Source organism: Mobula hypostoma, chromosome 16, assembly GCF_963921235.1.
Source record: "Mobula hypostoma chromosome 16, sMobHyp1.1, whole genome shotgun sequence".
NCBI classification, from domain to species: Eukaryota; Metazoa; Chordata; class Chondrichthyes; order Myliobatiformes; family Myliobatidae; genus Mobula; species Mobula hypostoma.
Window position 1 is genome coordinate 51,285,841 of NC_086112.1, and position 537,373 is coordinate 51,823,213.

The following is a 537,373-nucleotide window of genomic DNA, read 5'->3' on the forward strand; positions in this document are numbered from 1 at the left end:
CCGCGCTTGGAGGTTCATGGCGGGGAGAGCTCCTCCCTTCTGCCGCCTGCGAGGGATGATGAGTCTATCGGGACTTTGAGACTTTTTCTTTACCGTGCCCATGGTCTGCTCTTTATCAAATTTTGGTATTGCTTTGCACTGTTATAATTATGTGATTTTGTCAGTTTTAGTCTTGGTTTGTCCTGTGTTTTCTTGTGATATCATTCTGCAGGAACGTTGTATCATTTTTAATGCATGCATTTCTAAATGACAATAAACAAGGACTGAGTGTCCTCATAATCTAATCTAATCTAATCTATCCAAGTTTAAAATGGGTACTGGCTTGAGAATGTAGGTCCAGTATGGGATTGTGCTATAAAATCAGAATTGCACATCTTCCTCTCTGACATGCTGACAGCAGTCACAAAATATTTAGAAACATAGAAACATAGAAAATAGGTGCAGGAGTAGGCCATTCGGCCCTTCGAGCCTGCACCGCCATTTATTATGATCATGGCTGGTCATCCAACTCAGAACCCTGCACCAGCCTTCCCTCCATACCCTCTGATCCCCCTAGCCACAAGGGCATATCTAACTCCCTCTTAAATATAGCCAATGAACTGGCCTCAACTGTTTCCTGTGGCAGAGAATTCCACAGATTCACCACTCTCTGTGTGAAGAAGTTTTTCCTAATCTCAGTCCTAAAAGGTTTCGCCTTTATCCTCAAACCGTGACCCCTCGTTCTGGACTTCCCCAACATCAGGAACAATCTTCCTGCATCTAGCCTGTCCAATCCCTTTAGGATTTTATACGTTTCAATCAGATCCCCACTCAATCTTCTAAATTCCAACGAGTACAAGCCTAGTTCATCCAGTTTTTCTTCATATGAAAGTCCTGCCATCCCAGGAATCAATCTGGTGAACCTTCTTTGTACTCCCTCTATGGCAAGGATGTCTTTCCTCAGATTAGGGGACCAAAACTGCACACAATACTCCAGGTGTGGTTTCACCAAGGCCTTGTACAACTGCAGTAGTACCTCCCTGCTCCTGTACTCGAATCCTCTTGCTATAAATGCCAGCATACCATTCGCCTTTTTCACTGCCTGCTGTACCTGCATGCCCACTTTCAATGACTGGTGTATAATGACACCCAGGTCTCGTTGCACCTCCCCTTTTCCTAATCGGCCACCATTCAGATAATAATCTGTTTTCCTATTTTTGCCACCAAAGTGGATAACTTCACATTTATCCACATTAAATTGCATCTGCCATGAATTTGCCCACTCATCCAACCTATCCAAGTCACCCTGCATCCTCTTAGCATCCTCCTCACAGCTAACACTGCCACCCAGCTTTGTGTCATCCGCAAACTTGGAGATGCTGCATTTAATTCCCTCATCCAAGTCATTAATATATATTGTAAACAACTGGGGTCCCAGCACTGAGCCTTGCGGTACCCCACTAGTCACAGCCTGCCATTCTGAAAAGGTCCCCTTTATTCCCATTCTTTGCTTCCTGTCTGCTAACCAATTCTCTATCCACATCAATACCTTACCCCCAATACCGTGTGCTTTAAGTTTGCACACTAATCTCCTGTGTGGGACCTTGTCAAAAGCCTTATGAAAATCCAAACATCCACTGGTTCTCCCCTATCCACTCTACTAGTTACATCCTCAAAAAATTCTATGAGATTTGTCAGACGTGATTTTCCTTTCACAAATCCATGCTGACTGTCTAATGATTTCACCACTTTCCAAATGTGCTGTTATCACATCTTTGATAACTGACTCCAGCAGTTTCCCCACCACCAACGTTAGGCTAACCAGTCTATAGTTCTCCGGTTTCTCTCTCCCTCAATTTTTTAAAAAGTGGGGTTACATTAGCCACCCTCCAATCCTCAGGAACTAGTCCAGAATCTAACGAGTTTTGAAAAATTATCACTAATGCATCCACTATTTCTTGGGCTACTTCCTTAAGCACTCTGGGATGCAGACCATCTGGCCCTGGGGATTTATATGCCTTTAATCCCTTCAATTTACCTAACACCACTTCCCTACTAACATGTATTTCGCTCAGTTCCTCCATCTCACTGGACCCTCTGTCCCCTACTATTTCTGGAAGATTATTTATGTCCTCCTTAGTGAAGACAGAACCAAAGTAATTATTCAATTGTTCTGCCATGTCCTTGCTCCCCATAATCAATTCACCTGTTTCTGTCTGTAGGGGACCTACATTTGTCTTTACCTGTCTTTTCCTTTTTACATATCTATAAAAGCTTTTACAGTCAGTTTTTATGTTCCCTGCCAGTTTTCTCTCATAATCTTTTTTCCCCTTCCTAATTAAGCCCTTTGTCCTCCTCTGCTGAACTCTGAATTTCTCCCAGTCCTCAGGTGAGCCACTTTTTCTGGCTAATTTGTATGCTACTTCTTTGGAATTGATACTATCCCTAATTTCTCTTGTCAGCCACGGGTGCACTACCTTCCTTGATTTATTCTTTTGCCAAACTGGGTTGAACAATTGTTGTAGTTCATCCATGCAATCTTTAAATGCTTGCCATTGCATATCCACCGTCAATCCTTTAAGTGTCATTTGCCAGTCTATCTTAGCTAATTCACGTCTCATACCTTCAAAGTTACCCCTCTTTAAGTTCAGAACCTTTGTTTCTGAGTTAACTATGTCACTCTCCATCTTAATGAAGAATTCCACCATATTATGGTCACTCTTACTCAAGGGGCCTCTCACGACAAGATTGCTAATTAACCCTTCCTCATTGCTCAAAACCCAGTCTAGAATAGCCTGCTCTCTAGTTGGTTCCTCGACATGTTGGTTCAAAAAACCATCCCGCATACATTCCAAGAAATCCTCTTCCTCAGCACCTTTACCAATTTGGTTTACCCAATCTACATGTAGATTGAAGTCACCCATTATAACTGCTGTTCCTTTATTGCACACATTTCTAATTTCCTGTTTAATACCATCCCTGACCTCACTACTACTGTTAGGTGGCCTGTACACAACTCCCACCAGCGTTTTCTGCCCCTTAGTGTTATGCAGCTCTACCCATATCGATTCCACATCTTCCCGGCTTACGTCCTTCCTTTCTATTGCGTTAATCTCCTCTTTAACCAGCATCGCCAACCCACCTCCTTTTCTTTCATGTCTATCCCTCCTGAATATTGAATATCCCTGAACGTTGAGCTCCCATCCTTGGTCACCCTGGAGCCATGTCTCTGTGATCCCAACTATATCATATTCATTAATAACAATCTGCACTTTCAATTCATCCACCTTGTTACGAATGCTCCTGGCATTGACACACAAAGCCTTCAGGCGCTCTTTTACAACTCTCTTAGCCCTTATACAATTATGTTGAAAAGTGGCCCTTTTTGATGCTTGCCCTGGATTTGTCAGCCTGCCACTTTTACTTTTCTCCTTACTACTTTTTGCTTCTACCCTCACTTTACACCCCTCTGTCTCTCTGCACTGGTTCCCATCCCCCTGTTGTGAACTAGCCTCCTCTCGTCTAGCCTCTTTAATTTGATTCCCACCCCCCAACCATTCTAGTTTAAAGTCACCTCAGTAGCCCTCGCTAATCTCCCTGCCAGGATATTGGTCCCCCTAGGATTCAAGTGTAACCCGTCGTTTTTGTACAGGTCACGCCTGTGCCAAAAGAGGTCCCAATGATCCAAAAACTTGAACCCCTGCCTCCTGCTCCAATCCCTCAGCCACGCATTTATCCTCCACCTCATCGCATTCCTTCTCTCACTGTCGCGTGGCACAGGCAGTAATCCCGAGATTACTACCTTTGCGGTCCTTTTTCTCAACTCCCTTCCTAGCTCCCTGTATTCTTCTTTCAGGACCTCTTCCCTTTTCCCACCTATGTCATTGGTACCTATATGTACCACGACCTCTGGCTCCTCACCCTCCCACTTCAGGATATCTTGGACACGATCAGAGATATCCTGGACCCTGGCATCAGGGAGGCAAACTACCATCCGGGTCTCTGGACTGCGTCCACAGAATTGCCTATCTGACCCCCTTACTATTGAGTCCCCTATCACAACTGCCTTCCTCTTCCTTTCCCTACCCTTCTGAGCTACAGGGCTGGACTCTGTGCCGGAGGCACGGCCACTGTCGCTTCCCCCGGGTAAGCTGTTCCCCCCAGCAGCACTCAAACAGGAGTACCTATTGTTAAGGGGCACAGCCACCGGGGTACTCTCTAGTACGTGACTCTTCCCCTTCCCCCTCCTAACCGTGACCCACTTGTCTGCCTCCCGTGGCCCCGGTGTGACCACCTGCCTATAACTCCTCTCTATCAACTCCTCACTCTCCCTGACCAGACGAAGGTCATCGAGCTGCAGCTCCAGATCCGTAACACGGTCTCTTAGGAGCTGCATCTCGATGCACCTGGCGCAGATGTAGACGTCCAGGAGGCTTGGAGACTCCAGGGCCTCCCACATCTGACACCGAGAACAACAAACTGCCCTCACACTCATACTGCCCCTCTCCTCAAATAACAACAGAAAATGAATACCAAACCTTCCTCGCCTCACCCGTTTCCGCCTAAGCCCGTTGAGCCGAAGCCTTTAAGCCTTCACTCTGCTCCCGGCTCACTCCGCTGCCCGCTGTATGAGGCTCTGTTCCTTTTAAATCTGCCGCGCTGCACTGCCCGACATCACACGCCTGCGCAGTCCCGCCTTTCTGAACGCCGATGGAGAAAAAAACCCGAAAATTTCAAAAATGTCTTCCTCCGCACTCCTGCTCCGACTCTCAGACTTCCTTCTTCTTTTTTATGTGCCCATACAAAAGAATTTGGTGTACTTCCCATTACAAGAATGTGCACCTCAAGTCATTGCTTTCTCAGCGCTTATGTAACCACTGTATGAAATGAAACAGTTAGTCTACAAAATTACAAAAAGTCTAGATAAAAAAATGTCTTTGAGGTCAATAGGTCAATTTTGAGGTCAAAATACAGGCCCTACCACCTCCCTGACACAACCAACAGTTTATCTTTCAGTATTTATAATTCATTTGAATTGCCATGTACCAAATTTCTCCATGCAATTTGAAACATTCCCATGCATGCTACTGATGGAAAACTTTCTTCCGTACATTTCTGAAAGAACAAGGCAAGCAGATGTATCTTGCTAAACTGGATTTATTGGTTCTAACTGAGATTATCAGATTCATCTGATGAAGCTTCAGTCAGACTTGGACATACCCACATGCACTGTTGAACGCGAACCTCATAGAAATTACAAAGAGACAGATGGTCTCTGTCATTGCACTCCACATAGATTTCATCAGCAGGACATGGTCTTGTTGGGATTGCTCAGAATTATTTTAGGAATTGCCTTTTCTACCCCACAGTGGATCATCTCCGGCACAGAATGGAAAATCCCATTTTCTTCATTGCGGATTCCAGGACCATAGAACGTGCAGAAAAGGAGGAGGCAAAACGTTTGTTGAAAATATAAAACATCTGTTTATTTTTTAATTATGTCTAAGTTTTGCATGCATTTTATTTGTTATTTATTTAATACTTTAGAAAACCTATTTTTTTTAATTATTTATTTCAATTTTAATCATTTGCATACCTCTGAACAGCTTTATCACAAGGCAAATCAAAAAGAGGGCATTTGTGTGTCTCTAATTGCCTTTAAGATACCTACGTTGTGGGAGCAGAGCACCACTAAAATTCATCTGCTGCCCCAAACAGTATATGTTTGGCTGAGAAGAAAGTGCAGACAATGTGTTTGGGTAACATGCTGGATCTAGCGCTATCCAATTCTTTTCTGGGTGCTCTTCTTGCAAAAGTAAACATAATTAGTGGGAATTTCCTTGGTGGTTCTCCAGCTAAATTTTTTTGTTGTACTTCCAATAAATTTATAAAACTGTAGAAGGAAAACTCCTTCACTTTTTCCATAATGAGTCTAATAATCTGTGAAACACTGGCAAACAGCTGCCAGGAGGTTTGGGAAACTTCTTGTTTGTGTTGTTTTCATGGGATTCCCAGTTTTGCTGGCATTTAAGTGGGGAAATGTAGCCTGTTAGCTTTCTCTGGTTCATGTTTGAAAACAGCTGTGGGATCACTTGGGTTCAATTAGAGGAAGTGTATGTACCGGGGTCTAAGTTTAAAGTATCCTTCAAAAGAGTCTTTCGGCAGTGTTAGATGTCTTCAAAAAAGACAATGAATTCAGGCTCCCTGCTATGATGTGGGTGAAATTTCATCCATTGCAGCTTTCTCTCCATGTGTCCTCTCTCACAAAATTAGTGCGGAATGTCTTTACGTAGCTTAACTGTTGTCATATTTTTTCTGTTGGATTTACTAAGTGGCATTTTTTCAGGAAGTACCTGGACACCAACTCTTAATCGGCTAAGTGACCAGTCAGAATCTTCCAACAGAATCCATTCACGCCAAAGACAAAACAAAAGCTCTTGCCAAGTATTCTGAGATGAATCGTAGTTCAAAAGACAAGATACTGCTCAGGCCACAGGAGGATGTATTAACAGTAATTAGCAATTATGATTTACACACCACAAATGCAAATCTGAACTCCATCATTCCATAATGCAAGGTAAAGCTTCAAGAGCGTTTGCCCTCCATGAGCACACAGGAAATAAACGTATCAGAAAATGAAGCTAAAACTATTTATGGTATTGACTGTTGGTAACCTCCCACTTCGAATAAATTGGGGTTGGAGTATGTGTGGCAGTGCAATTATTGTGAGTATTTAAGTCCCCCGCCATCTCCAATAAAGTATGAAAATCAAAGTCGATACTGGTATGTAAAGTTAATGTGGCTAATTTCCTGTTGATGGATAGATTAGTCATGCTGTGTGTAATTATGGTTACAATGAATGAATAGTGCATGAATACACAGATCTTACACAGCATAAGAGGCAGAAAACTAATTAAAATTAGTGACAGCCAAATTAGTTTGAAATTCCCTACTTCAGCTCTCCAAAAATCAGCCAAAGCTATTAGGATAAAAATAGCTTTTTAATTTTGAATGCATCTGTAAAAATCACCTCCCCTCAAATATTAAAATGACAGGCTACTTCTATGAAAGGCCAATCAATATTATTAACACACACCGTCTCATCACTACTATATTATTAACTGCATTTATCAAAGTAATTTAGATTGACAATTGCAAATAAATTGAAAAGAAGCACAACAAATGAGCAAAATAATTTAAGAAGGATATGTAAGCCATTAACAACTTTGAAAGCAAAAATATACCATCTGAAAAGTTATGATCTTCACATGAACTTAAATAAAACTGCACAGAGGTTCTGCTCTGGTTATATACTACATCGATCAGATATAATTCCCAAATAAGTAATTATTTTAAATGACTTGTTATTAAAAAGTAGGTGAATTAGACCAGGAATTGCCATGATTATCAAAATAAAAGGTCAAGTACAGTAGGTCAAAGGTGTAAGAATTTTCTTGCTGTACTAGTGATACAGACTACCTTCATTGGGTTTATACCAGGATATCAAAGTGCAACAGTTTCCCTACAATTGTATTGATGCTGTGATAAAAGTTCCCTAGAATGGTATATTTCAACTTCTTTATGGTGTCCCTTTTGTTTACAAACCCCACAAACAGAAGTTTTAGTGAAATATTAACATTCCTTGTTGCATGAAGATGTTTGAATTAACACTTAAGGGAGATACAGCTAAGAGGTAATTGGCAAGTATTGTCGAGGCTGTTGACCGATGGGAGTGATTTTCTTACAGCTTCTCCCTGCCTCTTAGTGCTTTCCAGCCATCTTCATCATCTGATTTGAAGTTCCTAGGGCAGATTTAAAATGCCTCCTTTGAGCACTGTGTTGCAAGTTAGGATCTCAAGTTGAAATATGGTTTTTGATGGCTTGATACTGGAGTTGAATTTTATACTGGGAAAGGCCATTTGTGGCATGACTACCAGCAGTACTCAATAATGAGGCTGTGTCACATTTTGATGAACAATGGTTATTTTCTCCTCAGTATGGTAACCACATGGGATTAAGCTGAATCAAAGAAAGCATTGCTGTATTGAACAGATCAGTAGCTGTCAAAACACAATGAGGGGAAAAGGCCTGCTGGCTGAGATTTTGAAAAGGCTGTTGCATAGAACTGGGAGTCAGCTTTTCTTAATCCAGGGATGGGTCCAGAAGGAATTGGGTTGGAATGGTAAAGACTGAAGAAAAAGATCAGAGGTGACCCAGTTTGAGTAAATGTTCTTTGGGAGAAACAGACAGAGTAACAACCTCTACCTTAATGAACAATAATGTAATAAATATGCATACAGTGCTTAGGAAGTTTTTTTCCCGCAAACAACAGGAATTCTGCAGATGCTGGAAATTCAAGCAACACACATAAAAGTTGCTGGTGAACGCAGCAGGACGAAGGGTCTCGGCCTGAAACGTCAACTGCACCTCTTCCTAGAGATGCTGCCTGGCCTGCTGCGTTCACCAGCAACTTTTATGTGTGTTCTTTGGAAGTTTTCATGTTTTATTGATTTACAACATTGAATCACAATAGATTTAATTTGGCTTTTTGACACTGATCAACAGTAAGAGACTCTTTCATATCAAAGTGAAACCAGATCTTTACAAAAGGATCTAAATTAATTAAAAATATAAAATACAAAATAATTTATTGCATAGGTATTCACCCCCTTTTAATAAGACACACCTATTCATCACTGATGTAGCTAATTGGTTTTAAAAGTCACATAATTAGTTAAATGGAGATCTGTTTTTGGAGACCTGTGAGCAATCAAGGTGTTTCAATTAATTGTAGTAAAAATAAACTTGTATCTGGAAGGTCCAACTGCTGTTGATCCAGTATCCTTGCAAAAACATCACCACGAAGACAAAAGAACACTCCCAGTAACTCTGCAAAAAGGTTATTGAAAAGCACGAGTCAGGAGATGGAAACAAAAAAATTTCCAAGTTACTGAATATCCCTTGGAGTACAGTTAAGTCAATCATCAAGAAATGGAAAGAATATTCCACAGCTGTAAATCTGCCTAGGGCAAGCCACCCTCAAAAACTGAGTGACCATGCAAGAAGGGGATTAGTGATGGAGGCCACCAAGAGACCTCGTCGTGGATATCCCTCGAGGTCGAGGATGATGGTCTTCATTCTGAAGAAGTGGCCCACAGAGTGAAGACGCCTGTGCGTGTATTTGTTTAACGTGTACTTGATGTTGCTCTCCAAGAAGCACACGATACTTCACAAATCAACCAACTGATTCCAATGGCATGGAAACCACAACGATTGGAGTTGATGGATTTGTTGCGGCCTTCATCCGGTTTCACAGCCGTTGAGTTTGAAGTAACTTCGTCTGCTTGTTCCACCGTTGAGGTCTTGGTTGGATTGCTTTTTGTCAGGGACCTCACCCTCGACCTTACCGCCATGGGTGACCCTACCAAGACGACATTGTTCTTGGGTTCACAGGACCACACAAGCTTCTCCACCACGACAAGGTGACAATCCACGGAGAAGACCAAGAGACCTATGACATCTTTGGAGGAGTTACAAGCTTCAGTGGCTGAGATGGGAGAGACTGTGCATACAGCAACTGTTGCCCAGGTGCTTCACCAGTCACAGCTTTAAGGGAGAGTAGAAAAACTCTCACGAAAACTTAGCTAGAGTTTACCATGTGGGGGGCTCTGAAGTCAGCTGGAAGAAGGTTCTATGGTCTGATGAAACCAAAATTGGGCTTTTTGGCCATACACCACAGATCATCAAAAACATACTATCCCTACCATGAAGCATGGTGATGGCTGCATCATGCTGTGGGGATGCTTCACTGCAGCAGGCCCTGGAAGGCTTGTGAAGATAGAGGGTAAAAAGAATGCAGCAAAATTCAGGGAAATCCTGGAGGAAAACCTGATGAAGTCTGCAAGATAACTGTGACTTGGGAGAAGACTTGTTTTCCGGCAAGACAATGACCCCAAAGATAATGCCAAAGCTGAACAGGAATGGCTTAAAAACAACAAAGTTAATGTCCTGGAGTGGCCAAGTCAGAGTCCAGACCTCAATCCAATTGAGAAGTTGTAGCTGGACTTGAAAAGGGCTGTTCACTCACTATCTCCATGCAATCTGCAAGAGCGTGAACACTTTTGTAAAGAAGATTGGGGGGGGAAGATTGCAACGGCCAGATGTGCAAAGCTGATGGAGACCGATCCACACAGACTCGAAGATGTAATTGCTGCCAAAGGTGCAATTACTAAATACTGACTTGAAGGGGGTGAATACTTAAGCAATCAATTATTTTATGTTTTATATTTGTAATTAATATAGATCACTTTGTAGAGATCTGCTTTCGCTTTGACATGAAAGAGTATTTTTCTGTTGGTCAGTATTTTTCTGTTGAAAAGCCAAATTAAATCCACTGTGATTCAATATTTTAAAACAATAAAACATGAAAACTTCCAAGGGGAGGGTGAATACTTTTTATGGGCATTGTACCTGAAGTTATGGATGTTCATCCCTCACTAAAGATGTCCATTAAAGAGTGGACAAGTTTCAATAATGTGATCAGGATGATCATGAGAATTGATATGGTGATGTTAATGGAATAGCTATGAACCTGGGTAGATGAGTTTACAAAGTTGATAAAGACAGCAACTTCTGATGCTGTGGACAGAGGTCACTGTAGTCGAGTGAACGCTCTCTCTCATTCTCTCTATGGCGGGGAGAATTTGCTGCCGATTCTCGAGCTAGAGAATCTTGGAATAAAAGGCGGCGTGGCACACTGTAACATGATAATAGCGACTGCCAGTCTCCCCTTTTGCTGTGAAATGGGTGACATCTCTCTGTCCTTTGTAGTGAACGCCTGTGGCATCTCAAAATGACGGATAAACCATGGTCTTTGTTGACTGTAGATCATGGCTTCTCTTTGGGGGCTTTGATGTTGCTTGGTGGGTGGTGGACACTGATGCTTTTTGCTGAAATGGGGAGGGGGAGGGGGAGATTGATGCTCGCTGGTGCTTGCACGGGGGAGGGGAGAGGGGGCTTTGGGGTTCTAACATTTTTCTGTCGTTCAGTCTTTTGGGGCTCTTCTGTATTTTTTGTGGATCTCTGTGAAGACAGTATTTCAGGTTGTATACTCTATACTTCCTCTGATAATAAAGAGAACTATTGAGATTACTAAAAGGCAGAAAAATGGTGGACTCAGAAGGGTGAAGATGGAGGTTTATATCACTGAAGATAAGAAGTCCCTAGGCTAAAGAAGTAAGGAGGGATGATAAATAAGTGGGTAGTTGTGACCAGCGCAATGAGTCATAGACTATTACAGCACAGAAACAAGCCCTTTGGCCCATCTAGTCCATGCCAAGTTGATATTCTGTCTAGTTCCATCTAACTGCACCCAGACCGTATCCTTCCAACCTCTCCTATTCATGAACCTATTCAAACTTCTCTTAAGTGTTACAATTGAACCCACATCCATTGTTTCCACTAGCAACTCATTCCACACTTGCGCCGTCATCTGAGTGAAGTTTTGCCCTCAGATTCCCCGTAAATATTTCAACTTTCACCCTCAACCCATGACCTCTCATTACCATCTCAGCCAGCAAGAGGGGAAAAGTCTGGATGTATTCACCCTATCTATACCCCATGAAATGATGTAGGTCTCCATAAGTTAGAGTCATACAGTCCAGAAATAGCGCCTTCTTATTCTCCTTGTATTTTCCTGAATAAAGTCCTACCATAATCATAACTCAAGTCCTCAAGTCCTGGTAAAATCCTTGTAAGTTTTCTCTGTACCCTTTCAAGCTTATTGCTATCTTTCCTTCAGATAGGTGATCAGAACTGAATGCAATACTCTAAGTTCTGGTTCACCAACATCTTGTACAACTTCAGCATAAAAGCCTATCGCCTCTCCTCAGTGCCTTGATTTATGAAAGCTCGTAAGTGGTAAAAGCTCTTAAATGGATTTGTTTGCATTTATGTTTACTCGGGAGTTGGACACAGAGTCTATGGAAGTGAGGCAAAGCAGCAAGGAGGTCATGAACTGTGCACAATCTGCAAAGAAGAAGGTGTTTTCTGTCTTGAGGCAAATTAGGGTTCATAAATTCCCAGGACCTGACCATTTGTTCCCTTGACCCCGTGGGAGACTAGTGCAGAAATTGCAGGGGCCCTAACAAAGATAATTAAAATATCCTTAGCCACTTATAAATTGCCTGAGGATTTGAGGATAGCTAATGTTGTTCCATTTTTTAAGAAGGGCTCTAAGAATAAGGCAGGAAACTATAGATCTGTTTCTTTGAAGAAGGAAGACATCTTCTTAGTTCTGGGAAGACATCTCCTTCGTTCAAAGAAAGGGGTTTTCCTTCCTCCACCGTCAATGTTACTCTCAACCACATCTCCTTAATTTTGCACACGTCTGCCCTCACCCCATCCTCCTGCATCCCCACCAGGGATAGGGTTCCTCATGTCCTCTCCTACCACTCCACCAGCTTCTACGTCCAGCGCATAATTCTCCGCATCTTCTGCCATCTCCAAAGGGATCTCAAGCATATCTTTCTCTCCCTCCTACTTTCTGCTTTGCGCAGGGATCGCTCCCTATGTGACTCACTTGTCCATTAGTCCCTCCCCACTGATCTCCCTCCTGGCACTTATCCTTGCAATCAGAACAAGTGCTACACCCACCCCTACACCTTCTCCCTCAGGACTCGAAACAGTACTTACAGGTGAGGCGACACTTCACCTGCAAGTCTGTTGGGGTCACCTACTGTATCTGGTGCTCCCACTGTGGCCTCCTGTATACCAGTGAGGCCTGACATAGATTGGGAGACCGCTTCGCTGAGCACTACACTCTGTCCACTAGAAAAAGCGGGTTCTCCAAGTAGCCACCCATTTTAATTCCACTTCCCATACCCATTCTGACATGTCAGTCCATGGCCTCCTCTACTGCCACGATGAGTCCACACTCAGGTTGGAAGAGCAAGATCTTATAATCCGTCTGGGTAGCCTCCAATCTGATGGCATTTACATCAATTTCTCGAACTTCTGGTAATCCCTCACCTTCCTATTCTCCATTCCCACTTCCCTCCCACCCTTCTCTTATCGCCCTCTGGTGGTCCTTCCTGTTCCCTTTCTTCCATGGCCTTCCGTGCTCTCCTATCAGTCCCCCTTCTCCAGCCTTTCTCCTTCACCAATCAGCTTCCCAGCTCCTTTTTTCACCCCTCCCTCTCTCCCAGTTTCACCTATCACCCACTACATTGCATTTCTTCCTCCCCTTCCCCCACCTTCTTACCCTGATTTCTTACCTTCTTTCTCCAGCCCTGATGAAGAGTCTTGGCCCAAAACATTGACTTGTTTATTCATTTTCATAGATGCTGCCTGGTCTGCTAATTCATCCAGCATTTTTGAGGTGTTGCCCACAACCTATAGACTCACTTCAGAAATTCTTTATCTCATGTTCTCGATATTCATTGCTTATTTATTTATTATTATTATTATTTCTTTCTTTTTCTCTTGTGGTTTCACAATTTGCTGTCTTTTGGACACTAGTTGTCTGCCCTATTGGGTGTGTACTTTCATTGCTTCTATTACAGTTAATGGATTTATTGAATATGCCCGCAAGAAAATTAATCTGAGTTGTATATGGTGACAAGTACAGTGTGTACTTTGATAATAAATTTACTTTGAACTTTGAATCGGGGAGATTTGATAGAGGTATGCAAAATTATGAGGGGCAGATAGACATGGTAAATGCAAGCAGGCTTCATTCCACTGAGGTTAGAATCAGAACCAGAGGTCAAGGGTTAAGAGAGAAAGGTAAAATGTTTAAGAGAAACATGAGGGGATACTTCTTCAGAATTGGAATCAGAATCAGGTTTATTATCACCAGCAAGTGACGTGAAATTTGTTAACTTTGCAGCAGCAGTTCAATACAATACATAATCGAGCAGAGAGAGAAAAAAAAACATAATAATAAATAAACAAGTAAATCAATTATGTATATTGAACAGATTTTTTAAAAATGTGCAAAAACAGAAATACTGTATGTTAAAAAAGTGAGGTAGTGTCCAAAGCTTCAATATCCGTTTAGGAATTGGATGGCAGAGCTGTTCCTGAATCGCTGAGTGTGTGCCTTTAGGCTTCTGTGCCTCCTACTTGATGGTAACAGTGAGAAAAGGGCAGGCCCTGGGTGCTGGAGGTCTTTAATAATGGACGCTGCCTTTCTGAGACACCGCTCCCTAAAGATGTCCTGGGTACTTCGTAGGCTAGTGCCCAAGATGGAGCTGACTAGATTTACAACCACTGCAGCTTCTTTCGGTCCTGTGCAGTAGCCCCTCCAGACAGTGATGCAGCCTGTCAGAATGCTCTCCACGGTACAACTATAGACGTTTTTGAGTGTATTTGTTGACATGCCAAATCTCTTCAAGCTCCTAATAAAGTATAGCTACTGTCTTCCCTTCTTTATGACTACATCAGTATGTTGGGACCAGGTTAGATCCTCAGAGATCTTGACACCCCAGGAACTTGAAGCTGCTCACTCTCTCCACTTCTGATCCCTCTATGAGGATTGGTATGTGTCTCTTCGTCTTACCCTTCCTGAAGTCCACAATCAGCTCTTTCATCTTACTGACACTGAGTGCCAGGTTGTTGCTGTGGCACCACTCCACTAGTTGGCATATCTCACTCCTGTACGTCCTCTCATCACCACCTGAGATTCTACCAACAATGGTTGTGTTGTCAGAAAATTTGTAGGTGGTATTTGAGCTATGACTAGCCACACACACACCTCTGAGTTGTGCCAGTGTTGATCGTCAGCGAGGAGGATATGTTATCACCAATCCACACAGACTGTGGTCTTCCGGTTAGGAAGTCGAGGATCCAATTGCAGAGGGAGGTACAGAGGCCCAGGTTCTGCAGCTTCTTCGTGTATACGAGGTTCCAGCAGAAGTTGTGGATGTGGTTTCAATTTCAACATTTAAGAGAAATTTAGATAGGTACATGGATGGGGATTATGGAGGACTATGATCTGAGTACAGGTCAATGTTACTGGGCAGCTTAATAGTTCAGCACAGACTAGATGGGCTAAAGAGCCTGTTTCTGTGCTGTAGTGTTCTATGACTCTGCTTTAATCATTAAATGTGGTTCTTCAGTCTCCTAAGAGCTGAAGAAATTCTGTGAAAAGGAACTAGGAGAGTGTGTTCCTTTCGCAAACACGAGGAAATCTGCAGATGTTGGAATTTCAAGCAACACACCTACCACCTACCACTCCACCAGCCTCCAGGTCCAACATATAATTCTCCATAACTTCCGCCACCTCCAACGGGATCCCACCACTAAGCACATCTTTCCCTCCCCACCTCTCTCTGCATTCCACAGGGATCACTCCCTACGCAACGCCCTTGTCCATTCGTCCCCCCCATCTCTCCCCATCAATCTCCCTCCTGGCACTTACCCTTGTAAGCGGAACAAGTGCTGCACATGCCCTTACACTTCCTCCCTTACCACCAGTCAGGGCCCCAAACAGTCCTTCCAGGTGAGGCGACACTTCACCTGTGAGTCTGCTGGTGTGATATACTGCATCCGGTGCTCCCGATGTGGCCTTCTATATATTGGCGAGACCCGAAGCAGACTGGGAGATCGTTTTGATGAACACCTACGCTCTGTCCGCCAGAGAAAGCAGGATCTCCCAGTGGCCACACATTTTAATTCCACATCCCATTCTATCCATGGCCTCCTCTACTGTAAAGATGAAGCCACACTCAGGTTGGAGGAACAACACCTTATATTCCATCTGAGTAGCCTCCAACCTGATGGCATGAACATTGACTTCTCAAACTTCCGCTAATGCCCCACCTCCCCCTTGTACCCCATCCGTTATTTATTTATATACACACATTCTTTTTCTCTCTCCTTTTTCTCCCTCTGTCTCCCTCACTATACCCCTTGCCCATCCGTTTGGCTCCCCCCCCCCACTCCTCTTCTTTCTCCCTAGGCCTCCCGTCCCATGATCCTCTCATATCCCTTTTGCCTATCAACTGTCCAGCTCTTGGCTCCATCCCTCCCCCTCCTGTCTTCTCCTATCATTTTGGATCTCCCCCTCCCCCTCCCACTTTCCAATCTCTTACTAACTCTTCCTTCAGTTAGTCCTGACGAAGGGTCTCGGCCCGAAACGTCAACTGCACCTCTTCCTAGAGATGCTGCCTGGCCTGCTGTGTTCACCAGCAACTTTTATGTGTGTTGAGTGTATTTCTTTGCCTTGAAGGGGAACCCCTGCTAGAAATTGCAGAGATTAGCATGGACTGATTGAGGGAAAGCGGGAGAGAAACTGATGGCTGCTGGTAGAGGATATATTGCAAATGAACAGCAGTGTAGCATTTATGCAGAGGAGAATGTGAGATACACTAAGGTTATATAAGTGGTGAGATTTCATACATGTCACAAAGATGCAATAACAAATTATACAATATACTTTAATATGTCCATAGACACAATAAACCTGGTTTGCTGTATAAATACAGTTGTAGTCAATATCTGACAGCAGAACCAAATGAAGCAAGACTCTTTGTGAAGAGAAGTTTAGTCCTATCTCACTTTGCATTCATTTCAGATGTTCATAAAATTTCTAGTCATGGTTTAAAGTTGGTATGTAGTAATTTTGGTCTGACGATTAATCCATAGAATGCATCTGCATTATCGACGTGATATGCTAGGATCATAGATCTCTATTCACAGTAGAATGGCTGATTACCTTTGGGAAGAACCAACTCTGAGAAATTATCTTACATAAAGATATTCCTCTGTTTAATTGCTAAAATGATAACTTTGTTTATTATTGTCATATGTAGAGATGTCCAGTAAAATATTTGTCTTGCATACTGTCAAAAACACAAAAACATCGACTATTCATTTCCCTCCATATATACTGACCGACCTACTGAGAACCTCCAGCATTTTTGGTGTACTGCTTCATTCCAGTTTCTCTTGTTTGTACACCACCTATACAGATCAATTCATCACAACAGTGCATTGAAGTTGTATGAGGTTAAGAACAATAATAGAATACACAATAAAGTGTAAGAGTTGCAGGTAAAATGCAGTGCAGGTAGACAATAAGGTACAAGAACATAATGAGGTAGATTGTGAGAACATAGAACATAGAAAATCTACAGCACATTACAGGCCCTTCAGCCCACAATGTTGTTCTGACCACATAACCTACTCTAGAAGATGGAATTTCCCTACTGCATAACCCTCTATTTTTCTAAACTCCATGTACCTATCTAAGAGTCTCTTAAAATACCCTGTTGTATCTGCCTCCACCACTGCCGCTGGCAGTGCATTCCACACACCCACCACACTCTGTGTGAAAAACTTACCTCTGACATCCCCCTTGTACCTACTTCTAAGCACCTTAAAACTATGCCCCCTCGTGTTAGCCATTTCAGTCCTGGGAATTCAAAGGACTGGAAATTCAGATTCAGATTTATTTATCATGTGTATATCAAAACATGCAGTGAAATAATTTGCTTGTATTAACAGCCAAAACACCCAAGGGTGTGCTGAATGGTGGGGTGGGGGTAGGAAAGCGCGGCCTGCATTCTAGTGCCGACATAGCATGCTAGCCATACTTTGAAGAACAACACAGAGCACAACAAGTAACAAAACAACTGCAGTAAAACAAGCACTGTTCCACCTTCCCAAACACATATATCACAGTCCTGTAACCCCAGAACAGGTTGTCTTCGGCCTCCAGCCTCCAAAAGACTCATAGATGTTGGGTGTTTGACTGCCCTTGTGAACTTGCATAGATTTGCAGGCTCAGGGCTCAAGCCATTTGGCCTCAGTTACTAGACATCCAATCGGCCTTTGGACTTTGATCTGGACTTCAATGGACCTCCAGGCTTTGATCTTCGATATCCACCCAACACTTACCAATGATGATGAATGAGGACCTGAACTCCAGGCCTCAAACACCAGACTCACTGATAACAGGAAGTGAACACTAGGCCTTGAACTCCAGTCTTGTCAATTCACATACATAGGAGGCACTGTCTCCTGCCTGCATGGAACTCTGATCCCAGCACACACCGATGACTTGCTATCCTTGGGGAACCAACAGCCCTCATCCTCGCTGGTCTACCAGCCTGATATCCAACCACATTTACGCCGTTGACCTTTGAATATGGAGCGGAGGCTTAAGCTCTCTAATTCCCCGCATCCCTGTCCCAAAATCCTAACCTGATGCCCAATTCAACCCTCTATACCCAAAGCCATCCTATGAACCTAAAAAAATCCTAAAGCATAGCTAATTCTGAGCCATAACTTAAATGGAATGGAAGCAGGACATCCCTGATCTTGAAGGACTGCCTAAGAGGAAGAAGAACCATTATTATAATAATTCCAATTAGTATCTCTGGGTGGTATTAGTTCTTTCAGCAGAGCTTTGTAGTCAATCATATTTGCCTTAATAAAGCTGTCATCTTAGATTAGCCTGGTACTAGCAACTTTATACATCAATACAAAGAGCCAGGACATTGAAGGATTAATGTCCTTTCCAAGGTGAGTCCTTTATTTCAATCAACTTTGAGGACAGAGTTAGACAGAGAGGAAGGATAACTCAGTATATGAATGAGTAGAATACTTTTCTAATAAAGAACTCAGAATAAATCACTCACTGAAGGATCAAGATAAATGATTAATAATAGTTTAAAGTGATCTCAAAATGGCAGGCACGTGTCTAGTACTATCTCTAAGGTGAATCTCTTTGTGTATTGAGAGAGAGGACACCTCAGTATAATAAGTAAATCAACTCTCACACTGCAGTTAAATTTGGATAAAATCAAAACAAAATCTGTCTCAAAATGCTGCTTGATGTACTGAGTATTTAAATAAATCTCTATTTCAATTTGGGCCAATTTCATAGAGTTCAGAAAATCCAGCAGTGAAGGACATTGGAAGCTCCTTGCCCAGTTAGCTCTGAGTTTCCATAGCACTGGTCAGTGGCCAGGATTGGCAAGAGCATTTCCCAGAAAAAAATCCACACATGCTTACCAAGAATCAGTAAAGCCACATGAGAGTTTGTCTGTGATATCGCTATCATAAATCTATATCATTGTAATTAAAACCTTTCAAATTGAAATTAAGTTTTGTCAAAATTTTAAATTTTTGCTGTTGATACCAGAAGCTTCTCATGAATAATTCTTTTCTCAGAACTTTTCCTATGGCGGCTTCCTTAAATCTTAAAAGGAAGATGATTGCAGTGGTTGGAGGTCTATTATCTCGTCCTCAGGATATCACTGCAGGAGTTCCTCAGGGAAGTGTATTAGGACCAAAGATCTTCAGCTGCTTCATCAATGCCCTTCCTTCTGCCATAAGGTCAGAAGTGGGGATGTGCGCAGATGACTGTTCTGCTTCATTCATGACTCCTCAGATAGTGAAGCAGTTCATACCCAAATGTAGCAGGACCTGGACAATATCCAGGCTTGGGCTGACAAGCGGCAAGTAACATTTGAGCCATGCATGCCAGGCAATGACCATCTCCAACAAAAGAGTCTCTAATCATTGTCCCTTAACATTTAGCAGCATCACCATCACTGAATCCCCTACTATCAACATCCTGGGGGTTACCATTGACAGGAAACTGAACCGGTCTAGCCATAAGGTTCGTCCATCGTCATCGATGAAGACCTCGACACCATTTGTACTTTTTACGAGGTCAAGTTGCTAGCTCGACACTCAACTCAGCACGGATGGAAAGCGTGCAAGGGAGCCGACTGGATTCAAACTCAGAACCTCTCACTCCAAAGTCCAGCGCTGATGCCATTACGCCATCAGCCAGCTTGATGATGGTATCGAGACTAGCGTTTAATTTGGATTTAAGTGAGGGAGGGTTGCACAGCGTCAGTCTCACTCTCTCTTCCCAATTCCCATCTGGATCCAGTGGCAAGACAGAGTCTAGACGGCTGGAGATGGGACTAGGCGCAGTGGATGACCAGGACGTCTTCTGTGTCTTGTCCTGCTCTACATGTTCCACGACGCTTGCAGAGACCGCCTTCTTGACCCTTGGACCTTCCATTGGTCTCGTCCGCTCAATCCGTCGGAGTCTGTCTTCACATGCTGGGATAGACAACTCACTATCTCACCGAGGGTTTGAGACCCATTGGCTACCCTCACCTAGTTTAGCTGGTTTAGCCGGCTTGTCGAAGCCATTGCACGGGGTGTGGCCGCTGTCGCACGCAAACAGCTATGAGGAGCCACAGGTGAGAGCTGAGTGCCAGGCTGGGACCAAAGGTGGACAAACCGTCTTGAAAAGGACACGACATGTTCCCCCACCAGAGGTGCTACCCCTCCCTGACACCCCATACACCATATGAAAACCATGACTACCAGACAAGGTCAAAGGCTAGGAATCCTGCAGCATGTAACTCACCTCCTGACTCCCCAAAGCCTGTCCACCATCTACTAGGCTTAGGTCAGGAGTGTAATGGAATAGTCATCACTCGCCTGGATGAGTGCAGCTCCATCAACACTCAAGAAGCATAACAGCATCCAGTACAAGGCAGCCCACTTGATTGGTACCTCTTCCATAAGCATCCAGTCCCTCCACTATTGAAGAACAGTTGCTGTAGTGTGTACTGTCTACAAGATGCACTACAACAATACACCAAATTTCCTAAAGCAGCATGTTCCAGACCCACAACCACTACCATCTAGATGAAGGACAAGAACAGCAGATACCTGGGAACACCACCACTTAGAAATCTCCCTCCAAGTCACTCACCATCCTGACTTGGAAACTTATTGTGGTTCCTTCATTTCACTGGGTCAAACTCAGGGAATTCCCTCCCCAACAGCACTGCGGGTGTACCTACACCCCAGAGACTGCAGCGGATCAAGAAGGTAGCTCATCACCACCTACTCAAGCGCAACTAGGAATGGGCAATAAATGCTGCTTAGCTGGCAACACCCAATCCTGTAAATGAATAAATTAAAAAAAAATCAATTCTCCTCGTCTCCTGTTCAGCCAATCCAGAAAAGTTGGGTTCATAAGATAGTGTAACAGGAGTTTTAATTTTTCTGCAGATTCCAATAACAGTTCCAAGAGATCATTTTTCAATGTATTCATACAATAAAGAAGTGGAAAAGAGCTCTTTGTCCACTGAGCCTCTTGGATTTCTGTTTAGATCATTGCAGTAGGCACTGAATCAATTCTTTGCTCTCTGACGTCTATGTAGTTGCTGCTGGGCAGCAGCTAACCCACATTAAAAGAAGGCAACTTTTACTCATCAGTGTGAAAATCTGGCACATGAGACATGAACATCCTCACAACATGCTGGGCAGGGATAAGTGTAAATCCCATCTGACAGTCATAGTCTGGGAACTCAAACACTTTACTTTAATGTTGATGTCTGAGTGAAACGTGATGGGCAGAATGAGGTGGTGAGTTCAAGTCCTTCTGGAGCAGCAAACCAGAAGAAGAATTTCATCTTATTAGAGTGACATTTGTTGTCAAAAGTAAAAAGAAATACATTATTGGTCCCTCATAAATAGCCTTCATGTACCATAGCCAAGAAAACCCATAAAAGTCATGTTGTGCAACACACGCAAAATGGTTGAGAAACTCAGCAAGTCAGGCAGCATCTATGGAAGAGAATGAACAGTCGTTCTTTTAGACTGAGATCCTTCATCAGGTCTGGAAAGCAAGAGGTAAGAAGCCACAATAAGAAGGTAAGGGGAGGGCAAGGAAGACAAGCTAGCAAGTGATAAGTGGGACCAGCTGAAGGAGAAGGTCAGTAGCTGGAGGAAGGGGGTGGTGGGAAGTCAGAAGCTGGAAGAGCATATATGAAAAATGGAAAGGGCTGAAAAAGAAGGAATCTGATAGGAAATGAGAGTCAACAATGGGAAAACGGGAAGGAGTAGGAGCACCAGAGGGGGTTGTTGGGCAAGTGAGGAGAGGAGAAGGTGTGTTACTCTGCTTAGATTATGCCAAAAGGTGCTAATGAGTTGCTGTTGCATTTAAGATATAAATCTCCAAAATTCCTACTGTTCACACTAGTGTGGCAGTTTGTTTGATCCCAAGCTAGGTATCAAAATATTCCTCAGGCATTTTTGTGGAATGCCAATGATAAAAGAAAAATAGAGCAGAAAATTTAAAAGAACTGTGCTAGCTGGAAATCAAACAAGATGTTGGCAGAACTTTAGAGGTTTTTTAACAGCTTCTGTTTTTAATTAAGGGACAAGCAAAGCATCAAAATGGTAATAAGCTCCAAATCCAAAAGAGTTGTCACATTGGATGGAAGCTTCCGAATATGTTGCTGAGAAGTAAGTAAGAAAACATGAGTTCAATGTGAAGATATTGTTGGGTCTCCATTTATTTTCTGATGCTTAGGGTTGTTCCTGAAGTCAACAATAGAGAGTAGTCTTAATTCCAAGATTTCAGTTTATTTTAGAGTGCAACCAAACATGCAAGTACTAAACAAACTAAACAAAGAGCTGAGAAACAATGTTACGATGTGTATAGACAAAAGCATAAAGATTGAATCTCTGAAAAATCTATCATATTTATGGAACAGAAGAAGAAGAAAGCCCTTAACTCAGAGTGGAGTCATCGGGCCGCCATCATGAGGGCGTTTTTTTTTAGAAGGCTTTTTTTTTTGTGAGGCTGAGTTGGAAGCTCGACGCTCAACCCAGCACGGATGGAAAGCTGGATCTGAACTCTGGAGCCTTCGCTCCGAAGTCCGGCGCTGATGCCACTGTGCCACCAGCCGGCTAACATTTATGGATAAGATAAGTGAAATTCCTTAGATAGGATTGACCAAATTAATAGGCTACATGCAGTAATTTAAAAAATTACATCACGTGGGTAATGTGTTAATACTTAGCCATTGAGAAATGAGAAAAGTGATAAACTGTTAGTTTAGCATCTATACTGCTTTCTGCCAGTGAATGTGAATATTACATGAATCTGTTAAAAAGTACAAATCTTATAAAATTATTATTAGTAAAAGGCAGTGGCTTCTAACAAAGCGCACTTAGGGAGAATTAACATAAAAAGCTAGTGCAATATAAGAAAATGACATTGTTTTAAAGATATACAGGGATGCCAGGCAGAGTAGTTGAATGATACTCTTGCGTGATGTGGGAAGCCCAGTTGAATGCAATCTGCGTTGAACCATTCCTGAGCCTTCTTCGGCGAAGGCTGACGGGTTTGGTTCTGTGTGAACCAGACCTGGAGGTCACCCTCTTGGCTTACACTGGTGACATACTCCTCATGGTGACAGATCCCAGTGACCTGCAGAGGATGCGCAAGTGCCAAGGTTTCTCGGCAGTGTCCTCCACTAGGATCAACTGCGTGAAATGTTCTGGACTCTTAGTGGGTCAGTGGCAGGTGGACTTCCTGCTGGAGGAGGTGAAAGCTCTTGAGTGGAGTACCAGGCATCTCCTCTGTCTGGGAGCCTACCTGAGTCCTTCTGGGGAGACCTGGCTAGCAAACTAGTGGTACCTGGAGACGAAAGTCATGGCCCGACTGGGGCACTGGTCAGGCCTTCTCAGGGTGCTTTCCTGTCGAGGCAGGGTGGTGGTCATAAACCAGCTGGTGGCCTCCATGTTGTGGAACCGGATGGTCACCTTGGCCCCTCCTGCTCCCTTTGTCGCAAGAATGCAGAGGAAGTTAGTGGACTTCTTCTGGGGTAACCACGGTCGCCACGACGGTCTTGAGTCTCCCAGTGGGAGAGGGAAGACAGTCACTGGTGTGTGTATGTGTGCAACTGGCAGCTCTCCGCCTCAGGACTCTGCAGAGATTCCTGTATGCCGAGCACCCTCTGAGGTGGCACGTGTTGGCAACATTCTTTCTCTGGAGGGACTGTTGTCTTTACGAAGTGATGTGGCTACCACTGGCGGGTGTCAGCCCTGCTGCTTTGCGGAGTGTGGCCAGCTTCTGTCAGGAGTAATGACGGGTTCTGTTGCCTGAGCTTTTGTACACCGTCCAAATGCAATCTACTTACCAAATGACGCTTCAAAAAGTCAAGTTTCCAAATATCATCTCATTTCTTTCCACTAGCAAATTCTCCAGCAACTTCCTTCACACATAAACATTTAGCTAAAAGATTACTTTCAATAAGTGCAATTATTAATTACTACATTATTTTAGGTAACTAACCTTTTGTGCGCTGGTTAAAAAATGTCTGTGCACGCGCACAGCTTAGAGGGAACATAGCTCAGGACCTACTGAGAACATGGTGGAGTCCTGGCCAACCTTTGCCCTACCTCAACTGATGTCAGTGCGGCTCAGGTGTGTGGAACAACTCAGGCTGAGCTGCTTGTCGGGCCCAGTCCCCGCAATCTTATTCGAGAGCTGAGTCCACACGACTTACGAAGCCTCTCCTCAACACCCACAATCCCATTCAGGTATGCAAGTGGAAGGTACCTGTATAGACCGCTGCTCCACACCCTCCACTTCCTAGCCCTTGTCCACCATCCCGACATGCCATGGCAGTCTGCCTTTCCACCTGGAGGTGAGGGGGGTCCACATTGGAAGTCCCTTTACGAGGGAGTTCTTCCCATGCACCTGGGGGATCTGGGGTGGAGGCTGCTGCATAAACTGGTACCCTGCAATAAATTCTTTAGCTTGTACACTGATCTCCCAGCCGCATGTCACTTCTGCGGGCTGGAGGAGACCATATACCACGTGTACATGGAGTGTGTGAGGCTGCAGCCCCTTTTTGTGTATCTGCGTGGGCTGCTTCTCACCTTCTGGTTGCACCACCCTATTTATATACGGTCTTCCAGGAAGGAGGAGTCATGGAAGGATGAGGATGTCCTTCTCAACTTGCTCCTGGGGCTGGCGAAATCAGCCATCCATGGGTCTTGGAAATGAGTGGCAGGAGGATCTGCCCGGGCAGACTACCTGGCAATGTTTAGGTGGTATGTTCATAGAAACATAGAAAATAGGTGCAGGAGTAGGCCATTCGGCCCTTCGAGCCTGCACCGCCATTTATTATGATCATGGCTGATCATCCAACTCAGAACCCCGCCCCAGCCTTCCCTCCATACCCCCTGACCCCCATAGCCACAAGGGCCATATCTAACTCCCTCTTAAACATAGCCAGTGAACTGGCCTCAACAGTTTGCTGTGGCAGAGAATTCCACAGATTCACCACTCTCTGTGTGAAGAAGTTTTTCCTAATCTCGGTCCTAAAAGGCTTCCCCTCTATCCTCAAACTGTGACCCCTCGTTCTGGACTTCCCCAACGTCGGGAACAATCTTCCTGCATCTAGCCTGTCCAATCCCTTTAGGATTTTATATGTTTCAATCAGATCCCCCCTCAATCTTCTAAATTCCAACGAGTACAAGCCCAGTTCATCCAGCCTTTCTTCATATGAAAGTCCTGCCATCCCAGGAATCAATCTGGTGAACCTTCTTTGTACTCCCTCTATGGCAAAGATGTCTTTCCTCAGATTAGGGGACCAAAACTGCACACAATACTCCAGGTGTGGTCTTACCAAGGCCTTGTACAACTGCAGTAGTACCTCCCTGCTCCTGTACTCGAATCCTTTCGCTATAAATGCCAGCATACCATTCGCCTTTTTCACCGCCTGCTGTACCTGCATGTCCACTTTCAATGACTGGTGTATAATGACACCCAGGTCTCGTTGCACCTCCCCTTTTCCTAATCGGCCACCATTCAGATAATAATCTGTTTTCCTATTTTTGCCACCAAAGTGGATAACTTCACATTTATCCACATTAAATTGCATCTGCCATGAGTTTGCCCACTCACCCAACCTATCCAAGTCACCCTGCATCCTCTTAGCATCCTCCTCACTGCTAACACTGCCACCCAGCTTCGTGTCATCCGCAAACTTGGAGATGCTGCATTTAATTCCCTCGTCCAAGTCATTAATATATATTGTAAACAACTGGGGTCCCAGCACTGAGCCTTGCGGTACCCCACTAGTCACCGCCTGCCATTCTGAAAAGGTCCCATTTATTCCCACTCTTTGCTTCCTGTCTGCTAACCAATTCTCCACCCACACCAATACCTTACCCCCAATACCGTGTGCTTTAAGTTTGCACACTAATCTCCTGTGTGGGACCTTGTCAAAAGCCTTTTGAAAATCCAAATATACCACATCCACTGGTTCTCCCCTATCCACTCTACTAGTTACATCCTCAAAAAATTCTATGAGATTCGTCAGACATGATTTTCCTTTCACAAATCCATGCTGACTTTGTCCGATCATTTCTCCGCTTTCCAAATGTGCTGTTATCACATCCTTGATAACTGACTCCAGCAGTTTCCCCACCACCGACATTAGGCTAACCGGTCTATAATTCCCCGGTTTCTCTCTCCCTCAATTTTTTAAAAAGTGGGGTTACATTAGCCACCCTCCAATCCTCAGGAACTAGTCCAGAATCTAACGAGTTTTGAAAAATTATCACTAATGCATCCACTATTTCTTGGGCTACTTCCTTAAGCACTCTAGGATGCAGACCATCTGGCCCTGGGGATTTATCTGCCTTCAATCCCTTCAATTTACCTAACACCACTTCCCTACTAACATGTATTTCACTCAGTTCCTCCATCTCACTGGACCCTCTGTCCCTTACTATTTCTGGAAGATTATTTATGTCCTCCTTAGTGAAGACAGAACCAAAGTAATTATTCAATTGGTCTGCCATGTCCTTGCTCCCCATAATCAATTCACCTGTTTCTGTCTGCAGGGGACCTACATTTGTCTTTACCAGTCTTTTCCTTTTTGCATATCTATAAAAGCTTTTACAGTCCGTTTTTATGTTCTCTGCCAGTTTTCTCTCAGTCTTTTTCCCCTTCCTAATTAAGCCCTTTGTCCTCCTCTGCTGAACTCTGAATTTCTCCCAGTCCTCAGGTGAGCCACTTTCTCTGGCTAATTTGTATGCTACTTCTTTGGAATTGATACTATCCCTAATTTCTCTTGTCAGCCACGGGTGCACTACCTTCCTTGATTTATTCTTTTGCCAAACTGGGATGAACAATTGTTGTAGTTCATCCATGCAACCTTTAAATGCTTGCCATTGCATATCCACCATCAATCCTTTAAGTGTCATTTGCCAGTCTATCTTAGCTAATTCACGTCTCATACCTTCAAAGTTACCCCTCTTTAAGTTCAGAACCTTTGTTTCTGAATTAACTATGTCACTCTCCATATTAATGAAGAATTCCACCATATTATGGTCACTCTTACCCAAGGGGCCTCTCACGACAAGATCGCTAATTCACCCTTCCTCATTGCTCAAAACCCAGTCCAGAATAGCCTGCTCTCTAGTCGGTTCCTCGACATGTTGGTTCAAAAAACCATCCCGCATACATTCCAAGAAATCCTCTTCCTCAGCACCTTTACCAATTTGGTTCATGCCCAGGTAAATATTGAGAAGGAACATGCGCTGTCCACAGTGACCACAGAGGCATTCCAGGACCTTTGGACTCGGCAGAGGGTTATTGCCATCATTGACAGAGATGGAAATATTTTAGTTTTATGTGTATTGTCTATTTGTAGTAAATTAATTGTGTTAGTCACTGGTTTGTATATATAGCACTTAATTTGTAATTAAGATATTTTGTATTAAAAAAAAAGTGTAGCCAACTACAGCTTCCAACAGACTGTGTTACAGAGCTGGAGGCTGAGGGGGTGACAGACAGGACATACAGAGAAGCAGTTGCACCCAAGATGCAAGGTGACAATCAGGAAGGGGAAAGCAGCAAGTGCAGCCTATCCCTGTGGCCATTCTCCTCAACAACAGATGTACAACTTTGGATTCTGTTGAGAGGGATGACCTGGCAGAGGAAAGTCACAGCAGTCAGGTCTCCGGCATTGAGTCTGACTCTGTGACTCAGCACGGAAGGAGGGGGGGAAGAGAAAAGGCGAGCTGTGATGATAGAGTTTTTGTTAGTTAGGAGACAGAAAGGAGGTTCTGTGGATGAGAACAAGAATCCCACATGGTATATTGCCCGGGACATCTCCAATCAAGTCCTCAGCATAATTAAGTGGAAGGATGAGCAGCTAAAGGTCATGGTTCATGTAGGTAGAGTGATGAGGTTCAGGGAGGTAGCTGCTAAGTTAAAGGGCAGGACCTCCAGGGTTGGGATCTCAGGATTGCTACCCTTGCCATGTGCTAGTGAGGCCAGAAATAGGAAATTAATACAGTTCAACACGTAGCTAAGAAGTTGATGGAGAACGGAAGGCATCAGATTTTTTGGATTAATGGGCTGTTTTCCAGAGAAGGTAGACACTGTTTGTACTTGAACTGGAACGGGACTGATATCCCAACGGGAGGGTTTGCTAGCGCTGCTTGGGGTGGGGTGGGTATAAGCTAGAGTTGCAGGGGGATGGGAACCCAAGTGACACATCAGTTAGAGGAGAGGTTGTGGAGAAAGATGTTGTTAAGACCTCAGACAAAGACAAGAATCAAAAGGTTGAGCATGGTGTGACTAATGTACTGAGCTGTGAATATTCGTATCTTTAATTGTCGGAAAGAGGTGAGCTTAGGGCATGGATCAACACATGGAATAACAATTTGTAGTTATTAGTGAGACTTGGTTGCAGGAGGGGTTGGACTGGCAGCTCAGTGTTCTGGGGTTCCATTGTTTTAGACACAACAGGGCAGGAAGGATTAACGGTTGTAGGGGAGGCGTTACTAGTCAGGAAAAATGGCACGGCAGTGCTCAGTTAGGACAGACTGGCGAGCTCATCTAGTGAGGCTTTATGGGTGGAAATGAGGAATAAGAAAAGTATGACCACTTTAATGGGGCTATATTATAGACCATCCAACGATCTGCGGGGATTAGAGGAACACATTTATAGAGAGATTGCAGATTGTTGCAAGAAATATAAGGCTATTATAGTAGATGATTTAAATTTTCCCATACTGTAAAAGAACTAGCTGGGATAGAATTTATCAAATGTGTTCAGGAAAGTTTCTTCCTTAATCAGTACATAGAAGTCCAAAGGAGTGAGTGTGAGATACCTCATTTGATATTAGGGAATGAGACAGGTCAGGTGACAGAAGTTTGTGTAGGGGAAACACTTTGCATCTATTGATCATAATGCCATTAGTTTCAAAGTAAATATGGAAATGCATAGGTCTGGTCCACAGTTGAGATTCTAAATTGGGGGAAGGCCAATTTTAATGGTATCAGAAAGGATCTGGTAAGTGTGGATTTGGCAAAGGTGCACTTGTCCTGTCAGAATAAAAGGTAAAGATAACTGGTTTAGGGAACCTCAGTTTTCAAGAGATATTGGGGCTCTGGTTAAAAAAAGGAGATGCATAATAGATATAGGCAGGTAGGAACAAATGAAGTATCTACAGAGTATTAGAAATGTAAGAGAACACTTAAGAAATAAATCAGGAGGGCTAAAAGAAGGCATGAGGTTGCCCTCACAGACAAGGTGAAGGAGAATCCTAAGGGATTCTACTGATATGTTAAGAGAAAAGCATTGCAAGGGACAAAATTAGCCCTCTGGAAGATCAGGATTGTAATCAATACATGGAGCCAAAAGAGATGGGGGAGATTTTAAGTGGATTTGTTGCATCCGTATTTACTCAGGAGATGGACACATGGTCAATAGAAGTGAGGCAAAGCAGCTGTGAGATCATGGACCCTATACAGAATGCAGAGGAGGAGGTGTTTGCTGTCTTGAGGCAAATTATGGTACATAAATCCCCATGGCCTGACAAGGTGCTCCCTCAGACACCATGAGGGAGGCAAGTGTAGAAATTACAGGGGCCCTAGCAGACATACTTAAATCATCCTTAGCAACAGTTGAGGTACTGGAGGACTGGAGGATAGCCAATATCGCTCCACTGTTTAAGAAAGGCTCTAAAAATAAACCAGGAAATCATCGGCTAGTGAGCTTGGCATCAGTAATGGGAAAGTTTGGAAGGTATTCCAAGGGATTGGATATATGAGTATTTGGATGGAAAAGGGACTGATTAAGAATGGTCAGCATGGCTTTGTGCGTGGTAGGTGGTGTCTGAGGAGTACAGTAGAACAAAGAGATCTGGAACTTCAGGTCCAGAATTGATTGAAAGTGGCAGCACAGGTAGATAGGTCATTAAGAAAGCTTTTGGCACATTGGCCTTCATAAATTAAAGTACAGGAGATGGGACGTTATGTTGAAGTTGCATAATACATTGGTGAGGCCTAATTTGGAGTACTGTGTGGAGTTTAGGTCACTTACCTATAGAAAAGATGTATATAAGTTTGAAAGAGAACAGAGAAAAATTACAAGGATTTTGGCAGGACTAGAAGGCCTGAGTTATATGGAAAGAGTTTATTCCTTGGGATGTAGAAGATTGAGGGGAGATTTGAAAGAGATATACAAAATTATGAGGGGTATAGATAGGGCAAATGCAAGCAGGTTTTTTTCCACTGAGGTTGGGTAGGACTAGAGGTCATGGAATAAAGGTGAAAGGTGAAAAGTTTGAGGGAAACGAGGGGAAACCACTTCACCTAGAGAACCGTGAGAGTGTGGAATGAGCTGCCAGTGCAATTGGTGCGTGCGAGCTCGATTTCAATGTTTAAGAGAAGTTTATATAGGCACATGGATAGTAGGGGTCTGGATGGTAGGTGGAAATTGATGGGATAAGGCCGTTTAAATGGTTTGGCATGGACTTGATGGGCCGAAGAACCCTTTTCTGTGCTGTACTTTTCTATGGCTCTATGACTGTAAGTGCAGATAAGCAAAAAATGTTAGTGTACAATATACATAATCCTCAAAGGCGGCAGTACTCCACTTCTGAAAATCAGGTTCACTGAAGTCAATGAAACTAACTACAGAGTACAGCGTACAGCCACTACCAAATGGCATGCAGCCTTAACTAAGTCTATGTCCTATCAAGTTAGAACCTAATAAATGAGTGATTAGGTCTCAGCTAGAACATCAGAACAAACTAATGTTTCACACTTCATAGAGTTTGTAAAGGTATTATAAAAAGAACATGGAGAAGATTTGCCATCCCTGTTTTGGCTATTTATTATGCCCTTGACACGTGTTTTGAACCAAATATTGAGATTCTCTGTGAAGGCAGGAGCTGATAGAGCTAAATATCATCAATATGTAGTGTGGACATATAATTACTATATGTATATAAGCTATATTATTAATTTATATTCATTGTGTTTTTTTTATTATTGTGTTCATCTGATTGTGTTTTTTTCTGTGCTGCACCAGATCCGGAGTAACAATTATTTCGATTTCCTTTACACTTGTGTAGTGGAAATGACATAAACAATCTTTAATCTTAAACTGATGGTAGTCAATAATGATTTATCTGATATTTTCTGGCAGATATCAAGTATCAGTGCCTGGGGAAACTTTAAAAATATATGCTTAATTGTTCTCGGTAATATGAATGATTGTTGAGACCATTGGATTTGTTGTTCCTTGTTAGTTATCCCTGGTAAATAATAATGGTGTGGCGGGTCACCCACACGGCAAGCGAATCGGCTCCAGCAGTCGCAGGCGAGTCCGCAGCCAACAGCAATCGAGAGGGCTCTGAGTGCAGGGCAGACCTCGGCCCAGAAGCCGACGTCACTTCCGCCCCGCAAAGAGCGAGGGATACTGGGAGTGGGGACATAAGCGTGCGCGATTGAAACAGTGAACAGTTCAACCAGACCCTGCCTGACTCAGTGTGTTGTTTTCACTCGTTGCGTATCAGCGCGACTACATTGGTGACCCCAACGGTCCAACGGCATTTGGACGCAGCATGAACAACTAGGCTCTGCAGAATGCAGTTTCCCTTAAGCTGCCAACTCTACTTCTGGACCACTCTACCCCTGGTCTGGTTTGAGCAAGCAGAGGCCCAGTTCCAGATCAGGCAAATTGTCTCAGACGCCACCAGGTATTGTTACATGGTGGGTGCCCTCGACCAGGAGACAGCGGGCCGCGTTATCAACTTTCTGCATCAGCCCCCGGCAACAGACAAGGTACAAGGCACCCAAGACCCTGTTAACCCGCACATTTGGCCTCTCCTGTCGTGAACGGGCCACGTGGTTACTGCATATGGATGGCCTGGGCGACCGCGCGCCATCAGCCCTGATAAGCGACATGCTAGCATTGGCAGATGGCCATAAGATTGCCTGGTTTTTGAAAATATCTTCTTGGAGCAAATGCCAGAAGACATCCGTCTCCTGCTAGCGGATGAAGACTTCAGAGACCCGTGCAGGGTGACTGCCCGCGCAGATGTGCTTTGGCGCGCCAAACAAAATGTCGGAACCACCATCGAAATTAGTGCTGCGGCACAGCCGAAAGTCCAGCTCTCCCGCACCCCAGCAGCGGAGCACTGAACACCCACACCAAGGGACGGCACCACTTCTGAGTCTTGGTGTTTTTATCATCAAAGGTGGGGTTCTGGGGCCCGTCGCTGCTGACCACCATGCTCGTTCCAGGGAAACACCAGGACCAGCCGTCGCTAATGGCTACGGCGGCTGGTCACCTTGATGGCCTCCTCTACGTTTGGGACAAGCACTTCGGGCGTAGATTCCTGGTGGACAAAGGGCGGAAATCAGTGTCCTACCCCCACCTCGAACCATGATACCCGAACTAGAAGAACAGGACCAGAACTTACGACAGCCAACAGCAGCACCATCCGCACCTACGGCACAAGAACCATCCCCTTGCAGATCGGTTCCAGCCGCTTTACATGGACATTTACGCTGGCCGCAGTATCACAGCCATTGCTGGGTGCGGACTTCCTCCGATCGCACTGCCTGCTCGTGGATTTGAAGGGACGACGATTGGTCGATGCGAAGACGTTCCAGACTTTCTCCCTTGGCGAGGCCAGGCTACCGGCCCCGCACCTGGACTCCGTCACTTATTCCGACAACGACCTCGCCAGAGTGTTATCGGAGTTCCCATCTATCATCACGCCACAGTTCTCCTCAACAGACCCCAAGCACGGTGTGAAGCACCACATCCCACACAGGGACCTCCCCTTCATGCCTGGGCCCACAGGCTTCCACCCGACAAGCTCCACCTCGCCAAAGGAGGAATTCAAGAAGATGGAGGAGATGGGGATTGTGCAGCGTTCCGACAGCCCATGGGCCTCCCCACTCCATATGGTGCTCAAGTCTGCGGGAGGGTGGAGACCGTGCGGTGACTATAGGAGGCTGAACAACGCACCAGGACCGATTGCTATCCAGTACCACACATCCAACCTGCACGGGGCGCGCATCTTTTTGAAGATTGACCTGGTCCAAGGGTATCATCAGATCCCAGTCCACCCGGACAATGTAGCCAAGATGACCCTCATTACCCCCTTTGGCCTGTTCGAGTCCCTCAGGATGCCGTTCGGGCTCAGAAGCGCGGCACAGACGTTCCAGTGCTTGATGGACGCAGTAGGGTGAGATCTGGACTTTCTGTTCATCTACCTGGATGACATACTTATTGCCAGCTTCTCTCGCCAGGAACATCTAGCACATTTACGCCTGCTCTGCCACCGCCTAAGTGACTACGGCCTGGCTATCAACCCCGCCAAGTGCCAGTTTGGCCCAACCGCCATCGACTTCTTGGGACACCATGGAGCTGTGCCCCTGCCGACAAAAGTTGAAGCCATCCACCAATTCGCCAGACGCAGCACTACTAAAGGCCTGCAGGAATTTGTTGGGATGGTTAACTTTTATCACCATTTCCTGCCCTCAGCAGCCCGGATCATGTGGCCCCTTTTCGGCTTGATGTCCGGCAAGGTCAAAGAGGTCACCTGGACAGAGGAGGTGAAAGCGGCTTTTGAACAAGCCAAGAACATACTAGCAAACGCTACACCCCTGGTCTACCCCAGGGTCGACGTCCCCACTGCCCTCACTGTGGATGCCTCCGACGCGGCAGCTGGCGGTGTGCTCGAGCAGCTCATCGAAGGCCAGTGGAAGCCGCTTACTTTTTTCAGCCAGCACCTACGACCCCTGGAACTTAAGCACAGCGCTTTCAACAGGGAGCTGCTGGCCCTGTACCTTGCCATCTGGCATTTCAGGTATTTCCTGGAAGGGAGGGAGTTCACGGTATTCACAGACCACAAGCCCCTCACTTTTGTGTTTGCCAAAGTGTCGGACCTGTGGTCGGGCCGCCAGCAACGCCACCTGTTGTACATCTCGGAGTTTACCACCACGATCAAGCACATCTCCGGGAAGAACAACGTGGTGGCAGACGCGCTGTCACACACCTCCGTCCAATCAGTGCACTCTCTGTCTCCGGGGCTGGATTATGCGGCATTAGCTGAGACGCAACGGCTGGGCGGTGAGATGCCGGCGTACCGAACCGCAGTCTCAGGACTCCGCCTCGAAGAAATACCCATTGGGCTCGAAGGTAATGAGCTCCTTTGCAATGTGTCCACCGGGCAACCTCGGCCCATTGTCCTGACCGCTTGGAGGCGCCGCGTTTTTGACACCTTGCATGGTTTAGCCCACCCTTCCATCCGGGCGACCATCTGACTGATCGCAGACAGGTCTGTGTGGCACGGCCTACACAAGCAGATCGGGCACTGGGCCAGGACATGTATTCACTGTCAAACTTCCAAAATCCAGAGGCACGTGAGGGCCCCACTGCACCCTTCCAGCCAACACATAGGAGGTTTGAACATGTCCACGTGGACATCATCCACCCACTGCCGGTTTTGAGAGGAGCGAGGTACCTTTTCACCATGGTGGACAGGTTCACGAGGTGGCCGGAAGCTATCCCACTCGCTGACACGGCCACGGAGACATGCGCCAGAGCCCTGATTACTACCTGGATGGCATGATTCGGACTCCCAGCCCACGTCACTTCAGACAGGGGTGCACAGTTCACATCGGCTTTGTAGTCTGCGCTGGTACAACTCCTGAGAACCCAGCTCCACCGAACGACTGCTTACCACCCGCAGTCCAAGGGCCTGGTGGAACGTTTCCACAGGCACTTGAAGTCAGCCCTGCTGGCACGCCTCCGAGGGCCAGACTGGGTGGATGAACTCCCCTGGGTGCTGCTTGGCATCCGCACGGCACCCAAGGAGGACCTGGCCGCATCATCGGCCGAACTGGTTTACGGTGCCCTGCTCACAGTTCCCGGTGAGTTTGTGCCAGCACCCTGTGGCCAGGAGGACACACCTACGGCGGTCCTGACTAAACTCTGGGAGCGGCTTGGAACACTTGCCCCAGTCCCAACGTCCCATCACAGCACAACACCCTCTTTCGTGCCCAGAGACCTTCAACAGAGCAAGTATGTTTTCGTTCGCCGAGGCGTGCACAGACCACCCCTGCAGCGACCATACGAAGGACCCTACAAGGTGGTGCGCCATAATGGGACGACTTGCGTTCTCGACATAGGCGGTCGTGAAGAGACTTTTACCATTGACCGTCTCAAACCGGCGCATCTAGACGTTGAACGCCCGGTTGCGGTGCCACCCCCACGACGACGAGGCCGGCCACCTAAAAAACTGACAGTGTGCAGGCTGCGGACTCTGCACTTCCTAGCGCCGGTTCTGGGGGGGTGTCACGTGGTGGCTCACCCATGTGGCAAGCGAACCGGCTCCAGCAGTCGCAGGCGGGTCCGCAGTCAGCGGCAACCGAGAGGGCTCTGAGTGCGGGGCAGACCTCGGCCCGGAAGCTGACGTCACTGCTGCCCCACAAACAGCAGGGGATGCTGGGAGCAGGGACTTAAGCGCGCGGGTATTTAAACAGTAAACCAGGGGTCCCCAACCTTTTATGCACTGCGGACCGGTTGATTATTGACAATATTCTTGCGGACCAGCCAACCGAGGGGTGGGGGGTGTAGGGTTACCAACGGACAAGAATAGCAAAAATAGCACGAGAAACACTACAATGACCATGAACCCTTGCGCGGGCATGTACGTGCTGATTTCTTTCTACAAATCGTTTTTGGCGATTCTGTCTGGGGCAGGGTGTTAATCACGACCGGAATATAGGTGATAAGTGGCTAATACACTAAATTTTGTTTCTAAGAAGGTTTATCTAATGAATTTAATATTAAAAACACAGCACATATTTTCCTCGCATGAATATAGTGATAAGTCAATTATCAGGGGAGCTTGAAGTAAGTGTTGAACAAACTTCCAGTAGAAGTGGTAGAGGCAGGTTCAATATTGTCAGTTAAAGAAATATTGGATAGGTATATGGACAGGAAAGGAATGGAGGGTTATGGGCTGAGTGCAGGTCGGTGGGACTAGGTGAGAGTAGCGTTCGGCACGGACTAGAAGGGCAGAGATGGCCTGTTTCCGTGCTGTAATTGTTATTGGTTATATAAGGCACTTATAAGTCAATAGCATCATAACATTTTAAGTAACGTTTGGCTATTAAACACACAGCACATATTTTCCCCGTATGAACATATAAAATCATTGCAACACACCAATATCGCTGAATCAGTGGGAGCCCTGGGCTTGTTTTCCTGCAACAAGACGGTCCTATCGAGGGGTGATGGGAGACAGTGATACTCGAAGGGGGGTCCTCATGTCCAGTCTATTCCGCAATTTAGTTTTTGTTGCATTCATTGTAGAGATATGTTGGAAATGGAAGCAACATTTTCAGTGCTTTCGTGGCTAACTCAGGATATTTAGCCTTGACTTTGATCCAGAATGCCGGCAGAGATGTTATGTCAAACATACTTCTCAGCCCGCTGTCAGTTGCAAGCTCGAGGAGTTGATCTCCTTCCTGCGCTGACATGGATGACGCGTGTGTAATAACCTCGCGTGCGTTCGAGCTCAACAGAGGGCGTGACAGGAAATGGGGAGAGGTGCAGCTGACTCATATCGCCAAATCATATTGTTTCCTCGCGGCCCGGTAGCACATGCTTTGTGGCCCGGTACCGGTCCGCGGCCAGGTGATTGGGGACCGCTGCAGTAAACAGTTCAACCAGACCCTGCCGGACTCAGTGTATTGCTTTCACTCATTGCGTATCAGCACGACCACAATGGACATTTTCCTTCAACAGCCTTTTCACTTGTAGACCTGTCATAATCATGTTACAATAGGAAATGACAGCATATTGACCACAGGTTATGTGATTTAGGGAGAACTTGGAGTGTTTTACATTGTAGAAGAGGAACACTGTTCAAAATTGTGCTCCACAGCCATTTACACCCATACCACACGTGATTGCAGTAACAATATCGGCAACCACCTATGTCAAACATAGCTCATGAATATCCTGTCTGCAAAGAGACAAATCCAATGCAACTAATCACTGCATCATCAGCTTATTTTTAATCATCATCAAGCTGATGGAAGAGGCGATCAACAGTGCTGTCGATAAGCTGCTCGGTGGTGCTAGGTTTGGACTATGCCAGGATTACTCTGCTCTGTGCCTTACTACAAACTTGGACAGAAGAGCTGAAGTCCTGGGGAGAGGTGAGAGTGATTGCTTTTGACTTTGAAACAGCATGTAATCAAGTATGATATCAATGAATTCTCATAAAATCAAAGACAACGGGATTCAATGAAAAAAAAATTTGTTTCCAGCCATCAAAACATCTTTACCTGTTGATTAAACAGGTCATGAAAATAAAGAGATGAAGACATGCTTCAAGTTTTCACTATCATAGTTTGTCTTAACAAATATGCCAATTTTGTAAAGTATGTCTTCCAGCTCATATTTTTCCTAGACTTACATAAATATTTATTTATATATATAATTTCTATGTTTATATGTTACATCTGATGTACTTCATAATATTTAGAGCCAGAAGTAAAAACAACAATAACAGTGCTGCAATATTACATGAAAAATAGTTCAACATTTCTGATATATGCAGTGTCAGGAAGAGGAAGAACTTAAAGGATATATGTGTGTGTGTGTGTGTGTGTGTGTGTATATATGTGTGTGTGTTTGTGTGTGTGTGTGTGTGTGTGTGTATGTGTGTCTGTGTGTGTGTGTGAATGTATGTGTGTATATATATATGTGTGTGTGTGTGTGTATATATGTGTGTGTGTATGCGTATGTGTGAGTATGTGTATGTGTGTGTGTGTATGTGTGTGAGTATGTGTATGTGTGTGTGTGTATGTGTATGTGTGTGTGTATATATATATGTGTGTGTGTGTGTCTATGTGAGTGTGTGTGTATTTGTATGTGTGTGTATGTGTGTGTGAGTGTGCATGTGTGTGTATATGTGTGTGTGTGTGTGAGTATGTGTGTGCGTATAAATGTGTGTGTGCATGTGTGTGTATACATATATATAAATATGTGTGTGTGTGTGTGTGTGTGTGTGTATGTGTGTGTCTATGTGAGTGTGTGTGCATTTGTATGTGTGTGTATGTGTTTATGTGTCTGTGTGTGTGAGCGTGTGTGTATATGTGTGTGTTTGTGTGCGTGTGTGTGTGTATGTGTGTATGTGAGTGTGTATGTGTCTGCGTGTGTGTGTGTGTATGCGTGTGTCTATATGTGTGTGTGCATGTGTGTGTGTGTGTGTGTGTGTGTGGTGTGTGTGTGTGTATATATGTGTGTGTGTGTCTGTGTATGAGTATGTGTGTGTGTGAGTATGTGTGTGTGTGTGTGTGTGTGTGTGTGTGTGCATGTCTATGTATATAGATTTCAAAAGGTATAGTACATTTCTCTTAGGTGTTCTCTAACTACTAGAAATCCCCAATTTGGATCATAAAACTGAATTTCTTTGCTTGGAGTTTACTGGTGGTGGGGCCAGGGGAGGTGGTTTATGAGGAGGAGGTATTACTATTATCAAAAATACATGCTAAAAGACAATAATGGAAGAGATAGAATTAAGGGTTTGAAAACCTGTGAACACCACCGGTAAGGGGACGTGAAAGAAGTGATTGGTTCAGACATCTGATAGCAGTAAGGATAAAGCTGTTCTTGTGTCTGGTTGTTCAGGCCTTTAAGCTCCTGTATCCTCTCCTCGAAGACAGAAGAGGCATGACTATGGTGGAAGGTATCTTTAATGATATTGTTAGCTTTTCTGATGCAATGTACTGTAAAGGTGGACTGCGTGGGAAGAATTTATGAGCCTGTAATAGACTGGGCAGTGTTTGCCACTCTCTATAGGTTCTGCCAGTCCAAGGCAGTGTAGTTACCATACCAGACTGAGGTGTAACCTTCAGGATATTTTCTATAGTGCCTCTGTAGAAGATCAAGAGAAGGATATTGGAGGAGAGAACCAGCACATCCTCAATACAGGAGAAATCTGACAGCAGTGCAGGTGAGTAGGTTGTGATATAGAATAGGAGACACAGGATGTCAGTGGTCAGGAGAATTCTGGTAGAGAGAGCAGACAGCAGTACGGTGTTGCAGAATGATGGTGTCTGAGAAGAAGATTGTGGTCAGGAAGTCCATCAGGTTTTGATAGGGAGCAGACAATGCTTGTAGAGAAAGTAGGCCGTTTGTGAATGACCATTTTCAAGTAGTGGGTTACTGCAAAGCTGTTTATTATAGGGGTGTCAGAGAGGGGTAGCACCTCTGGTGGGGGAACATGTCACATTCTTTTCAAGGCGGTTTGTCCACCTTTGGTCCCCACCTGGCACTCAGCTCTCACCTGTGGCTCCCTGTAGCGGTTTGCATGTGACAGCGGCCACACCCCGGGCAACGACTTCGACAAGCCGGCTAAACCAGGTGAGGGTAGCCGACGGGTCTCAAACCCTCAGTGAGATAGGGAGTTGTCTATCCCAGCATGTGAAGACAGACTCCGGCGGATAGAGCGGACAAGACCAATGGAAGGTCCAACGGTCAAGAAGGCAGTCTCTGCAAGCGTCGTGGAACATGCAGAGAAGGACAAGGCGCAGAAGATGTCCTGGTCATCCACTGCGCCTGGTCCATCTCCAGCCGTCTAGACTCTGTCTTGCCACTGGATCCAGATGGGAATTGGGAAGAGTGAGTGAGGCTGACGCTGCGCAACTCTCCCTCACTTAAATCCAAATCACGCACTCGTCTCGACACCATCATTATGGTGTTGAGGTCCTCATCGACGTCAACGATGGACAAACAACATTTTCCCAGAAAAGGAACTCCTCTGTTTCGTAACCTATAAACTATGCCTAATGGATCCCTGGGACTTACCTCATGGATCCAGTTTTACTCACTTCCATTCAACTGCTCCATTCCCCAAACCTTGGGAAAACCTATAATTAGAAATAAACTCAAGGACATTTATCAGCATATCACCATTTTCAACATTTTTTTCCCCTGAGTATTTCTGGCAAGAATGGCATTTATTGCCCATCCCTAATTGTCTTGGTAGGGATAATGGTAAGCCACCTCCTTGAGCTGCCATAATTCATCTTGTTCTTCCAATAATACTCCTGGGTAGGGAGTTTCAGAATTTAGGCCCAGCAATGATGAAGAACTGACATTGATAGGATGCAGAACTGGGCTGAGAGGTGGCGGGTGGAGTTCAATTCAACAGAGTGTGAAGTGATTCACCTTGGAAGGTCGAACTTGAAGGCAGAGTTCAAGGTTCATGGCATGTGGAGGAATAGAGGGATCTTGAGATCCATGTCTACAGATCCCTCAAAGTTGTTCTGTAAGTTGATAGGGTAGTTAAGAAAGCCTATGCTATTTGGTTTTCGTTACCTAGGTGATTGAGTTCAAAAGTCATGAGGTAACCATATAGTTCTATAAAACACACTTGGAGTGTTCAGTTCTGGTCTCATTATAAGAAGGATGTGGAAACTTTAGAGAAGGTGCAGAGGAGATTTACCAGGTTGCTGCCTGGATTAGAGAACATGTCTTATGAGGAAGAATTGAGCGAGCCAGGGCTTTTGGCTTTGGAGCAAAAGAGGACGATTTAAGTGTTTAAGATAATAAGAGGCATAGATAGGATGGACAGCCAGTGCCTTTTTACCCAGGGCAGAAATGGCTAACGTGGGCATAACTTTAAGGTGATTGGAGGAAAGTACAGAGGAGATGTCAGAGGCAGGCTTTTTTACACAGAGAGTGGTGGATGCATGAAATGCATTGCATTAAGGACATTTGAGAGACTCTTAGATAGATGCATGGATGAAAGAAAAATGGAGGGCTATGTGGGAAGGAAGAGTTAGCTTGATCTTGAAGCAGGTTAACATTGTGGGCAATAGAGCCTGTACAGTGTTGTACTGTTCAATATTCTATGTTCTAACTGCCAATATAATTCCAAGTCCATTGTTGATGTTCCCGTATTCCAGCTGCCATTGTCCTTCTGGATGGTGATCATGTGTTTCGGAATGGTTTCAGAGTCATCTGAGTAAGTAACTGCCATGCGTTTTGCATACAGTATCCAGTGTATGCCACAGATTGAGGAATGAAAGTTTATGGAGTGCCTGTTAATCAGGCTGTCTTTTGAGCTATTGAGTCTGCATTCATCCAGGTAAGTTGTAAATTTCATGCTGCTAACTTGTGTCTTGGTATGTCTAGAGTGAGTCACTCATCACAACTTAGCCAGCGTCCAATTTACTCTTGTGATCGATCCAGATATGTTTCTGATCAATGGGATGTCTAGGATATCAATGGTGGAGACCTGTAAATAGTAATCCATTGAATATCAAGGTATGCGATAAGGTTGGACTTGATCTTTGCCTGCCACTTGAATGGTATGAATGTTGCTTGCCACTTAACATTCCATACACCATTTTTCTTCCAATGTGAAATATATTAACTACTATTTATGAGATTTCTCACATCACCATGGAAATTCAACCAGTCAGTACTAAATCTATTACCCTTGTATCTGTGGCGCGATTTCCAGTGTTACTTAGGAGAATGCCAATGTCTGCTCTATGCTCATTTTGGAGTATTACAAGGGAACTTGAATGAGGTTGCCCTGGGAACAATCAGTATTGAATAGCCCTGGGCCAATATGATCTTCACAGCTGTACTGGACTATGACATTTACAAGGTAAACCTACCTTCATCTCTCTCCACTTCTAGTCTCACTCCCAACCCCCAAACCTCACATTTATCCGAATCAAGGCTCCAATGTTTCCCCCTTCTGCTTCAAAGGTCCTTTACCTGATCACTAAATCTGTCCCTTCACCATTCAACTGGTTTGGCTCTTGCTAGATCATAACCAGTACATGCCCCCATGTACTGTGCTGCAGGTCCAATGAGGCCTTTAGATACCCAACTATCCTCACTTTCCATGAACCCAGCTTCCAAGAGGCACATTTTAGTGCCCAAATTAGGCATTAACCAAAATATTATAGCAGAGCCCATCTCTGTGGGTGCAGATAAAGATTTCACTAATAGCCTGATATTCTAGGTAAGTATTATAATAGTTAAATAATCAACCAGCCTCCCAAGAGATGATTGGTTATTCTCTTTTCTCCTTCACCTCTAATCCCTTACATTCTCTTTTAAAAAAAAAGTTTGAGGCGGTCTGTCTCCTTTTCTAAATTTTTCGTTGACATTATCACAATCCACCCATTTTCGGGATTTAAGATTCAGCCTTTGATCTGTCGAATCTAGTAGGATAATGGATAAAATATCAGGTCAGTTTATGTCACAAAAGGGTCATGCTAACACACTCAAAAACTTCCATAGTTGTACTGTGGAGAGCGTTCTGACAGGCTGCATCTCTGTCTGGTACGGAGGGGCTACTGCACAGGACCGAAAGAAGCTTCAGAGGGTTGTAAATCTAGTCAGCTCCATCTTGGGCACTAGCCTACGAAGTATCCAGGACATCTTTAGGGAGCGGTGTCTCAGAAAGGCAGCATCCATTGTTAAGGACATCCAGCACCCAGGGCATGCCCTTTTCTCACTGTTACCATCAGGTAGGAGGTACAGAAGCCTGAAGACACACACTCAGCGATTCACTAACAGCTTCTTCCCCTCTGCCATCCGATTCCTGAATGGACGTTGAAGCTTTGGACACTACAGCACTTTTTTTTAATATAGAGTATTTCTGTTTTTCCACATTCTTTTAAATCTATTCAACATATGTAATTGATTTACTTGTTCATTTATTATTATGTTACATTTTATTTATTTTTTTCTCTCTGCTAGATTACGTATTGCATTGAACTGCTGCTGCTAAGTTAACAAATTTCACGTCACATGCCGGTGATAATAAACCTGATTCTGATTCTGTTGAAGAACTCATGATCTCATCTCCTCTTGTAGTAAGGAGTCAGCATAATTGTCAATGGAAAATCTTGACGTAAAGCCTTGTTGAGTTTTAATCACATTTATTTACAGAGGCTTTTCTCATAACACCTGTCACCGGATTTAATCTCCATCTGGAGCTATAAATGTAGATGAAGTTAGAGTGTCTGTTACATTGCATATTTTCAACTGAAATAATTAAATAAAGTACTGTATTCAATCTTGCAGCAGTGCCAAAAAGGTTCCTAACTTCTAATCTATCCTCACATTATATCATCCCAAGCTGCTGATGTTAGTCAATTTATTGTTTCTAGCCTCTGACTATTTTCATAGAAACATAGAAACATAGAAAATAGGTGCAGGAGTAGGCCATTCGGCCCTTCAAGCCTGCACCGCCACTTATTATGATCATGGCTGATCATCCAACTCAGAACCCCGCCCCAGCCTTCCCTCCATACCCCCTGATCCCCGTAGCCACAAGGGCCATATCTAACTCCCTCTTAAATATAGCCAATGAACTGGCCTCAACTATTTCCTGTGGCAGAGAATTCCACAGATTCACCACTCTCTGTGTGAAGAAGTTTTTCCTAATCTCGGTCCTAAAAGGCATCCCTTTTATCCTCAAACTGTGACCCCTCACTCTGGACTTCCCCAACATCGGGAACAATCTTCCTGCATCTAGCCTGTCCACTCCCTTTAGGATTTTACATGTTTCAATCAGATCCCCCCTCAATCTTCTAAATTCCAATGAGTATAAGCCCAGTTCATCCAGTCTTTCTTCATATGAAAGTCCTGCCATCCCAGGAATCAATCTGGTGAACCTTCTTTGTACTCCCTCTATGGCAAGGATGTCTTTCCTCAGATTAGGGGACCAAAACTGCACACAATACTCCAGGTGTGGTCTCACCAAGGCCTTGTACAACTGCAGTAGTATGTCCCTGCTCCCGTACTCGAATCCTCTCGCTATAAATGCCAGCATACCATTCGCCTTTTTCACCGTCTGCTGTACCTGCATGCCCACTTTCAATGACTGGTGTATAATGACACCCAGGTCTCGTTGCACCTCCCCTTTTCCTAATCGGCCACCATTCAGATAATAATCTGTTTTCCTATTTTTGCCACCAAAGTGGATAACTTCACATTTATCCACATTAAATTGCATCTGCCATGAATTTGCCCACTCACCCAACCTATCCAAGTCACTCTGCATCCTCTTAGCATCCTCCTCATAGCTAACACTGCCACCCAGCTTCGTGTCATCCGCAAACTTGGAGATGCTGCATTTAGTTCCCTCATCCAAGTCATTAATATATATTGTAAACAACTGGGGTCCCAGCACTGAGACTTGCGGTACCCCACTAGTCACTGCCTGCCATTCTGAAAAGGTCCCGTTTATTCCCACTCTTTGCTTCCTGTCTGCTAACCAATTCTCCATCTACATCAATATCTTACCCCCAATACCGTGTGCTTTAAGTTTGCACACTAATCTTCTGTGTGGGACCTTGTCAAAAGCCTTATGAAAATCCAAATATACCACATCCACTGGTTCTCCCCTATCCACTCTACTAGTTACATCCTCAAAAAATTCTATGAGATTCGTCAGACATGATTTTCCTTTCACAAATTCATGCTGACTTTGTCCGATGATTTCACCGCTTTCCAAATGTGCTGTTATCACATCTTTGATAACTGACTCCAGCAGGTTCCCCACCACCGACGTTAGGCTAACCGGTCTATAATTCCCCGGTTTCTCTCTCCCTCCTTTTTTAAAAAGTGGGGTTACATTAGCCACCCTCCAATCCTCAGGAACTAGTCCAGAATCTAACGAGTTTTGAAAAATTATCACTAATGCATCCACTATTTCTTGGGCTACTTCCTTAAGCACTCTAGGATGCAGACCATCTGGCCCTAGGGATTTATCTGCCTTCAATCCCTTCAATTTACCTAACACCACTTCCCTACTAACATGTATTTCGCTCAGTTCCTCCATCTCACTGGACCCTCTGTCCCCTACTATTTCTGGAAGATTATTTATGTCCTCCTTAGTGAAGACAGAACCGAAGTAATTATTCAATTGGTCTGCCATGTCCTTGCTCCCCATAATCAATTCACCTGTTTCTGTCTGTAGGGGACCTACATTTGTCTTTACCAGTCTTTTCCTTTTTACATATCTATAAAAGCTTTTACAGTCAGTTTTTATGTTCCCTGCCAGTTTTCTCTCATAATCTTTTTTCCCCTTCCTAATTAAGCCCTTTGTCCTCCTCTGCTGAACTCTGAATTTCTCCCAGTCCTCAGGTGAGCCACTTTTTCTGGCTAATTTGTATGCTTCTTCTTTGGAATTGATACTATCCCTAATTTCTCTTGTCAGCCACGGGTGCACTACCTTCCTTGATTTATTCTTTTGCCAAACTGGGATGAACAATTGTTGTAGTTCATCCATGCAACCTTTAAATGCTTGCCATTGCATATCCACCGTCAATCCTTTAAGTGTCATTTGCCAGTCTATCTTAGCTAATTCATGTCTCATACCTTCAAAGTTACCCCTCTTTAAGTTCAGAACCTTTGTTTCTGAATTAACTATGTCACTCTCCATCTTAATGAAGAATTCCACCATATTATGGTCACTCTTACCCAAGGGGCCTCTCACGACAAGATTGCTAATTAACCCTTCCTCATTGCTCAAAACCCAGTCCAGAATAGCCTGCTCTCTAGTTGGTTCCTCGACATGTTGGTTCAAAAAACCATCCCGCATACATTCCAAGAAATCCTCTTCCTCAGCACCTTTACCAATGATTTAAAACTAAGTTTTAATGCCATAAGTAACTACATCTAATTTTAACCCCAACTGCCCACTGGGAGCAAGATGACACTTGGCTAAAATGGTGGGCGTACACTTCCCATTGAAATTTGAACTTTTTCATTCACACTGGTGGGTTTTTGGCAGCACCGGTGGGAGACGAGAGAAGGGGAGTAAGAGGAAGAGTGTGGTACCTTGCTCATGTCAGCACACGTGCCTAATTCCTCAAAATGTAAGACTGGTAGATTAATCTTCAGCTAACAATGGTTGAACACAAGTGACAACATAAGGGGGGTGGTTGTAGGGGATATATGTTATAGAGCCAAAACCTTAGCAATAGAAACATTCCCATTCAGAATTCCAAAATCAGGGATATTTTATTCATCCATCAGGAGCAGATTCAGAATGAAACCCCACTTATCAATTAATGCTTCCATCAAACAAGAGCTGAAGTCTAGACTCGAGTGCGAAGGAGTTCATTTATCTCCATAATACATACAATTCCTATAAAGTATAGTAAGTTCATTAGTCTAGTTTTTGTTCTGTTCCATTCTTGGATCACAGGCTTATGTTTTGTTTATTTCATATTTTATACATTGGGATCAAGCCTTACATACAATACAGTGACAGAAAAATGTCACAGTGTGATTTATGATTCAGTTGTTAAGTCGAATCTGACTCTTTGTGACCTCATGGACCATAGGGTCCAGAGAGTTTTCATAGCAAGATATGGAAGTAGATTGCCAGGCCTTTCTTCCATGCAGATACTGTTGCTGCCCAGGTTGGGACCTGGCTGGGTCTGAACTCAGGACCATCTGCCTTGAAGTCCAGCGCTGATGCCACTACACCACCAGCCAGCCCGTGTTTTATGATAGCTGTTGAATTTAAACACATCCCTTATGTTGATTTTCATGAACACATGAGTGCTGTGATATAATTTTTGCAAATTTTGTATCAGCATAATGGAATAGTTATGTGACCCTGCAACTTTACTGCAACTCAGTTTTGTTATATATACCAATAAACAATTATTGCATATTCTGGAGAATTATTATTTATTTTTCATATATAAAATACACCACTCTGAACTTATTCAAAGGTTTCAAACTTTAGGCTCTAGGCCATGGCATCTATTGTCACGCGATAGTTATTGCTAATCACTCTTGGAATATTCTTTCTAATTTGTGGTATGAAGGTCATTCAAGCAGGCTTGTGATTACTCTAAATTAATTTTTCAGGTTTTCAACACAGTGATTTCATCTGCAGGAAGAACATGCATCAAGCGGGCATTGAAGAGGTGATATGTGCCAGTTTCATGCGGGGGTAAAGGGTGTTGTGAGCCGTAGAGTGCAATTTCATGACTACCTATGTGCATTTCTGGTGGAACTGGTTTAAAGCAAATACTCTCACTAAGAAACATTGGTGTTAAGGTTGTAGAACACCAGCTGAGCAGATTTTTTTTCGTTGGGGTTCCCCACCAAGAAATGGAAAACAATACCTTTAAGTAACACTGAAGCAGATTCTCAATGACCATTAAAGAATCATTCTTATATTGAAGCATGGGCTCTAAATGATTCTCATTTATGTTGCTTCTACATGTATAGGGGTACCTCAATGCATACCTAAGGGGCCCTGCGTTAATGATTCCCAGGCAACAATATGTATACCAAGATTTGACAATCACAGTTAACAACTTTTTTATCAGAGAAGGACTATCACATCAAATGAAAAGACATTGCACTATGCAACAACATTTTTTGTCCAATTTTTTTTTTCACAGCAAGCGATATTTTTCATCCCTTCTTGTTTTTCATCTGATTAGGGTCTTTGTTGAATAAATTCCAAACAGGCAGTACCCTGGTCACCCCTTTATTATCTCAGTTGCCTTTCTGCCTATGACACAAAGAAGGCAAGAACAAAATTGATTCTCAAAAGTTGTTAAGACTTGTTGAAGACTCATGTTGAAATTCATACTGTTTTCCAGTATGAAGATTTCTGGTACATTGGGGTAATGGAGGAGACTAGAAAGCACTATTAAGAGTTTTATTGCCAAAATACACAGTGAGTTCCCAACCAGGCTATTTTAAGGATCAAGATGATTCAGCAATATATGTAAGATTCCAGGAAGATACTAACACAACAACCCATGATTTCTGTTTATAAGCCAGCTCAAGTGTGAATTAACTTCTAATTTGTGATAGCAATGTGATAATGTCACTGCTATTGCAAATTAACTGTTTTCTAAATATGGTAACAGAATTTTTGCTGCCTCACACTTGCTTTCATTGTTTTTCTTAATCCAGTAGATTTTGTTTCATTTCTGCTTTTACCATTCTGGAAAGTTCCCCACTTCTAGTAACACCCTTAAATTCCTTTCCAAGATTGCTTAGTGGCATTTCCTGTACACAAGTATAAAGTTTGTTACTGCCCGTTATGGTGCTGACAATTAAGAGCAGCAATGAAGGTCCTCCACTTCTGATGGTGTCCAGGGCTTCCTTCATCATGTCAGTAGCTTCTGCTTGGTTTTCACTACTGTCAGTCATGCAAGTCCCATGTGGAGACTCAGGAATACCATCACACTCAGATGTAGAAGGATTCTTCATTTCTGTTTCCGTAACAGTTTTCTTTGATCCGTCAGGGTTGTTAGCCCTGAGCTGAACCCCTGAAACTGGAGGATCAGTGGATCGCTCTTAGTCTGGCCTTTAGCCTTTGATCCGTTTGGCTTGGGTGACCCTACCAAGAGCCAAAAAATGAAGCCCTGACTCCAGCCAACATAGCTCTCCTGGTCACTGAGACTCCAGACCATGACATGTTTGAGGTCCTCTTGGGGGACAAGTGTAAAGGAGAACAAATTTTTGTTACTCTGGATCCAATCCAGCACAAAAAAAAACATGAAAGATAAAGAAAACAATAAATATGAATGCATAAGATAGCTTATCTAAGTAGATTGTTGGTATGTCCATAGAGTGATGCTAGGCTGCACATTAGGTGACTGACAGGAAATAATAGAGTAGTGGTGGATTTAGTGGGTGGAGGTGTTGATCAGCTTTACTGCTTGGGGAAAGTGACTGTTTTTGAGTCTGGTGTTCCTGGTGTGGATGCTACGTAGCCTCCTCTCCGATGGAAGTGGAGCAAACAGTCCATGAACAGGTTGGGTGGAAACATTCATGAGGTTACTGGCCCTTTTCCAGTACCTTTCTGTATATAGGTCCTTGGTGGCAAGTGGGCTGGTGTTGGTGAAGTGTTGGGCAGTTTTAATTACCCATTGTTCTGCCTTCCTGTCCACTGCGGTGCATTCTCTGTACCAAGCAGTGATGCAACTTGTCAGGGTGCTCTCTACTGCGCATCTGTAGAATGACATGAGAATCTCTTCAGAACGCAGAGGCACTGATGTTTTTGCTTGACTGTGTAGGGTATGTTCCAGGACCATGAAAGATTGTGCACTCCCATGAGTCTGAAACTGTTTTCAGTGCCGCTGATGTCAGTGGCATGAGTTCTCCTGAAGTCAGAAACCATCCCCTTTGTGTTGTTGACATTAAAGAAGTTGTTATTTGCCTTGCACCAGGCCTCGAGCTCTTTCACCTCCTCTCTGTAAAATGCTTCAACGTAGTTGGGAGATGAGGGCCACCACTGTCGTGCCATCGGTGGATTTGACAATATGATTACTCTGGTGTTTGGCTGGACAGTAGGGGGTTCAGCACACAGCCCCGGGGGGCACCTGTGTTGAGGATAATGGGGTGGGTGGAGCAGTTATGCATCCTGTCTATATGAGGTCCAGCACCCTGTTGCACAGTGGTATATTTAAACGAAGGAATAGCAGTTTGTTCACCAAGCTCTGTAGGACAGTAGTATTAAATTGCTAAACAAAGTACAGAAACAGTGTTCTGACAGCATTCCCCTGCCTTGAGGAACCCCTCTACCTTTTACGAGGGGTGATTGATAAGTTCGTGGCCTAGGGTAAAAGGAGTCCATTTTAGACAAACTAACACATTTATTTTTCCTACATCTACACACTTAGTCCAGCGGTCGTGGAGCATACGGATTCCTTCTTTGTAGAAGTCAGCGTCTTGGACCTCCAGAAGTGGTCCACAGCAGGGGTGATTGATAAGTTCGTGGTCTAAGGTAGAAGGAGATGAGGAGAACCTTTCTGCATTTTCACTCAAAGAGTTGAACTACACGTGAATGTAATGAGAGCTGTATAACTCGTCTCCTTCTAGCTATGGCCACGACCTTATCAATCACCCCTGCTGTGGACCACCTGGAGGTCCAAGACGCTCTCGTTACATGCACGTGCAGTTCAACTCTTTGAGTGGTAATGCAGGAAGTTTGAAGTTAATAACTCATCTCCTTCTACCTTAGGCCACAAACTTATCAATCACCCCTGCTGTGGATCACTTCTACACAGAAGGGATCCGTATGCTCCACGACCACTGGACTAAGTGTGGACATGTAGGAGGGGACAATGTTGAAAAATCAATGTGCTAGGTTTTCTAAAATTAATTCCTTCTACCTTAGTCCACAAACTTATCAATCAGGCCTCATAGGTTACTTGTTGGAATTTACAGATGAAATTCCACAGAGTAGACCTGGTGGAGGTGGGCTCAGCAAACTGCTTCTACCATAAGACAGTAGTGGAAGACAATGCACTGGGTTTCTAATGTATCCAAGCAGCATTGCCATAAAATACTGTTCCCACACTATTGAGAAATCCTCTCATAAGTATAACATCAGCAGCAAATAGAAATTGAAGCTTCAGCCAAAACTGGGGCAATGCTATTTGTGCAGATATTCCTAGCTCTCTAGAGAAAGCTTGTCACCATCTGTTTCCCATTCATTCCTTCCCCATCCCAGCCCTCCAGTCATCATTCCCCTTGTCCAAAGCCCAGAACCCCTGTTGAACTGTAGACCTGTTGCTCACTCGCTCTCAGGTGTCCATTCCCTAATCTCTTCTTCACAAGCTCCTATCTCCTGATCTAATTTTCATTCTTCTTCTTGAGCCCTGAGCTACCTGAGCCAAGTTTATTCTTAACACATTCTGATTTTGTCGAATGCTGCAACAGAGTCAAAACTCCAACTGGGGATTTTATCTATGCACTAGAAACAAAAATAAAAAGCCACAACTGACTGAAAGATAGACTGAAATTATTTGGTTGTTCAATGTGCAATTGGAAATCCTTCACCCCCTGAAAATGTTGGCAGTGTTGAGAAAGCCTACAGTGGTATGCAAAAGTTTGGGCACTCCTGGTCAAAATTTCTGTTACTCTGAATAGCTAAGCAAGTAAAAGATGAATTGATTTCCAAAAGACAAAGTTAAAGGTGACATATTTCTTTAATATTTTAAGGAAGATTACTCTTTTATTTCCATCTTTTGCAGTTTCAAAGTAACAAAAAAGGAGGAAGGCCCACAGCAAGAGTTTGGACACCCCGCATGGCAGTACTTAGTAACACCCCCTTTGGCAAGTATCACAGCATGTAAACGCTTTTTGTAGCCAGCTAAGAGTCTTTCAATTCTTGTTTGGGGGATTTTCCCCATTCTTCCTTGCAGAAGGCTTCTAGTTCTGTGAGATTCTTGGGCCATCTTGCATACACTGCTCTTTTGGAGGTCTATCCACAGATTCTCGATGATGTTTAGGGTCAGGGGACTGTGAAAGCTGTGGCAAAACCTTCAGCTTGTGCGTCTTGAGGTAGTCCATTGTGGATTTTGAGGTGTGTTTAGGTTCATTATCCTGTTGTAGAAGCCACCCTCTTTTCATCTTTGGCTTTTTTACAGACAGTGTGATGTTTGTTTCCAGAATTTGCTGGTATTTAATTGAATTCATTCTTCCCTCTACCAGTAAATGTTCCTCATGCCATTGGCTGCAACACAAGCCCAAAGCATGATCGATCCACCCCCGTGCTTAACAGTTGGAGAGGGTTTTTTTTTCATGAAATTCTGCACCCTTTTTCCCCTCCAAACATACCTTTGCTTATTGCAGCCAAAAAGTTCTATTCAAAAGGTTCAAAGGAACATCTGTTGCAAGGACGTGGCTGGGGATGAACCCAGATGCAGGACAAAGGCACTGAGGCAGAGTCGTGAGGCATTAACACCACTGCGAACAGGGAACCGGTATCCAGGAGAGTCATTACGCAGAGACAAGGGTCACGTAGAGTATCCAGGAAACGATGCGGGTCTTAGAACTGACAGTTCTCAGTAATCAGGTTTACTCACACGAGAGTTGACCAACAAACTGGCAGCTCCTTGTTGTGATCACAGGGTCTTTATCCTGCATTTCCTGATGGGAAGCAGGTGTGTGTAGTTAGTGGAACCTGGGAATGATTGGAAATTCAACAAGGGGATTGAGGCCCAATTCCTGAGGTATCCAGCAAGGTGGGGGATTGCCAGAAGGGACCATGACAGTATCCCTCCCTCAATGGGTGTCTCCAGGTGATTGTCCAGGCCTGCCTGGATGGTTCCAATGAAATTCCTGGATGAGGGAAGGGTCTAGGATGAAGGAGCGGGGGACCCAGGAACGCTCTTCTGGACCGTACCCTTCCCAGTCTACCAGGTATTGGAGACCCCTGCCCCGACGGCGCACATCCAGTAGTTGTCAGACGGTGTATGCCGGATGGTTGTCGATGATATCAGCATGTGGGGGAATCTCAGCCGGGGGACACAGGGGGCTGACGGAAACTGGCTTTAACTGGAAAACATGAAAAGTCGGGTGGATGAGCATAGATCTTTGCAGTTTTAGGCGGACCACTTTCGATGTCAAATGGGCCCAGGAAGCAAGGGGCGAGTTTCCTATGCTCGTTCTTGAGCGGGATGTCCTTGGATGAAAGCCATGCCATCTGCCCAGGTTGATACTCAGGCGCCGGAGTCAGGTGTCGGTCAGCCGTCTTCTTATTGCGATTTGCTGATCTGAGTAGGGCCGTGCGTGTTTCCTCCCAAACCTTAAGGCACCGATCGATATGGTCCTGAACCGACGGTACCGCAATCTCCTCTTCTTGCATGGGGAAGAGCGGGGGCTGGTATCCCAGGGAGCGTTTGAATGGAGACCTTCCAATGGCAGAGCTCACCAGAGAGTTGTGGGTGTACTCAACTCACGGGAGGTGGTTGCTCCTGGTCGACAGGTTGTTTGCCGTTACGCAACGTAGAGTCGCCTCCAGGTCTTGGTTGACCCGTTCCATCTGCCCGTTCGTCTGGGGGTGGAAGCCGGATGACAGGCTGACTGATGCTCCCAAGGCTTGACAGAAGGCCTTCCATACCTGTGAGATGAACTGGGGACCTTGATCAGAGACAATGTCTGCGGGGATTCCGTGGAGGCGGAAGGAGCGCTAGGGTCCGATCACTCCCGGGGTGGCAGGCAAACCGAGATGTGTGCCCCCATTGGAAAACCTGAGACCTGACAGAAACGGGCACATACAGGTGATCACCGGGTCCATTGCCGGGGTCGGGGTAGTCCCGTTGGGCTTCCTTTACTTTGGACTCGATCTCCCAAGTGAGGATGGCAACCACGCAGGATGGTGGCAGGATAGTCCCTGGGCTAGAAGTGTCCTCCTTGGAGTAGTATTGGCGGGAGAGCGCGTCCAGCTTCCTGTTCTTGGACCCTGGATGATATGTGAAGGAAAACTTGAACCGTCCAAAAAAATAATGCCCAACAGTCCTGGCGGGAGTTCAAATGTTTGGTGATCTGAATATACCCCAGGTTTTTATAATCAGTCCACACCACAAACGGTTGTTCTTCCCCCTCCAGCCAGTGCCTACATTCTTCCAATGCTAGTTTGACCACCAGGAGTTCCCAATTCCTCACGTCGTAATTCCGCTTGACGGGGGACTGTCGGCAAGTATAGAAGGCGCAGGGGTGAAGCCTTTCATCCGAACTTGATCGTTGTGACAGGTCTGCTCCTATCCCGGAGTCAGAGGCGTCCACCTCAAAAACGAATTGATGGGATGGGTCCGGATGGACCAGGATGGGAGCCGTGGTGAAATGCCTCTTCAGGTCGGTGAATGCCGAGTCAGCTTCGGAGTTCCAACAGAAGGGGGTAGTAGGCAAGGTTAGCCGGGTAAGGGGGGCCGCCACTCGACTATAGTGTCTGATAAATCGGCGGTAGAAGTTTGCAAACCCCAGGAATCGCTGAAGTTGTTTGCGGGTCATGGGCCAAGGCCATTCTTCCACTGCCCGGATCTTCTCGGGGTCTGCTCTCACCTGCCCGCTCTCAATGATATAACCCAGGAAGCTGACCGAAGAAACATGGAACTCGCATTTCTCCACCTTCAGAAATTATTGGTTTTCCCACAGTCTCTGGAGGACTTGACGGACATGGTGAACGTGTTCTTGGGGGCGGGGGGGTGCTAGAAAATATCAGGACATACATCGAAGTAAATGAATACGAACCGATTAATAAAGTCCCTCAGTATGTCATTGATTAGGGCTTGAAAAATGGCGGGAGCATTGGTGAGGCCAAGTGGCATGACCAAATATTCAACGTGGCCCAGAGGTGTATTAAAGGCCGTCTTCCACTTGTCCCCTCCCTCACCCTGACTAGATGGTAGCCTTTGTAATCAATACAAGGACAAGGCAACCCGTCCTTCTTTTCTACAAAGAAGAAACCGACGCCTACCAGGGAGGATGAAGGTCTGACAATGCCTGCCGCGAGGGACTCGCTAATGTACTTCTCCATGGCCTCTCTCTCCCTCTCCGGTCGGGATAGGTTAAAAAGGCGACTGGTGTGTAGTGAGGCCCTGGGGAGAAGGTCGATGGCACAATCATATGGGCGGCGCGGAGGCAAGGAAGGGGCCTGTTGTTTACTAAATACCTGTCCCAGGTCATGGTATTCTGTGGGGACGTGGGACAAATCGAGTGGGTCCGGGACAGGTGAGGTCATGGTAGCTTCCCTGGGAGATGGGGCTGACCACAGACAGTTGACGTGGCAAGACTGGCTCCATTTGGCTATCCTCCCGCTAGACCAGTCGATGTGGGGAATTGTGTTGGGTCAGCCATGGATACCCTAGAACTACTGGGGCTTGAGGTGAATGGTTGCCGGATAGGATCAAGGTCAGGGGCAGCGTACAGTGGGTCACCCGAGCCAGCAGTTTTCCATGCAGGGCCCGGACCTCCAGGGGAGTGGTTAGCGGCTTGTGAGGTAGTCCAGCCTGGGAGACTATGTCTTCGTCCAGCAGATTGCCCTCGGCACCAGAATCCACCAAAGCGGATAGGGACAGGGACTGTTGTTGGTGATTCACGGTAGCTGGGATCTGCATCCAGGTTTGGGGAACCGAAGCGGGGGTCATCTGACTCACCAGAAGAGTAGGAGCGGGAGCTCTGCGAGGAACAGAGGTGGGAGAGAGGTTAGTGCTGGTAGGAGATGGTAAGGCGGGATATGGGCTGACCCGAGGAGCGGGGCGACTGGTCTTTTCTCTCAGACGCTCTCTAAGTCAATTATCTAGTCTGGTGACTAGAGAGATCAGAGAGTCCAGGCTGTCCATGTCATCCCTTGCTGCCAGTTCATCTTTTATCTTATCTGAGAGTCCCTGTCAGACTACCTCCCGTAGGGCCTCGTCATTCCAGCCTGAGTCGGCCGTAAAGGTTTGAAACTCGATGGAGTTTCCATGTCCACTGGGTTCATGCTTAGCCAGTTCATTCTGTTGCAAGGACGTGGCTGGGGACGAACCCAAGTGCAGGACACAGGCACTGAGGCAACGTCATGAGGCGTTAGCACCACCGCGAATGGGGAACCGGTATCCAGGAGAGCCTTTACACAGAGACAAGGGTCACATAGAGTATCCAGGAAACAATGCAGAACTTAGAACTGCAAACAACAGGAATTCTGCAGATGCCGGAAATTCAAGCAACACACATCAAAGTTGCTGGTGAACGCAGCAGGCCAGGCAGCATCTCTAGGAAGAGGTACAGTCGATGTTTCAGGCCAAGACCCTTCGTCAGGACTAACTGAAGGAAGAGTTAGTAAGAGATTTGAAAGTGGGAGGGGGAGGGGGAGATCCAAAATGATAGGAGAAGACAGGAGGGGGAGGGATGGAGCCAAGAGCTGGACAGCAAAGGGGATATGAGAGGACCATGGGACAGGAGGTCCGGGGAGAAAGGCAAGGGTGGGGGGGGGGAACCCAGAGGATGGGCAAGGAGTATAGTCAGAGGGACAGAGGGAGAAGAAGGAGTGTGAGAGAAAGAATGTGTGTATAAAAATAAATAACGGATGGGGTATGAGGGGGAGGTGGGGCATTAGCGGAAGTTAGAGAAGTCGATGTTCATGCCATCAGGTTGGAGGCTACCCAGACGGAATATAAGGTGTGCCAGAACTTAGAACTGACAGTTCTCAGGAATCAGGTTTACTCACACCAGAGTCAACCAACGTATCGGCAGCTCCTTGTTGTGATCACAGGATCTTTATCCTGCATTTCCTGATGGAAAGCAGGTGTGTGTAGTTAGTGGAACCTGGGAATGATTGGAAATTCAGCAAGGGGATTGAGGCCCAATTCCTGAGGTAAGTAGCAAGGTGGGGGATTGCCAGAAGGGACCATGACAACATCTAAACAAGCCTGATGCATTTTGGAAACAAGTCCTGTGGACTTACGAAGTTAAAATAGAACATTTTGGCCACAATGAGCAAAGGTATGTTTGGACAAAAAAGGGTGCAGAATTTTATGAAAAGAACCCCTCTCCAATTGTTAAGCACGGGGGCGGATCGATCATGCTTTGGGGTTGTGTTGCAGCCAGTGGCACTGGGAAAGTTTTACTGGTAGAGGAAAGAATTAATTCAATTAAATACCAGCAAATTCTGGAAACAAACATCACACCGTCTGTAAAAAAGTCAAAGATGAAAAGAGGATGGCTTCTACAAAAGGATAACGAACCTAAACACACCTCAAAATCCACATTGGTCTACCTCAAGAGGTGCAAGCTGAAGGTTTTGCCATGGCCCTCACAGTCCCCCGACCTAAATATTATCGAGAATCTGTGGATAGACCTCAAAAGAACAGTGCATGCAGAATGGCCCAAGAATCTCACAGAACTAGAAGCCTTTTGCAAGGCAGAATGGATGAAAATCCCCCAAACAAGAACTGAAAGACTCTTAGCTGGCTACAAAAAGTGTTTAAAAACTGTGATACTTGCCAAAGGGGGAGTTACTAAATGCAGGGTGCCCAAAATTTTGCTTTGGGCCTTTTTCCTTTTTTGTTATTTTGAAACTGTAAAAGATGGAAATAGAAAAGTTTTCTTGCTTAAAATATTAAAGAAATGTGTCATCTTTAACTTTATGCCTTTTGGAAATCAGTTCATCTTTTACTTGCTTAACTAGTCACAGTAACAGAAATTTTGACCAGGGGTGCCCAAACTTTTGCGTGCCACTGTACATGTTTTTCTTATGCATACCATGAATATATTTTAGTTTTCATTCAAAATCCATGAGGATGATAACATGTAAATGCCAGTTGTAAAATCTGTAGTTATGACAAATCTCTTAATTGATATTTCATGGAAAGATGCTCATTCATTTAAAAGATGGGGCCTTAAAAATTATTACTATACTTTATACTTTATTGTCGCCAAACAATTGGTACTAGAATGTACAATCATCACAGCGATATTTGATTCTGCGCTTCACATTCCCTGGATTACAAATATTAAATATTAAAGATATTAAAAATAGTTAAAATTAGTAAATATTAAAAATTTAAATTATAAATCATAAACAGAAAATAGAAAAATGGAAAGTAAGGTAGCGCAAAAAAACCGAGAGGCAGGTCCGGATATTTGGAGGGTATGGCCCAGATCTGGGTCAGGATCCGTTCAGCAGTCTTATCACAGTTGGAAAGAAGCTCTTCCCAAATCTAGCCGTATGAGTCTCCAAGCTCCTGAACCTTCTCCCAGAGGGAAGAAAGACGAAAAGTGTGTTGGCTGGGTGGGTTGTGTCCTTGATTATCCTGGCAGCACTGCTCCAACAACGTGCGGTGTAAAGTGAGTCCAAGGACGGAAGATTGGTTTGTGTGATGTGCTGCGCCGTGTTCACGATCTTCTGCAGCTTCTTTCGTCTTGGACAGGACAACTTCCATACCAGGTTGTGATCCACCCTAGAAGAATGCTTTCTACGGTGCATCTATAAAAATTAGTGAGGGTTTTAGTGAACAGGCCAAATTTCTTTAGTTTTCTCAGGAAGTGAAGGCGCTGGTGGGCCTTCTTGGCAGTGAACTCTGCTTGGTTGGACCAAGTCAGGTCATTTGTGATATTGACCCCGAGGAACTTAAAGCTTTTGACCTCTTCCACTTGCGCACCACCGATTTAAGTTGGGTTGTGCGGTCCGCTGCTCCTTCTGAAGTCAACAACCAATTCCTTCATCTTGCTGACGTTGAGGGATAGGTTATTGTCTTCGCACCATGCCACCAGGTTCTTAATTTCCTCTCTGTACTCAAACTCATCATTACCCAAATTACGGCCTACAATTGTTGCGTCATCAGCAAACTTATATATTGAGTTTGATGGAAACTTGGCTACACAATCATGGGTGTACAGTGAGTACAGCAGGGGGCTGAGTACACAGCCTTGTGGGGCACCGGTGCTCAGAGTGATTGTAGAGGAGAGCTTGTCCCCTATTTTAACAGCCTGGGTCCTGTCTGTGAGGAAGTTGAAGATCCAGCTGCAGATCTGAGTGCTAAGGCCCAGGTTCCGGAGCTTAGGAATCAGTTTATTTGGAACGATGGTATTAAAGGCAGAGCTGTAGTCAATGAAAAAGGAGCCTTACGTATGTGTCTTTATTCTCCAGGTGTTCTAAGGAGGAATGTAGGGCCAGAGAGATGGCATCTGCCATTGACCTGTTGCTCCGGTAGGCGAATTGCAAAGCGTCGAGGTTGACCGATAGGCTGTGGTTGATGTGTGCCATAACCAATCTCTCGAAGGACTTCATAGCAATTGATGTCAGAGCCACAGGTCGATAGTCATTCAGACATGTACCTTGCTCTTCTTCAGCACTGGGATTATCGTTGCCTTCTTAAAACACGAGGGGATCTGAGACTGAAGCAAGGAGCAGTTGAAGATGTCAGCAAACACTTCAGCTAGCTCGCTTGCACAGGCCCGGAGAACCCGTCCTGGAATGCCATCTGGGCCCGTCGCCTTCCTTGGATTTATCTTCAGGACGGCCCTTCTAACGTCCTCCTCGGTGATGATGAATCTCGATGCCACCAGGTCCAGTTCATCCGGAGGGAGTGGGATACTCCTCTTCTGTTCGAATCTTGCGTAGAATACGTTAAGTTCGTCAGGAAGAGAAGTGCCACAGTTATTGATATTCCCAGCCTTTTCTTTGCACCCAGTGATCTCATTTAGACCCTGCCATAGTCTACTGGCATCCCTCTGGTTAGCCTGGGCTTCCAACTTGGCTCGATATTGCCTCTTGGTGCCCTTAATGGCTTTCCGGAGTTCACGCCTGGATTCCGTTTAGCGACTGGTATCCCCGGACCTAAAAGCCGCAGCTCTAGCCTTTAGAAGGGACTTGACTTCATAATTCATCCAAGGTTTCCAGTTAGGGAATACCTGGATCGTCTTGCGAGACACACAGTCCTCCGTGCATTTCCAAATAAAGTCCGTGACAGCTGAGGCATACTCATCGAGGTTAGCTGCCGAGTCCTTGAATACTAACCAGTCCACCGATTCAAAGCAGTCACGGAGGACCTCATCCGTTTCCTCCGTCCAACGCGACACTACTTTTGACACCATGACCTCCCGCTTCAGTTTCTGTTTGTAAGCCGGGAGGAGGAGTACGGCCTGATGGTCCGATTTTCCAAAGTGAGATCGTGGGACAGAACGGTAGGCATTCTGGTCTGCTGTGTAGCAGTGGTCAAGTATATTCAGGCCTCTAGTGGGGCAGGAGACATGTTGGTATAACTTTGGCAACACCTTTCTGAGGTTGGCCTGGTTAAAGTCCCCAGCTGTAATGAGCAAAGCCTCCGGATACCTGGTCTCAAGTTCACTGATGTTGGCATACAGTATGTTCAGAGCACACTCCACGTCCGCCTTGGGGGGAATGTAGACCGCTGTCAGTATGACCGAGATGAATTCTCGTGGCAGATAGTAGGGACAACACTTCACCGACAGGTGTTCCAGGTCTGGGCTGCAGGACCTTGTCAGTGCCATTGTGTCCGAGCACCACCCAGTGTTGATCAGTAGGCAGACACCAGCTCCCCTTGTCTTGCCCGAAGACACTGTGCAGTCCATCCGATGGATCGAAAGTCCCTCCGGTCGAATGGCACAGTCAGGGGTGGCAGGGGAGAGCTAGGTCTCGGTGAAACAGAATACACAGCAGTTCTGCATCTCCCTGCAGTAGGTGAGTCTCCCTTTAAGATCATCCACCTTGTTCTCTATGGTTTGCACATTAGCTAGTAGGATGGTGGGCATAGGGACCCCGAAGCCCCTCAGCTTCAATCTGACCAGCAGCCCAGCTCTTTTCCCACGCTTCCTCGGTAAATAGTGCATCTTTCCAGGTCTCCATCGATGCAGTGTGTTGTTGTCAGCTCTTTGATGTTGGCGGGTTGCGTCGTCGTGTGCTCCGGGTCGGGCCGAGTCGGGTCGGTGGAGGCTCCCCTGCCACTTCTAGCTGCCGGGAGCCTAGGCTGTCGATTGGGTCGGGCCCCGAAGCTGACACTTAATCCCGGAGGGCCGGGCTCCTTGCTGAAACAAGCCCTTAAGCCGAGTCATGGTTGCGGAGGCCTCCGCTCCAGTCGAGCCTCAGGCTCGATTTCTGAGGTCGGTGGCGGAGGCCTCACTTCCGGCAACTGTGGATGGCCACCAATGGAGCTTTATGGTGGTTGCTCTGGGGAAGCGTCTGGAGCACCTTGAGGTCTCCGTCGTCACTTCTGTGGGGTCGTCTGCTCCGGAGAGGTCCAGGTCGGAATGGGCCGTGTCTCCAAGCGCTCCAGCTCGGTAGCAGACAGCGGACCTCCGGGAACATGGTGCGCCTCGTTGGTCCAGATGCGGTCCGGAGTTTAAGAAGCAGTTCTGGCGTGGTGGTCTCCAGCTCAGTCAGTAGCTTCGCCCATAGCTACACCTTTAGTTTAAAGCTACACCTTTAGCTACACCACTCTGCTCCGTCTAGCGGAATTAGTCCTTACTCTTAATAATTTCTCCTTTGGCTCCTCCCATTTCCTCCAAACTAAAGGTGTAGCTGTGGGCACCCATATGGGTCCTAGCTATGCCTGTCTTTTTGTTGGCTTTGTGCAACAATCTATGTTCCGTGCCTGTTCTGATATCTGTCCCCTACTTTTCCTTCGCTACATCGATGACTGCATTGGCGCTGCTTCCTGCACGCATGCAGAGCTCGTTCACTTTAATAACTTTGCCTCCAACTTTCACCCTGCCCTCAAGTTTACCTGGTCCATTTCCGACACCTCCCTCCCCTTTCTAGATCTTTCTGTCTCTGTCTCTGGAGACAGCTTATCCACTGATGTCTACTATGAGCCTACTGACTCTCACAGCTATCTGGACTATTCCTCTTCTCACCCTGTCTCTTACAAAAACGCCATCCCCTTCTCGCAATTCCTCCGTCTCCGCCGCATCTGCTCTCAGGATGAGGCTTTTCATTCTAGGACGAGGGAGATGTCTTCCTTTTTTAAAGAAAGGGGCTTCCCTTCCTCCACTATCAACTCTGCTCTTAAACGCATCGCCCCCATTTCACATACATCTGCTCTCACTCCATCCTCCCGCCACCCCACTAGGAATAGGGTTCCCCTGGTCCTCACCTACCACCCCACCAGCCTCCGGGTCCAACATATTATTCTCTGTAACTTCCGCCACCTCCAACGGGATCCCACCACTAAGCACATCTTTCCCTCCCCCCTCTCTCTGCATTCCGCAGGGATCGCTCCCTACGCGACTCCCTTGTCCATTCGTCCCCCCATCCCTCCCCACTGATCTCCCTCCTGGCACTTATCCGTGTAAGCGGAACAAGTGCTACACATGCCTTTACACTTCCTCCCTTACCACCATTCAGGGCCCCAAACAGTCCTTCCAGGTGAGGCAACACTTCACCTGTGAGTCGGCTGGGGTGATGTACTGCGTCCGGTGCTCCCGATGTGGCCTTCTATATATTGGCGAGACCCGACGCAGACTGGGAGACCGCTTTGCTGAACATCTCACACTCTGTCCGCCAGAGAAAGCAGGATCTCCCAGTGGCCACACATTTTAATTCCACATCCCATTCCCATTCTGACATGTCTATCCATGGCCTCCTCTACTGTAAAGATGAAGCCACACTCAGGTTGGAGGAACAACACCTTATATTCCGTCTGGGTAGCCTCCAACCTGATGGCATGAACATCGACTTCTCTAACTTCTGCTAATGCCCCACCCCCACCTCGTACCCCATCTGTTACTTATTTTCATACACACATTCTTTCTCTCACTCTCCTTTTTCTCCCTCTGTCCCTCTGAATATACCCCTTGCCCATCCTCTGGGTTCCCCCCCCCCCGCCGTCTTTCTTCCCGGACCTCCTGTCCCATGATCCTCTCGTATCCCTTTTGCCTATCACCTGTCCAGCTCTTGGCTCCATCCCTCCCCCTCCTGTCTTCTCCTATCATTTTGGATCTCCCCCTCCCCCTCCAACTTTCAAATCCCTTACTCACTCTTCCTTCAGTTAGTCCTGACGAAGGGTCTCGGCCTGAAACGTCGACTGCACCTCTTCCTAGAGATGCAGCCTGGCCTGCTGCGTTCACCAGCAACTTTTATGTGTGTTTCTTAAGAGGCTAATTATTTAGCTTGGAATGATGAAAAAAGCTGAAAAGAGTTAAACTTGAGAAAACAGTTATTGAAGTTCAATATAAATTAACTCGTTGCCTGAGGAAGGTACTGGACTAATAAATCTAGAGCTGAATATGTTCCTTGCTTGTAGAAACTAGCATTAAGCGATTCAGTTTTTTTTTGCACTAAGGTTCAATGGACTGACTGAATAGATCAGGTTTGCTGCCTGCTGATCATTTGAGCAAACAGGCTGTTTCAAATTTGATAGACTCTCTTAAGCCAGTTCAACTACAGGTTTCTTATGACTCCTTGTGTGATTGATGGAGTCTTCAACATTATTACAAATAGTTTCCAAAAATTTCTAAGTCTGGTTTCCTGTGCAAGTGACGTTCTTCTGAATGTATTGGGAGGGGTCGGGATAACTTTTCCACAGATTCTCTCAGTAATTCAATTGTACATTGACAGGTGAGCAATGGAAAATGAAAAGGAATGAATCAACTCTGTTCTCCTCATCTCTCTGTGTTTTCTGTCCTCCTTTCATCAAGCATGTTTGGATAATAAGATGTAATATGTGTAGGTTATCCAGCAATGCTGACAGAAAACTGGACACAGCATCCAGACTCTTATATAATATTAAAATAGAAAAATGTGGATACACTCAGCAGATCAGACAACTTGTCTGGAAGGAGAATATAATATTTCAGGATCTACACCCTTTGTCAGAACTGTTCTGGTGAACGGTCTAGGAAATGAATCATGAACTGTTGCTTTTTCCACAGATGTTGCCTGACCTGCTGAGTGATTCCAGCAGTTTTTGTTCTTATTTCTTACTTCTAGTATCTGCGATTATTTTGTTATTGCCATCCAGATTCTTGATTGAAACAGTAAAAGATGTCAAGCAGTACAACAGGGGCAACTTTGCAGACAGAGAATCATGGCAACATGCCTGGCCAAAACCAGAAGTCAAGTATACTTTCTGTGTCTTATTCCACCAGCTTCACACTACTATTTTTCCCAGGCCTCTGCCTCCTGCCAGCTGTCAACCTGCAGGAAGATTAAAAGGCTGCAGGGCATTATGTACTCTGGATGTGAATCTCGTGACCCCAAAAAACAAACGATCTTGAAAGGAGCATGGTGGAGCAGCGGTTAAGTTAGGAGAAAATTAATCGAACACTTTGACTAGCAATTCAAAGCCCACCATGGTAGCAGTGGAATTTGAATTTGGTAGCTGAAAACAAAGCATTCTAGTCACAATGGGCGAAAAAACTATGTGATTATCATGCAGCAACCCCTTCTGGTTCCATAACACTCAATACGGGATTAAACTTACTATCTTTTCCTGGTGTGCCCTAAATGATACTTCAGATCCACCAACACAGTTCATTCTTACAAGACTAACCAAGCCTTTCAATTGAATAATAACTGCTAACGTGAAACCAGACCACCTTCATTGACCAAGGTACAGTCATTTAGGGCAAAGTCGCAACCAACCCAGTTTACTGCAGAGAAACATTCTAACCAACATCTGGCCATACTAAATGGGAAGTGCTGGCTCAAAGAATTACAGAATCATATCTGACAGCTCGCAGACTCTTCCATCACAGTCAAAATACAGACTGGAGATGTTACAAATCTAAAATAAAAATAGAAAATGCCGGAGACATCCGACAGCTAAGGCAGCAGCTATGAAGAATAAGGGATTTGATATTTATGTTGTCTTGACTGTCTCTGGGTACATCCTAATCCACAATGGTTTAGAAGTAGGGAAGGATTAGTCTCAGAAATCCTCTATATTGACTCCAGAATTCTCATCATTCTTTAATTATGTTTGTGACAAGGGGTCTTTAACATGAGACATTAATTGTTTTTCTTTCTACTTAACTTGCTTAACCTATGAACTTATTCCGGTATTTTCTGTTTTTATCTCAGATTTCTAACATTTCTGCAGTTTTATTTTGATTTCCAAAAGTTGCCATTGATTCTGCCAAAGCTTTTTGGAGTTTCTATGCAAGAACTGTCCACAGCCAAATGTTGTAGATTGGCACATTCCAAATTGCAGCAGTATGTACTGAAGGTCAACCAACTGAAGCCTGATACAGATATTGCAAAGTCTCTGTGAGGACACCTCACCTGGTCACCTCACTACAGGAAGGATGTGGAAACCATAGAAAGGGTGCAGAGGAGACTTACAAGGATGTTGCCTGGATTGGGGAGCATGCCTTATGAAAACAGATTGAGTGAACGTGGCCTTTTCTCCTTGGAGCGATGGAGGATGAGAGGTGACCTGACAGAGGTGTATAAGATGATGGGAGGCATTGATCGTGTGGATAGTCAGAGACTTTTTCCCAGGGCTGAAATAGTTGCCACGAGAGGGCGCAGGTTTAAGGTGCTGGGGAGCAGGTACAGAAGAGATGTCAGGGGTAAGTTTTTTTACGCAGAGAGTGATGAGTGCATGGAATGAGCTGCCAGCAACAGAGGTCTTTTAAGAGACTTTTGGATAGGTACATGGAGCTTAGAAAAATAGAGGGCTGTGGGTAAGCCCAGTAATTTCTAAGTGTTACATACCTCATGAGTATCTTGTGAGCATGATGTAATGGCCTTGTGATGGTGGGGTGATGTAATTTTCCCACCAGTGTGAGGTCACATGATGACATGTTCCCTACAGGTATATAAAGGAAAAACCCCTGTTGTCATGCAGGTTTAATTCGTCAGTTAATTCGTTAGTTACTTCATTATGCCGTATATTCGTCTCATGACGCAGTTTTGTTTTAAAGCGGAGTTTTACTTTCTATTGGAAGGTAAAATCATTGTGTCTGCAGTTTCGCCAATCACTGCCAGTTTTTGTGTGTTGCAGCTTTGATTTCCCTTTCCAGTCTAGTATTGGAGAGTGAAGACCTTACTAAAGTATGGTAACCCAGAGGATTGAGTAAAGTTGGTGTCGTTCGGTGGTTTCATAAAGGATCGACCTTGTTGAATCTTCATTCAGGAATAGTGGCCTGCATCTGAGATAACCCCTGCAAGAGCAGGAAGGTTTGTGCAGTGTTCACCCGCCAGGAAAAGGTCAGTTCATTTAAGCCATTTTATTTCCTTCGTCGTGAATTCTTTGGACAGCATCTCTCGACTGGGATCAGCAGTAACGTCACGTCTTCGAAGAAATCAGTTTCAGGAAAGTCTCTCCTTACTGACTGTATAAATCACTTGGACTTTCGAATTTACCACTTTAAGACTGTGTTCGAATTTACCACTTTAAGAACTGTTCCAGAGTTGCCGTCTAGCAGTTAACTTCTGGTTAAGTTAGTCGTTTGAATACTTTTCACTATTGTTGAGCAGAGTTTAAGAAATGTTTATGTTTGTTTATAAAACCTGACTCAATTATATATTCATTGTTGCTGGACATGTGACACTAAGGTAGGGACGTGTTCGACACAACTTTGTGGGCTGAAGGGCTTGTATTGTGCTGCAGGTTTTCTATGTTTGTATGTTTCTGGGACAGACCATAGTTGAAGGCTCTCCTGCCAATGGACATTGAGGGGCTAGAACCTCTTGGCCTTTGTGCTCATGGTATCCACATAATGTGAATCTTATATGTAAATGGAATGCTTTACCTTGTAGTATCAATACGACTTGTGAATGTACTGAAGTATTTAGCTGTAAATTTTATTAATGAAGTATAATTTTTGAGAAAAGAGTGCCAGAGAAATCTAGAAGCTGTGAACGTAGGGTGATGGAAATTTTGTGGTAATCAGCAACCAACCTGCAAGGTTTTAATGATCCCTTTGAATGGTGGAATGGAAGGTAACTTTCTGCTTCTGAGTATATAAACTTCCATGACTTGCATTGATATCAATGCTGCCATCTCAATAGTCTAGATACTGTAATCTACCTGCTCAGAATAGTTGTACTGTTTGATCATATTGCCTACCCATCCTAAGATGGTATGCTGGCCAGCAGTGTAGTGGCACCCACACCAAACTCCAAGGCGAGTGGGCTGGGGCTCAGATCTGGGTGGCTCCTTGCATGCTTACCATCCGTGCTGGTTCGAGCATTGAGCTAGCAACTTGGCTTCGTAAAAAAACACAAACAAATGCTAAAGAAACTGCAAGGTTGCTGCCCGATGCTCCACAAAGCACGGAGAGAAACAAACAATCTTAAGTGCTGAACAGATGCCAACTTGAGAATGTATCAGCGCCCTGGAAGTCTAAACAATGAGTAACATAGCACTGAGTTTTTCAATCTGAAACAACCAAAGACAAATCTGAACAAAAATAGGACCACCAAATGGTACACACAATAATCTCACAAACAAGATAATTTTGCCTCAGTATTAACCATTACAACTTAACATGTAGATGTGACATTAGAAGAATTTGTGTAACCTGTCAAGATGTTTGAGATAGAATGGTACTAGATAATTGATAAACTAATTAAATTCAGAAGATAAAATGTTGTTCTCCATGGATTACATCTGTATATATTAAAACTGTTAAGAGCAAAACAGCAAAGACATCAATACCTTATAAATAAAAATTCATTAGAGCAGCGAGTGATGTCAATGAACTAGCAGACAGCTCATGTAATTCCATATTTATAAAGGAAGAAAGATTTATTGCAAGGTACCAAAACCAGTTAGCTTAATGTTAGTGGTAAAGAAGATAATAGAATCTTTACTTGAAGGTGTATTAAAACATGTCTAAAAATTGAAAATTTAATCAAGAATAATCAACAGGGATTTCAAAATAGAACTCAAGAAAGCTGTTTGATCAACCTTAGTAAATTCTATGGAAAAGTTAATAGAAACTGTAAATAAAGGTAATTACAGTTTACAGAAACATCTGCATGATGCTAAGCTAGGGCACACCATCAGTGATGTTATTTGGGGTTGTCAGGTGTTTCGGGTCTTTCAACATCATACACCCTCACCCAGGCAACCCAAATAGGTTTGATCAGACCCCGGCCTGTGCTCTAGCAGTAACCCACGGATCTGCCCTCTTTATCCAGAGCTATCTTGACGCTTTCTCTGCTGCAACTGTGGTGGTAGAAATGACTCTCCTTCTTCTCTCTCCCGTGATTCCAAGTGTAGTGTATACCAGATGTAACATATTTGGTTTTCCAAATAATTTTCAGTGAGTTTGACAATCAGGCTTTTTTTAGATATGTTAATCAAGTGACAATAAGTAATAAGGTTAACAAGCTGAACAAAGCATAGCATAGGTTCAAAAATTATTTCTCAGACTGACAAAGATGGGAAGCAATATTCTGCAGGGATTCCATGTGGGCCAAATCTTCATTTATTTGTGTGAATTAAATTCAGAAATTAAAGTGCAATTTCAAATATAGTGGCACTAAATTTAGCCGCCCTTAAAAAAGCAAAAGGTTTTGTAAAAAATACCAAAATGCATTAATAAATTTACAGAATGAATATATAATTGATAAATAGTTTTAACAGAGATATGTATTGGAGGAATATGCAGATAGGGATAATAAGAAGACACACCTCTTGGATGAATTAAATGAGTCTGTGCAGTGCAGGGATCTGCAAGAAAGACTCAAGAATCTTGGAAGTCAAAGAATTGCTCTGTTCTGCATGATGCAAGATATTTTCACCTACAGAAATATGTGCTCTGATTTTTAATTATTCATTATTAGGAACTAAGGAGAAATGTCTTTATCTGAAAGGGTGCTTGAACAGGGAACTTGCCTCCACAAGGGCAGATCAGTGACACAGGTAGTCGAGCTGCTGCTTCTGAGCCTTAGTGACCCTAGATCAGTCCTCACCTCGTCCATGAGGAGCTTAAGTGTGAAAGGGTGGTTGATGGTGAGAGCAGACTTGGTGGGCCTTTGGGTCTGTTTCTGCTGTATGGCTCTATGATTGTAAGATGTAGTTCAGGCAACATGGATACATTAAATGGGAAGCTAGATTAACATACCATTTGCAAAAGCAACTGATGGTTTCGGGTGAAGGTGGCTTGCAGTAGCCTAAACACTGACAGGGAAGGGCTGTATGATCTCTCCATGCCAGGTGTGGTTGACCTTAGCAAACAATGGCCACTGAAAAGCAAATGCAAAGGATTTCCTCACGTCACAGTCATACAGAACAGAAACAGGACCTTCGGCTCAGTGTTTCAGGATACCAATCCTTTAACCGTGACACAGGAACAGGGAAGAGTGGAGGGGATGTTGCCTTAATGATAAGTGAGGACATAACAGCAAATCTTAGAGAGGATGTTCTTGAGGAATTGTCTTAGGAGGCCATTTGGGTAGAACTTAGAAATAAGAAAAGGATGGTCACCTTTGTAAGGCTATATTATAAGGAGGATTCGTTGACTGTGAGCGCGCCACACAGACTTTCGTTCCGCGCCTTGTAAGGCATGAAAATGCCCGACGCTGGCCTCTTAGGCCTGAGTCAACGATCCCGCCCCTATATTATAAACACCCCCCTCAACAATCACAAGGAACATGAGGAGCAGCATGTTGAGAAATTCCACGTAGTTGTGAGAATAGTTAGATAGTGTTGGGATGTGTGGAGTGTCAGGGAAAGGTAGTGTTACGTTTTGTATCTCCAAAACAGTAAACTAATTGAAAGAAAATCATGGGAGCCCAGGAGAATGTATCTTAGTTTTGTTTTTCTTTTTAATGAGGTGTGCACTTATGACGTGGTGCCATGATGACGTATGCCATTCATGTACTTTTACATGTAACTTGTAATTAATTATTTAAACAAACAAAGAATGGCTTAACCTGTCATGCTGTATTGGAAGCCGCTCATCCACCATTGGTCCCCACTTGGCACTCAGCTCTGACCTGTGGCTCCAATCAGCTGTTTGCTAGTGATAGCGGCCACGCCTTGATAAACCACTTCGATGAGCAAGCTAAACCAGGTGACGGTGACCAATGGAGCTTAAACCCTCGATGAGTTTGTGCTTGTCTACCCAAGCTAGTGAAGACTGGACCTGGCAGACAGCACAGAGGTAACCACTTGTTTGACTCATCTGGCAGGAAGGTGGAGCTAGAAAGGTGCTCTGGTGTGCTTAGAACATGACAAAGATGTCATGGTCATTCACTGCATCTGACTCCATCTCCAGCCATCTTGACTCCGTCTTGTCTCTGGATACAGATGGTATCAGACCAATGAGTGAGGTCGACAGTGCGCAACTTCTCCTCACTTTAAACAAAGTCTTTGTGCAAGTTTCTCTTGTCATCCATCTTTCCCATCCCAAACAAACCTAAGTTCTGTGGCAGCAAGCTAGTGACAAAGCAGCTGGTGTGGATACACTGGCAACATAGCCGCTAACTGTCTACTTTGTACACCGGCGTCTCTGGCCATAGGATTGTTACTCACTACACGGAGCAACAGCGGCTTTCGCAGCTACCTGAGTGACCGAGCAGCCCTTTTCAGTAATGCACTGCTCACCTCCATGGGTGGAGGAAGAGGTTAGAAAAATTGCCCTAAACACTGCCTTCACTCCATTCTTTCCCTAGCCAGTTTACCATGGCTTGGAGGGTCCTTATCACAGCAGTCAAAGTATATCTAAGAGAAAATTAAGGACTATTCCTCTCATCCTTGGTGCATGGGATGTGCACAAAATGTTGGACAGAACCAATGCTGACAGACCTCAAAAGAGAACTGCTCAAATAAGGAGAGAATTGGCCAGATGTAACATTGATATTGCAGACCTGAGTAAGACCCATCTTGCAAGAGAGGGCAAACTTTGTGAAAGAGGCGGGGATACAAATTCTTTTGGAGTGGAAAATGAAATCAATGTAAATGTGAGGCTGGAATTGGATCTACAGTGAATACAGAGATCGCTGGCAAGCTTGCTAGATTTCCAAAGGGCATGAATGGCTGGCTCATGACCATGAAACCCCTGCTGTCGCAAGGTAGGATGCATGCACCATCATCGGTGCATATGCCCTGACCATGACCAACTCAGAGGATGTCCAGGACAAGTTCTATAAAGAACTGTACTCAGTTATTGGCACTGTTCCCAAAGAGGACAAGCTTATCATCCTTGGTGACTTCAATGCAAGAGTAGGCTCTGTCAACATCTCCTGGGATGGGGTCTTTGGGAAATTTGTTGTTGGCTGCTGCAACAGCAACGATCTTCTACTACTCCAGATATTACCGAACATGAATTGTTGATCACCAACACTGTCTTCCACCATCACACCCCATAACAAAATATATTGTGCTTGTATCTCTGCTCGAGGCACTGGCATTTAATTGATTACGTCATGATCAGGAAGAGATGCAGGATGTATTCAAGGGTATCTACTGTACGTGCAGTGCTGAATGCTGGCGAACCATCTTCTCATCATTTCTAGACTGAGCGTCCATATCCAGCCCAATAGATGCCCACAAGGAAAGCAAGCCCCAGGATGGCAGAATGTCTCCAAGCTGAAAAGCAGCAAAATAAAGCTGTCTTCTGCTGACACTCTGGAAGACTGCTTAAACTCCACCCCTCTGGGCAATCAAAATTGAAAACTGCTTGGTCAACCTTTGGCAAGCTGATCCACTACATTGTTGCAGAGGTTTTTGGGGCTTGCTACCAGAAAGCACAATGAAAACTGTGTCAACATCAAACAACTGCTGGATGAGAAACGTCATCCCCCCCAAAGCTTTCCTCAGTGACCCTAAATCTGTCTTAAAAGAGGATGCCTTCAATAACATACAAAGGACCATACAACACAAACTGCGCCAGATGCAGGATTCCTGGCTGAGCAATAAAACTGATGAAATGCAGACATGTGCAGATAGGCGTGATTTAAAGAACTACAACATTGCACTAAAAGAAGTCTATGGCCCCACGTTTTAAGAGACTCTTAGATAATTACATAGAGCTTAGAAAAATAGAGACTATGCGGTAGGGAAATTCTAGGCAGTTTCTAGAGTAGATTAAATGGTCAGCACAATATTGTGGGCTGAATGGCCTGCAATGTGCTATGTTCTATCTATGTTCACATCATTAGGATCATCCCCTCTCCTCAGTGCTGATGGGAACCCGGTGATCATGGGCAAAGAGAAAATTCTTCATAGGTGGCCTGAGCACCTTAGCTGTGTTCAGAATCATCCTTCAACTATAAATGACAAAACCATCAATCGTCTGCCCCAAGTACCTATCAATGAAGCACTGGATGTTCCACCAACCTAAGGCGAGATCTAGAAAGCAATACATCAGCTCTCGAGAGGCAAAGTTCCTGGATCAGACACAATACCAGCTGAAGCCTACAAGGAAGGTGGTACAGTGCTAACAGTAAAGCCCCATCAGCTCTTCCAACTCATGGTGAAGAGACAATTCCACAGGAATTTAAAGACATATACATCATCTACCTGAATAAGCAAAAGTGAAACTGACAGTCCCGTGACAACTAGCAGGCAATATCCTTGCTGCCTATTGCAGCCAAGATTTTCTCCAGGCTTCCTCTCAACTGTCAAATTTGACTTTGAATTTGACTCACATCACATCTTGACCGAGGATTCCTACCAGAGAGCCAGTGTGGAATCCGGAGAGAGCATAGGGCGTTGCACATGGTTAAGTGTGGATACCCAGGGAACTTCATCACCATGATGCAGTAAGTCCAAGTTAGCATGCAGGTTAGAGACCAGGACAACGGTGAGACGTCCAAGCCCATTCCCTGTCTCAAAAGGGGTCAATCAGGGTTGAGTCTTGGTGCTAACACTAATCAGCTGGTGTTTTCCATCATGTTGACTGATGCCTTCCTTTTTGCTGATGACTGCACTCTCAATGCTGGTTCAAAAGATAATATGCAGTGCTGTGTTGACAAGTTTCTGGTGTGTACCAACTTTGGGCTTACCATGAACACCAAGAAGTTTGAAGTGATGCATCAGCCAGTTCCAGGGAGATCATACATTGAGCCAAGCATCATGATCAAAGGTCAAGGATTCAACCCAATGAACAGGTTCACGTATCTTGGTATCACATTGCAGACTATCATCATTGATCATGAAGTAAACACCAGGATCACCAAAACAAGTGTAGCCTTCGGCAGACTTTATACCAACATCTGGAACAGAGGAGGTATAAGACCCCAGACGAAGCTGAAGATGTATAAGGCCACACTACTTCCCACTCTATGTTATGCTTGTGAAACATGGGCAGTGTAACAAGAAACTGAACCATTTCCACGCGGTCTACCTTAGAAAGCTCCTCAGCATTAAGTGGCAAGACAGAATCCCTGACACTGAGGTACTAACCAAGGCAGACCTGCTCAGTATCTACACCATCCTGATACAGTTACACTGGGAAGGCCATGTAGCTCATATGCCAGACCATCGGTTGCCTAGAGACTGCTTTATGGTGAACTACAGAAAGGAAAGCGTTGTCATGGAGGCTAAAGGAAATGCTATAAAGACATCCTGAAAGCTTTTTGCATCAATCCAAACACAATGGAAAATATCGCCCAGGATCAGATTGAGTGGTGCTCCTCCCTTCATGAGGGGGTAGTGATACATGAGGCAGAAAGGACAATTGCAACAGAGAGATGTAGGCTGGCCTGGAAAGCACGAGCCAGCGACCAACAACCCAACATGGCTGCTATCTTTTGCCCACACTGCTAAAGAACTTTTTAAGAGTGGATTGGCCTCTCCAGCCATAGGCGTACTCACAAACCAGTCCAGCCACTAAAGATCGCAGATGACATAAGTGATTCTTATCATTGTATGATGGATGAGCGAACGAACAAGGGTAGTGCTAGTGAGAGATTTCAACTTCCCAGTATTAACTGGGCCACCAAGAGTGCCAAGGCCTGAATGATATGGAATTTGTGTGCTACATCCAAAACAGTTTCCTGGTGCAATATACAGGAACCTTCTTGGGAAGGAGCAATATTGAACCTCCTCTTTAGGGAACGAGGCAGGCCAATTAACTGAAGTAGCATCCCTGGGTATGAATGAATACCTTGACAAATTTAAGACCCCAAATTTTAGAAGGAAATCAGGAAGTCAAAAGGAGGGTATGAGATGGATTTAGCAGGCAGGTTAACTATAATCCCAAGAGGATTTTCTATATTAACAGTAAAAGGATGACTAGGGAAAGACTAGATCCTGTTAAAGGTCATCGTGGCCGCCTATGAGTGGAGCCACAGGAGATGGCTAAGGTTCTTAATGTCCATTTCTCCTCAGTGTTTATTAAGGAGAATATCATGGGTGCCAATGAAATTAGGGTAGTAAGTAATGAGGTCTTCAATAATACGCTTAGTATGAGGAAGGAAGTACTTGCAGCATTGAAGTGCAATAAGGTGGGCAAATCCCCAAGGCCGGATCAAGTGCGCCCCTGGACTTTAAGGGAAGCTGAGGAAGAAATTGCTGAGGGCCTTGTATATAGATTTAGACCATAAGGTCACAAGACATAGGAGCAGAAATAGCCATTCATTCCATTAAGTCTGCTGTGCCATTTGATCATGGCTTATTTATTTTCCCTCTCAACTCCATTCTCCTGCCTTCTTCTTATAACCTTTGACGCCCTTACTAATCAAGAACCTATCAATCCCCTACTACTGGAAACATTCTTTTCACATCCAATCTGTCTAAGTCTATCAATTTTTGGTAGGTTTCAATGACATTCCCCATTCCGCGCCCCCCCCATAGTCTTCCAAACTCCAGTGAGTACAGGCCCAGAGCCATCAAATTCACCTTACATGTCCCTCTGGAATCTCTCCAATGCCAGTACATCCTTTTTTTAGATATGGGGCACAAAACTTTCGCAATATTTCATATGTGGGCTAACCAATGCCTTAAAAGCCTTAAAAAGCCTTAAAAAGCCTCAGCAGTACTCCTTTACTTTTATTTTCCAGTCCCCTCGAATTGAATGCAACCATTGCAGATTCCCAAGTCCCTTTGAACCTCCGAATTCAGAATTTGATCCCCATTTAGAAAATAGTCTACACCTTTATTTCTTCTTCCAAAAGTGCATGACCATACACTTCGCTACATTGTATTCCATCTGCCACTTTGCCCAGTCTCTTAACCTGCTTAAGTTCTTCTGCAGACTCCTTGCTTCCTCAATATATATCCAAGATTAGCCTCGTCATTAGCCAGTGGTGAAGTTCTAGAGCTCTGGTGCATAATTAATGTTGTTTCATTGTTCAAGAAGTGTTGCAATGACAAGCTAGGGAGTTATAGACCAGAAAGCCTAATTACAATTGTAGTGAAGTTACTATAAGGAATTCCGAGGGGAAAGATCTACCATCATATGTATAGTCAGGTATATTCAGCCCAGTTTTATGCATGGAAGGTCCCGACTAATGAAGCTATTGGAGTTTTTCGAAGAGTTAATTCAGGATAGATGAAGACAGGGCGGTGGATTTTGTCTGCATGGACTTGCAGAATGAATGTGTAATGGCTTCTCTGTAATGTTAACTGCTGAGGTAATGGTTTTCTGTAGCAGCAATGTTTGGGTTATAACTACAGCTATAACAGCACTGGTTTGGCTAACCAGTGGGAGAAATGTTACTCTTTCTTGTATGTCTGGGAGCAGGGTTTTCGCGGGCTTTTGGTCGAGGAGAAGGAAGAGGAAGGACATGTGTGGACGGCGGAGACTGGAATCCGAGGGTCTGGGGGTTGGTGACGTTTCGGCAGATGTCGTTTTTGGAGGAATACCTGAGGCGTGAGCTCCAACAATTTTGTGCTCGAACTATTTAATAAAAGTGGCGCGTTTTTCTTTTATATTTTTTCTCTACTAACCACATAGCTAAAGTAAGAGTTATAAAGTTTAATCATTTAATTGCATATTGTGTACTGTCTGATATTTTGCGGTGTGGGGTTGTACGGGGGTACATTACACAGCATCCACCCAAACTTGAATACCTTATTTGGCAGGGCTGAAGGCTGATTCCCCTAGACGAGCATGAGTAGCAAGCCAGGTGAACTACAAATGGCAGGGCACTGACAAGTGTTGCGAAACAATGGGACCTAGGAATACATGTCCCTGACCTGCGGGTCCACGGACCACTTGATTAATTGTATTGGTCCATGGCATTAAAAATGTTGGGAACCCCTGGACTAGAGGGTTTGAGTTACCGGGAGAGATCGGCCACTCTGTATCTTTATTACTTGGAGCATAAGAGAATGAGAGATGACTTCATTGTTGTTCATCCATCATTGACGTCGATGAAGACCTCAACATCATGGTGATGGTGTCAAGACTAGCGCGTGATTTGGATTTAAGTGAGGGAGAGTTGCGCAGCGTCAGCCTCACTCTCTCTTCCCAATTCCCATCTGGATCCAGTGGCAAGACAAGAGTCGAGACGACTAGAGATGGGACTAGGCACAGTGGATGACCAAGACAACTTCTGTGTCTTGTCGTGCTCTACGCGTTCCACGACGCTTGCAGAGATCGCCTTCTTGACTGTTGGACCTTCCATTGGTCTCGTCCGCTCAATCCACCGGAGTCTGTCTTCACATGCTGGGATAGACAACTCCCTATCTCACCGAGGTTTGAGACCCGTCGGCTACCCTCACCTGGTTTAGCCGGCTTGTCGAAGCCGTTGCCCGGGGTGTGGCCGCTGTCGCATGCAAACAGCTACGGGGATCCACAGGTGAGAGCTGAGTGCCAGGTGGGGACCAAAGGTGGACTAACCGCCTGGAAAGGGACACAACATGACTTCATAAAAGTTAATTAGATCAGCAAGGGTATGGATAAGGTAGATAGTCATAGTCTTTTCCCCAGGGTTGGGGAGGGCCAGATACATATTAATAAGGGAGAGATTCAAAAGAGACTTGAGGGGTTTCTTTACATTGAGGGTCATGAGTACCTGTAACAAGCTGCCAGAGGAAGTGGTCGAGGTGGGTACAAGAGTCATTTGGATAGGTATGTGGAGGAGAAGGTCTGGGGGAGGGGCTGGTTTATGGGTCAACACGAGCAACTAGCACTAGCAGGAAGGACGGAGCAGGTTGGCTAAAAGGTCTCCTTCTATGCTGCATTACTCAGTGACATTATTCAGCCCATCATGCCCACACTGATCACTGCACTCATCCTGTTAATTAACTAACTCATTAATCTTGCTCTAGATTAAAGAATCCTATTTTAGAAATGTCTTGGGGAACTGTTTCACATCTTTGCAGTTTTCTGAAAGAAGGTATTGAAGGTTTGTCCATGTCCACCCCCACATGACAAGTATATTCAAGTGGTACATTTAATGACCAGAAAATATCAGGTAGCACATTTCCATTCGTTAACATTTTAGCAACACTCGACGTCTGGAATGTCAATGTCTTTCTGTTTTATGTTTCTTGGGTAGCAGAGCAGGGAAGGTTTCAAAATTAAAAACCTGCTTTTTTTTTTATTATGGAGTCAATTGCTAACAGATCCAGTATACTGGGTGAAGAATAATGATACTGAAATTATTTGAAAAAAAAATTTTAAATAAGATCACTAACTCTACCTGGCCACACCTTCCAAGATGGATGCAGAACCTAAAGACAATAAGAATACTACTGGGAATGTGCCTAATTGTAAATCATCTTATATAATCTAGGAGGTCAATCAGGGTCAAAAATGAAGTGATAAATAAATAAATTCCCTAACTAATGCAGCCAGTTATTCATTGAGTCATAAGGAAGACGCTGGTAGTGGACCCAAATGCAAGACACAGACACTGAAGTACTAGAAACAGGACTCAGAGTGACAAGAAAGCAAGGGAAGAGGGGAAGAAAGGATGCTGGACATTGACTAGGAGCTGGGATAGAAACACAGACTTGGGCCAGGACTTTGGCTGAGAAAGCAAGACTAGGACAAGGAACTGGGAATGAGGAGCCTGGGTTTGGACTCTGAGCCAGAGACTGGACAAGGACCCAGAACCTGGGTCTTGACTTGGGCTCGGACCCCGGAACTAGGCAAGGACATGATGGGGCTACAGGACTGGACATAGCTTGGGTTCTTTGAGGCTTGGCTACAGGACAGGACAAGGGAAATCCAGCACCGGACGAGGGATCTCCAGCACAGGGCTGGGCGAGGCACATGGACAGGGCGAGGCACATGGACATGATGAGACACATGGACAGGATGAGAACACAAAGCCATCACTTGGTCCTGGGAGACAGGAACCTTGGAGCCTTGGACTTGGAACTCAGGAACCTCAGAGCCTTGGACTGGAGCATGGGAAACACGGAGTCTTGGTCTTGAGCACAGGAACATGGAACACAGAGCCAGGACCCCTCCTTGGGAGCAGGACCAAGGGCCGGGGCTTTTTCTATGCACAGTACACTGAACACAAATAGACAGTTCTCCACTCAGGGTAGTGTCAAACAGCTGGACCTACCCAGCGGAGGCAAGAACACAAAGAAACAGTTCTCAACACAAGGTAGCAGCAAATGGCTGGACCTACCTAGCAAAGGTGAGGGCACAAAGAGACAATTCCAAGCAACAACAGACTATTCCTTATCTTGACACAGCAAGGCCCCAGTCTTGCTCCGGCGGTTGAACTTGACAGCGTTACAGGTGAGATTGAAGGCAAGGCTCCAGAAGGAAGGGGAAAAGAAGGGAACAGTCCAGCAAATGAAGCTGAACCCAGGAGCTATTCATGTAGCCAGCACAAAATGAGAATCAGGTGCCTCAATTGAGGCACTCAACAGAACAAGGGAGAAAACAGGAAAACTCGGAACAAGGATTGATGGGCCAGACCGTGAACTGGAATGCGGAATTCATGGACCGGATCATGACAGTACCCCCCCTACCCACCCCTCTATAGGAGCCTCCTGGCAACCCAAAAGACTTCCCCAGACTATAGACTACACGGGTGGTTGGGGGGGGGGGCATTCAACAGGAGGGAACCCAGGATGGCGAGACTAAAACAACAGTGTCTGTGTCACTGAGTCCATGTTTGACTGGACTGTTCTGTCATAAGGAGGCCACTGGCAGTGGACCCAAATGCAAGACACAGACACTGAAGTACTAGGAACAGGACTCAGAGTGTCAGGAAAGCCAGGGAAGTGGGGAAGAAAGGATGCTGGACATTAACTAGGAGCTGGGACAGGAACACAGACTTGGGCCAGGACATAGCTGGGAAAGTGGGACCAGGACAAGGAACTGGGAACTAGGAGCCTGGGTTTGGACTGCAAGCCAGAGATTGGACAAGGACCCAGAACCTAGGTCTTGACTTGGGCTCAGACCCCAGAACTAGGCAAGGACATGACTGGGCTACAGGATTGGACATGGCTTGGGTTCTCCGAGGCTTGGCTACAGGACTAGATGTGAGACTCCTGGACAGGACGAGGGATCTCCAGCACAGGGCTGGGTGAGGTACTCCTGGGCTGGACGAGACACATGGACAGGACAAGAACATGAAGCCATGAGTTGGACCTGGGAGACAGGAACCTCAGAGCCTTGGACCTGAGAGATGGGAACTCAGAGCCTTGGACCTGGGAGACGGGAACCTCGGAGCCTTGGACCTGGTACTCGGGAACCTTGGAGCCTTGGAATTGAGCATGGGAAACACAGAGTCTTGGTCTTGAGTACAGGAACATGGAACACAGAGCTGGGACACCTCCTTGGGAGCACAACGTAGGGCCGGGACTCATACACGGCATGCAGAGCCAGGACCTCCTTCTTGGGAACAGGACCAAGGGTCAGGGCTCTTTCTATACACAGTACACTGAACAGAAAGAGACAGTTCTCCACTCAGGATAGCAGCAAACAGCCGGAGCTACCCAGCGGAGGCGAGGACACAAAGAGACGGTTCCCAACACAAAGTAGCGGCAAACAACCAGACCTACCTAGTGAAGGCAAGGACACAAAGAGACAATTCCAAACAACAACAGACTGTTCCTTATCTTGACACAGCAAGGCCCCAATCTTGCTCCGTGGTTGAACTTGACAGCATTACAGGTGAGGTTGCAGGCGAAGGTTGCAGGCAAAGCTTCAGGCAAAGACTTCAGAAGGAAGGGGAAAAGAAGGGAACAGTCCAGTAAATGACGCTGAACCCAGGAGCTATTTATGTAGCCAGCCCAAAATGAGAATCAGGTGCCTTAATTGAGGCACTCAACAGAACAAGGGAGAAAACAGGAAAACCCGGAACAAGGAGCGATGGACCGGACCGTGAACCAGAATGCGGACCGCATGGTCCAGACCATGACACATTGACCTGGACCTAAAGAATCTTGATTTTTCACAAAAACAAAAGCACAAAGCAACACAAAGAATGAGCATAAAGTAATATTTCTGAGTTGAAATGTTCTCATTTGTTTCGTTTCCTAAAGATGTGCTCTTTGTCTCTCTCCACAGATTTGCAAGTTACTCTCTCTGGGCTTTGATAAGATCCATTGGTTCAAGTGTTAGACATGGAGTGGTACTATGATTAGATCCATAACAGAATCTGAATGTTGGCCTCAAAATAAACTCAGAAGGAACTTCAGCAGGCTTGAGAGCAGTGCCTAGTAACATCATAAAGGTTTGTTTGGGGGGAGGGAGGGGGCCATGGGTGTGTGGTCATGGGTGCACACAGTCTGGTGAGTAACCTTCTTAGGCTAATTTTTTCCAGTAATATAAACATACCTCAACTCCATAATTATATAATGTTTGCTGTCATTCTGTGCTCTGATTTTTTTTTCTGACTCTGAATGCAGTTAAAGGCAATTTCGAAAAAGCAGGCCCGGGTCTAGTCGTTTTTGGAGTGAGTGATATTGGAGATAGAAGCTCAACTTAATACCCAAGATCATGCATTCAGATGAACCATTCTTCTTGTTGGTGTGGGTGATGAATGCAGGTTTGTGCAGATCCAAAATAGCTTTGGTGAGTAAGGATCAGAAAATCCAATGGATTGATGAAAGCCTTACTCATTAATAGGTATGATTTTGAAAATGTTTTTCACAGAAGTCCATATAAATGGAATGGGAATTCTAACTGACTACAAGGAATGAAAAGAAAAATATGATTAGGAAAAAATCAGGGTGGCATTTTAGATCAGTGAGACATGAAGACTTCTCCACACAGAGGATGGACTGAACTGCTGATTCGGAGGAGACAAAAGGTGGGGGTGTCTGTTTCATGATTATCTCTCTGTGGTGCTCAGATGTGGCCGTGTTGCCATACTCTTGTTCCCCTAATCCGGAACATCTAACGATTGAGTGCCAACCATTCCACTTACCAAGAGGGTCCTCCACCGTGATCTTGACCACAGTCTACAAACCACCGAAAGCTGATGGCAATCACGGTATTGAATGCTGCCATCACCAACCAAGGAATGGCCCATCCCAGTGCGTTTCAAATCATAGTCAGGGACATCAATCAGGCTTGTTTGAGGAAATCTCTACCCAGTTAGTATCAGCACATAACCTTCAGCCTCAGCGGTACCAACATGCTAGACCACTGCTAAACTAGGGTAAGGAATGCCTACCCTTCCAAGCCCATACAGCATTTCGGGAAACCTGATCACTTGGCTGTCCTCCTACCTGCATACAGGCAGAGGCTAAGGAGCAAGACTCCAGAAATAAGGACAACAAAGAGGTGGCCATAGGAGGCAGAGGAGTGGCTATGCGATTGCTTTGACTCGGTGGACTTGGTCATGTATAAGGACTCATCAGAACATCAGAATTAATACACCACGGTTGTAACAGAAATTTATGTAAATAGTAGTGTCCCTGAAAAATCATTCAGAATCTTCTTCAACCAGAAGTGCTGGATGGAACATGAGATCCACAATCTGCTGAGGACAAGATCAGTAGTATTCAGGTCTGAGAATCAGGTAAGATACAAGAGATCAAACTACTATCTCTGGAAAGTCATCTCACATGCAAAGTGGCAATTTTGGACTAAACTGGAACTACTGAAGGATGCTCAGGGCTTTATTTTCTATTATCTCTTACAAAGTGAATGACAACAGGGCTTCACTTTCAGATGAGCTCAATGCCTTCTATGCTTCCTTTGACTGTCAAAAGATGGAGGAATCTTCACAAACTCCCAGAGCCCTTGATGACCCTGTAATTTCAGTCTCTGAGGCCAATGTGTCAGCATCCTTCAGGAGGGTGAACCCACAGGAAGAATCCGGCCCAGATGAGATAACTGGGCAAGTACAACTGGCTAGCAGGTTCACCTGTATCTTTAACAGCTCACTTCAGTTGTCTGAGGGACCCACCTGCTTCAAATAGGGTTTAATTTTTATTTTATAGGCATCCATTAGTCTCGTGAGACCATGGATTTGTGCCTTGGAAGGTTTCCAGGGCGCAGGCCTGGGCAAGGTTGTATGGAAGACCGGCAGTTTCCTATGCTGTAAGTCTCCCCTCTCCATGCCACTGATGTTGTCCAAGGGAAGGGCATTAGGACCCATACAGCTTGGCACCGGTGTTGTCGCAGAGCAATGTGTGGTTAAGTTCCTTGCTCAAGGACACAACATGCTGCCTCAGCTGAGGCTCGAACTAGCGACCTTCAGATCACTAGACCGACGCCTTAACCACTTGGCTCTGCGCCAACACAGGGTTTAATTATACCCGTGCTTAAGAAGAAGTGGTGAGCTGCCTCAAAGACTATCATCCAGTAGCACTTACGTCCACAGTGGTGAAGTGTTTTGAGAGGATGGTGATGAAACATATCAACTCCTGCCTGATAAATTGTCTTGGATCCATTCCAAGTTGCCTACTGGCACAACAGGGCAGCAACAGATGTTTCTGAATCAGGCGGTGTGGATCCTGTGGATCCTAAGGCTCCTGCACCTTCTTCCTGATGGCTCTTGAACCAGTGGGGATAACTTCACTTATCTTCACTCGCCCCGGCACTGAACTGTTCCCACAACCTATGGACTCACTTTCAAGGACGCTTCATCTCATGTTCTTGATATTTATTGCTTTATTTATTATTATTATTTCTTTTCTTTGTATTTGCACAGCTTGTTGTCTTTTGCATATTGGTTGTTTGCCCATCTTGTTGGTTGTGGTCTTTCATTAATTCTGTTTGTTTCTGGGATTTACTGAGTATACTCACAAGAAAATGAATCTCAGGGTTGTATATGGTGATTACTATGTACTTGGATAACAAATTTAGTTTGAACTGAACTTTGAATGAGACACAAGAGGCTGCAGATGCTGGGAGCTGAAGCATAAAATAAGCTACTTACTGGAAGAACTGCATGATTCAAGCAGAATCTGTGGAGGTAAAGGGATGGTCAACATTTCAGGCCAAGACCAGTCCTGATGCAAGGTTGCATCCCAAAACATCGACCACCCTTTTGCATCTTGAGAAAATAATTGATTTAAGGAGGATGCAGAATGAAAAGAGAAGAAATATCAATATAGTTCCAGATGAGATGTAATGCAGACATTACTGGTCACTCTCATTCCAAGGGAACGTTCACTCTCATTCCAAGGGCTTGTGATATGCACCAGCTGCTCATAAGTCCATCCGCCAGCTGCTCACATATCTTCACCAAAGGTATGTAAGTATTTTATTAACATTAAAATTGATTTCAGCAGATCTTTGAAATGATACAATATTGCTACAGTTATATCTACTGCATCACAGTTCCAGGATCCCTTGTTCAATCTTGACAAAATATTCTATCAGGTTTGCATCAGATCTGCTACATTCGGGACGATCCACAAGGCATTGAACTTGAACTAGACAATTGTAAAGGATCTGGTGCCTGTTTCAGCAACAAGCTCAAAGCCATCCTTTACAATGTGACAAATAGCATATTTACAACAGGCTACAAATCACTTAAGTGTTGTTTGTAATTCAAAAGAGCCACAGCTGATTTCCAGACCAAATCTTGCAGCAGGCTGTCATTCCAATTTCATTCATGTCTTTGCTCCAGATGGCGCTTCAAGGATTCCTTCCCTTCTTCCATTATTCTGATCTTTTCTTTGCAGCTACCCTTCCCCAAAAGCATCTGATATTCTAACCCCTTACTTTGGGCTGAAACACTTGTGGGACAGATATAAACTATGCATTCATTCATCAGGACTAATTGTTGGACAGTCACATTTCACTCTCTATAGAAAGCAGCACAAGCCAGTGACAGAAACATATAATACCTCTTGAGATACAGATGAACAACAATATATCACCATTATTATGTGATATGTCATATTGCCATGGGTGATCATGTCATAAGGAGGTGGGTGGGGACGGACCCAAGTGCAAGACACAGACACTGAAGTACTAGGGACAGGACTAGGATACAGGGCGATGGCAAGGACATTGACAGGAAATCCAGGAACCTGGAACAGGACTGGACAAGAGAGCTAGGAGCCCGGGCTTGGACTCCGAGCCAGAGACTGGACAAGGACCCAATACCTGGGTCTTGCCTCTGGCTCGGACCCCAGAACTCGGCAAGGACGAGGCTTGGCAGGCAAGCAGGACGAGGCTGGGATCTTCAGGCTTGAGGCTAGAGGCGAGGCTTGGCTTGGCAAGAGGCTAGAGGCTGGAGACTTGGCTTGACAAGAGGCTAGAGGCTGGAGACTTGGCTTGGCAAGAGGCTAGAGGCTGGAGTCTTCAGGCTTGAGGCTATCAGGAGGCTAGAGTCTTGAGGCGAGGCGAGGCTGGAGGCAGGAGACTTGAGGCGAGGTGAGGCTGGAGGCTTGAGGTGAGGCGAGGCTGGAGACTGGAGGCAGGAGACTTGAGGTGAGACGAGGCTGGAGGCTGGAGGCAGGAGACTAGAGGCGAGGCGAGGCTGGAGGCTGGAGGCTGGAGGCAGGAGACTAGAGATGAGGCTGGAGGCTGGAGGCAGGAGACCAGAGGCGAGACAAGGCTGAAGGCTGGAGGCTGGAGACTTGAGGCAAGGCTTGGCAGGCTCCTCCTGGGCAGGGCACGGTACTCCTGGGCAGGGCGCGGATCACCACCCGACAGAGGCAAGGGACAGGAAGGGACCTAGGTACAAGGTGACTCCAGGACAAGACTGAAGGCGAGACGAGGCGAGAGTTACCAGCAAGACCAGGCAAGGCTTCTGACAAAGCAAGGCAAGACAAGAACTTCAGGCGAGGCGAGAGTTACCGGCAAGACAAGGCAGGGCTTCAGGCGAGGAAACAGAGGCAGAGCAAGGGATACAAGGAGTAAGGACAAGAACAATCCAGCAGCCACGCCCTGATCTCTGAAGGTATTTATGCAGCCAGCCCCAACGAGCATCAGCTGCCTCAATTAGCTCAACAAGAACAGAAACAGGGTAGATAGGAAAACCTGGAGCAAGGGTCGATGGACCGGACCATGAACCGGAATATGGACCTCATGGACCGGATCATGACAGATCATGGTCTTACCCATGACCAAAATTATTCTTGGCAAATTTTTCTACAGAAATGGTTTGCCATTGCCATCTTCTGTGCAGTGTCTTTACAAGATGGGTGACCTCAGCCATTATCGATAATCTTCAAAGATTGGCTGCCTGGTGTCAATGGTTGCATAACCAGGGCTTGTGATTTGTACCAGCTGCTCATATGACCATCCACTACCTGCTCCCTTGGCTTCACCAAAATATACGTAAGTATTTTATTAACATTAAATTGGTTTAAACAGTTATATCTACAGCCTCACAGTTCCAGGACTTCCTGTTCATTCTTGACAAAAAGTTCTATTTGTGCAGAGCTTACATGTTCTCCTTGTAAATGTATTGGCTTCCTCTGAGTGTTTGGTCTCCTTCGCTTACACAAAAAATATGCTGGTTAATTATACTATAAATTAACCCTGCATGGGTGAATAACAAGAGGAATCAAAGAAAGGTTGATGAGCATGTGGGGTAAGAAGAGAATGTAGGGTTACAGATGAAAGAGATTACTTCTATGGGATCTAGCATAAACCCGGTGGGTCAATTATCCTCCCCATGTGTCACTATAAGTCCAGGAATATAGGAAGTCAGTTGACTAGATAGGGTTGTGAAGTACCAGAGGGAGGGCACATCTTGAGGAAGTTTAGGGTTTAGATGTTAAGACTCTAAGATATGAGAGAAGAATTGGGCTCTAATGTGCTGTCAGTGGAATTTTCAATCATTAAATTTATGGATATGCTTATGATCTATTTAGTAAGTTTTCAAAGTTAGATTAGTTTTAGCTCCGGATTTACATTGAGAGGCAGATGGTATAATGTCATGAACATCCATCTCATTTCATAAGATCAAGCTGCTTTGCTTTAGACGGTCAAAGGAAATTTTACATGCAGTATTAAATAATAGAATAAGAAATAAGTTCAACGTGGGCTTCTGGCCAGATACAAGTATTAATTTTAACTGATGCTTCAATGACAAACTCTACTCTCTTCATTAGGGATGATGCCTAGATACATCCAGCCAGTGGTATATTTATACCCCTGTCGTCCATCCATCAAGAATGGTTAGTCCTCATACAATCATGTTTCCCCTGTCCCACCTAGTTTACAATCCAATTCCAGTTCTTACTTGGACCGAGACCTTCATCTTTGTTAAAATTCTTTTTCTCTAGTTTTATTTCAATGGCTTCCTTCACCAGGCGATCCCAAAAACAATTGGCATGGCACAGTAGTTTTGTACCCTTGAAGTCTATTCTATGGCCATTACAAATGCAATGTTCTGCTACTGCCGAATTCTCCAGATAAACCAAACGGATACATCTCCTAAGCTCCTTGATGTGGGTTTCCACCATGCATCCCATCTGGCCGATATACACTACTCCACATACACAGGGAATCTCGTAAACACCAGCTGACCTGAGTCCCAGATCATCTTTCACCCACATGAGCTGGGATTATATATATACACCACAGGACTAGACGTACCTGATGAAGATTACAGAGTTTGTCATCAAAACGCCAGTTAAAATCGATACTTGCACCCAGCTGGAAGCCCGAGAAGAGTTTATTCATTATCTACGCTGGGAAAGCACTAGATCCTTTTTCAGAATAGAAAACAGTTGAAATTAATACTTCTGTTAGTATACTGGATAAGAGAATTTTTCAATTTGTTTAATGCTTACTTCCCTTACACAATTTTAATCCTGAGCAATGAGGATACAGAAAACGTATTGTGCAAATGTGCACATCTGGATAGTGAGAATATATGGGACAAGGAGAGAAAGAGAGGTTGATTTCAGAATGAGAGGTACATTATTCTGTCACAAAGTCAATCTGGGCATATTTGAGTGAGGCTCATAGTTTAAAGTGACCACCTATTATCCAATCAGAAAAGATTTAGTGCTTATCATGTTGCCCTACAGTTTTAGCTCTTGCTTTGAGTTCAAATCAAAACTCTTATTAGACTGACTTAATCAGATTTTGTTTAATTTCACTATGCAAACCAATGCAAAATCTAATCAATGGCTGGGGGCAAAATGGTGCTTCAAATCAAAAGAATGTTAACCCTAGTGTAGAGAATCATTGAACATGTTCCTATAGTAGAACAAGATGTCTATAAACAGTAGACAGAGCCAGAGGAGAACTGATGGAAGTAATTATAATTAAAATTGCCAATACGGTCAGATCATCTGGAAATTCCCTTTCATAATCAGTAGCTTGTGGATTGTGAACTATTTTGAAGAAAAAAAATAATTCCTTTATTTCAGACTTCCAGTAAATGCTCAGTTCTGAATCTTACAGTTTTAGCAGCTGTCTCTCTCCTCTGTCCTCTCTAATTTACATTTCCTCCAGACAGATTAACCATCATAAACAAGGCTTCACCACCTTCTCCCAGTCAATACTAATCAGTGTCATCCACATTCTCTTAGCGTCCTCTCTGTCCATCCCTCGCTTTCCACTGTTAACTTAAACATGTTTGCTCTCTTAATTTTTCTAATTCTGAAGAAAGGCCTGAAATGTCAATCTGTTTCTCCACTGCTGCCTGACCTACTGAATCTTCCCTGCATTTCTTATTTTTATTTCAGATTTCCAGCCTCTGCAGTATTATTTCACTATTTGATTAAACCGCAGCCCTTTTAAGCTATGGTCCTAGTAAAGTACAAACATTATTCTTGTATTTACTGAAGTATTCTGAAGCACAGTCTGTTAATTCACAATTTATATTGCCTTTGGCACAAAGGGCGAGTTAATAATTTGAACTCTTGATTGTCAGTCAGTATCTGTGTGGATGTGGACTCACACTCAGTTAGTACTGGATAGACCTTCAAACTGTGCTATGAAGCTTCTGCACTGGCTAAACCCCTCACTGTTTGAGCATACATTTGCATGAAAAATTCATAACCCTTATAGCAATTCTGATTTGCTTGTCTTTCAGGATAAATATCCCTTTGAGAATCTCATACACTCTAGGAATGAAAGCTGAAGTTAATGGCTCTACATTTTGCCACAGGCCATCAAGCAACCCAAATGCAGCCAATTAATCACATCTTGGCATTTAAAAAGTAGCTGGTGAAAGTGATCAGATAATAAGAACTCCTTGTCACACACATTGATCATTCTGGTAAATCATTTCTGATTCACAATATAATCCAATAATAAGTTAGACAATTTAAGACAAGTTAAACTACAGCGACTGTGTTAAGAGCTGTATATATTTTTGGCAGTTATCAAATAAATCTTTGAGTAACATATAAAACCACCGAGGAATCCAGCCATTTGAAAATGTGCCTAAAATGGATCAATCAGGAATGCAAATGCTTCTTAATTAGATTATCTCAATGTTTTTGCAAAGCACTACACAGCAAAGTTGTTACCCAGAATGTGATGGGTGACAGAAACGGACTCATTATACAGGATTAGAAAGAATGCCTGTCACAGATGCTGTATGAACACCTTCATTACAGGGACTCAAACATTCAGGAACCTGGCTTACCACCAATGACAATAATTTGGAAAGGGCAAAAAAGCAGTCCTTGTCAGAAAAATCCACATCCCATGAATGAAAAACTACACACTGTAGGATCTAACACCACTCACGTATCAATTAACGCTATTGATAGGGCTGTAAATTTGTTCCTACTCCAAACTGGCATAGACATGACTCCAGAGCCACAGTAAAGTGGTTAACTTTGCTGTCCAATGAAATGACTCAATGTGAAGTACTTAAAGCTAATTTACTGGATGATTCTGGCTGCCGCTGCAAGTGTGCCACATTTGAGGAACCTTCCGAGACTTGAATAAACTTTTCATTGGTTGATGATGAAGTTGTTTTTTCTTTAAGGTATTACCTTTCCATCTGAATAAGTTCCTGTGCCATTAGTTCTAGATTCCTTAGGTTTAATAACTTGAACATGAACATCAAGGTTAAACATCTCATGGAGTTCTCAAGAAGTCCTGCATTGTTGAGGAACTGTGTTTCAAAACAGTGGTCCCCAACCTCCAGGCTGTGTACCGGAGGTTGGGGACCACTGTTTTTAAACATATAATTTAGACTTTAAAACTTATACATCCTCCAATGGACACAGCAGATCCCAATACACCACTTTGAAGAAGACCAGGAATGTTCTCTGTACCAGCCTGGAAAATACTTGTTCAATGCTGTGCATGTGGCCTGCTTACACAACTATGTTATTAATAAAAATACTGGAGACGGGAACTAAATTTCATGGTTTTTTACTGGTAGAGTCCAAACTTGACACACACATACAGATCAATATGCGCTTAATAGTGCATGCAACGACATGTTACTAAAACATAAAGTAGTCCCTTATTATAATGTAGGCTATACGGTACACTCCTCCCCTTTTATTCATTTTTACTGGGGCACTACGCTAAACAAATATGTTTACCCTTAACATAAAAATGCCTACCATTTGTTTACAAATTATAACAAAGTAACTTAATAATATCAAATTATAGCAAGTCTTTTTTTTCACTTTTGGTCTAAGACCCATTTAGAACTCAAGTCTCTGGGGAGGTCTTCTCTGCCTCTCCGGGTAATGTCTGTCCTGAAACATTTGCTTGGGGGAATGAGTCTCCACAGGTACATCAGGTGGGTCTTCAGCACTGATGACAGGCTTATCTGTGGATGAGGCTGATGTGGTCACATCAGGAGTGTTTGCTTCTATGTCAGGGGAGTCAGGGCAAGGTGCTGTTGTGTTTTTCACCTGAGCATCCAGGATTTGGTCCACATGATGTCTCCATATATTCTCTCCCACCTCCACTGTATATATCAGTGGCCCGTCTATGGTGGAAATTGTACCCGGCTGCCACTTTTCAGTCCGGCAATCCCGTGCAAGAACTGACTGTCCCACACTGAAGCTCCGTGTTGACTTAGCATTCAAGTGTTTAAACTGTCTGTTCTCCACATCACACCGTACATCTGGCTTGAGAAGATCCATGCGGGATCTCAGGTTCCTGTTCAGAAACAACATCGCTGGAGTCTGATTAGTGGTTGCATGTATTGCATTATGTTAGGCAAAGAGGAAGCTGTCTATCTTGTGTTACAGTAGTCGATTTTCGCAGTCCATTGCATTGATGGCTTTCTTGAATGTCTGCACAAATCTTTCTACCAAGCCATTTATGGATGGATGGTAAAGGGCAGATGTAAAGTGCGTAATTCCATTGTTCTTCACAAAACTTTGGAATTCTTCAGAGACAAATTGTCATCCATTGTCTGTGCACATTTGTTCTGGTATGCCATTCCTAGCGAACATGGCCCTCAGAACTGTAATGGTATTTTCCAATGTGGTTGTCTTCATTTTGATGACCTCTGGCCATTTGGAATGTGCATCAAAGGCAATTAAAAGATAGAGTCCATGAATGGTCCAGAAAAGTTGATGAGCGCTCATTGCCGTGGTGATGAGGGCCACTCCCATGGATGGAGAGGGGCTTGTGGTGGTGTGTTCTGGATCTTTTGATATCCAGAGCAGTTCTTGGTCAAGTACTCAATCTGTTTATCGATTCCTGGCCACCACACATAGGCACGGGCAAGACTTTTCACTTTCACGGTACCCAGGTGCCCCTCGTGCAGTTCCTCCAGCACTCTGGTGTGTAGCTTGGGAGGAATCACAACTCGTGAACCACACATTAGAGCTCCCCGACACACTGACAACTGCTCCTTCCTCACTGAGAAGGCTGGAAACTGTGTGTTACCCTGCGCTGGCCATCCCTTTACTGTGATGTCATACACTTTTAACCACATAGGGTCATTGCCTGTTTCTCTTTCAATGAGGATGTTTGTTACTGGTAATTGTTCAATGATTGTTGTGTGAAAAACCTCTGCTGAATCCATTTGTGTAGTTATCTCTGAAGTTGGCAGTGGTAAACGTGACAAACCATCTGCATGGCCCTGTTGCTTGGTCCCCTTGTGTTCAATGTCATACCTGTGACCTCCTAAGAAAAGAGACCATCGTTTCAGCCTTTGTGCTGTCATCACTGGAACGTCCTTTTTTGGGTTGAAGATTGACACGAGAGGCTGATGGTCAGTCAACAGGGTAAACTTTTGACCATATAGGTAGTGACTGAATTTCTTGACTCCCCACACGAGGCTTAGTCAATCTGTGCACAGTTGTGTTCAGCTGAAGTTAGCGTGCTTGAGGCAAGGGCTATTGGTCTTTTTGAGCCATCTGGGAACTTGTGCGATAACACAGCTCTTATCCCATGGGATGAGGCATCACAAGCTAGTCGGATTGGTAAGGAGGGGTTAAAGTGCACGAGCACCCCTTCCGAAGTTATGAGTCATTTAGTTTCTTGAAACGCTTTTTCACAGCTCTCCACTTCCATTGCATCCCTGTCTGTAATAGTGCATTTAGTGGGTGTAGGACTGTGGATACGTTGTGGTAATATAGAAACATAGAAACATAGAAAATAGGTGCAGGAGTAGGCTATTCGGCCCTTCGAGCCTGCAACGTCATTTATTATGATCATGGCTGATTATCCAACTCAGAACCCTGCACCAGCCTTCCCTCTATACCCCCTGATCCTCGTAGCCACAAGGGCCATATCTAACTCCCTCAGTTCACTAGTCCAAGATATGCTCTCAGCTGAGACACATTTTCAGGTGGTGGTGCCTTAAGCACCGCTTCTATCTAGTCTTGAGACGTGTGTAAGCCATCCTTGTTGATCACATGCCCACAGTATGAGATTTCCTTTCTGAAAAACTCACATTTCTGTCGATTAGCTCTGAGCCCATATTCTCGTAACCTGGTGAGCACTTGTTCAAGGTTAGAAAGGTACTCGTCGTCATCTTTGCCGGTGACAATGATGTCATCTAGGTAACACTGAGTCCCTGGAATGCCCTGCAGGACCTGGTCCATTGCCCTTTGCCAGATTGCAGGCACTGATGCTATCCCAAACACCAACCTGTTATACTGGTAAAGTCCTTTGTGTTCATTTAATGTCAGACATTTCTTGGATGTTTCATCGATTTCCATTTGGAGATAGGCCTAGGTCAAATCATTTTTTGTGAAATGTTCCCCTCCTGACAGGGAAGCAAAGATGTCCTCAATACGGGATAGGGAATACTGTACTGTGCGGAGAACTGGGTTAACAGTTACTTTAAAGCCACCACATATGCGCACATTGCTTGGTTTTCCTTGTTTTGTGCTGGAGGTTTTCTTCATCACTGGAACAATAAACGTGGCCCATTCACTCCAATCCACCTTTGACAGGACCCCAGTCTGCTCCAGATTTTTCAGCTCTGCCTCTCCTGTAGGACGGATTGCATATGGCACTGGTCTGGCTTTGTGAAATTTTGGACATGCATTTTCCTCAATCTCAGTCTTTGCCTTCATGCCCTGAAGTGTTCCTATTCCTTTCATGAATACTTCCAGAGTCAGCAAGTATTTGTGACAGTCTCTCAGATGTAGCCTTGCTGCCCTCCTTTGCTGACACAACTAGTGCCTTAATGGTGTGCCAATCCAACTGGTTTTTCCTGAGCCATTCACGTCCCAGCAACAGTGGTCCTCCATTTTTCAGAACATAGAGGTTCAGCTGCTGCGTTTTCTCTCCGTAGGTCACTATCACTTTAATTTTACCTTTGGGACGCACTTTCTGTCCTGTCTAAGTCTTTAGCAGTAGTTTAGTTCGTTTCAGAGGTATGTGAGAAAACAGTCGTTTGTAGTTGTGTACAGAGATCACTGTTAAAGCTGAGCCTGTGTCCAACTCCATTTTCAGTCTCACTCCTGCCACTTGTGGAGTGATCCATATTACCCTTCGATCATCTGACTCTTTCACGCTGTGAAGTTGCAGACAAAACAATTCACTTTTGTCTGAGTCATTTTCGTCAGAACTGCTTTATTTCATTTTGTGTACATTGTTGTATTTTCCTTTCTGGGGTTTCTTGTTTCTCTGTATTTTGTCCTTTTTCTGCTGTTTACTAGCCTTGCATACTCTGCTAGTGTGGCCCTGTTTGCCACAGTTTCTGCATTCTTTATCTTTGAACCAACAATCGTCAGGATCATGTGCAATGTTCCCACAATGGTAACATTTCTTTCCTTCATTTCTGTTCGGTGACATCTTATTTGTAGCATATTCCAGAGATTTTTGTTGTATTTCCGACGCATTCCATGCTGCTGTTTCCAATGATATTGCAATGTTCAGCATCTTCTCTAATATAAGGTCTTTTTCACACAGGAGCTTCTTCTGTGTGGTTTCACAGTGCATGCCACACACTAAAGGCCAATTTATACTTCTGCATCAAATTGACACCATAGGTACGGCGTAGCCGCATACCCTACACCATACCCTACACCGTACCCTACGCCGTAGCCTGACGCGCACCTCCCCAAAAATGAAACTACGCGTCGCGGCAACGCAGACTGCAACAACTGTGATTCGTCCGCTTGGTAGCATCATATTTCCTCCTACGCTGCAATAGCTTCCCATTGGGCGACTGAAGGGCAGGGAAGGAACTCTGGCTGCAATACTTTCCATAAAGCGTTACAGACCTCTGAAATTATGGAGGACCCTGTGTTTGACGCCAGTTTGTAGCTAGCTGCTACAGCCCGTTGACTTCTACCTGAAGCTAAAACTCGAATGGTGATTGCCAGTCTCTGAATAGACTGTGCGTACACTGATGCGAAATAAATGGTTGGACACAATGAACCAAATCGTCAAATATTTGAAATGCATTTCTTCATCCATGTCTCACAGTGGCCGGACAAGCACAGAAAATTCACCCTCCTTCAGTTTCAGTCGCCAGTGTTTGAAGTTTGAGTTTCTTCGTGTTGAGTTTCAACACGAAGAAACTCAACACAGAGGCATAGAAATCCCACCACCAACTAGCATTTTGGCGATGAATTGCAGAGCGATGCAGACACACCAATGCATAAGTATAAATGCTCACAACGGCATAGGCCACTTGCGTAGGCTACTACACAGAAGTATAAATCAGCCTTAACCTGTCCCTCAATGCATCCGATAGACCAGCTGCAATTTGACAATGTTCTGATAATTTGCGCAATTCAGCACAATATTCAGAAATGCTTTCATTTTTGCTCTGATTCCATTTGTGAAATTTAAATCTTTCAGTAATGACCAGTGGTTTGGGGTTTAAGTACTGTTGGAGAATACTATTTGCTTGAACGTTTTGTCAACTGGCTTTTCAGGGGTTAACAAGCTCCATATGTTTTTGCTCCCATAACACTGAGTAAGACGCTGGCTTTCTTTTCATCATTAATACCATTAGCATCAGAATATAACTCCACTCTTTCAATGTAAATTACCCAGTTCTCAACACCACTATCAAATGCTGTAATGGTTCCAATCATCGCCATCTTTGTTATGTTAACTTAGTCCCGTATTTCCTTGTTTTCTTTTCAGCTAGCTCCTTGCAATCACTGCACATTCCACTTGACTCACGTGTCCTTTTTGCTAGCACAATGAACGCACTCAGTCTAGATGTGTGTGCTGCTCCTTTTCATCTCCCTTTTCTCTCTTCTCCTCCGAGTGTCGTTACCAACTAAAACACAGCATTCCGATAAGATGTAGGTTCATAATTCTGATCGCCAATTTGATTTGTATGTGGCCTGTTTACACAACTATGCTATTTATAAAAACGCTGGAGACGGGAACTAAGTTTCATGGTTCTTTACTGGCAGAGTCCGAACTTGGCACACACATACAGATCAATACGCGCCTAATAGCGCATGCGACATCGTGTTACTAAAACATAAAGTAGTCCCTCATTATAATGTAGGCGATACAGTACAATCAATTTTACAATGATAGGCTATATGGCTGTGAACAATGTGATGTTAACAGAGGGTTGTTGTGTTTGATTTGAATGTCATGCTTCCTTCACTATCTCCACTTCAGAAATATTTCTCTGTGTGTTTTATAAGCCTTTCTTCTTTCTTTTCTTCCTACTCTTTGACAATGTGCCCAAGCACAATGGTCATCCACTTTCTTCTGCAGTCCAGCATATTCTGGATAATAGAACTGCTGCCACCCATCTTGTACTAGGCCTTAGTGTATTGGGTGGGGAAGTACTGAAAGTAGAGATGCAGGAACGGGAAGTAATTAGGAGCTCAAATGGTACAACAATTTCTATCAAAAGTACAAAAGTAAGGAACATCTACTGAGGTTGTACAAGAGCTTTGTGAGAACTTGTATAGCCTTACCTCAAGAAGAGTAAACTTGCATGTAAACCAGTGCTGTGCAGTTTCAATAGACTGAATCCTGGGAAGGTGACACAAGTCCTCAGTGAGATGAGCCTATACTCACTGGAGTTCAGAAGAATAAGAGATAATCTAATTGACAAGCAAAATGAGAAAACAACTTAAAGTGTTGAACATCTGAAATTGAAAGTAAAAAGTACTGCTGTTATTCAGCAATCAAGGGAATCAGAGTTCACATTTCGTGTTGATGAACTTGTATCCTTGCATTACAATTCTGAGAGGGCCTGGCTAAATAGAGATTAGTAGGTATTCCCTTTCTGGGAGACTTGGAACTTGGAGATATATTGTTAGTTTAAGCATTTGGTCATTTACTCTGATGAAGGAAATTACAAGTTGGGATACAAACCTTAGGAATTACTTCCTAATCATTGCATCTTTTCAAGGCTTTTTTTACTGGGGGATATTTGGTGAGAGTGTATGACAGTTGGGTGGCAAGGGATCCATGTTTAATAATGGAGGGATGAATAGCCACTGGCTGTTTCTATTCTATTTTAAAGGCTTTTGACAAGGTCCCACACAGGAGATTAGTGTGCAAACTTAAAGCACACAGTATTGGGGATATGGTATTGATGTGGATAGAGAATTGGTTGGCAGACAGGAAGCAAAGAGTGGGAATAAACGGGACCTTTTCAGAATAGCAGGCAGTGACTAGTGGGGTACCTCAAGGCTCAGTCCTGGGACCCCAGTTGTTTACAATATATATTAATGACTTAGACGAGGGAATTAAATGCAGCATCTCCAAGTTTGCGGATGACACGAAGCTGGGCGGCAGTGTTAGCTGTGAGGAGGATGCAGGGTGACTTGGATAGGTTAGATGAGTGGGCAAATTCATGGCAGATGGAATTTAATGTGGATAAATGTGAGGTTATCCATTTTGGTGACAAGAACAGGAAAACAGATTATTATCTGAATGGTGGCCGATTAGGAAAAGGGGAGGTGCAACGAGACCTGGGTGTCATTGTACACCAGTCATTGAAAGTGGGCATGCAGGTACAGCAGGCGGTGAAAAAGGTGAATGGTATGCTGGCATTCATAGCAAGAGGATTCGAGTACAGGAGCAGGGAGGTACTACTGCAGTTGTACAAGGCCTTGGTGAGACCATACCTAGAGTATTGTGTGCAGTTTTGGTCCCTTAATCTGAGGAAAGACATTCCTGCCATAGAGGGGGTACAAAGAAGGTTCACCAGATTGATTCCTGGGATGGCAGGACTTTCATATAATGAAAGACTGGATCGACTAGGCTTATACTCTCTGGAATTTAGAAGATTGAGGGGGGATCTGATTGAAACGTATAAAATTCTAAAGGGATTGGACAGGCTAGATGCAGGAAGATTGTTCCTGATGTTGGGGAAGTCCAGAACGAGGGGTCACAGTTTGAGGATAAAGGAGGAGCCTTTTAGGACAGAGATGAGGAAAAACTTCTTCACACAGAGAGTGGTGAATCTGTGGAATTCTCTGCCACAGGAAACAGTTGAGGCCAGTTCATTGGCTAGATTTAAGAGGGAGTTAGATAAGGCCCTTGTGGTTAAAGGGATCGGGGGTATGGAGAGAAGGCAGGTGTAGGGTTCAGAGTTAGATGATCAGCCATGATCGTACTGAATGGTGGTGCAGGCTTGAAGGGCCGAATGGCCTACTCCTGCACCTATTTTCTTTGTTTTTATGTTTACAATGGTTTTCTGTTCTTAAGCTGTCTCCTGCTATGGCTACCTGCTATTCTGCCTAATGACTGTCCAAATCAGATTCCACCTTAAGCCAAACTCAAAATGACATTGACATTTCTGAGCTAGGGGCTGGAAATGTTAAATTGAGATACTGTGCCTTAGTTGTTTTCCTCTTTAACCATGGCCTGCAAGGTTGCAATTCCCACTATCCAAATGGAAAAAGACTGCAAGATCTGCAAGAGAAAATCTGCAGATGTTGGAAATCTGACCAACACACTCAAAATGCTGGAGGTGCCAGAGGAACTCAGCAGGCCGGGCAGCATCTATGGAAAAAAGTACAGTTGAAGTTTTGGGCTGAAACCCTTCGGAAGGACTGAAGTGTCCATGTTTTCGGCCTGAAGCATAGGCTCTACTTTTTTCCTGGATGCTGCCTGGCCTGCTGAGTTCCTCCAGCATTTTGTGTGTGTTGCTAGAAAAAGACGTAAACATGGGATTGCGATGATGGGACGGAGGAAAAGGTGCATGTTTTCTCCATCTTCAGCTTGTGAATCTGAAAGGATGTGAGAAGAACCTCATGACGGGAATACCGTCTTTTCGTGTGGTTGTAGTCCATTGTTATCGGTAGACTCTGGTTATGGTTAGAACCCGTTTTTCTCACTAGTTTAATGTGATGCATTCACACCATTACCTCGCCAGTTAGTCATCGATGCCTCCTGTTCTACACATCTGTAAGTGAGGGAAAAGCATGTGGCAGAGGGTGGTAAAATCCACTTGGATAATAGCTGGTGTACGTGCAGGCTATGAGATGCTGTGTAGATTAATGTGTTCTGGTGCAATGGACAATATCAATGTCAGGTACGTGATTTTAATTGATAGAAGTTGTTGGTCACAAAGTGAGAGGGATCTGGTGCATTGCACAATATTTGAATCTAATGCATCTATTTCCTAAAAGCATGACTCTCAACATTGTCTATTATAAGAACTTGCTTAGCATTTGAAGGATTTCTTAGCCCTCTGCAGAACCCAGAACATCTTTCCTCCTCCAAGCAACCGGTGGAGTGGTGGAAGACCATGGACTTTGCTCCAGCTAGTGCTGTGCTAGTGCTGGATTTTTCCAGATCAGCTTCAGTGCCTGATCTGGAAAAAATGTCCTAATGAAGGACCTCAGCCTGAAACATTGAGTTTACTTCCCTCCATAGATGCTGCCTGGCCTGCTGAGTTGCTCCAGCTTTTTGTGTGTGTGTTAAGCTTCAGAGTCAGAATCAGGTTTAATATCACTGGCATATGCCGTGCCATTTGCTGTTTTTTGGTAGCAGTACATTGCAATACATAATAATTTAAAATAATTATGATCTATAAATAGTGAGGTAGTGTTCATTGTCCATTCAAAAATCTGATGGCGGAGAGGAAGAAGCTGTTCCTGAAATGTTGACTGTGTGTTTTCAGGCTCCTGTACCTCCTCCGTGTTGGTAGCAATGAGAAAAAGGCATGCCTTGAATGATGGAGGACCTTCATAATGGATGCTGCCTTTTTGAGGCATCACCTTTAGAAGATGTCCTCGATGCCGGAGAGGGTGTTACCCACAATGGAGTTGGCTGAGTTTACTTCCTGCAGGTTTTTTCCGATCCTGCGCAGTGGTCCCTCCATGCCAGGCGGTAAAGCAAACAGAATGCCCTCCATGGTACATCTGTAGATATTCGGGAGTCTTTGATGCCATGCCAAGTCTCCCCAAATTCCTAATGAAATATAGCCACTGCTGAAGTGATAAGCCAGTGAACAGTGTTGGCCAGAAACTGAAATGATTAAACTGAGCAGGGAGGTCAAGTTTCATCCTCTGCTGCACTATGTCCAAGGGGCATCTCAGGATTGATCCAATTTACTCCAACTGTCTTCAGCGCTTAATGAGAATTTCGATGTACCTAGATATGTTGCTGTATCTAATAGGTTTGATATTCCGCCCATAAACTAATCCAGATAAATTATTAACTATGCAGTTGACAAAATAATGTCTAAGCAAATGTTATCATTGGTTGAAAAACCACTTCAACTTGTTTTTTTGGAGATAGTAATGAATAGTTGCTGACATAGATATTCCTCGATGATAATTTAGTGTAATGAAGTGACCTGGCACATCTCTGCAATGCAAGTATACAATTTCAGCCGGATTAGACTTCAATGGATAAGAGCAATATTTTGGATGCCCACTCCCTGTAGAAGCCTCAGCCATACATTGAGAAACCTTAGGTCCAGTGCCTGCACTTTCAAATTATATAGATTAGAACAAAGTCCATGTACTATAAATTGGAAGTGAGCACAGCCAGTGGGTTAACTTTCTTGTGAGTAATTTGTTTTTAGATACTCAGGACTAATTACTCTGTTTTTCATACTGTTTATAAACCACATTCAGATTCAGGTCTAAACCATGTTGTGATAGGATTTCTGATTTCCATCATCTGCTATGTTTTTCCTTTGGATTATTGAAAGTAGAATTTTTAGTTTGCATCACAACACAATAGACCCTATAATGTAAATTTTCTAATTAAATCTGTGGTACTAATGGAAGACTTTCTGACATGTGATAGATGTAAACTTAATCCTCCACTTCAGTAAACCGTTTCCATCTTTCTCCATGATACAATGATTACCTGTCTCTGTATATTGGCAGTAGATACAATATCAAGTAATTCTCTTCTGTGCATCCTTTATTTTGTTATTGTTGAAGTTTTTTTTGTTATTCAGGCAAATTTACTTTACTGCCAAGTCTCCCTGTGAATCAATGACTTTGATTTCTCAATGGAAAGAACAATAATATTTTCTTCCACTCTCCCACACAAAGTAAAAGCCAATTTGCCTTTCTTATATCTCGTATAAAAAAAAGATCACGTTGACCTAGGAATCATTCAGTTCTTAAATTGTAACATAATAAATTACAGATGCTGGCAAGCTAAAATAAAAATGAATGCTTGAAATAATCAGCAGGTCAGGCAGAAGCTGGGATAATTGAGTGACATTTTCCCTTGTGCCAAGCTCAAGATGATTGAGGGGGGGTGGTATTAGATTACGCTGGTTGCTTTCCCAAGGCAGCAGGAAGTGTAGAGAAAGTCAGTGGAGTACAGGCTGGTCTTTGTGATGGCCTGAGCTGTGATGGGAGTCCTTGATGAGGATGGTTTGGACCCAAATGCTGAGTATCCAAGGCTGGGATCGAGATACAGTATCAAACTGGATTGATAACTGAGCACAAAACAGAGGCCAGATGATATCACTTGTAGGGCATGTGATTGAGTGCTGAACCTCTTTAAAGACTCAATGCTTGATGCCCAAAACATGACTGACAGTTAGTGGGATGGTCCTGAATCTCCAAAGGGGCCACACCGGCTATCCATATATTAGAGAGTTAGAGCATCTAAACCTCAGAAGCCGGTGCAGTTGGGTGCATGTCATAATAGGATCCCCTCTCCTATGGCCGACTCCTGACGCCCCTGGCTGCTCAGAGAGACACGATTGTAGTCATAGATGAGAGCCAGATTCAAGATGTCCCTTTCAGGAACTCAGCACCATTCCTCGGGTCTGAATCCTTCCCAGTCCACGAGGAACTGCTGAACATCGTGAACAGTTTGTGACTCCAACACTCTTCTCACGGTGAAGACCTGCTATCCATCAACAAACCTGGGTGGTGTTTACAGGTTTTAATTTGGAAATATGGAAAGTGGGATTGATCTTGAGGATCTGCAAGGTGTAGGCTATTGTGTTTATTTTCCGGAGAATCTTGAAGGGTCCAGTGAACTTGGGCACCAATTTCCTGAACTCCAGCTGGAGAGGAAAATCCTGAGTTGACAGCCAGACCTGTTGCCCAGGCTGCAAAACTGGTCCCTGTTTTCCCTTGCAGTTAGTCTTTAGTTCAGCCTTCAAGGTAGAAGCCATTTCTCCTTGCAGCGTCAATCTAGATCTTCAGCTGCAGGAACCCCAACCTTGGCCTCCTGCTCAGGGAAGAGTGGCAGAGAATCCCAAATTTGGCATTCATAGAACATAGAACATAGAATAGTACAGCACAGTACAGGCCCTTCGGCCCACAATGTTGTGCCAACCCTCAAACCCTGCCTCCCATATAAGCCCCCACCTTAAATTCCTCCATGTACCTGTCTAGTAATCTCTTAAACTTCACTAGTGTGTCTGCCTCCACCACTGACTCAGGCAGTGCATTCCATGCACCAACCACTCTGAGTAAAAAACCTTCCTCTAATATCCCCCTTGAACTTCCCACCCCTTACATTAAAGCCATGTCCTCTTGTATGGAGCAGTGGTGCCCTGGGGAAGAGGCACTGACTATCCACTCTATCTATTCCTCTTATTATCTTGTACATCTCTATCATGTCTCCTCTCATCCTCCTTCTCTCCAAAGAGTAAAGCCCTAGCTCCCTTAATCTCCGATCATAATGCATACTTTCTAAACCAGGCAGCATCCTGGTAAATCTCCTCTGTACTCTTTCCAATGCTTCCACATCCTTCCTATAGTGAGGTGACCAGAACTGGACACAGTACTCCAAGTGTGGCCTAATCAGAGTTTCATAGAGCTGCATCATTACATCGTGACTCTTAAACTCTATCCCTCGACTTATGAAAGCTAACACCCCATAAGCTTTCTTAACTACCCTATCCACCTGTGAGGCAACTTTCAGGGATCTGTGGACATGACCCCCAGATCCCTCTGCTCCTCCACACTACCAAGTATCCTGCCATTTACTTTGTACTCTACCTTGGAGTTTGTCCTTCCAAAGTGTACCACCTCACACTTCTCCAGATTGAACTCCATCTGCTACTTCTCAGCCTACTTCTGCATCCTATCAATGTCTCTCTGCAATCTTTGACAATCCTCTACACTATCTACAACACCACCAACCTTTGTGTTGCCTGAAAACTTGCCAACCCACCCTTCTACCCCCACATCCAGGTCATTAATAAAAATCACGAAAAGTAGAGGTCCCAGAACAGATCCTTGTGGGACACTACTAGTCACAATCCTCCAATCTGAATGTACTCCCTCCACCACCACCCTTTGCCTTCTGCAGGCAAGCCAATTCTGAATCCACCTGGCAAAACTTCCCTGGATCCCATGCCTTCTAACTTTCTGAATGAGCCTACCATGTGGAACTTTGTCAAATGCCTTACTAAAATCCATATAGATCACATCCACTGCACTACTCTCATCTATATGCCTGGTCACCTCCTCAAAGAACTCTATCAGGCTTGTTAGACACGATCTGCCCTTCACAAAGCCATGCTGACTGTCCCTGATCAGACCATGATTCTCTAAATGCCCATAGATCCTATCTTTAAGAATCTTTTCCAACAGCTTTCCCACCACAGACGTAAGGCTCACTGGTCTATAATTACCCGGACTATCCCTACTACCTTTATTGAACAAGGGGACAACATTCGCCTCCCTTCCATCCTCCGGTACCATTCCCGTGGACAACGAGGACATAAAGATCCTAGCCAGAGGCTCAGCAATCTCTTCTCTCGCCTCGTGGAGCAGCCTGGGGAATATTCCGTCAGGCCCTGGGGACTTATCTGTCGTAAGGTATATTAACAACTCCAACACCTCCTCTCCCTTAATATCAACATGCTCCAGAACATCAACCTCACTCATATTGTCCTCACCATCACCAAGTTCCCACTCATTGGTGAATACCGAAGAGAAGTATTCACTGAGGACCTCGCTCACTTCCACAGCCTCCAGGTACATCTTCCCATCTTTATCTCTAATCAGTCCTACCTTCACTCCTGTCATCCTTTTTTTCTCACATAATTGAAGAATGCCTTGGGGTTTTCCTTTACCCTACTTGCCAAGGCCTTCTCATGCCCCCTTCTTGCTCTTCTCAGCCCCTTCTTAAACTCCTTTCTTGCTTCCCTATATTCCTCAATAGACCCATCTGATCCTTGCTTCCTAAACCCCATGTATGCTGCCTTCTTCCACCTGACTAGATTTTCCACCTCACTTGTCACCCATGGTTCCTTCACCCTACCATTCTTTATCTTCCTCACCGGGACAAATTTATCCCTAACGTCCTGCAAAAGATCTCTAAACATCGACCACATGTCCATAGTACATTTCCCTGCAAAAACATCATCCCAATTCACACCTGCAAGTTCTAGCCTTATAGCCTCATAATTTGTCCTTCCCCAATTAAAAATTCTCCTGTCCTCTCTGATTCTATCCTTTTCCCTGATAATGCTAAAGGCCAGGGAGCAGTGGTCACTGTCCCCCAGATGCTCACCCACTGAGAGATCTGTGACCTGACCCGGTTCATTACCTAGTACTAGATCTAGTATGGCATTCCCCCTGGTCGGCCTGTCCACATACTGTGACAGGAATCCATCCTGGACACACTTAACAAACTCTGCCGCATCTAAACCCTTGGAACTAATCAGGTGTCAATCAATATTAGGGAAGTTAAAGTCACCCATGATAACAACCCTGTTATTTTTGCACCTTTCCAAAATCTGCCTCCCAATCTGCTCCTCTGTATCTCTGCTGCTACCAGGGGTCCTATAGAATACCCCCAGTAGAGTAACTGCTCCCTTTCTGTTCCTGACTTCCACCCATATTGACTCAAAAGAGGATCCTGCTACATTACCCACCCTTTCTGTAGCTGTAATAGTATCCCTGACCAGTAATGCCACCCCTCCTCCCCTTTTTCCACCCTCTCTATCCCTTTTAAAGCACTGAAATCCAGGAATATTGAGAATCCATTCCTGCCCTGGTGGCAGCGAAGTCTCTGTAATTGCCATTACATCATAATTCCGTGTATGTATCCAAGCTCTCAGTTCATCACCTTTGTTCCTGATGCTTCTTGCATTGAGGTACACACACTCCAGCCCTTCTACCTTAGTGTCTTTACACCGTTTATTCCGCTTCTCTTTTCTCAAAGCCTCTCTGTATGTTAGATCTGGCTTTACTCCATGCACTTCCTTCACTGCTCTATCGCTCTGGGTCCCATCCCCCTCACAAATTAGTTTAAACCCTCCCGAACCATGCTACAAATCTACCTGCAAGGATCTTGCTCCCCCTCGAGTTCAGGTGCAACCCATCCAATCTGTACAGGTCCCACCTTCCCCAGAAGAGATCCCAATGATCTAAAAATCTAAAACCCTGCTCCCTGCACCAACTCCTCAGCCATACATTCAACTGTCATCTCCTCCAATTCTTACCATCTCTGTCATGTAGCACTGGCAGCAATCCGGAGAACGCCTCCCTTGAGGTCCTGTTCTTCAGCCTTCTGCCTAGTTCCCGAAACTCACACTTCAGGACCTCATCCCTCTTCCTGCCTATGTCATTGGTCCCAACATGTATCATGACTTCTGGTTGCTTTCCCTCTCGTACCAGGATGTCGTGCACCCGGTCAGAGACATCCCGGACCCTGGCACCCGGGAGGCAACAAACCATGCGGGTGTCATAGAAACATAGAAACATAGAAAATAGGTGCAGGAGTAGGCCATTCGGCCCTTTGAGCCTGCACCAACATTTATTATGATCATGGCTGATCATCCAACTCAGAACCCTGCACCAGCCTTCCCTCCATACCCCCTGATCCCCGTAGCCACAAGGGCCATATCTAACTCCCTCTTAAATATAGCCAATGAACTGGCCTCAACTGTTTCCTGTGGCAGAGAATTCCACAGATTCACCACTCTCTGTGTGCAGAAGTTTTTCCTAATCTCAGCCCTAAAAGGCTTCACCCTTATCCTCAAACTGTGACCCCTCGTTCTGGACTTCCCCAACATCGGGAACAATCTTCCTGCATCTAGCCTGTCCAATCCCTTTAGGATTTTATACGTTTCAATCAGATCCCCCCTCAATCTTCTAAATTCCAACGAGTACAAGCCTAGTTCATCCAGTCTTTCTTCATATGAAAGTCCTGCCATCCCAGGAATCAATCTGGTGAACCTTCTTTGTACTCCCTCTATGGCAAGGATGTCTTTCCTCAGATTAGGGGACCAAAACTGCACACAATACTCCAGGTGTGGTCTCACTAAGGTCTTGTACAACTGCAGTAGTACCTCCCTGCTCCTGTACTCAAATCCTCTCGCTATAAATGCCAGCATACCATTCGCCTTTTTCACTGCCTGCTGTACCTGCATGCCCACTTTCAATGACTGGTGTATAATGACACCCAGGTCTCGTTGCACCTCCCCTTTTCCTAATCGGCCACCATTCAGGTAATAATCTGTTTTCCTATTTTTGCCACCAAAGTGGATAACTTCACATTTATCCACATTAATGTGTCCTTCTCACATCCACAAAATCTCCTGTCTGCTCCCCTGACTATAGAGTCTCCAATGACGACAGCTCTCCTCTTCTCCGTCCCACCCCTTCTGCACCACAGGGTCAGACTCAGTGCCGGAGGCCCTGCCACCGTGGCTCACACCTGGTTGGTCATCCCCGACAACAATATCCAGGACCATAAACTTATTATTCAGTGGAATGGCTACAGGAGTGCTCTGCACTACCTGTCTGCTCACCTTCGCTTTCCCCCCTCTGACTGTCACCCAACGACCTGCTTCCGACAGCCTAGGTGTGACTACCTCCCTGTAGCTCTCATCTATGACTGCCTCATTCTCCCTTATGAGTCGAAGGTCATCCAGCTGCTACTCCAGATTCCTTACACGGTCTTCCAGATCACCCAGCCGCATGCACTTCTGGCAGATGTGACTCTGCGGAAGAGGGGAGTTCCCCCAAGACTGCCACTTCTCACATGGGAGGCACATCACCATCTCAGGAGACATTGTAAAAACTAACTGTGAGCAAGCTTGTCCTCCACCTCTTCTCGTCGAAGCCTCTCGAGTCAAAGCCTCAAAGCTCCACTCCTTCACTGGCCCACTCACTCACTGGCCGCTTTCCACAGGCAGCTTCGCTTGAGCTACCCCTCCATTTATCTGTTTGAGCTTTTCAAAATGTTTGGTCACTTGACCTCGACTGCCCAATCAGCTGCTTTCTGCTGAGTCTGAGCTATTCAAGTCTTGATTTCTAATCAACGGCTTTCTGCTGATCTATTCAAATCTTGATTGACTTGATTGCACAGACCAGCTGCCAAAACTACCAGAATCTCTCGAGTCAAAGCCTCAAAGCTCCACTCCTTCACTGGCCCACTCACTCACTCGAAAGAGGACATCCCATGTGCCGAATTCTGTAAAGTATAGTGGGTGACCACTGTCCACATCAAATGGGTTGCACCACTTGTCCAGTCTTTCAGAGGCCAGGCACCTTCATTTCAAATCTTGGTTCACCTGCTCCATCTGGCTGTTGGACTGTGGGTGAAACCCAGAGGAAAGACTCGTTGTTGCCCCAATCAGCTTACAGAATGCCCTCCAAAAATGTGATGTGAATTGTGGGACCATAATCTGACACAATGTCCATTGGAAAACCGTGGATCCTGAAGACCTGGTGCAGGACAAGTTTGGCTGTCTCTGCTGCAGATGGTAGTCTGTCCAAGGTAATGAACTTGCAGGCCTTAGAAAAAAAATCAACAATCACCATTATAATGGTGTTCCCGTCGAAAGGAGGAAGATCTGTGACAAAGTCCGTGGAGATGTGCGTCCATGATTTTCCCAGAACAGGTGGAGGGTGAAGGAGCCCTGGAGGTTGGGTGTGGGACTCCTAGTTCTGGGTGCACACCTTACATGCCTGCATGTATTAACGGACCTCCCTCGCCACTCCAGGCCACCAGTACCTTCTCTTAATGAACTCGACGGTCCCGGCAATCCCTGGGTGAGCGGTCATTCTCAATGCATGTCCCCACTGAAGAACCTGAGACCAGACAGGACTAGGAATGAACAGCCAACCCAAAGGGCTGACCTGTAGACCCTCCTCGTGCCTGGCCCTAGCGAACAAGTGTGTCGATCCCCCAACAGATTAGCACAATCACCTTGGCTTGGGGCAAGATGATAGTAGGCTGCTGTTCCCAGTCGGGTTTCTGAAACTGATGGGGCAAGGCATCAGGCTCCTTGTTTTTTGACCCTGTTTGATAGGTCAGGACGAAATTAAAATGGTTAAAGAAAAGAGACCACTAGGCCCCCCTGGAATTCTGTCTCTTGGCCTGCTGAATACAAGCCAGGTTCTTGTGGTCTGTTCATACAATAAAAGGGTTGGCCCCCCTCAAGCCAGTGATACCGTTCCTCCACAGACAACTTGACCGCGAGCAGCTTTTTATTTCTGATGTCGTAGTTCACCTCAGCTAGGGATAGCCACCTGGAAATGAATGTGCACGGGTGCAGTTTATTGTCCAAAGGTGTCCATTGAGACAACACTGCACCCAGCCTGATGTCCCAGGCGTCCACTTGCATGATGAAGGGAAGGTCCAGGTTAGGTGCATCCAAAATGGGAGCTGTCGTGAACTGCTGTTTCAGCTCTGTGAAAGCAGCCTCCGTCTCAGCAGTCCAAACAAAAGGGCCTGTGGATTTCTTGGTTAGCGCAGTCAGCGGAGCTGCCCTTGAGCTGAAGTTTCTGATGGACTTTCAATAAAGGTTGGCAAATCCCAGGAATCATTGGACCTGTTCCACATTGGATGGTTGTGGTTAATCTCCAACTGCCTGCGTCTTACTAGGGACCATCTTGAGATTCCCATGAGGGATGATGAAATGCAAAAATGCAATGATAGTTATGTGAAATTCAGACTCCTCCAGCTTGGCACGAAGTCCATGATCAAGAAACCTCTTTAGAATATCTCTGACACGTCTTCCGCTCATCACCCTCCTTTATGTGAAACAGATTGTACGCACTCTACAAGTCTAGATTTGAGAACACTCTTGTCCCTTGGAGAATCTCAAGGACCGTGTTCATGAGTGGAAGAGGGTAATGACTCTTGACTGTTATGCGATTCAGCCTCTATAATCAATGCATAGCCACGGGCTCCCATCCTTCTTCCGTACGAAGAAGAAGCCAGCACCAGCAGGAGAGGTGGAGGGCCGAATGAATCCAAGGGCAAGAGCCTCCTTCATATACTCCTCCAAAGCTTTTCGCTCCAAGCCTAAGAGCACATAGAATCAACTCCGAGGAGGACAAGTACCAGGCACAGTTGTAGGTGGGAGAGTCGAGGCCTTTCCCTTGCTGAAGACCTCTTCCAAATCCTTGTAGATGGAAGGGATTTCTACTGGCTTGGATGCTGCAATTACTCCGAACCTTCCTCCAGGCTCCTTAGTTAACAGGGGCGATTCGGTCCATCCCAGAGTCTCCTCCATAGGTTCTTTAGTGAAAACAGAGGCCAAATCACAGTCCAAATCCTCGTCCGTATCCTCAGACATCGGCAGCAAGGTGTGACAAATGGTCCTTGTGCTCCAGGGTCTAGGCTCCAAGGGTCTCCGTTTTGGAGCCTTCCCCTTAGACAGGATCTGGCAAATGGAGCCCTTTGGCTTAGCTGCTAGAGTTCCAGACTGGGCACGCACTTGGCTTGCTCCTGAACTAGAGATCTAGTTCCAAGCGCAACCCTGACTGGACTGGGTCGGGACTTACACGGGCCTACTGGCTGCCCTTGAAGGCTGGACTGGGTTCTCTGAAAGCTCTAGGTTACTCCAAAACAGAAGTCCACCTGTCTTCGGCCACAGGTTTCGGAAGAGTCTCGCAATGTCGGAACACCAAGCCAAAAACATACCTTCTTGCAGTGACTGGACCTTGGAACGACCCTTATGCAGGGATAGCCAAAGGTGCCCGAGGATCAGGGGTTTGTGAGGAGACTCAGTGATATAGAAACTAATATCTGCTGCGTGATCTTCCATCCTCTTCCACAGGACCCGTGTCTGTTGACGGATCTGCCCAGAGCCAAGCGGACGGCTGTCCAAGACATGGGCACGGGCTGACTCAACACCTGCAGCGGTATGCGGATCTGACTGGCGTTCCCTAAGACCAGGAAATTTCCAGCTGTCCCGGTGTCCAAAAAAGTATTCACCGCTTGTTGGTTCATATGCCAGGAGATCTCTGCCCTCAGCATGACACCAGAATCAGTGAGGTCATGGTGGTAGTGGCTGCTACCATCACAGTTCTCCCTACAGCTACATCTTTGGATATTCAGCCCACAGGTGACCTGCTTCCCTGCAGTAATAGCAGCAACCTTGACTCCGACGCTGGAAACTCTCATCAGCGGAGATTCTTATGAGCCAGATCTGCATGGGCTCGACAGGATCTTGAGCAGGAGATAGGTTGGTCATGGTCCACGATCAGGGAGTGGAACTACAATATGTTGAGGCTGGGCTCAGGCTAGCCCTCTTCAGCCTCTTGATGTAGTCCCACTTACACTCTGCCAGACGATTATTGAGACAACAGACACAAAATGCTGGTGAACGGCAGCAGGCCAGGCAGCATCTATAGGAAGAAGTACAGGCGACGTTTCGGGCCGAGACCCTTTGTCAGGACAAACTGAAAGAAGAGATAGTAAGAGATTTGAAAGTGGGAGAAGGGGGGGGGAGATCCAGAATGCTAGGAGAAGACAGGAGGGGGAGGGAAGGAGCTAAGAGCTGGAAAGTTGATTGGCAAAAAGGATACAAGGCTGGAGAAGGAAGAGGATCATGGGACGGGAGGCCCAGGGAGAGAGAAAGGGGGAGGGGAACCCAAAGGAAGATGGAGAGCAGGCAAGGAGTTATAATGAGAGGAACAGAGAAAAAAGAGAGAGAGAAAAAAGGGGGGGGGGGGGAGAAATAATAAATAAATAAATAAATAAATAAATAAGGGATGGGATGAGAAGGGGAGGAGGGACATTAATGGAAGTTAGAGAAGTCATTGTTAATGCCATCGGATTGGAGGTTACCCAGACAGAATATAAGGTGTTGTTCCTCCAACCTGAGTGTGGCTTCATCTTGACAATAGAGGAGGCCGTGAATAGACATATCAGAATGAGAATAGTTATTGAGGCAAATGGATTGGTCAATCAGGACCTCTAAGTCCTCTACTGGTTGTCCCAAGATGAGAGCATCCTTCAGATTGTCTCAGAGTTCAGGGCAATATAGAGTGGCCAAGAGCTCCCCCTTCTAGCCACTCTCTTGGCTTCCTCCTGCAAAAGTTGACCAACGACTACCTGGAGGTCATGCTTCTGCAGGCTCTGCCTGGAAATGTTTTCACTGTGGCTGGTTACAGCAGGTAAAAGACCCCTCCATGCTGGGTCAATCGTACTGTGATGGGAGTCCTTGACAGGTATGGTTTGGACCCAAATGCTGGAATATTCGAGGCTAGGATCGAGACACAGTGTCAAGCTGGATCGAGAAATGAGCACAAAACAAATACTAGACAATATCACTAACAGGACTTACAATTGAGCACTGAACCTCAGTTCAGGTGCTCTTTAAAGACTCAATTCTTAGCACCCAGAACATGATTGCCAATTAGCAGGACAGTCCTGAATCCTTAAAGGGGCTATGCCAGCTGGCCATATTCTGGAGAGATAAAGCATCTAAACCCCAGATCTCGTGCGGTTGGGTCTGTGTCATAACAAAACGATTGGTGATATTTGCTCCTACTTGAAGCTGTCAGCTATCACCACCATTGAGTCATATTTTAAAATATCCAGCATTCCCACTTATTCTGAAGAATACAAAAATTTCTCGACTTGCTAATTTTAGCACTCAATGATCAATGCACTGATGTAAAGAGAGACGACAGGAGATATATTGATAGAGTGTTCTTGTGCAGTGTGTTGAAACTCTGACTAAACACCAAGTTAAACCGGAGCCAATGAAGACAGAGTCATAGTAAGGTTAACCATTTACTGTTCACTCTTCCACATTAACATCGTATGGTGAAAACTGTTGATAAAAAAATACAAACATATACAGCGTCTGTTTCATTCTGGAGACCACACATGCTCTCTTCTTTAAGCGAGTGTCTCCAGCCATCCCGAGTAGCGGGCAAGGGGGGTCGCGTCAAACCACCACCGGGCTCGAGCCAACCCCGCGTTTGAAATTGAAAAGCCGGCACGCATGCCTCCCCAGCCGTCGCTTCCTTAACAGAAACCGCGTTAATATTTTAACTTCAAATACATTATTATGAACTTATGGCGTTGCTTCTATAATGTTTCTTTGTGGGTAGACACGGAGCTCTTCATGATCATACTGAACGCATGGCACCTGTCTTTACATCTTCCCAAACTGGAGGTTACACATAAGACGTGGCAAAACCGTAGGTGATATCATCACATGCCGCAATATACCATAGACAATGAATTTACCTTTGTTATACTGTAACTTAATTATCAACTTTTAACTTTAACTAGAAAATAATTACCAACAAATTATTTAAAGCGTAGACCCAACAAAGTCAAATAAATGCCTTAAGGACAACACAAGGGCTAAAAATAATATCAAGAGGAATGGCAGAAAATGTATGTGTGTTAGATCAGCTAAATATGCAGTTAAAAACAAAGAATAGGCAATCTACCACACTTAGCAAACGTCCTCTTAATGATGTTATCGATACACAATTTTGCACACAGAGAAACGTTGCTGTCTTTTATCATGTAAATGAGTTTGGATTTTATGTCGCAACTACTTCTGCATGAATGCTCTTGTTTCCTTCACATCTGATAAATACAGAACAGAATGTTGACTGAAATTTTCCAGTCCAATCCATTGACTGGAACAAGCTATTAGTTATCACGTCTAGCAGATTAACCTTTGCAGATTTAAAATACAGTTCTAATCTATGTCTTTGTGACAACTTGGCATTTTGCATCAGGAATCCAGACGCGTCTATTGATTTAGCATGTCTATAACTGCAGAGAGCAACACAGAATACTTCGACATGTGTTCAAATTGATCACAGCACTGCAAAAGCAAAGTAATGTGGAATTTGGAAGACTGAAACAAGAACGGAAACAACAGGAAACACTCAAAAGGTCAGGGCAGCACCTGTAGAGAGAGAAAAGCAGAGTTAATCTTTCTTGTCAGTGACCTTCCATCAGAACTAGAAGTTGTTGATTTAGCTCTTGCAGATATCTGGAAGTCTGCTGGTGCATGAAGTTGGCTTCACCCTCAGTAGCAACCAGCTGCACAGCACTGGGGCTTTCCAGCCTTTGTTGTGGAGCCAGAATGAGCCACACTTATGGAAGTGATTTTTTTTTTGAAAGCTGACTAAGCCTCACTCCGAGGCTCAGTTAGTTAGTAACTAACAAGTGCAATTTCAAAAAGTAGTGCTTGGTTCACTGCTTTTTCTCTCTCTGTACTCACAACTGGTTCCTGAAACTTGTTATAGCTGGGGGTGGTAATGGGGACAAGCAGTGGCGGCGCCAGAGATTTTTTCTTGCTGGTGCTACAGTGGGGCTGAATTATTCAGTGATGGTGCTGAGGGATGCACTGTATGGTAATATGTATTCGCAAGGCTAGACACGTGGCGTTAAAAAGTTAGTTTCAAGCATTATGTGCCTACTATAAATGCCTCTGTTGATTCACAAGCAACAGCAATTGATAGATCTAATATAGAAGTGAACTGTGACAGTGTCAACAGCATCGGAGACAACCCGGGCTACACGGAGCATAAACAAACAAACCAACAGAGCATCCGAGCAACAGCGGACAACGTAAATCACACACCAATCCCGCAATCAGCATCAAATGCGTGCCTTTAAACTGAAAAACACAAAATGAACCCACTGCTATTCGCCTTACATAGACAGCAATGCCAAAAGATACACCGTTATTAAAGTCAAATAAAGCAAACAACAGATGCAAGGCTTTACCAGGAGTTGGACAAATCGTACTCTGACCATGCAATACCTCAATTAATTCGGCTATTGAATTTAAAAAAAAATCAACAGAATCACCGCTTGGAAGTCTAAGCAAAACCAGTAGGCTTAATAGCAGTAAATGTAATAATTTAGGATTTGCAGGAAACATAAGGGCTATGGGGTATCCACCACAAAATAATAATAATACGAGGCGGGAGGAGAGAGAGCAGCGCACCACGTGTGCACAGCCCTCTGGTGAAAAATGATATCGTATCCGTTAAATGGGGCCGTGGACAATTCTGATTTGATGGAGATGGATGTGAAAGCACAGAGGAACAACTAGAGAAATTTCTGAAACGCTCATTCGCTGCTGTCATTACTGCTTGGTCGGGAATCTTCCGGAGGGTAGGCCTCAAAATCCCCGGCTTTTCCTGCTGTTGGCCACTGAGATTGAGGTCGAATTGTTCGGACAGAGATGGCGCTCAGTACTCGGTGTTGGAGAGCTGATTCGGAGACTCGAAGTTTTCCGATGACTCAGAGACGGATTGTGGTCGGGCATGGCAGGGAGAGTTTTCCTTCCTTCTCCGGTCTGCGTGGGATGTGGGACATTTGAGAGACTTTGAACTTTTACTGTGCTCATGGACTTCTTCATCAAGTTATGGTATTGTTGCACTGTTGTAACTATATGTTATAATTACGTGGTTTTGTCAGTTTTTTCAGTCTTGGTCTGCCCTGTTTTTTGTGATATCACACCGGAGGAAATATTGTATCATTTCTTAATGCATGCATTACTAAATGACAATAAAAGAGGACTGCAAACCTTCATAACCTAAAAAAAAAATCTAATAATCAGCATTAGTCTTGGCCCAAATTTTTAAAAAATCAACTGCACTCACCATTGATGTTTTCAGAGAAGCACAATCCGTCTGTTGTTGTGATTGGTGGTGAAAGCATCAGTGATTTTCTGGGTGTCAAGTGCTTTGGTCCTCCGGCTGTTTATGGCCAACAGGACCAAGTTGCTGTTCCGAGCATCGCCGCTGCTATTCCTTAAGTAGTTTTTGATGCGTCTGAGGCAAGAGAAACTCCGTTCGCCTGAGGCAGATGTAACAGGCAGAGTCAGTGATATGCAGATTAGTTTGTATAAATCTATAAATGCATCGTGGTAGGGTCTCATTAGAGCTAGAAATTCCACTGTGTCATTCACTGTCTGTCCTTACTTTTGTTTTGTTTCCAGCAGACGCCGAACCTGATGTAGCTCTACAGTCAGGTTCACTTCAGTCACTCCATAGTATTGGGCCATTGGCTAAAGACAATTCTTGTCTAGGAAGAATTTGTGTTTGGAACTCAATGCTGAGACTCCAGTTAGAACACTCCCAGTCTCAACTGAGAACCGTCTTTTCATTTCAGTCAGAAGTCTGTCTATAACTGGATAGAAACAGTGGTTGCGAAGGTCATCAGAGGATGTGACAGGTGTGCGTTCAGTTTGGGCCTCAACAACAAAATCATGTCGGCGGCGGGGTGGCTGGGCCTGTCTCCTTTCATGTGTTCTGCTCTGTATACCGGCCTTGACGCACGGGTCCCTAGCTCTTGTCTGAATTTCACTCCATGATTCCTCTCCCTGTTTTGCTGAGAGTGCATGGGTAACAGACTGAGCCAAGTCCACAGCGGATGAAAGCTCCAAACTGGGAGATTGTAGCTGGTCTGACATGAACTTGGTGACTCGGAATAAATCCTCAAACAGAGTGAGAAGTAAAGCAAACTGCTCGTCAATCAGTTCATTTACAGCTCTGGCCTCCGTTTTCCTCCGTGCATTCGGTTGACCCATAATGTCCTGTAGTGTAGCTAGAATGGCAGGGAGTGATTTCCTTATAGCCCACAAAACTGTATACTGCTATGCCCAGCGTGTATCTGACAATTTCTTCAACTCCACAGGCTGTGCAGTTGATTCCAGTTCTCTCTATTTCTTCATGAAAAGATCATGGGCAACAGAGTTTGAAAAGAAGTTGTAAAGCAGCTGCACAGTTTCAAAAAACTCACCCGCTTCTGGTACATTGCTCACAACATCCACTAAAACAAGGTTAAGTCTGTGAGCATGGCAGTGTATATATAATGCCTGCGGGACCTCTTTCCTGAACCTCTCTTGTATCCCATTATTGCACCCGGACATCACTGCCGCCCCGTCATAACACTGACCTATACACGCGTTCTTATCAATAACACACTGGGCGAGTGTCTGTTCAATGCTTTTAAGAAGCGACTCTGCGTCCTTCCCTTCTGCTGGAGTGGAGAGCAAGAATTCTTCAAGCTCTGTTTCGTTATTCAAATACCGCACCACCACTGATAGTTGCTCTTTTTTACTCAAGTCTTTACTTTCATCCACCACGATGGCAAAATATCCAGCCTGCTTGATTTCTGCACTTATTTGATGTCTGACCATATCTGCCATAATACCCATAATTTCATTTTGGATATCGTGATGGCTGTTTTTTGCATTTCCAGGATTTTCCTCTATTTTTTTTAGCTACAGTCTTATCAAACTTCCCAATTACATTGAGCAACTCAACAAAGTTTCCCTTATTGTCAGGTCCATCATTATTCCGGTGACCTCGCTGGGCAATGCCTTGGCACGCAGTATAGTGTAGAAACTCAACCATTGTTCTCATATACTCATGATTTTCTTGGACAATCTTTGCATGTCCTTTATCAAACATATTTCCCAATCTTGAACTGTCTTGTTTTCTCAAACTGAACTCGGCCAGTGCCTCCATAGCTAACTTTTGAGCTGCACTTACATGGTGGATTTTGAAAGCTGTTGTAGCTTTCCCCCAGTTGCGGTAACCGGTGACAGTGAAGGTAGATTCAGAATGGAACCCATGTCCTCCACACAAGAAATGCCTGCATGCGAAGCAGAATGTAGCATCTTTTGTGATTGAATATTCCAGCCAGGAGTACAGGTCAAACCAGCCACGAATACTCCTTTGCTGATTGCCAAACTGTTACGAAGGGTACTTTTTCAATGCTGGCTGACGGGGTCCTTCCTCAGGCTGCCGGCTAACATTGCTAACAGTATTCCCACTTGCACTAAGAGCAGCTTCATCCACGTTCTCTTCCGAATCCCTCTCCATTTCTTGTTCCTCTACTTCACCCTCACACTCCTTCGATGAACTGCTGTCGTCCTCATCCCCACTTACTTCTTTCTGCATGTCACTTTCAATTAAGACATGCTCAGGCTGAGACACCACCGATTCCTCTGGATGTAGTCGTTTTCTGACTAAAAATCGGTGCATTTTTCACGCTGGCCAAAATAATACACGTGCCAGGCCCACACTCATTTGTAAAAGCACAATGTGCACGTGTGGCATCCATTAGTCTCGCGAGACCATGGATCTGCGCCTGGATGTATACTATCAATCTCTCGTGTGAGTGAGAGTGAGTGACATCACCACCTTAAGTGATCTTAGATCAGCTGAACTGATCTGAAGACAGCAACGGCAAGACATTGACAACGAATGAATAAGCAGAAGTGTAGAGTGGATCTGACAGAGTTTATAACTTCATTGCTGCGAGGGTGCTATGGTAATTGGGGGTGCTGTTTCACAGATCAACTGGAGAAACAAGTTGTATTCAAAACTATACAGAGAAAGCAAAGCAGCTGCAGTCAATTTCTTGCTGGTGCTATGGTGGTGCTATTGCAATTTCTGCTGGGGCTATAGCCCCAGCTAGCACCACCTTAGCGCCGCCCCTGGGGACAAGATGTAGTACCTAAAGTTCAAAGTTCAAAGTACATTTATTATCAAAGCATGTATACACAACATAACCTTGAGATTTGTCTCCTTACAGGCAGTCAAAAAACAAAAAAAAATTCAAATGAACCCACCTAAAAAAGACCATCAAGCACAGGGAGAGAAAAAAAACAACAAATGGTGCAAACAACAAAAGCAAGCAGCCCTCCGGTGAAAAATGATATCGTATCTGTTAAATGGGGGCCGTGGACAATTCTGATTTGATGGAGATTGGACGTGAAAGCACAGGGGAATATCTGGAGAAATTTCTGAAACGCTCGTTTGTTGCTGTCGTTACTGTGTTGTCGGGAATCTTTCAGAGGGTAGGCCTCAAAATCCCCGGCTTTGCTTGCTGTTGGTGACCGAGGTTGAGGTCGAATCGTTCGGACAGAGATGGCGCTCAGTACTCGGTGTCGGAGAGCTGATCAGAGCTCGAAGTTTTCAGATGACTCAGGGTCGGACTGTGGTCGGCATGGTAGGGAGAGTTCTTCCTTCTCCCGTCTGCATGAGATGTAGGACATTTGAGAGACTTTGAACTTTTACTGTGCTCATGGACTTCTTCATCAAGTTATGGTATTGTTGCACTGTTGTAACTATATGTTATAATTATGTGGTTTTGTCAGTTTTTTCAGTCTTGGTCTGTCCTGTGTTTTGTGATATCACACCGGAGGAAATATTGTATCATTTCTTAATGCATGCATTACTAAATGACAATAAAAGAGGACTACATGTCTTCATAATCTAAAAAAAATAGCTTCAGAACTGGAGTTTTACAAAAGACACAAAGCCAGGCATCACCCCAGCTGGTGCAGGCAACAGCCACAGTTCATTCCAAAGCTGAGTAAATGTTGCAAGACCACAGACGTGAAACCAGGCACCACTACAGTCCAGCACACAGCCAATTAAATGCTCCCAATGGTGTGCACATCAAATAGCTTCCGACAACCAAGTCCAGCTCCTGGCCTTCATATGGGGCTTAGCTACTAAGCCTGGAAGACTGGTTCTACTGACAGGAGAAGGGGCAAAGGTGGATTACTAGCACGATTAAAGCCAGTCACTTTGTGCAGATGGGGCTCACCAGCCGTGGTTGGCAGCTCATCTCGGAGAAGGAAAACTCTGATCTCAAAGCCCCACTACCTTGTGGCTATACCCACTCACGTGGAAGGCTTCAGGAGTAAACCCTGAGGGAAAAATCAGTAGCTAGAGTCCCAAAGGCAATCCTACATTGAGATCAAATCTCACTGGCAACTCCTGTGATGCTGCTGGTGCCAAACCGTATTGGTCTCTGCCGTTCCTTTGGGTTTATCGGATATGTGGAGAGGAGGAACATGCTACATTGGCAGCAGCTTGCTCTCTGTATTGAACTGCACTGGCTTGTGTATCTGGACAGCTAGGATGTAGCTTCCATGGTCGACCCTGACCAGCAGAGACCCATACCATTCTCATGACTGTGTCCAAGCACAGATTAATTAGTAGATAGCACATGATTACTCATAGTATCTCAGAAGGCACTGAAAAGGCATACGGGAGTAAGATATTATAGTTTGGCTGGGTGAATAATGTCGCAACAACAACCTGACACTCAATGTCAGCAAGACTAAGAAATTGATTGTGGACTTCAGAAAAAGGAAGTCCGGAGAACATCTACCCGTTCTCATTGAGTGGTCAGCAGTGGAAAAGATGAGCAGGTTCAAGGTTCTGGGGGTCAGTATCTCTGTGGACCAACACATTGGCACAATGGTGATAAAGACACACTAGATGCTCTACTTGGTTGGAAGTTTGAGGAGATTTGGAATGTCATTAAAGACTCGTGCATATTTCTATCCCCCTCTCTCTCTGGCTATCCATTCCACAGGATGATGATGGTTCCTTTCAGTTAGTTAGTGGGGTAGTACCCTGCACTTCAGAAAGGAACAATGTGTGCATGAGTGGATTTTAGGTGAGTAGGGGGTTTCACAGGTCCAGACCCACTCTCTCGACATCCCCTCCCGGATACAGCAGCATGGTGGGGTCCAAGACGGCTGGGGGAAGTTCTGTTGCAATGAATGGCCAGAACAAGTTTCAATGCAAGGGATGCCCTTTCCGCACTTCATAGATGGCTGTTGACCCTACAAGAGGGTTCATCTGCCCTTTGACAGGTCTTGTTTTTCGTCCTGCAGGGTGTCTGGCCACCCTCCTCACCAGGCAAGCCGGGTGGGGGAGCTGGTTTAGTCGCCGACCACCCGACCATATTTCTATAGATGTACGGTGAAGAGTGCTCTGATTAACTAAGTCATAGCCTGGTACACAGGATAGCAAGAGACTGCAGAAGTCTGTAGACTCAACCAGCTCTACCTACCCCACCATCAAGGACATCTTCCAGATGCAGTGCCTCAAGAAGGGACATCAATCATGAAGGACCCTCACTGCCCAGGACCTGCCCCCTTCTGGTTACTGTAGTCAGTGAGGAGGGACAGGAGCCTGAAGACCCACACTCAATGACTCAGAAGCAGCTTCTTCCTTTCCACCATCACAAACCCATAAACACCACCTCATTAGTCCTTTTCTTGCACTCTTTATTTTGTAATTTATCATAATTTTTCACTGCACTGTTGCTGCAAAACAACAAATTTCGCATCACATAACTCAGTGATAATAAAGCTGATACAGATTGATTATTAAGCTGATTATTGACTTCAGGAGAAGGAAACCGGAAGTCCATGAGCCAGTCCTGATTGGAAGGTCAGAGGAGGAAAGGGCGAGCAACTTTAAATTATTCATTGTTATCATTTTGAAGGACCTGGCCTGGGCTAGGCACGTAAGTGCAATTACAAAGAAAACCAGATGGCGCCTCTACTTCCTTAGGAGTTTGCAAAAAATTTGCATAATATCTAAAACTTCGACAAACGTCTATACAGGTGCAGTAGACTGCATCACAGCCTGGTATGGAAACACCAAAGCCCTTGGGTGGAAAATCCTACAAATAATAGTGGATATGACGCAGTCCATTGTCGGTAAAGCCCTCTGAGCACATCTACACAGAACATTGTCACAGGAAAGCAGCATCCATCATCAGGGCCCCATCACCATGTCATGCTCTCTTCTCACTGCTGCCACCAGGAGGAAGGAACAGGAGCCTCAGGACACACACCAGCAAGTCCAGAAACACTTAATACCCCTCAGCCATCAGGCTCTTTAACCAAAAGGGATAACTTCACTCAATTTCATTGAGATGTTCCTATAACCTATGGACTCACTCTCAAGGACTCCATCTCATGTTCATGATATTCATTGCTTATTTATTTATTATTTTTATTATATCTTTCTTTTTATCTTTTGCATACAAGTTGAATGCCCAAGTCGGTGCATCCTTTCATTGATTCTATTATGGTTACTACTGTATTATGGGTTTATTGAGTATGCCCACCAGAAAATGAATCTCAGGGTTCTTAATGGGACATAATGTACTTTAATGATAAATTTATTTTGAACTCTGCACTAACTCTCCTGGGTGTTTTTTATAGACCACCCAATAGTACCAGGGATATCGAGGAGCAGATGGGGAGACAGATTCTGGAAAGGTGTAATAATAACAGGGTTGTTGTGGTGGGAGATTTTAATTTCCCAAATATCGATTGGCATCTCCCTAGAGTGAGGGGTTTAGATGGGGTAGAGTTTGTTAGGCGTGTTCAGGGAAAGTTTCTTGACACAATATGTAGATAAACCTATAAGAGGAGAGGCTGTACTTGATCTAGTAATGCGAAATGAACCTGGTCAGGTGTCAGATCTCTCAGTGGGAGAACATTTTGGAGGTAGTGATCACAATTCTATCTCCTTTATCAAAGCATTGGAGAGGGATAGAAACAGACTAGTTACAAAAGCATTTAATTGGAGTAAGGGAAAATATGAGGCTATCAGGCAGGAACTTGGAAATAGGTGTTCTCAGGGAAACGTATGGAAGAAATGCGGCAAATGTTCAGGGGATATTTGCATGGGTTTTCCAATGAAACAGGGAAGGGATGGTAGGGTACAGGAACCGTGGTGTAGAAAGGCTGTTGTAAATCTAGTCAAGAAAAAAAAGAAGAGCTTATGAAAGGTTCAAAAAACTAGGTAATGATAGAGATCTAGAAGATTATAAGGCGAGCAGGAAGGAGTTTAAGAATGAAATCAGGAGAGCCAGAAGGGACCATGAGAAGGCTTTGGCAGATAGGGTTAAGGAAAACCCCAAGGCATTCTACAAGTATGTGAAGAGCAAGAGGATAAGTCGTGAGAGTATAGGACCAATCAAGTGTGACAGTGGAAAAGTGTATATGGAACCAGAGGAGATAGCAGAGGTACTTAATGAATACCTTGCTTCAATATTCACTATGGAAAGGGAACTTGGTGATTGTAGGGATGACTTACAGTGGACTGAAAAGCTTGAGCATGTAGATATTAAGGAGGAGGATGTGCTGCAGCTTTTGGAAAGCATCAAGTTGAATAAGTCACCAGGACCGGACAAGATAGACCCCAGGCTACTGTGGGAGGCAAGGGAGGAGATTGTTGAGTCTCTGGCAATGATCTTTGCATCATCAATGGGGACGGGAGAGGTTCCGGAGGATTGGAGGGTTGCGGATGTGGTTCCTTTATTCAAGAAAGGGAGTAGAGATAGCCCAGGAAATTATAGACCAGTATGTCTTACCTCAGTTGTTGATAGGTTGATGGAAAAGATCCTAAGAGGCAGGATTCATGAACATTTGGAGAGGTATAATATGATTAGGAATAGTCAGCATGGCTTTGTGAAAGGCAGGTCGTGCCTTAAGAGCCTGACTGAATTTCTTGAGGATGTGACTAAACACATTGATGAAGGTAGAGCAGTAGATGTAGTGTATATGGATTTCAGCAAGGCATTTGGAAGGGTACCCCATGCAAGGCTTATTGAGAAAGTAAGGCGGCATGGGATCCAAGGGAACATTGCTTTGTGGATCCAAAACTGGCTTGCCCACAGTGATTGTAGACGGGTCATATTCTGCATGGAGCTCAGTGACCAGTGGCGTGCCTCAGGAATCTGTTCTGAGACCCCTACTCTTTGTGATTTTTGTAAATGACCTGGATGAGGAAGTGGAAGGATAGGTTAGGAAATTTGCTGATGACACAAACGTTGGGGGTGTTGTGGATAGTATGGAGGGCTGTCAGAGGTTACAGCAGGACATTGATAAGATGCAAAACTGGACTGAAAAGTGGCAGATGGAGTTCAACCCAAATAAGTGTGAGGTGGTTCATTTTGATAGGTCAAATATGATGGCAGTATATATTAATGGTAAGACTCTTAGCAGTGTAGTGGATCAGAGGGATTTTAGGGACCAAGTCCGTAGGACCATCAAAGCTGCTGCGCAGGTTAACTCTGTGGTTGAGAAGGCATGCGGTGCATTGGCCTTGATCAATCGTGGCATTGAGCTTAAGAGCCGAGAGGTAATGTCTATAGGACCCTGGTCAGACCCCACTTGGAGTACTGTGCTCAGTTCTGGTCCCCTCATTACAGGAAGGATGTGGAAACCATATAAAGGGTGCAGAGGAGATTTACAAGGAAGTTGCCTGGATTGGGGAACATGCCCTGTGAGAATAGGTTGAGTGAACTTGGCCTTTTCTCCTTGGAGTGACAGAAGATGAGAGGGGACCTGATAGAGGTGTACAAGATGGTGAGAGGCATTGATCGTGTGGATAGTCAGAGACTTTTTCCCAGGGCTGATATGGCTATCACGAGAGGGCACAGTTTTAAGGTGCTTGGAAATAGGTACAGAGGAGATGTCAGGGGTAAGTTTTTTTTTTACGCAGAGAGTGGTGAGTGTGTGGAATGGGCTGCCAGCAACAGTGGTGGAGGTGGATACGATAGGGTCTTTTAAGAGACTCCTGGATAGGTACATGGAGCTTAGAGAAATGGAGGGCTATGGGTAACCCTAAATAATTCCCAAGGTAAGGACATGTTCAGCACAGCTTTGTGGGCCGAAGGGCCTGTATTGTGCTGTAGGTTTTCTATTTTTCTATGTTTTATATTCTGCATTCTTTTGTACTACCTATGTATGGAATGCACTGACTCAATCACATGCAAACAAGAGCTTTTCACTGAATCCTGGTACACAAGGCAATAATGAAGCAATTACTAATCAAGAAAACAATAAAAACCCAGGCCTATGATGAGTGCTCTGATTTCTTTCTACATCTGAAAGATGAGCTTGTAGGAATAATTGTCTACTACAAGCTATATCATGGTCTGGTTTAAGAGCTGTTGATGGGCATGTGAGAGTGAATAAGTTGCAGGAGTACAGGGAAATAAGGAAAGGGGAATGAGGAGATAGCTCTGCTGTGAGCTGGCAAGGATGTCTTGGGCTTCCTGTGTCATAATAAACAAGTATAAACATTTAACTGAACATGAATAACTGAAAGCTACCTTGATACCATACAGCAAGCCATTCGCTTACATTCAAATGAGTAGAGCTGCGTTTCCTGCAATCCAGTACTGGCCCTTAAGCAGATTCCTGAAATGCCGATGTTTTCCTGCAAAAACAGCTAGTGAGCTTTAAATCAGTGGGAGAATTAAAAAAAGACTGGACAGGAAAAAAATGGAAGATTGTAATAGAGTGAAAGTCTGCAAGAAAAACAAATATTAATGGAAATGATGGCACGGAAGTGCAGGTGAAAGAGTTCATCTCTAGGTTGAGTCTGGAAGGCTGTATTGTATCCCATCGAAACTGCGGTCTGATGACTGGACTTGACTGAAACAGTGTGGGAGGGTGAGGTCAGAGGGTTCAGATTGAGCACGACATGGAAGATGAAAGCAACAGGCAGCATGAAACTGGAAGTCCCACCAGTTTAGTGATTGGAACTATTCTATAAGATGAGTTAGGTTTCCTCAATGTATTGGACTCTGCACTGTGAGTGGAGGATACTGTGCACTAAATTAAATGTAATTTTTCATGAGGAAGTCATGTTTAACACCCTGAAGGGGAAGAGATAAAAGGCCAGAAGTTGCACCAGTTCAGCTACAGCAAAGTGTTTCACTTGAATTATATATTGCCGTGGTGAGAGGCGGACATGAAAGCTCCCAACAAGGCGAAGGACCAGGACATACTGGGTGAAGAATAGTGCATCTGCACTTTTTTGTCCAGGTGGGCAATAGATACTCTCCTGGGTTATAACCAGCCAGAAGATACAAAAGCCTGAAAGCACATACCACCAGGCTCAAACTCAGCTTCTAAGGCGAAGGAGGATTCCCTAGTGCAATAAGATAGACTCTTAACCTCACAACCTACTTCATTATGATCTTGTGCATTATAGTTTCACTACACTGCACTTTTTCTTGTTCTACCTCAATGCACTATTGAAGTGAATTGACCTGTATGAACAATATGCTTTCATTTCATCTTGCTCAATGTGACAATAATAAACTAGTTCCAATTCCAATTCCTGCCAGAAGTTTGCCAGGAAGATCTGTGTAGGAAATGAGTGTCTGTAGTTTGATGAAGCCTTTGTGAGAGGAAAATCATGTCTGACGAATCTCATAGAATTTTTTGAGGATGTAACTAGTAGAGTGGATAGGGGAGAACCAGTGGATGTGGTATATTTGGATTTTCAAAAGGCTTTTGACAAGGTCCCACACAGGAGATTAGTGTGCAAACTTAAAGCACACGGTATTGGGGTAAGGTATTGGTGTGGGTGGAGAATTGGTTAGCAGACAGGAAGCAAAGAGTGGGAATAAACGGGACCTTTTCAGAATGGCAGGCGGTGACTAGTGGGGTACCGCAAGGCTCAGTGCTGGGACCCCAGTTGTTTACAATATATATTAATGACTTGGATGAGGGAATTAAATGCAGCATCTCCAAGTTTGCGGATGACACGAAGCTGGGTGGCAGTGTTAGCAGTGAGGAGGATGCTAAGAGGATGCAGGGTGACTTGGATAGGTTGGGTGAGTGGGCAAACTCATGGCAGATGCAATTTAATGTGGATAAATGTGAAGTTATCCACTTTGGTGGCAAAAATAGGAAAACAGATTATTATCTGAATGGTGGCCGATTAGGAAAAGGGGAGGTGCAACGAGACCTGGGTGTCATTATACACCAGTCATTGAAAGTGGGCATGCAGGTACAGCAGGCGGTGAAAAAGGCAAATGGTATGCTGGCATTTATAGCGAGAGGATTCGAGTACAGGAGCAGGGAGGTACTACTGCAGTTGTACAAGGCCTTGGTGAGACCACACCTGGAGTATTGTGTGCAGTTTTGGTCCCCTAATCTGAGGAAAGACATCTTTGCCATAGAGGGAGTACAAAGAAGGTTCACCAGATTGATTCCTGGGATGGCAGGACTTTCATATGAAGAAAGACTGGATGAACTGGGCTTGTACTCATTGGAATTTAGAAGATTGAGGGGGGATCTGATTGAAACGTATAAGATCCTAAAAGGATTGGACAGGCTGGATGCAGGAAGATTGTTCCCGATGTTGGGGAAGTCCAGAACGAGGGGTCACAGTTTGAGGATAGAGGGGAAGCCTTTTAGGACCGAGATTAGGAAAAACTTCTTCACACAGAGAGTGGTGAATCTGTGGAATTCTCTGCCACAGGAAACTGTTGAGGCCAGTTCATTGGCTATGTTTAAGAGGGAGTTAGATATGGCCCTTGTGGCTACAGCGGTCAGGGGGTATGGAGGGAAGGCTGGGGCGGGATTCTGAGTTGGATGATCAGCCATGATCATAATAAATGGCGGTGCAGGCTCGAAGGGCCAAATGGCCTACTCCTGCACCTATTTTCTATGTTTCTATGTTTCTATAATACATATAAATGGCCCCATGCCTGCTCTGCCTATCGTTTGTGAGACGAACCATCCTCTTGGAGTATAGGTGATGTCCACAATGCAATAGTGATGACTGAAGTATAGGTTTGCCAGAGATTGCCTTATCTCGGGGCAGGGATCTGAAATTACTGTGACCTTGACCTCCACAGGCAAAACAATAAAACAAGATGTCGGAGCCTTTACTTAAGTTGCAGGAAGACAGAGATCTCAATGTAGACAAAGAAGACAGTTTGAACGATTTCCTTGTGGAAAGTGATATTATGGAAGAAGTTTGTCTAAAAACTTGAACATAATTCTTACTTCTAACTTGGAAAATACAGTATTTTTAGAAATATACAAATAGATACAGAAAACTGCAGGAACTTGCTAATCTTGATTTTTATGCAGCTTTCTGCACATGCATCACTGAATCTTCATGTACATCATTCATATCATTTCTTTTTATGTACACTATAATTTCCTGTAATTGTTTTCCAAGAAAAGAGTTTTATAAACTCATAATATTTACAGATGTAACAAATTTACAAGTTTTATAAGTCACTTTTATCATTTCAAAGGATGTTATTTCTACTTTTTGAATTGAAGAAAGTCTCACTTCTCAACTCAGTTTGGTAAAATTGTATGCTGTTTCTTTCATATTCTCTATTGGATCAATGTTCCTATTCTCTTATCTCTCAGATATCTCTTGTGGGAATTGATCCTTTATCTGTTGCTATTCAGTTTCATCTACTTTTACTAGGTATCTCTCTGGGCTACATAAAACAACTATCTTTTTGAAGTCCCATTACAAAATGTTGTATATGCTAAATAATTTTAATACACAAACACAATAATATTGCTTTGAATGTTTCTCTTCATGACTTGACTCATACTTTTGTTCTTCCTTAACTGCTTCATCTCCATCGTCCTTTCAAGATTTCGTTGAATTAAACTCAATAAGGTCTTGAGTCTGCTCTGCAACTGTAACCTTGCAGTATAATCCACGGTGGAATGTGCTGGTTGCTATTGAATGAGTCACCTTTTAACCTTAACGGCCCTGCAAACTTGTTCTTCAGTACTGCTTGGACAATTCTCACTGAATGTTAAGCTTGATAGCATTTTGTTTCATAAGTCGCTAAACTAAAAATGATCATAATTGAAGGGTGTAATCAATGACTGGTTCTTGTGTGTATGCTCCATACACAAACTGCTGGAAGAACTCAGCAGGTCAGACAGCATCGATGGAAAGGAGTAAACAGTCGACATTTCAGACCAAGACCCTTCATCAGGACTCAGAAGGAAGGGGAAAGATGCCAGAATAACAAGATGTGGGGAGGGGAAAGATGCTAGCTGGAAGGTGATAGGTGAAGCCAGGTAGGTGGGAAAGATCAGGGGCTTGAGAGGAAGGAATCTGATTGGAGAGGAGAGTGGACCATAAGAGAAAGGGAAGGAGGAGGGGACCCAGGGGGAGGTGATAGGCAGGTGATAAGTAGTAAGAGGCCAGAGTGGGAAATAGAAGAAGAGAAGATGTGTATAAGATGATGAGAGGCATAGATCGTGTGGATAGTCAGAGGCTTTTTCCTAGGGCTGAAATGGCTATCACCAGAGGGCACAGTTTTAAGGTACTTGGAAGTAGATACGGAGGAGTAGACAGGGGTAAGTTTTATTTTAAAAATGCAGGGAGTGGTGAGTGCATAGAATGGGCTGCCGGCGACGGTGGTGGAGGCAGATACGATGGGGTCTTTTAAGAGACTCCTGGATAGGTACATGGAGCTTAGAAAAATAGAGGGCTATGGGTAACCCTAGGTAATTTCTAAGGTAAGTACATGTTTGGCACAGCTTTGTGGGCCAAAAGGCCTGTATTGTGCTTTAGTTTTTCTGTGTTCTACGTTCTATGTTCTAGGAAAGGGGGAGGGAATTTTATTTTATCGGAAGGAGAAATTGATATTCTAGCTATCAGTTTGGAGGCTACCCAAACAGAATATAAGGTGTTGCTCCTCTATCCTGAGGGTGGCCTCATCTTGGTGCAATTCAGAATGGGATTGGACATTGGAATTAAAATGTTTGGCTACTGGGAAGGTCCGTTTGGCAGATGGAGCGAAGGTGCTCAACGAAGTGCTCCCCCTAATTTACGACCTGTCTCACCAATGGAGAGGAGGCTGCATCAGACACAACAGACACCCCCAGCAAATTTGCAGGTGAAGTGTTGCCTCACGTGGAGGTGAGGGAGGAAGTGAACGGGCAGGTGCAACATCTAGGCTGTTTGCAGGGGTAAGTGCCAGGAGGGAGATTAGTGAGGAGGGACATATCGACAAGGGAATCACAGAAAGAGTGATCCCTATGGAAGGCAGAGGAGGGGTTGGTAAAGATAAGTTCAGTGGTTGGATCCCTTTGGAAATGGTGGGGGATGATGTGCTGGATGTGTAGGCTCATGGACTGGTAGTTAAAGACAAGAGAAACTCCATCACTGTTAAAGTGGTGGGAAGATGGGGTCCGTGCAGATGTTCAGAAAATGAAGGAGATGTGGGTGAGGGCAACATCAATGGTAGAGGAAGGGAAACCCTGTTCTTTGAAGAAGCAGGACATCTCTGATGTCCTGGAGCGGAGAGCTGCATCCCGGGAACAAATGTGGTGGAAACAAAGAAACTGAGAAAAGGAAATAGCATTTTTACAGGGGACAGGGAAAGCCAAGATATGAGAATGGATCTCAAGTTTTGATAATATACTCTTGTGTTAAGGACACAACATATTTCATCTCATTTCACTTTTGAATGATTGTGAGCACGAATCAGCTAACTCCCTTCATTCAATTGTTGATGTATGTACTTTTGAACAACTTTAGTAGCTATTTTGAGCTCCATAAGTTGTTCTTGCTGGCTCGACACTGGAGTCCTTGCAGTACATTATCTATTGAATTTTCCTGATCTTTATCCAATGCATACCAATATGCCAAACTCTGGCAATTACCTTTTCGCTCACGATACAGAATATTTGACTCTTCAGTTCATCCTTGTAACGTTTCCTTAAATATTCATTTTAAAATAATACCTTTTCCTGTCAACCAAATAACCTTTGTTGCTTGGCGGGATATAATTTTGCACAGTTTTTGACATGAAGATCATTCTTTCATACACTATCAAAATTCTCATAACACCATAGAAATGTGCGGCACGGAAACAGGCCCTCATTCCCACTTTGTCCGTTTGACCACGATGCCTCATTGTACCTATATCTCTGAATTCCTTTCCTACCCAATTACCTCTATGCAACACACATAAAAGTTGCTGGTGAATGCAGTAGGCCAGGCAGCATCTCTAGGAAGAGGTACAGTCGACGTTTCAGGTCGAGACCCTCCGTCAGGACTAACTGAAAGAAGAGCTAGTAAGAGATTTGAAAGTGGGAGGGGGAGGGGGAGATGCAAAATGATAGGAGAAGACAGGAGGGGGAGGGATGGAGCCAAGAGCTGGACAGGTGATTGGCAAAAGGGATATGAGAGGATCATGGGACGGGAGGCCTAGGGAGAAAGAAACGTGGTGGGGGGGGAGCCCAAAGGATGGGCAAGGGGTATAGTGAGAGGAACAGAGGGAGAAAAAGGAGAGAGAGAAAAAGAGTGTGTGGATATAAATAAATAATGGATAGGGTACAAGGGGGACGTGGGGCATTAGCAGAAGTTTGAGAAGTCAATGTTCATGCCATCAGGTTGGAGGCTACCCAGACAGAATATAAGGTGTTGTTCCTCCAACCTGAGTGTGGCTTCATCTTTACAGTAGAGGAGGCCGTGGATAGACATATCAGAATGGGAATGGGACGTGGAATTAAAATGTGTGGCCACTGGGAGATCCTGCTTTCTCTGGCGGACAGAGCGTAGGTGTTCAGCAAAACGATCTCCCAGCCTGCGTCGGGTCTCGCCAATATATAGACCGCATCGGGAGCACCAGATGCAGTGTATCACCCCAGCCGACTCACAGGTGAAGTGCTGCCTCACCTGGAAGGACTGTCTGGGCCCTGAATGGTAGTGAGGGAGGAAGCGTAAGGGCTTGTGTAGCACTTGTACTGCTTACAAGGATAAGTGCCAGGAGGGAGATCGGTGGGGAGGGATGGGGGGGACGAATGGACAAGGGAGTTGCGTAGGGAGCGATCCCTGCAGAAAGCAGGGGGGCGCAGAGGGAAAGATGTGCTTAGTGGTGGGATCCCGTTGAGGTGGCGGAAGTTATGGAGAATTATATGTTGGACCCGGAGGCTGGTGGGGTGGTAGGTGAGGACAAGGGAACCCTATTCCTAGTGGGGTGGCGGGAGGATGGAGTGAGAGCAGATGTGTGTGAAATGGGGGAGATGCGTTTGAGAGCAGAGTTGATGGTGGAGGAAGGGAAGCCCCTTTCTTTAAAAAAGGAGGACACCTCCTTCGTCCTGGAATGAAAAGCTTCATCCTGAGAGCAGATGCGGCAGAGACGGAGGAATTGCGAGAAGGGGATGGCATTTTTGCAAGAGACAGTGTGAGAAGAGGAATAGTCCAGATAGCTGTGAGAGTCAGTAGGCTTATAGTAGACATCGGTGGATAAGCTGTCTCCAGAGACAGAGACAGAAAGATCTAGAAAGGGGAGAGAGGTGTCGGAAATGGACCGGGTAAACTTGTGGGTAGGGTGAAAGTTGGAGGCAAAGTTAATGAAGTCAACGAGCTCAGCATGCGTGCAGGAAGCAGCGCCAATGCAGTCGTCGATGTAGCAAAGGAAAAGTGGGGGACGGATACCAGAATTCGTTTGGAACATAGATTGTTGCACAAAGCCAACAAAAAGACAGGCATAGCTGGGACCCATACGGGTGCCCATGGCTACACCTTTAGTTTGGAGGAAGTGGGAGGGCCAAAGGAGAAATTATTAAGAGTAAGGACTAATTCCGCTAGATGGAGGAGAGTGGTGGTAGAGGGGAACTGGTTAGGTCTGGAATCCAAAAAGAAGCGGAGAGCTTTGAGAACTTCCTGACAAGCGTCTTTTAAACAAAGCAAACATATCTGTTTCTCCTCCGTCAACTCATTCCAGACAGTCACAAATCTGTGTGGAATATCTTGCCCACAGGGCTCTTTTATGTTACTTCCCACTCATCTTTGTGCGTCACAGTAGCACAGTGGTTAGCAGACCACTATTATAGCTTGGGGCATTGCAGTTCAGAGTTCTATTCCATCGTCCTCTGAAAGAAAGATTGTACATTCGTCCCATGAGCATGTGGATTCCCTCTGGATGCTCCAGCTTTGTCCCTCTGTTCAAAGACATACCAGTTAGTAGGTTAATTGGTCATTGTAAATTGTCCTGTCGTTAAGCCAGGGTTAAATAGATAGATTGGTGGCGGTGTTACTCACTGGGTCAGAAGGTCCTGTTCTCTTAAAATCTCTTCTGTTTTAATCTTAAACCAATTCTTTTTGGCTCTAGACTCTCCTGTCCCCATGAAAAAGATTCTGACTATCTCATCTATGCCCTTCGTAATTTTGTAAGCCTCTGTAAGGCCTCCTATGTTGCATTGAGAATAAATACAAGCTCACAACTGTAGCACTCCATTCCAGGCAACATCCTCAAATCAGAATCAAGTTCAATGTCGCAAACACGAGGAAATCTGAGAATGCTGGAAATTCAAGCAACACACACAAAATGCTGGTGGAACGCAGCAGGTCAGGCAGCATCAATAGGAAGAGGTACAGTCGACGTTTCGGGCCAAGACCCTTCGTCAGGACTAACTGAAAGAAAAGATAGTAAGAGATTTGAAAGTGGGAGGGGGAGGGGGAGGGGGAGGGGGAGGGGGAGGGGGAGATCCGAAATGATAGGAGAAGACAGGAGGGGGACGGATGGAGCCAAGAGCTGGAAAGTTGATTGGCAAAAGAGATACAAGGCTGGAGAAGGGAGAGGATCATGGGACGGGAGGCCTAGGGAAAGTGAAAGGGGGAAGGGAGAACCAGAGGAGGATGGAGAGCAGGCAAGGAGTGATTGTGAGAGGGACAGGGAAAGAAAAATGAGAGAGAAAAAAAGGAATGCATAAATAAATAAGGGATGGGGTAAGAAGGGGAGGATAGGCATTAACGGAAGTTAGAGAAGTCAATATTCATGCCATCAGGTTGGAGGCTACCCAGACGAAAAACAAGGTGTTGTTCCTCTAACCTGAGTGTGGCTTCATCTTGACAGTAGAGGAGAACATTGGTAGGCATACTTTCCAGCTTTCCAACTCTTAGCTTCATCCCTCCCTCTCCTGTCTTCTCCTATCATTTCAGATCTCCCCCTCCCCCTCCCACTTTCAAATCTCTTACTATCCCTTCCTTCAGTTAGTCCTGATGAAGGGTCTCAGCCCGAAAAGTCGACTGTACCTCTTCCTATAAATGCTGCTTGGCCTGCTGCGTTCCACCAGCATTTTGTGTGTGTTTAATCTCACTGACATGTGTTGCGAAACTAGTTGTTTTGCAGCAGTAGTAAAGTGCAATACATAAAAACAATAAAATAAGAAATATACTGTACTGTATTTAAATTAAATTAAAATAGATCCTTTTGAATTTCTTTTGTACTCTCTCTATACTGCTACCATATACTTCCTGTTGTGTGGTGAACAGAACTGTACACTACTGCAATCAAATCAATGTTTTGTACAACTCAGCATAACTCTGATACTTCATGCTATTTTCACTACCTATGACACTACTTTCAGGAAGCTACAGACTTACAACCCAAGGTGAGTTTGTACATTGATATTCCTAAGATCACTGCATTTTACACTACACTGACCTAACTGCTCTATCTTCGAACAATCTCTGCTATCTATGATACTTGGTTTTTGAATCATCTGCAAGCTTGCTTATCCTACTACCTGCAAATCGCATCCAGGTCATTTACGGGTGACAAACAGAAGGTCCTGTGGGACATCACTTGTTATACATTTCCAGTCCATCCACTACTATCCTTGGTCTCCTATCATTCCAGCCAGCTTTAGATCCAGGTTGCCAACATGCCTCGGATCTCAAGTTCCTTGACATTCCAGACCGGTCTACTATGTGGGTCCTTGACAAAAGCCTTGTTATATGGAAACTTTGCCTTCACAGTGCCTTTCACATCTTCTTTAACTAATGACAACCTGCTGGTACAAAGATAAACCAGAGATTAGCGAACAATACAAACAGATTCTTCAGACCTTTTTGTTGTATTCAGTCCACAATATAATCATTGCTTTGACAATTCAATAATTGTTTTTCCTAAAGGCATTAGATAGACAATGATTTACAAATTGGAATATTTTGCCCAAAGTAGTTGAACAATATTCAGTATGATTTCCATAAGACCATAAGACTTAGGAACAGAATTAGTCCATTTGGCCCATTGAGACGGCTCCACCATTTCATCATGGTTGATCCATTTTTCTCTCAACGCCATTCCCTTGCCCTCTATCTGTAACATTTCACGTCCTGACTATCAAGAACCTATCAACCTCCACCTTAAATACAACCAATGACCTAGCCTCCACAGCTGCCAGTGGCAATAGATCCCACAGATTCACCTTCCTCTAGCTAAAGACATTCCTTTTCATCTCCGTTCTAAATCTCAGGCTGTGTCCTCTGGTTCTAGATTTCTCCACCACAGAAGACATCCTCACCACATCCACTTTATCTTGGCCTTTCAACATTCCATAGGTGTCAATGAGATCCCCTCTCATTCTTCTAAATTCCAATGAGTAAAGGCCCAGAGCCATCAATTGCTCCTCATACGATAAGTCTTTCATTTCTGGAGTCATTCTCATGAACCTCCTCTGAACTTTCTCCAATGTCAGCACATCCTTTCTTAAATAAAGGACCCAAAGCTCCAAGTGAGGCCTCACCAGGGCATTATAAAGCCTCAGTATTACATTCTTGTTTTTATATTCTTGAAATGAATGCTAACATGGCATTTGCCTCCCTCACTACTGACTCAATCTGAAAATTAGTCTTTAGAGAATCCTGCACCAGGACTCCCAAGTCGCTTTGCATCTTGGAGTTTTGAATTTTCTCCCCATTTAGAATTTATTCTTTCTAGCAAAGTGCATGACCATACATTTCACCACACTGTATTCCATCTGCCATGTCTTTCCCATTCTCCTAATCTGCTAATTTCTTCTGCAGCCTCCCGGTTTCCTCAACACTACCTGCCCTTCCACCTATCTTCATATTGACTCAAAACTTGTCCACAAAGCTATCAATTCCGTCATTCAAATCATGACATGCAATGGAAAAAGAAGTGGTCCCAACACCGACCCCTGGGAAACATGACTAGTCACTGGCAACCAATTAGAAAAGTCTACCTTTATTCCCAATCTTTGCTTCCTGCCAATCAGCCAAAGCTTTATTCATGCTAGTACCTTTCTTGGAATACCATGGGCTCTTATCTTGTTAAGCAGCCTCACGTTCAGCACCTTGTCAAAGGCCTTCTGAACATCCAAGTGCACAACATCTCCGATTCTCCTCTGGCTATCCTGCCTGTTATTCCCTCAAATAATTCCAGCAGATTTGTCAGGCAAAATCTTTTCTTAAAGAAACCTATTTTATCATGTACCTTCAAGTGCCCCAAAACCACATCCATTAAAATCGACACCTACATCTTTACAATCACTGAGGTCAGGTTAATTGGTTTACAATTTCTTTTCTTCTGCCTCCCTCCCTTCTTGATGAGTGGAGTAACATTTTCAATTTTCTAGTCTTCCGCAACCATGCCAGAATCCAGTGATTCTTGAAAGATCATGACTAATGCCTCCACAATCTCTTCAGCCACCTCTTTCAGGCATGTAGTCCATCTAGTCCAGGTGACTTATCAACCTTCAGGTATTTCAGTTTCCTAAGCACCTTCTGCCTTGTAACAGCAACTGCATTCACTTCTACCCCCGACACTCTGGGACTTCCAGCATACTGCTAGTGTGAAGCACTAAAGCAAAATACATATTCAATTCATCTGCCATTTGCATCTCCCCCATCACTACCTCTCCACCATCATTTTCCAGTGGTCCAAAATCTGCTCTCACCTCTCTTTATATATCTAATAAAATCTTTGGTATCCTCTTTGAAATCATTGTCTAGCTTACCTTCATGTTTCATCTTCCACCCAACCCCCATCGCTTTTTTAGTTGCCTTATGTTGGTTTTTTAAAGTTTCCCAATTCCCTAACTTACCGATACTTTTTGCTCTACTATACGCCCTCTCTTTTGCTTTTTTTATCAGCCATGGTTGTGTCATCCTCACTTTAGAATACTCCTTTGAGATGTATCTATCCTGTGCTTTTTGAATTGCTCTCAGAAACTCTAGCCATTGGAGTTCTACCATCATCCCTGCTAGCTAGCATCTCCTTCCAATTAATTTTGGCCAGGTCCTCTCTCTTGCCTCTGTAATTCCTTTTACTCCACTGTAATATTGATACATCTGATTTTAGCTTCTCCTCTCAAATTACAGGGTGAATCCTATCAAGTTATGATCACTGACTCCTAAGGGTTCAGTTTCCTTAAGCTCCCTAATCAAATCCAGTTCATTACATAACCCCCAGTCCAGAATAACTGATCCCCTAGTGGGGTCAACCACTAAAATGCCATCTTGCAGGCATTCTACAAATTATCTTTCTTGGGATCCACCACCAACCTAATCCTCCCAATCTACCTGATAAGCCTTTTCTATCTCCCATTGTGATTTGTAGCCCACATCCTGGCAACTGTTCGGAGGCATGTATATAACTCCCACCAGGGTCTTTTCACCCTTGCAGTTTCTCAATTCCAACTACATGGATCGTACATTTTCCGATCCTATGTCACCTCTTTCTAGATATTTGACGTCATTTTTTACCAACAAATCCACCCCAACCGCTCTGCCTACCTGCCTGCCTTTTCAATACAGTATGTATCCTTGGATGTTAAGCTCCCAATTGTAATCTTCTTTGAGCCTCAACTCAGTGATGATGACAATGTCACAGATGTCAATCTCTAACTGCTCTGCAAGATCATCTACCTTATTCCATATACTGAGTGCATTCAAATATAACACTTCCAGTTCTATATTTGTCACCCACTTTGATTTTGTCCCTCTTTTACACTGTAATTCATTCCACCGACTGCAAATTTGCCCTATTGTGTGCCTGTCTTTCCTGGCAGTTTCACTACTCACTGCTTCTGCTTGTAAGCCAACAGCCTCATCCTCAGCCCTATCTCTCCAGTTCCTGTCCCCCTGCCAAATTACTTTAAACCTTCCATAATAGCTCTAGCAAACATACCTGTAACGATATTGGTCCCCTTCAGGTTCAGGTGTAACCCATCCCTCTTGTACTGATCATGCCTTCCCCAGAAGAGATCCTAATGATCCAGAAATCTGAAATCTTGCCTGCTGCACCAATTTCTCAGCAACCCATTCATCTGCCAAATTATCATAGTCTTACCCTCACTGGTGTGTGGCACAGGCAGCAATCCAGAGATTGTTACCCTGGAGGTCCTGCTTTCTACCTAGTCCCCTAAATTCTCTCTTCCAGACCCCCTCACTTTCTCTGCCTATGTCAGTGGTGCCAATATGTACCAAGACTTTTGACTGTTCATCTTCTCCCTTTAGAATGTCATAGGCCCGATTTGAGACATCCCTGACCCTGGCACCTGGGAGGCAACATATCATTCAGGAGTTTCTATCACAGGGTTTCCCAACCCTTTTTTTTTTGCCAGACACCTACTATTAACCTTGAGGTCTGTGGACCCTAGACTGGGAACCCCTTGCTCTATCACAGCCACAGAATTTCGTATCTCGTCCTCTAACTATGGAATCCCCTGTCATTACTGCAGTCTACTTCTCCCCGCACCATCCCCACCCCCCCACTTCCCTTCTGAGCCACAGAATCAGGCACAGTGCCAGAGACCCAGTTGCTGTGGCTCCCCCCTCCAGCTGGTCATCCCCTTCAACAGTACCAAACTGGTATACTTATCGAGGAGAACGTACGCAGGGATACTCTGTACTGGCTGACCATTTCTTTTCCCTCTTCTTACAGTCATCCATTTTCCTGCCTCCTGCAACTTAGGGGTGATTACCTCACTGTAGCTTCTACCTATCACCTCCTCAGTTTCCTGTATGAGCCGATGGTCACCGAGCTGCATGTCATAAGGATATAAGAAAATAAATAATGTAAGCCTTTGGCCCTGGTGTTGGCTGCATCAATCAATGAGATCATGGTCAATCTAATCTTTACCTCAGCTTTACTTTCCTGTCTGTTTCTCTTTTCCAGTCTTGAATATTTATAATAATTTAACTTTCATAAGTCTCATAGATGGAGAATTCCAAAGAATTATGAGCCCCTGAGAGGGAAAAAATTCTCATCTTCAGCTTAAATGAACCACCCCTTACTTTGAAAGATGATTTTGTACATTATTTGTGAAATATTATGACCTGCCCTATCCACTTCCAGCTGAGCATGTGACAGATCTGGTTTCAAAGGAACTGGGTTAGAATCCTTTGTTCTCTGAAAAAATTAAAACAGCTGATTTCCATGCACTGGGCTGATGTTTGCATGTACCACAACTATTAATTCATTTTTTTCAGAGTTTTATGCAAGAAGGAATGTGCATAGGTAGATAAAAACCCCTTCAAAAAGGTAGGAGTCAAATTTTGCAAGGCTGAAGAGATGCACAGAAATGGGTGCAATGTGATTCTACTTCTGGATAAGCCAATTTTAAACAGAGCAAAGTTAAATGATTGAACTCCCGGTCACTTCACAAATAGTTTTGTGAAACTCAGCCATATTTCTATATCTCGTCCTGAAGCAGGATTTTGACCCAAAGCATCAACATTCCTTGCTCACACAGATGATGGTCGACCCACTGAGTTCCTCCAGCAAGTTACTTTTTACAGCAGATTTCTATCGACGTGAATATTTTGAAAGAAGTAATTATCCCAAAGTCACATGTTGGTATAAAAATACAATCTTTAATAAAAATATGAACGCAACAAATTTCTATATAGTATACACATCTCCAAATTCAAAGCTCACAACGAGTTGCAGAATATACAATTATATTATTGAAGGATGAAGGAATTTGCATTTGTAGTACATGGTGCTTTCTTCCCCATTTCCCTTGAGTGAGTATTTCTTGCTTGTACTCTGGTTTTCTAGTTTCTGAAGTGGTTGATGAGGCCAATTGGAGAAGCTGCAGACTCTGAAGGAAGTGCTTGATGGAGTAGGGGTGGATGAATAGTCTGTGACCTTGTGATTCCTTCCACTGTTTATTCAGAGTCAGAGTGCTCTTGATACATAGTCACTTGTGTATCAATGTCATACTGAATGCTACTTCTCCACTTTGTGTGGTCAAAGGTGAGGGATTTCCGGGTGTCAGGATGCACACCGTAGTTCTTCGTGTAGGCTTTGAGTATGTCTTTGAATCCTTGCCTCTGGCAATCTATTAACAGAGCTGGGAACGTGGTCCATTCTATGCATCCTGGGTTGTGATCTGTCCATTGAAACTGAGTGTAACAGCGCTTTCGTGCTGAGAATATTAGCTTTAGTATAAACACTGTTGCAAAGCAGGAAACGTGGCAACCAATTTATAAACAAAGTATTTCCAAAGCCCTGTGATAAAGAACAGATAATCTGTTTCAGTGATGTCAATTGAGAAATAAATATTGTCCAGGACAAGTGGGATAACTCTCCAAAACAGATTCAAAATAGTACTGTGCAATCCTTTGCAGCCACTCAAGAAGCAGATAGGGCTGCAGTATAATGGGACAGTTGAAACTGTGTGGTTTCTCTCCTTATTCTCTGAAATGACAGTCTCTACGCTCATATTCATGATTAGGAGGTAGAGCATGAACCTATAGCATGCTGACTTAGTGGCAGGTGTGATGTCATCTGAGCTGTGGCCAATGTCAGCGACAGTAAAATTATATCATGTAACAAACATGTTCTGGACATAACATTCATCTCAGTCTAGGTGTAACAGCAACGTTGTATCCATGGGACTTACACACAGTTACGTCGCAAGTCTTGCTGGATGCTGGACTGGTCTTGCCGTAATCCCTGCACACTCAGTGCCTGTGCTTGAAATTAACTGCTAAATGTACGTGGAGCTTTCAAAGGGGCCTTCTACTTTCATATGCTCATTAAAAGAGATCGTTGACAGCTTGCAGTTTAGCGGTGGACTGACTTCTTCTGGTTGTTGCTATGACTTCATAAGTGCCAAATGCTTTCTCCAGATGCTTCGACATGCAGTGTTCTGCAGGGAGTGTGTGGAGATGCAGAAGGACTTTATCAACTTCAAGTCTTCTGCAAAGGCCAGCTGCTTCCAGACATCAGGGATTAGCAGCAACTCTCTGAGTCCAGTATTACTATAGGAATACGTGGAGAACAGATAGGATATTATATAGTCGTCAGGGATCCAGATTCTCTGATGACCACACCTGCAAGTAATGCAATCAGCTGCAGCTTCAGACAGACCGTTTTAAGGAGTTGGAGCTGGAACTGGATGAACTCCAGATCCATCGGGAGGCTGAGGTGTTGATAGACAGAACATACAGGGAGGTAGTTACACCCAAGGCGCAGAGCACAGGTAATCAGGTGACCGTCAGGAGGGGAAAGGGGGTAAGCAGTCAGTGGAAAGTACCCTTGGGCCATCCCTCTCAACAACTGGTAGACCACTTTGGATACTTCTGGGGTGGGGGTGAAGAGTGTGCGATACAGCCAAGTAGACGAAAGCCAGAGCAGTCAAATTTCTGGCACTAAGGCTGGCTCTGTGGCACGGAAAGGAAGTGGGAGGAAGAGGCGATCTATAGTAATAGGGGATTCCTTGGTTAAGGGATCAGAAAAGAGGTTTTGTGGATGAGCAACACACATCAAAGTTGCTGGTGAACGCAGCAGGCCAAGCAGCATCTCTAGGAAGAGGTACAGTCGACGTTTCGGGCCAAGACCCTTCATCAGGACTAACTGAAAGAAGAGCTAGTAAGAGATTTGAAAGTGGGAGGGGGAGGGGGAGATCCAAAATGATAGGAGACTTCCCCTCCCCCTCCCCCTCCCACTTTCAAATCTCTTACTAGCTCTCCTTTCAGTTAGTCCTGACAAAGGGTCTCGGCCTGAAACACTGACTGTACCTCTTCCTAGAGATGCTGCCTGGCCTGCTGCGTTCACCAGCAACTTTGATGTGTGTTGCTTGAAATTCCAGCATCTGCAGATTTCCTCGTGTTTGTGGATGAGAATAAGATTCTCAGATCGTTCTGTGGATCAGAACAAGATTCTCAGATGGTTTGTTGCCTCCTGGGTGCCAGGGTCAGGGACATCTCAGATCAAGCCCACAGCATTTTAAATGGGAGCATGAGCAGCCAGAGGTCATGGTTCTCTTCAGTACCAATGACGTGGGTAGGATGGATGACGAGGTCCTGCAAAGTGAGTTCAGAGAGTTAGGTGCTAAGTTTAAAGACAGGACCCCCGAGTTGTACTCTTGGGATTGCTACCCATGCCACATACAAGCAAGGCTAGAAATAGGAAACTTGTACACAGGGAGGTGGGTGGTGGGTGGGGGAGCGGTTTAATTAGAGCTGCAGAGGGATGGGAACCAGATATTGGAGTGGTCATGGAGAAAGATGTTTTTAACCCTACATATAAGGTCAGGCATCAAAAGGTTGAGCATGGTGGGTCCAATGTTCTGAGCTGTATATATTTCAATGCGAGGAGTACTGTAGGTAAGGCGGTTGAGTTTAGGACAGGGAACTGCACAAGGAATTATGACATTGTAGCCATTAGTGAGACTTGGTTGCAGAAGGGGCAGGACCGACAGCCCAGTGTTCCAGGATTCCATTGTTTTAGACGTGATAGACAGGAGGGATTAAAGGAGGAGGGGCTGCATTACTAGTCTGGTAAAATGTCACAGCATTCCTCAGACAGGACAGACTGGAGAGCTCATCTAGTGAGGCGTTATGGGTAGAACTGAGAAATAAGAAATGTACAACCTTGCCAAGTGACCATCTAGAGATTAACCATGTGACATGCATTCAGGTCTGATCAGCCTGTGGTGGGCCTGAGGGTGTCTTGTGATTAAAGGCCAAAACACTCAGTGATGTTGAGGTACACAACTGAAGATGTGTCGTAATGGTAGTAACATCATCTAATGGTCATTTGATTAATAGGACTGGATGTTACAATCCCTAAAGTTTCTGCACTGCACTTGACTTGAGTGGACTACTTCCACTCAAATCAAGTGCAGTGCAGAAACTTTAGGGATTGTAACATCCAGTCCTATTAATCAAATAGACACCCAACAGCCCACGGATATAGAGGAGCAAATTTGTAAAAAGATTGCAGGCTGCTGCAAGAAACATAAAGTTATTGTAGTAGATGATTTTAAATTTTCACATATTGACTGGGACTCCCATACTTTAAAAGAGCTAGATGGGTTAGAGTTTGTCATATCTGTTCAGGAAAGTATTCTTAATCAATACATAGAAATCCCAACTAGAGAGTGTGTGATACTAGATCTCCTATTAGGGAATGAGACAGGACAGGTGACAGTCATTTGTGTAGGGAAACACTTTGCATCTAGTGATCATAATGCCACTAGTTTGAGGTAATTATGAAAAAGATAGGTCTGGCACTCGAGTTGAGATTCTAAATTGGAGCAAGGACAAATTTGATGGTACCAGAAAGGATCTGGCAAGTGTGGATTGGGATAGGTTGTTTTGTGGCAAAGGTGTACTTGGGAGACCTTCTAAAGTGACATTTTCAGAGTGCAAAGTTTGTGCGCTCCTGTCAGAATAAAAGGCAAGGAAACAGCTTTATGGAACCTTCTTTCATGAGAGATATTGAGGCCTTGGTTAAAGGAAAAAAAGGAGATACATTGCAGGTATTGGCAGGAAGGAACAAATGAGGTACTTGAGGAGCAGAGGAAATGCAAGAGGACACTTAAATAGGAAATCAGAAAGCATGAGGTTGCTCTAGCAGACAAAATGAAGGAGTATCCCAAGGGCTTCTACAGATATATTAAAAGCAAATGATAGCAAAGGCCAAAATTGGGCCTCTAGAAGATCAGAGTGGTAATCTATGTGTGGAGCCAAACAAGATGAGGGAGATCTTAAGTGGATTTTTGGCATCAGTATTTACTTGGGAGATGGACACACAGTCTATAGATGTGAGGCAGTACAGCAGCGAGGTCATGGACCCTATACAGATACCAGAGAAAGAGGTATTTGCTGTTTTGAGCCAAGTTATGGTGGATAAATGCCCAGGACCTGACATTGTGTTCCCTTGGACCCTGTGGGAGGCTAGTGCAGAAACTGAATGGGCCCTTGAAGAGATACTTAAATCATGCTTTGCAACAGGAGAGGTAATAGAAGATTGCTACTACTACTACTATGTCGACTCAGGCCTAGGGGCCCGGCGTCGGGCACGATGACGGTTTCTCCACTTCTCCCTCTCCCCCATCAGTGTGTTCAGTTCATCTACATTAGCCACGCCGCTGTCTTCTAGGAGCGTGTTGACCATAGTCTTGGGAGGGCGCCCAGGGTTCATCCTCCCGTGCTTGGGCTCCCATATGATGACTAGGCTGGCAGGTAACTCGGGGTGGCGTAGACAGTGCCCTGCTAGTTGCAGTCTTCTCGCCTCAAGTTTAGTGGTGAGCATCGATAGGTCGTCATAGAGCTCGACATTCGTCACGTGCTGTTGCCAACACACGTCAAGAGCCATCTGGAGCATTCGTGTATAGCAACCATCTAGAGACTTTTGCATAGTCTTGGTGAGTGTCCACGTCTCACATCCGTAGAAGATTGGATGATAGCCAATGTTACTCCATTTTTTTAAGAAAGGCTCTAAGATTAAGCCAGGGAATTATAGGCCAGTGAGCCTGACATCAGTAGTGGGAAAGTTATTGGAAGGTACTCTAAGGGACCAGATATATAAGTAATTGGATAGACAGGGATTGATTATGGATAATCAACATAGCTATGAGCATGGTAAGTCATGTTTAACCAATCTTATAGAGTTCTTCGAGGAAGTTACCAGGAAAGTTGATGAAGGTAAGGCAGTGGATGTTGTCTACATGGACTTTAGCAAGGTCTCGTAAGGGAGGTTGGTCAAGAAGGTTCGGTGGCTTGGCATTCAAGATGACGTAGTAAATTGGATGAGGCATTAGGTTTGTGGAAGAAGCAAAAAAGTGGTAGTAGATGGTTGCCTCTCTGACTGGAGACCTGTGACTAGCAGAATGCCGCAGGGATCGGGGCTCAGCCTGTTGTTGTCTGTTATCTATATCAATTATGTGGATAGTAATGTAGTTAACCAAAACGGTAAATGTGCAGGTGGACACCAGGATTAGTGGTGTAGTGGACAGTGGCGAAGACTATTATTGCTTGCGGTGGGATCTGGACCAGCTGGAAATTTGTCTACACTGTCAAGTGGAATTTAAAGCAGACAAGTGTAAGGTGTTGCACTTTGGGAGGAGCAACCAGGGTAGGATTTACATGGTGAGTGGTAGGGCACTGAGGAGCGTGGTAGGGCAGAGGGATCTGGAAATACAGATCAATAATTCCTTCAAAGTGGCAACTCAGGTAGATAGGGTCATAAAGAAAGCCTTTGGCACATTGGCCTTCATAAATAAATATACTGAATACAGGAGTTGAGATATGATGTTGATATCATGTAAGATATTGGTGAGGCCTAATTTGGAGTATTGTGTGCAATTTTGATCATATACCTCTATGAAAGATGTAAATAGGTTTGAAAGAGTGTAGAGAAAATTTACAAGGCTGTTGCTGGGACTTGAGGACCTGATTTATAGGGAAATAGGCTGGGACTTTATTCCCTAGAACATATAAGATTGAGAGGAGGTTTGACAGAGGTATACAAAATTATAAGGGCTATAGATAAGTTAAATGTAGGTAGACTTTTTCCACTGAGGTTGGGCGAGACTACAACGAGGTTATGGGTTAAGGGTGAAAGGTGTACTGTGTAAGGGCAACAGGAGGGGAAACTTCTTTGCTCAGAAGGTGGTGCGAATGTGAAATGAAAGGCCAGTGCAAGTCTCGTTGTAGGGTTAATTTGATAAGTAATGGACAAGAGAGGTTTGGAGGGCTATGATCCAGGTCAATGGGACTAGGCAAATTAATGGCTTGGCACAGACTAGATGGGCCAAAGGGTCTGTTTATGTGCTGTAGAGCTCTATAAATCCATGACTCCTTTAATGCATGGTTTTCAGGAAGTAATGCTTTTCCCTTGACTTCAGAGAGAAATCAAAATGTTTCAGCAAAAATGTTGTCCATATCTAGAAAAGGAACACTTATAAACTCAAGACAAGCAGTGGTATTGATTCTCAAGAAGTCCATGGAAAAGTCCTTCTAAATGGCACTGAAGATTAAGATTTTTTGTTGTATGTTGAAGCTCAAGGAGTTACGTTTCTCTCACCCCTTCAGTCTGACCTATAGAGCAAAATGATTACAGATGTCCTGGAATGGAAAACCTCATCCTCAGAGCAGATGTGGCGGACTTGGAGGAACTGGGAATAGGGAATGGCATTTTTGCATGTGGCGGGGTGGGAATTTTACACAGTGCTGTAATAATTATATGTATTGCACTGTACTGCTGATGCAAAAAAAGACACCAATTTCATGACATAAGGCTGCATCACTGTCTGGTATGCCGGTGGGGGGGGGGGCGGGGGTGAGTGGAGGCTACTGCACAAGATTGAAGAAAGTTGCAGAAACATATAAGAATAGTCAGCTTCATCAAGGGTACCAGCTTCTGTAGTATCAAAGACATCTTCAAGGAGTGGTGCCTCAGAACCGGGCATCCATCATTGAGGACTCCTACCAACCAGGGTGTCCCTCTTCTCATTGTTCCTACCAGGAAGGAGGTACGGAAGCCTAAAGGGACACTCTCAGTGATTTAGGAACAGTTTTTTTCCCTTTTCCATCCAATTTCTAAATAGATATTGAACCATGAACACTGTCTCACTACTTTTTATTTATTTCTGTTTTTGCAATACATATTTAATATACATCTATATATTTACTGTAATTCAGTTTTTTAATGTATTTATCATGTATCGCATTGTACTGCTGCCACAAAGTTAACACATTTCACAATGTATGCTGGTGATATTAAACCTGATTCTAATTCTGATTCTGATATGTGAGTGATGATAAACCCGATTCTGATATGGGTCTATATTGTCGGCTGGGAGTGGGGAGGGAGGTAAGGGAAGGGGAATCATGGTTGGTAAAAGGGGGAAGGGAGAGGGGATGGAGCGGGTAGCACTAGAGAGGCTTTCTGTAATGATTAAAAAACCAGTTGTTTTGAATCAAGTGACCTTAACGGGTGTCTCATGACTGGCCGTGTCTGCACCTGTGCCACCCCTGCCCTGGGGCTCCTTTTCTGCCACCTGTCTCACACCCCTCCCGCAGTGCTCCACCCCAGCCATTCCCAACATCCTTTGCTCCTTGTCTACATTGACAAATAGAGTACTGTGCAAAAGTCTTAGGCATGAATATAGGTAGGGTGCTTAAGACTTTTGCACAGTACTGTAGTAATTTTATGTATTGCTCTGCACTGCCCACAAAAAAAAATCATGATCTATGTGAGCAATGATAGACCTGATTCTGATATGGGTCACTATAGTGGACTGAGAGCAGGAAACATAGAAAATAGGAAAATAGGTGCAGGAGTAGGCCATTCGGCCCTTCGAGCCTGCAGGGAGATGGGAATCATGGTTGGGAAAAGGGGAAGGGAGAGAGGAGAGAGCGGGAAGCATCAGGAAGGCATTTTGTGATGATCAATAAACCTATTGTTTGGAATCAAATTACCTTGACTGGTGTCACAGGGCTGGGCATGTCTGTACCTGTGCCAACCCCTGCCCCGGCACTTCTCCTCTGCCACCTGTACCACACCCCTCCCACAGCGCTCCATCCTCACTATTCCCGACATCCGTTGCTCCGCCAGATTTACAAACTTGCTCTCCATTCCACGTTGACAAATACAGTGTCTTAGGCACCCTAGTTGTGTATGTGTACCGAAGACTTTTGCACAGCACTGTACGGAGATGGATTAAGCATGAATAGGATGCTGTCGTGTGCAGTAAGGCAGATCAATCTCAATTTGTCACTTACCCTCCAAAATAATCACACAGCTACATTTACATTGTACAATCCTATGACTATAATTAATCTTGAGGTACCTCTGTTGTAAAGAAGAGTAGTCCATAAGTTAGGAATTGGCCCCAGGAGGTGAGTTCTGAGTGCTGTCTCACCCTGACAGCTCTGCAACAACTCATTCAAAGACATTTAAACTGCTTTCAAGAGACCCAGATGATAAGTAAAATCTAAACATTATTTAAAAATCCGATCAAATCACTTTTAAACAGCTTTTATGTTCTATAAAAAAACAGAGATTACTGACAGCTAAAACAGCGATATGGGAACTGAACAATAGCTCCCAAGTCTGCTAGCGTACACCGTTCGAAAACCAGAGAGTCTGCCATCACTTGTGACGTACCATTTGTCACGGTTTCCCCGAAAGCTCCAAGCAGAAATCCAGCCGGCTCACACACCTCGGAGAGTTGTCAGCTTCATTTACGCCTTGCCAGGTTGATGAGCTGCATGACATATGCTGGAATTGTGTACGATAATCATGTGCTACAATCCCTGCACCACTTCTAGAAGATCAATTTTAGCCCTTACTTAGTTTGTATAAACAGTACTGATCCTTTTACCTCCCTGGTATCAATGTTGTGCAGAATCTAAAGGTATTATTACTCATAATGATGAGTAATGATCAGCATCTGTAATGTCCAGGACATAGAACGGTACAGCACAATACCGGCTCTTCTGCTCATGATGTTGTGCAGACCTACATAAAACTACTCCGCCATCCACAATTCCTGCCGAAGGGTTTCGGCTGGAAACATTGATTGTGCTCTTTTCCATAGATGCTGCCTGGCCTGCTGATTTCCTCCAGCATTTAGTGTCTGTTGCTCAGATCTCCAGCATCTGCAGATTTTCTCTTGTTTGTGATTCCACAATCAATCTAATTGTTCCCTCCTACACACCAATAACCCCAGATTTTTCTTACATTCATGCACCTATCTAAAAGTTTCTTACATCCTTTACCACCATCTCTGGCAGTGTGTGCCAGACACCCTCCATTTTGTCTGTGCAAAATAACCTACTTCTGGCATCTCCCTTAACATTTCCTTCATTAACTCACCTTAAACAGATGTCTTCTGGCATTGACCATTACTGCTCCGGGAAAAATGTGCTTGACACACTTCTATCATTTCACCTCTCAACCTCCATTTCTCCAAAGAGAAAAGTCCCAGGTCTCTCAGCCTCTCCTCAGAAGACGTGGCCTCTAATCCAGGCAGCATCCTGGTAAATCTCCTCTGAACCCTCTCTAAACTTTCACATCCTTCCTGTAAAGAGGAGACAGAACTGAAGACAGTACTCCAAACCCAACGAGAGCTTTACAACGCTGTAAAATTACCTCTCAGCCCTTGAACTCAGTCCCCTGGCTAATGAACGCCAGCACACCATATGCCTTCTTAACTACCCTGTCAACTTGCAGAGCAGCTGTGAGGGATCTGTGGACATGGATCCTAAGACCCCTTTGCTCTCCAAACCATTAAGAATCCTGCCATTGAATTTGTACTCTGCTTGACTATGATTCTGACAATGAAATGAATAAATATTTTCATACTAGGTTATTTATCCCATCGTGTTTTCTGTCTCCTTTATCCCACCCAATCTAAGTTCATCACTCATTCCTCTCAACCCTGCTATTTTGTTACATCTGTCTTTTACTTTCTAATCTGCTTTTTCAAATTGTCTTAGAATCTGCTTTCTGATTCTTTTCCAGCTCATGACAACTTGCCATATAATCTGTTTACTCAATTCATCTGTTTCTTTGAAAGCTAAATCTTAACTGAAATCATTTTCTTCTTAATCTAACCTAACCCAAATGATTCACAATTATTAAATAATTTCTTAGTTTTCCCTTTTCAAGGACAAATGCTGCCACTTCACCTTGCCCATAATGAATCTCTCATCAATGGCATTATTTTGGTTACCTTTCTGCATCTTAAAGCCTTGACTTTCTTTTTCAAATCTGACTTCCAGAAATGTACCAGCTAGACATTAATAAATATATTTCTTGCTTTTGTGCTCGTTAGTGTTCATTCCCTTTTCTTTCACCGAACTCCTTTTTATCAGCAACTCAAGGTTGCATGTTTGCGTAATTTTTTTTATGTTCAGTTTTTTTAGCTCCTTGACCTAGTTTCCTTCATTCCCTTTCTTTTTAGTTCTAATTCATTCCTCTTTAATTTTACACCAATAGTATGATATGCATAAGATATGACAAGAAACACCTACCTGGCAGGTGTTACAGGTAGCAAATATGAGATCCCAGTCTAGACATAATCCTGTAAGTCATGTTGCCATATTCGAAGCAGGTGAGTTATGAATGGGGGGATTTTGTATTCATCTGTGACTGCACTTGAGCGACTACTGCAGACTGTAAAAAAATGAAAATCAGGTCCACTTTTGGCAACCTTCCAAATGAGAATTTGCAATAAATATTAGGAAGGTTTGTCATGGCAGGTCCATACACATCACAAGGTAAAGAGAATAAACAAAATGTGGTCAAAGCCAAATCTACTCACAATAATAAAGTTGATATGCAGCTGAGTCATTTCCTCTGACAGCTGGAAATGTTACAGCACTAAATCTTCTAAAAGCTCTCTAAATATTTCTCAATGCCTCTAAGACATTCAGAAAAGTTGAATTTTAAAGAACAAACTGTTAAACATAAAAGGAACAAAGAACTTAAAGAGTTAAAAAATAAAGTCAGTATTTTAAATACCTAAAAAATTGAACATTTTAAAATACTTCTAAATATTTTTAAATATTTTTATACTTGCAGATACTATGCCCAATTGTCCAGTTCTGAGAGAAACTCGTAATTTGATTGATTATTTATCTGGCAGTAAAAATTCTAAAAGCTTGTTATTTTCTTATTGTTAGATTTTGCATTTCGATCCCAAGGGAAGCTACTTTGGCCCAACCTGGCCTATTCAGCTAATCTCAAATTATTGTGTGCCAAGTGCTTCCTTTGAACCATATTTATTTCAGAATGATTACATTCTTTTGTCATTTCATCTTAGGCTGGCCATGTTATTGCTGCATGCTTTCTAAAATACAGCTGTTGTCACAATTTAGAGATTCACATTCACTTCTTTTTCCCACTGGTGTTCTGGTTACCACATATATACTTCAGATAGATGGCGAAAAACTTCATATAAAAATTGGTCATAGTTGATCTCAAGGCTGAGAAAAAACATTCATCAGCTGATTCCATAAATCCAAAACCTTACAACTGGTGCTTTCTCCTTTTATGAAAGAACTGATTATTCAAAGGTTTAATTGTTCCAGTTTAAGAGAGCAGAACAAGGAGAAGTAATATTTTCAAGATTAAGTGCTTCCTGATCAGTTTGCAATGCTTCCTTGACCTTGAGATTGGCATGATTTACATTGTATGCTGACAATGTACAATGCACAACATTATAGTTGGAGTAAGATGCACAATGTTGTTTTTTTATATAATGTAATAACCAAATTATTATCACAGAGTCATGTTGGGTTTAATCACAGAATGTCTACCTGAGTTAAGTTAAAATGGGCATTGAGCTTCCTCATAACAAATTTGGGAATATCTTCCTGGGTTAATCACAAAATATCTACCTGGGCTAAGTTAAAATGGGTATTCAACTGCCTCATAATAAAAGTGCAGTTCTGACAACTTCAGGAAAATGAATGGTTAAATCAGTTAACAGTACAACACAGATAAGAAGAGAAAATAAGGATGGATTGAATGCTTCCTAAACAATGTATACTCTTCACTGGCCCTTGAAAATCCCCTTATATTAGCTTTTCAGCTGATTCTTAACTTTCAGCTATCATTTTCAAGCCTCGGCTGATTGCTATACCTTTAAACAATTTGAAGAGTTTATTAGCTGGAAAATTGCCCACCATGGATCAGAACTGAAGAAGCCTCTCGGATGAGTGGTGAAACATCTTCTAGACAATACAGCAAGTCCAATTTCCTTGATTCACTACTGTTTGATATACAATGACCTGGATGATTGAGAAACTTAATAGACATTTTCAAGCTGGTTTGAAATTGATGAAGAGTTTACAAAGGATTCTCCATCCTCAGAACCCTTCACTTAGAATCTAAATTTTAGATAGATAGGCACATCATTTGCTGAATTTTTTGTGGTACTTATCACATGGAAAGCTTTGACTGTTTGTATTGTGATGTTTGAGGAATGAATTTGTCTACTCTGAGCACAGGGAGAACATGCAGTGTGAAAACTGCTGAAATCCAATCAATTCTGTGGCAGCAAAGGAGATAAAGGATCAAAATTGAAAAAAGGGTGCATATTACTGCTTTCAAAGAGATTCTATTATTTTGCATGCAGTCATAGAGTTGTTGAGTCATACAGTATGGAAACAGGCTATTGAGCCCATCACGTCCATGGTGTTGGCCAGTCAAAAATACAATCCATTTAAAGTTCAAAGTAAATTTTATTATCAAAATACATATATGTTGCCATATACAACCCTGATTTCATTTTTCTGCAGGCATACTCAGCAAATCTATAGAATATTAACTATATAGGAGAAGATGGCAGTGCGACACAGCTCGCAGCGGCCACTCCGGTGAATGATATCTGTTATCTGTCAAGTAGGGTGCCATGCACAATCCTGATTTGATGGAGACGGACGTGAGAGCACGGAGGAACATCTGGTGAAACTTCTGAAATGCCTGTTTCGCTGCCGCTGCTACTGTGTGATCCAGAATCTCCGGAGGGGAAGGCCCCAAGTCCTCGGCTTTGCTTACTGTTCGGCGGCCGGGGCAGGGTCGAAGCGCTCAGCAGAGATGGTGCTCGGTGCTCGGTGTCGGAGGGCTGGTAGGAGGCTCGAAGTTTTCGGACGGACTCAGAGTCGGCTGTGGTCGGGTGCCTCCAATGCACCGGCAAGACTGAGTGTCCTCATAATCTAATCTAATAAGAGGATCATTGAAAGATCAACTAAAGTTCAAACGACAACAAACTGTGCAAATGGAAATACAAATAAATTAGCAAAAAGTAATGAAGTAACAAGATAAAGAGACCTTAAAGGGAGATCATTGATTGTGGGAACATCGCAATGGATGGGCAAGTGAGTGTAGTTATCCCTTTTGTTCTGGAGCCGGATGGTTGTGGGGTAGTAACTGTTCTTGAACCTGCCAGTGTGAATCCTCAGGCTCTCGGACCTTTTGCCTGATGGCAGCAGCGAGAAAGTAGCATGGCCTGTGTGGTGGGGAACTCTGATGATGGACGCTGCTTTCCTACAACAGTGTTTCATGTAGATGTGCTCAATGGTTGGAAGCACTTTACCCATGATATACTGGGCTGAACGCACTATCTTTTTGTAGGATTTCCATTCAAAGGCATTGGTGTTTGAGATGTCATGTAGAATCTGGTCTGTTTTTGTGCTTGTTGCAATAAAATTGGTAGTTCAGTTAAACAAGCTTTTCTTGTCTGTCATCATGGACTGAATGCTCACCACAATATTAAGACCATAGCACTATAAGTCATAGGAGCAAAATTAAGCCATTCAGCCCATTGAATCTGCTCCGCCATTCCATCATGGCTGATCCCCAATCCCACTCAACCCCATACAACCTACCTTCTCGCCATATCCTTTGATGCCCTGACTGATCAGGAAACGATCAACTTCCACCTTAAGTATGCTCACGGCCTTGACCTCCACTGCAGTCTGTGGCAGAGCATTCCACAGATTCACTACTTTCTGACTAAAAAAATTCCTCCTTCCTCTGTTCTGAAAGGTCACCCCTCAATTTTGAGACTGTGCCTTCTAGTCCTGGATACCCCCACCATAGGAAACTTCTTTGCCACATCCACCCTATCTAATCCTTTCAACATTCAGTAGGTTTCAATGAGATCCCCTCACATTCTTCTAAATCTCAGTGACTACAGGCTCAAGCTGCTAAACGGTCCTCATATGTTAACCCTTTCATTCCCAGAATCGTCCTCATGAACCTCCTCTCTAATGACAATACATCCTTTCTGAGATATGAGGCCCAAACCTGTTGATAATACTCCCAAGTACAGCCTGCCTAGTGTCTTATAAAGGCTCAGCATTTTCTCCTTGCTATTATATTCTATTCCCCTTGAAATAAATGCCAACATTGAATTTGCCTTCTTTACCACAGACTCAACCTGTGAATTAACCTTCTGAGAGTCTTGCACGAGGACTCCTAAGTCCCTCTACACCTCTGACGTTTAAACCTTCTCCTCATTTAAATAATAGTCCGCACTATTGTTTCTTTTAACAAAATGCATTGCAAATAACAAATTTCCCAGCACTGTATTCCACCTACCACTTTTTTTCCCATTCTTCCAATTTGTCTAACACTGCTGCAATTGTATTGCTTCCTCAGCACTACCTATCCCTCCACCTATCTTTGTATCATCTGCAAACTTTGCCACAAAGCCCTCAATTCCAATATCCAAATCATTGATAAACAATGTGAAAAGTAGCGGTCTCAATACTGAACCCTGAGGAACACCACTAGGCACTGGCAGCCAACCAGAAAAGGCCCCTTTTATTCCCACTCACTGCCTCCTGCTTTTCAATCATTCCTCTATCCATGCCAATACCTTTCCTGTAAAGCCATAGGATTTTATCATGTTATGGAGCCCCATGTGTGGCACCTTATCAAACGCCTTCTGAAAATCCAAGTAAATGACATCCACTGCTTCCCCTTTGTCCATTCTGCTTCCTACTTCCTTGAAGAATTCTAACAGATTTGTCAGGCAAGATTTCCCTTCACAGAAACCATGTTGACTTTGACTTATTTTATCATTAGTCTCCAAGTACCCCGAAACCTCATCCTTACTAATAGACTCCAACACTTTCTCAACCACTGAGATTAGACTAACTAGCCTATAATTCCCTTTCTTTAGCCTTCCTCCCTTCTTAAAGAGTGCAATGACATTTGCAATCTTCCAATCCTCTGGGATCACGCCAGAATCAAGTGATTCTTGGAAGATCATGACCAATTCAACCAATATCTCTTCCTTTCAGGACTCTGGGATGTAGTCCATTTGGCCCAGGTGACTTATCTACCTTAAGACCTATCAGTTTGCCTAGCATTTTTTCCTTTGTAACAGCAATGGTACTCACTCCTGCTTCCTGATACTCATGGACTTCTAGCACACTGCTAATGTTTTCCCTGGTAACAACAGATGCAAAGTACCCAGTAGGTTCATCTGCCATTTCTTCATCCACCATTACCACCTCACCAGCATCATTTTCCAGTGGTCCAATATCAACCCTCGCCTCTCTTTTACTCTTTATATAACTGAAAAAACTTTTGGTAATATTGGTTGGTTTGCCTTATATTTAATCTTTTCCCTTCTAGTTTTTTAAGCTGCCTTTTGTTGGATTTTATAAGGTTCCCAATCATCCAACTTCCCACTCACTTTTGCTACTTTATACGCCCTCTCCTTGGCTTTTATTCAGCCCTTAACTTCCTTTGTCAGACATGGTTGCCTAATCTTACCATTTAAGAACGTCTTCCTCTGTGGGACCTATCTATCCTGTGCCTTGTGAACTATTCCCAGAAACTTCAGCCATCTCTGCTCTGCTGACATCCCTGCCAGTATTCTCCTCCAATCCACCTGGGCAAGCTCCTCTCTCATGCCAGTGTAATTCCCTTTATTCCATTGTGATAGTGATGCATGTGCTTCTCCCTCTCAGATTGCAGTATGAATTCAATCATATTATGATCACTGCCTCCTAGGGGTTCCTTTACATTAAGCTCCCTAATAAGATCTGGTTATTACACAAGACCCAATCTAAGATAGCCTTTCCCTGAGTAGGCTCAAGCGCAAGCTACTCTAAATATTGAGGAACATCTAAGAGAAAATCAGGTAAATCTTGATTGGATTGGTAAACAAGCTTTCTAATGGGAAATCAGTGCAGTTACCTTTTATGATCTAGCCTCAGAACTTTATAAGGAACACAAACACAAGGAAATCTGCAAATGCTGGAAATTCAAACAACACACACAAAATGTTGGTGGAACGCAGCAGACCAGGCAGCATCTATAGGAAGAGGTACAGTTGACGTTTCGGGCCGAGACCCTTCGTCAGGACTAACTGAAAGAAGAGATAGTAAGAGATTTGAAAGTGGGAGGGGGAAGGTGGAGATCTGAAATGATAGGAGAAGACAGGAGTGGGAGGATGGAGTTAAGAGCTGGAAAGTTGATTGGCAAAAGGGATACAAGGCTGGAGAGATCATGGGACGGGAGGCCTAGGGAGAAAAAAAGGGGTAGGGTTTCTTGCCATTACATATAATCGCTACTGGGAAAAGGTATTGCTTGCCTTTAAAGGGATAGGTGAGTGTGAGGATTCAATAAAATCCAGATTCAGAAATGGCTGGTATTAGGTGTGAATCTGACCTTTGGGGATACGGGAAATTTGTCCAAGCAGTGGAATAGAAAGTGTAAGCACAGAATGGTTATTACACAGAAAGAGGCCACTTGGCCCATCATGTCTGCACCCTGAGAACAACTCTCTAGTTCTACCTCTTGTCCCATAGTCCTGCAAATCTTCCTCATCATATATTTATCCCACTCCCTTTTGGAGGTCACAATGGAACATTTGCAGGCAGTGCATTCAAATTTCCAATCACTGCTCTGTGAAAGTGTTTCTCCTTATGTCTCTCTTACTGCTCTTCCTTTTTGTTTTACGCCTATGACATCTAGTCCTCAATCCTTCCAGCAAAGGGAATGCTCTCTCCAGATCCTTCATCATTTATACACCTCTATCAAATCTTTCCTGATGCACCTCTTCTCTGAAGAAAACAGCTGCCGTCTCCTAATCTATCTTTATAACTGTTGCTCCTCATCCCATGATCCTTATTCATAAAGCTTTCTTAACACTCTTAATGCCTTTACATCCATTCTATAGTGTTATGACCAGAATTGAACATGATGGTGTAGTCAAAAAGATTCAAAAAACTTTATTGTCAATCTAACCATACATCAGCTTTACAGGGCAGAATGAGACAGCGTTCCTCAGGAGCAGTTCAATCATAACATAACAAACGCAACACTAAATAATAAACATAACAATAAATAGTAAAACACAACAGCCACATGAAGTGTCCAGTGCAAGTTAAAAGTGTCCAAGGCAGAGTCAGGTAGAGCAGCTATTTGGCAGTCTGACTGCCTGTGGGAGGAAGCTGTTTAGTAGCCTTGTGGTTTTAGTTTTGATGCTCCTGTAACGTTTGCCTGATGGCAGAAAAACAAACAGTTCATGGAGAGGGTGTGAGGGGTCTTTAATGATGTACCGTGTCTTCTGGAGGCATCGACTCTGAAAGAGATCTTGGACAGAAGGTAGGGAGACCCCAATAACCTTCTCTGCTCCCCTAACCACCCTCTGCAAGGTTTTTTTGTCGACAGCACTGCAGCTGGAGTACCAGGTTGTGATGCAAAAGGTCAGCACACTCTCAACCACGCCTCTGTAGAATGTAGTTAAGATGTTAGTGGGGAGTGATGCTTGTTTAAGCTTCCTCAGAAAGTGCAATCTCTGCTGGGCCCGTTTCACAATCCCAGTGGTGTTCCTGGACCAGATGAGATTGTCCGAGATCTGCACCCCAAGGAACTTGATGTTTTCCACTCTCTCCACTGTGGAGCCGCTGATGCTGAGGGGTGTGTTCTCAGGCTGAGACCGTCAATATTCAATATTCAGAATTGCAAGTGAATCCTGATATTCCTTCTAACAGCATCCATGGTGCACAAGCAGTGAACCTGTTCTGAAGCAAACCTAACATGATTTTAAAAATGTAAACAAAGTCTGTTTACTAATATGGAGGGAAATATATACCATCTGAATGTTGTTCCAGATAGAAGGGTTCACGGATGGTTTAAAATGCCACATCTCCAGAATATGCAGGCATTAGCATAACGTAAATCTGAGCTAACAAAGTAAAAGTTTGAAGTTAAAGGAAGATGTTCAAACTTTTCAAGTTTCCAACTGTTCTCTCCACATAAAAGATGACAGCAAAATCTCTGGATGTGCTCATGGTGTTTCATGAAGAAGGGCAAGACTTGGTAGATGTAGAACAACTAATTTTTGTCATAAAAGTGAATGACAGAGACATGACATTAGAGTGTGGCTGAGGTGCAGTGCTTCATTGATGAAGCAGTCTGAATATGCAATGGAATGGCAAAGCCCGAACTTGAGAAGGCATAGCTAAACCTGAAAACCTGTATGAGCCAAAGTATTAAAGTTGCAGTTACCACAATGACACTGAAACACTAAAGGCAGGTTTAAACTTCATCACTAGTTGTTGTTGCAAGCTCTGGACCAATTAATTGGGAAGAGACTAGATGAAAATTTTGTCTTGGATTGGAGGAACATCAGTCATGTTAAGATAAGTGTCACTGGAACATTGCAGGAACTACTCGACATGAAGAGATTTCCAAAGAAGAGCTGGGCTGTGGAAGAGTTTCCCAAGACAAAATTCACATTGATTTGAAAGGTCCTTCCTGTCAAGGTTAGTCAGGTAATTCAAGGTTAGCACCTTACAAAACAAAATAAAAATTGGAGGCATGAATTGATAGGCTTCTCAAGGAGAAAATAATAAAACCTGTTCTATGCTCTAAATGGTGGCACTCTGTGTGGTAATTAAAGCATAATGCATCCATCAGACCTTGTGGAAGTGAGAAGCTGACTGGGAAAAAAGTGCTGTCCCTGAAACAATATTCAGTATCTATAATTGAAGACTTACCTGCAGTTTTGTCTGTTTAACATGCGCATATCAATAAAATATGCTAAAAATCAGTCTGAGAAATATTTGACCGCCACAGAACAGCATGTTCATGTATAACCAACAGCTCTTTGGAGTTTCATGTGAGCCTGTTATCCTTCCTTGACTCTTTACTAGTATGGTCATTGTAAACTAGCCTTCATTATCTTTCCCAGATTTTTGCAACTTTTGAGAAGATTTCTTCTTCATACTCCAAATCAATGGGACTTGCTCGGCCTCTGCGCATTCCTATCTTCCCAACCCTGACCAGAGATCCCCGTTGGTGACTTTTCTGCCCACACCAACATTATTAAGCCTGCCTTCCTCCTCCACATGCTCCTCCAAAATTGCACATATTCACAAGTAGGGGACAACATTCATCTCTCCCGTATCAGCACCCCAGTCAGAACCAACACACTAAACTGTCACCCACCCATTCATTACCGGGTGGCTAGAAATAAATTCCACCAAAAGATATAAACCTCATGGACCAGAGTCATGCGTCCCATCTTGAGAAAATCTTATCACTGTTTCTGAATGTCCCTGGAAGCCACTAGCATTTAGAAACAGCTAGAAAAAAGAGAGATAAAATTAATGATTCAAAAAAAAATGAGTAGCAGTCCTGTGGGCAAAAGTGCCTTGTTACTGAGAGAGGTCAGAGGAGATGCCAGACTGGTTCAAGCCAACGGGAAGGCGATAGTAACTCAAATGTTGTTGTTTCGTTTGGCATGGCCCGGGAGGGGGCAGACACGAGTCTGTCTGTTAAGGAGCCGGGGTTGGATTGGTCTTCCTCTGGCATCTCGTCCATAGCCATTCCAACTTTAGGTGGCCCTGAGTTGGCATCGACTGATGGAGTCAGTGAAGCAAGCAAGCCTCCACACAGAGTCAACGTGTTGATCCAGGTCGTGGAGGAGGGACTCAAATAACCACACTTTACAACAGCGGTGTGCAGAAGAACATCTCTAGATGCATAACATGTCAAACCTTGAAGTGGATGGACTTACAGCAGCAAAAGACCATGAACGTACACTCAGTGGCCACTTTATTAGGTACAGGAGGTAGCCACTGAGTATATGCCTGGCTGTTCAGTTTAGTGGCTAGCCCAATGGTGGAGACATAGGTCAAATGTCTTATCCCAGCATATTCTGTAGTTCTATATTACATGAGCATTTCTGTGTGCAGGTAAGAAACTCTAGGATACTTTGATAAAGGCACTACCACAAGTTGGCTATTTTCAGTGGAATAGGTAACTATCCGCAAAAGCTAACCGACTTCTGTTGATATCCACTACAAATTCCATTCCCTAGCCATGAAATCCATCCTTTATCTTGGCAGTCACCTGAGTCTCAACAACTGGTGACAGTTTTACTGGAAAGATTAACTTCCAATCATCACCTGGGTCGCCTTGTTCTACCTCTGTATCACCTGGCTCACCCAAAATGCTGCTGAAATCCTCATCCCTGCCTTTGTTGCATTTTTAAACTGTATTCCAATATGGTCATCCTAGCTACCATAGCAACATTAGTAGAGTAACAACCTTTAACCCCTCAATTGTGTTATGCTGCTCAATGTAGTTTGTCCTTGACCTTCCCTCATTTCAACCTTAGCCCAAAATCCCTTAATACTTTTGAAAATGATACATTTTAGGAACTACCACATTAAAATGACCCAATGTTAATTTGTTTTTGCAGAAGAGAGCTTCAAATTTCTACTAAATTTGGGTGTCCAAGTATTTCCTAACCGCATTCCTGCAAAGTTTGGCTCAAGTCTTTATACAATGTCAGCATGCCCTGGGCACTTCAAAGGTTTCTGTCCATTCCTCGTAATGTCTCAAAATTTTCGTTAAATCACTTCTGACCTTGCTAACTGCATTGGATGTAAGCCTAGTCTATGGAAATCTCTCAAAGTTATTTAATACTTGAAGTCCAAGTATTCTCCTGATAAATATATCCTGAACTCCCTCTGATAAATCCTATCTGATCACAGTTTTCCAGAGAGGTCCAACCAGGTTACTCTACCTGTGTACCTACAGCATAACTTTCATTCCACTCCATTGCGTCACTCAAGAAGTAAAGACCAAGATTTCATTAGCGCTTTTGATGATTTCCCATGTCTTTTCAACACATTTTAATAATCTATTTACACAAACCCCTACTTTTCTGTAAACTTAGAGTTTTCCTTTTAGAAAGTATTTTTTTCAGTTATTTTTGTATTAATTCCAAAGCAAATACCCTCCATAGTCTATTGGCAAAGTTTCAAACATTCACTTCATCCAATAATACCTCTTGGTGATTAAATACTGCCATTTATACCTCTTACAAAGACATTTACAATATCTTAATATTCTCAGGATACAATGCAGCTTTTTCCCCTTCATCTATGTTGCATATGAACATGCTGAATAGCTGTTACGCCAGTGCAGATCCTTGTGGGACACCACTACTGTATTGCCACAGCAGAGCAACTGCCTCACAGCTCTGGTGACCCAGGTTCTTCACTTCCGATGTTGTTTCTAGTGGTTGCTGTCTGGAGAAGAGAAGGTGGAATCAGATGCTTTTCTGAAGTGACATTTAGACAGATACTTAAATTGGCAAGGCACAGAAGGATTCAACCTTAATGCAGGAAAATGAGATTACTGGGAAGAGGCAAAAAGGTTGACACGGATGCAATAGGCTACAGGGCCCTTTTCTGTGCCATGTGACTTTCCATGCTTCTCTCACATTCCAAAGAAGTGCAGCATGGTAGGCTAATTGGCTGATGTAAATTGCACTTAGTGCATAGGTGATTGGCAGAAGCTGACATGAATTAGAGATGCAGACCATCAGGAGCAACAAGGAGTGGGTTCCAGAGTCATCAGCTTTGGTGGCCATCAAGTGCAGAGGATATGCATGAAGACTGATCTGGAGAAAGTTTAGGGTTGCACAATGTGGCAGGGTGAAGGCATTATAAATAAGCGTGCGAATTTTGAAACCAAGGCGTTATGTCAGGACGTTGAAGCAGGGACCCAATCACAGACCACGTACTGTACACACTGTGATATTTACTGAGTAGCAAATCTGGGGGGGCAACAAATTCGGCATCAAAGTTCAGGCGGAGATTAAAAATTCCAGAGAAATTCAAAAACCAGAATCGGGAAACAGGCAGAGTTGATATTCAGACGGACAGAGTTCAGATACAAATGCTGGAAAGGCTCAGGAAAACTCACTGGCACAATCTGGCAACGAACAAGTGAAAACACAGGACTGGAATACACTGAGCAATAAACAGAGAGGCAGATGACAGGTGGAGAACAATGAGACACAAGTGGCAGCAATACAGGTAATAATAAGAAACAGGTGAGAGACGGAGTACTCAGTAATACAGGGGTCAGTATAGAGCAGGAGCAGGGACAGGAGCACATGGCAATACAAAACCACAGACTGACGGCTAGGGGGAAACACACAAAAAAGCAGAGTTCATCTGGAGGTACTGACACATTGGTTCACTTGCAAGACAGTGTTGATCAGTAAACACAGTACTATGTACTAATAAACCTCATTCCTAATGAGTATACAGTTTCAGTATTTTGGATGAGGTAAAATGTTGAATTTTTTTTAATGTTTGATCAGCGGCCAATTGGAGAGATAGGAAGGCTGAGATGTAGTTCACTCAGGTTTGCTGATTGAGTAGAAAAGGCAGTGACTCAGAGCAGTTTGGTAACTTTGACCAGGGGCCAATTAGTATTCAGGATTCATTAGCAAGGAAGAAATTAAAGTAAGGCAGGGGTAAGCGGAGCGGCCATTGTCGGTGTGGCAGGATTTTGAGTCCTTTTAGCTCTTTGAGGCTTCAGTCAGAGAAGGCAAAAAAAGCTGTAGATAGAGTTTATTTTTCCCTCCAGTTTTTACATTTGCTCAGTTAGAAGAGGAGAAATGTCCGGCAGCATGGTGGAATGCTCCACTTGCCGAATATGGGAAGGCAGGGATAACTCCAGTGTCCCTGTGAGAACTGCATTCAACCGCAGCTTACAACAGACTGTGTTAAGGAGTTGAAGCTGGAAATAGATGAACTCCGGATTATTTGGGAGGCTGAGGCAGTGACAGATAGGACATATAGAGAGGTAGTTACATCCAAGATGCAGGACACAGGAAACTGGGTGACAGTCAGGAAGGGGACAGAGATTAAACAGATAGTGCAGACTGCCCCTGTGCATCCCCCTCAGCAACACGTGTATCACTTTGGGTACTATTGGAGGATAGACCTAGCAGAGGAAAGTCATAGTGATCAGGTCTCTGACACTGAGTCTAACAGTTCAGAAGGGAAGGAGGGAGAAGGGGATGCATTAATTAGGAGAACTATCATGATAGAGGATGTGTTAATTAGGGGAACAGAAAGGAGATCCTGTGCATAAGAACGAGATTCCTGGATGGAATTTTGCCTCATGAGTGACAGTGTCCAGGACATCTCAGATCAAGTCTTCAGTGGGAGGGTGAACAGCCAGAGAAGTAGGCAAAGGACAGGTTAGTTTAACATCTGTAGTTGGGAAAATGCTTGAAGCTATCATTAAAGAAATATAGCGAGGCACCTGGAAAGAAATGGATCCATCAGGCAGATGCAGCATGGATTCAGCAAAGGCAGGTCCTGTTTGACAAACTTCCTGGAGCTCGTTGAGAATATAATGAGCGCAATGGATAGAGGAAAACAGAGGGGCGTTATTTACTTGGATTTCCTGAAGGCGATCGATAAGGTGCTGCATAAAAGACTTATCCATAAGATAAGAATGCATAGAGTTGGGGATGATGTATTAGCATGGATCATGGATTGGTTAACTAATAGAAAGCAGAGAGTTGGGATACATGGGTGTTACTCTGGTTGGCAATCAGTGGTGAGTGGTGTACCACAGGGGTCGGTGCTGGGCCCGCAACTGTTCACGATATACATTAACTGGAAGAGGGGGCCGAGTGTAGTGTATCTAAGTTTGCTGATGATACTAAATTGAGTGGAAAAGCAAATTGTGCAGAAGATACGGAGAGTCTGCAGAGAGATATAGATAGGTTAAGTGAGTGGGCAAGTGTCTGGCAGATGGAGTACAATGTTGGCAAATGTGAGGTCATCCACTTTGGAAGCAAAAACGAAAGAGCAGATTATAATTTAAATGGTAAAAAATTGCAGCATGCTGCTGTGCAGAGGGACTTGGGAGTGCTTGTGCATGAATCACAAAAGGTTGGTTTGCAGGTGCAACAGGCTCTTAAGAAAGCAAATGGAATGTTGGCCTTCATTGCTAGAGGGATTGAATTTAAGAACAGGGAGGTTATGCTGCAACTGTACAGGGTAGTGGTGAGGCCACAGCTGGAGTACTACGTACAGTTCTAATCTCCTCTGGTTTTGGAGGTGTTGTAGAGGAAGTTCACCAGGTTGATTCCAGCGATGAGGGAGTTAGACAATGAGGAGAGATTGAGTCACCTAGGACAGTACTCACTGAAATTCAGAAGAATGAGAGGAGATCTTATAGAAACATATAAAATTATGAAAGGGATAATAAGATAGAAGCAGGAAAGTTGTTTCCACTGATAGGTGAGACTAGAACTAGGGGACATAGTCTCAAGATTCAGCAGAGTAGAATTAGGACAGAGATGAGGAGGAACTGCTTTTCCCTGAGGGTCGGACTCTGTGGAATTCTCTGCCCAACGAAGCAGTGGAGGTTACCTCAGTAACTGTATTTAAGACAAGGTTGGATATATTTTTGCATTGTAGGGGAATTAAGGGCTATAGGGAAAAGGCAGGTAGGTGGATATAAGTCCATGGCCAGATCAGCCAAGGTCTTATTGAATGGCGGGCTAAATGGCCTACTCCTGCTCTATTCCTTGTGTTTCTTATATTTCTTAGATTATGGTTCATGAAGGCACCAAGAACATAGGTAAGAAGAATAATGATGTTCTACAAAGAGAGTTCAGGGAGTTAGGTACTAAGTTAAAGGGCAGGACCTCCAGGGTTGTGATCTCAGGATTGCTACCTGTGTCACATGCTAGTGAGGTCAGAACTAGGAAGATTATCACATGGCTAAGGAGTTGGTGTAGGAGGGAAGGCATAAGATTTTTGGATCATTGGGTTCTCTTCAAGGGAAAGTGCAACCTGTACAGAAAAGACGGTTTGCACCTGAACTGGAAGGGGATCGATATCCTAGCAGGAAGGTTTGCTAGTGCTGCAGAATGGGGTTCAGACTAGAATTGCAGGGGGATGGGAACCAGAGTGCCAGAACAGTTAGTGGGGAGGTTGTGGAGACGGATGTAGTTAAGACCTCAGACAAAGTCAGGAATCAAAAGGTTGAGCATGGTACAACTCTGCTCTGAGTTGTATATTTTAATGCTTTATACTTTATACTTTATTGTCGCCAAACAATTGATACTAGAACATACAATCATCACAGTGATATTTGATTCTGCACTTCCCGCTCCCTAGATTACAAATTGATAGTAAATATTAAAAATTTAAATTATAAATCATAAATAGAAAATTAAAAAATGGAAAGTAAGGTAGTGCAAAAAAAAACGAGAGGCAGGTCCGGATATTTGGAGGGTACAGCCCAGATCCGGGTCAGGATCCGTTCAGCAGTCTTATCACAGTTGGAAAGAAGCTGTTCCCAAATCTGGCCATACGAGTCTTCAAGCTCCTGAGCCTTCTCCTGGAGGGAAGAGGGATGAAAAGTGTGTTGGCTGGGTGGGTCGTGTCTTTGATTATCCTGGCAGCACTGCTCTGACAGAGTGCGGTGTAAAGTGAGTCCAAGGATGGAAGATTGGTTTGTATGATGTGCTGGACTGTGTTCACGATCTTCTGCAGCTTCTTTCGGTCTTAGACAGGAAACTTCCATACCAGGTTGTGATGCACCCTAGAAGAATGCTTTCTATGGTGCATCTATAAAAATTAGTGAAGGTTTTAGGGGACAGGCCAAATTTCTTTAGTTGTCTCAGGAAGTAAAGGCGCTGGTGGGCCTTGGCAGTGGACTCTGCTTGGTTGGACCAAGTCAGGTCATTTGTGATATTGACCCCGAGGAACTTAAAGCTTTTGACCTGTTCCACTTGCGCACCACCAATGTAAACTGGGTCGTGCGGTCCACTATTCCTTCTGAAGTCAACAACCAATTCTTTCGTCTTGCTGATGTTGAGGGATAGGTAATTGTCTCGCACCATGCCACCAGGTTCTTAATTTCCTCTCTGTACTCAAACTCATCATTACCCGAGATATGGCCTACAATTGTTGTGTCATCAGCAAACGTATATATTGAGTTTGATGGAAACTTAGCTACACAATCATGGGTGTACAGTGAGTACAGCAGGAGGCTGAGTACACAGCCTTGTGGGGCACCTTGCTAGAAGAATTGTCGGAAAGGCAGATGAGCTCAGAGCACAGATCAACACCTGGATTTAGGATACAGAACATAGAACATAGAATAACACAGCACAGTACAGGCCCTTCGGCCCACAATGTTGTGCTAAACCTCAAACCCTGCCTCCCATATAAGCCCCCACCTTAGATTCCTCCATATACCTGTCTAGTAGTCTCTTAAACTTCACTAGTGTATCTGCCTCCACCACTGACTCAGGCAGTGCATTCCACACACCAACCACTCTCTGAGTAAAAAACTTTCCTCTAATATCCCCCTTGAACTTCCCACCCCTGACCTTAAAGCCATGCCCTCTTGTATTGAGCAGTGGTGCCCTGGGGAAGAGGCGCTGGCTATCCACTCTATCTATTCCTCTTAATATCTTGTACACCTCTATCATGTCTCCTCTCATCCTCCTTCTCTCCAAAGAGTAAAGCCCTAACTCCCTTAATCTCTGATCATAATGCATACTCTCTAAACCAGGCAGCATCCTGGTAAATCTCCTCTGTACCCTTTCCAATGCTTCCACATCCTTCCTATAGTGAGGTGACCAGAACTGGACACAGTACTCCAATTGTGACCTAACCAGTTATGTAGAGCTGCATCATTACATCGCGACTCTTAAACTCTATCCCTCGACTTATGAAAGCTAACACCCCATAAGCTTTCTTAACTACCCTATCTACCTGTGAGGCAACTTTCAGGGATCTGTGGACATGTACCCCCAGATCCCTCTGCTCCTCCACACTACCAAGTATCCTGCCATTTACTTTGTACTCTGCCTTGGAGTTTGTCCTTCCAAAATGTACGTCCTCACCCTTCTCCGGGTTGTACTCCATCTGCCACTTCTCAGCCCACTTCTGCATTCTATCAATGTCTCTCTGCAATCTTTGACAATCCTCTACACTATCTACAACACCACCAACCTTTGTGTTGTCTGCAAACTTGCCAACCCACCCTTCTACCCTTACATCCAGGTCCTTAAAAAAAATCACGAAAAGTAGAGGTCCCAGAACAGATCCTTGTGGGACACCACTAATCACAAACCTCCAATCTGAATGTACTCCCTCCACCATGACCCTCTGCCTTCTGCAGGCAAGCCAATTCTGAATCCACCTAGCCAAACTTCCCTGGATCCCATGCCTTCTGACTTTCTGAATAAGCCTACTGTGTGGAACCTTGTCGAATGCCTTACTAAAATCCATATAGATCACATCCACTGCACTACTCTCATCTATATGCCTGGTCACCTCCTCAAAGAACTCTATCAGGCTTGTTAGACACGATCTGCCCTTCACAAAGCCATGCTGACTGTCCCTGATCAGACCATAATTCTCTAAATGCCCATAGATCCTATATCTAAGAATCTTTTTCAACAGCTTTCCCACCACAGACGTAAGGCTCACTGGTCTATAATTACCCAGACTATCCCTACTACCTTTTTTGAACAAGGGGACAACATTTGCCTCCCTCCATTCCTCTGGTACCATTTCCATGGACAACGAAGACAAAAGTTCCTAGCCAGAAGCTCAGGAATCTCTTCCTTCGCCTTGTGGAGCAGCCTGGGGAATATTCCGTCAGGCCCTGGGGCCTTATCTGTCCTAATGTATATTAACAACTCCAACACCTCCTCTCCCTTAATATCAACATGCTCTAGAACATCAACCTCACTCATATTGTCCTCACCATCATCAAGTTCCCTCTCATTGGTGAATACCGAAGAGAAGTATTCATTGAGGACCTCGCGCACTTCCACAGCCTCCAGGCACATCTTGTCACCTTTATCTCTAATCAGTCCTACCTTCACTCCTGTCATCCTTTTTTTCTTCACATAATTGAAGAATGCCTTGGGGTTTTCCTTTACTCTACTCACCAAGGCCTTCTCATGCCCCCTTCTTGCTCTTCTCAGCCCCTTCTTAAGCTCCTTTCTTGCTTTCCTATATTCCTCAATAGACCCATCTGATCCTTGCTTCCTAAACCTCATGTATGCTCCCTTCTTCCACCTGACTAGATTTTCCACCTCACTTGTCACCCATGGTTCCTTCACCCTACCATTCTTTATCTTCCTCACCGGGACAAATTTATCCCTAACGTCCCTCAAAAGATCTCTAAACATCGACCACACGTCCATAGTACATTTCCCAGCAAAAACATCATCCCAATTCAAACCTGCAAGTTCTAGCCTTATAGCCTCATAATTTGCCCTTCCCCAATTAAAAATTTTCCTGTACTCTCTGATTCTATCCTTTTCCATGATAATGCTAAAGGCCAGGGAGCGGTGGTCACTGTCCCCCAGATGCTCACCCACTGAGTGATCTGTGACCTGACCCGGTTCATTACCTAGTACTAGATCTAGTATGGCATTCCCCCGGTCGGCCTGTCCACATATTGTAGCCTTTAGTGAGACTTGGTTGCAGGAGGGGCAGGGGTGGGCCCCTCAGGATTCCAGGGTTCTGTTTTTTAGACAGGACAGAGCGGGAGAGATTAAAGGAGGAGGGGTGGCTTAATAGTCAGGAAAATGTCACAGTAGTGCTCAGTCCAGACAGACTAGAGAACTCGTCTAACGAGGCTGTATTATAGACCATTCAACATTCCAAGGGATTTAGAGGAATAAATTTGTAGAGAGATTGCAAACTGTTGCAAGAAACATAGGATTGTTATGGTAGGTGTTTGAACTTTCCACATATTGATTGGGCCACCCATACTGTACAAGGACTAAATGGGATAGAGTTCATGAAATGTGTTCAGGAAAGTTTCCTTAACCAGTACATAGAAGTCCAAATGAGAGAGTATGCAATACTTGGCCTTATAGTAGAGAATAAGACAGGGCAGTTGACAGAAATGTGAGTAGGGAAACACTTCACATCTAGTGATCACAATGGCATTAGTTACAAAGCAAATATGCAAAAACATAGGTCTGGTCCACCAGTTGAGTTTCTAAACTGGAGAAAGACCAATTTCAATGGTATCAGAAATGATCTGGCAAGTGTGGATTGGGAGAGGCTGTTTTCTGGCAAAGGTGTACTTGGTAAGTGGGAGGCCTTCAAAACTGAAATTTTGAGAGTATAAAGCTTGTCTGTGCCTGTCAGAATGAAAGATAAAGATATCAAGTGTGGGGAACCTTAGTTTTCAATAGATATTGAGGCCCTGGTTAGGAAATGAAAAGGAGGTACATACTAGGTATAGGCAGGTAGGAACAAATGGGGAGCTTATGGAGTATATAAGAAATACAATAGAACACTTAAGAAAGAAATCAGGAGGACTAGAAGAATGCATGAGATTGCTGTAGAAGATAAGGTGAAGGGGCAAAAAGATTGCAATGGACAAAATTGTCTTCTGTAAGATCAGAATGGTAATACATGTGTGAAGACAAAATAGATGGGGAGGGGGACCTTAAGTAATTTTTATTTGTATCTGTATTTACCCAAGAGACAGACACAGAGGCTCTAGAAGTGAGGCAAAGTGACATCAACTTCATGGACCCTATACAGATTACAGAGGAGGACAGGATATATAAGTATTTAGATAGACATGGATATAGCCAGCATGGCTTTGTGCATGGTAGGTCATGTCTAACCAGTCTTACAGAGTTCTTCGAAGAAGTTACCAGGAAAATGGATGAATGCAAGGTAGCAGATGTTGTCTGCATGGACTTTATCAAGGTGCTTGACAAGGTTTCGCATGGGAGGATGGTCAATGGCTTTGGCCTTGTGGGAGAAGCCACAGAGTGATAATGGACGGTTGCCTTTCTGACTGGAGGCCTGTGACTAGTGCAATGCTGCAGCAGTTGATGCTAGGTCTATTATTGTTTGTCATCTCTGTCAGTGATCTGGATAATAATGTGGTTAACTGGATCAGCAAATTTGCAGACGACACCAAGACTGGGGGTGTAGTGGACAGTGAGGAGGTCTATCATAGCTTGCAGAAGGATCTGGATCAACTGGAACAATGGGCTGAAAAATGGCAGCTAGAATTTAATGCAGACAAGTGTGAGGTATAGCATTTCAGTAGTGTCAACCAGGGTAGGTCTTACATAGTGAATGGTAGGGCACTGAGGACTCTGGTAGAACAAAGGCATCTGGGAATACAGGTTCATAATTCATTGAGAATGGCATCACAGTTAGATTCATAAAGAAAGCTTTTGGCACATTGGCCTTTATAAATTAAAGCATTGAGTACAGGAGATGGGCATGTTATGTTGAAGTTGTATAAGGGATTGGTGAGGCCTAATTTGCAGTTTTGGTCACCTACCTACAGGAAAGATGTAAATAAGATTGAAAGACTACAGAGGAAATTTACAAGAATGTTGCTGGGTCTGGAGGACCAGAATTTAAGGAAAGATTGAACAGGTTAGGACTTTATTCCTTAGAACGTAGAACATTGAGAAGAGATTTGACAGAGGTATACAAAATTATGGGGGGTACAGAACAGATAAATACAAGCAGGTTTTTTCCACTGAGTTTGGGTGGGACTAAAAACAGAGGTCATTGTTTAAGGATGATAGGTGAAAAGTTTAAGGTCAACATGAGAGGAAACTTTTCCAGTTAGAGGGTGATAAGAGTGTGGAACAAGCTTCCAGCTCAATTTCAATGTTTAAGCGAAGGTACATGACTGGCAGGGGAATGGTGGGCTATGCTCCTGGTGCAAGTCGATGGAAGTAGGCAGTTTAAATAATTTCAGAAGGGCCTGTTTTTGTGCTGTAATTTTCTATGACTCTTTAAACCAATCAAGTACATCATACAGTTATGATTATAATATCTACAATGTTCCTATTTTCAGAAACAATTCCTTCACTTCAGAAAATTGAACGCTACCCCATCATTTAGGTGAGAGAAAGACACCAGGGAATTACAGACATGCTGCTTTCAGGAAATCACTAGAGTTTATAACTAGGGACTGAGTGATATACAATATATCTTCACAAAAGTTTTAGCTCACCAGAAAGAGTAAGCATAGATTAGTAAGAGGTAAATCATACCTGACAAACCTGATTCAATTTGTTGAAAACATGATTAAAGTAATAGATGGGGAATGTCGATGGATTTTATTTACAAAGACCCAGAAGGCACTTGCTAAATGCCTTTATATGAATATGATTAGCTAAGCACAAGAAAAGCTGCAGATACTGGAAATTCAAAGCAACACATACAAAATGCTGCAGGAACTCAGCAGGTCAGGCAATATCAATGGAAATGAATAAACAGCAGACGCTTCAGGCTGAGACCCTTCTTCGGAGCTGAAAAGGATGGGGGATGGTGCAGCTCATGGCATGAAATCGGTTGGGATACTGGCTGCACAGTAATAGACGGAGAGTAGGAGCGATGGGTCAGATGTTACTAGTCATAGTGTCAGGCAACATGGAGTTAGAGCCTTTCATCCACCAAGTCTGTGTTGAAGAGAAATCCCTATTTACACTAATACTACACTCATACCATTTTATTCCCCAAACAATCCCATCAGCTCCCACCAGCATCTACCACTTCTTCCTCTTCTTCCTCTTCTTCTTCTTCTTCTTCTTCTTCTACTTCCGGCTGCTTAGACACATCTAGGCGTATTACAGCCCTCTGCAGGGTGTATAATTAATTATAGAACTTCAAGGAACTCAAATTCTCGAATACAACCTAGTCCCACGTATAAACTGAATGATAGACTCTTCAATCAGATGTTGATTCTCCTGATGGTCAAAGAAAAATTGAATAGAAAAACAAAATAAATTTAAGCCAGATAGCCTCTTGAACAGCATGCTTCTTTCAATTTTGTATCGATTACAGCTCAGCAAAACATGCTGGACTGTCTCTGGACTACCACAGTCACACAATCCAGTAAGATGTTTTTCTATTATCTTTAAATAATAGTTTAGCCCACAATGCCCCAACCTAAGTCTTGTAAATTTCACCATATCTCTACGACTTAAAAGGTAACAGTCTGAGACCTTTTTAACTAGTGGGTGACGAGAAAAATAATGCCTGCCCCTTAATTCATTTTTCCAATCCTCCTGCCACTTCTTCTCTATACCTTTTTTAACCCTACTTTTCAATTCTGCTCTGCCTAGGGGAACTCTAATTTCTACTTGCCTGCTCTGTAAGGAAGACTTTGCAATGCCATCCACAATTTCATTTCCCTCCACCCCAGCATGCCCAGGTATCCATGAAAATCCAACTGCACAACCCATCTTCCCTACTCTAAACAGCACTAAGAGAATCTCAATAAATATGTCAGGATGAGCTTTTGATTTACTCCCTTTTATAGACTCTAAGGCAGCAGCAGAATCCGAACAGATGATAACTCTACCTGGTCGAGAGTCTTCTATCCATCATAAGGTCCAGAGGATTGCTAATAATTCTGTTGCAAAGACAGAAACACCATCTGAAACCCGGTGACTAATCTTAACTCCAAGTTGAGACACATACATCCCAAATCCTGTCCTACTGCTCTCTGGGTCCACTGAGCCATCAGTAAAAATCTTCAGATAAGATCCCTATTTATTATTTAAATATTCATTTGTGATCAACGCTGATGAAATTGCACTGCTTCCTTTAAGCTGAAAAAGGAGGAATAGGTCTACTTCTGGTTCTGGAAAGAGCCAAAAAGGGACGGTTGGCAGGCAAATTTAGCTAACTATGTCTTCCTCAGTCAGTTTCAATTTCACAGCCCAGTTATTAATCAAATCTAAAAATGTGTATCTTTTAACTTTGCTTTGGCGCTCCGACTTCCCCTGCAAAAGACACTTTGATGGACAGCTGTGATTGAATCCATTTAGTTTTACCCAATACTGCAGGCCCAACTGATTTCGTCTTAAATGCAGAGGCACTTCTCCCATCTCCACACATAATGCCAGGACTGATGTTGTTCTAAAAGCTCCACAACAGAGTCTAAGTGCACAGTGTCTAGTTTTCCAAGCACTGCCGTAGCAGCGGAACCATAAGAAATACAACCATAATCTATAACTGATCTAATCATAGCTAAATATATTAAGTACATAGTTTCCTGCCCTGCTCCCCAGTCGCATCCAGCAATACTTCTCATAACATTTAAAACTTTCTCACACTTTCCAATTGGTTTATCTATATGAACCCTCCAAGTAAGTCTTTCATCAAACCAGACACCTAAAAACTTGAATACCTTGACTCTTTCTAGTGGAGAATCATATAGACACAATTCACAATCAGGAATCTTTCTTCTAAAGCCAAAAATCATATATTTGGACTTAGAAGCAGAAATCCTGAAGCCCCATTTATTAGCCCAGTTTTCAACTGATCTTAAAGCCTTTTGTACCTGCCTTATTATATACTTGATGTTTCTTCCTCTTTTCCAGATTGCACCATCGTCTGCAAACAATGATTTGCCAAATCCTGTCCCTACCTGATCAAAGATTATTATTTAGCATGACATTAAAAAGAACTGGACTAATGACACTTCCTTGAGGGGTACCATTACCTATTTTAACTGGCTTGGAGCTTGTTCCACCTATTCTTACTTGAATTGTCCTTTCCTTAAGGAAATCTTTGATCTAATTAAACATTCTACCTCTAATTCCCGCATCATAGAGTTTAATTAATAAGCCATCCTTCCATAGTGAGTCATATGCTCTTTCAATATCTAGAAATACACTTACCATTACTTCTCTATTTTGAAATGCTTTTTAAATATCATGATCTAAAAGGGCAACAGATTCCACTGTTGATCTTGCAGTTCTAAAACCATTTTGATAGGCAGCAAAATGTCCCTTATTTTCCAAAAAATAAACAGGTCTGTTGGTGACCATTCGTTCCATAGTTTTACAAAGCACTGACTTTAAAGCTATAGGCCGATACGAACTAGGACTAGACGCGTCCTTACCTGGCTTTAAAACTGGAACTACCACCACATGCTTCCATTCTACTGGTAATTTTCCTCCTTTCCACACTGAATTAAACAATGCTAGAATTTCTATTAATACAGAGTCATCTAAATGCTTAAGCAATTCATAACACAGTCCATCCCTACCATGAGAAGTGTTTGAACCTGACTGGACAGCTTCCTGCAATTCCTGAAGGGAGAAAAACAAATTTATGGAGCTATTATCATCCAAACTCCTGTCCAATTTCCAACTTTCTTATAACATAATTTCCTTTCTCAAATCACCTAACTCTCCAGAACTGTGTAACGCTTGGAACACCTCTACAAACATATCAGCCTTTTCCTTATTGGTTACATCTTCAATATCTCCATCCAGCAAAGCTGGGATCGATGGTTCCCTACACACTGTGCAATTTACAAAGACCAGTAACCTCCCAACCTGCACTTCTTTCGGGGTAGGAGAGGGGAAACATGAAGGGTCACAGGGTACTGAAGCAGACCTGTTGGCCACCACATCCAATGCTAACCTTTCTTCCCCATCCACAGTCATCTCAGTTGACTGCTGTTGGATGTTGTATATTAAGTTCCAGACTTCTCAGATCGGTATAATCATTGGAGTCATATATTTATCGAGATTTTAATCTCTGCTCTACAATCGGAATTGTCTTCAATCTTGAAGACGGTCACGATTAATGGTATCCCTGAGCTTTCTTGGCATATCCTCTTCTTCCTAGATGTGGGCAAATCGATTGTGGGTCCAAGTACTCAAATGTGAACCCTGGTGAAATCATCCTGATTCTGAATTTGCATCAGTTGAATTTAAGCTTTTTAAAGACATCATTATTCAAAATTTAGTGAAGGCTACAAGTAAAAATATTATAAATCCAACGAAAACATCTCTCATTTAATATTTCTTTAAATTGTCTTAGAAGTAAGGAGCCTTAACAAAGAAAGTACAATATCATCATATGTAGCAATAATCTTGTAAATTTTTGAGCCCAGGAAGTTCTTTAAAGCACCAGAAATTCAAGTCAATTAATGTCTAATCCTTTGTATTTACCGAGTCCTATTGTGGTGAATTATAAGTTTTCAACTTTATTACAACTCTTCAGAAAATGTTTACATTGCATGGTAATGAGTTGAGAGTTAAAGAGCAAAAGTTTAGGGGTAACATGAGGGGGAACTTCTTTACTCAGGGAGTGGTAGCTGTGTGGAACGAGCTTCCAGCAGAAGTGGTTGAGGCAGGTTCAATGTCATTTAACATTAAATTGGATAGCTACATGGACAGGAAAGGAATGGAGGGTTATGGGCTGAGTGCAGCTCATCATTACCCGAGATACAGCCTACAATTACACAGGCACTGTGAAACAAAATGATACCCCTGTAATCTAATTGCTTAATATACTTCTGAAATTATGACTGACATAATCAGAATAGTTTATACCTTCAGATGGATTTGCATCTTCATTTTCATAACTTAGATTCTTTACCTCACATAGTGCCAAATGTACAATAATGTCTACAAAGTAATAATGAAACATGTTAAACATCTTAAACTAAATTTAAGCCCAGTTGTGGTATTAGAGGAAAAAAGTCTCAAGTTCAGTGCTGTTATGGCTTCAGAAAGGAGAAGTAAGAGGGGCTGACATCCAGACTGTAGTCTAGATAGCCAAAGGCCCAGGTTCTGGACTGCTCCTTTCAATCTGGCCCTTTGAAAGGTAGAAATTCCACTTATCCCTGTAATGATCATGCTGACAGGGGATTGGACCAGACAGATTCTGTCAAGCCAATTCAGTAATGAGATTTTACACAGCAGCAACAGAGCAGCACAATATTTTGGCTTGCACACCTAATAGAAAATGACATTTTAAAGAAAGGAAAGCTGCCTGTAAATAGGAACAAACTGAGAGGGTAACCAATTTTCCTTTAAAGTAGTATAGGCAGCTCATCAGACTAGACTTTAATGTGTGGGCACTGCAGCTGTATTCTGATTGGCCTGAAGATTAACTGTCAGTAGACAGATTACAGGAACTTTCCTTTGGCCTTAGAATTTTTTTCAGGCTTGCTGCAAACTTTCCGATTAGCTTCATCTTCGAAGTAATAATATCATGTGACCCTCAGCAGAATTTATTTGAGTCCATTAACTTTATGTTTCTAACCTTGAATTTTGAAGAATAAGAAAAGACAATGGTCTGGCACACATTGCAAAGCACAATATGTACACATAAAATGTATATTCATTCATCGGAAGTACTTTGCTCACTATTTCAATAAACCCATTATCTCTTTTAAACAGTGACCTTTGGAATTTTATACAAAAGAATTTCTTCACTTCATTTCAAGCAGCACTTCTAATGAAAGAAGTATTTGTTTAAAAAACACTTTAGAACTTTTTGTTTTGATTGTCCCAATTCTTGTACACTTTATTCATGAATGTGTATTCTAAATTTAAATTAAAAATGTAATGAAAAATATCCATCCTATTGAATGGCTCCCAGTGGAGTGATCTTTTATGGGCTTCTATAATTGCATGTTCACAGTAATGAATTTCACCTTCCCTTTAATCAGTGAAGGACATCTTAATTTAACTTAATGATAATGTTATTCTTTTTCAAAGAGTGCAAGTGTAGATTCATCCTTAATGTTTTCTGACACTTGCTAAGGAACTGCCATGTTTTCTCCATGAATAAATTACAGTTTTCTGCACTACAGGGACTTGGTTGATTAGATAGGAGAGCTTTAATGTTAGAAGTACTCATTATTCAAAAAATAGTTCAGAAATTTGACCAGATTTTGTTAGTGTCATAAAGTCATAGAGCACAACAGAAACAGGCCCTTTGGTCAATCTAGTCCATGCTAAACTATTATTCTGCCTTGACTCATCGACCTGCACCTGGCCCTAAGGCCTCCATACCTCTTGTGTCTCTGTACATACCCAATGCTAAATGTAAGTATTAATATTACTAATACAGGGTTAATATATTAATTATTAGTGCTTTCTAATCTATATTTTTCACAATGTTGAATTGACAGAAGTTATCCTCATGTAAGTTTTAAAAAGTTTATTCCCTTCTCTAGTTCCAGAAAATATTATGCAATGTAGTAAACATTTTCTTTTGAGGATTAAAGTAAGGAAGTATTACTTACTTTTCTTAGTTATAATCAATAAAGACCCCAGATTTTATTCCATCAACAGCGCCTATAGAGCCATCAAGTTTACTGTGCAGCACAAGCCTTCTGTTACCTATCTATACTAATCCCGTATCCTATGCATAACCCTTTATGCCATGTTATTTCAAGTGCTCACCTAAGTAGTTGTTACACATACGTTGTGAGAGTATTTGCCTGCGCAATTCCAGAAGTCCATTCCAAGTTTCAACCAAATCCAAAAGTGAAAAAACCTCTAAGTTTCTCATTTCTTACCTTAAGTCGATGCCTTCTGCTCATAACTACCTTCGCTGAAGGGAGATGTTTCTCACTATCTAAGCCCCTCAAAAATTTGTATACCACAGGCAGGTATGCCTTCAGCCTTTGCCTCTAATTGGCTGTAAAACTTTTTATATAGTTTATTATAACATTCTGTTCTTAAATTCTGTGCCCTAACTAATGAAGTCAAATATACTGTTTGCTTTCTTAGCTACTTTAACTAGGTGTGCTGCTGCCTCCAAGTATCTCCATACATGTACAATAAGGACCCTCTGTCCCTCAATATATCTCCAAGTTCTACCAATTATTGTGTATATCCTAGCCCAAAAGTCCTTTCAGCATGTAACCGATCATTTAATTTCTCCGGATTAAATTAACGAAGCCATTGAATTAAAATCCAACAATCCATTTTCAGGATTAAATTCTAAAATTCCAGTTTTACCAATTCATAAAAATTGTTCTGTAGCCGAACGCTACCCTGCTCACCATCATCAATATCAACCTTCATATCGTCTCTGAACTTCCTAATAATTCCACCTGTCCTCATTATAGATTGTTAATACACAATTAACAGCAATGCTTCCAGTGCCAGTCTGTGTGGTACACCACTGGCACAGGCTTCCTTTCACAAAACAACCTTCTATCATCACCCTCTACCTCCCATCTCTTCTCCGTGGATTGTCACCTTCTTGTGGTGGAGAAGCTTGTGTGGTCTTGAGATCCCGAGAGCGATGCTGTCTGGAGCTATGCTCTTGGTAGGGTCACCCATGGCGGTAAGGTCGAGGGTGAGGTCCCTGACAAAGAACAATCCAACCAAGACCTCAACGGTGGAACAGGCGGACGAAGTTACTTCAATCTCAACGGCTGTGAAGGCGGATGAAGGCTGCAACAAATCCATCAGCTCCAATCGTTGTGGTTTCCATGCCATTGGAATCAGTTGGTTGATATGTGAAGTATCGTGTGCTTCTTGGAGTGCAACATCAAGTACACATTAAACAAATACACGCACAGGCGTCTTCACTCTGTGGACCACTTCTTCAGAATGAAGACCATCATCCTCGATCTCGAGGGATAGCCATGACGACGACAGCCTCCCATCACCAACCCAATTTTGAATCCAAATTGCTATATTGATCTGGAACCTGTTGGCTCTTACTGAGCCTGGTCGAGAAAATATCCCAAGGATTACAGGATTTTTCATGGAACTTTGTTCCATTCAAAGGTCAGTGGGATATGGAAGATTTAAGTTTCCCTCATTCTTCTTTATTCGTTATTGATTATTCAAATAATACATTTAATTTCATGATCTCTATTTAGGAATTTTCTTCAGAATTGATAGATGGTGCTGCCATGCCAAAATATGCTGCCAATTTTGCTAATTGCCTTTTTTTGTTTACTGCTCAAAATTAATTTCAGGCTCCACCAACAAATTACACTGCTTTATATGACAGAGTATGAATGAAAGTTAAACAACAGTAAATCAAGAAGCTTGCATGTTATGTTTACATTTGCCACAATGTAATATGCCTTAATTGCCAAACAAACATTTCCTTCAGATTGAAAGTCAAAATAATTGCAGATGCTGAAGGAAATGACAAAAAGTTAAACAGATACCTTGCATCTGTGATTTCCATATTTCATTATAGGAGCAGAATTAAATTCCATTACCATCACCAGAGAATTAGTCTTCATCAAACTATTGATACTAAAGGCTCAAAAGTTCTCAGGACTGATAGTTTGCACCCTAGGATTCCAAAGGATATGTATGGGGTCTTTCTTTTGTTACATTTAAAATGGCGACTTTGTTATGTTAATCTGGGGAATGCGGCTTTGTTGTGCTTTAACGCTGAAGAGAGTTTGCGCTAGCAGTTTGTTTTACTTTAAATTGAGATAGCAGGATTCTATTAGCCAATGGATGGTTATGTATCGTTTTGTTTTCGGATACCATGCTGTATGATATGACTGTGGACTGAGTTTTGGCGGGGAGTCGGAGGAGAGACGAGGAGAACCACGGACGTGCGGAGAGGCTCCGGTCGATCACTAAGGGTGGTCCTGAGCTGTGAGTCGGCGGAATTCGGGTGGTCGTCTGAAGTCGAATTGAGCTCCAACATAGCGCACAAAGAACTTGGACTTTGGACTTTGATAAGTGTTGGCGCCTTTTTTTTTCATTACTTTCCTCTCTGTATCAAATGTATATTAATGTCATAGAATTAGTAATATCTATAAAGTGTATTTGTTAAAATTTATTGGGTGTGCTGGCTGATGATTGATGTTGTGATTGATTCGGGCGGCCACCAACCCTGTGGGGAGTGTTGAAGCAGGTGCTGGGCTGGATTTCCCCTAGACATACACGAGCCAGTATAACGGAACATTACAGATATAACTACATATGGAGAGCATCCAGTGGTTGTAATCTTCCAAAAATGTATTGCTTTCTGGAGAAGTACCCAAGGTTTGAAAACTTCCAGCACAATGCCCATATTCAAAATGAATGAGAGGCAAAAGTAGTTAACTATAGGCTGGTTAATGTTTCCCATTAGAAAACTGTTAGGGACAAATATGAAGAAGACAATAACAGAAACTTGTAAAGTAATCTTCTAATCGAGCCTCCTCAACTTGGCTTCATAGAAGAGAAATCATGTCAGAAAAATATATGTTCTTTGAAGAAGGATAAAAGTCAATAGAGGGATATCACAAGGTGTGATAACTTTGCATTCTTTGAAAGCTATTTACCAGATTCCGCACTAAGGGCAACGTCACCAGGTGAGAGTTCATGGCTGGAGAGGGGTATGTTGCCTGATAAATCTGTTGGAATTATTTGAGGAAATAACAGACAGGATAAGCAAAGGAGAGTCAGTGGCTGTTGTTTTACTGTGATTTTCAGAAGGCCTTTGACACAATATCGCACACGAGACTCCTAAACAAGATAAGAGCCCATGGCATTACAGAAAAGATACTAGCATGGATAGAAGATTGGCTGACTGGCAGGAGAAAAGGAATGGGAATAAAAGGGGCCTTTTCTGATTGGCTGCCATTAACTAGTTGTGTTCGAAAGGGGACAGTGTTTGAAACCACATTATTCACATTAAATGTCAATAATTTGGATGGCAAAGTTAATGGCTTTATGGTGAAGTTTGTGGACAAAGATAGGTGGGGGGAAGGTAATGTGGAAGAAGCAGGTGGGTCTGCAGAGGGACAGATTATGAGAATGGGCAAAGAAGTGGCTGATGGAACATTGTGAAGGGAAGGGTATAGTCAGGCATTTTGGTACAAGGAATAAAGGCGTAGACTATTTTCTAAATGGGGAGAAAACTCAAAAATCAAAGGTGCAAGGGGACTTGGAGGTCCTGGTGCAGGATTCCATAAAGGTTAACTTGCAGGTTAAGTCGGTGGTAAGGAAGGTACAGTAAATGTAATGTTAGCATTCATTTCAAGAGGACTAGAATATTAAAGCAAAGGTGTAATGCTGAGGCTTTATAAGGCATTAACTAGACTGCACTTGAAGTATTGTGAACAGTTTTGGACCCCTCATCTAAGAAATGGTGTGCTAGCATTGGAGAAGGTCCTGAGGAAGTTCACGAGAATGATTTTGGGAATGAAGGGGTTAACACACAAGGAGCATTTGATGGCTCTGGGCCTGTACTTGCTAGAGTATTGAAGAATTATTGGGGGGATCTCATTGAAACCTATTGAATATTGAAAGGCCTTGACAGAGTGAATGTTTCCTTTAATGGGGAGTCTAGGACCAGAGGGTACTGAATGAGAACAGAAGGACACCCCCTCTGAACGGAGATGGGGAGCAATTTCTTTAGCCAGAGGGTGGTAAATCTGTGGAATTGATTGCCACCTACGGCTGTGGAGGCCACATCTTTGTTTATATTTAAGACAGGAGTCTGATAGGTTTTTGCCCCAGTATGGGTGTTACAGGGAGAAGGTAGGAGAATGGGATTGAGGAATAAATCGACCATAATGGAATGGAAGAGCAGACTCAGTGGTCTGAATGGTCTAACTCTGCTCGTGTATCTTATGGATTCATATTAGAATGGAGCGGGACAGCCAACTAGCAGGAAGAGCAAATAAGGATACGAGGTTATTTTCAAGATGGTAAATTGTAACCAGATGGGTACTACCAGCATCAGTGTTGAGGAAGGAAGAAAATGCGCTGTAGTCATATTTGCAAATGATATAAAAGTACATATGCTGACAGGCTACAAGCAATTTTAAGAATGATATTTATCAGGTAATTGAGTGGGCACAATAATGCTGGCAAATGTGGCGTAACGTGACAAAATCTGAAGTTGTCATTTTGGAAGGGAGAAGAATAAGGTACTACTTAAGTGAAAGAAAACAGCCATAAGCTTCAGGACAAAGTGAGTTGGGGGCGGTGGTGCCTGTACATGAAACACAGAAAGTCAGCACGGAGGCACAACAATAATAGGAGAGGCTAATGAAATCCTGGTCCTTATTTCAAGGAGCTTGGAGTATAAAAATGTACTATAAACAGTTTTACTACCCTGTTTAGCACTGGAAGCAGTCCACACAAGTTTAACTGAGATGAACCCAATTGTCCTCTGCTTACTAGAGTTCTTAAGAATGAGAAATGATCTTATTGAAACCTCAAAGATACCAGGGAGGCTTGATAGGGTAAAATCTTCCCTCATATTGGATTCTCCTTAATCAGAAAAGGAATGAAGAATCACAAGGAGAGCACAAGAAAGTACACAAACATGTTTTGATTAGCGATAAGCGTTGAATGGCAGAGTAGTCTCATGGATCCACATAAGACATGCTCTCTAGTACAGACAGCATCCTGGTAAATCTCCTCTGCACCCTCCCTAAAGTTTTCACATCCTTTCTATATTATGGCCTTACAGTTGTTTTACATTATCTCAGTTGCCTATGTCCACAGACTCTACCTTATATTCTAAGTATTTCCAGCATTCTCGTCTTGGCTGCAGTTTTAGCAACAGCTTTATATGTCCTCTTGTTTTTCTCCCTTTCTAATCGCCCTCAATGACAGCTTGGATAGCCAGTAAATACTGGAATCACCTAGTCAACATTGACATTACTTGGTTCAAGACATTCCGCTGCAACACAAGACTAACTTGTTTTCTCCATTTTTTTTTACTTCTGACAAAGAATCTTTGATTGAATCATTAGCTCTGCTTCTCTTTCCATGGACATGACTTAAAGCTACTGCTTCTAGTATTTTCTGTTTCTCATCTCCATCAGAGAAACTTATTTATTCCCTCATGAATTCCACATTGCTGTATTTATTGGTGGGATCCATTAAGATCCCATCAGCAATGCAGGAGCCCAAATTCATGAAAGTGGAGAAGGGCTAGAACAAACCTAACATTCTTATTTTTTTTTAGTATTTATTTAGTCTTTTGTTTAGAAATAATGCTTGGAACAGACTCTTTCAACGCGATGAGCTGTGCCACCCAACAACCCATTTATTTCACCCTAGCATAATCATAGGACAATTTTCAATGTCCAATTAACCTTCTAACCAGTACGTGTTTGGACTGTAGGAGGAAACTGGAGTACCTGGAGGAAACCCAAGCAATCATGGGAAGAATAGATAAACTCCTTACAGATGGCATTGAAATTGAACTCTGAATACAAGGAGAAATCTTGCCCCACTCAATATTTACATTCAAAGTAAATTCATTATCAAAGAATGTATATGCTATGATATATTACGTTGAGATTCATTTTCTTACAGGCATTTTACCAAAAACTATACGTACACTGACGAAATCTGACAAAGAACCAATATGCAAAAGAAGACAAACTGAGCAAATAAAAGTAATACTGAGAGCATGAGCTGTAAGGAGTCTTTGAAAATGAATCTGTCAGTCATAGAATCAGTAGTAGTGATTAAGGGGTAGTGGAGGTATAATTTGTCCATCAGTGCTGATCACCTCATCCTTGACTAAGCTGTTCCACCGTGAACACCATCTGTTATGAGTCAACATGATGCTTTCAGATCAGGTCATGCATAGCATATATCTTTGCCACACCGCTCAGGTGTGTTTCTGGGGTACAGGGGCTAGCGACCCTTGTGCCTATTATTGCTGAGCAGCAGTAAACCCTCTGATTGGCCTATCAGAGTTCTCTTTGGGAACTAGTTGACCTGATCAGCATTTCTGATCTGGCTATTGTTCACGATTGCACTTAATAAAAAAAAGAATGAAGTTATCCACGCTGGTTCAGGAGCCTGATGGCTGTTGTGTAATAACTGTTTCTGAAACGAGTGGTGTTGGACCAAGCCTTCGGCCCCTCGTGCCCAGTGGTGGCATTGAGAAGAGAGTGTAGCCTGGATGGTGGGGGATTTTGATGAGTGGCGCTGCTTTCTTGTGGCAGCAGTCCATAAATATGTGCTCAGTGATGGGGAGGGTTTTACCTGAGATGGATTGGGCTGTATCCATCATTGTCTGTAGCCTTTTCTATTCCTGATCACTGGTGTTTCTATACCAGGCTGTGATACAACCAGTTAGAATACACACCACCTGTCTCAATATGTTTGGTAACATGTAAAATCTAAGCAAACTTATAGGAAAATAGAAACGTCTTTGTTACTGACCTGTTCCAGGACACAAGTGATATGTTGACATCAAGAAATTTAAAGCTACTAACCGTCTCAACCTCCGTTTCCCTAATGAGAACTGGCTTATGGACCGCTAGCTTCTTCCTTCTGTCGTCGATAATCAGCTCTTTGGCTTTGCTGATGTTGATGGAGAGTTTGTTGCTGAGGCCCTACTCAACCAGGTTTTCAATCCCCCTCCTATATGCCAACTTGTCACCAGTCTTGATTAGTCCAACAACAGTGATGTCATCAGCAAACTTAAATATGGCATTGGAGCTGTACTTAGCCGTACAATCATAACTACGAGGGGTGATTGATAAGTTCATAGCCTAAGGTAGAACGAGTCAATTTTAGAAAACCTAGCACATTTATTTTGCAACATAGTCCCCTCCTACATTTACACACTTAGTCCAGTGGTCATGGAGCATACGGATCTTGGACCTCCAGAAAGTGTCCACAGCATGGTGATTGATAATTTCGTGGCCTAAGGTAGAAGGAGGTGAGTTATACAGCTCTCGTTACATGCTCAACTCTTTGCGTGATTATGCAGAAAGTTTGAAGTTAATAACTCATCTCTTTCTACCTTAGGCCACAAACTTACCCTGATGATTTATTAACTGATGAATTATTAACCTCAAACTTTCTGCATAATCACTCAAAGAGTTGAACTGCACGTGTATGTAACAAGAGCTGTATAACTCATCGCCGTCTATCTTAGGCCACGAACTTATCAATCACCCCTTGTATAAAATGAGTAGAGCAGGGAGCTAAGCACACTGCCCCATGGTGCACCTGTGTTGATGGTGAGTGTGGAGGAGATGCCATTGGCAATTTTTACTGAATAGGGTCTGTCAGTGAGGAAAACAAGGATACCGTTGCACAGGTGGGTACAGGGGCTGAGGTCTTGGAGCTTAGAGAAAAGTTTTGAGGAGAATATAATACTGAGTGCCGAGCTGTAGTCAATGAATACCACCCTCATGAATTCATCTTCATTGTCCAGATTTTATTTTTATTTATTCATTTACGGGGTGTGGGCTTCGCCAGCTAAGCCGGCATTTATTGCCCATTCCTAGTTGCCCTTGAGAAGGTGGTGATGAGCTGCCTTCTTGAACCACTGCCGCCCCTGGGGTGTAGGTACACCCACAGTGCTGTTAGGGAGGCAATTCCATGATTCTGACCCAACAACAGTGAAAGAACGATGATATGTTTCCAAGTCAGGATGGTGAGTGACTTGGAGGGGGATTTCCAAGTGGTGGTGTTCCCAGGTATCTGTTCTGGAGCTGAGTGAAGAGCTAATAAAATGCCTTCTGCTGTGGACCTGTTGCAATGGAGTGAATCCACATCACTACTCAGGCAGGTTTTCATATCATCACAGTGGATGTAAGTGCTGCTTACGGTGGATAGTCATTAAGGCAGGTTACTATGATCTTCTTGGGTGCTGGTATGATCAATACCTGCTGAGGCAGGTAGGTACCTCAGACTGCTGAACTGTGAAATTGATGATGTCTGTAAACACTCCAGCCAGTTCATTAGTGCAGGTCTTCATTGCTCGGCCAGGTATACCGCCTGGGCCAAGTGCTTTCCATGGATTCATCCCCTTGAAGAATGCTCTCACATTGGCCTCAGAGACTGAGATCACAGGGTCATCAAGAGCTATGGAGATTTGTGAAGGTTCCTCCATATTCTGTCAGTCAAAGCATGAAAGGCATTGAGCTCATCTGGGAGTGAGTCTTTGTTGTTATTTATGTTGCTTGGTTTTGCTTTGCAATAGATGATGGCATTCAAGCTTTGCCGCAGCTGTCAAGAAGCCCTCTGTGATTCAAGTTTAATTGAGAATTTCCACATTGCACAGAGATGACTTTCTGTGGGATCATAACTGGATCTTGTGCGCTTTCCCAGAGCGCCCAAAATTCCACCGATCAGTAGATTCGGCATTACATCTAAAACTTCGACCAACTTCTATAGATGTGTGACGAGGAGTATATAGACTGACTGCTTCACAGCCTGGTAAGGAAAATCCAATGCCCTCAAATAGAAAATCCCACAAAAAGTAGTAGATATGGCCCAGTGCTTTACGGGTAATGCTGTCCTCACCACTGAGCACATCTACGCAAACTGTTGTCACAAGAAAGCTAGCACCCATCATTAGGGACCGCCACCACCCAGGTCATGCCCTCTTCTCATTGCTGCCATCAGGATGAAGGTGCAAGAGCCTCAGAACTCACACCACCAAATTTCACAGAAGTTATTACCCCTCAACCATCAGGCTTGTGATCCAAAGGGGATAACTCATTTTGCCCAATCACTGAAATGTTCCCACAACTCACTTTCTTGGACTCAGCATCTTATGTTCTTGATATTTATTGCTTATTTATTTGCAGTTTGTTGCCTTTTGCAAACTGGTTGAACGCACAGTTGGCGTGGTCTTTCATTGATTCCATTATGTTTATTATTTCAATATCAACTTATTGAGTATGCCTGCAAGAAAATGTATCTCAGGGTTGTATATAGTGACATATTGTCACAATCACGGACCCTGCTGCGGGGTCTATGTGCCCTCACAGGCAGGCTGTGCTGCAGGTTCCGGAATTGCATTTGTGAATATGCAGATTCCAGCTAATTATTGTTTCATTATGGTGGTATTTAACGCCCTTCCTTTCATTGTAGTCTTGTTGAGACACCAAACAAATCTGTCATCTTAAACTCAGTTTAGTTATGTGTTACAGAGAGATATTTTGGGCAAAATTGAAGATGGAATTAGAAGTGTACTGGTAACCACTGACAGTTCAGCACAAGAGACTATCAAAGAGTTATGTGACCATGAATTACGTGTCCTGAAGCTGATCTGATGAAGACTGTGAAAGAAATGGCACAAGATTCTATTGAATGGATCCAAGGAGTGACACCTTCCTTTAGTGTCATGTCAATCACACGGATTCCTTTCAGAAGGACAAAGTGACACTAAAAATAAACAAACAGCTCATAATGCAGCAGATCTACAACGTCACTTTGTATTTCCAGATACACCCTGCAGTACCCACGGTTTGAGTAAGGAACTTGTAACCATGTGCATACATATACAATAAGTATTACAGGAGCTTCATACAATATAATGGTGCTCTTGTGTGCAATTATTATTAAAAGCTTTGAAATTATTGATTAAAAGCAAATTCATTCACAGGATACTTGCATACAGTTTTGTTTGATTTTTGTAATGTTTACAATATGGGAAATTGGGCCTCTTTATCTATTTTAACTATTTGAAAGAGTAGGAAAGCTTCATCCCGATAGTTTATCTGCAATCCTCTACGTGTCTCATTCCAGTTCTTAAGGTTGTTTATCAAATTAATTTCTACTACCCTTTTAAGTGCATTACTAGATGCTGCCAATCTGCTGAATAAAAATGTTCTCTTCATCTTGGTTCTAGATACAGTATTTTGCTATTAATTCTATATCTGTGCTATCTTTCTATTCACCCAGCCACCAGAGAGAATAATGTTTCTGATTATTCAGAATATCTCATCATTTTGAAAATTGGTACTGTCCCAAGAAACACATACCTAACTTTTGCAACCTCATCCTCTAAATGAAGTCCTTCATTCCCAGTGATATACTCCTCTACACTTTCTAAAGAATTATATGTATTCTGAAATGTGTTATCCAGAACTGCCTTTAGTATTTCACCTATATTCTTATCATTTGTTTATTAAGTTCATGAAATTTGGTTCCAGTTCAAAGTTCATAGTAAATTATCAAAATACATATGCATCACTATGTACAACACTAAGCTTCATTTTCCTGTGGGCATACTCAAGCAAATTTACAGGATGGTAACTATAACAGGATCAGTGAAAGTTCAATCAGAGTGCAGAAGACATCAAACTGGGCAGATGCAAATATAAATAAATAGAAATAAATAACGAGAACAAGAGATAATGAGATAACGAATCCTTTAAGTGAGATCGTCGGTTGAAGGATCATTTCAATGATGGGGCAAGTGAGTGTAGTTACCCCCTTCAATTCAAGAGCATGATGGTTGAGGGGTAGTAACTGTTCTTGAACCTAGTGCTGTGAGTCCTGGGGCTCTTGTACCTTCCAGCTGATAGCAGCAGCGAGAAGAGAGCATGGCCTGGCTGGTGAGATCTCTCTGATGATGGATGCTGCTTTCCTATGACAGTGTTTCAAGTACATGTGCTCAGTGGTTGGGAGTGATCTGCATATTAGCAAATCAAGCACTTTCCAACCGGACTACAGGAAATATTGTTGCACACCACGAAATAATTAAATGCAGATTTAACTCAGCTACATTACTCAAAGCAATGAATTTTATAAAGTCCTTTATAAGCTCTTCAAGTTATTATATTTATTATTATATATCAATGACTCTTTTTCAAGACCATCCTTGTCTGGTTTTGCTTGAAGCGAAATTTCTGTACATGAAAACTAGCAGTTTCAATTCACAACTCAATAGATGCACGGGAACAGGATAGCGAGAGGCATTGTATTAGATCAAGTACAGTTCACTTTATTGAGCCAAATCTTTAATTGAAAATTGTAAAGTGTTATAGTACCTCACTATCTTTGAGCAGGATTCATTTCATAGGTTCACTAATGAGCAACTTTATATAAAATAACTGACCAAATCCTTACCGGAGCTCATCAAAATATATAATTAATTGAACTTTAAGAACTGTCGAGATACTGCAAATTTTCCCACTTGTTAAGCTGGATGCCTGTGTAGATTTAAGTGACATATGATATTTTAATTTGCAGTCCATCTTCAGTCCACAGGCAGACATTGTGTAGACCATGATATTGTTCAATACACTCTAATACAAAACAGCTTATTGTGAATCTTAGGTCTGTTTAACCAATCCCCACCCTTCATTATTTAGAGAGGTGTTGATTGGCCGTCATCCATTGAGGTCAAATTCATCCTTGTTTTTATCAGACTCTGCTCTCTTAATGAGAACAGGACAATTGCAGTCAGGGTTTCGACACAGTAAAAGGAAAAACAAACTGTGGGGGGAGCTCATCGGGACAAGAAGGGTTGAAGCATTTCAGGTTATGACCCTACGTCAGGATCAGGATAATAGCCCAACACAAACATCATCCATCCCTTTTGCCTCCACAGTCGCTGCTCTCTCTCTCTGTTCTTCCAAAAGCTTGCCTTTGCTCCAGATTGCAGTGTCTGCATTTTCCATTTTACTGCTGCACTATTTAAAAAAGTGATGAAAATGTCTGCTTCCAATATAGCTAAATAAACCACTAATAAAATAGTGTACGGTTTTTTTGGAAGCATTTATTTCCTTAGGACATCAATAGAAAAATATGTTATTATTTTGGCTTGGCAGTGAAAGGAATCCTTCACACTACTTAAAAGCTTGCCATGATATCTTTTATATCTGTCAAAGAGCACAAAATGAACCTCAGCTGTGTATCAAAAACAACACTTCATACAATACAGAAACCCTCAGTACTCCAGTTATAATAGATTTCTATAGCACGGTTTCAGTACACAACCTTACGACTTATATGTAAGCATGCAATCATTTAACCAAGACTGGTATTGTGTCTGTACATAATCCCATTTTGTGAATAGACTTTAAAGTGCTAAGTTACTTCAAACCATTGAGAATTCTGTGAGCAGTAGAATTTATTTGGAGGGAAATTATACAGAATATTACATTTTTATTTATCTGCTTGAAACTGATGCAGCATCAGCAATTTAAATTGACCACCTTGTTCACACGAAGTTAACGTATGGGGAAAATGTGTTCATGTGAAAACTCAGTGCTTGCATTCAATGCCCAGTCATGTTCCACACTGACACTTACCTGCCATGGCACCGATGAGATGGACCTGTTGAAGGCTCTGCTCTGCAAATGTGAGACTGGGTATCTGGGCTTCAGACACTCCTGCTCCCAGATTGCTACCACTGAGGCTGTCTTTTACTGTTAAACTGTCTCTAATACTCAGAGGAAAATAAAAACACGAGGAACAGAGAGCATTGCGGCAAGCATTCGGTCTATGATGACAGACGAGAGAAGCTCATTTAGCTCAACTGCTGGTTTTATTGCAATAAGCACAAAAACAGTCTAGGTGGGCACTATGACCCCGGGAGAGAACCACTCAGTCTTATACAGACGGGGGTGGTGATGATTACACACCCCAGTTACAGTCAGAGTGACCCACAAACACACAAGTAAACAACTGTGTAACCCAACCTAAAATGTAACAATAAATGAACGAACATTCCTCCGTAATCCCACAAACACATTTTAAAACAAAAACAGTAAATAGCTCTGACCACTAGGAATGCTGTAGCCCACACCCCCAGAGCACCACAATATTTTAAAATAAAATGCAAAATTTAATTAAAGATAGAAAATGGAATGTAGATCATTGCAGCCTAGGAACAGGCCCATAATGTTGTGCCAAACTAGTTACGTTAGTATCAAATGGCCAACTAAGCTAATCCCTTCTGCCTACATAATGTCCTTATCTTTGCATTTCCCACTTCTGCACAGCACTGTAGTCATTTTATGTATTGCATTGTACTGCTGCTGCTGCAAAAAAAGGTAAATTTCATGACGTTTGAGTGATAACAAACCAGATTCTGATATGGGTCTCTATTGTGGACTGAGTGTGGGAAGGGAACAGGGACGAGGGAATCACAGTTGGGAAAGGGGGAGGGAAAAGGGAGCGAGAGGGGGTGGGTTGGGGGGCATTACCGGAAGTTTGAGAAATCAATGTTCACACCATCAGACGGGAGGCTACCCAAATAGTATACAGTATAAGGTGTTTTTCTTCCAACCTAAGTGTGGCTTCATCATGTCAGTGGAGAAAGCCATCGATGGACACATCGGAATGGGAATGGAAAGTGGAATTAAAATGGGTGGGTACTGGGAGATCACGCTTTTTCTGGCGGACAGAGCGTAGATGCTCGATGAAGGGGTCTCCCAATTTACATCGGGTCTCACTGATGAACAAGAGGCCACACTGGGAGCACTGAACACAGGATATCACCCCAACAGACTCACAGGTGAAGTGTCGCCTCACCTGGAAGGACTGTTTAGGGCTCTGGATGGTAGGGACTTGCAACGATAAGTGCCAGGAGGGAGATCAGTGGGAAGGGACGAATGGATAACGAGTCACATAGGGAACGATCCCTGGGGAAAGCAGAAAGTGGGGAGGAGGGAAAGATGTGCTTGGTGGTGGAATCCCATTGGAGGTGGCGGAAAGTTTCAGAGAATTACGTGCTGGATGCAGAGACTGGTGGGGTGGTTGGTGAGGACAAGAGGAACCCTATCCCTGGTAGGGTGGCGGGAGGATGGAGTAAGAGCAGAAGTGTGAAATGGAAGAGATGCAGTTGAGGACAGCATTAATGGTGGAGAAAGGGAAGCCCCTTTCTTTGAAGAAGGATGACAACTCCTGCTTTAATATGGATATTGCTTCGGAAACTCTTACAAGAGGTTCTGGATAGGTTTATCCCATTGAGGCAAGGAAAGGATGGTGGCATGAAGGAGCTATGGTTGACAAGAGATGTGGAACATCTTGTCAAGAGGAAGAAAGAAGCTTATTTAAGGTTTAGGAAGCAGATATCAGACAGGGTTCTAGAGGGTTATAAGGTAGCCAAGGAGAGCTAGAAGAGGCCATGAGAAGACCATGGCAAATAGGAACAAGTACATCCCAAGGCATTCTACACGTATGTGAAGAACAGGAAGGTGACTAGAATGAGGGAAGAACTGATCAGAGATAGTAGATGAAACATGTGCTTGGAGTTAGATGAGATAGGGGAGGTCCTTAATAAATTCAGTTCAGAAGCAGGTGAAAACCTGGCCAGCAGGAGCCAACTCTGCTCTTCAAGACTGCTTTGAGCACACTGACTGGCACTTGTTCAGGGGGGCTGCAACCGATGGCAACTCTACCAACTTAGAGGAGTACACGGCATTAGTGACTAGCTACATCAGCAAGTGCATCGATGACATCACTGTGGCCAAGACCATCACGACACGCTCTAACCAGAAGCCATGGATGACCGCGGAGGTGCGTGCGCTGCTGAGGACCCGTGACTCCGCCTTCAGAGCAGGTGACAAGGCAGCCCTAACAACAGCGAGGGCCAAACTGTCCCGGGCCATCAGAGAGGCAAAGTGTGCACACGTCCAGCGAATCCACAGCCACTTCCAGGACAGCGGCGATACGCGGCGCATGTGGAAGGACATTCAGGACATCACCAACCACAGGACGACATCACCTGACTGTGCGGGTGATGCCTCCCACCCAGATGCACTGAACAACTCCTATGCTTGTTTTGAGGCGGAAAATGACATGGCGGTGAGGAAGACCACCCATCCTCCAAATGACCAGGTGCAGTGTTCTACCGTGGCCGATGTGAGGAGAACCCTGTGCAGGGTCAACCCACAGAAAGCTGCTGGACCAGACAATATTCCTGGCAGAGTGCTCAGAGGATGTGCAGACCAGCTAGCAGATATTCTCACTGATATCTTCAACATCTCCCTGAGCAGCGCCATCCCGTGCCGAAGAAGTATTCAGTGTCCTGCCTCAACGACTACCGTCCCGTTGCACTCACATCCATCATCATGAAGTGTTTTGAGAGGCTCGTCATAAGGCACATCAAAACCCTGCTGCCCCGCTCACTGGACCCCCTGCAGTTTGCGTACCGTCCCAACCGTTCAACAGACGACGCCATTGCCATCACCCTCCACCTGGCCCTAACCCACCTGAACAAAAAAGACACATATGTTCGAATGCTGTTCATAGACCTCAGTTCAGCATTCAACACAATCAGTCCTCAGAAACTGATTGGAAAGCTGAGCCTACTGGGCCTGAACACCTCCCTCTGTAACCAGATCCTAGACTTCCTGACTGGGAGACCCCAGTCAGTCCGGATTGGAAGCAGCATCTCCAAAACCATCACACTGAGCAAGGGGGCCCCCCAGGGCTGTGTGCTCAGTCCACTGCTGTTCACTCTGCTGACCCACGACTATGCTGCAACACACAGCTCGAGCCACATCATCAGGTCCGTCGATGACACAACCGTGGTGGGTCTCATCAGCAAGAACGATGAGTCAGCATACAGAGAGGAGGTGCAACAGCTAACGGACTGGTGCAGAGCCAACAACCTGTCTCTGAATGTGAACAAAACAAAAGAGATGGTTTTTGACTTCAGGAGGACACGGAGCGACCGCTCTCCACTGAACATCAACGACTCCTCCACAGAGATCGTTAAGAGCACCAAATTTCTTGGTGTTCACCTGGTGGAGAATCTCACCTGGTCCCTCAACACCAGCTCCATAGCAAAGAAAGCCCAGCAGTGTCTTTACTTTCTGTGAATGCTGAGAAAAGTCCATCTCCCACCCCACATCCTCACCACATTCTACAGAGGTTGTATTGAGAGCATCCTGAGCAGCTGCATCACTGCCTGGTTCAGAAATTGCACCATCTCAGATCGCAAGACCCTGCAGCGGATAGTGAGGTCAGCTGAGAAGATCATCGGGGTCTCTCTTCCCGCCATTACAGACATTTATACCACACGCTGCATCTGCAAAGCAAACAGCATTATGAAGGACCCCACACACCCCTCATACAAACTCTTCTCTCTCCTGCCATCTGGCAAAAGGTACCAAAGCATTCGGGCTCTCATGACCAGACTATGTAACAATTTCTTCCCCCAAACCATCAGACTCCTCAATACCCAGAGCCTGGACTGACACCAACCTACTGCCCTCTACTGTGCATATTGTCTTGTTTATTATTTATTGTAATGCCTGCACTGTTTTGTGCACTTTATGCAGTCCTGGGTAGGTCTGTAGTCTAGTGTCGTTTTTGTGTTGTTTTGCGTAGTTCAGTGTAGTTTTTGTATTGTTTCATGTAGCACCATGGTCCTGAAAAACGTTGCCTCATTTTTACTGTGTACTGTACCAGCAGTTATGGTCGAAATGATGATAAAAAGTGACTTGACTTGACTTGAAATACTTTGCTTCAATATTTCACCAATAAGAGGATCCTTGATGCTTGTGAGAACAGTATAAAACAGGCTGATATGCTAGAAAATGTCAAAGTTAAGAAAGAGAAAGTGATGGAAATTTGAAAAGCATTTGGAAAGATAAATCCCTGGTGTCACTCTGGATATATTCCAGGTTACTAGAGGAAGAGAGGAAAGAGATTGCTGTGTCTTTGGTGATGATCCCTGCATTCTCACTGGCTGCAGGATTAGTACCAGATGATTGGAAAATGTTATTCCTTGGTTGAAGAAATGGAGTTATGATGACCTTGGAAAGTATAGGCCAGTGACTCTTCCTTCAGTAGTGGGCAAATTATGATAGAAGATTCTTAGAGACAGGAATTAGAAGCATTTGTAGGGTTAAAGTCAGATTAAGGATAGACAACATGGCTTTGCAAGTCATGCCTCACGAGCCTGATTGCGTTCTTTAAGGCACATGAATGAAGGTACAGCAGTGGATGAGATGTACTTGGATTTTAGTAACATATTTGATAAGGTTCTCCATCATAGGCTCATTCAGTAAGTCAGGAAGCTTGCGATCCAGGCAAACTTGGCTGTGTGGATTCAGAATTGGCCTCCCCATAGAAAGACAAACGTACAAGAAACGCGATATTAATGTTAAGGATACTATCAGAACGAGCTATTCAAGTGCAAAAAGATTTGTTTGTTTGTTTTATTGACTACACAAAAGCATTTGATAAAGTGGAACACAATAAGTTATTCGAGATATTACAGGAAACTCTAGATCTAGATTTGAAAGACCTCCGCCTAATCAGAAATCTGTACTGGGAACAAACTGCCACTGTAAGAATAGATGGAGAAGTGAGTCCCTTTACGAAAATCAAGAGAGGTGTTAGACAAGGGTGTGTTTTCTTCCCTGATTTGTTTAATGTGTACGGTGAAACAATATTACAAAAAATAAGAGACATCTTGGGAATGAAAGTTGGCGGTGAAAACATCAGTAATTTTAGATATGCAGATGATACTGTGTTAATTGCAAGTATGGAGGAAGACCTACAAAACTTTATTGATATAGTTGTTGAAGAAAGTACAAAAATAGGTCTTTCTATCAATTGCAAAAAGACAGAATGTATGGTGATATCCAAAAAGAAGGAGAATCCTATCTTGCAAACATGAGGAAATCTGCAGATGCTGGAATTTCAAGCAACACACATAAAAGTTGCTGGTGAATGCAGTAGGCCAGGCAGCGTCTCTAGGAAGAGGTACAATCGCCGTTTCGGGCTGAGACCCTTCATCAGAACCTGATGAAGGGTCTCAGCCCGAAACATTGACTGTACCTCTTCCTAGAGAATTCTATCTGCAGGCTGAGAATAAACGGGGAAGACATTAAACAAGTACAGGACTTTTGCTACTTAGGAAGCTGGGTGACATCAGATGGCAGGTGCAACATGGACATCAAAAGAAGAATAGGGAAGGCAAAAGACACCTTTATGAGAATGAAGAGTGTACTGACCAACACTAAACTAGGCATGACAACCCACCTCAGAGCACTGAAATGTTAAGTTTATCCAGTTATGTTATATGGCTCAGAATGTTGTACAATATCTAGTAACATGAGGAAATGAATTGAAGCAGCAGATGTGTGGTTTTTCAGGAGGATGCAAAGAATATCATGGACGAAACAAATATCTAACGAGGATGTCATGAATAGAGCAAGCACAAAAAGAGAAATAATGTATGAGATCATGGAAAGGCAAAGTGACTTCATTGGACATGTGATTAGGAAAGAGGAGTTAGAATGCATGGTAACTATGGGAAAGATTGAAGGGAAGAAAGCAAGAGGAAGGCAAAGACAAATGATGATGGAGACAGCAGCCAGAGAACTGGAAATGAATAACAATGAATTGATCCACTTGACCCGAAACAGGAGTGTGTGGGCCATGGCAGTCAAAGCTCAGACTGGGCACGGCACCTGATGATGATGATGATGATGATGATGATGATGATAGAAGGTGAAGGTCAGTCATAGATGAAGTGTATTCTGCCTGGAGATCAGTGACCTGTTGTGATCCACAGGGATCTGTTCTTTGTGATTTTTATAAATGACTTGGATGAAGAAATGGAAAGGCAGGTTAGTAAGTTTGCAGATTGTCAGTGCCATCTACAAATTTACACCACCACAATGGTTGGTGGTGTTGTGAACAGCGTAGAACATTGTCACTGGTTATTAGCATAATTTTTAGGAGTGAGGAAGAACGGAGGGACCTTAGGTCCATGAAGTTTACCAGGATGCTACCTGGCTTCTGGAGTATATTTTATGAAGATAGGTTGAGTGAGTCAGGGCTATTTTTTTTGGAATGAAGGAGGATGAGGGGTTACTTGATAGAGGTAAGCTAGATGATGAGGCATAGATCAAGCAGATAGCTAGATGACTCCTCCTCCTTCATCAAGGAGCACAAGCAGTGTATCCATTTGGGTTACCCGGAGAAATCGGTGGTAGAAGAACACCGTATTTGCATTGGTTTCGACAGCACAAAACTACTGTGCCATGCCAATGGCTTTTGGGACCACCTGGTAAAGGAAACCATTGAAATAAAAATAGTGGAAAAGAATTTTAACAAAGATGAAGGTTTCACTCTAAGTAAGAACTGGAATTCAATTGTAAACAAGGTGGGAGAGTTTATTTTCTATCAGCTCCCCATTCCTTTTGTATTAAATATCTCACAATATTTAGCACTTTTCACAACATTTAGCACTTTCTTACTTTTGGTTATTATTTCTTTAATGTGTGTTGACCATCTGACTCTTTTATCAAACCAAATTCCTAAACATGTAAAGGTATCCACATTTTCTAATTCTATTCCATAATTTTTTAGTTTTAAGTGTTGTTTTATTTGCTTCCTAGTGGAAAACATTATTTTAGATTTCTCTTTGGAAAATCTGAACCTCTATTTTCATGTCCAATTTTCCACCTTAACTATTGCCTCTTGAAGTTTCTGTATTATAGATTCCACATTCCCACCCCTTTTCCACATGGCACCATCATCCACAAATAATGATCCTCTGATACTATTTGCATTAGAAAATATCATTATAGCAAATATTAATGGACTAACAATACTTCCCTGAGGGGTTCCATTTTCCACAATTTGTTTACTTGATATAGATTTCCCTACTCACACCATGATAGGTCTACCAATTAAAAAATCTTTCATCCAGTTTAGTATTCGACCTCTAATTCTTAATTTATATAATTTGATGCTCAAACTTTCCTTCTGCATCATATCACATACTTCCTCTACATCAAAAGAAGACTGCTACTACACATTCTCTGTTCAACTGAGCTCTCGTCACCTCATGTTCTAGTCATCAAACTGGATCCATGGTTCCTTTCCCTCTCCTAAACCTACTCTGACATTTAAAAATACCTCTTCTTGTTTCACTATAATATGTCAATCTCCTATTACATATTTTCCCATGCTTTTACATAAACGTGAGGTTAATGCTATTGGTCTACAACTTGCTGGACTGCTAGAATTCTGGCCCGGTTTACATATTGCAGCTATGATTGCTTTTTTTCCATGCTGCAGGAAGTATTTCGATTTCCCATACATGATAAAATAACTTTAAAATAACTTCCTTCCCTTTCTCACTCAAACTAGGTTTTGAAAAAAGCATAACTTATCTGATCCTTCCCAGGGGATGCTCCTTGTTTTTCTAAGAATACTATTCAGTCCTGTCATGGGGAACGTCATATTTAATGTACCCTCAAAATTTCCATCCTACTTAATGCTTCCATGTTCTCTAATACTGTTTCCTCTCTTCTCCTTTTTCCTTCATTATTCATTGTCAGAACTGTGTATTTTAACAGAAGTATGCACTAGCATTTCTGTTTCCTCTACACTCAATACTGCAGCTCCCTCCCCATCACATAACACTGGGTATCCAGCTTCCCTGGTGAGACCAATCATTCTTTTTATAATTTTCCAAACTCTTTCGATATGTGTTTGTATCGCCCCCGGGTCAAAACTTACTCAAGTATCTTGTTTCACCTTTCAAATTGTTTTTTTAACTATTGCTTGCATCTTTTTATACTCAACTAATTTTTGAAAATTGTGTGTCCTCTTTAATATTCTAAATGCTCTATTATGATGTCTTATGGCTTCCCCGTATCTTTTTGTCCTTGGTATACTTATTGTTGCGACTATCATTACCCCTTCTCCGATCTCGTCATATAAAAGATCCACATCCTGATTGGTTTCAATATTCTATAATTCCTGATTACTTTTTTAAAAATTTTCCACTATAAGCCTTTTCAAATAACCAGCATTCCAGCGTACTTTCCTGATCTATTACTATTTCTGTTCCTATTCTACGTAACACAGGGAAATGATCACTGCCTATTGTTGTTTCTTTCCAAACCTCCCATCAACAATCTCCTGCTAAAGATGCTATAACTAATGCTAAATCAATTGCTGATTCAGAACCTGCATTAAAATTTACTCCTGTCCCACTTCCATCATTTGTACATACCAGATTTTCCATTTCCATCAGCTGTTCTCTCATGTCATCATGCTCCTCCACAATGTGCTGTGAGCATTAAAATCCCCACACCATACTGCATCTCCCTGTGTAGCAATTTGCTCCAGTAAATTTATTACCCACTTCTAATTTCTGCCAGGAATTATAGTTATTCGTGGTTTTAATTGACCTTCCTTTCTCCATACTTCGGTTACTAAATACTCTGGTTCTTTTCCTTTCTTTAGTTCTTTGTAATGTAAACTCCTTTTCAAAACAAGTTGCACACCTACCCACTCTGCCATTAACTTACACTCTCATAACCATTAATTACTAAATCTAGTGCTGGGTTAAGCTATGTTTCTTGCACACATATCACTTCCAGTTTCTCAGCAAAACCCCTCACATAACTCTTAAATTCCTGTCCATTAAGCTATTAAACCTTCCTTTACGCACCACTGCTACAAGCCCATATTTCTGACATTTATAAGACCTAAGTGGTGGTGGAACTTCGGCCCTGACACTAAAGCACATGAATCCAATTGTTACTTTTTCTGTTAAGATTGAACCCAAACATATTAAAATAACAGATGTGCTATCAACCTTAACTCTATTCCTCACTGTTTTCAATCTTTTTATCTCAGTTACCAATCCTCCTTTAATGTTTTGTTTTAGTTCTCTAAGTTTTCTCTAGTTGATATTTCTGTTATCAACCCTTTAACACCATTTCCCCCGACACTCTCTTTTCTATAACCTCTCTTTTGCCAATATTTAGTACTTTCATTGCTTTCTCTGCTCCAAATTTTTACAAACAACCAACAGTGCTCCACCATGCAGAATGTTTGTCATACTTACATCTCCTGTGACCTTCTTTACTGATAGTCAGTGCTATTGGACTCACTGCATTTACTTCACCCCTTGCTTAAACTTCAACATTACTTTAGACTGCTCTTCTATCACCTTCCTTCAAGCTCATCATTGTTATCCATTTTCACAATTTTCTCATTTATTTCCACTTTTCCTACCTGCCTGCACTTTCTTCCACTCCTCTTAGTCCCTTATATCCTCCTCTTTCATTCCACTACTATTACAACCTTCCATCCCAACCCAATCACACTTCAGATTATGCCAAACCGCCACATTCATCAGAACAGCCTCTTCGCCCGCCAAGTAACACCAGCTCATCCTACAGAAACCAGGTCCGCTCAGCCGATCCTCCTGACTATGCCTTCATGTTTTTATGCATTGAGTTACTGGCACATTGATTGATTAGATAATGAGTAGGTGTACCTTAAAAAGTGTACCTTAACAGATAGTCATTACATTAGATACCAAACTTATAAGTGAAAAAAGTTTCTCCCATATCAATTTAAATTGCAACATCCTTCTCACAAACACCTGGGGGTGGGTTTCTAAACTGGGATGGTTGCCACAGCTGACATAATTTTCTTCATGTTACTGGTGGTCTTGTTACTGCCTGTAGCTGACACTATCTTGTATGATGACCCCAGTACAGCAATACTTTAGCAGAACTTTAGTGTGATTATGTCCCCCTGTGGTCCAAGGGTACCTGAGAGAGAGAAGTACAGTACATATTCTGCACCATTTCAATTGGCCTGATTGTCATTCTTGTCAACACTCAATAAAGACAGGATACTTCCATTTGTATCACACCATGTAGCTCCTGCATTTCATCAAAGGCTTTTTTCATTCTCACAATTTATTGCATGCATAAAATGTTCAAATGCTTGCTGTGAAGTTTTTTATGTGTCTGGCTATGTTTTTTGCTGCAACTCCTGTTCTGTGAAATAGCTTTCTAGCATTCCTTTTGTTTCTTACTTGCACTTTCATATTTCACCAGATTCATACCCTTGTAACCAGCACATCCTGCAGTCAAATGGTGTTGTTCAGGGCTGATACTAAAAACCTGAATATTATGAAAGCAAAGTGTAAATTCTGCAATGGTTACTATTTCTTGCCATCGTGGAGTTTTATCATTGAAAAAAAAACACAACTTTTCCATATAAGAAAGATTTCAAAATGACATTTTATGAAAAATCTTCCATTAGTTCAAGTTGAAATACACAAGCTGTATTCTTTGTCAGGTATTTCCTTCTCTAACTCAACTATATATAGTGCCTATGAAAAGAATCCCCCCCACCTTGGAAGTTTCAATGTTATATTCTTTTACTACATTAAATCACAATGGATTTAAGTTGGCTTTTTGAGACACTGATCAACAGAAAAACACTCTTTCATATCAAAGTGAAAACAGATCTCTACAAAGTGATCTACAAAAATTCCAAGTTGCTTTGTGGTCATCATTACTTTTACTTAAATTTCAGAATACAGTATTTAATAAATTGAGTTTAAATTCTATAGTGGTTGTGTCAGGTGTTGAACTCATACTGTATCTCTAAATTACCATTTACTAATTTAACCATTGTGCTATCATACCTAACTTGCGAAGAATATAGCTGCCAGTGACTGAGACGAGGATGCTGTCCTTTCTTTTCCAAGTGCAGCTGGGGATAATTAGAGTACTCCTGCTACCAATTGACTCAGACGAACTAACAAAGCATAACACAGAACCCAGTGGCTGACTTTCCTGATCAGTTTGCTTCGTTTATTTACGCCAATAAACTCCATTTCGTGTCCACAGGAATTTAATTAAACTTTTAACTTCTGCTATTTATAATCATATGATCAATTGTCACATGTCACATGGCTTTGAAAGCTGTGACCAAATGAGGGATCTTCTGGAATATACTGAACTACAATTCCTGTTCAAAGTTCAAAACTTATTATCTGTTATAAACTTATTATCAAAGTACATATACATCACCATATACAACCCTGAGAATGCAGACATACTCAAAAAATCCATATTAGAATAACAACCATCATACAATCAATGAGAGACTGCACCAAGACTGTACTCTTTTCTATAGATGCCCCCGGCCTGCTGAGTTCCTGCAGCATTTTGTGTGTGTTACTCAGCTTTCTAAAAATCTGCAGATTTTCTCTTCTCTGTGAAAGACTGCACCAACTTGGGCACTCAGCCAGTGTGCAAAAGACACAAACTGTGCAAATACAGGAAGAAAGGAATAATAATAATAGTAAATAAATAAACAATAAATAGGGAGAACATGGGATGAAGAGTACTTAAAGTGAGTTGATAGGTTGTGGGAACATTTCAATGTTGGGGCAAACGAAGCTGAGTGAAGTTATCACCTTTGGTTCAAGAGCCCGATGATGGCGAACCTGGTGGTGTGAGTCTTGAGGCTCCTGTACCTTCTTCCTGATGGCAGCAGTGAGAAGACAGCATGTCCCGAGTGGCGCAGTGTGGAGGTCAGTCAGTCTTTTTAGGAGTCTTTATTTGTGTGCGTTAGATGAAGCTGTGGTGCTGTTTGCTTTCACGTATTGAATGGGTGAAAGGATGGACTCCTGAACACATTTATGGGAGAATGGCCATAGCCTAAGGAGATGTCTATCAATTTGTAGTCAACTTGCTTCACGAGGTGAAAAATAGGAGAAAAATAACAATCATCTTATTTTAAGAGAATGTCTGTATGTTAAATGAATAATGATGTTTACCTGCAATTTATCATGTTCCATGATATTTCTAACATCTTATCAAAGAGACCACTTAATGTATTGCATTAATATAGCAGCGAGAAATGCATTAAAGAATTTGAGTGAAGGACATATGGTTGATGTATTGATGAAGGGGGTGGGGGGGGGAATATTTTGAATCCTTCCGACACTGTGGCTGCAAAATAACGCCTTCTTCGTAAGCCTGACTATTATTGATGTCTAATTGTCTCTCCCGTCCTCCCGTCTGCATGATTAGTTTCAGGATCTGACCTCATCAATGAATATATTGGCCTGGGTAGTTGCAATAAACACAACACTTCATCATTTCTTCTAACCCTGTCTCATTGTGGATATTTGTAGATAACAGAGCTGAAATTGCTTTTTGTAAATCTTTTGATTATAACCTGTTTTTCAGATTGTGCTAGAATTTGCCTTTTAGTGATCTAATTGTCCTTGAAATTTAGCGCAGAACTAATACTGATGTGGAAAGTGTAGATGTTAAAAGTTGAGTCCCTTCCAGCTTGCTAGGAGGAATAAATATATCTATTTAACTTAATTCAGAAATGCAATGTGATCAGAAATGTAGTAAAGAAAGTGAAGAGCCTTGCTCTACATGTGTTTAGGCCAATCGGAAAGTGATTTACTAAAGCATAAGAAGGCCTAGGATACTCGAATATGCTCTGTCATTTGTTAAGATCTTGGCTGATCTGACTGCCCCCATGGTAAACTTTACTCAGTTGCTTATCAAAATCAATCTGCCTCAGCTTTAAAATTATTAAACAATCCTGGTCACATCACAATTTGAGGGAAAGAAAATTCAAGGATAGCTGCCACCCTGCCACTGATGACAGGGAAAATATCACATTCATCTCCCTCTTTCGTAAATATGCAACCCATTCCTTTTAAACAGTGTCCCATTCTTAAAGTGGGCACATTCTTTTCACACCCAATACTTAAAGACGTTGTGCATGCGGCAGAATTCAGCAATGAACAAAGATTATTTTTGACCTTCGTAGGCACTGGTATAATTGAGCCTGATGGAAGCAAGTGGGACATCATACTGCTGAGATGAGATTTTAAAGAACTCAGTGAACACTCCACCCTGTTGATCAGCACAGATCTTTAGTACTCAGCCAGGTACCCCCATCTGGGCTGGATGATTTCCATGGATTCACCCTACTGAAGGATGCTCTTATGTCGGCCTTAGGGATTGAAATCACAGGGTTATCAGGGGCTGTGGGAATTTGAGATGGTTTTGATGGTTAAACCAAGGCAATAAACACTCCTCTGCCTGTATGTAAGTAGGAGAAGGATAGAATTCCTGAAATATAGTCTAGACATGGAAACGTTATTGTTCAATCTTTTAATTGAGTCTGACCCTTTGTGACCTCATGGATCCTAGCGTCCATCGGATTTTCATGGCAAGATATGGAAGTAGATTGCCAGGCCTTTCTTCTGCACAGATACTGCTGCCCAGTTTGGGACCCGGCTGGGTTTGAACTCAGGACTATCTGCCATGAAGACCAGTGCTGATGCCACTACACCACCAGCCAGCCCCATGGAAAGGTAGGCATTCCTAATTGTAGCAGAGCAGTGGTCTAGTGTGTTGGAACCCCTAGTGCTGCAGGTTATATGCTGATGATAATTGGACAGAGATTTCTTCAAAGAAGCCTGATTGAAGTCCCCGACTATCACTTGAAATGCATCAGGGCCGTTTCTTGTTTGGTGACGGCAGCATTCAATATCTCGAGTGCCTGATTGATGTTGGCTTTTGGCGGTATGTAAACTGTGGTCGGGATCACGGAAGAGAACTCTCTTAGTAAATAGAACAGTCAGCACTTAGATTTTAGATGTTCCAGGTTGGGGGAACTAGAGTGCATCAGCAACCAAGACCTCTGCATCAGTGCACCATAGGGAGTTATGAAACACCGACGCCCCACCTTTTGCCGACTCTGAATCAGCAGTTGGTCCGGCCTGTGTATTGAGCACCCCATGGGTCTGATCACCAAATCGTCCTGTTCTGAGTGATCCATGTCTCTACGGAACACAGCCCAGCAATTCCTCATTTCCTTCTGATACAGCATTCTTGATCTTAGGTGCTCAGTCTTGTTCTCCAGCACCTGTACATTTGTTAACAAGATACCGGGCGCAGGTGCTTTCACTACTTGGCATTTCAATCTGGCTTGGAGTCCAGCCCTCTTCCATCTCTTCTGGCTATGGTGATGTACCATCATCGGCTTAAAGGTGCCATACCTGCATGCTTCTGAGTCCTTCAGAAGATCGTGAAACCACTAGTTCGTTAAGACATTTCAAAAAGTACGTTGCATGAAGGGAAATTACAGGCTGCAGACTGCAGTGTGAGCATAATTTAGAAGAGGTATATTTAGAAGTTTTGTCAGCAGCTCGCAGCATGTCTCCGTGCTTCACAGCATCATCTTGGCTTTGGCAAATTTCCAGCTTCTGCACATTTACCTCTGATCTCCCAAAATTCAAAATTGTTTCATGTCATTTCTCGTACGCAAATATAAGGAAAACACAATAATTGTTACAATCAGATCCTGTACAGCACAAAAAAACCCACAAAAGATAAAGAACACAATAATAATAAAATAAAACACACAATAAATATAGATAAGGCACATAAGATGGTTTATTTACATAGACTGACTTTATGTCAATAAAGTAACACTCACCTGTACATAAGGTGACTATCAGGAAATAATAAAGTAGTGGTGGAGCTCGTGTGTGGAAGCGACTATCAGTGTTACTGCTTGGGGTAATTCATTGTTTTTGAGACTGGTGGTTCTGATGTGGATGCTCTGTAGCCTCCTTCCTGATGGGACTAAAAGTCCATGAGCACGGTGGGTGGGATCCTTTATGATGCTGCTGGCCCTTTGCCAGCATCTTTCTGTGTCTATGTCCTTTATGGCAAGTGGGCTGCTGCCTCTGATGTGATCTGCAGTTTTGACTACCCATTGTGGAGTACTCCCGTCCACTGAAATGTGGTTTCCAGAACGAGCAGTGATGCAGTTTGTTAGGATGCTCTGTACTGTGCTTCTGTAGAATGATGTAAGCCTGGAGCTGCAAAGTCCAGCCCTCTTCAGCCTCCTCAGAAAGCAGAGCCATCGGTGAGCTTTCTTGACCGTGTAGGATGTGTTCTGGGACCATGGCATGCGTACTCCCAAGGGTTTGAAACTGCGTACAGTTTCCACTGCTCTGCCACTGATGTAAAGTGGAGTGTAACTGGTGTGAGTCCTCCTGAGGTTGACAACCACCTCTTTAATCTTGTGGAAGAGGTAGTTTCCCTGGCACCAGGCCTCAAGCTCTTCCGCCTCCTCTCTTTAGGTTGTCTCGTTGTTGGTGATGAGCCCCACCAGTGCTGTATCATTAGCAAAATTGACAATGTGATTGCTCGGGTGTTTAGCCATGACGTCCAGTACAGCAATGGTACAGGACTTCACGGCAAGTGTACAGCAATGGACACAGCACACAGCCCTGAGGAGCTGAGGATAATGGGGAAGGAAGAGCAGTTGTGCATCCTAATCATCTGATATCTGTTGGTTAGGAAGTCCAACAGCCAGTTGCACCGTGGTGTATTTGGACCGAGGAGGAGGAGTTTGTTCACCATGGTCTGTGGGACAACAGAGCTGAATGCAGAACTGACACCCAGGAGGCACATTCTGACACAAGTGTCCGTGTTTTCTAGATGTGTCAGGGCCCGGTGAGTGCACCAGCTGTAGAGCAGTTCTGTTGCTAAGCATATTAGTGAGTGTCCAAAATGGCAGGAATGGAGTTTTTGATATGTGCCATTTTCAGCTGTTCAAAGCATTTAATGATGATTGACATCAATAGTCATTTACTGTAGTTCTGAGGGCATGGAGTTCTTTGGTACAGGGATGATGGTAGCTGGTTTGAACCGTGTGGAACGGCAAGACAGATGAGTGAAGTATTGAAGACGTCAGTGAGCTGGTGTGCACACTCCGAGTACCCGGCCTGGGATGTTGTCTGGCGCCGCTGCCTTACAGGTGTTGACCCTCTGCAGGGAGATTGGTTCCTACAATGTCTCATCAATTATCAACGCTTTGTTCAGAAAATAAGCATCAATTCTGAGTGTCTGATAATACCATCCATTTCCAACCCCCCTAATCCCTCTGCTGTCTGAGACTTGTCATACTGATCGCCCATCTGGTGCTGGATGTTGAACAGCTTTCTTTTATGCAAGGCCTTAACAAGAGTGTTTTGAAACAAAATTTGACAGCAAACCCAGAGGATATATTGATGTAGGTTATCAATAACTTTGCCAAAAAAGTAAATTTAAAAACAAACATTTCAATGAATCTTAATTTAACAAAGGGAATTTCAAATAACCTCAATTTCTCTTTTACCGTCTGTCTGAGGTTGAACCAGACTATTCACAAACATAATCTTAAGGTGTGATTCTACTTACAGTGCCACATACGTTCCCCTCCCTTATATTGTTGGTCTTTTCCTCTTCATTTGCTCTTTTGTTGCAGAAACCATCTGTCTTTTTGCTATCTCTAGACTTGGCGTGTTCTTTTTTTCCCTCCGTAAACATCTGATGTAATACCCCATTCCTATCTTGCACCAAGTGCCATTCACCCTCTACAAATGAGTTCACTGACCTTCACAAACAAGAGAAAATCTCCAGATGCTGGAAATCCAAGCAGCACACACAAAATTCTGGAGGAACTCAGCAGGCCAGGCAGCATCTGTAGAAAAAGGCACAGTCGACTTTTCAGGCCAAAACTGGCAGGACTCGCCCGAAATGTCGACTGTGCTTTTGTCTATGGATGCTGCCTGGGCTGCTGAGTTCCTCCAGAATTTTGTGTATCTCATTGACCTTCACTAGCTTCGGATCCAGCAAGGCCTGGCTTTTAAAATTCCCACTGTGCCTTCAAATCTAATTACCTCATCACTCTGAGCTCAGTTAAGTTCCCGCATTGTTTAGTTGGGATTCTTCCACATTTAGCTTGTAAACTCTGATTTGAACCATTGGCAGCTGTGTCTTTAGCTGCCTCACAATAAAACCTTTAAATTCTTATCCTGAACGTCTCCCTCTATATTGTTTTAAAATGCTCCCTAAACCTATCTCTTTGACGACCTTTGGGAATTTTCCACTGTCAGAGTGGATCAGACAGAGTCTAGCTTTCTGCACAAGCTTGATGATTGTTGCCCCAACCCATCTGGCCTAATGAAAGTTGGGTGAATTCTGGCCCAGAGGAAGCTCACACGAGAAGCAGGTTACAAGCTATGGCTGAGCTCCACTCACCCTGTTCTTAGAATATATTGATGGTCTTTTGATAATTTGCTGCTGCTTAAAACCTTTCAACTGTCATTAGATTAATTATTCAAACAGATTGCAATAATTATTAAAAATTTAATAAGTTAATTTCAGACAAATTACTAGATCTTAAATAGCAATTTTAAGGAAGAAGCATAGCTTTTATCCATTCAAGGTCAGCCACTCCATTCAAAAGGATGTTTTGAGCTATCTGCTGTGTATGGCAGGCATAAACTGAGGGCTGGATGTGTAGTTATCGAACTCCTTGACAGAGGATATGTGGACTTTGTCCCAGACCTACTGTCTGATCACCTGATCTTCAATTTGCTGCTGATTTCTGCATTTCAATATTGGAGAAGAGCTAAATGACCATCTGTGAGTAACCAAATGATCTCACGGGAACTTGCCTTTTGCATAATTTAATCCAATGTTTGGCAGATAAATTGGCATAATGGTTTTGAGAAATCACCTGGACATTTTATATTAAAGTACACTGTTAAAGGCCATTCCTGGGTTCAGAGCACACAACTTATGGCTACCTCTATGTCTGACCAACCTCTATGAGGACCACAACTTTATCATCGTTTGGAGGTTTGCATGCCTCAGTACCCCAGACAGCTACGCTAGCTGGAGTCAGGACTTTATACTTTGACTCTTGGTAGGGTCACCCATGCCAAACAGGTCAAAGGGTAGAGGGCAGACTAAGCATAGTCCACTGGTCGGGGGCTTAGATCAGAGTTAAAAACCCTGACTGGTCAATGAAAGCTGTTATGGAAACAGCAACGAAGAATCCCTGTACGTCTGTGTGCAATGGTATATGAGCAAGGACAAACAGAGATCGAGTACCTTGTAAACATTCAAAGGTTCATTTTATTATCAAAATATGTATACAGAATACAAATCTTTTCTATAGATGGGGTGTGGTCTGCTGGGTTCCTCCAGCATTTTGTGTGTGTTGCTTGGATTTCCAGCATCTGCAGATCTTCTCTTGTCTGAGATGTGTCTTCTCCAGGTAGCCATGAAATACAGGTGAACCATAGAAATAGTTGAAAGAAAAGCTATCAACCCTCCCCACCGCATGAAAGGAAAAGGAAACAAAAACTCACAAACCCCAACTCCTCCCTTGTACAAAAACTAACCCATCGCCGACCCAGAAAACAGCAGCTGGAATATCAATCCCCAACCCCAACCCCCCTCCCTCACATAAAAATTTAATATATCCCCCCCAACATGGAGAAACAGCAACAAGAACTTCAAACCCCAAAGCCCTCCCTTACACAAAAAAACTAATATTTCACCCACATGGAGAAACAGCGACAAGAACATTTCACCCCAAGCCCCCTGCATGCCTACCAGCTACGAGAAAGAATGGGTGAAACAGGACAAAAAAAACATAGAACTGAAAGAGGCCAGTATGAACTACCATTCAATCCATAAATCCCAGAATTTTGATAACATCTCCAAGAGCATCGAGGGGCGCAATCGCTCAAACCCAGTGGCCTCTTTATTGCTGTCCTAAGTGGCAGTAGGCATAACAGTCAGTAAGTAAGTAACTATGTATGGCCATCCTCCCATTATTGAATTCATAAGACTGACAAAGGGCAAAACTAGTTTCCGCTTTTAGTAAGGGTTCTTTTTTTAATAAATATTGTGTGCTTTTGGTTCCATTCATTTACAATGCTGTGGAGGTGCAGTTACAAGGCAGAGAGATGATTCCTGTGTGCATTTTCTGACCTATTGACAAAACTTCTGAGTTTTTCTTTCCAAACACTCACATTACCTTCCACACTTTAAGGTATCTATTCGGGCTGGGTAGGAACTTGTCGCAAAGCCCTGCTTTCCACTATTGCTGCACAGGGAACCTGAACCTCAGGCACTCTGTCACTTGTAGCTCAGTAACGAGGGGAACAAGTAGTTTGGACGCTCAGCATTGAAGTATGAAACTCAGGACTGCCCCTTACAAACTCAACCATCAGCTACAGCCATTGAGTTTTCTACCATAAAGAAATCTTTGCTTGCCCTGAACCTGTCGGTCTTCCGATGCAAGGAGTTGTCCACTACCGAGTGCTGTAGACAGGCATAGTCCGACGCACAGGAGTAATGCAGTGGTCTGGTGCTGCTGCCGCAAAGGCTGTATGCGGAAAGACTGCAGCGTAAGGCACTCCTACCATTGGATACTGAAGGACTGAGCCTTATGTATTCACTTCTCATATGTTTTACTGCTGGAATGTTTGAGAATGATCTGTTGATGCGGTGTAAATATTATTACTGGTGGAAGGAAGTGCTTGGTAGCTGAAATGAAAATAATATCTTGCCCTGTTTGAATAACTATATATTTTATGAATAAAGTACATTGTACAGAATATTTTGGGAAAGTAAGAGAAATCGCTGTGCTGGCGAAACAAAGAGAGGGGAAAACAACAAAGTCTATCGCATCCAGAAGGAGACGATGAGAGAGACTAAAAGATCCATGTGATCTGTCAGTCTGCAAAGCAGGGGCTACCAGGTCCCAGCAACGACCCCCATGCATCATTCTGGTCAAAAGCTTAACATCTCAATGTTGAGTGGACACACTACTTGTTTCAGCTCACCCAACACTGACCTCACAGGTAGTGTCATTGCACTCAAGTCACTGGAGACTCTTTGCAGAATTTAAGACTCCAAGACCATAAAATACAGGAACAGAATTAGGCCATTTGGCCCATAGAGCTTGCTCTGCCATTTTATCATGGCTGATCCATTTTCTTCTCAGCCCCAGTCTCCTGCCATCTCCCCGTATCCCTTCATGCTCTGACCAATCAAGAACCTATTATCTCTGTTCTAAATGGATGTCCCCCTCTTCCGAGGTTGTGCCCTCTGGTCCTAGACTCCCCCACCATAGGAAACATCTTCTCCACATCCACTCTTTCGAGGCCTTTCACCATTCAATGGGTTACAATGAGATTCCCCCTTCATTCTTCTGAATTCCAGTGAATGCAGTTTCAGAGCCATCAATTGGTCCTCATATGGTAATACTTTCATTCCTGGAATCATTCTCAAGAACCTCTTCTGGATCTTCTCCAATGTCAGCACATCCTCTCTTAGATAAGGAGCCCAACTCTGCTCACAATACTCCAAGTGAGGCCTTCCCAGTGCTTTATAAAGCCTCAACATTACAAGCTTGCTTTTCTATTCTACTGCTCTCAAAATGAATACTAACATTGTATTTACCTTCCCTATCACTGACTCAATCTACAAATTAACCTTCAGGGAATCCTGCATGAAGAATCACAAATCCCTTTGCACCTTGGATTTTTGAATTTTCTCTCCATTTAGAAAATAGATTATGCTTTTATTGCTTCTACCAGAGTGCATGACCATACACTTCCCAACACTGTATTCCATCTGCCACTTCTTTGTCCATTCTCCTAATCTAAGTCCTTCCGCTTATCTCTGCTTCTTCAGTCCTACCTGGCCCTCCATGATCTTTGTATTGTCCACAAATTTGGCCCCAAAGCCATCAATTTCTTCATCCAAATCATTGACATACACTGTAAAAAGAAGCAGTCCCAATGCGGACTCGTGCGGAACACCACTAGACACTGGAAGCCAACCAGAAAGGGCTCCTTTTAGTCCCACTCTTTGTCTCCTGCTCTATCCATGGTATCTTTTCTGTAACACCATGGGCTCTTAACTTGTTAAGCAGCCTCATGTGTGGCACCTTGTCAATGGCCTTCTGAAAATCTAAGTACGCAACTTCCACCAATTCTCCTTTTTCTATCCTGCTTGATACTTCTTCAAAGAATTCGAACAGATTTGTCAGGCAAGATTTTCCCTTAAAAGAACCACGATGTTTTGGTCTATTTTGTCATGTGCCTCCAAGTTACACAAAACTACATCCTTAACAATTGACTCCTGTATCATCCCAACTTCTGAGGTCAGACTAAACAGCCTATAAATTCCTTTCTTCTTCCTTTCTTCCTTCTAGAAGACTGGAGTGACATTTGCAGTTTTCCAGTCCTCCGGAACTATGCCAGAATCTATTGATTTTTGAAAGATCATTACTAATGCCTCCACAAACTCTTCAGCCACCCTTTTCAGAAACCTGGGGTGTAGACCATTTAGTCCTGGTGATTTATCTATCTTCAGACTTTCAGTTTCCCAAACACCTTCTCCCTAATAATGTCAATGTCACTCCCTTCTGCCACTCCTGAACTTCCGGCATACTGCTAGTGCTTTCCACGGTGAAGTTTGATGTAAAATACTTATTTAGTCACCTGCCATTTCCTTTTCTTTCGTTACTACCTCCCCAGCATCTTTTTCCAGTGGTCTGACATCTGCTTTCACCTCTCTTTTATTCTTTATATATCTGAAGATACTTTTGGTATCCTCTTGAATAGTATTGGCTAACTTGCCTCTGTATTCCATAATTTCCCTCCTCATGGCTTTTTTAGTTGCCTTCTGTTGGTTTTTAAAAGTTTCCCAATCCTATAACTTCCCTCTCATTTTTGCTCTATTATATGCACTCTCTTTTGCTTCTATGTTGGCTTTGAATTCCCTTGTCAGCCACGGCTGTGTCACCCTGCCTTTAGAATACTTCTTCTTCATTGGGATGCATCTATCCTGCACCCTCTGAATGGCTCCCAGAAACTCCAGCCATTGCTGCTCCAGTCATCACTGCTAGTGACCTGTCCAATCACCTTTGGCCAGCTCCTCTCAGATGCCTCTGAAATTCCCTTTACTCCACTGTTCTACTCATACATCTCACTTTAGCCTCTCCTTCTCAAATTACAGGGTGAATTCTATCACATTATGATCACCGCCTCTTAAGGGTTCCTTTACTTTAAACTCTCTAATCAATTCCAGTCATTGAACACCACCCAATCCAGATAGCTGATCCCCTAGTGGGCTCAACTTTGAGCTATTCTAAAAAGCCATCTTGTATGCTTTCTATAAATTCTCCTTTTGGGATCCAGCACCAACCTTATTTTACCCAATCTACCTACAAAATAAAATCACCCATGACTGTTGTGACATTGCCCCTTTGACATGCCTTTTCTATCTCCTGTTGTAATTTGTATCCCACATCCTGGCTACTGTTCGGAGGCCTGTAAATAAGTCCCACCAGTGTCTTTTTACCCTTGCAGTTTCTTAATGCTACCCACAAGGATTCTACACCTTCCAATCCTATGTCACCACTTTCTAAGCCTTTGATTTGCCAACAGAGCAACCCCACCCCCTCAGCCTACCTGTCTGATCTTTTGATAATGTGTACCTTGGATGTTAGCTCACAGCTATAAGTTTCCCTGAACCACAACTCAGTGATGCCCATGACGTCATGCCTGCCTATCTCTTAACCAGGCTACAAGTTCATCGACTTTATTCTGTATACTGCGTGTATTCAACTATAACACCTTCAGTCCTGTATTCGTCACCCTTTTTGATTTTGTCCCCCTTTTACATTGCAACTCGTCCTGCTGACTGCAATTGTGCCCTATCATCAACCTGTCCTTGCTAGCAGTCTCATTACACTACCTCTGTTTGTAAAACAGCTGCTCCATCCTCAGCCCTAACACTACACACTGCATCGACTTGTATACCAGCTGCCCCATCCTCAGCCCTGTCATCCAGTGCCCATCACCCTGCCAAATTAGTTTAAACGGTCCCAAATAGCTCCAGCAGATCTGCCTGCAAGGATATTGGCCCCCTCAGGTTTAGATGTAACCTATCCCTTTTTTACATATTGTACCTTCCCCAGAAATGATCCCAATAATTCACAAGTCTGAACCCCTGCCCGCTGCACCCTGCACCAGTTCCTCAGTCATACATTTATCTGCCATATCCTCCTATTCTGACCCTCACTGGCAGGCGGCACAGGCAGCAATCCGGAGATTACTACCCTGATGGTCCTGCTCTTCAGCTTTCTAGCTCCCTAAAATCTCCCTTCAGGACCTTTTCACCTTTCCTACCTATGTCATTGGTGCCAATATGCACCAAGACTTCTGGCTGCTAATGGCTCCCCTTTGGAATGCTGTGGACCTGATCTGAGACATCCCTGAACCTGGCCCCTAGGAGGCAACATACCATCCAGGGTGTCTCTATTGCGTCCACAGAATCTCGTTCCTGTTCCTCTAACTATGGAAACTCCGATCAGCACTGTAGACCTTTTCATCTCTCTTCACTTCTGAGCCACAGTACCAGACTCAGTGCCAGAGACCGGTCGCTGTGCCACTGCTCCCTCCGTAGGTCGTCTCCCTCAACAGTGTCCTAAGTGGTATATTTATTACTGAGGGGTACTCTGTACTGGTGGCCTATTTCCCTTCCTTCTGCTGACAGTCACCTGCCTCCTGCAATCTATCACTTCCTCAGTCTATCGTATGAAACAAAGGTCATCGAGCTCCAGCTCCAGTTCCTGGAGAGCAGCAAAGAGGGAAAGTGGGTGTTGCGGCCAAGTTCACCACACAGCAACGTGATTGATAGTACAGCTTTGACAGGTTGGTCATGACTAGACTGGACTCCTGCCTCAGCAAGGACCTGGACCCACTGCAATTTGCCTATCGCCACAATAGACACAATCTCAATGATTCTTCACATGGCTTTAGACCACCTGGACAATACAAACACCTATGTCAGGATGCTGTTCATCGACTATTTAACATTATCGTTCCCACAATCCTGATTGATAAGTTACAGAACCTGGGCCTCTGTACCTCCCTCTGCAACTGGACCCTTGACTCCCTAACTGGAAGACCACAGTCTGTGTGGATTGGTGATAATATCTCCTCCTCACTGACGATCAACACTGATGCACTTCAGGGGTGTGTGCTTAGCCCACTGCTCTACTCTGTCTATACCCACGACTGTGTGGCTAGGCATAGCTCAAATACCATCTATAAATTTGCTGATGATACAACCATTGTTGGTCGGACCTCAGATGGAGACGAGAGGGCGTACCGGAGTGAGATATACCAACTAGTGGAGTGGAGTCGCAGCAACAACCTGGCACTCAACGTCAGTAAGAAGAAAGAGCTGATTGTGCACTTCAGGAAGGGTAAGATGAAGGAACACACACCAATCCTCATAGAGGGATCAGAAGTGGAGAGAATGAGCAGCTTCAAGTACCTGGGTGTCAAGATCTCTGAGGACCTAATCTGGTCCCAACATATCAACATATAAAGAAGGCAAGACAGCGACTATATTTCATTAGGAGTTTGAAGAGATGTCAACGAATACAATCAAAAACTTCAATAGATGTACCGTGGAGAGCATTCTGTCAGGCTGTATTACTGTGTGGTATGTTTGGGGGAGGGCTACAGCACAGGACCAAAAGAAGTTGCAGAGGGTCGTAAATTTAGTCGGCTCCATCTTGGGTACTAGCCTACAAAATACCCAGTACATCTTCAAGGAGCGGTGTCTCAGAAAGGCAGTGTCCATTAGTAAGGACCTCCAGTACCCTGGGCATGCCTTTTTCTCACTGTTACCATCAGGTAGGAGGTACAGAAGCCTGAAGGCACACACTCAGTGATTCAGGAACAACTTCTTCCCCTCTGCAGTCCGATTCCTAAATGGACGTGAACCCATGAACACTACCTCACGTTTTAAGTATATATTATTTCTGTTTTTGCATGATTTTTAATCTATTCAATATACATATACTGTAATTTATTTATTTATTTTTCTTCTCTATTATGTATTGCATTGAACTGATTGCATTGCATTGCTGCTAAGTTAACAAATTTCATAGCACATGCCGGTGATAATAAACCTGATTCTGATTCTGATTCTGTATGGATAGTAATCCCTTTTAGCCCTGATTCTATTGGTGCATTTGTTCTTAGCCTAGAGTATAAATCTGTTACCGTTATCAATGTCTTTTACAGAATCATTGACATGAAATTTAATTTTACCATGTGGCTAACTTCCCCTTCCAGGTGGACGTGGATAACACAAAGCTAAATTGGAGAATATGATAAGGAAGTGGAATAAACCCCGTTCTTTGATTGTGATATTCGGAGTAATGACAGGCTGTAAACTGAAATTTTGTATCTGGACACAAAAACACAGGCAGCAACTAAAAAGCTTTGTAATCTAGGCAGAAAAGTCACTCGTTAAGGCTGAAACATTCTAAGAACTTTAGAAACTCATTTGCAGCCATAAAAGAGAATAAATTACATTCATTATTAGAAGGAAATGAGGATCAAATCGATCATTCAGTTTTGCTACTCCTCTTCAGATTGCAACCATTTTGTGAACCTGCCTTATTTTTCACAGTCACAGCTACTACCCGTACATAGTGAATGATTTGCATTACAGCAATATGAAGTGCAAATCTTTTAAAGGATATGTAAATTGACTTGACTCATATTCATTAATACTTCAAAGAAATGTCTTTGAACTGTAAGATAATAGAACTATGGAGGTTTACAGATCAGAGCAGATTGTTTGGCCCAATTGTGTGCGTATCTTTGCACTCAGGGTTTCCATAACCTTGGATATCAACTTGCTTCAATTATTTATCCAATTTCTCTTTAAAAGATTAAATAGTCTCTGCCTCAACCATTGGTAAAGTATTTCATGATTCAACAGCTTTCTGCATAAGCAAGGGAAATTCTGCTAATCTCCTTCTTACTGCTTAACGTAGATTGAAGACCCTTTGTCCCTGATCTCCTATCAGAGGAAATGGACGTGGATTTTTCAAATCATTTCCATGGTTCTAATTCAATATAGTCTCCTCTCTTCTGTGCAATCAGACACAAGTAAAACTTCATCCTTAATGGATTCTAGTTTATGACTGCCATTTTTGCACATTAATTTGTTAATGTACTTACACCAAGGTATAAAGTACATAACGAATAACATAACAAGCACCTTCATATTTATTGATTGAGTTCATTGGTTATTCTGGTATAATTCTAGGCATGTGCAAAACCACAATTTATAGACATCCATATTTATCTGTTTAGAGATACAGCATGGTAATAGGCCCTTCCAGCCCAAAGAGCCTGTGCCAATTAACCAACTAACCCATACATCTTTGGAATATGGGAGGAAACCCACACGGTCAAGGTAAGAATGTACAAACTCCTTACAGTCAGCAGTGAAGTTAAACCTGGGTCGTTCTGTGGTGCTGTACTATGCCGCTCCACTGTAAACATTGAAAATAATCGAAAGTAGTTCTGGTTTATTTGTTATTAGAAAAATGAGGACTTTCTGATTGCAAGACTTTAGTTTAAAGCTGATTGGGTGCAGAAGCTTCCAAAAGCACTAATGCTTACTGCAAAGTTGTCACATTGGAATGCAACAGAAGGACAACATGGTTCCTGTTTCTCCCCCATTCAGGTCAACTGGGAGTAATTCAAGACCAGTTGGAGCTCCCTCAAAGAAGTGAAATGCTTTCATTCTGTGTTCAGCTGGAATATGATGCCAGTGGCCATAACTCACACATCAATACCACATATGATGGGAATTGCCAGAGATTTGTGCAATTTCTTTACTTTAATTACTGTTGGGTGTGAGCATGGCCACTATCTATCATTCTTTATATTTTGCTATTACAAAAGCAGGTAATGGGGAAGACTGGCTTGCTAAATACTTTAAACTGTGGTTGTTTTTATGGTGTTTGTGAATCTGATTACAAGTGGATATAGAATGTTATATAGAAATGGTGGTGGAGGTCAAATCAGATGGCAATCAGTAGTGGATAATAGTAGTGGTAAATTTAATCATATTTAGGGATAAATGATGGGAACTAAGGTGAGATTATATTTGGGAGTTCAAATCACTTAGGTTGGGGTGTGAGCAGACAGCAGTCAATGGGGTAGTGATTTTAGGAAGAATGGTGGTCATTGGAAGCAGTCTGAGGTCAGTGGTGGGATCCAGCAGTAAATTTGGGTGGGGCGGGGTGGAAGATTACCTGGTCCCTCAACACCACCTCTTTAGTCAAGAAAGCACAACAGCGTGTCGACTTCCTGAGGAGATTGAGACTAGCGAGGCTCCCCCCTCCCCCCATTCTAACCCAATATTCCAGGAGCATCACTGAGTGTCCTGATCAGCTGCATCACCATCTGGTATGGGAATTGCAAGGCATCTGATAAAAAGACCCTCAAAAGACTGATGAGATGATCATCGGGTCTCTTTTTCATCCATCCAAGATATTTATCAAGAGTGTTATGTATGCAGGGCTCTTAGCATTGTCAATGATCCCTCCCATCCATCCAACAATCTCTTTAACCCCTACCATCAGGCAGGAGGTACCATAGCATAAGGACAAGGACTGTAAAGATGGGAAACAACTTCTTCCCCCAGGCTGTGAGACTACTGAACTCCATGACACCACCCAGGTCTCACCACGTATGAAATGGCAGTAACCTTATACTATTTACTTTTTAAATTGTTTCATAAAGGCACCTTATTATTTGTTAATTTATTTGTGGTAATATTACTTTTATGTGTTCTGAGTGTGAATTATATGTACTGTGTTGTGCACCTTGCTCCAGAGGAACATTATTTTGTTTGGAAGTATACATATATACGTTGAATGACAATAAAATTGAACTTGAACTTGAGATTAGTCGAGAAACATGAGCAAGAGGGTTGGGCGGGTACATGAGTGGTGGTGTCAGTGATTTGTTTATTATAGTCATGTATTGAGATTCAGTGAAAAGCTCTTGTAGACAGATCATTCCACGCATGTACATTGAGGTTGTGCAAAAGGCAAAGGAACAGTACAGAATATTGGTCTGTGGTGCAGAGAAAGTGCAGTGGAGGTAGACAAATGAAGTGCAAGGGTTGTGACAAGATAGACTGAGAAATCACGAGTTCCTCTGTACTATATTAACAAGTCTATTCAAGAGTCTTAGAATAGTGGGATAGAAGTTGTCGTTGAGCCTGATATTATGCGTTCTCAAGTTTCTGTACCTTTTGCACAATGGGAGGAGAAAAGAGAGACTGACTGGGGCAAAGAGGTCTCTGATCATGTTGGCTGTTTTCCTGAGGCAGCGGGCAATGTAAACAAAGTCAATGAAGGAGATGCTGCTTTTTGTGACAGACTGGGCTACTTTCACAACTCGCTACAATTTCTGGTGGTCCTGGGAAGATTGAGCAAGTGCGTTGAGAGGAACATGAGTGTTGGTGCAAGTATCTGAGGTCATGGAGTTCTGACTACTGTCAGATGTATCAGTATTACAGTGGAGTAAAGGGAATTATAGAGACATGAGAGAGGAGTTGGACAGAATTGATTGGAGAAGAACACGGGCAGGGATGACGGCAGAGCAGTGACTGCTGGAATTTCAGGAAGCAATTCGGAAGGCACAGGATATATACATCTCAAAGAGGAAGAAGTATTCTGAAGGAAAGATGACACAACCGTGGTTAACAAGAGAAATCAAAGCCAACATAAAAGCCAAAGAGAGGGCATACAATAGAGCAAAAATTAGTGGGAAGTTAGAGGATTGGGAAGTTTTTAAAAACCACAGAAGGCAACTAAAATAGTCAATAAGAAGGTGAAGATGGAATACAAAAGTAAGCTAGCCAATAATATTAAAGAGGATACCAAAAGTTTCTTCAGATACATAAATTGTAAAAGAAAGGCAAGAGTGGATATTGGACCACTGGAAAATGCTGCTGGAGAGGTAGTAATGGGGGACAACAAAATGGCACACAAACTGAATAAGTAATTTACATTAGTCTTCCATGGGGAAGGCACTAGTGGTATGGTGGCATTTACAGCTGTCAAGGGGCATGAAGTGTGTGAAGTTACCATAACTAGAAAGAAGGTTCTTGGGAAACTGAAAGGGCTGAAGGTGGATAAGTCACCTGGACCAGATGGTGTACACCCCAGAATTCTGAAAGTGGTGGCTGAAGAGATTGTGGAGGCATTAGTAATAATCTTTCAAGAATCACTAGATTCTGGAATAGTTTCAGAGATGGAAAATTGCAAGTGTCACTCCACTCCTTAAGAAGGGAGAGAGGCAGAAGAAAGAAATTATAGGCCAGTTAGTGTGACCTCAGTAGTTGGGAAGATGTTGGAGTTGATTACTAAGGATGAGGTCTCAGGGTACTTGGAGCCACATGATAAAATAGGCAGTAGTCAGCATGGTTTCCTCACTGGAAAATCTTTCCTGACAAATCTGTTGAAATTCTTTGAAGATACAACATGCAAGATAAACAAAGGAGAATCAGTTGGTGTTGTCTACTTAGATTTTCAGAAGGCCTTTGACAAGGTGCCATACATGAGGCTGCTTAACAAGCTAAAAGCCAATGGTATTACAGGAAAGATTCTAGCATGGATAAAGCAGTGACTGATTGGCAGGAGGCAAAGAGTGGGGAATAAAGGGAGCTTTTTCTGGCTGGCTGCTGGCGACTAGCGGTGGTCCACAGGCACCTGTGTTGGGACTGATTCTTTTTACGTTGTATGTCAATGATTTGAATGATGGAATTGATGGCTTTGTTGCAAAGTTTACAAATGATATGAAGATGGTTGAAGGGGAAGACAGTTCAGAGGAAGTAGAGAGGCTACAGAAGGACTTAAATAGATTAGGAGAATGGGAAAAACAAATGGCAGATGGAATACAGTGTCTGGAAGTGTACGGTCATGCACTTTGGTAGAAGAAATTAAAGGGTTGACTATTTTCTAAATGGAGAGAAAATACAAAAAACTGAAGTGAAAGGGACTTGGGAGTCCTTGTTCAGGATTCCCTCAAGGTTAATTTGCAGTTTGTGTCTGTAGTAAGGAAGGCAAATGCAATGTTAGCATTCATTTCAAGAGGACTAGAATATAAGAGCAAGGATGTAAATTTGAAACTTTATAAAGCATTGGTGAGGCCTCACTTGGGAGTATTGTGAGCAGGTTTGGGTGCCTTATCTTAGAAAGGATATGCTGAAACAGGAGAGGGTTCAAAGGAAGTTCACGAAAATGATTCCAGGATTGAGTGGCTTGTTGTATAAAGAGTGTTTGATGGCTCTGGGCCGTATTCACCCTAGAATCCAGAAGAATGAGGGTGACCTCATTGAAACCTATCGAATGGTGAAAGGTCTTGATAGAGTGAATGTGGAGAGGATGTTTCCTATGGTGGGAGAGTCTAGGACCAGAGGACACAGCCTGAGAAAAGAGGTGTGTCCTTTTAGAACAGAGATGAGGAGGAATTTCTTTAGCCAGAGAGTGGTGAATCTGTGGAATTTTTTTTTTGCCACAGGCAGCTGTGGAGACCAAGTCTTCATGCATATTTACGGCGGAGGTTGATCTATTCTTGATTGGTCAGGACATGAAGGGATACGGGGAGAAGGCAGGAGATTGGGGCTGAGAGGAAAATTGTATTAGCCATGATGAAATGGCACAGCAGGCTTGATGTGCCAAATGGCCTAATTCTGCTGCTCTATCTTATGGTCTAAGAGTGAGGTTACAGGGTGAGGTGTGTTGCTGGGTCTGGATAATAGATTTGTGCCTGGCCCACAAAAATGTCATAAAGGCAAGTACTTAATAGATTTAGCTGTTCTGCCCCCGCTCCCTGTTGGCTTTCACAAGTCTGAGAAATTGTCATCAATAGTATGAAAAACTATTCCAAATGTTAACTGCATTTATTGATTCTTTAAGGTTTCCTTCCAGGTCTCCCTATCTCATTTTGGAAAAATATTGCCAGTTATTCTTTGTTGCTGGGTCTAAATCCTCTGAATACCCCTGTGGAAGTACCTTAACAAGGATTGTAATGGTTCTAAAAGTTTCTCCCTACCAACATCTCAAGTAGATGAAAAATAGCTAATATATGCTGTCCTTTCAGTGATGCCAAGATCAAATAAAGTTACAGTTTGCACAAAAGCCAAACAGTGCAAAGATGGCAGGTTTTCTTCTCCAAAAGACATCAAATATTTTACACATTAAACAGTCATAAAAGAAGACAAGGCCCAGTTTAATAGGAGTGGAACAAATTTGAAGCGCTGCACGGTCTAATCCAGCTTTTCTTTTCTTATCTTCTATTTAATTAATGGAACTAAGATTCTCTAATTTTTTTGATGTGATCTGAACTCTACCATAAGGTGCCATATCTCTGGGTTATTAACCAAGCAACATAATGACATTATTATCAATACTCCATCATGCACAAATGCCCAGGATTCAAGGCAATGCTCCCAGATGGCTGATTGTCATCTGACAACTCTTCAGATTTTACTGTAGTTTATCAAATGAGTGGGGCAACAGGGATTTCAGAAAGAAACTTGTATTCCACAATCTGAATCTCTGCACATTTACATCTGAATTTCAAGCAACACACATAAAAGTTGCTGGTGAACGCAGCAGGCCAGGCAGCATCTCTAGGAAGAGGTACAGTCGACATTTCTGGCCGAGACCCTTCGTCAGGACTAACTGAAAGAAGAGCTAGTAAGAGATTTGAGAGGGGGAGGGGAGATCCATAATGATAGGAGAAGACAGGAGGGGGAGGGATGGAGCCAAGAGCTGGACAGTTGATTGGCAAAAGGGATAGGAGAGGATCATGGGACGGGAGGCCTAGGGAGGAAGAAAGGCACCCCTACAAAATCTGAATTTAGTTTTATTTGTGCGCATGTACCAACTGAAGCTTTAATGTCACAACTGGACAAGTCATTTTAAAGCCTGCAGCTTGATCTCTGATAGAACCCAGCATCCAACACACAAAAGTTCGCAGGCAATCATGGCTGTACCTACACTGTTGTCAGAGTGCAAGTCATATAGTGGGCAGCAACCATTATGGCACAAACATGAGAACTTCTGCAGATGCTGGAAACCCGAAGCAACACACACAAAAATGCTGGAGCGACTCAGTAGGTCAGGCAGCATCTCTGGAAAGGAATATACAGCTGACGTTTTGGGCTGTGACCCTTCTTCAGGACTGGATTGCAAGGGGGAAGACAACAGAATAAAAAGGTTGGGGGGGGGAGGAGAAGGATCTCAGCTGGAAAGTGATAGGTGAAATCAGGTGGGTAAGAAAGGTAAAGGGCTGTAGAGGAAGTACTCTGATAGGAGAGGAGACTGGACCACGGGAGAAAAGGAAGGAGGAGCGGATCCAAGGGGAGGTGATATGTAGGTGAGAAGAGGTAAGGGACAAGAGTGGGAAATAGATTAAGAGGGGAGGGGGAGGGAATTGGAGGCTACCCAGATAGAATAAAAGTTGTTGCTCCTCAACCCTTGGCACAAGAGGAGGCGATGGGCCAGCATGTTGGGACAGGAATAGAGACGGAGGTGTCAGAAATGGACCAGAGTGGAAGTTAGAGTTCCATGAAATTGATGAGCTCAGTTGTCAATGTAGCAGAGAAAGATTTGGGGAGCGTTGCCGGGGAAGGCTTGGAACATGGACTATTTAACGTAGCCAATGAAAAGGCAGGCATAGCTGGAGCCCAGGGCTACCCCTCGAGTCTGGACTATGGGGGAAGAAATCATTGTGGCACATTGTTGAGGGAAGCTCCATTCTGATGTGGCTTTATGTCATGCAGGTTGTAAGATGCTTTAATAATTTCATTCGAATGCATTGAAAGCATCTCCTGGCAGTCCTTTTGTCTCAGCATGTGGATATGACTTGACGGATGAGTGTGAACTCTATTACTAGCAATGGTTTGGGGCATTATTATCAGTGTTTTGGGCTTGTCACAAGCATTTGGGCTCCCCTCAGATTGGTTCACTCTTGTCTTGATTTCTGGCATTATCAGACGCTTTTCTAGATTTTTTTTCACATAATGCTCAACTGAAAGTATATTGATCCTATCCTGGCAGAGATAGCTGCAGCCTTAATGTGCTGTCTAGAGGTATGAAACCTCTCATTAGCAGGTTTTCCTTCCTGCTCAGCTGATACGCTCTCATAAGGAACACAGCAGGCTGCCGATGGTTTAATGCTTGTGAGCTTTGGGACTGCTCTTCCAAATAACCGACAGAGGGAGGGAGATCTATGCTGCACTGTGCTTCATGCTGACTTTGATGGGCTCTTCATCTCCTATTCCACTTCTGTTTCATCTGACTCCTTAATTCCTGATCATAGATCTATTTTTCTCCTTTAGATACAAAAGTGTTTTCTCTTTCTGTTTGAAAATAATTGTGTTCTATTTAATCTTCTTACTTTAATTTCATTTCCATTACCCATGTTTCTACTTTTCTAAGAATGATTACTTACGTGATGCTCTAGATATCCTCAATTTATCTCAATTGCCTCTTCACTGAAGATTGGGTACATGTGACTAAGCTACTTAATTACTACATAATTGAATATATTTTCTAGCTGTGGAATTTTGTTACCAGAACAGAGGATAGATTTACAAAGACATGATTTGTGTCCCACAAGTGAGCTGGCCTGATAACTCACAAGCAACAACAGACAGAGTCTTCATTATGTATGCTGTTTGTACTCCATGTTAAAAATTAATTAGGCAAGTGGTAAGGAAAGAGGTTTAATGGTGCACTACAATCCTTTGTGAAATGTTTCCAATGCAGCTTCAGGCAATGAGTGGCAATTAGATTTCTGAATTTCAGGTTTAGTTTTCTGCTCTTGTTATGTGTATCTTGAGAGATGAAACATCTGCAAAGAGAAAGTAAAATACTGTAGATGCTGGGAATCTGAAATTAAAAAAAAAGAAAATGTTACATATGTTCAGCATGTCAGGTCCTGTGCAGATGTTTAATGTTTCTGGTACGACCATTCAAAATAATCTAAATGGCAAAGCCAAATGGAGAAACTTTTAAGAAGGTGACACGTATAAAATGTTCAGCTTTTTGTTTTTTTTCCCCACATTTTCTGAATGTGCTCCCAACCGAGTTCCTTTCCTGGATCAACCTATACTGTCCTTTCTTCCACTGATTCTGATCTATTGGCTGCATTTTAACCAAAACAGCTTTCAACCTGCTGGAGCAATACACACAAAATGCTGGACGAGCTCAGCAGACCAGGTAGCATCTATGGAAAAAAGTAAACAGTCGATGATTCGGGCCAAGACCCTTCATCAGGACTGGAGAAAAAAGATGAGAGGTCAGAGTGAGAAAGTGGGAGGAGGGGAGGAAGAAGTACAAGGTGGTAGGTGATAGGTGAAACCAGGAGAGGGGGAGGAGGTGAAGTAAAGAGCTGGAATTTGATTGGTGAAAGAGAAAAAGGGTTGGAGAAGGGGGAATCTGATAGAAGAGGACACAAATGGAAGAAAGGGAAGGGGGAGGAGCACCTGAGGGAGATGATGAGCATGTAAGGAGATAAGGTGAGAGAGGGAAACAAGAATGGGGAATGACGAAGGACAGATGGGAGGCAATTACTGGAAGTTCAAGAAATCAATGTTCATGCCACCAGTTTGGAGGCTACCCAGACGGAATATGAAGTGTTGCTCCTCCAGCTTGAGTGTGGCCTCATCAGGGCTGTACAGGAGGCCGTAGACTAACATGTTGGAATGGGAATGGGAGGTAGAATTGAAATGGGTGGCCACCGGGAGATCCGGCTTTTTCTGGTAGGTGCTTGATGAATTGGTCTCCCAATCTATGTCGTGTCTCACCAATACACAGGAGGCCACACTGGGAGCACTGAATGCAGTAGACAACCCCAACAGACTTGTAGGTGAAGTTCCACCTCACCTGGAAGGACTGTTCAGGGCCCCGAATGGTAGTGAGGGAGGAGGTGTATGGGCAGGTGTGTTCTGCTAGCAAAGCTAAGTACCAGGAGGGAGATCAGTAAAGTGAGACAAGTGGACGAAGAAGTATCAGTGGGCTGGGATGAGGGACTCGTAAATCTGCTGTGAGAACTTGCTATCTGTGAAGAGTATGCTAGCCACCCTACAACTGCTGCATTATTCCCACTTGTTTTAAACCCTGGTAACAACAGTTACAGCTCAGGGCAATATGTGCACTCGTTTGCATTGGGCTTACAGTCCTTTAATGCCTTAGTATGTATTTAGAGACAACGTATTTAACATACCTGAGAGAATTAGATGCAGCATCTCCAAGTTTGCGGATGACACGAAGCTGGGTGGCAGTGTTAGCAGTGAGGAGGATGCTAAGAGGATGCAGGGTGACTTGGATAGGTTGGGTGAGTGGGCAAACTCATGGCAGATGCAATTTAATGTGGATAAATGTGAAGTTATCCACTTTGGTGGCAAAAATAGGAAAACAGATTATTATCTGAATGGTGGCCGATTAGGAAAAGGGGAGGTGCAACGAGACCTGGGTGTCATTATACACCAGTCATTGAAAGTGGGCATGCAGGTACAGCAGGCGGTGAAAAAGGCGAACGGTATGCTGGCATTTATAGCGAGAGGATTCGAGTACAGGAGCAGGGAGGTACTACTGCAGTTGTACAAGGCCTTGGTGAGACCACACCTGGAGTATTGTGTGCAGTTTTGGTCCCCTAATCTGAGGAAAGACATCTTTGCCATAGAGGGAGTACAAAGAAGGTTCACCAGATTGATTCCTGGGATGGCAGGTCTTTCATATGAAGAAAGACTGGATGAACTGGGCTTGTACTCGTTGGAATTTAGAAGATTGAGGGGGGATCTGATTGAAACGTATAAGATCCTAAAGGGATTGGACAGGCTAGATGCAGGAAGATTGTTCCCGATGTTGGGGAGGTCTAGAACGAGGGGTCACAGTTTGAGGATAGAGGGGAAGCCTTTTAGGACCGAGGTTAGGAAAAACTTCTTCACACAGAGAGTGGTGAATCTGTGGAATTCTCTGCCACAGCAAACTGTTGAGGCCAGTTCATTAGCTATGTTTAAAAGGAAGTTAGATATGGCCCTTGTGGCTACAGGGGTCAGGGGGTATGGAGGGAAGGCTGGGTTCTGAGTTGGATGATCAGCCATGATCATAATAAATGGCGGTGCAGGCTCGAAGGGCCGAATGGCCTACTCCTGCACCTATTTTCTATGTTTCTATGTTTCTATACCTACAAATGCACATAGGTTTCTTGGCAGAAATCTTCCATTGTACCATATCGGCAGATAAGGTTCACTTAATAATAGCCTGGCATTACTAAGCTTGCTCCAAAACCTTTCTTTCCCAATGTCACATTTGCAGATAGATCACAGAGGAAGTGTGTTGTATAGCAGACTGGAAGGACAAAATGAATAGTAGTGGAGATGTGGGAAACTGAGAGGTGCCAGTTAGGAGGGAAAATCTGAATCTTGTTCTGCAGCATTTTAATAAATTGGTACTCAAACCTGTCCAGGTACTAGATATCCAAAGAGGCACATTTTTCCTCCTTGTCACTTCTAATTAGATTTTCTTTAAATTTAAGATGACACTGCCAGTTCTGGTACTTGTTAGTCTGAGGAAACAGCTCCACTTCAACTCTCTGCACTCTCCTTGAATCTGAGAAATTTCAGGAAGGTTTCTCATTCATAAAAGTCTGATTAACATAGGGGTATCTCAATATTTCCAGTATTTATTCTGATGATTACTATTGCTACAATCCTTCTGGGGCAGAGAACAAAACAGCTTGTGGTCTTTTGCATTTGAAACAAAGTTTTTTTAAATTACTTCACATTTGCCTATCTAATTGCTTGCTGTGCATGCATGTTATGTTTATACAAGGAAATCCAAATCTGTTTGAAGTGAAGAAGCACGATGGTCAGCAGGTTCCCAAGGAGTAGTATTCCACAGACCAAGTGCTGGTATGTCTCCTTGAATGGTTGGCGTGAGCCAGGGGTCTGTTTCCATGCTCTATTAACACTTGAGGTCAGGCAGCGTTTGTGGAGAGAACAATTAAATTAACTTCTTGCATTGATGACCATCAGCCTGTTCCGAAACAGCCATGTTGAAGTAGGATACCAGTGTTTGAGGTTTGCTTCAGTATCGTATCACGATTATAATCATTTACCTCTCACCTGACCCCTTACCACTCCAGACAACTATCAGGGGGCACTTACAATGACTTGCATCTCCAAACTCCTGTGCTGACTGACCAACCTGACCTTAATCCTTATGCCTTACCATTGGCATCAACTTCCAAGTTGTTGGCAGCTATGGAGTTGTGATATTGTAAACAAAATAAGCAAAAAGATCAGCACTTATATACTGCTTTAGCAAAGGACAATGGCAATTTGAAAGCTGGGTATAGAAGCCACCACATTTCACAAGTTTCCCTCTCTTAGTGGCCAAAGCAAGTATAGGTTTCTCTCTCCTCCATCTTTCAGCCTGCTTGCTTCCACACTCAATGGTTCATCCTCTAATTCCTGCCACTGGGAACACAATTCCAACACCAGATGCACATTCCTCTCTTCTTTTGGCATTCTGAAGGGAGTGCTCCATCCTAGAATTAATCCCCTTGTCACAGGAACACTTCCTTCATCTTGTTCATTCCCACCATCTGTGGTTCCAAGAATTTTTCAGATGAAGCTGTGAATCGCTTGCATTTCTTCCAATTTAGTACAGTACATTTGGTGATCTCTTCTACACTTGAGAAACCAGACACAGATTAGGTTTTGATTTCCCAGAACATCTTGGTTCAGTACACTAAAATGCCTCTGGGATTCTAATCAGCCTTCAGAATAATTCTTCAATTCCACTATGACCTCTGTCTTTAGCTGCCAATCCTATTCCAGTCTTCTGCTGTTTGTGTCAGAACTGATCTGGCCTTTGTCTTGCTCTTGTTTACCAGGACAGAAAGCATGACAGCACACGGACAGCCTTGGAGTGTATCTAATAGACATTCCCTCTGTTCTTTCTACCCTCCCTCCTCTTTGCAACTGGAAGCACACTTCTCCAGTTGTTAATAACTCTACTCCCTCTCCACAGATGTTGATGTTGTGTACTTCCAGCATAGCCTGTTTTAATTTCAGCTCAAAATGATGCTAGCTCTGTATCATGATACTAAAATTTCACTAGTCCATCTTCTTACTGACCCAAGATAGCTACTCTGACCCGGGTCAGTATTCTGGTATTCCACCTCTGGTGCCTGCATTTTGAAAGATGGTACAAAAATTAACCACAGTGAAATGTAGGTATGAAGCAATAATCAAAGTGGCATGCAAAAGTTTTGGGCACCCTGGTCAAAATTTCTGTTACTGTGAATAGTTAAGTGACTGGAGATGAACTGATCTCCAAAAGTCATAAAGTTAAAGATGAAACATTCTTTCCAACATTTTAAGCAAGATTAGTGTATTATTTTTGTTTTGTACAATTGTAGAGTGATAAAAAGGAAAGGAGCGCCATGCAAAAGTTTGGGCACCCCAAGAGATTTGAGCTCTCAGATAACTTTTACCAAGGTCTCAGACCTTAAATAGCTTGTTAGGGCTATGGCTTGTTCACAGTCATCATTAGGAAAGGCCAGGTGATACAAATTTCAAAGCTTTATAAATACCCTGACTCCTCAAACCTTGTCCCAACAATCAGCAGCCATGAGCTCCTCTAAGCAGCTGCCTAGCACTCTGAAAATTAAAATAAATGATGCCCACAAAGCAGAAGGCTATAAGAAGATAGCAAAGCGTTTTCAGGTAGCCGTTTCCTCAGTTCGTAATGTAATTAAGAAATGGCAGTTAACAGGAACAGTGGAGGTCAAGTTGAGGTCTGGAAGACCAAGAAAGCTTTCCCAGAGAACTGCTGGTAGGATTGCTAGAAAGGCAAGGCAAAACAAAACTCCCGTTTGACCGCAAAAGACCTTCAGGAAGATTTAGCAGACTCTGGAATGGTGGTGCATTGTTCTACTGTGCAGCGACACCTGCACAAATATGACCTTCATGGAAGAGTCATCAGAAGAAAACCTTTCTTGCCTCCTCACCACAAAATTCAGCGCCAGAAGTTTGCAAAGGAACATCCAAACAAGCCTAATGCATTTTGGAAACAAGTCCTGTAGACTGATGAAGTTAAAATAGAACTTTTTGGCTGCAATGAACAAAGGTATGTTTGGAGAAAAAAGGGTGCAGAATTTCATGAAAAGAACACCTCTCCAACTGTTAAGCACGGGGGTGGATCGATCATGCTTTGAGCTTGTGTTGCAGCCAGTGGCATGGGGAATATTTCACTGGTAGAGGGAAGAATGAATTCAATTAAATACCAGCAAATTTTGGAAGCAAACCTCACATCATCTGTAAAAAAAGCTGAAGATGAAGAGGATGGCTTCTACAACAGGATAATGATCCTAAACACACCTCAAGATCCACAATGGACTACCTCAAGAGGTGCAAGCTGAAGGTTTTACCATGGCCCTCACAGTCAAACATCATCAAAAATCTGTGGATAGACCTCAAAAGAGCAGTGCATACAAGACGGCCCAAGAATCTCACAGAACTAGAAGCCTTTTGCAAGGAAGAATGGGCAAAAATCCCCCAAACAAGAATTGAAAGACTCTTAGCTGCAGAAAGCATTTATAAGCTGTGGTACTTGCCAAAGTGGGTGTTACTAAGTACTGACCATGTAGGGTGCCCAAACTTTTGCTTTAGGCCCTTATCCTTTTTAGTTATTTTGAAACTATAAGAGATGGAAATAAAAAAAAGTAATCTTGCTTAAAATGTTAAAGAAATGTGTCATCTTTAACTTCACGCCTTTTGGAAATCAGGTCATCTTTTACTCACTTAGCTATTCACAGTAACAGAAATTTTGACCAGGGGTGCCCAAACTTTTGCATGCCACCGTACTTTCAAGAACATTTCCAATACTTCTAATAATACACCCTGCTAAATCCAGAGATGACTTGACCAATGCAAAAATTACTAATAAAATAAATAACCACCCACTTCATTAATGCAGCAGTATGTTCCTTGTCAATGATGTTCATTAAACTAACAAAAACAATTCAACCATGTTTAGGAAGTCAAATAATGTTATGCAGATATTTTATTATAAATAGGATTGTTCTCAGATGATTTCTAAGCGGCAAACTGTAGGGGCATTTAAAGACACAAAGCTAAAGGAATGAAGATACATGCCTACTTGCAGCATGTTTCCACTTGAAGAAACCAGGAGTCATCTAAACTCGCTGTACACATTACACGGAATACATACATTTCTGACAATTAGAGCTTGGTCACCAGTACCTGTAATCTTGTGAGAATATATTCCCACATAAAAGTTTTTAAAAGCAAACATACAATCATACATTTGTTCACATAGTTTTTTTTTAAAAATACTGCAGATGGTGAATGTCAACAATTTTAAAGTCTGAACATAAATTAAAAAGTCTACAATAGTTCTTTCCCACTTGAAGCTTAAAGCACTTTTGTGGCATAATTTCCAACATATCAGTTTTGATTTTGGAGTTCAGATTCTGACACAAGAAGCACTTTTACAAAGCCTGCACGAGGAATGCAACTGACAGAACTCTCAGGTGTTTTGAATCTCCCCAGCTTAGGCAAAGATCAAAATAACCCATTTTCAAAGCACTTTCCATAGGACATTAAAATATTCATGAATGTTATTCACCTTGTCTTAATGCTTTGAAAATCTTCTTTGGAAGAGGTGACTGGAGAACCAAAAGCATAATAATGTAAAAATCTGAGGTAAAATCCTTTGAAGAGTGAGATAAGGAGCTTGAGTGTCAGGATATAGTTCTATTGTATCCACCATTTAAATGCTTTTCAAGCCAGAGTTCAGCCAGCTGCATTGTTGATCCAAATGTACTTGCTTTGGACCCTAGACACATCTTGTATTGCTTAGGATCTATATTGGGATCACAGTGAACAGGGTGGTAAACATGGACAACCCCAATTTCTTGGCTTCTAAAGGCATTCAAGCCGGAAGAAATCACCTTAGTAAAAAGATCAACATCTTCCAGGCCCCATCCCTGAATGGAGGTATCAAATCCACCAACTTGCAATAAATCGCTCTTGTATATGCAAACAATTCCAAAGCCATAATCCCTCCAGAAACCGGTCTTCTTTGTGAAAACAAAGTTGTTATCATTTACAGGGTTACTACCATAAACTATTTTTGGGTCATACTGACTAAAGATTACAGGAAAATAAACTTGTTCTCCCTGAATTGTATTGTCCCTACATCTTTGCAGAAAGTCTGGCGTAAAAATTAAGTCAACGTCACAGAAGAGCAACAAACTGTCATTGTGAAATGAAGAGGAACCCATTTCTAGTGCCAAGCCTCTGGAGAATTCTCCCCTCATTGGGAGAATTGTCATATCTGCTTTAGGATACTTCAGGTTAAGTTCTTTCATTAACTCCATGTGATTGCCTTCATTTGGGACTGAATCAGAATTGAATAACAATATGGATAGTTTTACATTCTGCTTTTGAATAAGGCAAGTTTTCTCGAAGTTCTCCATGAACCGCACAAATATGTCGTACCTTCCAGTGAGAGGGACTAGGATGTGAACTTTCTGGTCATTACGTTGCTTAAGCTCTTTGGTGCTCTCTGTGAATTGGAATGGTGAAAAGATCTTCAGTGAGTTTGAGAGGAAGGAGAATGACTGAGCATCATTGTTTATACTTTCCGCAAGCTCTCTGGCATTAATTTCTTCAGCCTCCTTCATGAATGGTTTACTGAAAGATTGTTGAATGTAAGCATGGCGTCTCACAGGAACAGTCACCTTTCTTCCTTTGTGTTTCTTATAAAGTAGCAACAGATCCATGATATACTCTGCTCCATGCATGGGATTAACTCTGCGGTAGCCATACTGAATTTCTTTAAACTCAATTACACGTCCCCTGGTCTTGGAGTTCCAGTTGATCATTTCCATAATTTGCATTATGGTGTCATCCAGTGCTGCACGCAGCATGCTGTTGATGCCTTGCCGAGGGATTTGTGTTTCTACCATGCTATAAAGGTGTTTCCCAGTCAGAAATTCCCACTCAAGGACCTCGTTCCTATCCTGCGGCTGGAAACGCATAAAAGAAGGCATCATTCCAAGTTGTTGATCCTCCCTGCGCACTTCAGTATTGCTCAGCTTGCTCATAGAAGCACTTTCTCGATGCAACAGGATGGTCCGATGGCGTAGTTCTGAAACTTTACGGGTTAGCAAATAATTATGCAGTCTGTACTGATAGGAGGGCCGTTTGTTGGGATGGAGTGTTATAGCGTTATGAATCTTGCTGTTGTGCAAATCCTGAATGTATCCCTTTTTGTTGTGCTCGTAATTTTCATAGAACAGCTGCTGCATCTGTGGATGTGAAAGAGAAAATTAGTTTGAGAGAGTACAGCATATCTATGTACATGCATTTTTTCAAAACACTTTTTCAGATTATATTTTGTAAACAGTACGTAAATTAACAAGTTCCATTAAGTTTTTTTTTAGCTGGTCAGTTGCTGGGTAAACTGTATGAAAGGTCTTCGATTGAATGTTGCTGTTTTAACCACTACAGGTCCAACCTCCATCACAAACTTCTGAGGGTTTCCATGTTTGATAGATCATAAAAATGATACAATTCCATCTCAAAATTAAGAACTGCATTCAAACCAAAACACAACTGACCTGGTAGACACTCAATTTTCAGAATATTTTAATTCCAAAGTCTTGCTGCATCTAATCATGACAATTGAAAGGGATTTTTTGATTGCAAGCTCTTTTAATGCTGTCATGAGCAATTGTTTACAAATCCATTCAATTGTTGCCACCTTCGTTTTCAACGTCTATTGTTCAATTATTTCTTTTCATAAATTTGGCAAAAGACAACTTAAAGGTCAAGTGGTACTATTCTTGCCATTATAAGAAAGATTCAACTAAGCAAAAGTGGTTGAAGTTGACAAACACTGCAATATCTGTACAGTGTAAATCTGAAAGAACTGTCAACTCAGAATGACGGTAATCAATTAGTTAAATGAAAACAATAACTATGCAAATACATTAATTATAAGAAGCCTGATGAACATCTGGTAAACAAATGCAAGAGTCATTTGTGGCATATGGATGGCTGATAGAGGAGTTATTTCAAACTGGTAGCAAAGAAGCCTAGCAAAATAAAACTACCACTTTTCTGACCTTGGTCTTGCATTGTCAGACAGTTGACTTGTCACTGATTCATTGAAAGATGGGTGCAGGGCAATGCTAAAACAAAGTCAAAGTGATGCCAGTTGAAGCTCAATCCTTCAGTGAAGAATGATCCGCAAATTAAGTGAAAAACTAAGTTTAAAAATGTTCTGATAATTTCCTGATAGCAATGCAAGGAGACATTTGGCCAATGTGTACCTTTAAAATTACTAATCGCATCTGACTACATCAATATGGGCTGTAATTTGCATAGGGAAATGTTTATTTTGGACGAGGACTTTTGGCTCTCTAATGACGGATCATAGCAGCTGTTGGCACTGAATGCTCTTCCATAGGCAGTTAATATAGGGCGTAGCAGTTAGTTGCCCAGAGCTCAATTCTGATGCCATCTATAAGGAGTTTGTATGTCCTTTCCATGAGTGTTTGGGTTTCCTCAATGTGCTTTGGTTTCCTCCCACATTCCAATGGTCATTGTAAATTGTAAACTGTCCTTTGATTAGACTGGAGATAAATAGATAGGTTACTGGGCAGCAACATTCCCTTTAATTGACCTATTTGAAGGGTATAATGAAATAAAGTACTACAAAGAAAATTTTGCATGTTTCATAAACTTCTAAACATAGACAGCATTAGCATTCAGCAGGGTGGCAGTTTATTAACAATGAGCTACCAACTCCCATTCTGCTACAATTTTTAAACAGGGTTGTAACTGGAAACACGAGCTATGTAAATACATTGAAGCTCTAAAATGTTTCAAAGTAAAGGCTGTGGTACATTTATTATTTTAGAAAAAAATGGATTATATTCATTAACACAATTAACTGCAGGGTATTTTGCAATTATATTAACATAGATTTCAAAATTATATTAGGATAATTTCAATCTTATATTAACATTATATTAAAGAAAATATACACAGCAACAAAGGCTGTGTGAGTGGGAGCAATTCAGTTACTGCACGACTGTGCACACAGGGAACAGTGCTGGGCAGTGCAGCTCGTTGGGCTGGAAGGGCCTTTTCTGAATAAAATAAAAACAAATAAATATGAACTAGGAAGAGAGCTGGTTATTCCAGACCTGGGCTAAATGCAAGAAGACCAAGTTACAGCAAGCAATATGGCTGAGCTGGGTGAAGATTACTGCAGAGTGTTCCTGATTACCCCAGAATGTTTTTCTGCTGAAGAACCATCACAACTTAAGTTCTGAACACACGAGATTCTGCAGCGGCTGCAAATCTTGAACAACAAACAAACAAATGCTGGAGGATCACAACAAGTCAGGCAGCATCTATGGAGGGAAGAAACAGTTGGGCCTGAGACCCTTCAGCATGACAGGAGAGGAAGGTAACAGAAGTCAGAATGGGGGGGGGGAGGGGAAGGTAAGGTAAGGAGTATTGTATCTGGTGCTCCCACTACGGCCCCCTCTACGTTGTTGAGACCCAATGCAGATTTGTGCACTATTTGGTTGAACACCTTTGCTCTGTCTGCTGCAAAAGGCAGAACCACCTGGTGGCTACCCATTGCAATTTGACTTCTCATTCTGACATGCCTGTTCATGGCTGCCTCAACTGCTATGGCCTTGGTGCATGGAAGCAGGGGGAAATTGGTTTACAAATATTGTATTTTATGCCATCCTCTAGAACTCCTAAGACACGATGGTTGTACTAGCAGGGGCAATGGTCACCCAGTGCAACATATCTGTTACCTTTGTGACTTGATTTTGAGCAAGTACTTGCCCTGCCGTCGAGGTGGGAAAATAACAGAAAGGAAGAGCAGGAAACGTTGCACCAACTTTCTTGCAGTTCAGTTGCCATAGTTAAGATTCTGTAGTTAACAATAATGCTTAGCCTTAACCAGGGGAATAATCTCACATACAGCTTAGAATAAAGATGCTACTCATTTTAGCAGTATCTCTGCAGAAAAAAAAAGCAGATAAGAAAGCATTTTCACAACTGCATTATAATGAGTGCTTTAGGCAGAAACATTACACTGTATATTCTGTGAAAAGTGGATCAGTAATTTTAAATTCCTTGACTGTCTATGATCTCTATTGGGACCAGCACCTAAATGCTATTTCAAAGAAGGCACGGCAGCACCTCTAATTTCTTAGAAGTTGATGCAGATTCGGCATGTCATCTAAAACGTTGATAGACCTCTATAGATGCACAGCGGAGAATATCCTGACTGCATGATTCGTGTCCTGGTACGGAAACACTAGAGCCCAAGAAAGGAAAAGCCTACAAAATGTGTACAAAGCCCTGTTTATCACAAGAAAAGCCCTCCCCACCATTGAGTCCCATACCACCAGGTTTAGGAACAGTTATTACCCTTCAACTCTCAGGCTCCTAAACCAGCATGGACATCATCCAACTCAACACTGAACTGATCATGGAACACAACCTAAGGATGCTACAGCTCCTGTCCTCAGTATTATTTATTAACATTTATTATTATTATTACTTACTTCTTTTAGTATTTGCACTATTTGCGTATTTTTTCCTTGATTCAATTGCACTTCTTTGTTCTACTGCAGGGGTCCCCAACCTTTTTTGCACCATGGACCAGTTTAATATTGACAATATTCTTGCAGACCGGCCGACTGAGGGGGGGGGGGGTTCAAGTAGGGTTAAACTCACCTCAACATGTCTTTTACAGTTAGGGTTGCCAACTTTCTTACTCCCAAATAAGGGACAAAAGTAGCAGTCAAACACGGGACACTTGTGTTTACCCAAGAAAGACTACCATGACCATGAAGCCTTGTGCGGGCACCTGTGTGCGTATGCGTGACACGCACATGTGACATGCGCATGCGTGTCCGTGCCAATTTTTTGTCCACAAATCAATTTTGACTTAATCTTCCCGACTACACTGTACATACATTATTTCTACTTTATATAGGCTGTGTATTTATCATATCATTCCTGCTTTTACTATATGTTAGTGTTATTTGGTATGATTGGGTAGGTTATTTTTTGGATCTGGGAACGCTCAAAAATTTTTCCCATATAAATTAATGGTAATTGCTTCTTTGCCTTTATGCCATTTCGGCACGAAAGGTTTCATAGGAACGCTCTACCTTAGCAGGGGAAATATGGGATAAGGGCGGACCCATATGGAACAAACCAATTTAGCCCAATATACTGGATGTCGCGGCAAATACGGGTCAGTTGGCAACCCTATGTTCGAGTTCAACAGTGCGTGACAGGGAATGAGGAAAGGTGCAGCTGACTCATATCGTTTCCTCACGGCCCGGTAGCACATGCTTTGCGGCCCAGTACAGGCCAGTCCGCAGCCCGGTGGTTGGGGACCGCTGTTCTACTGTACACCCTTCCAAGGAGATGAATCTCCGGGTAGTATTTGGTAGCAGACACATACTTTGAGAATAAATTTACTTTGAAACTGCTATGCTCTGCTCAGTGAGGCACCTTGATCATCTACAGCAGCTACTTGGGAGACCTGCTTTCAGGTAAAATGTAATGTAGCTCAACACATCGGTAATTGATGATGACAGGAATGTGACTCATGACATCTGATCAAGGAAAGTACATCCTTGCCCGGCTGCTCAGTTCCATCATATGAATTATGCACATCAACAATCAGCAAAGGAGGTTCAATTATACTTGGGCAGCCTGATTGTAGCTAATTAACATGTGAAATTAGAGTCTGATACTGATTACTGTGAGACTTCGACAGATAAAGAAACTTAATAATCTAAAGAGAAAACTGCTAACCATCAGAAATATTTGGAACAGTAGAAAGAAAATAAATTAATCTTTGAAAGATATAGATTTTGTTCAGATTTACTTTTAGGTAAATTTGTTTTGGTGGTCTCACAACATTTTATAATAGTGCATAAACTAGTGCAAGTTGTTATTGTTCAGCATCAGCTGTCATTTGTCTGGGAACACCATTTATTACATCATGCTTTAACATAGTCATTGAATTAATTTTAATATCTGCACAATTAATCTGTACAAAGGGCTGCAGGTGTTCCACAAATATCAGAATTAATTCTCTTCTATATTTCTATTGTGTGAGTGCAAATGGGAATATTGATCTATTTAAGGAACTGTTAGAAGTTACAGTGACATTGTCTTGTGTATTGCGCTGAATCATAAATGGACCAATGCAGCAACTAATGCACAAATTTATACTTCATCACGATCAACTGTGACTTGCATGTTCCTGTCTATGATGAAACCTGCTATTTTAATATCCTTGGGGACCAAGGACTAATTAGCAAATTAAGAATTCTATCGATTTCTTGAAGTCCAAGAAGCAGCTGCCACCACAAAGCTCAATATCTCTCACTTGAAGTGGCGTTCAGCTTGGTTTAAATTCAACACTACGAACTACCTAGCTTCACCAAAGCCATTACTAGACTGACAGTGTTTTATTAATTTTAGGAATAAAAGTGCCTTCTATAGATAGAGCTTGTTGCAGTGTGATGAGACCACTCCAGAAACATCTGCTAAGTTCAAAGATTCAAAGTATGTAGTATGCATTATCGAAGTATGTACGTAGCATACTACTCTGAAATTTGCCTTTTCCGCAGTCACAAAACAAAGACCCATGGAACCAATGTATGTTATTAGCACTATTCTGTATGTGTAATAGCCATTTGAATTACTGAAAATCTCCCTTGCACAACTCACAGATCATTTGAGAGTACGGAATAAAATTCGCTCTCATGAAAATTGTGTGGGGAAAATAAGTAAATAAATCAACACAATTTTTTTTAAGATTGCTTTTCTTGATAGATGTACAGATAATGCAGCTTCATGTTACAGAAAATCATGTATTCTAGGAACCTGTTTTCTAAACTGTCACCAATATCCCCCACCTCATAAAGGCCTGTATGATATTATCTAAAAACAAGGTTTCTCTATTAATCTTCAATGCACTGTACCATGTTTATTCTCACCCTTCATGGTCTCTTGCACTATAAATTACTTGAACATTCATGTAGAAAAATATACAGCTATGGGGATTTAAAACTGTCAGATTTAAACATTTAGATGGACATGGTTTCAAACCAAAACACAAGTGTCAGTGAAGAAGATGATTTTACTTTCAACTGAGAAACTACCAATCACATGTAGCCCTTTATCTCTTTTGGCGATCAATATTCCAGCTCTTTACTTCACCCTCTCTCCCTCTCCCGGTTTCACCTATCACCTGCCACCTTATGCTTCTTCCTCCCGCCTTCCCTCCCCCCCACATCTTCTTAGTCTGACTCATTTCCCCTTCCTTTCCAGCCCTGATAAAAGTTCTCAGCCCGAAATGTTGACTAATTACTTTCCTATTGATACCACTTGCCCTGTTAAGCTCCCCCAGCATTTTTTGTGTGTTGCAACACATACAAAATGCTGGTGGAATGCAGCAGGCCAGACAGCATCCATTGGAAGAAGCACAGTCGGCATTTCGGGCCAAGACCCTTCGTCAGAACTAACTGAAAGAAGAGATAGTAAGAGATTTGAAAGGGGGAGGGGGAGGGGGAGATCTGAAATGATAAGAGAAGACAGGAGGGGGAGGGATAGAGCTAAGAGCTGGAAGGCTGGATGATACCATTATGATATGTCTATCCATGGCCTCCCCTACTATCAAGATGAAGCCACACTCAGGTTGGAGGAACAGCACCTTATATTCTGTCTGGGTAGCCTCCAACCTAATGGCATGAACATTGACTTCTCTAACTTCTGTTTATGCCCCTCCTCCCGTTCTTACCCCATCATTTATTTATTTATTTTCCCTTTTTTTCTCCTCTCTCTCTCTGTCCCTCTCACAATAACTCCTCACCTGCTCTCCATCTTCCTCTGGGCTCCCCTCCCCGTTTCTTTCTCCCTAGGCTTCCCGTCCCATGATCCTCTCCCTTCTCCAGCCTTGAATCCCTTTTGCCAATCAACTTTCCAGCTCTTTCCCTCTTCCTCCTGTTTTTTCCTATCATTTCGGATCTTCCCCTCCCCCTCCCACTTACAAATCTTCTTTCAGTTAGTCCTGACGTAGGGTCTCAGCCCAAAACGTCGACTGTGCATCTTCCTACGGATGCTGTCTGGCCTGCTGCGTTCCACCAGCATTTTGTTTGTGTTGTCTGCATTTCCAGCATCTGCAGATTTCCTCGTGTTTGCGTTTTTTGTGTGTTGTGTTGGATTCACAGCATTTGCAGATATTCTAGTGTTTGTAATCACGTGCAGTATATTGAGCTTTACTACTTCAGAAATTCCCTTCCACATCTGTTAATGGGGTGTGAATTATACAAAGCCAATAGTACATGCAGTCATTTCCTTTGCTTATTCTACATCTGATACAATAGGAGCACAGAACACAACATTGAAGTTTTCTGAGTGGGCAACACATTTTCTAGAAACTGATCCAAGCCCAATAATATAGTATGAGAAAGCTGAGGTTAATTATTTTAATTATAATACTTTTAATTATCTCTTGTTCATTTAATGACCTTTTTATATGTAATGGGAATATGCTATCATTTGATTACAGGCCTTTAGGACCGGGCCTCTAATGAAAGAATCTTGCAGATAAAACAATTAATTAGATTACCTAATAGAAACTGTGAACATAATTACCCAGGATGGTAACTTGTTTTAGTCTCTTGAATGAGCAATTGGTTCATAGTCCTTGATACAGGCGATTAAAAGAGTTGGAGTGGTGGAGAAAATGAGGTTACTTAAAATTCTTACCAAGGGAGAATTGCAACAAGTTAAACTAATCTATATAACCATTCGGACTTGCTGAAATAAATTTACTGAGATAATGGGATGAGAGCTAATACCGTGCTAAGGAGGTGAGTGTGTGTCTGTGTAAGTAAGGTGGAGCAGGTTTCTTTGAATAATTCTTCCTTGGTACCTACAGCTGGTGAGTGTAGTCATTAGCACTGATACTCGATATGTATTTAGCATCTTTCCCTGTAGCGCAGGTGGTCATTCTTGTCCCTTGAGTCTATGCCAGTTGACATTGCAATCACAGTGTTCAATATCCTCTTTAACCTATTCTCTCCACGTTTTCAACTGCTCTGCATAAATTCTACCACCCAACTACACACTAGGGACAATTTACAGGGATGAATTAACCTGGTTGTTGGTGCTGTAGACCAGGGGTCCCCAATGTTCCCTCGCGGCTTGGTAGCGCATGCTCTGCGGCCCGGTGGTTGGGGACGGCTGCTGTAGACAGTTCAACAAGGCGCACCCAGTAGCACTGCCAGCCCCTAATTAGGGACAATACAGACAAAATGCTCGAAGAACTCCGCTTGTGGAGATCCTCCATCATTTTGTGTGTGTTGCTCGGATTTCCAGCATCTGCAGATTTTCTCTTGTTAGGGACAATACCTTCAGTACGGCTATACTCAGAAGGTTACTGCATTCCTTGCAGCATCGTTGGGTAAGTTCTTGGGATAACGGAGGTTATAGTTGATCATCTAACACCACAGAGCTTGCAGCATCCCCAGAAGGATAATCCGCTTCTTTCCAGGCCTCACTTCAGCTGGCGAACTCTGCATTGGTACAAAAGGGAGTCTTGATTCCATGATGGAGCTGTCCTAAAACTGCTTATTCCTGAAACCTTCTTCCACTTAAGAGAAATTGCTCAGTGTAACAGGCATCATTGTTTTCCCATCCACCAGGAAAAAGCTCGACTTTCATTCCAGTTACAGCTACTTTGTGTGACCAGATCAAGGACTGGACTCCGACAGAAGATCATTATAAAAGAGAAAATCTATAGCAGCTACGAGAGCAGGTAGTTTGTCAATTAATCAGACCAGTCCAGAGGAAGTGAGAAAGGATGCAGAAAAGGTTGACAAGTCTGTTGATACGAGTGACCGCAATGCTGGAAATTGGAGCAAAAAACAAGCTGTGGAGGAAGTCAACAAGTCGAGAAGCTATTGTGGAAACAAAACAACAATCCACATTGTGCGTTTGAGATCCCGCTTTTTGTTACCCACACACTCAATCTACTTGGTAACCTATCTTCCCCCCAACCCCGCACTATTCCCCTCTGCTCAGCATCCCTACCTTATCTAGTTCCACTAATCAACTCCCACACGACTGTTTATCTCCATCCTTCGCTCCATCGGCCCACAAACCTCTCTTCACCTGGATCCACCTGTTACCTGTCAGCTCTTGCTATAGCTCTGTGCCTTACCTCTGCACACAGACTGTCTCCTCTACATATGCTGAGTGGTGACACAGGGACTGACCTGCTCAGTTCCCCCAGCAGCTTGTTTTTTTGTTTCACAACCATACTGCCTGGATGGGAGGGCCTGAGTCATCAGGAGAGACAGGATTAACCCCCCTGATGGAGGCATATAATTATTTGGGGTAGATAGGCCATGTCTATTTCCTATGGTAGGGCTGTCAAAAACTAGAGGACATAGATTTAAGGTGAAGAAGTGATTGTGTAAAGGGAATCTGAGGGGTACATTTTTCCCCACAGAGGAATTGGTTTTTGGGATAAGCAACCAGATCTGGCAGAGGCAGGAACTGTACCAACACTTATGGGACATCTTCACGGGTACCCGAATGAGCAAGCGGTAAAAGGGGAAATGGGATTAGTATAGATAGGCATGATGGTTTGTATATGTAGTTGGTCAAAGGGCCTCTTTCTGTGCTGTTCACCACTGACTCTAAATTTGAAGGGGATATGGTTAAAACTATGTTGTAGCATTATTTGTGTTTAATGGCAGGAATGTACATAAAGTTTAACAATTTGATTCTGTGCAGCAGCCCATTCTTGTTTATAGAATAATTTTTGTTCTTAGTACCAGCAAAAAAGAAATGTTAGTTAGAATTTTCTTCTGCATAACTGACAAAATTGCAGAGGTCAATCTCCCTAGGGGGTCAGAGTATTTTGTGACAACTTGGTTGGGGTGACTAAATTATTTTAGAGTGATAAAGTCATAGAGAAGTACAGCACAGAAACAGGTCCTTCAGCCTAACTAGTCCGTGCTGAAATCACTTAGACTGTCTACTCCCATCAACCTACCCCAGGACCATAGCCCTCATCACCCCTACTATCCATGTATCTATTCAAACTTCTCTTAAATGTTGAAATTGAGCTTGCATGCGCTGCCTAGGCTGGCAGCTTATTCCACACTCTCACGACCCTCTGAGTGAAGAAGCTCCCCATCATGGTCCTCTTAAGCTTCTCACCTTTTACCCTTAACCTATGAACTCTGGATATAGTCCCATACAATGTCAGTGGAAAAGTCTGCTTGCATTTACCTTATCTATATGCCTCATAATTTTGTATACCTCTATCAAATCTCCTCTCAGTCTTCTATGGTCTGAAGAATACAATCCTAACCTATTCAATCGCAACATCCTTGTAAATTTTATCTGTTCTTTCTCAACCTTGTTTACATCCTTCCTACAGGTAGGTGGCCAAACTGCACACAATACTCCAAATTAGGCCTCATTACCGTCTTATACCATCTCCTGTACTCAATACTTTGACTTATGCAGGCCAATGGGCCAAAAGCTTTCTTTACAACCCTGTGATGCCACTTTCCACGAGTTTTGGACCTGTATTCCCAGATCCCTTTGTTCTACCACACTCCTCAGTGCCCTACCGTTCACTGTGTAAAACTTACTCAGGTTGGTCCTACCGGAGTGCAAAACTTCACACTTGTCTGCATTAAATTCCATCTGCCATTTTTCAGCCCATTTTTCCAGCTGATGCAGGTCACCCTGCAAGCCATGATACGATAAGTCTTCTTCACTGTCCACTGCGCTACCAATCTTGGTGTCATCCAGTTAACCATATTATCGCCCTGATCATTGATATAGAAGACAAACTACAAAGGACCCAGCACCAATCCCTGTGGCACACCACTAGTCATAGACCCCCAGTCAGAAAGGCAACCATCAACTACCACTCTCTGGCTTTTGCCACAAAGCCAATGTCTAATTCAATTTACTACCTCATCCTGAATGCCGAGCGACTGAACCTTCTTGACTAACCTCCCATGTGGGACCTTGTCAAACGCTTTACTAAACTCCATGTAGACAACATCCACTGCCTTACCTTCATCCACTTTCCTGATAATTTCCTCAAAAAACTCTATAAGGATGGTTAGACATGACCCACTACTTATGTTTATAATCTTTTCAATTGGTATGTCTTTTTGGAAAGAAACATGGATACAAGTTGGATGATGAATTTGAGCAAGTTTCAAGCATGCTTAACAGACTAGACCTAAATACCACGAATAGTATGGTACCTTTGCTGAGTTCAGGGCAAATGTAAATTTTAATTTAAAATTTGAGTTTTGGTCAGTCTGGGTTGTGCTAGCCAATATTGGTAGTATATCCAGTTCAAGGTGAGTTGCTCAGTATTATCAACAAGTGTTTCATGGTACTGACGTTTATGGTGAAGGTGATGTCAGAATGGCAAGATGTAGTGAGATTAAGTAGAATTTAAATTACCCATCGTTTTTTTGGGTTTGAATTTTATATTCAAGCCCAGTCCCCTTCTGAAGATGTTTATTGCCTCCCAAAAATGTCATTGTATCACTAAATTCTTTAATAAGTGCTTGGCATTTATTTTTAAAAGTGCTATTTCTTGGTTTTGCTATTTTAGTCAATATTACAGGCATTGTCCGCTGGATAGAATAGTTCACTAATCCCAACACTGAAAGTATGAATTTTTGGCTTTGCAATACAGCTTTTACTACATGTGCTACAAAAAAGTCCACAACAGCACAGGAATGGTCTATGTAATTCTGAACCTTACACCAACCTTGTCAGCAAATCTTTCTCTCCCCTTACACACCTTGCTCCAGTCTAAAGAATCCCTGCTGAGGAATGAGATCCATGTTCTCTCTATATGGATCATTTATCTTGGATTCACAATTGGATTTGTGTCCTGATTAATACCAAGGAGAAGATTACAGCTCACACTGCAGATCTTCTTTCTGTTAGAGTCATGTGGAACATCTCCAAAATGAGATCAGGATAGACCAAAGCTCAGTCACAGGCTGTTGTATTACATTATATGGATTATCTTTAGACTGTATGTCAATGCAGAGTCATAGTCTGGTTCAAATATATAAATGATTTATTACACTTAGTGCTAGCAGCAATTCTGAATATTTTCCATGAAAAAGTGGATTTTTATTGAAAATGATATTTGATTAGAAACTAATTGAATCTATTTAGCCCAGAACTAAAATGAAAAAATCCTCATCACTTTAGATGTTTGGTACTGTTAGAACCTTCAATTCCCATTTAAGAATATGTGACTCTTGAGATTCTAGCAATTATTTCATGCAAATGTTGTGAATTTGTGCTTTTCCTGAAAAAACAAATGATTTAGGTGTATTTAGTATAACATTAAACTACTCTAACCTATTAAGTACTTCACTGGGGAAATAAATTGTGTAAGATTAGTCTGCTTGAAGTGGGCATAATTTTAAGCTAATTGGTGTGTCACAAAATTTGCCTACTCTTCTTAAAACAAGAAGTCTTTCAGCATTTTATTTCAAATGGCAATGAACAACTTTTAAAGTTGTTGGAACAGTTCCAGCCAAAATAAAATTGGGTCTATTGTCAATCCCTATGGCTATCAGCAAATGTCAAGTACTGATCTTGCTTTTATGGCTGCTTCACATGTTACAGTCTGTTTGATATTCCACAGCTGAACATTACTCAGACTGCAGAATGAATTCCAGTTTAAGAAGGCACCAGTGACATGCAGCGGGGTCCAGGCCCCCAAGTGTATCGAAGTGACTGAACCCAACGTTTGGATGACTTGGGCGCTGGGCAAGTTTGAAAAGGTCAGGGTGTCAGGACCCAAAGCGAGGGACAGGCCAGTTCAGCTCACTGCTCCACGATGTTAACCCGGCTCTGCGCTGAATTAAGGGACTCGGACTCTCTTTGTGGACTTCAGTTCAGAACGCTGTTTGTCTGCAGTTATTGTTTGCATGAGTTGATTTGTTTCTTCTTTCCTTTTCTCTGCACACTGGGTGTTTGATGGTCTTTTTTTATGGGTTCTTTTAGGTTTCTTAGTTTCACGGCTGCCTATTAGGACAGGAAAACTCACGGTTGTATAATCTATACATACTTTGACAATAAATGCATTTTGAACCTTGAACCTTAAGTGTACAAGGACTGAAGTTGACATCAGTTTCTAATGAAAATAGAACCTTAATCCTCTCAGTTCCACCCCTTTTAATGGGGATATTCTTGATTAGAGATTTTGTATAAATTTAGCATTTATTCCCAATCTCCAATTGCTCTTCTTAAGAAGCTGTTGCATTTTAGCCAGGTGAAGTGCAGCCCATAAGGTGTAGGAACTCCTTCTGTGCTTGCCAGTGAGATCCAGAATTTGGATTCTATTTTGGTGAAGTGTGATTATAGGAGCAGTACACAGCTCCCCCCCAGCCACCTTGTAGGTGGTAGAATCCCCATGACACTGCTGCATTTGACCATCTAGACAGAAGAGCTGGGTTTACTTTGCAATTGGAGGGTGCACACTGCAGCCAAGGTGCCTCAACAGTGGAACATGTTTAAGGTGACGATTAAATCCATGGTAAATATCTGGAACCTGTCACCGCTGTTTAACAACTAGAGGATCTGCACTCATTCAAGCATGGAGGGGATTCCAGCACGTTCCTGGAAAGGAATTAGAATCAAGGTGTAAACCCTTTCTGCACCATTACTAGCCTCCGACCTTATCTCACAGCTACAGCATGTAGCTGAATTCATTTTCTGGTGATCTGAGTGCTTAACGAAGGGGATCTGGCAATGTCAATACCATTGAACATCAAGTACTTTAGCTAGACGCTTTTCATTAGACATGATCACTGTTTCATTGCAATTCTGTGTGAATCATTATCTAACAAAATCTATTAACTGAATGTTGTCCGTGTCTGGCAGTATTTTCTGACTAGCTATAAATCAAATTTGTGCAATAAATCAGATACATTCTTGTTTGTGCCACAAGGGAGAGAAGGCTTTATATGAAGTGTCAGAAGATGGTAGAAGCTACTCTGAGAAGCACTTGAAGGAAAAGATGGGTGACTTTTAAAATATTTAAGTTTATTTATTGAGGTACAGTGCAAATAGACCCTTCCAGCCCTTTGAGCCTTGCCGCCCAGCAATGCCCCAATTTAATCCTAGCCTAATCACAGGACAATTTACAATGATGAATTAACCTGCTAATACCCACGAACATTTTAATTTGCAATAGAAAGGACTCTGCTGAGTGCAGAATTGCTCTGTGTTTCCTGTTCATTTTACCCAGGGCTCCTTGGCCTAATGTTAACTTGATGTCCTGGGTAATCACTCACACCCGATCTCTTGAATTCAGTTCTTTGATCTATTTAATGGCTGTAATGAGATCTGAGACCAAGCATCAGTGAACAGTTTATTGATTAAATGTCACTTGATAGCATCAATCAATGACACCTTTCAACAATTTGCTGATGGAGTGTTGCTTGTTAAGATGGTAAGTGTTTAGATTGGTTTCATCCTGTGCTTCAGCAGAAGGAGGTACCTCCTCCACTTTGTCCGGTAGCTGCCAGGTGTGTGAAGTCTACTCATGCAGTTTGACAAGAGACTTTGTTCATGATGGAGGGCACATTTTCAGCACCACAGACAAGGTATCATTGGGATCTATGGCATTCACTATATCCAGTGCTAAGCCATTTTGTGATGTCATGTAAAGGGAAATAAATTGGCTGAGGAGTGGTATCTTTCATGGTGGGGCCCAGAGAGGAGGCAAATTTAAATTGATCAATTGGTGTTCCCTTTGAACATAGCTGCATGTCAGCCTCGTCTTTTCCTCTTTGCAAATGTTGAGGACATTATGGAAGTTCTGTTAACTAATTGTTCAGAATCAATTTCTGCAAATTTTTTTCCCCTCTAATCTCTGCCTTAATTTAGTCCTTCAATCGTTTAGAATGCAAGGTGGCATCAATCCAACAATGTAGAATTTCCCAGCCATCTCCTGTGCTTGAAAAGGATAAATCCAATCTATCTAATTACTGCCCAACCAGTTTACACTCAATCTCAGCAAACAGATGGAAAGACTTTCCAATAGTGCTCTGAAGCAACACTTCCTCTCCAATAATCTGCTCAAAAGAAACCACATTACAGGCCTGAAGCCGAGAATGGAATTCCTCAGGGAGAGTTCAAGGTGACTGCCTTCCCTTTGCAGATGGACTTTGGCATTGCTTTCTCCCTGCCCACTGACAATATCTGGAGATATACCTCATACAATGCAAGATGATTGTGGAGGTCAAAGGTGAATCATCTCAGTTCCAAGGCACTGCTGTAGAAGTTCCTCAAAACAGCACCCTGGCACAAATATCTTCATCATGGATGCTCCCACCATCATAAAATCAAAAGTGATAATGCTTGTCGAGTGAATGCATAATATTCAGTTCAACCTGCACCACATCAGAAGGTGAAACAATCCACGCCTGCCTGCAATAAGACCATGTTAACATTCAGATATGGGCGGATAAGTGGTAAGTAACCTTCAGGCTATTAAATGCCATTAATAATGACCATTCCCATCAAAAGAGAGGCTAATCACATACCTCTGGCATTCTGTGGCTTGGCTATCCTTCAGCCTCATCACCCCTAGGGCACAAACCGGGATTGTAATGGGATACTCTCCACTCATTTGGATGAGTTTGGCTCTAACAGTACTCAGATCACCAACAAAGCAGTATGCTTTGCTGATATCTCATGCCTCACCCTAAAAATATTCAAGTCTCTCAGCAATGCAGTGGTTGCCACATACACACCAACAAAATTCATGTTAGATCTCTGTGATTTTTACTTCTAAGATTATAGACGCGAGGAGCATGACCACCTTTATCTTGGAAATACGTCACTATTCTATCATCAACATTCAGTCTAGGATCTCCATATCCAACAACAGTGTGGGAGCAGAGCCATCAGAAGGTCTGCAGAGGTTCAGCACCCTCACTCGAGAGCAGTTGTGGATGGGCAATAAATGCCAGCCTTGCTAACAACACTTGCATCCCAAATGAAACATGGTGTAACTTTATCAGACTGGTGCTATAAAATACCTAGTGCTGCTCCTGCCATGTTTATCAGGACTTTTCAATGAAATCAGACTTCATCAAAGATTCCATCTGGGATCATGAATATGGTAAAGAGACAAGTTAGCTCTCACAATTGTAGGTTCTGTTGGAATCTAATTCGCTTTTGAATTTGGAGGAAAAACCCTAAGGTATTGTAGAGTTAAATATATAATATTTCCATCTACTGTACTGCACCTCAAATTTATTAGTGCTGCTGTTCATGTTCCTTTACAGCTACCCAACAGCTAAGGGCACAAAAGATCGGATGACAGTAACGGAAAAGTTTTCCTGGAAAATGTGAGCAGTCTGCAATAGTGCAGACTGTTCCAGACTACTCCCATTTTCCATATAAATTATCCTGGCTTTAGATAATTTTCCCTTTGCAAATTAACAACTTTACCTTGGTGTACATGCCTATTAGTTAAAAATATTACTTCCAGCAAACAAGGGAAGTTACATGTATAAACCTCTGGTTACAGAAATCATTGCTATACTGAATACGATTGTAAATTAAACTGAAGGCATTAATGTCAAATGCTGTTGGGCAGTGACTGGTTTCATTGGCACTATACTTCTTCAAAGACAAAACTTAATATCCTCCACAATGAAAGAATCAACCAAATACTACATTTTGTTTCCAGTTTAGATAAACAGTAAAATAAAACTTAGAAAATATCTCCCCCCCCACAAAAAGAAAACAAAATAACATCTCTTAACTAAACAGAGGGAAACAACAATTCAACAATGGAAATCAAAAGTTATATTTTGTAGGATTGAAATTGTTTCTTGATAATAACACACATTTACCTGGGATTGCAGTTCCAAGTAGTTAACTTTTACCTAGGATTGCATTTCCCAGTAACTTTAATTGAATTAATATTTTGCAGCCATTAACCTTAAAGTGGCAAGAGTATATTTAATATGTATTTTAAAAGTAAATTTCAGACAGAAAATATGTGGGTACCAACACTACTAACAATGACCACTCCAGTTCTAAATTACTCACTCTTATGATAACTTTACATTAATGACTCAAGAAATTTACATCACATTCCCTGACAATAATTATTTTTCTAAGAACTTGGTGTTATGAACAGAACAATTCATGGTAAACACAATTTCTTCAGCTTAAACATTTAAATATTGGCAAATACTGTAATGATGTATTTTAAAATAACCATGAACTCATGGCAAGACTCTTCCATTAATTTCCAATTAATTAATTGATGGCTGGGCACCACACTGCCGAAAAGCAGAATGAAAATCTTAAAAGAGAAATTCCCTTGGAGATTTTAAACCATTCTGATGTTTGCTCTTGTGATACCCACACTACTAGAAAGATTTTCCTTAAAGAAAACCAAGGCTTTAATTTCTGTGGCTCCAGTTTTTTTTCCACAGTATTGAAAGATGAGGAGTTAATGACAGAAAAAAAAGAACTGGTTGTGATTTTGGATTGCATGACCTATTACGTGCTGACAGAGTTTAAGCAGTGGCTTCAAAAGGGTGGCCTATAAATTCTTGTACAGGAACATAAAAATGTAGGCATTTTAGGGAAAGATCAGTGGGCTATGGGGAGAGAGGTGTTCTGACTGACAGGGTTTTTCTTTAAAACACTGCCTCTTCAGTCCAAATAGCTGCTGCACTCTGTAAATCTATGATTCTAAACAAGAATTAGTTCTCAATTTGGGAAGGCCACTGATCTCAAAGCTGCAAAAATAGATCAGACATAGTTCCACGATATGATTACATTTTAAGTGGATGCTGGGAGCGAAAATAAAACAAACTTAATCACAGTCAAAATAGGTTGGTAACTTCTATTGATATTCCCTAAATCAATACCAGTACAAAGGAAGAGATGAAATGGGATGTAACATGAAATATCAACCACCTTCCTGTATTACATGCAGTTGATATAACTAACTTGTTGCTACATTGGTCACTGCAGTTTTAAATATTTATTACTGTTACTCTTTAGGCTTGTCTTGTTGGCAATAAACAACAACAATCCGTTTTTTTTCTTTTAAGGTATGTGGACTTCTTAGGATGAGCCTGCATGAAATTGCCCATCCCCAATTGCTCTTAAAAGTGGTGAGATTCCTTCTCGAACCACCACAGTCGTAGGGATGTGGGTATATCCACACTACTGTCAGAGACAGAGAATCACAAATTTGAATCAGGGACTGTGAAGGATTTCTAAGTCAAGATAGTTTGTGGCTTGGAGGGTAACTTCCAGGTGGTGGTGGCCCCATCTTTGATTTTCCTTGTTCTTTTAGCTGGTAAGGTGCTGTCTGAGGGGTCTTGGTGCACTCAGTTGATAGTACAACGGGATGCTACTAACGCACCAGTGATTGAGTGAGTGAATGGTTTTGCATAGGCTTGCTTACTAAATGTGCTGCTATGTCCTGTTTGGTGTCACGATGCTTCAGTATTTTTGAATTATCTAGGCAAGTGTAGAGTATTCCAACACACTCTTGACTTGAATTTTGCAGATGGTGGATAGGTTTCGTGTAGGTAAGAGGTGAGTTAGTCACCACAGGATTTAGGCAATGGAAAGCCATGGACTAATGCTAATGTAATTAAATGATTCCAATATTTGCTTCAAACCAGAAGGTGGTAAATGGGCTGCCCTTTTCTTTCCCGATCAACACCAATGTATCAAAGCAGTAGCTGAGTATGTAGCATCTGCAGGATGTACTACTGCAAATTACTACATCAATAACATCTCCAAATCAAAGGGAGCAGGAGAAACAGTGCCTGCAGTGTCCCCTTTCAGGCTGCACACTACATCAAAACTACATGAATTACCTATCATCACCATCAAGCCAAAGTCCTGTCACAAAGCAACACATACCTTCAGCACACTAACTGCAGCAGTTCAAGAACTCCCACCTTCTTATGGCTGGTTAAGGGTAGAACTAAAAACTAATCTTGCTTGTGACATTCATATTCATGAGATAATGAAAAAATGCAAGAACCATGTTATAAGATGCACCTTTTTTAAACTCATCTTACCAATAATTAAAAGGACCGCATAAAGGCAGAGGACAGTGGACAGCGCAAGCTCCCATTTTCCGCTTTTCAAACAAGATCTAGTTGAGAAAAATGATTAAACTTAAAACGAATAGTATGTATGTACTTGCTTTTTATCCAGAACCTAATTCTGACTGAAAACATTGTTTCTTGATAAGCAAGCCATTTTGCCAAGTATAACATCATAAAAATCACTGTCCAATGAAATTGATGCCCCTTTAAACTGAAAGTTTTGCAAGCTGTCTCAAACTTGAATATGAAAAGCGGAAACAAAAGCAGCTCAATCAAAAGTAATACAAGTTCCTGTGGCTATTCCCTCCCCACAAGTCTGCTGCTACAATTGCAATTTGAACAGAGGGCAGCCAGTGCATGATCTTTGCAGGCTGAAGGAAATTATGTAAGATTAGCAGTTCCATATATGGGTTTAGTCTACTGACATGTAATAAATTCACTCTGAAAGCTTCCCACGAAGAAAGTTCTTGGAATGACCTATTCAAAGTCAAGTGTCCAGATCAAAGAATGGGGTAGAAAAAAGAGAATGATGCAGCTCATCTGTACTCGTTTCAGCTTTTCATGATAAGTCACAGCAGACCCTTTTCATGAAGAGCTGTAATGTTTCCTGTAATCAGTAAAAATGCATATTTAGCAGCAGAAACCACCATGTGGCTTTAAAGAGTTTCAGATATGTTAAAGACGACATTGTCACAACAGCACAACATACAATTTCCTTACAACTGCTCCAGTTATTGAAGCAGTAAGAAATGAAATCAAAAGAACAGATCATTTTATTAATCAGGCCTCTCTTTGCTCAGAATAGAAAGCCAAATCTAAACCAGTTGCTGAAGGTCCTCTAAGGCTGCCTCTATTCTTCCAGGCTAAGAATGTCTTCCAGTTCACTGCTGCTCTCTAGCCCATTTCTGTAAAGTTGTTGAGACAATATTAATGTGATAAGCACATTACAACAATAAGCATCTGTTGTTCTATTTCCTTGGTTTACTAGTTGTAGTCAAATCTTTTAACTGGATTTATTATTGGATTCATCTTACTAAACACTTTATGTGAAGGATTGGTTCTTCCCTCAATTACTTCAATAGCCAATATATAATATTGTTTTAAAGTCACACCATCAAAATCTTTTGCCTCATGTAAAATTGCTGATATTATTACCTAATTTATTAAATACTGCACTTGCTATTCTTTTCATTTGGCTCCAACCTTGCTGTGTGACTAATTTGTCTGCCAAGGTACATAAAGTCTCTCACAACAGCTTCAATTAAGGTTTAGATTTGTCAGGCTAACTCACCCTACAATTCATAGCATACTGTGTTTTTTTTAATGCCGTGAAGTTACTTTCTTTTTGTTTGATTTGATTCAACTTGCAACAATATTAAAAAGTTCACAAGGAGCACAAACCATTGCTTATCTAATATAGAAGAACACCATTTAATTGGTTTAATTAGTTACTTCATGTCTATGCAATTGGAAGTTTCTAATATACTGAACTCCATCTACTTTAAGTTCTAATGCCTCAAGAAAAGATTTTTTTCATGAAATTAAGGATGGCTTTACTATTTTGACAGAGGATGTAAAACCCTTTACCAAAACAGAAATAGTAATTTTCTAACTTATTCAAATAAAGCTTTCAGCATGTTTAATTGAGTGCTTTAACTATATGAAAGCCTGAACAGTTCAAAGTACATAACGTTACTACTCATTATCACTGAGTTTGTATTCAACAAGTTTCATATACAAATGTTACTTCTGCTTGAAATGTGGGAGCTTGCCCAGATTCTACATTAATTTGACTGACAGGTATTGCCTTTATTGCTTCTGAGTATTATTGGCATCTTTCATTTGAGGTCGGATTTGAAGTACAACTCCAAGGTGAAACTGTTAAGGTGTATTCTGGAGTTATGGTATACAGCAAATGCTAATTTTAACAGCAGTCAGTCTTCAGACCTGAACGTGGATTGTAGACTGAATTTAAGCTGCAGCTCTGAACAATGCTGTATTTTGGGGGTTGATTGCAAACAAAGAAACACTCCATTTGATCATCGAAGCCTGCAATATGCATGAATGTGGCCCAGAGTCGGAAGAAGTTAACATTTATTTTGGGTGCCTGGAGAGTGGGTATGAAGACAGGTGTTTGGAAATTATATGTAATTCAAAGGAAGCATTGTAGATAAATTGTAACTATAGAATTGTCTTGCTGTTACCTTTGATCTTTCACATATAAAAATGTCATATAATATTGGGTCAGCCAAGCCTCTTCTTCCAAGAGTTTCTCAAATGCTGAATAAACCACTTCTATATCAACTTGCTTCAGTGTCTCTCTCATGACTTTGTTCACAGTTACAACAGTGATGTCTTTTAATTTTTCTCTTTTTCAGAAAATCCAAGATTGATTGCATTATCTGGGGAAATGCTGAATGTGTTGACCATCTGGCACTGGAACTCAATCAACGTATCTTAAGTCTGTGCTACATCACATCTATGTGTTTATCCTCTGTGCCTGTGACAATAATTAACACATTAAAATATATGCCATTGTGGCTTACACTGAGAGCTTCAGCAAATTTGGCACATTTGCAGTCTGTCCACAAAAGGACCTATTCTGGTTGAGAGAGTTTCACGAAACAGATACCAATTGACCTGAACCCACTAATATGATGAAATACAACACCTGGATATGAGCATCGCTGTTCAATGGACAGAATAAAATTTGATCAACTTATACAGAGGTACAATAAAGTCAGACTGGAATGAGACCATAAAGACCATAAGATATAGGAGCAGAAGTAGGCCATTCAGCCCATCGATTCTGCTCTGCCATTCAATCATCAGCTGATCCAATTCTTCCAGTCATCCCCACTCCCCTGCCTTCACCCCATACCCTTTGATGCCCTGGCTAAACAAGAACCTATCTATCTCTGCCTTAAATACACCCAATGACTTGACCTCCACAGCTGCTCGTGGCAACAAACTCCATAGATTTACCACCCCGACTAAAGTAATTTCTCTGCATCTCTGTTCTGAATGGACGTCCTTCAATCCTGACGTCGTGCTCTCTTGTCCTAGACTCCCCTACCATGGGAAATAACTTTGCCATATCTAATTTGTTCAGGCCTTTTAACATTTGGAATGTTTCTATGAGATCCCCCTCATTCTACTGAACTCAAAGAGCCCAAGAGCTGCCAGACATTCCTCATATGGTAACCCTTTCATTCCTGGAATCATTCTTGTGAATCTTCTTTGAACCCTCTCCAATGTCAGTATACCCTTTCTAAAATAAGGAGCCCAAAACTGCACACAATACTCTAAGTGTGGTCTCACCAGTGCTTTATAGAGCCTCAACATCACATCCCTGCTCTTATGTTCTATACTTCCAGAAATGAATGCCAACATTGCATTTGCCTTCTTCACAACCGACTCAAACTGGAGGTTAACCTTTAGGGTATCTTACACAAGGACTCCCAAAAGTCCCTTTGTATCTCTGCATTTTGAATTCTCTCCCCATCTAAATAATAGTCTGCCCATTTATTTCTTCCACCAAAGTGCATGACCATACACTTTCCAACATTGTATTTAATTTGTCACTTCTCTGCCCATTCCCCTAAACTATGCAAGTCTCCCTGCAGGCTCCCTGTTTCCTCAACACTACCCGCTCCTCCACCTATCTTTGAATCATCAGCAAATTTAGCCACAAATCCATTAATCCCATAGTCCAGATCACTAACATACATCATAAAAAGCAGCAGTCCCAACATCGACCCCTGTGGAACTCCACTGGTAACCGGCAGCCAGCCAGAATAGGATCTCTTTATTCCCACACTCTGTTTTCTGCCGATCAGCCAATGCTCCACTCATGCTAATAATTTCCCTGTAATTCCATGGGCTCTTCTCTTGCTAAGCAGCCTCATGTGTGGCATCTCGTTAAAAGCCTTCTGAAAATCCAAGTACAGCACGTCTACTGCATCTCCTTTGTCTACCCTGCTTGTAATTTCCTCAAAGAATTGCAGTAGGTTTGTCAGGCAGGATTTTCCTTTCAAGAAACCATGCTGCCTTTGGCCTATCTTGTCATGTGCCTCCAGGTGCTCTTTAATCTCATCCCTAACAATCGATTCCAACAACTTCCCAACCACTGATGTCAGGCTAACAGGTCTATAGTTTCATTTCTGCCTCGACCCTTCTTAAATAGCAGAGTAACATTTGCAATTTTCCAGTTATCCGGTACAATGCCAGAATCTATCGATTCTTGAAAGATCAACGTTAATGCTTCCACAATCTCTCCAGCTACATCCTTCAGAACCTGAGGTTGCAATCCATCAGATCCAGGAGATTTATCCACCCTCAGACTATTAAGCTTCCTGAGCACCTTCTCAGTCGTAATTTTCACTGCACAAACCTCGATTCCCTGACACTCTTGAATATCCTCTGCATTCTGCAGACGTCCTCCACTGGGAAGACTGATGCAAAATATGTATTCAGTTCCTCTGCCAGCTCTCATTACAATATCTCCAGCGTCATTTTCTATTGGTCCTATATCTACCTTCAACTCTCTTTTACCCTTTATATACTTAAACAAGCTTTTAGTATCTTCTTTGATATTAGTCGTCAGCTTCCTTTCATAATTCATCTTTTCCTTCCTCATGACCTTCTTAGTTTCCTTCTGCAAGTTTTTAAAAGCTTCCCAATTCTCTGTCTTCTCACTAACTCTGGCTTCCTTGAATGCCCTCTGCTTTGCTTTTACTTCGGCTCTGACTTCACCTCTCAGCCATGGTTGTGTCCTTCTTCCCTTTGAAAATTTCTTCTTATTTGGAATATACCTACCTTGCACTTTCCTCATTTTTCATTGAAAGGAAGGAAGAAGCAATGCATCAAAAGCTTGGCTAAAACAGCCTGGAGCACTGAATACATTGAGTAAAATTACCGCAGGATGAATATGTACAATGATCGGGTTTTACAGGGCTGTCAACCCTAATTCAGATTATAGTGAAATCCCGTGTGTGTGTGTTTGTGTGTGTGTGTGTGTGTGTGTGTGTATCTCTCTCTCTCTCTCTCTCTCTCTCTCTTTTGCAGCATTTGGCTGCACTGTTTTATTATGGAATTCTCATATGAATGGCATTATATTATAAAGATGCCTCTCAAGCACTTACATGTGGTCACATAATAATTGCCAAGTCTTTTCCTCCACAGAACACATGCCTGCACACAATCTTTCAAGTTCTGCTGTTCATTATGTGAATACTAATTTATCTTTGGCAATCTCCATATGAATCAGTTTGTCCTTCTTTCACAACTACCATTTTGAAACAAAACTGCATTGTTGCTGCTCAGCTCCACCCCAATGAGAACTGCACATTCCGTAGTTTAACTGAGATTTTCAGACAATCAATAGGGGAACTTTTTTTGCAGACCAGTAAAACCTCTGATTTGTTGCTGCTCAGAAGTAATGTGACCACATGCGCTGTGTAATTTATTATAAGAGAAGTTTGTAGTTTCACAAAGTTTTCAAAGACCAGAAAATGATTTCTGAATCTGTCACAAAGCGAAACCAAAACTTTTTAAAGAAGTTCATATCTTTGGTTTGTGTGCCTTTTGGGAGAGAAATTCATTACAATATTTTCACATTGTTAACATCTCTCTGTATTTCATGGGATTACAAGTTTAATTTCACAAGTGAAGCATTGCAGTTTCTTTTATTACTTTTTGTTTGTTGCTTTAATTGAACTAGATCATATTGCAAAATCTTAGTTCAATACTGTCCTTGATATTTCTGTCAAAATCATTTGGATCTTATTTTGAGTATAGTACCCTCTTTTAAATCAATAAATGCCAATCTGCCTGCTACTGTATGCCCGACAAATCTCAAAGCGTGTAGAACATGAAAGCTTAGATCTGATATTTTCCATGTTTTGGAAGCAATGTTCCAAATATTTGCAGTTACTGGCACTACTTCTAGTAGTAGTAGGCGCTCTATTGATTGGAATTAACGATGGATGTTGCGTCTCAGCTGCCTATACATGCCAGGGCAGTACAATATGGGGAGCAAGCTATTACCCATGTAGCAGGTTCCCTCCTCCACACAGTTGATGAATCCAAAGGAACGGCAGAGATTGATATACCTTGGCACCAGAAGCATCACAGAAGTTGCCAGTCAGCGTTGAACTCAACATTGGACTGCCTTAAAGAATCCAGCTCCAAATTTTTCCCTCAATTTTACACCCAACACCTTCCCTATAAGTAGGTGTAGCTTCGAGGCAGCAAAATTTTGATTCAGAGTTTTCCTTCTCCTAGATGAGCTACCAATCATGGCTGACGAGCCCCATCTGCCTGAAGCGACTGGTTTTAAGGTTTGGGTAATCTGCCTTCGCCTCTTTTCCTGTCAGTAGAAACATTTCCACCAGGCTTAGTAACTAAGCCACACGTGAAGGCCAGGAGCCCGACTTGGTTGTCAAAGGTTATTTGAGATACACACCATTGGGAGCATTTAATAGGTAGTTGGAGCTTATCCCTACTAACCCACCGCCTCCCACCACCCGGCTATGACAGCCTTAAGGAACCAGATACAAGATACATCCTCCACAGTTTGCTGACAAATTTTGTCAGCAAATACTCTGAACAAGTATAAAGTCTATTCCATAATATTGTTACCCAGTTCACTTCAAACAGCTGTCATCTTTTTACCTTTTAAAACATAAAATTGATAGATTTTGATTGCATAACTCTGAAGTACCATTCAGACTTTTGAGGTATTGTTATTAGCTGCCTGGTATAAGAACGAAAGGGTAATTTTCTGCCTTCCAATGGAGAAATACCCTTCCCATTAATTTTCGATATTGTTTCACGCATGGAGAAAATTCTTAATCAATACTGCAAGAATGATGAATTTCCTTAAGGCATATCCAATATAACATTTATAGATGAATCTCTGCAGGGATTCTTCTGGTTAGTTGCCATTATATCTGCAACAGAACAGAAATCCCAAGAAGAGAACAGAGAAAATTAGATAACTCCGAAGGGAATTTAACCCTTGTGTGATCAGCTTTGATCTATAAATCGCGGAGCAGATTCAATGGGCCAAACAGCCTAACTCTGCTCCCATGTCTTATGGTCTTTTTAGAATTCACACAATTAGTTCTTCTGCCATGAGGATGTACAATTTATAGACACACAGGAAGTGAGGTGTAGAGTGGGTTGGTGGAATTTTTCATGCATTGCTGTACAGACATGTAAAATATTGCATATCAAAATGTAAAATTTTCCAAGCTGTTTTCCAAATTGTATTGTAGCTTCTTTAATGCAGGAAAATGGGTATGAAATGGAGTGTGTGTTTAGGTCTAAGCTAGTCAACCGACAGCTTTCTGCTGAAGAATGACTGGGTGAAATGGAAGCTTTTTCCTCCCCCAGTTATTTTCAAGGTGGTTTGGAGGCTGACAGAAAGTCAATGTCAAACAAACCAGGGTACAGGCATCTATCTATCCCAGTGCTGAAACAGCTGGAAATATGAAATAAAAACTTAGAATAGTTTTTCTCTTCCTTTTATGTTGCAGATCAGTTAGATTTTCCAACTGGAGTTCACCATTCATGTTGGTCACACAATAACCTTGATAACTTGGTCCTTCCTACATTACAACAGTGAATGAACTTCAGAAGTCATTTATTGATTTTGAAAAGTGCATCTTGGACATAGAGGTCACCAACAACATATATGATTTAAATTGTATATATACTCTACTTTGGCATAGAATAAGTAAAATGTATATGTCATGGGACTGTTCAAATGAAAGAAAGAAATACGGTGTATTTATAAATTAACATACACAAAATGTTTTCCTATTACTGGCTAAGGCTTGGAAAAAAGTAATTATTTACCATACTGACATCTGAGATGGCAGGTCTGCCACATGAAGATAGATCATGTAGTAGATCTAGTATTTAGCAGGTGTTCTCATTGAAGTTTACAAATATTTTATGGGGCTCTACATGGTGAATGCAAGGGGGGTGTTGCCCTCGCCTCAGGAGTCCAGAATCCAGGTCACAGTCTCAGAATAAGCATCAGATCATTCAGCTCTGAGATGAGGCAAAATTTTTTCACCTAGAGCAGGGTTTCTCAACCGGGGTTCCACGAGAGATCATGATTAACAAAAATAAATATTGCTTGAACTTTGCTCTTGCAGTGGGCAGTGACTGAACAGCCCACTAGCAATCTCATTAGGGGTCTCTCAGCCCAGTATGGCAGTGCACAGTTGGATCGTGTATATTTGGTTGAGTCCATTTTCAGTTTTGGACGCAAGATAGGGGAGGCCATTGATAATTGGTGAGCACTGTATTGGACGGAGGGGAGGACAGTAGGTTGTAGAGGAGCGTGAAGTGCGTTTTCCAAGTATTGAATAGACTCTTCCAACTTGGGCTGTGATGTCAGCCTCTCCCTCCCGAATTACCTCCCCCAAATTTGCCTTGCGTGCCGTCGACTGACTTATGGGAGGGGTGGGGTGGAAGCGAACAAACTAGCAGTGTAGTAGAAAATTAAAACTACTGAACCTACTTTCAAAAAATTAAATCTCATTTTGGCTTAAGCCAGTTACTTAGTAGAAACTTGATATGTTTGCCTTATGAGTTTTTAAAATTTATGAAAGGGAAAGAAAGATTAATTTCAAGAAAGGTAAGCTAAGATTAACTACCTTTTTTTCAAGAAAGGTTGGATAAAAATTCATTCTCTTCTTAAAAGAGCACTGACAATTACTTTTGGATTAATAAATCTACAAGTTACTGATCATGCTAACGTACTGTGAGCTGTAGGTATAATAATTTTTACAGAGGGTTCCCTGTGACCTGAAAATCATTTCAAGGATTCCCCCAGGGAAAAAAGGTTGAGAAAGGCTGACCCAGAGTGATGTATCTTTGGATTTCTCCATCTCAGAAGATTGTAGAGGCTTAATCACTGAGTTCAGTCAAGGTGGAAATCTGTAGGTTTATTTATATTCAGGGAATGGGAAGTATAGAAATAATGTAGGAGAATGGAATTGAGGTACAAATCTTAAATGAAAAGCAGAGCAGACTTTAAAGTCCAGAGGGCCTATTCAAGCTCCTCTAATCCTTCCATTATTTTATTGCAACTCAGATGTAATATTTCTAGCCTATTAGGATAGCTCAACAAATACTTCGGGTCTTATTTGACAGATACAGTATAAACATATACATAAAAGTTGCAAGGAACTGAGATGGTGTACAGTACATTTCAAGTTTTCTGACGGAAGCTGTCATCAGAGCATTGAACAAAAGCATAAAATGAGTTAAATTGCTGGAGCAACACATAAATCCTAAAAGTCTTGCATGAACTAAGACAGCAACATTCCATTCCTCAGATAAAATGTGTCAATTTCCTGCATCTTCTGAGAAGTGAAGGAGATTTGCTGTCTATTCCGAATGTATCACAGGTGTGGCAGCATCAATGACAACTTCAGCTTACATTTCACCATCAAGCTTGACAAGAGATCAGGCCAATTGCAGTTAAGGGTAGTCCAGCTTTATGTAGGTCTGATTAAATCTGTCACTTCTATACAGAAGGAACATTTCAACCCTGTAGTAGTTCTTTCTTTAGAGTGCGGGGGGGGGGGGCAGCAACATTAAACAAAGCAGCCTTCTGTACTCCTGCTACCAGTAAAAGAAGCCTTTGGCAACTAATTTATGGGTCTAATATGATAAGAGACAACATGGACATTAACCAGAATTCAAGGTCACAAGCCTCAAAGGAGTGAAAGATAATTTAGAGAAATAAAATTACTTTTCGCCACAGCAAGTGCTATTGTATAACCTATACACCATAAATCAGACACGAATTCTTGGGCTGCATAAACCTAATTGCTGTGGTTTTACTTCCCTTCTATCTAGATATTATAAAATTCCTGATGATGCAGACTTATATTAGAAAAACAAGGGCTCCTTATGGTAGTGTTTTCATATAAAATATTAAAGTGGGTGATTTAAAGGTCCATGCGCATTTCATTATTCTGGATAAATGAGAAGAATTGATGAAAGTGTCCTACCATCAGTAGCCTTATTTAAATGCTTTATAAAGAATGTGATTAGTATGTTTAAAACTAGGGCTTATAAAAGTAGAATCGTTAATGATTATATGAATTCCCAGCGAGACTGCAGATTATAAAGTCCGCAATGTAAAAAGTGTTTTGTGTGTTTGGGTAGTGATTGATCTTATTCCCTGTTACCATTGAGTACAACAGTGCTGGAGGGAGTAAACTGCTTAAAAGAAAAATAATTTACTCCATATTAAAACAATATTACACATCAAAAATTTACAACAACTTAAAACATGGTAATATGCTGTAGGTTCCTTCATTTTATCATATAAAATATGACACCAAGCCCCAGTAGGTAAACTGCACTGGTATCTCCATACGTTTGGTTAAAAAATGAAGTTTAAAAGGTATATAGAGAGGCAGAGAGATTTTGGTTAGAGATTTTACTTTATTTTATTTAGAGATATGGGACGGTAACAGGGCTGTCTGGCACAATAAACCCCTGCCACCCAATTACATCCATGTGACCAATTAACCTATTAACTCACTTGTCTTTGGAAAATCAGAGGAAACCCATGTGGACATGGGGAGTAAGTACAAACTACTTACAGGCAGAGGCGGAATTGAATCTGGGTCACGAGCACTGTAATAGCATTTTGCTAACCACTATACTACGGGGCTGCCCTGAGTTTTGAAACCCATAGCACAGCAGCTGAGAGAACAGCTGCCGATGGCGGAACTGGGAAACAATGATTTGAGAAGGGACCAGTATTGGAAAAATGTACAGATGCGGACAGCTGTGAAGCAGAGTAGGTAGATAGATTCATGGAGATGTACAACATAGATACAGGCCCTCTGGTCCAAATGCAAATTGTACCTTCCTCTACCATTTCATCTGGCAGCTCATTTCATATACTAACCAACCTCTGTGTGTGTGTGTGAAAACTTAAGATTCTACTGCCTTGTGGAAAAAAAAACTGTGACTATCTGTGCTGCTCAGGATTTCATAAACCTCCTCAGGGTCACTCTTCTGCCACATCTGCTCCGGACTCTCCTTGTAACTGAACCCTTTAGTTCTGGCAACATTCTTGTGAATCTTCTCGGAGCCTCCTCTAGTTTAATTACATTCTTCCTGTGGCATGGTAAACAGAATTCAAGTACAGTCTCACCAAATTCTTGTAGAGATGTAACATGACATCCCACCTCTTACTCTGAATATCCTGACCCACGAAGACAAGCATGCCATATAAGTTCTTCACGATCCTGTCCACCTGTGTCACCACTGTCTGGGAACTATGTACTTGTATTCTGAGAGCTCTCTCTTCAACAACACTCTCCAGGCCACTGCCATTTGATGTGTATCTCCTTCCCAAAAATGCATCACTTTCAAGACTGCTTAATATCACTTCAAGTAAATCTAAATAATTGTTACTGCGAATCTCATGAAAAACAAAAAATAAACACAGTATGATAAAGAGACAATAATAAAAAAACAATAAATATTAATACATAAGAAAGCTTGTACAGCATACATAGATTGATTGTGACCCTAGGCACAGGAGTGTCTGTACATAAGGGACTCTCAGGCCCTCCGTTGGTAGTGGTCGACTGTGGATGCTGTATCCCAGCTGTCCATGTGATATGCACCAGGGCAGTACGATACGGAGAGCAGGCTGTTGCCCATGTAGCAGGCTCCCCCTCTCCATGCAGCTGATGAATCTAAAGGAATGGCAAAGACCCATACAGTTTGGCACCATTGGCTTTGCAGGAGTTGCCAGGCAGCATTGAACTGCCTTAAGAAATCCAGCTCTGGATTTTTCCCTCGGGAAAAATACTGTCTGGAAAAATTTTCAAATAAAGCATGGAATATTGAGATTAATACTTTGTACCCTTCTTCCTAAATATAATGTGATTTTTATTTGATAACGGAGGAGATTCTTAAGTAAACAAGATTATTGCTGTTCACTAACTTGTCAGATGTTTGATTGCTACTGAGGTTTCTTTACCTGTAAAAAACAAAGCCTTCCTTGCATACCGTTATTGTAGACTGGAGGTCTGATGCGTAATTACTTACAAGAAGCTTATTATCCATACATCTCATTTTTATTTTCCTGATTCTAACAAAAACTTAGCTATCTCAAAGTACAAATGAATCAACTAGCATTAGGTCAATATTTAATGTCAGAGAAATGTATACAATGAAATTCTTCTTCTTTGCAAACATCCCCAAAAACATTACATTTCCTCTTGTGTATTTGCAAATTGCTCACAGTCATTACAGTAGCAAGCTAGTAATATTGAAGACCACATTGGATGACAAATTACATATTCCTTCTATTACAACTGGTTAAGTCACAGTCTTCAAAAAAAATTGCTATCAGATAGATTTGCTGGAAGAGAAGAGAATTGAATGATAGAAGAATTGGAAAGATGGTTTGGCTGAGTTCAATATCAGGGTTGTAGGAGTATCTGGGTTGCAAGACCATCAGTGGCTAAGTAACTGGTGCAGGGGGCAGGGTTTCAAATTCTTGAATCATTGGGATCTATTTTGGGGAAGGTATGACTTGTACAAAAAAGATGGATTACACCTTAACTCAAAATGTACTAATATCCTAGCGGGATTGTTTAATATAGCTGTTAGGGTGGGTTTAAACTTAGTTGGCAAGGGGAAGGAAACCAAAGTGTTAGGATCGAGGAAGAGGAAAATAGAAATAAGTCAAAAATACTGTGCAGCAAAGATGGTAAGAAGGACAGGCCGGTGAATATACAGGATAATTTGCTGCAAAATAGATATGTAGCACAAGTGGCAACAGGTACCGATCTAAATGTACTGTACTTAAATGCACACAGCATTAGAAATAAAGTGGATGACCTTGCTGCACAGCTGCAGGTTAAGAGATATGACATTGTGGCCATCACCAAGTCATGGCTAGATGATGGATGTGATTGGGAGCTGAATATCCCAGGATACACAGTGTACAGGAAGGATAGGAAGGTAGGTAAAGGGGGTGGCGTGGCCCTGATGGTAAGTGACGATATCAAATCAATAGAAAGAAGGGACATAGGATCAGAAGAGGTAGAATCATGGGTAGAATTAAGAAATGGCAAGGGGAAAAAGACACTAATAGCAGTTATATACAGGCCTCCAAACAGCAGTCGGGATGTGGACTACAAGTTGCAGCTGGAAATAGAAAAAGTGTGTCAGAAGGACAATGTCAAGATAATTATGGGGGATTTTAATATGAAAGTGGATTGGGAAAGTCGGCAAGGTAATGGATCTCAGGAGAGGGAGTTTGTAGAATGCCTACAGGATGGCTTTTTGAAGCAACTTGTCCAGAAGCCCACCAGGGGACCGGCTGTTTTGAATTGGGTGCTGTGTAACCAACCTGAGGCAATTAGGGAGCTGGAGGTAAAGGAACCTCTTGGAAGTAGTGATCATAATATGATTGAGTTCAGTTTCAAATTTGAAAAGGAGAAGCTGGTATCAGGTGTATCGATATTTCAGTGGAACAGGGGAAATTACAGTGGTATGAGAGAGGAACTGGCCCAAGTCAATTGGAAAAGTAAACTAAATGGAGGGACGGCAGAGCAGAATTGGATGAAATTCCTACAAGAAATAAGGAAAATGCTGGAAAAATATATTCCAAGAAAGAAGAAAATCATGAATGGAAAAATGGCACAAATGTGGCTAACAAGAGAGGGTAAGGCAAAAATAAAAGCAAAAGAAGCGGCGTACAAGGAAGCAAAAATTAGTGGGGAAAATGAGGACCTGGAAGACCTTTAAAAACTTACAGAAAGAAACTAAGAATGTCATTAGGAAAGAAAAGATGAATTATGAAAGGAAGTTGGCGATTAACATAAAAAAGGATATTAAGTGTTTTTTTAAATATATGAAGAGTAAAAGAGTGACAAGGGTAGATATGGGACCGATTGAAAGTGATGCTGGAGTAATTATAATGGATAACAAAGAGATGGCGGAGGAACTGAATGAGTATTTTGCATCAGTCTTCACAGTGGAAGACATGAGCAATATACCCGATAGCCAGAGGTATCAGGGAATAGAATTAGGTACAGTCAAGATAACTAGAGAGAAAGTGCTTGGGAAGCTAAGTGGACTAAGAATAGATAAGTCTCCTGGCTCGGATGAGGTGCACCCAAGGGTTCTGAAGGAGGTGGCTTTGGAGATTGTGGAAGCATTGGAAATGATCTTCCAGGAATCAATAGACTCTGGCGTGGTTCCAGAGGACTGGAAGGTCGCAAATGTAGTTCCGCTATTTAAGAAAGGAAGGAGGCAGCAAAAAGAAAATTACAGACCTATTAGTCTGACATCGGTGGTTGGAAAGATATTGAAGTCAATCCTCAAGGATGAGGTTATGAAATACCTCGAGGTGCATGACAAGATAGGCCGAAGCCAGCATGGTTTCATGAAGGGAAGATCCTGCCTTACCAACTTATTGGAATTTTTTGAGGTAATCTCGAATAAGATTGACAAGGGAGAGGCTGTGGATGTTGTGTATTTGGATTTTCAAAAGGCCTTCGATAAGGTGCCGCATATGAGGCTGCTTAATAAGATGAGAGCCCATGGAATTATAGGAAAGATATTGAAATGGGTGGAGCATTGGCTGATAGGCAGAAAGCAAAGGGTGGGAATAAAGGGATCCTATTCTGATTGGTTGCCGGTTACTAGTGGCGTTCCGCAGGGGTCGGTGTTGGGGCCGCTTCTTTTTACGATGTGTATCGATGATTTGGATTATGGATTAAATGGTTTTGTGGCCAAGTTTGTGGATGACACCAAGATAGGTGGAGGAGCAGGAAATGTTGAAGAAACGGAAAGGTTGCAGAGAGACTTAGTGAGTTTAGGAGAGTGGGCAAAGAAATGGCAGATGAGATACAACGTTGACAAATGTACGGTTGTACATTTCGGAAGAAGAAATAATCGGGCAGATTGTTATTTAGATGGGGAGAAAATTCAAAAATCCGAAGTGCAAAGGGACTTGGGGGTCCTCGTGCAGGATACCCTAAAGGTTAACCACCAAGTTGGATTGGCGGTAAGGAAAGCGAATGCTATGTTGGCATTCATTTCAAGGGGAATAGTGTATAAGAGTAAGGAGGTGTTGATGAGGCTCTATGGGGCATTAGTAAGACCTCATTTGGAATACTGTGTGCAGTTTTGGGCCCCCTATCTTAGAAAGGATATACTGATGTTGGACAGAGTTCAGAGAAGATTTACGAGGATGATTCCTGGAATGCAGGGGCTAACATATGAGGAGCGTCTGTCGGCTCTTGGATTGTATTCATTAAAGTATAGAAGAATGAGAGGGGATCTCATAGAAACGTTTCGAATGTTGAAAGGGTTGGACAGAGTAGATGTGGAAAAGTTGTTTCCCTTGGTGGGTGAGTCCAGGACAAGAGGCCATAGTCTTAGAATTAGAGGGTAACCAGTTAAAACAGAGATGAGGAGAAATTTTTTTAGCCAGATGGTCATAGATTTGTCGAATTCGTTGCCACATATGGCTATGGAGGCCTGATCATTGAGGGTGTTTAAGGAGGAGATCGACAGGTATCTAATTAGTCAGGGTATCAAGGGATATGGGGAAAAAGCCGGAAACTGGAACTAGATAGGTGAATAGTTTAGCTCATGGGGGAGCTGCGGAACAGACTCGATGGGCCGAATGGCCTACTTCTGCTCCTTTGTCTTGTGATCTTGTGATATCTAAAGCTTTCTTAAATTATTCTTGTGTTTTGCTTGGAAATTGATTCTTGGTGCTAATCATCCACTGTACGAAGATTTCCATAATATGAGTCTGATTTTTTAAAATCATTTTAACTCATGGCATGGTCACATGCTGGTTAGCACAACACTCTACAATACTGGTTCAATTCCCGCCACTGTCCCCATGACTGTGTGGGTTTCCTCCAGGCACTCCAATTTTCTCCCACAGTCCAGAGATGTACGAGTTGGTAGGCTAATTGGTTGTCATAAGTTGTCCCATGGTTGGTCTAGTTACTGGGCGGAGCAGTTCAAAGGGCCTGTCCTGCGCTGTATCTCAATAAATAAATTAAAATAAAATAGGGTAAGGAGTTCGTTAATATGATTTAATATACAGTATCTGGTATTATTATATTTTTTCTTTTGTTTTATAATATGTATTCTTTTGGATTCTGTATTCTTCTATATAGAAATCAATAAAAATATTGAAAAAGAAGAAGAAAAATATCTTTTTGTGCTTTCCGATTGTTTGACTCATTATCCTCACTTAACTTTCCCTTTGTCTATCCTGAAGGGCTGTGGTACTCTTTTAAAACACAGGTAAACAGAATTGTGGGTAGGAAGAATATCAAGTAGTATTAAAAGATATGGGTATAGTTTTGGAAAATAATGCTGAGGTGGAAGAAAAAGATCTTGATAAATGATGGGAGCTAGTTCAAAAGCCTGTATGGCCTACTTCCTGCTACTAGTGACAATTATATACAATGACCCACTTTCAGGAAGAAAAACACAACTTCTCCAGTGCTGTTCATAACTCCGACATGTGGCTTTCTCCGCATTGTCTCTAACATTTGACTGTTTCTCTTATTTTTCAGCCAGCGAACAAGATGCAGACTCAAGTTGCATTTGGACAATGGAACTGTACAGTTAGATTATATTTCCTCTGTCTTGGAGTCAGCATACTACATGCTATGCTGACTGTTGCTCTGTTCTGATTGGAAAATCATTGTTTCCATCTTTATCCATGACCTCTAGAACTCGATGTCTATCCAGTTTTGAACCCTCATTCCAGTATTTCGCTTGAATTTCCTCTATCATTGCTTAATCATTTCAGATAGTTAACTCTTGTAATTTCTGAAATTGGTCTCTTTAAGCAAGGAGTCAAGCAAGAACATTTCAGTTAAAAACCACAATGTAGCTTTCTGATATGACCCTGAAGTTTACTCCTGAATAGTTATTCCATTATTTTACACAGTATTAAAGAAGTTACTGGGGGCCTCTTCCACTTTACTACCATTAAGATTAACCTTAATTTCACTTACAGACGAAAACACAGTGCCCATTCCAGACAGGGACGCAGGAGACTGCAGATGCTGGGATCTGCAGCAACAAACAATCTGCTGGAAGAACTCAAAAGGTCGAGCAGTGTCAGTGAGCTGGCAGGGGAGGGTGTCGGGGGGGGGGGCGGGAGGTGAATTGTTGAATTGTTGTCATTTAGTTGAAACCCTGCGTCGGACTTCCAGTTAGCAGTATTAGGGAATTGTCGGACATTGGATATCTCTCAGGAGTTACAGAATAGGTATTAATACAAACGAGAACCAGTCAGTCTTCAGAAAAATCTGTTTAACTGTAAATTTAAAAGTCAGTTTTGAAATTAAGTATTTATAGAACACAGGCCACTGAAGGTATTGTGGTTAAACTGACATGATGATGACAAATAAATCGACGCATCTATGTTAATTGGTTTATATCAAACGAAGCAGATTAAGACAGTAGATTCCAGTTAATTGGGCCATTGGATAACTGAGGCAGCCACTTATTTTGAACAACTGTTAAAAAACAAAATCAAGAAAAGTTGGGATTCCATTTGTTTATTTGGGACACTATACAGTGCACTCATGTGGCTGTTGGACGCAACTCCGAGTTTTAAAGCCAATGGTTGCGTTTGCTTGTGTTATGTTATTCATTTGGGCTGAGGGACGCTCATTTAAAAAAAAAGTCATTTCTGATCATTTTGGTTTAAAAATTTTTTTGAGACCCTTGGCATGTAAAGATTTGACTCGAGCTGAAAAAATTACCCTACTGAATCAAATTAAAAGCCATCTGCCTCACACCACTCGTCAGCTGGCAGAGACAACTGGAGTGCCAAAATCTACAACTGCGCGCGTGATACGTCCGCAAGATGAAACGCGAGAAGACTGGGCATTACATGAGGGACAACATGAAACGTTCCAAAAACGAAAGCGTGAAGGTCAGGACCCAGATGTTATAGAGGCCCTCAGTCAACGGCTCTCCATTGTAACTGGACAAGGAGCACATGTCAGTGGACCAATGTTTAAACAAAAGTCACAAAGGTTTTAAAGCAACAGATGGTTGTTTGTCTCAATGGAAATGTAAGCACCACATTAAATTCAAGAAAGCACACGGTGAGAAAGACAGTGCTGAAGCTGCAAATCTACAAAACTCCCTAACTTGTTTCTAAAACTTTCTGCAGATGATACCTACAAAGCTGATGAAACAGGCCTTTTCTTTAAAACAAAATCATGCCACGTTGGACAGTTCCCTTTGCTGCAAACACGCATCATTATTTGGTTCAAAGAAAGCAATAGTTCATGATAGTGTGTTGTGTTGCTCAAATATGTCAGGAACTGACAAAAACAAATTGTTGGTTATTGGGAAAAGTGTTAAACCTCAGTGCTTTAAGCAGCTAAGAATGGATAGTTTACCAATCGTGTACTATGCCAACATGCACTCAATAAATTCCTCTGCTGTTAACCATTACAAATACACAGTTTTATAGTATTGTACTAATATTGGTGAAGTTCTAATTTATTCTGTATTTCATTTAAATAGATTATTTGTTACTCAGTTAAATGGTAGTTTATCTTTTTTTATATCTTTTGTAACTATTTCCATTAAAGTTTGGATAATTGGGACAGCCGCTTAGTTGGGCCAATATAACGTGCCCCAATTAAACGGAATCCAGTTTTTGGATTCTGGTAGCACCACACTGGTTATGTTTATTCCTTCATCTCATGCTCAGTTCATCTCCTTGGCTTCTGTTATGCTCCAACCACTTGTTAGAAATAAAACACTAAAAACATTGCAGAAACTCAGTGGGTCAGGCAGCATCTGTGGAACGAAATGGATTTTGGGTTGAGACCCGACATCGTCACTGTCCAGATACATTTCATCAATCCAGATGAAGGGTCTTGACACAAGATATAGATTGGCCATTTCCCTCCATAAATGATGTCTGACCTGCTGAGTTCCTCCAGTGCTTTTTGTGTTGCACCAGACTACAGCATCTGCAGTCTCATGTCTCCATGTTTTTTTTACATCACTTCCACAGATGTCCTCAGCCTTTAAAGTTTACTCTGGTGTTGGCACTCACCAAGCTAGACTGGCACAAAGAAAACACAAGAGCTTATATTTTTTCCGTAACGCCAGTGTGAGAAAACAGAACTTTCCAATTTCTCATTTGGCAGCAGTCAAACCTTTCGCCGTGACACAATGTGTCCCATTAATTGATTTATGACATATATATTATAATTTTAGAAAACTAATCAATCTATTTTGTGTGTTCAGGAAAAGTATGACATTATTGAATTAAATAATTCCTCACAAAATGGTACTCACATAAAATTTCACTGGAAGAATGCAAGTTTCCTGCTTCCAACTGAACTATCAGAATTGGGCCAGTCAAAATTCAGCACACAGTAAAATAACTGAATACTCCTCTAACTTGTACTCTTGCCATACAAAAGAAAATATACAGAACATATTTAATACTTCATGAGATACAATGGTCCTCTGCTGTTTCAGCTGAATAAGGTATTGGGAATGAAGGATGTTTACTCCAGAGGTCACCGGGCTTGCCTTCTCCAGACAGACGTGGCCATGGTGGAATTCTGCCATCTGTGACATTGAGATGATTTGTCCCAACTAAATCAAATGTATAGAGTAGAATCAGCGATACCACACAAACCAGAAGTAGATGGAAGAAAGATAAGCACCAACTTCCCTACACTGGAAGAGGCAAATTAAACACTTACTGCTCACCAATGACTGTTTTGGAGCAGGCCCACTCTTAAAAAAAACTTCACACTGCTGGCCTCACAAGAGGTAAGACTGCTCCTAAGTGTACTGCACCAACTGGAGAATGTATCCATGCTGGGCCATGTTTCCATCAGCACTGAGGAAAAGATCAAGAATTGGTTGGATAAAGAAAAAAGAAAGCTGGTTGCTGACTGTTCTGACTGGTGATGTTGAGATGGAGAGGGCATTGCTTCTGACCGATGGCTTGGATAGATAAGTGGGGATGTGTTCAGTTATTGGTGATGGTGGTGGTGGTGGTTGTGGTGGGGGGAGGTGGTGGTTAAAGATGTCAACATTGTCTTGCTGGGTGCAGGTCACAGACATCCCACCTCTCCCGGAAGTTCCGGGAGTCTCCCACATATTAATAGTGGCTCCCTGATGCCCGCAAATAATATACAATGTCACGGAAATCAATTTTTTGAGAGCGAGCGAGACAGCGCGAGGAAGAAAGCAAAAGAGAAAGCGTGACAGCGACCACGAGAGAGAGTGAGAGCAAGCAAGCGAGAGAGAGCGCAAGAGCGAGTGAGTGAGAGAGAAAGCAAGCGAGAGTGAGAGAGAGCGAGAGAGTGAGAGCGCGCCATGGGAGAGTGTTCCAAAAAAAGAAAATATAAATCGTACGTCACCCCAGACTACCCTAAAGTATACTCCTGCCTAATAGGGGTCAAAAATAATGACAGTGTTGCTCGCTGCGCTGTTTGCAACAGTGATTTTTCTATTGCCCATGGTGAGTTAAAATGTAAAAGGCATGTTGATGTGAGTTTAACAGGTGTCATTCATTCATTAGCATAGCTAATATTATTTAAACTAGCTGGCTGGCTGCTAAGGAGCTACTCTATTGCAGACATCCCACCTCTCCCAGAAGTCTCCTGCAAATTGATGGTGCTACCTCCCCGAAATGAGTTTTTGCAGGGTGGGATGTCTGAGGTCATGACCTTTGGGGGGGTTATCATCAGGATGGGTAGTTGGGCCAGTCAGAGAAGAGTCTAAAGGGGAAATCTGAATTGGCTTTACTGCCGGCAAGGTTTCTTGCTCAGGGAGACATGCTAGTGTAAAAGTAGGCTCTTAACTATGCTGAAAACATGTTTCTAATGAAGAGGACAGCTATCAGCACAAACTACTCCAATGTGACTAAAAATCCTGGATCCGACATCCAGCAATGTGAGACTCCAGCATTCTTCATTCATTGTTTAAAAACCCCTGCTTTTCAGGAGTTATTTTTCTTGGATTACAAAAATGTAATGCTCTTTCATCTAATTTCCAGCTGATCTTTCTCTTTGACATGTTTTTCCAAAGAATTTCCCGAGAAGTATACTATCTGCTGGTAGAAATGTTGACAGTTCAGAAATCTCTCTTCAGAGAAAGACAAAGTAACTCCTCTATAAGGAAACTTTCAACATGTACTTCTTGCTATTCTGCAGTCAGATTTCTGGCATGTATTTGAAATTCTTCAGGAAAGTATTTGGCTGATTAACATCTCAGAGGAAATCTCAGAAATGTCCATTTGGATATATTCCAAAAACGAATGCTAATGAAAGTAAACAGAAACAGAAATAAGCATCACTTTAAGCAAAGATAAGCCAATCCATTTATATTGTAAGCTGACTCAACCACCAGACGTCAAAATCAAATAGAAATGCAACAGCATGCGATGGTTAAGGGCCACGTCATGAATTTCCAGAGGCAAGCTTTTGGTTATAATTCCTCAATGTGGATCGTTCTTGCACACAAATCATGCAAAAATCAACAGGCAGAAAACCATGTGTATACATATATTGGAATCAAATGCAAACTCTGCGACTTCTCTCTTATTACTAGCCTTAAATGCTCTCTGTGATTGCTATGGATCTAATTGCACAGGATGATGATAATGGTTTTGATCCCCCAGCCTTTAATCAAAGCTAGTTTTTGTATAAGCTGTTAGAACAAACAAGTTAAAAGAAGGGAAAATGTGGAAGTTATTAGATAGATATTCAATCCAGTCCCATCTTCCGGCACCAAGAGGCAACAAAAGTAGTATGAAATGTTAATAGCATCTAACTAAGGGTTAAAGGGCATGGCAGAAACACAAACACACAGCAGGCCGGCTCTGTATCATCCACAAGCTATTAAACACAACACCCATTAAAAAAATTACAAACCAATAACACAGTAGATCATTGTTTTCAAACGAGAGAGAAAAAATGCAAATTAGAATGCTCTTCAATCGAGCCTCGCAACCTGACTTTTCTCTTTAAACATAGCAGTTGATCTGCCATTTGCTTCCAACTGGCTTGTTGTTTTTAATGCACATTTATGGCATTTAATGATGCAGCAGTTCTATTCACACCAGCTTAGATGTTATGAGTGTGGGGGTGGATCTGTCACCTCAAACATCAATATGCTTCCCTACCTGATCCGATACATTACTTAATATGCAGAGGATACAGCTATACTGTGACTGCTGAGAAACTTCAGTGATGTGGGACCACTGACACTGGGTGACTTCATGCTTTGGTACAGTGCACTAAGGTGCTGAATTGGTACTGGATTTCTTTGACACTTCCATTTCTTTGCTGTACATTTTTATTTAAAGCGCGTATTTAAAAGGCTGCTGCATCTTCTTTAGGATCTTCTCAGCACACTCACATGCAATAAAAATTTACAGTTGTGGAAGGTGCATTGTGCACAGTTCAGTGAAGTTATTAAGACAATGGTAGATTCAATAAAAATGCTGCAAATGGGTGTTCTCACGCCATGTCGCTGTGCAACTGCAACATTTAGTCCGTGCCCACTATTAACTCACAGTCTTGGCGACTTAAGTAAGAATGAAACCATGCCAAGACAAAGTCTAAATCGACTGGAAAAAAGGCCAGTACTTTTTCCCCCTCCCCCTGACTTTCTGCTTGTTGGGAGACTCCCTCCCCTGCTGCAGAGAGTCCACAGCCAGGAAGACAAACAAAGCTGCAGACTCCTCCATATCTCTGATGAGAACACCACACTGTGGGAGAGCCAGTAAAGGCACACACACCTTTTTCACAAGTGTCAGCAGTAACTTTTATCTTGGTGCCTCCTCTTGCTCCTTTCTGTAAAGTCCCAATCCTTCTTATCATAGCTCACTGAGAATTACTGGAACTTATCATACACAATCCCATTCTGCTGCACTTGTACAAAATGTTCAGAAATGTACGAGTCACGAACTCTGCCGCAGGCCCACAGGCTCATCACTGCAATTGCACTTTTAAGATTTATGAGTTTTTCCTGTTGCAGAGAAATTCAATCTGTGTTCAGGCCAAGCACCCTATAACACTAATAAAGTGATACTACACATGGTTTAACAGACCCAGGGACATTTAGAGTGGAATTATGTTACTCTCAGGGTTCTCTAAATAAACAATTACACTAGTCTCTGTTGGGGGGGGGGGACATGGGAAGTGGAAGTTGTGAGTAAAGATATCCTTTCCATGGGGGATATCACAAATAAAGCTCATTCAATAATATTACAGAAAAAAGATACACATTTTATTTGTCTTGTTTTTAATTGATAATTCAAAATCATAGAACTAAATAGTTAAACTATTCTTGGAAACATACTAAATGCTGCAGGAACTCAGCAGGCCAGGCAGCATCTATGGAAAAGAGTACAGTCGATGTTTTGGGCCGAGACCCTTTGGAAGGATTCTTCATCTGAAGATTATTTCTATCATTTCATTTAATTAATGGCATACGTCACTGGACATCCTTTCCTCCATTCCTTCCTAAATTCCTAAAGTTAATAAATCTAATCTGCCAAAAACAGAAGATAATTGTTTCTGTGTTGTTAGAAAGCCGATATAAAATGATAGAAATAATCTTCTGCTGAACAGTCCTGACGAAGGGTCTCGGCCTGAAATGTTGACTGTACTCTTCCATAGATGCTGCCTGGCCTGCTGAGTTCCTCCGGCATTTTGTGTGTGTTGCTTGGATTTCCAGCATCTGCGGATTCTCTCTTGTTTGTGATTAAAACATTCTTGGAGTAATTTACTGTTACACTTTAGCTCTATGCACATTGCCATTACAGTGGACAATTTCTCCGGTGCCTGTTGAATTTTAGTTATAAATGCACAATACTGTGGAGAGGCAAGGAGGTGAAGGCTGCCACTCTTCGCAAATGAAGTTAGTGCAAAAGGTGACGATCATCACTCTTCCCCAGCTGCCATTCACCTTTAGTCACCCGGCAATAAGTACAGTTAGTGGGACACAGGAATTGAAAGTTATCTCCAGAAGAGTGGAAGAGAAATAATAAAACAAACAGCAACACATTTTTTCTTTATTCTTAAAGAAATGAAGGGATATGGGATTAGTGTAACAAAATGGCTTGGAGGTGTGATCGATCATTAACTTATTGTTTGAAGGATCAGGTAAAAGAGGCCAAACTCATTTGATCAAAGGAATATAATGTGGGAAAATAAAAGCTCACTGAGTCTGAGGTAACATACTGACATGGACAAGTCATTAGTTGAATAATGGGAGATGGCAAAGGCATAAACAGGGTCTTTTCTGGTTGATACAATCTAACAAGTGGTTGCAGGGGCCACCAATTTTTCGATTCTTCTAAATGACCTGGATGATGGCATAAAAAGCATCGTTGCTAACTTTGCAAAGATAGACTGGAAAGTAAATTACAAAGAGGACATGAAGAGGCTACAAAGGTGTGTAGATAGCTGAAGTGAGTGGGCAGACATCAAGGAAAAGTATAATGTGGAACATACTAAGCTCTGAGATGCAGAGGACTTTAGATATTCTAGTTCAAGATTCTTGCATATGGTGTTTGCAATTATGTAAGTGAAAAGAAAATGTTACTTATGGATAAGAGAATTTAATACAAATTTAACGAGATTATATAGTTATATAGAGCTCAGATCTGGAGACTCTGCAGAATATTAGTCTCCTTATTTTCGTGTAGTTTCATTGCAGCTCAGAGACGTTTTACTCAACATGCAACGTGTAGGATTTCTCATGAAAAAGGGTTGGACAGACTAGGCTTGTATGTGCTGGGAGTTTAGAAGAGTGAGGAGGACTTCCTGAAACATACAAAATCATGAGGGATCTTCAGAATGCAACGTTAGAATGAAAATTTCCTCAAAGGATGGTGGAAGATTTGAGTTAGATGTGATCTTGTTAAATAGTAGACTAGGCTTGAAAGGCCAAAAGGGCTTATTCCTGCAGCTAATTCATGTGTTTCTAACAGCACACTTTTGTACTGATATTTTTACAAGCTTTGTGAATTTTCCCAAAACTAAATCATTCACTTTACTGCGCAGCAAATCTACCATACTTTTTTCTGCTCTGTGAAAATGTTCCACTATGAATGGTCATTGAAATAGTTTAAATAAAGTATGCCTTAATGTAAAGACGGATCATATTTCTTTTGCACATTGCATTCTATTCATTAAGGAAGGCAGCATGCATCAGCTGCACTCTGTTGTAGCTCAGGTCAAAAATACTCAGCTCTATATACAGTACTATTCAAAAGTCTTAGGCACATGTAAAAAAATTGTAAAGCTAAGATGCTTTCAAAAATAATTAAATGAAAAGTTACTAAATATCAACAAATTTACTATAAAGAGCAGTAAACAGTAAAAAAAAACTGAATATTTGCCTTTAAAACGGCATCAATTCTCTTAGTTACACTCTCATGCAGTTTTAAAAGAAAACTCAACTGATAGGTTGTTCCAAGTATCCTGGAGAACTTACCACAGTTCTTCTGCAGACTTTGGCTCTCTCACTTGCTTCTGTCTCTCCAGGTAATCCCAGCCAGCTTGATGAAATTCAGATTTGGATTCTGTGGAGGCCATACCTCTGTTGCAGAACTCCTTGTTCTTCTTTTCACTGAAGATAGCTCTTTATGACCTTGTCTATATGTTTGAGGCCACTGCCCTGCTGCAGAATTAAGTTGGGATCGATCAGACACCTCCCTAACAATAGTGCATGATGGATGAGTATCTGTTTGTATTTCTCAGTATTGAGGATTCCATTAATTCTGATCAGATCACCAACTCCATTTGCAGAAATGCAACCCCAAACCTGCAGGGAATCTACCCTCTTCTTCACTGTTGACTGCAGACACTCATCCATGTAGCGCTATCCAGCACTTCTATAGACAACTGCCTCTTGTTTGAGCCAAAAATGTCAAATTTTGACTCCTCTGTCCAGAGAACTTGCTGCCGTTATTCAGCACCCTAGTCTTGATGTTTTTGTGCATGGGTGAGTCTCTTGGCTCTGTTTCTACTTCAGAGGAATGGCTTTTTGGCAGCAACTCTTCCATGAAAATCACTTCTGACAAGTCTTCTCCAGACAGTGGGGTGTACCTGGGTTCCAGCGGTTTTTGTGAGTTCAGAGCTGATCGCGGTGCTGGATTTGGAAGGGACATCAGTTTGATGTCTCTCTTGTCGGCTGCACTCAGTTTCCCTGGCTGACCCCTGCAGTTCTGGTCCTCAACCTTGCCCATTTCTTCGTGCTTCTTCAGAAGAGCTTGCACAGCTCATCTTGAAACTCCAGTCTGCTGCAAAATTTCTGCTTGGGAGAGACCTTGCTGATGCGGGATGACCATCTTGTGTCTTGTTGCTGTGCTCATTCTTGCCATGATGTAAGATTTGATGATCTGAAGGTTAAACTGTCACATCTGCCACATTCTCACCTTTTAGTTTGATCCATACTTTCTGTTTCAGTTCATTCAACTCATTATGTCAGTGATCGTTAGCACCTGTTTGTTATCTTATTTAAGCATGCACTGGGCTATATACCTACAAAGTATCATGTTTTTATTTTTTTTATTTTATTTTTAAACTGTTCCATTACTTAATATATTACTTTCTTTAACAAAGTATTTTCTATAGCATTTAATTTTTTAGAATGTTTGAAAATCTAAAATTTGCTCTTTTCTACTGACACACTAATGCAAATGACAAAAAATAAACATCTAAAACAAAATTTATATAAATATCTAGGGTGCCTAAAACTTTTGCACAGTACTGTAAATACAACTTTTTACAAGAGACTAGTTCAATAGACCCTATCCTTAATCTCTAGCCTCCCAAGACATTCATCTTTCTTGATCATTGCCAATTTAATTAGCTGTAGCCTTGCCTTCAGCTGTCAAAGTCTTAAGCTTTGAAGTACCTTTCCTGAAACATTCTCCCACTAGACATCCCTTCCTTTCTTTCTTTAGAGTGCTCCTTAAAACCAACCTCTGACTAAACTTTTGGTCATCCACCCTGAAATCTCTTTGGGTGGCTTGTCATAAAACTTCGTTGTTTGCTAACACCCTTGAGAAATATTCAGGGATGAAGAGTTGCCAGGTTTGAGGCACGTAACTGATTGATGGAGGCAAGGGAGTCTAAACGACTCCTTCTACATGAATTACCATTGTCTATCATCCAGAGACGGGAAAAGATCCACAATGGCCACATCCTCTTAATCCCGCCCACTGTCAGTATGTTGATTCAAATCAGATGTATAATTTTGAACAACGGGTCTATTCATGCAGAGTGTGAGGCAGCTATTAATATGCCGTTTGGATAAAAGAATCTCTCGTAGAAAAACAGAATAAATTCAACTACACTGAGGGATGTACTGATGTGATAGTTTTAAAAATAAAATAGGACATTATGGTTAATATTGAAAATTTCAAGATATTGCATTCAAAAATTTAAAAAGTTCCTAAGTTGGATGATTGCAGTGAACAGATCTTGTGCTGTTACATTGTCTTCCCCTTTTAAGAAATATTTACCAAGAAATTTGATTACATTCCAATTTTCAGAATTAGGTGTATTATCAAAATCAGATTTATTATCACCTACATAGATGGTGATTTGCTGCAGCAGTAAAGCACAACACAAAAATTATTATAACATTACAATAACTTAGAAAAATATAAATAAATAGTGCAAAGGATCCAAAGGTAATGTTTCTGATTTCATGGATCGTTTAGAAATCTGATGGCAGATGGGAAGAAGCACTTCCTCAAACGCTGAGTTTGGGTCTTCAGGCTCCTGTGCCACACCTACCCCATGGAAGTAATGTGAAAATCAGATGGGGAGGGTCTTTTATAATGCTTCTCACCTTCTTGAAGATGTTCTCAATGGCAGGGATTATTGTACTTATAATGGAACTGGCTGAGACTACAACTCTGCAGTCTCTTGTGATCCTATGCATTGGAGGCTCCATGCCGAGCTGTGATGCAACCTGTCACAATGTTCCCTACCATACGACTGTAGAAATATGCAAGAGACTTTAATGATCTATGCAATGTTCCCTTCGGAGCATTGTGGGAGGGGGGGGAATTAGACTGTTATCCAGGTAGAAACCATTATTGGACACCCTCAGGATAGTCACTGCATTTTTACTAATGCAGTGAACTAATGTAAGGCAAGTCCCATGTTTATCTTTGATCTCTTGGACCCATCATCAGGCACTACTGGTCTGCATGTATAACCATCCCCCTACACCAAAAATATTCGCTTATATTCCAGCAAGATCCAAGCACCTATCCTTGGATATTCAAGGCCCCACAGCCTTCTAATACAGAATCTCTTCATTCTTCTAGCCCCCTCTGACATCCTGTCAGCCTGATCCTCTGACCTTTCATTCCAACAACACTATGTCTCCCTTGTCTCCATCAATCAGTTGATCAGTCCATGGCCCTGACTTAGCTGTCTCTGGAAAATCAATTTTCAACTGCATAATACTGAAAGAGAATGAGCACTTGCAATTGAATTTCTAGGATCTTATTTCTAATTCTGTTACTTTCTTCTTACAACATCCTTAAACAATGTTCTACAATTGATTTCCAATTTTTTAAAATGCAGCCGGTTTAGACAGGAATCATAGATGGCTAGTGTGAAATTCACTCACACAGACTGTAGCTGAAACTGCATTCATTTTCTTTTAATGAAATGATACTTAACTGAAAAAAAGAGAAGCAACAGAAGGATTATGCTCCTGAACTTCTAATCATATGGATTCATCTTCTCCCTTGGCACACAAATGGAAGGCTCCACAATATCTTTCCTCAAATCCCTCTGTAGATCCAACTTTTTCTTCTTCTTAAAGAACTTCTTTACACACCACCTTTAAAGCTGCACCACAGATCCTTATTTCTTTATTCTTACTGCATATTTTTGTCTCTTTGTGAAGCACCCTGAGAAGATTTTCTAGATTGATCTATACTATATAAAATCAGGATTTTGATCATTTGAGTTGTTACTGCTGTAATTCTGTTAAATTTGCTGTAATCCATAGCAAAATAGTAACTTGTTGTGAGGTTGAGTTTTCTTCTAAATGTTCTGGATACTCTGAACATCCAGATAATACATTTTAGAATAGGGTAAAAATAACAATATCAGTAAGTCTATTGCAACTGCCATCTGACAAAATCCACACTAACTTTAGAAACAGAGTCAATCATTCAACAGTGACAGAGTAACAAAGCCTATGTGGGCAATATTGATTAGGGAAGATTGAAGATTCGGTTGGCAGATAATGGATTGAAGGCATTTGCAGATCAGTCCAACACATGCACAGGAGGCATACAATAAAAAGATATATTTGGATTTGGGCCACCTTTAGGAATTGTTGCCTTAAAATGGTAGCAAGAGCACAGACTTGATTATTAATGGTATCAGCTGCAATCTCCACTACTATAGTGTGGATTATTGCATTCTCTTTCCTCCCATCCTTGCCTCTGACATGGAACCTTAACTAGTTCCACAGCAATAAATATTCTTCTAATAACAATGAAGTGACCTTTCTTCCCAGGTAAACATAGACACAGGCCCAGATTTTAGGGTGGAACTGCAAGCATAAGCAATAATTACTCCATGAAACTGAGTACTTGCACACTCTACAAACAGTGCTTTAAAAATGTATTCATCTACTGAGACTTGTGCCTTGCAAGTGAGGCAAACATTTATTGTCCAACACTAATTGTGATGAATTGAACTGCTGATATTCTTCTGGTCAAGATACTCCCACAATGCTGTTGATGGGGGTGGGGATCCCAGGTTTAAAATTAAGCAACCTAGAAGATATACTAATATATTTCAAGGTCAAGATGTGAGTGAAATGAAAGGAAACCTTGCTGGTAGTAATGCTCTAAAAATCTAAAGACTTTATCCTTGGGGTACAGTGCCTTGAAAAACTATTCACCCCTCCGCAACCAGTTTTAAATTTTAGTGTCTCATTTTCTAAATTTAAAATATGTTGATGTAGGATTTTTGAACTGATCTATAAAACATTGTGCATCACATCAAATCAAAAGAAAAATTCCAAAGCCTGACATCAATTTACTAAAAAATAAAAACTAAAATTGTGAGGCTGACAAAGTAATCATCCCTTTTGTAATTACTACACTAACTTTCCTCTGATACAATACTGTAATTGGAGAATCACCTGTTTTCAATGATTCGTAAGAGTAAATACACCATCCCTCTGTAAGGTCCAACAGTAAGGTAGGTTTTCAAAAGACCAAGCCAATAGAGCATTCAAGATAAGCCAGGGAAATGATACTAGAGAAGCACAAATCTGGGGAAGGATACAAGACCATTTCAGAGGCTCCAAACATACCTCGGAGCTCAGTGCAGACCATTGTGAAGAAGTGGATAAAATATGAAGCCACAGGCACACTGCCTAGGTCAGGCTGCCCCTCTAAACTTAGTCACCAGAGAAGAATGGCCTTGTAAGCTACTGTGCTGCAACAGTTCCTCTGAGCTGCAGAAGTCAGAGGCTGCAATTGGAGATTAATTTATTGCTCGACAATTTTCAAGGCCTTGCATAAAAAGAGTATTTATGGAAAAATAGCAAGGAAGAAGCCCTGTCTTTAAAAAAAAACAAATCCTTGCTTGTAAAGACTTTTCAAAGCGTCACTTTGAAGATACTGTAAATGTGGAAGGAGGGCTTGTGGTTAGATGAGAATCTAATACATAAATCTAATACTGCGTATCACCCAAGTAACACCATCCCTACCGTAATGTCTGGTGGAGGTAGCATCGTGCTACTGAATGCCTTTCAGCAGCAGGGACAGGAAATCTGGTCAGGATTGATGGAAAGATGAATGCTGCTAAATACAGAGAGATCCTGGATAAAAACCTGCTAGCTTCTGCCAGAAAGTTTAAACTGGGGAAGAAGTTAGTCTTTCAGCAGGAAAATAACTCAAGGCATACTGACAGAGCAACCATGGAGTGGCTTCGAATGAAGAAAATTGATGTCCTTGAGTGGCCCAGTCAGAATCCTGACCATAACCCAATCGAACATTTCTGGCAAGATATCAAGATTGCTGCTCCCCAACTAACCTGGCACAGCTTAGCAATTTTGCAAGGGGAAATGAGAAAATCTTGCTCCATCACGTTGTGCAAAACTAGTAGACTTATCCAAAAAGACTACCGGCTGTAATAGCTGCGAGAGGTGGTTCAACTAAGTGCTGAGCAAAGAGGGATTGAAAACTTTTGAACTGCTGATATTTCAGTTTTTGAATATTTTGTTTCTCATGCTTTACAATTTTCCCTGTTTTTTTGGGCACAACTGTTAAAAAAGGCAGTTCACAAATAACAATTCTCAGTTAAATTGATCAAAATCCCCGGCTGTTTATGTGAACAAAGGGTTGGAGGCTGAATAATTTTACATGGCACTGTAGAAGCTGCTGCCTGTATAACCCAACTAAGTAAGTGCACTGTATGAGGATTGCACATACTGCGGCCAGTGTATACTGGTGATGGAAAGAATGAGTGCTTAGGGTGGAGGACTAGGTACAAATCAAATGATGTGCTTTGGCCTTGATGACGCTGAGCTTTGACTGTTTCTAGAGTTGCAAATGGAGAGTATTCCACCACACTTGTGTCTTGATGGTGGAAAGGTTCTGGGGTGTCTGGAGGTAAGTCACTTCCCATATGACGCACATGTCTCTGACCTGCTCATGTAACCACAGCATTTGTGACAGGTCTATTTGAGATTCTGATCAATAATGGCCTCCAGGATGTTGATGATGCACAGCATTGGCAGGTACTCGGCTTTCTTGTGGTCAAGACAGTCACTCCCTGATATTACTTGCTAATGATCAGACTATGCCTGAATCTTGTTTAGATCTTGTTACATGCAGATATGGGCTTGGGAGTGTTTGCCAGAACTGAACATCGTATAGTCACCATGACCATTTCCACTTCCAATCGAATGATGGAGGGGAAATCATTGATGAAGCAAATGAGGGCAACTGGGCTTAGAACGTGGACTTCAGGAAATGAAGTGATATCCTGTAGCTGTGATAAGTGACCTTCCACAACAAGTCATCTTTCTCTGTCAGAAATATGCTTCAACCATTGGAGTATTTGATGCTCACTCACATTGATTTTATCAGGGTTTCTTGATGCCATGCTCAGCCAAATGAATTCAGTTATTTGGCCCATCTTTGGATTGGACTTGTCTTGGCAAAACTGAATCTAGGCATTAGTGAGTGGATTATTGCTGAAACAATGCTACTTGATAGCACTGTTGATGGCATTATCAGTCACTTTGTTGCTGATTGAGATTAAACTGATTGGCAGTAACTGGCTAGATAGTGAAATGTGCCCGAATTACCATTGATTCTCACTTCATGAGAATGGAAGTGCTGAAAATCTGCAGCAGGTGGGACAACAGCTGAGGAGGGCGATGTTTGACTCAGTTAATGTTTCCAGCATTCTTTGTTTTCATTTCAGATTTCCATCTGTGTCTTTATTGATGCACCTCATATAGAACTTCAACCCACAGTTGAAAATTGTGGAGGTTATTTTAAATCTGCCCTAATCACATGAACTGCTCATTTTATACCCTGCCTGAACTTAAGTCTCCTCTGACTTCAAAATATTCTGTGTTCAATATTCTTGACAACTACAGTATCCCACTGTAGCTCCTCTGCACTTTTGTTCCTTGGAGGAAATGAATTCAAGCAAATGAAAATGATCCAGAAATCAATTTTTATTTTTTCTAGGTCAAAAACTCCATTGATAAACGATACCCAAATGAGTTCTTGTGTGCCACAAGAAAGATCAATTAATTTGCAAGATGGGAGGAGAATGCAGATTCAATATTAAGTAAGCACACACCCTCTCCAAAGGCAAGTTCACCATCGAATGCAAATCAAATACTAGTTGTTGCTATTTGAAAACCGTTAATGAAGGAAAGGCCAAGTCCAAAATACTTCAATGAACAAGAAATTATGTATCCTCTTAAAAAATAAATGTTGTTCTGTTAGTTAATCAGTCAGGTTTGTTGAAAAATCTTAATAGCAATACTGCTGCTTTTAATCCATGCCTAGTGTGATTCTTTGGTTAACGACATATGTAAAATTTATCCAATACCTCAGAGAAATGAATGGTTGTCAACCATGCAGCCCAAAGCCATAACACATATTTCTGTACCGTTCTTTGATTGAAATGTACTTAGTAGAAAGTTTGCTGTTGAGCTAACAGCACATTTTGTTTGGCTAAAACAAAGTACCCCAGCGTCAGGTCAGTGCAACATTACTAATAACTGAATAATTAACCATTTCTATTACTTTAGAGATGTTACAATGAGGAAATCATTTGCTTGTTCATCTTTGACAATTCTAAAAATTAACTGACAAATGCATTCATTGTAAATATGATGCATTGTATGTTATGTTGATTCAACAAAGCTATTATTTATCAGGCTTTGAACTTACCACCTTTAACAAATAGCAGCTTTGTGACCAGGAGTTGCCTTGCTCTGTTTGCTAGCAGCTTCTGCTTTTTCAAAACCAAGCAGAATGATGGTATTGGTTCCAATTTTGGATTTGCTTCTTTCACATTAAAAAAATCCAAGTAGCAGGAGAATGCATTTTGCATTCAGAATTAATGCTACCACATGCACCTCTCTATCTAGTTGTATGCACCCACATTCACTATTTCAGGAATATGCTTTTCACTCTTCAAAGGGAGGCGCCACTTTGATTTAATCATTTTGCAAGTCATCCACAGAGAAGAGAGCAATAATTGTCTAGGATGGTGCTGCCAGTCATATTAAATAGTTTAATTTAAAAAAAGGAAACTTGCATCAGAATATACACCAGATGTAGCCCTCTTTCCTGTGAAAACTATTGCAGCTTTGCAACAGGGATTTTACAACAGCCAATTGCAGATTCATCCAGCTGCAGTAACAATACCTCCATAAACTGAGTGAATGGCACAAATTAATGCAAAATCTCCTCAATTCTTTACATTTTTAATGGGATTCAGAGTAAAACAGTTACAAGAACTTTGAGAAAATTAGAAGCATTTGAAAAAAACTATTTCAATCTTACCTCACACAGAGGTGAAAAGTGGATTTTGACATTTACATTTTTGTCAGAAGCAAGCAGACAGAGTTTCAAATTCAGAAATTAGTACACCACACAAAAGGTCAGCCTCGCCTAAGAGCCTGTGTGGCATTATGGAAATAAAGAATAATAAATAGTTCAACAGATTGTTTGCTTAAATAAAACTTCATTATTAAATCTAAGATTATTTACATATGTGAGAGGTACCAATATTTCTGTGACATTTTCTCTCTTGCACATTGAAATACAATGAATACATTTAGTCACGGAAAGTTTCTTGTTTGCTTCAGCAGCCACTAATCTTCACAGAAAATTCTAATCAGTGGCCTTGACCAGTATAGTCTGAACTTACCATGAAGCAGGCAATTTTCAGTTACACTTTAAAGGTTATGGAATCAATTTTCGTCTTCACTGAACCCTGCAAAAAGCTAGAAGAGCCACAACTGGGGAGAAATCAGTTTACTGCTTTTTTTCAGTTTTAATCTCTTCAAGTTTTGACTCAGGTCTGGGATGGGGGATGGAAGCTCACTATTCGAGGCACACATTTTACTCAAATATATAAGCAGCATAAGGTGACTCTATGTAATTAGCTAGTAGATGTTAATGCTAATCACCCGGTTCAAGACCCTACAAGGAAACCAGCTGACCAGAAATTCCTTCACAACAGGCTTATTCTTAAAAAGCGCAGACATTAAACAGAAGTGACCATAAACTTCTGATTCAACAGTTTTGGTAATAAAGTATCTGTAAGCTTATGTGGTTTTAATTCATTGATTTCTTTTAGGCCAAGCTCTATCACAGTGGGAACATACCAGGTTGACATGTTTGGAGAATTAGGATTGCAGTGTGCTATTACAGAGGAAGGGAATCTGAGGGGTGATGCCATAGGAACTGTCGTTACATCTTCATTTCCCCAGTTCCTGTATAATCTAACAATAGCGGGGCATATTAGTTACTATGAGCTGTGCAATCCGGGCATTACTGTCTCACTATGGGAGAACACAGGCCCTGGACCACTTTGACGAGGAATATCTTAATGAAGAAGGCATGCCAGCTATCTGTTAGGAGTTTGAGGAGATTTGGTATGTCACCAAAGATTCTCTGCAAATTTCTAGAGATGTACAGAGGAGAGCATTCTGATTCCATGCATCACAGCTTGTCAGGGAGGCTCCAGTGCACGGGATTGCAAGAGACTGCAGAGTTTTGCAGACTCAACCAGCTCTATCATAGACATTATCCTCCCAATCAAAGACATCTTCACAAGGCAGTGCCTCAGGAAGGTGACATCCAACACTAAAGACCCTCAGTATCTGGGACATTCACTCTTCTTAGTACTACCATCGGAGAGGAGGTAAACTCAACCATTCCCTAACAGCTTCTTCTCTGATGCCATCAGATTTCCGAATGGTCCATGAACCCCATGAAACCTGCTTGCATTGTTTACTGTGTAATTTATTGTAATTTTATGTCTTTGCACTGTGCTGCTGTCACACAGCAACAATTTCACACCATGTCAGTCAGTGATAATAAATAATAAACCTGATTCTGATTCCAGTTCTGAAAGGTAATAATCGGACACATTCACAGTGGGTCTGCCTGAAATTTACGTAGTTTCATTTTTGTAAGCACTTGTGAAGAGTGAAATAATTATGACATTTGGATCAATGATATTTCTTAGTTCTCATGGAGGATCATGACTGTTAAATGGCAACTCCATTTCTCTCCACACAGATGCTACCTCACCTGCCGAGTCTTTCCAGTACATGTTAGAATGCTGGTTAATAGGAAATGCCAGTGAGCCCATCGAGATCGGAACTCCTTATTTCAGCAGCCGTCAAATCTGCTCCATCATTTATCCCAGCCTTCTCCCTACACCAGTGGTTCCCTTTCTCTACAAATTCTGCCAATTCTAAATCTGTGCCCTTTTACCCTGGCTAAATACTATTAGCACTTTTGGATAGATTTTGATGCTTTCTGAACCTTTCTTAATGTTTTACTAAATGAGACAACAGGCTAGAAATTAATCACTGCCAGATGAGAGGTGGTTGTTATGCTGTATGACTCAAAATGTGTGGTTGTCGGCCTATCACAGCCAAATTCAGTGGTGTCTGAATGACCTATGAGAGAGCTGGTAGGCAATTAAAGGGGGCTGACCTGTACTTGGTTCCCCTTGCCAGCCAGTGATCTGCTCAGAGGATTCCCTCTTCCTTGAGCTGCTTATATCATCAAGAAGTACTACGTTAGCTTGGATGTCCACAAGTGGCCTACGATAGGCACATCAGAGAGCAATCCACTTGTTATGATGTTATTCTATGTGAATCCAAATTAGAAATCACAAGATCAGAATAAGCCTTGGCTGAATTTTTGGAATGGTAGAAAACAATTGGGATATAGTTGCCACCACTGGAGTCAATCCATTTTACTTCTGCTGCACTGTTCATCCAAATTAAGTTCTAGGTTTACTCCTGTAAATTGTCCCAACTCTTTACATTTGATTTACATACATTTTGATCTTCACTAAGTATGGTATCTTGTCTTTCTGACAGCCTGACTTTATTAAGCAGTCATGAAAATGGGCTTATAGTAGAGGATTGAGTTCTATTTGCAATGGACATTTCAGGTGGGATTGGCACTGCTCTCATCATTTGGAACCAATTCTGCTGATGCAAATCATCTTCAAATTGTCTCTGTAGGAGAATATTGGGGCAATTCATGTCACTAGATCAACTTTGAAAAATCAACCTGACCTTTTACTTAAAGAAGAAACCCTCCCCCCCCAATAAAAGCCTATTAATGTAAAATGTTGGCATTATTCCTGGAATAAAACTTGCCTTTTTTACTCTTATTAAAAGACATATAGTGCATTCCCTCCAAAAATCACAACCTTGCTACTAGAAGTACAACTGTGCTTCACAACCCTAATGGAGACTTACAATTCCTTTCAAAAAGGCAACAAAGAAAGCATGATGCTTTGCCTACTTTGCGAGCAAATAATCACACTCATCTCTTTTGCCCCTTTTTCCCAACACAATTTATTCATTTGTTTGAATATTCATTGGGTTGATTTCAGGAATTTCCTTGGCATTAGTTTTACAGTGGCATGAGTTGCAGGCATTTTGTTTGTTTGTACAATATTTATTGGCAGTTATTTGGAGGGCATGGGGTGAGATTTTGAAAAGTCACATGGAGATGAATTCTTTTGAGGGATACAATAAGCAGCAAGAACGCTAATCAAAATGAAATTCTTTAATCCTCCAACAAGGATTTCTGCAGTAGCTATCCATAAAAGGGCTCCTGTTGAGAATATCTTATAGAAAGTTACACTGGCAGCATGCACTCTGTTGCGGTTGTATTTATAAGTTCAGCCATGATGCCATGTCAGCTGATAATAGTTGGATATTTTCTGATAAACTAGACAGCAAATCATCTGAGTCACTCTAAAACTGTAGATGGACAAACTTATTAGCAATACTTACAAGGTACAAGTACTTTATATCTTTACATGTTACTCAGACTGTCACTCTGACTCATTCCTACTGCTGACTTCATTCAATTTTGTAAAGTTGCAATCAGGAAAGGGCATGTATCTATCACATTAAATTCTGGTGAAGTTTAGCCAGCTTCCTCCTCCATAAAAAGTGCACCAAACAAGTCTCTTACATTCTACAGAGGCACAGTAGGCCAGTATTAATGGCCAAATCTGTGTTTCAAGTGGTGCAGATGACTTCAGTATGGTATCTGCCAACTAGCTGTCATATGACCTGTGGTGTTCTGTACTCCAACTTACTGGTACATAGCCAAAGTAATTGCCTATTTAAAGAAATAAGTTTACTTATTATGCAAACTGTGTGTCTATTAACTGATTTTAACTTGGTTTGAAAATAGTCAATGCTGCACAGCTAATAGTTTCAAAACGTACCGTGTAGACTTGATGCCTGCATTTAATTTATTGATTCATGAAATGTGTACATTATTAACAACATCAGTATTTATTACCCATCCCTAACTGCCAGTGAACAGAGAAAGTTGTTAAGAGTCAAGGAGGCACTGAAAGTCAAGAGCCAGGGATAAACCAGAATGGGTAAGGGTGGTAGATTTCTTTCCATGAAGGACATCAGTAAACCAGGCTGGTACATACAACAATTCAGCCATTTTGTGATTAACATTACCTAGCCATGCTTCTGTTTTAAATTCCAGATTTATTTAATTACTTGAATTTAAATCTCCCAGATGCCGTGGTAAAACTTTGAACTCATGTCTCTAGATCCTTGCTGCTGGTAGACAGATGTAACCATTACATCACCATTTCTGTTCACCAGCTGTGCTGCTGCTGGAATCTCTGGTGACTTTAGTCCCCACACTGGTGATTACACACACAATGCTGTGCAATAATCTCAAGCCCAACATGTTGGTTCCTTGTAGCCCCGTAACCTACTGCACATGCCTGCGACTCACAAGTGTTCTTAAAGGGGAAAATACACAAGATGTTGTAAAAGTGGATACAAAACTATATTAAGGCTGCCAAAGGCTAATCTTCAGGAATTCCCTTAACAAATTGCCCACTTTCACCAAGTGATAAATAGGCACAGTCCTGAGACAAAAGTGCAAATTTTCAGTCGGCACAGCCAACCCTATACATGTCCCCAGATATACCTTTTTAATTGCAAAATTTACTTTTTTTATAAAATCTAAAATATATAAATAGAGAACTGTCGAGAAGCATTCCCATAACAAGTAATGTTATTTCCATTATTTAATGTTAGACCATTCTCACTTACATTTACAAAGTTAAAGTAAATAGCTCATGGGGTTTTAACACAAATTTCATCTAATTTGTTCAATGGCAGGAAGATCCTAAACTTTTGCCCTTTCCCATCCAGTCCTTTTCTTCTGAAAATGATTAAATGAAGTTAGGCAAATGCTTGTTTGAAATGCGTAAAAGATTTTAAATGAAAATGCCATAGTTGATTTCCTGGATGGACTAGCCTTCCTGAAGACTTCCAGCAACCCAGCAGACACTGTATGCTTCCTACTGCAGGCACATGGGCAGCCAGCCGGCTTGGATTGATCCCCTAATGGCAAACTGCCTGTACCCACCTGATAGCCCATTGTCCAGACCTAATAAATGACCACTTGGCTAAGCCCAAAAACCTATCTACTAGGAGGTCCTCCAAGTGACTCCAAACTCTTACCCCTCTCTGCACCAGAGTGCCCAAAGATCAGAACAGTGGCTCCAAAGTGCAGCCACAACTTGTGGAACAGCCCTTTCATGTACTCAATCAGGGTTACAACCTATGGATTCTTTTTGAAGGACTCTTCATCTCATGGTCTTGATATTTATTGCTTATTTATTTATTATTATATCTTACTTTTTGTATTTGCACAGTTTGTCTTTGCATACCGGTTGAACGACCAAGTTGGTGTGGTCTTTCACTGATTCATTATTCTATGGATTTATTCAGTATGTCTGCAAGAAAATGAATCTCAGGGTTGTATTTGGTGACATATAAGTACTTCGATAATAAATTTACTTTGAACATTAGTATAAACATGGGAGGTGGACTTCTCCAGTTATACTGAAGCACAAATAAAGCTGGCTTTAAGATTATTATCTTGGCAGCTACCTTGGGGCTCTGAAAAATAAGCTTATGCATTACAAAATGAATCTTCCATCAGTCCACAGTCCTGAATTACCCACCACAGCACAGAGGTTAAACATCTTATTCTCATTTCATCCATCTAACTGGAAAGGACAGGGATAGAGAGCTTTGAAAATTGCCAGCATTATTCTGCGTAAGTTAATGATGTGTCCAAATTGCAGGGTGACAAAATTAAATCATGGTAAGCCAAACTCTTGGGCTGTCTCTATTAAATACTCTCACATAGCTGAAAAGTAAACACGAATTGGGAGAGTGATCTTGAAAAGAGGTAATTAACATTATTACCAGAAATGCTTGGAGAAGCCAAGTGTTGGAAAAATAATCTAACAGGAAATTTGCAAGAAGGGAGTATGGAAATTTCTTAAATTCTAAACAGATCATAAAAACAAAAAGAGATGCAGCACTAATCACTTTCCTTCAAATAAGACTTATTATTAAGAGCATGACAGATAAATCACAACCAGGTATCACTTAAAATTTAATAACTTACAAAGTAAAGGTCTAACAACGACCTGTTCTTATCCTTTTCCCTGCCCTCCCAACACCTACTCCAGAGTACTGCATTGGTTAAACACCAATGTTAAACCTACATATAATGGATAAAAAGCTTGCTTTGATAATATCAGAAATGGCTCCCTGGACTTTTGCTGTGTTTTACAGGCCATCAACACATTAAAATAAATAAAACTTCAGTTGAAGTTGCCTTTTTTCCCCCCACTCTACAGACTTAACAAAAACAAGTATAAATAGACAGAAGTTGATTTGACTCCATTCTTCTTAAAAAAATATTCTATTTCCCAACTGGTAGGAACATTTACTGTTAAAAATAGCACCTTCACCAGATATTCCCGTATCTAAGTTCCGAAGGACCGGACCTGTATAATTCATCACTGATTGTGGCCAGATTTCACGATACAGCAAAGCAGCCACAACCGGCGTATCTTTTCCATGATCCACCATTTTACTGTCATATCTGAAAAGTACCACTGCTACCACACTGAATTAGTTAATACACGTCAGAGAAAGAAACTTAAGTTCTTCTTGACAGCAATCAATGTTGTTGCAATCTTCTGAAATTGCAAGCATGTTGAAAGCTGAAGGTTAAAGAGTTACATTATTTTAGCTCATACTGAATCATTTTATTTATTTATTGAGATACAGCATGGAACAGGCCCTTCCAGCTTTCCAAGCCGCGCTGCCCAGCAAACCCTGATTTAATCTTAGCCTAGGCTGAGTGCAGGTCGGTGAGACTAGGTGGGAGTAAGATTTCGGCACGGACTAGAAGGGCCGAGATGGCCTGTTTCTGTGCTGTAATTGTTATATGGTTATATAATCAAGGGACAATTTACAATGACCGATTAACCGACCAACTAGTACGTCTTTGGACAGTGGAAGGAATCGGAGCGTCTGGACATGGGAAGAACATACGAACTCCTTACAGGCAGCATGGGAAATGAACCTGGGTCACTAGTACTGTACGAACTATTTCTTCACTGTCAACACTGCATTGCCAGGCTGGTAGTGGAGGCAAATAAGATAGAGGCAGTTAAGAGGCTCTTAGAGAGGCATATGTGTGTGCAGAGAATGAAGGGATACATACATTGAGAAGGCAGAAGGGATGAGTTTAGTTAAGCATTTAATTACTAGTTCCATTTGTATGGCATAACATTGTAAACTGAAGGGACTACTCCTGTACTGTACTATGTTCTGTCATTAAGATTGTGGTAGAAGAAAAAAATGATTGTCTTAATTCTTGATGGAATTGTTTCAAATATTTTCACAAGATCTAAAGCAATTATGCCACTTACATAATACTTTTCCTTCAACTGTTTTCCATTTGTAGAAGGGCTGTCAGTATGAACCATAATTAGATCATGGCCAGGCATCAAAGGTGAAATTAAATTATAAAATGTATACACACAAGTACATAACCCTAATTTGTTTACCTACTATTCAATTTTTGGACTTTATGGGGTTCTATAATCAAATAGAAAAGATCAAGTAAACACAAACAAGATGATTAAAACGCTTATTGCCGCCTACAGGTAGATAAATTACATGATGCACTTTTGATAAATAATGGCTAAATATGGACAAGGAAGTGATGACTACATACAGACTGCCTACATTTGTAAGCAAATGTGCGCAAAGTATATGCACTTTATTTAGAAAAATAATTGCTATTTTGAGCACCTGCTGTTTATTCAGTTAAATGGCAGCCAGGGTTATATAATACCTCATGCATAGTACAGCTAGCAAATCTTTCACTTAATTATCCCTTTCCTCTCTTGCTTATTAGTGTTGTATATTGACAGGAGCTGCTGCCGTGGAAGACATCAGCAAAATTTATCTTCACATTGGAAATACAGTTCAGCACGTCAATCTCTGCCAAGTGCCTACATCTGTGACAATATCCTACACAAATTTCCTGATTTGGTTATGATGACATGGGTTTCACTAGCAACGAGGTGTTTCACGGAAGAAAAATTAACTTAAAGGCAACTCAGTGATTACTCCCCCTAAAACAAACTGATATTATTCCATCAAAAATAGTCCAGCAAGGAGCTCTGTGATTGTGTTGTTGTTCCCCTTTCAGTTTGAGTTGCTCTGGATTTGGACTCTCTCTGGACAGGACAAGGCAGAAAAATGACCCTCTACACCTCTGAGGCACCTGGTAAGACAAAGGTGTATTCCAAGCAGTAAGTAGGATCAGGCAGTGCTCCCATCCGAGCAGTCAGTCAATTCAAACATCAAAATTATAAAGTTTAATGCAAAACATTAAATTACTTTGGATGGGAGGGCTCAATACAAAGATCAGAACTCTCTTTAGCATGTTAATGAACCATCACTGGTCTCCTAAAGCCAGTATTTGACCTCCAGCCCATGTTGTACTTCCACATTTGGGAAAGTCTGAGACAGGCTGAAGTCTTAAGGTCCTTGGCTAGGAATTCAGCCCCTAGCAACAAGTCAGCTCAGTCCAACACCTTACCAATGAACTCTGAGGTTTGGCTGCATTTATGTGTTAACAAGAGACAACTTTGTAATATATTCACATGGAAAAGCTCATCCCACAAGCCCTGAGAAATATGAAATCATTAAAGGATGGAGAATCAATCATCAACATGTATTACAAATATAACGACTGTAACTGGGAATAAGGATAACCACCTTCCTCTTGTATATCAGATGATAAGTAATAGGAGCAGAATAAGCTCATTTGGGCTATCAAGTCTGCTCCACCATCCAATCATGGCTGATGTATGATCCCTCTTAACACTATTCTCATGCCTTCTCCCTTTAAACTTTGATGCCCTTACTTATCAAAAACTATCAACCTCTGCTTCAAATATACACTATGACTTGGACTCCACAGTCATCAGTGGCAATGACTTCTGCAGATTCATCACCCTCTGGCTAAAGAAATCCTCCTCTAAAGGGACATCCCTGCTTTACTCGCTGTGTCCTCTGGTCCTAGACTCCCCCACTATTAGAAACATCTTCCCCACATCCACTCTCTTTAGGCCTTTCAATATTTCATAGGTTTCAATGAGATCCACCAGGCTTCAGGCTTCTAAACTCCAGTAAGTACAGGCCCAGAGCCATCAAAAGCCCCTCATACTTTGACCCTTTAATTCCCAGCATCATTCTCATGAACCTCCTCTGGACCCTCTCCAATGCCAGCCAATCCTTTGGGCCAATAAGGGGCCCGAAACTACTCACCAAGTGCAGTCTGACCAATACCTTCTAAAGCTATAGCATTATATCTTTGCATTTACAGTGCCTATAAAAAGTATTCACATCCCTTGGAAGTCTTCATGTTTTATTGTTTTACAAAACTGAGTGATAGTGGATTTAATTTGGCTTTTTTGACACCGATCAACAAAAAATACTCTTTCCTATCAAGGTAAAAACTTTCAAGCTTTAACAGCATTAAATAATAATAACATATAGAAAAGCTTCATCAATTGAGTAAAACACTTGTGTCAATATACACCTGCATACACTTAGAAACACAATTTTAAGATGTTTGCTTTTCTATAAGATAATGTGTGAGACATTCTGCAATCACCGGGAAAGATGGGTTATTGATTTAACTACATATCCAAAGCACAGTACTGTGTTCAGTACTGGCCAGGACCAGAAATGAAGTTTCCCACATGACTAGCCCGAAATATGTCCCTGAACAACCATCATCTTCCAGACAGTTATAATATTTGCCAAATATATTTGAACCAATCTATGCCATTAGTTTCTCTTTCTAAGCTAATCTTTATTTCATATCCTTCATTTCTCTGTTCATGCGTAGCATTTTAATTTTTTCTCAGAGTATGCAGGTCCAATATTCACTTATTTTCCCCTGCAATTTGTTGCCCATACTATGTTTCCTCAACAGACTACACACAGAAGAAATGGAATGCTTGAACTGTGTTCACTCCCCTTTTATATCTATATTAATCTTCTCAGAGAGACAGATGACTAATTTGAGCAGCTTCGCTGGCATCCATGAGCAAGTTGCAAGTCAAATTCTTTGAGAATACTCTTCTTGAAATTGTATTTCACATTGCCCTGAAAAATCTAAATTTAGCCTTTTCTCCACATGTTTAAACAATTTGCACTGCTTTAAAAAAAAACCTTCAAATCAAACATTTTGTGATTCATGAACATTGGCAACTCTCACAGCAAGAAGATGAAGCGCTGTATTTTTTTTTGCAATAGTTAAGATTTGGCCTTTTTCTTTTGGGATTTCTATACGGAGAATGGCTGCTAAAATAACATGCAGCAGTCACTATTTAGTGCATATGCAAGTGCCTTTCCAGCTTAGACACTTGACAAAGCTCATCATCTGCTCAATTTATCCTTTCAAATAAGAGTACACTTGACAGGTTTGCAGTAGTTTTGAAAAAATATGAATAATGGAATAAGTGACATTTCTTAAAGTGGCATTTGTACATTAAACTGTATATTAATATCTATATTTAAAAAGTTAGTCACACTGACCTTTCCTATACCCCCTCTTCACTATATTCTTAAGTTGATAGAAAATGCTTTCGTGGAATTCTGAACAGATTTGTCAGACTAAAAATTTGAAATCAAAATATGTATCAAGGTATAATTTTCAACCACATTTCCCAATTGATTACAATAGTGTGAATGGTTGAGTATATGTTACATGAAGAATCTCTTGGTCTGATCTCTTGGCCTGTAGCCCAGCAGTACTGATCTACATCACAGTTTCTGCTACGCATCCTTAATACACCTGGGACACCACTGAGTATTATCTACCTACCTATATACATTCCATATGGTTCATTAATTTCTGTTTAGCAATTTAGATCTATTTGGAAACGTGGGAGAAATGAAAAACTGTTACAGTTCCTTTTCTCCAATGTGGGGTTAGCTTATAGCAATGCATTCACTGAAACCTTTATTCCTGCATGAAACGTCACCAAGCAGCATCAAATGATATTCAAGTTCTGAAAACTATTCAAATACTTCTGAATATTTTGCTCCCATCACTATTACTTGAAAGCTTAGACTCTATGCAATAGAGTCAATGCACCTGGGAATTAATAATTAACCAAAATTTAAAAAAAACTCTTTTTAAGGATTAAGAACCCCTGCAATAGTAGCTTTTATATCGTCACATTATAATAGCTCTTTACTGATAAATACGCACCACTATTTGAACTGGAAACAAGAATACATATTAATTTCATTATATTAATTATCAAATTGCCACTGGTTACCTCAACAATCAATTGCCATGCCTGTGCTCAATGAAAAGATGATTGTTCAATATGCTGTTGACCTGAATTACCATACAGAATAAAGAAGGCCTTGTGTGCAAAGAAACTGCTTCCCTGGGAAGCTCTCTCACTTCTCATAGGTAACAAAATGAATGTATCTTTATTGAAACTAATGGCTTGACATTGATTTCAAAACTTGCATCTTCTGCAAATAAACTGAAATGATAAAGTTCCTTGTGCCAATCACATAGTTTGAGCTGAGTGAGAACCAAATAGGCGATTATTTGGTGAGAGGGAGAAAATTTAAACAAGATTTTAATTTCAAAATTTAAGCAAGCTTTTCACAGACAATAGATGCAGGAGTACGCCATTCAGCCCTTCGAGCCAGCACTGCCATTCACTGTGATCATGGCTATCATCCACTATCAGTATCCAGTTCCTGCCTTATCCCCATAACCTACCTTTAAGAGCTCTATCCATCTCTTTTTTGAAAGCATCCAGAGACTTGGCCTCCACAGACTTCTGGGGCAGAGCATTTCATATATCCACCACTTTCTGGGTGAAAAAGTTTTTCCTCAACTCCGTTCTAAATGGCCTACCCCTTATTCTTAAACTGTGGCCTCTGGTTCTGGACTCACCCATCAGCAGGAACATGCTTCCTGCCTCCAGCATGTCCAATCCCTTAATAATCTTATATGTTTCAATAAGATCCCCTCTCAGCCTTCTAAATTCCAGAGTATACAAGCCCAGTCGCTCCAATCTTTCGACATATGACAGTCCTGCCATCCCGGGGATTAACCTTGTGAACCTATGCTGCACTCCCTCAATAGCAAGAATGTCCTTCCTCAAATTTGGAGACCAAAACTGCACACAGTACTCCAGGTGTGGTCTCACCAGGGCCCTGTACAGTTGCAGAAGGACCTCTTTGCTCTTATACTTAATTCCCCTTGTTATGAAGGCCAGCATGCCATTAGCTTTCTTCGCTGCCTGCTGTACTTGCATGCTTGCTTTCAGTGACTGATGTACAAGAACACCTAGATCTCATTGTACTTCCCCTTTTCCTAACTTGACTCTATTTAGATAATAATCTGCCTTCCCCTCCTTACCACCAAAGTGGAGCACCTCACATTTACCCACATTAAACTGCATCAGCCATGCATCTGCTCACTCACCCAGCCTGTCCAAGTCACCCTGCATTCTCATAACATAAGACAAAGACAAAGACAAAGACAAAGGAGAAGTAGGCCATTCAGCCCATCCTCCTCACATTTCACACTGCCACCCAGCTTTGTGTCATCGACAAATTTGCTAATATTATTTTTAATTCCCTCATCTAAAGCATTTATATTGTAAACAGCTGCGGTCCCAGCACTGAACCCTGCGGTACCCCACAGGTCACCGCCTGCTATTCCGAAAGGGACCCATTAATTGCTACTCTTTGTTTTCTGTCAGTCAACCAATTTTCAATCCATGTCAGTACTCTGCCCCCAATACCATGTGCCCTAACTTTGCCCACTAATCTCTTATGTGGGACTTTATCAAAGGCTTTCTGAAAGTCCAGGTACATTACATCCACTGGCTCTCCCTTGTCCATTTTCATAGTTACATCCTCAAAAAATTCCAGAAGATTAGTCAAGCACGATTTCTCCTTCGTAAATCCATGCTGACTCGGACTGATCCTGTTACTACTATCCAGATGTGTCGTAATTTCATCTTTTATAATTGACTCCAGCATCTTTCCCACCACCGACGTCAGGCTAACCGGTCTATAATTCCCTGTTTTCTCTCTTCCTCCCTTCTTGAAGAGAGGGACAACATTAGCCACCCTTCAATCCACAGGAACTGAGCCTGAATCTATAGAACATTGGAAAATGATTACCACTGCGTCCACGATTTCTAAAGCCACCTCCTTAAGTACCCTGGGATGCAGACCATCAGGTCCCGGGGACTTATCAGCCTTCAGACCCAACAGCCTATCCAACACCATTTCCTGCCTAATATAAATTTCCTTCAATTCATCCATTACCCTCGGTCCTTTGGCCACTATTACATCTGGGAGATCGTTTGTGTCTTCCCTGGTGAAGACAGATCCAAAGTACCTGTTCAACTAGTCTGCCATTTCCTTGTTCCCCATAATAAATTCATCCGCTTCTGTCTTCAAGGGCCCAATTTTGGTCTTAACTATTTTTTTCCTTTTCACATACCTAAAGAAGCTTTTACTATCCTCCTTTATATTCTTGGCTAGTTTACCTTCATACCTCATTTTTTCTCCGCGTATTGCCTTTTTAGTTACCTTCTGCTGCTCTTTAAAAGTTTCCCAATCCTCCGGCTTCCCACTTGTCTTTGCTATGTTATACTACTTCTCTTTTATTTTTATACTGTCCATTACTTCCCTTGTCAGCCACAGCCTCCCCTTACTCCCCTTAGGATCTTTCTTCCTCTTTGGAATGAACTGATCCTGCACCTTCCGCATTATTCCCAGAAACATTTGCCATTGCTGTTCCACTGTCATCCCTGCTAGGATATTGTTCCATTGAACTTTGGCCAGCTCCTCCCTCATAGCACCATAGTTCCCTTTGTTCAACTGTAATACTGACACTTCCCAGTTTCCCTTCTCTCTCTCAAATTGTAGATTAAAACTTATCATATTATGGTCACTACCTCCTAATGGCTCCTTTACCTCAAGGATCAAATCCGGTTCATTGCACAACACTAAATCTAGAATTGCGTTCTCTCTGGTAGGCTCCAGTACAAGCTGTTCTAAGAATCCATCTTGGAGGGACTCCACAAACTCCCTTTCTTGGGGTCCAGTACCAACCTGATTCCTCCAGTCTACCTGCATGTTGAAGTCCCCCATAACAACTGTAGTATTACCTTTGCGACATGCCAATTTTAACTCTTGATTCAACTTACACCCTACATCCAGACTACTGTTTGGGGGCCTGTAGATAACTCCCACTAGGGTCTTTCTACCCTTAGAATTTCTCAGTTCTATCCATACTGACTCTACGTCTCCTGATTCTATGTCCCCCCTCGCAAGGGACTGAATATCATTCCTCACCAACAGAGCCACTCCACCCCCTCTGCCCATCAGTCTGTCCTTTCGATAGGACGTATACCCTTGAATATTCATTTCAGTGATGGGTATATGGGATTGAGCTGCAAGCAGTAGTTTAGAGTCCTGATGAAGGGCCCAAAACGTCGACTCTTTATTTATTTCCATGGATACTACCTGACCTGCTCAGTTCCTCCAGTGTCTTGTGTGTGTTCCTTTGGATTTCCAGCAGCTCCAGAACTTATTGTGTTTAGAAATTTAGAGGCGGGTACAATTACAATTACATTTACAAAGGTAGATGAAAATGAAATGTTTAGAGTGAGATAGGCAGAACAAAGACACATGGGACCAGCTCATTTCGGCACCCTGATCTGCAGACCGAATTTAAGCTTTAGTGAATTACCTTAAATCTGTGTCATTTGTTCTGCCACTGGAAACCATACCTCCTCATCTACTTTATGCATGATTTTGAACTCCTCTGAATTAATAACTCTTCTGCCCTAATGAGACGATTTCCAGTTTAGTTAGTCGATCCACGTAATTTCATCTTGTAAAATATTCTATTAAATTTACTTTGTACCTTCTCTCAGACTTGACTGAATTCCTATGTTGTCCAGACAGGACATCACCCTCCAGCTGGGGCTATAATTGACCAAAATGTCCCCAATTTTACACGATAGGAGGAGAAAGAGGGGCCATCTAATCCTTCCTCTTGTCCAAGAAAGTGGAAGGGAGCACCAAGTTAGGAATGGGGTGACATAGGCAGTGGAGGTCCAATTGTAGTCAAGGGACAGTAGTCTGGGAGGTAGTATCTTGCTGCCCTTGACCCTCACTTTCTATTGTCTATCACATTAAACCTGAAGCATCATCTACATTTGAGGCACAGAGCCTAATCATCAAATTTAAATAAAGCTGCAATGTTGGTTGCCTACTCCCTCACTCCATGAGATATGAGTGAGTTGGAGTTAAATGAAACATTTTAAACATTTCTGCATTTCACATAGCTCAAACTCATCGTGCTGAATTTAAGATTCTCTTCTGTGTTTAAATCAGGAACCTTTTAAACAGCTTCTTCAATTTTTTTTCTAGCATCTCAGAAAATTAGATGCTTATGCACCCATATCTTCTATGGCCAACATTTCCTACTATGAAGCATGTCTTCCCACTTCATCTACACTGTGCCTACCTAATATCTCTCCAGATCTTTTATAACCTTCATCAATACTTAAGTTCTTGTTCAGATTTTGAAATTGTGCCCCAATTAGCCAATAGATATCAGGAGCAAGAATGGTCCCAATCACAACTTTTAGTGGCCTCACTGCGTACTTGCCTGCAGAAAAACAGCCATTCCTCATTGCTCCGTACTTTCTTTCTCTCAGACAATGTCTCCCTATGATGCACTACCATTTAATCTTACGGGCTTCAGTCTTGGTAAAGGGCCTGTTTTGTGCTGCTTTATCAAATTGTTTGTACACTACACCTTTTTGAGTTCATATCAGAGGCTCTATTATTTTCACTAGTTGCCCTTAGTGATTCAGGATACATCCCACCTGCATCACTGACCTTTATGCGTCCTCCCTGTTTTCATCCAGTCTGATCTCCTTCCTGTTTACTTCTTCACTATAGTCAGCGATGGGTGAGTGACAGGAAGGGATCACAGACAGGATGAAACTTGTTAATGCAATAAATTTAATTAAAATTAAAATGAATTAAATTTATTTAATGATTCCTCAAATTAAACAGCTTTCTGATTAAATGTTCGAAATAGGAAAGTCCCAATAGACCTTCAAAAAATTTAAATATTAAGTTTGTGATAAATGAATTACTTTACAGTAAATTTACAACAGTAAAGGAAAGCCAATTTTATATAGGGATAGCAAAAACATCCAGGAAGGAACATTAAATAATCAACAGAATAATGCACAAGAAAAAGGAAGGCAGCCTTTTTCCTTCATAAAATATTGTAAATGAAACTCTTTTTAGTTGTAATGAGTGTATACTGCTGTGTCAAAGATGATCATCGGCAAACAAAAGCATGCGCTGAAACAAAATTAAAATCTATTCTCCCTTTTCAAATATTCACAAAGCTACAATGCTACAAAGCCAGTTCAAGGAAACAAACAAAAATAGAACATGTCAATCATCCTAAATTCAGTCAATTTACAAAAGAACCAGCAGATTGGGCCAATTTCAAATGAAGCTGGCTATCAGCCCAGTATATACTCACTGTTACTGAAGCTAAACTGTGGCCGATCATTAATGTTCAAGTCTAAAATAACAAATACATTCATGGTTCCCCCTTCAGCGTTGGCTTATTCAATGTAAGTAAGTTGCAAAGATCTCCAACTAATCTGAAAACTTAGTGCAGCTTGGGAAAATTTTTCTTAAATAATATAATCAATTATGGGAAAACTTGTACAGGGTACTACCATTTAATAGCCTGGGTATATTCTCGAGAATTACAGGTTGTCAAGTATGAAATGGTTTTGAAGCTAACTGATATATTGGATTGATGATTTAAAAATGTCCCAAATGCACTAACCAAATCTGATTATTTTGGCTCTTGAGAAAGACACACGTCAAATATCACATGTGCCAGATGTTGTGATCACAGGCCTAATTCCTAAAATAGTCACACTTGATAAAGTTCCGAAATAGTAAGTATTAAATCAGAAACAGGTTTAATATCACTTCTGCATGTTGTGAAATTTGTTGCTTTGCTGCAATGGAGATTAATGAATAAAACTATAAAAATATTAAATTAAATTAGTGCAAAAAATGGGAAAAATAGTGAGGTAATGTACATTGGTTCATTGTCCAATGAGAGATACGATGGTGGACGGGAAGAAGCTGTTTCTGAAACGTTGAGTGTATCTTCAGGCTCCAGTACCTCCTCCTTGATGGTAGCAATGAGAAGAGGGCACGTCCTGGGTGATGGTGGTTCTTAATGATGGATGCCACCTTTTTTGAGGCATCACCTTTTGAAGGTGTCCTTGATGCTGGGGAAGCTAATGCCCATGATGGGGTTTACAACTTTTTCCAGCTTTTCTCGATCCTGTTCAGTGGCCCGTCCATTCCAGATGATAAGGCAACCTGTTGGGTGGCTCTCCATGATACAACTGTAGAAATTTGCTTGTGTCTGTGGCGACATACCAAGTCTCCTCAAAATCCAAATGAAATATAGCTGCTGTCGTGCTTTCTTTGTAATTGCATCAATATGTTTGGCCCAGAATAGATTTTCAGAGGTGTTGACACCAAGGAATTTCAAACTGCTCACCCTTTCCAATGCTGATCCATCGATGAGGACTGGTGTGTGTTCCCTTAAGTTCTCCTTCCTGAATTCCACATTAAGTTCCTTGGTCTTAATGATATCCAGTGCAAAGTTGTTGCTGAGACACCACTCAACCAGCTGATCTATCTTGCACCTGTACCCCTCCTCGACACCATCTGAAATTCTGCCAACAATAGTTGTGTCACTGGCAAATTTATAGATGGTGTTTGAGCTGTGCCCAGTCACAAACTCGTTGGTGTAGAGAGAGTAGAACATTGGGCTAAGCATACATCCTTGAAGTGCACCAGTGTTGATTGTCAGCTAAGAGGAGATACTATTAAGGATTCAGTTGGAGAGGGAGGTACAAAGGCCCATGTTTTGGAGCTTGTTGATTAGAACTGAGTATAAGATGGTGTTGAATGTTGAGCTGCATTCATTAAGCAGCAGCCTGATGTAGGTATTACTGCTGTCCAGATGATCCAAGGCCAACTAGAGATCCAGTGATCAGTAAATGATCAATAATATCCTTGAATCAATCACAATTACGTCAAATTTCAATAAGAAAAATGGGTAGTGACTCACTTCACAAGGTGCTGGTTGTGTAAGAATGACAATGTCTCTACTTCCTTACAAGTTCACGGAGATTCGGCATCAAAAACCTTGACAAACATCTATAGATGTGCGGTAGAAAGTGTATTAACTAGCTGTATTATGGCCTGGTATGGGAACACCAATGCCTCTGAGTGGAAAATCTGACAAAAGGTAGTGGATTCGGCTCAGCAGACCACAGGTAAAGCCCTCCCAACCATTGAGCGCACCTACACGAAACATTGTTGTAGAAAAGCAGCAACCATCATCATAAATCCTCACCACCCAGACCATGCTCTTTTCTCACTGCTGCCATCAGGTAGAAGCTACAAGAGCTTCAGGATTCGCATCATCAGGTTCAAAGTTACTACTCCTCTACCATCAGGCTCTTCAACAAAAGCAAGCGTATAACTACACTCATTCTATTTGTGGTGCTCCCACAACCAATGATTTCACTTTAAGTGCTGTTGTATCTTACTATTTATTGCTATTTATTTATATTTGCATTTGCAGTTAGTTGTTCATTGATCCTATTTACAGTTCCTGATCTATACATTTGATGAGTATGCCAGCAGGAAAAAGAATCTCAGGGTTGTATGTGGTGACACGTATGTATTCTGATAATAAATTTTACTTTGAACATTGAACCAGCATGTTATGCCTACATCAAGTCTGCTCCACCATGCACCAAGTTCACTCCATTTGCCTGCCTGGGCTCATAACCCGTGATTCACCCCTCTCTCTCACTGAATGCGCTTGATAATATAGTATCCTTAACCATCTAAGGTGGAAAATTTCAAAGATTCACAATCCTCTCAGAGAGAAAAAAAAGTCTTCTCAACTTAGTGTTTAAGTGTCCTCTCTTTCTAACCGGGGGGAAAAATTCTGAGTATTTACTCTGTTTAGCTCCCAAGTAATCTCAGGTTTTAATAAGATCACTAACATTTATTATGTTAAATTCCAGAGGGTAAGCCCAATATATTTGGTTCTTTCCATGAAAGTCTACCCTCTCATCCTGACATTCAATTTGTTTAATTTTTGTGTGTCCTGCCTCCAAGGTAAGTATATCCTTTCCTATATAAGGAAAGATCACTAATGGGAAAGAATGCAAGGATCATTTAGACAGCACTGCCAAATATGTGACACACTGTCTGCTTTAAAGGCCTTCCCCAGTTAATACTTCCTGCAACTCTATTGGCACTGGGATTAAAAAAAATTCTTCCACACACTAATGGTAGTCTCATCTTCCTTTACAACCCTGCAAGCCTAGGGAAATCCGTTTTTTCAAATCATGACTGCAATTAACTTGCAGAACCTGGCTCTGGGGAAAAGTTAGCAGTTGCATTGGAATACAAGTACAGTAATGGCCAACACGTCTAAAACAATACCTATTCAATAATAACAAATTAAAAAAGTAGGCGATGCTCATAATACTAGGCAGCCGTGCTCCATGACGTGGCACAGAATTCAAAAGCAGTGTTTTGTTTTTCTAAGTATAATACTACGTCATTCAAAATGCAAATTTGTAGATAAACATCGTATCTTTTATATGACGTCTTTATATGTAAGAGGCTGAAAAATATTTTAACAGTCACCATCATATATGGTTTTAATATATAGATATAATGGCATTTTTAAGATAATTAAAGTATCAGAATATTTGTACATGGTGCCATTGAGAACAAAGTATTTTTAACTAATAAAAATATATACATTCCTCCATAATTTTATAGGGACCAGAAATTACTTAAAAATACAGTTCAAAAATCTTGAATACTATGTCCTTCACTCCTGAAAGATTAAAATCATTTTGTAGTATTAAAATCAATATTGATTTTGATGATTGCCACTTAAATTCTCTGAAATATCTTAACTATTTCAATGTTCTTGTTTGTGTATTGGCAGTGCCACACTAAATCTGAAACCAACAATTGCGTGACAATTACGACCTGTCAGAAGTTTTCAATTGACTATAAAAAATACCAAATGATGTTCCAAGGCCAAGAAGGGTGCATTATAAATGTACAGCTTTCTTTTGATAATTCTGAAGTGTTATAATTTTGCTATAATGCAAGCTCCGGCTGTGGAAGTTGTGGTAAGGCAAGAATTAAAGGCAACATCCGAGCACGTATGTTTGCTGTGGTGTACAGTCACACCCAGACAAGGGAGACCTTTGAAGTGAGACCAGCAGAGACACCTCTGTTTACTAACAATGGGAGGTGGGGAGGAATGACTGAGGTAGTGTGTACTCAAACTCGACAAGTGAGGCCTTTACGCAATATGGAGTGCAAAAGACAGAAGAGATAGGATTAATGGAAGGATGTGGAAGACGCCCAACAGCGAAGGGACAATTGCTTCACTAACTTCACATTATCATAGGCTGTCAGCTCGTTATTAACTTTTAATACCTCTATTGTGAACGGTAAATAATCTTGGAAGTAAGGAATTTAAAACATATTTAACTTACCATATGGTTAATATCCATAATTGAGAAGCCAGTTCTGTATAAAAATAGCAGTTTTCTGCCCTGGCTTCAGAACAATGAGATGACGGGGCCATGCTGGTCTCCTTGTGTACAAGGAAAATAAAAGTGTGGTTGATTCGTAGGACTGCGTGTGTTCTGGGTCCAGTTATTTTAGCTTATGATCAGCAATGGCACTAAATTGAAACTAGTTAAAATGGCAGACGTGTAGTGTGGATTTATATTAAAAAGCCACAGCCTGTCACTAGCATCTGGTCAAAATGTGGTTTGCCAAAGATGGATGGAGCACAGTAATAGATTTTTCCAATACTTTCTTAGGAACACCTTAATTTGGGCTAAAAGAAAGCTAATTACATTAACAAAACACACTGAATCAGGACCAACTCACTGCCCCCTATCTTGCTTCACTGCTGAATTACATCACTGCTGGTTTTATCCCTCTGTGTTAATTTCTTGCACGAACTTCATTTCTCTTGATCCCTGAACACACAGAAATATACTTGTCTTGGATGTGCACAGAGGCTGAGGCCCTGTAGCGCACTTGGATAAAGGAATCTAATGATTTACTACCCTCTGGGTGAAGAACTTTCTTCTCATTTCATTGCTGAATGGCCTAGGCACCATAGCCTTGGAAACATAATTCCTAAATCTGCATAATTTGTTTAAGACACAGAAATCAGTCTAGACACCCAGTGAAGCCACCATTACTTTCTTTGGTGCATCTAAACAAGCTGCTACATTCAAATCTGGATTACTTTGGTGTGACTTCGACTTTACTTCAATCCCAGGAAAAGAAAAATAAATATTTTCTGAAGTTATTCAAGCTTCTCTGTGTCCAGCTGGGAATCTGAACATCTCCAAATTCTCTGAGGCCATTCCTTCATAATCTTGTACCTCAGAACACTTCACCACATTTTAGATGCTTACAGAAGCAAGTTACCATTGTTATAGCTGCACATACATCCTCCATTCTTATCAGCTTCTCTTTCCAATGAGACTCAGTAGAGCTACTAGGACTTGATGTTTTAATCCCTATGTTTCATTGATAAGCCCACGTCTCCAGAGGGCTCAACGGTGCTACCTGGCGTCCCAGATACACCCCCCTCAGTTCCATACCCTCCTGTCTTCATCTTGCAGCCCAGTTGTTGTCTTTCCTTTTAATCCAAATCCAATTGCTGCTTTCTTTGCTGCATTTGACAAGGACTTGATTGCTTGCTGGAGGGAGTGACCCCTCACCCCCATGATGAGACTCAGGGTTAAAGTGAACAGGGTCTTTTCTTTTACTTGCAGGTCTCTCATAGTGATCAGTAAACTACTTTACTGTGCTACTTAGTTGTGAAAAAGATAAAGGTAGATGTGCAGTTTTACAGGAAAAAACAGCAGAGCAGAGCAGACAGAGGGTGAAAAATGTATTAATGAGTACAAGCTGTTTATGGTTTTCCTCAGCTTCCTCAGCTGCATGCTAAGGTTTTTTTTTAACAGCTCTTACAGCTCAGTCTAAGCAAGGTCAAGAATCCTCTATCAATGTCAAATTGTTCCTGGCAATTCCTCAATTAGAATATATGTATTGCCATCAAACCCTGTACGAATGCCCAGATTTTGTTATTGTAATGCAAGTACTGTAAATATAATGCTCTTTCCACACATTGCTATTATTCCTTGATGGTGAATGAAGATATTGTAATAAAATCATTCTAAGTGTATTATTGTGAAGTTCTATGAAATTAATTGATATATTTTGTTTATAAAACTAAAGATAATGCTAAAATGGACACGCAACAAACCAAATTTGGAAAAAAAAAGTCAAAGAAAGTAAAATTTGAGAGAAATGGTAAATGAAATCTGGAACAGGTTCTTAGAAATCGATTTATAACCAAGTGTTTGACACAATCCTAAAAGGCAGAGAGATCAGAAAAGTAAAAATCCAAGTGATCTTAAGGAAATAGTCTTCAACGGAGAAAAACAACAGGTCATTATCAAGGGGAGTTTAAGTGCCCAGGGAGCTATGTACAGTGGGGTTATGGAGGGTCAAAGACTAGGCTCCTTAACTTACATGTTATATATAAAATAACTTGAACAATTTCAAGGCTGTTGTCAAGAAGTTTGCTCATTATACCAAACTTAACTAAATATTGATTGAGAGGATGAAAATGATATCTCCTAGCAGTTTGGAAATGGATTGGTTTATGTGGACAGATGGCAGATGGAAATTAATCTGGAGAAGTATGCCACATTGCACTTGGGGAGAGCAAACAAGGGCAAACATCTTTTGGTTAATTGGAGAAAAGAAGATTCGAAGATCAAGATGTCAAACCTGGAGCAAAATATATGGTCTACATACAACAGGCACTTTAAAATGTTGGAATCATGCTAGTAACGCTGTTTCTCCAAATCCGCTGTAAGAATATGTGAACCAGTGTTAGTGTCCTCTCCAATGGAAATAGCACCAACAATGATGCTCTAGTTACATTCAATCAGCTGCAGGGGCAAGCCATGTCTCTTGCACACTCATACATCAGACTCTCAAAAGAGTCTTTTTTGAGCTCTGAGATGAAATGAGAACACAAGGTGGAAAAGAAGATGATTCAAGGAAGAGTTCATTCAAAAAACCTCATTAAGTCAATGCAAGCAACACATAAAAGTTGCTGGTGAACGCAGCAGGCCAGGCAGCATCTCTAGGAAGAGGTACAGTCGACGTTTCGGGCCGAAACTTCGACTGTACCTCTTCCTAGAGATGCTGCCTGGCCTGCTGCGTTCACTAGCAACTTTGATGTGTGTTGCTTGAAATTCTAGCATCTGCAGATTTCCTTGTGTTTGCGTTAAGTCAATGCAACAGTCCTGTGGATTCTTGATAAACCTTGATCTGTAATTACTCAAAATGGAGGAGGAAGAGTCTGGATCAAACTCAGAATCTTAAATCCCTACATACAAGCTCAGCATTAGTGGCAAAAAAATTGTGTCACCCCACAAATTACCCATATACTAAACCCATCAGCCATTCTTCTCCCATCTTTCGAGGAGTCTGAGTGATTCCCACACTCACCTTGAGCATCACCACAGACCCCACAAAACTGCAGTGGATGAAATGTGATTCCATGGGACTATCTATAAAGAAGAAACTCTGTAAATTTCTGCTACCGCTCTGTAGGATGAGCAAGACAGTACTGTAAGAGTGGTGAAGACAGAACTTGAGAGAAAGATGTCAAAGCAGGAAAATTTTAACTATAATGTGAGACTTGCTTGTTTGCTTTGGAATAACCAAAGCTGAGGAGATTTAATTAGAATGTAGAAAATTATGAGAAACAAAAGGAGTGAGGAGAAAAGACGCATTTCCCTTGGCAGATACGTTGATACTGAAGGGACATAGATTTATATCAGCTTTGATCTGAAGGGAGTTGAAGAAAAGCCTTTCCGGCCAAAAAGTACTTAAAGTGCAATATTCACTGTCTGAAACCATTGAGAGTGCAGAGACTCTCAAACTGTTGAAAAGATACATACTCGTAGGTCAGCACTAGGGTAGCCAAAGGATATGGTTTAAAAGTTGGGAAGTGGAAATAATATAAATAACTAAGTTTTTGGTCAGAGCAGACATTCAGATATAATGGGTCAAATGGACTCCTTCCTGTGTCATAAATTTCAATGAGTTTATAGTTCTTCAATTATTTCACAAAAAAACTTGAAACTTTAACTTGACTTTATTCTAATTATGAGAGTTCTCCATACAGGATTCCAAAGCGCTTTCTCTCAATCTTAAATCTAGCTCCACAGATTACTTCTACATTTATAAATTATACGTTGAGTAATTATTATGTTAAAATTAATGAGAACATTTGGGAAGCAGTACATTCCTGTCATATAACTCACTTCAGTTCACTTCAAATTCAAGTTGGATTATCAGGCTACCTGCTACCAGTGTGTAATGAATTTCGTTCATCTTAGTATTCCCCGTATGTTGGACAAACTTCAATATTTTCACTTACATATTTTCACTCAAGATAAAGCACGGACCACATTCATTCCATGCTCAAAATACTGAAGGTATGAACTTCATAGAAGTGTTTACTTAGATACTACTTACCTTTAATCACTGGATTCCAAAGGAACACAACGTACGAATGCTGAACAATTCCCCTCATTGACATAATAGAATATGCAGAACAATACTGAGCAGAGCAGAGTATTCAAAATGTGGTTGTTTTAGGATTGAACCCATGGTGTTCACCTGAATTATCACAAATGACGCAAATGATGTGTCCCACTGAGTAACGTGAAGTAATGAACTAAAAATGTACCATTTTTAAGCTCACAGAAGCAGATTCTGGTACCCTATTGTGAAACAGTACTGCACGTTTTCACTTAAAGCAAGTATTTGTTTAAAGAAATAGGCAAAAAGCAAAAATATTACAGGGAAAAATAAAGCCTAGGCCATGGCTTAACCAGAATTTTCATTACTTCTGATACAGTGGCATGCAAATGTTTGGGCACCCCTGGTCAAAATTTCTGTTACTGTGAATAGCTAAGCGAGTAAAAGATGACCTGATTTCCAAAAGGCATAAAGTTAAAGATGACATATTTCTTCAATATTTTAAGCAAGAAAACTTTATTTCCATCTTTTACAGTTTCAAAATAACAAAAAAGGAAAAGGGCCTGAAGCAAAAGTTTGGGCACCCTGAATGGCAGTACTTAGTAACACCCCCTTTGGCTTGTAAACGCTTCTTGTAGCGAGCTAAGAGTCTTTCAATTCTTGTTTGGGGGATCTTCACCCATTCTTCCTTGCAAAAGGCTTCTAGTTCTGTGAGATTCTTGGGCCATCTTGCATGCACTGCTCTTTTGAGGTTTACCCACAGATTCTTGATGATGTTTAGGTCAGGGGACTGTGAAGGCCATGGCAAAACCTTCAGCTTGTGCCTCTTGACGTAGTCCATTGTGGATTTTGTGGTGTGCTTAGGTTCACTATCCAGTTGTAGAAGCCATCCTCTTTTTCATCTTCGGCTTTTTGACAGACGGTGTGATGTTTGCTTCCAGAATTTGCTGCTATTTAATTGAATTCATTCTTCCATCTACCAGTAAATGTTCCCTGTGCCACTGGCTGCAACACCAGTCCAAAGTATGATCGATCCACCCCTGTGCTTAACAGTTGGAGAGGGGTTCTTTTCATGAAATTCTGCACCCTTTTTTCTCCAAACATACCTTGGCTCATTGCGGCCAAAAAGTTCTTTTCAGAAGGTTCAAAGGAACATCTAAAAAAGCCTGATGCATTTTGGAAACAAGTCCTCTGGACTGACGAAGTTAAAATAGAACTTTTTGGCCGCAATGAGCAAAGATATGTTTGGAGAAAAAAGGGTGCAGAATTTCATGAAAAGAACCCTTCTCCAACTGTTAAGCACAGGGGTGGATCGATCATGCTTTGGGGTTGTGTTGCAGCCAGTGGCAAGGGGAATATTTATTGGTAGAGGGAAGAATGAATTCAATTAAATACCAACAAATTCTGGAAGCAAACATCACACTGTCTGTAAAAAGAGCCGACAATGAAAAGAGGATGGCTTCTAGAACAGGATAATGATCCTATACATACCTCAAAATCCACAATGGACTACCTCAAGAGGCGCAAGCTAAAGGTTTTGCCTTGGCCCTCACAGTCCCCTGACCTAAACATCATCGAAAATCTGTGGATAGACCTCAAAAGAGCAGTGCATGCAAGATGGCCCAAGAATCCCACAGCACTAGAAGCCTTTTGCAAGGAAGAATGGGCGAAAATCCCCCAAACAAGAGTTGAAAGACTCTTAGCTGGCTACAAAAAGCATTTACAAGCCGTGATACTTGCCAAAGGGGGTGTTACTAAGTACTGAGCATGCAGGGTGCCCAAACTTTTGCTTCAGGCCCTTTTCCTTTTTTGTTATTTTGAAACTGTAAAAGATGGAAATAAAAAAAGTAATCTTGCTTAAAACATTAAAGAAATGTGTCATCTTTAACTTTATGCCTTTTGGAAATCAGGTCATCTTTTACTCGCTTAGCTGTTCACAGTAACAGAAATTTTGACCAGGGGTGCCCAAACTTTTGCATGCCACTGTATATAATGACTGAATATAACATTGCCCTATTTATAAATTCAAATGGTTTCAAAAGTCTCTCATCACAACCAGTTTTGAGAGAGAAAAAGGAGTGTAACCTGTAGAGAATGCTGAAAATGCCTAATATATCTGTGCCTGTGTACCATTCACCCTCCACCATTCTCTCTACAACTAATACTTAACTTGCTAACTCGCTGTTTTTTTTTGTTCTGATGAAGAGTCTTGAACCTGAAATGTTACCTATTTTACTTACGATAAATGTGGCCTGACCTACTGGGCACTTCTTACACTTTCAGTTTTGTTTCCAATAACTAGCACCTGCAGTTTAAAAAAAAGTTTTCTATTACTGATGGAACAAACCTATGAATAGCTCTGATTTACTTAAGTATGGCATAGTATCTTTTACTTATTCATGAAGATCATGCATTAATGCTTCTTGAAGGGAAGAAACCATTACAACATTTTTTTAAGCAAGGACACAAAGTTGCAATACCTTTATTAAAGCCTGTACATGGCCACTGCTCAAATACACACCCAGTGGCCACTTTATTTGGTACACCTGTATACCTGCTCATTAATCCAAATAGCTAATCAGCCAATCATGTGGCAGAAACATGCAGACATGATCAAGAGATTCAGTTGTTGTTCAGACCAACTATCACAATGAGGAAAAAATGTGACCTAAGTGACTTTGACTGTGGAATGATCGTTGGTGCCAGACAGGGTGGTTTGAGTATCTCAGAAACCGTTGATCTCTTGGGATTTTCATGCTGAACAGTTTCTGGAATTTACAGTGGATGGTGCAAGAAACAAAAAAAAATCCAGTGAGTGGTAGGTAGTTCTGTAGGCAAAAATGCCTTGTTAACGATAGAGGTCAGGGGAGAATGGATGGACACTTTCAAGCTGACTGGAGGGCAACAGTAACCCAAATAATCACGTGTTACAATCGTGGTGTGCAGAACAGCATCTCTGAACACACATATCAAAGCTTGAAGTGGATGGGCTACAGCAGCAGAAGACCACAAACATAAACTCAGTGGCTACTTTATTACATACAGGCGGTACCTAATAAAGTGGCCACTGAGTATAATACGGAACAATATTTTACAAAATACTTGCTTCCCCATCATAAACTCACAGAAATGGAACATTTGGCCCATCGAGTCCCTGCTGTCTATCAACCACACATTGATTCTGATCCTACATTAATCCGATTTGATATTCTCTCTGCCTAGTCATTAACTTCCCACAGGTTCCACCACTGATCTACACATTAGGTGCAATTTGCAGTGGCCAGGTAACCTACTAACCCGTGTCTTTGAGATGTCAGAGAAAACTTGGAGCATCCAGTAGTCACAGGAAGAGCATGCAAACTCCACAAAGACGTCACCCGAGGTCAGGATTGAAGTGCGTATCAAATTCAATGCATTGCGCCTGTTTGAACAGTACTTATTAACCGTCCTTCTACAGTCTAATTACTTAAATTCCTGTCAAGTATTTTTTCTTGGTGCTGACCCACAGCTGGCTCTCTTCATTCAGATTGAAGAAATTGCACAAGCGTCTGAATATATCCCCGAAGCAACTTTAATGTTTGCATGGCAAGTCTAGCCTATTCCATGAATCACCACAATCTTCATTCTGGATGTATGGTGTATAATTTAAAATGTAAAAAAAATGATGGAACACAGACAGAAATGTGGATTTTTGAACTATTTGTACAAAGACTAACAATTCTGGCAATTGCTCAAGCCTGCCAGAACCAGTTGAAAAACTGCACCCACTATGATAATGTCCATGCAGTGAAGAACTTGAGATAATAATAATGCTCTGCTCACATCACAATCATATCTAGCCTTTTTTAAACATATTTTTACCACATACTTTCATCATTTTTCTAACTACTTCAGAGAACCATAAAATCAGGATGTGCAAAGGCAACTGTATAATTTAAATATGAGACAAGTAAGTCTGGAACCAGACCAGGCTGTCCAAATGGAGGATGAGAACTGGAGGCATGACCCAGGTATGACTTAGTGATCAAAACCACACCATTACTGGAATAAATACCAAGAGAAAGGCAATGGGAAAAATATATCATATGGGGAATCTACAGTAAAAAAAAGCATGATGTTATCACCCATGGACCATGATTCAAAAAATCATAAATTCAATGTAATTATGCATTATAAGGTCATAAAATTGCAAAGGCATTGTGTGCAAATGAACAGATATCCTGAAGGGAAATCACCATGCACCAAAATGTAATTAAGTCAGAAATGCTTGAAGAGGTTCAGCATGGTGAGCAGCAGTACTGAAAATATTTTTTATTTTATTTCGTCTACTGGAGTCAACAAATGCCGATGAAGGGAAAAGAATGCAAATTTTTGTTAAAATTCAGCCAGGTTCAGAAGATAAGCAACACACTCAAAATGCTAGAGGAATTCAGCAGGCAACCTATGAAAGCATCTATGGAAAAGAGGTCAGTCGACGTTTTGGGCTGAGGCCCTGCATCAGATGAGGTGTCAGAGTAAGAAGGAAAGGCGGGGGAGGGGAGGTTGAAGTAAAAGCTGGTAAGTTGATTGGTGAAAGTTACAGGGCTCGAGAAGGGGGAAACTCACTTTTGAATCATCTAATTGCACTAATGATCTTATAATCTCCTGATGAACCTGAAGAAATTGTCATTGCTCCAGGTTGTCATGGGTGGGGTTGGGGGGGGGGGGCAGACTTCAGGTCAAATTGAAGCGATGGGGAACATAACCACTGCTCCCTTGCACCTAACATCCTCCGGTCCAACATATGGTTGTTGGAGAGCAAGATAGAGGACCTAAATGGCTGCCAATTAAATGGCTGCCCCAATTAGCCAAAGTTTCATGGAAATAGTTAAAAAGATATAAACAAGCCAAACTACTATTTAACTGAGTAAAAAATTACGTAACTAAATGAAACACAGAACAAATTAGAACATTACTATAGTACTGTAGTTCCTAATGGTTATCAACAGAGGAATTAATCTAGTGTACACTGCCATGTATGGGATGTCCAGGAAAGGGCAGCACCTCTGGTGAAGGGGCTTGCTGTGTCCATTCTGAGGCAAGTCACCCACTTTCGGTCCCCACTAGACACTCAGCTCTCACCTGTGGCTCCAAGTACAGCAGCATATGACAGCGGTCACACCCCAGTACGCCGCTTTGGCAGGCAGGCTAAACCAGGTGAGGGTAGCTGGAGAACCTCATACTCTGGTGAAATAGGGACGTGCCTGTCCTCGCATGTGAAGTCAGCTCCGGTGGATTGAGTTCAACAGTGAGATCCAAACAACTAGGAAGGCAGTTCTACAACACTTTATGGAGAGCGTAAGGCAAGGTAAGGCACAGAATAAGTCATAGTTATCCACTGCATTCAAGGAAGTCCCCAGTTTGGACGGATATTCATACCACTGGACCCCACTTCCAAGGTCGAGAGACTGGAACTATCTCATGTCCCACTTTTCCACTTTAAAAACTCTCCAACACAGGTTTCGCTGTCATCGTCGGATATGACAGACAACCAATATGCAGATGTATTCTTTTGATTGATTGTAAATGTACCAAATCAGCGCCTTCATACAATGCTTTCAACAATTACATCCTCCAACTCTTCATTTTCATTGGAACTGTGAAGATGCCTTCTAATTCTGTGCAGTTCCTAACTTGCTGAAGTAGTGAAACAGTTTTATTTTCACTCCCAGCCATTTCTGGCATTTCTAAGCCTGAATGCTTGAAGTTGCAGTGTGCAAAACTATTATAAATTCTCTTACTTGCTTATTTCTCGCCAACTATCAGTGACAAAAATCACATGTTTTTACACATAAACACACACAACTGATGCTAGTTAGAAACGATTTGGCAACAGTTTCCTGCCCTAATTAAGCAGTACAGTGTCCCAAATAAATGAAGGGAATCATGGCTATTTTCACAATTAGTTTTTGTTCTTTAAGAGTTGTCACAAATAAACAGTGAACCCGATGAACCAATTAACTGGAATCCACTGTATATGGGAACATAACTTTAATAATAAATCTGCTCTGAATATTGACAGTGTGATTTATGCCAACAATAACAGAAGGAAAAGTCTGCCAACAAATTAGATGGGCCTGACCCGAGACTTAGAAAACAGTAAACAAACAAAATGTGGAGATACAAATAATTAAGGTTATGAAACTTGGAGGAATAGTTAAACAAACACAGCTGTATTAGAAAGAGGACAATATTAGAAATTAGGATTAATGCAGGATATTGTAAGACATGAAGCATAATAGGAATATAAGCAAAAGTGATCATCTCAGATCAAAGTACATTTGAGGTGTAATTAATTAATTACAGCATAGAAAGTGGCCACTTAACCCACTGGATTCATGGCAGCTCCCTGCGGTGTATTCCATTAGTTCCATTATCCTGCTCCATATTTCTATGTGTTCTTGCAATTGCCCACGTCCAGCAATTCCCCTTTAATTTCTTTTGACATCAACAGGTAATCTTTGATGATAAGACGCTGCTAATTTAACCTACTAGCACATCTTTGAGATTTGAGAGGATACTGGAGCACTTTGGGGAAAGCCATGTAGCCTACGCGGTTGGCACTGGAACCTGGGACCATGGAGCCATGAGGTGTGGTGTAACCTGTAGTCTCAAATGTAAGTTGAATCACTCAATTCTCATTAATTAATTAAATAACAAAGTAATATCAACCAGTAGGAGCTCAGCACTTAATCCAGAAGGACAGCAGAATTACTCTGATCAGCTCAGCCAAGTTTCCCTGTTACCTCTTGGACCCCACATTAACAGAAATTGTAAAGCTGTGGATGCAAACAGTATTTTAAGAATCTTATTAGTCAATCTGACTTGGACGGACATTGTGATTTGAGGCTCATTGTAGTAGCTGCAATTAGAATTCTATACCAATTATCTATTGCTTCTTCTGCCAAAGTGGAGCAAGTTATCTGAGAGCCATTCCTGAGAAATAGATCATTGTGAAGGAGCACTGTTAAAGCCATCCAGTTTAAATCAAACACTCTGCAGACCACAAAATAAGCCTGAATCTATCCTCACCTAGATACATGTTCCTGAAGAGACTACTAAGATAGTCAACAAGAGCAGGAATAATTTTCTCCCCCCCCTCTTAGCTCAAAGAAAATGAGATATATTCCTCCATCCTATATTGCCCCGTTTGAAATCAACTCACAGCACAGACTGATGACTGAGAGTTGCCAAGGTGATTCATCCTAAGTTCTTTCTCAGGTTGTTCACTAACAACATGTTGAGATGGTTCTATACAGGATGAATTTACAAATACTGCTGTAAATAGATATTCTGTGTCTATAACAGTCCCGTTTATTAAATATATAATAAGTAAAGCACGTATAATAAATGCCAGGAAAACCTAGGAAATTAAATTTAGAAAAAGAGCCTTTTCTCTGCCATGTTGGCTTTATACTGTTGGTTTTTGCAGGTTTTGTTCTCCCCTCCTCTATCAGGAGGTCATTTTCTAAATTTAATTTCCTAGGTTTTCCTGGCATTTATTATACACACATTAATTATGTACTTAATAAACAGGACTGTTACAGCAGTATTGGTGAAGGATGAGAAGTAAAAGACAATCAACACTGATCTCCTTGTTCCTGAATGAGCACACCTCCAGTATGCTGATCACACAAGCGGCATTTGTGTGCCTGGCAGTCATTGCAAAAAAGTCTGCAGTTTGAAACAACTCTGCTTTTCTGGCCAATAGAAGCTATTTGAGGGCATCCAATTTCATATGGATTTGGTATGGTTTAAAGTGTAAATTAATAAAGAACAAGATGTACTGAACAAACAGATCTGTGAAATGATGTTATAACATTTATTGGGTGCACCATACATTGAAATACAAGCTAAATGCTGTTTAAGGCACGTCTATGCAAAAAGATTTATTCAAGTGTGGAAAAGACTCAATTACTATTCCAGGAAACAACTCAGGAGAGTTGTTTTTGTTCTAATAAATGATGGAGATTAATTCTCATTGCATTAGATACACTTAAGTAAAAGGGCTGAATAAATATAAGCCTTGGCACTTTAAAATCCTAAAAGTTGGATTGAGTAATGGGTCACTAGGAATATGGAAGGCTGACAATTACAGGCAACAGACTCACTTTATCGTTTCTCAATCTCCAATAAAAATAATTCTGCTTTAGTAATCATCCCAACACTCCTAATTGTCTTGCTTTCAGAGAAAAAAAATCAGCTACTTAATTGATTCACCACACTTGAAGGTTTTTTAATTCCAACATGCTGAATGTTACAAACAGATATTTGGGGTTTTCCTTCTCAAAACGACTACATAATTAACCTGCTAGTGCACTTGGACAAATAATAATGACTGGCCAAATGGTTACTGCATACAACTATCAAACATGGCCAAACTAAGCCACTCAAACAGTGACAAAAGGCAAGAGCAACAGTTACTACAATAATCCTTAACAGTTATGTAACATACAGTATCTGGAATTTATTTGTTGCTTTCACTAATTCTATCATCACAATTGTGATCAAATAACTTAGAAATGAATTACTATTGTGACGTGGCAACAGAACTTGGCCAGGCCCAATTCCCACGAACAAGTGAACAATAATGACAAGATAATCATCTTTAACATTGTTAAAGGAGGGAAATATATTGACAAGAACATTCCTGCTCTTCTGTGAAATTACATTTTTTTTTACAACCAACTGAATGTTGCAGATGGTTTAATATTTCTTTTGAAGGATGTCAATTCTGACAGCTCTCCTTCAGCACTGTCACGCCAGATTTTCTGCTCAGCTTTCTACAGCATGGTCTGAACCAAGAACGGTTTGACTCAGTGACAAACATATCCCAGTGTAATACTTTCTACAAGTATGAATATGTTTGAAACAGGTCTAATTTCTCAGTTTACAGGTTTTAACTGGAATTTATAGACCAGATAATTTTGGCCTGAGGATTGCAGGGGGACTTGAGATGGTGTGAACTCATCTGAGGCCTTCGCTGCCACACACCACAATGAAGCTGCACATTGCTGCTGTTCATCTTCACCAATGGGAAACATTTTTTTCTGGAAAACAACCGCGACATTTTTGGAATTTTGGATGAAATGTTTGTAAATTGGTCTCTTATTACCTAGACTAATTTCCCTCTCCCACCTGTTTCCATCTGCCCTGCATCTCTTCCTTATCTGGCTCTACCTATCAAACACCAACCTCTATCTTTACTTTCCCCATCCCAAACGCTACCTTGCTCCATCTGTCAACATTTTTTTTCTTTCCTTATGTTTCTACCTATCACCAACAGTCTCTGTCTCAACAATCCATACCTCCCTCCACCACTTGGGCGTCATTACCCCACACACCTTGATTTATCTGCCACCTACAAGGCTCTATATCAATCTTCACCCTCGTTTTTAATAAACTGGCAATCTACTCTCCACAATCTCAATCCTGATGCCAGGTCTCAACCCAAAATGTTGAACATCCATATGCCACTACACTTGCTGTTTTCAAGTGTTTTAATGGGAATTGTTTTAAAGTCACGGAGCTACGGAAATCTTGTTGAATTGTCTCTGGTCAAATGCTACATACACAGCAGAGACACATATTCCATGTAGTCATGGCAGCTGCATATTTCAATGTACAAGTGGTAAATTGAAACAGCTAGCGGGACAAAGTCCTTTTTCTCAAATGTTACCGTCTCTAATAGAGTTATTCACCATACAGAATAAAAAATGTACAGACACATGGGAAAAATAACATTTTCCCTCAGCAGTCCATGTGTTACCCACAACTCCTACACTTTCATGAATATTATAGAATCAATAGCAGCAGATGGGAAATTATCACAGTTTAATGTGGTAACAAGCAGAACACAAGCCTTGAGGATAATGAAAAATGTTTTCACCCAAAGAGTTGCTGATTGGACGTCTCATAGCCAGAGTTAAAAAAGCTACAAGAAAGGCACCTTTTACCAATTTCCATCTTGTTCATGCCACAAACATTTGTTGACCAGAAATAATTCTTAAGCCCTTTAAAATAATGTCACACTGCATGTCAGATTTGTGATATTATAATGAAAATATGTAAGAGAAGTCTTGTTAAAATGGTGCCTGAACGAACCACAATTAATATAGTGCATAAATATATTTTGCCACTGTGATGATTTTGTTGTCTTTTTAGTTACCAGGAAATAAACGAAGATCAAACAATTGGCTTAGCTTAGAATTGAAATAATGAGCAATATTCTGAACTGCTATGCGAGAAAGTGGTGGGTGTAGCTCATCTCCCCAGCTTTCCAGATAAATGGGCAGCTGTTGAAACCAGATTTCCTTTCAGGCAGTTAAAATCATTTAGTTAAATTGGTCACATTCAGAACTCAACCAAGTGTTTTTCACAAAATTGAGATACCGGAACCATGGAAGACAAATTATGGAAGTAAGTTCTTAAACTGATTTAGTCACTGCATTCAATTTAAGCGGGAGGCTAATTGGCAAGGTTGGGTGCATTGCTGAATTGAGGCAGTGGGGCCTGGGCCTGAGAGCACGTCCAAGCAGCAGGGCCCCGAGTCCAACAGTGAGGAATGACCCAAAGTTTGGATGACTTAAGCGTCGAGCCAGATTGGGGCATTGGGGCAGAAGGCTAGGTATGGGCTGGTTCAGCTCGCTGATGCTCGTCCCTGCACTGAACTGAGGCTATGGCCTGCGACTAATGGGCTCCTGAACTGGCTGATGGCTTTGTGGCTCTGGACCCACTTCTGTTTACTTTTATTGTTTGCACAATTTGTCTTTTTAATGCATATTGGGTGGGTGATGGTCTTTCTTTACTGGTTTACTTTGTTGCTACGCGTAAGGAGAAGAATATCTAAGTTATATATAGTATACATACTTTTGAGAAGAAATGTACCTTGAACTCATTGCTTAAATGCTATTAGCTGTACGTGGTTACACCAAAAATTGATCCGGTCAGAGAGTCCCACCGCTGCCTGTAAGGAGCTTGTATGTACTCTCCATGACAGCATGGGTTTCCTCCAGGTGCTCCAGTTTCCTTCCTCAGTGCAAAGATGTACTGGTTGGTTGGTTGGTTGGTTAATGGGTCATTGTAAATTGCCCTGTGAATAGGCTAGGATTAAATTGGGGGATTGCTGGGCTGTGTGTCTTGTTATTTACATGATTAACCAATCAGCTTTGAACTTCAACGTAGTTTGTGCTCCTTTGGTTACTTCATTTATGTAACCGAAATTCAAATATCATAAATACACCTAGATGAGGCATTTGCAAATATATCTATGTGCAATGGGTTGCAGGGGATGGTGATGATTCCAGGGCAGGACTTCTGGGAAATCTGGATTTACAAGGAACTGGTTGTAGACATCAGGAGAGGGAAACCAGAGGTCTATGAGCCAGTACTCATCAAAGGAGCAGAGGTGGAGAAGGCCATAAGACAAAGGAGCAGAATTCGGCCACTCGTCCCATTGAGTCTGCTCCACCATTTTATCATGAGCTGATCCATTCTCCCCTTTAGTACCACTACCCCGCCTTCTCACCACAACCTTTGAGGCCCTGGCTACTCAGATACCTGTCAATCTCTGCCTTAAATACACCCAATGACTTGGCCTCCACTGCCGCAAGTGGCAACAAATTCCACAGATTCACCACCCTCTGGCTAAAAAAACTTCTTCGCATCTCTGTTCTGAATGGGCGCCCTTCAATCCTCAAGTCATGCCCTCTCGTAGTAGACTCCCCCATCATAGGAAACAACTTTGCCACATCCACTCTGTCCATGCCTTTCAACATTTGAAATGTTTCTATGAGGTCCTCCATCATTCTTCTAAACTCCAAGGAGAAGGCCAGTAACTTCAAATTCCTGGATGTAACTATCACAGTAGACCTGTCCTGGACCCATCATGTAAATATCATTGTGAAGAAAGCACAACAGCACCTGGACTTCCTCAGGAGTCTTCAGAGATTTGGCATGTCAACAAAAACCTTAGCAAATATCGAGAGATGTGTGGTGGAAAGTGTGCTGACTGGCTCCATTATAGCCTGGTATGGGAATACCAATGCCTTTTGAGTGGAGAATCCTTCAAAAGGTAGTGAATTCAGCCCAGTACATCATGGATAAAGCCTTCCCAACCATTGAGCACATCTACATGAAATGTTGTCATAGAAAAGCAGAAATCTCAAAGATCTTCACCACCCAGGCCATACTTTTTTCTCGCTGCGGTCATCAGGTAGAAGGTACAAGAGCCTCAGGACTCGCATCATCAAGTTCAAGAAGAGTTACCACCCCTCTACCATCAGACTCTTGAACAAAAGAGGATAACTACACTCATTCTATTTCTAGTGTTCCCGCAAACGATGGTCTCACCTTAAGGACCTTTATCTTGTTACTTTATGCTCTTTCATAGAAACATAGAAAATAGGTGCAGGAGTAGGCCCTTTGGCCCTTCGAGCCTGCACCGCCATTCAGTATGATCATGGCTGATCATCCAACTCAGAACCCTGTACCAGCCTTCCCTCCATACCCCCTGATCCCATTAGGCACAAGGGTCATATCTAACTCCCTCTTAAATATAGCCAATGAACTGGCCTCAACTGTTTCCTGTGGCAGAGAATTCCACAGATTCACCACTCTCTGTGTGAAGAAGTTTTTCCTAATCTCGGTCCTAAAAGGCTGCCCCCTTATCCTCAAACTGTGACCCCTGGTTCTGGACTTCCCTAATATTGGGAACAATCTTCCTGCATCTAGTCTGTCCAATCTCTTTAGTATTTTATACGTTTCAATAAGATCCCCCCTCAATCTTCTAAATTCCAACGACTATAAGCCTAGTCGATCTAGTCTTTCATCATATGAAAGTCCTGCCATCCCAGGAATCAATCTGGTGAGCCTTCTTTGCACTCCCTCTATGGCAAGAATGTCTTTCCTCAGATTAGGGGACCAAAACTGCCCACAATACTCCAGGTGTGGTCTCACCAAGGCCTTGTACAACTGCAGTAGTACCTCCCTGCTCCTGTACTCGAATCCTCTCGCTATGAATGGCAGCATACCATTCGCCTTTTTCACCGCCTGCTGTACCTGCATGCCCACTTTCAAAGACTGGTGTATAATGACACCCAGGTCTCGTTGCACCTCCCCTTTTCCTAATTGGCCACCATTCAGATAATACTCTCTTTTCCTGTTTTTGCCACCAAAGTGGATAACCTCACATTTATCCATATTAAATTGCATCTGCCATGAATTTGCCCACTCACCCAACCTATCCAAGTCACCCTGCATCCTCTTAGCATCCTCCTCACAGCTAACACTGCCGCCCAGCTTCGTGTCATCTGCAAACTTGGAGATGTTGCATTTAATTCCCTCATCTAAGTCATTAATATATATTGTAAACAACTGGGGTCCCAGCACTGAGCTATGCGGTACCCCACTAGTCACTGCCTGCCATTCTGAAAAGGTCCTGCTTATTCCATGTTACTTTATATTTGTTATTTATTACTGTTTATTTATATTTGCATTTGCACAGTTTGTTGTTTCTTGATCCTGTTTACAGTTACTGTTCTATAGATTTGCTAAGTATGCCCCCAGAAGAAAAGAATCTCAGGGTTGCAGGTGGTGACATGTATCTAATTTGATAATAGATTTTACTTTGAACTTTGAACATTTCCACAGGCTATTCATATCAAAAAGTAGCAGGTAGTTCAACAGGAAAATCAAGACAGCATTTGGACCAACGAAACGAAAGAGGGCCATTCAAATTTATTGCTTCAGATTGCGTGTCTGTGGAAGGAATCTATTGCAAAGTGACCACCATTTTCCCTGCGACATTCCAAAGACATATTTGAAGCTTGTCTTTTTCCTGGCACCAGCTGTCTCCAATGAGGTAGGATTTAACTGACTATATTAAAGCCACCCTCAGTGATGCTGGCTATTTCTGCGCACCATTAATTACATTACATCACATCATGATGTGATTTACATTTAATCATTATGCGAGCACAGAACAAATTCAGAAGCAGATGAAAATTATCCTTTTTGAATATAAAAACATATTTCAGTAAATGCCTCTGAAATAACTAATCCATAGGGCAATGGACAGCATGTTATATAGGTACAGAATAAATGAAAATCAAACTTTACTTCAAACTGATTTATTCAGAAAGCAGACATTTGATGTCCCTAGAATTTAGTTTCAATTTTTTACGCAGCATTATTACAACGCTCCCACAATGAAGTTCTGGTAAGCTTTCCAAAATTGATTCACCAGTACATTAATGATGCCTACATGAAGCATTATCTTCTGCTACATAATCATGCCTTTGCTTAAAAGACTGCATTAACCCAAGTATTTTCATCTTTACTGAATTCCAAGTGTCAATATTTATCTTGCAGTCAGCCACCTGTCTCTGTTTTATACACTGATTCATCTTCTTTCCTCCTCAACTCCCTGAAGGAAGTCAGCTCTGACAGAAAAAGCCACCCACCCACAAGTTCAAAATGATATGGTCAGACACCCAATCAGCTAAACACTCAGTCCCTATATCTAGGCAGAACCTTCAGAAAGGCAAAATCCATTCATATTAAACTCTTACAAAGCAAACTAAAGAAAAAAATTGACAAGGTTAAGCAGGGTAATGATATGGTATCAGCTTCAAATGTAGCAATAATGTGATTGGATGAAAATCTGATGAGAACAATATGCAATTTCGGTCTTAAGACAATGTAAAGAACAGGGCAGTGGTATAACCATCGTGAATATGAATATTTACTGGGATATTGTGGGTTAAATTGTTCTTCCTTGCCAGATGGAGAATAGTGGAGACTGGCAAAATGGAAATACAGTAAAATTATTAATCGTGCATGCTCAGGACTTTGGTAATGGCAGGTTTCTGAACTATACTATTAGATTTTATTATATCGAAACACCAACACATTCTTGATTCACCATTACTATACAAAAAGATTTCTGTGAATGAGTTAAGCTTCAAGGGAACATGGGAACCTGGATCCCAGTGAGTGGATGGGAAGTGTGGTTACCTGGGTCCCGATGAGCAGAAGGGGAATAAGGGAATTGGAACCCGGTGAGTGAATGGGGAGTGAGGGAACTGGGTCCCAGTAAGTGGACAGGGACTGAGGGAACCAGGTCAGTGAGTGGACGGGGAGTGAGGGAACCAGGTCAGTGAGTGGATGGGGAGTGAGGGAACCGGGTCCCAGTAAGTGGACGGGGACTGAGGGAACCAGGTCAGTGAGTGGATGGGGAGTGAGGGAACCAGGTCAGTGAGTGGACGGGGAGTGAGGGAACCGGGTCCCAGTGAGTGGACGGGGAGTGAGGGAACTGGGTCAGTGAGTGGATGTGGAGTGAGGGAACCGGGTCAGTGAGTGGACGGGGAGTGAGGGAACCAGGTCAGTGAGTGGACGGGGAGTGAGGGAACCGGGTCCCAGTGAGTGGACGGGGAGTGGGGGAACCGGGTCAGTGAGTGGATGTGGAGTGAGGGAACCGGGTCAGTGAGTGGATGGGGAGAGAGGGAACCAGGTCAGTGAGTGGACGGGGAGTGAGGGAACCGGGTCCCAGTGAGTGGACGGGGAGTGAGGGAACCGGGTCAGTGAGTGGACGTGGAGTGAGGGAACCGGGTCAGTGAGTGGACGGGGACTGAGGGAACCGGGTCCCAGTGAGTGGACGGGGAATGAGGGACACGGGTCCAAGTGAGTGGACGGGGACTGAGGGACCCGGGTACCAGTGAGTGGACGGGGAGTGAGGGAACCGGGTCCCAGTGAGTGGACGGGGAGTGAGGGAACAGGGTCAGTGAGTGGACGGGGAGTGAGGGAACCGGGTCAGTGAGTGGACGGGGAGTGAGGGAACCGGGACAGTGAGTGGACGGGGAGTGAGGGAACCGGGTCCCAGCGAGTGGACGGGGAGTGAGGGAACCAGGTCAGTGAGTGGACGGGGACTGTGGGAACCAGGTCAGTGAGTGGACGGGGAGTGAGGGAACCAGGTCTAGTGAGTGGACGGGGAGTGAGGGACCCGGGTCCCAGTGAGTGGACGGGGGAGTGAGGGACCCGGATCAGTGAGTGGACGTGGAGCGAGGGAACCGGGTCCCAGTGAGTGGACGGGGAGTGAGGGAACCAGGTCAGTGAGTGGATGTGGAGCGAGGGAACCGGGTCAGTGAGTGGATGGGGAGTGAGGGAACCGGGTCCCAGTGAGTGGACAGGGAGTGAGGGAACCAGGTCAGTGAGTGGATGTGGAGGGAGGGAACCGGGTCAGTGAGTGGATGGGGAGTGAGGGAACTGGGTCCCAGTGAGTGGACAGGGAGTGAGGGACACGGGTCCAAGTGAGTGGACGGGGACTGAGGGACCCGGGTCCCAGTGAGTGGACGGGGAGTGAGGGAACAGGGTCAGTGAGTGGACAGGGAGTGAGGGAACCGGGTCAGTGAGTGGACGGGGAGTGAGGGAACCGGGACAGTGAGTGGACGGGGAGTGAGGGAACCGGGTCCCAGCGAGTGGACGGGGAGTGAGGGAACATGGTCAGTGAGTGGACGGGGACTGTGGGAACCAGGTCAGTGAGTGGACGGGGACTGTGGGAACCAGGTCAGTGAGTGGACGGGGAGTGAGGGAACCAGGTCTAGTGAGTGGACGGGGAGTGAGGGACCCGGGTCCCAGTGAGTGGACGGGGGAGTGAGGGACCCGGATCAGTGAGTGGACGTGGAGCGAGGGAACCGGGTCCCAGTGAGTGGACGGGGAGTGAGGGAACCAGGTCAGTGAGTGGATGTGGAGCGAGGGAACCGGGTCAGTGAGTGGATGGGGAGTGAGGGAACCGGGTCCCAGTGAGTGGACAGGGAGTGAGGGAACCAGGTCAGTGAGTGGATGTGGAGGGAGGGAACCGGGTCAGTGAGTGGATGGGGAGTGAGGGAACTGGGTCCCAGTGAGTGGACAGGGAGTGAGGGAACCAGGTCAGTGAGTCGACGGGGAGTGAGGGAACCAGGTCAGTGAGTGGACGGGGAGTGAGGGAACCGGGTCAGTGAGTGGACAGGGAGTGAGGGAACTGGGTCCCAGTGAGTGGACAGGGAGTGAGGGAACCAGGTCAGTGAGTGGACGGGGAGTGAGGGAACCGGGTCAGTGAGTGGATGGGGAGTGAGGGAACTGGGTCCCAGTGAGTGGACAGGGAGTGAGGGAACCAGGTCAGTGAGTGGACGGGGAGTGAGGGAACCAGGTCAGTGAGTGGACGGGGAGTGAGGGAACCGGGTCTGTGAGTGGACAGGGAGTGAGGGAACCAGGTCAGTGAGTGGACGAAGAGTGAGGGAACCAGGTCCCAGTGAGTGGACGGGGAGTGAGGGACCCGGGTCCCAGTGAGTGGACGGGGAGTGAGGGACCCGGGTCCCAGTGAGTGGACATGGAGTGAGGGACCCGGGTCCCAGTGAGTGGACGGGGAGTGAGGGAACCAGGTCAGTGAGTGGACGGGGAGTGAGGGAACCGGGTCAGTGAGTGGACGGGGAGTGAGGGAACCGGGTCCCAGTGAGTGGACGGGAAGTGAGGGACCCGGGTCCCAGTGAGTGGACGGGGAGTGAGGGACCTGGGTCCCAGTGAGTGGACGGGGAGTGAGGGACCCGGGTCCCAGTGAGTGGATGGGGAGTGAGGGAACCGGGTCAGTGAGTGGATGTGGAGTGAGGGAACCGGGTCAGTGAGTGGACGGGGAGTGAGGGAACCGGGTCAGTGAGTGGATGTGGAGTGAGGGAACCGGGTCAGTGAGTGGACGGGGAGTGAGGGAACCGGGTCAGTGAGTGGACGGGGAGTGAGGGAACCAGGTCAGTGAGTGGACGGGGAGTGAGGGAACCAGGTCAGTGAGTGGACGGGGAGTGAGGGAACCGGGTCAGTGAGTGGACGGGGACTGAGGGAACCGGGTCAGTGATTGGATGGGGAGTGAGGGAACCGGATCCCAGTGAGTGGACAGGGAGTGAGGGAACCAGGTCAGTGAGTGGACGGGGAGTGAGGGAACCAGGTCAGTGAGTGGACTGGGAGTGAGGGAACCAGGTCAGTGAGTGGACGGGGAGTGAGGGAAACGGGTCAGTGAGTGGACGGGGAGTGAGGGAACCAGGTCAGTGAGTGGACGGGGAGTGAGGGACCCAGGTCCCAGTGAGTGGACGGGGAGTGAGGGACCCGGGTCCCAGTGAGTGGACGGGGGAGTGAGGGACCCGGGTCCCAGTGAGTGGACGGGGAGTGAGGGGACCAGGTCAGTGAGTGGACGGGGAGTGAGGGAACCGGGACAGTGAGTGGACGGGGAGTGAGGGAACCGGGTCCCAGCAGGTGGACGGTGATTGAGGGAACCAGGTCAGTGAGCGGATGGGGAGTGAGGGAACCGGGTCCCAGTGAGTGGACGGGGAGTGAGGGAACCGGATCAGTGAGTGGATCAGGAGTGAGGGAACCAGGTCAGTGAGTGGATGGGGAGTGAGGGAACCAGGTCTAGTGAATGGACGGGGAGTGAGGGACCCGGGTCCCAGTGAGCGGACGGGGGAGTGAGGGACCCGGGTCCCAGTGAGTGGACAGGGAGTGAGGGAACTGGGTCCCAGTGAGTGGACGTGGAGCGAGGGAACCGGGTCCCAGTGAGTGGACGGGGAGTGAGGGAACCAGGTCAGTGAGTGGACGGGGAGTGAGGGAACCAGATCAGTGAGTGGACAGGGAGTGAGGGACCCAGGTCTAGTGAGTGGACGGGGAGTGAGGGACCCGGGTCCCAGTGAGTGGATGGGGAGTGAGGGACCTGGGACCCAGTGAGTGGACGGGGAGTGAGGGAACCGGATCTCAGTGAGTGGACAAACAGTGAGGAAAATATGACTTGATAAAAACCTGGATTTTTAAATAGTCAGAACTGTACTGTAGCACCTAATCGTATATTGCCTCAATTTTCCTTGCAACGTGAAAAGAAATGATATTTTAGAGGATTGGACACTCTAATCGAAACCAATATCTATTGCATCACACTAATTTCTTTGTTACCATGAGAATGAGTCCTTATACAATTACACTGCTATCTTACGATTGCCTCACACTCAGAGAGGCTCATGGTTAGGATTTCCTAAATGACTAAAAACCAGGAGATAAAAGTAGACATAACATTGCATTCGCAAATTTGAAATTTATTTGCAGTGGGGAAATTAAAAGAGCCAAGATGTATACAAAGGTGTATTTCCACTGCTTACATATGAATAAATCAGGAGCAGAAGGGATTCTGGACCTTGAATTTAATATGCCATTCAATCTAATGGTTGGACTGTGACCAGGTATCATAATGTTATGGCCCCATATTCTTTAATACTTTTGCTTAACAAAAGCCCATCATTTTCAGTTTCAAAATTAACACTTGACAATTAATATCATTTTGTTGTTTGGGGAGCAGTTTCATACATCTGGAACTAACTATCTAGAAAAACAATTCTTAATTTTACTCTCAAAAGGCACAAATGCTCATTCTATGTCCCTTAGACCCAAGCATCCAATAGCAGAATTAGTACCCAAAGTCAAAGTACATTTATTATCAAAGCAGGCAGATTTTACCATATACTACCTTGACATTCATCTTCTTGTAGGCATTTGCAGGAAAATAAAGAAATATAACAGAAGTGAAAAAAAAACAATGTGCAAAAGGAAACAAATTGTGCAAAAAAAAATTAAATAATATTGAGAACATGAGGTGTAGGGAGTCCTCGAAAGTAAGTTTGTAGGTCAGAGAATCAGTTCAGATTTGTGGTGAAGTTATCCACGCTGGCTGAGGAGCCTAATGGTTGTAGGGTAATAGCTGTTCCTGAACCTGGTGGTGTGGGACCTCAGGCTCCTTCCTGATGGCAGTAGCAGAGAAAAAAAGGATGGCCCGGATGGTGGGGTCCTTAATGATGAACGCTGTCTTCTTGGGGCAGGGCTCCATGCAAATGTGCTCAACAGTTTGGGCTGGGGGAGGGGGAGGAGACTTTGCCTGTGATGGACTGGGCTGTATCTGCACTTCCTGTAGACTTTTTTGTTCCTGGCCATTGGTTTCCCCCTCCATACAGGGCTCTGATTCAGTCCTTTATTCTACCTAACAATTTCTCACAAAATTTTGCTTAAATTCCAGGGCCAACAATATTGGTACAGTAAATACTTTTTGCAAATTAACTGCTGCAATACAAATTCTCTTCTGAATAATCTAAGATGAACCCTCCTCATGGCGAATAAATAATTTGCAAGCGAAGGGGCCCAGAACTGTTTAAAGTAATCCATAAGGCCATAAAACACAGGAGCAGAATTAGGCCATTTGGCCCCTCGAATCTGCTCTGCTGTTCCATAATGGCTGATTTATTATCACCCTCTATCCTATTCTCCTGCCTTCTCCCCTTAACCTTTGAGCCTCTAGCTAATCAAGAACCTATTAAGAACCTATGACTTGGCCTCAACAACCATCTATGCCAATGGATTCCAGAGATTCACCCTAATCTCTTTTCTTAAGGGATGTCCTTCTATCCTGAGGCTGTGCCCTCTGGTCTTAGACACCCCACTATAGCGAGCATGCTCTCCCCACATTCATTCTATCTTGGCCTTTCAATATTCAACAGATTTCAATGAGATCCTCTCTCTCATTCTTCTAAACTCCAGCAAGCAAGGCCCAGAGTCATTAAATATACCGCATTTGTTAAGCATTTCATTCTCCTGACGCTTCTCTGGAGCCTCTCCAATGCCAGCACATCCTTTCTTACATAAACAGCCCAAAACTGCTGATCATACTCCAAGTGCGGTGTGATCAATACCTTATAAAGACTCAGCATTACATCCTTGCTTTTATATTCTAGTCAAAATGAAAGCTAACAATGCTTTAATGATGTCTTTTTTGAGACATTGTAAGTGTTGTTACTTCAGTGTACTTGTGTTATTTCTTTTGTATAACAATAAAAAGATTTGAAAAGAAAGAACAATGCATTTGCCTTCCTTATCACCAACTCAACCTGCAAATTTACCTTTAGGGAATCTTTCATGGAGACTGCAGGTCCCTTTGCACCTCTGATTATTGAGTTTTCTCCTTGTTTAGAAAATAGTCTACTCCTACAGAAGTGCATGATCATACACTTCCCCACACTATATTCACCTGCCACTTCACCCGTTCTCCTAATCTATCTAAGTCCCTCTGCAGACTCCCTGCTTCCTCAACACTACCTACCCCTCCACCTATTTTTGTACCATCTTGAAAACTGGCCATAAAGCCATCAATTCCACCACTCAATTCACTGACATACAATATGAAAAAAACTGGTCCCAACACCAAATCCTGTGGAACCCCACTAGTCACCGACAGTCAAACAGAAACAGAACACATTAATCCCATTCTTTGCTTCCTGCCAGTCAGCCAATCTTCTATCCACGTTAGTATCTTTACTTAATACCATGGGCACTTATCTTATTTAGAAACCTCATGTGTGGCACCTTGTCAAAGGATTTCTGAAAATCCAAGTAAACAACATCCACTGACTCTCCTCTGTCTACCCTGCCTATTGTTCCTTCAAAGAATTCTAATATATTAGTCAGGCAAGATTTCCCTTAAAGGAAACCATGCTGCCTTTGACCTATTTTATCATGTACCTCAAAACATCATCTCTAATAATAGACTCCAACATCTTCCCAACCACTAAAGTCAGGTTAAATGGCCTATAATTTCCTTTCTTTTGCCTCCCTCCCTTCTTCAAGAATGAAGTGACATTTGCAGATTTCCAGCCCTCTGGTACCATTCCAAAATCTAGCGATTCTTGAATAATCATTACTTATGCTTCCACAATCTCTTTAGCTACCTCTTTCAGAACCCTGGCATATAGTCCATCTGGTTCAGGTCCATCTACCTCCAGAACTTTCAGCTTTCCTTACACCTTCTCCTTAGTAATAGCAACAGCACTCATTTCTGCCCCCTGACACTCCTGAATTTCTGGCATACTGGTGGTATCTTCTACAGTGAAGACTGATGCAAAAATACTTATTAAGTTCGTCCACTGTTTCTTTGACCCCTATTACTACCTCTCCAGCAAAATTTTTCAGTGGTCCGATATCCACTCTCACCTCTCTTTTACTCTTTATATATCAGGAAAGACTTTTGTTATCCTCTTCTATATTGTTGGCTAGATTACATTCATATTTCATCTTTTAATTTCCTTATGGCTTTCTTGACTTCTGTTGGGTTTTAAAAACTTCCCAATCCTCTAACTTCACATTAATATTTGCTATATACATGCCCTGTCTTTTGCTTTTAGGATGTCTTTATCTTCCCTTGTCAGCCACAGTTGCCTCATCTTCCTTTTAGAATTTTAATTCTTCTTTAAGATATACTTATCCTATACCTTCCGAATTGCCCCCCGAAACTCCAGCCATTACTGTTCTGTCATTATCTCAGCTGGCGTCCCCCCTCCAATCAACTTTGGGGAGCTCCTCTCTCATGCCTTTCTAGTTTCTTTTTTTTTCTCATTTCCACTGTAGTACTGATATATCTGACTTTATCTTCTCCCTCTCAAACTGGAGGGTGCATTATATCATATTATGATCATTGTCTCCTAACAGCTCCTTTAACTTAAACTCCCTAATCAAATCTGGTTCATTATACAACACCCAATCTAGAATTACCTTTTCCCTAAGTGGGCTCAGCCTTAAGCCACTCTAAAAAGCCATCTCAAAGGTATTCTACAAATTCCTTCCCTTGGGATCCAGCACCAGTTGGATTTTCCCAATCTACCTGCATATTGAAATCCCCCATGACAAATGTAACATTGCCCTTTTTACATGTCTTTTCTATGTTCCATTGTAATTCACAACCTACATCCAAGCTACTGTTTGGAGGCCTGCATATAATCATGGACTTTAACTCTTGCAGTTTCTTAACTCTAACCATTAAACGATGGCCTCATTAACTATCCCATCGCCCAGGCAACGGCCTCTTCTCATTACTACCATCAAGGAAGTACAGGAGCCTGACGACAGTCAACAAGTTTAGGATCAGCTTCTTCCCCTACAGCATCCGAGTTCTGATTAGGCAATGAACCCTAAGTGTACAGTACCTCACTTTTTTTTTTGCTCTTTTTGCACTACATACTTAATTTAAATTTTCATATATATTATTGTAAAAAAATTCTTACATTGCACCACTTATTGTAATCTATAGATTTGTATAAAGTATTACATTGTACTACGGCCACAAAACAGCAAATTTCATGACATATACTAGTGATATTAAACCTGATTCTCATTCTACATCTTCTGATCCAATGTCACCTCTCTAAAGATTTGATTTAAATTTTTACCAACAGAGCCATCCCACCCCATCTGCCTACCAGGCTGTCCATTCGATACAATGTGTAACCTTAGATGTTAAGTTCCTAACTATGATCTTCTTTCAGCCACAGTTCAGTGAAGCCCACAATGTTATACCTGCCAATCTCCAGCTGTGCTACAAGATCATCTACATTATTCCATATATTACGTGCCTTCAAATATAACATCTTCAGTCCCATATTCATCACCCTTTTTCGATTTTGGCCCCATGTTACACTTCAACTCATCTCACTGATTACAATTGGACTGTATCCTTGGAGTTTTGGACTGTATTCCTTGGAGTTTGGACTGTATTCCTTGGAGTTTTGGACTGTATTCCTTCGAGCTTAGAAGAATGAGGGGAGACCTCATAGAAACATTTCGAATGTTAAAAGGCATGGACAGAGTGGATGTGGCAAAGTTGTTTTCCATGATAGGGGAGTCTAGTACGAGAGGGCATGACTTCAGGATTGAAGGGCGCCCTTTCAGAACAGAAATGCGAGAAAATTTTTTTTAGTCAGAGGGTGGTGAATCTATGGAATTTGTTGCCACGGGCAGCAGTGGAGGCCAAGTCATTGGGTGTACTTAAGGCAGAGATTGATAGGTATCTGAGTAGCCAGGGCATCAAAGGTTATGGTCAGAAGGTGGGGCAGTGGGACTAAATAGGATAAAATGGATCAGCTCATGATAAAATGGCGGAGCAGACTCGATGGGCCGAATGGCCTACTTCTGCTCCTTTGTCTTATGGTCTTATGGTCTAATTTTGCTCTATTATCTATCTGCCTGTTCTTCCTCACGGTCTCACTACACACTGCATCTATTTGTATATCAGCTGTCCCATCCCTGGCCCTATCACTCCAGCTCCCATTCCCCTACCAAATTAGTTTAAACCTTCCCACAGCTCCAGCAAACCTGCCTACAAGGATAATAGTCTCCGAATTCATGTATAGTCCTTTTTGTACGGGTCATACCTTACCCAGAAGAGATGTTGGGGGATGTTACTCATGCTTGTGGTACATCTGTGTAGTTGTAGCACAACTTTTAAGATTTTGTATGTTATTGCTCTAAAACCAAAGCCCAGCTTTTTTTTTATTTCCACCTTTTCTCAGTTCTGACAAAAGGCCAAAACCCACAAATCATGGAACAGTTTGGAGAGAAACGGGCCTTTTGGCCCGTAATGTTATTGCCAAGTTAATTAAATTAGTAATCAAATGCCCAATTAAATTAATTCCTTTTGTCGAGACAACGTCTATATCCTTCCATTTCCTGCATATTCATGTGTCTATCTAAGAGCCTCTGAATGACTCTATTGCAAGGGTTCTCAACCTGGGGCTCGCAGATCCCTTGCTTAATGGTACTGGCCCATGGCATACAAAAAAGGTTGGGAACCCATCCTCTGTCGTATTTTCCCCCACCACCACTCTAGGCAGTATAACCACCCGCACTATGAGAAAAAATACTTGTCCCACACTTCTCCTATTAACACATTCTCTCCTAATTTAAATGCATGTCCTCTGATAAACATTTTAACCCTGGAAAAAGATGCTGCCTCTCTACTCTATCCGTGCCCCTCTTAACCTTAAAAGACCTCTATCAGATCTTTTTCTACATCCTTGCTACAACTGGACAACCAGAACTGAATACACTACTCCAGATATGACCTAACTAGATTTTCATGAAGCTGGAACATAACTTCCTAACTCTTGAACTTGTTTCTCAATTAATAAAGGCAACTATGCCATATGCCTTCTTTACCGCTCTATCTACTAGTGAAGCCACTTTCAGGAAACAATGGACTCAAACCACAAGACCCATCTACACATCAGCATTGTGAAGGGCTTGCCATTAACAGTGTGCTGCCCTTTTACATTTGATCTTCCAAAGTGCAAAACTTCACACCTTTGAAAAAGTTAAACTCCGTCTGCCATTTCTCTGCCCATATCTGCAACTGATGCATTTAGACTTTACCCTATCCACAAAACTACCATGATGGCATGAACACTGACTTCTCTAACTTCCGCTAATGCCCCACCTCCCCCTCGTACCCCATCCGTTATTTATTTATATACACACATTCTTTCTCTCTCTCTCTCCTTTTTCTCCCTCTGTCCCTCTGACTATACCCCTTGCCCATCCTCTGGGTCCCCTCCCCCACCTTTCCTTCTCCCTGGGCCTCCTGTCCCATGATCGTCTCATATCCCTTTTGCCAATCACCTGTCCAGCTCTTGGCTCCATCCCTCCCCCTCCTGTCTTCTCCTATCATTTTGGATCTCCCCCTCCCCCTCTCAAATCTCTTACTAGCTCTTCCTTCAGTTAGTCCTGACGAAGGGTCTCGGCCCGAAACGTCGACTGTACCTCTTCCTAGAGATGCTGCCTGGCCTGTTGCATTCACCAGCAACTTTGATGTGTGTTGCTTGAATTTCCAGCATCTGCAGAATTCCTCATGTTTACTACCATCTTCACGTCATTTGCAAACTTACCAACCTACTTGTGTTTTCATTCAGATAATTTTACATCACAAATAGCAGAGTTCCCAGTACGGATCTCTGCAGGTCATCACCACTCACAACCCCGCAGCCAGATTAAATCCCACAAACCACTACCCTCTGTCTTCTATGGACAAATCAATTCCAAGTCCAAATGGGCAACTTACCATGGATCTCATGCATCTTAATCTTTTGCATGACCCTCCCATAATGCACTTTATCAAACGCCTTACTAAAATCCACATAGACAACATCCATAGCTTTACCTTCAATCCACTGCCCTCACCATTTCCTTGAAAATCTCTATCAATTTAGCAAGACATGATTTGCCCCACATGAAGCTATGCTGACTGTCCTACTTAGGTCATGATTTTCCAACTACTCATAAATCCCATCCTTAAGAATCCTCACCAGCTTCTCTATGAATGACGTAAAACTCACCGGCCTATAGTTTATAGGATTATCCTTGGTTCCCTTCTTGAATAATGGAACAACGTTCACTACTCGCTGGTCTTCTAGTTCTTTGCTTGTGGCTAAGGACACTATAATTTCACTCTAATAACTTTCTTTCAATTTACACTGTTGCAGCTTGACTTACTGAATATCTGCAGAATTTTCATTCACCTTTTCACTTATTTCAGTTTCTGTCCACAGAATTTTAACATTTGGTATACTGTACCTGAGATTGTGCCTTTACAGACCGCCAGACCTTCCAGCTTTTCAACATTTAGAAATATCTTTATTTTGTTCAGGTCCATAGCATTCGGACTAATGAAATTGATTTGGCATTTTTTTGCATTTTCACCTAATACCACTTTGCAATTTTGTGTTTCTATCTTACAATCTTGCAATCCACCTTTATTTCCTTTGCAAACTTGGGTTTGTGACTTTATGTCCTACCAATAAATATAGCGAACAACTGAAGCATCCTGTGGGACATCATTAATCATCTTCTGCCAATTAGAACACCAACCCATTACTCCATGTCTCAGCTAATTTGTTAATTAAGTCCATAATTCCAGGGGTTCAAACTTAGTTGACACATACAAGGCTCATCCATATTTCCCCAAGCACTACTTTAGTCACACAAAATAAATTTGGACAATTTCATCAGGATTATCCTACCAACAATTTAATTTCAAGGCTCATGGAATATTTGAGAAATTAAGGTATTAATGAATCCTTAGTAAGGTCTTATAAAGTGGGCCTAAAAGTGTGTCTTCGGAAAAATACCTCTCTCATATCCAGAAGTAGACAGCAGGGGGATCTCCTTACCATTCACCAATAATCATTAGAGATGCACACCTAAATGCATGTTTATACCAAGGTTTAACATACTACTCAATAGGCAGCCAAATTAGAATTTACAAATTCCAATTTCTTCCCTAATTCTAAAGAAGCATTAATAAAAAAGGGAAGGAATGGAACTGTAAAGAGTGGCAGATTCTTATTAAAATGAGAAAGAGGCAGGCATAATTCATTGAAAATGGAAGTCATTAATCTATTGTGTCACACTCACTTTGTGCGTGAAACTGGCAGTGTGAAATCACATATTATTCAGGTTACAATTCAACAGTGATCACAAGGAATTACAGAAAAGACTCAAAGATCTGCAGAGCCTACTTCAGCTCCTTGTTCCAAAAAGGGAGTAGACACTCATCATACCAATTGGCATTATTGCAGCAGGCTGATACAAGCTTTCAGAAGAGCCAAAAGGTTATACTTGCAGCATTAACTTCTTTAGAACTAATGAAGAAAGAGGAATTTGCACATTCAAATTTAGCTGTTATCTAGACCTGACCAAGTGAATGTTTCCAACATTTCAAGAGAAAAGCCACTATATAAGCCACTACATTCTTCGAATGTGGTTAACCGGTATCCAAATTCCATCAACCTACTTTTTAATCCATAAAGCTGATACAAGTATATGAAACAGTCTTGAAGATATCAACTGAAATCCACAAAGTTTTGAAAGAAAATCTTCCATTTCCTGAAAGCATTATTTCCTCTGCAATTTTTTTGTTCTTCAGTTCACACATTGGTTCTGAAATTACACTTTTGTTAAAAAAAATTGTGACACTAACAAAGCATGGTGTTGGTTTATAGATTTAAATACAGATCACTGCAGTTCCGAGTCTGCCTTGATACTTTACACTTGAGTGTATTAATAATGGCTGCAGATAATGAATGTGAAAACTAAATTATTTTTAATTATTGGAAAAGGTTATAATGTATTCTAAATTGAAGTCATGAGAAACAAACAAGATGCGGAAATTTGGTCTCTGAACTGTGATCCTTGATTTCTGCTTTATTGTGTTGTATATTTGACTTTCCTCTGGGAAAGCCTCTTACACCAATCAGGTCCAGCTACCATGTTTTAAATTGCTGATGCAATCACTCCGCTAAGTTGAACAGGTCAGTAAATTAGTGCACACTCTATTTTGACTGTTGTCAACCTGCATGAAAATTATCTAGTGATGGAGAGAGGCTGTGGGTGGTGTTGAAGTGAGAAAAACACAAGGAAAGCAAAAAAATCGAAATCACTGGCAAGTTAATCTTGTATATTTAATAGCACCAAATTAAATTGCCTGATTGGCAGGGGTATAATATGCATTAGGCCTAGCAATAACATTTACAATGGAAGCAATAAAAATCCAAATGATCATAGCAACAATAATATTTTCAATTATAGTGCAGTGGGACAAGATGAAAGTGCCATAGTAGCTACAATAGAAAAATTAAAATCAATCCAATAGACATGTCTTTATGTAGGCGCTGATATTAAAATTCTATTAAAGGTCAGGATGTTAATATTTTAAAGATGCTAGGAGTTAGGACATTATGTTGAATGAGAAAGCTTTTCCTTTTGTCCATGGTTACTGATTTACAGTATATGAGAGTGGCAATTTAAGCTACTGTACTTAAATCTGTGGATTCAGTTTTACTGCTTCATAGATGTAATTCAATGATAGAAAAAGTGGGGGAGGGGGGCGGGAGATGATTGCTAAATAATATGAAACACACGACATTTATAATTCGCCAAGCTTTTAAGAGAGATGCATGTTTGTTTCCTGAATAAGCAAGATTATTTCAATCAGAACAGATTTATTAGATCAAGATAAACATAAAACTAAGTACATAAGAAATAGTTCACTGCTTCCAAAGGACTTCTCCTCTTTACAGTGTTGATTTGTGCTTTAGTACAGATTCACAGGGATTGGTTGTGCCTATGCCAAGTGGTACTTCTCTAAGTGTAGGCTTGGAGAGCATGTATAATTAGATTACTCAACAGGGGGGCAATTGTAGGTTTATTGATGAGGTACAGAATATTTTAATTTTATGCTTAACTTTGCTATCAATCAAAAAGCACAAAAAAATCTGCAAATGCTAAAAATCTGAAATAAAAACAAAAAAAAATTCTAGAAATACTGTACAAGAAAGGTTATCAACCTTTCCCTGTTACTTTCTTATTCCCAATAGATGCTGCCTAATCTTCTGAACATTTCCATCATTTCAGCACACACAAAATGCTGGAGGAACTCAGCAAGCCAGGCAGCATCTATGGAAACGAAGTACAAGACAACATTTTGGACTGAGACCCTGCTGAGTTTCTCCAGCATTTTGTGTGTGTTGCTTGGATTTCAAGCATCTGCAGAAGATTTTACTTCATTTGTGATTTCCATTATTGTTTGTTCTTAATTCCCTGAGTAATCTGTAATGCTATAAAAAGGTGCTCAGATGAAGTAAAGCCTTTTACAGCATTTTGTTTTGCTTGACCTGGGATTGGTATAAAGGGCTGGCCTATATAATCTACAATTATTACTTTTAGCCTTCTTGGTTTATATACATCATAAACAATAAATGAATTACCTGATGATTTGATAAAGCAAGCTGGAGTTTTCTGCTACTGCAAAGCAAGTGTCCAGTGAATATTTGAGGCAGTGCATCACAAGTTTTCCCTCCCAAATGGAAGAAAAAATCTGCCGCTCAACTCAAAACTCAGACATTATTCCACTCACAAATCAACTAAAATGTTCCTGGAAGGGACTTAATCTATAAGCAGATAGCTGGGTTGAATCAAGACTATAAGATATTGGAGTAGAATGAAAAACATTTGGCCAATCAATACTGCTCCACCATTCAATCATGGCTGATTTATTATACCGCTCAACCCCATTATCCTGCCTCGACTTTATTTGAAGTTTGCATAGATCTGGCATGTTTGCAATGACTAATTTCTATAGATCATTGTGTACACGTGTGTTGGCGCGTGCCCAAGTGGTTAAGGCATTCGTCTGGTGATTTGAAGATCGCTAGTTCGAGCCTTGGCTGAGGCAGCGTGTGTGTCCTTGAGTAAGGCACTTAACCACACATTTCTCTGCGACGATACTGGTGTCAAGCTGTATGGGTCCTAGTGCCCTTCCCTTGGACAACATTGGTGACGTGGAGAGGGGACACTTGCAGCATGGGCAACTGCCGGTCTTCCATCCTTGCCCAGGCCTGCGCGCCGGAAACCTTCCAAGGCACAAATCCATGGTCTCATGAGACAAACGGATGCCTATATATAAGTGTACAGTATCATGACTGGTTGCATCATGGTTTGGTACGGAAGCATCACAGCAGAGTAATGTAAAAAAATACAAAAAAGGGTAGGTACAGCCCAGTTGATTGCAGGTAAAGTCATCTATAAAGAACACTGTCATAAGGAAGCAGCATCCATCATCAAGGCTCACCCACCATCCAGGCCATGCTCTCTTCTTGCTGCTATTATTAGGAAGGAGGTACAGGAGCCTTCGGTCCTAACGCTCAGGAACAGTTATTACCCTTCAACCATCAGGCTCCTGAGCCAGCATGAACATCTTCACCCACCACAACACTAATCTGATCACTGAACACAACCTATGGACTCACTTTCAAGAACTCTACAACTCACATTCTGAGTACTATTTATTATTACTGTTTCGTTTTATATTTTCACAATTTGTCAGTCTGTGTGTGTAGCTTTTCATTCCTTTCTACTTTGTTCTACTATGAATGTCTGCAAATTACTTTTTGAGTTTTTCTGCCACTGCTTTATCCCCCCATTATTACCTCTTCAACATCATTTTCTAAAGGCCCAATATCCACTTTTGCTTTTCTTTTACTCTTTCTTTATTTGAAAAAAAAACTTTTGGTATCCCCTTTTATATCACTGGTAGCTTACCCTTCCATTTTATCTTTCTCTCCTTGTTACTTTTTTAGTTGCCTTCTCTTGGCTTCTAAAAGCTTTCCAATCATCTGATGTCTCACTAATTCTGCTATATTATATGCTCTTTCTTTTGCTTTTATGCTGACTTTGACTTCCCTTGTCAACTATGGTTGCCTTATCCTCCCTTTAGAATGCTGCTTCTTCTTTGGGATGAACTGATCTTGTACTTTCTAAGTTACTCCCAAGCACTCCAGCCATTTCTGCTCTGCAGTCATCCCTGCTAGTGTCACCTTCCAATCAACTTTGGCCAGCTCTTCCATCATGCCTCTGTGGTTCCTTTTACTCCACTGTTATACATATCCATTTAAATTTAGCTTCTCCCTCTCAAACTAACAGAGTGAATTCCATCATATTATGATCACTATCTCCTAGGGGTTTCTTTACCTTAAGCTCCCTAATTAAATCCGATTCATTACACATCACTCAATCCAGAATTGTCCTTTCCCTAGTGGGCTGAACCAGAAGTTGCTCTAGAAAGCCATCGCGTAGGCATTCTGCAAATTCCTCTCTTGGGATCCAGCAACAACCTGATTTAACCCAACCTACCTGCATATTGAAATCCTCCATGATCATTGTAACATTGCCATTTCTATTTGCCTTTGCTATTTCTTCCTGTAATTTGTACCATTTGGAGGCCAGTATATAATCAATACATAAAAATAATTGTTAAAACTAACATTATTAATACTAGTCAGAATCTGTTTCAACAGCTTTACAAAATTTTATACTCTGTATGAGGTGATTGAGAGGAGCCTCTGCTATAAGGGTTCCATTAATATTTAATTCAATTTGCAATTCATGGGTTATCACTGGAATGCAAAAAACATGATACTGATTATTTGTCTTCCTAGTCCTGAGGTGCGACTGAACAACCAGTGACTTTTTTGTTAAGGTTTCGAAAATTGCCCGGATTTGGCTAAAGTTCCATTAGACAGGAAAATAGCAAATGGTACTCCATATAGAAAAAGCTTAACATCTATTCTCAGGGACAGTAGAAGCTATAATTAAGAATTTTACTTAATCACTGGAAAAATTCAAGGTAATAAAACAAGTAAATATGGTTGTGTGAAAAAGAACTCATATTTCACTAATTTATTGGAGTTCTTTGAAGCATTAACATGTGCACAATTAGGTACTAGTGATGCACTAAGATCGCCAGAGAGCACTTAATAAAAATGCCACATCAAAGGTTACTGTGGAAAATATAAGGTATAAGAGGGAATATATTAGCAAGAGGGAATATACATTGCATTGAACTACTGCTGCTAAGTTAACAAATTTCATATCGCACGCCAGTGATAATGAACCTGATTCTGATTCTGATACTTACCAAAAAAACTGGCTGACTAACATAAAAGCTAAGTAGATATAAATTGTTTTTTCTCTTGATGGCAATGTGAAATGAGAGGTGTACCACAAGGATCAGTGCATGGGTCTTAACTTTTAACAATTTAAATAAATAATTTGTGTGAAGGCACTGAAAGTTCGCAAGTTAGCTCATGACATACAGAATGGTAGATATGAAGAATACCCAGTGAAAGTAGAAAGGGATATAGCTAAGTAACTGCAGAAGATTTGGTAAACAGACTATAAAGTTGAAAAATGTGAAATTTTTAATACATGCACAAATTTTAAAAAATCAACATTACTTAAATGATAAGAGAAGACTTTAGAGCTCAGAGGGATCTGGATAACCTAGGGCAATACTTACAAAAGCAAGAATACGGATATCGCAAACACGTAAGAAAGCTTAAAAAATGTAACCAGTTTGAATATTTTTAGCAAAGGCAGGTGGATATGTGAACATCAAGCAGGTGAAAAGTTACAGTGGGTAAACGGGAATGTGGAACTGAACCTACCATCACAAGAGCCATATGGAAATGATTTCACCAGCAACAGTGAAATACAGTTAATTAAATCTTTACAAACGCAAACACGAGGAAATCTGCAGATGCTGGAATTTCAAGCAACACACATCAAAATTGCTGGTGAACGCAGCAGGCCAGGCAGCATCTCTAGGAAGAGGTACAATCGACGTTTCAGGCCGAGACCCTTCGTCAGGACTAACTGAAAGAAGAGTTAGTAAGAGATTTGAAAGTGGGAGGGGGAGGGGGAGATCCAAAATGATAGGAGAAGACAGGAGGGGGAGGGATGGAGCCAAGAGCTGGACAGGTGATAGGCAAAAGGGATATGAGAGGATCATGGGACAGGAGGCCTAGGGAGAAGGGGGGGGGGAGCCCAGAGGATGGGCAAGGGGTATAGTGAGAGGGACAGAGGGAGAAAAAGGAGAGAGAGTAAAAGAATGTATGTATATAAATAAATAACGGATGGGGTACGAGGGGGAGGTGGGGCAATAGCGGAAGTTTGAGAAGTCAATGTTCATACCATCAGGTTGGAGGCTGCCTAGATGGAATATAAGGTGTTGTTCCTCCACCTCCAACGGGATCCCACCACTAAGCACATCTTTCCCTCCCCCCCACCCCGCTTTCCGCAGGGATCGCTCTCTACGCATATCCCTTGTCCATTCATCCCCCCCCATCCCTCCCCACTGATCTCCCTCCTGGCACTTATCCTTGTAAGCAGAACAAGTGCTACACATGCCCTTACACTTCCTCCCGCACCACCATTCAGGGCCCCAGACAGTCCTTCCAGGTGAGGCGACACTTCACCTGTGAGTCGGCTGGGGTGATATACTGCGTCCAATGCTCCCGATGCGGCCTTCTATATATTGGTGAGTCCCGACGCAGACTGGGAGATCATTTCGCTGAACACCTACACTCTGTCCACCGGAGAAAGCAGGATCTTCCAGTGGCTACACATTTTAATTCCATGTCCCATTCCCATTCTGATATGTCTATCCACAGCCTCCTCTACTGTAAAGATGAAGCCACACTCAGGTTGTAGGAACACCACCTTATATTCCGTCCGGGTAGCCTCCAACCTGATGGCATAAACATTGACTTCCCAAACTTCCGCTAATGCCCCACCTCCCCCTCGTACCCCATCCGTTATTTATTTTTATATATATATATACACATTCTTTTTCTCTCTCCTTTTTCTCCTTCTGTCCCTCTCACTATACCCCTTACCCATCCTCTGGGCTTTTTTCCCCCCTCCCCCTTTCTCCCTAGGCCTCCTGTCCCATGATCCTCTCATATCCCTTTTGCCAATCAACTGTCCAGCTCTTAGCTCCATCCCTGCCCCTCCTGTCTTCTATCATTTCAGATCTCCCCCTCCCCCTCTCAATTCTCTTACTAGCTCTTCTTTCAGTTAGACCCTGATGAAGGGTCTCGGCCCGAAATGTTGACTGTACCTCTTCCTAGAGATGCTGCCCGGCCTGCTGCATTCACCAGCAACTTTTATGTGTGTAACTAAGTCTTTAGTTCTTTTGAATGTTTTTATTCCCAAATAAATATAAGAATAGCACATAATCAGCATATAGGAGGGAGATTGAAAATCTGGCTGAGTGGTGCCACAACAATAACCTCTCAAACAATGTCAGCAAGACCAAGGAGATGATTATAGACTTCAGGAGAAGGAAACCCAGAAGTCCATGAGCCAGTACTCTTCAAGGGATCAGAGGTGGAGAGGGTCAGCAGCTTTAAATTCCTTGGTGTTATCAATTCAGAGGATCTGTCCTGGATTCAGCACACAAGTGCCATTACAAAGAAAGCACTGTGGTGCCTCTACTTTCTCAGAAGTTTGCAAAGATTCCCATGTCATCTAAAACTCTGACAAACTTCTGCATATATATAGTGGAGAGTACATACCCAGTATGGCAACACCAATGCCCTTGTCTGGAAAAGCCCACAAAAGTAATGACACAACCCAGTCCATCACAGCGAAAGCTCTTCGCACGATTGAACATGCACATGGAGCGGTGTCGCAGAAAAGCAGCATCCATCAAGGACTCCCATCATTCAGGCCATGCGCTCTTCTCGCTGCTGCCACAGGAAGAAGCTACAAGACCTTCAGTACCTGCACCACCAGGTTCTGGAACAGTTAATACCTTCAGCCATCAGGTTCTTGAACCAGAGGAGATAACTTCACTCGCCCGATCACTGAACTGTTCCCACAATCTAGGGACTCACTTTCAAGATCAATTCTTCTCATGTTCTTGATATCTATTACTTGCTTGTGTATTTATTTATTTGTTTGCTTTGTGTTTATATATTATAATTTCTTTTTTTCTCTTTCTTTTTGTATTTGCAGAGTTTGTTTTACTTTTGGCACATTGGCTATTGCAATTCTGTTGGATGCAGTCATTTGTTGATTCTATTGTGATTTTTGTATTGACTGAGTATGCCCACAAGACAAGGATCCTCAGAGTTCTGCATGGTGACATATATCTGTATGTACTTTGATGATAAATTTATTTTGAACTTTTTAAATGTGTTTTATTTGCATCCTAGCGGCAAAGCTGAAGGGGGCACTATGTTAATCCAACAGCCAACTGCATTCACTGAAATAGTAGATGAAATGGCAAGCAGATACCCTTTCAATTTTTTTTTGCTGTTGCACTGCACAGGGGAGCAGGGTGACTATGGCTTAGAGTAGAAATGGACGGAGGCCGGCTTCAGAACAGCAGGCCAGAATTACACAATATACAGAACATCAAGACCAGGGCACTTCATGCATATTAGTAAGTTAGAGGCATTTCAGTCAATGCTAAACATATTCTATGACTAAAATATAAAGGTGTCTGCCATTCCCTGAGGCTTGAGAGTAGCATGGATCATAATTTCATATCTTTCTGACTTTATATTGGAGAACAGATTAATCAGATTGCAGCAGCATGGTTCATAATCGTAAATGTATTAGTGCTTTAGGTTCAATAAAAAAGTGATAGTCTCACTGCTACTGGATGAAAAGTAGCTTGTGGCAGAGCCAATGATATTCCAGGGTGCTGTTTTAATCGTCAATACATCTTTATTGTACACAGATGTGCACTGGATGGCATTTGCTTTTGTATACACTTGGACTTATGAAGCATGAAGAATTTAAATATTTCTTAAAAGTATTTATTTTTGCTGAGGAATTTATGATTGCCAGAAAAAGTAAGGCAACTGGATTTTTTGAATCTATAAATCTAGTTTCCTATGTAGCTTCGGTTACCTCCCTGCAAAACTAAGTTATGTGTTTGTGCAAACCTGGATTGTAAAATGAATTCATCTATTCATGCCTCGCTCCACTCCAGAGTCAGATACAGAAATTCTGGTAAACATCACACCAACTGTACTGCCTAAGTCCCTTAAGAAAATCTAGCAATGGGCTTGCTCCCAACTGGATGAAGAGGTGGTACAGTCTTCTTGGATAAGGATGTGTAGGTAAGCTCATATGGACTAACAGCTTGACTTTCAAAGCTGGACTATATCTGCCTTGAGAGAAAAAGCAGTGCAATAAAACGCAAACAGATTGATCTATGTTATCCTTATTATAACAAGAGATAATCCATAAATGATTGAAATATTTTTACACAAATCAAGTCAGATTATTGTGCATTCAAACACTTACAATTTTAACAAAATAAAGTTGCACCAGATTGACAATTAACAGCCTTAAGGGTAAGACTGCATTATGAAGCCAAAATAGAACTTGGCTGTTCATTTGGCTGCCCAGTTGTCTTACACCTAACTGAAAGTGAGTTGCTTCTTATACGTGATAAATGAGTTGTCCTATTCTAGTAGCAGCACTTTAAAGATCAACTGAAAAAACTTTCAGAAATGGAAGGATAATTGGTTTAGACTTGATAGATATTCAATAGACCACATGCTAAAAACACATTTGATTTCTGCTTGAACTTAATGGACTACTATATTTTCCTTAATTCAAAGAGATGGAGACTCTGCCCTTGCAAATTTGCTTGCATTTTGCGACCAATATCTCCTAAATCAGCAATGATACCCTGCACAAACAAGAGAAAATCTGCAGATGCTGGAAATCCAAACAACACATAGAAAATGCTGGACACAAAACGCTGAGGGAACTCAGCAGGCCAGGCAGCATCTATAGAAAAGAGTACAGTCAATATTTCGGGCCAGAACTGGAGAAAAAAAGATGAGGAGAAGATTTAAAAGGTTTGGTTGGGGGGGGGCGGGTGTCGGGAGGAAAGAGAGAAATACAAGGTGATCGGTGAAAATGGGAGGGGGAGGGATGAAGTAAAGAGCCGATAAGTGGGTTGCTGAAAGAGATACAGGGTTGGAGAAAGGGAAATCTAATAGAAGACAGAGTGTAAAGGAAAAAAGAAAAGGAAGAGCACCAGAGGGAGGCAATGGGCAGGCAAGATGAGGTGAGAGAGTGGGAAAGGGGATGGGGGATGGTGAAGGCGGGGGGGGGGGGGTGGAAGGTTTGCATTACCGGAGGTTCGAGAAATTAATGTTCATGCCATCAGGTTAGAGGCTACCCAGATGGAATATAAGGTGTTCTTCCTCCAACCTCAGTGTGACCTCACCGCAACAGTAGAGGAGGCCATGGGTTGACATATCAGACTGAGAATGGAAAGTGGAATTAAAGTTGGTGGCCACTGGGAGATCCTGCTTCTTCTGGCGGATGGAGCTTGTATTGTTGGTGGTTTATACTGGCCTTGTACTCTAGTTACCCAGAGATGCTAACGAAATTTTCAAAAATTAAGAGGCAATTTAAGACCCTGGACTGAATGTAAACAGGAGATCCAGCACTTAGCTGTGGCCTAGAATTCACTCCCCCATCCCCCCATTCATCAGGAAATTGTGCATGTTATCAGGGTGAATAGATGAAGGTTTCTAATCCATTCAGGATGGAACGACAGAATCTCTTCTCTCATTACCTACCGGTCAAAACCTGAAGAAGTTCTCTTATGAGATAATTTCAGTTAAATGCTGATAGGCAATTGTGACTGGAGGTCATGAAAATGGGCAGCTAGTCACAAAGTATCCGTACTCACACAGATTTAGTGCTTTCTTTCTCCCTTCTCAATCAAATTGAATGGCAGAGCTCAAAGCTTCAAAATTCCCTTTATTACATTAATTATTTCAAATGTTTTATGAAAGATAATTGTTCTTTTGCAAAGCATTAAATGTTATTTGACCATTTTGTAACCGTCCTTGTAATTAGGTGCTAAAATTAAAATTAGACGTGCAAGAGAGTAGGAAAAATTCTCTGGGTCACTAGAAAGCTTTTGGCAAGTTGCCTGTCATTTTCAGATACATCCTTGCCTACAGAGAAAGTGCAAAAAAAATGTGCTTGTGCATCGAACTCAAGGCTATGTAAAATCCTTGGCTCAAGTAGTGTTCATCGCTGAGCCAACAGGTGGTGGATTTAAGTTCCATTTCAGAAACTTGAGCAGATAATGCAAATTATCAAAGGATTGCAAAGGAGCACTGAGTGAGTGCTCACCTTTCCAGCTGTTTCTCCTGTCAGATTGGACATACATAAAGGATTCTATTACGCTTTTTGAAGCGATATCTTTTCCTGGGATCTAAACCAATAATGCAAAAGCATATCATTCAGCATCTTAGCTCATTTTCCTTTTTGTTATCTTGTGTGCATATTAACTGTCATATTTGCCAAAACAACAGCGTTTACACTTTATAAAGTTGTTAAAAGGAACCCTAGCCCTCTAGAAAATTCCTGTAAAAATACAAGTTAATTCTCCATTGCAGTAACATGCCATTTTACATTGTAAAATTTAAAATAAAAAAACTGTTATGGTTTTAAATACTGGTTGGTGTGTGACCTTCTACCTTACTTACACAGAAATTATTTGGATTTTGAATTTTTTTTTTGGATTTTGGAAAATATATTGAATTAGCTTGGGATCGCCATCATTTCCAACTCTGAATTTATGTGCTGCCGGTAAGCAGTTTTTGTCTTGCACATGTTCATCATGCGTAAGTACTTAATAGGAAAAATTATTATATACCATTAATTTATTGAAAGTATAACGTGAGCAGAGTAGCAAAAGCAGCTCAGGAGCATCAGGAGAATACCTGAGCCAACCACTGAACGACAACAAACAATGGCAGGCTTTCAGTCTCTATCTACGATGCTATCTTTTGATTAAAAGGTTACAGTACACTGTATTTGTATTTTTTTTTAGGTTTTATGTAAGGTATAAAAAACAACAAGCAATGTAGACTTGTTCTGTGTTAGATTTTCATCAGCCACGCTTTATAAATTTTATGCCACGATGTAAGGTATAAAAACAATCAGCGTTGTAGACTTGTTCTGGTGCTAGATTTTTATGATTAGCAGATACTTTAAATATTTAATGCTGTGCTTTTTCTTAAATTGTCGCAAACAACCTGCAGAGCATTCACTGTTACCTTCAATTTTCAGTTTGTCATGATAGATCTTTGCTTGTTTAATGATCAACATACCATTAAGTGGCATATGTTCACTCCGACGATGACAATACACGATTAAGACCTTCATTTTTCACATTATTCGGTGTTTTCCATCTCTCATTTATTTCTGTTCATTACATTTGTGAGGTCACTTCTCAGAACTCTGTGATGCGCAGATATCTGGGCATCGCCTGGGAACTTTGCCAGTGTCTTGTGGAATTTTCCATTTGTGATATCACGTCAGTACTCGGGGGGGGGGTGGAGAAGAGATTTCGAAGGTTTTTGGATTTTGGAATATCAGTTAAGGAATACAACAGGTACCAGATTTATAATACTATAGTAGTTTTGAGAGTGTTCTAATTTATTCTGTATTTCATATAATTACATAATATTACTCAGTTTGTCTCTTAAATATCTTTTTACTTATTCCATGAAACTTTGGCTAATTGGGGCAGCTGCTTAATTGGGCCAGAATGTGCTGGTCTCAATGTGTCCCGACAAACTAGAATCCATTATATTTGCTTTAAATGTTTTTTCTACAGGAAGAAAAAAAATTAACAATTGATGTGATGTGGTGCAATAAAATCAAGTATTTCTTCAGGCTTGTGCTATATAGTCAGCGGTCAGCTACTATAGTAGCTCAGCTACTTCCCGTATCTAATAAAGTGGCCACTGAGTGTATGTTCATGGTCATCTGCTGCTGTAGGCCATCCACTTCACGGTTCGACATGATGTTCATTCAGAGATGCTCCTCTGCACATCGCTGTTGCAACACATGATTATTTGAGTTTCTGTTGCTTTTCTGTCAGCTTGAATCAGTCTGGCCATTCTCCTGACCTCTCTCATTAACAAGGCATTTTTGCCCACAGAAATGCTGCATACTGGATGTTTTTTTTTTGTTTTTCACACCATCCTCTGTAAATTCCAGAGACTGTTGTGGGTGAAAATCCCAGCAGATCAGCAGTTTCTGAGATATCCAAACCACTCCATGTGGCACCATCAATCATTCCACAAAGTCACTTAAATCACTTCTTCCCCATTCTGACATTTGGTCTGAAGAACAAGTGGAGCCTCTTGACCACGTCTGCATGCTTTTATGCATCGAGTTGCTGGCACATGATTGGCTGATTAGATTTTGTATTAACAAGCAGGTGTACCTAATAAAGTGGGCACTGAGTGTATATCACAAGTTCTTTTATTCAGAAGATATACAGTTTTAAACATCATTTTATGGGATCCTTCTCAATTATATAGCAATGCAATGTGATACCGGTGTACTAAAGATCTGCACACAAATCATAATTTTCTGTACAAAAGGTGTATCATAATTTCTCAAGTAGTCACAGATGGTAATAACTATTTTTTCAGTACACTGATACCTTGCTTTTGCCATCCAGTAGAGCACTGATTTGCTACAGCACTTTCGGCACTGGAACCAATCACTATAATGGTGCTGTACTTAATAAAAGAAATCTGCTCAGACGCTTGCTGCTGAACTTGGGGCATGGCTCTGCCCTTCACTAGTGCTCTTGCATCAATAAGGTAGTTAGCTTTTCGTTGCAGGGCTCAGAGGACCACTGATGTGATGTGCATGCGGACGGACACTGGGATTCAGCACTTAGATACAATGCTTGAGGAGTGCACAGTTAGCACGACCCATTATGAAGGACTAGTGGTAGTAGCTGTATAGGTCTACAGTCTGCTGAAACTAGTCTCTCTTCATCAGCTCTTGCTGGCTGGTGACAACTCCTTACCACCAAGAAACCATAAACTGGAGACCCGTTTAACTGCTGCCTTATTGCGGAAATGTCATTGAAGGGCTGAGCCCCCAACCGAATTCCCAGCACGGTGACACAGGTCCACACCAGGATCCCAGTGCATTTACACATGCTGTTTTAATGACAAACGAAAGAAAAATCTGCAGATGCTGGAAATCCAAGCAACACACACAAAATGCTGGCGGAACTCGGCAGGCCAACCGAGACGTCCTGCTTAAGGGTCTCAGCCCAAAAGGTCGACTGTTGCTTTTTTGGCTAGCTTAGTTCCTCCAGCACTTTGTGTATGTTGCTGCTTTAATGAGCCTTTTCAGAGCTGATTGTTGCTGGGAACTCCTCCTGGTACTTGCAGTAGGAAACAATGAAGTACCAGATATCATCTATTACAATGGTAGCTTGATTTAAATCAAGCTAGAAATTGAACAGCATCAGTATTGACTCAGTCTGCTGACACTTGTGTTATTCCTGTATTCTTACTGAGGTGAACAAACCAAAAGAGAATCAGGAAACCACTTTCTGTCAATGACTGGATTAGAAATCCCAGTTTGGCATGTTTTGAATAGAAAAGATAGAGTGATTTCACTTAGACAAACCAGGACAGCAGATGGCAGTGCACCAAGTTAGCACACCATGCCTGCAGCTTTGGGATTCTAATTTAGATTTAGCTCAAGCTCAGTCAATAAATGGAATCAGGATTTGTTGATTCAAACAGGCCCACTTAAAATTAGCTGGCAGACACAACTAAGTTATTAAAGAGTATGTCCACAAAAAAGATTACGTATTGACAAGTATTTTACTCAGAAGCCATAAAAAAAAGGCAAAGGGGAAATTTTAGCGGAGGTCACCTGATGCGAGGAAGCAGCATGATGCTGGTTCCAGATATGGTGGGGGATGACTTGCCTGTATTCCTGATGATTGTGTGGCCAATGCTATCTTCTCAAGGGCACATCACACAGCTGGAAGACTCGCTCAGATCATATGGGAGCTTCTTCACAACTGGAAGCAGAGACATAAAATGTGGGGAACGGGGGCTATGTTGAACGAATGTGTGGATTGCATGAAAATTATTCAGATAACAAATTCCAAGTAAATTTATCACCATATACAACCCTGAGATTAATTTTATTGTGAGCATACTCAATAAATCCATAATAGAATAATAACCCTAATAGAATCAACGAAAGACCACCCCAACTTGGGTGCAAAAGACAATAAACTGTGCAAATACAAAAATAAACAAATCATAATAATAAATAAATAAACAATAAATCAAAAACATGAGGTGAAGAGTCCTTGAAAGTGACTCCATTGGTTGTGGGAACATTTTAATGATGGGGCAAGCGAAGCTGACTCCTGAGGCTCCTGTACCTTCTTCCTGATGGCAGCAGTGAGAAGGCAGCATGACCTGGTTAACATGGGTCCCTGATGATGGATAGCACTTTCCTGCAACCATGCTTCATGTATTGTGTTCAATAAGGGAAGAGGACTTTACCTGTGAATGATTGGCTATATCCACTGTTTTTGTAGGAATTTCCGTTCAAGGGGATTGCGGTCTCTATAGCAGGCTGTGATGTAGTCTGTCAATATACTCTGCGCCACACATCTATAGAAGTTTGTCAAAGTTTAAGATGTCACATACACAAACTCCCAAGGAAGTAGAAGCACTACCATGCTTTCTTTGTAATTGCACTTACATGTTAGGCCCAGGACAGGTCCACTGAAATGATAACACAGAGGAATTTAAAATTGCTGACCCTCTCCACCTCTGATCCCCCAATGAGAACACAGACCTCTGGGTTTCTCCCCCTAATGTCAATAGTCATCTCCTTAGTTTTGCTGACATTGAGTAAGAGGCTGTTGTTGTGGCACCACTCAGCCAGATTTTCAATCTCCTTCGTATATGCTGATTCATCACCAACTTTGATTCGGCCAAAGACAATGGTGTCACCAGCAAACTTAAATATGGCATTGGAGCTATGCTTAGACTCACATTCACAAGCGAGTAGAGCACAGCGCTAAGCACACAGCTTTGTGGTGCACCTTTTCTGAAGGAGATTGTGGAGATGTTGTTGCCAATACGAACTGACTGAGGTCTGCAAGTAATTGCACAATGAGGTACTGAGGCCTTGGCCTTGAAGCTTATTAATTCGTTTTGAGGGGATGATGGTATTGAATGCTGAGCTATAGTTGGTAAATAGCATCCTAATGTATGCATCTTTGCTGTCCAGATGTTCCAGGGTTGAGTCAATGAGGTGGCATCTGCTATGGACCTGTTGCACCAGTAGGCAAATTGGAGCCAAGTCGCTTCTCAAGCAGGAGTTGATAGGTTTCTTCAACAACCTCTCAAATCACCTCATCACTATGAATACAAATGCTACTGGATGATCGACATTGAGTGATTAACAAATTAGAACACATCACCGACGAGTACTCGATGCATAAACCTGTAAATAAATTGCCAAATTATGTCACCTCCATACCCTTTATACCACAATTTTATATTTAAGGCTAAAAAGTATTCATATAAAATACAGCAAAAATAACTGAATTACTGTACTCAACATGACATTAAGCAGAGCAGATGTTGTTGCTAAGCAGCTGACAAATACAATGTCTATAAATATAAACATAAATAAACTAAAATATCTAATCACATTTGTTTTGCGTAACACATGAAATAAAGTTCAATGTTCAAGCTTATTTTGTAAAACAATTGTTCAGCCAGTTGCATGAAAATTGTGGATGCATGAATGCAAGTGAGTTTACTGTAAAGCTATCCCCATTTGATTATCTTTGTGAAACATCAAATGGCAGTGTGAATTAAAATTTTTTTTATTGGATTGTGGATTAACAGATCCCTAATATATTGTTAATACATTAGATGATACACTTTCATACAGATCATCACTTCTGTTCATCTTTTCAATTGCAAATGCAGATTCATTTAAGGACAATAAGGTAAAAGTAAGTGCACAACAGACTTCATTTGAAGCTCGGTGTTGGTACATTGTGATATCCAAACCACTGATATATACAAAATGATGAATTTGTTTCTTATGCATTTTGGATTACCATGAGTAACAACCAAAATGTCTCATCTCGCAACTATGGTAATAGCAAACTCTATCAGTTATATCAATCTGTCTATTTTCAAAGTTGTCCCTTTTTTGAGTTATGGAAGTATTACAACCTCCCATTTATTTGTAATTTCTATTAATCGTGATATTTTGGGTGATTTCAAATGTGATATGCCCTTTATACACTAATCAGAATCAACTCTACATATTATTGGAAATTATGTTTAACATTCACAATGGATGCCAATAACAAGCTTAAATTTAAGTTGCTATCACTTTAAGTGCATCCAGATTTTCAGTTCATTGTTTTGAATAGGCAATGCTAGACAGTGAGCGCTTTCCTCTCTGGCAATGTTGAGTAATTCTCTCTGGGAAAAGTCTGGTTCACATGTGGTGTGCAAAGTATTTGCAATGACGAGGCAATGCACAAACAGAGACCTATTCTGGGAAAGGAAACTCATGACCGCATCTATATCACCATCAGACAGGAAGTTTTCTTTAATTATGAGTACAAGACACATGCATATAATTCTTGGTTTACCATACACATCTTGAAAATCCATTTAGCAGCCTTTATACAAAATGTTTCTTGGATTAATTGAAGTATTAGAAAGGTTCACATGGTACAGATGAAAATCAGTTTAAATAAAAGGTAACACACACACACACAAAATGCTGGAGGAAATCAGGTCAGGCAGCATCGATGGAAGTGAATAAATAGTTAACGTTTCAGACCAAGAACATTCATCAGGACTGGAAAGGAAAGGGGAAGATGCCAGAATGAAAAGTAGGGGGAGGGGAAGAGGATAGTTAGAAGGTGATAGGTGAAGCCAGGTGGGTAGGAAAGGTAAAGGGCTAGAGAGGAAGGAATCTGATAGGAGAGCAGAGGAAAGGTAGTATATATATAAAATTTGTTAGTTTGTCTCTTTTATATCTTTTTAACTATTTCCATGAAGTTTTGGCAAATTGGGGTTGAAGTTTCATGGAAATAGTTAAAAAGGTATACAGGTTTCCTCTGCCATCCGAAGGTAGAGCGTTCCTATGAAACGGTTCATAAGCCGAAATGTCGTAAAGCGAAGAGGCAATTATCATTTATTTATATGGGAAAATTTTGTGAGCGTTCGCAGACCCAAAAATAACCTACCAAATCATGCCAAATAACACATAAAACCTAAAATAACAGTAACATATAGTAAAAGCAGGAATGATATGATAAATACACAGCCTATATAAAGTAGAAATACTTTTCCACAATCATTACTGAACTGCTCTCCGTAGCGAAAATCTCATGTAAGTGCCGTCAGCAGAAAATCTCACGCAAGCGCTGTTGGCATAAACGCGCTCGCCAGTAAACTTTAAGCTATGAAGCTGTCAAATCTACCAAATAACACATAAAAATACACAGCCAATATAAAGTAGAAATAATGTATGTAGTGTAATATCACTTATGGGAATCGGGAAGACAGCGCCGAGCACATGGATGATGGTGTGTTAGACTGAGTCGTCGCAGATTGGGATGGTGCAGTGGCCCCACCCTCCAGGCTGCCGAGCGATACATTGCCGCGAAGCATGCAGGAATGCAGCAGTAGCCGGGAGGCACACAGCACATCTTTAAGAAAAAAGCCAAAATAAACATGCTAATTAATTAAGTGCCGCCAACACATAATTGTTGGCCCAGATCAGTGCTGATTTCCAATTGCGTTGTCTCTGATCTGGGTCGACAATTACGTGTCGGCAGCACCTAATTAATTAGCATGTTTGTTTCGGCTCTTTTCTTAAAGATGTGCTGTGTGCCTCCCAGCTACCGCTGCATTCTCCGCGAATCGGTATCTGTCCGTGGCCTGGGGGTTGGGGTGGTAGGACACTGGGGTGTCATCTCGTCGTCTGTTTCCATTAGAGCAGGCGGCTCATCTTCTTCTATCATCTTCATCTTCTTCTATCTCTGCCCGCCTCGATGTCGAAGGTCGAGGTTTGTCGTCTGCTGTGGCTGATCTGGAAGGCTTGCTTGACTGCTGAGCCTCGCGCATTTTTCTATCACACAGTTCTTTGTAAGGACTCAAACCTTCCTGCAAATATCACCTAAACTGACGTACCCTTTCAAAATTAAAGTCGTACTTTATCATTACTCATTCGGTTTCGATTGTTATCCTTTTTACTTCCAATTGCATCAGCTCTTCATCTGTCAGTTCTTGGTCATGGGATGCCAAAACCTCTTCAACATCATGTTCACCAGCTTCCACAAGCCAAACTTGCGTTGTCCTTACTTCGTTCACCACGATCAAAATGCTTAATTACGCTAAGTGTAACACCCTTACGAGCTCTTTCAGGCTTTTCCGATACCTTAAAACTCATCTTGCAAACGGCTGCTCACAGGCCTGTGTTTAAGCAATGCCGGTGAGAAAGGCGTTCTGAACCCAGGGGAGAGCGGCTGCTCGGGGTGCACGTTGCCTTTTATCGCGCGCTGATTTTTTATCGTGCTGATTTTTTTTCGTAACAGTGAAAACACCTTCTGAAAGCGAAAACAGGGTACTAATGTAGGTCTTTCATAACAGTGAGGTTTCATAAAGCGAACATTTGAAAAGCGGAGGACACCTGTATAAAAAAGAAACTAACAAATTATGTATTTAAATGAAATAGAAAAACTGGAACACTACCAATGCTACTACAGTACAACAAAACTGTGTATTAGTTCCTAATACTTATCGATGGAGGAATTCATCCTCGCCATGCTCTTTTGACTGCAAATGAACAAAATCAGCGCAGACACGAAGTGCAAATAATGGACTGTCTTTATACAATGCTGTTGATAACTGCATCCTCCAAATCTTCATTTTCATTATAACATTCAAGACTATTGTTGATACCTACAAATTCTTCATAGTTTCTAACTTGTTGAAGTAATGAAATTGTTTCATTTTCACTCCTGGTCATTTCTGGCATCTTCAAGCCTGAATGCTTGAAATTGTAGTGAGCAAAACAGTTCTGGATTGTCCAGCAACTTACTTCTCGCCAAGGGATAAAAATCGGTGCTTTTTGAACACAAACACATGCAGCTGATGCTATTTAAAAACTGTTTGCTCAAAGTACAATCTAGTGTTTAACATCCACACAAGTGCAAGCAACTGGTGCTAGTTAGAAACTGTTCAGCAAGACTCCTGCCTCAATTAAGAGGCATTGTGGCCTAGGTAAACAAACGGATTCCCTGCTATTTTCTCGATTGGTTTATATATATATGAATTAAAATTATTTTTTTAAAAAAATTATCGCTGTAATATCCTAGCTTGCATATAGTATATTTAACATTTATAAACTAAAGGGCACATGTTACTAACATTTTTTACAAAAGTAAAGGAATATGTTTTTTACAATTAGAAGGGAATACAATTTTATTCCATCAACCTTGCCAATTGCTATCAAGATGTGCATGATATTAATAAAGGTAACTTAGTGTAACATGTTTGTGTTACTGAGAATTGAGGAAACATGGCAATCACAACACAGCTTTAATTATAAATCTTAACCATTTATCAACCAACTAAGTTTTCATTGACTTGCTCTCTTTATGTGAAAGTGGTGACCATTTGTGAATACTGCAAACAACCACAAATTTCAAAAAGATGTGAGTACACTCCTGATATATTGCATGTACTATGAATTAGATAAAATAGATAATTGGGGAGGCAAGTTCTACATAGGGAAACTCTGTAAAGGAGACTGCTTATGAAAGGAAACATAATGGGACTTCACTGTGACAAAATGTATCAGAAAAATATCCTGACTTCTCAGAAAATCAGTGATAAAAATTACTTAACTGACAGTAATAATTCTACTAATTTATATGTGCAGCAAGCTCTTGAAATTTATAGAGGATGTTGGCAATTTGCATAAACTGTGATAATCTGACATCAGATTGCTTAGAAATTCTAATGGCTTAGCATCCACTTCACTCATTAGTACAGAACGAGAGTGAGAGTCATGACTTCAAGGGAGTATGCAGCCAGAGCCAGTGGTTGCAAATGGAATGGAACATTGTGTGGTCTTCAGTAAACAGCATTAATTTATTATTTTCTCAAACTTAGACATACAGTGCAGAGTAGGCCTTTCTGGCCTTTTGAGACGCACGGCCCCGGCAACCCCCAACAAGCCCGATTTAACCCCAACCTAATCACGGGACAATTTACAATGACCAATTAAGTTACTTGTTATGTCTTTGGACGATGCGCTGGGGGGGGGGGGGGGTCAGATCACCCAGAGAAAACCTATGCATTCCAAAGGGAGGATGTATACAGACTCCATACTGAGGACGCCAGAATTGAACTCTGATGCCCCAAGCTGTAATATTGTCGCACTAACCGCTAAGCTACTGTGCGCCCATTCAGACCTTACGATGGAAGGAACAGAATTGAAGATGGCTGTATTTGGGCCAATGACCTGAAGAATTGCTACACTAATATTCCGGGGATGGGATAATTATGACAATCCAAATAATCAGAATACAATTAAAATATTGCAATCTTTTTCATTTGTACAAGGTATAATTCCATCCATTGACATGCTTTTCATCTGATACCCAATGACTCTATTTTTTCAAGAGCTTCTGCACATGACATTCAGTCAAATGCTGACTTGATGTCAAGGACAGTCACTCTCACCTCACAGATTTTTTTTAACCAATTTCCATTTAGCATTATAATGTCACACAAAAACAAAATCTGGTATTACAAACGTTTGTAGTTCCAAGATGGATTAAGCTGATACTGGGTTAGACTTATTGTGTGAAGCTAATTCAAGAAGAAAGTGAAATAACTGCTGTCTATAAACTCTGCAATTCTCCTCTTGAATGCTTAATGTTTTTTTTACTGCTACATAAAATTACACATGGCAACATATACAAATTGCTTAGTTACTTATTGAGCACTGTAAATTTGTTGCAATTACCCTTTGCTGCAGTATGATTTAGATGCTGAGTCACAATACCATTACTAGTTGCTCACACAGTCACTTCCACTTTCTGCAGTTCAGTGGATTCCACTTTACTTCTAAAATTAGGAAATAATTTTCTTTATTTGTTGAAATCGTCAAGTATTGTTCACTGCTTTCAATAGCCTTACTAACACTATAGTAGCTTTGTGGTTAATAGGAACAAATATGACTTTAGTATTTTCCTGTTTCTTCAATTGCAATAAAACCATTTTAACTACAGATACATTGACACAGTATTACATAAAGTTAAAAGATAGCCATGGGATTTCAACCATTGGCTGTCTAAAAAGATAAATATTTCAATGGCCATGAGCCAATGTAGTTACCTATTCTTAAAAGAAAGTGCAGCTAATCTGTTGCCCTGACAGTTCCAGCCACTACTGGGATAGTCCCGCAGGTACAGATGCCATTTGCTCATGTTTAAGTGTTGTTGATCACCATTGGTGAACAATGCAACTCTGAGACCATCACAGCCAAAAGTCTCCATATTCTCTCATACATTTTCCGGGACAACTCAAACAACTAACTGAAATTCTGTTGGATGCAAACACGAGGAAATCTGCAGATGCTGGAATTTCAAGCAACACACATAAAAGTTGCTGGTGAATACAGCAGGCCAGGCAGCTTCTCTAGGAAGAGGTACAGCCAACGTTTCGGGCCAAGACCCTTTGTTAGGACTAACTGAAAGAAGAGCTAGTAAGAGATTTGAAAGTGGGAGGGGGAGAGGGAGATATGAAATGATAGGAGAAGACAGAAGGGGGAGGGATGGAGCCAAGAGATGGACAGTTGATTGGCAAAAGTGATATGAGAGGATCATGGGGCAGGAGGCCTAAGGAGAAAGAAAGGTGGAGGAAGGGAAAAACCAGAGGATGGGCAAGGGGTATAGTGAGGGGGACAGAGGGAGAAAAAGGAGAGAGAGAAAAAGAATGTGTGTATATAAATAAATAACGGATGGTGTACGAGAGGGAGGTGGGGCATTAGCGGAAGTTTAAGAAATCAATGTTCATGCCATCAGGTTGGAGGCTACCCAGATGGAATATAAGGTGTTGTTCCACAAACCTGAGTGTGGCTTCATCTTTACAGTAGAGAAGGCCGTGGATAGACATTTCAGAATGGGAATGGGACGTGGAATTAAAATGGGTGGCCACTGGAGATCCTGCTTTCTCTGGCGGACAGAGTGTAGGTGTTCAGCAAAACGATCTCCCAGTCTGCGTCGGGTCTCGCCAATATATAGAAGGCCACATTGGGAGCACCGGACGCAGTATATCACTTCAGCCGACTCACAGGTGAAATGTCGCCTCACCTGGAAGGACTGTTTGAAGCCCTGAATGGTGGTAAGGGAGGAAGTGTAAGGGCATGTGTAGCACTTTTTCCGCTTACAAGTGCCAGGAGGGAGATTGGTGGGGAGGGGTGGGGAGGGATGGGGGGGGATGAATGAACAAGGGAGTTGCGTAGGGAGCGATCCCTGCGGAAAGCCGGGGGGTGGGGGGAGGTAAAGATGTGCTTAGTGGTGGGATCCCGTTGGAGGTGGCGGAAGTTACGGAGAATTATATGTTGGACCCAGAGGCTGGTGGGGTGGTAGGTGAGGACAAGGGGAACCCTATTCCTAGTGGGGTGGCGGGAGGATGGAGTGAGAGCAGATGTGCGTGAAATGGGGGAGAGCGTTTGAGAGCAGAGTTGATGGTGGAGGAAGGGAAGCCCCTTTCTTTAAAAAAGGAAGACATCTCTCTCGTCCCGGAATGAAAAGCCTCATCCTGAGAGCAGATGCGGCGGAGACGGAGGAATTGCAAGAAGTGGGATGGTATTTTTGTAAGAGACAGGGTGAGAAGAGGAATAGTCCAGATAGCTGTGAAAGTCAGTAGGCTTATAGTAGATATCAGTAGATAAGATGCCTCCCGAGATAGAGACAGAAAGATCTAGAAAGGGGAGGGAGGAGTCGGAAATGGACCAGGTGAACTTGAGGGCAGGGTGAAAGTTGGAGGCAAAGTTGATGAAGTCAACAAGCTCAGCATGCGTGCAGGAAGCAGTGCCAATGCAGTCGTCGATGTAGCAAAGGAAAAGTGGGGGACAGATACCAGAATAAGTTTGGAACATAGCCAACAAAAAGGCAGGCATAGCTAGGACCCATACGGGTGCCCATGGCTGCACCTTTAGTTTGGAGGAAGTGGGAGGAGCGAAAGGAGAAATTATTCAGAGTAAAGACTAATTCCGCTAGACGGAGCAGAGTAGTGGTAGAGGGGAACTGATTGGGTCTGGAATCCAAAAAGAAGCAGAGAGCTTTGAGACCTTCCTGATGGGGGAATGGAAGTATATAGGGACTGGACATCCATGGTGAAAATAATGCCATGGGGGCCAGGGAACTTAAAATCATCTAAAAGTTTCAGAGCATAAGAAGTGTCACGAACATAGGAAGGGATTGAACAAGGGGGGATAAAACAGTATTGAGGTATGCAGAAATGAGTTCGGTGGGGCAGGAGCAAGCTGAGACAATAAGTCTACCAGGGCAGGCAGGTTTGTGAATCTTGGGCAGGAGGTAGAAACGGGAAGTGTGGGGCGTGGGAACTATAAAGTTGGTAGCAGTGGATGGGAGATCCCCTGAGCGGATAAAGTTGGTGATGTCATGGGAGACAATGGCCTGGTGCTCCTTAGTGGGGTCACGATCGAGGGGTAAACAAGAGGAGGTATCCGAGAGTTGTTGGAAATTCTGCTGGAATTTGTTCTTTCCCAGCACAGATGTATTCAGGTTATCTCTAGCACCCCAACATGAAAAATATGAATTTGAAACAAACCAAAGACCAAATATTATTGCTATGCATGCCTCTGCACTCCCCAGCTTTTCAGGAATTTATTTCCAGGATATTCTATCTCCCATTTCTACTTTTCATATCTACTTTCTAAGTAACCCAAATGAGCGGCCATTGTTATTGATTATATATAATAAATTCTTTGGATTCTAAGCAGTATGACACAAAGGGTCAATATTATTTTCTTCCACTATATTTATCATTTTTTGAATAAATAAACATAATCAAAAGGAACAGGAACAGACCATGTACATCTCAATGTTATGACTCTGCCATACAGTACTGCAGTTGCACTGAGCTTGACCTCAGTTCCACTTTCCTGCCTATTCCCCATAAAGTGCAAAGCCCCTAAAAACAAAAAAAAAGTTCACCTCCACCTCAAAAGCATTCCCGTTGTGCTCCACCCATTTTCCCACCTATCTTTACATTGTATACAAATTTGGCTGTAATACTTGTGGTTCCTTCACCTCTTAACTGCACATCAGAAAAAGAAATTGAGGCCCAAGCATTACATTCCCCTGATATTAGAAGGATGCATTTATCCTAGGTCTCTGTTTTCTGCTGCTTAGCCAATTCTCTATTGACTCTAATAATTACTCCCAATCCTGAGCTTCCGGTACGTTCCGAGAATCAAAGAAATTTTGGAAGATTAAGACCACTGCAGCAGTCACTCTGAAAAAGCTATCTGTGAAATGGTAACTGTGCAAAACAGCAGTTTATGAAAATTAAGTCAATTTTCTTCATTTATATAGGGGTGGAGGTTTATTCAATGCTAAAGGTTAGAAGCTAAAATTGTTTTCCTTTTACACAGCTGGGCATTCCAGTGAAGCCAAATCCTGCCCTCAGTTGATGTCACGCAAGCAATGGAGGGCAGGATTTGGTAGAAAGCAGAGGGTGATGAGTAAAGGTTGTTTCTTGGGCTGAAGGCCTGGGACTAATGGTTGCCACGAAAGTTGGTGCTGTGATGTTTGTTACTTATATACATAACTGGGACATAAATGTACAAGGCATAGTTTGCAGATGACACTAAAACAGGTAATATCATAGACAGTGATGAAAGTTATCAAAAATATCAGGAGGATCTTGATCAGCAAGGTTTGGCAAATGGCTTTTAATTCAGTTAAGTGTGAGGCATTGCACTTTGAGTAGTCAAACCAGGGTACGACTTGTACAGTGAATGGTCAGACCAATGGTCCTCTGTTATGGGATGGAGGAACCTTTACAGTTTGGTAAAAAACGTCACTGGAAGACAGAATGGAGAAGAAGGTATATGGGACGCTAGCTTTCAGGGCATTGAGTACAGGAGCGGAGACATTATGTTGCAGTTGTACATGTTATTGGTGAGACCGCTCTTGGAGGATGGTGTACAGCTTTGGTCACCTTGTTACAGCAAATACATCATTAAGCTGAAAAGAGTGCAGAAAGGAATTATGAGAACACTGCCATGACTCAAGGGCCTCAGTTACAAGGGAAAGGTTGGGCAGGCTAGGACTTTATTCCTTGGAACAGAGGAGATTAAAGGATGCTCTCATAGAAATCATAACATCATGAGAGGTATAGATAGGATGAACACACACAGTCTTTTACTCAGGGAAGGGGAGCTTAAAAACTAGAGGCCATAGGTTTAATTTGAGAGGTAAAAAGTTTAAGAGGGACCTGAAGGGAACCTCTTCACGAAGAGGGTGGTGTGCACATGAAATGAACTGCCACAGAAAGTGATTGAGGCAGATACAATAAAAACATTTAAAAGATTTGGATATGTAGATGGACAGGAGTGGTTTAGAGGGATATGGGTCAAATGCAACAAATAGGACTAGCTTGCTTCCATATGCTCCTGTATCACTATTATATCACTTCTGTGATCACATTCATAATTCAGTAAAATGAGGTACAATTATGGGAAAGGACAAAGATAATGGGAGAGTTGGAGTAAAGAGGGCTAAACTGTGGCAAAAACAATTTTATCAGACTGAGAAATTATTTACAAGTGAACTGGAATAAGTTACTTAAAGGTAAATTAATTTAAAGCAATGGGAGGAATTCAAGAAGGAAACTCATGTGGATGTAGGTAAACATATTTCCACAATAACATTTAAAAATATGACTAAAGTGCCAGCTCCGACAGGAGATGAAGGTTTGAAAGGAGACTACTCTAGATGCAAATGCCATCAGACCATTTGGCAGTAAGATTTTATCAGTATACCAATACCAATTGAAGGGCATATGAATGCTTCTGAGGTCCGTAAGGTCAGTTTGTTTGGCCGCTTGCTCCTGGCTTACTGATGAGGATCACCATTACAAAGTACGAGGGTTGATTCTAATTCAGCCCAATAGGAATCTAGAGGAAAAGTCTCCCATAACTGAGTCATGAATGTTCAGAAAAAAACGGTGATTGGGACGTCACTGCAGGTGTTCTTCAGAGCAATTTCTTGGCTCAACTACCTCCATCAGAGTCAGAAGAGAGGCTTTTTGGAGATAGATAATTGTGTTACGTTCACCTTCTACTTGAGCTCCAAAAATGAAGTAGCTCATGCATGAACATAACCAAGGTCCAGCCAATGTTCAAGCATGGGCTCTTAAATGGGAAATAACATTCATTCATGGTCTACAAGTAATAGGCATTGATCATTTTCAACAACAGAGTCTAATCCACACCATTAGCACTAAACAGCATCACCATGACTACGTTCTTCATGGCCCTAGGAGTCACCACACTAACCAGAAACTTAATCTTATCCCATTGTAAAAATGCCTTGGCTACAACAGGAGGTCAGAACCTGGGTATCCTGATTAAGTGACTCAACTTCTACTATCCACTACCTACATATTCCACATGTTAGAAGTGTAATGAAACATTCTTTCATTTGCTTAGTAACTACAGCTCTAACAAAACTCAAGAAACTCAACGCCATCATGATAAAGCACCCCCAGGCACCACTTTAATCCATCATTCTCTCCTCTGCCAATGCACTGTATGTTCTTCAAAATGAATTGCAATCACTCAACCAAGGGAGGCTCCCCTCCAAGATACACACCATTCTGATGGAAATATATTGCATCATTGCTGGGGTTTAAATCCTGGAACTCTCTATCCAACAGAACCAATATCTTCAGCAGAATAGATGCAGCAGTTCCAGGCAGTTTTTCAGAATCACCTTCTTAAAGGCAATTATGGATGAGCATTATATGCCAGCAAAAACCACTTTCCCTAAAGGAAAAGAAATTGAAGTAATCCATCATTTTACAGTATTTTCTTTAATTTAGTAAAAGCAGCTTCTGTAATTTTATACAATGCTATTTCCAGCTGTGGAAACTGCTTTGTTCATGCTTCCCTATTTAACGTTCCAAAATACACAGCAACTTACTGCGTAGACATCAGGTGAGAGTAGCACCATGCTCAGATATGAGGTATAGTCCGCAACATTGCCTTGTGGTTAAATGTCTTGCCAGTATTACCTGTCTCAGCTGCCAAATGCAGAATGACCAATTAGCAAATGGACTAAAGGGCGACTCTGTCTACATTTGCTCCAGAAATTAATGCAGCACTCTTGCGGGACTGAAATCAGCTTACACTTTAAGGGTTGGTGTTCTACTTTCAAGTACCAGCAATTATCTTGAATAGTGAAAATGCAGATGAGAAACTTGGGTGTGTGCTGTGTATGACTGCCCAGACTCTGACATACTGTGCCAACAACAGTTCCCTAGCAGGAACAGATGAAAAACCAAAACTTAAACTGTACAGACAAATAAAGGCCTGTACATGCACTGGAAGAACGGGTTGAATGGCAGTTCCCTTTTCCACAATTTACGACTCTAAGTATTTCCAAAAATCAATCGTCTATTTCATTCCAACATTTAGAATCAATTTTTGGATTCAAAATAACATGACTTGGATCTCCTGATGACTCATTTAAGTAACAACTGAGTAGCTAAGTTACCTAAGCCAGTAAATTTTTAAATCTGCACTCTGCTGAGTTAGCAGATAGAAAGAGAAAATGAGAAAAAATAGTGCAGGATTCACATACTGACCAAAATGAGTTTGTTACCAAAGGATATGCGGGGAGGTTGGGAGAAAAGGACTGAAGAGAGCATAGGGAAGATAGGAACCAGACTCTACTTTATCCCCAAGTTATGCTAGCTCCTGGCTTTTGCATTAAACTTCAGATGTGATCATCTGGGTATTAGAGAGCTTCTGTTTTACAAAGAACCACACACCAGCAAGGATTCATCAATTTTTATTAACACCTTAGTTTACTTGTTTAGAAAATATGCCCAGTTTTCTCATGAAGGAAGAAAAAACTGAATGAATACAGCACTGAAAATTCAGTCAAGCCATCAGCATCGGTGTGCAATTCAGGAGTCTGCCAAGTACCTTACTAAGTTATTAGACAGATGGAATATCCAGGAACAGCACACAAAGTTAGTTAAGAATTCTGTAACTTTTACTGCTAATGCTAAAGCTTTTTTTTTAAAGTGACACATCAAGTGTGTAATAGTTTACATATTAGTGCACAGCCTTTTTTTTTTGTTGAGAATTGACTCGCATGTTCCAGGGAAGTAGTAAACCTAATGAAATATAATCCAACAATTTACCATCAAAAACTGTCCACAAATATTTGAATGTTTTGGGAACTGCCACAACTCCAACATAAACTGCAGTTCAAAGTTCAAGTGTCCAGTCATCATACAACTTCTGCCCAACCCATAGATGAATTACAATAGCAAGCATTTCTGCTTGGTTAGGAGTTTGAGGAAATTCATGTGTCACGAAAGACAGTTACAAATTTCTATACCATGAATTCTATAGGTGTACCATGGACAGCATTTTTACTGGTTGCATTACAGCCTAGTATGAAGGTTCAACTGCACAGGATCAGAAGAGGCTGCAAAGGGTTATAGACATAGCCAGATCCATTATGGGCATAACCCTCCCCAACATCAAGGGCATCTCCAACTGGTAGGGCCTCATGGTAGCATTCATCACTTCAGACACATCTGGGACATGTCCTCTTCTCATTACTACCATTGTGGAGGAGGCGCAAAAGCCTGAAGGTCCACAATCAACAATTCAGAAACTGCTTCTTTTCTTCACTATCACTTCTGAACAGTTCATGAACACCTTCTTGTTATTCCTGTTATTTTGCAGTATTTGTTTTTGTCATTTAAGCTCATCTACTATCTTTGTACTGTTCTGCTGCCACAAAACAACACATTTGGCAACATACAAGTTACCGATAATAAATCTGATTCTCATTTCTAGTTTCCTGTTTTCAGGCAGGATCAGGTGGGGGGGGGGTGATGTTGGGGGAAGAATCTGGGAGCTGGTGCTCCGGGACCCAGTTAGGCCTCTGCTGCAAGCAAGATTACTTTGGAAGTGTCATACTGCGATGGTTGAAAGAACAGGACCCGTAATCAAAAGATCATAGAAGTGGAGGAGAGAGGGAACTGAGATTAGGTGCCTGTACTGCAATGGCCAGAAAAAGCAAAGAGCGGGTGCTGAAGATATGGTAGGTGTTCGTAATGTTAGATGGTTATTGGTAATCTCAAACTCTGGAGTTGGGAGATCAACATTTCACCCTTGGATTCAAATGCAAAAAAACAGAGAATGAAGAAGTGTTAAGACAAGGATTGGTACTGTGTTGGGGACTGAGTGGTGAAGTGAAGTATACACCTAACTTTGCCAAGTGTCAGATGTCCTGAGAATGGCCAATGCTGGTTACTTTCAAGATGACAGGCTCCAATGTCCGAAATGAGAATAATGACACCTTATACTGAAAAGAGCTGGGGTGCAAGAGTATTTTATGTTCGCGAGTGTGCAAACATATTTCCTGAATTATCCAAAATTCTTCACAGTATCACATCTCAGATGAGAAAATTTTACAATTATATTAATTTGTAAAAGTTTGAAAGCAAAACAGAGTTAGAAATTACATTTCTAAACAACAATATGTGATGCGAGTGTGTTTCAGCAATGTTTTATCTCACAGTGGGAGTTTCATGCCAGTCACTGATATATTATTCCCTCAATGTTTGGCCCAGAGTAGATGAAATGCCAGTCTCATAGAAATGGGGAGAAATTAATTGCACTCAATGAATTTGTTCACAAAAAAAGCTGTTCAGTATAAAAGAAGGAATTTTTTTTTCTGGTGCCAGCAAGCAAATCAAAAGAGCCTAATATATGTAAACCCATTCCAAAGTAGAGCAAGAGTTCTGCCAGGATATCTCTGGCCTTGACCATGCCAAGGAGAAAAAGAATAAGATATCTGAAAGAGGCTAATGCTTGTGCTGATGTCCTTTGGACACTTACCAGGTAGAAGAGAGCTTTGGGAATTTGATTATGGTCACTTTTGAAACTTGGCATCAGGTTTATTTGCAGAGCCTGTGACAAGTTGAAACTGTCATCTTCAACAAGTTGCTAATGGGATGGACTCTTTTCCCATCGGGGGCACTCTAAAGTATTGTTTCGCTCACTCCTAATTTAATTATAAAATGATCACCATTGTTTTCAAACCCTTTCATCGTCTTGTGCCATAGAACCTTCTTCAGCCTGATGAGATTCTCAAGATTTCAGTACTCCTCCAGTCATGGGCCTCTTGAACATTACTTTATTTAGTCACTCAGGCTTTGTAAATGAAATCAGCTATGACTAAGCTTTCAAAGTCTTGAACATTGAAATTTGATTCCTAACCTTTTTTTTTGGGTTCTATGTTTCCTTTTTCTCCTTTAAGATACCCCTTAAAGTCTCTCTCCTTAACCCAACCATATGAACACTTGCTCCAGTATATCTGGGCATGCTTTTGCACTATTTTTTGCTTGAATGCCATCTATTGGGATAGTTTTGCTATGTAATAGGGGCTGTACAAATAAATATATTAGCTATTGCAGCTGATTGCCACTTTAAATGGCAATCAGCATGACAACAATCAGTAGTTTCATGGTCCCAAGAGCAGAAAGTTAAGGGTGCCATTTCCAGCCAATGACGTTCCTTCATCTCTAACCCCAGTCAAGAGAAAACCCCCAGGCATCAAAACCTGATGAGAACCTGGCATCAAAAGTCCTCCCTCCATTCCCCAGCCACAGCAGCTTCGCCTTCCAAGAATGATTCACTATTACGCACAAAGAAAATTTAGGGCTGGTATTTTCTGCTTGCCAGTTATTGTTTCCAATGTAATGCATGAAGGCAGCTGCAAATGGAATCAATCCTATGATGCAAATTAGTTCTATTTGTGCACACAGGTGATCTGCCAACACCTACACTGAGCGTTTAATGATGCACCAGTACATTTGAAACGGTATTTTGTTTCTACATGCAGGAATAAACTCAAATTACACTGAAAGAACATGCAGCTCTCTGCATCAATCCCAGCCCAACCATCAAACCCACAGAAAAGCATAGTGCTTTATAATCTTGTACACTGATCTCTACCTTCCTGGTCACCTGCTCAGATCTACCCTTGATGCCACCAATGAACACCAGCCCATTATCTCCCATATCATCACAGATCTTATCTTTACAGGAGATATCTGGTCCACAGCTTCCAGCCCTGTACTGGCTACTTACAACTCTTACCAAGACTTGCAAACAGCACTGCCCTGGTAGGCCCACTCTGCCTACTCTTGCCCCAGTGAGCTTATAACTACCTCAGTTTTATCTTGTTCCCCCTCCCTTATCCAGTCTGCTCCCACCTACAGCTGGGTCTCCCAGCATGCTCTCCACCATTTAACGATTTCCAACTCCTCTGCCAGCACACCTCACTGCCTCATCTTCACCATGGATACGCAGTCTCTTAACACTTCCATTCCCCCATCACAATGGCCTCAGAGCTCTTGATTTCTTTCTGGAACAAAGATTCAATCAGATCTACAATCCCTCCCCTGCCTGTTGAAACTTGTGCTAATCATGAACAACCTTCTTGTTTGATTCATCCCACTGTTACAAACCAAAGGTGTAGTGAGGAGCACTCAAATAGGCTCTAGCTATGCCTGCCTTCTTGTTAGCTACATGGAGCAGTCTTTATTCTAAGTCTCTTCTGGAATAAATTTCCAATATTTTTTATCTGCAGAACTTCACAATTTCATCAGGTTCACTACTAACTGCTACACTGCCCTCAAATTCACTTGGACCATTTCTGACACCACTTTTCCTTTCCCTGATTTCTATCTCCATAGGAGACACACTATTCACTGATATTTACTACAAACCCACCTAACCCTCCAACCCTGACCCTTGAAAGAATGCTGTTCTTTTCTCTGAGTTTCTCCATCTTCAGTGTATCTATCTTGAGATGAGACCGTCAGGGCATCTGAAATGTTCTCCATTTTCAGGAAATGAGGCTTCTTCCCCTCTGTAGTTGACGGAGGATCTCCTCTATTTCCTGCACCTCTGCTCTAACACCACCTCTTCCCAGACAGAACAGGGATAGAGCTCCTTTTGGTCCTTAACGTTCAACCCTATAGCCTACACATCCAGCATATCATTCTTCAACATTCCCACTAGGTACAAAGTGATCCCACGACTAACTATACTTTTTCCCTTCCCACCGATTACTTTCACCACGCCTCCCTGTTTGATTCATCCCTCCTCTGCTTCTAGGAGTGGCCAAATGCAATCTAGAGTAACAGTACCTCATATTTCACCTGGGTAGTCTACAACCCAAAAGGTATCAATATTGAATTATCTAATTTCAGACAACTTGTTCCCCCTCTGTCCCACTTCTCTTTCCTCCTGATCTGCCCAGTTCTCCCCAACCATGGCTGAGGGCAGTTACAAATGATTCTCATCTGGGGCACCCAGATTTAAACGTCAGCCTTCACTGAAAGATACAGGATGCATGAGCCTCCTTATTGCTTAAATTTACCCTCACATATTTTGAGAAGGGTTCTTATAGTAAAAATCTGCCTGCTAGATTTGGGTTTCAAAATACTTTAAAGATATTTAATTTTCTACATCTAATGCACAACTTTGTCTAGCAGATATCAAGGCTCCTTTAGCAAATACACTTTTAATAGGTGGCGGCTATGAAAATAATTTGCATGGTGTGTTTGATTGCAAATTCCAGCTGCTGGTTTGCACTATACTTCATCTGGCACAGTATCAGTTACACTAAATACAACCTACTGGACCTTAATGATCTTTCAAAATACAAAGCCGCACAACAACTTTTATAGTGAATCTAAACATCTCTGTGCAATTCACATAAAACAATTTGATGCTGAAGTTCAAACACAGTAAAGACAAACAAGTGCTTTACACACTGAAGTTCAAAGTAAAATTAGAGTACAGTGCATACTGTGTTTGTCACCACATATGACCCTGAGATTATTTTTCCTGTGGGCATACCCAGCAAATCTATAGAACAGTAACTATAACAGGATCGATGAAAGAACAAGTAAGGCATAGGAGACAACAAACTGTGCAAATGCTGATACAAATAAATAACACTACATAAGAGCATGAAATAATAAGATGTATCCTGAAAGTCAGATCATTGGTTATGGAAATACCTCAATAGATGAGTATAGTTATTCCGCTTTGTTCAAGAGCCTGATGGTTGAGGGGCAGTAACTGTTCTTGAACCTGGTGGTGTGGGTCCTGAGGCACCTGCACCTTCTAACTGATGGCAGCAGTGGGAAAAGAGCATGGCCTGGGTGGTGAGGATCTTTGATGATAGGTGTCTCCTTCCTATGACAGTGTCTCACATAAATGTGCTCAATGGTTGGGAAGGTTTTATCCTTGACGTACTGGGCCGAATCCACTACCTTTTGTAAGATTTTCCATTGAAAGGCACTGGAGTTCCCATACCAGGCCGTAATGCAGCCAGTCAATACATCTTCCACTACACATCTATAGAAGTTTGTGAACGTTTTAGATGTCATGCTGAATCTCCACAGACTTCTGAGGAAGTAGAGGTGCTGTTGTGCTTTATTTGCAATTACATTTATATGACGGGTCCAGGACAGGTCCTCTGACTGGTTTCCCTCTCCTGAAGTCTACAATCAGTTCCTTAGTCTTACTGACATTGAGTGAAAGGTTGTTGTTGTTGCACCACTCAGCCAAGTTTTCAATCTCCCTCCTGAATGCCAATTCATCACCACCTTTGATTCGGCCCACCACAGTGGTGTCACCAGCAAACTTGAATATGGTGTTATAGCTGTCCTTAGCCACATAGTTATAGGTGTAAAGCGAGTAGAGCTAAGCACACAGCCCAGTGGTTCACCTGTGCTAATGGAGATTGTTGAAATGTTTTTGCCAATCTGAACCAGCTAAGGTCTGCAAGTGAGGAAATCCAGGATCCTATTGTACAAGAGGGTATTGGGGCGCAGGTTTACTGATTAGTTTTGAGGGGATTATGGTATTAAATGCTGAGCTGGAATTAACAAGGAGCATCCTGATGTATGCATCTTTGCTTTCCTGATGTCCCAGAGTTCCGTGAAGAGCCATTGAGTTGGCATCTGCTGTGGACCTGTTGCTGAAGTAGGCAAACTGAAGAGGATCTAAGTCACCACTCAGACTTCAGTGAATACGTTTCATCACTAGCCTCTCAAAACACTTCGCCTCCGTGGATGTAAGTGTAACTGGGCATTAATCATTGAGGCAGATTACCATGTTTTTCTCGGACACTGGCATGATTGAAAGCTGCTCAAAGCAGGTGGGTACCAGACAAAGCCAGAGGTTGAAGATAGTTGTGAACACACCAGCCAGTTGATCAGCATAGGTCCTCAGTACTCAGCCAGGTACTCCATCTGGACTGAATGCTTTCCTTGGATTCTCCCTCAAAGGCAGCCCACATGTCATCTTCAGATACCGAGACCAAAAGATCATCAGGAGATGTGGGGGCGCACGATGGTTCCTCCATGTTCTGACAGTCAAAGCATTATGTTGTAACTGTACTCCGATAATTCCTTACATAATATGGAAGTTCGCTCATTATCTCTTCTTCGAACTCATGAATGACCATACAGAAAATCAGCATTGATAGTAGTTGAAGAAAAAAAGTACATAAAAATAACTAAACACTATACAATTCCAGAAGGTCCAAAGATCTGGTCTGTACACTTTACTCTATTAATGTATCAGAAATCACAGCCCACAGCTTGCAACATTTTCTAAATATGATAAGTTGTAAAAAAAAAATCAACAATTACAAAGGCAACTTTCATAGCCCATAGGAGTCGATTTGATACACCTCAAAATGTCTTATCAAACACTTCATCTTCATAAATAGATACAAATATAAAACACTGTTCATGCCAGCTCTCTTTTACACAGTTATTGACCCAATTCTACCACTTTTAAAAATTATACATTGGAATTCAAGTCATCTGCACAGCAGCATGAGTGAGTGCCGCAATAGTATGCAAACTAAAGTGTTTTTATTTATAAGCTTGATGAACTTCCATAGTGATTATTTGGAAATCTGTCACTGTTCCTACATTATTACTTTGTCTATAGGCTGGAATTTGCCACCCAAACACATCACAGGTGTGCCACCCACCAAAAGACAGCAGAGATTCCGGGCTGCTCACCATCACCTTAAGGGCAATAAAGACTCACCTTGCCACTAATCCCCAGATATCCAAAAAATGAACAAATAAGTTCATGGACATACTTTTAGACAGGGAGTCACTGTCGTGGCGTACCTCATGCAGCTGCCAACTTGCACACAGCAAAGTCCGACAACATGATCAAAATGTATAGACGTCTTTTCAGTAAGATTGTCTGGAGAGTGAACACCGACATGAAATGGCCCAGGAGAGCTCTCCTTCTGTTGCTATCAATATTTATCGCTCAATTACATCATATCTCTTTTTGTTATTTGTGAACCTTGTGAGCATATTTGTTGAAGTGTTTTATAACATTTCAAATATAATTCATCATTAATTTCAAATTAATATTCTGTTTTCATTTTTTATCAAAATGAATTTTCAAGACTGCACACAACTAGGGATGTGTACACAACACTGGTTACACCACATTCAGAGTGTTGTGTGCAGTTCTGCTTTCCCCTTCATTGGCTGGATGTGATTACATTGCAAAGATTGCAAGGGGAATTTGCCAAGACGTTGCCTCGGGGACAGATCAAATAGGTTGGGCTTATTTTCCCTCAGGTTGAGGAGGCAGAGGGGTAACCTGATAAAGATATACAAAAAAGATATACAAAATTATAAGAAGCATAGATGGGGTAGGCAGTCAGAAACCTTTTTCCATAGTGGGGGTATCAAAAACAAGAGGACATTACAGCGGATTTGAGGGGAAGTTATTCGGCACAGAGAGTGGCTGATATCTGAAACTTACTGCTCATGGTGGTAGTGGCATCAGACATAGTCAAACCACTTGAGACATACTAGACAGGCACTTTAACAGGCAAGGCATTGAAGGACACAGGCCTAATGTGGGAATACGAGATGTGCATGGATGAGCAAAGGGATCAGCAGAAAGGTGGCTCCCACAGCATGGATGACTCGTGCCTGAGGCCTGCACTCTATAGAAATGTACAATGAGAACTGTGCTCATTGTAGATAAGGAATCATTTCTTGTGTATTTTGTCCATGAATACTAAACTCTGAAATAGTTCTTTCTATTGGCAGTACTGATACCCCACATGGCACAATAAATAGGATCTATGTTGCGGAAAGTGTCGAAAGCCACTTCCCCGTGGGAGGCAGGGACTGGCTGGTGTAGGGAGCATTGCAGCCCCTCTCACTAGCTTCCATTTAGCTGATGACATCACGGCACTCGTAGGGTTTAATCTTGTGTGTGGTAACCATGAGGTCTCTTTTACTCTTGGGTCTGCGCGGACCAGGGAGACAAAAGTTCTACGGAAATGGTAGACAGTGGGGGTGTAAGGCAGTGGTGCATACTTTAGGTAAGTGATTGCCACTGTGTGCGATTAGTCTCCTGCCACTTCCGGCACTCAGTTTGGATATGTATCTGTAACCAGGCTTAGCTGGAAGGATTTACTGAAAGTTTAGTGTCTGTTTTGTCTTGTAAATAAACAGTTAACCTACTTAATGTTCTGTCCCACTCATCTAATCCACAAACCTGATTTTCCACAAGAATCTACCAGTCAAGCTACACAATTACCACAATAATGGATGTTTCATAACTATCATCTCTACATGATCAAAATCAAGGAAGACAACATATTTGCCCCAGAACTGGTTTGAATCCAGACTTTCAACCATGGATATTCTTTTTTATTATTTGATTCCTGTCTCCTACTTCTGCTAAATCCATATCTCAGTCTTAGCTGTGCTGTTTTCTATCTGCAGTCATCCCATCTCTATTCTCACTGGGAACTGGATTCAACATGGTCTGAATTCCTGCTTTGTTTTCCCTTTAAACTTCTTACATTATCAATTCAAAGAAATGGATGTCTAACAGCCAGTACATTTCCCTAAATCATCTGTCTTCAGATGAATCCTGTAGTTAAACAGCTTTGCCTCTCACCTCATTAAATAGTTGCTATCTCTCTCTATTTTAACCTTGTGATGAGTGTATCTGAAGATAACCAAATGGAAAAGTAGTAATCCACTCTCTAAACTCCATTTTATGACCTATTTTTCATTATAATTATTTTCAGTTATAATAAAGTTATAGTTTATACATACACCAGTTTAAATGACGACCATAAAATGTTACAGGGATCTAACATTCTGTTGAAGTGCTGACGGCTCAGTTGGCTACATCGCCGTTATTTCTTTCTTAAAAAAACCGCAACAAGCAGTTACCAAAACAACTGTGCTCTGTAATTTTATGGTTTTGAAGCCAGGAACTGGAAAACTCTATGAAAACGTACAGGTACTTGTGAGAGTGATATTGCTCGGTCTGTCCCTTATTCAGTGGGGGACTGCTGTAACTGGAACTGCACACTAACCTTAATTATGGCTAGCAAGCATTCGGGCAGCTAACAGCAGCCCTTCTACCTCAAGCTCCATAAAGTCTGACCACTAAATCCCAACAGGTTTTCAGACACAAAGTGCAGAGTGTTTAAACAACATCTTTAGTATTCAACCACCTCTGGACAATGTTTACGCAGCTGAACAATCTCCTGCTTGTTGAGCTTTGTGCTGCATATATACGTCTGTGGGCTAAATGCACAACATACGGCTGAACGCCTGAGACTAATCCACAATGACACACTTTAAGTAAGTGAAAACGATGGAGGAAAGCGTATTCTCGAATTGGCTTGGCTGCCAAATCATACAGTCCATCAGATGCACCACCTAAACTATTCTTATGAAAGCAAATGTTGATGGGGGTTTAGAGAAACTGTTGCAAACCCCTGGTGAACCCTATGAAAATAAACTAAAATACTGGACTCCAGTGAGGGGCCCTTTCTCGAGACTGATTTATTTGCCATCATCAGACTAACTTTAAAATGTTTTATCATTTGGAAAAGGCACAGATTTACTTTGCAGAGGCTCAAGAATAAATTATATTAATATCTGTGGACAGTAAATTAATTTTGATGGAAGTTCATTGTTCTTTCTCCAAAGGTGCTACACAGCCTGATGTGTATTCCCAGCAGCTTCTGCACACATTTTAGTTCTTTATCAACCCACATGAAACTAGTACTGTGTTTCACCACAAGACCTTGGAAAATGCACTTGCTTATGCATAATACATCTTCTGTAGCACTGCCTCTGGTCACTTTCAAGATATGCCATTTTGGAACAATTTAAAAGAGTGAACATTTTTGAATCAGTAACTCAGCCATGTTCACCAGTTTTCCAAGCAAGAGCAAATAGGGCAAGAAATACTGCGTCCGGTGCTCCCGATGTGGCCTTCTATATATTGGCGAGACCCGACGCAGATTGGGAGACCGCTTTGCTGAACACCTATGCTCTGTCCGCCAGAGAAAGCAGGATCTCCCAGTGGCCACACATTTTAATTCCACATCCCATTCCCATTCTGACATGTCTATCCACAGCCTCCTCTACTGTAAAGATGAAGCCACACTCAGGTTGGAGGAACAACACCTTATATTCCGTCTGGGTAGCCTCCAACCTGATGGCATGAACATTGACTTCTCTAACTTCCGCTAATGCCCCACCTCCCCATCGTACCCCATCTGTTATTTATTTATATACACACATTCTTTCTCTCTCTCTCCTTTTTCTCCCTCTGTCCCTCTGACTATACCCCTTGCCCATCCTCTAGGTTCCCCCCCCCCCGTCTTTCTCCCCGGACCTCCTGTCCCATGATCCTCTCATATCCCCTTTGCCAATCACCTGTCCAGCTCTTGGCTCCATCCCTCCCCCTCCTGTCTTCTCCTATCATTTTGGATCTCCCCCTCCCCCTCCCACTTTCAAATCTCTTACTAACTCTTCCTTCAGTTAGTCCTGACGAAGCATCTCGGCCCAAAACATCGACTATACCTCTTCCTAGAGATGCTGCCTGGCCTGCTGCGTTCACCAGCAACTTTGATGTGTGTTGCAAGAAATCTTCAATTGGAGAATGCTAATAACTTCTTAGGTACAGTGATGCAAGCTTGTAGAGTGGTTCCTGCCAACCAGTGTTCCATCCTGACCACTGGTATTACTTGTAAGGAGTATGCATGTTCTTCATGTGACCACAGAGGTTTCATCTGGGGTCTCTGGTTTCTTTTCACATTCTAAAAACATGCAGTTTGGTTGGTTAACTGAATTGTCACAGAATTGGGGGGAAGCTGCTAAGAATGTGGTAGAAAAATAAAAGGGTTAGGATGGGATTAATGTAAAAACTGATGCTTGGTGGTCAGGGTCTAAATGGCCTGTATTCATGCTGTACCTAAGACTAGATCAACACATTGATTCCTACTGCTGAAGGGCTTGAGTACTATCAGCCTCTCTTACACATTCTCCTCTCCCTCACATTCTAGATCACTTCAAGTGATTCTCTGCTTTTTCCTCTCTAGAAATATTCCTAATTTCCTCCCTCATTCCAATTCCTCCAAATGTCTAACCTTTCCTTTTCTTCCTCATTTCATCGTTTCCTAATTTCTGTTTAATTTTCCTGCTCTCTTCTGTCTCTGCACTTTGCCCAAAGAATTCAACTTCTTGACATCCCCTCTTCTTAAATTATTTGTTCCTGTATTTTGCCTTTCCATTGCAACCTTTTGCAACTATCAATTTTTGCTCTGTGTGTATACTTAATACTCTCACTCAAAATCTTTTTGTCTTTACCAGTCTTTCTCACTCTCCTCCTACTCCCTATCTGCTATTGCATGGATACATTTTCTTTGTATTGCTCTGTTTTTTTAAGTTTTGTCCTTCCCTCAACTTTTGCTCTCCTTCTGTTTCTTTATTCCCTTGCTTAGCTTTGTATCCCTTCCTCTCTCATACATATACTTTTCTCCTACTCTCAGTCATTCCTTGTCTCTTTACATCTGTATCTGCTGCTTTCTTTGACTAGGCCTTCCTTCATCTATCTCTTGCTTTAATTCCCCTCCATGCCTGTGCAAATGTATGCAGGAAAAGGACAGGTAAACAGTCCCCCTCCACTGTGTGCCTTAGGGAATCCATCCCAACACTCTGATCATCTCTACTCCATCCATACCTATGCCATTCTGGGCACACTTTCCAAAATTTTCTGACATTCTCTAGTTCCTGGCACCTGGTCCTGGTATTGAGCACTTGCCCCTGGTCCTGATCCCCACCACGTTCTCTTCCCAAAACTGATGACATTAACCATCATAATCTCTCCACTCCAGATCTTGTTTTCCATTACACTTTCCCCTCAGACCAGGTTCTGTTCTTCACCACATTGTCTTTCAAAACCCATTCCCATTCCCCACTGTGCACTCTTCAAATCCGATTTCATTCCCTGGCTTCGTTTTCTCTCCACATCCATCCACTCCCGTACACACTGCGTTCTCTCTCCACACCACGTTCTCTCTCTGCATCAAAATATGTTCCCCAAACACCACTCTCCACACTTCTAGTTCCATCTCCACCATGCTTCCCTCTGTACACACTCACTCCACATCAGATCCTGTCTCCAATAACTCCCTACACTCCTCCTCTTCCAATACCTAGTTTCATCCCATTCCTCACCATCCTCCATAAACACCCCTTGGTTCTGTTGCCCATCCCCATGCACATACTTGGTCCTGTCTCCCTTAATGTTCCACCCACATTCTTTATCCTGTCCCAGCTACTCTCCATTCCTCACTCCCGCAGCGGCTACACCTAGGAATGACTGAGTCAGCCAACTACTCAAAGGCCTTGCAATGATAACTGCACTAACAGCATTTTATCTCTGCTTTTTGCTCTCTAGTCAATGCTATGCAAATTAACTTGACCAATGACTCCAACATGAACGACAAGCAAATAATTAAATAGGAAACATTGCCTTTTTAATTGTTCAAGAAAATGAAGCAGGTCACTGAATAGCAACTTCCATTACTGCACTGATTTAACATAAAAAGCTCAGATTGCTTCCTATATATTCAAGAAATGACTAATTTATTCACCTATCAAATGAGTCTTCTGAGGTTTCTAATAATCTTTAATGATCAGAATATGAAAAGATAACCACAAATTCCATTCACCTAAGAAGATGGTCATACAAATTAGAACATAGATCAATACAGCAATGAACAGGCCATACTGACCATGATTTTGTGCCAATCTTAATGCCATTTTATACTAAATGTTCTCCTGTGTATTACCCACATCCCTCCGTTCCCTTCATATTTATGTGTTTATTTAAAATCCTCAAACTTTACAAACTGCCTGCTTCTAATACTAGGCCTGGTAACCTACTTCAGCCACCTACCACTCTGTGTAAAAAAAAACTTGCTCCTCACATTGTTTTTAAACTTCCCATCCCCCTGTGGAGTTTAACACTTCTACCATGGGAAAAAGATTTTGACCATCTACCCTATGGATCTCCCCCAGCCTTTGATACTCCACGGAAAACCAACTCAAATTATCTAACCTTTCCTTCTAGCTCATACCCATCATCCAGGCAGTATCATGGTAAATCTCTTTTGCTTCCTCTCCGCAGTCTTCATATTCAGTCTGACTAAAGTTTCATATAGTTGCAACATAATTTTCTTGCTCTTACACTGTACTCCACCCATCACCTCGGAGCAAGTATAGGCTACTCAGCCTCTTCTGCCTCCTCTACCACTAATAAGATTATGGTTGATCTGATTGTGCAGTAAACTGATAGTCAGAGCATATCAAAGTCTGCTTAAAAAATTCAGATTGTTTCCACCACTGTGGAAAAGAATTGCAAGACAACTCACCCATCCCAGGTATTAGTCCAATAACTTCTCTCTGGACAATTTCCAACAGGCTAACATATTTCCTTAATTAAGGTGACCACTATTGTACACCACTGTCCCAATGTAGTCTCAGCAATGTACTTATAAGGACAACTTCCTTATTCAATTCCCTTGGCGATTATTTATAAAATTGTTATGTTTCCTAATTATTTGCTCTAACTACATGTTAGTATTTTGTGAACCATGTTCTTGGACACCCAGAACCCTCACCATTTAGATAGTATATCCCTTTACCTTTCTTGCCAAAGTGAATAATTTTCTCAGATTACACTCCAACTGGCAAATCTTCCCTTGCTCACTAACCTATCTCCACTAACAGTCAATGCCAGCCTCAGCAAATTGGGTTGAGAGGTTGAAATGTTGAATTATCACTTACCTTAACATCAGAAAAAGACTCGTTTATGTCAATGCCAAAATGATACCTCCTACACTATGAATGTTTATTGTCTGTAATGTTACATAACCGGCAACAATGAATATCAATCGAGACAGGTTATATAAAAACAACCAAACATTTATTAAACACAGATAAACAATATAAAAAAACCAATGGAAACCTTAACCGGAAGTTAACCGCTATGCAGCCGTTCAACGATTCGTCACTCGGTACTGATTCTTAAAGCGATAAATCCGAAAACAGTTCTTAAAGCGGTAAAGTCAAACACAGTTCTTAAAATAGTAAATTCGAAAGTCCAACAGATTTATACATTCAATTGGGAGAGACTTCTCTGGGGAAGGATTTCTTCATTGACACGACTTTCCTGCTGGTTCTGTCCAAAGGATTCACGATGAAGGAAATAAACGGCTTAAAACAACTGACCTTAATTTCTAAACAGCAAATCCTGCATGAACTACCTTGCTCATTCCGCAAGAGTTATCTTTGATGCAGGTCGCTACTTCTTCAACGAAGACTCAATAAGGCCGATCCTTTATTAAACTGCCGAACATTCCCGACCTCTCTTAATCCTTCATATCCTGTACTTCGATAAAGTCTTCGCTCTCCAATACTACTGGAAAAAGGTACATAAACAAATCTAGCAAAAATTGCCAGCTCAGCACTACTGTACCTTGCAACAGAACATAACACTCCGTTTTAAAAATGAAACTGCATCATAAAATAAATATGCAACAGAAACGGAGACACACGCACGTCCTAGCTGGAAAACTAAAAACTAAAAACTAACTGCATCATCTGAGGTCTTCCCTTATATACCTGCGGTGAACATGTCATCACATGACCTCACATCAGTGGGAAAATTATATCAAGTGACCTCCAAAAGACCATTACATCATTCTCACAAAAAAAAATCACAAGATCTCCTTGAGGTATGTAACAGTAATATGATAAAATGCAGCATCTTATTAAGTGCCTCATGGAAATTCACATTTTGTACTATCCTGGTCCTGCTTTATCCACAGTTACTTCATAGAAGAACTCACTGAGCAAATCTGATTTCCTTTTATAAAACAGGTTGGCTTTAGCAAGGTATACTGAACTTTTCAAAGTACCTTTCTCCAACAATTTAAATGAGTTAATGAGAAACTTGAAACTTCCCGTAGACAATCACTAAGTATACTTCAGTTAATATATTTTTGATATTTCTGAGTAGCACAATCTAACTGACTTTCTGGCTTCAGAAAACAACCAAATCAAAATTTAGGGAACAAATTTTGTATGTTTTACCTCATCCTCAAAGTACATTAGGGCATTACAATAATCCTCAGTGAAATGTTGGTCTATTGACATCCAACATCAGATTGGGAAATTTCATCAACCTGTCTTGCCCAAATGAGATTCATTCTTGACTTCCTTTTCTTTTCCTCATATCTCTATTTCCATTCCTAGGGATGACCAGTGTATAAATATTTGCAATGAACCAACTGAAACTTAGATTGCCCTTCAGACTCACCTACTTCCAGTACAAAACCTCTTTGAGCTTCTATTTCCTGTCTCACTTCCATCTAGTTAGGCAATGCCACCATCCAAATCAGTACTTTTAACATTTTTATTCCCCCCCCCGCAATCCCAGAATTGGTTTACTTTGTAGTTGATGGGACCCTCAACTATATCTATTCCATTTTCTACACATCTGCTTTCATTCCTTTGTCTCTTTCCTGATATATCAGATGATTCTCATTCTCTTCATCTTCTACCACACAGGGGCTCTGCATTCATTGGATCTTCCTCTGGCTCTTCAGCACAATCGTGCCACCAATTGGCTCTTCAACCCTCCTCTTCCAACATTCTGATACTTCTGATGTCCTTGTCACATATAAGACCATTTCACAAGCAGCTCAAATGTCTTCTCCTTCCAAAGTACCTTCCTGAACAACTGCCTCCTTGCAGGATATGTGAAGCAACATTTTAAGATATGGAGATATCCTCGTTCAAATTAGTAGTACCAAAAATGTCCACCTATGACAAATTAGACCCATAAAAAATATAATAATTTTAACAACCAAGGAGAGAAATTAAATACTAATTTAAAAAAACTCTAACATAAAGTGATTTGTTTCTGACCAGGATTAAATAAGTAATAATCTTAGGAAAATTAAATCTTAAAAATGAGTGAAAGAAAACTGAAGCCTAGGGAAATTAAGGACATTTTATAAACTAAAATATTTTAACATCTTCATAAATACAATGGATTCTGCAGACGCTGGAAATCCTGAGTAACTACACATTGGAGGAACCCAACATCATAGGTGCTCCCTGACCTGCTGAGTTCCTCTGAAATCCTAACTTTTGCCTTTAATGCTATACTGGTAACTTCTCCAAAGCAAGTCCAGAAGATTCAGCAGTTACATCAACTGTCAAACTATCTACACTAAAATAAACTAATGAATGGTTTCTGTGTCAAGGCTACATATTAGTTAAACTTTTCATTAGAAAACAAATTTATCTCAATTTTTATTTCCCTCTACATATATTCTCTGGTCTATTTCTAGCATTTCCATCTGTATTTTATGTTTGTATCCTTAATTCAGTTCTCAGTAGTTACTGAAAATTAAAAGAAAATGAAAAATATTAAAATTATTATTTGAATTAAATTTTCTCCCACCCACTCTACACAATGCTGAGTCATTCTGTTTTCTAGCTTCATTATACAATGGCTATTCTCCAGGTCTTTGTCCAGCTTTATACTCTTCATCAATGAGAACAGGAAGTGAGTAGCAATTTTTTATCTAACCATATTTGTTTTCTGGCCTATACTAATTTGAAGCTTAAATTGGTCTGTTTCAACACAGTTATAACACTGGTATTTCTCTGACAATGTGGAAAATTCCTTGGACTGGTCCTATTCCCCAAAAAAAAAGGGCAAAGCTAACCTAACTAATAGCTACCTGCTCATTCTCATTATTGTCAACAGAGTGATAGAAGGTGGCATTGAAAGTGCTGTCAGGCAGCACTTGCTCACCAAAATCCTGGACATCAGTGAGCAGGTTAGAATTTTGCCTGGGGCACTCAGCTTCAGGCTATCACAGTCTCAGAACAATCAAAGAGCAGAACTGGAGAAACAGAGTGACAGTGACTGCCCAAGACATCAAGACAGCATTTCACCAGTTTTATCAGGATATCAAGCAAATCTGGTAAAACTGGTCAATGGGCACCAAGGGGAAAACACCTCAGGTTGGAAGAAGCTACTTAAGGTCAAACATTCCAGCCCCAGGATATCAGTGCAGCAGTTCCTGAGGTGTGTCCTAGGCTTCATCAGTGAGCCTTCTACCATGAAGTCAGAGAGGGAGATGGTCACTGATGTTTGCACGATATTCAATTCCTCAGCCAGTGAAGCAGCTATGGCAGCATGGAGCAAGCCTTGGCAAGGGATGGTAAATAGTAAACAACGTTCCTGCCACATCAGCCAGCAAAAAGCATCTACCAAAACAGACACTAATCACCTAATCCTAATACTATTGGAATTACCATCACTGAGTCTCCCATCATCAATATCCAGGGAGTCTCCAACAACCCAAAATAAAACTGGGCAGCTACATAATAAATAAAGCACAAGAACGAGTCAGAGAAAGAGTCTTCTACAGTAAATGAATCATTTTTGACTCCAGGATTCAGGAGTATAATGGAGCGCTCTCCATTTGCCTGAATGAGTGCACATTCAACAACAATCAAGAAATTTAACAGCATTAAGGACAAGGTAGCCGATTTGAATGGCACCCCATTAATCACCCTAAACATTGATTCCTCCCAAGCCTGGTGCACAGCAGCTACAGTGTGTATCCCAACGACAAGTCTGACATTTGCTGCCTGTGTTACTCAGACTACATCTGCCAAACCAGTGATCTCCACCATCAGGGACGAGGATAGGGGGATGGGAACATCACCACCTGCAGAGCCCCATTTATGTCACACACCATCCTTATCTGGAATTATGTTGGCACAAATCCTAAAGTTATTGTGGGAGTGCCTACATTGAAAGAGAGTGTCTTAACCACCACCCTCTCAGCGGGTAATCAGGGATAAACAATAAATGCCAGCTTTACCACCCATGTCCAGATTCTGAAAAAAAATGAACAGATTAAAGCAATTGATAACAAGACCAGATAAGAAGAGTAGGGGATTTATCTAATTCTTCCACTCCTTCAACCAGGGACTGTAAACAGTTCCAGTAGAGATTAACCAGCTCTGCACATTGACTCACATGGAGTGTGCAATGTCTGGTACCCAGAGTAGCTTAAGTAATGCCACCACTGACAGAGATCAGAGGACCAGAGTACATAGCCTCAGAATAGAAGGATGCTCTTTGGAACAGACATGGAGGAATTTCTTTAGCCAGAGGGTGGTGAATCTGTGGAATTCATTGCCACAGACAGCTGCAGAGGCCAAGTCATTGGGTATATTTAAAGTGGAGGTTGATAGGTTCTTGATTAGTCAGGTCATCTAAAGCAAAAGGAGGTGGTTGAGAGGGATAATAAATCAGCCATGATCAAATTACGGGGAGAACTTGACGGGCCAGATGGCTTAATTCTACTTCTATATCTTATGGTCTTACAGAGTAGATAGGCAGTGCATTTCTCTCAGGGTGGCAATGACTATTACAAAAGGGCATAACCTCAAGGCGATTGGAGAAAAGTATAGAGGAGATGACAGAAGTAAGTTTTTTCATAGAGTGTTAAATGCATAGAGTGCACCGCCAGGGGTGGAGATATACACAAATACATCAGGGACATTTAAGATAGGCACATGAATGAAAGAAAAATGATGGTCTATGTGGGAGGGGAGGGTTAGATTGACCTTGGAGCAGGTTGACACTATATCATGGGCCAAAAGGCCTACACACTCTGCTGCACTGTACTGTTCTATATTCCATGTTTAAGCTAGGGAATGGCTCCGCTCTTGGCAGTGGCAGGCTGCCAAAGGCCATCACAGCATAACAGATTTGGGACGACGGTACCTGAGGTTCGATTGCAGTGAAAATCTACTCTGCCTAATGAGACACCACTCAGATATGAAAGTCATTTCAACTCACCTTCTGTATCTAAAACAGGTTAGAGGGGGTGGGATGGGCTCTGGTAGGGGTGGAGGAAAGATGCAAGTTGCAGAGATCAAACCAATCCACTCTTAATGCTGCACTTCCTAAACTTGTCCTCATGGTCGTGCTTTACGCATAAATGTTGAAATTGAAAACCAGTTTGCTAACAAAAAGATGATTTTTTTCCTTTTATTTGCAGACTTTCTAACAGATGCTATATCAGAAGAAAGGCTCATTAAAACCCTGTACCATTTGCAAAATGCGTAACTTAAGCATTGTGAGAGACCAACTTCAGAGTTTCTTTTGCCAATCTGGCAGCCAACCCTGCCTGGATAACACTGGGAACTGATAGGTCTGTGAGATTTAGGATTGCCCACGAGACACATTCATGCACGGACACTGACTAACTCCCTCAGCAAGCAGTGGCAGACTGATACAGCTTTGAAATCAGAAGCAATCAGGTATTCAGGGCATGAACAGAAAGCACCTACTTTTACAAAACTAAAATGAGAAATTTCAGGGTAAATCCAGGTAAAAATGAGACAAGTTTAAAATGTAGCTTTTAATCAGATGATATTTTTAAAGTACCAAAAATGTCTGGAAAAAAATGTGGATGAAAATCAAATACAGTGCCTACAAGTGTTTTTTTGTGTGACGGTCACTAGATATACTTCTACACCAGCATCAGAGACATGCCACCTCAATGACTTTCAATTTAATGCATTTATTTGTTTTTCATTCTTATTTCAAAACCTAGAAGAATATACCAATCACCGATGGATTGATGAGGTTTTACGAGCATACTGCAATTAAAAGGGTTATTAAACATCGTTCAAAACAGATGGTGGCAGTTTCTAATGTACTTCCCCATTAGAAAATTCAGTCTTCAATAACTAATTACATTTCTAATAACAACTGACAGGTATTTTGTCAAATAGAATGTTTTCTAATAAATTCTTCAAAAGCTAGGCTGAGATTCAGAAGCATGAATGCTTTCACAGATGTTTAACAACAGATTACTCAGAAAGCTCCTGCTCCAGCTAGTGAGTGTCACATCAGATAATCTTTGTCTATTTCAAGATCACTCAATGGATTTAACAAATCACTTTGACAAAAACACGGCAGATAATGCATCTAGCCAGAGTCTATCTTGTGATATCTTCAAAGAATAAGTCTAGTTGGCATAATGTAATGGCTTCCAATTTTGAAGTCAATAGCCAGGAGATAATGTAACATTACTGTATTGCTGAAATCCTGCAATCTTCCAGCTCCTTGCAAATTTAAGGGATGATATTTACTTTAACTAGTTCACCCCGTCAGAAAGTAAATCCAGCTCATGATCTTTGATCTGTAAATTAGCCAACTGATTGCATAGCTAGCTCTCTCTCAAGGTGTAAAACATCTTTGTATTCAACTCTTGCAATTATGTGTGAATACACTCATAAATGCTCTTATTTAGTCCTGGAACTGCACTCTATTCCATCACACCCCAAACACACAGATGCACACACAATTTACAATTTTGAAGTCAGTAGCCAGGAGATAATGTAACATTACTGTATTGCTGAAATCCTGCAATCTTCCAGCTCCTTGCAAATTTAAGGGATGATATTTATTTTAACTAGTTCACCCCATCAGAAAGTAAATCCAGCTCATGATCTTTGATCTGTAAGTTAGCCAACTGATTGCATAGCTAGCTCTCTCTCAAGGTGTAAAACATCTTTGTATTCAACTCTTGCAATTATGTGTGAATACACTCATAAGTGCTCTTATTTAGTCCTGGAACTGCATTCTATTCCATCACACCTCAAACACACAGATGCACACACAATTTACAAATGCCCACATTACTTTCAGATAGTTTGGTACACAAGGTACTGTTGAATTAATGTTTTATATGCAAAGCTTGGCACAAAACAGGCGGCCATTAGAAAGTTGTACTAGAAAGTGTGCCACAGTGTAGTATTATATCACTGCCATAAACACTAGTCAATGAAGTGGAAGACAAACAATCGATAATCCCGTACTGCACGCAAGCCAGTTTCCTCCTTGAAAGTATCCAGTAGGCACCACAAAATACTGGAAAAGTACCGCTAATTCAGCACCGGCAAAATTTTCAAATTCATCAGAAGGTTATGCAAACTAATGTCAGTGTCCCAGACCAACATTCCTAGCACTGAGTCTCCAGTTACTCTCAGTCAAGCATGATGGGCAGATAATATTTCCACAAATTCCCAAAACAAGCACTCTGGGGGTGGAGGAGGGAAGATTACTGAGGCGGCAGAGACAAGGATTTAAGGATGAGGTCAAAGCTTCCTAGAAGTATAACATTCCCAATGACTCCAGGAATCTCTAGCTCCTACCTGCTCAAAGCGGGGTAGGAGTGTTCTGAACAGAATCGAGGACCTCCATATCATAAAGAAGCCTATGTAAGTGAAGGAGAAGTAGTCAGTCAAACGACCAACCCACCTGCTCTTTCAATCACACTTTGGAATGTATTTAATTGTGAAAGATGACAGAGAAGATATCTACAATCACCACAGCTACCTCTTTCAAAACTCTGTGATCCTGGCACATACTGGCTTTCCTTCCTAATAATTTCTCCAGAACATTCTTTTGTAAATGCTAATTACTTTGATTTTCTCAGTCACTCTAGACTTGTTCTCCATTATTTATGGAAGGTTTTCTGTATCTTTCCCACAAAGGTTGACATAAAATATTTGATGAAATTTATCTATTTCCTTATTCCCTAATATAATTCTGTCTGTATCAATGTGTAGAGATTAGAATTTTTCCCTTTTAAATACATTTAAATAAGTTTCTTACTAGATTGTTCTACTATGTTACCTTTCCCTTATTTACCATGAATTTACTGTTCCCCCATGCTGAATTATGAAAATTTCCCAGTCTGAGTCTACTGCTGTTTCTTACAAAAAGTTTTCTTTTGATAAAATATCACCTTTAATTTCTCTCAGTTAGATTCCCTTTTCTGTTGGGATTTTGCATCTGTATTTATTTCAAACTATGTACCAACTTTGCAATTTTCAGTCATTGTTTGTTTACTGTCATAACTGTTCATGTAATCTCCAGTTTACACAACAACTCATGCCTTGTTTATTCATAGTTTGGTTTGCTTAGATTTAAGACTCTGGTTTCAGATTGAACTGAATTCAACATATGTTCAACATTTATCTCGAAAATCATCTCAGATGGATTCATGAATCTGTCCTGCACACTGTTAACATGCTTTTGGTTTGTGCACTCTTTGTGTAGTTGAACTACTACTATGTCGACTCAGGCCTAGGGGGCCGGCGTCAGGCACGATGACGGACTCTCCACTTCTCCCTCATCATGTAGTTGAAGGTTTCCCACAATCTTTGAACTATATCTGTTCCACTAACGTTCTCTACTATTTTTTCATAGCTCCACTCAAGACTGATTCTGCTTTGTAATTTTCTGAAGTAAGACCCTTCCTCACTACAGACTTTATTATCAGATTTTCACTCCACCTTTTCTAATCTAATTGCTTATCTTACAACAAAAATTATCCTGGAATATCTAATGCCCAAATGAATCAATGCCACCACTTGCCGATAACTCACAGACAAGACAAATGGTGGGAAAGAAAGTTTCTCTACTCTAAAATACTTATAAATAACCTCTATACTGTGTTTTATATGTTTTAATACATATGCTATGGTGCACAGCTGCAGTCAAAGGAAGTACTTCGATGGCAACAGTAGATAAGACAGAGGTCAAAAACCTTAGATACTCTAGAAAATTAGGTAGGTTATCCAGCACTCTAAGGCAGAGGCAAAATACTGAAGGCACAGTATTGCTATTTAGAAAATGCCTGAACAATTAAGAGTTCCTTAGAAACACCAATTGTTGAAATGACAGGAAAAGAGGATACCATGATGCTTTGGTTTTTAATACTTAGATATAAATATAAATAAAATATACACACACACACACACACACACACACATATCTGACATTCAAAGACAAAAAAAAATTAGAATTCAATAAAACCATTAACTACTGTTAAAATTACCACAAAATTACAAGTACTGTTTGAAACAACTGAAGACCCTTTCAATAACTTTAGCTCATTCAAAAATAATGCAACTTGCCTTGATTATTTTCTTTTGTTCCTCATGGTTATATCTTATATAACAAGCTATTCATGCTTAATCTTGCTGTTATGATGACTGATTAGTAGCTATTTATAAATTAGATGTTATCCAGATATAATTACAATAGCTAAAAATGTGAATTATCCAAGAATAGACAAAAGTAAAGTATTATATTTGAGATCATAGTGAAAAGATGCTGTTGCCTGTTTCTGAAAACTTGATAGTATAAATGATGTGGGTTCAAGCAACATCCTGAAAGCCACAATAAATATTCAATTTATCCAGCTTGAGCAACATCCAGAGCTCAGAGCAAAGCCATTCCTTCTTTTAAAAAATTTAAAAATCATGGGTGGAATTTCCTAGGTTTTTATGCACAGAGATGCAGGGTATCAAGGTTCAAAAATACCTGATCATGAAATCCCAAAATATTCTCAGAATAATTTCCATATATCTTTCAATTCTTGTGCCTGAAGGCTCAACCATAAGCTAATAAACTACGTATTCAGCTATCCTTCCTCGGCTGGTTTAAAATTGGTATAAAATTAAACTAAAAACTGCAGAGAAAACAGAGAAGTCATTTCTTGTTTCTACATTGTTGTGATTTTTAAAATAAATCTACAGATATCTGCATTGTATTTTATTAAATACAGATTTATGACTTCAATAGCATTAAAAATCTTGGCCTAATTTAAATGAATAATTAATGTATGGCTGAATATTTGACCTTCAAACAAGAAATAACCATCCAATGCTGGCTTTAAAGTTCATCTTGATCCTGTTATTTTGATATTCCCGCATAAATGAACAAGAATGTCAGGAATTTAACGAGTAATTTGACATAAGAAAAATTATCTCACAAACGCCCAGAAGACACAGTAGATTTAAGCCCCTCACACTGAAAACTCACTCAATGTTTGTATCGTCTTTCATTAAATGATAAAGTGTGGCCATTCAGCCCACTGTGTCTATGCTGACAGTTTGAAAGCACTATCAAGTTAGAGTTGCTTCCTTGCACGTTCCCCACAAACCTGCAAAGCTGTTCCTTGTACAAATGTTTCCATCATCCTTTCCGGGACAGCATTGTACAAACGTTTGTACTTCGCACCAGTTTTCTATGTGTAATAGAAAGCATCACCTCTCCTCTTTTTTCAACTAGTTATTTAAAATTTAACAGTGGTACTTGATTAAAGAAGCACTGTGAACTTACAACAGCATTTTTTGTTTGCTTCTGAGCTCTGCAAAACACACTTCAATTGAATTACCCTGTTGCTCTTTCACTTGCTTGGTTAATGCAAAGATTTGCTCTTTAGACTTTTTACTGTCTCTATCATGCTGTTTTGTAATTTATTACATTTGCGTTTCTTTAGATTAGTAAAAGACTGTACTTGTCTCATTAACTCTTTCAATCACTCGCACATTCAATCAAACCGGCCACGTGGTCTCATCTCTAAATCAGTGGCAGTCATTTTCTGGATTTTAATAAAGCTTAATATTATCTTATGAATCTTAATTAAACAGATATTTTATTCAGGCAAGAGCTCTAAGCAAGTTTCACAACATTCGCCATCATTTTGATTCATTCTTAATTAGTACAGGCTTTTTAAATCACTAATTGTAACTAAATAGATTGATCCAGCAACCAAATAGATTACAACCATATAGATTACAAACAAACAGATTGTACAGTTAGTATTTTCTCTAGGTACCAAAACAGATAGTAACTGAAAGGGATCCAACCAAATAGATTACACAACCAATATTTTCACAGCTGTTTTGCTTTCTTTTTAAATAGTAACACAGCAATTCTCAATCCTGTATTCAAAGCCAGAACCCTTTCTACTTTCAGACAACAGAAGACAAGGAAGCTCTTACCCCTTTTGATGCGCTTCCACTTTTGTCTTCGGTTGTTCCAAGTTCTAACCCCCTAATATCCTGCTGACTATGTCAATTGTTGGATTCTGATATTTTTGATTCAAGGTTCTTTTGAAATTCAGAATAGAGGCACAAAACTTTTTGCTTCATGATCATTTTATTAAGTGTTGGTAGAACAGAGGAAAGTTGAATAGACAGTCACAGGGGTTTACTAGTAAAGAGAAAGCTACAGTTAAAGACTAAGAATATTAAGATGGTGCTGATTTGTGTTCATCTATTGTGTGCCTATAGAGATGAGAAAAATTGCATTCAAATCTACAGTATAAATACCAAATAACCAATTAGAAAGCACTTACCTAATACTGCAGTCCCAAGTTAACCAATGAAAAAGCATTTATTCAAGTAATGCAGAACACAGAAACTTCCAGAACTTTCCAGAATAATACTTTGTATAGCCACTATAAGCTTATTAAACTATTACATGTATGTAAGAACTATTTAAAGCAGGTAATTAATTGTTAAACTACAAAGAATATAACAATTAAACAGTCTTATCTGAGAAGTAAACTGTTGGATCCAACACAGAATTGGACTGAAATTACAGTCTAAACATGTAGGTCTGTATTCTACAATCAGAAACAATCAAATGTCACCTGACATCTACCAATCTACCACACTATCAGCAGCATCAGGGCTTTTGCAAAACAAGTCTTCAAGAGTCAATCAGACTGCAGCACCTCCACTGGATATTGGGGAAATCAAAGAATTTTCATTATAGCACAGTCTGAACCAGGGAGAGTAAAAGGGTATAAAACACAATGTACTGAAAACAACAGGAAAAGATTACAGGATTGCCTGAGCATGTGTGACTATGTGAAAGACAGAGATGCAGTAGGAAAAAAATTGAGAAAACATAAAAAAACATGTTCCTTTGGTTTTACTAAGTCTCCAACAATAAAGAGTGAAATAATCTGAAGTTTCACTCTTTAGTTACAATCTAAAGAATGAAACTTCATACCTGAAACACTGTTCGATTGTAAAATTGATCATGTTATGGGGAGTTCACTTATACTCAAATGAACAAGTTTCAACATCAGCAAATGGTAACGGTTACGTGCTGCATTTTGGAAAGTCAAATACAGGTCAGACTTGTACAGTACAGGACAGGACCTAGAGAAGTAATATAGAACATAGGGACCATGGAATTCTAGTATATAGCCCACCAAAAGTGGAGTCATAGATAAACTGGAATAGCGTTTGTCACACTGGCCTTGGTAAATCAGAGCTTTAAGTATCAAATTGCGAGGTCATAGTACAGATGTACAGGAGGCTGGTGAGGCTGCACTGGGGGAATTATGTTCGGGTTTGGTCAGCCTGCAAAAGAAAAGATGTTATTAAAGTGGAAAGGGTGCAGAAAAAATTCATAAGGATGCTGCCTGGACTTTTCGGACTAACTTACAGGGAGAGGTTGGTTACGCTAGGACGATTCCTCTGAATGTTCTTATAGAGTATAAAATCAGGAGGGGCACATTTTGGATGAATGCTTGCAGGCTGTTCCGCCAGGATTGGGAAATCAAGAGCAAAAGTGCATATAGGGTTAAGATGAGAGGGGAAAGATTTAATAAGAACTTAAGGGGCAACTTTACTTGTTATATAAAGCATTGCATCCATGTGTAGTGAGGTGCTGGGGAAGTGGTTGAGGTAGGTACAATAACAACTTCTAAAAGACAGTTGGGTAGACACATGGATTGGAAAAGTTTGGAAGATAATTGGCCAAATACTGGCATATGGGATGATCCTGGGTGTTTGAGCAACACATTATTAAATATCATACTGAGAAACTGGCCACTTAAGTGAGAATTTCAGTGTCCCATCTAAGAAAAGCAAATGAATACACCAAGCCTGATTAACAGATATACAAGGTGAGAGTATACTTCTACTTCTAAAGGAGTTTATTCCTTAAAAATCTATATCTAACAATGTTATAGATAATGTTGGAAAGTAGATGAAGTAGACAATTATGAAATTCTTGTTGGATTCGTACACCTTCATGGGGTAGACTCCTACCGATAATTTACTGTACCTACAGTATATAGGGCAGCACAGTAACATAGCAGTTGGCACAGCACTTTACAGCACACCTACTGTAAAAACTGCAAGTCAGCTGACTGCTGCATCACCACCTGGTATGCAAACTGCACCAACCGTGATCACTGAACACTGCAGAGAGTGGTACGGACAGGGCAGGTGTGAACTTCCCTCCACTGCGGACACTGCTGCAGAAAGAAGGTCTGGAAGATCATCGAGGAGAGCAGTCACCCCAACTGTTTCAGCTGCTTCCGTTTGGCAAACGCTACCGCGGCATTAAAGCCAGGACCAACAGGCTACAGGACAATTTCTTTCTGCAAGCCATTACACTCTTAAATTCACATGTCCGTACATTGCGACGGAGTCATAACGCAAAGATTTTTACTCCCTCACTTAGTGGGATGGATGTAAGATTTAAATAAATTCTAAATTCAATTCTCACCAATGCCTGTAAGGAGATTATGAGTTCTCACTCTGAGCAAGTGAGGTTTTCTCCAAGTGCACCAAATTCCTCCCACATTCCAAGGATAAATTGTAGGTGTGATATCTTGGCACTGGAAGTGTGGTGACATTTGCCGGCTGTCCCCAGCAAATCCCCGACACAAATGATGCTTTTCACTGTATGTTTTGATAGATAAGCTAATCTTTAATGTCAATATTAAAATTAACGTAGGATTTTAGCAGCTAATTCCTGTGAGCCTGGAAGATGATGGTGCAACAAAACTTAGTGTCTGACATTTCAGAAGCAATATATTTTGGTACCAACAAAGATGTTAGTTAGACACATTGATGGCGGAGCAATCTGACTGCACACCACTTCTGCTTTAAAACCCCAGTGAAACCAATGACTGGCAAATTGCTTTTCATAAAAGAACATTTTTATATGATCTCTCAAGCTTTCTAGAACAAATTTTACAGACCAGCAGGCTGTGGTTATTGCTCTCTTCCTTCTGATTAAACAAACATTGGTGTGCTGACTCAGTTTATGCAGGTCTGTACAGGGCACAAGCTGGGAAATGGTAATCATACTGCAAATGGCTTAGAATGATGTGCTATAATCATTATTTTAAAAGGGCAACTATTCCAAGGCAACAAAACCAGCACAATGCAATTTTTGATTTTAGTACCATTCCGAAAGACACTTAAATACAAAGATTTCAGCAAAAGTTGCTTGGAGAAACCCATGACCATTTCTACCCACTAGCGCCTCATTATTCGTTTTCTGCACTATTTAGTTATTTATTTTTATTTTGAAACATGGTAATTTTTATGTCTTGCCCTGTACTGCTTCCACAAAACAACAAATTTCATGATATACTTCAGTGAGAATAAACCCGATTCTCATTCCGGTGCCTTCATTAAATAAAGATAATACTACAATATAGTACAACTTATATTATCTATTATATGCTAATTGTCACAGCAATATTCTAGAACACAACTATAATTTTAAACCTGTGTTGTTGTGGGAGTGATTTTGCAATAATATTTTAAAGCCATAACATCTGAGAGTGATGGGCTCAAGTCCTATTATGGAGATTTTGAGTTCATGCCGTCAGCTAAATTTTCAGTGCTGCTGTTTGAATTTTTGTGGTTGTAATAAGTAAAACTCTATTTATCCTACAGCAGATGTTACAGGACTTCATGCAAGAATGTGCAAGCTCTCCTCATAACCAATCTAATGTGTGTTTGTCCCACACAACTGAAGTAGATAATCTGCTCACTTATTGTACCAGACTGCTCAAGGGCCCTCATTGTGCACTAGTTAGGTTGTTATACTTCACTATGTAATAGTGCAACAGTGGGTTGACAGGTCGAGTGGGCTGATACCGCATCTATATCTTATGGAAAGCTTGCATTTCAGATTCACCTTGCTGTAAGGTGCAGGTTCTTTATGATTTTGATGGGACTACAGTATTTTTCTTTGTTTTGGGTTATAAATTTGTCACGTTCAGGAGTGTAGAATGATCTAAAATGCAAGCTCTGCCATGTGGCACACTCATAGTCACAGTCAGAAGCCCAGTAGTTACGTGATTTCCAAGCAGAAAATCCCTCGGAAGCAAGATGCTCATCATGGCTTAAGTAGGACCAGGGAAAATTGTAACTAGATTTCTGATAACTTGGCAAATACAATTAAAATATTATTTGCACGCTTTATTCCATAGGTTTATGAAAAGTCAGTAAGTTTGCAATGCTACAGGAGCTCCCTATGGAACAAAGAGGTGCAGAGTCCTAATGTTAGACAACCAACCTATCCTGCATGTGAAAACTGACTACAAAAGGGAAATATCTAAAAAAAGTGATTGTTTACTGATTGTCTTCAACATTTGTGACATTAGTTTTCTGAATTACTGTACTATGTACTACTTTTATCCACCTTCTCAACAGTGAAAACCTAGGGCTTATCAGGAATCATTTGACTGTCTACACAATCACAAAAGTTTACAGAGTTGACACACACAGTTTCTGTAGTTGGAGGTTTACATCTCAAATCAAAACTATTGGTCTGGGTTAGGCAGACAGTCAGCAGTTCCATTTTGAAGTAGCGCAGGGTGGTGAGTATGTTAGTCTTCCTTCTTTGCTGCTGAACCTCCCACCGGGGGTATTGTGTAACTAAACCAAGGGTTTGGCTGCACATTTTACCTGCACCCCTCAGCTTTATGTCACCTATGGCAAGGGTAGCCTCTGCATTATTTAATTGGGTTGTGAACTTTCACTGAAGAGTTAAGTGAAAGTAATTGCTATTGTTATAATTGGGGTCAGTTAGTTGCAAAGCTGCTAGCATAGCTTCTTCGGGGTTCATTCCCTCGCACGCCATAATATATATTACTGATTTAGACCCAAATGTTGGCTAGGTATAGCTGTAAAAGTTGGTCGAGTGGTTGATGGAAAGAAGGAAAACTTTAGACTGTAGGATGATTGAGGGGGACTGGTCAATACAGCAGAAAGTTAGCAAATGGAATTTAATACAGAGAAGTGCAAGGCAAAGCATTCCAAGAAGTGTGATTGGGAGGGAAAATGAGAAGGATAGGGAGAGGTGTAGAGGAAGAGGGACCCTGGAAGATAATCATTTCAAAAGCTGAGAAATTTGGAGTACTGTGCTCAGTTCTGGTCGCCTCACTACAGGAAGGATGTGGAAACCATAGAAAGGGTGCAGAGGAGATTTACAAGGATGTTGCCTGGATTGGGGTGCATACATTGTGAGAATAGGTTGAGTGAACTCGGTCTTTTTTCCTTGGAGTGACAGAGGATCAGAGGTGTCCTGATAGAGGTGTATAAGATGATGAGAGGCATTGATCGTGTGGACAGTCAGAGGATTTTTCCCAGGACTGAAATGGCTAGCACGCGAGTGCATAGTTTTAAGGTGCTTGGAAGTAGGTGCAAAGGAGATGTCAGGGTTAAGTTTTTTTTAAAAAACGCTGAGAGTAGTGAGTGCATGGAATGGGCTGCCGGCGACTGTGGTGGAGGCGGATACAATAGGGTCTTTTAAGTGACTCCTGGACAGGTACATGGAGCTCAGAAAAATAGAGGGCTATGAGTAACCCTAGGTAATTTCTAAGGTAAGGACATGTTCGGCACAGCTTTGTGGGCCGAAGGACCTGTATTGTGCTATAGGTCTTCTATGTGTCTATCTTTCTAAATGCTTAAAAGCAGCAAAATAAGTGGTTTAAATGAATTACAGGCTGCTTTCCTTTATTAGACAAGACAAAGAATACAAAAGCATCAAGATTACAACTACACACAACAGTAATCAGGCCTCTGAGTAGTGCACACAGTTCTGGTCACATTACAGCAAAGCACTGACGAGGGCCAGAATCAGAATTAATATCACTGGCTTATGTCGTGAAATTTGTTAATGCCTTCAGGCTTCTGTACCTCCTCCCTGATGGTGGCAATGAAAAGAATGCATGTTCTGGGTGATGGGGATCCTTAAAGGATGCCACCTATCTGAAGCACCGCTCCTTAAAGATGTCCTGGATACTACGGAGGCTAGTGCCCATGACACAGCTGACTAATTTTACAACTCTCTACAGCTCACTGCCATCCGATGTAGTTGCACCCCATCCCAGACAGCGATGCAGCCAGTTCGAATGCTCTCCATGGTACACCTGCAGAAATTTGCGAGTGTTTTCGGTGACACATCAAATCTCCTCAAACTCCTAACGAAATATACCCACTATCCTGCCTTCTTCAAAGTTGCATTGAAATGTTGGGTCCAGATTAGGTCCTTAGAGATATTGACACCCAGGAACTTGAAATGGCTGTAGACAGAGTAGAGCAGTGGGCTAAGCACACATCTCTGAGGTGCACCAGTGTTGACTGTCAGCAAGGTGGAGATGTTATTTCAAATCCACACAGACTAAGGTCTCCTGGTTAGGAAGCCGTGGATCCAGTTGCAGAGGGAGGTTCAGAGGCCCGGATTCTAGATCCTTTTGATCAGATTTATAGGAGTGATGTAGAATTGTAGGATACAGAGGAGATTTAAAAAGATGATGCCAGGAATAGAAATGTACCCGAGAGGAAAGCTGGAAATGGAACAGAAGAGGTGAATAAAGTTATACCTACATAATATTAAAAGAAGGAATTTCTCTCCCTTAGCTAAGGAATCAATAGCCAGGAGACAGATTTAAATTCTGGCAGAAAGATTAAAAAGACAAGAAGAAAATATATTTCAACCAGAAATATCTTTGGAATTCACTGGCTGAAAGGATGATAGAGACAGAAAGTGCCATTAAATTTAAACAGTACATTGATGTAGAGCTAGGCCTATGATCCACAGGTGTTATGGGCGCATGCTGGAAGGTGAGAATTGGCCAGGTAGCTATTATTCATCTATCAGAAACTTCTTTGTGTCATGAGTTTTCTACACTATAATTAATGTTTTTAATAAGCTACACGTGTTTAATTCTTTTAACTTTAAAAAATTTCAAATGACTTAACTGTTTCTAATTTGCCTTATTTGTAAAAGCCACCTGGATTTTGTATTTTACTATTCCTAACTATTACTATTTACTATTGCCTCAGTCACACCATCTTGCTCTATGAATTATATAGATCCTTTTTCAAGTCAGATTGAAAAATGGATTTGTTATATTTGAATATTCCACTAGTGCACTCCTCAAAAACCTTTGCTCTTTAGCCTGTTATCTTGCTCAATTGACTGCCTATTAACTCTTAAACAGAAAGGAAAATAACTGCACTGCTCTGAACTAAGTTAAGGCAGAAACAAAATAAAAGGATCCTTTAAATTACCAAATGCCACGTAACACTCAGCAGGCTACCATTGAATTTCCTGTTAATTTGCATTTGTGTAGTTTTGTTTTGCCCAGCAACTTTGAACCTCAAAAGGAATTTAATCTAATTGCATGTACGTTATGTTTTCTATTAAAAATACTTGGATTCCTGCTGTTTTATTGTTGTGGAGGTGGTGCCAGGAATTCATCTTCCGCCTAGTTATTTAGTCGTTTTCTGTAATAAATGCAAGTCTCTAATAGCATGACTGGCAAATGGCTGCATTTTTGTTTTGACTGCATAACAAAATATGGAGAAAAGTAATTGTATAGAACTGGACCAAAAAAAATCCATAATTAATTTTTGCTCACAACTCAAATGGATAAAAATTTGAATGTAAAAGTGCAAAAAAGTAGATTTATCGCATACTAATTTAAGTTCTTAATGAACAGACAATGCAAAAAAAATTGATGGTTGTTAGTTATTGTGTATATTTAAGTGGAGCATTCTCAACTTCAGAGGATTAGGTAGAAGGTGGTTTTGAGTTCAAAAATCAAATTATCCATCATTTTACGAAATGGTGGAGCAGTCTTTTATATCATGTTCTTTGGTATAAAACAGTTCTGGTGCATCAATGTGTCAAATTATATTTATGGAGTTATAATCACACCTTTGCACACAAAAACTGTTAATTGTTCTTCACAGAATGACAGTCTGACTTCAACATGATACAAGTTGAAGGAGAAGTTGCAAGAAAAAAATGCCTCCCCAGACAAAGGGAAACCAATTTCATTTATATACACATGATTAAAATTAACAATAGAAACAGGGAGAAGGCCGCTAATTAAAATGTTTACATAAGCAACTTGAGCAAAGAGGGAAAAAAAAGCAGAATATTGTCTACCAAAATTTAAAATAACATTTTTAAACACAATTTATTGTAATAATTATTTATAGCAATGTCAATACATTGATTTAATACATCTTACTTAAATGGTGTCCGATAAGATACTTGCTTTCTTGGAATACAAATATATACTTCTCTATGCAAACACGAGGAAATCTGCAGATGCTGGAATTTCAAGCAACACACATAAAAATTGCTGGTGAATGCAGCAGGCCAGGCAGCATCTCTAGGAAGAGGTTCAGTCGACGTTTCGGGTCGAGACCCTTCGTCAGGACTAACAGAAAGAAGAGAAAGTAAGAGATTTGAAAGTGGGAGGGGGAGGGGGAAGATCCAAAATGATAGGAGGAGACAGGAGGGGGAAGGGATGGAGCCAAGAGCTGGAAAGTTGATTGGCAAAAGGGATATGAGAGGATCATGGCACGGATGGGAGGCCTAGGGAGAAAGAAAGGGGTGGGGGGAAACCCAGAGGATGGGCAAGAAATATAGTGAGAGGGACAGGGGGAGAAACCTGGAAGGACTTTCTGGGGCCCTGAATGGTGGTGAGGGAGGAAGTGTAAGGGCATGTGTAGCACTTGTTCCGCTTACAAGGATAAGTGATGGGAGGCAGATCGGTGGGAAGGAATGGGGGGGACGAATGGGCAAGGAGACACATAGGGAGCGATCCCTGCAGAAAGCGGGGGTGGGGGGTGGTGGAGGGAAAGATGTGCTTAGGTTGGAAGAACTCTGTGGAGAAAGGAAGTCGATGTTTCAAGTCGAAACCTTGTTTCAGTACTGACATGGGAGAGGAATCTTGGCCAGTTTAGAGGGAGAAGGGGAATGGGTGGACAGGAGTTTGAAGTAATTGGTGGACTGAGGAGGGGTGTAAGATGGCAAGCAGTTTGTGCCAGGCTAGGGGAGGGATGGTGGATTTAGGAGATCGTGGCAGATGAATGATAAATGGAGGCAAACAAAAAGAAATTAAATATTGAGAGGCAGATGGGGCAAAGTGGGTAAGGGGAGTGTGAAGGTGGGAGACGACTACTGGTGGAAGTTATACACAAAGGGCTACCAGTGCTGGAAAAGGGAGGTGATACTAGGAGCTAGTAGGGAAGAGTTTAATGGTAGATGGAACCATTGGAGGTGTTGGAACACCTGGACTATTCCTCTTCCCACCCTGTCTCGCAAAAATGCCATCCCCTTCTCGCAATTACTCCGCCTCCGCTGCATCTGCTCTCAGGATGAGGCTTTTCATTCCAGAAAGAAGGAGATGTCTTCCTTTATTAAAGAAAGGAGCTTCCCTTCCTCGACCATCAACTCTGCTCTCAAACACTTCTCTCCCATTTCACGCACATCCGCTCTCACCCCATCCTCCCACCACCCCACTAGGAATAGGGTTCCCCTTGTCCTCACCTACAACCCCACCAGCCTCCAGGTCCAACATATAATTCTCCGTAACTTCTGCCACCTTCAACGGGATCCCACCACCAAGCACATCTTTCCCTCCCCCCTCTTTCTGCTTTCCACAGGGATCGCTCCCTACGCGACTCCCTTGGTGACACTTAACCTGTGAGTCAGCTGGTGTGATATCCTGTGTCCAGTGCTCCTAGTGTGGCCTTCTATACATTGGCGAGACCCGACGCAGACTGGGAGATCGTTCTGCCGAACACCTATGTTCTGTCTGTCAGAGAAAGCAGGATCTCCCAGTGGCTACACATTTTAATTCCACGTCCCATTCCCATTCTGATATGTGTATCCACGGCCTCCTCTACTGTAAAGATGAAGCCACACTCAGGTTGGAGGAACAACACTTTATATTCCATCTTGGTAGCCTCCAACCTGATGGCATGAACATTGACTTCTCTAAATTCCGTTAATGCCCCACATCCCCTTAGTACCCCATCTGTTATTTATTTGTCTTTTATTATTATTAATTCTTTTTCTCTCTCTCCTTTTTCTCCCTCTATCCCTCTCACTATACCCCTTGCCCATCCTCTGGGCTTTCCCCCTCCCCCTTTCTTTCTCCCTAGGCCTCCTGTCCTATGATCCTCTCATATCCCTTTTGCCAATCACCTGTCCAGCTCTTTGCTCCATCCCTCCCCCTCCTGTCTTCTCCTATCACTTTGGATCTCCCCCTCCCCCTCCCACTTTCAAATCTCTTACTAACTCTTCCTTCAGTTAGTCCTGACGAAGGGTCTCGGCCTGAAACGTCGACTGTACCTCCTCCTGGAGATGCTGCCAGGCCTGCTGAGTTCACCAGCAACTTTTATGTGTGTCGCTTTATATACTTATCTATCAGCTTTTATGCAGCTTCACAAATACAAACTCTTGGAAGGCAAAGAAGTACTTTGAAGCAGTTTGGGAAACATAGCAGTTGGCTTTCACACTTCAAATTCACAGAGACAGCAATACAATAAGGGCAAAATAAAACATCTTGGTCAGGAAACCCTTGCTCATGTCCCTAGCCGCTGTGCTACCGTCCAAAATAACCTGTTTAATTCAGTTCAGTTTGTCACCCTCTAGCAATGGTGTTTGCCTTCAAAACCACAGTGACAACAAGAGATGCAAACACGAGAAAATCTGCAGATGCTGGAAATTCAAGCAACACACACAAAATGCTGGTGGAACGCAGCAGGCCAGGCAGCATCTCTAGGAAGAGGTACAGTCGACATTTCAGGTCAAGACCCTTCGTCAGGACTAACTGAAAGAAGAGATAGTAAGAGATTTTAAACTGGGAACGGAAGGGGGAGATCTGAAATGCTAGGAGAAGACAGGAGAGGGGAGGGAAGGAGCTAAGAGCTGGAAAGTTGATTGGCAAAAGGGATACAAGGCTGGAGAAGGGAGAGGATCATGGGACGGGAGGCCTAGGGGGAAAGAAAGGGGGAGGGGAGCCCAGAGGAAGATGGAGAGCAGGCAAGGAGTGATTGTGAGAGGGACAGAGAGAGAAGAAAAAAAAAGGGGGGGATAAAAATAATTAAGGGATGGGTAAGAAGGGGAGGAGGGGCATTAACAGAAGTTAGAGAAATTAATGTTCATGCCATCAGGTTGGAGGCTACCCAGACGGAACATAAGGTGTTGTTCCTCCATCCTGAGTGTGGCTTCATCTTTACTGTAGAGGAGGCCATGGATTGACATATCAGAATGGGAATGGGACATGGAATTAAAATGGGTGGCCACTGGGAGATCCTGCTTTCTCTGGTGGACAGAGCGTAGGTGTTCAGTGAAATGGTCTCCCAGACTGCATCGGGTTTCACCAATATATAGAAAGCCACACCAGGAGCATCAGACACGGTATATCACACCAGCCGACGCACAGGTGAAGTGTCACCTCACCTGGAAGGACTGTCTGGGGCCCTGAATGGTGGCGAGGGAGGAAGTGTAAGGCTATTCCCATTCTGATATGTCAATTCATGGCCTCCTCTACTGTCAAGATGAAGCCACACTCAGGTTGGAAGAACAACACCTTATATTCCGTCTGGGTAGCCTCCAACCTGATTGCATGAACATTGATTTCTCTAACTTCCGTTAATGCCCCCCCTCCCATTCTTACCCCATCCCTTATTTATTTTTATTCCCCCCCTTTTTTCTCTTCTCTGTCCCTCTCACAATCACTCCTTGCCTGCTGTCCATCTTCCTCTGGGTTCCCCTCCCCCTTTCTTTCTCCTTAGGCCTCCTGTCCCATGATCCTCCCCCTTCTCCAACTCTGTATCCTTTTTGCCAATCAACTTTCCAGCTCTTAGCTTCTTCCCTCCCCCTCCTGCCTTCTCCTAACATTTCAGATCTCCCCCTCCCACTTTCAAATCTCTTACTATCTCTTCCTTCAATTAGTCCTGACGAAGGGTCTCAGGCCGAAACGTTGACTGGACTTCTTCCTATAGATGCTGCCTGGCCTGCTGCGTTCCACCAGCATTTTGTGTGTGTGACAACAGGAGACCAGGGTTGCAGTAATTCAGAGATCTCACCAACATGCTCATCATCATACAGTATGGAATAAAACCATTCAGGTTACCACATTCACACCAACCAGTGGGTATCCATCCGTATTACTCCAGCATTTGAACTTTCTATGCTTAGGCTGCTCAAATGCTCATGAAGACACTTCATAAATGCCACAAGGGCTGCAGGATGTTCCATGCTAGTCATTGCCTGATCAATGGTCAAGGAAGTTTCCCCTGAAAGAACTTTTCCACAAAGAATACGTAGTGTGTCAACGACCAACTAATACACTTACTGATGACACCATTTCAGAATCAGAATCAGGTTTATTATCACCGGCGTGTGTCGTGAAATTTGTTCATTTAGATGGCAATGAGAAGGCATACAGAAGCAAAATAGATTGGCTGGTAGAGTGGTGTTACGATGCCTTGCATCCAATGTCAGCAAGACCATGGAAGTGATGGGGAAGTCAGGAAAACACACACCAACACTCACTGATGGGGCAGCGGTAGATAGGATTAACTTCTCAGAAGATCATAGTCATGAAGAGGGCACGTCAGTGGCTATGCCTCATCAGGAGTTTGAGGTGATTTGGTATGTCACCAAAGACTTCTTGCAAATTTCTACAGATGTATCATGGAGAGCATTCTGACTAAGTGCCTCAACCCCGGTGGGGAACCTCTAATGTGCAGATCAAAAAAGGTGGCAGAAAGTTGTAAAAACTCAGTTAGCTCCATTCACTGCCACAACCCTAACAGAATTGAGCACATCATCAAAAATGGTGCCTTAAGAAAGTGACGTCCAAGGATCCTCACTCTCTGGGACATGATCTCTTCTCATTACTACCATCAATTTCATTACCAGAACTCATCAGGAAGCTAGATATTACCAAGCTGATGGTGAGAGCAACTCTCTCCATCTCACCATAAACATACATTTCCTTTTGATAAGCAAGAGACAAATGACTGTGTCTGCAGATGATGCATTTTCAAAGGAAGTCTAGAAACAGATACAAGGGTTGAGGTTCATCCCAAGCACTGGCATAATAGAGGACTCTCAGAACTACAAGCGGTTCCAAGGAAAACGCACCAGACAGACATCAAGTGCTGCTGGAAGTTCATCTACTCGGTGAAAGCCCAAAACTAGTTGGTCTTGCAGTACAATGAGAGACCCAAAAGGAGATGGCACATTCCAGGCTGCAGCTGTGTTTTTTAAGGAATGTACTGAAACTTCGGCAACCAATTCAGAGGCTTTGTAGTGTAGGGCTGCAGTCTAAGGTCCTACCGCTACCTGACACTAAGGGACTGAGTCTAGCAGAAAAGCCTTTCAAATACTTGTATCAGTCCAGGAGATCACAAGTGGTAAAGGTGCTCTGTACATAGAATGCACTAACTCTACAAAGGTATAGACCTGATAACAGCATTAATATATAAAATGGATAATAATATGAACATAAAGAGAACCATGCACCTTGGTATGAAAAACATATAAAAGTTAAAAATACTATACTCCTTAAATGCTGTCAACATCTCTGCTTTGAAGCAGAGCACTCTAAGCTCTTACTATTGGCCAGGTGAAAAAGATTCTCCCCAGATCCCTGCTAAATCTCTTACCTCATGTCCTAAATCTATGCCATCTGGTTAAAACCTCTGCTATGGGAAATAGTCTCCTTGAGAGTACTGCATCTATACCCCAAATATACCTCAGTCACATCCCCTCTTAACTTCCTGCAGCTGCCCTGTGATTTATGAACAGTGATAATGAAACACCCATCGAACACAATGTATTAGACTGATGCATATTCATAAAGTTGAATAAGGTTGTCGGCAGCCATGGGTTTTATGCCTTTCTACTCATTATCATAGCAACACTGTTTACTGGGCATGGCTGTGCAAGCCTCATCAGGTTGCAGGTACTTTGCACATGTTCTCCTTAGAAGAATCATCAGATTCGAAGCAAGCTGCAGAGTGCTGTAAAATCAGTCAGCTCCATCGTGGATACTAGCCTTTGTGGTAGTCAAGATCTCTTCAAGGACTGCTGCCTCAAAAAAGTGGCGTTGATCGTTAAGGACCCACATCACCCAGGACATGCCCTCTTCTCATTGTTACAGACAGACAGAGACACACACACACACCAACTAATTCGCAGGTTTGTTTTAAATCATAGTGTTGCTGTCACAAAGTTAACAAATTTAACGACATACACCAATGATATTAAACATGATTCTGATAAACAGATGGGCCAGGGAAAATCCTATCCTGTTCAGATTGAACTCAATGACAATTCCTTTCTTAAAAAAAGGTAGATGGATAAAAAGGTAGAATATGAAACCAGAGGCATGGAATAAACTGCTAAATCAACATATAGCCTGAAGATGCAAATACCAACCTTTCCCCATTATCCAGCTCCAATTTCACATGGCCTCTGAACAGTAGGGTAGCTAAGGTCTGAGAACTTTTCACAGTACAAGAACCTCATTAACAATTGTTTGAGGCTTTAATAAGCTAAGGCACATCTGGTGTGCAGGCTTTCAGTATCAAAGACACTTCTCTCCTATTCCATCCTGTACTTTAGAACATGGGTGTAGTGCAGACTATCCATTAATATGCATCAGTACCACTACCATGGATGCCAAATATCACATTGCTGTTTTGCTTTTCTTAATATTTCTACAGACAGCAAGCTCTTTGGGCCAAATAATCTGAAGGGCAAATAATGCAAAGAGCTCACAAGGGTACAGCTGCCAACATTTTCTTCTTCAAATGACACCTCTTCCTAACAAGAATATTACAAATAACTGCTTCAATCATCATTACATTTACTGGTAGCATCTCCATGGAAGCTCCAACTAAAGTAATTATGTAATGAAGTCTCTTGAGTGAAGAAGGTACCATTGTGATAGGTAGGCTGGTACTTGCATCATAATCAACCACAACATCATTGATTCTTTCAAAGCAAGATCTGCCATAATCAACACTAGGGCTAATGGTAGATACTGTCATGATAGTTATGACCACTGAAAATGGTTAATTGCACACAGAAATATGATAAATACATGTACAGCTTAAATATATATTGCTCATTTATGGAACATGCAAGTCAAAATTTAAGCACATCAACCTTGAACACATAGGAAGCCAAATTTAAAAAAGAATTGTGTTTGCTCAATAGTTAAAATAATGTGGTATAGTAGAAATTAAGGCAAACTTAAGTTCAATACCCAAACTTGCTCTCAGCTACTAAAATGGTGGAAGTGGTTTAAAATGTGTCTTATTAAAACGGGGCCAAGGATACAGGGTCATTTTTTAATTATCACCCCGAAAGACACATCAAAGCAGGGTGAAAGCAAAGTCAAATGTGGCCAGGATACATCTCACAAAGTGATCATGTCAAAAGCAGTAAATTAAGATTTTAGGCTGATATTCTTGGCAATCATTTGTAACCCCAAAATTGAAAAACTGCAGAATACAAAATATAAATTATCTCGGGAAATGATGTGGATTGTCCATTCCCTATGAAATCAAGATTGTAGTCAAAATCTGACAACTCAATATCTTGACCAAATGGAGGGAAAGGCAACAAGTTTTCATCAGTTACAAAGATTTTTCAGAAAGTCAAAAACAAAAAATGGAAAATACAGTGTCTTTCAGTTAATTGGGCCATCAGTTAATCGAGGCGGCCACTTACTTGGAACAACTCTTGAAGAACAAAAACTAATCGAGAAAATTGAGATACTATGCCACTTATTCAGGGCAGAAAATTGTTGCCAAACATGACTAGTGTCAGTCATGTGCACATGCATGGCTGTTAGAACTACAACATACATCGAGTGAACACTTTTTAAATAGCATTAGTTGCATTTGTTTATATTCAAAATGTAGTGCTTTTTGTCACTGACAGTTGGTAAGAAATAAGCATTAAGATAATTCAGAACTGTTTTGCTCACTGCGGTTTCAAGCATCCAGGCTTGGAGATGCCAGAAACAGTCAGGAGTGAAAATAAAATGATTCACTCTTCAACAAGTTAGGAACTATGAAGGATTTGAAGGTATCAACATTCTTGAGTGCTATAATGAACATGAAGATTTGGAGGATACAACCATCAACAGCTTTGTATGAAGGCAGTCCATTGTCTGCACTGATTTTGTTCAGTTAGACCACAACACCATCGACATAGGAGCAGAATTAGGCCAATTGGCCCATTGAGCCGACTCCGCCATTTCATCATGGCTGATTAATTTTTTTCTCTCAGCCCAATCTCCTGCCTTCTCCACGCATCCTTTCATGTCCTGACCAATCAAGAATCTGTCAAACTCTATCTCAACTCTTAATAAAGACTTGACCTCCACAGTCACTTTGGCAATGAATTCCACAGATTCACCACTCTCTAGCTAAGGAACTTTCTCCTCATCACCATTCTGAGGCTGTGTTATCTGGTCCCAGACTCTCCCACTGTAGGAAATATCCTCTGCGTATCCACTCTATCAAGGCCTTTCACCATTCAATAGGTTTCAATGAGGTCACCCCTTATCCTTCTGAATTCTAGTGAATACAGGCCCAGAACCATCAAACTCTCTTCATATGACAAGCTGTTCAATCCTGGAATCATTTTCGTTAACCTCTCTTGAACCCTCTCCAGCATCAGCACATCCCTTCTAAGATAAGGGGCCCAAAAACAGTCAAAAGACTGTTAACTGTTTTACAGTCAAAAGGACCCAATATGAATGAATTCCTCTGTCGATAAGTATTAGGAACTAATACAGTTTTATAATACTGCAGTAGCACTGGTAGTGCTCTAATTTGTTCTGTATTTCATTTATATACATAAATTGCTAATCAGTTTATCTTTTTTAATACTTTTTTTACCCATTTCCATGCAAGTATATCCTCACTGATGATCAACACTGGTGCACCTCAGGGGTGTGTGCTTAGCCCACTGCTCTACTTTCTGTATACACATGACTGTGCAGCTAGGCATAGCTCAAATACCATCTATAAATTTGCTGATGATACAACCATTGTTGGTAGAATCTCAGGTGGTGACGAGAGGGCGTACAGGAGTGAGATATGCTAACTAGTGGAATGGTGCCACAGCAACAACCTGGCACTCAATGTCAGTAAGACGAAAGAGCTGATTGTGGACGTCAGGAAGGGTAAGACGAAGGAGCACATACCAATCATAGAGGGATCAGAAGTGGAGAGAGTGAGCAGCTTCAAGCTCCTTGGTGTCAAAATCTCTGAGGATCTAATCTGGTCCCATCATATTGATGTAGTCATAAAGAAGGCAAGACAACAGCTATACTTTATTAGGAGTTTGAAGAGATTTGGCATGTCCACAAATACCTCAATAACTTCTATAGTTGCACCGTGGAGAGCATTCTGACAGGCTGCATCACTGTTTGGTATGGAGGGGCTACTGCACATGACCGAAAGAAGCTGCAGAGAGTTGTAAATCTAGTCAGCTCTATCTTGCGCACTAGCGGACAAAGTACCCAGGACATCTTTAGGGAGCGGTGTCTCAGAAAGGCAGCGTCCAATATTAAGGACCTCCAGCACCCAGGGCATGCCCTTTTCTCACTGTTACCATCAGGTAGGAGGTACAGAAGCCTGAAGGCACACACTCAGTGATTCAGGAACAGCTTCCTCCCTTCTGCCATCCAATTCCTAAATGGGCATTGAAGCTTTGGACACTGCCTCACTTCTTAAAAAATATACAGTATTTCTGTTTTTGTACTTTTTTAATATCTATTCAATATACATAATTGATTTACTTGTTATATTATATTTCATTTATTATTTTTTCCCTCTCCCTCTCTGCTAGATTATGTATTTCATTGAACTGCTGCTGCTAAGTTAACAAATTTCACATCACATGCCGGTGATAATAAACCTGATTCTGATTCTGAGTTCGGCTAACTAGGGCAGCCGCTTAATTGGGCGAAGATGCATTAGTTCCAATGTGTCCTAATTAACTAGATTTCACTGTATATATGAAAATTATAAACTCATTCTTGTAAGTTAATGTCAAGTTGTCAAACAAACGGTCACTGCTAAGAGAAAGGAACTCAAGATCAACTGCCATGACATACAGTTTATTCAGACAACGGAGACATTATGCAACACTGGTGAGGACATTGTGCCACTGCCTGAAGAAAAAAGGAAGCAAGAACATGCCAAAAATCTGTGTTATGATTTATGAAAATAAACATGGACAGACACGAATGATCTTTCACCTTTTATTTCTGTTAGCCCTATATCATATTGGAAGTTTATTGATATATTTAAGACAGATAATTCCACTACTTCAAACCTAACCTCTGCAGTATACATTGCTCCTCTTTTTCTTTATGGTAAGAATAATGACCTGCTGTAAGGTAGAATTTCACAAGTTCTATCAAATGTCACATCAATCTGACCACTCTGCAAGTGCAAGTTTTAGCACTGGAGTGACAACTGTTCATGTACTCAAGTATTTTTTTTCAAAATCGGGATACTGAACTAGAGGGGCAGTTTACAATTCATTCACATGAATGGTTCAGCCATTAGACAGTTCCTATTAGGTAAGGTGTCTGGATTGGTTTTAGCAAGAGAGACAAGGCCAATGCCTTAAAAACTACAGGCCAGAAGTTGAGGTACTCAGCCATTTGTCTTTAATAAAAGTTGTAAACACAAACCGATAACATAGCTGACAGCTTCTATGAAGTGAGATGGAGGTTTAAAAAACTGAAGTATGCTGATCTCAACAATCGCTGACAATACCATCCCTGTACTGGATGTTAGTTAAAGGTCAGATTCCAGAAAGCAGCATTACACTGTCACTGCCTTGCTACTGAATTGCAACCATCAAAGGAAGCTATACAGCAATATTCCAAAATGTGTCTCTGCCCCTAAATGTGGCCTTCACAGTCTGGGTGGATAAAATCAATTTTCCCAGGAACTATCCACATTCCTCCTTTTTGCCCTCCAAATGACACAACAAAATCAAAAGGATTTTCAATGGAACATTCATTTCAAAAATTTAAAAAGCAACAACTAAAAATATAGCTGTAACAACTTGGGTAAAAACATTTAAAAAATGGAAAAAACAATCAGTGAAAAAAACGGTAAAATGCAAATTAATAATTTTTGAATACATTTATTCTTTGAATCATTTATAATCTTAGATATTAACATTATGCCACGTCACCCTTAATCTATAACACACATATCATATAGGAAAGTATACATGTTACTGCATATTTCATGAGAGATTTATAAATTGAAAAGAACACTTGTATCCACTGTAAACTTGGGCTCAAGGTTCCTGCGTGATACGGTAGAGAAAGGCAAACGAACATTATCTGTATTCGCAGCATTCTCCAGCAGGCACTCCAGCACTTCAGCCTGGCATCTCTAGCAATGATAACCAAAAACATGACATAAAATTAAACCACAATTTGAAAAACTGATTATTTTTGTTTATGAAGTTCTACTGAAAATGTCATAAGACTTGTTAATAGTCTTTTAAAGAACGTTGACAAGTTGATATTCAAAGAACTGGGAGAAGAGTGTGAAAGCACTGGGTTTATTGACTTCATTCAACGTTTGGCAGCCAGATCTTCTGGCTTCTAAATGCATCTTGTTATCCAACTAATGGTTTATACAAAACAGCCATTTATTATCATGTCTTGAAGCCACAGTAAAAGACTTAAGCAACCAGGACATCTTTGTTTCAATCTTTCAGACTCAAAAAAAGGACGTCATCCCAAAAGATTCGATTCTTCTACAGAACATGAAAGATGAAGTTTCAACATCTTCAGACAATGTTCTTTTAATCAAAGCCTATAAATGCAGTTAACTCTCTATCAGATAGTCTTACTGAAATTTATACTCAGACCATGTTACTCGACTCTGAAATTCCACAGGGTGATGTCAATGTCTTCCAGCAAAGAAACCAGAGAGAAAATATGTGAATCTGCACTTTCACCTGTTTTAGAAACTTCCCTAAGGTTTCCATCAATGTCTCATGAGTATTAGGAAGATGACTACAGAGTCTTTTAAGATCAGTGTCTGCTCCCACAGGAAATGACATAGTGAAGTTGTGTAAATATTTCAGAGCAAAGTAAGGTACATACAGATCCATCATGATATAATAGCAACTGATGTTACTTCTGAACTCATTTTTTTAAATATTGGAAATTTCATTGATGAAATTCCCCCCCCCCCACATCTTGAAGATTTGCATTTGTGGTGTTATCTTGCTCCAATTGCCTAAGATCTTTAAATCAGTAGGTGACATTTTGAAAAAGCACCACAGCAACAAAATCCATACTCACGCATCTCACCCACACTGAGGGAAAGCTGCTTCAACGGAAGTACCATATGTCTACCTATTCAGGTGGCTGTTTCAAGAGGAGAAATCCTTATTGTCTTGGCAACCATCCCCTCACCACCACCCCCCGGTTAGTGCAACAATCTGATCATTTGGCATTTAACTTGTTTGTTATTTGTGTACGCAGAGTGGATTCTGTAATTACCTATTTATAAGACAGTGATTACATCTCAAAAGTAACTCATTGCTTTGAGAAGAACTGCAGATAGGGTAAAGTTCGAAATAAATTGTTACTTATCACCCTGGATACGTGACTGAAGTGTTCTATGGTTGTAAATTACATTTTTTTTTCTTCTGGAATAATTCTTAGCAAGGAAAACTTAGCCCCTAATACACAATGCTCCTATTACTGTGAGCTGCTCACTTGATGCCACACAGCATAAATGTGAGCAGCATTTGCACATTACAACAACAGCTTGCAATTATAAACTGCTTTGAACCAAGCCGATGATGCAAGGTGTTTTATTGAAGCTAATCAGGGAAAAAAAACAAAGTTGATATGGGAACTTAATGAAATCAGAGATGTGTGTTTTAAGGTGGGTATTCAAGGAGAAAAAGAACGGCGTTCAATGAAGCAAGTTTTAGAGAATTTGATATATATCTAAAAGAATGCAAGGTTTCTGAATCTAAAGTATAAAGTAGGTAAATGGAGTTGATATCAAGGTCAATCACGGTCAAATTAAATGGTGAAAGAGATTTAAATAGAAGAATGATCAACACTGCTCTCATAGTTAAAACATGGCCAGAAATTATGTATCATAAGTGACAAAATGCACAAGATACCATGGAACGCTTATGGAGTTCTTGGGGTGGAGGAGATTAAAGAACTAGGTCGTTGAGTGATCGAAAGGTTCTAAATTTATTTATTTTATTTATTTAGAGATATAGCATGGAACTGGCTCTTCCAGCACCACCCAGCAACTTGCCAATTTAACTCTAGCCTAATCACAGGACAATTCACAATGACCAAATAACCTACTAATTGGTAGGTCTTTGGACTGTGGGAGGAAACCAGAGCACCCAGAGGAAACCCGAGTGCACACAGAAAGGAAGATACAAACTTGCTTCCAGAGTAATTGAACTGCTACATGCCGAGCTCTAATAGCGTCACACTAACTGCTACACCACTGTGGTGCCCCAGTGGGACAAATACCACTGGGTACAAATTTAAAGCAGTACCCTTCCAGATCCCATTATAAGTTACTGAATATTGAGTGGGTCAAATTTAGTGAAGGGTGAAGGCGGCCAGGCAGGTACATATTGCAAGAGTTAGCCCTGGAGGTGCACAGACAAGTTCATAGCAGACATGTGGCTAGAGAGATTATGAAGGTCCCCTGATAGGAAGGAGGCTATACATTCAGTTTGCAACCAGATAGAACAATAAGGCTGCAAACAGTATAGATCCCCTGAAGCTACAGGCAGCAAGGAAGATCGATTCTATTGGTGAGGACACAGAGGTCATGACAAAAATAAATGGGTTGTATTTAATATTCTTAATGTTTGAAAAGAACAAAACTTCAAATCATTACGACCAGATGATGGACAAGAAAGCTCACAATGCAGGGAATACGAGATAATGTATGCTGGAAGGCTGGAGGTGGGCATTGTCTCACTGTGCATGCCGTTACCCCATCCTATATCTGACTTGTCAGTACACAGACCCTAATAAGGAGGTAGATATAGGAAGGGGTAATAGGTTTGGTTTATACACAAATCTTGGAAATAGGAATATATTTGATGATCCTGGTCAAAAAAAAGATTGTAAAAGATGTAGCAATCATTTTCAAGGTGGGTCCAACCAGAGAGGAAATGTGACAAATAAGAGAAAATCAGCAGATACCGGGAATCCAAGCAATACACACAAAATGCTGGAGGAACTCAGAAGGCCAGGCAGCATCTATGGGAAAAAGTACAGTCGATGTTTCGGTCCAAAACCCTTTGGCAGGAAATGTGAAAATGATTTTGAAATGGCTGCCAGACAAGACTCCTTACAAAGTCAGACCACTAAGAAAACATTGAGGTCAATCAATATAATTATTTAACAATAATGGTTCAAAAGCAAAAAATTAAATTTTTCATGGAAGCAATGCCTTATCAAAAGATTACAGAAAAGACTGAACTTTCCATTTCTAGTTGCAACCTATTTTTTTGTCGAGATAGCTGACTTCTACATCTTCTACAGCTCTTTAAGTTGTCTTTTAAATGCAGTGTTAAATTTGAAAATTTTTTGGTACTGTCTATGTGGCTGATGTAGAAACTACACATAAAAGGATAAACAATGATGAGAGATAAAAAAAGAAAAGTTATTGGTTGTGCAATGCAGCCTTAAAAAGGAGCAGATCTCTCTTACTGCCTTTTTCACATTCAAAGACTCAGTTGGATTTTCTAGTCTTTTGGCAAAAGTTACCTCATAGCCATTTCTTCATAATGAAAATTCCCTCACAGCTACCTGGACTATACCTTGTCCCACCCTGCTACTTGTGGAAATGCCATCCCCTTCTCTCAATTCATCCATCTCAGCTGCATCTGCTCTCAGGTTGAGGTTTTTCATTCTAGAACAAAGGAGGTGTCCTCCTTTTTCAAAGAAGGGGGTGTCCCTTCCTCCACCATCAATGCTGCTCCCAACTGCATCACTTCCATTTCACACATCAGCTCTTACCCCATCCTTCCGCCACCCTGCCAGGGATAGGGTTCCTCTTGTCCTCACCTACCACCCAGCTAGCTTCCGCGTCCAGCACATAATTCTCTGAAACTTCCACCATCAAGCACACCTTTCCCTCCCTACCCCCCCAACTTTCTGCTTTCTGCGGAGATTGTTCCCTATGCGAGTCCCTTGTCCATTCGCCCCCCCCCCCACTGATTTCTCTCCTGGCACTTATCCTTGCAAGCAGAACAAGTGCTACACCTGTCCCTACACCTCCTCCCTCACTACCAGTCAGGGCCCTAAACAGCCCTTCCAGATGAGGCAACACTTCACCTGCAAGTCTGCTGGAGTCATTGACTGTGTTCAATGCTCCTGGTGTGGCCTCCTGTATATTGGTGAGACCCAACGTAGATTGGGAGCTTGCTTCGCTAAGTATCTATGCTCTGTCCGCCAGAACAAGCAGGATCTCCCAGTGGCCACCCATTTTAATTCCACTTCCCATTCCAATATATCCATTCATGGCCTCCTCCACCGTTGTGATGAGGCTTTATATTCTGTTTGGGTAGCCTCCAACCTGATAGGATGAAGATCGATTTCTCAAACTTCTGGTAATGCCCTCCACCCCCCTTCTTCACCATTCCCTATCCCCTTTTCCCTCCCTCACCTTATCTCCTTGCCCGCACATCGCCTCCCTCTGGTGCTCCTCCCCCTTTTTCTTTCTTCCATGGTCTTCTGTCTCTTTCACCAATCAACTTCCCAGCTCTTCACTTCATCCCTCGCCCTCCAGGTTTCACCTATCACCTGGTGTTTCTCTCTCCCCTCCCCTCACCTTTCAAATCTACTCCTCAGTTTTTTTTCTCCAGTCCTGCTGAAGGGTTTCGGCCCAAAATGTCGACTGTACTTTGTTCCCATAGATGCTGCCTGGCCTGCTGAGTTTCTACAACACTCTATGTGTGTCTTCTATTGAAACTACTACTCTCCCCCCCTCCCCCCAACAATGATGTTCTTTCATGGATGGACTTCACAGGTGACACAAATGATGTAAGTTATCATCACATTGCTATATTTTATTTCACGATGCAGCTCGGGACAGGCCCTCCTGGCACATGGAGCCAGAACATCCAACAACCCCGATTTAAACCCAATGTCTTTGGAATGAGGGAGGAAGCTGGGGGACCTGGAGAAAACCCATGTCTTCCACAGGAAGAATAAGTTATCTTTACTTGAATTTTAAATTAGACAGTGAATTCCGCAGCGCACCTTAACCTGCTGTTCTAATATTTATCTAGCTGGTCATTCCAGTCTCGGGCCGAAATTGTCTTCGGGATGTTGCTGATCGGATACTCACTATTGAATTGCAACCTACACCCTTTCAGTTCATTTTATGGCACTGGTGTGGCATGTATATTTTTTTTCCCCTCTCATCAGTCAAAACTAAGAGTTTATCCAAGTCTTGGAGTATGCAGGCATTAAATGCTTCATTACTGGAGAAGTCAGAAATTATATATGAATATGAAATTGGCAAAGTCAGCCCCCCCATACATGTTCTGCCAATTCAATAAGATTATAGCCCCAATTCTACATTCTTGCCTAAAGTCCCCAAGAACTATTCATTCTCTTGCTTACTGAGTAACGCAAGCAGTGCATAATCAGCAACAAACGCCTCTACTTCTGACCTCGTTACAGAGAGCAAGTCATGCATTAAACAGCCTGGGACTCTACCCTGATGAACTCAGGTAACTATGTCCTGGGCTGAAGTGATTAGTAGGAATCATGCATCTTTTGTGCATGGATGGAGTTTTCTCCAATGGCTTCATTTTTTAAAAATGGAACTCATTAGTAGCACATTTGATAAAACAGCTACTTTCATCTCCTCTCGAATTCTGTTCTTACAATGAGGTCCGCAGCTTATTTTGGAAGCTAAAATGAGTGGTTTTAATCAAGGTATTGATAAATAGGCTGATTCAATAAACTGATTGAAGTGATGATCTGGAACAGATTTATCTGCCAATTGAAATTGCTTTTAAACAACATTATTTTGTGATGTTCTCATGCAAATGGCAATTGTAATTTCTTGCAACACTTCAAAAGGTACCTCACTGGCTGTATGTGGCACTGTAATATCCTGTGAGCATGAAATGCGCTATAAAACTCTTTTCCCTCCATTAATTAAGCCTGAAATCTCACACAGTCACCACCAAGTTGTACTTTTGTAGCCAAACTCACTTTGACCTTGATCCACAGGAAAGTCCCAAAGTTTATCCCTTATTATGTCTCCTCTGGTCTCAACATCAATCCCCACTTAAAAGCACTACCCATTAATCACAGGCCTGCTGATTGCAGCTGCTCAGAATGTGTCGGTCAGGCTTTTAAGTCTTGGCCTCACTGCCTTCCAGCTTCTAAAGAAGCAGTAAATGATAATTTCATCTCACAAAAAGTGCTGTTGCTTCAGAAAATGGCATTTCTTCCTACTGATGCTATATGTAAAATTGTTGCAGCTGCTTAATTACAAGCAGAAATAAAAATTCGACTACTTTATGGAATTTTCCATTGGCTGTTCTATTTTTCCCCGGTTCAGAATTCCCAACTGTTTTCTGAAATATCCCTTTGGTGATCTGCACTAAATGCAGTCTGCACCAAGCTCTGTGCATTGTGTTCCATTTCTTCTGATTTAAAACTACAACTAGTCTTGTCCTTGCTAATCAATTCTAGCCATCAAAATCATAACATTCAAAATAGAACATTACTGCACAGTACAGGCTCCTTGGCCCACGATGTTGTGCTGACCTTAAATGTACTCTAAATCAATCTAACAGTTGCCTCACAACAGCCCTCTATGTTTATATCATTCCTGTATCTATAATCCGTGTGCATTAGGGGTACTTAAGAGTCTCTTAAATACCCCTAATGTATCGTCCTCCACCAACACCCCAGCAGCATGTTCCACACACACCACAATGCGTTAAAAAAAATTTTGCCTTCCCCCTATACCTTCGTTCAATCACCTTAAAATGATGCCTTCTCATATCAGCCATTTTTACCTTGGGAAAAAGTCTCTGGTTGTCCACTTATCATCTCTTATCATATGCCGCTTATCAGCTTATACAACTATATCAAGTCACTTCTCATCCTTTTCTTCAAACAGAGCAGCCCTAGCTTGTTCAAAATATCCATAAAAGACATGCTCTCCAATCCAGGCAGCATCCTGGGAATTCTCTTCTGAACCCTCTTTAAAGCTTCTAGATCCTTCCAAAAGTAAGGTGACCAGAGCTACACACTGTATTCCAAGTGTGGTCTACACAGTTTTATACAGCTGTAACAATACCTTGTGACTTTTGAACTCAATCCCTCTAATAAAGCCCAACATATCATGCACCTTAACTACCCTATCAACTTGCGCAGCAACTTTGTGGAATCCATGAACATAGACCCCAAAATCCCCGTTCCTCCACACTGCCAAGAATCCTGCCATTAACCTAGCATTCGGCTTTCGAATTCAACCTTTCAAGTGGAATCACTTCACACTTTTCTGGGTTGAACTCCATCCACCACTTCTCAGCCTGTTTCTAAAACTCAATGTTATAGCATACCAACCTGTTTTACACTGTTCTCACAAACATCAAGGATCTTCTCACAGGTGAATAACGAAGCAAAGTATTCATTAAGGACCTCCCCCAACTTCTAACTCCAGCCACATTTCCTTTTCTATCCCTTGCATCACTCTCATCGTCCCCCTGCTCTTCACAATGTGTAGAATGCCTTGGGGCTTTCCTTAATCCTGCTCACCTAGTCCTTCTCATGCCCCCTTCCAGCTCTCCTAAGTACATTCTTAAGCTCCTTCCTGGATACTTGTAACTCTCTAGAGTCTTGTTTATTACTTGCCCTTTAAACCCTTTCTTTCCCCTCTTGACTAGATGCTCCACATCTCTTGTCAAGCAAAGTTCCTTCATCCTACCATTCTTTCCATACTTCAAAGGGGCAGACCCACCTAACAGCCCATGTAAATTCTCCCTAAACAACCTCCACATTTCCATTGTTCATTTGCCTGAGTACATCTGTTCCCAGTTTACACTCCCAAGTTACCCCTCCCTCAATTAAATATATTCCATACAGTTTGTTCCTATCCTTCTCCAAGGCTAAGCAAAACGTCAGGGAGCTGTTGTCATTGTCTCCGAAATGTTCACCCAATGTGATTTCTGTCACCTGACCAGGTCCGTTGCCTAGTACCAGATCTAGTATGGCCTCTCTTCTAGTCATATGTATACATATTAAGTCAGGAATCCTTGCTGAACACATCGGACAAACTCTAACCCCATCTAAATCTTTCGCACTAAGGAGGTGCCAACTAATATTTGGGAAGTTGAAGTCACCCATGACAACAACCTTGTTAGTTTAATTACAGGGACTAGGATCTAGAAATGTAGGTTAGGATCCTAACCTTGAGATGAGGATCCAGAAATATTACTAACTCAGCCTTATGGGGAAAATTTTCAGGATGTAATGAATATCTTCACTAATTTTCACGGTAAAGTTCAAAACCTACACTCTTGTTAATTAAATGTGAAGCTAAGCCAAGGTGCCTGGAAAGTTCTCATTGGCTAAGATCAGCCAATCAGTGGCGTATCTAAGGTATGGCAGGTATGGCACGTGCCCTCGGTGCCACTTGAAGGGGGGCGCCACTGAGCAGTTTCTATTAAAGTCAGACAAGCCATCCTCGGATAGTGAAAAAAGAATTTTCTTCAGATGTATGATCTGCCTTTGATTATCATGGGTGAGAAGCATTAGGATGGCCTTATTTCAGAGCATTGTGTAAGAACACTATGAAACGTTTCTTCACAAAGAAGGAAAGTGGAGCTGAAGGATGGAAGAGATGAAAGTTGGAGGCAGAGGAAGCCAAGAAGTCAAGCAAGTTATTCATGCCTTTCTTTGAAAAGCCCGAAACAAGTAGTTCGACACGTTCCATGGAGTCACCTGCACCTGCTACAAGTTTGTTAGAATCCAAAGGTGGATCGAGTACAAATGCGTCACAAGCCAAGGAGGCAGTCAAGTCAGATAAATCCGAGTATGACGAGATTAAGAGTGAGGCTGTCACAGAGAATGTGGACATGACAGGAGGGGAAAACGATGGTGGTGGTGGTGATGTTGAGTTTATTGATGAGATTTTACCTGACGACACTGAACCTAGTGAACTGGATGGTGTCAAAGAGCCTCGAACTGTCATACCAGAGGTGATTGAACAGCATGACATTGGACTTCTGAAGTTCGACAAGGATATTGGAAAAGCAATTCTGCCTGATGCGTTGAGAACAGAAATAATAAAGCTGGGTTTGAAGTATTTCCAGAACAGTGAGGGGCCTTTTCTACCAAAAAATAACCGCCCAATGAACAAACCTTGGTTCAAGAGGAAATTGGGAAATGGTCGTGGTGGGGAAGTGACTCGCTCATGGCTGGTCTATTTTGCTTCTAAAAAGTCTGCATTTTGTATCTGTTGTCTTCTCTATTCCTGGTCAGACCATCAATCCTCATTGGAGCAGGAAAGTGGATTCAACCAGTGGAAAGCACCTGAAAGGATTAGTGTTCATAAAAATGCCAAGAATCATCAGGAATGCTTCACACAGTGGAAAGAAATAGAAAGAAACTTAGCTGGAAACAGAGGAGTTATTGACCCAGTACTTCAGTCACAGATTGAGGAGGAAAAGCAGAAGTGGTGTGATATCTTGACGAGAATCCTTCACTGCATAAAATTCCTTGCGACTCAGAACCTGGCTTTGCGAGGACACAGGGAGTCACTTCAGCTAGACAACGACTCCAATGTGAGAAATTTCCTTGGCTTACAGGGCCATCTTTGACCCTGTCATAAAAGAACACCTCACTCATTTGGAAAATCATCCTGGATCCACGTCTTGTCTTTCACCCTGTGTCCAGAACAAATTCATCCACATGATGGCATTCACTGTACACCAGAGTTTACTGAGAGCATTCCTAAAGCCAAGTACTATGGTCTCATGTTTGACTCAACTCCTGATCAGCCACACCATGAGATGTCAGAAGTAGTGAGGTATGTGGAAGTTGATGTTGAGAGGAAAACAGTCCGTGTTAGAGAGTCCTTCCTTGGTTTTATCCAGATAAGCCAGAAGGATGCTGAGAGCTTGGTTGAAGACATCTTGAAACAGCTAGAGAAGGACGAAATGGAGCTACAAGATTGTTGGTCACAGTGCTATGACAATGCTGCTGTAATGGCTGGACACAGAAGTGGTGTTCATCAAAGAATAAGTGAGAAAAACAACTTGGCATTGTTTGTGAATTGCGACAATCACTCACCCAACTTGGTGGGTGTACATGCAGCCAAGCATGATACAATGATGGTCACGTTTTCTTGGAACCATTGAAGCTCTCTACGTGATTTTCTCTCGTTCAACACAGCACTGGGAAAAACTCAAAAACGCTGTGCCTGTGGTTGTTAAGTTGGAGTCCGAAACCAGATGGAGTGCAAGGACAGAAGCAGTGAAACCCGTCAACAAGTACCTTGAGGAGATACTTCAAGTTCTTCAGGGCATGATAGACAATGAAAACAAGATCACTGAAACAAGAAGTGACGCAAGGCAGCTGTACAACCACATGTTGAGTTACGATTTTCTGATTTTGCTGGGTTTTTGGAACAAAGTACTCATTCACATTGACCGTATTCAAAAGAGACTGCAGGATCCTAGCATGAACTTCCACAATGATGCCCTGGATTTGAAAGCCCTCTGAGATCATTTTTATGATGAAAGAGAAATGTTGGTCAGTGAGTTACTCCAAGGAGGAGTCGGTCTCTGTCAAGAATAAGTATTGAAGTTGAAAGACGTCAGAGACGAAAGAAATGAATGGCTGATGAGAACTCGAGAGACGCTGGGTTAACAGCTAAGGAGGAAATGGAAAGAGTCATGAAGGGAACACTCGACCATCTTCACAGAGAAATGGACGAAAGGTTGGCTCATTTGCGCGACACTGACGCCAAGTTTGGGTTCCTTCTCAATGTCGAGGGACTGTGTTATGGTGCCGACAGTAACAACCTAAAGAAGAAGTGTGAAAATTTGGGCGAATTGTACAGCTCTGATGTTGATGGACAGCAGCTATATGAAGCAATTTTGGATTGCAGAATGTTGCTATCACGGCCGGTCAACATGAAAATATCGAGACCTGAAGAGCTTCTTGAATTTATTGTTCAGTATGGAGATGAGAGCATCTTCCCTAATCTTCACATTACTATTCATAACCATCACGGTTTCCGTTGCCAGCTGTGAGAGATCATTCAGCAAGTTAAAACTAATACTTTCGTATTTGAGAGCCTCCATGGGTCATGGCAGACTCTGATCTTGCTCTGCTAAGTGTAGAAAGAGAAGAAACTGACTTTGATCACATTGTAGACCAATTTGCATCAGTGAAAGCAAGGAAGGTGCAGCTATAATTTTCATGTAGTGCCATAATTTGTTAATTAAAAGATTAACGAGCTTGACTTGTATTTTTGAGCTAATATTATAGTAAAGTTATCTAAAAGATGGATGTCAGATGTTTGAACAGGGATGCAATTTCAGTGCTTGCCAAAGGCGCTATTTTCCGTAGATACGCCCCTGCAGCCAATAACTCTTCATGAAGCCAAAAATTTCACTTAGGCAGTACATCCTGCTGTAGATGAGAGGAGTGATGAATGTGGGTAAGACCAGTATGATCATACTGCAGTTCATGATCAAGTATAAATATGATCTCCATGATACTGGCTTCCAGATGAAAATGGAAGAATTAACAAAAGAAGCCAGGATCTATTAAGTTACACCACAATATGGAAGGTATCTGTAAGAAATGAGGAAACTGCTTAACAAATGGTAAAGAGTATGCACTAACCAATTACATATATAGAAAATATGACCAATAGTTGTGAACAGGAAAATAGAATGTATTGAATTGAAAATAAGTGAAATATTTTCATTGAAATTAGCTTTTCAATACAATTCTTAATTGGTTCTGTTGAAAGTGACAATATGCTGCCTGTAATCAGTTTAAAACCGTCTCCATTTCCCTTTATGAATTTCATAAGAAACATACAGCATGATATCATTTTTTAGGACATCTATTAGAGAGAACAGATAAAAGAGTTAAATTGCAATGGGTTCTTATGCAAAATATCTGACTATAATGTCAACTAATCATGCATGATAAAAGTAAAATCACTTTGCAAGTAAATGTCTTATCTGCTTAACATTTCTTTCTAAATTTCATAGATGTGTAATCTGATGATGCATAATTTCAGAAACTTGATAGAAGTTGACAGAACAAAGGGGTCTGGGGATACAGATCCATAATTCATTGGAAGTGGTGTCAGAGGTAGATAGGGTCCATAAAGAATGCTTTAGGCATATCAGCCTTCAAAGATCAAAATATTGAGTACAGCAATTGAGATGTTATGTTGAAGTTGTATAAGATGTTGGTGAAGCCTAATTTGGAGTATTGTGTGAAATCTTGTTCACCTACCTACAGGAAAGATGTAATTAAGATTGAAAGAGTACAGAGAAAATTTACAAGGATGTCGCTGGGACTAAAGGACCTGATATAAGGAAAGAGTTCACACGTTCGTTAGAATTTTATTCTTTAGAATTTGGAAGGTTGAGGGCAGATTTGATAAAGGTATAGATACAGTAAATACAAGCAGGCTTTTTCCACTGAGGCTGGGTGAGACTACAACTAGAGGTCATGGGTTAAGGGTGAAAGGTAAAACCTTTAGAGGAACATGAGGGGAGCTTCCTCACTCAGAGTGTGAAGTGAGCTGCCGACATAGGTGGTGAATGCAATTCTGATTCAATGTTCAAGAGGAGTTTAGATAGCTACATGGATGGTAGGGGTATGGAAGGCAATGGTATAAGCACAGGTTGATGGGACTAAGGCAGCTTAAATGGTTCAGCATGGACTAGATGGACCAAAAGGCCTGTTTCTGGGCTATAGTTTTTTTAATTCTATGACTAAGCGGAGGAGCCTTCACTGATGAGGCGACTAAATTCTTCAGCCATACTCTGATTGAGATTTATTTCTTATTTTCAAATTTAGAGATAAGAGTGTGGAACAGGCCTTTCCAGCCTAACGAGCCGTGCCCAGCAACCCACTTGTCAGCTCTTGGACTGTATTCATTAGAGTATAGAAGAATGAGAGGGGATCTCATAGAAACATTTCGGATGTTGAAAAGGTTGGACAGAGTCGATGTGGAAAGGCTGTTTCCCTTGGTGGGTGAGTCTAGGACAAGAGGCCACAGTCTTAGAATTAGAGGGTACCCATTTAAAACAGAGATGAGGAGAATTCTTTTTTTTAGCCAGAGGGTCATGGATTTATGGAATTCGTTGCTACATACAGCTGTGGAAGCCTGATCATTGAAGGTATTTAAGGAAGAGATTGATAGGTATCTAATTAGTCAGGGTTTCAAGGGATATGGGGAAAAAGCCAGAAATTGGAACTAGATGGTGGCTCATGGTGGAGTGGCGGAGCAGACTCGATGGGCTGAATGGCCTACTTCTACTCCTTTGTCTTGTGATCTTGTGACCTATTTAACATTAGCCTATGCACAGGACAATTTACAATGACTAATTAACATACTAACTAACTAGTATATCTTTAGACTCTGGGAGGAAACTGGAACATCCAGAAGAAACTCATGCAGTCATGGGAAGAACATACGACCTCCTTACAGATGCTGCTGGAATTTACTTTTGTCCTCCAACGTCTCAAGATGTAAAAGCATTGAACTAACTGCTACGCCACTGTGGCACCCATTTGAGATCACCCATCACCATTTTCCTTGAAATATACATTTCCTTTTTTTTCAGAAAATTCAGATTACCCCAGTCCCTTTAACAGATTTTCAGATTAAATCATAGCTCTATCACTTTTTAAACAGAAGCCCCAGAAAGTTCAGAGACTTTTTTTTTGGTCAGGCTCACTTGTTGTAAACAAACTCAATAAGTAAATGAGTAGATTCAAAGTCATGTAAAATTTTACCTTAATATATAATCAGGGTACAGCAAATAAATAATAAAATTCAATTGGATAGAAAATGAACTACCGAAAAGTAAACTTTAACTTGTGATATTAGAACATAGCGATAATGAAGTTTAACGGAATTCACCATTCAATTTGAAATGTAGCTGCATACACTTGTGAAATAATTTTGCAAATAAATTATTTCTTGCTGGGATACCAATGAGATTCCAGTCTCATATTGGAACACTACTGCTAACAATGTGGCTCTAGCAATCAGAAGCATTTGCTTATGATATTGAGCAAAATTAGCATTTGATTAACTGTTTTCCTTTTCTGCAATTTCTAGTTAAAAGGCTAAAAGCTTCTGTGGAAAAACAAAATCGATCACTCAGAACTTTTATGGATGGAAATGCATCAATTTATGGTAAGCAAATCATTGTGAACCACAGTTGAATTTGTGGAGAGTGAACTTTGCCCTCAATGTTGAAGGCTGTTGCTTCATGTTTAAGAATCCTGATGGTGTGGTTTAATGCTGTAGCTGAAAGCTAAAATGTGGAGTTCTGTGAGGGAACAACTGAATCCAAAGAATCACACATGAGCACTCAACAGATTGTATTTTTAAAAGTTTCTTTTAAATGATGTAATTCGTTCCTTCATCCTGTTTTGTCCTATTTTCTTTCTTTTAATATCTCCTTTTATTCCACATGCTGCTCCACCCACACCAATCACACAGGGATGCATCCACAGGATCAGATACTAGGGGGTGCCAGATGCCCCACTGATATCACCACACTATCAATTTGCATTTCATACACATGTAAATACAATCTTAATGTTAAGATTGTACATTTTTTCAAGGACAATTTCTGGTTCACAACCTTTGCACAATTTTATGATTTTATCAGACGATCATTTACATATCATTTGAGCATCCTTCCAATGAATACACGAACATGAATATTAGTAAAAGGAGTAATTTTCCCCCTCATTTCTCACACACTTTTCAACTGGGTCATGGTTGATCATTTAGTTCAGGGGTCCCCAACCCTTTTTGCACCACAGATCGGTTTAATATTGACAATATTCTTGTGCACCGGCCAACTGGGGGGGGGGGGGGTTCAAGTTCAACAGTGCGTGACAGGGAATGAGGAAAGGTGCAGCTGACTCATATTGCCAAATCATATCGTTTCCTCACGACCCAGTAGCACATGCTTTGCGGCCCAGTGGTTGGGGACCACTGATTTAGTTCAGTGCTACTCTCCAGTATTAGACCCTTGAATCCATTAATAGCTAAAACGTTCTTGAATAGTCCCAATAACTGATTCTCCACAGCCCATTTGGTAAAGAATTCCAAATATTCAACCACCTCTGGGGAAAGAAATATAAGAAATTCCTAGCCCTTCTCTGAATGGTGGGCCCCATATTTTGAGATTGTGATACCTTGCTTCTAGTTTCCAATGCAAGTGAAACATCATCCTTATTTCTACTCAATCCAGTCTTGTAAGAAAAAAGTTAAGTATTTGGTGATAACTGTCTATATCATTACAAAAACAGAAAATAAATTAAGCAGCTACTACATCAGCACCCCTCAATAAACATCTGAAGAAATGACAGGTTTAAAAATACTAATAATAACCTCAAACAACACACTGAGCTCGAGGTTCAGTGACCATTAGTGGATTCGCAAATTTGCTGCTATTATTCTGAACAAATGGAGTTGTAACCATTTTACATGAAGTATACTAGAATCACACATGGATTAAGAATTACATGCCATTGGCAATTTTTGCGGGGATATTCAACATTTTAATTGCAGAAGTGTAGAGCAGGAGTAGAAGATTCTGGAGAGTGTGTTTCGCAAATTTCTAAACTCCCTAACAAAGTCAGTCATATAGTCATATATTCTGGCAGGATTTCAAACCATGTCCAAGATTCCTCGACCAAGAAAACTTTTTCTAAAGGTGTCCTACTTCACTTAATGCATAAAGTACATTATCAATGTAACACATGAACTAGTTCACATAATAAGCAAAACAAATTCAGATGTAAAATAAAAACATAGACAATGTAGGAGAAAGTTAAAAAGATTATGTCCTTGTATTAAGCTGGTTAGGAAAACAACTTCATGCATTCTAATCTCATTCAATTTCCTTGAGTAATCTAGTGGTTTCCTGCGTAAATTACTTTTAAAAGCAGAACTCCTAGTAAAATTTCCAAATAGTCTAGATATTCAGTCAGCATTTGGCAAATATGGACTGAAAGATACGGCTGACCAAATGAAAAATGGAAGATAGAAATAAAAAGTAAAAATTAAGAATAAATTAATATTACTTGCCCAAATAAGAGGTGAGTAAACATTTCAAATGTGATTTTTCCTCAGAATTAAAACTACAAAATGAACAAACATTTTGGTAATTATCTGTTAAAAGACAGATACCAGCACCACAGACAGGACATTAACGGCTGAATGACTTGCAACCTACTTAACTGAAAGCAGGAACTTGTTGGGCCGTTCCTTTTCCAATCACATTTTGGTCGATGACAACATCAATCTTTTAGCCCACAAACCGTTACTTACCTCCTACATCCAATTTCTCAGCAAATTGGTCACCTCTTTCACATTCATCACCTCATTAGAAAATATAAGAACAATCTTGTATACTAATCTTTTTTAAAAAAAAAGTCTTTTCATATCAGTGAATTCATTAACTCCAAACCAAAGTGCATTTTAATCCAGGTTGCATGCAACTACTCTTCTACGCCTAGATTTGCTATAAATCACATTGTTGGTTCACCAGTCACTTCTGGGATAGCTAAGTTCCAATTGTTCCCTTTTAAGCATCATTACGTTTTATTAATCTTCATCCATTTATTGCAGCATCCTCAATGGTCGTGCTAAAGTATACGTTAATTTAGTAGTAGATTTGATCCAGGACTCCACTTTTTCTCCACATACACCATAATATTGCCCCAGATGGAATACCTTGTTCTTCCTTAGAACGTCGATTGTGCATCTTTCTTAAAGACAAATATTTCCAAACTTTGCTTTATGCCATTTTCGGTACAGAATTGTATTGGAGAATGATATAATTGTTGTTCTGGATACAACGTAGCATTAAAAAAACAATAAGATAAAGAACACAATAAATATACATATATATGACAGCTTATATAGATAGACTGAGTGTATGTATTATCTATAAAGTGATGCTAGGCACTCGAGTGTCTGTACATAAGCTGACCGACAGGAAAGAACATAAGATATAGAAGTAGAATTAGGCCATTTGGCCCATAGAGTCTTGCTGAGCCATTTCAACATGGTGGATCCAATTTTCCTCTCAGAAATGACAAAGTAGTGGTGGTGGAGGGTGTGGAGGGGTGGGTTAGTGGGCAGAAGTTTTCATCAGGCTTACTGCTTGGGGAAAGTGACTATTTTTGAGCCTGGTGGTCCTGGCATGGTTGCTATGCAGCCCCCTCCCTGATGGGAGTGGGACAAACAGTTCATGGGCAGGGAGGGTGGGATCCTTCATGATGTTACTGGCCCTTTTCTAGCACCTTTCTGAACACATGTCCTTGATGGCGACTAGGCTGGTGTCAGTGATGCCTGCAGAGCAGTGCAGTTTCCGTATCATGCAGTGATGCAGCATATTAGGATGCGCTCTATTGATGAAGGACATGAGTACAGATGTACAAACGTACATGGTCCAGCTCTCTTCGGCCTCCTCAAACAGTAAAGGCATTGGCGAGCTTTCCTGATTGTGTATGATTTTTCTGGGGCCATGAGAGGCTGTGTGTGACGTGCACTCCCAGGAGTTTGAAACTGCTTGCAGTTTCCACTGCTGGGCTGCTGATATACAGAGAGGTTAGAGTCATTGGGCAATTTTTTTTTTGTTCTGAAGATGTAGAATTCTTTGGTATAGGCATTACCGGGAAAAGTTGACACTGTTTTTCCTTGCATAGTCAGTAATGCCCTTGACACCCAGCCACAGACGGAGATCTTTTCCTAGATCCTTGGCTTTTTGTAATATCATTAATGCTTTGTTCCAACTGTACACTAACCAAATTTCTTGAACCCTTTGTTTATAATATCAACAACGTTGATTCCACTTCCTACATATTTCTTAAATTCCTGCATGTTCCGTGTCTTTTAGTCATCTCTTACTTTCCACTCCTCAATTTGCCAACTTCCAAACTGTGGGTTCACATAGGTACATACCAATATTCTAAAGACACTCAAAACCATCTGCATTTAGCTTCTATGCATTTTAAGCCTGATCTCTGGAGCCTATGCCTTGCTCAATAGGCAACATGTCAGCTCTAATGATCCCAAAGTCTGCACTAGCAAGAGCTTTTGCCTTTGGCAGGTTCAACCCCACATTAGACAGGATTGTAAGTGTTTAGTTCCCTTTCTTTGCTGGCATCAAATGCAACTGTGTCTCACGGGCAACCCTGCTCTCCATCCCATCAGACATTTCCTTTGTTCTCCTTGCCACTCTCCATCTTCCACAATCACCTTTATCAATTCGCATAAAGGGATTTTAACCTAAAGCATTTAAAAGATTCCCTCTCCACAAATGAGCATCTGTAGTTTTTAATTTCAGATTTCCACCATCTGCAGCCTTTTTTGCTTTCCATCCATGTCAGATAGATCTGGAAAATAGAGACCAAGTAAAACAGATAGTCCGGTCCTCCAGGTTGGGCGATTTAAGCATGCCTCATTAAAACAAAATATGCTATGCAGGGACAGACACGTTAATTGTGCTGTGGAAAATGGCCTTCTGGAGTCGTCATTTATACAACTGTTATTGGCGAAAGTTAAAAGGAAGCTCCAGGAACAAAGGCTGAAGTGCTTAGTATTAAATTTTTAAAAACACAACTGGCTTTGAGAATGCACAGAACAAGAAATCTAACAACACACACAAAAGGAACTCAGCACGTCAGGCAGCATACATGGAAGGAAATGAATAGTCGACATTAGGGATCAAGATCCTTCATTAGGACTGGAAAGAAAGAGGGCAGAAGACAAAATAAAAAGGGGGGTGGGGAAGAACACAAGCTGGTGGCTGGTAAATAAATCCAGGTAAGAGGGAGAAGATGGGTATGTAGTGGGAAAGGGGGGTGGAGGGAGGAGTGAGGAATGATGTGAGAAGCTGGAAAGTAATGTGTGGAAGAGACAAAGGGCTAATAAAGGTGAAATCTGATAGGACAGGACAGTAGGCGATGGAATATAGTGAAGGAAATGGGAGACCAGAGGGAGCAGGTTGTGATGATGGGAATGGGGGAAAGAGAAGGGGTAATGGGGCCAGTGAGATAAAGGAAAACAATGGACAGGGGAAATGAGATATTGGTCTTCGGAAGTTAGAGAAATCAACATTGATTCTGTGGCAACCAATATGGAATGAGATGTTGTTCACCTAATCTGCGCTTCACCTCAAGTTGGCAGTAGTCAAGTCAATGGACAGAGATGTCAGTGTGGGAATGGGAAGAGGAATTAAAATAGCTGGCCACCGGGGGATCCTGGCAGTTACAGCAGACAGAGTGAAAGTGCTTGACGAAGTGATCCTCCAATCTCCATCATGTCTCACTGATATAGTGGAGCGCACACTGGGAGCACTGGATGGAATAAATGACACTGAAGGATTCACGTGTGAAGTGCTGCCTTACTTGGAAGGACTGTTTAGGGCCTTGAAGGGTGGTGAGGGAGGAGAGGTTGCGGCAGGTATAATATTTGGGATGGTTGGATGGTTAAGTACCTCAAGGAGCAAAAATCCATGAGGAGCAATCCCTGTAGAGAGTGGAGAAGGTAGGTGTAGATGTGCTCGGAGGTGGGATCTCATTGGAGATGGCGGAAACTGCAGAGAATATGTTAGATGTAGGGACTTGTAGTGGTGAGGACAAGAGGAACCTTATTCCTTAAGTGTAACTCAGGTTACAGAGAGGTGACATACTTCAGCTTATACAACTGAAGTGTCAGTGGCAGCCCATAAATAGGACGCTTGAAGACAAAGAGAAATAAAGCTGTTGTCCAAATTCAAAATGGTGAAGAGTAGCAGAAGCCTAGTTGATGATGCACAACTGGGAAAACCAACTAAAAGCTTTCCAGAAACAGAAAACGATGCAAGAATTTTGTTACTGTTGATGCACCACTTCTCATACCACAGTCTCAAATCCCAAACACTGCCCTTTTACAGGGCAACAATTTAACACGTTTTCTCTGCAACTGCCATACTCCATTTTCTGCTCACGATGTAGTCCCCTTAATGAAGGAGATACAGGTAAATAAAGCAGATTGCTGAATATTTTTTAATGAATGTAGTTGTTCTGACTGTGAATACAATTCCTACTTCAGCATGTGCATCTAGATTGCTTCACTTTTCCAACCTGGCTCAAAACTCAGCTTCAGAAACAGCACTTTGACTTTCTCCTGATCACACTGTTTGTCCTGGGTTGTTCTGCTCACTTCATTAATTTATTTTTAGCAGAAGCCGCTATGATTTGGCCTGATCTGACATGGAAGGATTGAGCTTAAGGGTATGGATCTTTCACAAGAACCAAGTTCTGCCGCTGAGTTTTCTGTTGGAGGCTTCTCTGCCAGGGCTTTGGCCTCTATTTAGAAAGCATTAGTAGACCAGCTGTACATTTCTCAATTTCTATTTCAGGTCTCCTGCTGATTTGTGGATTTTTCATTTCAAAAACAACCATTTTCCTGCACCCTTGCTAACACGGACCTTTCCCATGCCTTTTCATTTCATTCCAGATACTCTCTAAATTTTTTTTGTTGCACTGACATAATTCATCAGGATAGTGTTTCCTGTCAGGTCAATGAACCCATTAATTTCCTCTCCATGATTACACCATCTATTGTTGGTCTCTCCTCTCAATTTAACCAAATTAATGCAAACAATTCAGATGAAGTATTAACCTCTTTTTGTCCCCGTTGCAAGTGCTGCCATAGATTTCCAGAAATGTTCATGCTCATTTTAGAAATCTGCATTTGCAGTGTTGTTTCAAATAGCAATTAGAGCAACAGACAGGCACAGCAGAATCAAAACATTAATTCAACAACTATGAAGTCACAAGTGCAATTTACAACAGTCAAGTGACCCAAAGGTGGGCAAGATGCCACTCAAGTTTAAACAAAAATTAAAACTGCATTGTGGTGAAGAACAATCGCTTAATGTTCACAGTCTCCAAAAATGAATGTTCACTTACAGAGCCTTGGCTAAAAGTATTCAGCTCCCAACCTTTTTGTTCACATAAGTGAATATTCCAACCAGGGATTTTCATAAATTTAACTGAGAGTTTTTACTTGTGAATCACATGCTCCTATTTCACAGTAGATCTCAAAAAGCAGGAAAAATTGTAAAGCCTGAACAACAAAAAATTCAGAAACTGTAATGTCAGTAATTCAAATGTATTCACCCCCTCACCCCCCCCCTTTGCTCAGTACTTACTTGGACCACCGCCCTCAGCTATTACAACCAGTAGTCTTTATGGCTAGTCTCTATTAGCTTTGCACAATATGATGGAGTAAGATTTGCCCACTCCTCCTTGCAAAACCACTCAGGCTGTGCCAGGTTAATCAGGGAGCGGCAGCGGATAGCAATCTTGAGGTGTTCGATTGGGTTACGGTCAGGACTCTGAATAAGCCACTCAAGGACATCAATTTTCTTCATTTGAAACCCTCTCCATGGTTGCTCTGCTATTGTAGTTTGCATTATTGTTCTGCCCAAAAGCTGAACTTCCTCCTCAGTTTAAGCTTTCGGCCTGAGACTAGCAGGTTTTATCTAGAATCTCTCTGTATTTAACAGCATTTATCTTCCCATCAATCCTGACTAGATTTCCAGTCCCTGCTACTGAAAAGCATCCCCATGAAAAGAGGATGCTGTCCAAGTTGCATGCCATCTTAGACAATGTCTCCCATCCACTACATAATGTACTGGTTGGGCACAGGAGTACATTCAGCCAGAGACTCATTCCACCGAGATACTACACAGAGCGTCATAGGAAGTCATTCCTGCCTGTGGCCATCAAACTTCACAATTCCTCCCTTGGAGAGTCAGACACCCTGAGCCAATAGGCTGGTCCTGGACTTATTTCATAATTTCCTGGCATAATTTACATATTACTATTTAACTATTTACAGTTTTATTACTATTTATTATTTATGGTGTAACTGTAAAGAAAACCAATTTCCCCCAGGATCAATAGAGTATGACTATGACATGATGCTACCTCCACTATACAGAAGGGATGTCGTTACCTGGTTGATGCACAGTATTAGATTTACGCCACATGTACTGTTTAGTGTTAAGGCCAAAAAGTTCCACTTTAGTCTCATCTGACCACATGACCTTCTTCCACCTCTCTACAGTATCTTCTAAGTGATGCTTTGCAAAGTCTTTACAGGCAAAGATGTGCATTTTTTTAGCCAGGGCTTCTTCCTTGCCACTCTTCCATAAGTACCCTTTTTGTGCAAGGCCTTAGAGAATGTGGAGCCATGAACTTCATCTCTAGTTGCAGCCACTGACATCTGCAGCTCATATTGACCTGGTGACACAGTAGCCTCTCTTACAAGTGCCATTCTTCTCCAGTGACCAAGTTTAGAGGCACGGCATGACATAAGCAGCATGACTGTTGTTTCATTTATTTTCCACTTTTTGTTGCAGCTACATAGGACCCCGGTCAGGCCCCACTTGGAGAACTGTGCTCAGTTCTGGTCACCTCACTACAGGAAGGATGTGGAAACTATAGAAAGGGTGCAGAGGAGATTTACAAGGATGTTGCCTGGATTGGGGAGCAATAGGTTGAGAATAGGTTGAGTGAACTCGGCCTTTTCTCCTTGGAGCGATGGAGGATGAGAGGTGACCTGATAGAGGTGTATAAGATGATGAGAGGCATTGATCGTGTGTACAGTCAGAGGCTTCTTCCCAGGGCTGAAATGGCTAACATGAGAGGGCACAGTTTTAAGATGTTTGGAAATAGGTACAGAGGAGATGACACGGGTAAGTTGTTGTTGTTGTTTTTTTTTTAACGCAGAGAGTGGTGAGTGCATCGAATGGGCTGCCAGCAACGGTGGTGGAGGCAGATACGATAGCGCCTTTTAAGAGATTCCCGGATAGGTACATGGAGCTTCGAAAAATAGAGGGCTATGGGTAACCCTAGATAACTTCTAAAGTAAGTACAAGCTCAGCACAACATTGTGGACAGAAGGGCCTGCATTGTGCTGCAGGTTTTCTATGTTTCTATGTTTTCGTGATGAACTGCACTGAGCTCTGAGGTACGTTCAGTGCCACTGAAATGGTCTTACACCCTTCCCCAGATTTGTGTTTCGCTATTACCATTTCCCTGACTTGTCTTCAATGCTCTTTTGACTTCACTTTGGTTTAGTCTGTTGAAAATCTACCATATAGCTGGACCTTACAGAGAGAGGGGGTATTTATTCTTATGAATTCATTGAAAACAGGTAACCAATCCTCCAATTTTCTACATCAACAAATCAGATGAGTTGGTAAGGTAATACTGTATATTGCACCTGAGGAAAGTGAGCATAGTAATTACAAAGGGGATGAATACTTTTTCAGCCTCACAATTTTGGTTTATAATTTTTTGTTATTTTTTGACGGGTATTGGAGATTTTCTTTTGATTTGACATGATGCACAAGGTTTTGGGATTAACACAAAAAATCTTACTTCAATATATTTTTAATTTAGAAACCGAGACAGTAAAATGTGAAAATGGTTGTGGAGACTGAATAATTTTTCAAGGCACTCATCTAAAATTGAGACTGCAGTCCAAGAGTTACTGGCTTCAGAAATTGTATGCTTCTGCATGAATGGCAGCAGTTGAAAAAAGTGCATTGTATGTCGCTGATGTAACATACTGTAAGGATGCCTGTAAGTGTTCTCATTTCAAAGCAATGATCTTGAAGTATTATAATGAGTAGGTATAATGGTATCTTACAATGATTATATCTTGTGAAAGGTGGGATTCAGACAGCTAAATTCCATGAAGCATGACACAAAAGACAATGAAGAGTAACCGAAACTGACCAAAAAGCAAACTCTTGGCCTTACGGTAAGAGATTTGATCTTTTTATTTTGAAAGCTCTAGTTAAGGACAAGATCCAACATAATCCGATCCACGCTGAATTTCCAACTCTCTCGAGCACTCTTTCCCTGATGGTATGGCAATACATTTTCAGCCATGGTGTGTATAGAGAATGGTTACAGAAAGACCCTCACTGTTTATTATTGGCTTTTACCGATGGCTCTGGCTTTCTCGCAATATTATCTCAGAGCTCAGGTATAAACTACATATGCCAGTCAGTAGTGATAAAATTAGAGAGATAGCTTAAGGTCTCAAATGGAAGTTAAAAATAAAATAGGAACTTCAATTGAAATAATTTCAAAACTGGTACAATTTAAAGCTGCCAAGTATATATCAGGGGAAAAGGAATAGACTAAAAAACAGAAAGGTAGTTCTGTTATAGGGGAGATAGCTGAAGAGATCAATTGACAAATGTGAAGGTAAAAGCCTAATTTACTAGTGTCTCCGCCCTGTCACAAACCTTTTGTTCCTTTCTCTTTCCCACTCTTCCTCTGCCTCTGAATTGAGTTTAAGTCTCATTTTTTTCTTCATTTCTGATGATAGGTCAACCTTAAACATCAACTTTGTTTTGTCATTTAATACTTCCAACATGCAGTATATTTTGCTCTTCCAAGTCATTGATCCTTTCATCCACAAATACTTTTACCTCACACAATGAACTACATTACCAATTAGGACAACGTATTTTTTTAGGCAAAGATTACTTTGAAGATATTACTGGAGGAAATCCAGACAAACAAAAATTAGAGTTCATTTAGATTTACAGATGTGGTCTTTTGCCAACATTTTGAAAATACAGATCCATTTGCTGAAATGTGATTAGGCAAGTCTTTATATACAGTCTGTGGTTTTACTGCACACTGTAAAAGCATACAACTGGAATGTGATTATGGAAAATAAATTCATGATTACATGCAATTCTACAATGGAGACTGCTCATAAAGGAAATCAGGTTTAAAGTTTTAATGGTAGCTGATTACATGATAACGTTGTGGATACATACCTATCACTCAATTACAAGATTAACTGTTACCTTTCCTTCCCTCACATATTTGCTGGTAAGGGTTGATGATGTAATTTTCAAATTCCGAGTTGAAACACTACACCTTCAATTTGGCTGTAGTGGTGCACCGAGCAATTCTGAAATACATTCATGACGACTGTTAGCCTGACAGAAGTTCTACACTGAGTAGAGGAAAGAACCATACTGATCAATAGAAGGCCTTTCAGCCTTAACTTATTCATTGTAGCTTCCTCTCCCATCAATATAAATGGCAATGTAACACACACAAAGTGCTGGAGGAACTCAGCAGGCCAGACAGCATCTATGGAAAAGAGTATAATCAACGTTTCAGGGCAAGACCCTTCATCAGGTGTTAGCCCAAAATGTTGACTGTTTATTCTTTGCCGTAGATGCTGCCTGGCCTGTGGAGTTCCTCCAGCATTTTGTGTATGTTGCTTGGATTTCCAGAATCTGCAGATTTTCTAATGTACAAGTGGTGACTGGGCACCCTATAAATGCCACCTTCAAATGTTACCAGTGGGAATATTGAATAACGCCCTGGTATCATTTGACAGATTTTTCTGAAGTAGAAGAAACCACTTTGTAATCTGATAAATGTCTAAAGTGCTGGAGCAACACACAGAAACATCTATCTGGAATTGATGGATCACTTTAGGTAGCCTCAGAACATACAAATTTAGAAGGCCCAGAAGCTACCAAGACATTGTATGGAATAATTAAAAGTATGCACAACAACAATGGAACAGAAGGGTCCCGGCCTGAAACATCAACTGTACCTCTTCCTATAGATGCTGCCTGGCCTGCTGCTTCACCAGCATTTTTTGAGAGTGTTGAGGGAAAAATGCGTTGGGCAATGTTGCTGAATTTTTCAATTCAGAGAATATAGCTTTATAGATTTCCATTTTGATGCAGTTATTGGTAAGTGATCTGCTCTCAAAACTTTGATCTTGTTTGTACATTTGCTTGCTAATGAATCACCAATATACATATAAGTTCATATAAAGCTGGCAAAACAAAAATGCTCAAAATCTTCCAATAAATCTTCCTATATTCTTTAAGAAATAAACAAGAATATTGAGTCCTGATGAAGAGTCTGGGCCCGAAACATGGATTGTTTACTCTTTTCCATTGATGTTGCCTGGCCTGCTGAGTTTCTCTGGCACTTTGTGTGCGTTGCTTGCAATCATGCAGCTTTCTGTACTTGGTAGCTGACGGCCAACTTAATTAGGGAAGGATTCCTATGGCATTTTCAGATGTTATCATACAAATTTATCTCTATCCAGCATCCAGATGTGCATAAAGTTTTCCATGAGAAAACGACACGTTAATGCTTAAAGATTAAGTGGAAATTGGGTGAAATCCAGCCCTATGACTAATATACACATCATGAGTAGAAAGCCACTTGCCTGTGCTCTCCGCATTTTTAATGTCACATTTGCTTTGAGAATTAGAAATCTGACACTAATACTTACTTGCAGAAGTCTGAAAACAAAAAAATATATATAAATAATAACATGAAAAAATGTTGCCTTTAAAACTATTTTTTTTGGGAACTATACAAAGGCCAAGTGCACTTGATGTACATCCTAATAACTTCCTCTTTTGCTTTTGGAGAGTGATCAACCACATCTTCTTGAGTCAGTAGCCAATGGGCCAATTAAAACCCTGCCCAAGATTTTATAAGCATTACTGAACTCAGAAAAAAATAAGAATATTGTAACTTCAATTTGAAAATCATATCAATTCTGGTATTCAAGCCTGTACCTATCATATATTCAAATCTCCAATGCACTGCAAGGGATTCAATGTCTATATTGACCCATCAACTAATTTGTCTAACTTGACAACAAACAGGAAACACGAACAGGGAAATCTCATCCACAGTCTGACGGAATAAAGCATCATGATGGACAGTGCAGTGGGTAAGGGCCTGGTTTCGCCATCCACAATTGCATCTGGCTGCATGCCTTCTAGTAGGAAGCTCAGGCTTCAATGCCACGATGAACAGCTTCTCTTCTTAACAAACCTTCGCCTTCAATCTCTTACTCCAGACTGCTCCATCCTCAAATCAATTGAGTGTAGATATGCGTCATTAAAATCCAGGTCATACTGCTCCTTCCTCCCTCATTCATCAAGCCAAACCACACACTCCCCAAGCTCTTAATGCATTCCTCTTATTTTCCTTCTACCTGTGCTTATGCTCCCACAATGTTTACCTATCTCTTCAGACTTCAATCCCAATGTGTTGTTGATTACCTAGCTATCTGTACTGATCCCTAGTGTTTGCTGACATAAATGGGCACTTCTGCCCAGAAAGTCATCTTTTTTTCAAAGCAGTCTTCAGTTTTACCCTTCCAGCTTTCAAATGACCAAGCAGCTGTCCAATCATCGGCCAACGGTAAGACATTGGCATACCCACCCAAGTAGTAGATTTCGGGCCTGGAGTCATTAATGGTGTCCAATAAGAAAATGATCATGCTCTCAAGTTTAAAGTTGCTGGTGAATGCAGCAGGCCAGGCAGCATCTCTAGGAAGAGGTACAGTTGACGTTTTAGGCCGAGACCCTTAACGTCGACTGTACCTCTTCCTAGAGATGCTGCCTGGCCTGCTGCGTTCACCAGCAACTTTTATGTGTATTGCTTGAAATTCTAGCATCTGCAGATTTCCTCATGCTCTTAACTTTGTTGCCTTTCTTGAATGCTGCTTGAGCCATTTAATAAGGGAATCCAAATTCAATACTGCACAGATAGAGTGTGGCAGATTAAGTGATATTTAAAGCTATGGAGCAATTACATGACAAGAGAATTGCATGAATCATACAAAGGCAGTCTGTGGGGATAACACATTTCAGAGTGGTATACTGCATACATACTTTGACAATAAATGTACTTTGAACTTTGAAGACAAGCTTTGGATCTAGTCATGCCTAATCTTCCAGAATTCATCACAGACAATAGTAAAGACAAATATTGTATTCTTTTCTTGCACAGTCAACAACCACATTCTTTGGGGTCAGTTTACCTTTGAACACTCAAGTGACAACCCTGGTAAGAACAGGTTGGGGTTGAGCCTTAGGGGTTACCCCGCAAATAAAATCCTTCATTATGAAGCTGCTTACTGCAGCATCTTGTTACAGAAACCATAAAAACAATCAATATGACAATCTCTACCTATCCTACATATAATAAATTAATATCTATATTCAAGATATTCAACATTGATCTCCTCCCAATCCAGAATGTTATTGAAAGTCTAATTTCTACGGTCAAGGTCCAGCTTGTTGTCCCAGACACATTGTTCTTAACAGAACATTCAGGGCAAGCTGCTGGCTTGATATCAAAATATCAGTGTGCAGACAAAATGCTTTAAATACCTAACAATGACACTTTAAAACCTCACATTTCTATTTCATTTTATTTCTTAACCAACATCTTCTCTCAGTTATCCCTTTTCAATACCTCATTATTTAATCTATTTCACAATTTTATCCAGAACTAACTTCTGCCTCAGCTCTATTAACCTCCCCCTGTTTATTGTTCCCTTAAGTTCCATCAAAAATAAATCAAAGCCAAATATAATGGCTATGTTTTGCCCTAGAGCAGGGGTTCCCAATCTTTTTTATGCCATGGACCAATACCATTAAGCAAGGGGTCCCTGGACCCCAGGATGAGAAGCCTTGCCCTAGAGGCTCAGGTTGAGATCATAGAACAATGAACTAAAGTCTTCAGCTGCAGAAGTCCTGCGCAATGGCATCCTAATGGCAAGATTGGGAATATATTGAGTCATGGAGTTACACAACATGGACAAGGTGCCATGCTAAACAAATTGCCTTCCAGCGCCACTCCCAATTTGCCTGTGTTTGGCCAATTAATGTTTAAACCTTTCCTACCCACCTGCCTGTCCAGAAGTCTTTTAAACAATGTTAATTCTGTCCACCTCCACCACTTCCTCTGGCAGCTATTCCCATCAGCCTCTCTGTGAACAGTTCCCTCTTGTGCCCTCCTTCAATCTTTCTCCTCTCACCTCAAACCTAAGCCCTCTAGTCTTAGACTTTACCTTGAGAAAAAGGCTTTTGTCGTCCACCTTATCTCTGTCCTTCATGATGTTATAAACCTCAACAAGATCATCCCTCAGCCTTCTTTGGTGCAGCAAAAAACAAAATCCTGACTATCGAGTCTTATGTTAGAAATCAAGCCCTCAATTCCCATCCTGTGCCTGGATATTTTCATCAGTACACTTCAGCCAATGGAGCTGAGACGCTGGAATTTGCCAGGAGTGTGTAAGCTGATGAAGGATGACTTATATTCTACATTACAAAAGTCTGGTCTTGTCTTGCTTACCTTCCTTCATGGTTATTTTCCCACTTATTCTGAAGTTCGGAGGCAAAATACTAAACTCACAGAAGATTTTAACCCTGTTGATGAACTCCAAGTCCACATGTCAAATATTCATCCAGCTACTTTTGAAAGGCGTAACTAGAAGAGTTAAAAGCACAAGCATAACAAGTCTAGTTCTACAGCATGGTTATGATAAGGAAGTAAAATTTATCCTCATCAATCCTCTCAATCAGGCTCATTTTGTATTATCTAATCACAAACAAGGGAAAATCTGCAAATGCTGGAAATACAAGCAATTCACACAAAATGCTGGAGGAACTCAGCATCGAAGGAAACGAGTACAGTTGACATTCTGGGCCAAGACCCTTCAGCAGGACTGTACTCTTTTCCATAAATGCTGCGGGCCTGCTGTGTTCTTCTGGCATTGTGTGTGTGTCATTTTGTATTATACAGGTGTCCCCAGCTTTCTGAACGTTCTCCTTAAGACATTTCGCTTTTACGAAAGACCTATATTAGTACCTGTTTTTGTTAACCGAAAGAGGATTTTCACTTTTATGAAAAAAGACACTCGCTTTAAACTTGTATTTACCCCGAGAAAGACCACCATGACCATGAAGCCTTGTGCGGGCAGGTGCGTGCGAATGCGTGTATGTATGCATGCGTGATGTGCACTTGCGTGTACGTGTGGATGCGTGATGTGCACATGCGGATGCGTGATGTGCACGTGTGTACATGCGGATTTTTTTTGACAAATTGATTTTGGCTCAAACTTCCCGATTCTGTTAAGTGAAACTACACTGTACATACATTATTTCTACTTTATATAGGCTGTGTATTTATCATATCATTCCTGCTTTTACTATATGTTGGTGTTATTTTAGAATTTATGTGCTATTTGGTATGATTTGGTAGGTTATTTTTTGGGTCTGGGAACGCCCAAAAAATTTTCCCATATAAATTAATGGTAATTGCTTCTTCGCCTTACGCCATTTCAGCTTACGAACGGTTTTGTAGGAATGCTCTACATTCGGATGGCGGGGGAAACCTGCATTAGCTTCCTAGCTCTGAACTTTAAAAAAAATGCTTCTGAAATGTGGGCACTATTTGACTTGGATTACCTTGGAAGGCTTTGTGTTAATTGTGCCTTAGCAAGACTAGAGTTGAACGTGGATCCGCCTAAGGAGTGGAGGAAGATTGTGTTGAAAACTAAATCATACATCAGTGAAGCGAATGACAATAAGCCATTGTTTTTAGTCGTAACTAAATTTAATTCAATTACCGTGGCATTTCATTTCTCAGCTTGCCAGTGCCATTTGAACACATGATCTCAAATTTGTTAGTTTAGTATCATAACCCTGAGTTGTTTCTGACTATTTGTTCTAAAATTGAAAATAACCAGTTGGTTATTAGGCAACAGGGTTCATTCATTTCTTCCTAATGCCAAATTATCAGCAATATCCAGTAGTTATATATAAAACTAATAAATACACTTATTCTGGTCACATGGAAAGCAAACCATGAAATCAGATACATTAAAGCCTGCTTTTTTTTAAAAAAAATGCACAAATTACAACGTCACCCTTCATTCAACTGCATTACCAATCTCTTCCAACTGAAATTGCATACCATCAGAAAATGCCCCAGGCACTTTCGTATACAATTCAGTTGCTAGTTTGCAGCAATTTCTGTTTTTGTTACTTCTATGTATAATTCAGTTTAATGCAGCAGGTAATATTCTAGCATCACTTGAATGTCTAACAATGTCACACTTTGCAGCCTAGCATGACCTCTCTTACAGTTGTAAATGAAGCTTCCAGCTGCAACAAATGACCTTCACTGAACACTCAAGTAAAATCCTGCAGAACAGTGTGCAATATCCCACAAGTGAAGAGTCCATACTGTGATACCGATGGTTTGCCCATAATCCAACCTCACTTTTCACTGCTCAAGGTAAAGAAAACTTATCACGGTACGCTTTAATAAGTGCCATCGCTGTAATCTTCAAACCCGAGCCACATCATAGCCGCCAACACCTCTCCCCCCAAAAATTCCTTGATCAGTCCATGCTTCACGTTAGCATGAGGACTCTGGCAGAAAAGGGCTCAATTAGGGTAGGTCACAGGATATCGCAATGTATAATTCTTTTCGTAGAATATTCCTAGAAGTTAACATTCAAAGATTCAAAGTATATTATCAAAGCATGTGTGCAGAGTACAACTCAGATTTGTCCTCCCACAAGCAGCCACAATACAAAGAAATGCCATGGAATCCATTCAAAGAAAACATCACATACCTAATATGCGAAAAAAAGAACAAATTGTACAAACTGCAAAAAGAAAGCGAACACCACAAAGAATATCAACATTAAATCAGGAACCTAGGAGTATTCAGTTGTGTTCAGTTTAGCACTCGTACCAGCAGGCCGCAGAGCCAGTCTTCTTCAAAGCCCACCAGTCCGAATCGATCACCCAGATCAAATCTCTCAAAAAACAGCAAGTAAAGAGCAACCAGAATCCAGAAACACATGGAACATGAATAGGGTTGCCAACCGTCCCGTATTAGCCGGGACATCCCATACATTGGGCTAAATTGGTTTCTCCCATACAAGGCTGCCCTTGTCCCGTATTTTCCCCGCCAAGGTAGAGCGCTTCTATGAAACCCTTCATGCCGAAATGGCATAAAGCGAAGAAGCAATTACTATTAATTTATATGGGAAAAACTTTTGAGTGTTCCCAGACCCAAAAAATAACCTACCAAGTCATACCAAATAACACGCAAAACCTAAAAATAATACTAACATATAGTAAAAGCAAAAATGATATGATAAATACACAGCCTATATAAAGTAGAAATAACGAATGCACAGTGTAGTTTCACATAACAGAATCGGGAAGATTAAGCCAAATCTGATTTATAGGGGAAAAAAATCGGCACGTACACACATGCGCATGTCATGTATGTGCACATCATGCATGCGCACAAGGCTTCATGGTCATGGTAGTCTTACTCAGGGTAAACACAAGTGTCCCGTATTTGACTGCTACTTTTGTCCCTTATTTGGGAGTGAGAAAATTGGTATCCTTAAACATGAACCTCCAAGTCCCTCAAAAATTAGACCACAGCCATAAGCCTCACCAGTCAATCCCTATAACGTGCATCCCAAGATTTCTGCACTTTCCTCTCACAGCAGCCAATGAGAGAGGAAGGAACAAACACAGGCAGTCAGTGCCGAACATCCGCCCGTCCTCTGCTCTCATCTTCGCTGACTTCAACGTTGCTCAACGCCTCAACTGGAAAAGCAATGGAGTCAATCATGGGCTTGAGAATCGCCTCCAGGCTTCCAGGCCACACAATCCGCTCCCAACCTCACCAGACTCTCTCGGAGATAGCAAAATGCTTGATCACTCAATTGGCCCAAAACCACCCCATCAAAATGTAAACCCAGGTTCCAATTACACACAGGTTAGTGGTAGAATCATATCTGAAAGAAGAAGTAAAAGAAGTAAAATCACCAATAGTCTTTCCTAATCCAATCACGTAGACACCACAGCCAAGAAAGCACACTAATGGCTTATCTTCCTCTGGAGGCTAAACAAAGTTAGCATATCCCTGTTGGCCCTTAACAATCTTTATTGACGGACCATCAAAAGTACCCTTTCCACATGCATCACAGCTTGGTATGGCAACTGCTCTGCCCGCGTCCGCAAGAAACTGCAGAGAGTTGCGGACACAACTAGGCACATCACGAAAAACCAGCCTCACCTCCATTGCCTCAGTAGAGCAGCCAGCTTAATAAAAATCCCCACCAATGGCAGACATTCTCTTCATTCCCTTCTCCCACTGGACAGAAGATACAAAAGCCTGACACCACATAACACCAACCTTAAGGACAGCTTCTAACCCCTGTAATAAGACTTTTGAAAGTTCCTTAATATGGTAAGTTGGACTGTTGCCCTCAGTCTACCTGGTTATGACCTTGCACTTTATTGCCTATGCACTGCATTTTCTCTGTAGCTGTTACACTTTATTCTGCATTCTTTTATTGTTTCACCCTGTACTACTTCAATGCACGGTGTAATGAATTGACCTGTATGAATAGTATGCAAGACATGTTTTTCACTATACCTCAGCATGTGACAATATTAAACCAGTTCCAATCCCACTTTTTCACATCCACGACAGCCTTCACGCAGCTGACCCATGAAATCAATGTCTGATACAATTCAAAGCTCAAAGTAAATCTATTATCAAAGTACAAACGTACATATTAAGTCACCATATACAACACTGAGATTTGGGTTCTTGCGGGCATACACTTCCACACGTTCATGTAACAATGACATGGCAGCAAGAAGCTCGTCAATTAGCTCTGATAAGCACCACTGAGATACCATGATTCGGTGATCTCCACTACATTGTTTTACTGGTGGCTTGTTTCATGACATCTTATAGGCAATCTAACTGAGTGATAACACTACATTCAAAGTATCAAAATACACATGCCACCATACACAACCCTGAGATACATTTTCTTAAGGGCATACTCAATAAATCCAATAATCATATTAGAAACCATGAAAGACTGAACCCAACAGACTGACAACCAATGTGCAAAAGACAGCAAATTGCACAAATACACAATGAAAGAAAGTAAAAAATAAATAGAGAACATGAGGTGAAGAATCCTTGAAAGAGAATCCACAGCTTGTGGGGCAAGCCAGATTATCCCCTCTGGTTCAAAAGACCGATGGTTGAGGAGTAATAACTGTTCCTGAAGCTGGAGGTGTGAGGCTCCTGTATCTTCTTCCTGATGGCAGCAGCAAGAGGACATGACAAGCGGTGAGGGTCACTGATGATGGATGCTGCTTTCCTGGAACAATGCTCCATGTAGATGTGCTCAGTGGTGGAGAGGGCTGTACCCGTGATAGACTTGGCCATATCCACTACTTTTGTAGCATTTTCTGTTCAAGGGTTTTGGTGTTTCCATACTAGGCTGTGATGCAGCCAGTCAATATACGCTCCACCACACATCTGTAGAAGTTCGTCAAAGTTTGAGATGTCATGCTGAATCTTCGCAAACTCTTGAGGAAGCCGTGGCACCTCCTTGCTTTCTTCATAATTGCACTTATGTGCTGGGCCAGGACAGGTCCTCCAAAATGATATTAAGGAATTTAAAGCTGCTGACCATCTCCACCTCTGATTCCCAGATGAGGACTGGCTAATGGATCTCTGGTTTCCTCTTGCTGGAGTCAATAATCAGCTTCTTAGTCTTGCTGACATTGAGTGAGAGGTTGTTGCTGTGGCACCGCTCACCCAGATTTTCAGTCTCCCCCCTACGTGCTGATTCTTCTCCACCTTTGATTAAGCCACCAACAGTGGTGTCGCTAGCTAATTTTAAAATAGCATTGGAGCTGTGCTTAGCCACACAGCCAGAAATGTAAACCGAGTAGAGTTGGGGGCTAAGCACAGAGCCTTGTGGTGCATCTTTGCTGATGGAGATTGCAGAGGAATTCTTGCACGGCATGTTTCATGTGCCACAAAGAGATCAACTCCAACTTCCATGGAACATTCCCTAAAAATTAGTGCGACTAACTTAGGTATGTTAGCGTAGGAGTGAAAGACAATTCTCAAATACAGATGGTTTCCCTAAAATTTCAGAGGAAATTATTCTCACAAAAACAGCTGCAAACCATACTGACAGGAGGTACCAAAACACTACTACAGTATCTCATAGCAATAAGTCATTATTATCTACCAGTACAAATAATTAACGCTGCCTGAAGACCCAAGGGACTGCAAAGCTACACTGAATTTCTAATTTGAAGAAAATAAAGGAAATGGTTAAATATACTACTTTTGTTTTTAGAAGTCAAAAAAGCACATACTACTTAGTTAAATCATCTGCTCAGCTTGGCCTTCAACTGGGAGTTGCAACTAGTAACAACTTGGAACAAAGACAAGAGGGAAGAGAATATTATTTCTGAGTAAAACGTGATCTGTTGCCTTTTGGTAGTGAAGAATCCTGTCAGGTTTGCTACAAAGCTTGTCAATGTGACTACTGAATGCCAGTTGTATAACATATGTAATTACACAAACACACAAATAAATAACAATGCAAGGCAGTTTTGGAACCCTAAACATGCAAAGTACTTATTTACCAGGGGATATCATGTTCCAGTGACTTAATAAACATAAAGTGGCAGAATTTTATGGAAATGTGATGACCAATTAACAAAAAGCATCTTTTTGCATGATTTGCCAGAAGCACTATTTGTATTTCCATAGCAGTGAGGGTATCGGAATAGCAAGAGCAGGCCTAGCTATTCAGAACTAAAAGTTTTTAAAGCAACAGAGAAAGAGGTTGGATTGGGAAGGCCAGTGAATTCAATGTCAAATTAGGTGTAGTAACAAGAAAAAGAGGGCAAGAATAACTCAAATTCTAAAATAAAGGGAAAAAACTCTTGACATTTAAAAGTTCAATGGCTACTTACAATCCAAAAAGATTGAAGCTCCAGTTTAAAATGATTAATTTGCAAATACAAAGATTCGATTAGCATTGCATTGACGATCATCATTAAAAAGGACTATGCCATTAATCATCTGCCTTCACAAGTCTAACATACAATTAAAATGCAAATTCAGCAAGTTCTTAAAAATAAGGTGCCTTTTGATTGATGAAAATCAACCCAGGAATTTGCAGCTCAAACTAGTTCCTGAATCTGGGGTAGAATTTCCATATTATTAACACTGTGCATCTTAGCGATGGCATTACTACGCTTCAGAAAACAGTGTTAAAAATGGCTCTTTTCAAATGAATGAACACACAGGGCCAGAATTTGTCGATGAAATAACAATATTAACAGTGCTCACCGTTATATATCACTTATTATAGGATGACGATTCCATTTGAAAATGATATGCACATTGGATATGAATAATAACAAAAGTACTGTCAGAATTCTGTCGTTCAGCTTCTTAAAAGCAGCAGCTCACCTGAAGGAATATGATGTTTCTAAAGAATTTTTAATCAATAACTCTTGCTATAAAGGTGGCGAGTAGCAGAGCAGTTAGTGCAGTGCTTTACAGCACCAGCATTTGGGGTTCAATTCCAACCTACAGCATGGGTTACAGAAATGTTGATTAATTTTGAATGAACAGTAGACTCCTAGTATTTCTATCGCCATCTACATATAAAAGAAAAATTGGGAATAATAGATGATTCATTGCAAAAGTTACGTTTTGCGAAATCTGAAACAATTGGCAGATAAGATTATAGTAGAAATATATGGAACACACACAAAATGCTGGTGAAACGCAGCAAGCCAGGGAGCATCTATAGGAAGAAGTACAGTCGATGTTTCAGGTCGAAACTCTTCGTCAGGACTAATGGGAAAAAAAAGAGATAGTAAGAGATTTGAGAGTGGGAGTGGGAGAGGGAGACCCAAAATGATAGGAGAAGACCTATCACTGAACACCTACGCTCTGTCCGCCAGAGGAAGCAGGATCTCCCAGTGGCCACACATTTTAATTCCACGTCCCATTCCCATTCTGATATGTCTATCCACGGCCTCCTATACTGTCGAGATGAAGCCATACTCAGGTTGGAGGAACAACATCTTATATTCCGTCTGGGTAGCCTCCAACATGATGGCATGAACACTGACTTCTCTAACTTCCATTCATGCCCCTCCTCCACTTCTTACTCCATCCCTAATTTTTTTTCTTCTTTCTTCTCTCTTTCCCCCTCCCAATAACTCCTTGCCTGTTCTCCATCTTCGTCTGGTGCTCCCCTCCCCCTTTCTTTCTTCCAAGGCCTTCTGCCCTATGATACTCCCCCTTCTCCAGCCTTGTATCCCTTTTGTCAAACAACTTCCCAGCTCTTAGCTTCATCCCTTCCCCTCCTGTCTTCTCCTATCATTTCAGGTCTCCCCTCCCCCTCCCACTTTCAAATCTCTTACTATCTCTTCTTTCAGTTAGTCCTGACGAAGGGTCTCAGCCTGAAATGTCGACTGTACTTCTTCCTATAGATGCTGCCTGGCCTGCTGCGTTCACCAGTATTTTGTGTGTGTTGCTCGAATTTCTAGCATCTGCAAATTTTCTCATGTTTGCCATAGAAATATATGGTATCAGTTCGTCACTGCAAATTTAAAACGCTGTGTATTTATCCGATCTGAAAGCATAAAAGTCTTATGCTGAAAGAAGTACATTCAAACTGATTCATATAAACTACACACTTTAAGAAAAATACACAAACTAAATCAACAGTGACAGGAAAATCCAAACAGAAATGGCAGGTTTTCAGTAACCAAATCCATGCACAAATTAAAGCAAGCAGTTACAACATCTGTACTGAGATGCTAACATAATTAAACTAAACAACAAAGACGACCTGTTCTTTAAAGGAAATGCAGGATGAACACAATTAGAAACAGAAGGTAAAAGAATAGCCATAAGGCATCCTCATATTGCATGCTGAACTCAATCACTTCAGTCAAAATTAAAAACAAGAAAATAAAGCATTATAAAGCATTTAATTCAAGCCAGAGAACATTCTTTCTATAGCTCCTCAAGAACTAGTATGATTCCAACAAAGAACCTTGAAGGATCACCATAAAACTCTGTAGAGAAACATCACACTGAAGGATTGGCTTTCAATAATTTGCAGAGTTTAACTGCTATACCTAAAACACTTAACAGAGTTATTGATTACATATTCCCACATAATTCATTCATTCTTAAAGACTCTTTTAATTTCACAGAAAGCTATTTCAACTTAGTGAAGATTTAATATTTTGGTCTTCATTCAGCTTCATTTCTTCCTGTTTCGATGTCTTCTGGCTAAAACATCTGGGCTATGACAATAAAAGAAAAGCTCTTCTGCTGTTTTACAAGTTCATACTTTATACTGAAAATCTTGCAATTTGAAGTTATTAAGTTGCACTTCTGCAGAGTTAAAATTTTTGGTAACATTATGTTAGTTCTACAAAAGAACTTGAGAAATAAAAGGAGTAAATTGGATGCTTGTCCCTGCTCCATTAATTTCCTGCACTTTTCTCATATCTTTCAATTCCTTTATCATCCAAAAGACCCCATAAATACTTTGTATACGATGTGATCACCTCTCATTCTTTTGAGTGTACAATTTCAGTCAGCTAACTTTTTCCCTTGTAAAACAAACCAATCAACCCAATATTTCAGATGTAGAGTAATTTCATAAGAACTCCATGTTATTGGTGGAAGAGGACCAAATCTTGTAATGAGAACAACAATTGCTTGATAAACCTCCATGTTAATTTCTCTAGCACGAGGACTTCCAGTCCCTTTGAAAATCAACTTCTTTCAATCTCACACCATTTTAAAAAATACTCCATCTTTCCATTTCTTCTACCAAAGTGGAGGACATCACATTTTCCACATATTCTATTCGTCCTATTCCTGGCCATTCATTTGTTCTATCTATATACTCCATGAAGTCTCTTTGCATCCTCAATTTCAGCTACAGTAAAACTCTAGTAGTCTGCCATGCTACAGACTTCAATGTGCTAGCCTTGCAGATTTTCTGGACTATTGGATGTTATCTAATCAATACACCAACATACTTTTAACTCATTTTTATAAGATGTTACATGGTACCATTTTAGTGAACTAGATAAGTTCCAGGAAAGCAAAAACAAGGAAGTATATCGCAAAGGAGCACATACACAGATTTGCAAATAATCAGGGAGTGGATTATTGGAGTTCTACTGTACTTTTTTTTAGTTCTATGCATTTAAAATAGACGTTTTCAATAAGTTAAATATTGAAGTTTACAGGTTAATACCAAGTATTTTATTATCTTGTTACTATATAAAGCCATGGGATTGATCCAATTTGAAACAGAATATTATAAACTACATTAAAGGTGTTGTGTAAAAAATTCCAGTCAGTTGGCTGATGAGTAGTTCAGATCAATCAGAACAACACGAGGCATTTGACATTTTGTATCTAAAAGCTATGCATCTATAAATTCTTGGATCATTTCCTCTCCCCTGTTAATTTTTCTTGCTGCTACATTCAAGTTGCATACATATTTTAATAAAACTCTCGTTTTCACCAAAAACATTAAAATTATGTCCAATCCATTTCTTCAAATGCTTTCAGAAGCTTTAGCCATCGAATACAGTGGTCTGCAAGAAGAAGAAGAAGAAGAATAGCCCTTAACTCGGCAGTGGAGTTAATCATCTCGGCAGTGGGGCACCATCTTTTGATGGTGTTTCCGTAGCAAGCTATTCTTGTTTTTACGAGGCCAAGTAAAAACTCAACGCTCAACCTGACTTGGATTCGAACTCGGGAACCCTTGCTCTGGAGTCCAGCGCTGATATTATTGTGCCACCAAGCAGGACAGGTATCTGCAAGCCATACAACAATTGGGCCTTCTTCACTTTCTAAAAACTTAGGTTGTTGAAGCACAACCAAGATCATCAAGTTGAGCATTTCTATCCTGGTTCTAAAATATCATCTTTAGATAAGAATATACTATGAGTTTGTTAGGACTAGGATTGGATAAAATTGTCTACTGATGCTCCATCCTATAGGGAGGAAAAGAGAGCATTTTTTTCTTATTACCTTTATGGGAGACCTTGTAAGCTGGTAAAGAAACTAGAGGTGAGCAAAGATATTCAGAGGCACCAGTGCCAAGTCTGCAAACCTCCATGCTCCCTCCCCTTGGCCCGGCAGTGGTCTTCAAATGTGGATCTAAAACATATCGGGAGTTTGCATCATTTGGAGGAAGAAACTGCAAGGAGGCTGCTTATACCAGTTCAAAAAAAATGCTTCTAGTCATCACTTATGTGGTAAAGCTGTAGGGGTCTATTTGAGTGCCTCTAGACATGTTCAACTCATGGTAATCATCACAATTAGCCCCAAAAGTGTGGGCCAAAACTAGACTTTCAAACAGATCTGTTTTATCAGCATAGCACCCACTTAGCACCTGCATTTACCCATTTGCCAAAATAATCCCCATGACATTTCAAGTGAATTCTGATAGAGCAAATCCGACTGCAAATGCATGCAATACAAATTATAGTGAACTACCTATCACTCCAAAAAAAAAGCAAAATAAAAATTACAATGACACTAAATCATTTAGACTTTTTGTTTCTTATTCTGCTTTTGGCCCATGTTCTACTCCCACTCGCTTTCTTCCCCGCGCCCCCCCCCCCCAACCATTTCCACCTCCATTTATTAACAGTGGCAAAGAATTGCCTGATGTTCTAGACTCTCAAGTTATTCTCTGGACAAATTTGCGAAGCTATCGATGAAACCAGATTCATAATTTCACTCAATCCCTTGAAGATTGTCTCGAGTCATTTCTGTAGTTGACCAACAAAATAGGTGTTATTGTAATGAATAGAGTGGGGACATTGCTGAAATCATTGTACAAAAATTTAGATGGAAAAAAACAGATGGTTTACACTGTAAACTCCACTTCTCACAAAGAATCTCACAAAACAAAATTTCAGGAGACTGGTACTATACTGAGAAAGTATATTAGGGAAAATTCTGAAATTCCCAACAGAGTTGGGAAAAAAAATTACAATTCTGTTGAATCTTTTCCAAAAGATAGAATACTGCAAGCAGAAATAGAAATTTTCAAGTTGGTCATTCAGTTGAGACTTCGGTGTACATATCTTTAATGAAATCCAAGATGAGAACCAAATAATTTTTAGATTCCCAATACACAGATTTTAATATACCAACCAGGGCTATATTTTGTCTATTTTTTAATTTTAAGTATTAAGTACATCTGTAGTATGTGCTGAGGAATATCAAGAGTGAAGCAACAAAGCATCTTACAGCTCGATGGCTGCAATAACAAGGGTGTGAGTTAAATAGCAGATTATACTTAAAAGGAATAAGTTACCCCTCTTGAAAAATTGGAAGTTGCTAGTACTTTAAATAGGAAAAGCTGAATAAACTAGGTCTTGGTTTAGCTTGAATATAGCACTGCTGTCTCTGAGAAAGAAGGCAGTGTTCAAGCTCTAATCAGCAGCTTGAGTAGTCTAACACAAAGGGGCTTTAATATCAGACATCCCACCTCTCCTGGAAGTCCCGGGAGACTCCGGCATATTGATAGCAACTCCCTGATGCCCGCAAATTATATACAATATACCAGAAATCGATTTTTTGAGAGCGAGCACAAGAGAGAGCACGCAAGAGAGAGCACATGCCATGGCAGTGTTCCAAAAAAAGAAAGTATAAAACATACTTCACCCTAGACTACACTAAAGTGTACCCCTGCCTAATTGGGGTAAAAAATAATGACCGTGTTGGTCGCTACACTGTTTGCAACAGCAACTTTTCTATTGCCCATGCTGGGTTAAGACTGTAAAAGACATGTTGAGGTGAGTTTAACAGGTGTCATTCGTTTATTAGCATAGCTAACATTATTTAAACTAGCTGGCTAGCTGCTAAGGAGCAACTCTATTGCAGACATCCCACCTCTCCCGGAAGTTCCAGGAATCTCCCGCAAATTGATGGCGCTACCTCCCTGAAATGAGTTTTTGCAGGGTGGGATGTCTGTAATATGGTCATAAAAATCATCTTTCTGATAAGATGTTAAATCAAGGTCCCATTTTTGAGGTGGTTTTTATAAAGTCTGATGGCAACATCTAAACCATAGTCTAGGAACTTCCTGAATGTCATCAATATTTTCCTCCATCCCTGTTCATCCAATCAGAATAAATCCTGCCCTCCCAATGAAGATTCAGCCCCATACCTCCCCCAGGATGCTTGCTTACCTGATTAACACCTTTGTCCTTGTTCTCAGACTTCAATTATGACTGAATACCACCATCAATCCCCCTTTCCTTCCAGCCCATTAACCTCCGGTAACACCACAAATCCTAATACTTAGCCCCTAATGGGCCTGACCTCTGTTTCACACAGCACCTTCTCTATGACAGAAAAATCACAATTTCCTTTTAGTGGCTCAACGGACCAGGGTTTGCAATTGTGAGCCCATGATCAAACTGCTTACATGTGGGTACCCTGGAAGTTCTACCTTACAAGTCCAATTTTGAATAAGCTTGCCTCTATCACCACTCTTAGGAGAATCAGAGAAAATACTAAAGAAGAGTACCAAAAATAGGTTCTGCATCACAGCACTTATTTTGCTCAGTCCTTCTCAATTAACCCCAAGACTTTTCATGTGGTTCCTCACCACCAACTGCTACAGTTCAGTGGTTTGTCATGAGGTCTCTAATGCAACTTTGTACGAATTCAGTGGGGAAAACAAAAGAAAGAACAAAACTAGAGTACACGGACAAATTAGAATAAAATTCCACAGCCTATATACACAAGTTTATTAAAAAAAAGACATCAATTTACGTTTTTAACTTGAAAACCACACAAAGACCAAAAAGAATTCACACTCACAAAGACCATGGTGTTTCTATATGTAGGCCCATTAGAGAGCAAATATCTTTCATTTCTGCTCTCCATTTTTTGCTGTATATTAATGAGATTATTCCTAATCTCAGGACAATTTGCTACATTTGTCACTTCCTGTTGGCATGCTGTGGTGAAGCTAATGCTTTATTTCCAATTAAACATTTTACTGTTAAAGAACTTTCCATAATTACAATTAGTTGCTCTACTATTATGGCATCTGGGTTCACTGCACTTGCAAGAACACTGTGCAATCTCACAGGCAGTTTATCCAAAATTTTGTTAAGAATAATAGGTATCACTAACATTAAACTTGCAATAAAACTCCATTACACAACAGGAATTGAAGAAACCAGAATATATAGATCTTTTCTTAAGTTCTGTCTTTGTTTTTAAAAAATGCTAAACTTCTCAATGTTTCTAAGTTTTTCTTACAGGTTAAACTCCATTGGGTCCACAGCTATACAGTAACAGATAAAGTACAATAAATTACATGCAATGCATTCAGAAGAGATGCACACAAAACTCCGCACATTCTCAACAGGATCAAAGAACGGCTGTCTTCTATGCTGTAACCAGTCTTTCTAGTTCATACAGCTTAATGTTAGAGGAATCTGCTTTACTGCACTCCAGCACCCTGCAAATTCCGTACTTTCTGTACTAATCCAGCTCTTTTTTGAGTGTGCCATTGAATCTGCTTCTAGTAATTCCCACAGTAAATTCTAAACACTGATAAATTACTCCATAAAGAACTTTAATTTAAGTCTCTGCCCATAAAGCCCATCTTTTTTCTGAAACCACTTTTTCCAATCTCAGTGAACTGGGTACATACAGTTCCAGACCTCTGTTTTGTATCATTTTTTAAAAAAATGCATCCTGACTTATATAACTTTTAAAATTTTTTTTAAATACCAAAACGTGTTACTACTTCTTTCTCAATATTAAATCTCATCTGCCACCTAGCCACACATTCCTCCAACTGGTATAGTTTCTTTAAGTCTTCTCCTGTCCTTGTCACAGTTTGGAGCCAGGCCTCTATGGAACTCTACTGTGCAATTCATACCAACCACCCCCCAATAAAAAAAACAACCTTTAACTCTCATTTCCTGTATCAGCCAATTTTCTATCCAAGTTGCTATAGCCCCTTTTATTTGTGTGAGCATCCATCTTAATGATAAATTTACTAAGTGGCATTTTAATAATCAACTTTAGAGAATCCACAAATAGCTCATTAATTACATTTCTTTCATTGATCATCTCTGTTACATGGTCAAGAATCTATGAAGTTAGTCAATTTCCAAAATAGTTCAAGTCCAAGATAGATCTCAAATGAATCTACCTTTGTTCTGATGACAACTGTCTGAATTTTACTGTTGCTGCTAAGACTTTTCCTTGCATCCAGATTAACTGGTCTATAATTCAATCCAACACATTTTTAAAACAGAAAATGCAGCACTAGCCCACTTCCAGCCCTAAAGCACCACCCCTGAAGGTGAAGATATTTGGAGGATTAAAGCCAGATTCTGGGCAATTTTCTATGTTTCTTCACTTAGCTGTCAAGAACAAACCCCAGCTGAAAAGGTAGCCTTAACCTTTCTAGTACCTCCACTTTATCATGTTTATCATCCAGAATCTAGACTACATCTTCTCATGCAGCAACTTCAATCCAAATATAGAGGTGGAATAACATTTCTTGTATTGAATCAGGAAATTATTAACAGATTATAAAGCATAGAACAGCACAATACAGAAACAGTCCCTTCAGCTATCCGCCACCACAGCCCCCTCCCCAGTCTGTGCCGAACATGAAGAGAAACTAACTCATTTCATTTAATTTTTGATCAACACACACAGGGAATGCCTCTATTCCCTGTATGTGTCGATTTGTCTAAATAGTGCTTCTGCATTTACTTCTACTACCTTGCCCAACAGTGAAATCCAGACACCTGTGAACACTGTGTATAAAAAAAAAACCGTGCCTTCAAACTTTCCCCATCTTACCTCAAACCTATGCTCTCTAGTATTTGACACTTCCATCCTGAGAAAAAGACTGATTATCTAGCCTAGGCCTCTCATAAGTTTATATACTTCAGTCAGATACAGAAACACAAGAGAAAGATTGGTCGAGAACCTCTTCTTGTAATCAAATGCTCCAATTCAAACAATATCCTGGTGAATCCCTTCTTCACCCTCTCCAAAGATCATTACAGCGTGGCGACCAGAACTTGATACAACATGCCAAATGTGGCCTAACAAAAAAATTATGCAGATGCAATAGAACTTGTCAACTTTAATACTTAATGCCTCGAGCAATGTAGACAAGCATGTCATCGGCCTTCTTTACCTCTCTGTCACTTTCAGGGAGTTGCAACTTGAATGACAGGATGGCCCCCCCCAGAACACCAAGGCTCCTAAGGAGCCTGTATACTATGACACTTTACCTCCAAAAAAGGTAGCATCCAAAGGCAAGCCCTTCTGTAATATTAATTCCTGTGGGCCACTTATCTCGATGGAGAATGTCACAATAACTGAGAGCCTATTTTTAATTTAATAAAAACAATCTAATTTAAGGGCACCATGTTAGCAGAGCTGTTAAGATCAACTCCATTACAGCTCGAAGCATTGGAGTTTGGAGTTCAATTCCAATGCCACTGTGATTTTTCGCTCCATGAACATAAGAGTTTCCTCCAGGTGCTCCAGTTTCCTTCCATATTCAAAGATGTCCCAGTTAGTAGGTTAATTGGAGAATGTGAATCATCCTGTGCTTTGATTAGGCTAGGATTAAATAGGTGAGTGGCTACACAGTGTGGCTAGCTGTCAAAAGGCCCTGCTCCTGTGCTATACCCTTAAAGAAAATTACAATGAAAAAAGGCAGGTACCCCAGAGTCAAGTATTCGTAAACTGACTCAGGTAGGTCCAGTATAAGCAAGATACTTATCCAACAGTCTTTGGGCCCCACTATGCACCAGAAGTTCACACCGCTAACCCCTGCCTAACAACTGCAATTGCGCCCCACCACCACCAAAAAAAAGATCTGCTTACACAACCTGAGAACACTGACCCAAAATCCACAATCACTGATCACTGCCCAACCAAGTCACCAAACAAAGTAAAACCACAAGTCACAGGACCAGAATTAGGCCATTCGGCCCATCTAATCAGTGTCGACATGCCATCATGATTAATTTATTATCCCTCTCAATCCCATTCTCCTCCCATCTCCCCTTAACCTTTGGCACCCTTACTAATCAAGAATATATCAACCTCTTCTTTCAATACACACCAAAGAACTCCATAGCCATCTGTGGCAATAAATACCAGATTCACCACTCCCTGGCTAAAGTAGTTCTTCCTCAGCTCCATTCTAAAGGCTGTCCTTCTATTCCAAAGTTGTGCCCTCTGGTCCTCGACTCTCGCATTATAGGAAACATCCTCTCTATATGCACTCTTTTCAATATTGGATACGTTTCAAAGAGATACCCCTTATTCTTCTGAACTCTAGCGAGTACAGGCCTAGAGCCATAAAATGTTCCTCATATGTTAACCCTTTCAGTCCCGAGATCATTCTCGTAACTCCATTCGTCGACCAATCACTAAATGCCAAAAGTCACTCTGCTCTTCTACCCAACAACTGCCTGTGACCCATTTCTTAAAATTCTCCACCGTCCTCCATCCTGAACTTCTCTCTATAACAGCAGCGCTAGTGGAGGAAGGATCTTTGTATACAGAGCCTGTTCAGTACAAATATTGGGCCACCTGTGCTGGGTTTACCAATCTTGAACGCATGAACAAAATCTTTTGTGGGCCAGCCGTGCACTGACTGTAACACCAATCGATTTCTTAATTAGGTTGTTTTTCTATAAAAGAGAGGGAAAAATAAAGTGTTGGAAGCACATAATGCCATGTGAAAGCATAGTAATGGGACTCATTTCGACGTGCTCTTGTAAAGGGTAGACATAGGCCTTTGGCAGAATGGCTTCCTTTGATGCAATGAAATTGGTCGTCTCAGAGAAGCCACACCATGTTCCACTGGTGTAGCAAGGATGCTGAGGGTGGGCAGGACTGAGCTTTACTTTATCCCAAGTTGCAGGCATGCTTGCTTAAGGCAACAAACTTGAGTACCCAAACCGAACACATGTCCTCTCCCTAATGATATTATTTAACAAAAACAAAGCAAAGGAGAATGATATCACACTGCAGTTAATGAAGTGACTAAGTGCACCGGAGGGAGGCAGACAGAAGATGCCATCAGAAGCAGGAAGTTAATTTTTCTTTCATACTTCTGTGAATATTGTAATAATTTATTATATCCATTGCAAGAGTATTTCTTGAAAAAAATCTCCCTTGACCTTTCCACTTATTTTCATATATGGAGATAGCTAAATGATACACGTCCATCTAAATCATCACACTGGAGATAAATGAAAACAAAATTCAGAGATTGATAGAAAACCACACATTTCGTTTGAGGTTTGAAATGCATTGCAATTGTCCACTAATTTTGTTAATCTGCACTCGGAAAAGATGTCGACCAGACATCAACTGATGGTGGAACTTATGACTCAGAAGCGTCATCTAGCAGTCTGATTCAGAAGTTAACAATATTTAAAAGACCTTCAGAGAGGCACATAAATAGGCAGGGAATGGTAGGATATAGACTATGTGCAGGCACGTGGGATTAGTTTAAATTGGAATAATGGTGGGTACTGGCATTGTGAACTGAAGGGCCTGTTCTGCTGTCTTCCATATTCTAAATTTTAGACTGATAACCTTAGTGTTGCACTGAGGAAATGCAGCACCATCAGATCTTAAACCATGGTCTTATCCACTCCCTAAAGTCGATCCAAAAGATTCACATAGGATTATCTCAAAGATGCTGAACAACCATAGATGTTTTAATTGACAAAGAACAGTGTTTCTCTAGGTTTGTCTCTCTGCTTTGCTTCTATTTTTTTTAATGTTTGTTCAATACATCACTGCTGGTACGCTCATAATGCAGGCAAAAATTGTCAGAAGACAAATTAAATAAATCAACATATACTGTACTTGCAGTAAAGAATGTGCCCGCAGGGATCAAATAACAATGCCAATAAAAGGAGGAAAAACAGATCAACAACACTGAAACAGATAACCTGATCAATACAATTCATTTTTGTGTAATCTTCCATATGCAGATTGACCGTCATGTTTCTGATATCACACCAGTGACTGCACTTTCAAAGTACTCCACTGGCAGTGAGATACTCTGCAGCAACTTGTTCCACAGAGCCAGTTTCACGCTGTGCATTTGTAGTGACAAATGCTGGGATATTAAAGATAATTACACTTATAAAATACTTTGTTTTTAAAAAGCTTTACAGGGAAGGGAGGAAGCAGAAGCCAAAAATAAGTAAAGTGTTTTAGGCTTTTACAACCAAAAAAAAACCCAAGGCCAATTAGGTCCACCATTCAAGATGGCTTATTTTCACTTTCTTGACTATCCCCATATCTCTTGATTCCCTTAATATCTGGCAATTTATCAACCTCAGTTCTAAATGCAATCAACAACGGAGACTCCACAGTCCTCCAAGACATACAGTTTCAAACATTCACATTCTGGAGAAAGGAGGAACTTCACCTTACTTCAGTCCTAAATAACCCACTTATTTTGAGATGGCAAATCCTGTGCTGGAGTCCGTAGCCAGGAAGAGCATCCTTTTCTGTCTTCTCACGTTTCAACACCAATAAACATTAGTCCTATTTGCCACCTTCTCTTAAGTGATTTTATGATCTGAACGTCCTTAAGGCATCAGGTGCAACACCTTCCTCAACTATCCCATTTCAAGTAGCCCATTCCTTTTTAACTTTTTTTAAAAATCGGAGTAAAACAATTATCGTAACTAGATAATGGTTGTATGCTTTGGAAATAAAAGAAATAGCTTTCGAAACAGCAACCAGTAAATGGAAAAGGAAAACAGAGAAAACTTCAAACAAGGCACAAGTCAGAGTTTTACTTAGAAGGCATTAAATGTTTGTAGTGATCTATTAGCAAATACTAAATCAATAATGGGTTCCAAATATAGATGGATGACTGCAATTAGTAACGGCTGGATCAATATTACTAAGTTGAAAATCTTTCTTTCAGCCTTGATATGTGTTGTACTCTTTTGCTAATACAATAATAGGAACATTAAGCAACAGGCAAATCCATTGCAACACACACACACACACAAAACACTGGAGGAACTCAGCAGGTTAGGCAGCTTCCATGAAATGAATAAACAGTCAACGTTTCATGCCGAGACCCTTCATCAGGACTGGCAAGGAAGGGGGAAGATGCCAGAATAAAAGGTGGGAGGAGGAGAAGCAGGACAAGATAAAAGATGATTGGTGTAGCCAGTTGGGTGGGAAAGGTAAAGGGCTAGAAAAGAAGGAATCTGCTAAGAGAGGAGGTTGGTAAAAAGGAAGGAGGGGCACCGGGGGTAGGTGACAGGCAGATGAGAAGAGTAAGAGGTCAGAACGGGGAATAGAAGAGGAGGGAAGGGGGAGGGGAAAATACCAGACAGAGAACTTAATGTTCTTGCCATCAGGTTGGAGACCACCTAGATGAAGTATAAGGTGTTGCTCCTCCACCCTGAGAGTGACCTTATCGTAGCAGAAGAGGTGGCTATGGACCGACATGTCAGAACAAGAATGGGGATAGGAATTAAAATGGTTGGCCACCAGGATATTCGGCTTTTCGTAAATGGAGCGGAGGTGCTCAACAAAGCGGTGCACTTTCAAATCTCTTAGTAGCTCTTCTTTCAGTTAGTCCTGACGAAGGGTCTCGGCCCGAAACGTCAACTGCACCTCTTCCTAGAGATGCTGCCTGGCCTGCTGCGTTCACCAGCAACTTTGATGTGTGTTGCCCCAATTTATGTCAGGTATCACCAATGTCAGCTGGCTGGTGGCGTAGTGGCATCAACACCAGACTTCGGAGCGAAGGCTCCCAAGTTCGAACCCAGCTGGCTCCCCAGGTACGCTTTCCATCCATGCTGGGTGGAGCATCAAACTAGCAACTCGACCTCGTAAAAAATAAACTGCCTGCTACAGAAACATCAACAGCGCGAAAAGTTGAGGGCCTGTGCTCTCTCGTGAGTTTAAAGGCAATTTCCTTTTTTTTTTTATATAATCACCGATGTAGATGATGCCACACTGGGAGAACAGAATACAATAAACGACCCCAACAGATTTCCAGCTGAAAAGTTGCCTTACCTGGAAGTCTGGTTGGGGCCCTGAGAGGAGGTGCGAGAGGAGGTGAATGGGCAGGTTTAGCATTTCTGTCATCTGGAGGAATACATGTCAAAAGGAAGATGAGTGGGAAGGGATGAATGGACAAGGGAATTATAGAGGGAGTGATCCCTGCAGAGAGCGTGAGAGTGCGTGTGTGTAACAGTATGTTGAAGGTAAGATCCCATTGAAGATGGCACAAGTAGTGGACAATGATGTGTTGGATGCAGAGGCTCAAGGGGTGGTAGGACAAGAGGAATTCTATCTCTGGTTAAGACTGCAGGAAGATGGGGTGAGTGCAGATGTCTGGGAAATGGAGGAGATGCGGGTGAGAGCAGCATCAGTGATGGAGGAAAGGAAACCCCACTCTTCGAAGGAGGAGGACATCTCTGACGAACTGGAAAGGAAAGCCTCATCACGGGAACAGATGCAGTGGAGAGGAAAGAAATGGGGAAAGGGAATACAGTCGGCCCTCATCCGCGAGGGATTGGTTCCGGGGCCCCTCGCAGATACCAAAAAACGTGGATACTCAAGTCCCTTATTCAACCTGTCTCAATGCGGTGGACCTTAGGACCCAGCGGAACCCTAGACCTTATTTAACCTGACTCACTGCGGTGGGCATTAGGACCCGGTGGCGGAGCTCTGAATCCGCAGTGTTTCAGTTCACGAAAATAATCACGATCACAATTTAAAATAAAGTGGAAATAATAAAGTAATCAGAAAGAGGTGAAATGCCATCGGTCATTAGAAAAGCGTTAGGCTACAGTCGGTCAACGATCGGAACAATTTTAAAGGATAAAATGAGAAAGGCCCTGCCTGACTAAAGCTACAATTATTCCTAAGCAACGCAGTGGTTTAATTATTGGGTTTTGGGGTTTTGGGTTTTTGATCCTCCACATCAACCCGGCACAGATGGAGAGCGTGGTCGGGAGCAGTCTGTCACTGGATCGAACTCAGGAATTTCCGTTCCCGAGCCCAGCGGTGAAACATACTTTCCCTAAGTATTTTATATGCATAGCAAGGTAAAATATATACTAAATACTAAGACAAACGTTTGACTAAGTGACGCTAAAAAATACCGGATGTACCTGTTCCTCCTTAGGAGAGTAATCCGGTAGGAGAACTTCCATTTTTTTCGATCCCGATCCACGATAACCTACGCACATCCTCCCGTATACTTTAAATCATCTCTAGATTACTTATAATACCTCATACAATGTAAATGCTATGTAAGATAGTTGTTATACTGCATTGTCTAGGGAATAATGACAAGAAAAAAAAGTCTGTACATGCTCGAACAGCAAGTGCGGGAGAGCAGTTCCGGCTTTTCTCGATTCGTGGTTGGTTGAATTCGTGCATGCGGAACTCGCGGATAAGGAGGGCTGACTGTTTACAGGAGATGGGCTGGGAAGAGGAATAGTCAAGATAGCCATGGAAATTAGTTGGCATATAAAAGAGGTTGATAGAAAGTTTGTCTCCAGAGATGGAGACAGCAAGATCAAGAAAGGGGTGAGAGGTGTCAGAAATAGACCAAGTGAATTCAAGGGCAGGGTGCAAGTTGGAGACAAAGTTGATGAAATTGATGAGGTCAGCATGAGTGCACAAAGTGGCACCAATGCAGTCATCATTGCAACACAGAAAGAGTTGGGAAGCATTACCAAGGAAGGCTTGGAAGGCAAATCCACTGCACTGCGGTGATCACAGGATGGTAGAATTCACCCTGCACTTTGAAAGGAATAAGACAAAGTCAGATACATCAGTATTACTGGGAGCAAAGGGAATTAAAGAGGCATGAGAGACAAGCTAGCCAGAGTTGATTGGAAGGGACACTAGCAGCAATGATGGCAGAGTAGCAATGGCTGGAGTTTCTGGGAACAGCTTAAATCGCACTGGATAAATACGCCACAAAGATGAAGAAGTACTCTGAAGGAGAATGAGGCAACCACAGCTGACAAGGAAATTCAAAGATATCAATAAAGGAAAAGAGGTCATTATGATATAGCAAAAATATTTGGGAAGTTAGAGGATTGGGAAGCTTTTAAAAACCAACAAAAAGTGACTAAAAAAGATATAAAGTGAGAAAAGATAAAATATGAAGGGAAGCGAGCCAATAGTATTAAGGAGGACACCAAAAGATTTTTCAGATACATAAAGAGTAAAAGAGAGGTGAGAGTGGATATCAGACTGCTGGAACATGACTTTGGATAGGCAGTAATGAGGGACAAAGAAATGGCAGACAACCTTAATAAGCATCTTGTGACACTCTCCATTGTGGGAGACACTACAGTACACCAAAAATTGAAGAGTGTCAGGTCACAGAAGTAAGTGTATTTGCTATTAGTAAGGAGAAGGTACCTGGAAAGCTGAAAACACAGAAGGTAGATAAGTCAGCTAGACCAGATGGACTACACCCATGGTTCTATAGGAAGTAGCTGAAAAGATTGTGGATGCATTAGTAATGACCTCTCAAGAATCACTAGAATGGTTCCAGAGGACTGGAAAACTGCAAATGTCATTCCACTCTTTAAGAAAGGAGTTAGAAGAAAGGAAATTATACGCCAGTTAGTCTGACATCAGTGATTGGGTAAATGTAAGAGTCCGTTATTAAGGATGGTTTCAGGGTACTTGGAGATTCATGATAAAATACACTAAAACAGCATGGTTTTCTTAAGGGGAAATCTTCTCTGAGAAATCAGTTGCAATTCTTTGAGGAAGTAACAGGCAGGATAGACAAAAGAAAGTTAGTGGATGCTGTTTACTTGAATTTTCAGAAGGTACTTGACCACATGCTGCTCGCGAAGCTGCTTAACAAGACAGGAGCCCATGGTATTACAGGGAAGATACTAACATTGATGGAAGATTGGCTGACTGGCAGGAGGCAAAACATGGGAAAAAAGATGGCCTTTTCTGGTTGGCTGTCGGTGACTAGTGGTGTTCCATGGGGGTCAGTGTTGGGATCACTTCTCTTCACATTATACTTCAACGATTTGGATGACAGACTTGATGGCTTTGTGGCCAAGTTTGCAGACAATACGAAGGTAGGTAGAGGGGTAGGTAGGTAGTACTGAGGAAGTAGGGAGTTGGCAGAAGGACATGGAGAATGGGCAAAGAAGTGGCAGAGGGAATATAGGTCAGTGTATGGGTCATGTACAGTGTAGACTTTTCTAAACTGGAAGGGAACTCAAAAATCAGAGGTGCAAAGGGACTTGGGAGTCCTCCGACAGGATTCCCCGAAGGTTAATTTGCAGGTTGAGTCAATGGTAAGGAAGGCAAATTCAATGTTAGTATTCATTTCGAGAGGACCAGAATATAAGAGCAAGGATTTCACGCTAAGGCTTTATAAGGCATTGGCCAGACCACACTTGCAGTATTATAAGTCATTTGTGCTGCTCAAAATACTCCAAGTGCTGGCATTGGAGAGGTTCCAAAGGAAGTTCACAAGAATGATTCTTGAGAATGTAAGGGTGAATGATTCTTGAGAATGAGAGCGTTAATGTATGAGGAACGTTTCATGGCCCTGTGACTGTACTCACTGGAGAAGTATACTCAGAAGAATATGGGTGGAAAATCGCATTGAAACCTATTGAAAATTGAAAGACACAGACAGAGTGGATGAGGAAAGGATGCTTCCAATAGTGGGTGAGTCTAGAACAAGAGGGCAAAGCACATTTTACTTAAATTTTTAAAGAATGGAGTGTCCCTGGATGTTGTTTGTAAACAACTTATCTTTGTTCTTACAGTGTCCTGCAGTTACAGAGTGCTCTGTACAATAAAGTGGAAGCATCCAGACACAGCAGAAGATAAGATCTCAAAGTATTTGCCTCCTTCAAATATTTACAGTACTTATCACCTTTAACTTTATATACCTCTTGTAAAGTTGCCAGCTTTGAGAATCTATGGAAGGGGAAATGCTCCTTCGCTGAAATACAGTGTCAATAAGTGGTACATCAGTGTAGGCATGATTTGTAACGCTGTAATTTAACAAAAAAGCCATTGGAGAGGATACATTAACAATTCCTATGGATAATGTCCTTATCTGCTGCCTGTTTCCTTTTTTTTGGCAGACGATTTCTGAATTGGCAGAGACATTTTTCAAAGTACACTCGTAAGAACAAACAGCTGCTGGAAACAAAGAGAATCTTGTTCCAGCCCTTCTGAAAGTTCCAGTTTATGCTGCAATCAAACTGAAATTGCTTAGCAAATAGCGGAAGACATCACATCATATGCCATGTAGTCGTTTATAAAGGCATACTGTTGTACAATCCAGATTCATTCACTTCAAGCAGTTTAAGAATAAGTCACATTTACCCAAGTAATCCATGAAATAGTAAGGACATGTAATCTATTTGCTATAAATGTGTATTCTCTCTCATTTAACCCAATTCACATCTTGTGCTTTTCTATCAGAAACCTGCAACTTTTAAGGATGTGAAAATAAAGAAAATGGAATCACTGGCAAACTTAGCTTGGCATCATGAAATTTTCCTTTATTTATGGACACAAAGACTTCACAAAATTATTACCAAAGAAGATTCATTTGCATTACAAAAACAGAATAAATGAGTTAATTAGATTGCTGGTTTAACAGGTTTCCCTGAAAAGGAGAGAGTCTACTGAATAGCTTTTAGCTTTTAGTCTCCCCTTCACTTCCATGACTTTCAACCTCTGTCATAAAACAAAAGATCAAATTCAGCATCTTGGTTGGAACTCCACACAATCTGAGAAACATACAAGTATCAAGTTTCTTCAAGTTTACTAAAATTGGACTTTGATACCAAATTAAGACTTCAGTTGGACTTTTAATCAATGGGAGAAATAATTACAAGTGAGACCATGGGCTAAATATACTTAAGATTTAGATCAAAAGAATAAAATAACTCTCTCAGAAAATAGGGCTGGAATCTTTGTACATTGTAGCTAAGGCTCAATGACTGGAGTATATCTCAAACATCAAATTATAATCAGGGCATTCTGATACTGATTGGTGTAGTTCAGAAATTCACAAGAGATATACAAAATTCCACAGGAGTCAAGGGTCAGTTAAAAAGCCTATTCCAAGGGAAATTAAGACATTAAAAATCCTACTCTTTCAACACATTATGGAGAGCTAGAAAGGAGATTTCAACCAGGTTCCAACATATCCTGGGAATATTCTGGACAATATTATTATGGATCATTGGTTGACTTCACATATTTTAGCAATTCTGTTAGATAACCTAGAAGGTGTAAAGAAGACACTTTAAACTTCAAAGGACAAAGTATGTATCATTATGCAACCTTGAGATTTGTCTCCCTTCAGGAGCCAGAAGACAAAGAAACCAAACAAAACCAATTTGGAAAAATGTCAAACACTCAATGTGCATACAGTGCAAACAGTAAAAGTAAGCAAATGGCATTCAGGACGGAAGTGAGACAGACACGAAGCCAGGCCTCAAATGGAGGCAGCCACAGCCTCAGTTCAGCGCAGAGCTGCGAGCAGTACCAGCCTAACCCTCACCTCAGGTACCAACACCCGCCTTTTCAATCTGGCTCAGCATTTAAATCATCCAAACATCGGCTCATTCCTTGCTCAAGGACGTGGACCCTGCCGTTTCGATATGCTCTGGCCTGCAGCCCGCCACCACATTGTGGCCCATACCCAACCTTTCCAATAATTTATCCTGAGCAAATCATCTGAGCTAGGTAAGAAATTCATTGCTTTCATACATTTTTACTCCAAGGAGATACACAAGCATAACCTTCTGCTCCAAGAAATTTGAGGTAATTATTCTTTCTCTTCAGCATCAGTGCTGAAGGTAAAATTTGTCAATCAAGATATTGCCTCATAATGACAACCTTTACAATTCTGTGAAGAGTTATGAAATTGTTGCTCTTTGATTTATGCCATGTAAATGAATTTAGAAATGCAAACCAAGTTAAAGTATTGTTTAGTTATAGCTGAATAATTTATCCCAATTTATTAGTTTAGTTAGTTTTGTGATTTTATTGCAGACCCTTTCTCTGCCAGTTGTACACATCACTTTAAATGAATTTTATAAATCTGTGTTTGCATCATTAGTATTTTGTAAGGATTCCTTGATCAACAAATTCTCATTTTAAATTTGTGGTGGTGTGGAGAAGGAATGTAACCTCATGGAATATTCTCCTAAATATGGGAAAACAATTGGCAATTATTGTTCATGTAGATTAAAAATGCCATTCTTGTGTATTTCTTTTGGATCACAAAATCATTACACTAAAGGGGATGGTTGTTCAGCTACACCACTCTATTCAACCTGTACCAACTCTGTAATGCATTACAGTCACTCTTCACCACAAACCAACATTTTTTAATCTTCAAATTTACCCAATACTTTTTTTTGACAGCCACCATTGAATCTGCATCCATTTCAAATTATAGTAATGCCACATATCATTTGATAGTCACTTTAATTCTGTCATTCTGGTCCTTGACTCCTCTGCTGCTGAGAAGCTTTTATTTCTATTTCACCTAAACCTATGTAATGTTGTACACCTCTAACACATCCCCTCTTAATCTTCTCCACTCCAAGGAGAACAGCCGGAGATTCCCTCATCTCTCCTTTCAACTAGAATTCCTCTTTCCTGTATTAACCCTGTAAATTCTCTGTCAGGTCATCACCTCCATCCTGACATGAAGAAACCAAAATTGGATGTAACCATAGTTGTTTTAATGGTTCAATGTAACCTCCTTGCTTAAGTGTTTAACCATGTTTTCAACCAGTGCTACCATCTTTGAAGACTTATGAACATATGCACTAAGGCTGCATCTCTGCTCCCTCTTTAAAAATGACCACTTAGTCCACAATTTCGGTCTCCACATTCTTTGGCTAGATTTAATCTAAACTTCTCTGTATTAACTTCATCTGACAGTGGCTGCTCATTCCAAGGCCACTGCTACTCACATTTAACCATAATTCCAAACTTAGTGCCGCCTGGAAATTTTGAAATTTTACTCTGTAATACCACTGTCAATTCAAAATGGCAGTGCCTCAAAAACAAGCCCCGGAAAATACCACTGTTCACCTCGCTCCAGGTTAATTTAATGTCAATTTTCATTCTCTGCTTTCTGTTCCTCTTATTCAATGGAACTTAATTTTTGCTAACTTACCTTGTATGCAGTTGCTCATCAAACACTTTGCAAAAATACATGCCCAACATAACTACAAGACTTATCTCGTTAATCTTTTTGGGTACTTCATCATAAAACAAACCACGTTAATTCGCCTCATACTCATTAAAGATTTCAGCTTTGCCCTCTGACTCCATATATTGATCAATTTTTTAGTTTCTCTTTTTGGACTTACTTGGAAATAAGCCACCTCCTCTTTAAAACCTACACTTCATTTCATTCTGGTCTTGTAGTTATCTTTAGTTACAATTTCCCTAGACCAGATACATGCTCAGACTACTAAACTTGGTCCTCCTACAATGAAGTGCTGAGTAAGATTGCCCCTTCCCATTACTTATCTACACCAATTTTTTAAAACTTTCATTTTAGCCTCCTCACATCCCTGTCACATAATATTCATAATCTCAATTCAGCAGTAGCATCACTCTTGGAACACATGAATTTCATTGTAATGGTTACAAAGCAAGTATGACTCAGCTTATCTATATAAATTATACATTAATAGAACTCACAGATTTAGAAATTATACTAATGTATAATTTATAGTGGAGAAACTGAAAAGCTTGCCCCAATGTTTGCAGAATATTTTGTTTCAAAAATCATGAAATTCTGACATAACTGCAACATCTTAAACAATAACGGGACAGAATTGATCTGGCTTACCAAAAATGCTACCAACACACTAACATTTCTTGAGAAAGAATTGCATGATTATGGGCAAAGTAATAGAGTCTTGGATACAAGAAACAGCAGAAAACAAGCAAGTATCAGCAAAATGGAGATGCCCAAAAAGAACATATTATTCCCTGATAAGTTCCTTATTTATGATGGCCTGACAGTATCAGATCATCATACAGCGTCACTGAGATGGTATCTTCATGTGCATTAAAAAGCTTTCATTGTTCAGAGATTCTGAAGCTACTTTTTCCCTAATGCAAGTAGAATGCAATTAAAGAACACAGAAAATGATGTACAACCTTGCACTTAGAAGTTTAGCATAGATAGCTCAGTGTCAGTGTGAAAGGAGGAAACTTGCAGTCCCTGGCTTCCTGAATGATAGGACGAACCCTGACAACGGGCAGAATGTAATTTCTAATCACAAGCATCACAAATTATTACAAAGTACTGACATTAAAGTAATTTACATAAACGATGGCTGGTCAATAAAATTGTGCAGTGTGGGTTTAACACCAACATTTCAAACAGTAGAAGAAAATTATGGACCAACAGTTTCATCGGTCATGCACTTTTTCCCTCTGTAGGACACAATTAATTGAAACTGATTAAACCTGCATACAGATCAATAATACGGTAATTCAAATGTAAATTTAAGAACCAATGTTTATAGCCTGTCAAAAGAAAACAAAACCTCGCAATGGAAATGGCACCCAGTCCATCACAAATGTAACACAAGATTGGATTGTACTTTAAAATATTTGTTAAACAGAAAATGATTGTGATAACACACTTCTGTTGCTTATTTTGCAGACAGAAGTCTTCGTCTGCCTCAACAAGGCAGATCCAGTTAAAGCAAAATGAACTAGTGCAAAAGATGGAGGAATTTTAAATATGTCAAATCACTTAGGTGTATGTTTGTTGAATCAATTACATTCAAATTCCTTGGTTACAAATATCTCAAAACTACATTGCAAAGGCTAAAATTTCATCGAAAATGTGCATAAAAATACTTAAGATTATCATTGTCAAAATTTTACAAGAACATGGCATAAAGTTAATACAGAAATGCAGTCATCATTAAGACACAAGGTAGCCCACTGTACTGAGCAATATTAATTCCTCAGGTAACTAATTCTCCTTCTTTACATGAGTGTTACTACTTCACTACGGGTTCTAAAGTAAAGCAATAGGCTTAGCCATTCCAAGGCATTACTTGTCAATTTTTAATGGGCTATGTGCAGATGCCCAGGACCCTCACTGAAATTATGACAATTACAATAAATTCTATCATTTTCTACTAACACAAAATTCAAACATGAGGAATTTTATTTAAAGTATTAGAAAGAAATAAAATAAATTTTGAAGGAGTAATTTGTGAACTAAAAGGGTGATAACAAAGTAGAAGAGCAAAGTAGTTAAATAAGTAATCAAAAATAATTTGGAGTAGGAAAAATAGGATATGGAGCTATAAGGAATCAATTTGACCCTAAAAGGTCTTCTCATTTTGGAAATTTTTGTATTAACTCCCAGATCATTATATTCTCCCAGTAATCTCCAAATTAAAGTTGCCCATTGAATAAGGATTCATTAGAGCTGCATTTTAAATTCATCGCTAAGCTAACTCACCCTGACAGCAGAGAATAGGGAGTTCACTAGTGAATTATTTATAGGTCTGATATTTCAGTGTTCATTGCACTCCCCCCCCCACAACCAACCCCTCTACCACTATTACCAAAAACCTATCTTCTATTTGTTTGTGGATGAATTTGCATTACAAGAAAAATACATTTCAAAATCATCTTAACTCCAAGTTTTAGTTTGCACTTCCTATTTTAACACCTCTCATTATGACTTTCTCCTGAAATGAAGAAGAAAAAAGCCCTTAACTCTGAGTGGCATAATCGGGATGCCTTCATGACTGCGTTTTTTTAGCAGGCTTTCTTATTTTTATGAGGCCGAGTTGTTAGCTCGACACTCAACCCAGCACGGATGGAAGTTGTGCAAGGGAGCCGGCTGGATTCGAACTCGGGAGCCTTCGCTCTGAAGTCCGGCGCTGATGCCACTACACCACCAGCCGGCCTTCTCCTGAAACACTATACCCAATTTTATTACCACTGTACAATTTACTTCACATTCAATAAATACAAGTCTGATGACCTATTATGAGAAACGTTGACTTATTCAGAGACAAACCGGACACATTAGAATGCTGGACATTTAATGGCATAATCACAAAGCTTCTAGATTCATTTCATTTATTATCAAGGAGATCTTACAGTAAGGTGATCTGAAAGTGATCATAAAACCAATTATAAAAGGAATTTTTTAACTATGATAGAAAGACAAAACAAACAGGACTTCGCTCATTCTCAACTGAGTGACACAGGTACCACAATATTACTGTTCTGATCTGATGCCGTCTTCAGAACTATTTTGTATTTACAGAGTTGAAACTTTTAACAGTTATCTGGAAATTAAAATTTTTGTTCTTTGTTTTACTTATGGCAGGTCTATCTTTTGATTTTACAGACATTAAAAACTTTTCTATTCATTTAATTTGTTAATGTAGCGAAAGCAGCATAATAAAACTATTCCAAATTTGTACTACTGAACCAGAGGAAATGGATATTATTATGTCCTCTTATCTGCAATTGCAGTTGACAAAAAAATTTTTTAATTCACTATTGTTGAACATATGATCAAAATTTCATATGACAACATGCTAATGTACTTAGTCTAAGGATAACAGAATGGCAGTAATATTGTAATTTTGGCACAGGCTGTAAATTGTTAGTGTATTGCAACTTACTGAGGGGTAGCAAGTTTCTAACTAGTAATGAACAGACAAGCCTCACACACTACCAGGACAGCGCCCCACCCCAGAGGTGCTGAGCAGGGAAAGAATGGGGGTAAGGGGAAGGGAGGAGAGGGTGGTGAAAGGAAGGGTTGTGAAGGAGGTGTGAAGAAAGTACAGAGGGTTTGAGGGAAGAGACAGAGCTCTGCAAGTGTGCAGTTACAGATTGGAAAATTGTGAGGCGAGGTCAAAGAGAAATGTGGCAGTGGGATGTTCTAAGAGTTGTAAGTGGGAGAATGGAGGGGGGGAGTAGGGGAAATGAGGTGAGGGATGAGGATTGTAGGGATGGAAGGTGGGGAGTTGATGGAGTTGCTACTGAAAGTGTGACATAAGATTATTTAAGAGAGGATAGTGTAGATCCATAGAGCAAAGCGGTCAAGTTGGATACAAGGTGTGGGCAAAGTTGTTCAAGGAGTACATTGAGGAAAATGCTGTGGTCAAGAGCTGGGACCACGTGGAGGGTGGATTGGTATGGGAGAAAAGAGGAGTGGTAACATTTAGTGTAGTGAATGCACTGTGTAAACGCTAACAGGTTAAAAAGGGCTAGCAGGATGAACGTTGGTAGGGTTAGCGAAGGCAAGACCAGCCTGACAATGTGGCAGCAGTTCAGAAGTTAGTCTAAGTGTGCCAAGGGGAGAGCCCTGCAGTACTGAGCAGGCCAGTATGAGGGACTGAGCAAGTAAAGGGATTAAGTGGTGGGATTAGGTGGATGTGAATTGTTCAGTTTGTAAAGAAAATAGATGACTACCTAGAAGGGATGAGAGTGGTTGCAGATGGACACCTATGGATGGTCTAAAATGGGCAGGTGAGAGTGTGTGGATGAACATAGGTGAGTGTGTGTGCGTGTGTGTGTGTGTGTGTGTGTGTGTGTGTGTGTGTGTGTGTGTGTGTGTGTGTGAATTCCATGGATGTGGCGGTTGTGAAGTGGTTGTTAGAGATGAGGCTGAATTCTCTCCGTGGATAAGAGGAAGGGAGTGAGATCTTATGTTTGAATGGGTGAAGAAAGATTGGAAGTCATAAGATTAGATCTAGGTCTATTGAAATGTTTGGGTAGGCGCTAGCTAGCTTGGATGAGTGGCATAGATTAGGATGGGTGCGGAGAGTGAAGAGGGAGAGATTGAAGCATAGCTGGTTTGGTATGAAAGAAAAGGGAGTGGGGGAGAGCTTTCACTTGGATGGGTAAGGATGGTGGGTGGGTAAAAGCTAGACTTCGGGTGGAAGGCGTGGGTCAGCAGGCATCCCCACGTTGCGCTCACCTCATACGACCAGACGCACTGGGTGCCGCCGAACCTCCGCACGCACCTGCCGATCTCCACGTCCTCGTGGCTGGTGTACATTTGGCGCAAGCACTCGCCCAGGTGCGGCACCATACGACGCAGCACCTCCCGGCTGAAGATCATGCCGGGACCGCCCATACAGAAGTTCTCGCCGGGCTCGAGGGCCAGCTTGCCCAGTTCCTGGCTAGTGCCCAGGCCAGTCTGCCCCAGGTAGAGCGGCTGGCTGCTGTTCAGCGAGCGCAGTAGCTCCTCCAGCCGGCTGCCCTTGATGTAAACGTCGTCGTCGGCGCGCATGAACCACTCGTAACGCTCCAGGTAAAGATCGTGCATATACTTGAGCATCATGAAGGATTTCTTCTGCGGCGGATACGAGTCGTCCACCCCGGCCAGCGACACCAGAGGGATGGGCACGGGCAGGGGCAACTGGTCGGAGCCCTCGCTGGAAAAGAACTCTACCTTGCCCGGGATGGATGGCACCCAGGTGCGATAGGCGGCCACCGCCCGTGAGTCCAGGTACTTTTTAGCTGTCATCACCCCAACGTAGAGGAAATGCTTGTCGCTCGCCCCTTGCCTTCCCTCCGCCTCCTCCTCCTCGTCCTCCCCCTCCTCTTCAGCCTCCTCTCGCTGCCGCAGTTTGCTGAGCAGCACCGTGTCTTTGTGCCAGCCCAAGCTCCTGCTATTGCTGTTGCTGGCGCCCGCCGCTGCCTCCCTCGCGATCCCGGCTCTGCTCAGCAACGAATGGCAGATGTTGGAGATCCTTTTGTTCTTGCCGTTGATCTCAACCACCCTGGGCACGATAAGCCACGAAGCGGCGGTGAAACCCAGCACCAGTCCCAGCACCACGCTCATCCACGGTCTGCGAGACCTTACAGCCATATCCCTGCAGGAGAGGGGTCTCCCACCTGTCCTCTCTCACACATACACACACACACATATACTGGATAGCCAGTAATCTACTCCACCATAGCAAACTGCGGAGTCTTTGTTTAAATGTCCATTTTAAATTCTTTTAAGTAAAGAGAGAAAATTCATATTCCCTTGTAAAAAGAAAGGGTCTTTCCTCTGCCCAGGGCTACCAACTCAACTTAAGTCTGGCTCCTTTTCTTCCAAGTTGTCACAACCTGAAGGAAGTTCTTGGGTTTCACTGCAGGCGGATCCTTTTCCGTTTCTTGGAGAGATTCACGCATTTTGTTTGACTTTTTTTTCTGTGCATTTTTTCCTTTTTAAATATATCATAGAAAACACACAAGGGGGGGAAAGTTGACGGTAAGAAATGAACGCGTTGTCAGGGCTGGCTTCTCAGCAAGTCAACTCCTTGAGTGCAAGAGCACATTTCAAGTATGTGTGGCACTCCCACTCTCTCCCCTCTCTCTCCTCCTCTTCTCCACTCTCCCCGGATCGCCATCTTGTTTACATTTGACGTCAGGGGCAAGTAACTTTTTCTTCCTTTTCTCTTCTCCCACTCTCTCTCTCTATTTCTCAGTCTTTCTGCTCCAGCTCCGGCTTTCCTTCATTAACATTAATACCGCCCTCACAAAGCGCAGTCGCTGAGAGGCTGAAGGAAGGAACCGAGGGCTTCCCTCCAGATTGACAGCTCTTTCGGCCAGTCGTACCAGGGCTAGGGCACAGGGTTGAAAGTGTTTCGTCGGCTTTGAGTTCGACCAAGCCAATCAATTGAGGAGGAGGGACGGGACATCCGCCCCCTTGAGCTGCGTCTTTGCCTCGGTGGTGGGAAGTGCTGGAGGAGGAGGAGCTGAAGCAGACTTTTGTTTGACACTGATGGCTTGCGGCTGCTGCTAGACCGAGGCAGAAGAAAGCTTGCCGAGAGGACTCCTGCAATAATCACTGAGTGCTGTGAACTACAGATGTGATTTCTTTAATTGAATATCAATAATCCCCTTAATAAAACAAAGAATGGGGAATGCTCCGCCCTACCCAATGCGATTTATTAAAATATTTTACACTGAAAGCCTATTTTTCCCCTCAAAAAGGCTGACCGGAAAGCAATAATGACGCCTTGGATTAAGGATACAGATAATTGCGAAATGAAGTGGGCAAGTTTAAACAAAATACACCGATAAAAGGTGTGTCGAGAGCCAGCAAGCTCTCACGAAAGACGTTTGAAATATTATAAATTTTTTTCGAGTGTAGTTTCACTTTATTTTAAATGAGCATTTAAGTTTTATACTCAGTGATATTTATGTTTAGCATTATGTTCAAGCATTTGATAAACTGCTGAAATGAATGTATGTTCACGGGCGTTCAGTTTAGCCTTTAGCGAAGTGTAAATTCTAGAGGAATCACTTTTCCCCGAAAAGTTGTTAGCTAAGCTTTCCCTTGCTGCTTGTGGATTTATTTCAGCAAGATAAAGTGAAACAATGGAACAGAGAAATGGCCTACCCTGACTCACCAGGTTCACAGATTTGCAAAGACAATTATAATGTAATTTCCAGAGGTTCAAATTTCCTTGCCCTTTAATCTTATATAGCAGTTTCATCAAAGTTGAAAGCATTTAAAGGATTACAGAGCAAGGAAATCTGATCTAGGATAGAAAGTCTCAGAAGAAATACCCTTCTCTTTATCATTAACCTTACAGACCTTGAAATGAAAACGTGGCATTCCAAGAGTATCAAACATTCTTGAATCTAAAGGTAGCATATGGTGACATATAGATAATTTGATAATAAATTTAATTTAAATTTTGAAACACTGACAAATCAATTGTACAGAATCTCTAAAAGGGATAGCTTCACAGGTATTGAATCACTTCAACTATGGACCAAGTATTGAGAATGAAATTAATATACAAACGTTTGTAGAATAGTGTTTGATGGTTGGGTGTAGACCTGATGGGCTAAGGCCTGTTCCTTTGCTTATGATTCTACATTGGATGTGTAGATTTGATCTTTCAACATTTTTAAATTCTGAATCAATCAGTGGACTGAAATGTAGCAAATGCCATAAAGCTTTTCAAGAAAGAAGGATATGGGGAAGGGAAAGAGGATTGTTGATTACTATCATTGTCGGAAGTTGGAACATGGCACTCAGAAAAATTCGTAATGAGGCAGAATCAATACTGTTTATGTAAATTCTGTCAACTCTGGGAGTTATTTAGGGACACACTCGACAAGATAGATAAAAAGCTATCATTAATATATAGCTGGCTTCTTAGAAGATATTTAGCATGGCGCCACACTGAAGATTATTTAAAAAAAAGGTTAATGAGGTTAAATAGTGAAAAGAGGCATTCAAGAGACAGATAACAGGAGAAATAAGCCTTTATTTTAATAGCAGGGTGCCACCAGGATCAATATTGGGCCTTAGATTACTTGCAATCCGTATCAATAACAAGCCAAAGGATAGAGATCAATGTTTTTAGTTGCTGACAATACAGTGCTAGATGCAAAATTGAGCTGCCGACCATTTGCCGTAAGATAAGGTGGGTTAGGTGAATGATAAGGAAAAAACGTGTGAAAGTGAGAGATCATTCATTTTGATAGAGCAGTCTATTTGTAAATGGTGAAACACTGGTAAATGTTAATATACAGGGGAGACTTAGTGTGTCATTTTATGAAAAACAGGAAGTTAACTCACAGATATAGTAAGGATGTGGGAAGGCAAATTGACCACTGGGAGGATACAGCATAGACATCCAGATTTTCTGCTGAAACAATATGAAGGTCTAGTAAATCCATGTGAGGAGGTTTGGCCACCTTTGTCCATGGAAGTATAATACTCGAGGACATATTTGCTTTGGAGGTAGTAGAACAAACATAACTGGATTAATTCCTGGATTAGAAATTCTCATTTGAGGGGAAATTAACTTGTGGGGTCTAAGAGAGGTGACTTTATTAAAATATTGAACATAACGAGAGACTTTGATAGTGTGGTTACTGAAGATGTGTTTTCTGAAACTGAAGAATTTAGGGCTAGGGCCCAAAACGAGGAATGGTTGTGCGGTGGAGGGGGTGCTAAGGGAGAAGGAAACCATTTAGGAGATTTTTCCCATTCAAAGAATTCAGATTTGTTTTTCTTCTCCATTTCCTAAGGACTCTTAATGCTCAGGTGGTGAGCAGATTCAAAACAGATATATAGATTCTGGGATAGTAGATCAATCGATAGATATAAGGATGGAACAGGGAATATGTGATTGATTATAATTCTGATGTGCATTTATAATATAATAATAATAAAATAATAATGAATAAACAGTTTTACAGCCAGTATTTATTCAGGAAAATGATTAACAAGAATAAAACTTAATACATCTACAATAATGAGTCATTTAATAACAAATGTTCATTGCCTTGCAGATATATGCAGAATTCCCGAGTGATTGTGTACTTAGACCAAGGAAATGCAGAATGAAAAGTGTGGGGATTACCAATAATTTGTGGCAGCATGGACTAGGTTTTTAACCAAATAGATGCAAAAATTAATTTTCTAAATCTGTAAAGAAAGCCATTGACCATGAGACACAGTACAGCAGGCTTCATTCATAAATCTCAGATGTAGAGTTAATTATCTTGTAATAAAAAATGATATTTCTTAAAAAAACTACCTATAAATAATTGCTAGACAACATTAGGAATAGCTATTTCCTAAAACTATTTATTGTAAATTCTTTATCTTTTTGGATTCCAGGACATTTGACGCACATAATCTTCCAAACCCAGACAATTAAAAATGTGTGGAAATCCAAACAACACACACAAAATGCTGGAGGGACTCCACAGGCCAGGCAGCTTCTGTGGAAAAGAGTACAGTTGATGTTTTGGGCTAAGACCCGTCCTGGCCCAAAACATCAACTGAACTCCTTTCAATAGATGCTATCTAGCTTGCTGAGTTCCTTCAGCATTTTGTGCCTATTGCTTGGATTTCCAGCATCTGAAGATTTTCTCTTGTATGTGCAGAAATAGGCAATGTATCTACCACAGATGAATGTAAAAGAAGTTACAAGTTATGGAAAGTACCGATGAGAATTATTTTGAGTCAATACCTCCAGTTTTTTTTATACTTAATGCATTCTCTGTGTGACTGCATTATTATACTCAAAAATGATCTGAAATCTATCATCTATTCAACTTGTATTCTGGCTGTGTCATGTCACAAATGGACTATTTATATTAGAAGAGACTCTAACTTAGTTGAAGTAATTAAAATAGATCTGTATGAAATTTATAGCTCTGCTATATTGTTGTACATTTTATTATAAAACATATGTCAGCTCTAATGAGCATTCACTTAGAACATAACACTTTATCTGCAGTGATAAAGATGTAATGATTATTGAGTTAACTTTGTAAAACCATCCATGTATAACACAAACCTCAAAATCTTCAAGATCGTATTTAAAAGCGAAAACTAAGGTTTGGTCTTGTTCTACATAGGCGAGTATTTGATTATCTTATTTTTTCCACTGAACAACTGAACTTAGGTTAATATTATATGCCTACAGATCTCTCCATTTCCTGTCACTACATGGTAAACAATTTTGTGACAGTCATGTGATCAGTTTTACTTCTGTTTCCATTAATTTAATCAGCATATTTCCATGTAAATTCCATCTATGTAGTAATGTATTAGTTAATATTTATCATTTTAAAATTTGCTTTTAAATGCATGTTAAAGTAGAAGCATAAGAATTGGAAAATTCATGAACTAAAACAATATCAGTGCAATTATGAGTGTCTCACATAAAAGAAAGCATTTTAACACCCAAAAGGAGGTTGGTTTGAAACTGGAGGGCAATGGAAGTGTAAAATATCACAAGCTTGAACCCAACATGCCTCGGAAGTGCCTGCATTAAAGCACACGTTCCCCGGAGATGAGCCATTTTTTTTAACTGTTCCTGTGCTACTCTTCACCTGAGGTTCTGTTTTTCTGTTCCCAGCTTAAACAATAACTGTTGGGTCTACTAGGCCTCAGGAAACTCAGCTATTAAAGAGGCAGACAACCCACCTCTCCCAGAAGTTCCGGGAGTCTCCCGCATATTGATAGTGGCTCCCTGATGCCTGGAAATTATATACAATATCCCACAAATCGATTTTTTTGAGAGGGAGAGGGAGCATCCTGATTGGTCTCTCTTCGTGCTAAGTGGACCTATCAGTTTTCTCTGTGGGCGGGCTTTACAGTCGACCTCAAAAATAATAACAGTGTTGCTCGCTGCTCTGTTTGGAACAGTGACTTTTCTATTGCCTGTGGTGGGTCAAAATGTAAAAGACATGTTGAGGTGAGTTTAACAGGTGTCATTCGTTCATTAGCGTAGCTAACGTTATTTAAACTAGCTGGCTAGCTGCTAAGGATCTACTCTATTGATGTTCTATGTGATGATGCCAAGCTCCCTGTAGACTTACTTAAAGTTGGAACAAACATGATAATATAATATAATATAATATATGTACATATTTTAATGCCACATTTTCTGCATATATCCAACTGGGTTTACAGATTAGACAAAATCATTAAACCAAGTATTACGTACACCCTTGGCGGTTGACGGTGGGGGGGGGATATGGGGTTGCGGGGGGTAGGGGTACTACCTCCCTGAAATGAGTTTTTGCAAGGTGGGATGTCTGAAAAAGGATGAAGTCCGGCAACATGGAATGCATAAATTATTTTTCGGAACACCGCTCTTAAGTCAGGAGATAGAGGAGTGAGGTTGACTACGTCTCAAAGAAACCTCCTCAGTGATCTCCCGGTGTCCAGTCACTTCACCCACAATTCAGTGTTCTTCCTGAACCTTTCAGGAACAATTCATGTTCTTCCTGAACCTCTTCCCCTCTCCTTTGATCACTCTGTGTTGCCACAATGCTCCGTTCTTCACTCATATCTCTCTTTGGGATCTGCACCAAACCTGATCTCTCCAAGCATTCTGCATTGATGTCCTTCAACCTCCTGCATTCCCTTACTGTGGCCTCATGCTCCAGGTCTGGCCACTCAACAGTCAGCTGGCTCTTCAACCTGGCTGTTGGCAGCCAAGAACACACATTTCAGAAATGTTAATCAGGTCATGCAACTTAATCCACCAGTACTGGAATGTACTCAGTAACCCTCATCCAAACTGCCCACCCCGCCCGCCTTCTTGTAGATATTGGAGCTGTAGGCCGGGTTTAAGGATTTTTTGTAAGTGTAACTGTATTTAAATTAAACAACAATTTAAGGAAAACTGTCACTGCCAGTTGCTTTGAAGTGGTGAAATGTTCCTCACTGTTACATCAGCTAATTCCCACAAAATACCCACTTTACCTTTTCGCCTCCCCCTGTGACATGACATAAACAACATGTCACTGCTAATGGAGGAGGCGGTGAGAATGACATTTACAACAACTGGGCCTGTGGCTCATTAAAGCTCATAGGTAGGATTCAAGTTCTAACACAAAAATCATCAGCTGCATCCATTCCACAAATCACAATACAAACCTGATTCTACAGTGAATAGATAAGCCATTCTAATTTCTGTTTCAATGGTCAGTAAAGTATCCATTGTTAAAGAGGTATGATAAGGATAAACGTTTCACTGAATTGCTTATTAAACTTGGTTGTACAGATTTTACTATATTAATGCAAATATACAGCTTATCTTCAGCTCACATCCAGATATATCCTTGTCTGACAAGGATATGACATGTGCAAACACGAGGAATTCTGCAGGTGCTGGAAATTCAAGCAACACACATCAAAGTTGCTGGTGAATGCAGCAGGCCAGGCAGTATCTCTAGGAAGAGGTACAGTCGACGTTGCATTGATTTAATTCACACAACCTGTGACCATTCCACAAATGAAGAAATTATTTCCTAAGCTTTCCTTCAAAAAGAAGAAAAGGAAAAGTCATATGCATAAAAATACAATCTGTTAAGTTGCATCTTTATGCTTGTGATAAGTGTGTTATTAATCTATTTTTGTCATTATATCATTTGAGAAAAATGAATTTTTGTCACCTTTCTGTAAAATCTGCCTTTCAGGTCCTTGATTCAGCCTTTACTAATAATAAAAACGGTTCCAAATGTACATGAGTACTGAGAATTAGACATTACAAAACGGGTACAGGAGAATTTGATAATTTTAAAAAAACATGCTCTAGATGATGTGTGTACTAAGGGCATCCTATGATCCCGGACAACTGAATAAAGGAGCCCAACTGAATGGTAGCATGCATGATGAAATAGCTCACTGAGTTTCATTATGCATCCTTCTTTATGATTTGGTACAAAATATTGTAAAATCCAACCATGTTTATAGTGATTGAATGTGGCAATAGGTATTTGCGGTTGCAGTTTGCATCGTTTTATGAGGTGGAAAATTTCTAGAGAAACAATTGCACCACCTAGTGCTTTAACAAATACTGCACAACTCAGTAGTTAAAAATATTGAATCCATTCTCTTCAGAAGTCTCTGAAAATCATGCTGATTTCTTCAGGATGATAATAATGCTTCCCCAATGTTATTGATATCTGTATTATATTTGGATTGTAGTTGTCACATCCTGTTTCAAAATCCATTGTTAATAAAGTCAAGCTTGTTTTTTTATTCCATTTCAAATGACTTGCAAAAACCTTTGTAGTTGCAGATGTACTTGTACTAAGGCTTCCAAAATGTATTACCCTATTGCATTATCTAGAGGATGGGAGCTTAGGATGTCGGTAGGAAAAGATATGCAATTATTGTTCAAGAATAAAGAAGGTCAGCCAGATGGATGAAGAGAAGTGCACCAAGGATAAATGCATACAAAAGGAAGACACAAGGATATTCCTCATTGAAGAGCCTACTTATGGGATGAGAAATGTCTCAGAATCCCCAACAGACCATCAGTTAACTAACACTGAAGCAAGTTTTAATTCCCAAATAAAGCCTGATTTGGTACAGAAAGACTGTGCTGTTCTTAGGCCACCATGTACAGCTGGTCACGTCCATGCATATGTGCATTTTATACATGGAGGATGTGGAGTGGGAGCAAAAATTTACACTGACCGAAGACTTGTATGCTGTAGACATCTGTTCAAACTTGGGACAATTGTACTCAGTAGACATATCCCTGAGCCTCCAGAAGAAACTCGTGAGCAACTCTAGCTTCTACAAAAGAAAAAAAAAGTCACAGATCAATGCAGATTAATTTGGACTAATTAAGATTTTTTAAAATATGTAGCTTGAATGTCCTCACCTATTCAGAAGCTATTATCCTTTCTCAGGGTACCTTAATAGATAATCACATGGGAATTCCAACTTCCCCTTTACCCTTCTTTCTTATTTGTTCAGTTATTTTACCAATCTCCAATGTTCTTTGACTTCAACACAACACATAGTCTTGAGCAAGAGGAGGAGTGTGGTAGATTGGTTTGCATTTCCTTTGGTATAGCAGCTCAGAAATTGAACGAACAGCTGCTTAAGATTATTGAAGAATCTTATAGGCCACTTACAGAGAATATAGATCCAGAAAGCATAGCCTTAAAATCAGAGCTAGATAGTTCAGAGGTCATGTCAGAAAGTGCTTTATTATACAAGGGTAGACAAAATCTTACTCTTTTCCCCAAATGTTATTGATCCTGGGGTATTTTAAAAGTTTAAAACCAAACTTGAAAGATTGGTGTTAGGCGGTGGTATTAAGCGGTGCAGATGAGAGGTGAGAAGATGAAAGTTAAGGTAGAGATCTAATTGAAGGACATACTGTCCATGTTTTAGAGTTAAACTGGCATCTTCTGCACTTCTGGAGTATTTCAGGAAGGTGCATCAATTCAATGAAAGCTGACTTACAGTCTACTTCCTGTTCTAATATGTAAAGAATTGTCTTCCTTCCATTTGTTAGTTCCTTAGTCAAGATACTTAATGTAATTCTTGTTAATTTCAAAGAGTTACTTTATATCTGCTGCTACAATTTGACATATCACCAGTCCATAATCTATAGAACAACTGGTAGATTAATATTATTTTAGTATTATTTGCAACATTGATTTTGGTCTCGTACAACAATCCTGAATAAACACTTGTGCTTTCCAGATGAAATCTTGTGACTGCTGAAAGGTATCAACAGCAGAAAAATTATTTTACTTGTCAGTAAGAACCAATTCTTGCTATGATTAAAGGCTGCAACCTTGGTATTTTTGTATATTTGTTATATCTTTGATTTATACAATGACTGGGATTTCTAGAAGATTGAAACACTAATCACAAATATGACTATTAACACACATGGATCTGTTCCAGTGCCTTAGAAGTCAATATTGTCATGATCCTAGACAAATATCTGTAATGCAGTCAAAACAGATTTGAGTTAAAAGAAAACTACACCATCATAAATTGAAAGCAAACTCAGGAGTTGCATAATGGCAAGGCCGGAATTATCGACAAAGGGAATCTTACAGCTAAAATAAAGTTGTTACACGGGGCAAACAATGCAACTGATAGAAAGTATAATCAAGGTCAAGAAGCCGAATTGAACATATGATAAAATTGATTCTTAAATATATTAATGCTTCTGACAATCATGGTTAAGTACTACTTAACAGAAGTGCACAGTGACACAATGGAAAACATGAACACATCTTCCCCAATCTGCCAAGTCAAGTTTTGCATGGATCATGACTTAAGAGAAAATTTGCTGATTTTGCTGAAAACATGTTAGAAAATTGAAGGCATCCAGAGATTTCCTTCACCAAACTGAGAGAACTCGGGACACAATAATACACATTCAGCACACACATATATGATTGTGTATATTTAATTAAATGTATAATTCACCTGTGAAAACCCCACCTCTTTCATTTATGGCTTTTGGGGTTACCTTCAAATACAATATTCCCGGTATCCTAGGTAGTTCCTGAAGGCCAGTTAGGAAATTATTTCGGAGCTGCTTCCAGGTCAGACTCAAATATAGCAGTTTAGCTGCACAAGGATTGACTCAACAGCACCACATAGGGGACTGACAGATGCACTACACAATGATCAATGAATATCTGAAATCAAAACTCAATTGTATCAGCAGTTGTTCTTTACTCACCAAAAAGGTGCTAAGTGTGTGCTCTCTGACCCATGTCTGTTTTGTAAACTATAATGACAACAGCTCAATACCAAATATCGACTTATTCCAGACTCCTTTTAAATAGCCCCTCAGGATTAAGGATGTGACTGTTTCTGAGGCAGCTGGTGGAGTCATTGTGGGACTTGTAGACTCCACCACAATTGGGGCAGAAGTGGCATCAAAGGGGATTGAGGTGAAGTTTAGGAGGTGGTGCACCGATTCCACCATTCATAGAGCACTGCTCACATAACAAAGGACCACCAGAAAGTAGGAGCAGGACTAGATAACTGTCTCCTGAAACTTGTCCTGGCACTGCATATAAGGGCTAATTTACCCCAGAGCACAACTCCTCTATAATAGTCCCTAATAGCCCTCATAATTTTCAAATACCCTTTTCCTCAATTGCCAAAGGCTATGCCGGTGTATTGAAAGTGGAGGAGAATTTCAGCATTAGTGTTTGCTTTTAACCACATAACAATTACAGCATGGACCTCTTGTTTGAATCTCCTCCACTCTCAATGGAAAAAGCCTATCCACGTCAAATCTATCTATCCCCCTCATAATTTTAAATACCTCTATCAAGTCCCCCTTCAACCTTCTACGTTCCAAAGAATAAAGACCCAACTTGTTCAACCTTTCTCTGTCACTTAGGTGATGAAACCCAGGTAACATTTTAGTAAATCTTCTCTGTACTCTCTCTATTTTGTTAACATCTTTCCTATAATTCAGTGACCAAAACTGTACACAATACTCCAAATTTGGCCTCACCAATGCCTTGTACAATTTCAACATTACATCCCAACTCCTATACTCAATGCTCTGATTTATAAAGGCCAGCATGCTAAAAGCCTTCTTCACCACCCTATCTACATGAGATTCCACCTTCAGGGAACTATGCACCATTATTCCTCGATCTCTCTGTTCTACTGCATTCTTCAATGCCCTATCATTTACCATGTATGTCCTATTTTGAATAGTTCTACCAAAATGTAGCACCTCACATTTATCAGCATTAAACTCCATCTGTCATCTTTTTTGCTAAGAGATGTTTGACATTTTTTCTGTGTCTTTAGTGGGTTCAATTGGGGTTCTTTGTTTCATGGCTGCCTATAAGAAGATAAATCTCAAGGTTGTATAAGGTATAAACGCAAACAACAGGAATTCTGCAGATGCTGGAAATTCAAACAACACACATCAAGGTTGCTGGTGAATGCAGCAGGCCAGGCAGCATCTCTAGGAAGAGGTACAGTCGACGTTTCAGGCTGAGACCCTTCTACTCACTTTGATAATAAATGTACTTCAAACTTTGAATGAAATGGCTTGGAACTCAGCCACAAATGCAATTATTTTCTGCATACAACAGCTTAATTGCTGCGGTTTGCATAAACACAAGAGATTCTGCAGATGCTGGAAACCTTGAGCAAAATAGAACTTTGGAGGGGAATAAGCAGTCGATGTTTTGGACCAAGTCTTTCATCAAGACTAGTGAAAGGTCTCAGCCCAAAATGTCAACTCTTCATTCTCCTCCATAAATGCTGACTTACTTGCTGAGTTTTTCCAGCATTTTGAATGTGTTGCTTGGGGTCTGGGTGTCCTGTGTTCTGGAGTGCCATTAGCCCGTCTCCCACAAAGGAAGTTTGTTGGAATATTGCCGCAAAGAAGATTTAGAAAAGTGTTCTGGCAGCCTTGTTTGACATCGGTCTTCACTGAAATGATACTAGTGTAGACCAGTTCTGGTATTTGCACTTGCATGTTATCACAGGGCAACCATAGGATGGGGATGAAATTATGTAAGCAGTTGAATCTGAAGAGGATTTTCTACATTTCCACAACTGATGAAATCATAGGCTTTTGTCAGGTCAAACAAAGCATTTATATAGTGGGTGCTGCTACCTTCATTCTTCTTGGAACTGTTGTGGAGTGAAGATCATGCTACGTTCGGGATTGATTCCGTGGGATGCTGTCTGATTGCCCTGAGCATGGAATCAGTGGGTTGTGTGTTTAAATCTGTGCTGGTATGGATGCTGCTGGGGTGGAGCAGTGGTGCACCTCTGTGAGGTCATGTCCACTGTGGCTATTGATAGACAGGTGTAACGCTGTGACTTAGGAAGCACCTTTACATCCACTGGAATTTGGTGACAGAGGTGAACCTTGGTAGGCTCTAGGGAGGTCCTTCAGTAGTTACCAGAGTTAGACATCTCCTCTCTTGAAGTTGTGCATGACTGTGCATCTCCTGGAATATCTCCCTTTTTCCAAAGTAGGTTATGAGGCTGTGGAATCTAATTGAAGTTCTCTGGGATTTAGAATTTCAGCCAGAACACACCTGATGAATTGTTATTTGACAGTTAGGAATTGGTCTCCTTGAATTCTCCTTTGTTAGGAGTAGTAATAAAGCTGATCCAAATAGCTTTCTAAAGGATGGAGCCAAGAACTGAACCATGTCTGATGAGATTTCAAAATGTTCCCTTGAACAGGTGTTAATATCCTCTCTGTCCTTGATGAGTTCACCCCAACCTTTGCTCTCTGTGGGGTGGACTGCTGAGTGTTGATAGAGCTGGAGAGCCTATGTTAAACATGGATGTCAGTAAGTTGCTCAGCCTCCTGCACTCTGTGCATCCAGGGTTTTCTAGATCCTGTGTATTTGGCTGGACTACCTTCCAGTGCCTTTTGAGCATTCTTTTTTTCTCCCTTTACGGAATGGTGGCGATTCTAATCTAGTAGCGTTTTATGTTTGCTCTCGAAAACATAATTTATGATCTCAAAAAACTCTTTGTCCACAGCCACCAGGGAAATAAACTGATCCTCCTACACAATTTCAATGACAAAACTAGGCTGGGAAAGGGCACAGCCTCCATCAAAATGTGATTGACAAGAAGGAGCAGGGGAGGTCTATTCCAATTAGTCTGTCTCTTCAAAAAATGCTTGGAGACCATCGTCATCATAACAAACACTCTGTTTCATAGAGAGGTAAGGATAAGACATCGTTTCTGAATTATATCATTGTCCAAACAAAGGACCATAAAGATTTCCACATCATCCACACCATGACAAACAACAATGAGCGCTGGAGCAACACAAAGAGCTGGAGGAACTCAGCATTATCCCACTCTCCTCCTTCCCCTATCTGCCTACCATTCTCCTCATTTGGATCTTCTTATCAGTTGCCAGCTCTTGCTCCACCCCTTTCCACTACCTGTTTTAAACGGGCCTATCTCCCCTCTTTCTTTCAGTCCGGGTGAAGAGTCTTAACCCAAAATGTTGACTGTGCACTTCCCTTCATTTATGCTCCCTGACCCATGTGTTCCTCTAACACTTTGTGTTGCTCCAGATTCCAGCAGCTTAGGTCTCATGTCACCAATAACTACAGAACTGATATCTGACTCATCCACTCTATAATCTCCACCAGACCAGGCCTCAAAGCAGCAATGTCAACAGAACCAATGCTGCAAGAAGTTCCAAGTCAAAGTTCTCAAGTATCTCACAAAGCTCTCACTCTCACATGGGTGTCCTTGGGCACAGACACCCTTCTTCTCGCTTTCCCTCCACCTGCTCTATCCTTTTGCATATGGAAATTCTTCAGAAATCACTAAATAGATTTCCTACAGCTGACTAGCGTCTTATAAAGCCTCAGCAATATCCCCTTACTGTTGTATTCATGGGGCAAGATTGGACTCTGTTGATCTACAGAGGGATCTTGGAATCCGAGTTCGTAATTTCCAGATAGAGTTTTACATGAAATCTCAAAAAATGAGAATTGAATAATTTTAAAAAATATGGACTACTGGTGTGCTTCAGTACGCCTTCCCCCATCATATTTGTATATTTTATTTTATGCATTGTCTCTAAGGCATTTAATTTGCATAATCTTCTTATTCAAATGCCAGCCTGCACAATGTTATCGATATTTCAAAGGTCTAATTTAATGTCACAGCTGTTATAAATCAGAAGACTAATGTGGTTTGCCTACTGTGCATTATTTCAGTAGCCAATATAAAAAGGTGGAAATTCATTGCAAAATGAGTAATATGTTTCTCTTGAAGAGATTATTCCATCATACATAAATTGGAGAGTTTCCTCTGTGCATCGATAATTTTTCCTTGTCAAAGGGTCAATTTCTAAAACACTAAGCTCTTGTGCTTTCTTAAGAAAACATACTGAAATATTTCAGCATTTTCCACTTTAGTGAAACTTCTGCTTTATCTTTTTTCCATTGGAATGAATACATTAAACGTGTGCTGGGTCGTGCAGCTTCAGAGATTTGATTTGTTCTTTTCCTGACACCACCTGCCCCCTTTTCCCCATTCCATCCCATCCCAATGAGAAGCATTCAGTATTTTCTAAAAATCCCTGCATCTACATGTAAAGTGATCCATTTTGTGAATCTTAATTAGAAACACAGATTTGTGCAGTTTGTTACATATTTCATTCTTTCACCTTCTTGCCAAGCTGTCATCAAAAACACAATATTTGATTGTTTTGAAAACAGTTTCTGAGTTTGAGAGATGCAGTTGAAGTACCCCAGGTGAGTAACAGCAGTGAATTTGTGGATGCTACACACCGCAGTCACTGTTCATTGCCGACGGAGAGAATGAATATTGAGGGAGACTGTTAACTGGGCTGCCTTCTGCACAGCCTCTTGGATGTTGCACTCATCTCAGCAAGTAGGGAGTATTCCATCACTCTCATGACTCTTGTTGTTTGCAGATAGTGAAAAGTTTATGTCCACTAGGAGGATGCCTGCCTTGTGGCATACTCTTATGACAACCATATTCGTGAGGCTGATGTAGATTGGAATCTGTGACCTAATATAATAACAGAAAATGAGTTCCCCAAAATGCTAAGGAACCAGAATCAGAATTATTATTTTGGATGTGTTTTTATTCTTTCTCAGCTCAAGCTGGTAAAAACTGAGGTACGGGCATAACCAAGCAATCCCCCTCCACCATCACCCGTTTGGCAGAATGGTCCTCACCCTGACCAATTTTTCCTTTAGCTCCTCCCTCTTTCTCCAAATTCAAGAGGTAGCTATGGGCATTTGCATCGGCCCCAACCTGCCTCTCTGTCTGCTACATAGAGCAATCTTTGATCAAAGCCTTTCCTGGTTATACTCCCCAGCTCTTCCTCCACTACATTAATGACTGTATTGGCGCTGCTTCATTCACCCATGCTGAGCTCATCAATATTATCAACTTTGCCTATAACTTCCACCCTACCCTTACATTCATTTGGTCCATGTCTGACACCTCCCTCCCTTTTCTTGATCTACCTGTCTCCATTTCTGGAGACAAACTGGCATCTTTTACATACCTACTGATTCCCATAGTTATCTTAACTCTACCTCTTCCCACTCTATCTCCTGTAAAAATGCTAGAACATAGAACATAGAAAAACTACAGCCCTTCGGCCCACAATGCTGTGCTGAACATGTACTTACTTTAGAAATTACCTAAGGTTACCCAAAGCCCTCTATTTTCCTAAGCTCCATGTCCCTATCCAGGAGTCTCTTAAAAAACCCTATCGTATCTGCCTCCACTACCATCACCAACAGCCCATTCCATGCACTCACCACTCTCTGCATAAAATCTTATCCCTGACATCTCCTCTGTACCTCCTTCCAAGCACATTAAAACTGTGCCCTCTGGTGATAGCCATTTCAGCCCTGGGAAAAAGCCTCTGACTATCCACATGATCAATGCCTCTCATCATCTTATATACCTCGATTAGGTCACCTCTCATTCTCCGTCTCTCCAAGGAGAAAAGGCCAAGTTCACTTAACCTATTCTTGTAAGGCTTGCTCCCCAATCCAGGCAACATCCTTGCAGATCTCCTCTGCACCCTTTCTATAGTTTTCACATCCTTCCTGTAGTGAGGTGACCAGAACTGAGCATAGTACTCCGTGGGGTCTGACCAGGGTCCTATATAGCTGTAACATTACCTCTCGGCTCTTGAACTCAATCCCATGGTTGATGAAGGCCAATGCACCGTATGCCTTCTTAACCACAGATTTAACCTGCACAGCAGCTTTGAGTGTCAATTCAAATACTATTCCCTTTTCTCAGTTTCTTTGCCTCTGCTGCATCTGTTCCCAGGGTGTGGCTTTTGATTTCAGGTCAGAGATGTCCTCCTTCTTGAAGAACGTGGTTTCCCTCTCTTTAGCATTGACGCTGTCCTCAGTCACTTCTCTTCTACTTCCCATACATCTGTGCTCACCCCATTGTCCCGCAGTCTTAATAGTGATAGTCTCTCTTGTCCTTACCTATCATCCCATCAGCCTCAACATCCTGCATGTTATCCTCTGCAACTTCCAGCACCTCCAAAGGGATCCAACCACTAAACATACCTTTACCTCTGCCCCTTCTGCTGTGCACAGTGTCACTCCCTCTGTGATTCCCTTGAAAATTCATCCCTCCGCACTAATCTCCCTTCAGGCACTTATCCCTGCGAGGGGCTCAGAGATACACCTGCCCATGCACCTCCTCCTTCACCTCCATTCAGGACCCCAAACAGTCCTTCCAGGTGAGGTAACACTTCACCTGAGGATCTTCTGCGATCATCTATTGTGTCCAGTGCTCCAGATGCAACCTCCTCTACATTGGTGAGAACCATCATAAATTGGGGGACAGCTTCGTCAAGCACTATCTGCCACAAGTGGGACTTCCCAATGGCCAAAAATTTTAATTCCAATTCCCATTTCCACTCTGACTTGTTAATTCAGCTGGTTTCACCTATCTGCTGCCAGGTGGCCTCTTTCCCCTCCACCCAGTTTCCTTCTCAGTCCTGATGAAGGGTGTCAGCCTGAAATGTCAACTGTTTACTCTTTTCCATACATGCTGCCTGACCTGCTGAGTTCCTCCAGCGTTTTGTGTGTGTTGCAAGCACACTCATTCCTCAATTGTTAGGATCTTACAGGTTATTCTAGTGGTATTTAGTATTGTGGTTTTTTTTGAAGATTAATGTAAATATTACTATACGGGCCTAATTGTGTAATTCTAATATGTAGTGACTTTGGGATGATGCCAGTTGTAGATATTACTATGGGACAATGTATACCTTGTTCATAAGTTGAAAATAAAATTTATCATCAGAGTGCTTACATGTCACCACATACAATCCTGATATTCTTTTACTGTGGGCATACTTAGCAAATCTATAGAACAGTAACTGTCAACTGTAAACATCAGGAACTGTTACCTGTAAACAAACTGACCATCACTAACTGTAAGCAAGACCATAAGACCATGATGAGATATTTATAAACTGTAAACATCAGGAACTGTAAACAAACTGCGCAAATGCAGATATAAACAAATAGAAATAAATAGTGAGCATGAAATAACAATATAGCAGGGCCCTTAAATGAGTCCTGAGATGAGTGTAGCTATCCTCTTTTGTTCAAGAGCCTGATGGTTGAGGGGTAGTAACTGTTGTTGAACCTAGTGTTGCGAGTCCTGAGGCACCTGTACCTTCTACCTGATGGAAGCAGCTAGAAAAGAGCATGGCCTGGGTGCTGAGGATCTTTGATGATAGATATTACTTCTCTACAGCAATATTTCATGTAGATGTGCTCAGTGGTTGGGAGGGTTTTGTGATGGCTGATCCAATTTTCCTTTCAGTTCCAATCTTCCACCTTCTCCCCATATCCCTTCATGCCCTGACCAATCAAAAATCTATCAACCTCTACCTTAAATATACATAAAGACTTGGCCTCCACAGCTACCTGTGGCAAAGAATTACCACTCTTTGACTAAAGAAATTCCTCCTCACCTCCTTTCTGAAAGGACACTCCCTATTCTGAGGCTGTGACGTCTGGTGTTAGATACTCCCACCATAGGAAACACCCTCTCCACATTCACTCTATCAAAGTCTTTTCATCATTCAATATGTTTCAATTAGGTCACCCCTCTTTCTTCTGAATTCTAGTGAATACAGTACAGGCCCAGAGCCATTGAATCCTGGAATCATTTTCATGAATCTCCTTTGAACCCTCTCCAGTTTCAGCACATCCTTTCTAAGATAAGAGGCCCAAAACTGCTCACAATACTCCAGTGCTTTATAAAGTCCTTACTTTTATATTTTAGTCCTCTTGAAATTAATGCTAACATCGCATTTGCAATCCTCACGACAGACTCAACCTGCAAATTAATCTTTAGGGAATCCTGCACAAGGACTTCCAAGTCCTTTTCAACCTCAGTTTTTTGTTTTTTTTTCTCTCCATTTCGAAAATAGTCAACCCTTTCATTTTTTCTACTGAAATGTACAAACATACACTTCCAGACACTGTATTCCATCTGCCACTTCTTTGCCCATTCTCTTAATCTGTCTATGTCCTTCTGTAGTTTCTCTACTTCCTCAAAGCTACATGTGCCTCCACCTTTCTTCATATCATCTGCAAACTTTGCAGCAAAACCATCAATTCCAATGTCCAAATCATTGACATATTATCTAAAAAGAATCGGTCCCAACACAGACCCATGGAATACCACTAGTCACTGGTCTCTCTTTATTCCCACTCTTTGCCTCCTGCCAATCAGCCAAGGCTTTATCCATGCTGGAATCTTTCCTGTAAGACCGCGTGCTTACAACTTGTTAAGCCGCCTCATGTGTGGCACCTTGTCAATGGCCTCCTGAAAATCCAAGTACACAAAACCAACCAATCCCACTTGTTATTTCTTCGAAGAATTCCAACAGATTTGTCAGGCAAGATTTTCCCTTGAGAAAACCATGCTGACTACGGACTATTTTATCATGTGCCTTAAAGTATCCTGAGACCTCATCATTAATAATTGTCTCCAAAATCTTCCCAACACTGAGGTCAGACTAACTGGCCTATAGTTTCTTTCTTCTGGCTCTCTCCCTTCTTGAAGAGTGGAGTGACATTTGGAATTTTCTAGTCTTCCAAAACCATTCCAGAATCTAGTGATTCTTGAAAGATCATTACTAATGCCTTCACAATCTCTTCAGCCACCTCTTTCAGAACACTGGTCCAGTTGACTTACCTACTTTCAGATCTTTCAGTTTGCCAGGAACCTTCTCTCTAGTTATGGTACCTTCACACACCTTATGCCCCCTGACACCTATAAATTCCGCCATACTGCTAGTGTCTTTCACAGTGAAGACTGATGCAAATAACTTATTCAGTTCCATTTCTTTGTTCCCCCGTTACTAACTCTCCGGCATTGTATTCCAGTGGTCCAATATCCACTCTTGCCTGTCCTTTACACTTTATGTATCTAAAGAAACACTTAGTATTCTCTTTATTGGCTAGCTTACTTTCATATTCCATCCTTACCTTCTTAATGACTTCTTAGTTGCCTTCTGTTGTTTTTTAAAAGCTTCCCAATTCTCCCTCACTAATTTTTGCTCTGTTATATGCCCTCTCTTTGGCTTTCATGTTGGCTTTGATTTCTCCTGTTAGCTACGATTGTGTCAATTTTCCTTTAGAATACTTTTCCCTCTTTGGAATGTATATATCCTGTGCCTTCCAAATTACTTCCAGAAATTCCAGACATTGCTGCTGTGCTGTCATCCCTGCCAGTGTTCTTTTCCAATCAATTCTGGCCAACTCCTCTCTCATGTTTCTGTAATTCCCTTTACTCCACTGTAATACTGATACATCTTACCTTAGCTTCTACTTCTCAAATTTCCATAATACAATAAGATATAGGAGAAGAACTAGGCTATTTGGCCCACCAAGCCTGCTCTGCCATTCAATTATGGCTGATTCTTTTTTCCCTTCCTCAGCCCCACTACCCGTAAACTTTTATGTCATGTCCTATCAATAACCTATCAAGATCTGCCTTAAATACACCCAACGACCTGACCTCCATGTTTGTCTGTGGTAACAAGTTCCACAACTTCACCAATGCACTTTTCTCCGCATTTCTGGTTTAAATGGATGTCCCTCTATAATGAGGATGTGTCCTCTTGACCTAGATTCCCTCACCACGGGAAAATCCCTCCCATATTTACACTGTCTAGTCCTTTCCACATTCGAAAGATCCCCCTCATCCTTTTAAATTCCAGCAAGGACAGACCCAGAGCTATCAAGTGCTCCTTATATGTTAACCCTTTCATTCCTGGAATCATTCTTATAAACCTTCTCTGAACTCTCCCCAAGGCCAGCATATCGTTTCTTTGATGAAGAGCCCATAATACTCAAAGTGAGGCCTCACCAGTGCCTTATAAAGCCTCAGCATCACATCCCTGCTCTTGTAATCTAGACTTTTTGAAATGAATACTGACATTGCATTTGCCTTCCTCACGACCAACTCTGCCTGCAGGTCAATCTTTAGAGTGTTCTGCACAAGGACTTCCAAGTCCCCTTGCATCTCAGATTTTTGGATTTACTCCCCATATAGAAAACAGTCTGCACATTTATTTCTTCTACCAAAGTACATGACCAGGCATTTTCCAACATTGTATTTTATTTGCCATTTTATTGCCCAATCTCTGAATCTGTCTCAGTCCTTTTGTAGCCTACTCGTCACTGGCCTCCTCTTGTATAAGTTCTACAATGCTTTTGTTAGGTTGATCTTACCTTATATGGACCTTGTGTTTCCTTAGCTTTTCTCTTAATTTTTTTGCTTGGGTTATCCATTATTTACTCTATTATGTGGGCTATTTCTGCTCTTAAGGTTTCAATTTTGCTTCTTAGTTGCATCTGTAAATTCAGTGTTCTCATTTCGTTCCTCAGTTTTGTGTTTCTTTTAAAGAGTGTCTCTATTTTGGATCCATTGTACTACACTGCTGTTAATACAGTGCAGTATGTCAGTGTTCAAAGTTCAAAGTAAAATTATTATCAAAGTACTTATATGTCACCATATACAATGCTGAGATTAATTTCCTTGGGGACCTACTCAATAAATCCAGAAAAGAATAGGGTCTTTTAAGAGACTCTTGGATAGGTACATGGAGCTGAGAAAAATAGAGGGATATGGGTAACCCTTGGTAATTTCTAGAGTAAATACATGTTTGGCACAGAATTGTGGCCGAAGGGCCTGTATTATGCAGTGGGTTTTCTATGTTTCTATATTTCTATGGTTTAGAATAATAATCAATGAAAGCCACTCCAACTTGGGCTTCCAACCAGTGTGCACAAAACAACAGAATGTGTAAATACAAAAAGAAAGAAATAATAATAATAATAAATAAATAAGCAATAAATATGAAGAACATGAGATGAAGAGTCCTTAAAAGTGCATCCATAGGTTGTGGGAATATTTCAATGGTGGGCAAGTGAATTTGAGTGAAGTTATTGCCTTTGATTCACTAGTCTGATGGTTGAGGGGTAATAACTGTTCCTGAATCTGGTGGTATAGTTTTGAGGCTCCCATATCTTCATCCTGATGACAGCAGAAGGAAGGAAGTAGGTCCTTGGTGGAGGGTTGTGGAGGTCCCTGATGTGTGTAGTTCTTCAAATGTTTCAAGTTTTCCTAAATATTGTGCTAATATAATATTGTTGAGAATCTTTACAATTTTTGCAAATTTTGATAATGTAGTTTGTTTTATTGGGACAGTGCCCAAGTATTCTGTTTGTGTGGTGTTAGATGTTAGGATAATTTTATCTGTAAGCTCAGCTTCATCATCAGAATTCTGCAGAGTATTTACATATGTGTTGTTGCTATTACTGTGTTGGCGACTAGATTTGTTTCTGTTTTGGTCATGTTACGTACCCCGTAACTGGGTTGCCAAACCAGCAGAAATGGAATGCTCGTTGGAGTCTGTGATTACTAGGAGCTAATAAAGTTTTATTAAAGAAATAAGTAATACAGTACTCTAATTGTAAGGATATAAATGTAACAGGTTAGCAATGATAATACACACATATACACAGAAATAGGGTAATAGGAATCAATCAACCTCTATCGCAGTCTAGGGGTAAAATGATCAGTCTTAAGTGAAGCAAAGTTCAGTTCAGCTTAGTGCAGTTCGAAGTAATCGCTGTTGTTGTACCGTTGGGGAGAGAGAGAGAGAGAGAGAGAGAGAGAGATGCAATTGGTTTCAGGCAGACCTTTTGATGTCTTCGCAGTTGGTTTTGGACAGACATTTTGATGTCTTCTAATCCCGCTGTGGTCACCGACTGTGACCCCTCCATTCCGGATACGATCATTCTTCCGTGGTGAAACCGGCACCCAGGCAAGGGCAGACACACACCCCAGGTTTCCACCGATCGTACCTTTACACCCTGTGAGCCTCTGATCGGTTCCCACGAACCGGTCCTCCAAACTTCTACCACTTGTGGGGGCACACTGCTCTTTCCAGGGTCTTGTGGTGTGTCTCGTGCCTTAGCAAACCTGCTCCTTTTATCCCCCTGCTGGGGTATCACCTGTCCATCAAACTTCAGACAGTTCAGGTTCAAAGCAACCCGTCTGTCAATATCTGAATTGTGTTTCTTTCTCGTTAATCTCTCCCTTCTCTATCATTAGCATTTTGAATGTTTCTCCATTGTCTTCCGTTATCTCTCTCATTAGCATCATCCGTCCGGTAACTCTGCTTGGCGTCACACATGACAGTCAGCAGGTGGTATTTTATTTCCATCCTGCTCTCCATATCTGCAGAGCATTCCCCAATCTAGCACCTGGAGATGTGCCCAGTAGGGGACAGGCAACTCCTCATGGGTTATTATCATTACTATTATTACAGTTGACCTTCACTAATCCGACTACCTGTAATCTGGTTTCTTCGATAATCCGGCACTGATTTCAAATTTTCCGCGCAACTGTAATTTCAAATTTCCCGGGCCACCGTACCAATCTGCTGCGCATTATTTTGGTTGCGCTAGATCTGTTCATGTGTTGGCGCGCTCTTGTAAGCACAGATAGGCGATTCCTGCTTGTTTTCCTGCATTTATTAATATCATTGGCTCTTTTTTAGGCTCAGTTATGGCCCCAGTGAGTAAAGGAAATGCACCTTGCGCTGTGAAGCGAAAAGACAGCACATTATCCACTAAAGATAAGGTTGAACTCTTGAAAAAACTGGACACTGGTGTATCGGTGAAAAGCTTGTGCGAGTGTTACAACATTAGCTCTTCCGCAGTGTATGATATAAAGAAACAGAAAGAATAACTGTTACATTTTTTTGCTGTTAGTGGCTCAAGGAAACAGATGTGCGTAAGAAAAACAGTGAAAGATGGAAGAAGTTCAGAACTAGATAAAGTGCTGATAACATGGTTTAATCTTCGTGTAAGTGAAAGTGTTGAACTATCTGGAGGTATGGTGAAGGAACAAGCAAAAGTGTTTCATGAAGAACTGGGACTAGATTATGAGTGTGACTATAGTGAAGGCTGGCTTCATGGGATCAAGCAGCGTCATGGTTTACAGTTTCGTGCTGAGTGTGGTGAAAAACATTCAGCAGACAAGGAAGCAGCAGCAGAGTTTGTTGATGAGTTCGCCAAGTTAGTCTCCGATGAAAAATTAAGCCCTGAGCAGGTGTACAATGCTGATGAGACTGTTTTGCATTGGAGATGTACACCAAGAAGAACACTAACAACAGCAGATGCAGAATCGCTAACAGGGTATAAGGCATCAAGAGATCGTGTGACTTTGCTAGGCTGCTCTAATGCTATAGGAACCCACAGATGTAAGTAACTGGTCATTGGCAAAAGTTTACGTCCTTGGGCCTTCAAAGGTATGACACAATTTCCTGTAGCAGAGAGGCTTTTTATTGACAGGCTAATTAAGTTGGCAGGTGAATTGCTGAAAGGATGAGAGCAATTATGTTTTATAACTGAGCAAGAAATAATGAGTGTTTATATGCTGCAGGATAAGCTAATCAGAGAGAAACCAAAATATATGAAACAGCTTACCTTGGAAGATATGTTCTAAAAAATTGCTAGAAAAAATGCAAGAGGGGAGCTAACACTTCAAAATCCAGTGCCATCATCTTCTGCTCACCCAGATGTGCTGCCACCAGCATCTGCAGTTTTTGAAGAAGCTGTTGTGCCAGTTTCAGCACCAGTTCCTGATGCTTCGCTCATTTTTCAAGATGAAGATGTTGATGATCCTGACAACCTCACACTTGCAGACATGTAACTTTGCCTGAAGGTATATTAAACGTCTCAGTTTAGAAGCGGAAGTGCTCAACTTTTCTGTACAAGTTAATTTCCGTACATTTACCTGTACCCTTTATTTTATCTGTGCCTGTACAGTATATTACTTTACTAAAATTCACTTGCTACTCATTTAATATTTCTGTTTCATTATTATCTAACTTGTACTGATTTACATGATATTTTAAAGGTATGATGAGGCGGTTAGCTATTGCTTAATGTGATCCTTCTGTAATTCGGCATTTTCACTCATCCGGCACTCCTCAGGTCCCAATGGTGCCAGATTATTGAAGGTCGACCTGTATTACTATTTTGCTTTGTTTTCTTTTTTCATTTACAGTCTGTTGTCTTTTGCATATTGGGTTGTTGGTCTGTCTTACAGTGTAGTATACACTGGGGCATTATATGATGGCGTATATGTATTTCGATATTAAATTTACTTAGAACTTTGAATAACATACCGCGGGCACCATTCTTCATATTTTGTCTATACTAGCTCATTCAAAGTGAAATTCAATCAGTATTCATATATCTTGAAAATATTTTCCCTCCATTTATTGATCTAATTCTCAATTGACAGCTGCTTTATAATTTTTTCCTAAAACCTAATAATGAGTTGTAGAGTTATAGGGTCATACTTCAGCCTAACTGGCCCATACTGACCAAGGTTCCTATCTTAGCTTATCTCATTTGCCCACATTCAGCCCCCGTCCCTCTAAACCTTTCCTATTCATGTAGGTATGAGAAAAAATGATATTCTTCTTTCCTGTATTGGGTTTGCGCGATCATTTTACATCTAAATCCGTCAGCTTTTGACCCTTTTATGAGAAGATCGATGTTCAAAATCACTGGCATAAAAAGAATTCTCAATGGTTTTTATTCAATTCCTCATTATTTCCTCTCTCTGGGGCTTCACAATTGTAATCACCTCCAGCTAACGGCAGAATAGGCTAAAGTGGAATGCATCTTGAGAAATTCCTCGAGGTTGCTGTCAATGGGGAGGCAGCTGGAGGAGGGGAAGTTGGTGAGAAACGAAGAACTTGAGGAATTATGCCAGCAACAGTAAAGGCGGTTAGATAAACTTGACCTTGGGACTCGTTTGCTCACTGCTTTTTTTAAAGCAGTGAAAGGATGCCTCAAGTAAACAAAAGATGTTAAGATGTACTTTTATATCAGTGATTTTGAACATTGATTTTTTAATAATCTGCTGATGTTCCTCCATGAGTTTTCGCTGGGGTATGGTGTTCTGCAGAAAAACAGGGGACAACCCTATTTTAATGCACCCAGGCCCTAATACTCTCCAGCAACAAACTTATAAACACCACCCATTATCAACCACACCATAGACAAATATGCAACTACCAAACTCCAGTTCACTAAAGTCTCCACTTAACTGGAATTTATAGTTCAGCAAATTCTTGTTGACTGGGCATTTTATTCATTGTCTGTCAGCATGTTTATGTTCATGGAAGGAATTCTCTTTTTTAATAGAATCACCAACACATATCGCATTTTGAAAAATTCTAACCTACATGAAGCGAATCATTCTGAAATTAATATTTACAGGAGTGGGAAGATGGTTCAGTTTTGTCCAGTCATACTGTACTTTATATAGACTATTGTGAGCTTCCTGGAAAGGAAATCCTTCCTCTAAGGAGCTGATTCTATCCTAAACCTACTGGGGATTAAATTTCTCAGTTTATAATGTTCTTAGAACAGATGCTGCATGTCAGAAGGATGAAACCAATGGGCTAAGAGAAACAAAGCACAACACACACCAACCGTTCGAGAAAAGATATTGGAGAAACTCAAAGATATTTGGAATTTTTGGAGTCTTTTCCTATCATCACAAATTGGAGCAATGGTAAATCATTTATAATTACTGAATTCAGGGGGTGATAGAGCCATCCATAAATCAATTGTCTGATTCTTGGAACAGACATCCTGAACCCCTGCAGAGACATGGACATCCAGGGTCAATGCCATTTTGGGGGTGATGTATTAGCATGGATAGAGGATTGGTTAACTAACAGAAAGCACAGAGTTGGGATATATGGTGTACTCTGGTAGGCAATCAGTGGTAAGTGGTGTGCCGCAAGGGTCGGTGATGGGCCCGCAATTGTTCACAATATACATTAACGATCTGGTAGAGGGGACCATGAGTAGTGTATCTAAGTTTGCTGATGATACTAAATTGAGTGGAAAACCAAATTGTGCAGAAAATATGGAGAGGCTGCAGAGAGATATAGATAGATTAAGTGACCGGGCAAGGATCTGGCAGATGGAGTACAATGTTCGTAAATGCGAGGTCATCCACTTTGGAAGGAAAAAAGGAAGAGCAGATTATTATTTAAATGGTAAAAAATGGTAGCACGCTGCTGTGCAGAGGGACTTGGGATGCTTGTGCATGAATCACATAAGGTTGGTTTGCAGGTGCAGCAGGCTATCAAGAAGAAAATGGAATGTTGGCATTCATTGCTAGAGGGCAGGGAGGTTTAACTGCAACTGTACATGGTTCTGGTGAGGCCACACCTGGAGTACTGCATGCAGTTCTGGTCTCCTTACTTGAGGAAGAATATATTGGCTTTGGAGGTGGTGCAGAGGAGGTTCACCAGGTTGATTCCAGACATAAGGGGGTTGGACTACGAACAGAGATTGAGTTGCCTGGGTCTGTACTCACTGGAATTCAGAAGAATGAGAGGAGATCTTATAGAAACATACAAAATTAATAAAGAGATAGATAAGATAGAGGCAGGAAAGTTGATTCCACTGATAGGTGAGACTAGAACTAGGGGACATAGCCTGAAGATTCGGGGGAGTAGATTTAGGATGGAGATGAGGAGGAACTGCTTTTCCCAGAGGGTGGTAAATCTCAGTAAGGTATATGGTTTCAATGTGGTAAATCTACTGTCAGAGAAATGTATACAATATACACCCTGAAATTCTTTTTCTTTGCAAACATCCACAAAAAAGAGGAGTGCTCCAAAGAATGAATGACAGTTAAAACATTATAATCCCATAGCCCCCCCAGCTCCCCCCTTCCACGCACAAGCAGTAGGAAAGGCAACCTCCCCCCCCACCCCCACCAGCAAAAAAGCATCAGCACCCTCCATAGAGCACTCAAGCGTGCAGCAAGCATCAGTAAAGACACAGACTTGCGGTACCCCAATAACTACTCACTCACCCAGTAATTCAATATACCACCGGTGTTCTCTCTCCTAAATAAGGAAAAAAGAGGTGTCCCCATTTCATTGCAAGAGGGGAGACGTAAGAAGCAACTTGCTGACTTACGACATTAAAAGACTGTTGCGTCGCTTTTTCTGAGCTCTGTGCCCAGAAAGTCAGCACCAGAAAGGTGCAGCTCTCCGGAAACACAACCCCTGGCAGCTAACCTGCTGCTCCCGATGTTCCCTGATCTCCTGCAATACTTCAGTCAGGGACACTGGCCTAGAATCAGCTTGTCTCCAGAGCCACAAGAATCCAGAACCCTGAAGGTGTACTCGCCTTCCAGGCTGCGTCCTTGGGATATCAAAAAATGGCCGGTCGTGAGGCCCTGAGAGCGGGTCCCATTCCCACAAAGAACCAAAGTCAGAGTGTAACTCCAGGTCAGGGTCTTCAAAGGAACCTTGTAAATGCAAAAAAAGAGATATCAAAGATAGAAATAGAGTTGTTTCCATCTTGACTTCGCTCTGCCTCCAGGATCTGTGGGATTCTGTGCCCAATGAAGCAGTGGAAGTTACCTCAGTAAATATACTTAAGACAAGGTTGGATAGATTTTTGCATAGTAGGAGAATTAAGGGTTATGGGGAAAAAGCAGGTAGGTGGAGATGAGTCCATGGTCAGATCAGCCATGACCTAATTGAATTGTGAAGCAGGCTTGACGGGCCAGATGGCCTACTCCTGCTCCTATTTGTTATGTTCTTATGCTTACACTGAGTCCCAATCAGAAAGATCAATGAGATATTTTAGGTGAATACATCACCTAAAATATACCACATAAGACAAAGAGTAAAACTGATCTCTCGATTAGAATACTGGAGCGGCCATTCTTCAGGATCAAAGATGTAAAATAGAAGTGAAAAGAACTGAACATCTCAATGTTTCAGTCATTGGAGACTGCTTGAATATGGAGTCATTATGACACAGAAAACAGACTTTTCTGTCCATTTCTTCTGTGTTTGCACTTTGTAAAACAATCCATTCAGTCCCATTTGCCAGCTCATTCCCTGTAATCTGCCAAACTATTTTTCTTCAATACCTATTCAATTACCATTTGAAATCTTTTTATTCATGAATTCAGATAATTAACATTCTCTATATTAAAAAAAACTTCTTTCCACACTGCATTTTATGCCCATTATTTCGAATTCCCACTAATTACCCTTGAACCATCCCAAAAAAGGCAGAGACATCTCTCTACCTAAATCTGTCATGATCTTGTGAATCCCAAGAAATCACCTCTCAACCTTCATCTTTCCAAGGAGAAAGTCAAAGTTGAGATTATTTTCATATGCATAAATGCAATGAAATGAAACTTAATTACAGCAGTGTGAGACATTTCAGCTACAATTTTTTTGCTCAGAGGCATTCACAAGGTCAGAGCTCAACATTATTCAACATATACATTTGCATGTATTGGGAATTTGCTGTATTGGTGCTATCTGCAACAAAAAAACAATATTCAACAGTTTGAAAAAAAATAATTATATAAGATATTGCTAGAAGTGTAACAGATATTCACTGTCCAGGGTTAGAGGGCTGATCTTTCTTCCTATTTTTGCCAAGCTCAGCTTTCTAACATAGCAACAGAAAATTTTAGAGGTCAAAGGGTTGTTTTCGAATAACATAACCCACACAATATGCTTTTTTTTAGCTTATTGTTGTAAACAGGAGCTAATGTTCAGTTTTAATGTAAATGGCAAGCAATATTTGGTTTGAAGTTAAAAGGACAGCTTTGCAAACAGACACACTGACTACAGAAAGCAGGATATTAGATCACAGCAGCTGGACTGATTTCTCAAGGGTTAAAGTGTCAGACAACGGGTTATTTAATTGGGATTGTTTCAAACCAAACAAGCTGGCTAAGTTATTCAGTTTAAGGAAGCTTGCAGACCAGATTGACATTAGCAAATAAACAGCTGATCTGTTAAAAGTTGGAAACTTGTATGTTCAAAGATTCAGTTTCACAGCAGTAATTGTGAATATCTGAGGATAATGTCTCCAGTAGCTTTTAAACCACTTGTATGAAAAGAGTATCTGAAAAAATATCATATACATGTGAAGTCACGCAAGTGGCAGAAAAAAAAGTCTAAATTTAGAGAGTGGCTCAGGCTTATTAGGAATGATTACAAACACATCAGGAAGAATGCCAGAAAGACAGGGTGATAAGAATCTATTCCTCTGCCTTTGTGAGGATGATTTGTTTGTCTGAATTGTTGTCTTTTTAATGTATAGGTGTTGACTTGTAGCTTATAGGAACTGTATCTGTGTTTTGGAAAACTTCTGTGTTTTAGAAATGTTTTGTAATTTGGAATATGTTTTAAGATAAAAAATCCTCTGTGAGTTTTAACCATGTGTGTTTAAAAATCATTCCGTGAAGGATATATAGGGAAGTGAAATCCTGTAGTTTTTGAAGAGGAGGTAGTTAGAGTATTACCTCCCTTTAGTGAGTGTAGCTGTATCTATCTACACCCAATCACGATTTAGGGTCATCATTTGAGTTTAGAACTTCACAGTCAGCAAATCCAATACCATCACAGAAGTACGAAGTATAGATATGGAATAAAATGTACATAAGTACATAAATACCAGTGTGTATTTACAATGTAAACAGTATTATAAAAAGTGTCCACAGTGCAATACAATGACTGAGGGAGTGTGGGAGGGGTCTAAATTGAATGGCTGATCAGTTTAACTGCCTTAGGGAAGAAATTTATAAGTTGGTATGATGTTTTTATTTTATGACTTCTAGAGCACTTTCCAGATGGGAGCATTTGGAAAAGACAGTTTGCTGAGGGGCAACATCTGCAATGATTTTCCTGCCCCTTCTTTGTCCTGGACACGTACAGGTCCAGCAGTGATGGTAGACTGCAGCCAATAACCTTTTCTGCTGTTCTGACACTTCACCATAGTTTTTGTATATTGTGAGAGAATGCTGCACCAAATTAGACAGCAATGGCTGATGAGAGAATACTCTCGATAACTTCAGCGTATATTTTCACAGTATGTTCAAGGGAAGATGGAATTTAACCAACTGCTGAAAGAAGTTCATCCTCTGCTGAGCCTCTTCATAAATGAAGGAGATATGGTTTTCCCATTGAGGTCCTGTGAAATAATAATGTTGAAATGGTGCTAACTGTAGAGCCATTGATGATGAGTGGATGAAGAGAAGGTTACATTTCTATTGAAGTCGATATGTATCTCTGTGGTTTTGAGGGCATTGAACTCCAGGTTGTTATGATTACACCAGGACACTTGCTTGTTTACTTCCAAGTGGTATTTAGAGTTATCGTCTATGCCGATTAGTTCAATGATGGTGGAATTTTTCACAAACTTTATCAGTTCATGTGATGGATCACTGGAATGACAGTCATTGGTATACAGACTAAATAATGAAAGGGAAGAGAACACATTCCTGTGGCTCCCCAGTGCTTACTGAGCAGTAAGTGGAGATGGGCTTGCCTAGTCTCACATACTACCTCCCATCAGAGAGGAAGTTCGTGATCCCCCTGCAGTTGGGACCTGGTATGTTAAGTTTGGGGAGTTTCTCTTTTAGAAGCTCAGGGATGATGGTATTGAAGGCTGAACTAAAACTGAAAAAGAGAATCCAGACATAGAGTATGTACTGGGGGAGTTTAAGTGCTGTAGTATAAAGTCAGGACCAACGTTAAAGGCATCGTCTACAGATCTCTTAGCTCTGTAGGTGAATAGCAGTAGAACTAGACATGTTTGAGTTATGGATTTAAGAAATAACATGGCAAGCCTTTCAAAAGTGAATGCAACTGGTCTGTAATCATTGAATCCAGTGTTCTTTGACTTTTTTGAGTTCTGAAATAGTAACAGGTTTCTTGAAACATGCTGGAACAGTGCATAGTTTAAGAGACTGATTGAAAATGTTGCAGCTGAAATTTCTCATCCTGAATAATTTTTATAAATATTTTCAGAACATTTTTGGGCCAACATATCTTATATAAGTTCTAAAGTCCAGAAATGGAAGTGACATTTCAGTCATATCCTAACCAATATTCAAAATATAGAATGAATATAGATTCAAAATTCAGGTTCAGAATAACTTTCTCTATATACAGATAATAGATCATGATCTGTATTTGTACCCTTCAAGTGGATGAATACAGGAAACAGGATGTGTACCTGTCACAGTAGATAGAGCTCAAACTTTTTCAGTCTTTTCCAGAGTACACAAAAGCTGCCATTCTATCAGGATGGCAAAATGTAAATGAAATACTTAAGACCAAATTACATCATCGATTCCACTTTTCATTACTCAATCTATTGGAATAATATTGTGAAGGTATTGGTTTTGCTAACTGTGGAGTTCTCAACTCAAGCGAACATTAAGCCCTATTCGATATACAAATGTAAATGGCCACGAGTACTCTCAGTGAAGGGAGATTATACTGTACCCCAATCTTTAAAGACCAGTTTGCTACCCTGTTTATTCTCCATGGTGATTTTAGTTGCCAATACCTACTAGTCAAGTGGTGCCCCCGTCTCCCCATCAGAAGATGATACTTCCAGCTAAGAAAGTAGTTAAAAACATAGTTCATTTATTTAAATCCAAGCAACACTCTTAAAACATATTTAAAACTCTGAGAATTTCTACCTTTAACATTGCCAAATTACAAATCATTTCTAAAACACAAGTCATTTCTAAAGCACAAGCTACTTCCTAAACATGAAACTCAAAGCATAAAGCACTAATAACAAAGGAAAAGGGATTTCCAAAACATGGGTACAATTCCTATAAACGAAACAGACATTCCAGGATGCAGACGAACAAGTTGCCTGTAGCAGAAACTGAAGCTGGAGGAATAGATTCTAGTTCAATCCATGTTTCTTCCAGGTTTCTAGATGTTCCTTGCCCCATTCCTAATACACGTGAACTGCACTCTATATATATACTCTTTTTCTCCCACTTGGGTGACTTGACAAGCGTATCATATTTTCTCAGATATCCTTTTGAACAGAAACAGTCTAAAAGCATCTAGCAAACATAGACCTCAACTAAGGCTGTAAATGCCAGCTGTGAAGCTAACTTTATTGAGTACTTAAAGTCTTCTAAGTATAAACATGTCAGCTATTGGTATGTTAAATAATATCCATCCATCTATTCTACAAACTTCCTTGAACTAAGCAACATAGAGTCAGCTTGTCTGTTGGAAACAAGCTAAATTAAATATCCCACTGTCTTGAGCAGTAAGATAGGATACTATGAGCTATCATCTGGTTTTACACAGAATGTCATCAATGCTGCTCTAGAGAAAATACTTTGTTTTAACTTCAAGCTGATTATTGCTTTCAATTAATTTGGAGAAGGAAGTCTGAGAATTGGAGCAGGAGTGTGGCGGAAGCCATTTTGAATTTTTCATTTTTTTCATCGGAGTTATGAGAGGCGGGACTACACAGGCGTGACCTCGGGCAGTGAAGCACGGAAGATTTAAAAGGTCAGAAATCCTGATTCGAGTTTAATTTGGAGAAAGAAGTCTGAGAATCAGTGCGAGAGTCAAGCAGAAGCCATTTTGAATTTTTCGTTTTTTCATCGGAATTAAGAGAGGCAGGACTGCGCAGGCATGTGACATCGGGCAGTGAAGAGCGGAAGATTTAAAAGCAAAACAGCCTCATACAGCGGGCAGTGTCATTTTGCGGGCAGCGGAGTGAGCCGGGAGCAAAGTGAAGGCCTTATGGCTTTGGCTCAATGGGCTTAGGCGGAAACAGGTAAGGCGAAGAAGGTTTCGTTTCCAATTTTTCCTGTTATTTCTGGAAAGGGGGGAAGTATGAGTGTGAGGGCAGATTGTTGTTCTTGGTGTTGGATGTGGGAGGCCCTGGAGTCTCCCAGCCTCCCGGATGTCCGTATCTGTGCCAGGTGCACCGAGATGCAGCTCCTAAAGGACTGCGTTAGGGAACTGGAGCTTGATAGAGAGGAGTTACGGGCAGGTGGTCACAGCGGGGCCATGGGAGGGAGACAAGTGGGTCACGGATAGGAAGGGGAAGGGGAAAGATCAGGTACTAGAGAGTAGCCCAGTGGCTGTGCGCCTTGACAATAAGTACTCCTGTTTGAGTACTATTGCGGGGGACAGCTTATCTGGGGGAAGCAACAGTGGCCGTGCCTCCGGCACAGAGTACACCCCTGTAGCTCAGAAGGGTAGGGAAAGGAAGAGGAGGGCAGTAGTAACAGGGGATTCGATAGTTAGGGGGTCAGATAGGCAATTCTGTGGACGCAGTCAGGAGACCCGGGTAGTGGTTTGCCTCCCTGGTGTCAGGGTGCGGGATATTTCTGATCGCGTCCAAGACATCCTGAAGTGGGAGGGAGAGGAGCCAGAGATCATGGTACATATAGGTACCAATGACATAGGTAGGAAAAGGGAAGAGGTCCTGAAAGGAGAATATAGGGATTTAGGAAGGGAATTGAGAAGGAGGACCGCAAAGGTAGTAATCTCAGGATTTCTTCCTGTGCCACACGACAGTGAGAGTAGGAATGGAATGAGGTGGAGGATAAATGCGTGGCTGAGGGATTGGAGCAAGGAGCAGGGAGCAGGGATTCAAGTTTTTGGATCATTGGGATGTCTTTTGGCGCAGGCGTGACCTGTACAAAAAGAACAGGTTGCACTTGAATCCTAGGGGGACCAATATCCTGGCAGGGAGATTTGCGAAGGCTACTGAGGAGACGTTAAGCTATAATTGTTGGGGGGTGGGAATCAAATTGAAGAGACTAGGAGAGAGGAGGTTAGTTTCACAAATAGAGAAAGCTAGTAGACAGAGTGTGAGGGAGGATAGGCAGGGGACAGAGAACGGGAGCACTCAGACCGAAAATGTAGGGGAGAAGGAAGAAAAAGATAACAAAGTTGTTTGCTCCATTAGGGATAAACAGAGAGTAAGAGGTGGAGAGTTTCTTAAATGCATCTATTTTAATGCTAGGAGCATTGTAAGAAAGGTGGATGAGCTTAGAGCATGGATTGATACCTGGAAATATGATGTTGTAGCTATTAGTGAAACATGGTTGCAGGAGGGGTGTGATTGGCAACTAAATATTCCTGGATTTCGTTGCTTCAGGTGTGATAGAATCAGAGGGGTAAGAGGGGGAAGTGTTGCATTGCTTGTCAGGGAAAATATAACAGCAGTGCTCTGGCAGGATAGATTAGAGGACTCGTCTAGGGAGGCTATTTGGGTAGAATTGAGGAATGGGAAAGGTGTAGCGACGCTTATAGGGGTGTATTATAGACCACTTAATGGGGAGCGAGAATTAGAGGAGCAGATTTTTAAGGAGATAGCAGATATTTGTAGTAAACTCAAGGTTGTGATTGTGGGAGATTTTAATTTTCCACACATTGACTGGGAAGCCCATTCTGTAAAAGGGCTGGATGGTTTGGAGTTTGTAAAATGTGTGCAAGATCGATTTTGCAGCAATACATAGAGGTACCAACTAGAGAAGCGGCAGTGTTGGATCTCCTGTTAGGGAATGAGATGGGTCAGGCGACGGAGGTATGTGTTGAGGAGCACTTCGGGTCCAGTGATCACAATACCGTTAGTTTCTATACAATTATGGAGAAGGGTAGGACTGGAACCAGGGTTGAGATTTTTAATTGGAGAAAGGCTAACTTTGAGGAGATACGAAAGGATTTAGAAGGAGTGGATTGGGACAATTTGTTTTATAGGAAGGATGTAATAGAGAAATGGATGTAATATAAAGATGAAATTTTGAGGGTACAGGATCTTTATGTTCCTGTTAGGTTGAAAGGAAAGGTTAAAAGTTTGAGAGAGCCATGGTTTTCAAGGGATATTGGAAACTTGGTTCGGAAAAAGAGAGGGATCTACAATAAATATAGGCAGCTTGGAGTAAATGAGGTGCTCGAGGAATATAAAGAATGTAAAAAGAATCTTAAGAAAGAAATTAGAAAAGCTAAAAGAAGGTTTGAGGCTGCTTTGGCAAGTAAGGTGAAAATAAATCCGAAGGGTTTCTACAGTTATATTAATAGCAAAAGGATAATGAGGGATAAAATTGGTCCCTTAGAGAATCAGAGTGGATGGCTATGTGTGGAGCCAAAAGAGATGGGGGAGATTTTGAACAATTTCTTTCCTTCGGTATTCACTAAGGAGAAGGATATTGAATTGTGTAAGGTAAGGGAGACAAGAAAGGTAGTTATGGAAAGTATGATGATTAAAGAAGAGGAAGTACTGGCGCTTTTAAAGAATATAAAAGTGGATAAGTCTCTGGGTCCGGATAGGATATTCCCTAGGACCTTGAGGGAAGTTAGTGTGGAAATAGCAGGGGCTCTGACAGAAATATTTCAAAGGTCATTAGAAACGGGGATGGTGCCGGAGGATTGGCATATTGGTCATGTTGTTCCATTGTTTAAAAAGGGTTCTAAGAATAAACCTAGCAATTATTGGCCTGTGAGTTTGACATCAGTGGTGGATAAATTGATGAAAAGTATTCTTAGAGATGGTATATATAATTATCTGGATAGACAGGGTCTGATTAGGAACAGACAACATGGATTTGTATGTGGAAGGTCATGTTTGACAAATCTTATTGAATTTTTTGATGAGGTTACTAGGAAAGTTGACGAGGGTAAAGCAGTGGATGTTGTCTACATGGACTTCAGTAAGGCCTTTGACAAGGTTCCACACGGAAGGTTAGTTAGGAAGGTTCAATCATTAGGTATTAACATCAAAGCAGTAAAATGGATTCAACCGTGGCTGGATGGGAGATGCCAGAGAGTGGTGGTGGATAACTGTGTGTCAGATTGGAGGATGGTGTGTAGTGATGTGCCTCAGGGATCTGTACTGGGTCCAATGTTGTTTGTCATATACATTAATGATCTGGATGATGGGGTGGTAAATTGGATTAGTAAGTACGCAGATGATACTAAGATAGGTGGCTTTGTGGATAATGAAGTAGGTTTTCAAAGCTTGCAGAGAGATTTAGACCACTTAGAAGAGTGGGCTGAAAGATGACAGATGGAGTTTAATGCTGATAAATGTGAGGTGCTACATTTTGGGAGGACTAATCAAAATAGGACATACATGGTAAATGGTAGGGCGTTGAAGAATGCAGTAGAACAGAGGGATCCAGGAATAATGGTGCATAGTTCCCTGAAGGTGGAATCTCATGTGGATAGGGTGGTGAAGAAAGGTTTTGGTATGCTGGCCTTTATAAATCAGAGCATTGAGTATAGGAGTTGGGATGTAATGTTGAAATTGTATAAGGCATGGGTAAGGCTAAATTTGGAGTATTGTGTACAGTTCTGGTCACCGAATTATAGGAAAGATGTCAATAAAATTGAGAGAGTACAGAGGAGATTTACTAGAATGTTGCCCGGGTTTCATCTCCTAAGTTACAGAGAAAAGTTGAACAAGTTGGGTCTTTATTCTTTGGAGTGTAGAAGGTTGAGGGGGGACTTGATTGAGGTATTTAAAATTATGAGGGGGATAGATAGAGTTGACGTGGATAGGCTTTTTCCATTGAGAGTGGAGGAGATTCATACAAGTGGACATGAGTTAAGAGTTAAAGGGCAAAAGTTTAGGGGTAACATGAGGGGGAACTTCTTTACTCAGAGAGTGGTAGCTGTGTGGAAAGAGCTTCCAGCAGAAGTGGTTGAGGCAGGTTCGATGTTGTCATTTAAAGTTAAATTGGATAGATATATGGACAGGAAAGGAATGGAGGGTTATGGGCTGAGACCAGGTTAGTGGGACTAGGTGAGAGTAAGAGTTCGGCACAGACTAGTAGGGCCGAGATGGCCTGTTTCCATGCTGTAATTGTTATATGGTTATATTTACATTTTAAGAGCTGAAGGCTGACTTACTTTTGCTAACTAAAACAAACTGTTAGTTGGAAGTTTACTTATAAATGTTTTTAATCTTACAAGTTGCAGATGATGTGTTTAGAAAGCCAAGAGTTGCAAATGACCAAGGAGTGAATATCCATCACATCATAACAATAGAAAATATTGGGAGCACTCAGCAAGCCTGACCAAAGATATATTTTGTAAGCTTTAACAGAAAGCTTATTTGTCAGGCAACTTTGGTGGATGGGATTGATCGTACTTAGCAATTTATCTTACTACCTTTTTGCTCTCAGAAATAGTGAAAGTAAACCAAGGCTAGGACCAGAAGAAGAAGAAACTTAGAAGTTACCTTATACAATTGTTCACGGAATGGAAAGTCAACTTTGAATCTAAAATGATATGGGCCAATGCAACAACTCGAGCGTCAGAAAGTAATGCCAGCATGCACTGTGCAGGAAGGAACAGGATAAGCCCCACCCACAAAATGATTGATAACATTTTGATCGCTGATTGCCTCACGCCTAATTTTCAAAGCTTTCAAGTTTTTTGGTTGCTTCTGCTGTTCAGAAAAAAAAGCCATTAAAATTAATTAGGCAAGCAAAATATTTCTAATTTTAGAATCAGATATAAATTAATCCAAAACATTAATAAACACAAGAAAGCATTTAACTTATCGAAGCAAACACAATCAATTAAATAAAGGCAATTCTGTGTACGTACACAGGGAGAATGTACGTACAGCACTGGTGGTCAGGCCTGGACCCTGGGTCACTGGAAACAAACAGGCATCAGCTCCACTATCTGCACCATAGTGCTGGGGGACATTGTGAAAATTGTAGCTGCATTAATACTCAGTTTTATGGCCTGACTGATTAAGTCTAGATTCAGCTCAAATATGTAAGTTTACATACAAGGGCTGGTTAATTCAGAGAATCATTGAACTTTGTGGCACAGAAGGAGGCCACTTGACCCATCATACTCATGCCAGACAAAAACACAAAAAAACTGCAGATGGAGCATATTTAAAAGGAAATAGAATTCTGGAAACACACATCAGGTCAGACAGCATCTGTGGAAAAAGAAATAGAATTATCGTTTCAGGTCAAAGACCGCTTGATACTCCTGGAAAAAAGGGAATAAAAAATTGATTTTAATTGCGGTGAGGATGGGAGAGGAATAAACAGGACAAAGGAAATATCTCTGAAAGGATAACAGCGACCTTCCAGACTTAACATTGGATTCAACAGTTTCAGGTAACATATTTTCTCTATTTGTATCAAAACTGATCAATTCTGCTGTCGGTTAATCTTCTACAATATTGGCTCAGTTTCTCTCTTCACTAACCAGCTCTAACCTACATTTCACAACTTTTACCTGCTCCTTTGTTTATTGTCCTCTCTCTAACTATCCCTACTAACCAATCAAAGGGCTAACTGGTGTTTTATTTAAAATGTAATTCTTGCACAAGGTTTTATTCTTCATGTAATCTTTGTTCCTTCTAACCATTTTACCTTTTCCTGCTATCTTCTTATCCATAGAAAGACATGTTGAAATACTTCTGTTCCTCTACATTCTTCACTTCTCTGCTCTTCATTTTGCATTTCCCTGCCTTGCTTGCCCTTCCCAAATGCACAGCTTCACACTTCATGGGATTGAAATACATTTGTCAATTTTTTGCTCACCCGATCAATCCAAGCGCACACAATGATTCTTCATCATCAGCAAACCCCTTAATCTTGCCTTCTACATTTAAATTGTAAATGCCTCTGAACGTCCAATGCAGGAAACCACAACACATTTATTACCTGGTTTATGGGCTTTGGGAACGTGATCTTCCATATTTCTAGCCGAGACTGCAAAAAACCTGGTGTTCATTTGTCTGAATAACAATGTATGTATTCTCTCTTGGAGTGCTTTGATGTCCATATGCATGCACTGCATTTCCAGATCCTTTGGGGGAACAATGCATATGTTCAGTGATAAGTAAATGAAACCTCAACAATTCTGATCTCTGACACTGCTTCATAAGAGCTGATGTACTTTTGAATAAACCCACCAAATAAGGCAGTATAGAAAAGACAATGAATGTATTCAAAATTCAGTTAAGTTTTTTGATAATGTATTAACATCAACCTTACTCCGCATAGTTTTGACCCTGCCTTTAAACTGTTCTGCCTATTCCTTAAATTTTCCTTTCTTATTGTAAGCAATACCTGAGCACTTTATACCAAATGAAATCCCAATATAGTGCAGTTATTTCATTATTATTAACATTCTATTTTTAACTTCTCTTGCAAGCAAAACAATTGAAGGCATGTTTCTATTCTTGTTTTTCTGTTTCTACATCTCATATGAGCTATTTATTATTTTTGAACATATCACACATTTTCTTTCTTGAAAGTAGTCATATCTAATTCCACTTTAAATATTTGGTCTGCAAATAATATCCTCAGTAATAAGGCCACATTATAAAATTTGTATCTCCTGAGAAAGAGATGTTTATCAGAACTAATAATTGATTACAGTCCAGTATGAGCCTGGTACATTAACTACTCGACTAAACAGTTGTAGAATATGACTGTAAGTGTAATTTGCAGATGCAGCCAAATTGTGGAAGAAAGAAGTATTACGGGGTGATGGATGAAGAGCTAATAAAGTTAGCTGCTTTGTGCTAGATGGGTCCAAGCATGTTGAGAACTGCTCTTATCCAGACAAATGGAGAGTAGTCCAACATGGTCCTGGCTTGTGGTTTGGAGATGGCAGAAAGGCTTTGAGGTGTCAGGAGGTGAGTCAAATAACTGCAAATGTGTGACACATTTGTACTTTGTACTCTGCAAGTTAACTTGTGATTTGATCAGACGCATAGGGAAATTTTTCTTTCAGTCGTGGCTAATTTAAAATTCTAAGTGTGCTCCCATTATCTTTGCTCTATCACTTAATCAATGAAATTTCAATGGTGACAGTTCTGTTTTTTTTTCAAATATGCAAAGCCATTGGAAAATGTAAGATAACAGAACAAAAAAGCATCCAGAATTTTTATTCATTCACCACAGACCCTGAAAAAATGCCGCTCTTATTCCATTCACTGTTTGCTCTCACAATTAAAATTTTATTCATTAAGCACCCTGACCTAGATTTTCTGAGCTGTGAAACAGTTGATGTATGGTGGGACAACACATTTTCTGTGGATTAATCCCTACTAAAAAAATCTTTACTACTTGAAAGTCAATGCATTATGCATGATTGAATTGAGCTCACACAACTGATGTTCATCACATACATTTTTTTTATTCACTCCTTGTGGAAAAACTTAGGTATAAAAAATGGTGTGCTATTCAAGAGAATGTCTAATCTAAGTATATGACCAACTATTCTGTGTGAATATAGTTTGCCTGCATAAAACAATTATCCACAATCTTTTATATCAAAATATGTTTCAATTATGCAACCTTTCAGAAATCATTCCCAATATGAATTCCTATGCTTACAATTTTAATAGAATGTTGCTGTGTACATTTGTCATTTTGCAATCATTTTGCCTCACAGCAGGGGCATTGAAGGAAATTACAACAGGAAAAATTTACTGATCAGTTTCTATAAAAACATGGAAATCTGAATTTATAATTAAATGTTCTAGTCCAATTATTTCCCAGGGATTTAATCTTTTTTCCATTTGAAGATTGTATGTAGTCATTCTTGTCAGTGTGAAAAGCCAAGGGAAAATTGACTAGTACATTAAATTTTCATTCTATGAGAGTACACTGTCTTTATTCTTGATATCACCATTGTTACATACCTATAGCTCAGCAAGTTTCTTCCTTTCATAAAATTGCTTATCACACTATGTATACTGTGGCTACATAATTCTACCATTAGATGGAGCATTTTAAGTTTTAGCAGGAGCAATTCCCTAGTGCAGGAGCAAAGCACTCACAAGAATGTTGATTTCCCTTAACTTACTATAGGAAAATCAAAGTAAAAACCACTAATACATCAAAAATGATGGAGCATGTAGGAGAATATATATGGAAGAAACAAAACCTCTCATATCCAAATTAATGCAAAAATAAGTTTGTAAACATACATCCAAGAGCAACCTGTCGATTATAACAGTAACCGTTTGTCCTTATTGAAATATCTATCCAAAAATATGTAAAGTTTGTCTTTTGTATTTATGTACACTCAGTGGCTATTTTAGATACAGGATTTCATTCTGCAACTAAGTTATTATTATTACCATCCTTATTAGGTACTGGAGGAACATAATTAAATGGCCACCGAGTTTATGTTGGTTGTTCTCTCCTTCTGTACCAATCCACTTGATGTTTTGACATGCTGGGCATTCAGAGATTTTCTTCTGCACTCCACTGTTGTAATGGGTGGTTATTTGAGTTACTGTCACCTTCCTGTCAGCTTGAACCAGTCTGGCCATCCTCCTCTAACCCCTGATTAATAAGGCATTTTTGCCCACAGAACTGCCACTTACTGGATTACTAAAGCAACACACATCAAAGTTGCTGGTGAACGCAGCAGGCCAGGCAGCATCTCTAGGAAGAGGTGCAGTCGACGTTTCAGGCTGAGACCCTTCGTCAGGACTAACTGAAGGAAGAGTGAGTAAGAGATTTGAAAGTTGGAGGGGGAGGGGGAGATCCAAAATGATAGGAGAAGACAGGAGGGGGAGGGATAGAGCCGAGAGCTGGACAGGTGATTGACAAAAGGGATACGAGAGGATCATGGGACAGGAGGTCCGGGAAGAAAGACAAGGGGGGGGTGAACCCAGAGGATGGGCAAGGGGTATATTCAGAGGGACAGAGGGAGAAAAAGGAGAGTGAGAGAAAGAATGTGTGTATAAAAATAAGTAACAGATGGGGTACGAGGGGGAGGTGGGGCATTAGCGGAAGTTAGAGAAGTCAATGTCAATGCCATCAGGTTGGAGGCTACCCAGACGGAATATAAGGTGTTGTTCCTCCAAACTGAGTGTGGCTTCATCTTTACAGTAGAGGAGGCCGTGGATAGACATGTCAGAATGAGAATGGGATGTGGAATTAAAATGTGTGGCCACTGGGAGATCCTGCTTTCTCTGGCGGACAGAGCATAGGTGTTCAGCAAAGCGGTCTCCCAGTCTGCGTCGGGTCTTGCCAATATATAAAAGGCCACATCGGGAGCACCGGACGCAGTACATCACCCCAGCCGACTCACAGGTGAAGTGTCGCCTCACCTGGAAGGACTGTTTGGGGCCCTGAATGGTGGCAAGGGAGGAAGTGTAAGGGCATGTGTAGCACTTGTTCCGCTTACACGGATAAGTGCCAGGAGGGAGATCAGTGGGGAGGGATGGGGGGGATGAATGGACAAGGGTGTCGCATAGGGAGCGATCCCTGCGGAAAGCAGAGCGGGGGGGGAGGGAAAGATGTATTTAGTGGTGGGATCCCGTTGAAGGTGGCGGAAGTTACGGAGAATAATATGTTGGACCCGGAGGCTGGTGGGGTGGTAGGTGAGGACCAGGGGAACCCTATTCCTAGTGGGGTGGCGGAAGGATGGAGTGAGAGCAGATGTACATGAAATTGGGGAGATGCATTTAAGAGCGGAGTTGATAGTGGTGGAAGGGAAGCCCCTTTCTTTAAAAAAGGAGGACATCTCCCTCATCCTAGAATGAAAAGCCTCATCCTGAGAGCAGATGCGGCGGAGACGGAGGAATTGCGAGAAGGGGATGGCGTTTTTGCAAGAGACAGGGTGAGAAGAGGAATAGTCCAGATAGCTGTGAGAGTCAGTAGGCTTATAGTAGACATCAGTGGATAAGCTGTCTCCAGAGACAGAGACAGAAAGATCTAGAAAGTGGAGGGAGGTGTCAGAAATGGACCAGGTAAACTTGAGGGCAGGGTGAAAGTTGGAGGCAAAGTTAATAAAGTCAATGAGCTCTGTATGCGTGCAGGAAGCAGCGCCAATGCAGTCGTCGATGTAGCGAAGGAAAAGCGGGGGACAGATACCAGAATAGGCACGGAACATAGATTGTTCCACAAAGCCAACAAAAAGGCAGGCATAGCTAGGACCTATATGGGTGCCCATAGCTACACCTTTAGTTTGGAGGAAGTGGGAGGAGCCAAAGGAGAAATTATTAAGAGTAAGGACTAATTCCGCTAGATGGAGCAGAATGGTGGTAGAGGGGAACTGATTAGGTCTGGAATCCAAAAAGAAGCGTAGAGCTTTGAGACCTTCCTGATGGGGGATGGAAGTATATAGGGACTGGACATCCATGGTGAAAATAAAGCGGTGGGGGCCAGGGAACTTAAAATCATCGAAAAGTTTAAGAGCCTGAGAAGTTTCACGAACATAGGTCGGAAGGGATTGAACAAGGGGGGATAAAACAGTGTCGAGGTATGCAGAAACGAGTTTGGTGGGGCAGGAGCAAGCTGAGACAATAGGTCGGCCAGGACAGGCAGGTTTGTGGATCTTGGGTAGGAGGTAGAAACTGGAAGTGCGAGGTGTGGGAACTATAAGGTTGGTAGCAGTGGATGGGAGATCCCCTGAGCGGATAAAGTTGGTGATGATGTGGGAGACAATGGCCTGGTGCTCCTTAGTGGGGTCACGATCAAGGGGTAAATAAGAGGAGGTATCCGCGAGTTGTTGCTGTGCCTCGGCAAGGTAGAGGTCAGTATGCCAGACTACAACAGCACCCCCCTTATCGGTGGGTTTAATAATAAGGTTAGGATTAGTACGGAGGGAGTGGAGAGCACAGCGTTCCGAAGGAGTGAGGTTGGAATGGGGACAAGGTGCAGTGAAGTCGAGACGGTTGATGTCCCGTCGGCAGTTAGCGATAAAGAGATCCAGAGCAGGCAGAAGACCAGAGCGGGGCGTCCATGAAGAAGAGGAGGTTTGAATACGGGAGAAGGGGTCATCGGTGGGGGTGGAAGAGTCCTTGCTGAAGAAGTAGGCTCGGAGACGGAGACGGCGGAAGAAGAGTTCCGCATCATGGCGAATACGGAACTTGCTGAGGTGTGGGCGAAGGGGGACAAAGGTGAGGCCCTTACTGAGGACAGAGCCTCCGACAGTTGAAGGTCGGAGGGGATGGTAAAGACCCGACACAGATGAGAGCTGGTATCAGGCGGGGGAGGGGGGAGGCGGGGGTGTCAATGGAGAGGGGAGGGTTGGGGTGAGAGGAAGATGGAGCCTCTGAGGACCCAGGAGCTGATGATGGGATCTGAAGGAGACGGGATTGCTGAGTATTGGTGGGGGAAGGGGAGACGGGAGTCACAATAGCAGCACATAAAGACCCGGCCTTTATCACTGGATTATTATTTAGTTTTTGTACCATTCCCTGTAAACTCTATAAACTGCTATGCATGAAAATCCCAGAAAATCAGCAGTTTCTGAGATACTGAAACCACCGCCTCTGGCACCAACAATCATTCCATGGTCAAACCCACTTAGATCACATTTCCTCCCCATTCTGATGTTTGGACTGAACAACAACTGAACCTCTTGATCTGTCAGTAAGCTTTTCATGCATTAAATTTGTGCTGCATGATAGGCTGATTAGATATTTGCATTAATGTGTAGATGTACAGTGGCCACTGAGTGTATCTTTTATTTTAAAGATCATACCAATGGTGATCACAGAGGTAAGGCATTGTGCAAAACACATCAAATTATATGCTGAGGAATAATAGGGATGGCCTCTCTTCTTCACCCGCTTTAATTTCACTCTTGGCAGCAAGAGGACCAAGGCCAATGCACTCTCCCACCAATTTGACATCTATGGGGACAACACCAATCCAGAGCCCATCCTTCCTCACATGTGCACAGCTGCTCCTGTGATTTGAGGAACAGAAACGGAGGCAAAGGTCACCCAACAGTCATATCCAAGCCAACTGGATTTCATCACCGGTCTTCCTTCAGCAGATGGGAACGCTACCATTCCGGTAGTTGTGGACTGGTTCTCCAAAGCAACCCACTTCATTGCTCTCCCCAAGCTTCCATCAGCTCATGAGACTGCCAGCCTCATGGTTTAGCATGTGTTCAGGATGCATGGCTTCCCTCAGGACATAGTGTCTGATGGAGGATCATGGTTCATGTCCTGTTATTTGAAGGCTTTCTGTTCTCTTTTGGGAGCCACAGCCAGCCTCTCATCTGGTTTCCACCCCCAATCTGGTTGGCAGAAGATGGCAGTGCGATGCAGCGTGCACGGCCACTCCGAATTGACATCGTATTTGTGAACTAGGATGCCGTGCACAATCCTGATTTGATGGAGACAGCCGTGAGAAGCATGGAGGAACATCTGGAGAAACTTCTGAAATGCCTGCTTCGCTGCCGCTGCTACTGTGCGATCGAGAATCTCCGGAGGGGAAGGCCCCAAATCCTCGGCTTTGCCTATTGCCTGTTGCCAGGGTTGGGGTCAAAGCACTCGGCAGAGCTGGTGCTCGGTGCTCGGTGTGAGAGAGCTTGTCGGAGGCTCAAAGTTTTCGGACGGACTTGGAGTTGGACTGTGGTCGGGTGCTTCCAGGGTGCTGCATCGGCAAGTTTGCGGCGCTGGAAGCTCATGGCAGGGAGAGTTTCTCCCTTCAACCATCTGCGTGAGATGATGGGACTTTCGAGAGACTTTGAGACTTTTTTTACCGTGCCCATGGTCTGTTCTTCTATCAAATTAAGGTATTGCTTGCACTGTTGTAACTATATGTTATTATTATGTGGTTTTTGTCAGTTTTTTTAGTCTTGGTTTGTCTTGTGTTTCTGTGATATCATTCAGGCGGAACATTGTATCATTTCTTAATGCATGCATTACTAAATGACAATAAAAAAGGACTATGTGTCCTCATAATCTAATAATCTAATCTAACGGCCAAACTGAGAGAGTGAATCGGGAGCTGGCAACAGTCCTGCGCCGCTTTCTCTCTTCTAACCACACAACCTGGAGCTCCCCATTGGTATGGGCAGAGATCGCCCACAATAACCTCCAGCCACCACTCTTCCCTGACAAGAGATTGACATGGGAGTCCGTGTCGCTGAGTAGTTAGTCCAACACAACAAGTGGACATGAACAGTGTGCACCTACAAACAAAATGCCTGACAGGCCGAACAGCTCTGCCGACAGGTGAGGCCTCTCAAGCCAGTAAAAAAAGTCTTGCTGGTGTCTAAACATCTTCCACTGAGAGTTGAGTGCTGCAAATTGACACCATACTATATGGGACCATTTGTAGTGGAGGGGGTTATCAACAGAGCCTCCGGTAGGCTGTGCCCACCATCATCCATTTAGTTTCACCCAGTGGTCCATGTTTCTCAGCCAATGCCGGTGACTTCTGCCCTCTTTGCTCAAGACGCCGCCATCTTCCTCCCCATTTAGTGGATGGGTCCCAGGTCTATTCTGCACAGTGCCTCCTGGTTTCTTGTCCAATGCATGGATGGAGAGGGGTATGACCCAGAGGACATTCTTAGATTTCAGCTTAGGATATCTTAGTCAGGACTCTCATCCCGGCCTTCCAGCAGGCACAGGTGTCCGGTACTTTGGGAGTAGTACCTAGGGCAGGTCCCTGTCACAAGCACGGAATCCGCGGAGGAGCCTAAGCGAACTCACATGCAGGCAGCTGGAAGAAAACAGCAATCTCACATATGAGAATGCACGTTCTAGCCAGCTGGAGTTTCCTAGTATCTGTATTTTACTCCCTTAAGGAAGCACAGCAACAAAAACACTCCCTTGCTCTCTGTTGCCTACGTTCTGGGAAAGAAGACTAGTGGTTTAAATAGACGCTGTTAAAGGAGTGGTATCTGTTCAGTTCAAGGTTAGTGCTTTCAATCTGCGTTGATCGCATGAGTTTTATTTAGCTTAAGAGTTTCTAGTTAGTGGTGCTGTTGGCCTGGTGTTTATTATTTTCCTTTGTTCTGTACAGTTCTAATTAAAACTAAGTGAACTGTTCATTCAGAGTCTGTGTCTCTCCCTCTGTACTTGGGCCGTCACTGAACTCGTGTCATAAACTTTAGATTTCTAATGCAACCGGGTTGAAACTGCGGTGAGGGTGGAAGGAGGATGCAGCTGATCCCCTGTTGTCTTGCACTCCATGGCACTGGACGCGGTCCTCAATCTGTCAAGGACACTTGTGGTGGCTGCCTGTGCTTCAGCCTCCCCACGTTAAACAAAGTTAGGCATAGGTGCTCTCCATTAATGGAATCCACCCTAACATCCCAGATCGACCTCTACAGCCACTTGAGGGTCCTCCAAAAGACAACCCCTTAGGACAGGGGTTTCCATCCTGAGGTCCACAGACTCCTTACTTCATGATATTGGTCCACGGCATAAAAAAGGAGAACATCGTACTTGACTTGAGTGATCACGCTGTAGGCTTTTGGAGATAAAAAGGTGGAGGTGTTTTATATTTCAGAAAAGACATAGCAATTCATTTATTGAACACCAAAAAACTGAATGCAAAACCCACCACAAATCCTTTATGTAATCAGGCCAGCCTCTTAAAATGAAACCCCAACTCAATGTTGGTGGTTGTGAATTATGTACATTTCCACCCTTAAGTAACTCGAGAATTCATATCCAGTCCTCCCCCCAGAATTCACTAAAGCTGGCCTCGTGAGCCTGTGCAGAGCTCAGATGAGTTGCCTGGCTCGGGTCCCATGTTCCAAGGGTAGAGAACAGCGGGTACCTCTGGCTCATCCAGTGTTAGTTAGCACTGACACGCTTGTGGCCATGTCATGATGCCAGGGGCATGGTAGTGGAATTCTACAAATCTTGGTGGGATGGTTTAAGGCAATGTCCCGAAATACATTCAGGTTTACCCCTCTGACTTATGATAAAAGTCTATTCTCTTCATTCCAAAGCACAGAATGGGCCACCATAAGGGGGCCTAAGGGGACGTTGGTGTCCATCATGGCAGACAAAAACAAACTAGATGGAATGTAGGTCAACAGGACCCCAAGAGTGCTGTACGCCACGATGGGAGGTAGGAACAGGAGAAAAGGAATTGAATTTACTGAGGAGGATGAAACATTTTGTACTTATTCAGGAATGACAGTCACCGTGCTGGGCAAAGCAGCCGGTGCCTCAGTATACAACTGCAGTTGCCTGATCTGTCAGTTTTTGAGGAGGTCTTCTGACTCAACAGCTTATCCGTTTATTTTAATTTACACAAGATCCATTCTATACAGCTTTGTCTCCAACTTATAATATATAGAGTTTTCTTGTTCCAACTGTTGATAGTGCCAGGAAAATAATGAATACTAAGAGTCATGGAGAACTGTTAGAACATCCATCTTTTTTATTTCACTCTCTTTAATTAAACTGTGCATGATGTACGTGACAAACATGTCATATGTTTACGCAAGTTAGAGTAAACTTATAAAGAACATGAGATTTAGAATTCTTTCAGCTCTATTGTTAATCAGCATTTTAATTTTGAGTGTTAGTTTAATACATGATAGTAATAATATGAATATAGTAAGAAGCTAATATTTTAATTGTTGAGGAGGGTGCGAGGGTGGAAGAGGGAGAGGATGATTGACAGCAATGGGATGCAAAGTTAAGGTAACCGGAATCACAAAATGATGGTGGAAAAGGATGGAGTTTACAGGGCTAACAGGGAAGAGCAGGGGAGTGAGATAAATTGGATACTCATTTGAAAAACTAGCCTTGTCAAATATGACCAGTGCTACTTTAAGAACCTATGTATAACATGAACAGGATTACTGAAGTTTTTTACACAAATCTACATTAACTAATTTAGTAGATGACAACAACTAATAGTACAGTAATTACAGTGATTAAAATGCAAGCCGCCAGAACTATCACAATTACTAATTTACAGCATTTGGCTCTTTCCAGTTCAGCCTCCTTCTTTTTCAGTAAAGAATCGTATCCTGGTGTATAAATGTCATCCAGCCAAAACTTCAGGTCATTGGGATCCTCCTGAATGAAAGTAAATCAAATCAAATGGTTGAAATCATTACAGATGCATCTTTTTGTTAAAAAAAGATTGCTCAGATGCAAGGAACGTGACTCTAGGTGTCAAAGCCAGAGCCCAATGGAAGTCGGGAAAGAGAGGATTGAAGGAGCATATCCGGACAAGGCCAGTCGTTTTGGGCTGTGCAGGCGCAAGAATAGTTGGCATCGGAGGTCTAAACTGAGCTGCAAATAGAAGGAGGCTAGACTCAAGCGGAGCAGCCATTGTTTGATTAAACTAGTGATAGAGTGTGAAGGCTTTGGCTCAACAGGCTTCAGCATGAACAGACAGAGGCACAGTTAAGAAGGGGCAAGACTTTTTCCTTTTTAGTGCAGAGTAGCCAGCTTCGAAAGCTCCTCCCGTCGGATGTGGGAATTCAGGATACCTGACAGTTTCCTTGATGGCTATATTTACGGGAAGTGCATCCAACACCAGCGGCTGACTGACCGGGTCAAGGAGTTGGAGCTGGAATTGGATATACTGTGAGTCATTCAGGAGGCTGAGGATATTATAAACGAGTCTTTTGAAAAGGTGGTCACACCCAGAGTGCAGGCTTCGGTGACCACCAAGAGAGGTAAGGGGATTAAGAAGTCGGTGCAGGGTTCCCCTGTGGCTATTCCCCTCAGCAACAACTATACCTCTTTAGATACTGCTGGGGCGGGATGACCCATTGGGGCATGGCGGCAGCTGCCAGGCTGGTGGCACTGTGGCCGGCTCTGAGGATTGACAGCAAAAGGTAAAGTCAAGCTGTGCTCTAGTTCTAGGCGACTCGAAAGTTAGGGGACAGGAAAAAGATTCTGTGGCCACAAAAGGAACACCAGGATAGTGACTTGCCTCCTTGGTGCTAGGGTCCAGGATGAATCGGAGTGGCTGCAGGATATTCTCAAGGGGGAGAGGGAACAGCCAGAAGTCATGGTGCATGTTGGAACCAATGACATAGGCAGAAAAGGGGAAGAGGTCCTATGCAGTGAGTATATAGATTTAGGAAAGAGGCCCAAGAGAAGGACCTCCAAGGTTGCAATCACTGGATTACTCCCTGTGCCATGGGCTAGTGCAGGTAGGAATGGGGTGTTAGCACAGATGTAAGAGTGGCTGCAGAGACGTACAGGGGACAGGGTTTCAAGTTCCTAGATCATTGGAACGTTTCCTGGGGAAGGGGTGATTGTGCAAGAGAGGACGGGTTGCACCTGAACTGGAGGAGAACCAATATCCTGGCTGCGAGATTTGCTCATGCTACTTGGGAGAGTTTAAAACTAGTTTTGCAGGGGGCTGGAAACCAGAACCCCAGGTCAGTAAGGGAAGGATCGGACCAGAAGACAGATGTCAGGGAAAGTTTTGAAAGGCAGAAATCGAAGTAACTGGTGTGATGGGTCGGATAGTTTGAAGTGTGTATATTTTAATGCTGGCTGGCTGGTGGTGTAGTGGCATCAGCACTGGACTTCAAAACAAATGGTCCCAAGTTCGAATCCGGCCAACTCAATGCACGCTTTCCATCCGTGCTGGGTTGAGGGTCAAGCTAGCAAATCGGCCTCATAATAAAACAGTCAACTGCTACGGAAATGGCAAAAATGCCGCCCAATGCGTCACAAGGTGTGAAAAGGAACAACATCGTATTTTAATGCTAGGAGTACTATGGGTAAGGGTGATGAACTTAGATCATGAATCAGTACAAGGATCTACTAAGTTGTAGCCATTACTGAAACTTGGTTGAGAGAGGGGTAGGAATGGGTAATTAATGTACCAGATTTTTGAAATTTTAGAGAAGATAGAGGAAGAAGTAAAGTGGGGGGGGGGGGATGTTGCACTACTAATCAGGGACTGTATCACAGCTGCAGTCAGAGGTCACATAATGGAGGGGGGGTCAGACACTGAGTCCGTTTAGGTGGAACTCAGGAATAGGAAGGGTGCAATCACACTGAAGGGATTGTATTACAGAACACCCCTCCCCCCTCCAATAGCCACCGGGACGTTGAGGAACAGATAGGAAATCAAATTAAGGGAATGTGTAAAAATAATGGGGTTGTTGTCATAGGTGATTTCAACTTCCCTAATATAAACTGGGACCTTCTTAGAGCAAGGGGTTTAGATGGAGAAGAATTTGTTGAGTGTATCCAGGAAGGTTTCTTAAATCAATATGTGGATGGTCCAATGAGAGGAGAGGCTGTACTGGACATGGTGTTGGGTAATGAGCCTGGCCAGCTGACTGACCTTTCAGTGGGCGAACAGCTAAGGAACAGTGCCCACAACTTTTTAACTATCAGGATAGCTATAGATAAGGATAGGTATGGTCCTTATGGGAGGGCTTTAAATTGGAGTAGGACAAATTACAGGAGCATTAGGCTGGAACTAAGAAACATTAATTGGGAACACCTTTTCTCTGGCAAGTCCACATCAGACATGTGGAGGGTATTTAAAGATCAATTACACAGAGTACAGAAAAGGTATGTTCCTGTCAGAAGGAAGGATGGGGATAGAAAGATAAGAGAACCTTGGACATCCAGAGAGGCGATGAATTTAGTCGAGAAGAAAAAGGGAAAGTGTGTAAAGCTTTGGAAGTTAGGATCAAATGAAGCACATGAAGAGTATAAAGAAGCTAGAAAAGAACCAAAGAAAAGAATTAGGAAAGCCAGGAGGGCCATAAAAAGTCCATTGGCAAGTAGGATTATGGTGAATCCCAAGGCATTCTATACATAGATCAAGAGCAAGAGGATCACTAGGGAGAGGATGGGACCATCAAGGATAAAGGGAGGAACATTTGCTTGGTTTTAGAGAAGGTGAGTGAGATCCTTAATGAGTACTTTGCTTCAGTTTTTATAAGGAAAAAGATATGGAGGACCAGGAGATCAGTGAGTATATAAATATGTTAGGACATTTAGAGTGTTTGATAGCTCTAGGCCTGTACTTGTTAGAGTTTAGAAGAATGACAGTGATCTCATTGGGTGGAGCTAAAGATGGCACCAGTGGGCAATTTCTCCCAGCTCATCAGCAAAACAATTGAATTCTTCCTATCTAATAGCTGTATTTTCCTTTTCAGGATGGCTTGTGTCCTAACAGGATCTTTGATCTAAGAACATAAGAAACCAGAGCAGGAGTAGGCCATCTGGCCCATCGAGCCTCCTCTGCCTTTCAATAAGATCATGGTTGATCTGGCCATGGACTCATCTCCACCTACCTGCCTTTTCCCCATAACCCTTAATTCTCCTACTAGGTAAAAATCTATCCAACCTTGTCTTAAATATATTTACTGAGGTAGCGTCCACTGCTTTGTTGGGCAGAGAATTCCACAGATTCACCATTCTTTGGGAAAAATAGTTCTTCCTCATCGCCATTCTAAATTTATTGCCCTGAACCTTGAGGCTGTGTCCCCTAGTTCTAGTTGCACCTACCAGTGGAAACAACTGCCTCTATCTTATCTATCTCTTTCATAATTTTATATATTTCTGTAGGATCTCCTCTCATCCTTCTGAATTCCAGCAAGTACAGTCACAGTCAACTCAATCTCTCCTCATAGTCTAACCCGCTCATCTCTAAAATCAACCTGGTGAACCTCCTCTGCACTGCCTCCAAAGCCAGTATATCCTTCCTCAAGTAAGGAGACCAGAACTGCGTGCAGTCCTCAGTACCATATATAGTTGCAGCATAACTTCCCTGCTCTTGAATTCTACAGGGACACTCAAAAAGCTGTGGTTCCGCATGACGATATGTTCCCGTTCTTGGAGCTCCCCAATCAGCCACCTGACATTCTCAACTTTCTGGCATACTGCTGGTAACTTCCAATGTGAAGACTGACACAAGACACTTATTCAGATCATCCGCCATATCTTTGCTCCCCATTATTACCTCTTCAGTGTTATTTTTCCAGCTATCTGATATTCACTCTCATCTCCCTTTTACTCTTTACTGTATATATCTGAAAAACAACTTTTAGTATCTGCTTTTATGTTATTGGCTAACTTAAGTTCATATTTAACCCTTTCTCTCATTGTTTTTTTAGTTGCCTTCTCTTAGTTATTAAAACAATTTTCAATCTTTTAACTTCCCACTGTTTTTACTATATTATATACCCCCTCTTTTATGCTGTCCTTGACTTCTCTTGTCAGCCATGGTTGCCTCAACCTCCCTTTAGAATACTTGTTCTCCTTTGGGATGTGTCTGTCCTGTGCCTTCTGAATTGCTCCTAGAAGCTCCAGCCATTGCTGTTCTCTGTTTTCCCTCCTAGTTTCCCCATCCGAACAACTTTGGCCAGCTCCTCTTTTGTACCCCTGCAATTCCCCTTACTCCATTGTAATACAGAGAAATCTAATTTTACCTTCTCCCTTTCAAACTGCAGGTGAATTCTATCATATTATGATAACTGTCTCCAGAGTGTTCCCTTACCTTAAATTCTCTAATCCAATCTAACACAACACTCAACCCAGAATTGCCTTTTCCCCAGCGAGCTCAACTTCAAGCTACTCTCCTCCACATGGCATAATGCTCACTGCGTTCTGGGGTCTACCATGCATTCACTTCACTGTCTGTTTCTTGCACTCCCCTGAACTAGATACTTAATCTATTTTGCAAACACACCAAAATATTCTTTCTAAATCCTTTTACTATCATGTTGTCTCTCTTCTTTTGTTTGAAAAGTTTTTATAATCAATCAATGATTCCAAGCCTCTGCTGCTCTAAGAATTCTCAATCAATTCTATGTCCAATTTACATTATGATATTTGATAAAAGAGCAATGGAAATTAATGTATTAGTATCTGTCCATCGTGATTTTTTCTATAATATATCACCTTGTTTAGATGCATTGCTAAGTTTGTTTGCATTGATTGTCTGTCATAGTCCTGAATTGTCCAAGAAGGTTGAGCCTTGCTCTGTCCCCAGCCTTCAACTAGCCTACAGTCTTTGTACAGAGGATTCTTCTTAATGGTTGACTTCAAGGTTAGAGGAGTGATATGTTGGTTCAGTACTTCATCGATGAGAACCGGGGAGTCATCCTTCCACTGCAAGCCGACCGTTCCTGCTAACTTTTGGTGCTTACTCTGGAAGACAGTGCATTAACTGCATTATTATCAGAATTAATTTGTGATCTGTTAAAATCCATTGATTTATATCATACAGTAAATCAGATGCAATTAATGTTTCTTTTTCAGTAATGGTTGGAAGCGTCGAGCTGATTTTTAAAAAAATTTAGCGCACTGATACAGCTAATTGTTAGTAGTTGCAAGGATCAATTGTATTCAATTCCACTCAGTTTATTTGTGCAACCTGGTCATGTTTGTAACTAAGGGGTCATTTACAGCAGAAGTTTCCATCCTTATTATTTAAGCAAAATTATTTTAATTACAATGTTAAAGAATATTAGAACAAAATTCTGCAAAGACTTATTTTCATTTCTCATCACAAGAATTAAGACACTGATCAGAATCATTCAAAACTCCTACCTGTGAATAGACTTGGTTGTGCCACTGCTGACTGTGCAGAACTGCTCCAGAGAGACCCATGAAACCAACTGGACCAAAACCAGGTCTTGTACTCAATGCCTTTACATCTAACTGCAGAAATTTATCAGGATGATTGTTATTTGGCAAGACAGATAAGTCCATGTTTCACTCTAATATTGCACTCCAGTCACACGTTGGTTCTGACAAGCAATACGCTCACTTCTAAATTATGCAATAACCATTGAATGTTTAGGTAGAAAGCTGAAACACCATCTGTCTAAAGAGCTCCTCATGAATAATGCACACCTTTTGTTGATGGATCACATGTCATAGATTACGTGATGGTTTTGAGGCATTATGTAAGGATTGGATGGAGTTGGTGGAAATGAGGAGTTTCCAGCTGTTGATTGGTTGAATGGTCTAAGAATGAAGTGTGTGAACACAAGATCGGGTGTTATTAGCTCCTCACTAAGCTTACTATAAGGGAGACAGGACTGTTACCTGAGCAATATTTGCAGCAATATTTCAATAGCACCTTTCATTCACAGGGATGGGAATCTTTAAGTAACTGTAGGAATGGCCAAACTGACAGTTCTCTATGATTAAGTAAGTCCATCTGACCTTTACGAGCATTACAAGTAAGACAAAGAATATTTAATCAGATACTCATCTATTTTGTGTCACCTTAAAAAGCTGATTATGTTGTATTAGTTAATGTATTGTCCCTGCCCGTTTTCCCTCTCCTGCATATATTTTCCATGCTACAGCGACAGATTCCGTGGACTAGAAAGATTGCTGCATAATTACTTACAAAACTCTTTAACAAGTAACCAAAAAAATTAAATATTTAATTTTCAAATGACATATTTTATCTTGGAAAAAATAAAGGTTTTGCATCTTATCCAAAATCTTATAATTAAGCTTTTTGCAACAAGGAAATGTTATTGGCATTTCAATTGGTATTTCAAACATGACTATGAATATACAAACTTATTCTATATTTCCTGCTGGTATCAAGAGGAAATATTTCTACATGGTTCTCTTGAAAGTCCACCTCCTCCAACTTTATTTACTGCATTCAGTGCTCCCAATGTGTCCTCCTCTGCACTGGTGAGACCAAGTTCAGACTCTGTGACAGGGTTGCAATGTGCCTGTGCTCTGTCTGTAATGGCCATCCCAAGCTCCTTTTCCCATTCCCACACTGATCTATCAGTCCTTCGCCTTCCTTACTGCCAGGGTGAAGAAAGCAGAAAGGCAAATCGTGTATTTCCTGGATGATCTACAACCCAATAATATGCGCATTGAATTTTCCATTTTCAAGATATCTTTACCTCCTGTGTTTCCCTCCCTCTTCGTCTGATCCATTTTCAGTCCTCCCATTTTTGTTCTCATTCCCATATCCACCCTACCCCCACCCAGCCGCCATTCCCTATGTTTTTAAATATTTTCAACCCACTCACTATCCACACACTTTTCCCTCCTTATCTCCTCCCCCACCTGGGTCTATCTCCCCTTCATCTCTCCCTTAATTGTTCCTATTATCACCTTCCTTACTTATTAGAATCCAGTGCTTGTGACATTTGTGACCTAGTTTATCATCCAGTGGCCTCTGCCTTCCATCTCCAGCCGCCACCCCCACCCCCGTCCATGAACCTGACTCCATCTACCCATTATCCTTCACCCCTCTTTAGTCTACATGTCAGCCCTGACTTCATCCCTCCCGGTCTCACCTTTATACTTGCAATCTTTGCTCTCTATGCTCAATCTTGATGTTGGATCTTAACCCAAAACACTGTCAATTCCTCCCCAGGGAACTTTGAAGAAGAGGAGGTGCTGCACAATGACACATTGTAAGTTTAGGCTCCTGCACAATGCCCGCCTTTCACTTACCCTGTTGTTCCTGATTTTCTCTACTTTCTTTGCTGTTTCCTCATGAGAAAGACGCCTAAAGATTAGCTTTGCTTGTTACATGTACGTCGATGCAAACAGTGAAATGTGTCATTTGCGTCATATCAATGTTAAATAGGGTACCATGAACAATTCTGATTTGATGGAGACAGCCATGAGAGCACGGAGGAACATCTGGAGTAACTTCTGAAATGCCCGGTTTGCGCCACTGCTACTGTGCGATGGAGAATCTCTGGAGGGAAGGCCCCAAAATCCCCAGCTTTGCCTGCTGCTGGCGGCTGGAGTTGGGGTCGAAGCGCTCGGCAGAGATGGTGCTTGCTGCTTGGTGTCGGAGGGCTGGTCGGAGCTCGAAGTTTTTGGACGACTCAGAGTCGGACTGTGGTCGGGCATGGCAGGGAGAGTTTTCTTCCTTCTCCCGTCTGCGTGAGATGTGGGACTTTCGAGAAACTTTGAACTTTTTTACCGTGCTCATGGCCTGTTCTTCATCAAGTTACGGTATTGCTTGCACTGTTGTAACTATATGTTATAATTATGTGGTTTTTGTCAGTTTTTCAGTCTTGGTCTGTCCTGTGTTTCTGTGATACCACACCGGAGGAATATTGTATCATTTCTTAATGCATGCATTACTAAATGACAATAAAAGGGGACTGTGTGTCCTCATAATCTAATCTAATCTAATCTGCAACAATTATGCTGGGCATCTCGCAAGTGCTGCTATGCTTCCGGCACCAATATAACAAGCCCACAACTCGCTCACCCTAACCGTACTTCCTTGGAATATGGGAGGAAGATATGAGCACACACAGGAAACCCATGCTGACTGCAGAGAGAACATGCAAGCTTCTTACAGACAGTGGCAGGAATCGAACCCTGATCTCACATCTGGCACTGTAATAGTGTTACACTGACCGCTCTTCTCCAGTGTCGAAGGCAGAACACAATGACTGGAATGAACTCTCTCCAAAAGAAATCAGAACCAACCTAGAACCAACACAAAGGTATTGACTGTGGTGAAAATTCAATTGTGGAATGCAGAAAGCATGATCAGAAGTGAATCAACAGTTTAAATTAGCAAACAATTTGAAACTGCTGAAATATGATGTAATCTCTTTCCTAACTAATCGCGCAAAGTATTACAAATCAAGTTTATTGCAACATGTCACAAAAGGGTCACTGAGCAGGCATACTGCAATGTTAATAAACCATTGAAAATACTAGTATAATTATGAAAAAGATGTAGCATATGCAAGGATCAATGCACACATTGCCAGATTTATTCATCCATTTTTGACCGAGAACCAACTCCGGCGTTAATGAATTTTTTACCTTTTTTATTTTAGGAATTGGCTCAATGCTGACATCAGGTATCCAGGCAATATGTCCTATTGCCTTAAATTTGCCTTATAGTCCCAGTCTTTGTACCCTGTAGACAGAGGTGGAGGAAAATAACGAAGATAATGTACATTTAATAAGAAGCAAGTTAATGAATTTTGGCTCATTTATTGCCAACTTTCTCTTTTGTTATAATTTTGGAACAAAGTGCAGTTTTCCCAGAGTGTTTTATAAACTTCTGGTGTTTTCAGGCCTGCACGTGTAGGCTCCTTCCAGTCTCCAGCCAGCTAACAAAAGTCACCTGCCACTTGTTTCCAACTCATCACCTCATCAGCCAGCTCTCATCCACAATTCTTATTCACTCACATGAACCAACCAGTTTCAACCAAGTTTTCAATTGCCTTGTTGTGCTAAGTATCTGTTCTCTCTTGTGGCCTCTCATGGCTTGTAATTTTGCAGTTTATTAGTAAGATGTTACTTATTGCTAAGATGTCTCTGCTGCTCTGCTTTTGGGTTAAATCTCCTCTACATTTCCTGACAGGTTGAGTGACCCAATGATTGACCCGGCAGAGTATGCGTGCCTAAAGGTGGTTGTCTGTTGACAGGAGCACCTGATCCCAAACCAGCAGGAAGCCACTCTCAACCAAGTCTCTGCCTCGATACCGCAACCATGTGCCAGTTAACCTCCTCTCTCTGAGCCATGGAGTCCAGTGCCCAAACACACTGATGGGTCCACAGCCTGATGGTGTATTTTCCTGTCCCAGTGTGTCTTAGACTTTGAGCTCCAGCCTTCTCTGTATTCTATAGAATGAGCAAGATTGCCATTGTCATCTCTCTCTTCACTGGGTGAGCTCTGACCTGGTCTGCTACTAAATGGGACAATAAAAACCATCATTTAGATTAGACTGTGAGGACACTCAGTCCTCATTTATTGTCATTTAGAAATGCATGCATTAAAAAATGATACAATGTTCCTCCAGTATGATATCACAGAAGCACAAGACAGACCAAGACTAAAACTGACAAAAACCACATAATTATAACATATAGTTACAACAGTGCAAAGCAATACCGTAATTTGATAAGAGCAGACCATGAGCACAGTAAAAAGCAGTCTCAAAGTCCCGATAGCCCCAACATCTCACGCAGACGGTAGAAGGGAGAAACTCTCCCTGCCATGAGCTTCCAGTGCCGCAAACTTGCCGATGCAGCACCCTGGAAGCACCCGACCACAGTCCGACTCTGATTCCATCTGAAAACTTCGAGCCTCCGACCAGCCCTCCGACACCGAGCATCGAGCACCATCTCTGACGAGCGCTTCGACCCCAACCCCAGCCGCCAAGCAACAGGCAAAGTCGAGGATTCGGGGCCTTCCCCTCTGGACATTTCGGATCACACAGTAGCAGCAGCAGCGAAACAGGCATTTCAGAAGTTTCACCGTATGTTCCTCCGTGCTCTCATGTCTGTCTCCCTCAAATCAGGATTGTGCACGGCATCCTACTTGACAGATAACAAATATTCATCACCGGAGAGGCCGCCCGTGCTGCATCGTGCTGCCATCTTCTCCTCCCGCAATAAAAATGAACGATTCACCACTGCGTGTGCTGGATTTTCTACCATTTGGGAAGTGGAACAGGGTAGCGGATCAGATACTTCACCTGCGTTAAGGCTCACACTCAGTGCTGGATTACACCGTGGAATTCAGTCAGGAGCCTTGTTGCAGAGTGCAGCTGGAATGCAGAAGCATTGCTGGCCCGTTACCATCACGGCCACTCAGTGCATTAAAAGGACAATATGTCTATCAGCAAGATGCCCACAGACCTCAAAAGCCTCATCACCTTGGCCCTCCAAATTGACAAGTATCTTATACAGTGATGCTCCAGATCATCAGCCAGAAGGGTAATTCTGTTCCCAGAACCATTTCAGGCTGCAGGATCTCAATTGGCAATTGGTCCACATCCCCTGCAGATAGGGAGAGCACTCTTAAGCCCCCATAAGCATGAGAGTTGGTGGGGAAACAGCTTGTGCACTTACTGCAGATCTGCCAGTCATCCACACATCAAATCCCTGCTGCATCCGTGAAGAAGACACCACCAGGTAGAGATGAGGCCCCTTCATCTCTTGTTCCAGCACCATAGCCCGACCTACACCCTCTGTGCCCCTCTACACCCCGATAGCTCTACACACACAGAAGATTCCAGCCAGCAGGCAGCTTTCTAGACCAGATTCTGTGTGTGCAGCTTAGATTCCCCACCCAACCTGTTGCTAACTCTGCTGCATCATGGCCATTGAGGGATGTCCCTTGGGGTCTGGGATCGTCAGAGTGAGCCCACAGCCAATGCACATCAGCATTAAGGAACATCTTGTTGTTCTCCTTATTGACTCACCCAACACTCCTCTCATCTTGGGTTACCCCTGCTCTCCACTCACGCCCCTCACTTTGCCTGGTCATCTGGTTCACTGCTGAGCTGGGGACCCACCTACCTGTAGCCTCAGTTGGCCTTACCCCATAAAGTCATGGAGATGGAGGAAACTCTCGACCTCACCAAACTTCCAGCGGTATCACGACATAGCCATTGCCTTCAGTAAAAGGGAAACCAGCACCCCACTACTTCACAGTCCTGATGACCTCATCCTGGGTAACACTACCCACCAAAGCCATCCATTCTCCCTCTTCCGTCCTGATGCCCAAGCTGAGAACAACTACATCACCAAAGCATGACAGCATAGCTTTATTTGACCATCCCACTCCCCAGCCAGTGCAGGATTCTTCGTTGTCAAAAAGAAAGATGGGGGTCTTCATCCCTGCATTGACTACCGTGGACCGAACAAGAATGGCTATTCTCTCCCATTGATGGATAGTGCATTCAGAACACACCACGGGGCCCAGATCTTCACCAAACTGGATCTATGGTGCGCGTACAACCTGATCTGCATCCGCCAGAGAGATGAGTGTAAGATGGCATTCATAGCAACTGCTGGCTACTACGAGTACTTTCGGATCTTACTGCAGTTCATCTGTTTTCCAAGCCTTCATCAATGAGATCCTCCGAGACATGCTACACGCGTATCTGTTCCTCTACTTCAACGACATCCTCATCTTCTTCAAGGACCCCAAGACCACATCTGTCACACTATACAGTCGTACAGTGACTCCTCTGCACTGCAAATTAGAAAAATGCTAGTTTCACACCCCAGTCGTTTCCTTTTTGGGAAAGTCCTTTCATCCCAAGACATAACCATGGACCCAGAGGAAGTGTGCGCTGACATTGAATTTCCACAACAGCACTCCCTCAAGCAGCTACAATACTTCTTCGGCTTTTCCAACTTATATGGCCGTTTCATCAGGTGCTACAGCCAAATTGCTGCTCCTCTCACCTCCCTCACCCAATCACTACCTCACGGATAACCTGCTCTGCTGCTGCAGACCATGCGTTTATAGGAGCTCCAGAGATACTTCACCACTGCTTCCATTCTCCACCATCCGAACCCCTCTGGACCTTTTGTGGTAGAGGTGGGTGTACCTGATGTGGTCGCTAGGGCCATCCTCTCCCAGTGCGGACTGGATGGGAAGGCACACACTGTTGCTGCCTTCTTGCACAAATTTAAAGCTACACAGTGCTGTTATGGAGTAGGAGACAGGGAGTTAGTCACCATTAAATGGACCTTGGAGGAATGGAGACATTGGCTGATAGAAAATACCGAGCCCTTCCTGATTTGGACTGACCATCAGAAACGGGTATCTAACTGACCCACTACCTCAACCCAGGTCAGGCTGCCTGGGCCTTCTTCTTCAAGCTATTAAACTCACCATGTCCTCCAGGCCTGGCTCCAAGAATACTAAGGTGGATGCCCTGTTATGTCAGTTCGACCCAGCTGAAATGGAGATCGATCCTTAGCCCAACATTCCATCCTCCCAGATCTTCGCCCTGTTCATCTGGGACCCTGAGAACCAGATTCACAAGAGCATAAGCCTATTCTGGCCAACACACCTGACAACTGCATGTACGTGCAGGTGGCCATGGGCTCTTGGGCACTCCAGTAATCATGAGCCACATGATGGAACCTGGATTTTCTGCGACACCAGTTCTGGTAGTCCATTGTAATCACAGATGTACACCAGTTCACCACAGCCTATCCTCAATGTACCCAGTTCAATTCCTCCACCCAGCAGCTCCCTGGGCTCCTGCAGCCCCTGCCGGTCCCTCGACACCAGTGGTCCCACATCGCCATGGATGTCAACATGAATTGCGGCCTCAGTGATCATGACATTGGTGGACTGGTTCTTCAAGGTAGCCACTTCATTGTTCCCCTTAAACATCCCTCAGCTGCTGAGACTTCAGACCTGGTTCTCCAACATGTAGTTCATCTCCATGGTTTCTCCCAGGATATTGTGTTAGACTGGGGCCCACAATTCATCTGCTTCTGGCAAGCCTTCTGCTCCCTCCTCTGCACTTCAGTGAATTTGTCCTTTGGCTGTATAGTGTTATTACTGTGTAGCAAAGAGGACAATATGGGTGTTCCCAAACCAGAAACCATGTATGCACTGGGAGATCCACTCTCTGCTGAAGTCTTGAACGGCACTTCAAAGCAGAGAAACAAGAAATCAAGATACTACTTCTATAAAACTATCCAGGATGCCAAGAGACAATGCCAGTCCAAAACTGAGTCCCAGACCAGCCGTCACTTATGGCATGGCATACAGTACATGCTACGCAAAATAGTCAAGCATCATTGCCAACAACAGCACTCTCCTTCCCAATAAGCTCAACATATTTTTTTTGCATGTTTTGAACAGAAGACTAGAATGTCACCACTCGCCCTGACAATCTCCAATGCATCTGAACCCACAGTTACTGTTCTGGATGTAAGATCAACCTTCTGGAGAGTGAACCCACAGAAAGCATCTGGCCCAGATGGTGCGAGATTAGATCTTGCTCGGGTTAGCTGGTGTGGTTATTTGCAGACATTTTTAACCTCTCCTTGATTCAATACGATCTTCCCACCTTCTTAAAGACCATTACAATCCCAGAACCTAAGGAAATCAAGGTAACATGCCCAACTAACCACTGTCAGGTGGCTCTGTTGGTCGCCATCATGAATTGTTTCAAGAAGCTGGTTATGTCACACATCAGCTCCAGCCTCCCTCACAAACTTGACCAACTGTACTTCACCTACTGCTGAAACAGATCTACGGCAGACACCATTTTGCTAGTCATTCACTCATCCCTGAAGCATCTGGATAGTAACGACAGTTACACTAGGCTATTGTTTATTGACTATAGCTCTGCTTTCAGTCCTATAATTCCAAACAAACTTATCTCCGGTCTTCTAAACCTGGGCCTTAATACCTCTCTTTGCAACTGGATCCTTGACTTCCTGACCAACAGACCGCAATCAGTAAGGACAGGCAATAATGCTTCTGCCATGATTACCCTCAACACTGATCCCACACAAAGCTGCGTCCTCAGCTCTTACTCTACTCCCAATACACACATGGCCAGGTGGCCAGATTCTGCTCTAACTCAACTTACAAGAAGGGTTCCCTACCTTTTTTATGCCATGGACCAATACCATTAAGCGAGGGGTCTGTAGACCCAAGGTTGGGAACCCCTGATCAATTTTGCAGATGATACCACTGCAGTGGATTATCTCAAATAACAATGAGTCGGAGTACAGGAAAGAGATTTACAGCTTAGTGACATGGGTTTTGTTTTGCTGTTGTCATTTTGTTTTGTCACTGTTGTTGCTTGTGGTGTTCTGCTGAAAACTGTAGGCATTCTATGTTGGCGCCAGGACATGTGGGAACTCTTGGGTGCTGCCCCCAGCACATCCCTTAGGTTTTTAATGCAAATGATACATTTCACTGTATGTTTTGATGTACATGTAACAAATAAAACTGAATCTGAGGATACCATCAACAGGGCACTTAAAGGAATAGGATAAGAGCGGACTATGAGCCAATTACGGGAAATGTTATGAATGCAGTCTGTCCGAGGCTTGAAAAATTTAAAGCTCATTCCTAAGGTTTACTGCAATTTTATTGCCGTTTCAGTTGTTTTCCATTTTTCAATGGCAGGTCTTTGATGATTTTCCACTCACAGCAAAAGACATTGCCGTCTGTACAGAGGAAGAAATTGCATGAAAATGCCTTTTCAAGATGGAATGAGGAAATTGGATCCCTCTGGAAAAGAGCATGAGAAATGAGTCGGGTTGCCTGAAATGGGACTGATGTGATTCAGGGAGAAGCTCCTCAGTCACTGGAAGTACCGACTGAAGGGCACCCTGGAAATGTTTATTTGTGACAGACAGGACATGCAAAATGATGGTAGTGGTCATCAGCAAACTGCAGTGTAAATTTTAATTTGAGAATGATAATAATATTACCTTTTACAAATCTAATTGTATCGGCTTGAGGAGCTAGAACATGGACCAGTACAGCACAGGAAGAGGCACTTTGGCCAACAGTGTTGTACCAAACTAATATGGCTAATGATGCCTAATGACACTAATCTTTTCTGCCTGCATGTGGTCAATATCTCTCCACTCTCTACCCTTTAATGATAAAGCCTTTTACACACTGCTATCATATCTAAAGACAGATGGATGGACTATAGCCTCTTCCTATATTCATTGATATATACCCAAAACTTTGATGATTCCTTTCTCCTAAAGATGCTACTCAACCTATAAACACATGCGATCTGCAGTTGCTGGAAATCTTGAGCAACACACACACACCCAAAATGCAGGAGGAACTCAGTAAGTTAGGCAGAATCAATGGAGGGGCATAAACAGTTGACATTTTGGGTCAAGACCCTTCATCAGGACTGGACAGTAAGGGGGCAGAAGACAAAATAAGAAGGTTGTGGCAGGGGAAGAGGTTCAACTTGGCAGATGATAGGTGAAACCAGGTGATGGGGAAGGTGGATGGGTGGGGGAGGGACAGTTAAAGTAAGAAGGTGGGAGGGGTAGGTGGAAAAGGTAAAAGGCTGAAGAATGAGGGAACTATTTCTGAACCCCTATTGTGTATTTCTTTATCAACACCATGAATCCACCATTTTCTGATTTCAACATCCTTTTCAAAGTAGTCTTTGATTAACTGCTGCTTTAGTTTTCGTCTTCATTTGCAGGAATGTGATAATCTGCCTCAATGACATTTGTCCAATAAAATATTTGTCCACCATGATGAAATGCTTTGAAGGGTTGGTCATGAAATATATCAACTACTGCCTGAGAAGTGATCTGGATCTACTCCAATTTGCCAACCGTCTCAGCAGGTCAACAGCAGCTGCTAGTTCATTGGCCCTTCAATAAGTTGTGGAACACCTAGATAATGAGGATGCATATGTCCGGATGCTGTTTGTTGATTACAGTTTGGTATTCAATACTATCAACCTCTTGAAACACATCACTAAGCCTCAGTACTTCCCTGTGCAATAGGATCCTCCATTTCCTCACTTGCAGACTGCAGTTAATACAGATTGGCAATAACATCTCCTCCACAATCACCATCAACACAGATACACCACAGGGCAGTGTGTTTAACTCCCTGTTCAAATGACATTATACCTATGATTGTGTGGCTGCATACAGTTCCAATGCTGTATTTAAGTTTGCTGATGACAGCCCTATGGTTAGCTGAATTAAAAGTGGTGATGAATCATCATGTAGAAAGGAAATTGAAGGTCTTGTTGAGTGGTGCCACAGCAACCATTCATTCAACATCAGAAAAACCAGAGCACAAATCTCAACTACAGGAGGAAGAAAGAGGAGGTCCTGTTGGGTTCTGTTCATTTGGGTTATGTAAGCACTCAGTCGGGATGTTCACTTTCCTTGTTATGGGCCTGTGCATGAGGGTGATTGGGGGAATGTTGGGTAAGAAGATGACAGCCTGGTGTACTAAATGTGAACAGAGAAAGTAAAGTTATTACAATGAAAGAAAGCCTTTGTTGTTTGAATGTTAACGTTGGTAGCAGAGGATGGTTAAAAACAATAAGGTTCCATTGGCATTCGATGAGAACAAGCTGGAAAAATGAGATTGGAGTATGGACTTGGGTTACTGAGCTTGAGAAGAAGTAGGACCTTGCAGTTGTACTGTCACTTTTGGGAAGAGTGAGAGAGACTCTGATAGGAATTTCAGTGGAAGACTTGAACAAAGATGACAGTATGACTGCACTAATAAATGCACTTGAATCAGTTTATCTGATGGGAGAAAAGGATTGGATTTATGAGGCATACTCAGATTTTGATAAAATTTCCAGAGATACTTTTACAAATATGACTGATTATATTAATGA

At 41.7% G+C, this 537,373-nt stretch overlaps 2 protein-coding genes across 2 annotated transcripts; both read right to left on the reverse strand.

Moving 5' to 3' along the window:
* Positions 1–227,052: 227,052 nt before the first annotated feature.
* Positions 227,053–474,795, reverse strand: LOC134357400 (chondroitin sulfate synthase 3-like). The gene is made up of 2 exons (XM_063068948.1): positions 470,362–474,795; positions 227,053–229,348 (listed from the first exon to the last, which is right to left on the reverse strand). The coding sequence occupies exons 1-2, from the start codon at positions 471,256–471,258 to the stop codon at positions 227,777–227,779; spliced, it is 2,469 nt and encodes an 822-aa protein (XP_062925018.1). The 5' UTR covers positions 471,259–474,795; the 3' UTR covers positions 227,053–227,776.
* Positions 474,796–520,181: 45,386 nt separating this feature from the next.
* LOC134357489 (major intrinsically disordered NOTCH2-binding receptor 1-like) lies at positions 520,182–525,995 on the reverse strand. Its single transcript, XM_063069116.1, has 3 exons — positions 525,834–525,995; positions 525,183–525,431; positions 520,182–520,364 (listed from the first exon to the last, which is right to left on the reverse strand). Exons 1-3 carry the CDS (start codon positions 525,993–525,995, stop codon positions 520,182–520,184), a joined length of 594 nt encoding a protein of 197 aa, XP_062925186.1.
* Between the last annotated feature and the right edge of the window lie 11,378 nt (positions 525,996–537,373).

Coding starts and splice junctions, on each gene's coding strand:
- LOC134357400 (XM_063068948.1), bottom strand. CDS start 471,258: ATGGCTGTAAGGTCTCGCAGACCGTGGATGAGCGTGGTGCTGGGACTG. Junction 229,349..470,361: donor AGTGCGTCTGGTCGTATGAG/GTGAGCGCAACG, acceptor TCACATCCACAG/ATGCAGCAGCTGTTCTATGA.
- LOC134357489 (XM_063069116.1), bottom strand. CDS start 525,995: ATGGACTTATCTGTCTTGCCAAATAACAATCATCCTGATAAATTTCTG. Junction 525,432..525,833: donor ACAACCAAGTCTATTCACAG/GTAGGAGTTTTG, acceptor ACTGTCTTCCAG/AGTAAGCACCAAAAGTTAGC. Junction 520,365..525,182: donor TAGCAATGCATCTAAACAAG/GTGATATATTAT, acceptor TTCATTCAGGAG/GATCCCAATGACCTGAAGTT.